This window comes from Choloepus didactylus, chromosome 3, assembly GCF_015220235.1.
Source record: "Choloepus didactylus isolate mChoDid1 chromosome 3, mChoDid1.pri, whole genome shotgun sequence".
Classification (NCBI taxonomy): Eukaryota; Metazoa; Chordata; class Mammalia; order Pilosa; family Megalonychidae; genus Choloepus; species Choloepus didactylus.
In genome coordinates this window covers 115,488,094-116,064,809 of record NC_051309.1, presented here as the reverse complement: position 1 = coordinate 116,064,809, position 576,716 = coordinate 115,488,094, and the positions used below count along the sequence as shown (strand labels likewise).

Below are 576,716 nucleotides of genomic sequence, written 5' to 3'. Positions count from 1 at the left end.
ATGCTGTCAATCATACCACAAACTCAATTTTGGCAATATTTACAGTTAGTGATGTTTTATTCTGCTGTTGCCAAATCAAAAGTCATTACTTTTTAACTTGTTAGTGACATTTTATTCTGATATTGCCAAATCAAAAGTCATTGCTTTCAACTTGCTGGGTCCTTAACATACCATAGCTTATAAGAGGGAAATATCCAGCTGACCACTATACAGGAAATAGAGACATAGAATATAAAATCACAAGGGTTGAATAGGGACAGTGTGAAATCTCAGCATCATTTTAAATCTAATTATACTTATGAGTTATAAATGGCTCCATTTTAAACTGGTGAACACTTTATTTGTGGTATTTAGAGTTTGCTTAGGATGATAATAATATCTGATTAAAATTGAATTTGTACAGCTCAACCTCATAAATTTATGCTATGGTAAACCACAGACCAAAAAAATTCACTGAAAATAAGTCTACTCACTTTTTTTTCAGGGTAGAACTTAGGAAATATCCAATACCCTTGGTCTCATGGCGCCTTGTGAGGGAAGAACGTCATGCTGGTTATACCATACCCATACCTTCCACCAGTAGGGGCCATTTCTTCTGATTAGGATTAGTAAAATGTCTGATCAGTGGGTAAGAAGAATTATAAACTAGGAAGAGGCTGATCATAAAAGAAAAATAAATGAAAGACATTATTTCTAAGAAGAGGAGGAACTTTCTTTAGACTCTTAATGAGCCAGTAGAATTAAGTTGTTTGGAGCAGTGCCCACTTAGAATTCTCTCCTCCCCATCTCTCCCTGTTGAACTTACCTTTGCTTCCAACATAAACTCAGGTCACCTCTTCTGAAAATCTTCCTGATACTCCTTATTATAGCAGATCCCACTAACTCATGGCCTTCCTATAAGGGGAGCATAATCTCCAAAGTGAGATCACCTGCTCTGTTAAATTCCCAGTCCCCTGAGTGCAGAGAACATGAGCTGTTATCTTTCCATGCCCCCAGCAGGGTTCAAAGCAATAAAGTTCCTTCCATTATTGGAGGGAAGTGCTGAATTGAATTGACTTCCCCCTGGTCACAGTCCAGCAGATGGCAGCAGTGCTGCCTTCAGCAGAGTGGAGGATTTTAGCAGCATTCTGGCCTTTGCTCATTAATAAAGGCCCGGCTGCATTCCTTTTTTCTCTTTCCTCCATTGCTGAGCCATCATCAAGTGAACATTAATTCACAGCTGTGTGCATGCCAGCAATTTATGAGTCTCTCTGGTTCACAATTCTCTGCATAATTATCTGAAAAATGAAGGTGGAAATTTTGAAGTTGAATTAATCCCCACCCCCTTTTCCCACTAGTGCACACACACTTTGGAAATACACAGCATAATTTCATTAGCATAATAGATCACACACATGTGATGACTATAGCATGTTCTTGGGAGGGGAAGAATATACTTTCTCCATTCCTCCTGTCACCAGCTGGGGAAGGCTTTAGCTAGAAAGGCACCCTCCAGCCTTTTTCCACCACTCCCTGTGGAAGGAGATGCAATTGGTCTGATTGGGGGATGTGGGAGAAGGCACGTTTGCCTCAGTCTTTTCCTCTTTCTCTCTCGCCTGATGTGGGAATCCAGGTCTGCCTTATGCCATATGCATACATCTCAATATGTGAGGGAGGCCTGCAATTAACTTGCTCTGCTTATGCTCAGCTGAGTAAATATGTCTCTTAAGTAGTGAAGTGCTAGGTAGGAGTTTGTGGCTGCGTATCTAAGTTGCAGTACTCAGACCAGCTTTTTATAAAGCCAGCATTTGGATCTCCATCTGTCTGATTCCTTAGTCTATCCTTATAAAGGGGAAACGGGTGTTTTGAATTCCCCAAAAACTCCAGTAAATGGTACTCAAAGCTGTCTTACATTTTAAAGCTTAATAAAAAGAATAAAAAATTTACCCTTATGAGTTTTTAATACCTAAGTATTTTCTGTTGTCTTATAGCCAAAATTTGAACTAATATGCCTTAAGACTTCTTACTTCCATTCATTATAACTGCCTTATCAAGTGCTGATATTAAATAATACAAAAATATAAGCCCCAGAAATTACTCTCTTTTACTATAAATAATTGGCATCAAAATAGGTGGACATGAATAACCATAGTCTTTACTAAAAAATGATATAATGTGGGTCCAATATCCCGTTGCCCCCTCTTGGGAAATTTTCATTCCTTCTTAAAGTGCTCTGTCATATTTTCAACATTTGGTTAATCAATTGAAACAAAGCTCACTAATTTACATCACTGAATAAAAAGCTCAAACGTATTTTGTTTTCTTGACTAGCCAATTCTTAGAGTTTTGAATATGCCGTATTTCTTGAAGAAGACTAAAGCAACAAATTATTTCAAAGCCCTAGGATAATCTTTAGTATTCTCGACATTTTGAGCCACTAATCAGTAACAGCGTATGAAAAATTTCTAAATGGTTAATGATATGGGCTAGTGCATGTATTTACATTTTAAATTCTCCCTTATTTATCCCAAAGTTAGCCTAATCCATAGCCAATCTCAAGTCAAGATTCAAACATGGCATCATTTCTATCCTCTTCCTCACCCGTTTTCCAAAATCTTTTTAAGAGCAGGAAGATTTGTAAACTAAGAACATTAGTTTTTACATCACCAGGTTTCCTCTTGTCCCAATGTTCTTACTTTTTACCCTGATTTTTCTTTGTTTTATTTTGGGTTTGGATCTCATATGCATACAATTGGATTAATCACAATCTATGTTCATCATACATTCTTATCATTGGTGTATTCATGATCTGTTTTTATTTAGATAGTTACTTTATTAACAATTTTAATAATGTGATAATTATCCACAAATCTGCCACTCATAAGAAAGTCCAGGTTCTGAAAATAATCTATTCTTAACTATGTAGCACCCCCTACCCAAACCATGCTTCTCCTCACCTCCATTATTATTCTGAATCATGTTCATTTCATTGACTTCCCTTCGTTGCATCTTTACAGGTATTCTTAAAACGTACCAGCTCACCTTTTTAGTCCAGGGACTTTTATTTCTCATCTTAGAATGTTCTGTGCCCTTTAGTACCCTGAGCAATCATTTTTAATCATCCCTGATACCCAGAATTCCCTGTCTACCCAACTATATTCAGAAAACTGAATCCAATTTGTATTTCTTCAAGATTACTGAGGAAAACTTCTTTCCATACTAACCCATCTTGATTCTAATCCCACCAACAGCATTCCTTTCTTCTGTTACATATTCCACAATCCCTGAGAGGTTTCAGTATTTAGGTCAGTTCTTTCTTACCTATTTCTATAAAACCATTGAGACAAAGCAACATGTCATTTCTTTATTTCAGATTTTCTTATGAAACCTACTCCTAAGTGCTGTCCACAGGATAGCTATTCCATAAGTGATAGCAGTGCAGATTATTTAATTCTTAGAAAAAGGAGGTAAAAAAAAAAAAAAAAAGGAAAGAAATTTATTTCCATTAGCAGAGTAGCTGTGGGCTAGGTAAAATAGAAAGCAAATATGTAATGTTTAATGTAGTCACCAGAAAATTATTTTAAGCAAATTCAGCAAATATTTATCAAGTGCCTACTATGTGCCAAGAGCAGTTCTAGATACCTGGGCTTCATTCATGAACATTGCAAAGATCCCTATCCTTGAGAAGATTATATCTTGTTGGGTGCAGAGAAATTACTTGATAAATATATTTTAAAGTAAATAATACACTATGTTGGAATATGATAAATGCTACCAAAAAACAAACAAACCATTAAGCAGAGCAGGAAAAGGGAGATAGTAAGTGCTAGAGACGGAGGACACAGTCTGCAGTATTAAATAAGTGGTCAGGATAGCCTTCATTGAGAAAGTGCAACTTGGACAGACTTGAAGGAGAAGAGAGGATTATCTAAGCATATATTTCTGAGAAAATAACATTCCTGGTAAAAGGAATATACAAATCATAGGTCCCAAACTAGGAGAGCCCCTAGAATGTGAGGAATAGGAAGAAGCCCACTGTGACTTCAGGGGACTACACAAAGGAGAGAGTAGCAGGCGAGGACAGCAGAGGAAATTGGAGATGTTAGCCTTGTACTCCTTGAGCAGTCGTCAGCTTTTACCTTGAGTAAAATGGGGGCACTACTTCATGGGGTTAAGCAGAGGAGTGCCATGACATGATGTGAATTTGATGCTCACACTGGCTGATTTGTTAAGAATGGACTCTAAATGAACAAGAATAGAAGAAGGAAGAACTGATTAGCGAGTCCAGTGATTCAGTAAATGTGATAGGAAGTGGGTAGATTTTTGCATGTATTTAAAAAGTGGAGTCATGAAATTTTCTGAAAGATTAGAAAATTGGTATGAAAGAACAACTAAAAGGACGGAGCTGCCTGATCCGAGGTGAGTGAAATAGGATTGGGCTAGTCCAGTTTGGGACATGTTGAGTCTGAGATATATTAGACATCCAAGTGGAGATAGTGGCCTGGATAGTGGCAGATGTAACCTGGAGGTATGAAATGGGAGTAATTATCATTTGGGTGAGTTTTAAGGCCATTAGACAAGGAGAAATCACAAAGTGTATGGATATAGATAAAAAAGAGGAGAAAAAAAGAGAAAAGACAAGAATATAATTTCAAAATTGCAAAGTTAGGAAGAAGAAGATCCAGCAAAGAAATCTTGGAAAGAGCAACCAACAAGACTGGAAGAAAACAAAGAATGTGGTATCTTGGAAATCAACTAAATAAAGTTCATTAAGGAGAGAGAGTAATTAAGTGTGTCAAATGCTGCTGATGGGTCAAGTAAGATTACCAGTGGGTTTAGCATCATAGAGATAACTGGTGACCTTAAAAAGAGCAGTTTTTTTGGATTGATGAAGGGAAAACATTTATTGGCCTAGAGTAAGAGAGAAGGGAGAAGATTTGGAGCCTGGAAGTACAGATAATTCTTTTGCCCCAAATGGGAGCTAATAAATGGAGTAGAAAGTGGGGTCATGGTAAATACTTTTACAATAAAAGAAAATATTGTATATCTATATGCTCATGAAAATAATCCAGTAGACATGAAAAATTTGATGATGAAGGAGAGAGAAGAAAATATTTCTGGAGCAATGTCCTTGAATAGGTTAAAGGGGATAGGCTCTCAAGCAGAGGTAGGGGAATTGGCTATAGATTGGAGCAGGATAGTTCATTTTAATATCAGGTGGGAAAGTAGAATCTACAGGTGCAGAAGCATGTAAGTGATAGATGGGATCATGAGAGTCCGGATGTTCTCTTCTGATTGCTTCAATTTTCTCAGTGACATAGAAAGCAAGGTCCTCAACTAAGAGTGAAAAGAGGGTAGGAGATGTTGAGTCTAAGGATATGGGAGAAAGTATGATTTAGTTGCTTGGGAGAGAGGAGAGAGAAAGGACCAGAGATATACATATCATGATTGCCTTTTAACATTAACGGCCTGTTTGAGGTTTTTGGTCATGAAGTTCAAGTGAGATCAGTCAGCACACTTTTCCTCCAGCCATATTCAGTTGCCAGGATACAAGCAGAGTTAAAGGTAATCAGAGCTGTGGTTTTAACAATATGAGTCCATAGAAGTAAGGAAAAAGCAAGCAAATCAATGCTATGTGATAGAAAGTGGTTATAATGATTATTCATGGAATTTAAGCTGGCAAGGAAAAGAGGGAGTATGTGATTAGAGTGAGGGTTAATGTAAAGGTGGATCAATAATTGTGTGTCCTGGTGGAAAAGGACTGTTATATTCAAGGATACTAGAAGTAGAAGTTTGGGCAGGTTAGATCACAGAGTCAGATGATTGTCATTGAGATGATGGAGGAGTTATAATTATTGGTGATGACAAAGTCTAGAAATATGACCATGAGACTGAGTAGCTGAGATGGCATGGAAGGTAACAGCTGAGGAGGAGAGGACTTCAAGGATCTAAAAGGCCAGGATGTTGGAAGGATCCTCTACACCTACAGCTATACTGAAAGTGCCAAAGAGAATGCAGTAACATTGGAAGGAGTGGCAGCAAACCAGGAATTAAAATTGATGAGGAATGGGAAAGAATCACTCAGGATATATAAGTGATAGCAACAATGAGGGAGAGAGGATTATATAATCTGTAACGTGAGATTCAAAGCTGGGGGATTTTAGGGAAAAGAGTGAAAGAAAATAGACTGAAAAGGGCAATGAGGAGCAAGAGGAAATTTACCCCATCTCCAGGTTCAATGATTCAAGGTAATGAACTGAAAAAAAAAAAGGCTCCATTTAAGAAGACTGCAGAGGAAGCACAGTCCTAAGGAGAAACTAGGTTTCTATTAAAGTAAGAAGGAAAAGGAAACATTTGGAGAGGAGGTGCAGGATAAAGATTTTGCTGGTAGTGGACCTGAATTTCCAGAGGGCAATAGAGTGGAAAGGTTTTAGGAGCTGAGGAGTGAAGGGAGCAAAGAATAGAATGGGAATATTAATTGCCTGTATGGGGATTAGTGATTTCTTCTAACTTCTGAAGCATTATTTATATATGCATAAACACTCCACTCTAAATTTAGTGTTTGGCAATTGATCATCAAAGCATACATTATCCAAGTTTTTCCATTCCACCATTCATTCGAATCTTCCAAGGATTCGTAAGGAAAGGGATTCAAAATAAAACTCAAAATCCATATTAATTCAGACATTTTAAGCAGATCATCAGATTAAAAGATGAAGTTAGGTAATGATAAGAGATTATGTACAAAATACATTTAACAATTTTCTGAGAATTTCACTTATCTTTGCATTTCACATTTTCTGTTGTTATGACATTTCCAAATTTCATGTCTAAGTCTATGGATGTGCAATTCAAAATTATAGTTTTAAAAAAGGGAAAAAAACTGATTAGGAGGATATCTGGGATCTGGAAGATAGTTCCAGTTATTATTTGAAATAAATACATGCGTTCATAAAAACAGAGATTATAGCAATGAAGCACATTGCTTCTCATGAAAATAAAGGAATTGTTTGTGAAAACAAATTGAAAACACCTTAAGTGTCCATCAAATAGAGGACTGGCTAAAGAACTGCAGCGGAATACTGTGCAGATCTTAAAAGAAGTGTATCTATGTGTATACCTTGACATGAAAGGAATTCCAATATTTTCTTGATGAATTGGGCTGGTTACAATAACATGTCTAATCTGACATCAATATAAATTTAGAGAAAGGGTAAGATGATGCATCTAGAAGAATATTAACAAAATACAAATGGCCACCTCATAGTGGTTGGAGTTCAAGTGATCATCTTATTCTCTACATTTTTCTCTATTGCTTGAATTCTCTCCAATGTTATCTTTCTAATCAGGAAAAAATAACAAGTCCATTATTATTTTGAATAATAAAAAGGCCACAATCGGAATTGTGTAAAGTTAATGAATCTTTCCAGCTATCATCACAAAACGCAGGCTTAGATTGCTAAATTCTAGCCTTAATTTTATTACTGTCTTGCTTGTGTGGCTTTAAAGCAAATAATAGCGTTATTTGTATGACTATGGTCTCACTGCACAAAAGATAATAAAGAGTGATTACACCAGGGAGTGGTGGATTAACTAATCAGTACTTGAAAGCAACTTTGAAAAAGTGAGGTCATTAATTTTGAAGATTTTTTCTTTTTAGTTGACAGATTTAAGCCTGTTCTTTTCCAAGAAAAGAATTCAGAAATCCAGAAACTTTTAGGTCCAAAAGCCAAACTCTGTCCTCAGTTATGTGCATACAATTAGTTGCATGTGCATAATTGAGGGCTGAATCTGGCCCATAAAATTTAGAATAATCTGGAAATTTTTTTAATCTGGAAAAAATTAAAATCTATTTGATAAAATAAATTATGAAGTGACCCAATTAAATGGGCTTTGATGTGTTAAGGAAATAGTGTTTTCACTTACATGAGAAAATAAAAACAATTTTATTTAGCACAATCTAGGACAGACAATTCTTGAGAGTAAAAGGGAAAAGACTATCACCACCGATTTTCCCCAGGGTCACTCTCTTTGGCCCCAGAATTATCCCCTTGCTACTATAGACAGCCTCTCATAACAAAAGAAAACAAACACGCAAAAAAAAAAAAAAAAAAAAAAAAAAAAAAGGAAAGGAAAGGATAAAAGTGGAATGGAAAAGAGATAAAGAAAGAAGAGAATCCATAGTGAAGGCTTTTGCAGGCATCTGGTGTACTTCTTTCAGTATCCACAAAGCCCCCCTACCCACTTTTAGAGTAAGTTCTTCTGCAAATAGACCCTTCCCAAAGTCAACTATCCTATCTTATAAAATCAGCCCAAGTGAACTTTCTTTTTCAGCATTTGTTTCAACTTCAATTTTAACATATTCTGTAAATGGGACCACCAAAGTCTTGCTTCTAATAATTTCGGAAGCCACTTTCAATTTTTTATTTTTGAAAAGTAAATTTAAAAAAAAAAAAGCAAACCAGCTGCATACCTAGATCTTTATCATATTCTAAACTTTTTTCTTTAAAATGCCACGTTTCAAATTCTGACATATACCTTCTATCTTTTTCAGGTCACTGGATGAGGAGTCAGCATAGAGAAGTAACAAAACTCCCAACCCCCCTCCTCTACCACTGCCTTCAAAAAAATAAAGGTTAGCTATGCAATGTTCATAGTGTTCCTTCTTCTGGCTGTGTGTGCTGAGCTATTTATCAACCCCCAAAATATGATCTGTTTCTCCTTTATGGTCCTTTCAACACACACAAAAAAATTGGCATTACTTCTGCTTGCCCCTCAAGAGAGTCATCTGGATTATAACCACACTACTCACGGGATTAAACCACTTGTAAAGAAGTGGAGTTCTTTTCATTTGGTTTCTTGAAACTTTGAAAGCAACCTTAAGCTATCCTCCTAAAAATATTAAAAGGCACATTTTTGTGTGCTTTTCAGGCATCTTTACAAGTTCTTGTGAAAGGATAAAAGTGGCTGGTTTGCATTTTATGAGTTCATCATGTTGAAATAGCATTGCCTATCACCACAGATACGGTCGTAAAATCAGAAGAGAAAAGCCAGTCTTTTTAAATGGCCTTTATTTTAAGGTCGTTTCTATTTATCAAAGGCAAGATATTGCATGATTAAATATGTTCGCTTCTCACTGCTTAAATAATCAAAATTAATTTCACTGGTCAGAGACCCTGGTGCTGCCCTTCTCCCTCATCCAAGAAATCACAGTCTGTCTTTCAGCTTGAATTTTTCAAGAGGCTCGTCTATTTTATCAGAAACAAAGCAGAATTTGTCTCACAATTCTCACCCTAGAAATCCCCATGAACACCAGTAGATGTGTTACCTTCTTTGAAGTAAAACTATGTTTGGGGGTTGTTTTAAATTCTGAGGATTAAAAACAACAAAGATAGAGACATCTCGCTTGCCTGGAAAAGTTCCTTATATTTACGTCACACATACACACATACGCCATCCCAGTAGTTTGAATCCAAGCAAACATTTGATTAGATCCATTTTGGGGAACTTAGCATTTTACAAGTTTGCGAGAATGTTTGGTTATGAATTAGTAGTAGTTTTGAAACATTACTTTATCAATATGTGGATTTCTTGACTTAAACAGGGTATGAAATCAATGACTGTTTGACAAATTAAAGAATCATCAACTAATAAACGAAGTGACTTGAGTAAGTGGATTTGTCACTAGTATGGCAATTTTCAAATTGCAACACCCACAATTCCAAGAGTTGTGCTGCAATTTTCTAACTAAATGTGCTTCTTGTAAGTCTGTAAATATAAAGGTTTACTTTCTATAAACGCATTCCTAATAATTTTAAAGCCCAAGTAATTTGCATTAGAGAAAAAAATTTATTTCTCTACAATATTAGATATGACCAATTCGGCAAACCAGTGACTCAGTGATTCATGAATCAAATCACTAGAGATTTCCCACGAAAGTTCTGAATGCTCCATGTGGCCCTGATATCCATTCATCCTGCAGGTCCTGTTAGCAGCTCTCCTCTAGCTAACTTTGCATACTTTCTCTTTGTAATCTCACCCTTCTCCATGGTTTTACTCTCACCTTTATACAGATGACTCTCAAGTACGTATCTATTCCAGAGCACCCAAACCCACTTTTCCAACCTCCAGCTTGAATCCCTCTGTAGTTTTGCAGGCACCTCACACAGAAGCCATCTTCTCCTAAAAATCTGATTATCATGTAACTGTTAAGAACATGATCTTCAGAGTCAGACTGATTTAGCTGCCAACCGAGTGTCCACACCTGCTAGTTGGTAATCTTGGGAAAGTTACTCAACCTCTCTGAGCCTGAGTTAGCTATTTACTTACTAATTAATTAAAATAAAAACTCCCTCCCCCATGGGCTCACTGTGAAGATTAAATGAGATAAGTTAAAAAGCATTTTCATGGTATATGCTCAATAGATTAGATTGTCACGAAACAAAGAAGGAAGGGGGGAGGGAGGGAGCAGGAAAAGGAAGGAGGGAATGAAGGATGGAAGGTAAGGAAAGGAAAGGAAAAAAGAAAAAATATCTAAAATTTTTACATCTTATATATGTGCACACACACACTATATTCTATATATATGTATGTGTGTGAGTATATATAACATAATATCTATATTATATCTTATACATAACATAAAATCTATTGATTCTCCCTCTACAATGTGTCTCTGATACATCTCCTTTCCAAATGTTTCAGTTCAGACTCTTAAGACTTCTTCAGTTGGCCTCCGAACTAGTCTCATTTTCTCCTGTTTTTCTTCCCTCCAACCTTCCCCCATTATTCTTACCCATGCCCTGAAGACTTCTTTCATACTGCTCTTATCTTTTTTATCTTTTTAATATCTGACTGCATCAATCAAAAATCTTCCATGGCTCCCTCTTGCATAGAATATCAGCAAACTAACATTTGTTCCCACCCTATCATGACCAATATTTTGTCCCCCATTAAAATCCCTAAAGTATCCTAAGCGCTGGCCATAAAAGACATTTGCAGGCACATGCTGCACTTTCCCACTTCAGCCTGCTTTTATTCACAGCATTCCTGCATCTGGAACACCTCCTTCTTATACTCACATATGAAAATTCTACCCACTATTGTCTTATGAGAATGATAATTAATACCAACTCTGTGTTCTCCCTGATGTTCTGAATAGAGTAAGAATAAACACAGTGATTAGACACTTAGCAATTTAGTCAAATAAACATTTAGACCTTGTGAAAGTATCAGTTTTACTTTTGGTTATATTGGTAATATTGAATCAGAGAAAGCAGCTTGATATGTGACCAGAATTACAGGAAGGTTTAGGTCTGCAGGGCAGAAACATTGACCCAGAATCCCTCCCCGAGTCATCAGGCCTCTGGAGTTGGGACCCCAAAGATGTGGGCCTTCAGATACGGCTCTGGAAGGCAGGTCCAGGGTCCAGGGACATTTACCCTATGGAGAAGCCTAGAGAAAAATATACACTTTTCTCAAGACAAGCTGATCTCGATGCCGGGAGGAGGAGGTACACTTGGGCAGGCTTGTGTAGTGACCATCTTTTCAATTCCACCCATCAATTAAGCCAGCCTTCTATGGGGAAGAGGGAGAGAGAAGCAAATGGAAGAAAGAGTGAAAGTTTCTCTTTTCATTACTTATGGAAGGATCAAAGTTTCTTTTTCTTGAGTCCAGGCAGGAACACTCTCAGAGAAAGAATATGGTTCCTCCTATGCCCACCCTTTCAACGTTTAACTCTGAAGTCTGAATTTAACTTGGAAACTTTGAAAGGGAAATAAAAAAACAAACAAGTTGTTCATTTGGGGAAAAGTAAATGAAGTTATAGCTAAACACTAAAAATGTATAAAAATATGAATATTTTAATAAAAGAACCAAGTAATAGAAGGGAAAAAATTGAAAAAGTTGGCTAGCCAAAATTGGAATAGGAAAGCAACAAACATATGGAATCTCGCTTTGTTTTTGCTTTTGTCTTTTAATTATTAAGGCTTGCATGTGTGGCAAAAAGAAAAAATTACTAAATTTGCAAATGTTTAAATGCATTTGCATTCCTTTTTCTCTGTGGTGGGTAATATCATAAGGCATAAATGTAAGGTATAGCACAAAAGATTCCTGTCTTATTTAGTTGGATGGTTTGAATTTCCTGAAAGGAAAAATAAAGACCACTTGACATGAATAAAAAGGTTTGGGGCTTTTTCCCAACATACTGTAAATGTGGGATTATAAAATTCTGTTTGGTTTTATTGGTGACAGTACTACAGTGTTGTGGTATAATTGTGGTTGAAAAAGAACTTTACTAGGTATCTAAAAACAGGTACTTACATTCTACTCATGAAAGAATGTGTATATATATATATATCCTTAGGGCTGAAATATCTCATGCTCATTTTTCAGTCTAAATTTTTAAAAAAATTTTAAAAAGTATGGAAAGATTCTACTCAACCATTTGTGATTTATCTGATTTTCTATAAAACCAGGCTTCTTACATTAAAAATAGATTTGATTTATATTTTTTGTACTCAGATAAATCCAAACTATGCTTCTGAAAAAGAACATTGAATTTGACATGCATTAGAAGCATCTTTGACATTTTAGGGAAATAATATACCTAGAATTATAAACAGCCAAGTTGAAAAAGCTTCAAAGTTATATTCAAATTACCTAAAATATTGAATTTTCCACAAACCAATAGCAAAGCTCAAGGGAAATGGAGTGTTCCAAGTTCCTAAAAAAGAGAACATACAAGAGTTCTCACATTAATTCAGTAAAAGACAATTAAATGAATTGTGATTCACTTATTTATTCTTTTAAAATATATTTATTTGGTGTCTATCCACAGTCAAGCATAGTTTTAGGTGCTTGTTCACAGCAATGAACAAAAAACATAGTTTCCAGTTCTGTTGGAGCTTATGTATCAGTGGGAAAGACAATATAAATAAGATAAACAAGTAAAATGCATAAATTGTTGTTTTTAAGTGCTGGAAGGGAATGTGAAATATTTCAGGAGAGGGGCAGATAACCCCATGCTAAAAATGTTTGTCATTTTCCAAAGATCAGACTGTGGAATTGTCAGTTTCAGGGTTATCGTCGCCTTGCTTCCAGACAATGTCTTTATGGGTCTATCTCGGGTTAGGAGACTGGGAAAAGGAGCCCTTGAGCCTGGCAGTGTTCACTTGTGCCAGGTACCCTCCCTCAGGATGGCTGATTAGACTTTATAAGGATACAAGAGTGCCCTGGGGCACTCTAGGCATCACCTCCAGGGAATCATGGAAAGTGAAAATCAGACCTTAAAGATGAGATCAGTTCTCTATTTTAAAAAATGACCAAACAGAGTCCAAAGGGTTTAAGCCAGATTAATCAAGATTAGTTAGTGGCAGAGTAAATACTAAAAAGTGCTATTCAAAGTGTGGTCCTCTGACCAGAGCTGATTTATAAATTTTCCTTTACTGGTTCTCAGCAAGATAAGTACAGAAATGAAGAAGACACGTTTAGAAAGCTTTATAGCAGTTTGACAGAGAAATGTTATGTCTATTATCCTAATAATACAAACTTGGGTCTTGTAATTTTTTTTGTCTTTTCATTTTATTTTTCTAGTAATTCATTTTTACTGTATTTTTACAAAAGAATCAATCTGAAGTAGTTTGGAAAGTCATAGAAACAAACTGGTTCTTTTCCATGGATAGTTTGAGAAGCACTGTACTAAAATACTGACCTCTTGACTCAGAATCATTCCAAAAACAGCCACAAACCATAGTGAGTTTCTGTTAATGTGGCAGGAACAGTGCTAGGTGCCAGATTCTGGAGTAAACAAAACAGAAACGATCTCTGCCTTCATGTAGCTTAAGACAACACACAAGCAAACAAGCAGCATGTACACAGCCTCTGGGCATGAAAGAGTCCAAAGTCCATTAAAACTCACAGCCTTGGTCATTGGAACTGAAACACATTTGTGGATCCTGTGACCATCCACTACCACTAGGACAGACTCACATGTGGAAACAGCAGTTGGAAACACATTTTGTTAGCCATGGTAACTATGCATTTCTTTCAAATAGGGACCCAAGTCAAAGTCTAACTATCTGTCTATAACAGCTGAAAATTGGGCAACAGGATCAGGGTGTTTCTTCTTACCAGCTGCCATCAAACAATCTTGCTGAAATGGGTGTATTCTAAAATGTGGTGAAAGGGTTTCAAAATCTGCAAACCCCAAATCATGATTGCTACCCTTCAGCCAAATAAGTCATTCATGAATTTTTACCAGCCTATGACTTACTAATAATTTTAAGTATTTTTAAATGCTTAAAAAATTTTGAGTTCATAAACCTCTTAGATTAAATCGTACAGGTGCTAATTAGAATAAACAAATCAGTTAAGAGGTACACATTGAAAAAATTGGGAGATCTGTAATTATTTTAGCCTTGAATCTACCTTAAGTTTCTGAGGAGGTTTAGCTTCTTGTGTTCATATTTCTTTGCATATTTCTTTTTAAATCCGTGATTTGTAGAAATGACAATGATAAAAGGCTGAAATAAGAGAGAAGGAAGAGGTGTGTGAGACTTTTTGAGAGATCTTGAAATGCCCATCAATTGGTCTCTTACTCTTTGGGGAAGGAGCCTAAAATTCATCCAGTGGTAAAAAATCAGTGCTACTTGGTACCATCTAGAAAATTAGCAGGGCTACTTAAAGAGGGCTTTAAATCGAAATTCTATAGCTAGAGAGAAAATGGAAACAAATAAAACTGTTAAAGTGAATGGGACTGGCAACAGATGGTGAAGGTTGTCCCAATATTTCTAATGACAAAGTAGCAAGAAAGACAGTGAGGAATACGGCTTTCAGTTCAGCTGTCTGTATCACTATGGGTAAAGGATAAAGCAAATGGACTTGACATGCTAATAAGCAGACCTCGAAGATGCTACTGAACCCTCTAGTAATCTGATGGATGTTTCATTACCCTAAAAGAAGAGTACCTGATTAATTTGCAACTTACATTGAAAATTTTATCTCTCAAAAGTTGATGAAGCATTGAGAAAAAATTCTTACCCACAGGACCCGATTGTTTGTAAAGGGAAATTACAGTCATTAACATGTCACTTTCCAGCTCCAAAACTTTCAAAGGCCAAAAGCTGTTGACTGAATTAAGTACTAATAGCAAAGAGCTCTGCAAGTTGGCTCGAGTTTCCTTTTCAGGCTTAACTCCCACTTACTTATAAGTAAAGAGATGGAAAGGGTAAAGAGGAACATTTATCTGAGGACATATTATAAGCCAAGCACTGTATTAAGTTTTTCCTTTTTATCCTCACAACCCTTACATAGTAAAATTATTATGAAGTTTGAATAAGGTAATGAGTGTAAAGTGTTTTTACAGGTACTTGAGTTAACACCAATTAATGTGTTTAGAACAGTGCCTTGCACATAATAAGGCTTCAATAAATGTAAGCAATTATTATTATGGCTTAGGAGAACATACAGAAAAACAAAATCAACATATCTCTTCAGGATCAGGAAACTGATGATTATAAACATTAAGTTACTTTCCCAAAATGACAGCAGTGCTAGGATTTTATGTGACTTCAAGTCCTTGTTCTTCCACTATACCAAACTTTCTCTGCAATGATACACTGTGCTTCAACCAAACTGAACTTTTTACTATGCTCTAAAACACATCACAAACTTTCCCAACTTTTTACCTATGCTGATGTTTTTGACCTCTCTTATAATGCCTCTCCCTTTATCGCCACCTTCTGGAGGTAGAGGATTCCCCTGAAAAAAAATTGTCCATTTCACATCTCTCTAATCCATGCATTTCCAACTTCCTGCAGAGTTCCACCCCAGTACCAATACAAAACAAATGTATTGACTAAAGCTAGCCTTGTTTATGGCTTGTTTATGATTTTTTTCTGTATTATGGCCACTGTTATATCTGTGTTTTTAAGGGCAGAGGAAAGACTCATATTATTAACATATTTTAGCATTTATTTAAATAAATATTTGTTGAATTCCTATCATGTGCTGGGTCCTGGGTATACAGCAGAGAGTAACAAGGAAAAGGTGGAAAAAAGAGACATATGCCAACAAAGGCTCAATAAATACCCGACTGTCCCAGAATGCAGTTTTTAGAAGAACATGTTCCACCTCTAAAATTGCATAGAATAAGCTTGTTTATATTTGAGCCACACCAGTATCTCAACTGATAATTATATTTTTAACATGACCCCCATAGCCATCTTAACTTGGGGCAGCAGTATCTCTATACATTGTTGGAGTGAATTTTTGTGTAAAATATTTGGGTCTCATTTTTCCTTATCCTTCAGATTTTTCCACACTCCTCTCCTATAGTACCATTCCTTGGGGGAGAAATGCAAAGACATCTCAATCTTGGAGACTTGCAAAATAACTTTTCTGGGCTTGATAATAAGCTGCTTATAGAAGACCCATCAAACAAACGTGCTTTTGGAATATCCCAGACAACGTTGTTTCCTCAGAGACTGAGAGATTGAGCTGTTTATAAATTCCTTTTGGCATTGTATCCTTGCAGCATAGAACATCCTCTCGGTTCCTCAAAGTCTAGTGACATTTGATTAATTGGAAGCTTACTTGCTATTTTATTAATCCTCGCCTCCCCCCTCTCCCCTCTCCCCAGCCTCCAGTTCACATTACCTTGTGTTTTATCACAAGAGCAAGACTTTTGGTCAGATAACTCATTGTTTTTTTCTCTGTTATAATATACCACTAGGATTTAACTCCCTAATCATACACTATCTTCTTTTAAGTGTATTTGATTGCCTTCTGGGGATCACTAAAGTGCTTTTTTTAAAAAGAAAGTTGTTCAGTCAATCTCAGTATAGAGCGTTAAACATTATTCAATCTTTTGGCTTCATTTTTGTGGTCTCTTTAAGCAGATTTTTTTAAAAACACTACACCCATATTTCTAACACCATTCAAACAACTACTTGAAACTTCCCTGCAAAAAGTATGATCCAGGGCTTTGCAATCACTATGACATAATTCAAAGTTTCGATAAGAGTTTCTTCCCACACATGAGTAAATTTTGGCCTGCATTAGATTCCTTCAACCTGTTTCCTCTGAGTAAGAGTCCAGGTCTGCAGGCTATGCTAGACTGATAGGTGAGGCAGCCTTGGCTAGGGTTTTGGCACACCTTCAAAATGATATTCTTCAGTTATTCTACATTCAAACTCTCCAGGGATCCCCATTCAAATTAAATGTTATCTCCCTACACTGCCCAAAGACACTATACCATCTGGCCCTTAGGAGCCTCTCCAAACCCACCTCCCCCTTTCCCGCTGAATTCCAGTCACACCTGCCTTCTTTATAGTCTTCGTTTCTGCCAAGCTCACTTTCACAAACTTGTGATCACTTGCTCTGGAATACGCTTCTTCCAGGACTCATGCGAATACCCCTTTCTTATCCCTTAGGTCTTGGTTCAAGTGGGATGTCTTCAGAAGCCCTCACTAATTCTGTCAGATAAAGGCTCTTCTCTGTTCCCATCCTCTCTATTTCGCACCCCCAGTTGCTTTTTATCCCAGCAACCTATTTTCTGTTCTTTGCAGCACATCTTAAATATTATTTATTTATTTTGCTTTATTTACCATCTCCCTACCACCACAACCAGAATGTATGCCACAAAAACTGTGATTTTTATCTGCAGCTGTATTCCCAGCCCCCAAAGTAGTGTCTGTCACAAGGTGGGTGCTAAATAAGTATTTGGTGGGTCAATAAAGATATATTTATTTATAAGAAAGACTGAGCACTGCATGTGGTAAGATCTAAGAAAGAGGGCAGTTAATAGCAGATGTGGCCTCAACCCTGCTGTCCTGAGTAATTAAATCATGCTCTACTCAGCAAAACGTGAGCTCCATGTTTAACCTGGCTACCCTCCTTGGAAGATGATGTGATGCTGTGAGGATGGAGAGGGGTCTCAGGCTCACCAGCTTTCACCACCTAAGTGGCTTATCAATTTTTTTTTCAAATAGCTTTTTTGAGTTATAATTTACACACCATAAAGTTTTTCCATTTTAAGTGTACAGCTCAATGATTTTTAGTAAATTTACACCATATTGCAAGCATCACACCAGGATCCAATTTTAAAACATTTCCATCATCCCAAAAAGTTCCCTCACACCCATTTGCAGTCAATCCCAGCTCCCATATTCAGCTCCAGCCAACCACTAATCTGCTTTCTGCCTCCGTATATTCACCTTTTCCGGACATTTTGTATAAATGGGATCATGCAATATGTAGTCTTTTGTATCTTACTTCTTTCACTTAGTGTAATGTTTTTGTGGTCCATCCAGTTTCATCTATTTTATATTATGTATCTGTAATTCATTACTTTAATTGCTGAAGAGTATTATAGGTGCTTCTCATTATTCATAGTAGCAATAATGTTCTATAAAGTCACTTCTAACAGTGAATTATGAATACTGAACCATTGCCCCTAGGGGAAATACAAGATTGGTTTCTGGTCACATTTCTTCAACAGATCAATACATAACCTTGTTTCATGAGTGCTACTGTTTAAAGACACCTTGTATCTTCTGCCATCCTCCTTAAATTCTCATACAATGATTCTGTTGAAGTTCTTTATTTCAACAGCCTGTTAGAGACTGCCCCCCATTTAACCCCATCCAAAAACAGTATCATTGCATTCACAGCATTTTTAGAGCAACATTTAAAGAAAGTCTCTAAACTTAAATTTAAGCAAGTTTAATCATAATTTGCATTGGGGACAGGTAATTGGAGCTCATTAAAAGTTATTGATTCATAAATATTGAACTCACAGCCAACAGTGCTATAACTCGTGTTTATCCACACTCATTTTCTCCATAAGGAACAGCACAGCTTTCTTTCTCTTAAGAACACTGCACGGCCCTTCAGCACAACCACTAGGGAGCCATTTTAAAGAGCAAAATCACCAATGAAAAGCATAAAAATATGAAAAACATGGCACTATATATACTACAAAAGGACACTTGTTTACAGTGTGAGAGAAAAACAAGAAGGCTGAGCATTATCTTGTTGGATCTCCGCTGGGAACGTGCACATTGAACAACTCAAATTTTTCTCCACTCTGCGAAAGTCTGTGAATAACTGTGAAAGCACGGCCAATACTGATTTCAGGGTTACAGTAAATTTTAGTAAGTAAGCAAATTTGCAAATACAGAATCCACTAATACTGAGGATCAAGTGTATATTGAATGGATGGGCCACTTTTTTTAAATACATTTACCAGTTTTTGAGCATTTGGACTGTGTGGTGGCCCAGGGCCTGGGCCCCTGCTAAATGGCACATAGCAAGCCTGCTTTAGCCAAGGACAAAAGTTAAGGAAGTAAACAATCTTCCTGGAGGGAGAAGAATGTAATCATGGATGTAAAACGGCATTGATTGTATCTTAGTCTTAAACATTAATCTTAGTAAAGCATCAGGTCTTACACCCCTTTAATGATCATATTAGAGGCCTGATGTCCTTATACTATATGGAATGTCTTTCCATAAAATCATATATTGCCCCTTGTACACCCTGTCCCTTTGTGAAGCACTATCCCTTCAGACTGGCCACCACCAGAGAACCTCTCCTGTTTGTTAAGTCCCAATAAATCTATGTCTACTTCTGTGCCTGGAATGTTTTTAGGTCTCGCAGCAGCACACTCTGTTCAAGCTTGGTCTAGGCCCAGACTGTTTCTCGTTTATGACTGTTATGGATAATTTTAGCAGGCTAGCCATCCTTGCAACGGTAGTCAGATGCTGCCCTGTAGAAGGCTTTGTGCAAGGGTGGTGATGTCATTTGTATTAACAGAGTAGTGTAGTGGAAACACTGTGAGCTTTACCACAAAAATGGCATCAACTTACACCTTTTCTCTTTTCTGAACTGTTGGATCTTAGAGACCTTCCAAGCTGTCTGCACATTTCCTGTATTGTGGTAGAGATTAATGATATTCTAAATATCAAGAGCCTAGAATGGCATTTGACACAGTCAGTGCTCTGCAAATATAAATTCCTATTCCACTGCCCTCTAGTCTCACGTTCTCCTCAGTAATAAACTCAAAACCTGCTAACAGCCCCCTCATCTGCCTAGCCACAGTTTTCTGTATTCACTGGATTCTTTTACCAAGATTTTGGGTAATACAAGGGTAGCTTCAATGTGTAGTTTGGGGGAATCCATTCTCTCTCTTACTCTTTTTCTACTAATGAATAAAATGAAAGCTTCTGCTCTCTCAGAAGTGTTGATGAAAAGAATCTCTCTCTCCTTCTAAATCTCATAGAGGAGTGATTTATCTGTTTAACATTGTTGAAGGATCTGATATTCATTGTTCCATATTTCTCTAGTGATCAAAGTTAACACAGGTAAGTCAGTACACACAGGTAGCCTCCCTCTTATGAAATTTTGGGCTTTCTGACTCAATATGGAGAGGTATTGCTGACTGGATAAGTAATTTCTCTGGAGGCCTTATCTCTCGAGTGAGTTCAAATATAGTTCTGTTAAAAAAATTCCTAAGCTATATTTGCCAGTCTAGCTTTACCTTCAATAAAACTGACATTTCAATTTTCTCTTATTGCTATTGCCTAGTTTGCAATCAGTTCCCTCAAACTCAATATATGCAGGCATTTGTCTCTTTTAGAAAGACAGAGCTGGGAATATATTTAGGAAGGCCAACTTTTGTAGTCTTTCTTGCCTTCCCTTTGTGGAAGAATCTCTTTAGGACTAACCACCAGTAATGTAATATTATTATCCTATCACTTAACATAAGTTTATCCAATCCCTCTTGGGTTTCCCAAAAGAATTTGTTAGTTTCTTTCTCTGAAGTAAGAAATTACAGTTCGAGCCTGCCTCATATACCACATCAGTGGCTTCTTTAGTCCCTGGGATTGCTAAACGGTTGACCCAATTGGATAGTTTTAGCTCTCCAATCATTTGGGGTGTTAAAACAACTGAGGTGGTCTGACTACTTATACTTATAATGCCTGACTTAAACCATGATGAAGACTAAAACATTCAGTTTAGCTGGAAAACAAAGTTGGGGAACCTTTTAGATGTGTCCACATGTGTGTACAAGCACACAAACAGTGCCTCTCAAGTCCCCCCTCTCACTTTTTCCTCTTCTCTATCTCACTCTTTATCTCTTTTTCTGTCTCTTTCTACCTCCTTCTTTCTTGTTCTCCCTCTTAAAGCTAGCGAATATTCATAATGGTGAAATACGCATTCCTTACTAGCAGTACTTATTTACCATTTCATCCAACATCAGAATCTAAGGAAGGCTAAAAAGAAACAATTGCACTTGCTTTCTTGAGTAGTGAGATGAGTCAGTGAATTAGTTAATTCATTGGAAGAAAGAATTTGATCTTGGTGGAAGGAGTTGAGGTACAAGGAACATCCCATAGAATTCAGCAGGTCCCAGCATATCATTAACATAGGGCAAACCTCCCTGTGGCCCTAACACTATCTAAATCTTTAGAATAACAACTTGGAGGTTGCCCTGTTTATTTACAACTCTTGGCAGCCAGCCTTATCCTTTGTCTCTTTTCATCTCTGAGTGTTTTTGGCCAAGGATGTTGGGCTGGAGTCCCTCAGAGAGTGAATAAATCAGTAACTCTGTGAAGATCCAAGCCCCAAGAATGATCATCGAAGTAAGACAAAAGCTGAACAATCAGAAAGTAGTAGGAGACATATTAAACTTTTAGCAGAGGAAGGTCATCTACTTCTGGGCTGCAAGTTAGCCTCTGATATCATGGGGTCATCCTTTATAACTGAGAAATTAAAGTTGCAGGTACCCTTCTGTTCTCCCCTTAAATTCCCTCGTATGAACATGGGATCAGCAGAAAAGACACAGCTGGGCTATTCCAGAGGAGTTATGCCTTCTCAATGACACGGCAACAAGAGTTAGGTAAATCCCATGAGCACCACTCCAAAGTTGAGATTATTGGCCATCATTCAAGGCTATAAAATCTTCATTTTGAAGGCAACTCTCAAAGACTCCACTTTTGAGATTTTGGATCATCAAAGCACATTGCTCTCAATTCTACTGGAATAATCATATTCAAGACACAATGGAATCCTTTTCAAAGAGAATGAGGCGACATAAAATTTTTTCTATTGTGTATAAAGGAAAGTATACAAAAAGTTTCAATTAAAACATTGTGAGATTTGAAAAGCACTTTCTATTATGCAACAAATTACTCAGTACATCAAATGTTTTCTGTGAAACATGGAACATTTTAATCATAAAATCATTAATGCATTGCAAATTGATTTGGTTTCAGTTCCTTTTGATTTATTTTAAAATAAACTGACTAATGTCCTGCTGTCAAGTCTCACTCTAAGACACCATACGGTTTGAATATTTTATTCTGGATTTTACTTAGATCTGGAAAACTACACAAGGCCTGAGAGACGGGAAAACTTCTATACTAATTTATTAAATATGGGCATTTCATTTTAATTCTATGGATTTCAACCTATCAAGAATAGGAATTCACGCATAATGTTGAGAGAATAACACTGTATGGAAAATTTAGCATCTTAAACTACTCTATAAATGCTCGAGAATGATAGTTGTTCACAAAATTATATCACAGTCTTCAAGGATTCCATATCTATGAATATTAAAATATTTTAGTCCACTTTCTCATCCTTCGTAAGTTTACTGGAAACAGTTTTGCTTATTGCAATGCAGTCATATAATTATCTTCACAGTTTAACCCTACCATAAAAATGCCTTTTTCTGTTTAACATTTAGATGTGAAAAATCATATGGTGATGATATATTAAGCAAACTGTTATCCTGGAAACAGCACTCTTCATTCTTTGTGCTGGACTGTTCATCATAAGTAATTTTCTTTCTGAGAAATATATCAGGGGAAGAAAACATGTTGACTGTCTAGCATATATTCTACAAAAGTGTGCTGAAAGTTGTCAGGCCAGGTAGGGCATTCCACAGTTCACTTATATTGCTTACACTATACGAAAATTTTTTTCTTTATTGATTTTTATTATGGAAAATTACAGAGAAAAAATAACAAACATCAATAGATCCACCACATGGAATTAACAAATGTTAACAGTTGGATATGTTTACTTCCCTTCTGTTGATGTAGGTCTTTTTGTTTATATGTTTGTTTGTTTCTTAATGGAAAGTAAAATATTACCAATAACATTGAAATCTTTGTATTTTTATGTCATCACATTCCCCTCCATCAATCCCCGCAAGAAATCTGTCATACGTTTGTTGTAAATCCTTCCCACACATGTTTTATTTCTTCTCTTTAAAAAAATGGAGGTGATAAAGTGAGAATATCCAGGTCCAGTATATAGGACTATTTTATCATACTCTCTATGTGCTTCCTGAATTTTTTTCATTAGATTTATTTAGTCCATTAATATTGATCCATATAGATAGAGCTCCTTTCTTTTAATTATGATAATATATTTCATTATATACCCCAATTTATTTATCCACTCCTCTACTGAGATGAACTTTGATTGTTTCCAGTCTTCACTGTTATAAATGGCTCCTTCTGCACACATGACAAGAGTTTCTTTGGGATATATATAAATACATATAATATATATCTATATAAGTATATATAGAAGTGGAATTTCTAGGGTGTGAGGTATGTACATTTTTAACTATACTATTGTCAAATTACTTTCCAAAATTTACATTCTTACCAGCACTATATGAGAATTTGTATTCTTTGAAATTCTTTCTTGATAGAGTTTTCAGATATTAAAATTGTGGCTAATATATTGGGTGTGAAATTATATTTCATTATTGTTTTAACTTGCATTTTATTCATTACTAAATGTAATGATACCTTTTTCAAAGCTTACTAGCCACTTGAGTTTCCTCTTTCTTAAATTGTATCTTCATATCCCTTGCCCATTGTTGCAGGATTAAGGAGTTTGTATGAAAACAGGCTGGAAGTATGAACCAATATGGAAGTTTTCAGTGGTTATAAATAACTTCAATATGCTCAGATGTATCTGTTAAGTTTTAATATGCAATTTCTTAGTGTGATGATTAAATTCGTGTGCTAACTTGGCCAGGTGATGGTATCCAGTTGTCTGGTCAACCAAACAATGGCCTGATTGTTACTGTGAGGATATTTCATGGACTTAAATCATGAGTAAGTTGATTCCATCTATGGCTAATTACATCTGCAATCAACTGAGGAGATTGCTTACAACAATGAGAGAAGTCTCATCCAATCAGTTGAAAGCTTTAAAAGGAGAAGTGATGATTTTAGTAGCCAGAAGAGAGAATTTCCATCTCTACTTTTGCCAGCCAGCTTCTTCTGGGGAATTCATCAAAAGCCTTCATTGGAATTCCTAGCTTGTAGTCTGCCCTATGGAATTTGGACTTGCCCACCCCCATAGTTGTGTGAGACAATTCTTATAAAAAAATCTCATAATAGTTACAGATATCTCCTGTCTGTAGTGTTTCTCTAGAGAAACTGACTAATACACTTGGGCTACATGTGATCAAATGTCTCTTATAAACTTGTTTAACATCACCTGTGCTTCACGTACCCAGAAGAGACTTCCTGTACCATCCAGTGCACTCAAATTTCCTCTCTGCCCCTAAAGATCAACAACTGACTTCTCTTACAAAATCAGAGATTTGTAAGCTTATCAGATGGGAGTGAAAAATGACTCCATATATGCAATATTATTTTAATATATTCCAATGATAGCTTGGTAGCCACATTCTTAAAACAAGGTAAATCATTTATTCATTCACATTAATGTTCGATCATTTGCATTCAATCCAACAAAGTGTAAGGTGCTGTCCACTACCCATTTTTTAATTGGGCTGATTTTTCTTGGTGATTTGTAGTATTTCTCTCTATATATATTATATATATTCATCCCTTTTTATGATTATAAATATTTTCTCTCATTCTTTTTATTGCATCTTTATTGGAAAGAAATGTATACTTTCTATTTAGTTAATTTAGTTAATTTTAGTTAAATGATTCAATATATTCTTTGATGATTTATGCTTTTTTGTGTGACTTAAGAAATCTTCTTTACCCCAATATAGTAAATATATTTTTTAAACTCTTCCAAAAATTGTAAGGTTTTTAATCAAATGGAACTGTGTGTGTGTGCATGTTATGGAGTAGGTGTAACTGACAAGTTATGACATAAGGGATGATTTTGATTACCAAATTATTATATAGATATTTCTTTTACACTTTCTGGTGTATTAGAGTAGACAGAGGAAAATGCCTGAAATCTCTGAACTGTAATCCAGCTGCCTTGATCTCTGATAATGATTGTATGGCCTTTATCTTGTGCCCTTGTGATTGTAAAAGCCTTGTGACTGACCTTTGCTTGTACCCATTTAATCTGTTTTTTTGCCTTTAGAGTCTTATGATCACTAAAGACAGCCCCCAGTGTTTATTATGAAGGGCTTTTTGTCAGCCCAGAACTAACCTTCCCCAATTCTGAAGTTATCTTTATAACCAAAGCTGGATCGAAACAAAATGGGCCTGCCTGACATGCACAGTAGCTTAGACTGAAATATATAAGTGACCTATAACTCATTATAATACTAAAAATCACACCCATAATCATATTAAGGCCACCATATTAAGTCACGTATGTTCTGTGACTAAGCATGTAATCAATCTGCACATGCTCAATAAATAAATCACCTCTAATCACATCATCTGGAGCCATTGTGCTCATTATCCAAAAACCTGCTCATCTTTTGATCTTATAAAACTATCAGAATTACTGCAGTTTGGGGAGACAGATTTGGGGTTGAGAGGCCATCTGATCTTCTGATTTGTACCTAGCAATAAACGCTTTCTCTCTTTGAAACCCCAGTGTCTCAAGAATTGGTCATTTGAGTGCATCAGTCAAAGAATCCACCACTTTTGATCAGTATCATGGGATCTGTTTGGGTGTTTCTTTTTTTTTTTTTTTTTTCCACTCCAGCTAAACTCTTTTATTATCTCTAATCATTTGTCTATAAATTTACTTGAATATTTTTTGTGGAAAATCATATTGTCTGAAAATTACAATTTTGTCTTTTCTCTTTTTAATTCATATATCTCATTTCTTTCCCGTCTCATATTTAAATTATTAAAACCACCAACATAACATGAATAGTATTGTCAATAGAAGTGATTTTGAGGAAGACAAATCATATTTCCTTTCCAATTTTATTTTGCTAATTAGTATTATAATGAAAGGATAATGAATTTTAGTGAATGCTTTTCTTGTATCTATTGAGATGACTTTATCTATCACCTTTATCTATTAATGTGCTGAATGTATAAATATATTTTTATTGTTTAACTACTAATTTATGCTCAAATAAATATCATTTGGTAATGTTGCTGCTAGATTCAATTTGCCAAATAATTCTCTGGCAAGATTGACCCAGAGAAAGGGAAAAAGTATTGGAATTCTGCATCTACATTTATAAATGGAATTAGCCTTTGTTATCTTCTTATACTCTCCTTACAGTGTTTGGATATCAAAGTTATCAAGTTATAGTAACCCCAAAAGTGACTTTGATAGCTTTCCCCCTTCTATTTTCTGGAAACTTGGAATAAAGTCAGAATTATCTGTCTGTTAAATTTTTGCTAAAACTCCCTGTTAAAACTCTCTAGCTTTGGTGCCTTTGTGGAGATAAGGTAGGTAGGTAGGTATGGATTGTGATTACCAATTAAATATTTGAATGGTTATTGGTCTATTCAGGTACTATTTTTTCTTGAGTCAATTTTGGTAAATTATATTTCTTTTTGAATAATCCAATTTATCTAAATTTAGCAATAAAATTGGACATAATATTCTCTTTGTATTTTGAGAATAAAAAAGATGGTATCTATAGTTTTGTACCCTCTTTTCACTTCTAATATTTGTTTTTGCCTTCTCTGTCTTTCCATTTTTTCAGATATTTATTTTATTAGCTTTTGTTTCTTTGAACTAGCTTTCAGTCTTGATCACCTTAATAGCTCTCTATTTCATTAATTTCTGCTCTTACCTTTATTATTTCTTTCCTTCTACCTTCAGTGAGGTCAGACTAATTTTCTTTTACTATTTTCTGTAGTTGAAAGCTTGGCTCATTAATTTTCAATCTTCTCATTTCATTATATATACACAAAGTCACTTCTGAGTACCATTAGACTACACTGTTTTACAGATTTCCCTAAGAATTTTTTTGGCTATATCTCACAAGTTTTAATTTGTAGTGCTGTTTTTTGTGATTTCCATGGTTTCTTTCATAACCTATTAATTATTTGGGAGTTTGTTTTTACTTTTGAAGCATATGGGAGTTTTTTACTATTGTTTTATTGATTTCAATTTTGTTGCATTATGCTTAGCAAATATGAATTTCAATACATCTTATGAAATTCTATTTCAGAAAATGGATAGTTATACCCTCAGTTCTAAAACTCAGTTTAATAAATACCAAAATTGTTTAGTTTGCAAGAATAATATATTGTGTCAACACTTTGTCAAATTATGGTATTAAATACTAGAGAGAATATAGGAAATATCATACAAGTCCCTGCCATCCTCAAACCTAGAATACATTTGTCTTCTCAGTTAGCAATCCATAATAACTTCAGAAAGGTAATATTAACAATAACAACAACTAAATTTTATTGAGCTCTTAATGTGTGCCAATACTGTTCTCAGCACTTTACTGCTTTAATTCATTTAATCCTCACACTAAACTGATGAGGTAAATACTATTTATGGATGAGAAAGCTGAGGCAGAGAAGTTAATTTGCCCAAGCACAATGCCAGAAAGTGGCAGCTCCCTGAACTCAGAATGTGGAATATTAATAGTTTTTTTTTTTCTTAGCTGTTGACCCTTAGCCACAATTTTGGGACAATAGGACATCCCACTTGGTTCCTTTGTACATTCTTAGTACAATATCTTCATTTACAATGATCTTATCATAGCTGTAACTGTGATCTTCAATGTTAGTTGTTACAGCTAAAGAAAACAAAAGCCTTTTTTTCCCTTAAATATGCCCCAGCTCTGCATGTTCCTCATAGAAATTAAAATCAGCCATAATTGGATTCACTTTTAAGCCATTTAAAAACTCAGTATGATGGTTGATTCAAATTCATTTTAAATAATCCCTTTCATTGAAAAACACAAGAACTCTTATTAACTGTTAAATGAAGATCATATTTGATCTTCTATGTTTATATTAGGAAAACAAAGTTCTAAGAGGCTGTAAAAGTCCCACATTTCAAAGTCTCATAAAGAGTCAGATTTGGAGTTGCCCTTCCACAGCTTTTCTACCTATTCTCCTTATATGATCCTCCATAAAATGCAGATGGATATCTGACAACTCAGTGATACTGAAGATTATCTTAAATAATGTTTACCCTGTGATGTAGTAATATTTCTTCAAAAAAAGAAACAAGTATTGTTAAACTAACAAGTATTTTTATCATGGACATAATTTGATTCCTTATGTAGCAACACAGAGCTTCAATTTGAGAATATGTAGAAATCTGATGAAATACAGTCCTAAATAAAGTCAGTTAGAATTTTGTCTCCCTTCGATTTTATAGTCTGCTTATTGAAGTTTGATTTAGTTTCCATATTTTTTCACGGGCTCATCTTTTAGAACAATGGCTCTCAAGCTATGTTGTGGGGTGCCCTAGAAGTGTCACACAAGTGCCCTGGGAACTACCTAAGTGCATGGGTCAAAAGAAGACCCAGCTGCCAGAGCTCTAAGCCCATATCCCTTCTTCTCATCATCCAGAGGAGCTCTGCTTTTATCTGTGAGAGTTACTGGTTGAGGGATAAGATTGCATTAAAGAAATGTTCAAAATCCAATATTTTAGACCTTCTAATTGGCTAAAATGTCTGATTATTTTAGACAAGTGTACATATCTCATGATAAACTTGAATAGTACATGCAAGTCATAAAGCCATAGACTATAGTCTGATGTCAAACGTGGCTTGTCTCTCTAAAAGAAAACCATTTTTCAGACAACACAGGATAAGGATTATGCAGTGCTACATTTATTTATTTGATGACTTACATTGAGTTATTGCCTTGAGAGCTGGACTGGAAACATCCTCTATAAATACTCCCAGCATGCCCTAAAGAATTGGTGTAATTCATCCTGAGCTTTTAGTTATTTCTGACATATTCAATTTACTTGCTTTGGTCCTGATACTTAATACTAAGTTCTATTTCTGGCTGACACAAATAATATATAAACACTCATAAACATACACAAATAGTTTTAAAGCCATATTAGGTCTGTGAATCAGATCAACAAAAAGCAGGATATGTTTTTGATGTTGATATTTGTTGTCTTCAGATGCTTTTGTTGTGTTGAATCATGTATTAAATCACCAAGTATTCAGCAATAATTGAAGGTCTGTGTTCAGAGTTGTACCCTGTTCTGGTAATGGTGCTGAGCTCAGAATTGAACAGGAGTTATGGATCTGGGCTCTGGAGTGTGAACCTTTGCTCCTCTGCTAACTAGCCATGAGATCATGGGCACATGCCTTAACTTCTCTGTACCTCAGAGACAATAATGATACATACTGCCCAGAGCTGTTGTGATAACTAGATGAGAAAATATATGTAAAACAAGTGGAAGAGCATCTGACATATACCTGGCATATAGTAAGAACTCAATCAACATCAAGTTCTGGTACATGACTAATGTTACAAACTGTTTTATATAAGATTTTTAATTTTTATGATGTCTATGTTTGCCAAAAATGGGCATGATTTTACCTGAAATGTAACTGAATATATTTTAATGAGTTGTATTTTTTAGACATGAATTGCTTAGAGTATCCAATTAACATAAAAAATTTTAACTTTATAAATGTTAATGAGTGACCATTAAAATTTCAATTTGGGGGTATTAATATTTTTGTTAATCTTTGGTTTCAAAATCTCCTAGAACTATTTGTTTTCTGATCTTTCCTGGGACTCAGACTTCTCACCTAACATTTACTCATCTTCAAACATTAGCAACATTTAAAGATCTCTTTGTCATGTTTTTTTTCTATAGGTTAACTCATATTTAAAACAAAAAATTTAAGAAAAAGAAAGAAACCTAAAAGAATCAGAGCATAGCAAGGACTTGTTTGAATTAGACATTGTGCCTGTTTGAAACTGTTATGTACCCCAGGAAAGACTGTGTTCTTTAATGCAATCTTGTGGGGGGCAGATTTATTATGGGTGGGACCTTTTGATTAGGTTGTTTCCATGGAGATATGACCCACCCAACTGTGGGTCAGGCCTTTTGATTAGATTATTTCCATGGAGGTGTGACCCCACCCATTCAGGGTGGGTCTTAATTAGATCACTGGAATACTTTAAGAGAGTTCCTTAAAGAGAAGCTAAGAGCCAACACAAATGCTTGGAGATGCAGACAGAAAGACATTTAGAGATGCTAAGCTAAGAGGTGAAGCCAAGAGTTTGCCCCAGAGAAGCTAAGAGAAGACTCCCAGATGCTTGGAAAGGAATGCCCCAGGAGAACCAAGCAGAGAGCTGAGAGAAACGAAGTGAGACAGAAGCCCAGAGATATTTTGGAGAAAGCCATTTTGAAACCAGAACTCAGGAGCCAAGAACCAGCAGACTCCAGACACATGCCTTCCCAGCTGACAGAGGTGTTCCGGATGCCATCAACCTTTCTTCAGTGAAGGTATCCTCTTGTTGATGCCTTAGTTTGAGCACTTTTATGGTCTTAGAACTGTAAATTTGTAACCTAGTGAATCTCCTTTATAAAAGCCAATCCATTTCTGGTATTTTGCAAAATGGCAGCTTTAGCAAACCAGATCAGGCATCTTTGACAAACTGGTCAATTTTTACTTCAGTTTTGATTCCCTGCCTAGTTTATTGTCATCTGCCATCCCCATTCCTGAAGGTGGATACAATTTGAGGAGTTATGCCATCTATTAAAACAGACCCTCTCTCTTCTGTCATATATCAAGAAAGAGTCTGGAAGCTAGATGGGAAGACTAGGAAAAAAGAAGAGAAAAATAGCTGTAAATACCAATCTGAATGAAATATGTGTAAACGGCATCTAGAGTTGGACTACTCCAGAAGGAAGCAGAATATTTACCAAGTGGCACATGAGATTGTTGGAGTTATCCTATATTACTTGATGGTTTCAAAATACTTTTGAGGAAAATGCAACCTTCCACACAAAACTCAGTGAGGCCAGAATGTTTGGAAAATTTCTTTAAGCTGCTCATGCATGTTTTTCTGTCCCTATTGGCTTTGATACCTGAGTTTCCCATTATGCATCTAATAACTTCAGCTTGAAATAAGGTTTTCTGAACACCCACCCTCCACCTACATAAAAGTGAGAAGAGGTTCTGAGGCCCTCCCTAAGTATTCCTCCAGATTTCAGACAAAGTCTGACGGCTCAGTGTGATCCTGTGACACAAGTGAATTAATCTCTCCCAAGTCCTATCACAAAGGAGTGCAGTTTCATTTTTTTCCAAATTCTTACTTTTATGGACAAAAGAATTTATATGGATAAGTGAACCATTTGCTGAAGATCTGCCTTCTTGAAAATCTGTTTTATTCAAATAAAATTTGATAATATCACTTACAGCTTCATTATACCATTATCTTAGCGTTATTATTAATGATGCCCCTTTTTATCCTCAAATGTGCTCCAGGTTGGGTGATAAATTAGATGGTCACCCTATTAGTGCAGCATTTACACAGTGTTTGAAGTAATTTACATATATTAACTCATTTAATCCTCACAGTATCTCCAGAAGGCAGTTTCTAGTGTTGTCCGATTTTTGGATGAAGAAACCAAGACACAAAATGGCTAAATAATTTGCACAAGGCCAAATAGAAATGCCTAGAAAAGATAGGATTTGAACCTAAGAGGTCTGGCTCCAAACTTGTACCTTCTTAAACCCTAGGCTATTTTATATTCCATGAAGCTGGATACTTATTTCCATTTTTCTCCTTATGTATACTTTTTTTTATTCATTTTATTGAGATATATTCACATACCATGCAGTCATACAAAACAAAGCATACATACAATTGTTCACAGCACCACCACATAACTGTGCATTCATCACCAAAATCAATCCCTGACACTTTCATTACCACACACACAAAAATAACAAGAATAAAAATTAAAGTGAAAAAGAGCAATTAAAGTAAAAAAGAACAACACTAGGTGCCTTTTTGTTTGTTTGTTTCCTTCCCCCATTTTTCTACTCATCCATCCATAAACTAGACAAAGGGGAGTGTGGTCCATATGGCTTTCCCAATCCCATTGTCACCCCTCATAAGCTACATTTTTATACAATTGTCTTCAAGATTCATGGGTTTTGGGCTGTAGTTTGGTAGTTTCAGGTATTTACTGCTAGCTACTCCAGTTCACTAGAAACTAAAAAGGGTTGTCTATATTGTGCGTAAGAGTGCCCACCAGAGTGACCTCTTGGCTCCTTTTGGAATCCCTCTACCACTTTTCATTTCACATCCCCCTTTTGGTTAAGAACATGTTCTCCATCCCACAATGCTGGGTCTAGATTCCTCCTCAGGAGTCATACTCCACGTTGCCAGGGAGATTCACTACTCTGGGTGTCTGATCCCACGTAGGGGGGAGGGCAGTGATTTCACCTTTCAAGTTGGCTTAGCTAGAGAGAGAGAGCCACATCTGAGCAAAAAAAGAGGCATTCAGGAGGAGGCTCTCAGGCACAATTATAGGGAGGCCTAGCCTCTCCTTTGCAGCAACAGTCTTCCCAAGGGCAAGTCCTGTGGTAGAGGACTCAATCCATCAAACCACCAGCCCCCTATGTCTGTGAGCACATCAGCAACCATCGAGGTGGGGAAGCCCAATACCCCTGCATTCTCCACCAGCTCCTCAAGGGTACCCGCATATTTTTTTCATTTTTTTTAATTAACTCTTTTTTTTAAATCAACTATATAAAAAAAATACAATAAAAAAACATTTCAAACAAACCGTAACAAGGTAGTAAGAAAAAGACAACTAACCTAAGATAACTACTTTATTTCCAACATATCCCTACTCAATCCCAAGAAAAAACCTAATATAGCAACATTTCTGTGAACTTGTTCCTATCATACCCATCAGAAATTGAGAGACCATAGTCATTCCTGGGCATTCCCAGAACATTAAATTTACCCACGATAGCTTATCTGTTCATATAGGATTATCATTCCCCCTTCTTTAATTGCTCTCTATCACTAGTTCCCCTACATTCTACATTATAAACCATTTGTTTTACATTTTTCAATTTTTACATTAGTGGTAGCATATAATATTTCTCTCTTTGTGCCTGGCTTATTTTGTTCAGCATTATGTCTTCAAGCTTCATCCATGTTGTCATACATGTCACAATATCGTTCCTTCTTGCAGCTGTGTAGTATTCCATCATGTGCATATACCACATTTTGTTTACCTACTCATCTGTTGAAGGACATTTGGGCTGTTTCCATCTCTTGGCAATTGTCAATAATGCTGCTATGAACATTGGCATGCAGATATCTGTTCATGTCACTGCTTTCAGATCTTCTGGGTATATACTGAGAAGTGCAATCGCTGGATCGAAGGGTAACTCTATATCTAGTTTTCTAAGGAACTGCCAGACTGACTTCCAGAGTGGCTGCACCATTATACAGTCCCACCAACAATGAATAAGAGTTCCAATTTCTCCACATCCTCTCCGGCATTTGTAGTTTCCTGTTTGTTTAATGGCAGCCATTCTAATTCATGTGAGATGGTATCTCATTGTGGTCTTAATTTGCATCTCTCTAATAGGTAGTGAAGATGAACATTATTTCATGTGTTTCTTGACCATTTGTATTTCCTCTTCAGAGAACTGTCTTTTCATATCTTTTGCCCATTTTATAATTGGGCTGTCTGTACTACTGTCACTGAGTTGTAGGATTTCTTTATATATGCAAGATATCAGTCTTTTGCCAGATACATGGTTTCCAAAAATTTTTTCCCATTGAGTTGGCTGCCTCTTCACGTTTCTGACAAATTCCTTTGAGGTACAGAAACTTCTAAGCTTGAAGCGTTCCCATTTATCTATTTTTTCTTTTGTTGCTTGTGCTTTGGGTGTAAAGTCTAGGAAGTGGCCGCCTAATACAAGGTCTTGAAGATGTTTCCCTACATTATCTTCTAGGAGTTATATGGTACTGTCTTTTATATTGAGATCTTTGATTCACTTTGAGTTAATTTTTGTGTAGGGTGTGAAGTAGGGGTCCTCTTTCATTCTTTTGGACATGGATATCCAACTCTACCAGCCCCATTTCTTGAAAAGACTGTTATGTACCAGTTCAGTGGCTTTGGGGGTCTTATCAAAGATAAGTCGGCCGTAGATCTGGGGGTCTATCTCCAAATTCTCAATTCAATTCCACTGATCAATATGTCTATATCTGTGCCAGTACCATGCTGTTTTGACAGCTGTGGCTTTTTAATAAGCTTCAAAGTCAGGGAGTGTAAGTCCTCCCACTTCGTTTTTCTTTTTTAGAGTGTCTTTAGCAGTTCAAGGCATCCTCCCTTTCCAAATAAATTTGATAACTAGCTTTTTCAAGTCTGCAAAGTAGGTTGTTGGAATTTTGATTGGGATGGCATTGAATCTGTGGATGAGTTTTGGTAGAACTGACATCTTAATGACATTTAGCCTTCCTATCCATGACCATGGAATATTTTTCCATCTTTTAAGGTCCTCTTCTATTTCTTTTAGTAGAGTTACGTAGTTTTCTTTGTATACGTCTTTTACATCTTTGGTTAAGTTTATTCCTAGGTACCTGATTTTTTAGTTGCTGTTGAAAATTGTTTCTTTTTCTTGAGTGTCCCTTCAATCTGTTCATTTCTAGCATATAGAAACATTACTGACTTATGTGCATTAATCTTGTATCCCGCTACTTTGCTAAATTTGTTTATTAGCTCTAGTAGCTGTATCGTCGATTTCTCAGGGTTTTCCAGATATAAGATCATATCATCTGCAAACAATGACAGTTTTACTTCTTCTTTTCCAATTTGGATGCCTTTTATTTCTTTGTCTTGCTGGATTGCCCTGGCTAGCACTTCCAGCACAATGTTGAATAACAGTGGTGACAGCGGGCATCCTTGTCTTGTTCCGGATCTTAGAGGGAAGGCTTTCAGTCTCTCACCATTGAGTACTATGCTGGCTGTGGGTTTTTCATATATGCTCTTTATCATGTTGAGGAAGTTTCCTTCAATTCCTACCTTTTGAAGTGTTTTTATCAAAAACGGATGTTGGATTTTGTCAAATGCTTTTTCAGCATCTATTGAGATGATCAATTGATTTTTCCCTTTCGAGTTTTTAATGTGTTGTAATACATTGATTGTTTTTCTTATGTTGAACCATCCTTGCATGCCTGGAATGAACCCCACTTGGTCATGGTGTATGATTTTTTTAATGTGTCTTTGGATTCGATTTGCAAGTATTTTGTTGAGGATTTTTGCATCTATATTCATTAGGGAGATTGGCCGGTAGTTTTCCTTTTTTGTAGCATCTTTACCTGGTTTTGGTATTAGATTGATGTTAGCTTCATAAAATGAGTTACATAGTGTTCCATTTTCTTCAGTGTTTTGAAAGAGTTTCAGTAAGATTGGTGTCAGTTCTTTCTGGAAAGTTTGGTAGAATTCCCCTGTGAAGCCATCTGGCCCTGGGCATTTATTTGTGGGAAGATTTTTGATGACTGATTAGATCTCTTTCCTTGTGATGGGTTGGTTGAGGTCTTCTATTTCTTCTCTGGTCAGTCTAGGTTGTTCATATGTTTCCAGGAAATTGTCCATTTCTTCTACATTATCCAGTTTGTTGCCATACAGTTGTTCATAATGTCCTCTTATAATTTTTTTAATTTCTTCAGGATCTGCAGTTATGTCAACTTTTTCATTCATTATTTTGTTTATATGGGTCTTCTCTCTTTTTGATTTTGACAGTCTAGCTAGGGGCTTGTCAATCTTGTTGATCTTCGCAAAGAACCAACTTTTGGTGATATTTATCCTCTCTATTGTTTTTTTGTTCTCTATGTCATTTATTTCTGCTTTAATCCTTGTTATTTCTTTTCTTCTACTTGGTTTAGGATTGGTTTGCTGTTCATTTTCTAGCTTCTTCAGTTGATCCATTAGTTCTTGGATTTTGGCTCTTTCTTCCTTTTTAATATATGCATTTAGTGCTATAAATTTCCCCCTCAGTACTGCTTTTGCTGCATCCCACAGGTTTTGGTATGTTGTGTTCTCATTTTCATTCGTCTCTATATATTTAGCAATTTCTCTTGCTATTTCTTCTTTAACCCACTGACTGTTTAGGAGTGTGTTGTTTAACTTCCAGGTATTTGTGAATTTTCTAAGTCTCTGATGGTTATTGACTTCTAATTGTATTCCATTGTGGTCAGAGAATGTGCTTTGAAGAATTTCAATCTTTTTAAATTTATTGAGGCTTGTTTTATGTCCCAGCATATGATCTATTCTGGAGAAAGTTCCATGAGCACTAGAAAAGTATGTGTATCCTGGTGATTTGGGATGTAATGTCCTGTATATGTCTGTTAAATCTAATTCATTTATCTGATTGTTTAGGTTTTCAATTTCCTTATTGTTCTTCTGTCTGGTTGATCTATCTATAGGAGAGAGTGATGTATTGAAGTCTCCCACAATTATTGTGGAAACATCAATTGCTTCCTTTAGTTTTGCCAGTGTTTCTCTCATGTATTTTGTGGCACCTTGATTGGGTGCATAGACATTTACGATTGTTATTTCTTCTTGTTGAATTTCCCCTTTTATTAGTATGTAGTGGCCTTCTTTGTCTCTCAAAACATCCCTGCATTTAAAGTCTATTTTATCTGAGATTAATATTGCTACACCTACTTTCTTTTGGCTGTAGCTTGCATGAAATATTTTTTTCCATCCTTTCACTTTCAGTTTCTTTGTGTCCCTGTGTCTAAGATGAGTCTCTTGTATGCAACATATTGATGGGTCATTTTTTTGATCCATTCTGCGAATCTATATCTTTTAATTGGGGGGTTTCATCCATTTACATTCAACGTTATAACCGTGAAGGCATTTCTTGAATCAGCCATCTTATCCTTTGGTTTATGTTTGTCATATTTTTCCCCTCTCCCTATTAATATCCTTTATTGTACCCATACCGAATCTCTTTAGTACTGAACCTTTCTCCAAGTCTCTCTGTCCTGTCTTTGTTTCTCTGTCTGTAGGGCTCTCTTTAGTATCTCCAGTAGGGCAGGTCTCTTGTTAGCAAATACTCTCAGCATTTGTTTGTCCGTGAAAAATTTAAGCTCTCCCTCAAATTTGAAGGAGAGCTTTGCTAGATGAAGAATTCTTGGTTGACAATTTTTCTCTCTCAGAATTTTAAATGTGTCATGCCACTGCCTTCTCGCCTCCATGGTGGCTGCTGAGTAGTCACTACTTAGTCTTATGCTGTTTCCTTTGTATGTGGTGAATTGCTTTTTTCTTGATGCTTTCAGAACTTGCTCCTTCTCTTCCATATTTGACAGGGTGATCAGAATATGTCTCAGAGTGGGTTTATTTGGATTTATTCTATTTGGAGTTTGCTGGGCATTTATGATTTGTGTATTTATGGTGTTCAGAAGATTTGGGAAGTTTTCCCCAACAATTTCTTTGAATATGCTTCCTAGACCTTTACCCTACTCTTCACCTTCTGGAAAACCAATGAGTCTTATATTTGGACATTTTATATTATCTATAATATCCCTGAGGTCCTTTTAATTTTTTCAATTTTTTTCCCCATTCTTTCTTTTTTTCTTTCATTTTCCATTCTGTCATCTTCCAGGTCACTGATTTGCTGTTCAGCTTCCTCTAGTCTTGTACTATGAGTATCCAGAATCTTTTTAATTTGGTCAACAGTTTCTTTTATTTCCATAAGAGCATCTATTTTTTTATTTACTCTTGCAATTTCTTCTTTATACTCTCTAGGGTCTTCTTCATGTCCTTTATATCCTGTGCCATGGTCTCGTTGTTCATCTTTAGTTCTTTGATTAATTGCTCCAAGTACTCTTTCTCCTCTGATCTTTAGATTTGGGTGTTTGGGCTTGAATTATCCATATCGTCTGTTTTTTTCATATGCTTTAAAATTTTCTGTTGTTTTTAGCCTCTTGGCATATGCTTAACTTGATTGGGTTCTTTTAGGATTTGGTGACCGCTTAAAACCCTTATCTCTAATTTGTCAGTTCTACAGCTTCATGGAGTACAGTGCTCTAACTAACCAGCAGGTGGTGTCTGTGAGCCACTTATTCCCTTCAAGCCACTTTGTCTTTGTGATGAGTGGGGGTGTGAGTCTTCTGGGGTCCAATTGATGCAGCATGCTTGCATGTGTAGTTGGTGTTGTCTGCCCTGTATATGGGGTGTGTGTCTGAGTGGTTGGGGGGAGCAGGTTTAATAATCAAATCTCCTTGATGTTCCTGGAGATTTAAAGCTGTTACAATAGTCTAATCCTTCAGTTCAGTCTTGCCACAGTTTGTCTCTGCTGCTGACCCACAAGTCCTTGGTATTGTCATATGGTGCCTGGGACTTGCAAGTGGGTCCCTCTTCCAAGCTGTGTAATCCTAGGGCCTCTGTTGAGGGATGACTGTGCTATGTCACAGGTGAGTGCCATCCCCCCAGGATGGTTCTGGGCTGCAAGGCTGTGCAGGGGTTTTCCCAGTCTGCTGAAAGGATGGCTGAATGGGGTATGTTAATTTCCCCCTTTTCACACAGCTCCACCTTCCCAACTCTGAGACAATTAGATGAAGGTGTGGGAAAGGCTAATGTCCATGCCTGATTTTGTGGTGTGTGTGTGTGTTGTTGGAAGCACTTCCTGTCACACTGGGTTGTTTGGGGCAGCTCTGGACTGTGGAGCTGTTGCTGGGCAGGCATGTTCCCTGCCCACTGGGAAGATGGCTGTAAGGGGACACACCCCTTTTCTTGGGAAGTTGTGGTGTTTAGTGAATTTTCTCAGCCACTGGACTTATCGCCTTGTGTCTCAGTGCTCTCTTAGCTCTGCTCTTGTCTGAGCCCAAATTGCAAGTCTTTGAGGCTTTCTGTAATTGGCTTTTTAGAGTAATTGTTTTAGAAAAAGAGAAAAATAAATAAATAAATAAAAAGCTTCCTTGCAGCTCTAATGGGTTATTGAAATGCTAAGAGACAAGGAGATTAGGGCCATTAAGGAACAATCAAGGGAACAGAGAAACCAGCTCTTCAGGCAAAGAAACTCACCTTCTGGTTTTGCATATGAGCCTGACTCTGCCTGAGCCCTGCCCTTCCCTGCTCTATGTTCACCAAAAGTCCAAAAAGTCTCTGCTTTATTTTTGGGTTTTCCTTGCTGTTTTTGCTATCCCTATCTCCTCTCTGCTGGGCTGACTGCTCCCAGATTCTCCGGTGTCTGGTCTCAGTCTATCTATGTTTGGGGTTTGGATCAGTAGAATGAGTTTCTGATAAAAGCCAAAACTGCAGTTGTCCCTCCTCATTCCCAGCACTGACGGCCCCTCCTCCCATGGGGCTGAGTGTGGCTGGGAGGGGTGCAGCTCCCCTGGTGATGAGAACTTAGAGATTTCACTGATCTCAGCTGTTCAACATGTCCACGAGTGTTGTATGAAGTATGCCCAAAGTCAAATTGCTCTGCGGTGTCTGATCCACACAGTTCCTGGCTTTCTACCTACTGCCCTGGAGGAGTAACTAAAACCTACACCTCACCACTCTGCCATCTTGCCCTGCATCCCTTATGTATACTTTTAAATGACCCAGGATCATGAGAACAATATTTGGGATTTCCTTGAAACATTTTATAACTGAATTTAGGCTCCCAAATGCCTTGATGCCCAGGCATGTTTTGATCCAAAACTTCCATAATTGGTTACAAGGATTGTGGTGGATAGAAGAGAAGGAAGGCGGAAGACCCAAGCACTCTCATCATATATCATTACAGGGAACCAAGGCTCTATTCTCCTCGGTGCCATGCTGTTAAAAATAGGTGGTAGAAATGAGAAGAGAGGTTGAGTTGACATTTGAAACTTGGGTTTGACTAAATTTTACAACAAAGGGAAAGTTAGATTTTCATGTTTTTGTAAAGGTTATGATTTTTGAGCTAAGAGAGCATTCAAGGCCAGAAGATAATTTTTAAAGTGATTTTTAGAATAAAGGGAGCAATCCAGAAGGAGTATCAGATCTTCATGTGGAGACTGCCATTGTCCCCAGTGCACTCCTACTCCTAGTTGAGTTTCCTTAAAGTTATATTTCTCTGTAAGAGTATGTCATTTATAACCTGCTTTGCTGCCACAGGAATTTAAATGAGCTAACAGAGATATATTTATCCTTTCAGCAAATATATCAACTGCAAAAGATACTATAAATTAGTAGTATGTGAGAAAGAAAAAGGGGGAGAGAAAAACAGAGCCAGAAATGATGGCAATATAAAAAAGCAATTAAAAGAATCCTCACCTTCCAAATCTATTTGATTACTGAGTTTAGGAAAACAAAAAGTGGAAGTTGGATAGTGAGAATTGAACTGAAAATTCAACCAAATCTATTTGGTATATAAGTTTGGACAACAAAAATTCTGATACCAAGTGATACCAGCACATCCTTACTACAGGTGAACAAGAAATTACTTAAATGGCAATTGTGGTCTTTTAATTGCTCTTGAGGTAAATGTAATGTATATATTCTTTGTAATAGATTCACATATAGAAAGGTAGAATGAAATAAAGTAAAAAGCATGGAGAATCCCACTATTCAGATATAACCAAATGATATATATGTGTGTGAAGATATATATATTTAATGGGTCTTACTATACATGCTGAACCATTTCTTGCTTTTTCAGTTTGAACCAAAAATTCACAAAGGAAATAAACAGTCCAGAAACAATAAAAGATAAATAAAAATAAAGGGAGCAAGAGCTTGCTTTCACTCACAGCACTAGAAGCCATGGTTGTATTTCTCAGCTGCTGGGAAGATCCACCCAAATATATCAGATCTGAGATCTTCTGTCACTTAAACCTGCTGTGGAGAGGTAGATTCACATCCAAGGACTTGTGTTAAGTGGTCTCTGCAGTTTCTTTAATTGTGGTCAAAGAAGGGATGGCTGTTATGCTGTTTTACTGAAGTTTCTATCTTAGCCATTCCAGCTTACATTTCCAGACAGCTATAGAAGTTTTTCTGTGGATAATCAAAAGTCCAAAATGGGCACAAAAAAGAGACCTCCATTTTTCACCTGTTTATAACTCCCCTCATCATGATATACTGTCAGGGATTCAAAGTTTCCCAGATATCATCAGGAGAATTATAACAATTATGTCTTAAATGTTTTAGACAATTTATTCAGGTGTATATAGATTTTTAGCTTTGTTTTAAACAATTTTACTTTTCTGCAGTGTTTTGAATTAATTTTGTCCAATTTTTTTCTTCTTTGCAAGACTGGCCACAATATTATTAGTGATTTGCAAATCAAATCAAATCAACTTATTCAGAATTCATACTTGTTTCCAAGCTTTTCACTTCATATTATCCTGTCAGTGTAACTATGAGAAGTGCTGTGGGGCACCACACAGCATCCCCAGGGCCAATGATTCACTAGGAGGACTCACAGCATATAGTTGTACTCATAGATAAGCTTTATTACAGCAAAAGGATACAACAAAAATCAGCAAACAGATAAAGCATATCAAGCCAAGTCTGGGGAAAACCAGATGCCAGCTTTTAGAGTCCTCTCCCAGTCAAGTCCAAATGATGTGCTTAAATCCCCCCAGAAACAAGTTGTGACAACATATGTGAAATGTTGTCTACCAGAGAAGTTTATTAGAGACTTAGTTTTCATTTGTTTGTTTGACTGTTTGTGTGGACTTTTATTAGAGAAGTTGGAGATATACAGAAAAATCATATAGAAATTACTGAGTTTCCAAATAACCTCCCCCATACACAATTTTCCTTGTTATTAACAATTTGCATTAGTGTGGTAACTTTGTTACAAATGCTGAAACAATATTATAATTATACTATTAACTACACTCTGTACTTTACATTAGGGTTTACTGTTTGTGTTGGACAGACCTATGTGTATTTTGTTTTTTGTTGTTGTTTTTAATTTTTATTTTGGTCACATATATACAACCTATAATTTCCCCCCTTTTAAACACATTCAAATATACAACTCAGTGGTGCTAGTTCCATTCACAGTGTTGTGCTACCACAATACCATAACCATCCATTACCAAAACTTTTCCTTTACCCCAAACAGTAACAATTATGCATTAACTCCCCATTCTCTACCCACACCCTGACTGCTGGTAACCTGTATTCTAGCTTGTGATTCTAAAAATTTGCATCTTCTAATTATTTAATATAAATGATATAATACAATATTTGTCCATTTGTTTCACTGCACATGGTGTCTTCAAGTTCCATCCATGTTGCACATGTATCTGAACTTATTTCCTTTTTACAGCTAATATTTCACTAATATTCTGATGTATATACCACATTTTCTTTATGTATTTATCTGTTGATAACAATGGCAAATGTGAACAATGATGCTGTGAGTGCAAATATCTGTTCAAGTTCATGCTTTCAATTCTTTAGGATTATGTACCTAAAAGTGGGATTGCAGGGTCATATACTAATTGTATATTAGATTTTGGAGGAACCACTGAATTGTCTTCTACAGTGGCTACACCATTTTACATTCCAATCAATAATTAGTGTTTCTATTACCTTCATATCCTCTCCAATACTTGTTACTTTCCAGTTTTTTTAATATTAGCCATTTTAGTGGGTATGCAATGATATCTCATTGAGGTTTTGGGTTGCATTTCCCTAACAGCTAATGATGTTGAGCATCTTTTCATGTGCTTTTTGGACATTTGTATTTCTTGGGAAAACATGTCTATTCAAATCTTTAGCCAATTTTCTGTAATTACTTTATTTGTCTTTTTGTTGCTGAATTGTGGCAAATCATTTATATTCTGGATGTTAAACCCTAATCAGATATGTGATTTCCAAATACTTTCTCCTATTCTGTAGATGGTCTTTTTACTTTCATGATAAAGTCCTTTCATGCGCAAAAGTTTATTTTGATGAAATGCCATTTATTTTTCTTTTGTTGCTTGTGCTTTTGTTGTAAAGCCTAAGAAAACATTGCCAAAAAAAAAGTCCTAAAATGCTTCCATATGTGTTCTTCTAGGCATTTTATAGTTTTGTTTCTTAGATTTAGGTATTTAATGCATTTTCAGTTAATTTTTGTGTATGGTGTGAGGTAAGGGTCCACCTTTATCATTTGCATATGGATATCCAGTTTTCCCAGCCCCTTTGTTGAAGACATTATCCTTTCCCCATTGAGCAGACTTGGCACCCTTGTGACAAATCAATTGGCCATAGATTTGAGGGTATACTTCAGAACATAAATTGATCCATTTTGTCTACATGTCTGTCCCCATGACAGTATCACACTGTTTTGATTACTGTAGCTTTGTAGTAAGTTTTAAAATTGGGAAGAGTGAAATCTCCAATTTAATTCTTATTCAAAATGTTTTTAGTTATTCAGCACCCCTTCACCATCCATATTAATTTGATGATTGGCTTTTTCATTTCTGCAAAGAAGGCTTTTGAAATTTTCATAGGGATTGCATTGAATACGTAATCATTTTGAGCAGAATTGAAATCTTAATATTTTGTCTTCCAATCTATGAACAAAGAATGATTTTCCATTTATTGAGGTCTTCTTTGATTTCTTTCAGCAATGATTTGATATTTTTCATGTACAAACCCTTTACAGCATGTTTAAATATACTCTTAGATATTTGATTCTTTTAATTACTATTGTAAATGGACTTTTTCCCTGATTTCTTCTTTGTATTGTCCATAAATGGAGTATAGAAATACTATTGATTTTTGCATGTTGATCTTGTACCCCATCACTTTGCTGAATTTGTCATCAGCAAATAAGGAAAGTTTTATTTCTTCCTGTCCAGTTTGGATGCCTTTTATTTCTTTTTATTGTCTAACTGCTTTGGCTACAACTTCCAGTACAATATTGAATAACAGTAGTGATAGTGGGCATCATTGTCTTTTTCCTGATTTTAGGGGGAAAGCTTTCAATATTTCAACATTCAGTATGATGTTAACTATGGGTCTTTCATATATGTCTTCTATCATGTTAAGACAGTTTCCTTCTGTTCCTAGTTTTCTAAGTGTAGTATCAAGAAGAGATATTGGATTTTGTCAAATGTCTTTTCTGTGTCAATTGAGATGATCCTGTGTTTTTTCTCTTTGTTCTGTGAATGTGGTGTATTACATTAATTGATTTTAGTATGTTGAAACTTTTCAGCATTTCTGGGATAAAACTCACTTGATCATGTGGCTACTTATTTTAATGTGCTGTTGGATCCTGTTTGCTAGTATTTTTTGAGGATTTTTACATCTATATTCATAAGGGATATTGGTGTGTAATTTTCTTTTCTTGCAGCTTCTTTATCTGACTTTGTTATTGGGTGATGACCTCATAGAATGAATTAGGGAGTGTTCCCTCCTCTTCAATTTTTTGGACTATTTTGAGCAGGATTGGTGTCCATTCTTCTTGGATAGTTTCATAAAATTTACCAGTGAGGCCATTTGGCCTGGGGCTTTTCTTTGTTGGGAGGTTTTTGATGACTGATTCAATCTCTTCAATTGCTAACGGTTTTTAAGATCTTTCTTTCTTCTTGAGTCACTGTAGACAGATTGTGTGTTTCCAGAATCTTGTTCATTTAATCTAGGTTATTTAGTTTGCTGAAATATACTTAATATCCTCTTATAATCTTTTTTTATTTCTGTGGGGTTGGTAGAACTGTTTCCCCTGTTATTTCTGATTTTAGTTATTTGGGTCCTCTTTTTTTCTTTGTCAATTCTAGCTAAGTGTTTGTCAATTTTATTGATCTTTTCAAAATACAAACTTTGGGTTTCATTGATTCTATTGATTTCTTAATGTGCTATTTCATTTATATCCATTTGCTATTTCCTTCCTTCCTTTTCATTTTGGGTTCAGTTTGCTCTTCTTTTTCTAGTTCTTCCACTTGTGATATAAGGTCTATAGCAGAGAATTACCCTTGTGCACTAGAGAAGAATGTGTATTTGCTGCTATTGGGTGAACTGTTTTACATAAGTCTGTTAGGTCTAGTTGGTTTAGAGGATTATGCAAATTTTCTACTTTCCTTATTGATTTCCTGTATAGGTGTTCCATCCAGTATTGAAAGTGCTGTATTAAAGTCTCCTACTATTAAGGTAGAACCATCTATTTCTCCCTTCAAATCTATCAATATCTGCTTCATATGTTTTGCAGCTCTGCAGTGAGGTGCATATATATTTATAATTGCTATGTCTTCTTCTTGAATTGATCACTTTATCAATATAGTATGGCCTCCTGTGACCCTTGTGTCTGTTTTTTTACTGAAAGTCTTTAACTGATATTAGTATAGATACCCTTAGCTCTCTTTTGTACTATTTGCATAGAATGTTTCTTCCATCATTTCACTTTCAACGTACTTGTATCTTTTAAGTTCAGCTGAGTGTCTTGTAAACAAGTCAAATGGTATACACTAAAAAAATGTCAAAGGTATATGAAGGTTTTGATTTTTGTAGTTTACCATTTTGAGTCCCTTCTCATTTCCATCTGTATATATTTTTCAGATATTTTATTTATGGCTACTGTGGGGATTAATTTGACATCCTAAATCTAAAACAATCATGTTTGACTTGATGCCAGCTTAATTTCAATACACACAAACACTGCTCCAGTTCCCCTTCAACCCTCCACATTTTTGTTATACTTGCTACAAATTACATATTTATGCACTGTATGTCCAAAGCCATAGAATTTCATTCCTTTTTATGCATTTGCATTTTAGATCCTCTGAGAAGTAAAAAGTGGAATTACATACTAAAAAAATACAGGACACTATACTGTCACTTATAATTACCCAAATGGCTACCTTTACCCAGAGATCTTTTCTTTATGGCACTTCAATTCACCGTCTAGTGTCCTTTCCTTTCAATCTGAAGAACCCACTTTAACATTGCTTTTAGCTCAAATCTGAGGGTGATGAACTCCCTCAGCTTTTGTTTATGTAGGAATGTCTTTATCTCTCTCTCACTTTTGTAAAACACTCTCTGGATATAAAATTCTTGGTTAGCAGTTGTTTTCTTCAAGCACTTTAAAGATTTTTGTCCCACTGCCTCTTGTCACCATGGTTTCTGATGAGAAATTCGCTCTTAATCTTATGGGGGCTCCCTTATTCATAGCACATTGCTTTTCTCTTGCAGCTTTCCAAACTCTCCCCTTTTCCTTGGCATTTGGCTGTTTGACTACCAAGTGTCTGGGAGTGATTCTCTTAGAATTTTCCCTGTTAGAGATTCTTTGGGCCTCTTGAATGTCTATATGCATGTGTTTCATTAAATCTGGGAAGTTTTCTGCCATTATCTTTGAATATTTTTATGCCCCTTTCTCTTTTTCTTGTCCTTTTGGGAATCCCATATTGCATATATTGGCATGCTTGATGGTGTCCCACAGGTCTCCTAGACCCTATTTGTTTTTTCAAAATTCTTTTTCTTTCTTCTCCTCAGCTTGAATCATATTAATTGTCTTGTCTTTGAAATCACTGATTCTTTCTTCTGTCATCTCCAATCTGAAACCCTCTTGGGAATTTTTCATTTCAGCTACTACGGACTTCAACTCCAGTATTTCTGTTTGGTTCCTTCTTAGAATTTCTATCTTTTTAATCAAGATTTTCAGATTGTTCACTCATTGTTTGCCTGGTATCCTTTAGTTATTTCTGTGTTTTCAATGATCTCTTTTAGCATGTGAAGATATTATTTTAAAGTCTTTGTCTGGTATGTCCAAAGTCTGGTCTATCCCACTAATGTTTTCTGAATTTTTATATTGTTCCTTTGGATGGGCCATCATTTCCTGTTTGTTTGTTTTGTCTTCTTTTGTTGTACACTGTAATTTTAATATTTTAATGTATTAACTCTGGGATTTAGTCTCTGAAATGCCTGTTCTTTATGTTTGCATCCAAATAGTGATATGACAGATTTCTTTGAATGCCACAAGCTAAAATAATCAAACCAAAGCAAAAAACACCTTTTACAGTATTTACAAATTCACTCTGGCTAGCTGGTGTTCTCCTTAAGAATTTAGCCCTCCCATCAAAGAAGGTCAACTGGAGGCAAATGTGCAAGATCATCACCATCTTTGCTAAGCATGGGTGCTGTTGTGGGTTTTGTAATTTTCAGGAATTCTTCCATTTACAGGACTTTGCATACCCTTCTTCTTCCTATGTCCTCCCACATGCTCTGTTGTATGTCTTAATTGGGTAACCTTTTGCTCCAAGGAACTTTGATTTAATTGTTTCTAACATTGCTTTAGCAGTCCAAAAGCTGCTTCTGCCTGCAGCATAATTTCTGGGAGGATGAGCAAGAGATGAATGACTTAGTTCAATTTTTCATGTTGCCACCTAATAGATTGGTACTAACATATAGGCATCCCAGTATGTCCATAAGGGTTACTCTGCTCCTTCTGGAATAGGGTCAAGGACCCACAATGGGAATTCAGGCTTTCTCCACACCACACTGGGGGATGGGAGAAGAGGGCCAGCCAAGGTGCCATGACCATCTTCAGCATTTTTTTTTTTTTTTGAGTTCTATTTTCTTGATTAGGCACTCAACCAATTACTGAAGCCCTCTGAATTTTCTCCAGAATTTTGAGGAGTATGGTTCTGCCAGTTTTTGTCATTTGTCCTAAGATTCTGTGGGGGTATGGCACCCTGGAGCATCTTATGCTGCCATCTTGATTGACAAGAACATACCCAGGATTTTATTGTTACCCTCTACCTGGCACATACCCAAATTCCAAACTCTCCAAAGGAAAAAAGCTATTGAGGATAACCATATAGTTTGCACAGTTTAGGCACATTGAGCCACTTTTATCAGGGAATGGTGGGACTGCTCTTAAATTCCAAACTCCCAGATGCCAGCTAAGAGGCACTTTGGTAGGAGGCTTTTAAAGGATAGCAGTCTCAGTTCTATGTTAACTCTTTTCTGCACATGAGAGAAAGCCATGATTCATAGCTTGATTTTCCATGGGTGAAAATAACTTAAAATATCCAAATTATTTTCTTAAAACCATGAATTTATGATTAAGACAAACCTCAGTTACCCTAGCTTCCTATCTAATATTCTTTCTAGTAGATTATACACCTGTTTAGAAAAGCATCTCATAGCTGAGCAACTAAGACTGATTTAAACTAATTGAAATGACTAATAATCAAGGAAGCAGTTCTGCTTTCCTTTCCTTCACATGTGAACTGGAAATAATTATAATAGTCCCTACATTAGTTCTGTGTATTATAACTTTCTTCAATGATGGAAATATTCCATAATCTGTGCTAAGAGAGGCATCACCAGTCACACATGACTATTGAGCACTTTAGATGTGGTTATGTGTTTGGAGGATTATTTAAGTTTGTTTAATTTTAATTACTTTTAATTTAAATAGTCACATATGTCTAGTAGCTACATGTTGGTAACACAGCCCTAAATAATTTAAGATTAAGACTTACTTCATTAGAGCAAAGTACATCAAGGTTCTTATATTAAATAGACTCTGGAACACCAGAGCTTTGGGCTTTCCTGAGAGTCAACCCAATGCCACAATCTGGTCCCCCAAAAGATTCTACTACTTGAGGTCTTAATCCAAACTTATAAGGTTACCTAGAATAAAGAATACTCCATTTCCACTAACTGGTCTCTTTTTTCAAGAGGTCATTTACAAACTAACTTAGTATGTGAAGACTGGCAGTGCTTCATTTGCAGAAATGGTACTGGCAAAGAATTTACATAAAGAAACAGACTGCCACTTCGTAAGACCAGGAATAGACTTGACCCAAATCAGTGAGAGAACCTCAATGGGTACATACCTGTTCACATTACCTCTTCAGAGTTAACTGAAAATTATTCTGGAAAAGGGCTAACAGAGTAAAAACAAGAGTGATGTTTTTTTCCAAGAAAGTAAAAATGAAATAAGAAGATGGTAAATTTCAACTTGCCCCAAATATTATAATGTTTGGCAAACATACCTTCACAAACATAACATCCCAAAAATCCAGTGGAAATTAATCTTTGCATATGTGCAAAAACATGATAAAACATGATAGTATATGAAATAAGCAATGTCCTTTTGGAAATGTAGTTCAAAAAGTTCTACTTTTGCTTTCCATGCCAGTGTCAAAAATCAGTTTTTCAACTTAGAAATTAAAAACAAGTGAGTGCCATCTTGTGGTAGTATCCACCGTTACATGTTACAAATTGTCCTCGTCTTCCAAAAAGGCTTCCCCACCCCCTCTAGAAGTACTTCTCCCCTCAATCTCAGGCACCGCCTCAGATTTGGTTTCTGGTTCAGTTCCAGAATATAGAATAGGAGAAGTAAAACAAAGCAGAAGAACTAGAGGTTGAAGTAATGGCCTGAGGGTATTATCCTAGTAAGAGGTGAACAAAAAAATGTTGCAATGGAAATAAAGACACATTGGCAGTAGGAAAGGGGATGTCAAAAATTCATGACCTCAGAAGAAAATAAAGTCTACATAATGCAAGATACTTTTCAAGGAAGAAGAAGGAAAAGCACACAAATTAATGCTTACCTTATTGTTTGTAAGGCTGCTGATAATCAAAGAAGCAAATAAGAATCAAAAGGGAAAACATGGCTAAATCTATTTTATTCTATCCATGTCTAAAATGCTACAAAACAATATGACTATTATGAAAATTAATTTCCTACTAATAAATATATAAAATCTTTCAGCATAAGAATTGGCATTCCAAGGTAGGCCTAGGATGCCTGATTACAATGCAAATCAGAGGAGTTTGCCCACAGATTTTTCACAATATATAGTACTAAACTAGAGTTCCATGGCAAGTGCTGGAAAAACTGAGGTTAAAACCAAAGGTTACATCACGGAAGTATTATTTATAATCTTTAATGTGTTAGTGTGAATTGTTAATATTCAAGACAGAGATTTGAGTTTAATCATTTTCTAAACATTTATGGGTAAAGAACCATTTTTGCTAGTCCAAGGAATAGTGTTACATGTGAAACATTTTGGGAAACATTGCTCTTAGTCAGTAGTTCCAAATCACTTTCATTGAAGAAGGCCTTCAGCGTCCTTTCTCTCTTTCTCTATCTGGACACATTATGACACAGGGAAAGTACTCAATAACCAAGAAGGCTGTCATATCCTTAAATGAGTATTGAGTATTTGCCCTATTAATTATGATTTGGGCATCCCAATGTTGTCAATAGACCCAATGACTCCTTTACAACGTTACAACTTTTGGTCATAGTTATGGAATAATGGTCACATTCATAGTCTTGAGCACTGCTGATAAAGTCTTTTGCCTTAACAACTTAAAAAAGCAATGAATATGGCAACAATTGTTGAAAAATCAACTATTGGTAGCATAGGTACAATATGTAAAGATACCTCAGTAGCTACATGATGTGTGTCAAAGCCTGGGTAGCTTGTTCACCAAAACCATTTCACTTTTATCCAGGGCATAAAGCTAGGGTACATTTTCCAGTCTCTTTTGCATTTTAATGTTACCACATGACTAATTTTTGACCACTGGAATGTGGATGAAATAATGTATATCACTTCCAGGTATGTGTAACATTAAAACTTCCCACATTATCCTCTAGTCTATTCCTTTTCCACAATTCAGCAGCAGAAATTGATGCCCAGAATGACCTTTGAAGCTATGATTTGGAAATGAGTGTCCCTCAGCCTGGATCCCTGAATAACTGCATACAGCAGAGGCCACCCTCCACCTCCACCACCTCTGATTGGATTTTAGGTGAACAAGAAACAGTTGTACTGTCATTGCAATTTCACATTTATTTGGTTTAAAGTATCTAGAACTACTTTAACTATCAATGAAGGACACCTGGCTGTTTGGCCAAGACCGACAGTGCCCGTGTCAAATATGGCTAAATTTCTTTGTAATTTTACCACAGTGCCTAGGTTTCTTCTTTTCCATATCTCTGTTTATTTATTTTCCTTGTATTTGGAGAGACAGTGAGAAAAGAATAATGCATGATGAATCAAAAAGACTGCCATTTAATCCCTGCTACGTATAAGCCATGAGATTTTGTGTAAGTCTCTAACTTTCACTTAAATGTCTGTCTTTGAATTATCTTTGATTCTTTGGTTCACTTTTCGGAAACATGCTGCCCTTTTCCTCACTCCAACACACACACACACACACACACACACACACACACACACACACACACACACTTACTGTATCCAACATCCCCCTTTGCCCTCTTGACAAAGGCTTATCTCTTCTTATTCTGCCTTTCTCTAGTGCAGCTTCCTAGTGCTGAATTATGGCCACACAACTCCACCTTGCAATTATGTTCAGTCTCTTAAACAATCACTGGTTGATATGAAACTCCTCTATGGCCCTCCACCATCTGCTTTGTCTGGCTCCCTGTGTGTCACCCACCCCCAGGACAGGCTCAGGTCTCCTCAACTAAGACTTGACCATGTACCCCACCCAGTTCTACCTCCAAGTCCCATAATCATTCTGCTCTGTCATATGGCTTTTCCACTACAATGTGAAAAAAAGATATTACAGTGATGACACCTGACTTATTTAGTATAATTTTTCTATAAACAGATAAATTAGCTAGCTGAAGCAGAGCTAGATCAGGGAAGGGAGTAAAAGAAAATTCTGTATTGCCAGACTAAATGTCTCAAAGCCATTGCATTTAGTTATGCCAATTATTCATAGAAAAAACTTTAGGTCTTCACGTTGAGTCTTACCATGGATGCATATGAGTTTTAAGTTTAGAGAAATTAGCTGATATTTCTTTCTGGGTTTCCTTTTGCACTCTACCCACTCCATCATCAGCCCAACATTCAAAGACAGGTAATTGTTTTCTACAGGCACCTCCCTCCAGCGATAACTTTGAGTCAACATCAAAGGGTCAATTCTTGCCTGTGAGTTCTAAAACAGGCTCTTATAATTTACAACTGAGATAACAGTCTTCAAAGCCAGAGCTCTCAATATTAACACTAGACTTTTGGAGAGAGAAAATATTTTGAGTGCTTAAAAAAATCAGACTTTGACCACTAAATACTCAAAATCCCAAACATGGTAGACATACAACAAACAATAACTTCAAAGAAAGCTCAGTCAGGTTAAAGCAGTTTCATTCTTGGGCAGATCCCTCAGGTTCTAGAAAAAGAGGAAGTGGAGTAAAGTACCTAACTGGTGAGTGACAACCATTAGTCCATGGATCTCAATTGGCTGGAACTATCTAGCAGAAGTATAAAAATAAAAGGATTCCATCTCTTTCTACTCTCCCTGGCACATTTCAAGACAATAATCCTGGGTGCATCTGCTCTCACATCCACCTTCATCTCTGGTCGGTGGTTCCAGGGTCAGGATTAAAAGGTGGAAAAGGCTAGCAGCAGCCTAAGCTTCCAATATTCAAAAGTGATATTTTGACCACCTCTCTCACTCTTGCATCTAACTCTCAATTGATTCCAAACATAAGAAGGAAATAGGAATATCATTTATGGGGCTTCTTAAACTTCAGAATTACCATAAGCAAGTACACCTTGATATGCTTTATAACAAATAATTTGAAGTACCATATTATGAATATGTCATTTGTTTCTTCAGTCTATGCCTTGCTTTTTTAAAGAGCTTGCTGAGATATATTTTATGCAATTGGATAAAAATATATGGAGAAGGAAATTGAGACAAAGAGAAAATAAAGGTAGGAAATAACATAAAATGTGGATTGAAGCTAGAGCCCAAGGATGTATGCTAGAAGACCTGAACAGAGAGAAGTGAAGAGTGAATTTTTATTTGAGATTCCCTGGCAGCCAATAGTCTAATTTCCTGGTCCATTGAATTATAACCTTTTGGAAATATCACTGCTTTAAAGCAAATCAATAATCTGTAGATAGTACCAAATGCTTATCAAAAAGAGGTAACATTAAAACCAAATAATCTCTTCAGTCAGAACTCAGAGGTTCTTGAGCCATGGTCTTCAATAGCTAATTAGGAAAGTTAAGCTCATTCAAATCTATATGTGATATTTTTCTACCTTCTTGTTTTTCCTAAAAATAATGAGTATAGTAAATACAGTAGCAAATAAGATCAGCATAATCTTCATTTTGAATCCAAACAGTTTTTAATCAAGGAAACATCAATTCCAATAGGATAAATTCCATTTTTATTGTCTGTGCAGATATGTTATTTAATGTATCAAATATTACTTTTTTGTCAGTAGAAAACTGCTATTGCTCAAGGTTTTTTTTTTTTTTTCATTGAAAAATACATAATTTCAATGTACCATTGAAAATATTTCCAAGGTATTTTAATTCCTAATTCAGTTTTTATGTAGACATTATTTTGCTAGTTTCATGAGAGTTTTTGTAAATAGAATCTGGGCAAGATACGAGAAATCATAATCCTTGGTGATTTACCTACTGACATATATGCACTGGTTTAGAATCCTCCAATATTCTATAATAATTATTAATAATTATGCAATATATTCATAACTCAATGTATTCACTATCCTTTCTCAGGTTGCACATAATTCATTTAGCTATTTTCCCAAGAAGTGCAAAGATTTCCAAGGGATTTGAAGAGAATAGGGAAATGGCTCCATTTGGAAGAGAAAAGTTTTCCTGGAGATCTTCATAGATAATTTGAGGGATTAAAGACGGAAAAAAGAATAGCAAGCAAGTTTGTTAATGTAGTAGATATAATCACTATAAAGATAAATAAGAAAACCACATTAATAATTAACTCAGCATACTTTTAGATAGTTTAAATCTGACCTTTCTTAAAGCCTGGTTCACTTTTAGCTTCACTCTCCTAGTTTTCCTATTCCCTTACTCATCCACAAATATTTACTTAGCATCTACTTCCAGGTACTATTGAAGATTTTGAGAAGGTAACAGTGGATAAAAAACAAAATAATCTCTTCTTTCCAGTCAGGGAAAGAAAATTAAAGATGAGATAATAAATAGATCATATAGTTTCCAGTATTGATGAAAGTGATTTTCCAAAAATGAAGCAGGGTAAGGAGATTAAGAGTGATGGAACAGAGGGTATCATTTCAGATGGCATGATCAGCAAAGCCTCTCAGAAGATGTTATGTGAGCAGATGCCTGATTGAAGTAGGGAAGCAAGTCACGCAGATATCTGAAAGAAAGAGCACTTTTAGAAGTGGAAATGGCAAGTCCAAAGACTGTTTGAAACATGTTTGTTCTAAGATCAGAGAGGCCCATATGACTGAATCAGAATGCTCGGAAGGGAACAAGGCTGGAGAACAGGCCACTGGCCAGATTGTGTAGGAATCTGTAGACAAGAGTAAGGACTTGGCATTTCATTCTAAGGTCATGGGAAGCTACAGGAAGCTTAACTATTACAGATGATTTTTTAACAGTGGAGTGGCATGGTTTTCATTATTTTTAGTCTCAGTTACTGCTTTAAAGGAAGCAGACTGAAGGAAGGCAAGAAAATAATTTTTCTACCAACTACAATATAAATTCCAAATATCTAACTTGATTTAATAGGACTTTCATCAGCTAGCTCCAACTTACACTTCTAATAACAATTCCTTTCCTCTCTGCAGGTACCATACAGGCTTTACAAAACTAGAAATACCTTCCTACATGGGAAAAAATGTTCTCATGTCTTTCAACTTTTTTTTTTATAATGGCATTATAAGAAAATCCACTAGATCCCTTGTTTATATCAAATTCAGACCCTTCAATTTTGGAATGGGTGAGGAATCTGTACTTCAAAGTCCCAAATCTTGTGGTCTGAGATTAACCTTTCCTGAAATTAATCTTTCTCGCACTGCCAGTCTCACTGCTGGTCTCAGGGAAATAAGAAAAAAAGGGAAAATGCTTGAGGGTGAAAAGAGATTGGTTTAGATACATTTAGATTTGATAAAGGTAAATTTTTCCATGTGACAGTCCTGTAGTGTTTGTTCTCTATTTTTCACCTTAATTAAAAACATTGTGACTTTGCATAACAATGAGATACATAACATGATACAACTAATTTGTGTGCTTCTAAAAGCCCTATCTTGATAATAGAAATTCCAGTCCAGAAAGATGACATTTACCCCCCTTGTTTCCCCTCTGCTCTTCTCTGCTAAGTACAACCATAAATCCTATAACAACCACAACCTAAGGAGAACTCAGAATGATGGTAAGAGGAAAATGAACTGCTTTGGGACCCCAAGAATAGAGGAACAACACTGAAGCCACCTTACGTCCCCCACCTAACAGGAGAAGGCATTTCAGGCCCAGAACTTCCTGACTCCTGACCTAACCGCAGAAGAGAGTCATGTAGGCTCATTCCTTCTTTTCAGGGAAGTCCCTTCAACAGCACCTAGCACGCCCAGCACCACCAGCAAAAGAGATTAATTAGAACCCTGCTAACAATAAACTGCCAGGGGACACTCTCTTCTACCTTGCAGGCCTGAGATTACCCTCTCAACCAAAAGATACAGGAGCTGTCAGGTGGCATCAGCAAGAGGGATCCTGCCACAGTCTGGTGGGAAAAGCAGCTTTGTCCCATAGGGCTGAGACTCCCCTCCCCACTCAGAGCTACAGTACTGGGGACAGGCACTGGCAATAATAACCACACTACAGCATGTAGACTTGATTGAGAAGAATGTTTGTCCTGCAGCCTCAGACTCCCCTCACCCACTAGGAGACATGAGGACTGAAGAGCAACATCAGCAAGGGGGGTGGGCATTGCTGCCAAGCAGCCAGGCTCAGGAGGAAGCCTTTGCACACACCAAGAGACTGCTGCAGCCCAGTCTGTGTTCCAACCTTAAGCAGATCCTGCAAGGAAAAGTAGGAGCCACTGTAGTATCAAATAAACAAAGCAGAAAACAAAAACACTGCAAAGACTCTGAAAATTAAACAGACACTAGATGCAAAAATTCTCAACAAAATACTTGCAAATCAAATCCAAAGACACATTAAAAAAAACATACACCATGACCAAGTGGGGTTCATTCCAGGCATGCAAGGATGATTCAACATAAGAAAATCAATCAACGTAAGAAAACAAATCAAAAGAGAAAAATCAAATGATCATCTCAATAGACGCAGAAAAAGCATTCAAAAAAGTCCAGCATCCTTTTTTGATAAAAATACTTCAAAGGGTAGGAATTAAAGGAAACTTCCTCAATGTGATAAAAAGCATATATGAAAAACCCACAGCCAGCATAGTACTCAATGGTGAGAGACTGAGATCTGATCTCATTCCTCTGAGATCAGGAATGAGACAAAGATGCCCACTGTCACCCTGTTATTCAACATTGTGCTAGAAGTGCTAGCCAGAGCAATACAGCAAGACAAAGAAATAAATGGAATCCAAATTGGAAAGGAATAAGTAAAACTGTCATTGTTTGCAGGTGATATGATCTTATATCTGGAAAACCCTGAGAAATTGATGACACAGCTACTTGAGCTAATAAACAAATTTAGCAAAGTAGCAGTATACAAGCTTAATGCACATAAGTCTGTAATGTTCCTATACACCAGAAATGACCTAACTGAAGAGACACTCAAGAAAAAGATTCCATTCTCAAAAGCAAGGAATAAATTGAACCAAGAATGTAAAAGACCTATACATAGACAACTACATAACTTTACTAAAAGAAATAGAAGGGGACCTAAAAAGATGGAAAAATATTCCTTGTTCATGGATAGGAATGCTAAATGTTGTTAAGATGTCAATTCTACCCAAACTCATCTACAGATTCCATGCAATTCCTATCAAAATTCCAACAACCTACTCTCCAGACTTGGAAAAGCTAGTTATCAAATTTATTTGGATGGGGAAGATGCCTTGAATTCTAAAAAAAAAAATCTAAAAAAGAAAAACAAAGCAGGAGGACTTACAATCCCTGACTTCGAAGCTTATTATAAAGCCACAGTAGTCAAAACAGCATAGTATTGGCACAAACATAGACATATCGATCAGTGGAATCAAATTGAGAATTCACAGATAGACCCCCAGATCTATGGTTGATTTATCTTTGATAAGGCCACCAAACAACTGAACTGGGACATAACGGTCTATTCAACAAATGAGGCTGGGAGAGCTGGATATCCATATCCAAAAGAATGAAAGAAGATCCTTACTTCACACCCCACACAAAAACTAACTCAAAATGGATTAAAGACTCACTATAAGAGACAGTAACATAAAACTCCTAGAAGATATTGTAGGGAAACATCTTCAATACCTTGTATTAGGTGGTCACTTCCTACACCTTAAATCCAAAACACAAGTAACAAAAGAAAAAAATTGGAACTCCTTAAACTTAGAAGTTTCTGTACCTCAAAGGAATTTGTCAAAAAGGTGAAGAGGCAGCCAACTCAATGGGAAAAAATGTTTGGAAACCATTTGTCTGACAGAAGAGTGATATCTTGCATATATAAAGAAATCCTACAACTCAACAATAGTACAGACAGCCCAATTGTAAAATGGGCAAAAGATATGAAAAGACAGTTCTCTGAAGAGGAAATACAAATGGCAATAAAACACAGAAAAAAATGTTCAGCTTCACTAGCTGTTAGGGAAATGCAAATTAAAACCACAATGAAATATCATCTCACACCAATTAGATTGGCTGCCATTAAACAAACAGGAAACTACAAATGCTGGACAGGATGTGGAGAAAGTGGAACTCTTAATCATTGTTGGTGGGACTGTATAATGGTCCAGCCACTCTGGAAGACAGTCTGGCAGTTCTTTAGAAAACTAGATATAGAGTTACCCTTTGATCCAGCAATTGCACTTCTTTGGTAAATACTCAGAGGATCTGAAAGCAGTGACATGAACAAATATCTGCACACCAATGTTCATACCAGCAATATTCACAACTGCCAAGAGATGGAAACAACCCAAATATCCTTTAACAGATGAGTGGATAGACAAAATGTGGTATATACACACGATGGAATACTAGGTGGCAGTAAGAAGGAATGATGTTGTGAAACATGACAATATGGATGAAGCTTGAAGACATAATGCTGAGTGAAATAAGTCAGGCACAAAAAAAGAGAAATATTGTATGTTACCACTAATGTGAACACTGTAAAAAATGTAAAATAAATGTTCTATATTGTAGAATGTAGGGGACCTAGTGATAGACAGCAAACAGTGAAGGGGGATCGATAATCTAATAAGAACAGATAAGTTATGGAGAGTAAACCTAATGTTCTGGGAATGCTCAGGAATGACTACGGCTTGCTAATTTCTGGAGTGTATGGTAGGAACGAGTTTGCAGAAATGCAGTTATTTTAGGTTTTTTTTTCTTATTCTTTTGTTGGGTTATAGTCTGTTTTTTTTTTTTCTTGGGGTAGGGTAAGAACATGTTGGAAGCAATGTAGTTATTTTAGGTTATTTGTCTTTTCTTATTCCTTTGTTATGATTCTGTTTGAAATGTTTTTTCTAATTTTTTTATTTTTTGATAAAGTAAAACAAAAAAAAACGATGAATGAGTGTTTAAAAAAGTAAATGAACAATGGGGGGAGGAGGGGAATGGAATGTTTTGGATGTTCTTTTTTATTCTAAATTTTATTTTATTTTGGGGGGAAATGAAAATGTTCAAAGATTGATTCTGGTGATCAATGCATGACTATAAACAACTGATTGTACACTTTGAAGGATTGTATGTTATGCAAATGTATCTTAATAAAACTGCATTAAAAAAATGAAGCATTACCTAAAGGAAACACCACATAGAATGAGAGTGGATTTCTCATCTGATACAGTGGAGGGCATTAAAAATCGTACATTTTTCAAATGCTGAAAGAAAATTCTATATCTGATGAAACTATAATTCAGGAATGAAGGGGAAATAAAGACAGCCTCAGATAAAGACAACCTAAAATAATTTGTCATTAGCAGATCAATCACTAAAGATTAGTAAAAGGAAGTCCTTCAAACAGAAAAGAAATGATTAAAAAAGGAATCTTTGAGCATGAGGAAGGAAGGACAGAAATATGAAGATGCAGTCAATAGACTATCCTTCTCTTCATAAATTTTATAAATCATGCTTGATGACTGAAAAAAATTATAACACCATCAAGACAATAATACTTAATAGTGGCGATATTTGCCTCCCCCTTAAACTTAACTGAAAGTAAAGTTTCCAAACTTAACTCAAAGTGGTAAAATGTTTAGACCATTATACTGGTATGAGTTACATATGAATGTTGTAATATCCAGTGTAACTATCACAAAAGTTATACAAAGTGAGACACTCAAAAATGCTATTAATAAATCAAGATTGAATCCTTTAAAAATGCTCAATGAAACCACATGAAGTAAAAAGAAAAAAAAAAATGAATGAGAACCAGAGGAAAGAAACAGTAAACAAATAATAAAATGGAAGCTGTAATGTTTAAGATGTTAATAATTACCTCTGTGCTGATTTGGATATATTATGTCCCCCAAAAAACCATGTTCTTTGATGCAATCTTGTGGAGGCAGATGTACTAGTGTTGATTATGTTGGAATCCTTTGATTGAGTGTTTCCATGGAGATGTGACTCAATCAACAGCGGGAGAGAACTCTGATTAGATAATTTCCATAGAGGTGTTACCCCATCCATTCTGGGTGGGTCTTAATTAAATCACTGGAGCCCTATAAAAGAGTTCACCAAGAGAAGGAGCTCAGAGCAGCTAAGAGTGATATTTTGGAGAGCAGCTGAGAAAGACATTCTGGAGATGGCCACTGAAAGCAGACTTTGGCTGAAACTTTGGAGTTGCTAGCCCAGAGTGTGCTCTGGAGATGCTAAGAGAGGACAAACACCCCAACAGCAACAATTTGAAGAATGCACAAGAGATGAGAGGAGCTGGAACACAACCGGGATCAGCAGACACCAGCCACATGCTTTCCCAGCAAAAAGAGGTTTTAGGAATGCCATCGGCCATTCTCCAGTGAAGGTATACTGGTGCTGATGCCTTAATCCGGACACTTTTATGGCCTTTGGACTGTAAATTGGTAACCAAATAAATCTCCTTTATAAAAGCCAAGACATTTCTGATATTTTGCATAATGGCAACATTAGCAAACCAGAACAACCTCCAAAGGAAATGGTCTAAATACAGAGATTGGCAGAGTGGATAATAAAATACAACCAAACTATATGCTGTTTATAAGAAACTCACTTCAAATTCAACAACATAAGTAGGTTGAAAATAAAGTGATGGAAAAATATGTATTCCTGCAAACAGTAATCAAAAGAAGCAAGAGTGGTTATATTAATGTGATAAAGTCAAATTCAGAACAAAGAAACATTTTAGAGACAAAGTATAACAATAAAAATGATTGCTCCACCAGGAAAGATATGACAATTATAAATGTATAGGCAACAAATGAAAGAGCATGAAGCAATGTACGGAGCAAAGACTGATAGCGCTGAAAGGAAAAACAGATAATCCACAATTATAGTTGAGAACTTCAACACCCCTTCTCAGCAAATGATGAAAATAGTAGACAGAAAATAGTAGATAAAGAAAATCTGGACAGCAAAATCAACCAACAGGATCTAATGAACATATATAGGGCCATTCCACCCAATGACAGAAGAGACTTTTTTTCTCAAGCACTCTTATAACATTCACCAAAGTAGATCATATTTTGGGCCATGGAACAAACCACAACAAATTTAAAAGAATTTAAATTACACAGAATGTGTTTTCTGACCATAATGGAATTAAATTATAAGTCCATAACTGAAGGCCAATAAAAACTGTAAACGTGGAAATTTAGCATATACATCTAAATCCTAAATCCACAGGTCAAAGAGAAAGTCTCAAAAGACATTTTAAAAAATGCAAAGCACTGAATGAAAATGAAAATACAGCATATCAAAATATGTGGGATGCAGCTAAAACAGTGCTGAGAGAGATATTTGTAGCAGTAAATGTTTGCATTAGAAACAAGTAAAGTTTGCAAATCAACAATTTTAGTTCCAACCTCACTAGAAAACATAGAGAAAAATAAAGCTGAAGCAAGCAGAAGGAAAGAAATAGTCAAATAAGAGAAGAAATCAATGAACTGAAAACAGAAAAAGCAAGAGACAATCAATGAAACAAAAAAACTTTTTTTGTGTGGAAAAAATCAAGACAATTGATAAACCTCTAGCGACACAGACAAAAATAAAAAGAGAAAATATACAAATCAGCAACATCAAAAATGAAATAGAGGATATCACTACAGATCTTGCCACCATTAAAAGGCTAATAAGAGAATACTGTGAACAACTTTACACTCATGAATTTGACAACTTAAAAGAAATGGACCCACAAGCTGCCAAAACTCAACAATGATGAACTTTAGAAAATGCCACCCTATTTTTGCTAGAATTGTGTCATACTGAAAGTATCAAGTTCAATGGAGTCACAGATATCCCAAATCTACCCCAAACCCAGCATTTATAAGCTATTAACCATGGACAATTGATTTAACCTATTTAAGTCACTATTTCTTCATCAATAAAATGGATTTGATAATGTAGTCTTCATAGTATTACGATGAAAGCTAAATGTTATAACATAGATAAAATAGCATGCATTGATTGTATACTTTGGATGGATTGTATGGTGCATGAATGTATCTCAATAGAATTGCATTTTTTTAATGGATAGCATGGTGGTGACTAACACATTAGATGCAGATTAAATTTTATCCTCCTTTCCCTCTTGATTTATTAAATTTAAATTAAAATTTTACTAAAACTCATATATTGAGGATAAATTTCCACAATAAGAAAATGATTAACAGAAATAAACTTTGTCAGTAGCTGACACTGGAATAAATACATTATTTGCCATTTTTTCTAGTCTTGAAGTGAACTGGATAAAGTAGTGCCATGAGACAACACTAATTTTTACTACCACTCTTTCAAATATTGACAGAATATTTTGATTTGCATGTCAAAGGCAAAGAAGGACCTGACTTTTTAGGGTATCTATCATGCTTCCAATTCATAATTTAAAAGCTTTTCCAATGTTAAATCTGCATTTTGTTCATTTTGTTTCATAACAGGAAAAAAGTTTTAATAAAATCAGTAGCAACCTTCCTTTGAAGCCAAACATTATTATCCTTTGTCTTCTTTTATTTTAGCAAAACATTAAATTTTCAATCTCTTGAATATACTGACTTTAAAAATAATCTTTTTCAGTATGTACTTTTATACTCAATTCACAATGATAAATCAGGAGAGAGAGAGTGTGTGTGTGTGTGTGTACAGCTGTAGAGAAATTTTATGGTATTTTTGACCTTATTTGGGCAAGTTGAAAAGAAGACTGCTGGGATTTGAAGTTATTGTTCCAGGGAACTTATGTGTGCTGAAGTTGATACTTGGGCTTCTGAGCCATTCCCTCTAGAAGTTAAAACATTCAGGGAATCTTGGCTTTTTCATGGAAAGACAGCTTTAAAATAACAAAAACAATTAAAAACAAAAGACAAAATAGATATCATTTTAATTAAATGGGAAAATATTTACTGTTCATTTTTAAGAAAGTTAGGGAAATGTTTTGAAATTATCTTAAAAACAGGTATTCATAATTATTGGTATTTTACAAAGAATTTTAAGTCCTCATTCTGTCAGAGAAGTTATAGTTCTACTCAGGATAAGTGGAAGTATGCCTACTTAAGTGTCTAATCTAAAAAATGCTCTGTGATAGATGGCAGAGTAGGGAGCTCCAGGATTCACTCCTCCAAAAATGGCTAGTGGACAGGCAGAAACTGTCTAAAACAACTGTTCTGGGGCTCCAGAGGCCAGGGGAACACTGTATAGCATTCAAGGAAGAGCAGGATGAAAAAACTAAGAAACTGTGTTAAAAATCTGAAGTAACTCACTCCATGACGGCTGCCAGCACCCATCGCCCACTTTCACAGCCAGCCGCCTCAGATCCAGTTCCTTACTGGCTGCTGCAGATGGAGAAGGATATGTAAGACCTCCTCCCCAAGAACAGGGTGAGGCACAGCCAAGTACTAATCACAGCTTTTGATCAGTAAATTTAGATTTCTGGGTCTTGGCTCTGAACTGCTGTTTAAGCTGGCCCTAGAAAAGGACTGCCATGTGATTGTTTCAACCCCATCCCTGACAGGTGTAAAGATGATGGGGGTTTAAAGACAAAGAACCTCTCTAGGGTGAGGGGAAATGGTTTGCTGAAAATCACCATCTTCTGGGCAGACTAGAAAAGTTGCAGCTTCAGGAAGCTGTCAAAAAGGCTTTTTGGTGTCTTTCCTGACCCTCTTCCCTAGGGCTCTCTGGAAGTGATCTGCACCACCATTGTGGGTCCCTGGCCCTGTTTTGGCTCAGAAATACTGATTTGGGAAAGTTCTTTCCAGGTTTACCCTCCTTCCAGAATTTGCCCTCTAGGCAAAAGAAGCTAGAGGCAATGAAAGGAGGGGGGGGGGAACTATAGAGGCAAAACAAATACAAACAAAACAGATTAAGATTCAAGATTCCTGGAGAAGGAACAGAGGAAAGGAAGTTTTCTCCTAGGGGTGAAACAATTGCACAAATAGCGCAATCTTATAAATTGTACTGCATACCCAGAGCAAGAATCAGACAAAGACAAGCTGAAAAAAATCTGATCAGTTAAACACAGGCAATTCTAAAGGTCCAGAACAAGTTGAACCCAGTGTCAAAGAAAAGCCTTAACACAAAGCCAGTCAATAAGAAAACCCTAGGCAAGAGAGAGAAACTCACCTTTAGAGTAAATTCATCAAGATAATCAGAAACATATATACATCAGCAAAAAAAATTGCAAACCATACTAAGAAACAGGAATATATAACCCAGTCAAAGGAACAAATTAAAACTTTGGAGGAGACACAGAATTTGCAAGAACTAATCAAGGATGTTCAAACAAATCCCCTAAATCAATTCAAGGAGATGAAGGAAAATATGGCTAAAGAGATAAAGGATATTTAGAAAGAACTAGGTGAACATAAAGAAGAATATGAAAGTATGAAAAGAAACATAATAGAATTTATGGGAATGAAAGGTAAAACAGAAGAGGTTTAAAATATACTCAAGGCATACAACCACAGATTTAAACATGCAGAAGAAAGAATCAGTGAACTAGAAGATAGGATAATAGAAATCTTACAGACAGAAGAACAGATAAAGAAAAGAATGGAAAAATTTAGCAGGGTCTCCAGGAAGTTAATGAGAGCATAAAATGCATAAACATACACATCACATGTGTCCCAGAAGAAAAAGAGCAGGGAAAAGGGGCAGAGAGAATATTTGAGGAAATAATGGCCACAAATTTCCCAATTCTTGTGAAAGACATAAATACACATGTCCGAGAAGTAAAGCATACTCCAAACAGAATTAATCCTAATGTACATGCTAATGAGAATGTCAATGCCAAAGATAAAAAGAATATCCTGAAAGCAGCAAGAGAAAAATTATTGGTCACATATAAGGGTACCATAATAATATTAAGTGCTGACTTTTCAACATAAACCATGGAGGCAAGAAGGGAGTGGCTTGTAATATTTGAGGTCCTGAAAGAGAAAAACTGTGAGTCAATAATTCTTTATCCAGTAAAATAGTCCACCACAAATGAAGGAGAGTTTAAAATAGTCACAGAAAAACAGAAACTCAGAGAGTTCACCCACAAGAGACCTTCCCTACAAGGTACACTAAAGGAAATTGTGCAGGCTAAGAGGAAAAGACAGGAGAGAGAGAGGCTTGGAGGACAGGGTAGAAATGAAGATTATCAGTAAGAATAACTAAAAGAGTAAAAAGAGAGACAAAAATAAGAAATGACATAAATAAAACCAAAGGATAAAATGGTTTAAGTAAGTACTGCATTTATGGTAATAACATTGAACATTAACAGATTAAACTCCCCAAACAAAAGACATAGATTGGCAGAAAAGATTAAAAAAAAGGAATGATCTAGCTATATGATGTCTACAAAAGACTCATCTTAGACCCAAGGACACAAAAAGGTTGAAAGAGAAAGGTTGGAAAAATATAATCCACAGAAAGAGTAAACAAAATAGAGCTGGGAAAGTTATACTAATATTGGACAAAACAGAACTTAAATGAAAAACTGTTACAAGAAACAAAGAAGGACACTATATGTTAATAAAAGGGTCAATCCACCAAGAAAAAATAACAATCATAAATATTCATGCACCTAACCAGGGTGCGCCAAAATACATGAGTCAAATACTGGCAACACTGAAGGGAGAAATAGATGTCTCTACAATAATAGTTAGAGACCTCACTACACCACTCACATCAATAGATAGATAGAACATCTAGACAGAGAACTAATAAGGAAACAGAACTTGAATAATATGATAAATGATCTAGACTTTACAGACACATTCAGAACATTGAACCCCAAAACAGCAGTATATGCATTCTTCTCAAGTGCTCATGGATCATTCTCTAGGGTGGACCACATGTTGGGTCACAAAACAAGTCTCAATAAATTTAAAAAGATTGAAATTATGCAAAGCACTTTCTCTGACCATAAAGGAGTGAAGCTGGAAATCAATAACATGCAGGAACAGGAAAATTCACAAATATATGGAGCATAAATATATTCATACAATCAGTGTGTCAAAGAAGAAATGGCAAGAGAAATCAGTAAATATCTCAAGACGAAGAAAGAGAAGAACACAACATATCAAAATTTATGGGATGCAGCAAAGGCAGTGCTGAGAGGGAAATTTGTAGCCCTAAACACCTACATTAAAAATGAAAAGAAAACTAAAATCAAAGACCTAACTGCACACCTGGAGGAATTAGGAAAAGAACAGAAAACTAATCCCAAAGCAACAAAAGGAAAGAAATAACAAAGATTAGGGAAGAAAGAAGTGAAACTGAAAGTAAAAAAGAGAGAATTAATTTAAAATGCTTTTTAATATTAGACTTCTTTAGTGTGAAGTTCTGTTTCTTTTCTAACAGTAATATTGCCTCTCTTTCCCTGATTTTTTAGTTAAAGTAGGAATAAAATACTGTACTAGGATTCTGCCTTTATTCTCTAACGTGTCCTAGAAACTTATTATAAATACATCTTTCATTTTGCATATGCTCAACAGATCTGAATCCCAAGAGAATAGGGGTACATAACAGGAGATACACACACACAAATCCTCCAGTCTGTTTACAAATCCACTATCGCTCTTTCATACATATCACAACCCCCCTCTATCTCTGCCTTCAGTCCAAATCCATTTAAGCATCAATTTAATTCCATGTTAGACTTTGTTCCAAACTCAGATTTGACCATCTTGGTCCTAGATTAGTTGTTATAGATATATACTCCCATGAAATGCTGATATTTCACCAGCTGACTTGATTCAAGTACTCCAAAAAGAAATGGTAGTTTTTATTTCAGTTCATGGGAGAAGGTTGGAGGTGGGAGGAGGACTAAAAAATAGCATTTTCTCAATGTTTAATTTTTCTCAGATACTTTTTATATACCTTTGGAGGCTACTATTTATCTGCTGAGATATCCCCATCATATTGCTCTCTTTATCAGTTCCTAGAATAAACCACAATCTCTTTTAGATTATTTTATCTTTGCACACACCATTCCCTTTGCCTAAAATTTCCCCTCTCTTTCCTTAACTTCCCACCCTCCTTTTGTTTTAGCAAAATCCTTCCCATCCTTTAAATGATAGATACATGATATCTAATATTGACCTCCTTCTTGACCATGCCCTTCATCACACCAGGCTTGGTTTAGATATCCCTCCCAGATGCTTCCAGTATACCAGTGTACACATCAACTGTAGCATGATCCCTTGTAGCCTCACCACCTGTTTACTATTGTTTTCAGTAGGTGGCAGTCTCTTCAGGGCAGAGACTAAGGCACAGTCTTCGTGGTGTCCTCCTTAGCTAGTATTCATTCAGTATTATATAGTGGCCATTCAAGAGATGTTTATTGATATGAAAAGACAACTGAAGAAGTTGCAGACAAATATTAAAGAAAAATGTAAACAGAATCAATCATGCCAGTTCAATAGCTTTTCCTCATGGATGCCTGTGATTTTGATTTTTATATTGCATGCAAATTGTATAATCATTTTTCTCTTTATATTGCTCCAAATGTAATAATAAAATACCATTTCTTGGAATGCTACCACATGAACACCTTTTGAATACTACTACTACCCATCCATTTCTTATTTTACTTCCTTCATCAACTCTGTCCTTGGAATACTTTTTCTGACTCAAACTGCTTCTGTAATCTTCTAATTTATTAGAAATGACAGAAACAATGAGATATTATTAACCACAGAAACTTTATCTTCTTATTCTCAGCTTCAACTGCAAAGTCTTTAGAAAGAATGGACATCCTAGGGTAAAACTTAGTGTTAGAGTCGTGCAAGTTTATCTTCTTAGGTGAGTATTATGCCATCCTATGTTCTCTACTTCTCCAAGGAAGAAATCTCAAATTTCCACATATGAAAACCCATGTGATAATATACCTTAAATGAAGGGTAGCAGTATGTGCTATTGTTTTTTGTTCCCTTTGAGAAAGGTTCATTGAAAATTCAGGTTTTCCTTGTGAGCCTGAAGTGTTCTCTTTAGACATTTTGAAAAATGCTTTTAGTAAAGTGCCCCTTCAGTTGGCATTTACAATGGCTACCATTATCACTTATTTCACAAACGTGAGAATTCTGACCTGGGGCTTACATAGCCATTAAGATGCCTGAGCACGTCTAGGAAAATATCTCAGGAGTGAGTGAGAATGGGAGTGATGGTGGTAGTGATAGAGTGATTATGGTAGTGGTAGCAGTGAAAGTGATGTTTATGATGGGAGTGGTGGTGATGACACTGGTGATTATGGTCACAATGGGTAGTGCTGATGGTGGTATGGTGACAGTGTTAGTGATTGTTGCTGCTGATAATGGAAATGTGCTAATGGTGGTGACTGTGTTGGTGGTAAAAGCAGTAATAGCGGCAGTGGTTGTGGTGATAATGATGGCAGTGGTGGTAATGATGGTCACCATGGTGGTAATCTGATGGTGGTAGGGTTATGACAACAGTGGTAGTAGTGGTGATAATGGTAATAGCAGGCATTTTAGTAGTGACAATGATGGTCTTGGTTGAAGTAGTAGTGGTGGCTCTTTCTTTGTACTGTTTTAGAGACTTAACACTAAGAGGGGTGGATTTTAAACAAACTCTTGACAACTTTTCTCCACTAATATCCAGAGAAATTGAATACTTAAAGAATACTAAGAAAAGAGCTTCCATTTATATTTAGGTCCTTTAAAATCATTTCTTCCTGAATGCCAGCTGGCAACTGTCCCTCACTCCCCCCACCCCCAGAACACACATATCACACTTTCATTCACGTCTTGCATTTTCTATGTAAAGAACTCAGATCGCTCCTCATTTCCTCTGAGAAACCTCCCCTGATGCTGCCCCCCACCATAGTTCCCAGGACTTTCCACTTTCCAAGCATTCATCTAAGTTTTTAAGTATTCACCTGCCCATCTGTCCCAGCAAATAAAAAGACACTTGAAGACAGGCAAACTCTATACTTTTTCACATTTGCATTTCTAATAGCTAGCACAGCGCATGAAATAAATATCTGTCAAATCCCTGCTTGAAAGAAAGAATGAATTTCCCTATAAGGTGATGGGCTTCATTGAAGGAAAATATCATGACATTTCCATCTTTGTTGTTTCCTCTCTTTCTCTCTCAATGTTGTCTATACAGTGGGTGCTTAGGAATAGTCAAGGAAAAGTAAATTCTAAAGATAGCTTTAATATTTATTTCAAGCAGCTATATTATTTCCCCAACATTTCTTCCATGCCTAAGATTCCAAGGTACTATTATTCTGGTGATATATAATTTAAAGATGAGAAAGAATACTGACAATAAAAGATGTGACACTTCCATCCACAAGTTATTTCAGGAGCAGAACCCAGATTGAGTCCAGGCCTTGTTACTCCCTTTCTAATGCTCTCTTCACAAAATCATATTGACTCATACCTTGTTTCTTCTCTTCTTATGTGTCTTTTTTTTTAAATCCAGTTCTAAGTACTTAATAAAACAATCTTCCTCCAGTAAGACATAGAATTAATAGTGATTAAACTATTGCTGTGTTTAGGACCCACCTCCTCTCCAGGTCAAGCAGAGTCAGTCACCTTGGAAGATGACACCTACAGAGACATAGAAAGAAACGATTTGGTCCAGATGGTAACGTTTGGAAACTGATGACCGATATGCATAGCCAGAGCTTTAGGCCAAATCAATTCCATCACACCTCTGCATGGAGATGGACTGAAAACAACAATATGGTCAATCCCAGTGCTATTACAGTTTCTTTGATGTAGGTTCTCACCCATTAGGGATATAGTAGTAAGACCAGAGATCAACACAACTGGTCTTTATTATCTTTTGCTAGTTCCCTCAGACACCACTTGCTCAAAGGAAAGGAGGTGAATGCTTTCCAACTTGGGTTCGATTCCCCTGAGAAGCTTCTGGTTTCATGAATCTGAAAACAGTACAATCATTCCCAAGACGACTTTGTCCAATAGTGTTTATAGTGCCCCTTGCTCCCAAAGCAAAGCTCTAAAAGCCGTTCCTTCCAGAAGAGCCAGTTCAAGCAGCAGCCAAGAGTCAACCTTGATAAATACGGTTTTAATAAGTGCTAGAAAATCAGGAAATTGTAGACTCTTGGCTCTTGTGATTTTTATCATACCAAGTTTCCCTACAGGGAGCTGAAGAAGAGCCAGTAATGTGTCATTCTTTCCATCAGAGAGAGTCCTACAAAAAGTCAGTGCTGAAGAGATGTTTTCCTGTCAGGTACTACTGTATATCAAATGTATCTCTTTTGGAGAAAAAGATGAAATTAATTTGAAAACAAAGAGAAGAGTCTGTAGCAACACTGGCAGAGGACAAGGCTTATAAGCTGGCCCAAGGGTACTCCAAATTTACCATAAGGGAAACATCTGACAAAGAAAAATGTGTGCTGGCAACTTGTTTGATTGTAATTTCAATGAGAAATTGAAACCATACTTCCATGGGATTAGACTTCCCTCATTCACCAGAAGGACGTTCCTGTTAACAATTACAGACCATGTTAGCATCCCCTGCACTTCTACTTTCAGGCTGCTTGCCCCTAAGTATACATTGTGAGCTCTGGATGCCCTGAAATGGAAGAAACCACCTCAATGAGTCCAGAGGTGGTAGAATTGGTTCTCCATAAGTTAACGTGGACTAAAGCAGTTGCAATAGTAGTGGCTAAAAGTGGGCATTTGCCTTGTAGATGCAATATTAACTAGAGAAATAAATAATGGGTTTTCCTTCCTCAGATACAATAAGACTCTTTATAGTACTCAAAAGAGATCCATAGTCTACCCATTATAGTGTAACAATGTTGATTGGAGGGAAGACACTTGAATATATTTTCCCCATGAGGTAAATGTCTTTATTTTTTGTCATACACAGGAGAATTATATAAGGAAAATGGTCATGTGCATGGCTTGAAAAAGAACAAATATACAGTAAGGAAAAGCAGTGCACTAGAGCCTAAGAGGTCCTTCACAGGAAGTGTTGCACAGAATACCAGAACAGTTTACAGTGTGTAAATATCCCAAAGAGTCAGTCAAAGCAGTGATAATTAATGTGTTTAAAGATTAATGAGCTCAAGACCCTATATGGAGAATACACCTGACAATTTACCAAATGTAGAGGCTGGAAAGGGGAATTATTTTGTTTTTGTTTTTATTTATTTATTTTTAACCAGGACTGCTGCTTGTTCTGCATTATGGTTCTCATTTGCCTCTTTGACAGTACTCTGACCATGCATAGAAACATGGATATTAGCCTCCTGTGACAAGGTATTTCATAGAAAAATCAATCCTTGGAACAGAGAAAGGATTCTCTGATCCAGTGAAGTTATTTCACTATATAAAGTATTGAATTATACTGCAAGGGAAAAACACATCTGATGGGGAAAGAAAATGCATCTGAAGGTTAATCCCTTATGAAAGGGCCTCAGCCAAAAAGTCTTCTATAGAGTGTGTGTTGAAATACACTTATCCTAGGTAGCTCCAGTTATGTAGAAAAATGTCCATCATTGCCCGGCCATGTCTACTTTTCATGTAAATCCCAAGAGGGCAAGAATCACATCTTTTAAACATTGACTCTATTATATGGCATACGATTGATGCTGAGTTAATAGAATCAAATAAAATATCCTTCATATAAACTCTGTTTTAATACAATTAAAAAGAAAGCATGTAAATGTCAGGAATCCTTTCAATAAAAAAAATACAAAAAATAGGACTTGCTACAACCTAAGAAAACAAACCTAGGCCTTTAGGTGCTGTGCGGGTTTGAATGTATTATGTCCCCCAAACGCCATTATCTTTGATGTAATCTTGTTTGAGCAGACTTTACCAGTTTTGATTAGATTTCTTTGAGCGTTTCTTTGGAATGCACCCCACCCAGCTGTGGGTGATGACTCTGATTGAATAATTTGTATGGAGGTGTTGCTCCACCCATTTGGGGTGGGTCTAAGTTGATCAGTGGAGCCATGTAAATGAGCTGACATAACAGAAGAAACTCAGTGCAGCTGTGAGTGACGTTTTGAAGAGGAGCAAGCTTGCTAGAGAGGAACGTTCTGGGAGAAAGCCATTTTGAAACCAGAACTTTGGAGCAGATTCCAGCCACGTGCCTTCCCAGCTAATGGAGGTTTTCCGGACGCCATTGGCCATCCTCCAGTGAACGTACCCAATTACTGATGTGTTACCTTGGACACTTTATGGCCTTAAGACTGTAACTGTGTAGCCAAATAAACCCCTTTTTATAAAAGCCAATCCATCTCTGGTGTTTTGCATTCCAGCAGCATTAGCAAACTAGAACAGGTGCTAAATTAAGTCTAAATCCAGGTCCACCAATGTCAGTCCAAGCCTGATTTGCCTTTATGCATTTCTTCCATTGCTCCAATGGGCAGCCTAATAGTTTGAAATTATCACTGCATTTCCAAAGAGGCTAAATTACTATGCATGTGGGTACCAGGAGGACTCTCTACAATGAATCCAACAGCTCCCTGCTTGCAAAACACCTTGTCTAATCATAGTGAAAAGGACTAATTCATCACACATCTCTGAAGGAAGAGGTAAAAGTGAGTCAGACACCAAAGATTCTATACATTTTTGGCCACCTCACCTGATTTTGTTTAAGAATTGTTTTTCAAAGAAGGAGAAGCCATTCTCCCATGTATTTTTTGGTCCCAGAAAGCAGGGCTCAAAACCTTGACAGAAGGCAGCTTATGTTACAACTGAGCTAAGTGTTGTGCATTGAATTGTTATTAATGATCTTGAACACCCAAAACACTGTGAGCATGTTGACCACAATTAGAATGGAAGCAAACTAAGAAAAACACGTTTTTGTAGCAAGTGATAACTAAACATTCATGTGACGATATGATTTGGGCTCACTTGATGCCTGCCAGAGGGACACTAGGTGATAAAGACCTTACTGACTAGAACACTGAGGCATAAAAACCCAGTGCAGATGACACTGTGGTGAGCATCAAGTGCACGCTGTCTGACACCTGGTGGCTCTGACTACCGGCTCCAACCACTCGCTGGGCTGCCAGGTTTGCTACTGTCCTCAATGACCAGTGTCTCCCACTGAGGGCTTTGCATCCTCCACTAATGCCTCATCAGACCAGCTCTGGAGACCTCTCATTAAAGGTACTTGCCTGCCTTGTGTCAGCCCTCAGACAGCTGGACTTGAGAAACTCTGTATCCTCCACCTTTAAATGTGTTGTGTGTCCTGCTTATCGCATATTGGTTGTGTTGGCAGTTTGCAATGAAGCAAGCACATAAACTGTATTGAGCCTCCAAACTATAGTCATGCTAGATCTGCTTTTGATTTGCGATCATCTCTGAGGTCATTTTACAGCAATTTTACGACACTTACACAACACTTAAGGAGACTTTCCTCCATGATTAGTCGTTAAAGCTCTGCTAGGGCGTGATGTTACTTGGGGACAAACATGAATGAAAATTCAATGACCTTGGATAATTGAAACTAATAAAAGAGGATTTTGTTTGTTGGCTTTAGAAAAAGAAGAAGTTCTGTTTTTCAATGTACCAGAAAGCAACTGAAGAAATGAAAATAGCCAGACACACACAGAACACATGGTTGCAAAATATGGACCCTGGACTTGAAGCAACACTACTCCCATAGAACCAACTTGAAATGCAAATTTAGGAGTCTCTCCCAGCCCTATTGAATTAGAAACTCGAGGAGTGAAGCCAAGCAACCTGTGTTTTATCGAACCACCCTGTGATTCTGAAGCTTGCTTAAGTTTGAGAACCAGTCATGTAGATAATAAGGATGAGCACAGAGAAGGGATAACTGGGGTGGGGGTGGAAGGAATGCCTGCCAGATGAAGAAGATTTGAGAAAATGGTGGCAACAAAAAGATGAAACAGTAGAGATGATAGTTGCAGACCTTTTTCGAAAGGTTATTGAACATAGAAGTCATAATATGTGGAAAGACCTTGGTAAAAAATTTAGTTTTTGTGCTAGGTAAGCAAAAGTTATGGGTTTTTGAAAAATCTAGAAATCCAGACAGCAGATTGACTAATAGAATAATATCTTTAAATTGTGATCCTTAAACATGTATCCAATTTGATGTGTAAAACAATGCTTCTATTACATTCAGTATGTTTTGAACTTCTGCTTGAATATTGATTAAGGTCTACAGTTTTAGAATTAAGAGGAAACATGACATTTAACTTATTTGGGAAACATCTCTAAATAAATTTCAAGCGTTATAAAAGAAAGAAAGATCAAGTAAAATCTTCAATGAAGATTTTTTTTTAACAGATTCTATACTTTAGTAATCAATAATCCTCCTCCATGGGTGAATAGTTCTAAAATATAACAAAGGATTTAAGTTAGTTAAATAGAGTTGTCAAGCAAAGGGATGGTTCACACAAATCAGGTGCATAATCTCCTTTTATTGAGATCTTAAACTGCTTCTTCTGGGATGGTTTATGGGACAATGTATCAAAGAGTTAATCTTCTGTTTTGACCCTATTGGTTCATAAATATAATTTTTAAAAACATATGTTTCCCAATCCTATATAATTTGAGCCCAAAAAGCATAAGATCATTGCTGAGGAATCAAACATTTAAGACACAATATGCTAGAAAAGAAATTTTAAAATAGGTTTAATGCCTTGAGTGCTTGAATCAGAAGAATTAAGTTGTACTCTGTCTCTCTTCCTAGCTGTGTATCTTGGCACAAGACATGTAATCACATTCCTTATTTTTAATGTACATGTAATCATACCTTTTTCAAAAGGTTATTGAACTTAGAAGGGATAATGCATATACAAGACTCAGGAAAAAATTTAGTTTTTGTGCTATGTAAGCAAAAGTTATGGCTTTTTCAAAAATCTAGAAATTTCAAATGGTTTAAGATTTGTTCTTTAATAATCATTTAACGTAAGAACATTTGAACTATATATTGCCAAAATATTAAAATATTCCATGAGGAATGTTTAATTTTTTATCAGAAAATTAAAAATTTCCCTCTGTTTAATATAGTGACTAAATTAGTTTCTTCTGAACTACCTTAATAAACTATTTTTCTTACATTTTAAGTTTATTGGTTTGAAATTGTCATTTATAAAAACTAGCCAAAAGTAGGCCTTGCTAAGCATTAGTTTGACTATTGTGAAAACAGGGAGCAATTGTAAAGGGAAAGCCTTTGCCTTCTATGCTCACTTAGTAGTTTTATAGCCCAAAATAGAGATGCTCAAAGAACTATTTTGCAATATCTCAATCCTTCCAATATCGTACAGGCCAGGATGATGCAGCCTTGGGAAAAGGAGACATTTTGAGAGCTATAAACAGAACAGCAGCCTAAATGCTCAGGAGACCTGGAACCACAAACATACAAAGATTTGCCAAACAAGAGTGAAGGCGTTAGGACACAAACACAGCTTGAAGTGACTTGATCTGATGAACTTCTGCCTGATTCGTGGTCAAAATACAGATGAAACATAAGGAGACCTGAGAGATTCATTGAAATCCTATAAACTTTTACCAGTCTTCACTCCCCCAGACAATCTAGTTATCTGAAAAACGTAACATATAATCTGGTTCATTCGACTTTTCAATGTTAATACAGCTCAGAGTAGGAACACTGCCTTATGCCTCATTTTGCTGGTGGCAATATTTGAAGAAATGCCCTATTTACAGAGGGAGGGTAATTCTCCTCAAATAACCTAACATTTCTAAGAAATCCTGGCTTTGTAGTTTATGATGTTGAATTTTACAGGGAAGAAGAATTTCTGCTTTGGAAGAAAATCCAAACTAAAGAGACTTGGGAAATAGGACTTGCTTCACTCTGTGGGGACAACAGTGACCACAGTATTTGCTAAGTGTATTTTCTTAAGTAGTTACATATGGTTTGCATCTGTTAATCTCTTGAGTACAGTACATCTTTAGCGTTTCATTGCTTAGTGAATTTTCCGTTAAATTATATAAGAAAACTTCCCTTCCAAAATGGCATCTTTTGCATCGTACATCCTGCAGCCTTCACTAAAGGCAAATAATTCTGTGGCTGTTTCCTATCATAGGAATGTCATTCATTTCTTTCAAAAAATATTTATCGTTCCTGTGTTAGGCTAGATGCTGGATACTTCTCCTTCATTCTCTGTCAAATGTTCACTGTTTTTAAACACTCACTTTGTGAACAGATATTCCTTTGAACATTATCTGAAAATTTTCAAAAAGGCCGTCAATTTCTATTTTAAATGTTACTATTTATTTGTGTAACCTACGTAGAAATTAGCACATGATGAAGAATAGGAAACCTGGGTTCTAGTCACAGGCTGGCCACCAAATTGTCATGTAGTCGTAGACAAATCCCTTGACCTCTCTGGGCCCACGTTTCCTCAAGAGTTAAGTAAGGAGTTAGACTAGAAAATCTAGGATCCTTTTGGTTCTAGAGAACAGTGCACTGTTATAATGTAATTTGAAATTTCTATCTCCCATGGAGTTATGCTGACAATTCCTAGACCAAATTTTTATTTCAGCATTCACTGGTTGAGAGACATAGATCACTTGAGGTGGACACTATACCCACAGATTCAGAAATTATTTTCATCATAAACTATGACAGCCACTTCTTTCATGTTCAGTGTCAACTCAATTTCTCACCTGAAGGTTAACTGTTCTGTGGTCTGTCAGCTGCACACATTCTGATCAAACCTCCAATGGCTGGCTCCAGCTGTTGGCCTAGAAGCTAGCTAGAAAATATTTGGATGTTGGCCATGTACTATGGGGCTTTCTGATCCCGAGAGAGGGATCAAATATTATGTGGATCAAGCACTAAAGCCCTAGCTAGCGTAGTCAGGTTTCCACTTTAATAGTGATGCTATAAACTGGATATTAGCCACCTTAGTGCTGTGTACTCTCTCAATCTAGAGAGTCAGAATAGTCTGGGGTGGAGGGATAGTGAACTTTTGAAGGCCTCCCAAACATACAGTTTACAGCTGCCCTGCCCCCACCCAGGCAGCACACAGCTGCTTGCAGCCTACCTACCTTGTGCTGAACCCTTTCCTGACATACACTTAGGTCAGCTGCTCTTGGATTTGTGGGGCTACAGGGAAATAGAGAAGGGGACAGAAGGAGAAAGAGAGGGAAAGGGTTTTCATGCCCTGTATCCTCAAGAGGTTATCATCCGGGTAAGTGTGAGAGTTCTTTCAGTACATTTGTACAGACCCACTGCGTTTTTCAGGATGAGAAAAATGATCCTCATTATGCTTGACAAAAATGCCTGCACCATTATTGAAATAAGGTCCCTTTGCTTGGTCAAGTCCCTGGAGCACAGAATTCACCAGTCAGTCTCCTCCTCCCCACCTTCACAACTCCCTCCCGTTCCCTACATCCCAGGGCTCTTTTCCCATCCCTCAGCACCACCTCCCCATGCCTCTCTGCACTCTCCCTTCATTTCTGACTCATACTGTGTCTGTATGTCTGCCTCTTTCTGTGTCTGTGGGCTTCTGTCTGTGTCTCTCTCTTTGGTCCTGTGTGTGTCTGATTTTGTCTCTGTCTGTCTGTCTTTATTGGTCTCTCTTTCTGCCTTTCTTTCAATCTCTCTTGCTTGGTAACTATGTGTTTCTTTTTGTGTCTGTTTCTCCCTCCCTGCTTCTCCCCCAACCCATTCCTGATCATGTAGAAAATAAAACAAATTTCATGCTGCTAAATACATATTAACCACTGATATTATTTATTATTACTGATTCTGCTCTCAAAAGATACAAATATCAATAGAAATGTATACTGAAAAGGAAAATTAGATAGAATTGTTTTATTCTAGGTGTCTTCTGTAAAAGAAAGTGTGGAAATAAATGAAGAGCCCCCAATTAAGAACAAACAAAGGCCATTTATTCAGAGCTTGTTATAGGAAGGGAGTCAGCCACCATTACTTGTGTTTGGTGGAAATTCAAAGGCAGGCAGAGGAGTGGGGAAGCTTTACAGTGGGAAAAGGGGAAGACTTCAGGGGTGCCCTGGTGAAGCTGGAGGAGGGCTAACTAAAAGTGGGGCATCCTATATGAGTGGTTAGGGGAGCACATTTGGCTTTCTTGGATTGATCCAAACATTGGAAGTAGAGGTAAAAATTAGGGAAGCTGTCAGTTAGTGATAAAGTCCAGACTATTTTATGTAGGTGGTTACAGGGATTGTGGTTTAACTTCCTGGGATGTTTGCTATAAATAATGGCCAGTTTCCTGGACCAATTTTTGCAGGGTGTGGGCCAGACTTTCCTGGACTGTTTACTGCTGATAGTGGGCCAGAGTTTCCAGTCATTGTTCATTTGTATATTCAGTCTCTCAAAAGGGTAAGAACAGATCTGGAAATTCTTTTCCCAGGCTTCAGAATGGGCAGTCAGGAGGGCTCAGACCATAGCTGCCAGAACAATAGCTATGGTCCCAGGGATCCCAAGTTAATCCTCAGGCCCCTTGGGCCCCTTGAGGTGAGGTCAGCCTTGGGAGTGATGGTGAGGGATTTCGCTGCAGCCCACTCAGCTCCCAGGGCCCTCACATTCTCCGAGGCTGGTATACATCTCTGTGAACCCTTCCAGTGGGTATTTCTACTAGGGTAGCAGAGTAGATCTGTCAAAGTGGTAAGAACTTTGGAATTAAAAGACCTAATCTCATAGTCTTCACTCCACTTCTGATAATGAGGTAATCATTTACTTTGTCCTCTTTACTTTTCTTCATATATGAAATGGAGACAACACTAACCTGCCTTATGAGACTTTTGAGGCTGTTGGGACAATGTAATGAGATAATGTGAAGGGTTTTTTTGTTCTTGTTGTCTGGTTTGGTTTGGGTTTTGTTTTTGTCATTCTGAGGAGCTTGATGAACGTAAGTCTAGGGCACTGGTTCTCAACCTGGGAAATTTTGTCCCCAAGGGACATTTGACAATGTCTGGAGACAATTTGGGTTGTCACAACTGGAGGGATATTACCAGAATATATTGGGTAGAGGCCAAGGGTGCTGTTAAATTTCCTACACTGCACAGAACAACCACTAACAACAAAGAATCTTCTAGTCCAAAATAACAATGGTGCCAAAGTTGAGAAATCCTGGTTTAGAGTGGTAAACTTTTAGAGCAGTCTTATTTATTTATTATTGTATCATCTTCTCTCATTATTTTATTGTTTTTAGTGTGTCCTTTTCTATAAATGTATTTTACCTATTTTGTCTCCTTGGCACAACGCTAAGGATACTTCATATCCTTAGCAAGAGAAGTTGGCCCCTTCTACCACTGGCCACCAGCTCCTAATCTTCCTTCCTTTGATGAATTCCTAAGCAATAAATATAATATATTATATGAAGTTATACAAAGATTAATAAATCAAAATTCTTCCTCATGATACAGTAAATTACAGGTCCAGTGGCAACACAGCTAAATTTATTTATTCAGTCATTTGAAAAAATGATTATCTAATATGGGCATGGCATTCTGCTAAGCACCTGGGAGACAGTTTTAATATAAGTTCAAATATGGATTCTGACCAGGGAATTTAAAGTCAAGTAGAGAAGGCAAAGTTTGCTTGTTTGTTTTTTAACCCACAAATAAATTTATAATCATAGTTGTCAGATCCAGAAGGTAGAAAATCAGCAAGGATAAAGTTGAACTGAACAGCCCATCAATCAACTGGTTCTAATTTGAATTTATAGAATAATTCCAGCAACAGATTATATAATCTTCTCAAGCCCATATGGAACATTAACCAAGATAGACCACATCCTGGTCATAAAACACACCTTAACAAATTTAAATGACCAGAAATCATACAAAGTATGCTTTCAGACCTCAGTGGAATTAAACAGTAATTTTAATTTAATTTAATTACTGTTAAATCAGTAACAGAAAGATAGCTGAAAAATTCCGAAATATTTGGATATTAAACGACACACTCCCAAATAAAATATGGGTCAAGGGAGAAATCTCAAGAACAATTAAAATATATTTTGAACTAAATGAAAATGAAGATACAACTGATCAAATTTGTGTGATGCAGTGAAAGCAAGCCTTAGTGGGAAATTTAGAGACTTGAATGCATTTATTAGAAAAGAACAACGATCCAAAAATAATAATCTAAGCTTCCACCTTTGGAAACTAGAGAAAGAAGAGCAAATTATATCTAAAGTAAGCAGAAGAAAAAAAATGATAAAAATTTGAATAGAAGTCAATGAAGGTGAAAACTGGAAACCAATAGAGAAAATTAAACCAAAAGCTGGTTCCTTGAGAAGATCATTAAAACCAATAAAACTTTTTCCAGGCTAGCAAAGGAAAAAAGAGAAATGACACAAACTAGTAATATCAGGAATTATATAGGAGTCATCACTACTGATCTAATGGACACTAAAAGGAAAACAAATGGTTATTATGAACAAGTCTATGCCCACAAATTTGATTACTTAGATGAAAAGAATCAATTCCCTAAAAGATGCAATCTATCAAAACTCACACAGGAAGAAATAATCTTAAAAGGTCTATATCTGTTAATAATTAATAACCTTTCAAAACAGAAAGCACCAGGCCCAGATGGTTTCCCTGGTGAATTCTATCAAACTTTTAAGGAAAAATGATACCAATTCTCTACAATCTCTTCCAGAAAATGGAAGCAGAAGGAACACTTCCTAACATTTCCTAATGAGGCCAGAACTACCCTAATACCAAAACCAGACAAGAACTTTACAAATAAGAAAACCTACAGACCAATATCTCTCATGAACATAGAACCAAAAATTCTCAACAAAATATTAGCAAATCAAATCCAAAATTGTATAAAAAGAATTATACAACAAGACCAAGTGGGATTTATTTCAGGTATGCAAGACTGGTTCAACATTCAAAAATCAATTAATGTAATCCATCACATCAACTGGCTAAAGAAGAAAAATCATATGATCATATCAATAGGTACAAAAAAAATCATTTGACAAAATTCAACATTCATTCATGATAACTCTCAGAAAGCTAGGAATAGAGGGAAACTTCCTCAACTTGATAGGGAACATCTACAAAACACCTACAGCTAAGATCATACTTAATGGTGAGAAACTAGATGCTTTCCCCCTAATATCAGGAACAAGGCAAGGATATTCTTTCTAACCACTCCTATTCAACACCATATGAGAAGACTTAGCTAATGCAACAAGAAAAGAAAATGAAATCAAAGGTTTACAGATTAGAAAGGAAGAAATAAAGTTGTCATTGCTCATAGATGACATGATTGCCCTTGTAGAAAATCCAAAAAAAAAACTGACCAAAAAAAAAAAAACCCTCTTGGAACCAATAAACAATTATAGCAAGATTGCAGGATACAAGGTTAACATACAAAAGGCAAGTGCTTTCTATATTCCAGCATTTGAATAATTGGAATTTGGAATTAAAACACAACACCATTTCTATTAAGCACCAAAAAAAATGAAATACTCAGACATAAATCTAACAAAACATGGACAAAATTTATGTGAAGAAAACTACAAAGATCTGATGAAAGAAATCAAAGACCTGAGAAATGGAGAAACATTTCATATTCATGGACAGGGAGGCTCAACATTGTTATGATGTCAGTTCTTCCCAATTTGAACTACAGATTCAATGCAATTACAATCAAAATCCCAGCAAATTATTTAGTGGATATCAACAAACTGATTCTAAGGTATATATGGAAAATCAGAAGACCCAGAAGAGAACTTGATATTGAAGTTACAATGCAAAACCCAGTCCTTTACTTCAGATTAGAATTGAATCTTTAAACCTATAGAGATTGCACAGTGAGATGAGGCTTCAGAATTGTCTTCTCTACTCCATTCAATACTTACCTCTTTCATGAGCCCAAGTCTTAATTGATACTTTTGAAGCCCATCCAGCGGCTGTTTCTGTTGGAACCCACCAGAGAACAAACATTTCCCCTTTGGACCTCTTTTCTCTTTTTTCCCCTTTAAAATGTTTGTTACCCATGCCCCACCCCTCAAGTCCCACCTTAATTCCTGAGCTTTTGCCATAAGTGACATTTCAAGGCCCTTTAGTTCCCCTCTGCATAAGCTTAGGGCACTTGGATTCTATGTGTGGGCAGTTACAAAATAATCAGACTTTTCAAATGACCAACTGGGCTGCTCATATGTTTTCAACACCAGAGAAAAGTACACAAAAGTGAAATGCTAGGGAATTTTAAGAAGGCAATATGCTAATTTTGTTCTATTTGCCTTTAGCATAGTGGTTCTAAAAGAAGGATGATTTTGCCCTCAAGGGGACATTTGACAATATCCATAGACAGTTTGGGGGATGGTGCTACAGGCTTCTAGTAGGTAGAGGCCAGAAATGCTGGTAAACAAACTAAAATGCACAGGACAGCCCCACAACAAAGAATTATCTATCCCAAAATGTCAATAATGTCAAGGTTGAGAAAACTTCCTCTGGCACATGCCCTAAATACGTTTACTTCCATCTTGTCTTTTGAGAGAGGGGAAATGTGTTTGACTGAACAGTGATGAGAAATAATTCACTAAGACACATGCAAATATTTGTTCCATTTTTGTGATGAATTTCTTTAAAAATCTCTTTGAGTATTTAGAAATGTAAAATTATATTTCCCTTTCAGCCAGTGTTACATGGTCTCTCTCATGCAAAATTCTATTTTAATGTCAGTATACATTTAGTCTCTTTAATCTGGAACTAAATTTATAAACTTTTGGCACAAGCAACTTCCTTTTTGGTGCCCTATTCCCTTTATGATATTGGCTTGCTCCTATTAAACTTACAAATCAGACATGTGTTTCAGTTCTTATATACCGTTTCCTCTTTTTCCTGTCTCTACTTTCTTTATCCTTCCCCGTTTCTGGTTTTACTAAGTTTTGGAAACTGGTGGACTTTTAAAAAGATAAACTTGCCAAGATTCTGCAACATTTTAAGGAAACCATAACTAACAGAAAACATGAGGGTGACATTTTTTTTCCTTCAGCTATGCCATAGGCTGATGCTGAGTCTAAATGAGTCTACTTTTACTAAACTTTAATAATTTCTGTTAACACCTCCTCTTTATAACCAATATTTTAAACCACCTTGTCACACTGTCATTCACATCTTTCCAGTCAGAATCACTTGCTATACAAAATGTTATTTTGCCATAGATTTCTCAAAAAATGTAAATTTCCTCTTTTGTCTGCTTGATACCATTTTTGTTGGACTTTCCTAAAAGATTAAAGCTAACTGTGGCCATTGCAGGTGGTTATATGAGTTCTACCTTAGGTGGAAGAAGACCTGGGTGTGAAAGTATGATTGGTGAACTAGGGGATAGTAAACAATGATGGATTAAATCTCTGTTCTGTCACTGATTTGTTGTATAACTTTGGGAAATCTGATTCATCTCTTGATAGAAGGTATTTACTTTCTCCTTTGCCAAATAGAGCATCCAAAAATGGTATTTAGCCCACTATTTGTAAATACTGGGTCTTGGACTCTGAATATACCTTCTGTGCAGGTTGGCATGGCTCATCTTCATCATAGACTTTATGACTGAAGCATGAAAGGACTAGTTTGGGATAAACCATCTCTTACCAAACCAGGTAAAAGCCTACATGGAACTGGTATAGAGGAAGACAGAATAAAGGAAAGAGAGAATATTCTACTCCCTTACAATCATATTTAAGATAATGGCTTTAAAGTTGTCTGAGTAACTTCAAATGTCTCAACTTTTGTCACATCATCACATTGTCAAATACCAAAATGAGTTTTCTAGGAAACAACAGAAATCTGTTTCTTTTTGGAAAAAGGAATTAAATGGCCTGAGTGAGGACTTGAGTGGGACATTTTTTTGAATAAATGTGACAAGTTTGGAAGCCAAAATGCCACCTTCAATACTAATGATACTATTTTAATAGTCACTGTTGCATTTGTATTGCTGCAGGAAAGACACTACATCTTCAAATATATAGAAATCTTCTCAGTGTTGAAACAATACACAATGTCAAAAATGTAGCTCATTCATATCAAAATGAAAAATAGCTCAGTAAATTTTTTTCACTATGTGAACTTAAATGACAGGTTACTGGCCCACAAAATATGCAATGATGACCACATTTCATCAAATCAAAGACATTATCACTTCTCAGACAAATTATTATTCCAAGTTAAAGAAAGCGAAAAACAATTAATTGTAAGAGCATTTTAAGCACAATTAAGAAAGGAAAAATGAATTATGAAATAATGATTTCTAATTACACTGAATGTAGGAAACATCTCAATTTCAGACGTATTAAAATGCAACAAATGGGCATCTTAGAATGGATAAAATATGGTAGATGTATTTTTTTCTTTTGAGTTTTATTGCATAAAAATGTGTTGAGAAAGATTTTTCTTTTCCATTCCCATCCCTTCTTATGAGTCTTGGATTATTCTGAGACTTGGAAAACAAAAGAGGCAATTCGTTGATGTTCTTCAAGGTGGAAGAAGAGACAGAAACTCTGTCAGTATTATCCTGAAAAGAATTTTAAATTCAGTTTGGTAACAAAGAGTTTTTTGCCCTTGGTAGATTAACAGACCATCATGAGAGACTATAATTTAGAATGCTATAAGTAGAATGATAGCTTGGTATTGTACTATCTGGCCAACTCCTTGACATTTTAACAGTTAAGACTTATAATGTAAACCAGTTGCAAGAGAAAGTACAAGAAAACAAAGGGGTAGATTTAATCTAGCTGGCATTTGACTAGACTGCTTACAGAGATGCATTACTTCAATCAATGTTCAAAATAAAGCATTCAAAATGGCCAATGATAAGCTGCCACAGCCACCTGGTAGACTATATCAATTGAGTCCACAAATACCTCCAAATCCTCTACATATCTTTCTCCAATCTGACTTCAGAACCCACCACTCCTACCAAGCTACTGCTATCAACTTTACTGTGTTTGTTAAGGTAGGTTTCACTGTGTCTTCGTTTGCTAGGTCTCCTGTAACAAAGTACCCCAGACTAGTTGGTTTGTATGCCAGGAATTTTTGTCTCACAGTTTCAGGGACTAGAAGTCCAAAATTAAGGTGTTGGCAGCATCATGTTTTCTCTGAAGTCTGTAGCATTCTGGTGATGGCTTGCTGGCAATCTGTAATTCAATCTCTGCCTCTATCACATGGCTGTCCCTTTCCCTGTCTGTCTCCTCCTGGCTGTTTCCAAATTCCCTCTGCTCATAAGGAACTCTGTTACATTGGATTAAGGCCAACCCTGACTCCTTTTGGCTTCATGCTAACTAACGACATGTTCAAAGATGCTATTTACAAATGGGCTTACATCCATAAGAGTAGGGGTTAGGACTTGAATATATCTTTGTGGGGGACATGATTTAATCCATAACACACTTTAACAAATAAACCCAACATTCCAATGTATTAACTCAATAGAAGTCTATTTCTTGCTGATGAAGTAGTTTAAAGATGGTTTCATAGGCCAAAAGTTGTCCTGAATTTCTCTCCTCCAGAGACCCAGGGATTCAAGATCCTTCTAAAGGTTCATAGAATCCTCACTATTCATCTGAAGGATGGAGAACTAGAAGGGAGAATCATATGTGAGAGAGTTCTACTTGACAAAAATTAGTCACATGGCCATATCTAATTGCAAGGGAATCTGGGAAATGAAGTATAGCTGTGTGGCTAGAAGGAAAAAGTAAATTATGAGATAGTTTCTGCCATGATTACTAATGCCTTATGGTGACCAAGCATTTTTACTTAGACTTTTAGCAGAATTCAAGAAAGTTGATCAAAAATTCTTTAGAATACTCATTTCTTGGATTCTGTGACACCACAATCCACTAGTTCTCCTACTTCAGTGCTCACAACTGCTCAGTCTTCTTTGTTGTCTCCTCCTCTGCCTAACAGCCAAATGTTGATGCACCCCAGGACTCTGTTATATACCTTCTTATTGTCTGTTTAATACTTTCTTCCTAGGTCATTTCATTCAGGCCTGTAGCTCTGTGGTCATTTGAAGCTATGTACCCCAGGAAAGATCATATTCTTTTAATCCATTCCTGTGGGTGTAGACCTATTGTCAGTAAAATTAGGTTTTTTCAATTTTTGATTAGGTTATTTCAATTGAAATATGACCCACCTCATTTAAGGTGGGTCTGAATCCTCTTACTAGGGTCCTTTATAAGAGATAAAAGACAGAAAAAAAAAAAAAAAACAGAGAAGTTTAGAGAAACATTTAGTATAGTTACAAACTGCCCTGTATTAGTTTGCTAATTCTCCTGTAACAATTTACTGCACATTTAATGCCTTAAAAAAAAACAGAAATTTATTCTATTATCATTCTGGAGATCAGAAGTCTGAGAAGAGTCTTCTGGAACTCAAATCAATTGTTTGCAGGGCCAGGCTTCCTCCAGAGGCTCTAGAGCAGATTCCATTCCCTTGCTCTTTCAGCATCTATAGCTGCAACCTTTGCATTCCTTTGCTTGTGGTCCTTTTCTCCATCTTCAAAGCCAGTGGCATAGCATCTCCTCTCCCTGACGTGGCTCCTGTTTCTGTCTCATGGCTTTACCTTCTGTGTCAAATCTCCCTCTGCCTCCATTTTATAAGGACAATTGTGATTGCATTTAGACAATCCACAGTAATATCCCCATCTCAAGATTCTAACTTAATCACTTCTGCAAAATCTCTTTTACAAGGTAAGATAATCATCACAGGTACCAGGGATTATACCACAGTCTGCCCTCTGGCCCCCAATGATTCATAACCTTCCAACTTCTCTCCAGACAGCCAATTGAAAGTATATAGTTTCTTGTATTTTATTCTGTTCCTACCTCTGTATAAGTGTGTTTCTCTGGTTAACTTATTGATCTTTCTGGAACAGCCAAGTCAAGCTAATTAGAAATATATTCTGAGCCTCCAAGCCTGGCTTTGTTTAGTGCACCAGTGTGTGTAAGGCAGCAATCCAGCTGGAGGCAAAAGTTTTGTCAGCTAACCAAGATCTTCTGATGTTCTGCTGACCATGGAAAATATGAGCCACTACCACAGATATCACACAATCTATTTCTACTTGTTACAGACCTACTTTTCATTATTAGGAATGATTTACTCATAATGTTCTAAAATTTACTTTTCCGTTTTAAGTCTAGGCTTCTTTAGGGGGAGACTTGTTAACCTAGTTGAATTAAAATTCTGTTCAGATTCAGGTTTTATGATTTTTTATTTAAAATTAGAGTGTTTACACAGATATGACAAAGAAACTAAAGCTTCTAGGTAAAGGATTCTGAAACATGGGGCTCAGCACAATACAGTATGCTAAATGTAATAGTAGCAAAAAATATCAACACAATTACATGAGAAAAAAGATTTGTGCTGCTCAAACCTTTTACATTTTTCATTTCTTCAGTAGATTTCCTACTATGCCAGTAAAAATATCATCGTTTTCTGTCTGATAAACTGAAGGACAGAAAAAAAGCATTAAAAAATAAAAGAATGGAAAATACAGAAGAATGCATAGGAGATACATAGAAATTGTTTTCTTTACATCTAATATGTATTTAATTGAAGTTTAAGGAAGGGAGATAATGGGATAGAATTAATATCCAAAAGATAATTGTCAAGAATTACCCAAAACTGATAAATTATGTCAACCATGAACTTAAAATGGTCCATGAAATCCAAATAGGATGAGCAAAAAGAAATATTACACTTAGGTGCATTACAGAAAAACTGCTAAAAATCAAAGACAAAGAAACAGACAGAGAAAAAAGTAGATACAACCTTTAAAGAAATAATAGTGTCTTTCATCTGACTTCTCTACAAAAAAAAAAAAAAAAAAGAAGCCACAAAATAATAGAATGACATATTGAAGTGTTTAAAGAAAATAACTACCTATAATTCTAAAAACTCAGAATTAAAGGTGTAAAGACAAAGATGCTAAGAAAATTCAAGGGGGGAAAGAATAGTCTTTTTAATAAATGGTACTGGGACAATTGGATAGCCATGTACAAAAGGATGAATTAACTCAAAATGGAACATAGACCTAAGTGTAAAAGCTAAAACTATAAAACACTTAGAAGAAAACAGAAGGCAATCTTCTTGACCTTGTGTTAGTCAGTGATTTCTTAGATATAAAACCAAAAAAATCACAAGCTATAAAGCAAAAAATCAATAAATATGACTTCAGCAAGGTTAAAATGTTTGCACTTCAAAAGACATCATCAAGAAAGTAAAAAGCCAAGCCATACACTGGGATAAAATATTTGCAAATCATATATTCAATAAGAAATTTGTCTCCAGAAGGTATAAAGTACTCTTATGACTAATTAATAGAAAGACAAGTAAATTGGACAAAGGAAGCCAGGATCCCTCCCATGTCCCACCAGGGACACAGACTATAAAATCTCTCATAACAGTGAAACAGAACCCACCTATACCCAAACGCAAACACCCAAGCCCACAGGGATCCATGGGAGGACTTAAGCCACTGGGGAGGGAAGAATAAAAAAGGGCAACAAGAAGGATTTTCCACAATGGAGGCTTAGGGAGGGAATGGCAGAATTGGCAGAATTTTTCCCCAAAGCAGCAAGTAGCCAGGCAGAAACTGCCCAAATCAACTGTTTTGGGACCCCAGGGACAGAGAATGACATCTCAAGACCCAGGTCACTGAGGGATGAAAAGTCTGAGAAAAGTTAGGCAGAGTCTGTAATCCATCCCCTACACTTGAGGAAAACAGCAGTGGATGGTTCAATCCTTGCCTTGGGGACACCTGCAGACTGTGGCAGCTGAGGGAATCCTCACAGCCCAACATTGAGCCAGATTTTGGCCAGCAAAGTGAGGGCACAGGAACCCTGCAGTTTCAGCCTCATCTAGTAGGAAGTAAACAGCTCCAGGAAATAAACAGCTTCTGAGGATGATTAAGTTACCAAAGTGTGCCATCTGCTGGACAGGATGGAAAGTACAGGGGAAAATTGCAGGGCTTTTCAGAGTCTCTCCAAACCCTATCTCAGGCCCATCAGAACTGGTCTACAACCCCTGCATTGGTACCCAGCCCTGTTTTGGCTGACAATATGGATGACCCAACTGTCAAATCAGTGACCTAATACAAACCCAGGCAACAACTAAATCCTAGCAAGAGACAGAAATCACCCTTCAGAATAGATCCATAAAGATAATCAGATGACCAGATATCAGCAAAAAATCACAAGGCATACTAAAACTCAAGAAGAAATGACCTGGTCAAAGAAACAGATCAAAAAGTTGGAGGAGACACAGAATCTGGAACAACCAATCAAAGATGTGCAAACAAATCTGAATCAATTCAAAGAAATGAAGTAAATATGTGTGTAAAGAGATAGATGATATAAAGAAGACACTAGAAGAGCATAAAGAAGAATTAGAAAGAACACATAAAAAGATGATAGACATTATCAAAATAAAAGACACTATAGTTGAAATTAAAAATATACCGGAGATACACAAGAACAGATTTGAAGAGGCAGAAGAAAGAATCAGCAAGCTAGAAGACAGACCCACTGAATTTGAACAGTCAAAAGAATAAATGGAGAAAAAATGGAAAATTTTAAGCAGGAGCTCAGGGAAATGATTGACAACACAAAGCACACAAATATATACATCCATGGGTATCCCAGAAGAAGAAGAGAAGGGAAAAGGGCAAGGAAGACTATTCAAAAAAATAATGGCTGAAAATTTCCCAACCCTTAAAAAGACATAGATGAACAAGTCAAAGAGGCCTAAAGTACTCAAACAAAATAAATATGAATAAACCCTCTCCAAGACACATAGTAGTAGGACTGTCAAATGCTGAAGAGAAGGAGAAAATTCTGAAAGCAACAAGAGAAAAGTGATTTACAACATAAAGGGAAGCCAAATAAAACTAAGTGTTAATTTCTCATCAGACACCATGGAGGCAAGAAGGCAGTAGTGCAATATTTTTAAAATGCTGAAAGAGAAAAATTGCCAGCCAAGAATTCTTTCCAGCAAAACTGTCCTTCCAAAATGAGGGTGAGTTTAAAATAGTCACAAATAAACAGAATATGAGAATGTTCATTAATTAAAAACTGGGCCCATGAGAACTACTAAAGGGAATTCTACTGGCTGAAAAGAAAAGAGAGGAGAGAAAGGTCTGCAAGAGGGCACAGAAATCCAGTATCCATTTTTTTAAGCTTTGCAGTAGGTTAATTTTTTAATGCATTTTTTATTGTGAACTTTAACATGCATACATAACAGTGATAACTTTCAATGCATGATTTAACAAGAAGTTAGAGAATAAATTTCAAAGAATGTTATGGGTTACAGTTCCACAATTTCAGTTATTTTCTTTATTGTAAAATATAATATATATACAGAAAGCTGTTAACTTTCAAGGTACAGCTCAACAAGCAGTTACGTAGGTAATTTCAAAATGTATTATGGGTTACAGTTCCACAGTTTCAGTTCTTTCCTTACTGTGAAAAATATGATATATACAGAAAGGTGCTAACTGTCAAAGCACAATTCAATGAATAGCTATAGAGCAAATTTGAAAGAATGCTATAGGTTACTGTTCCATGATTTCAGTTGTTTCCTTCTAGCTATTCTAATACCCTAGCATCTAAAATATATATGTATATGTTTATATGTTTATATAAGGTTTCAGTATTCATAATCCTTTATTAAATCCTATTTTATCTGTTGCTACCCCTTCCCCCCCCCCATTTAATCACTTTCTTGATTTTTAGGGGTGTCTAGGCAGTGACCAGCCTAACTTGTTAGTATTGAAAGGGGGTGTCAACACTATGGGGAAGGAGACTGCATCTGGTTGTTGTTTTTAAAGAGGCTGTTGCCTCCAGGGTTTAGGACCTGTCTGGTACAGAAATGCTCTGGTGTGTTTAAGTTTCTGAGAGATAAAACTTAGTGAGACAATCTTTTATAGAATCTCAAATAGGGACCTAGATATTTTAGAACTAGTTTTGGTAAGGGCATGTCATACCTGTGGCCATTTGGGATATCTAGTTGGAGCTTGCATAAGAGTAACCTCCAGGATTGCCTCTTAACTCTACTTGAGATCTCTTAGCCACTTTAACCCTGTTTTGCTACCTTTGTTTTCCCCCTTTTAGTCAAGTAGGCATTTTCAATGTCTCAATGCCAGGGCCAGGCTCATTTCTGGGAGTCATGTCCCACATTGCCAGGGAGATTCATTCCCCTGGGAGACATGTCCCACATTGGGAGAAGGTTAATAAATATATTTGCCAAGTTAGGCTTAGAGAGAGAAAGGCCACATCTGAGCAACAACAGAGGTTCTCTGGAGGTGTTTCTTTGGCATAATTATAGGAAGACTTAACCTCCCATTTACAGCCCTAAGTTTCACAAGAGCAAGCCTCAAGTCAAGGTCCTGATTATTAAGTAGTGGGTTCCTAATTTCATATTACATATATTCTGTCCCAAGACAGTTTCTCACATTATCTTCACTTAGTTGTAAAATCATTATCATTCTTAGTTTTAAAAATTATCGTAACATAAAACATCCCAGAGCTCTTATCAGCCACTAATTATTCATCACTAATATTAGTGTAGTGCTGGTAAGATATCCTTATTAAATATAGTCTATAATATGTAATGGATAGTTTTTCCATATACAACTCTATTGTTAACTCTTTGTACCAGTGTCATACCTTGTAAGTATATCATGCTAACACTTATTTATGTTTGTAGTGCTACTCTGTGGGCTACATGCCTTTAAACAACCACTTTCAAACCTGTTCACTTCAATGCAGCACTGATATTTACAATCCTATTAATGAACCATAATCACACCTGTCCATTCCCATACCATTAATTTCACCTTCATTATCATGTCTGTACATATTAGATTATCATTCCTCCTTCACTAGCTTCTTTCTATCTCTAGGTCCCCTATATTCAATATTATGACACTTATTTTACATTGTTCAGAGTTCACATTAGTGGTAACATATGATATCTCTCCTTTTGTGTCTGGCTTATTTCACTCAGCATTATGTCTTCAAGGTTCATCCATGTTGTCATATTGTTCTAGTTTGCTAATGCTGCAGAATGCAAAACACCAGAGATGGACTGGCTTTTATAAAAAGGGGGTTTATTTGGCTATACAGTTACAGTCTCAAGGCCATAAAGTGTCCAAGGTAACACATCAGTAATCAGGTACCTTCACTGGAGGATGGCAAATGGTGTCCGGAAAACCTCTGTTAGCTGGGAAGGCATGTGGCTGGCGTCTGCTCCAAAGTTCTGATTTCAAAATGGCTTTCTCCCAGGACATTCCTCTCTAGCAAGCTTGCTCCTCTTCAAAACGTCACTCACAGCTGCACTCCGTTCAGTCTCTTTGAGGCAGCATGTTTATATGGCTCCCCTGATCAAGGCCCACCCTGAATGGGCAGGGCCATGCCTCCATGGGAGTATCCCACCAGAGTCACCACCCACAGCTGGGTGGGGCACATTCCAAGCAAATCTAATCAGCACCAAAAGTCTGTCCCACAAGACTACATCAAATATAATGGCGTTTGGGGGACAAAATGCATTCAAACTGGCGCACATATGTTTCAAGACCTTGTTCCTTCTTACCACTGCATAGTATTCCATCATATATATATATATATATATCATTTTGTTTATCCACTCATCTGTTAAAGGACACCTGGATTGTTTCCATCTCTTGGCAGTTTGAACAATGCTACGACTGTGAGACATTAGGTTGTATACTTTGGTAGGAATATATGGTATGCATACATATCTCAATAAAATCTGTAGAGCTATTTCTGAACTCTCAATTCAATTCCATGATCAATATGTCTATCTTTATGCCAGTACAATGCTGTTTTGGCCATTGTGGCTTTATAATAAGCTTTAAAGTCAGGAAGTGTATGTCCTCCCACTTCATTCTTCTTTTTTAGGCTATTTGAGGCCCTTTTCCTTCCAAGTAAATTTAATTAACTTTTCCAAGTCAGAAAAGTAGGTTGGTGGAATTTTGATTGGTATTGCATTGAATCTGTAGATCAATTTGGGTAGAACTGACATCTTAACAAATTAGCCCTCCTATGCACAAATATAGAATTTCTTTCCACATATTTAGGTCTTCTTTGATTTATTTTAACAATGTTTTGTACTTTTCTGTGTACAGGTCCTTTGCATCCTTGGTAAGGTTTATTCCTAGATACTTGATTCTTTTAGTAGTGATTGTGAATGTAATTTTTTTCTTAATTGCCTTCTCAGTTGTCTCATTACTAGAACATAGAAACACTACTGACTTTTGTGTTAATCTTGTATCCCACTACTTTGCTGAATTTATTAGCCAAGTAGCCTTATTATAGATTTCTCAGGATTTTTCAAATATAGGATCATGTCACCTGCAAATAATGAGACTTTTACTTCTTCTTTGCCAATTTGGTTGATTTTTTTTCTTTTTCTTTTCTAATTACTCTAGCTAGAACTTCTAGCATAATGTTGAATAACAGTGGTGACAGTAAGCACCCTCATCTTGTTCCCAAATTTAGGGGGAAGGCTTTCAGTGTCTCACCATTGAGTACAATGTTGGCAGTGGATTTTTCATATGCCCATTATCATGTTCAGGAAATTTCCCTCAATTCCTACCTTGTGAAGTGTTTTTATAAAAAAGGATGCTGTATTTTGTTGAATGCCTTTATAGCATCAATCAAGATGATCATGTGATTTTTCCTTTTTGGTTTATTAACATGTTGTATTACATTAATTGATTTTCATGTGTTGAAACACCCGCCCCCCTTGCATTCCTGGAATAAACCCCACTCAGTCATGGTGTATAATTCTTTCAATGTGCCATTGGATTTGATTTGCAAGTATTTTGTTGAGAATTTTTCCATCTATATTCATTAGGGAGATTGGCCTGTAGTTTTCCTTTCTTGTAGTACCTGTATCAGATTTTGGAATTAGATTGATGTAAGCTTCATAGAATGTTCTAGGTAATGTTCCCTTTTATTCAATTTCTTGGAAGAGTTTGAGTAGGAATGTTGTTAGTTCTTCTTGGAATGTTTGGTAAAATTCTCCTGTGAAGGCATCTGGCCCTGGGATTTACTTTGTAGGGAGGTTTTTGATGACTGATTGAATCTCTTGACTTGTGATTGGTTTGCTGAGGTCTTCTATTTCTTCTTGAGTCAGTATAGGTTGTTCATGTGTTTCTAAAAAATTGTACATTTCATCTAAGTTGTCTTGTGTATTGGCATACAATTGTTCATGGTATCCTCTTATGATTTTGGATTTCTTCAGGGTCTATGGTAATGATCCCCCTCCCATTTCTGATTTTATGTATTTGCATTTTCTTTCTTTTTCACTTTGTCAGTATAGCTAAGGATTTGTCAATCTTGTTGATCTTCTGAAAGAACAAACTTTTGGTTTCATTGATTCTCTCGATTGTATTTTTGGTCCCCAATTCATTTATTTCCACTTTAATCTTTGTTATTTCTTTTCTTCTACTTGTTTTAAGGTTAGTTTGCTGATGTTTTTCTAGTTTCTTCAGTTGTTCAGAGTTAGGTCTTTGCTATTAGCTCTTTCTTCCTTTCTCATATAGGCATTTAGAACTATAAATTTCCCTCTCAGCCCCATCTTTGCTGCATCCCATAGATTTTGAAATGTGTACTCTCATTTTAATTTGTCTCCAGATATTTACTGGTTTCTCTTGTAATTTGTTCTTTGAGGCACTGATGGTTTAAGAGAGTGTTCTTTAACCACCATTTATTTGTGAAAGTTCCAGTTCTTCAGTGGTTATTGCTTTCCAGCTTCATTCCATTATGATCAAAGTGCTTTGTATAATTTCAGTTTTTTAAAAATTATTAATACCTACTTTTTATTAATTGTTAAGATCATATGTGGCCCATCATATGATATATCCTATAGAATGTTCCATGAGCTCTTGAGAATAATGTGTATCCTGCTATTTGGGGGTGCAACAATCAATATATATCTGTTAGCTCCAATTCATTTGTCATATTATTTTGGTTTTCTATTTCCTTATTGATCCTCTGTCTCATTGTTCTTTCTTTTGAAGGGAGTGGTGTGTTTAAGTCTCCCACTGTTATGGTAGAGTCATCTATTACTCCGTTCAGTTTTGCCAGCCTTTGCTTCATGTACTTTGGAGCACCTTGCTTGGGTGCATAAACATTTATGATTGTTATTTCTTCTTGATGAGTTACCCCTTTTTTCAATATACAGTGTTGTTACTTGTCTTTTATGACATCTTTGCATTTAAAGTCTATTTTGTCTGATATTAGTATAGCTTCCCCAGCTTTCTTTTGGTTACTGCTTGCATGAAATATATTTTTCCATCTTTCACTTTCAACCTATTTGTATCTTGGTGTCTAAGATGAGTTTCATAGACAGCATATAGATGGGTCATAATTTTTAATCCATTCTGCCAATCTGTGTCTTTTGATTGGGGAGTTTAACCATTAGCATTCAAAGTTATAACTGTAAAGGCAGTTCTTGATTCAACCATCTTTTCCTTGGTTTTGTTTTTTGTTGTTGTTGTTTAACTTTTTATTTCATAATCATAAATTTAACTCTGCAATCCAGCTAGACTTGGAAGGGGGAGGATAATGTAGAACCCAAAGAATTGCAGCGAGAGCAAAAAGATGATAGGATACTGAGAGCAGACCAGAGGAGGTGGGATGCTCTACTGAGCTACAGAAGGAATGGTCTTGTGGTACAGACAAAACACAAATTAAATTTGTTAAACTTGTCCACAGCCAGCAATGGTGATCTTCTTGCTGGTCTTGCCATTCCTGGACCCAAAGTGCCCCATGGTTTCCACAATGTTCATGTCCTCTTTCACCTTGCAGAAGACCACATGCTTGCCACCCAACCACTCAGATTTAGCAGTGCAGATGAAAAACTGAGAACTGTTTGTGTTGGGTTCAGCATTGGCCATAGACAGGATGCCAGGACCTGTAAGCTTCAGGATGAAGTTCTCTTCATCAAACTTCTCACTATAGATGGACTTTCCACCAGTGCCATTATGGCATATGATGTCACCACTCTGGCACATAAACCCAGGAATAATTCTGTGAAAGCAGGAACCCTTATAGCCAAATCCTTTCTCCCCAATGCTCAGAGAACAAAAATTTTCTGCTGTCTTTGGAAATTGTCTGCAAACAGCTTGAAGGAGACATGGCCCAGGAACTTGCATCAATGTCAAAGAACACAGTGGGGTTGACCATGGCTGTGGGCAGGTGCTGCAGCAGGGGGTGGCAGCATCTGGAAGGCTTTCTTTGGTTTTTATTTGTTAGATCTATATTTTTATCTCTCTTTTTTATTCTTTAATTTACTCTTACTAATACTCTTCAATTCTGTGTCCTCCTCCACACCTCTCTCTCCTGTATTTTTTTTCAGCTGACAGAATTCCCTTTTGTATTTCCTACAGGGCATGTCTCTTGTTAAAAAATTCTCTCAGCATTTGATTTTCTGTGAAAATTTGAAAATCTCCCTTAATTTTGAAGGATGGCTTTGCTGGACAAAGAATACTTGACTGGCAATTCTTCTCTTTCAGAAGGGGCCAGATGGACTAAATCAACAGAGGATGATTGTGAGCACTACCCTTGCATCCACTATATCTTTAAAGTGTCCCATTCTCTGACATTCACCCAAGAGGTGATGTGTTTTTTATTTACTGTCTTAGCTAGGGTGAAAGGAAAGGGACAATTTTTAATGGATTCTACTTGGCCTTCCCTCCACTGTTATGGCTCCCACCACACAAGCCAGGAATCAATGTGGAGGTTATGCCAACTGTCAATTAGGAACTGTCCAAATATATACTCTTCATCAGGAAAATAGCCACTGAGAGCTAGCAGACCTACTGTGAGCCAAAACTGAGCTAGAATTCAATTTACTATCTGGTCCCCATATAGCCCTAATGCAATAGAAGGATTAACATGATACTTTCAGTTCCTAGTATCAATATCCATGTGGACTCTGTGTCAACAAGTCCTTTCCCCAAGAGATCCTTTTGGTGAAGGAATTAAGGAATGACTACCATATACACTTGTCTGGGTGATAGTGAATTCTTCCTAATGGGGATGAGTTCTCTCTTAACTCAATGTGTTTGGGAATGAAACCTGGCTGTATTAGTTAGGGTTCTCTAGGGACATAGAATCAATAAGAGATATCTGTAAATATAAGATTTTATAAAAATGTCCCACACAAATGTGGGGATGCAAGAGTCAAAACTCCATAGGGCAGGCAGCAAACTGGCAACTCCAATGAAGGTGTTCAATGAACTCCTCAGGAAATGTTTCACTGACAAGCTAAAGAAGAAGTGAAGGTCCTCTCTCTCTCTATTCCTTAAAAGTCTTCAGCTGATTGGATTAAATCAAGCTGATTGAATTATCTTATTGTAGAAAACACACCCTCCATTGCTGTAATCAGTCATGGATGCAGTCAATTGACTGATGATTTAATAAACCAGCCTTCTGGCTTATTAACCAGCCACAAATGTCCTTGCAGTAAGGGTTAGGACAGTGCTTGCTTGACCAGACACCTGGATACGGGCTTATTAACCAGCCACAAATGTCCTTGCAGTAAGGGTTAGGACAGTGCTTGCTTGACCAGACACCTGGATACCATCATCTGGCCAAGCTGACACATAAATCTAACCATCACAGTACACCCCTTGTCAACTTGTCAGTTATACACATCACCTTAAACCATACTTTATCTCTAAGTAGAACACAGTAACAGACATATATTTCACCTAACATATATTTCACGTAATGCACTAAATCTCTCCAGAATAGGGTGCAAGTCCTTCGGTGACATTGGTTCTCAAATTTGATTTCCTTTAACTTAAATACAATAACAAAACAAGGAGGAAATATTTATGCCATCATAGTCCTCATTTCTGTAACTGGTCACATTTACAGAACTATAAATAGTTCATATTTATCACTACCTTCTTCCACTACCCATTCCATGTTCCCTTTACCCTTAGCAGGCACTTCCACTGGCCATTTTTATTGGCCTGGTGGGGTGATGCAAACCTTCATTCCTAAAGTTTCTGGGTCATTGGTAGTTCTACCTGGATTGAGTTGTTGCAGTTTTCTATTGTCTTTAATCACAGGTCATAGTAGTACTAAGAGACGCCCTGGGGGATCTCCTATATTCCAGGAAAACTCTTCTTTGCCTCCATTGTGTACTTGCAGTGCTAGTTCCACTTAATAGTCAGGATCAGTAATCCCAGCCAGAATAGTAATCCCCTTCCTTGCCTGTTGATTCAGAGGCATGAGAAGCCCAAGGTGGCCAGGTGGCAGTCTTAACTTCCAGTTCAATGGAATTATTGTTGTGTCTCCTGGTGGAAGCACTCCTCCTTTTGGAACTAAGATTTGTAGTCCAGCTGAGCTTAAAGTTGCAGGGACAGTAAGCAAAAATTTTCCTAGTGGATAACTAGGAGTGATAGTGAGTGGTACCACTCCTATTTCCACCCCTTGATTCCTAGACCTGTGAATCCTGGCTATGGGAGAAACAGCACCATAGAGTGGATGCTGATTTAGAGCATACAAAGCCTCCTGGAGAACATTGCCTCAGCCCTACCAGGTATTGCCACCTACTTGGCACCATAATCTAGGATATGATAAAATAATCAATGTTGTACCAGTAAATCAGGCAACTCAACCAAGTATAGATTAAAAAAATAAACCATGTCATATTCATTTTAAGACCTTTAAAAACCTGGAAATCATTGTTGAAAGTTCAGCTCTTGATATTTAAAAGACCAAATGAATGATATCTAGAATTTAGTCACTCGTTTAGAATGATAACTTTGGGGGCTCAAACATAATTACCCAGAGAGGATAAAAAGTGAAATTTATCTGTTTTGTAATTTTACAACTCTAGGAAAAACTTAAAAGAAAACAAAATTAAATCTGCTGGATGTCAGCAATGAAAATATTTAATTATCTATGGATTTTCTTAGTATAATTTCTCAGTATTTGGAAATGCATCAGTAGTTATGATACTTATTTGCAAGTTTTACGGTTAAAATTTGAGGATATATAAATAGCATCTTACAGTCCCAATGATTAGTAATACAGAAATGGAACCAGAAAGTGTAAAATTTAACCCCTTAAAATACTTGCAAAATATATTTCTCAGTCATATATATTTTTTAGTCATACTTGACCATCTTATTATCTTCTTGGTTTTTGATTGACCAATTTTTAAATGGTTTCTGTTACTGGTGGGGAGTCATTAGACTATGATTAAAAACAGGATCTCCTCAAGAGTTCCCAGGAAGAATACTATTCTGCCTGATCTCTCTTCAGCTACTATAAGATCTCTTTAAGATCTCTAGAGACCAAAATAAAAAAATATTTTTTGAAATATTTTTTCAATTGGTGTGCTTTATCTAATTTGGTCCAAGTGGGAAAACATATTTATGAAAAGAAAAATAATCCCATGGAAAAATGCAATTCTTCAACAAATATTTATTGAGCCACATGTGGTTCTAGAACATTTGGGCACAAAGTAGTGAATAATACTCCATAGAAACTATTCTTTTCAATGACCTTCATGAACCTAAACCAAACAGTTTGTTCTCATCCTCATCTTCCTGAATCTATCAGTAACATATGACACAGTTGATCACCCCTCCTGTCTGTTTTACTTTCTTCACTTTAACTTCAAAACAGCACACTCTCTTGGTTTTCCTCCTACATCAGTTGTCACCCTTCTTCAGACTCCTTTGTTGATTGTTCTCTTTTCCTGATTTCTTCATGTTGGAGTGGCTTTGGGCTAATCCTTGATCCTTTTCTCTTCTCTATCTACACCTCTCCTTCGGTGATCGCATCTAGTTTCATAACTATAAAAGCCATCTGTATGTCAGTGACTCTCTAATTTAATTTTTCCAATCCAAATTTCATTCCTGAACTCAAGTCATGTATACAACTATTTGGAATCTTTATTTAGCTATCTAAAGGACATCGTCAAAATTAACATCAGTGATTAAACACCTGCTATTTCTCCACAGCCTTGCTCTACCCTTAGGCTTACCCATCTTATACCCAACAATTAATCTCTGAGAAATTCCTATTGTTTTTGAATTCAAAACAGATTCAAAATCTGACCATCTCTACCACCTCTACTGATACAACCCTGGTCTGAGCCTCTGTCATCAATAGAGTCAGCAACCTTTCAGATAATCTCTGTTTCCACTCTTGCCCTTTGCCATCTCCTTTCTGAACACAGTGATCAATTTAAATATAATTCAGATCTTACCACTTTTCTACTCAAAATTGTTCAGTGATTCCACATTTCACTCATTTGTATAAACCAATACCCTTGCAGTGGCCTAGATATAAACATAAGCACAGTTTATTCACGAGAGATGTGATGAAGAGGCCCTACAGGTTCTACATAATCTAGCCCTCCGTCTACATTAGCTTTCTCACCTTATCTCCTTTTACTCTTGCCCTCTTTCACTTCTCTAGCATACTTGTTATTTTTCTAACAATATAAGTAAGCTGTTGACTTAGGGTCTTTGCATTGCTTGATCCCTCTGCCTGGAATAGTTTCCACAGAAATCCACATGGCTAACTTCAACTCCTTGTTCAAATATCACCTTCTTCAACTCCTTGTTCAAATATCAACTTTTCAATGTGTCTCACCCTAATCATCCTATTTAAAATTGCAACCTTCTTCTTCCACCTGAACTCCTGATTATCCTTAACATCTTGTCACCTCTTACATACTACATAATTTATACATTTCTGTTTTATTTGTCTTATTTATCGACCTGAACTCCAAACTCATATATCCTCCAAAGTATGCAAGCTCCACTAGGGCAGAGATTTTTGGCAATTTTGTTCACTGTTGAATTCTCGAGTACCCAGAACAGTGAATTATATGTAATAAGTAAATAATATGTATTTATATTTTAATTATTTAAATTAAAATATTTGAAAATATTTTTCTCATGAAGATATGAAACAAAAGTTACCACCTTATTTCAGAAAATCAATCCAAACTCTTCCCAAATAAACTTACACTATATTTAATGTCTCAGTTTAGTGCCATTTTTAGTGAATAGTCATTGTAACTATAAAAACTAAAAGGACACCAGATGGTCAAAATACAAGCACCCAAAAAAATGGAGATCAGGGTGATTGGTGACATTGATCCCATAATCAGGAAAAGATGAATGAAGAGAAACTGTATCTACTTTTGCTCTCTTGGCTGCACATCAGCTCTTCAAACTATAATGTGAGCGTCATAAAAATCAAAATGGCATAAGTGCATGGAAATTAAGCTACTTAATATTATCTTAAATAACTGCATACAACAATCCACTCTGACCTTTTTAGAAGATTTCTTAAGTGAACCTATCTATGTACATGTGCTGATTTTACCCAGAGCATAAATATTTACTGTACATAATGAATATAATATATTCTAACTCATCTTTGACATTTCTTCCTAGCTAGAACACACTGTCCTCTCACAAGCATTTGAGCAAACTAGGGCAAACCACAGACCATCTTCCAAGTTGGTTGTATTTCTATTCCAAACATGTTAATTAGAATTATAAGGAGTTCAGCCTCCATTTGCTGTTGATTCATTCAAGTACTTACAATCTTTAAAATATTGTCCTAGAAGACAATCAGGTATTATTAGAGTCAAGCATAGCATAGACATTCAATAATGCAACATGTGCAGAATATAATAATTATATAATAAGTTAGTCCACCACCCAAATCCCAGGAAATATTTTCAAAACATTAAAATCACCCATATATATAGCTAGTTCAATTTTGGCCCCCAGAGTAATTAAATGATTAACTCAAAAATTGATGTTCTATAACTATATAGCAATTTTATAATGCTCACACTTTCTAGTAATAGCAACACAAGAAATACATACTCATTGCAGAAACACTCTGAAAAAATGAAAGGTCCAATATCCTGATTTCATAGAGTATACCATTGTCACACATCAGCAGTATTTCAAGAGACTTAAAAAAAATAAAATAAAAGGAAAAATGGAAGAGGAAGGATCTGAGGCAGCTCTTAATTTGAAATCAAGAAAATGTTGGTAACAAAAAGCAGTTATTTTAGGCTATTTGTTTTTCTTAATCCTTTGTTTTGTTTTGTTTGAAATGTGGGTTTTTTTGTTGTTTGATTCTTTTAACTTTTCAATAAAGTTAAAAAAATTTAAAAAAAAATGGAAGAGGAAGGATCTGAGACAGCTCTTAATTTGAAATCAAGAAAATGTTAACAATCCACTTTCAGGATCTGATGAATTGTCTAAATAATGTGCCACTATTCCATACTTTTACTGTGTTTGTAATTATGCTCAGAGCTGCATGTACTGGAATTTCTTAGACCTATAAAAACAATGTACCTCCAAAGTAATCTTAAAGTCTCAAGATTTGAAATATAATTCCCAGTATTTAATTCTTTTGGTAACCCACTATGAAGAAAAAAGAATTTTTAATAACCCCTATTGGTGAAAAAAAAATCTGTTCTCCTTTTTTTAAAGGTGGAGAAAAGACCATAATTGAATTTCATGATTTCATGAACTATCTGTTTTAGTCTGGCTACAGAACAAAAATAGGTTTTGTTTTATTTCTTTAATAAATTCTTTCTCTCAAAACACACAATTAAAATTAATCAGAGAAATATAATATAACCTTAAGTGAGAGTTTATATAGTGCATTCCTTACAACAGCTGCTTCTATTTCATTTTAAATTAGCCAAGCTTTATGTGGAGTCTTTGGAGCTGAACTTATGGAACTGCAATACTCTTAACCCTAAAGCACATGTTTCTGATTTTGTGTATCAGAGATAGCAATTGTTATAATATTGGACAACTAAAACTGCACTGTGCCTAAGAGGAAAAAAATTTGTGTATCTCTTAAAATATTATTGAAGTCAATATGGGTGTTACCCTTTGAGGGAACAAAGAACTATAGACTTTATGTTATTCTTGTTTAATATATAATTTCCACTATCTAGAGAGTATTATTTGGGAAAAGAAAAATAGGGCCCATAACTGTGACATCTAATGAACAGGGCATGGTAAAAAGAGGCATTCTCAACTTAGTTCCTCTTCCCAGTGCAATTTTATATTTATGTGTAATCACTTTCGTCTATGGAGATTAAGGAATTCTATGTATAGTAATTGATGAATCCTTTCAACACCCTTATGAAATAAGCAGGAAATTCCTTTTGTTCAAGGAATAATGAAAGCAAAGCCATGCACTACTATTTAGTGTAGAAAAAGAAATCTAATAAATCATTACACAGAAACTGTTAATTAGCTATTCTTCATCTCTCTTGAGAACCAAATAAAGGGAAATTGGCTTAAGATGTTCTTAAATTACAGAAGAGGCATATATACTAGCAATATGAAAGACTTTTCTAATGGTGTGAGTTAAATGAGACTGGATCTGGTTGCTCAAGCTATAACATGAACGTTGACATTAACAGGGGCCCAAAAGATGACCCTGGAGGGGCACAATACACCCTCTGACATTCTGCTATCCCACCTCTTCCCACCATAGGATGCAAGCACTCGTATTTGAGTTGTTCTCCCACAACAATTTCAAGTCTTAGGGGAATATTTCTTCTGTGTCAATATCCAGGGCCAGTCTGAGTGCTCCATGATACAGCACCCTGTAAACCATCATTCTCATTTTGGAAGAAGGTAAATAGATTTTACATGTCATTATGCCATGAGGAAATTAATTAATGTTCACCTCAAACTCTTCTAAACTCATGAAATTCTGTACCAATGAATGTTACATAGGGGGCAGATTTGGATCAATGGAAGAAGGAGGAGGAGGAGGAGGAAGGGGGGAGGAGGAAGAGGGGGAGGAGGAGGAGGAAGAGGAAAAGAGGAAGGGGAAGAGGAAGAAGAAGAAGGAGAAGAAAGCTCTTATGGAGAGTACTCTCTTAAGGCTATCGTCTAAGTGATTACTGACTGAATGGGTGGATCAACTAAGTTTTCCGTAAGGTGCTTTAAGATTCTCCAAATCAAAAATGTTTAACATATTTATTGTCTCTTCCATACTCAGTGAGCAACTATAACTGTGAATCCCAGAAAATTTACTTATCCTTTTTATTAATCTCTCCATGATTTCCCAAAATATGTTGCAATTACATAAATGGTTCAGAGTGTTATGCATTAGCATTTCCTCCCCCAAATCATGACTTCATATAATTTTTCAAAATTGCTAATTAAAATTTTTCCATTGATTTAGAGACATTTGTCTAACAAATAAATTCAGAGCTCAGGGGAAAAATTGTTGCTCTAAAACTGATCTGCCTCTCTACATTCCAAAGAATATAAAAGCAACAGCCTGAAAACATTTTCAAAGTTTTGGGTTTGAATCCTAGAAATCCCACATTTTGTAGTTATTGGCCATTCACAGATGTCATATCTAATGGAAGTAATACCATCAACTTGATTAAATTAATTGGCTTAGTTCAAAGGACTTCAGAATTTCACATATTCTCTTCAAAAGTATGACTTTGGATCCAGACTTTAATTAGAAGATCTTCCAGACATAATCTCCTGCCTTATTTTTCCACACATTGAAGTTTGGAGTAAATGGAATTTTATAAGATAAAATTAATAATGTACACTGAATTTTCATGCATATATTCAGCTTACTGATTTATTCACTTGCTATAAAGAATAAAAGATTCATCCTCTTGTTTGCAAATTTATTCCACAAATATTTTACTACAATGGAGATCCAAGGCAATATAAAAACCATTATTCAATGTCTCAGTTATTGCTGAGATAGCCTACTCATTTAAATTATTTGATGACTTTTAAGTATTTTTGACTAGTCCATATCCTTTTGGCAAACCATTCCTGAAAATAAAGCTACTCATTAATGTTCTTATGGAAAAATGAAGGTTCTTTCTCTTAATCCTTTGCAGTCACATTTGTATATTTTTTTCCAGCATGAAGACATTTTACATTAAAAGAATTTCTCCAATATTTTAAACAAATTTAGTGTGTTAGGGTTCTCCAGGGACAGAGCCAAAAGGATATGTATGTATAAATGCATGTATGTATGTCTAATGTAAATATTGTGAGATTCATTATAGAAATTGGCTCACACAACTGTGGGGATTGATTGGTAAGTCCAGATTCCATAGGGCAGCCCACAACATGTGAACTCATGAAGGTTTTGATGAATCCTCCAGGAAAAGCAGACTGGATGGAGAAGGGATGGAAATTCTTTTTTCTGACTGTGAGAATTCTTTCATTGCTGCAGGCAATCTCCTTTGTTGATTGCAGATATAATGAATTATAGATGCAATCAACTGATGAATGATTTAAATCCATGAAATATCCTCACAGTAACAATCAGGCTAGCACTTGCTTGACCAAACAACTGGACACCAAAACCTAGCCAAGTTGACACATGAACTTATCCATCACAGTCCACTCCTTGTCAACTTGGCACCCTGGCACCCATACACATCTCCTAAAACCAAACTTAATCTCTAAATAAAAATAATAACAGTCATACTTCATCCAACATAATTCAACTGTCCTATACACAACTAGAAGCCCACTAATTCTTTCCCTCGAAGCAAGTTCTTGAGAAATTCTCACTCTGAAATTTGATATCCTGTAACTTAAATACTATGACATGAAGTTAATACAACTTACTTTATATGATAAGGGGTTGAGATAGGGAAGAAAACAAGATATTTGCTTTATGTATACATACAAACATATTAATAACAAAGCATGGAAGGAATACTCATAACCATTACAGTCCACATTTCTACAACTGGTCTCATGATCATAGCTCATATTTATAACTACCTTCTCCGACAACCCTTTCCCTTTATCCTCAGCAAGCACCTCAGCTGATCATGGTTCTTTGTCGGGCGGTGTGACTGAAACCTTCATTTCTAGTAGTCCATTCGTGGACTGGGTTGCAGCAGGTTTCCATTGACTTTAATCACAGGGCATAGCAGTATTAAGAGAAACTATAGGGCATCTCCTGAATGTAGGATGTAGTATCAATCCTATTTCCCCTTGATAATCAGGATCAGTCACTGCAGCTAGTACAGTAACTTCCTTCTTTGCCTTCTTTCAGAGATAATAGTTGCCCAAAGTGGCTGGAGAGATGTCTTAACTTTCAGTTCCATGAAATCGTTGTTGTGGCTCCTGGTGGAAGCACTCCTCCTTTTAGAATTAAGACCTTCTGTACACTAGCCAAGCTTAAGCTCACATGGACAGTAAGCAAAAATCTTTCTAGTAGCTCACTAGAGGTAGTAATGAGTGGTGGCACTCCCTTGATTCCTAGACCTGTGAATCCTGGATATAGGAGAAATAGCACCATAGGGTGAATGCTAATTTAGGGCGTATATAGCCTCCTCAATAATATTGCTCCAGACCTGCAAGATATTCCTACACAATTGAATTTTCAAAAGGCTTTTCCACAATTTATCAATCCAGCTGCTTCAAGATGTTGGGGAGCATGGTAAAATCAGTGAATTCCACAAGCACGTGCCCATTCCCCACAATGCATTTGCTATGAAGTGCGTTCCTTGATAGAAGCAATGCTGTGTGGAATACAATAATGGTGGATAAAGCATTCTATAATTTCCACAGATGGTAGCTTTTGTAGAAGCATTACATGCAAAGAAGGCAAATCTGTATCCAGAGTATGTATGTATGTATCCAGTAAGAGTAAAATGCTGCCCCTTCCATGATGGAAGTGGTCCACTGTAATCAATGTGCCACCAGGCAGCAATTCCTCAGGGAATGGTGCCATGTTGGGGACTGTTAGTCTCTGCTGTTGGCAGATTGGGCACTTGGCAGTGGCTGTATTCATGTTGGCCTTGGTGAGTAGAAGCCCATGTTGTTGAGCCCATGCATAACCTCCATCCCTACCACCATAGCCACTTTGTTCATGATCCCATTGAGCAATGCCAGAAGTGGCTAGGGAAAGAAGCCAAATGATATCCAAAAAACAGGTTATCTTATCCACTTGACTGTTAAAATCCTTCTCTGCTGAACTCACCCTCTTGTGAGCATTCACATGGGACACAAACAAATTTTTTTCCTATTAAGAAAGGTCTATCCACATACCTCTCCCCCAGACTTTTTGTCACCAATTTCCCAATCACATTCCTTCCCAAATCCCTGACCATTCAACTGAACCACTGACCACAACCCATAAATCAGTATATAAATGCACCTCCAGGTCAGTGCTTGAAGTTCTGCACACTGGGAAGATTTCCCTTCACCACTGTCCTTCAGGGGTGTCCCAGAAAGGACTGTAGTGTTGCCCTGTCTACTCTTGGATGGTACCTTTATATTGAGCAGAACTCACTGTAAACCAGGCTAAGTTTTCTTTTCCTCAATCACAGGGAACTCCCCAAGAGGCCGGAGCTGAAAGCTGGGAAACAGAAGATAGTGTTGCAGGAATTGGGACCATGTGTATTTGGGTGACTTCTTAGTGTAACTAACTTATTTGTGTCTTCAGGGTCAGGCTCAAAGCCAATCTCATATATATCACTTCCATTTGAAGATGAAGTACTGCTTTGCATGCCAAACTTTATGGCTTGGTGGATCAGACAACATTGAGTTCATGATTGGCAACTCAGGTCTCATGGTAATTTACTGATCCATGGTTAGGTGTTCATTCACTACTAAGGCCCAGTAGCCACCCAAGTGCTTTTTCTCAAAAGGAGAACTATCTGAAGAGAATGGCAGGATTTTGTTCCAAAATCCTAACAGCCTGTGTAGTGATTCTTAGAGGGGCCTGCCAAAGCTCCAAATAGCATCTCTATTTGCCACTGAAACATCCAGCACCACTGAATCTGCTGGATCATATAACTCAAGTGTCACAGCAGTCTGGGCCTATTGAAGAGCCTCCTCTTATTTTGGGCCCAACTCAAAATTAGATGATTTTTGGGTCACTCATTAAATAGACCAGAGTAGCACACCTGGATGAGGATATGTTGCCTCCAATATCTAAAGAGGCCAACTTGGATTGTGCCTTGATATTTGGTTGTAGGGGAGGCCAAATGCAACAGCTTCTCTTTCATCCTAGAAGGCATATCATGACATGCCCCACACTACTGGATGACTAGAAATTTCACTGAGGTGGAAGATCCCTGAATTTGTATTGGATTTATCTCCAACCCTCTGACATGCAAATGCCTTCTAATAAATAAGTTTAGAGTAGTTTCTACTTCTTGTTCACTAGGTCCAATCAGCATAATGCCATCAATATAATAGATCAGTGTGATGTCTTGTGGAAGGAAAGGCAATCAGGCACTCTGCGGACTAAATTATGACATAGGGCTGGAAAGTTGACATACCCCTGAGGTTGAACAGTGCAAGTGTATTGCTGGCCTTGCTAGCTGAAAGCAAAAATTGTTTCTGGTGGTCTTTACTAATAGATATTGAGATAAAAGCATTTGCTAAATCAAAAGCTGCACACCAGGTGTCAGAGGATGTGCTGATTTATTAAAGTAATGATACCAAATCTGGAACCACAGCTACACTTGGAGTCACCACCTGGTTAAGTTTATGTAATCCACTGTCATCCTCCAAGAGTCATCTGTTTCCTGCACAGGCCAAATAGGAGAATTGAATGGGGATGAGGTGGGACTTAGCATCCCTGCACCCTTCTAATCTTTGATGGTGGCACTAATCTCTTCAATCCCTCCAGGAATGCAGTATTGCTTTTGATTTACTATTGCGCCAAGTAGAGGCAGTTCTAGTGGCTTCCACTTGGTCTTTCCTACCATGATAGCCCTCACTACACAAGTCAGGGAACCATTGTGAGGATTCTGCCAGTTGCTATGTATGTTTATTTCAATTATGCATTCTAGAACTATGGAAATAACCACAGAATGGGTTTGGGGACCCACTGGATCTATTCTGAGAGTCCTTCCCTATCAATGCCTTCACTTTAACAGTAGACTCCCTGCAAGTTTGGAAATTGAATTTACATAGTAATTCAGCCAGTCACACAATGAGACTCTATTGGTCTGTTTTTCAGGAATCTCAAGTCTGCCACTGCAAGAAATTAGTCAGGCACACATAGAAACTGTCATGTCCTTCCTGCAGCACTTGAGCTGGGAATATGAAGCCGTGAACTCATCCCTTTCTTTAACAACTGTATCCAGCGTATTTTGGAACAACCAGCCAACATCATTATACCTTGGAACTGTACAAAATTTTGTTGAGATATCTAGTACACTGTCACCCAGAGCCTTGCCTCTTATAAGCTTTAGAGTAGCAGTACACAATGGTGATGTTTTGTGTATCTCTATTGCCAGTTCATGCCATGGACAGTCAGTGTCATCTTGATCATGGGAAATAGTCATTAATGACTTTTAATCTAATCAGATTAGAGAACGAATTCCAAAAACCCCAGACCAACTCAGAAATCTCATCCTTAAAATTCTGTTTCTCAAGAACTACTCAGTACCAAAATCTGAATTAGTCAGGGTTCTCTGTATATATAAAGGCAGGCTGCAAGTTGGAACTCTGATAAAGATTTTGATGAATTCCCCAGGAGAAGCTGGCTGGCTGAATTAGAAACAGAAATTCTTCTTTCTGACTTCTGAGTTATCAGTTCTCCCTTTTAGGCCTTTAACTGATCAGATGAAACATTTGTCATTGCTGAAGCCAATCGTCTCTGTTGGCTGTAGATGTGATCAGCTATAAATACAATCAACTGACTAATTACTTAAGTCCATGAAATATCCTCACAATAACAATTAGGCCAGGCTTACTTGACCAAACAACTGGACACCATTAACCTTGCCAAGTTGACACGAACTTAACCACCACAATGTGTGAAGGGAGAAAAGAAACATATCTATTGAGCATAGCATACTGATATTTATAAGAAATATTATTTGAAACAATTGGCTAACAGTATATTATATATATTTCTTTTCTAAAAACTTCCCTCAAGGATTTTGAACATCAACAATCCTTCTAAGAAGCTTTCTATGATGAACTAGCCTTTGGATTTAAGCTGAAATAAAACTCAAACCACAATAAAGCATGTATCATGTTGCTTTTTATATGAGGGTGTGGGCAAGAAAATCTAAATAATGATTTAAAATAATTTAGAATGTTAGATTATATTTGAGGTTAAAAGTCACATTTTTATAGTCTTCAAAATATAAATTAGCAATCTCATCATCTATTTACCCTTTGAATAAATCATGAGGAAATTTTTTAAAATGCTAGCACATGTAAGTGATTTTTTTGTGTATGTTGTTTGCATTTTGGAAGTGCAATTTGCTTCAGATCTGAACCAAATTAAAAAGCAAAAAACAGAGAGAGAGCATCCTCTGAACCAGAGCAAAGACTCAAACTTTACACATCTATTTTTTCTCTCAGTTTTCCCAATTGATGTCATTTGCTCACCATACAAAATAAAGAAACTAAAAGTTAAAACATGTACAGAAAATTGCTTTATATTTCTTGAGCATATGTTTTGCCTTTAAATATTCACATTATTCAACTAAATAATTTCTAACATAGACTTAAAATAAGATCATCCATAAAGCAAAACTTTCCTGGGAACATGATTAAAATATAAAAAGAAGGGAGAACTTCTTAGGTCTTCTTTGCCTTTCTTATGTATATTTCCAGTATGCAAATGATTTTACAGAAAACAGTCACTACCCAGAGTAGCTTTCTTTGGACTGGAAAAATTAATGAGTACACATTAATCTACCATATTCACTCTGAGAAATTTTATCCCTGTGGATTATGAAATTCTTGGTTTGGGCTTCTTGAAATCTTAACTAGAATTTTCTTCCTGCAAACTATGTAAGTTTATCAGAACAGCATAAAGTTATTCATTGAATGCCCACCAGAGAAAAGAAGGAAAGATCTTACCCAGTGAAGACAAGTGTGATAATGAAATTGAATGTGAAGTCATCAAACCCATGGTAGCGCATTTCCTAGGGAAACATTTCACTATTTATGTTAAAACTTTACCTAATAAACTGTCAAGGCCATAATTTAGTACATAACCAAATTTAGTCATGGAATACTATCCAGATACACTTTGGGTAATAAAAGATTTGAACTTTGTACTGAGTTCCACCTCTTAAAGTAGATGGTTTTATTAATTCATTCAAAACCATTAACTGAGCACCTATTATATTGTGAGCTGCTCTACTTCTCCTGCCTTCAAGTTGCTCAGGGTCTGAGAGAGAGCAACCAACGGCAGTAGCACAAAGTGCTTGGAGAGGTGTCTGCCTTGAATTGGACAGGAGCCCTTGGAAGAGGCATGTAACCTGACCTGGAGTAGGGGCTAAAAGGTGAGGGTGAGGGAAACCTATTGCCAGCTGAGGTTTCTTGAAGGATAAGTGGGATTTTACAAGACAAAGAAGAGAAAGCAAGGCTTCCAGGCTGAGGGAAGAAGCACAAACGGATTTGAGAGCTATTCGATGATGAAATAGCACTTGCTGATCAGGTATGGGGGGTGAAGGAGAGGGAGGTAAGATAAAGAGAAACAAATCAATCTCATTTTCCATATATTCATGGCCTTATTATTACTTACAATCTTCAGGCAAAATACCAGGTAGGCCCTAAGGAAAATATTAAAATGAATAACATATGGTCATTGTCCTTACAAAGCTTCAATTCTAGTTAGTGTGGGGTTGTGGCTGAGGTAAAGGAGTGCAGGAAGACTTTCTAAAAGCAAGCACAATAAAAGGTTATAGGTAACATGAGAGAATTCTTAGAGTAAATAGTTGGTATGCAAGGAAAGGGATCAAGTCTATCTGGAAATTAAATAAGTACTAACAAATGTATTGATACATGTGCCAGCCCTGTTCCTTCCCATGGCTTTTAGACAGTACTCTTCCCTGCTAATCCCAGATTCACTTCTCAAACAATACTCCAGGCATCCACAGCCAATCAGAGTGACAATAAAATATTAGTCTTTGAAGAGAAAGAAAAAGTGATGTGGGAGCTAAGGTCAAAAATCAAAGAGGAAGAATCCCTGAGATACTAGGCTCAGGTGACATGGGTTTTCTTTCTAACAGATAGAGGGACCTTGGAGGGAGGAGCAGACAGGCCAGGAAGATGTTGGAAGGGGAGGGCTAGCTGCCTTGGCCCACACCAGCCCCCAGTGCAATCGGTTCTCTGGAAGGGAATTGATAAAGGGCTCATAGACTACACACATTTTGATTCTACAGTAAAGAAGAGGAATGGGACCAAAAGAGAGAGAGAGTCTACAAACCAAGGAAAGAGCCCCCTGGAAGAGGTTCATGCCACCTCAGTGGGGAAAAAGAAGAAAGTGGATTAGAGTTCTTGTTATGAATGGCAGCAGGGAGCAGTGGAACCTTATGGGGCAGGAAGCCAGACTTTCTTGTTCCCCAATATAAATCAATCTCAGCATTGCATTGGAAAGAGAATAGAATGCTCATCAATTATATTAAAAGTAGATTGACTTATTTAAAAGGCAGCAATGTTTGCCAAAAGCAGAAGGGAAACAGAAATTCAAAACAAGGTGAGGTCATTTGCAAAGCCCCAGCCCTGCCACTAACTCCCAGCAGCTGACAGATCTCCTATATCAACATGGTGTTGATGGGAGGTGGTTGAGAAAGGGGGAAAAAGGAGGCCCAACCAAGAAGGGGGGAGAAAAGCCCAAGAAACAGTTTGTGTGTCTGTTCCCTTCCATCATTTCCAATATGGGGAAGAACATCTCTCTTTTTCCTTCTATTCAATAGGCATTGATATCAATTTAGTCTCAATAAATTACTCATTTTGTCCTTGTGGGAATCAGGATTTCCTCTGTAAACCTATTCTGAATACATGCTCATTAATCTTAGCAACTGCAATTTACTACAGCTAAAACCAGCCAAACTCTTGTAATTTCTGGGACCAAACTTGGATGATCACTTTATTTCTATAATGTTAGAAATGTAATTCTAAGTTTGAAATCCTTAGAAATATCTAGTCCATTTCCCTCGATTTCCCTACTGGGAAGAGTCAAATCCAGAAAAGTCAGGTGATTTGCCTTAGTTTACAAAACATGTTAGTAGCAACCCCAGGGCTAGAATCCAGGGACTTCTGGCTTCTGTTACACTATAAAATTGAAGAAAATGAATACTTTGGCTTTAAATAATTAATTCAAGAACAAGGCTTAGAATGCAAGCTAGTAGGTATTCTAACAGTGCTTAGTTATTATATTGCTTTAATGAGCTCTAATAAGTAGTGATGTAACCAAAACAGCAGGAATGATGAGCATATACTGATATTAATCATGACTCAAATGATTTTAGGGCACCATACAAAGTTTTCATTTCTTTATAAATCCTCTTAGATCTATTGCCATTTAATTAAGACTGGCTTTCCTTAAACCAAACAGTGGGGTCAGAGGAGAGCAAAGCAAAGACTTTCCCACCTATTTCTGTGGAAATCATAGTGGTATGATTGGCAGAGCTTGCAAGGTAAAGATTAAATTAAAAGAAAATTGCCCCTAGTTACTTCATTGACATGGTGGAAATTTTGTTGACAGTAACTGTCAATTTGCACATGAAGTCACTATTCAGTTATCCAAATTTGAAGCAGAATGTACTGTTTTCTGTTACAGTGGGATTAAAAATTAAGATATTACAAATTATGGGAAAGTTGACTGTAATCATTTACTCTTATAATTTCTTTTCTTCTTTTCTTTTTAATGAATGCTTCAAATTAGAACATACAAAACATTGTTTCCAGAAAGACAGATGTGGGTGGGCCTAAAAGCACATAGAATACTTTTTCTCAAGGCAAAGAGGTATTATACTTTTCAAAGTTAAAGAAAATAACTAAAATCACTTTTGGTACTAGTATCCTCATTGGTTTTAAATAAAAGCGCAGTTCTGAAAATAGATAAAATTGATGGATGTATGTAGAATGCCTAGAGGCAATGCATTTAGAAATTTAATAGGGGGTCCTAAGTGGTCCAGCATTAGAGATCTTTTAAGAAGCTTAGTTCTCCCAGTGACACTGTGACTTCTGTTCTGCATTGCCAATCTCAGCATTACTCAATGTTCAAGCTTCTTTTGTTGGAAAATAGAAACTTCCCTGGGTTCTTGTTTCAAAACTTTCTTTCTCCTATAGAAAATATAACTCTTAGATTTTTTTAGAGAGTGGATGATTGAAAAGCTTTTTAAAAAATTCCAATGAAAAGTTTCAGAGATGTTTCACTTCTTTTTCAAAGATTTCAGTATCTTAAGGTCAAGGCAATCTAAATGAATAATCTAGCCCATGGGGCAGGATAAAGTAGAGGGAAGGAATACTGAACATGTGTGGATTATAATATAACCCTTATCCCTCTGCTATTTTTCCTTTACATTCTCACAAGAGAACTCATCTCCTTGGAATACCAATGTAGCAGTGTGGTTAAGAATGTAGGGTTTTTGTGTCAGTGTAGGATAGAAAACCTGGCTCTTCTAATTACTAGTTGTGTGCCACTAGATACATTGCTACACATGTCTGAACTTCAGTTTCTTCACTTATGAAATATCTGTGACAGGATGTTGTGTGCAGTTTTCTATTTTCTTTGAGTTGCTGAGGCCTAGGTACCCCTACTTTGAAAAGATAGTGCCAATAAGCCACAAAGTTCTGAGGTCAGATACCTCCCAAAGGGCTTCCCACAAAAGGTGGTAGTACAGGCCAGACTATCACCAACCACCACCCCAACTTCCCCATTTTTGCAAGACCAGAAATTTATGGAATCTCCAAATTGTCATTAATTAGTAGAAAAGGAAGAGTCAACATATCATTGAGAACAACTTCATAATTCTTAAAACTCTGGTTACATGTGGATAATGATACCTACCTAATATAATCCTAAAATGTAACCATAAATTATGTCTTGTTACATTCCTACTTCAAATCCTGAACTAGGGCTTTCTATTGGACTTAGAACAAACTCCAGACTTTCTCTAATGGCCCATGACATACGCCTTGCCTATTTCTCCAGCCTCATCTTGTGACATTTTCTCCCTCAGAGAATATTCTCCAGATACGTGGTTCTTTCAAACACACCAAGATTATTTCTATTCTGGGGCCTTTGCACATTCTGTTCCCATTGTACAGAATATCGTCTCTCTCTAATTGCAGGCTACTTCTCCTCCTCATTCAGGATTTCTCAGACTAAATGTCACCACTTTAAAGAAGCCTTCTTTGACCACCAAATCTAGAATATGCCCTGGTGTTCTGGTTTGCTAATGCTGCCATTATGCAAAATGCCAGAAATGGGTTGGCTTTTATAAAGGGGATTTATTAGGTTACAAATTTACAGTTCTAAGACCATAAAATTGTCCAAACTAAGGCATCAACAAGAGGATACCTTCACTGAAGTAAGGCCAATGGCATCCGGAACACCTCTGTCAGCTTGGAAGGCACATGACTGGTGTCTGCTGGTCCTTTGCTCCTGGGTTCTTGTTTCAAAATGGCTTTCTCCAAAATATCTCTGGGCTTCTGTCTCTATTAGATTCTCTCTCTCAGCCTCTGTGTGTCCTTGCTTGTTCTCCCAGGGTGTTTCTCTCTAAGCATCTGAAAGTCCTCTCTTAGCTTCTCTCGGGCAAACTCTGGGCTTCATCTCATAGCTTAGCATCTCCAAATGTCCTTCTGTCTGAATCTCCCATCATCTCCAAGAGTCTGGGCCTGTGTCGGCTCTTAGCTTCTCCCAGGGGCAAACTGTGGATTACATGTCTTAGCTTCTCTCCAAAATGTCTCTCTCAGCTTCTCTTTAAAGGACTCCAGTGATCTAGTTAAGACCCACCCTGAATGGGCAAGGTAACTTCCATGGGGTTAATATAATCAAAGTTCTCACCTACAGTTTGGTGGGTCATATCTCCATAGAAACAACCTAAGCAAAAGTCCCAGCCTAATCAAAAGACTAATAAGTTGCCCCCACAAGATGGCATTAAAGAACATGGCTTTTGTGGGGGACATAATAGATTCAAACCAGTATACCTGGCCCTTCTATTTTTCCTTACTCAGTCATTTATTTGTTTCTTCTACGGCATTAGTTGCAATTTGTAGTTATTTTATTTGTGTTCATTTAAAACATTTTTGTATGTCTTTCCATGAATGCGGAGATTGTGTCTATCCTGTTTCACACATAGTGTCTATATTGTGCTAGACATAAAATAAATGCTCAATAAATGCAGCTATCATTATTTTGGGGCTTAACTTTTATGAATAAAGCTCCCAAATCATATCACTAAATCTTCTTTTCTCTAATACACACTTCAGCTCTATATATCTAACCACTACTGAATATTTCTACCTGGATATCCAATGTTCAATTAAAAATAATATAAAACAAAACTACATTTACATCCAGCATTGCACCACTTACAAAGAATAAACACTTTCAGAGGTGCTGTTGTCATAAGGATTAATCATTCCGGGTGTGTTAAATGCTGCTGTGGGCATGGAGAAGTTGTGTTAGTTATCTACTGCCACAATAGTGCTACATAACAAAACCAAAAAACACCTTGAGGCGTACAGTAATCAACATTTTTTGCTCATGCATCTGAGATTGGCTGGCTGTCGGCTGATTCTAGCTGTCATGTCTGGAGCAACTGGTGAGATTCCATCATGTTCTTCTCATGGCAATGACAAAAGTACCAAAACCCAGTGCATAAACCCATTTTCAAGTTTCTGTTTGCATCATGTGTGCACATATCCCATTGAAAAAGCAAGTAGCTGACTGAACCCAGAGTCAAATAGTGAGGCAGATGCTGGGAGGGCCCTGCAAATGTATATATGGCAAAGGATATGGATACAAGTATTGAAGAATTGGGGACCTCGATGCAATCAAACTACTAGAAGAGGAAGAAATAAAAGAAGGCACCATTCCTGCCCTCTAGGAACTCAATCTAATTGAGGAGACAAACCTAAAAGCAATGGTTACCACATGGCATCAAAGAAATAAGTATGAAAAAACACAGGAGCAGGGACAGAGTAACTCAGCTGAGGGAGAGAGTAAAGCTTCACAGCAGAGGCAACCACATGTAAATGTTGAAGACTCAATACAAATTTATCAGATCAAGAAGGGCAGAAGGAAGGAATAAGGAATAGCATAGAGGTAAGAGAAAGCATAGTGTGTTCTGGGAACAGTGACCGGTATGATCCTATTGGGATATAAAAATGATGGAGTTAAGGCGGTAGAGGTTCAAGCAGAAACTGAAAACATGGGTTTAGACATAGAGCGTAGAAGTCTTACTTTATTCAGCAAAACTGATATGAAAAGCCAACTTGTCAGCAATGTTCATTGACTATCTAACACCACTATCTACTTATAGAATATTTTCATTAGTCGAAAAGAAATCCCATATCTATTAGTCGTTGCTCCCCATTTTCCCACAACTCTCAGTCCTTGACACCACTCATCTTTCTGTCTCTCCGATTTTACCTATAGTGGACATTTCATATAAAAGGATATATTGGTATAAAATAAATTATATTTGGTGCTTCATCATCATACATTCCCCTTTTGAGTGACCATCCCAGTGCCTCTCCCTGGGCATAATGCAACCAGCAAAGCATGCACCTACATATTGTTTGGATGATAAGAGCTGCCCTCGGCTTCTCCAAATGGCCCTTGCTACTTCTGCTTTCATACCATATAGTTTAAAACTGCCAATTCCAAGCATCTTGGGGTCATAGTAAAGGCAAGAGCCTAGGACTGGTGCCTTCTTCTTCTTCTTCTTCTCCAACTCCTCCACTGACCCTCATAGAAGCCTAGGTTAGGTAAGCCCAGAGACCCTCTGCCACCCTCATTTTTCCCTCTCCCCCTCCAGGGCCTTTGATCTAACAGAGTTGTTGTTTCATGCATTCTCTGCTGGCTGGCTATCTGTGGTTGTACCTCATCACCTTTGAAGAACTTTCACATAACATCCAAAACAACTGGTGCAGCGAGTGGGTTAATATGATGCTGATCAATAGCAGCTAGCTGGGAATGCCTTTCAGCTGCTCTTAGCTTACTAGCAAGTTGTCCGGAGTGGCTAGCACCATCTGGTAAGGATGGAGTTGGTTGGTGCTGCTTTGCTCTGCAGCCCATAGTGTCTGTTGGGCATTGCCTAGGTTATGTACACCAAATTACAGATCTCTTAAAGGCCCAGGGACCTGCAGAGAGGCATGAGCAGGCTCCCTGGAGACCACTTAATTTGGCCATCTCCCTTAGTAGGACATGGGGGGAACAATTGGTCCCTATCACTGGCAAGACCAGTGCAAATTTGGTATAAATTAATTGGTTATTGTCCGGCAAAGATATAGAGGCCCACATAATGAAGGGCCATTCCCAGGTCTACATGTCTCAGGCCACCCAGAGGTGAGGACTCACAGGCCTACAGTTGGTGGCATCTGCCAAATCACCTGAAAGGAGGCCCAAGGATGGCCCTGTATCAAGATGGAAACCTCCTCTGTTGCTCAGTCCTGTCTGAGCTGTGTCTGCCAGACTTTGTCCAAGGGTATTATACTGTCCCTGGGCTTTGGGAATATTTCCCCTGCCAGAGCACCCTGGGGTGGGGGAGGTACTCCTGATCTCAACAACATGGCACCCCGCTGACTAAAGGGAGGCAAGGGTCTACAACCCTTATGTTGCTGCTGTCTTCACTGCAGTAGTTTTTTGTCCCACTACCCCCCAGTTTATAGAGGGTCCAATCCTTGCCTGCAGACCTTAACCCCTCTGTCCTAGTTTGCTAATGCTGCAGAATGCAAAACACCAGAGATGGATTGGCTTTTATAAAAAGGGGGTTTATTTAGCTACACAGTTACAGTCTTAAGGCCATAAAGTGTCCAAGGTAACACATCAGTAATCGGGTACCTTCACTGGAGGATGGCCAATGGCGTCCGGAAAACTTCTGTTAGCTGGGAAGGCACATGGCTGGCATCTGCTCCTAAGTTCTGGTTTCAAAATGGCTTTCTCCCAGGACGTTCCTCTCTAGCAAGCTTGCTTCTCTTCAAAACGTCACTCACAGCTGCACTCCATCCAGTCTCTTTGAGTCAGCATGTTTTATATGGCTCCACTGATCAAGGCCCACCCTGAATGGGTGGGGTCACACCTCCATGGGAGTATCCCACCAAAGTCACCACCCACAGCTGGGTGGGGCACATTCCAAGCAAATCTAACCAGCACCAAAACCTCTGTCCCACAAGACCACAAAGATAATGGCATTTGGGGGACACAATACATTCAAACTGGCACACCCTCTGAAGTTGGTTGGGACACCCTGGAGAGAAAGGTGGAAGAATATGAGACAGGACAGAGGGACATCCCCCCACCCAAATTTTTCCAGCAATGACCTACAAGGTCAAACGGACCCTGGATGAGGATACTGAAACCAAAACCAGAAATTTTACCAGACTAGAAATTCAAACCACTCTTCAGGATTTTGTTCAGCAGAAGGGAGAATGGTAGCTGGCTGGTTACTAAGGTATTCAACCTGGTATCTGAATTATTAATAACCCCCAGGAGACGAATTAGCAGGTATTGCCAAGGAATCCAAATTATGTCAAAAACTCTGGGACCCTCCCGGCCTCCATTCTAAATTTATTCACGGCTACCAGTGTCCTGCTATATTTAAAAGGAACAGGGGGCAATGCCATACCAGGGGTAAAAAGACCAATGATATAGAGGAGGAAAGTGAGAATGAAGAGGCCTCTCAGATCCCCCCTTTACTTCTCCTCCTGTGGATTTTTATGGCATGGAAGAGAGCCTACGTCTTGGTGGCTGTTACAGCCTCCAAGTAGGGAGCCACTTGGAGGACCATAGAGGAAGTAAGGAAGCTCCTATGTAAAATAGGAATGGTACAGTGGGTATATCATTTTGATGTCCACCCTGATAAAAATTTTGTTCCATGGGACAAGGAAAAGGGGCAGATTAGTTGCTGAAAGTCTTTAATATGGGATCCAAAGTACCCTATTATGGTCAGCAAAAAGGAAAAAAGAGGCAATTAGCTGGTGTCATTAGACTCTGAGTCCCACCCCTATTGACTTTAAAAAAAAAAAAGACACACCCATCCATAACCTAAGGCAGATGGTTACTGGCAAACAATTAATAAGGCCCAACTGGTACTTAAAGACTGAGATGATGCAATAGGCACAGCACTTCCTTGAGCATTCAGATAAGAGACCCAGAGTGTGTCTCCGGCCCTGGAGAAGCCCTCTTGGACACTGGAAAATTTTCTTACACAGAGTCCCCTCCCCCGCCAATTTACCAGGCTGGCTTGCTCAACTTTATCAGCAAAGCTGACACTATCAGAAGCTATGGATGGGGTGGAGCTATTGGGAGGGAATTGAAGGAGACCAACATCAAAGCCAAGATCCTGGCTTATCAGGCCCCCCTGGTACCCCACCCTTACCTTCTCCTCCCGCATATCAAAGGTCCACTCCCCTGCCCCCTCCCAGTTGTGACTACTGGAACAATTCTTATTAAACAGCTATCCAGAGTGGTGGCACCCTTTGCTCTTAGGTGTTTATGCTTTAACATATCACCTGGAATAAGATCAAGTCTTTGTCTTCCTTGGTGACCCATGCCAAATGAGACCCCTGTGGAACTGCCCCTGGCAATCAAGGTGATAAATGCTGCAGTATTACCTGACATAAGTTACTGTGGGGCCTTGGCCTATAATTCAAGATCTCCTCAAAGAGGGACTCTTTCATTATACCTGTCTCCTCATGTAATAGCCCCATTCATCCGGTTCTTAAAGCCTCCACCATTGAAGGTAATTAACCGTAAATTATACCAATCCTAATGCTTAAGTCCTGCCAATCAAATCTCCTATTTCTAACATCATCTAATTAATAAAAGATATACAGAGGAGTGTGGGCAATTGCTTTGCTGTGACCAAACTGGCCAACATGCTTTATTGCATGCCAATACTGAAAGAGAGAGAGAGAGAGAGAAAGGAGGTGGAGGAGGAGGAGGAGAAGGAGCGAGGGAGGGAGGGAAGGAAACTGTTATTGCTAGGTTCTTAACAAATGGTCTTTAAAAACTGTATACCAGCACTATTGTGGTGGTTTGAAACTATATGTACCCCAGAGAAACATGTTCTTAAATCTAATCCATTTCTGCAGATATAAACCCATATTAAGCATTACCCTTTTTTTAATTCATTTTATTGAGATATATTCACATACCACGCAGTCATAAAAAACAAAGTATACATTCTATTGTTCACAGTACCACCACATAGTTGTGCATTCATCACCAAAATCAATCCCTGATGCCTTCATTACCACACACACATAAATAACAAGAATAAAAATTAAAGTGAAAAAGAGCAATTAAAGTAGAAAAGAACACTGGGTGCCTTTTTTGTTTGTTTGTTTGTTTGTTTCCTTCCCCCATTTTTCTACTCATCCATCCATAAACTAGACAAAAGAGAGTGTGGTCCATATGGTTTTCCCAATCCCATTGTCACCCCTCATAAGCTACATTTTTATACAATCATCTTCAAGATTCATGGGTTCTATGTTGTAGTTTGATAGTTTCAGGTATTTACTGCTAGCTATTCCAATTCATTAGAACCTAAAAAGGGTTGTCTATATTGTGCCTAAGAGTGCCCACCAGAGTGACCTCTTGGCTCCTTTTGGAATCTCTCTGCACTGAAGCTTATTTCATTTCCTTTCACATCCCCCTTTTGGTCAAGAAGATGTTCTCCATCCCACGATGCCGGGTCTAGATTCCTCCTCAAGAGTCATATTCCACGTTGCCAGGGAATTTCACACCCCTGGGTGTCTGATCTCACGTAGCGGGGAGGGCAGTGATTTCAACTGCCAAGTTGGCTTAGCTAGAGAGAGAGGGCCACATCTGAGCAACAAAGAGGCATTCAGGAGGAGGCTCTTAGGCACAATTATAGGGAGGCCTAGCCTCTCCTTTGCAGCAACCATCTTCCCAAGGGTAAAACCTACGGTAGAGGGCTCAACCCATCAAACCACCAGTTCCCTATGTCTGTGGTCATGTTAGCAACCATTGAGGTGGGATAGGCCAATACCTCTTCATACTCTACCAGCTTCTCAAGAGGACTCTAGATATTTTTTTCATTTTTTTTTAACTACCTTTCTCTTCTTTTTAATTAACTATGTCAAAAAAAATTTTTTTAAATACATTTCAAACAAACCATAATAAGGGAGTAAGAAAAAGACAACTAAACTAAGATAACTACACTATCCTAAGAAAATAACCTAATATATCAACATTTCTGTGAACTTGTTCCTACCATACCCATCAGAAATTAACAGACCATAGTCATTCCTGGGCATTCCCAGAATATTAAATTTACCCATGATAGCTTATCTGTTCTTATTGGGTTAACGTTCCCCCTTCCTTAATTGCTCTCTATCACTAGTTTCCTTACATTCTACATTATAAACCATTTGTTTTACATTTTTCATGTTCACATTAGTGGTAGCATATAATATTTCTCTTTTTGTGCCTGGCTTATTTCGCTCAGCATTATGTCTTCAAGGTTCATCCACATTGTCATATGTTTCACAACATCGTTCTTTCATAAAGCAGTGTGGTATTCCATCATGTGTATATACCACATTTCATTTATCCACTCATCTGTTGAAGGACATTTGGGTTGTTTCCATCTCTTGGCAATTGTGAATAATGCTGCTATGAACATTGGCGTGCAGATATCTGTTCATGTCACTGCTTTCAGATCTTCCAGGTATGTACCGAAAAGTGCAATCACTGGATCGAAGGGTAACTCTATATCTAGTTTTCTAAGGAACTGCCAGACTGACTTCCAGAGTGGCTGAACCATTATACAGTCCCACCAACAATGGATAAGAGTTCCAGTTTCTCCACATCCCCTCCCGCATTTGTAGTTCCCTGTTTGTTTAATGGCAGCCATTCTAGTTGGTGTGAGATGGTATCTCATTGTGGTCTTACTTCGCATCTCTCTAATAGGTAGTGAAGCTGAACATTTTTTCATGTGTTTCTTGGCCATTTGTATTTCCTCTTCAGAGAACTGTCTTTTCATATCTTTTGCCCATTTTATAATTGGGCTATCTGTACTATTGTCATTGAGTTGTAGGATTTCTTTATATATGCAAGATATCAGTCTTTTGTCAGATACATGGTTTCCAAAAATTTTTTCCCATTGAGTTGGTTGCCTCTTCACCTTTTTAACAAATTGTTTTGAGATACAGAAATTCTAAGTTTGAGGAGTTCCCATTTATCTATTTTTTCTTTTGTTGCTTGTGCTTTGGGTGTAAAGTCTAGGAATTGGCCGCCTAATACAAGGTCTTGAAGATGTTTCCCTACATTATCTTCTAGTTTTATGGCACTTTTATATTGAGTTCTTTGAAACATTTTGAGTTAATTTTTATGTAGGGTGTGAGGTAGGGGTCCTCTTTCATTTTTTTCGATATGGATATCCAACTCTCCCAGCCCCATTTGTTGAAAAGATTGTTATGTCCCAGTTCAGTGGCTTTGGGGGTCTTATCAAAGATCAGTCCAGTCAGCTGTTGAGAGATTTCAAATGGAGTCAAGAGGTCACTCTGGTGGACATTCTTATGCACTATATAGATAACACCTCTTAGGTTTTAATGTATTGGTATAGCTAGAAGTAAATACCTGAAACTACCAAACTCCAACCCAGCAGTCTGGACTCCTGAAGACAATTATATAATAATGTAGATTACAAGGGGTGACAGTGTGATTATGAAGACCTTATGGATCACAACCCTTTTATCTAGTGTATGGATGAGTAGAAAAATGGGGATAAAAACTAAAGGACAAATGGGGTGGGATGGGAGGATGATTTGTGTGTTCTTTTTTCACTTTTATTTTTTATTCTTGTTCTGGTTCTTTCTGATGTAAGGAAAATGTTCAGAGATAGATTGTGGTGATGAATGCATAACTATGTTATCATAATGTGGACAGTGGATTGTATACCGTGGGTGATTGTATGGTGTGTGAATGTATTTCAATAAAACTGAATTTAATTTAAAAAAAAAAAAAGATCAATCAGCTGTGGATCTGGGGGTCTATCTCTGAATTCTCAATTCGATTCCATTGATCAATATGTCTATCTTTGTGCCAGTACCATGCTGTTTTGACAACTGTGGCTTTATAACAAACTTCAAAGTTGGGGACTGTAAGTCCTTCCACTTCATTTTTCTTTTTTAGAGTGTCTTTAGCAATTCGAGGCATTTTCCCTCTCCAAATAAATTTGATTACTAGCTTTCCCAAGTCTGCAAAGTAGGTTGTTGGAATTTTGATTGGGATTGCATTGAATCTGTGGATGAGTTTGGGTACAACTGACATCTTAATGACATTTAGCCTTCCTAACCATGAAAATGGAATATTTTTCCATCTTTTAAGGTCCCCTTCTTTTTCTTTTAGTAGAGTTATGTAGCTTTCTTTGTATAGGACTTTTACATCTTTGGTTAAGTTTATTCCTAGGTATTTGATTTTTTTAGTTGCTATTGAAAATGGTATCTTTTTCTTGAGTGTCTGTTCAATTTGTTCATTTCTAGCATATAGAAACATTACTGACTTATGTGCATTAATCTTGTATCCCGCTACTTTGCTAACTTTGTTTATTAGATCTAGTAACTGTATTGTGGATTTCTCAGGGTTTTCCAGATATGTATAGATCATATCATTTGCAAACAATGACAGTTTTACTTCTTCCTTTCCAATTTGGATGCCTTTTATTTCTCTGTCTTGCCAGATTGCCCTGGCTACAACTTCCAGCACAATGTTGAATAACAGTGGTGACAGCGGGCATCCTTGTCTTGTTCCTGATCTTGGAGGGAAGGCTTTCAGTCTCTCACCATTGAGTACTATGCTGGCTGTGGGTTTTTCATATATGCTCTTTATCATATTGAGGAAATTTCCTTCAATTCCTACCTTTTGAAGTGTTTTTATCAAAAAGGGATGTTGGATTTTGTCAAATGCTTTTTCAGCATCTATTGAGATGATCATTTGATTTCTCTTTTTTGATTTGTTAGTGTATTGTAATACGCAGATTGATTTTCTTATGTTGAACCATTCTTGCATGCCTGGAATGAACCCCACTTGGTCATGGTATATGATTTTTTTAATGTGTCTTTGGATTCGACTTGCAAGTCTTTAGTTGAGTATTTTTGCATCTATATTCATTAGGGAGATAAGCCTGTAGTTTTCCCTTTTTGTAGCATCTTTGCCTGGTTTGGGTATTAGATTGATGTTAGCTTCATAAAATGAGTTAAGTAGTGTTTCATTTTCTTCAATGTTTTGAAAGAGTTTAAGTAAGATTGGTCTGAGTTCTTTTTGGAAAGTTTGGTAGAATTCCCCTGTGAAGCCATCTGGCCCTGGGTGTGGGAAGCTTTTTGATGACTGATTGGATCTCTTTGCTTGTGAGGGGTTGATTGAGGTCTTCTGTTTCTTCTCTGGTCAGTCTGTGTTGTTCATATGTTTCCAAGAAGTTGTCCCTTTCCTCTACATTATCCAGTTTGTTGGCATACAGTTGTTCATAGTATCCTCTTATAATTTTTTTAATTTCTTCAGGATTCGCAGTAATGTTACCTTTCTCATTCATTATTTTGTTTACATGGGTCTTCTCTCTTTTTGATTTTGTCAGTCTAGCTAGGGGCTTGTCAATCTTGTTGATCTTCTCAAAGAACAAACTTTTGGTGTTATTTACCCTTTCTATTATTTTTTTGTTCTCTATGTCATTTATTTCTGCTTTAATCCTTGTTATTTCTTTTCTTCTACTTGGTTTAGGATTGGTTTGCTGTTCATTTTCTAGCTTCTTCATTTGATGCATTAGTTCTTTGATTTTGGCTCTTTCTTCCTTTTTAATATATATTTTTAGTGCTATAAATTTCCCCCTCAGCACTGCTTTTGCCGCATCCCATGGGTTTTGGTATGTTGTGTTTTCATTTTCATTTGTCTCTATATATTCAGCAATTTCTCTTGCTATTTCTCCTTTAATCCAATGATTGTTTAGAAGCGTGTTGTTTAACCTCCAGGAATTTGTGAATTTTCAAAGTCTCTGATGGTTATTGACTTCTAATTGTATTCCATTGTGGTCAGAGAATGTGCTTTGAATAATTTTAATCTTTTTAAATTTATTGAGCCTTGTTTTATGTCCCAGCACATGATCTATTCTGGGGAAAGTTCCATGAGCACTAGAGAAGAATGTGTATCCTGGTGATTTGGGATGTAATGTTCTATATATGTCTTTTAAACCAAATTCATTTATCAGATTGTTTAGGTTTTCAGTTTCCTTATTGGTCTTCTGTCTGGTTGATCTATCTATAGGAGAGAGTGATGTGTTGAAGTCTCCCACAATTATTGTGGAAACATCAATTGCTTCCTTAATTTTGCCAGTGTTTGTCTCATGTATTTTGCGGCCCCTTGATTGGGTGCATGAACATTTATGATCATTATTTCTTCTTGTTGAATTGCCCCTTTTATTAGTATATAGTGGCCTTCTTTGTCTCTGATAACATTCTTGCATTTAAAGTCTACTTTATCTGAGATTAATATAGCTACTCCTGCTTTATTTTGGCTGTAGCTTGCATGAAATATTTTTTTCCATCCTTTCACTTTCAATTTCTTTGTGTCCCCTTGTCTAAGATGAGTCTCTTGTATGGAACATATTGATAGTTCATTGTTTTTGATCCATTCTGCCAATCTGTATCTTTTAATTGGGAAGTTAATCCATTTATATTCAACGTTATTACTGTGAAGGCATTTATTGAATCAGCCATCATGTCCTTTGGTTTATGTTTGTCATATATACTGATACTGAATCTCTTTAGTACGGAAACTTTCTCCATATCTCTCTCTCCTTTCTTTGTTTCTCTGTTGTTAGGTGTTCTAGTTTGCTAATGCTGCCAGAATGCAAAACACCAGAGATGGATTTGCTTTTTTTTTTTGGTTTTGCAATATGTTTTTTTTTATCTTCATTTTATTGAGATATATTCACATACCACGCAGTCATACAAAACAAATCGTACATTCAATTCTTCAGAGTACCATTACATACTTGTACATTCATCACCTAAATCAATCCCTGACACCTTCATTAGCACACACACAAAAATAACAAGAATAACAATTAGAGTGAAAAAGAGCAATTGAAGTAAAAAAGAACACTGGGTACCTTTGTTTGTTTGTTTGTTTCCTTCCCCTATTTTTCTACTCATCCATCCATAAACTAGACAAAGTGGAGTGTGGTCCTTATGGCTTTCCCAATCCCATTGTCACCCCTCATAAGCTACATTTTTATACAATTCTCTTTGAGATTCATGGGTTCTGGGTTGTAGTTTGATAGTTTCAGGTATCCACCACCAGCTACCCCAATTCTTTAGAACCTAAAAAGGGTTGTCTAAAGTGTGCCTAAGAGTGCCCACCAGAGTGACCTCTCAGCTCCTTTTGGAATCTCTCTGCCACTGAAGCTTATTTCATTTCCTTTCACATCCCCCTTTTGGTCAAGAAGATGTTCTCTGTCCCACGATGCCAGGTCTACATTCCTCCCCGGGAGTCATATTCCACATTGCCAGGGAGATTAACTCCCCTGGGTGTCTGATACCACGTAGTGGGGAGGGCAGTGATTTCACCTTTCAAGTTGGCTTAGCTAGAGAGAGAGGACCACATCTGAGCAACAAAGAGGCATTCAGGAGGAGGCTCTTAGGCACATTTATAGGGAGGCCTAGCCTCTCCTTTGCAGCAACCGTCTTCCCAAGGGTAAATCCTGTGGTAGAGGGCTAACCCATCAAACCACCAGTCCCCTATGTCTGTGGTCATGTTAGCAAACATCGAGGTGGGGTAGGCCAATAACCCTGCATTCTCCACAGGCTCCTCAAGGGGGCTCTACATATCTTTTTCCTTGTTTGTTTTTTTTTTTTTTTTAACTTTTTTTCTTTTTTAAAATCAACTGTATGAAAAAAAAATTTTTTTTAATTAAAAAAAAATACAATAAAAGAACATTTCAAAGAGACCACAACAAGGGAGTAAGAAAAAGACAACCAACCCAAGATAACTGCTTTACTTCCAACATGTTCCTACTTTACCCCAAGAAAGTTACATAATATAGCAACATTTCTGTGAACTTGCTCCTACTATATCCATCAGAAATTAACAGACCACAGTCATTCCTGGGCATCCCCAGAATGTTAAATAGTTTATCTGTTCTTCTCGGATTATTGTTCCCCCTTCCTTAATTGCTCTCCATTTCTAGTTCCCCTACATTCTACATTATAAACCATTTGTTTTACATTTTTCAAAGTTCACATTAGTGGTAGCATATAATATTTCTCTTTTTGTGCCTGGCTTATTTCGCTCAGCATTATGTCTTCAAGGTTCATCCATGTTGTCATATGTTTCACGAGATCGTTCCTTCTTACTGCCGCGTAGTATTCCATCGTGTGTATATACCGCATTTTATTTATCCACTCATCTGTTGAAAGACATCTGAGTTGTTTCCATCTCTTGGCAATTGTGAATAATGCTGCTATGAACATTGGCGTGCAGATATCTGTTCATGTCACTGCTTTCCGATCTTCTGGGTATATACCGAGAAGTGCAATTGCTGGATCGAATGGTAACTCTATATCTAGTTTTCTAAGGAACTGCCAGACTGACTTCCAGAGTGGCTGAACCATTATACAGTCCCACCAACAATGAAAAAGAGTTCCAATTTCTCCACATCCCCTCCAGCATTTGTAGTTCCCTGTTTGTTTAATGGCAGCCATTCTAATTGGTGTGAGATGGTATCTCATTGTGGTCTTAATTTGCATCTCTCTAATAGCTAGTGAAGCTGAACATTTTTTCATGTGTTTCTTGGCCATTTGTATTTCCTCTTCAGAGAACTGTCTTTTCATATCTTTTGCCCATTTTATAATTGGGCTGTCTGTACTATTGTCATTGAGTTGTAGGATTTCTTTATATATGCAAGATATCAGTCTTTTGTCAGATACATGGTTTCCAAACATTTTTTCCCATTGAGTTGGCTGCCTCTTTACCTTTTTGAGAAATTCCTTTGAGGTGCAGAAACTTCTAAGCTTGAGGAGTTCCCATTTACCTATTTTTTCTTTTGTTGCTTGTGCTTTGGGTGTAAAGTCTAGGAAGTGGCCGCCAAATACAAGGTCTTGAAGATGTTTTCCTACATTGTCTTCTAGGAGTTTTATGGTACTTTCTTTTATATTGAGATCTTTGGTCCATTTTGAGTTAATTTTTGTGTAGGGGGTGAGGTAGGGGTCCTCTTTCATTCTTTTGGATATGGATATCCAACTCTCCCAGCCCCATTTGTTGAAAAGACCATTATGACTCAGTTCAGTGACTTTGGGGGTCTTATCAAAGATCAGTCGGCCATAGATCTGAGAGTCTATCTCTGAATTCTCAATTCGATTCCATTGATCTATATGTCTATCTTTGTGCCAGTACCATGCTGTTTTGGCAACTGTGGCTTTATAATAAGCTTCAAAGTCAGGGAGTGTAAGTCCTCCCACTTCGTTTTTCTTTTTTAGAGTGTCTTTAGCAATTCGAGGCATCTTCCCTTTCCAGATAAATTTGATAACTAGCTTTTCCAAGTCTGCAAAGTAGGTTGTTGGAATTTTGATTGGGATTGCATTGAATCTGTAGAAGAGTTTGGGTAGAATTGACATCTTAATGACATTTAGCCTTCCTATCCATGAACATGGAATATTTTTCCATCTTTTAAGGTCCCCTTCTATTTCTTTTAGTAGAGTTATGTAGTTTCTTTGTATAGGTCTTTTACATCTTTGGTTAAGTTTATTCCTAGGTATTTGATTTTTTTAGTTGCTATTGAAAATGGTATCTTTCTCTTGAGTGTCTCTTCAGTTTGTTCATTTCTAGCATATAGAAACATTACTGACTTCTGTGCATTAATCTTGTACCCCGCTACTTTGCAAAATTTGTTTATTAGCTCTGGTAGGTGTATCGTCGATTTCTCAGGGTTTTCCAGATATAAGATCATATCATCTGCAAACAATGACAGTTTTACTTCTTCTTTTCCAATTTGGATGCCTTTTATTTCTTTGTCTTGCCGGATTGCCCTGGCTACAACTTCCAGCACAATGTTGAATAACAGTGGTGACAGCGGGCATCCTTGTCTTGTTCCTGATCTGAGAGGGAAGGCTTTCAGTCTCTCACCATTGAGTACTATGCTGGCTGTGGGTTTTTCATATATGCTCTTTATCATATTGAGGAAGTTTCCTTCAATTCCTACGTTTTGAAGTATTTTTATCAAAAACAGATGTTGGATTTTGTCAAATGCTTTTTCAGCATCTATTGAGATGATCAATTGATTTCTCTTTTTTGATTTGTTAATGTGTTGTAGTACGCAGATTGATTTTCTTATGTTGAACCATTCTTGCATGCCTGGAATGAACCCCACTTGGTCATGGTGTATGATTTTTTTTTAATGTGTCTTTGGATTCTATTTGCAAGTATTTTGTTGAGGGTTTTTGCATCTATATTCATTAGGGAGATTGGCCGGTAGTTCTCCTTTTTTGTAGCATCTTTGCCTGGTTTTGGTATTAGATTCATGTTAGCTTCATAAAATGAGTTAGGTAGTGTTCCATTTTCTTCAATGTATTGAAAGGCTTTGAGTAAGATTGGTGTCAGTTCTTTCTGGAAAGTTTGATAGACTTGCCCTGTGAAGCCATCTGGCCCTGGGCATTTATTTGTGGGAAGAGTTTTGATGACTGATTGGATCTCTTTGCTTGTGATGGGTTGATTGAGGTCTTCTATTTCTTCTCTGGTCAGTCTAGGTTGTTCTTATGTTTCCAGGAAATTGCCCATTTCCTCTACATTATCCAGTTTGTTGCCATACAGTTGTTCATAGTATCCTTTTATAATTTTTTTAATTTCTTCAGGATCTGAAATTATGTCACCTTTTTCATTCATTATTTTGTTTATATAGGTCTTCTCTCTTTTTGATTTTGTCAGTCTAGCTAGGGGCTTGTCAATCTTGTTGATCTTCTCAAAGAACAAACTTTTGGTGATATTTATCCTCTCTACTGTTTTTTGCTCTCAATGTCAGTTATTTCTGCTTTAATCCTTGTTATTTCTTTTCTTCCACTTGGTTTAGGATCGGTTTGCTGTTCATTTTCTAGCTTCTTCAGTTGATCCATTAGTGCTTTGATTTTGGCTCTTTCTTCCTTTTTAATATATGCGTTTAGTGCTATAAATTTCCCCCTCAGCACTGCTTTTGCTGCATCCCATAGGTTTTGGTATGTTGTGTTCTCATTTTCATTCGTCTCTATATATTTAGCAATTTCTCTTGCTATTACTTCTTTAACCCACTGATTGTTTAGGAGTGTGTTATTTAACCTCCAGGTATGTGTGAATTTTCAAAGTCTCTGATGGTTCTTGACTTCTAATTGTATTCCATTGTGGTCAGAGAATGTGCTTTGAAGAATTTCAATCTTTTTAAATTTATTGAGGCTTGTTTTATGTCCCAGCATATGATCTATTCTGGAGAAAGTTCCGTGAGCACTAGAGAAGTATGTGTATCCTGGTGATTTGGGATGTAATGTTCTGTATATGTCTGTTAAATCTAATTCATTTATCAGATTGTTTAGGTTTTCAATTTCTTTATTGGTCTTCTGTCTGGTTGATCTATCTATAGGAGAGAGTGATGTGTTGAAGTCTCCCACAATTATTGTGGAAACATCAATTGCTTCCTTTAGTTTTGCCAGTGTTTCTCTCATGTATTTTGTGGCACCTTGATTGGGTGCATAGACATTTATGATTGTTATTTCTTCTTGTTGAATTGCCCCTTTTATTAGTATGTAGTGGCCTTCTTTGTCTCTCAAAACATCCCTACATTTAAATTCTATTTTATCTAAGATTAATATTGCTACACCTGCTTTCTTTTGGCTGTAGCTTGCATGAAATATTTTTTTTCCATCCTTTCACTTTCCATTTCTTTGTGTCCCTGTGTCTAAGATGAGTCTCTTGTATGCAACAAATTGATGGTTCATTTTTTTTGGTCCATTCTGTGAATCTATATCTTTTAATTGGGGAGTTTAATCCATTTACTGTCAATGTTATTACTGTGAAGGCATTTCTTGAATCAGCCATCTTATCCCTTGGTTTATGTTTGTCATATATATTTTTCCCATCTCTCTATTAATATCCTTTATTGTACCCATACCGAATCTCTTTAGTATTGAAACTTTCTCCAAGTCTCTCTCTCTCCTTTCTTTGTTACTCTGTCTGTAGGGCTCCCTTGAGTATCTCCAGTAGGGCAGGTCTCTTGTTAGCAAATTCTCTCAGCACTTGTTTGTCTGTGAAAAATTTAAGCTCTCCCTCAAATGTGAAGGAGGGCTTTGCTGGATAAAGTATTCTTGGTTGGAAATTTTTCTCTCTCAGAATTTTAAATATATCATGCCACTGCCTTCTCGCCTCCATGGTGGCTGCTGAGTAGTCACTACTTATTCTTATGCTATTTCCTTTGTATGTGGTGAATTGCTTTTCTCTTGCTGCTTTCAGAACTTGCGCCTTCTCTTCCATGTTTGACAGTGTGATCAGATATGTCTCGGAGTGGGTTTATTTGGATTTATTCTATTTGGAGTTCGCTGGGCATTTATGATTTGTGTATTTATGTTGTTTAGAAGATTTGGGAAGTTTTCCCCAACAATTTCTTTGAATATTCTTCCTAGACCTTTACCCTTTTCTTCCCCTTCTGGAACAGCAATGAATCTTATATTCAGACATTTTATATTATCTATCATAGCCCTGAGGTCCATTTCGATTTTTTCGATTTTTTTCCCCATTCTTTCTTTTATGCTTTCATTTTCCATTCTGTCATCTTCCAAGTCACTGATTCGTTGTTCAGCTTCCTCTAGTCTTGTACTATGAGTGTCCAGAATCTTTTTAATTTGGTCAACAGTTTCTTTAATTTCCATAAGATCATCTATTTTTTTTATTTAGTCTTGCAATGTCTTCTTTACGCTCTTCTAGGGTCTTCTTGATATCCTTTGTATCCCGTACTATGGTCTCATTGTTCATCTTTAGTTCTTTGAGTAGCTGCTCTAGGTGCTGTGTCTCTTCTGATCTTTTGATTTGGGTGCTTGGGCTTGGGTTATCCATATCGTCTGGTTTTTTCATATGCTTTCTAATTTTCTGTTGTTTTTGGCCTCTTGGCATTTGCTTAACTTGATAGGGTTTTTTAGGATTTGTAGACCAATTGAAGTCCTTATCTCTAATTTATCAGATCTACACCTTCGTGGAGTACACTTTAACTAACCAGCACATGGCGTCCACGAGCCACCTGTTCTCCACAAGCCAGTTCTCCCCTGCTTTGCCTTTGTGGTGAGTGGGGGAGTGAGTCTTGTTGGGTCCAGTTCGTGTATCAAGCTTGCGTGTGTAGTTGGTGTTGCCCGCCCTGTATATGGGGCGTGTTTCTGGGCGGTCAGGGAGGGGGGATGGCTCTAACAATCAAATCTCCCTGGTGATCCTGGAGTTTTAAAGCTGCTGCAATGGTCTAATCCTTCAGCTCAGTCCTGCCACAGTTTTTCTCTGCCACTGACCCACAAGTCCTTGGTATTGGCGTATGGCTCCTGAGACTTGCGAGTGGGTCCCTCTTCCAGGCCGTGCACCCCCTGGTCCTCTGTTGAGGGATGACTGTGCTATGTCACAGGTGAGTGCCATCCCCCCAGGGCGGTTCTGGGCTGCTGGGCTGTGTAGGGAGGCTCCCAGTCCGCTGAAATGATGGCTGAATGGGACTTTGTTAATTCACAATGCTCCACCTTCCCAACTCTGGGACAATCAGCTGAGGTTGCAGGGAAGGCTAATGTCCACGCCCAGTTTTGTGGTGTGTGCCTGTCATTTGAAGCACTTCCATCACACTGGGTTGTCTGGGGCAGCTCTGGTCTATGGGACTGGTGATGGGCAGGAGTGTTTCCTGCCCACCAGGATGATGGCTGTGAGCGGACACCCCCCTTTTCTTGGGAAGTTGTGGTGTTTAGTGAATTTTCTCAGCCACTGGATTATTGCCTTTTGTCTCAGAGCTCTCTTAGTTCTGCTCCTGTCTTGACCTGCCCAAATTGCAAGTCTTTGAGGCTTTCTGTATTGGGCTTTTTAGAGTAATTGTTTTAGAAAAAGAAAAAAGAATTAAAAAAAAAAAAGAAAATAAAGGGCCCTCCTCACAGATCTAATGGGTTATTGAAATGCTAAGAGACAAAGCAATTAGGGCCATTAAGGAAAGGTCCACAGGGCAGAGAGATCAGCTTTTCTTTGGGATTTGCATATGAGCCTCAGGGCTTGAGCTCTGCCCTTCCCCTTTCTATGTTCACCAAAACTCCAAAAATCCTCCGCTTTTCTTTTGGAGTTTTTCGTGCTGTTTTTTTCTATGCCTGTCTCCTCTCTGCTGGGCTGGCTGCTCTCAGATTCTCTGGTGCCTGGTCTCAGTCTATCTATGGTTGCAGTTTGGATCAGTAGAATGAGTTTCTGATAAGGGCTGCCAGTGCAGTTCTCCCTTCTCCTTCCCAGAGCTGACAGCCCCTCCTCCCACAGGACAGTGCCTGGCAGGGAGGGGTGCAGGTCCCCTGGCCACAAAAACTTACAGATTTCGCTGATCTCAGCAGTTTCACGTTTTCATAAGTGTTGTGTGTAGAATGCCCAAAGTCAGATTGCTCTGTGGTGTCCAGTCCACGCAGTTCCTGGCTTTCTACCTACTTTCCTGGAGGAGTAACTAAAACATACAGTTCACCAGGCAGCCATCTTGCCCCGCCTCCCGATTTGCTTTTATAAAAGGGGGTTAATTTGGTTACACAGTTACAGTCTTAAGGCCATTGTGTCCAAGGTAACACATCAGCAATTGGGTACCTTCACTGGAGGATGGCCAATGGCGTCTGGAAAACCTTCATTAGCTGGGAAGGCACATGGCTGGCATCTGCTCCAAAGTTCTGGTTTCAAAATTGCTTTCTCCCAGGATTTTCCTCTCTAGGCCGCATTTCCTCAAAAATGTCACTCTTAATTGCATTTGGTTTTTGTCCTCTCTCAGCTTCTATGGAACAAGAGTCTGCTTTCAACAGCTGTCTTCAAAATGTCTCTCATCTGCAGCTCCTGTGCTTTCTTCAAAGTGTCCCTCTTGGCTGTAGTAAGCTTGTTCCTTCTGTCTGATCTTATATAGTACTCCAGTAATTTAATTCAGACCCACTTCAGTTCACTCTTGCCACAGTTTGTCTCTGTCGTTGACCCACAAGTCCTTGGTATTGGTGTATGGTCCCTGGTACTTGCGAGTGGGTCCCTCTTCCAAGCTGTGCACTCCTAGGTCCTCTGCTGAGGGACGACTGTGCTACATCACAGGTGAGCACCATCCCCCCAGGGCATTTCTGGGCTGCAGGGCTGTGTAAGGGTGTTCCCAGTCTCCTGAAAGGATGGCTGAATGGGGCGTGTTAATTTTCCCCTTTTCACACAGCTCCACCTTCTCAACTCTGGGCCAATTAGCTGAGGGTGTGGGAAAGGCTATTGTCCATGCCTGATTTTGTGGTGTGTGTGTGTGTTGTTGGAAACACTTCCTGTCACACTGGGTTGTCTGGGGCAGCTCTGGGCTGTGGCGCTGGCACTGGGCAGGAGTGTTCCCTGCCCGCTGGGAAGACGGCTGTAAGGGGATGCCCCCCTTTTCTCGGGAAGCTGGGGTGTTTAGCAAATTTTCTCAGCCACTGGACTTATTGCCTTGTGTCTCAGAGCTCTCTTAGCTCTGCTCTTGTCTGGGCCCAAATTGCAAGTCTTTGAGGCTTTCTGTAATGGGCTTCTTAGAGTAATTATTTAAAAAAAAAAAGATAAAAAGATTAAAAAAAAAAAAAAAGGAAAGGCCCTCCTTGCAGTTCTAATGGGCTATTGAAATGCTAAGAGACAAGGAGATTAGGGCCATTAAGGAAGGATCAAGTGAGCAGAGAAACCAGCTCTTCAGACAAAGAAACTGGCCTTCTGGATTTGCGTATGAGCCTGACTCTGCCTGAGCCCTGCCCTTCTCCTTTCTATGTTCACCAGAACTCCAAAAAGTCTCTGCTTTTATTTTTGGGTTTTCCTTGTGGTTTTTTGCTATCTCTATTTCCTCTCCACCAGGCTGGCTGCTCCTGGCTTCTCTGGTGTCTGGTCTCAGTCTATCCATGTTTGGAGTTTTTATCAGTAGAATGAGTTTCCAATAAGAGCCGCAACTGCAGTTCTCCCTCCTCTTTCCCAGCACCAACGGCCCCTCCTCCCACAGGGCTCAGCCTGGCAGGGAGGGGCACAAGTCCCCTGGCTGTGAAAACTTACAGATTTTGCTGATCTCAGCTGTTCCACACATTCATGAGTGTTGTATGAAGTATGTCCAAAGTCAAATTGCTCTGCGGTGTCTGGTCCACGCAGTTCCTGGCTTTATAACTACTGCCCTGGAGGAGTAACTAAAATGTACACTTTACCACTCTGCCATCTTTCCCTGCCTCCTTCTAAGTACTACCTTTTGATGCGGCTACTTTACTTAAGGTGTGACCTACCTTATTCAGGATGGGTTTTAACCCTCTTCTAGAGTCCTTTAAAAAAGAATGAAATTCAGACAAAGAGAGAGAAAGCCACAGAAGCCAGAAGCTGACATAAATGAAATTGGAAGGGAAGGGAGAGACCAGCAGATGCCACCGTGTGCCTTGCCATGTGGCAGAGGAGCCAAGGATCATCAGTAGCTGGTCTTCCAGAAGCAAGCATCACCTTGGCGATGTCTTGATGTGGACATTTTCATGGCCTCACAACTGTAAACTAATAAATTCCCATTGTTTAAGTCAAATTGTTTCATGGAACTTGCTGGAGCAGCCTAGGACACTAACATAACTATATACCTGAGATCTCTGAGATGACCTAGCCACACTCAGACACTATCTACAAAAATGAGGCTGGAAAATAGCACCCCATAAAATACAAGGGCCAATCAAACCTGTCAAATTCCTGGGCATAAACTGGTCCTCCAAAGACAGCTATATTCCCACTACCATCAAACACAAGCCCACCTCAGACACTAAGATGTGCACAACAATTTTCTTATTCCTGTTCTGGAATTAACACATCCCACATCTGTCATTCTCACTCCAGTCCATATGCAAAAATCACATGTACATCTGCTTCTTTCTACTGGAGAGAGTCCTAACAATGTGCCCTAGAATTGGCACAATAAGCCATTTGCTAAGCCATGCCCCTTACCTTACTGGGAACAGATTTTGAATTAGATTTAATTTAGCTACCTCTGAATATGTCTCCTGGTGTCCTTGGACTAAGCATGGAAAATCTTGGCTGCTCATTGGACTCTTAAAAACAGAGGCCATAACTGGTCAGGCTGCATATGCAGATCCCCATAAATGCCATAGGTGAGAGATAATTCCCAGCAGGAGCTCAGCATGGCCTGTGAAGCCTCACTAGGAAATGGTACTTACAGTAGAGGACTAAACCTGAAAAACAGGACCTCTCCAAATAACAGGAGGATGTGGCTTCCCCCATGTTCAGCCTCTTGCCCATGGATCTTGAGATGCTGGTGTTGGTGCCCCAATTGTCCCCTCCTTTAGCCAGGTGGAGAGCCCCAAATTGTCTGACATGGAAAGAAAGTCAGTGTATATCACTGATAGCAATGATATTGTATACAACACAGCTCACTGGAGGACCTGGCTTCAAACATCCCACTTACTCAAGGTGACCATTTGGCATCTGCACAGTTGGTAGAGCTAGAAATGGTCCAGTCAGCTCTCCACAATGCTCTGAACTGCCAGTTGCCCGATCTCCAAATCTTTACTAATTCTTGGGCAGTGACCAAAGGGCTGATGGGGGGAGGTGGGGAAAGGAGTTAGGCCAATGGAAACTAAATCATTTTCTCATAAAGAAAGGCCCTTGTGGGGGACTCCACATTTGAAAACAGTTTGCATCCTCACCCATTTCCACACATACTTTACTCACCACGCTAATGTCACTGTTCGATGACACTACCAATAAACTACCTTAAATTCATTCCTGCACTGTACATCTGGTGGATCCCTTGGAGCCTGCCCACTCAGGGTCCCTAAGCTTCCCCTATTAAGTGACAGTGTGGGCCCATAGCACCTCTGCCCTGGTGGAGTGGGCACAGAAACAGGGATTGCCTCACTGGCCAAATCAGTTAATAAAGATTGTGATTTGTGCTCCAAAAGCAAACTGACATTCCACAGAGGGGCCACATTCCCCAGGGTGAAGGACAAAGCCTTCCCCCCATTGCCCTAATAATTACATGGGATCAACTGTCACTGTTGGAGCAACTAGGAAGTAGAAATCATAGCTCCCAAACCAAGTAGCGGAACAGTCTGGGTTACCTTTAGAGGTAAAGGAAACTACATCTGGTGGATGCCAGTTACATCAAAAATTGACTTCCTTTTAGCCTGCCATGAGTACTGATTATCCATACAAGACACAACACCCAGGTTAGCAAACATGACATAGAACAAGCCCTGAGCAAAAGCATTACGTAATCTCTTAGCAAGGGAGAAACAACACTGGTTCAACTGTCATGATGCAAGTAGCAGCCCCAGAAGCTGGTCCTCGCCAGACTTTATTCTGGCTCTGGGTTTTAGTATCTTTGATTACTGCATGGATCATAGGCTTACTTAGTGATTCACAAACCTTCACCATGGAGGCTCAGCAATGCTCAAACAATATTCAGCTAATTGCAAAATTGTACCCAAGGATGGGACAGAGGATATTGCTGGCTGTCACTTGTCAATCACTTGAAGCACCCAGCATGCTACTGGAGCATGGCTGATGACCTACAGCTATCCAACTTACATATCAAATGGGTCCAAGGGTACCAGTGGATTCTCTACTCAGGAGTAACCCAAACAAGATTTTCATATAGCATGAGACCCAGGGAGTGGTGCACCAGTTGCATATGCTGGGCTATCATGACTGATAACTGTTCCTGGAATTGAGGCTATCATTTTACTGTTGTAGGGATATGGCTATCTGTGTTTGTACTGCATCACCTGAAGAACTTCCACATAACATCCAAAACACTGGAATCATGCAATATAGTCTTTTGTGACTGGTTTCTTCCACTTAGCATAATGTTTTCAAGATTTATCCATGTTGTAGCATGTATCTGTACTTTGTTTTTATTGCCAAATAATATGCAATTGTATGGACATACTACATTTTATTTATCCATGAATATGCTGAAAGACATTTGTGTTGTTTCTATTTTTTGGCTATTATAAATAATAGTGCCATATTAGTCAGGGTTCTTTAGGAAAACAAAACTGACAAGGGATATATATGTGTGTGTATATATATTTAAATGCTGTAAATATTATGAGATTTTTTAATAGGAATTGGCTCATGTGACTATGGGAATGAACAAGTCCAAATTCCATAAGGCAGGCCACAAGCTGGGAATTCTGATGAAGATTTTCAATGAATTCCCCAGGAGAAGATGGTTGGCTGAAGGAGAGATGGAAATTCTCCCTTCTGATAGCTGAAATCATCACTTCTCCTTTTAAAGCCTTCAACAGATTGGATGAGAAGTCTTTCATTGTTGAAGGCAATCTCCTCAGATTAGTGTAGATGTAATCAGCCATAGATACAATCATCTTACTGATGATTTAAGTCCAGGAAATACCTTCACAGTAACAGTCAGGCCAGTGCTTGCTTGACCAAACAGCTGGACACCATCACCTAGCCAAATTGACACATGAACTTAACCATCAAGTTTGCTAAAAACATCCATGTATGATTTTTGTGTTGATATATGCTCTCATTTCTTTTGTGAATACACATCTAGAACTGGAATTTCTGGATCATATGGCAACTCTATGTTTAACATTTTTGAGGCACTGTCAAATATTTTTCCAAATGTGCTGCATGATTTAATATTCCCACCAGCAATGTATAAGGTTCTAATTTCTCCAAATTCTCTATAACACTCATTATTACCTGTCTTTCATATCTTAGCCATTTTAGTAGGCATGAAGTGGTATCTCACTGTGATTTTGGTTTTAATTCCCTGATGACTAATGATGTTGAGCATCTTTTCTTGTGCCAATTGGACATTTGTATATCTTCCTTGGAGAAATATTCTAGTTTGCTAATGCTGCCAGAATGCAAAACACCAGAGATGGATTGGCTTTTATAAAAGTGGGTTTATTTGGTTACACAGTTACAGTCTTAAGGCCATAAGGTGTCCAAGGTAACACATCAGCAATCAGGTACCTTCACTGGAGGATGGCCAATGGCATCTGGAAAACCTCTTTTAGCTAGGAAGGCACGTGGCAGGCATCTGCTCCAAAGTTCTGGTTTCAAAATGGCTTTCTCCCAGGATGTTCTACTCTAGGCTGCAGTTCCCCAAAATGTCACTCTTAGTTGCACTTGGGATATTTGTCCTCTCTCAGCTTCTCCGGAGCAAGAGCCTGCTTTCAATGGCCATCTTCAAACTGTCTCTCATCTGCAGCTCCTGTGCTTTCTTCAAAGTGTCCCTCTTGGCTGTAGTTCCTCTTCAAAACATCACTCACAGCTGCACTGAGTTCCCTCTGCCCATCAGCTCATTTACATGGCTCCACCGATCAAGGCCCACCCTGAATCGGTGGGGCCATGCCTCCATGGAAATATCTCATCAGAGTTATCACCTACAGTTGGGTGGGGCACATTTCCACGCAAATCTAATCAGCACCAAAACGTCTGCCCCACAAGACCGCATCAAAGAATATGGCTTTTTCTGGGGGACATAATACATTCAAATTGGCACAAGAAATGTCTATTCATATCCTTTGCTCATTTTTAAATTGGGTTATTTGTCTTTTCATGGCTAATTTGTTAGAGTTCTTTATACATTCTGGATTCAAGTTCCTTATCAGATGTATGATTTACAAATATTTCTTCCCATTCTACAGGTTGTTTTCTCACTTTCTTGATCTATTACTGTAGGTACAAACCCATTTTAAGTAGGACCTTATGAAGATGCTATTTTTAATTAAGTTGTAGCCCAACTGAATGAGATTGAGGCTTAATCTCATTACTAGAGGCATTATAAAGAGAAAGCCACACAGAGAAGCAGAAGCTGGAAGTCAACAGAACCCAGAAGAGAAAGGAGAGGACACTCCCATGTGATGAGAAAACAAAGACACCCCAAGGATTGCCAGCCTGCAAGAAAGGTACTGACCCTAGGAAGAAACAAGCCCTCCAGCCTCCAAAATCATAAGATATTAATTCCTGTTGTTAATCCAATGCCTTTTCTGGTATTTCTCATAGCAGCTACGAAACTAAGACAGTACACTGATAGAAATTTGTTTGACCATAAATATAAGGGTTTGTTTCTGGACACTCCCATTCTATTCCATTATCTATTTGCCTATCTTTATGTCATAAATGTTTTAAGTCTTGAGTGGTTATTTGCGAGCCAGACAAGGGCTCAGGTGGAGTAGGTGTTGTAGGCAGAGGGTATTCCAGACAGAGATAACAGCATCAGTAAAATCATGGAGGAGGAATATCATGGCCACACTGGGGAAGACCAAGCAGTGGGCTTTGGCTAGAGCATTGACAGCTGTGGGGCATAGTAGGGGGTGGAGGGAGAGTAAGGCCTATTGTGCTGGTTTGGAGCTGTTATGTACCCCAGAGAAGACTACGTTCTTTTAATCCCCTCTTGTGGGACTTTTTGATTAGCTTGTTTCCATGGAAGATGTGACCCAGCCCATTCAAGGTGGGTCTTAATTCCCTTGCTGGAGTCCTTTATGGAGAGGATAAAAGGCAGATGAAACTCAGAGAGCACAGAGAGACATTTTTGAGAGATATTTTGGAGGCAGCCATTGACACCAGAGCCCATGAAAGGAGAGCTAGCAGATGTTGTTACGTGCCTTCCCATGTGACAGAGGAACCCTGGATGCCAGCAACCTTTCCTCTGTGAAGGTATCTTCCTCTTGACTCCTTAATTTGGACATTTTCATGACCTTAGAACTGTAAATTAGAACCTCATAAACCCCCATTGGAAAAGCCAACCCATTTCTGTTATATTGCATTCCAGCAGCTTTAGCAAACCAAAGCACCAATGAACAAGGATTTTAATCTTTGTCCTCCAGAAATGTGGAGACTTTTGAGCATGATATTTGACTCTGGAAAGACCTCTCTGCTAGTGTGAAGAATGAACTGAAACACAGGATAGGAAAGGCAGAGAGCATTTCAGAAACTATCTCATTATGTCCAAGCAAGCAATCGGAAGAGCCTGAAGTAAGACAGTAGCATTGGGGCCAGTGAAGAAGGATGGATGCATTTTGACAGATTTTTGAGGGAAAAATCAGTAAGGGTTGTTCACCAGTTGGATGAGCTAAGTTAAGAGAAGGGGAAGAATTATTTGTGACTTCTGTGTTGCTGAATCATGCTACTCACCAAGCTAGACAGAACAACTGGAGGACTGGGTGTGATGGTTAGGTTCACGTGTCAACTTGGCCAGGTTATGGTGCCCAGTTGTCCAGTCAAGTAAGCCCTGGCCTAATTTACTGGGAGGACAACTAAGGAGAGTGTCTTCTGCAATGAGAGATATTTAATCCAATCAGTTGAAGCCTTTAAAAGGAGAAGTGATGAATTCAGCAACCAGAAGAGAGAATTTCCATCTCCACTTCAGAATTCATCAAAAACCTTGATCAGAGTTGCCAGCTTCCAGCCTGCCCTACAGAATTTGGACTTGTGCATCCCCACAGTGGCATGAGACACTTTTATGAAATCTCATATTTACAGATATCTCCTGTTGGTTCTGTTTCCCTTGAGAACCCTGACTAATACACTGGGTTTGAGCAAAACCCAATCATTCTTTTTGGTACCTAATGAATATTCCTGAGTACTTTTGTATGCCAAGCACTATACTAGCTATTTTAAATATCATGTTTCATTTAATTTACATGCACTAAGTCACCAGCCCTATAAGGTTTTATTGACTACATTTTACAAAAGATGAAACTAATTCTGAAGGAAGATTCAAAACCTATTCATATCCTATAGCTAGTTGGTAGTGGAACAGAAATTAAAACTCTGATCTATGGTTTTTAAATAACTATACCCATTTAAAGTAGCTTCCATGACTATATTTCATTCTAGAAGCTCACTGCAGAAGAAATAAACTTTGTGTAATCTTGAAACAGGAGCTCTAATCCATTCTTTACTACCTATATCCCTTTGGGCTGAATTAATTACTTTTGATTTTCACTACTGTCACATTTGTAAAGACAGCCCAAAATAAGTACTCCGGTTGGAATGGGGTTCAGATCGAAAGAGAATTGTATTTGAAATATGCCTTACTGTGGGAACAAATTCAAATTAAACTAGCGTTTACTCAACATCTACCACACTGAGGCACTTTGCGAGACACATTTGTATCGATTATCTGCCTTAACCAATACAGCAACTCTAAAGTAAGTCATTTCTTGTTTTGATAGAAGTAACCTAGGCCCAGGGACTTTGGTGATTTTTAACCCATTCCTTTTTATTTTGTTTCTAAATCTGATACCTTCACATAGAGGTATCCATTTAACAATCATTTATTTGGGTGACTCTAAATGTTCTTACAGGTGCTAATAGAAGAAAGAGGCAAGGCAATTGAGCCTTCTTATTTTATAACAATGACCTTGAGCAGGTGTGTCCATATTCTGTACAGTTTTCACTTTTGAGTTTTTGGATACCCCCCTGATTGTGAAATGCACAGAAGCTTTAGAGAAATGTACTGATAAACTCTGTAGGGTTAAGTTGTTTACAATCATGTTTCCAAACCTCTGATTTCTGGAAAACAAATATATCTGTCACATAGAAGCCATTCAATAATATGTTTTGTATTTGCTGATTAATTAACTATCTTTGGGCCTGAATTGAATAAGATCTTCTTTAATATGTATGGTATTGGTATAAATTTTACCCAACATATTTCAACAATGTGTTACATTTAAAGTTCTTTAAAAATAATTATCTCTATCTTAAATAATAGTTGCCATTTATTTCATTTTTTGTTTAATGCATGGAAGAAACAATTATAGGAGAAAATGCATGCTTTCATAGTATGCTGTAGATACTGTTCATAATACCTTATAGATACACTGGGTTATGATGCCATCCATGTACTTATTTTGTGTGACATCTCTAAATATTATCCTTTGCCTTATGAGCACACCACAGAATTTAGAAATTGCTTTAAAGAGATCTGGCTTAGCCCTTAAAAACAAGCTATGTTGACCCAGAATTGAAAATAAAAGCAGTATTATATAAAAGACCACATTGGGCCACAAGGCTGTTTTGCCATTTTTTTTTTTTAGAAAATTTAGCTTATTATTGGACTATGTAAACATGATTCCATTTGTAATATCCTGTATACCTTCCCAAATTGGCCAGAAGAGCAAATTCAATTCTTCTGCCACATCTGAGGTTATAACAATAGGTTTCAGATGAGTGTCTCCAAATACAGTTGGCCTACAGTTTGTTTTTTAGCCCAGCAATTTTATAGCACTATTGTAAAGCAGTGACTTCAATTTTACATAATCATGCTTGGCACAGATAGTGACCCTTATCCAGGCCTATTTAATTATACCTTTTAGGAATTATATAAACATCATATGTCTCTTTTCAGAATTTACCACTACTGCGCTCATTACTGACCTCATCTCTCAAAGACCACACAATGTATCAGCCTAAGAAGCATTTGTCTTTTTTGCACTTAGCTCCTGTGGTGAGCACCTGAAAAGCATTCCTGAAACTTACCACCCACTCTCTCCCCTGTTCTGCCTCTGACTTTTAAATCACGCTTGTTAATTTCTGTGGATACTTGGCTGACAAGCAGGATGTGATGCACCGTGCAGGGTCATGATCACAGATGTACGATATCAGGTCAATGCAAGATTTTAACTACACTTTTATTTATGAGAGTTGTTGGGTATGACCCGTATTAAGTAGAATACAAGCAAAAGACTTTGGCAAACGTTTAACATTTATATATATATATATATATATATATATATATATATATATATATACACACACACACACACACACACACACACACACACACACACACAGACATATATGTATATATAGTGTAGTCAATAAACATATGGTCTCTGGAGTCAGCAGACATGGGTTAGTCCCACTCTGCCACTTCCAAGCCATGCAAACTCAGGAGATTCTTTCCCAAGCCTCGATTTCTCATCTGGAAAATAATAATAAATGTGCCTATAACACAGGGTTGTTGTGAGAATTACACAAAAAAAAATTTACATAAAGCACTCGGCATATACGTGCCTTGTGGTAATTGCCAGGAAAAGTATAGCTGTTGTTACTGTTATTGTTGCTGTTGTTGGTTGGTTGGTTTGGGGGTGGGAGGTGTCTTTCTGATTATGGTGGCCTGGATCCACAAGATTGGGCCAGACACAGAAGCAAAGCCGAACTTCAAGTAACTTTGGACAACTTTCCTTCAGAAAATCCATCATTCCTTGGTTTGATGTAAAATAATTAATATTTCCCAAAACATTTTTTGGGGAAAGAGGCATAAAAACATAGTACCAGTTCGCATATACTGATAACGGTACTCCCCTCATGTCCCTTTGCCTTTTTCAGTGTGCCTCCTTCCCTCCCCTACACTCTGGCATGTGACCCTTTTGTTCTGGCCAAGTGCTGCAGCTGAGAACAGTAAATGGCTGAGCAGATGTGTGTCAGCAACTACACCCTAGAAAACAGATGTAACCCTAGTCATGCCAGCTACCAACTATGACCATGAGCAAGTTTCTTAACCTCTCTGTGCCTGAGTGTCCTTTAAAATGGTATTAATAATACTAGCCACCTCAGAGGGTTGTGCAAGTTAATATATTAAAGTGTCTAGGACAGTGCCTGACACATAGTTTTGCTTTCTAATACCGTGTGCTGAACTCAAACATGGGCTTACAGATGTGTACACACCAACACAAAGCTGACATCTGCTTTTCTGCCTCACATGAATTACCTTTCATTCTAAGTGTGCCTTTAGGTAATCTGCACTGCATAGGAATCTATGTGGGATGACACTCATTTGATTCTTCTTTTCTCATATCTCAGTAAAACCTCAGTATTGTTAAGAATTCAGAAATCTCAAATTCCTGTTTTTGGCCACAAAAGTACATTTAGAGGTGTGCTGCTGTTGTTTATTATATTTAAGACATTTAAGAGCCATTATGTAATAAAGCTTTGCCATCTAATCCTTTATCCCTTGAAATACTCAAGATCTGAATTTTACTAATTCAGTAAATTATAACTAACAATTGTAACTAACAATCATTTAGCTAACATTCTGATAGGAGTCTGATAGAATTGTCACATTGTCTCTGACTGACGTGTTTTGCAAAATTTAGTTTATTGTTGCAGATCATCACTGAACAAGCAATAACCATATGCACACCCACTCACATACACATACATACATGCACACCTAAACTCAATATGGGAGGGGAAGACAGCAAGGGACCTTTTTTACAGTGAATTGACAGGCTTCTTAATTGATCCTGATATCTATGACATTTTGTTATCAGCAAATTCTAGTAAATGTATCTGAGAACTAGCTCCATGTCACAGCTTTTTCTAAGAAAAATAAAAGTTTACATCTTGGAAAACAAAGAGTAGGTTTCCTAAGAAGGTTATAGATTTATTACATAGGTTACTTTTATTATTATGTAATCTCTATTCTTCTTAACTTGGGATTCTCAATTCCTTCACCATTGGAAAATAAAAAAGTATTTCCTATAAAAAGGGAGATTCTGAGACATCAAGTTTAGGATGAATCAAGGGTGGCATCTGATATCATGGTCATAACTCTTTTTAACTACCATGTCCATAGCATTTCTGATGATTTACCTCATGATAAAGGAAATATTTAGCTCTTCACTGAGTATTACTAGAAGAATTTATAACACTTCTATTGGCACAATGGATGAAGGCCAAGGGACATGGGGTGGGGACGGGGAATACCGTCATCAACATATTTCAATCTATAACACGTCTACTCCCACAAATACCCAGAGATGGGCATTCTTCATTGCTCCAAGAACCTTCAAACTGCATTCAAAATTTAAGCTGCTGACAGTGTTCTTTAAAATTTTTTTAAAGGGTGAGATTTGATGCCTTATTCTAAGACAAGCACAGAAAGAGTCAATTGAGTCATCACCAACCTCAAACAGCTTGTCAGCGTTCCCCTGACCTGGTGGAAGGTTGGCAAAGGCTAAAGTATTTCATCATCATCAATGCAGATTTTGGTCATTACTCCAGAGATCTTCCTTATTATGAAAAGAGCTATCATAAGAGCAAAGGGGTCTACAAGTCAAGCTGGTGTGAGTTGGAATTTCTCTAAAACTGTGAAAGTTCCTTTAAATCAAATTGCTGTAAGTCAAGAACTGCCTATGCCTATACTAAACTTCATTTTACTGAGTACAGAGACACATAAATTATATATATATATGTATACACATACATATGTAATACATGTAATATATTTGAAATATAATTGTTATTCATGTCAGCTGGAGTCACCCTTATCCCACAATATCTCATTTCATGGATTGTGGAAGCTTTAAGTTCTTCCCAAAGATTCCTGCAAGTTCCAGGGGACTGGTCTCCTTCTAGCTTCAACCACCTACATCTCTGCTTTCAGATCTTACTTCAGTTCAGATGTCATCTCACAATCTCCAGCTTGTGCAGTTCTAGTCCTGTGCTAAATCAACACTTCCTCTTAATTAACAGAATTTCCTTCTCTTAATTTCCACCAAAATAAAATAAAATAAAATGCTAACAACAACCAAGAACAAAACAAAGTCACCTTTACACAAGGTAACTGGAACATGACAGACTTTACATCACAGCAATGCAAAGGACTTAAATTGAACATGAGCTGTTTCTGCTTTAAAACAGTTCCTCAGCTATTTGCACAATTGGATGATCCAGTTTCCTGCCCGGTGACAGTGTTTGTTCTTTCCCCTCTCCCTCTGCTTCTCACTCCCTCCCTCCCTCTCCTTTATCCTCTCTCTTTCTCCTCTGCTCTCATCTCAGCTCTTCTCCCATCCCCAGTATTTTGACTATGAATTTTGGGGACTTTGGCTCATGTTGTCAGGATTTCCTTTTTCTCCTCAAGTAGCTAATAAATTATTTTCTCAAAGAAAGACAGATCCCTTTCTAAGAGGAATTCTGGAGCCAGCAGTTAAAGGTCAATACATTTTTACACCTGCTATATTATATTTAGCCGCCAGCAGAAAGAATGAAGGTAATTTTTCAAGTTGTTTTTAAACTTGATTCAATATTATTTGATATTCAATATTATCTAATACCAATAAATTACCATTCATATGACCTCTAAGTTGACGCAGATCTAAAATCTTTATTAAACCTGTTAGGAATTATGTAAAAATGTTCCAGTATCATTAGAAATTATAAACATGCTTATGAACTCTGAACCTTATTTTTTAGACAGTTAGCTGCTGCATTCAGCAAATGATTTAAACTATGATTACAAAGTGGAGGGTTTGAAGAAACTAAGATCCTCTTGTGCTTATTATGTCCTATCAAAGAACATAGGAAGGAAGGCTGGTTTTACTTTTCTTCAAAAAGTTCCCCACACAATTCATATGTACAGAAATAGGTTGCCTGAATGAAGAATGTCAGTTTATGGTTTGAGGAAGAAAATGAAAATAAATTCTGGTTCAAAATCATGTCTTAGGAAACAGGCTGCTACTGCCACCTGGGGGAAGTTCTTTCTGCTTCATTCAAGAAAGCCGAATACGCTTGTCAGATGAGTGAATCCCGTTCATGTTTTCCCTTGTCATAGCCACACAGGAAGAAGACTTTTTAACTCTGCCCATGAAATCATAAAGCATTCCAGATGTCTCCAAGTTCACTTCACGCAGAAATACATATTTCACAGATTTTTTCAGGAACAGGAGAATGTGAACCAGAATATAGCCATACCAAGGTTTCTATGTTTTATACACTAAGAAAGTATTTTGGAAAGTATGGATTATATACTAGGAAGTGGGGAAATCAGATTTAATATTTCAAGAATAAAACCTAAATTTTTAAGCAAAATTTATTTGGTTTTGAGTTATAGTTAGTTGTACTCCTTTTTTTAAATATGCTGTCATTAATTGATATGGGAACTGCATGTGCCAATATAAACATGCTAGTGATTTCATCAATTTGAATAAGATAAGGAATTTCAATAATATAGAATTAGCCAAAAGAGTTTTCTTAGAGGATTTTTTTAGTTTATGAGATAAATACTGTTATTAAATCAATTATCTAATTATTGTACATTTATTATATATACGTATTTTGAAATGTTTCATGAAGTATTGATGTGGTGCTCATCAATTAAAAGGAAAAACTGTGACCATTTTTTTCAACTTTATCAAAAAATTAAAAAAAATCTCAAACAAAACAATACAAACGAATAAGAAAAACAAATAACCTAAAATGACTACAAATTGCTTCCAACATGTTCCTGCCATACCCCAAGAAAATTAACCATAGTCATTCCTGAGCATTCCCATAAGACTAAGATTTCCCTCAATAACTTATCTGTTCTTACTAGATTATCGTTCCCCCTTTACTAGTTGCTGTCTATTTTTAGGTCCCCTACATTCTACAATATAAGACACTTATTTTACATTTTTCACAGTCACATTAGTGGTAACATACAATATCTCTCCTTTTGCGCCTGGCTTATTTTGCTCAGCATTGTGTCTTCAAGGTCCATCTATGTTATCATATGTTTCACATCGTTCCTTCTTACTGCCGTGTAGTATTCCATTGTGTGTATGTACAATATCTTGTTTATCCACTCATCTGATGAAGGACATTTGGATTGTTTCCATTTCTTGGCAAATGTGAATAATGCTGCTAGGAACATCGGTGTGCAAATATCTGTTCGTGTCACTGCTTTCCGATCTTCCGGGTATGTACTGAGAAGTGCAATTGCTGGATCAAAGGGTAACTTGATATTTAGTTTTCTAAAGAAACACCGGACTGTCCTCCAGAGTGGCTGAACCATCATACATTCACACCAGCAATAAATAAGAGTTCCAATTTCTCTGCATCCTCTCCAGCATTTGTAGTTTCCTGTTTGTTCAATGACAGCCATTCTAATTGGTGTGAGATGATATCTCATTGTGGTCTTAATTTGCATATCTCTAATAGCTAGTAAAGCTGAACGTTTTTTTACGTGTTTTTTGGCCATTGGTATTTCCTCCTCAGAGAAATGTTTTTTCATACCTTTTGCCCATTTTATAATTGGGCTGTTTGTACTATTGTCATTGAGTTGTAGGATTTCTTTTTATATGCAAGTTATCAGTCTCTTATCCGATACATGGTTTCCAAATATTTTTTCCCACTGAGTTTGCTGCCTCTTCAGCTTTTTGGCAAATTCCTTTGACGTACAGAAGCTTTTAATTCTGAGGAGTTCCCATTTACCTATTTTTTCTTTCTTTGCTTGTTTTTTTTGGGTGTAAGATCTAAGAAGTGACCTAATACAAGATAAGTGACAATTTTTGTAGAATGTCTACTTTTTGTTTAATATTTATCAATCTTGCATTTCATTATGCCATAGATAGATTATTGCCTCTTAGTAAGACACTAAATCAAAGAATGTAATCCTGGAAATAGAAGTTTCAGGAAGTATCTATTGAAATTACAAGTCTGTTAGGTGACGTAAAACAGTGCAGATTAGAGAAAGACAACCAGTCATTTATAAATAGGATATCTAGTAATAGATTAACTAAATAAAATACATACAGTGTCAGTCCCGGAGTGGTACAATAATACTGTTAGAAGATTAAAGTTCATACCAAAGAAAAACTGTACCAGCTTCAAGGAAGTCTTTGTGGACAGAGCATTTTTAAGACTCAGAAAGGTAAGTGATATACAACACATGGATTTGGATTACATACTCAATCTTCAAAAATATCGTGGGTCTGATTCAGGAGTTAAAAACAAAAATTACCTCCTCAGTGCAGCCAACACTTCTAAATGAGCTGAGTGAGCTGGGGCCAATTTAAGGGATCCCAAAGAGGGTTCTTTTTCTGGGGGGTGATGGGGAGATACAGTGTTCATGTTAGGGTCTGAGGAATTGGAGAAGGGACGCTTAGAGGACAAGGATGGCCTGAGGAACATAAAACTGGATAATGTAGAATTACAGGTTGTCAGCACAAATAATAAATATACAATATTAGAATGTCTTATTTAAGAATCAGCAGTTTGAGCACATTTCGTAATTGGCCAGTAGCACTACATCATCAATCTAATGAAAATGACCAATTACCTTAAAACTCCATAAGAAACTTATGCTATGCATGAAAAATTAATTTCACTGCACTTTACAGGTGCTGTAAATGGCCTAGACTCTCAACAAGATTCCTCTGCCTCCTAACTGAGCTGCACAATGTGTGGGACTTGACTTTCTTAAAGAGCCAACTCTTTATGATGATGGGCCATTAAGATGATTTATTAATTATTCCATAATTACAAGCTGTTCTCATTTTCATCAGAATGTTGCCTGGTTGTAAAAAATCTTTAGTAAATAGAAACAGAAGTCTACTTTAACTTTATTCATTTTTCAGAGGAAGAAAGCATTCAGGAAGTCAGGAGAGATGATATTTTGCAGATGCCACTTGTGTATTCAGGCTGTAGGGGATATTGTTAAAAATGCAGGAGGGGCTGTTTCTTCCACTGTTCTGTCCCTAATTCTCTTCCCAAAGTGATTAATTTCCAAATACTGCTGTTGCTTTGTTCCTGAGCTAAAGAATCTCAACACTCATTCCTAAGCCAATTCACCTAAACATTGATTAGTTAACATTCCTTCTAAGCAAGATTTATATTTTCTTCATGTAATTTGCTTTCTTTTCTCATTTTTCTGCAATTATTGCTTCTTCTTTCCCCCTTACTTACCTGTATTTGACTCCTTCCTCCCCACCCCCACCCCCTCACCCCCACACACACTGTGTCCTACTAATATTATTTCAATCTTCCCTTCTGTCACTGGGGCTTCTCCAGCCCTCCATGCTTTACCCACTGTGAATGAGTGGCAGGTAAATCAAAGGTCATACTTGGAGTGCTCCTGACCAGGTAGGAAGCCTTATACTGGATGTATATAGAAGCCTCATTGTTCATGTTGTGCCTTTCTTTACCCATAGCATGACAGACCCCAACAAAATGATTATCAACTTGGTCCTCTTTGGCATGACACAAAGTGGAAAAAGTTCTGCTGGGAACATTCTGCTGGGAAGCGTTGACTTCCACAGCATCTTTGCTCCGTGTTCTGTGACCAAAGATTGTCACCTAGGCCGCAGTTGCCACCTGCACAGCTTCATACGTCGGGGGGGCCAAGAGATAACCCTGCAGGTCCAGGTGTTGGACACCCCAGGCTATCCGCACAGCAGCCTGAGCAAGACACAGGTGAAACGGGAGGTCAAGGAGGCCCTGGCACATCACTTTGGACAAGATGGTGTGCACCTTGCACTGCTGGTCCAGAGAGCAGACATGCCTCTCTGTGATCAGGAAGCGTCCTCCCCAATCCAGATGATTCAGGTAAGACAAAGAGGCAAGTACATTAATGTTGGTATTCTCATTTGTAGGATATTTTTCCTGATAGGAAAAATCACTAAAAACTGGATAAAATGGTAGTTTAGTTTAAAGCACAAAGTGATGGTCACATAGGACACTCAGTAAAGATTACTTGACTTTTCCCACCAAGAGTCATTTTTGTAATTTCCTTCAGGGGAATTCAGTCAGCTATTTTACAACTGGGTCATAGAAAAAAAAATAAAAATAAGATACAAAATTTCAGAGGTTATCTAAGTCTCAAAACCTCAAAGAACTGAAAATCTGAGTATGTTTATAAAGTGTGGTCCCCAGAATATCTGCATAAGAATCACCTGCAGATGCTTGTTAAAAATGCATATTCATCCTAGAGCTACTGAAACACAGTCTCTAGAGTGGAGCCTGAATATCTGCATTTTAATAAACTCTCAACATGGTACTTAACAACATTCAAGTTTTGGAACCACTGACCTACAAGACTGACTTGCAGGCATTCAATGTTAAGGGGACATAATAGTTCACCAACAAATGAGTGTTTGTTCACAGATTTGGTCACTGAACACTGTTTACTGAGCACCTGCACAGAGCTTAATGATTGGTGAATAAGACATGGGACTGCCCTCAAAAAGCTTACAGTCTAAAAGAGACAAATAGGTAAACAAACACGAATGAGACAAGGTGTTAAGTGCCCAGACGTGTGATGTACGAGGAGGCTTCACTGAGACTTACGTTATGGTGAATATTCAGGAAGATCAATGCTTTATTTATAAAAAAGGAATCAGAAATTTCTGGTGCTTTGCTTGCCTCATCGTCTGTGGGGTCAGTACTCCTCCATTCCAACCATGAGAAGGAGACCTCGGGGCAAACATAAATAACATATGCCACCTCTTGCCTAGTGACCCATCCCTGCTAGTTTGTTTGTTGTAAATTGTTAAGTTGGATGTTTATTCAGACAGTCTAGTGGACAAGCTGGATGGAGGGGAGAGGTCTTGAGAAAGCGGATATAGCAAGAGCTAAGAAATGGAAGGAGTAAAACCTGTTTATAGGAGAGACCCACATAGACTATGACCAACAATTCCTGGAAGCTGCTTCTTGAGTGGCTCCATTGTATTCAATCTCTTGATTTCTAGTCTGTGTCCACCCAAGTTTAACTGCTGGGCTTCACTGTTATTCTTCAGCAGCCTCACTAAGCCACTAAGCTCAGTCCACTATACCCATGTCTATTAGAAGCTCTGCAGGTAAACTATTTGGAGATTAGGAAGCAGATATTTTCCATTCAAGAAGAATTTTCTGTGAAAGCGAGTCTTCTTTTGGTCCAATCTCAGACCATGCTGACGAAGGAGCAGTTGTGGCAGAATGAAAGTATATTTTGCTTTAAAGAAGGATTTCTTTTATTTTAACTAATAAAGGCATAAGATTATTCTAAGTGACAGACATACATTTTGTTTTTCAGTAACTGTGCATGTTTCTAAAAATGAAAAAAAAAAGCCCATATGTAATCACAAGAAACTAGTGGAAAAAATTAGGGTGACAAGAGTATAAAAAATAATCCTCATCATCAAACTCATGAAAACTCAAGGATATGCTGCACAAAAGTAAAGAAGAGAAGGTGACTGCAATTAAGAAACAATGTAGAATTTAAGAAAGCCCATAAACCTCCCCCAAACTATTAAAGCCTGCATTTTTAACAATATTTCTGCAGAAATCAAGTGGGGGGAACTTCAGTCCATTACATCAGAGTAATTTTAAAATGGTTTTTAAAATTCTTTTAAAGCTACTATTAAATATTTAGTTTAACTATAAATGGATGTATTTCACTGAGTGCATAAACAATTACTTCTCAAAAACTAACCTGACTCTTGCCATACGACTCAATATTTATCTCTATGATGGTCCTATGCTGAGCCAAAAGGAATCCTTTAAAAGATATACATTTTGAAAATAGATTTGTTCAGTTTTAGGATATAGAACAATATTGTAATCCCCTCCTTTATATACAAATGAATTAGATGCATACATGTCTCTGGTCTTTTTAGACAGTATCTGGCATATAGCCTTTTCCTCTTACAGATACCTTCCTTAAGGCAATGTCCAGTTCAGGCAGATAGGAGATGGGCTGAAGCCAAGCTGAGATACAGAATACTTTTGTTCCCAGAATAAACAACTTCCCCTTCTAGGAGAATTTAGTAGCTTTAGTAATCCTCAGAGGTGTCCATGACCCCTGGGAAGCCCTGGGAAGTTCCACCATGGACCTAGAATGTTGCCTAAGCACAGGCTGGCTGTTGATGACCTTCTTGCTGAAGCTGCCTCAGATGCTGGTGGCAGCTATCTGGGTGGCTCACAGATTGGGAGCAGCTGCAGAATGTCTGAATACTCAACCGGACCAGCAGCTGTTAGGAAGGAGATCCCTTTGTTCCAGATATACCTGGATTTCTTTTTCTTCCTGGCTGAAGCAACATGGAGACTGGAGCTTCTGCCTTCTTCCTCTTCCTTTCCCCCTCTTCTTGAGCACTAATGCCTGCCATGGAAGGAGTCTGCAAGGCCAGTTCCAGGCAGATGGCCTCTTCTTCCCTGTGCCTCCTTGTTGTCTCTTTAAATATCTCTCCCAATTGTGTTCTCCTATTTTGGAGAGGGGTTATAGGATACTGGTGTGACAATTGAAACATTTCCCCAAAATGATCCCTTTTTCTTTATTTATGTTAGGCCATCATTAATTTAAAGCAAAATGATGGAGACATCGGTGAGTCATTTCCCCAAAATTGGGAAATAAAGGGAAATATTCAAGGGGAATTACTATTTGAATGTTTAAAAAAAATCCACAAATAATGGATCAGAGAAGATATAAGTAAAATCATCTTAAGAAAAGAGTTGATATGCAAGCCAAGATTCTCCAGGAATTGAATCCAGGAATTGACTAAAGTTCACATTCTTTCCACATCATAGTATCAAGTATTACTAATGTGTACAAGTGAGCTTCAAGCATGTACTGTTGTTTCATAATCAACAACTTGGCTGATGATGTCATTGAATGGGTGTGTATACGAAAGATTCAGAAAAGCCAGGAGAGCCTGAGAATACTAAACAAAGAACATGGGCTTAATCATTAAATAGAATTAGTAAAAAAGAGTCTTTCTACTTTCTAGGTACATAACTATAAATAAATTACTGAAACTTTCTTGACTTTAGTTCCTCACTTGTAAAATGGGAATAATTTTACCTATGTTAAAAAGTTCTATGGGTTAGACTTAATAAATGTGAATTGCCTGGCATTGTGCCTGATTTAATTTGGTTCACAGCAAATGGTAAATTACTACTATTATTGTTGTCATTTTTATTATTATTGTGATCACCCAGATGGTGATGAGTGCTCATTCAAATGAACTACTAGATATAGGCAACATATTATTGAGGTTAAGTGCATGGGTTCTGGAGTAAGTTATACCTCAGTTCAAGTTCCAACATAGCTATTTATTTGCTTTGTGACCTTGGACAAATGAAGTAGTTTCTGTAAACCTTAGTGTCTTCCTTGGTAAATTGGGAATGATACTTCATTGGTTTGCTTTGGGATTAATGCCAAGTTAACACAGCAGTGAATTTTTTAACCCAGCCACTGAAGCATGGTATGTGCACAATAAATGTTAGCTATGGTCAATGCTATTTGTTGTTGTTGTTGTTAGTATTAGTTTTATCTTAAAATAGAGCATATTATTTGTATAAATAGCTTTCTTGGTATTATCATGATAGGCTTCAGAAGAAAGTAAGAGTGAAATCAAATTTACCCAGGCCTCATGAATTTAGAAAAAAAAAATGTGGGAAAGAAATTCACTGGCTCAGTAAGGTTAAACTGAGAAGCCCCCAATTTACTGGCAAGGACATAGGTCTGGCAGTTAGGGGGCTTTCATTACAGGACCAAGTCTGTCAACAATCAGCCACATGGCTTTGGCCAAGGCATTTAGCAGCAAAAGCCCTCAATATCCTCATCTGTAAAATGAGGCAATTTGGACGGCTGATCTCGAAGGTCTCTACCAGCTGAATAGTCTCTGAATCAAAATTCACATTCTCATCTAACAAGGTCTTATCATTCAGCTTTGGCTCTCTGAGAAAGAAATGTGGCATTTTAAGTGGGATGAGAGTAAGAGAATACCATTAAACGTAAAGAATGGTCCTCATTGTCCTCCTTTTCCATGGTAATTTTTTCTCAGTTGATGTAATAGTTGGCTTTTTTTAAAGTTTCCCCCTAAAAGTCCAGATGCTATGATTTCATCAACCACAAACAAATGGGGCAGGGCTGGTGAGGTCCTGGGAAAATGAACATAATTCCTGGAAAACACAGTTTATACTCTAGTTGTCCCAAAAGGACTAGGCGAACACATACCCATTAGTCCTCTGAAACCAAACAATTCATGATTGATTGTAAAATTTCCATCTAGCTTAGCACTATATTTAAATTATTAACACCAGATAACTTACATTAACTTATCTTGCTGTTGGATTTTTAAGTGAGGTATCAATCAACTGTGATTATTCTTTCTCTGAGTCCATGGAGAACATGTTTGGCTGCTAACATGATGACTATACACCAAGCGACACTACTTTCAAATATTCCACTATTTTCTGGCCAAAAATCAATCTAAAGGTTATAAGCGAAATCAACCACTCTCTTCTATTTTTGGCAGTAATTCAAAAGTGCAATTTCTCTCACAGTTTAGGATATAAGCATCCTTTCATAAATGATTATCAACATGTAAAAACTTCCCAGTGGCTGAACATATGGAATCCTAAGTGGTATAGAGCTTACAAATCTATTATCCTTAGGTGATTTACCTTGTTTTCCCTGAATGAGATTATTGTTTAAAGTGGAGGAAATGTCTGGTGTAGACAAAGAGGAATGTGTTAATGTTACAGTGCAGAAAACCAGGAACTAAAGGAATACTGTGAAAATGATACCATGTAATGCAATGAGTACTAACCTTGAAAGAGAAGAAATATGCTATGAAATAATTATAATCCTTTAACTCAGGAGAGGACTGTTTGTGCCCCCAATTATTTTGCCTGCATTCTTATAAGAGTGATAATGACAAATATGGCCCAAGTATCAACCAAAAAGTAGCTGTTTATGAACTTTAGTGTAAGCATATCAATATTATGACAACTATAAGGCCATACCAATGTGTGATGTTCACCAGTGGGTAAATATCAGATCTGACTCTAAATTTGAGAAATTTCCAGAGACAAGAATGACCAAGGGTCAAATGCAATAGTTGTATTTGTAGAGAAATAAAATCCCAATTATATACAATGCCTAATACTGCTCTTTCACTCTCTTTACTTAGAATGTCTTTACTGCCCTTTATTTTCCTTGTTAATTCCTGTTCATTTTTCAAGAATGAATTCAAGGTATCATCACATGCTGGAAATTTTTCTTGACTTCTCCGTTTTACCCTCACCTGCCACTTCAACTCCAAATTGGGCTGATAAATGTCTGTCTCTGTAGTGCCAATCAGTTTTTCTATCACAATACTTGCAATTACAACAAATTGATAGGACTTCTTTCCTGTTTGTCACCCTTTCTTAGTTCTTTGATGAGTACCCAATAATATCTGGTAGATGTAAGCAGGGATATTTTTCTGTCATGTTCCTCCACTGTGTTCCTAGAAATTTAGAACTGACTAAAATAAAGTAGACTCTCAAATATTTGCTGAAGGAATGAATCATCTGGGATCTTTTTAAAATTCAGATCCCCAGACCCATCCCTAGAGATTCTAACATTTTTAGCAAGCCTCCCAGTGATTCTTATGTAAATGGTCCGTAAATATTTTTATTCCCAGATCCTAGATCTCATATATGTAGTATTTATTGGTTTTTAAACCATTGTTCATTTATTTCGCAACTCTATGATCCTGCCCTCACCAAATATCCTTTACAACATACTGAATATCTAGCAAGCACTGAAGAGGTCTGCTAATTTTGTTATTTCACCATTAGCTAAAATGGGAGGGTAATACGTTCGAATTTATATAGACCTATGTTCTTTAAAAGTTGGGTTAAAGTTTTGTAAATGGGTTTGTGTTTTACAGGCACGTAAGAATATGCCAATTAAAGTAACTCTTTGGAAGTTTCTATTGTAAAGTTTAGAATTTTTCTGTTAAAGCAAGTAATTATTCCCTAATGTACAGATCTTGAAACTTCAGATTTTCCTGAAGCAGGGCATTTTTAGGAGAATTAGAAATATACAATTCTTCTATGTGTAGAAGGACAAATTTTGAACAGGTATGAGGAAAAATTGGGTGCCTAGTCCTTGAGAGGGTCCCTCTGAAATAAATAAAAAGTGCAGACTATAGGCAAACACATGATAATGAAATACAGGAAAAAAAAATCTTTACAGGAAAGTATAATTTTGTTTCTGAAAGATTAATTGACCTTCTTCAAAATTAAACCTCCAAACAACAAAGAAACCTCTAAACCTACTCTTTTAACTGGTAGTGAGGTTCTAAGTTGCATATTAACCAACAGACATTTATTGAGAGTTCACGAAGTGCTTTGGCTAATATAGAAAGACATAGGATCTTGTCTTCAAGGAGCTCATGGTCAGATAAGTCAGCTGTATAAACAAATGGCTCATGGTTATAGTCACCTATGATCTGAAGATATTTCTAATTTTAAACATTTTGTCACAGAATTTCCCATAAGTATTTTCGTATTAGATTTATGTGACCTGATTCATTCTTTCTCCTTCCTTCCCTCCTTCCCTCCCTCCTTCCTTCCTTCCTTCCTTCCCTCCCTCCTTCCTTCCTTCCTTCCTTCCCTCCCTCCCTCCTTCCCTCCTTCCTTCCTTCCCTCCTCTTCTTCTCTCTCCCTGCTTTCCTTCTTTTATTTCTAATTTTTCAATATGTATTTTTATATACATTGAAAATATTTTTCCATACTTTCTATTTTTTCAAGATTTTTTAAAAACCAGAGTTTGTACTAATACAACTCTATCTATCAGTTTCCCCATGTCATTATAATGGCGATATTAGTCTCCCACTAAGCATCATGTTGAGCTTCAAGAGATAAAGCATGTATGTAAAGTAGTAAATAATGCCTGACACAGAGTAAGCTCTCCCTAAATGTTAGCTGCTCTTCTTACTTCCTTTCTTTTGACTATTAGAGATCCTGGATATTTCTTGCGATGTTTATTCCTAGGCATTTTATATTTTTCCTGCTATACTATAAAGTGGTGGCAATTATTGAAACATTGTGATACTGGGAGTTTTTGAATGGAAGGAATTTTATTTTATTTTCACATTGTTATGACTTCATATAACTTTTGGAAATATTCAAAAAAGTTAAATGATTATTTCTAGATGCCTTTCGTATTACATGAACAATTTGCCACATGTTGTTACTTCTGCTTTATGTCAGCTTATTTTCACTAATCAAACAAGAATTTATTACATAACCAACTTCCATATATTACTAAACAAAACAACGCCAGTCCTCAATATCTTTAAGCCACATTAGAAGAGTCATCTGATAAATTTTTTTTGATCCTATCCATGTGAAGTAAGGAGGATGGAAATTACAGTAATATTTTGTAGTTGTGCCAAATCACCAAATGTATTTTAATTTTAACTTTACTGTTTAATGTCAACTGATTAATCAATAGAGCATAACCATGTAATTATATAAGTTTTTAATAAATATTTTTAGTGATGAAGATAGTAACACTCCTGCAAAATAAGATAGGACATATCGCTTGGTAATGATCCTCTGACTTGAAGGAAGTGGTTTAACAGATTCAAGTTGACAGGCAAGTAAAAATGATTACAGAATATTGTAAATGTAATTATATTGTATGCAACATTGATAACATGCAGTTTTGAGGTCATGTATGCATCAATGATAACAGCACAGAAAGCCCTTTTTTTTTTTCAGAAAGCTTACCCATCTCCCTCCATTTGCTTACATAGTCAGATTCTTGACCCTATCTTCACTTCATATTGTTAGCTTTTAGAAACATAGGGTCTTTTAGCTGTCCATATTAGACCATAATAACTCCTTTGCTTATTTTTGAGGAATATTGTCCAAGGCAAACAGCTTTTTAACTTCTTCTCTCTTCTAGGAAATTCTGGGACATGCTTGGAAGAATTACACTGCCATTCTTTTCACCCATGCAGAAAAAATAGAAGAGGCTGGGCTGAACGAAGAACAATATTTACATGAGGCCCCTGATACACTGCTGACCCTACTAAATTCTATTCATCGTAGATGTGTTTTCCAATATAAGAAGGGAAATTCACTTAAAGAACAAAGAATAACAATCTTAGAAAGAATCATGGAATTTATAAAAGAAAATTCTTACCAAGTTCTAACCTTTAAATAAAATTTAGGTGAAAGGAAAACAGCATTGGGGTTTGGAGTCAGAAACCTGGTTTCAAAAACTAGCTTTATTAGCATGGACGTGGACCATATCTTCTTGTGAGAGTTTACATTGGTATAATCACTTTGGAAAACTGCTTGACCATCATCTACAAAAAACATTAGGGATCCATGATCTCTAATGCAAACCAATGACCCAACAATTCCACCCCTAGGTATATATGCAACAGAAAAGTATGCATTTGTGTATTAAAAGGTACACACAAAAATTGTTGTAGAAGAACTATTCATAATAGCTAAAAACTAGAAACTATCCAAACATCAACAGTAGAATGGGTAAATAAATTATGGCAAATTTACATGGAGGAATATTATAAAGTAATGAGAATGAGCAAACTGTAACTACATAAAACAATGTAAATTGCCCAAACATCGTGTTGAAAGAAACAAGCCAGACAAGGAAGATCACACACTTTATAATTCCATTTGTATAATAATCAAAATAGTACAAGTTAATCTAATCTAAACCACTCTGGTCTTAGAAGTGTTAGAAGTCAGGAGAGTAGTTGCCCTTTGGGAAGGCAAAGTGGGCAAAAGGAGGCTCTAGGGAAGCTTCTGAGATTCTGGTTACGTTGTTCTGTTTCTTGATATGGGGGCTGGTTACACAGAGTGTGTTCACCATGTGAAAATCTAACCACAAATATTTCCGATTAATGAACTAGTCAGTATGCATGTTATACTTAAATAAATGTTAAAAACAAATAAATTATTATCCATTTTAAAAATCTAACCCCACTGCTTACTTGAGGCTAGGAGGTGAGGAGAATTACCTAAACCTTTTCAGAGCCTGTTTCCTCATCTGGAATATACCTATTTCATAGTTATTGTAATGATTAAACAACAAGACATAGAGCAGATGCTCAATAAATATTAATTTTGCTTTCTACTTTCTTATAACCTGTAGTTACTATTTAGGTTTGGAAGCTTAGGTAAAAATTCAGAGAGTTCTGCAGCAAAACAAGTGTAATAATCACAATACATACATGTGAATAAAGCCTTGACTGAAGAAGAGGCTTCCTCTGTCTTGAGAGGTTGGCCACTTTTGCTTAGTAGGGAGCTTCAGGAAGGTAGGAAGCTTATTAGGTAGCTTCCCAGGCAGCAGTGAGGATTGAAGGAGAAGAAATCTGGTCAGTCACGTTAGCAAGTCTACCACCAAGTCGAAGTCCGAATACTTTCCTATTCAACATTTGCACATCAGCTTTATACTTTATAAAATGCTTTCACATGAATAATTCCCAATTTGTGAACAACCTATTTTCAAAAGGCTAATTTTTAAGTTGAGTTTTTGGTGTGCAGACAATGTACTATATTTTCATTAGAAATAAGACCATAGCAGGTGATTAGTCAGTCGCCCAGGTCAGTCCTCAATATTTAATGCTCAATATTTCCTGAACTTTAGAATAAATGGTATTAGAACACCTGTAATCATCATTTATAAAATGTTTCTATAGGAAAACAATACATAATACAAATTCTAACTTGAAACAACATCTCACTTTATTTCCCTGCCGGCCCATTCTCCTATCACTGTGGGTGAAGGATTGTGAAGTGTGGACCTCAACACCGGGGCAGAGTGTGGGAGTTAAGCAGGAATTGACAGTTCCCCAGGGGTTGGTGCTGTGGCAACAGAAAAGGACTAAGGCCAAAAAGCTAAAGAGGATGGTAGAAAATTCAGGTTTTGAGTCCTTCATATCCTTCATTTAAGTGATGTCAGCTAACTTTTCTAGAACACAAACAATAGTTTGTTTTCAGGAAAAATATATTGTGCAGAACGTTAAGGATTCAAGATCTCTGATGCTGACCTGGTGTTAATGCTGAGTAGAAGAAAGATGCCTTTGAAGTCAAAAAGGCTGTCTTCTGTGTTCTTCCTGAATTATTTAACATATTTTTAGATTTATATACACACACATACATACATATATATAATTTTATGTAAATATCCAAATGTCATTATAGTACGTAATTGTCTTTCTTTTAGATGTATTATGTTTTGCTTCTTTTGGTCCCCCTTAACTTCTCTCCTCCCCCCAACTCTCTTCCTCTATGAAAATCTCCCTATCAGACTCAGATAACTCATGTCAACCAAAAGCCTGGTATGCGCTCATTTGTATTTTTCTGCACTCCCAAATAATATCACTCTCTCTCTCTCTCTTCCTCTCTCTCTCTGTCTCTTGCTATCTCTCTCTCTCTCTCTCACACACACACACACACACACATGCACACACCACATGCATAACACACACACAAATAGTACATATATACACAAAAGCACATTGGCCTTTTTGTCCTTTTCACAAAACATTTTCATGTTATACACTCTACAGCATCTTTTTTCACTTACCATCACCTCATATAAATCCCTCTGTTGGGGATTGAAACATGTCCCCCACAGAAGACACATTTAAGTCTCAATCTGAGTTCCTGTGGGTATGAACCCATTTGTAAATAGGACCTTTGAAGATGGTATTGTATTATTAAAGGGTAGCCATCATATTTAGATAAGTCCAAATTGAATCAGAGTGGGCCTTAAATCATTTGGCTGACGTCTTTATAAGCAAAGGAAGTTGGACATGGAAGTCAGTGGAAGCCAGAAGTAGGAGAGGACAGAGAGAGAGATCACCACGGGACAGAGGATTGTCATCATCAGAACGCTACAGACTTTGGAGAAAGCATGGTCTTGCTGGGCTCCTGATTTTGGACTTCTAGTCTCCCAAACCGTGAGCCAGTAAGTTCCCATTGTTTAAGCCAGCCTGTGTGGTATTTTTCATAGCAGCCCGGCAGATACCTCCAACTCTAAAATATGACTCATATTAATTCTTTTTAAGGCTGATAACGTTTCATGGTGTACCTGTAACAATGTATGCAATTATTCCTCTATAGATGTATATTCCAGTTTTCTGCCACCCAAAGCAATGCTCCAACTATTCTTACATATATAGTTTTATATAATACTGACTTTTTTTCCCCATAAATTATATTCCCAAGAATGGGCTTTCTGGATTGAAGCATGTGTATATTTTAACTTTAATATTTCTTACCCAGTTTCCAAAAACATAACAAACTTTATTTTCAACAAAATGGATACCCTTTTCCTATACACTAGTTTGGTAAATGGAAACTCACATCTCATTCTTATCTTAATTTGCATTTCCCAGACTTCCACTGGATTTGAGCATTTTTTATTAACATATTGGTCATTTAGATTTGTTGATCTATGAATTGCTTCTTCACATTTTTTGCCTTGCTGTTACTAAACTCTTTGTTTGAAAGTGCTTGGAATATTTTAGAGGATTGGCAAATAGTATACTTGATATTTTTGTGCAGCTGGGTTAAAGTCTTGATAGGAAATCCAAGTTTCATTGGATTGTTTCCTGCTTGGCAAATTGGAATTTCTCTATGCATATCATAGATATTAATCCTCTTTCTGTCTTTTGTGCTGCAATTTTTTTCCCAAATCTATTATTTGCCCTTTAACTTTGTTTATGGTAAATTTTACCAAATTAAATTTTTTAGATTCTTATAGTCATACATTTCTATGTACATGGCATAAGATAGATAGATAGTTATATAGATATACATATCATCTCCTGGATAGATTTCTATATCTGTTCTGGATTCTTAATTCTTCTCCATGATCAATTTTATTTATACTGACTTTATTACTAGAATGATTTAATTATAATGGTTTTATATGATTCCTTGATATCTAGGAAGGCAAGTTAGTTTCTCTTGTTTTTCTTTTTTCAAAACATTTATTCTTATATATTCTCAGAAGGCTTTTACTAATTTCCAAAAACATATTAGGTGTAATCAACTTCAACACCTGTTGCTAACATCAGTTTGATAAATGTAAAATCATATCTCATTCTTATCTTGATTTGTATTTCCCAGATTACTACTAGACTTGAGCATCTTTTTATAAGCATATTTGTCATTTAGATTTGTCTATGAATCACTTCTTCTCATTTTTTGCCTTGTTGTTACAAAAATTTAGATACAAGTACATAGGATGTTTTTCCATTCCTCCCATCTTAATTTATGATTATTTATCTTAGATTGCCAGGTTGCTATGACAAATACCACACAAGGATTTGGCTTATCAACAGGAATTTGTCTTATGGTTTTAGAAGCCAGAAAGCCTGCTTTCTCCCTGCAGACTGAGCACTCTGATCCTGGCTGTTGGCAATCCTTGTGGTTCTCTGACTTTCCCATCACATAGCAGTGTCCTCTCCTTTCTGCCTTCTGTGACTTCTGAATCCTCTTTACAAATCCTCCAATAATAGGGATTAAGGCCCACCCTCATTCAGTTGGGCCACATTTTAACTAAAAATAACATCTTCAAGAGGTCTTATTTATACTGAGTTCACACCCATAGCAACTCAGATTAAGTATTCAGTATATGTCTAAATTGGGGTACATAATTCAATGTACCACATTATTTTATATTACTGTATTTGTTGTATTTTTTCTTTTCCCTTAGTTTTGCTGTTTTGATAAAGTTTCTATTAATTCCATTCTTCTCCTTTATAATTTGGAAGTTCTGCTCTAATTTACACTCATGAAGGATTACTTTCTTGTTCCTACATAATTCTCTAGTATTGCTTAATAGCAAGATAACAATTCCCTAACAAAGATGTTTTCTTTCCCCAATGCATCTTACCCTCAACAATTAAAATAAGATCTTCAGAATACTTTCATTTTCTCCCTATACTTTTCTCCCCTCCCAACTCTCCCCAAAGAAGAGGACTTTGAAATGTCTTTTTCTTTCCTTATATTACCAGATTTTGCTGAGATAATTATTTAATTCAGGAATTTCCCTTGTAGATTGCATCTTGTTTCTATAGACCTTTCTTTACAGTTATATTGCACATTCCCTGGTAGTCTGTTATTATCTCTTTTGATTTAATTATACAAATACTGGAAGGTTCATTCTTCACTGCTCTTTTCCTTCCTCTTCATCTTCCATCATCTTTCAGATTAGTGAGTTTTCCCAAGTAACATACTCTCTGAATACTAACATAGTGTCCAAGAATCAACCCACTATATCTTTTAAATTATAGACATATTCCTCCATGCACCATAAGGCAATAGCAATCCTAAATCCCCATGGTAATCAGCATTGTGGACATAGGGAAATAATTTGTTAACTGGTAATGGGCTAGTTGAATCATATGAATGGTGGGGTACTGAAGTGAACATCTTGCTGCTGTACTGCACTTAAGGTTGGGTTGTTTCGCTTTTCCTTTATGCCAGTGCATGTGTATGTGTTGAATAAACTCACCATTACTGGAGCTAATTACAACTTGCAACAAAAGAACCTTATTGGAACACATGGCCAGGATTAGCTCCAGGTAAAACAAATGATGTCCAGGAAGTTTGTCTTCAATGTGCCACCTACTACCTTTCCTATTAATCTATTTTTTGCAATTTTTCCTCATGTCCCCTCAGATGCCCAATCTGTTATGTTATTCTCATCTGGAAGCCCAACATCTCCACTAAATTTTATGTTTAAAAGCACTTGTAACCTTTTAGAGAATTGGCAGATAGTATACCTGATGTTTTTGTGTGTAGCTGTGGTTAGTATCTCATTAGCGCGTATCATCTTGGGACATTAGTGATCACCCTTAATTCACATCGAGAGTTGGCTCTGTTAAGTCTTGTTAGGCTTAATCTCCTGCGTGTATCACCACAACCAGCAATTTTACTTTCCGTTTTTAGCTATGTTTATCTATGCTCTGTTTTCAAAAAGAATTTGCTTAGATTTTCTGTTGATTTTCAAAGACATATCACAATTCTTTTATATACCCTAATGTTTTTAAGTGGCATTGCTATTTCCCAGATTCTCCTACAAACTTTATTTTAAAAAGAAGTCTCTTTTCACAAGCAGCTGAAGCTTTTTGTTTTCAATGTATGTGTTGTTTTAAGAAAAAATATTATCACTTCATATGAAAACTGAAGGTTATGGGAAAAAGCTACTTCTAGCAAAATTGTTCTCTTTTACTAAATTATTTAAAATGACTTTTGGATTGCATTTTTCATTAATCTTTTTCAAAGAGAAACCCAGTTGGGGTGTTGATTTTGGAAGACTCCTGAACTGTGCTTTCCAAATTCCCCAGGTGTGAAAAGTTGAGTGGGTTTTAAATTAACCAGTATCAGCCAAATATGTAATCTTAGGGCGGAAAATTTAAGTGGATGCATATATTGAGAGGATTTCTCTACTGGGATGTATGATATTTTAATGAGGCAATTTATAAAAATAAATGTAAAATATTGTCAGAGCAGCCTTGATATGAGGGCTTATCACACCAGTGTCACTGCGGAAATGAGCAGACATTAATAACTGATGTTTGAATAATTTGGTAGGCTTTATGTACTGTAGGAAAGACATGAAGAATGGTGAGCTCCTTCACCAAAAAGTATTATTCCTTTCTGCAATTATTTAGCCTAGGTTTGTTTCTGCTGCTGTTGCTAAGGACAACAGTGTGCCAGAGAGGAATGATGTTGATTAAGGCATGAAATAACACAAACATTTTTACTCAAATATAGAGAGAAATGGGAATAGTGTGTGTTAGGAAGGAGTGGGAGGGAGGAAGGGGAAGGGAAAAAAACAAACAAGGGAATAGATAGGGTGAAAAATATAATACACAATAATTAATTCACACTCTGAAATTCCAAATGGCTCATTGTCAAACAAACAATTATTTCATTATTCTGGGCCCTTTGTCCGAATATTTCTTTGCAGTTATACTCCTATGAATTATCTCTGCCAACTTATCCAAAGGGAAAACCATAATCATAAAAAGTACAATAGGCAAGAATGTGTAAGTCATGATCTATTTCCTATTCCAACATATTAGTGTCTAAAGAAGACACAGTTTTTGTATAAAGGCATATTAGTCATAAGCAACTATCCAAATTTCCATTACTATTGCAAATTTTGGGGTTATCTGTGCCAGTTTGGATGTATTATGTCCCCCAAAACGCCATGTTCTTTGATGCAGTCTTGTCGGGGCAGATGTATTAGTGTTGATTAGGTTGGAATCCTTTGATTGAATATTTCCACAGAGAAGTGACGCAATCAACTGTGGGTGAGGCTTTTGATTTGATAATTTCCATGGAAGTGTTACCCCACCATTCAGGGTGGGTCTGAATTAAACCACTGGAGCCATATAAAACAGTTGACAAACAGAAGGAACTCAGAGCAGCTAAGAGTGACATTTTGGAGAGGAGCTGCAGCCACGAGGGACACTTTGAAGAACGCACAGGAGCTGAGAGAGGAACTGCAATGCAACCTAGGAGCAAGCAGATGCCAGCCACATGCCTTCCCAGCTAACAGAGGTTTTCTGGATGCCAATGGCCTTTCTCCTGTGAAGGTACCCTATCGCTGATGCTTTACCTTGGAAATTTTATGGCCTTAAGACTATAACTTTGTAACCAAATAAACCCCCTTTTAAAAACCAATCTGTTTCTGGTATTTTGTGTAATGGCAGCATTAGCAAACCAGAACATCATTTATGGTAGTTGGGAACTGTATGTATCCCAGAAAAACATGTTCTTAAAGTTAATCCATTCTTATATAATAGGAATGTATGTAATAGAACCTTTTGATGAGGCTACTTCAGTTAGGTGCAAACATTTTAATCTGAATGGGTCTTAATCCTTTTACTAGAGTCCTTTATAAGAGAATGAAGAGTAGCTGAAATCAATGAAACCTGGAAGAGAAGGCAGAGACCAGCAGATGCCACGATGTGCCTTTCCATGTGACAGAAGAGCCAAGGATTGTGGGCATCCAGTCTTCAGGAAGAAAGCATCACCCTGATGACTTGATTTGGACACTTTCAGACTTAAACATAAGCTAATAAATTTCCATTGTTTCAGCTATTCATTTCATGGTATTTGCTAGAGGAAATGTTTTAGGAGGAAACTAAAACATCATCCAAGTAGTACTACAATGGGATTTATCTACAGTGTTATTCGTGTCTTAAATCTGTCTGTCTGTCTATCTTAGTGTCTTCTCTCCTACACTGGCTTTTGGGATGGGCTGTTATGATAGGACCAGTTTCCACAAAAACACTGCACTACTCAAGGCAGGATGACTCTTTCAAAAAGGCAACTGCTGGCAGCAGCAACAGCCTAGTTTTGCCAAGAGAATTCTTCCTATGAACTCTCACAGCAAAAGGAAAAGTAATTTGATAAATTCTCTTTATAACCCCTCCAATGGAGCATTTAATGATCTCATCTTTCTCTTTAGTTTCTTAAATACTTTACTGAAGGAGCTACCCTAATCTCCTTAGATGAACTACTAGAATTAAAATATTTTTATATTTCACTATCTTTCCCTAGTTTAAACAAAAGAAGTTAAGCTTTTCATTCAAATATAATTTTTTACAGAAATTATATGACCATGTCAATAACATGTGAAAAAAATATGTTGTAATGGAGACAAGCACAGGATTATTAAGAATTGGAAGATCTAGGTTTCAGCTAGTTATTCCCTGGCACAGATATTTACTTAACTTTCCTATTGATTCTTTAAGATAAAATGACTTATCTACCTCATGAGGAGTTAAATGGATAAGACACATGTAAAAACACTTTGTAAACTATAAAGCATTAAATATCTTAACAATAATCCACAGTAAAATCCATTAGAGTAAACAGATATTAATATATCCCCTTGTATTTGTTGAAGATGGGCATATTTATTCCTTAAGTGAAATTTTAGAGGGCACAGATTTCTTCTACATGGAAGTAATACTTTCTCTGCAAGACAGCAATTTGCAATGTTACTGTCCATTGTTACACTAACTTGCTTCCACTAGTTCTTATTTTTATTTTGTATCTTAGTGATAGTTTTTACACTGCTGCACAGCACTTATAACCAGGGCTTGTCTTGCAATTTATGTAGCTAAAGTACATGGCTAATACTATTCACTTCTGACAATTTTATATTTTTTAAAGGTACAAAATGTCATTTCCCTATAAAATTGAAGAGGGCTATCATGCCCCTTTAGTGGGGCAGCTATGGGCAATAGTGGGATGTGCCCCCACCCACCAAGAGACTGGAAATATGATTGCTTCTATTTATCATTTTAAACAAGTAAATCAACATACAATGGGTATAGACACATTATCTTCCTATTCTAAGAATTACGACACTTTGGGAGGCTTTATTGATGATGTCAAACCACTGAAAGGGCATCAATTATTAGGGCTGGCCAGCAATCAAAATTGATTTCAGTGAGGGTAGAACATCTTTAGTGGATAAAGAGAGAGACAGTACATCTGGTATACAGGAACTATCAGGTCTGCTGAAACTGGGTCACAGTATTTATGAAATATTCTTTAAGAGTAGTCACTTATCTGCTCACTTCATATGTACCAAGCAACCTCGTGAACAGGAATTCAACTTCTTGGGAAATGTGATACCAGGAAAATATCAGAAGGGATGAAAACACTAGTCTCTGGAAAGACATAGCTCTATCATAAACTGATACCAGCATAGTATGTTAGTTAATGTCTATTATGTTCCAAGCAATGTTTTAAGTAGTCTATAGATAGTCATACAATCTTTGCAACTCTGTGAGGTATGTACTATTATTATTCCTACTTTGCAGATGAGGGAAGTAAGGTATTGAAAGGCTAAATGGTTGTCAAAATTCATAGAAGCATGAAGTTGTAGAGACTGGAATAAAAATTAGGCAATCTGGTTTCAAAAATACTACTACTAAATTTATGGATTCCTTAGCATCTGAGTTATTTACAGATACAGGTCTCTGGACCTGTAAAGCTAAGATTTAGAATCTGGGACCTAATTAAATTTACTAATATTTTCCTATGAAGCCTATTCTTGCCCTATCCATACCCTCCACCTTGCCAACATGCTTATTAAATTTTCATAAGGAGGCGGGCAAGAAGGCGACATAGGGAGGTGTGGAATTTAGTTAATCCTCTGGAACAACTAGCACGTAGCCAGGAACAACTAGTAAACAATTTGTAACAACTGTTGGGGGACATATGTGACCAGATACATATTGTACACCAGTCTGGAATGGGTGGAATGGCTGAGATCACAGCATAAGAACTGTAAGTAAAGCTCCCCAAACTGGAGCTGGCACCCCTTCCCCACTGGCATAGCAGGCTAAGCTGAAACACTTCCCTGTAGGAAAAAGAAGCAGTATACTAGGAGGAGGGAAGGTAGCTCAACCATGCTCCAACTGCAGTTTTAGTTAATGAATTTTGACTACTGAATACAAGCTATGTGCACAGATAAATCTGGAGCAAGTAGTAAAGGAACCCAGAGCTTTCCCCTAGCAGAGAAGAGGAGGGGCTGATGAGAAAAAAAAATAAAAACAGAGACTTTTAGAGTCAGCTGAGCTCATAATACTAGAAAAGGGCTGTGTGCCAAGGAAAGGCACATAGAACTGGGCACCAACTCTGGTTCTTGACTGGTAACTGGCAGGCTGGGGACTGGCTCTGAAAAGGGGATTTCTTTCTCCCCCACCATTTTTTTTTTTTTTTCCCTCATTCTAAGTTGCTCATTAGAGAAGCCTCAGGCATTTTTAATTGTCAGCACTGACCTAGGCAAGGGTGGAGTTAAGCTAGATAAAGGAAGAAGTCAAATAAAGATCAATCCCTAAAGGCTTATCTTCCCTAGGAAAAAGGAGATGCAGGGCCCAGCTCAGGTAGCTGCCTTCTCTCAGAGAACTGAGACCCTATGGCCTGGGGGGAGGAAAGAAACAGCTTAAGCTTGGCTTCTGACACTCTCTGCCCCTGGCAGGGACAGGGTCTACTGAGTATTAAAGGCCAAGCTCCTCTTTATGCCTGTCGGGAGCTACAGGCTGAGAGGCACCAGTTAATCAGTTGGAGATTTTTAAGGGAGAAGAGAAAAAGCTTTCATTTCTGCTTCAGCTGGTCAGCCTCTCCTGGGGAGTTCATCGAGGACCTTCATCAGAGTTGCCAGCTTGATGCCTGCCCTACAGAGTTTGAACCTGTGCATCCTGCCCTACAGAGTCTGGACTTGTGCATCCTGCTCTACGGAATCTAGACTTGTGCATCCCCTCAGCTGCATGAGATACTTTTATAAAATCTCATATTTTACCGATATCTCCTATTGGTAGTTTCCCTAGATAACCCTAAATAATACACCAGGTAAAACATATATAATAATCTAGAAGAGAAATAACATGAAAATGAGACAGTCATACTTTGAGGTACATGTCACAAATGTATTTCTTTTTATTGTTACTAAAGTTTTCTCTAATGAATTCCAATATCTGAAGCATTTTCTTTTATTTGATTCCACTGTTGGCCATAGTTTGAGCCCTGCACACTCCCTTCCCTTTCACCTCAAAGGGAGCTCCTTTGTATGTAGCCACACACTCATCATTAGTGTAAAGATCAGGCTGTATCTGCTCCCATATCTTCTTCTTGGGATTCAGCTCCTTGTCAGCCTCTCCTGTTCAGGGAGGAAGGGGGTAGAATTACATAGTTAACATACAAAAATATTAAAGAAATTGTCCACAGTGATTTCCAACGGATTATTTTGGCAGCAATTTCCAATCTTTTAGATCTGATAAAAATTTTAACATTTGTTGTATTTGTAAGATGTCAATAATTTATATTCTTGAATGGTAAAATAAAATAGCTACTGTCATTTCTGGAAGAAATGTCAGATATTATTTTTAACTCTTTCAATAAATATTTTTGCAGGTAATATAACAGAGCTCAATGAATCTGTTCACCAAATTACTAAAACAAAAATGTAAGATACTCATTTTATTTCTATATACAAAGAAATGAGAGCACACTTTGTTGTGAAATATTTTTATACCTGGCAGACACAGCTTATGCTTTACTATATGTTTCAACATACAATACGAGTGACTAGATTGTCACTCTAGTGCTGGGATTAATCTAGCTAAATATGTTAACTACTTCGAGTTCCCATCTCCTGCCCGTTCCACTTGCAGAGGGAAAGAGACAGGGAGGAGTGGCAGGGAGACAAGGACCAGCATCTGCCAAGCACCAGGAATATACATTGTTGCATGCGAGTCACACAATCCTGACTCTAATTTTAAGGAAACTGGAACTCAGAAGATATGTTATTCAAAGTTACACAATGAACAAATGGAGCCAGAATTTGACACCAAAGCTCATGCTCTGCTATTACAGCAACCTGCCTCCTGATAAACTATACTTTAGAAAAGAACCAAATAACCCTCTTACATGTTGATAATAGCCTGACCCCTCTATTTATAGCAACTTACACTACATACTTTATAACCAAGAGAAAACAAATCAGTAGTAGAATATATCTGGTCTAAGTCTAAATACGACTAAAATACCAAACAATCCCTCTATTCAATAAGGGGAAGTACAGAATTACATTTAATGTTTAATAATTGGATGCTTGAATTGAATTAAGTTTCAGTTCAAGAAATATAAAGAAAAGTAATGTATCTCTTAAGCATTAAACTTAAAACGGAAAATAATTTTCTTGGAGATAATAAAAAGAATATTATTTAAGTATAATTCAGTAATTATAGAAGTATAAACCTTCTAGATCTTTTTTTCAGTGACTCTCAAGTTGAAATCTCTTGAAATTTCTTGAAAAGATCCTTTCAATATTATCCCAGAACTGCTTGTACATCTATATTCTGATTTATTGTCTACAGTAGTGTTTATTCTCCCCAATCACACACACACAAATATATACATATATAAAACAAAACTGAGTAATATGGCTAGCCATGGTGGTTTCTGTTCCTTTTTTAGCTCTTCAGAGGCCACAAAACTGGCAAAAACAAACAAAAATGCCCTCTAAAATGTAGATTTTCAGAGATGAGAGAATAGTTAATTGAGTAATGAATCTACAGAAGAACACAAAATTAAAACTGAAAGGCTATCTAATATAAACTTATCCCATTAAAAGTATTTGATTGGACAACAGAAACTCTAATAAATAGAAGAGAAAAAAATACCAATAGAGTGCAATTATATCGTCCTTTCGATCTACAAGATATTTACCTCTTTTTACTTTTTGTTTCTTAGCCATTCACTATGCTATAAGCATAAACTTACTTTCCCTGTGTACAGATAACGAGGGAAGTGACTTTCCAAAATGTTGGAAAGCTAGAGGCAGAGGCCTCAAGGCCTCAGGGAGAAGCTCTGACCTCTGATTTGCACCCCCTCATAAGGATGTGGCCATACTGATGAGTTAGTTCAAGAAGCAGGAGGTTCCAGATTCATGTAAATGTTTCTTGTAAAGAGTATAGATTATATGGGTAAATTCTTGCTGAGTGTTGACATAAACCCCAAGTATAAAGAGCCTGTGGTGCAGCACAAAATTAAGCTTCTCAGATCCGTGAAAGATACTGCCATGTCTAGAAAATAATTTTCAAAATGATAGATAGTACTTATAGAGTACATACTATGTGCCAGTCACTGCTTTACAGATAAGACTAAGTGCTTTACAGATATTTACTCATTTAATCCTCAGTACACTATATAAATGTTACTGATTACCCCCATTTTATAGACGAGGAAATTTAGGCACAAAGGTTGCAGCTAAGAATTTAAAATACCAGGCAGTTTGCTAAGAGCTTTAAAAGTTAAACCTCACAAAACCACTCAAGACAGATGCCATTAATAAACCCTTTTTCATGATGAAAAAGCCAAGGCCCAGAAATGTTCCCAGGTCACCCCATACTTGTGGAGCCAAGATATGAAACAGTTTTAAACTTGTTACATAAAACTGTAATAAGTTTCAAAGAACAAAGATTTGAACTGAAAACAAATTTGAAACTAATAAAAGTAATCACCAAAGCTTGACTGTTACACACCAGACTATACCTGAATATTATGAATGCAGCTGTAAGACTAACTAATTGTTAAAGGAGACAGTGATCATAGAAGTACTTAGTAAACTAGGAAGTACAAGACAAATGCCTACTATTAATACTAATGCCAGAAAGATGAGCACTTTCATTGCCTTAAGCTAATTTAAACAGTAGATACTGTTAGAAATTTTGTATATCTTGTTTCTAACTATACGGGGAAAAAAGTTTTGAAGAAACTTTGAATAAGTTTTATATTTTGAAGAATTCAAATTATCTTTAAAAAGTTAACTACCAATACTCTGGAAGATTTTCCAGTAACCAACATTTTGGAGTTATAATTAAAACCTGTCATATTAAGAGCACTGAATATAAATCACAGAATTGGAAAAGGCTTGGATGGAATATTCTTGCTCTTTTTTTCTCAAAATGTTTCTCGACTATATACTTTTTGGTAGGGTGTAAAAGCTAGTTTGAACTGAGACTTTAAATCTTCTCCTGTGAAAAATATATATTATTTTAAAGATTTTTTTTTAATGACCTATATTTCCCAGAGCAGTCTTTCATCATCCCTGTGTGTTGTATTCTTCTTTTAAATCTTATTTTCCTAATTTTTGTTTTTTGGAAGGCCAAGAGGTTAAGTGCTGATGGCAATAAAAGTTCCTAAAAGTAAAAGTGCCGGGCTTCTGAAATTGCTAAACATGTGCCAAAACTCACCATTTGGAAATGGTTACATGTATTGTAAAAAACAAATCGCTCAGAAATTACTTTAGGCCAATTAATTCTAAACAAAACACAGAGGAAATAGGAACTAGTTCAGAAGAGAAAGTCCAGAGACTACGTTTTTAGCATTTAAAATCTACAAAAAGGAATAAATACAAATTCCAGAGTCCTACTCATTTGCAAGTCCAGATTAAGAACTAAAAAATTCATTTTAATTGGGCCATTCTTTTGCACAGAACCCTCAGTGATCATCAAGTTTCTCTTTGACATCTGACATGGTCATAATAAGTCTAGCACTAATTCAGTTATTTTATGTTTATCAGGGACCTTGAGCTATTGTAACTGTACCTACTGTCAACTGTGGGTCAAAACCTAAAATAAAACTTGTCAAGTAAGGGGTCAATTAATTTTACAAAGCTATGAAATAGACAAAAGTATTTAGGTGGGAATTAACTTGGTCATCATGAAGAAGACATTCATATCTATTCTCTCAAATACTGTAAGTTGTTTGTTTTTTAATTAATTAATTAATTAATTTAATTAATTAACATGTTACTAATGTTAAATTTAAAATTTACTAATAATTTTCTTTCTATTTCTTCATTAACCAATTTATTGAGCTCCTATTCTATGCCAAGTGTTCTTCTAACTGCTAGGAATATAGCTGTGATTAAAAAAGAAAAATCTCGATATCATGATGCCTACACATTTCAGTGTGGGCAGATGGTAAATAACATACACTATATTGGATGGCAGTGTTTTGGAGAAAAATCAACAAAGAAGGTGACATTTGAAAGATATGAATAGACCAAGGGAGCAAGTCATATAGCTATCTGGGGAAAGAGTAGTGGCTCAATTGGAGCAAGTGAGGAACAAAGTACACAAGACTAGTGAGATAACGGGAGGCTTGATCACATGGGCTTGTCGGCCATTGTAAGAAACTGGGCTTGAATCTGGGGTGAAATGAAAAGCTTTTGAATGGTGTTGAGCAGAAGAGTAATATAATCTGACTTACAGTTTTAAAATTAATTTTTATTTACACACAGTCCATATCCAGCAAACGTATATAAACTCCATAGCCACCAAATCTGACTTACATTTTAAAAGTATCATTCTGGCTGCTATTATAGTGTAATGATGAAAGGCAAGGGCAAAAACCAGGTTACTGGTGATCTTGACCAGAGTAGTTATGGTGAAAAGGTGGAAGACAAACCTAACTGAAATGGATTTAGAGGAGTAGGCAAGGTAGAATCCAGTATAGAAAGGTTTTTTAAAGAAGAAACGGCCCAAAGTTAAAACCTGTATATTATAAAAGTTTTACGATTAATAATTAATTTATATTTTTAAAAACTCAGTTATCACTAGAAATAAGCATGATCTTGGAAGTTAAAAGTCTGAATGCAAATTCTCACTTACTATTAGACTATGAATAGTGCCTTTGTCTTTTAGATGTAATACTGTTTTCAAGTTATTTTTGCTTGATGCTTTAGGGACCAGTTACCATATTTAAATGCTAAAATTTACAGCTTCACATATTTAAGATTTAAAAAAGTATTGGATAGGTGGGGAGTTTTAGGCATTGTTATAAAAATATTATTTGACAATTTCTAAAACTTTATGGAAGATTTTGTCTTTGTAAATGTAAAAGTCTTTTCAAGGCCAAATAGCAATTCTAAGTTTTGGCTCCAAATGTAATTTCCATATCACATTTAATACATACAACAAGAAATCTAAGTCTTTAGACCCTGAAAACATCAAGTGAACTTCAGAATGTACCAACAGACACCTTAAATTTTACAACGTAAAACAGATGCTGAAAAGCACTGATAAATCATAGCTCTCTCTAGGAAAAGAAAAAAAAACCGATAAGACTAATGGTCTGTTGCGTACTATTAATTGTTATTTCCTTTTAGATTTACTGCTACAGAGCAGTAACTGGTTGTGGAAGTATAAGCAAGAGGACGATTAACAGACCTTATGCCCAAAATTATTCCAAGCTATTCAGCTTGGTTAAGCATATTACATGTTAGAGAATAATTCAAGCAACCTCACGGATCATTTTAAAGCTAGGTATTCCCTTCTTTCACTTTCCAAATATTTTTTGTACCTTCTCCACATATTCAAGTGATTAAGGCATGGGGGATTGTGAATTTGGAAGAAATATCAGATTTTAGAATAATGTAAGTATAAATAAACAAAGAGCCAAACTGAATAACACATTCAAGATTATAATAAAGGCAAGACATTCATACTGGGCACTAGTAGCATCTTTAATGCTAAGTCAGTGTTAATTCTATGAGACAAGGGAATGAAAGAGGTAATACTAATAAAAGAACTATAAGCCTTCATAAATTAAATAATCCATATTAATTCATAGCAAGCAACAAACAACAAACAAAAAATACTATAGTAATAGAAATTCAGTCATATCTATGTTTTGATCCTTCCACAAACCCTAAGCAAGTAACTGAATTTTGTTGGGTCTCAGTTTCCTAATTTGTAAAACAGTGGGTATATGAACATATTTCTTCCAGTTCTAAACATGTGACTACACAAGTTATGTCAAAAAATAAAACTTAAAAAAAATAGCAATGTACTAACACTTAGGCATTTATATAAAAAGGAAGGCAAATGTTAACCTGGAAATGTAAGCCAGGATTTATTTTTGTTGTTTGTCTTCTGAATCTCATAAGAACAAACATGCTTTTGTTGCTATTCTATTCTAATTTAGTGATTTAGAGACTTGCAAAGAGAATTTACAGTTGGTCCAATAAGCACAAGATGGCTTACCTAAATGTATGAGGTTTTGGAAGTGTTTTGACATTATGGAAGTAAAGTGGTGATCATATGCTCCTATAACCCAAAGGCATCATATTTTTTTGTGAAATGATTTCCCAGAAACCCAATTTACTAATAAAGTTTTTAGATCACAGATGTTATGTTTTCTAAGCTACTCCATTTAAACTTACGGACACTTACAAATAATCCCTTGTGCTTTTTATATTAGTCTACTTACGGTTAGGAGGAGAAAACTGAGTTTCTAGGGAATTCATGCTTTCATCTATATTTCTCATTTTTACTATTCCAATGTTAAAATTCTTCACATTCTAACATTCCATTAGATGGTTAATAGAGAAAAAAATAGTGCCTATATAATCACATCAGCCTTGTTATTCTAAAACTCAGCTGTTTCTACAAATATGGCCCCAAATCAATTCTAACTTGTGAACTTAATTCTATTTGTTGCTCCTATTTCTGCTTTTCCCATTACTCTAGGTAAACAAACAACTTTTAAATAAATGCAACCTTCTAATTTATAACTGTTTTTCCTCTTACGAGGTTTTCCCCTTTTAATGAAAGAAACATTTATTCTGCATCTGCCAAGCATCCTTTCTCTTCTGCTTCAAATGTAAGTATATTAACAGATGGATTATGAGAATTATACATTTTTTCCCCAGTCTGAACTTTTCCTCTTTGTTTTTCTGTGCTGCATTCTGAGATAATCTACAGCTGAAATGATCTTAGAACATCAATTTGTTCTCTATCTATGTCTCACTCTACCATTATGGAGGTATTAGTATTAGTATTTTTTACCTAGGGCAAAATCCTCTCCATGGTATTTGATGTAATGTGTGGTTAAGATAGCTTTGCTCAATGCACCATCTTGAGTCAATCTCAATAATCATTAATGGTTACTTAACATAAAGCTTTGTGGTTCATACATGGACTGATTTTAACCTTAAATATTACCAGCACCGCTTTAAGGACAGTGATTCCCAAACTATCCCAAACAACTACTAATAAATACTTACCAGGAAAAGCATCAAAAGTAATTCTGTCTCCAGGAAGAGATCCATTAGGAGGAGTCAAGATTTCGACTTTCTCTGGTGAACTAGCACACATCACCATTGCTTGAGATAGCACTCCCCTCATCTTTGCAGGTTTGAGGTTACAAAGTAAAATCACCATCCGATTTTGCATCTGTGTGAAAATTACTAATGATTAGAGATGTACAGAAATTCAGAATAAATCTAGAATATATTAGGTATACCTAATATGGTAAATAGCAAATATTCTACTTTTGCGGATAGATCTGTCTCTATATATTCAAAATCATTTTATTATTGTTATGAAGCCTTACTAAAACCACCCCAAAAACCCCACAAAATTCTAAACTGACAATGCATTAAGACTGGAAGTACATAGGCTTTGGCGTACAACATTTATTGAATGAATGAAGAAAAAAAATGGCTGAGGGAATCAGATTAGGTTTTGAAATTTCAGCTGTCATTTAGTAGTAATGGAAATGTATAAAGTTGACCTCATTGGTTTCCTTACCAAATGGAGAGAATAATACTGAACTAAAGGATTGTCATAAGGATTAAATCACAATCTGTATGTAAAACATTTAGTCTAGTGTTAGCACCAAAATGAATGCAATCATATTTTTCCTACATATTTAGTATATACACTCTGATCATTTCCAATACTATACAAGATTTTCTAATTGTAAAAAAAGTCACAACTTAACAATTCAAGCATTATGCACACTGCAATTAACATTTAGTGTAATTTCTACAATTTGTTATAAACAGTGAATAGAAATTTCTTAAATCTTCAAAAGCAGAAGAGTCTTAAGTTTTCCCTGACTGACAAAGTTAAGGGGGAAAAAAGACATATTCTTGATAAAAGATAGTTTTATTAATAAATGTTACACGCAAATTTACTCCCAAATTCTATGATTAAAAAAAAAATGGGTCAAATTCAAAATGCCCTTTGTTAGGGAGTCTTAATGAATAACATTCTTCTTCAAAGACAAGTAACTTGAACATGCCACATATGAGAACTTAAAAAAAAAAAAAGAGGTTAGAGCAAACATGTAAGAAGACCAACAGGGTTAGTTAGATATAATCCTTTAGGGATCAAGTAGCTGGGATCCTTTTCTTTAGAAAAATACACAAACCTACAAACTTTGGTATCCAATTTTAGAGAGTAAGTGCTCCTGCTGTACAGAATGCTTACTATTACTGTCTTGATCAGTTAGATACAGATTTTTTATTAATAGCTTTGTTTAGGGTTGTGAATGACAGCTCTGGGAGAGAAGATATAGTCTGTAACTTTTGAGAACAGAAAAGAAGAAGCCCCAATGAGGGGGCGTTTTCCCACTATGAGTGGTTCAAAATCAGCTGATTCTTTTCTCCAGAGTTCTTATGAACCTAACTCCATAAGGAGTTATGAAGGAGTCCTAGTCCTATGCAAGATGACAGTTAAAAAAAGAAAAAAAGCATGCACATATGTCAAGTTGTGCCCATCTGAAACTGCTCTGTACTCCAGGAAAGATTATGTTCTTTGATGCAGTCTTGTAGAGGCAGACTTATTATGGGTGGAAACTACTTTTGATCAGGATGTTCCCCTGGAGATGTGACCCACCAACTGGATTATTTTCATGGAGGTGTGAACCCGCCCATTCAGGGGAGGTCTTGATTACTTTACAGGAGTCCTTTAAGAGAGCTCAGGGAGAGAGAGAAGGAGCTCAGATAAGCTGAGAGAGACATTCTGGAGAGAAGCTAAGATACGTATTCCAAAGAGTTTGCCCCCAGGAGAAGCTAAGAGCTGACACAGACCCAGATGCTTGGAGATGCAGACAGAAAAATGTTTGGAGATGCTAAGCTAAGAAATGAAGCCAAGAGTTTGTCCTGGAGAAGCTTAGAGAGGACCCCCATAAACTTAGAGAGAAAGGCTGGGAGAACAAGCAAGGATGCACAGGAGCTGAGAAAGAGAAGCTAAGAGAAACAGAAGCTCAGAGACACTTTGGAGAAAGCCATTTTGAAACCAGAACCCGGGGAAAGGACTGGCAGATGCCAGCCATGTGCCTTCCCAGCTGACAGAGGTGTTCTAAATGTCATCGGCCTTTCTTCAGTGAAGGTATCCTTTTGTTGATGCCTTGGTTTGGACACTTTTACGGCTGTAGAACTGTAAATCTGTAACCTAATAAATCCCCTTTATAAAAGCCAATTCATTTCTGATATTTTGCATAATGGCTGCTTTAGCAAACTGGAACACAAATCTATCTCCTTTTTCATGGATAAGAAAATCTTCTCAACTGATTTCCCTAATTCCATCTTTACCCTTAAGCAAAGCAGCCAGAATGATCCTACTTAAATGTAAGGTAGACCGTGCTACTTACTCCCTTATTCAAAAATCCTCCAATGGCTTTCCATCTCACCCAGAATAAAAGCCAGTATTTACAATGATCTATAAAACCTTTGTAATTTGCCATCCTTACATGTGAACTGATCTCCCACTACTTTCCCTCTTATTTACTCTGCTTTAGCCACACTGGCTTCCTGCGGTTCCTTGAACATCCTAAGCATATACTTGCCTCAGGGTCTTTGTATTTGCTCTTCCTGCTGCCTGAAATGTTTTTCCCCGAGAGAGACACATGATTTGTTTTCTTCATTTCCTTAGATCTTTACTTAAATGTCATTTTCTCTGTGAGGCTTTCCTTGGCTACTTCATGTAAAATAGTGATGTCATTTTGGCTTCTATATCTCCTAGTTTTTACCCTTGCTTTATATTTTTACTTGGCATTTACCACGAACATAATATATATTTACTTATGTCTTGATAATTTTCTGGCACCCCCCAAAAAACTTGAGTTTCTTAAAACCAGGGATTTCTTATTTTTTTTTTTTTAATTCACTGCTATATTCCTTGTGTGTAGAATAGTGTCTGGTACACCACAGGTGCTCAACAAATATTTGCATACAGAAATATGAATGAATCAATACAGGGATCTGTACAAATTCACACCAAGAATCAGCAGAGTTGGCAATGAATAGGGAGGCAGAGCAATCTTAACTTTGAAGTCCATACCCTTTGCAGTATCATATCTGAAGCACCATGGAGCAGAAGAAATTGGTAGATAATTAAAATTAATATAGAAGACATGTATGAAGAGCAAGTTAAGAACTATTACTGTCTTTCAATCTTTCCATTGTCATCACAGATTCTTAAAGCTACTTAATTCTTCAAGAAAGTAAATTTGGTACTCAAAACAAGAAAGAAGAAAGAAGAAAGGAAACAAATTTATGCTGAAGAGGGCACTTGAAACTTGTAAGCTTTTGTATAAATAATACCATAAACCAGGTATCAAAACACAAAATGTTTACCAGGAAGGTAAAAGAAATGAGTAAAGCACACTGAAAAGAATAAACAAATACTACTCTTCTTGTTTTCCTGAGACATGGAATAAGAAATAGTTCATTTTCCTCTTAACTTTATGTAAGTAAAACAGTAACAGAAGAGTGATGATAAACACCAACTAATCACAAATGAACCTTCACATCAGCTGTGAAAGAAACTATGGAATGAGTGGAGCCACAGTGATCTGAAGAGCGCACCCTATACTAAAGTGGTCACCCACTATTTAGTGTCAGCCAACTGTTGCCTCGGGAAAATGGTATTACTATTGTTAGTTCTGATTTTCACAGAATTAAGAAATCTAGACTTTCCTGTGAAATTTCATGTGATACTTTTAAAACATTATGGAAGAGAAACTAAGATGGCGGCTAGCTGAGACAGAGCGAAAAAAACGCCTCAGTGAAAAACACTAGTTAAAAACCAGAAAGTGACCTAGAATACCGGTTACAGTGATGCGCCAGCTGGACGAGGGCTCCTAGCTCCAGAGGGGCTGTATACTTGGTGAAACCCGGAGTTGGCATTCTGAAACGAGTGAGTAAGCTGGCTGGAAGACCCGCAGCCGCGCAGTGGGCTGGGAAAGCCAGGGTTCAGTGTTTGGAGACCAGCTGGCTCTTTTAAAAGAAAAAAAAGGGAAAAACCCAGGAGCGGCTGCATCTGCGATTGTGGGAACCATGCAGTAAAACACAGGAAGAGGGGTCTGGGCCGGCCTCTTGGAAGATACACTATACCTTGCAAAATTAATCAAAGAAACATAATCAAGGAACGAAAACATGGCAAAAGATTTAAAGGACATCAAGAAGATCATGGCCCAGGATATAAGTGACATAAAGAAGACCCTCGAAGAGCATAAAGAAGACATTGCAAGAGTAAATAAAAAAATAGAAGATCTTATGGAAATAAAAGAAACTGTTGGCCAAATTAAAAAGATTCTGGATATTCACAATACAAGACTAGAGGAAGCTGAACAACGTCTCAGTGTCCTAGAAGCCCAAAGGACAGAAAATGAAAGAATAAAAGAAAGAATGGAGAAAAAAACTGAAAAAATCGAAACAGATCTCAGGGATACGATAGATAAAATAAAATGTCCAAACTTAAGACTCATTGGTGTCCCAGAAGGGGAAGAGAAGGGTAAAGGTCTAGAAAGAGTATTCGAAGAAATTGTTGGGGAAAACTTCCCCAACCTTCGACACAATATAAATACACAAAGCATAAATGCCCAGTGAACTCCAAATAGAATAAATCGAAATCAACCCACTCTGAGACATATTCGGATCAGACTGTCAAATACTGAAGAGAAGGAGCAAGTTCTGAAAGCAGCACGAGAAAAGCAATTCACCACATACAAAGGAAACAACATAAGACTAAGTTGTGACTACTCAGTGGCCACCATGGAGGCGAGAAGGCAGTGGCATGACATATTTAAAATTCTGAGAGAGAAAAATTTCCAACCAAGAATACTTTATCCAACAAAACTCTCCTTCAAATTTGAGGGAGAGCTTAAATTTTTCACAGACAAACAAATGCTGAGAGACTCTGCCAATGAAAGATCTGCCCTACTTCAGATTCTGAGGGGAGCCCCGCTGGCGGAGAGACAGGGAAAGGAAAAAGAGATATAGAGAATTTTAACAGACATACATAGTACCTTACATCCCAAATCACCAGGACACTCATTTTTCTCTAGTGATCACAGATGTTTCTCCAGAAGGGACCATAAGCTGGGACATAAAACAAGCCTCAAGAAATTAAAAAAAAATTGAATACACTCAAAGTACATTCTCCAACCACAATGGAATACAAATAGAAGTCAATAATTTTTGAACTGTAATTCCACTATTTACTTCCTACATGATATAAAATACACAAACTCTAAGGACAAATCAGTGGTTTTGAACTCAATGTAAAATATGTAATTTTAGACAACTATATAAAGGTGGGGGAATGAAGGAGTATAGGAACATAGTTTATGTGTCCTATTGAAGTGAAGGTGGTATCAAAGAAAAATAAGATACGGATTTAAGAGGTTAATTTTAAGCCCCACAGTAAACACAAATAAATTATCAGAGAATATAACCATAGAGATGAAAAGTAGAGTTTGGGTTAAGAGAAATGGGGGAAGGGGCAATGGGGAGTTAAGAAATGAGTGTAGGGTTGCTGTTTGAGGTAAAGGGAAATTTCTAGTAATGGATGGTGGGAAAGAGCATTACAACATTCTAACTGTGAATAATCCCACTAATGAAAGGCTAGGGAGGGGGTGGAATGGGAAGATTTAGGCTGTATATGTTTCCACAACTGAAAAAAAAAAAAAAAGACAGTCTAACTAGATGACAATTGAATGCTAAGGATGAACTTGGATGGGACTGGAGGATAGAGGACAGGTAGCTCAAAGGGACACAGCTGAGGCATAAGGAAAAGGAAATATAGAATGTAAGCTTTGTATCATTGTTGAATCTATTGTACTTCTTAGCTGCGCTTAATGGGATTACATAAAGTTCTTGTTCACAGGAAGTGTATACGTGAATTATAGTGCATGTTCAAGGATGTGTGCAACAAGGATGTTCAGAAGACAGAGCAACAGATGATAGATGATAGATAGGGAGGGAGGAAAAGAAATAGTGATGTGACAGCATGTTAAAGTTGGTGGATTGAGCTATCGGGGAGGGTGGTCAGGGTATGATGGAATTCTGTGAATGGGGCTAGTATTGTTTTTGCAACTGTTCATATAACTTTGAATTTATTTCAAAAAACAAACAAACAAACAAACAAAAAAAACACAAAAACATTATGGAAGAAAAACTAACTCTTCTGGGACTGCATTCCTTCCACAGAATGGTGATTTTGACCTAGATCATGAGTATGGCACTAACAACTGCAGAACACCTGTAGCTAGAAGCCTCAAGACTGACTATATCCCAACTTGAATGATAAAAAGGGAGGCTGACCAGTGCTGGAATTAATAGCACTCAATGTTGGCTTCAGATGGAGACATATATACTCCTTATTATACGCATAAGTTGCTTCAGTTGCCTTACCTCATCTGTGAACAGGGATGGCATTACGTACGTAACACAGAGTCATTTATAGTATTAAATGAAACAGCATATGAAAAAAACTTCACAGTTCAAGGTAGATGTTACATGCTTTGAAAACAACAGCAATCAACATCATCATCATCATTCCATCAAGGAATTTCATTATTCCTCAATTTTTAAAATCACTAATATATAAACCCAGAAAGCACCAATCTAAAAGTAAGAGAACATGTTTTATTTCTATAGTGCCCCAAATTATCTGCATATTTGAGGAAAAAAAGAGGACATGCACAGAAACTGAATTTGTAATTTTTAAGTCTTACTTTATTCCCTAAAAATGGATTATTTTGTATTTTGTTGTTACTTAGATACTAAAATATATAAACATTGTTTTCAATGTAAGATACAAAACTAAAAACACTCAAAATAAAAAAAGAAAAATAATACACCTTTTTCTTCCTTCTATCCTCATAGATTCTATCATTATTTGTTGATCTTTTACAGTTTTCAGAGGTTTTATTCACTTTTTTTTGTGGAATTCACCACATCCAATCAGAATTATAATGGAAAAACATCAAGAGAGAGGGAATGAAAAGACACTTGTATGTAGAAGTAATTTTAGGTGTACGGTTTACCTGTTCAAGAGGAACATGATTCACCAGGCCACTGACGACTGTTCTTGGGGCTGTTTCGCCCACATCTACTTCTTCTACATACAAAGAATCTGCATCAGGGTGTTTTCTGGCAGTGATGATACAACCAATCCTAAGATCCAGACGGGAAACATCTATTGGCTTAGAATCGGCACTTCCTGCTATTGATTGCGGCTGTTTTTTCTCCTTTTTCTCTCCTAAAAAAAAATTCACGAATAGGGAGAATCAGAAGTAAAACATGAGTAAAAAACTCATAGAACCAATATTGATGAGCTAAAAGCTTACCTCCGACCTTCAGTTAAATCACAGAAACAAAAGAATTATTCAAGCCATAACATCTTAAACCCCATATTAATATTTCTCTGTTGAATATGTCTATACCTCTAGACAAAGAGCAGAGGTTGGCAAAATATGGCTAGTGAGCCAAATCTGGCCCACCGCCTGTTCTGTAAATAAAGTTTTATTGGAATAAAACCATATTCATTCATTTACGTATTTCAATGGTTGCTTTTGTGCTACAGTGGCAGAGTTGAGTAGCTGTGAAAGAGATCTATGGCCCACAAAGTCTAACATCATGTACTAATTGGCCCTTTACAGAACAAGTTTGACTTTCCCCAAAACAAACTATAAGAAATCCTTTAAAACTTCTACTGTGACATTTTAGAGAGTGAAAAATCCTTTATTATAAAGAAAGAACACTACAATTCCATAGCTAATTAATGGAATGAATGGCAATGAAATATACAACTCCACTGATTAAATGGTTCTCTCAACAGTTATATACACATTATGTATAAAAAGAATTTCCCCTTTTTGTAGATTTCTCCAAAGCAATTATTAGGACTTTAGTTTATCCATAGCAACAATTTGAGAGGAAGAGAATATTTTATTTTGATTATTTTAAAAATAATCTTACTTTTATTTATATGCTGATAATGTAACTTATTAGTATGATTACTGAAGCCACTTGGTCAAAATGTATCCTGCAAAGAGCAGAAAGGTAAGAGTTCTATTCCTTAAGAGTACATTTATCTTCTCTGGCAGAAACAAACTTAAAACCAAATAAAAACCTATTAACCTTCAATCTGCAGTGCAGAGCTAAACCACTGTAGTCTAGAAATATTCCTTCTCAACTAAACCTTTCTTTAATCTGTGAGCAAACATTTACTGAGTGCTAAGGCACTGGAAATAATATGAATGGCCCAGGTTGTCAAGGCATTAAACATCTCTTTTCAGGAAGACAGACATATATATATATGTGACAAACATTACATACACAAAGAAACTACAGAAGCACAGAGAAGATTAATCATGCATGGAGTAAGAAAGGAGAATTTTGTCTAATGGACTTTCACAACTTACAATTACAAGAGCTACCAGCTAGTTTTATATATGAAACAACTTTTAAAATCTCATTTGCAACTTGGTGTGCACATTGTCTCCCTCAGACCAAGTCAGCAACTTTCTCTTTTTAGAGCCTCTCACTGCATGGGTGCCACCGTCACTACCCTGCAACAATCACTGCTGCCCCCTGCACTGCAGCCCCTGCTTGTTTCACTGCCGCCTGCTTGTTTCACTGCCACCTCCTTGGGACCAGCTGTATGATTAGGCCACAATTTTCAATGAGTAATCCTATTCCTCAGTTCTGTGGTGGTCTTGGTCACATTTATGGAGTTTCTGAAGGGCAGTGGAGATTACTGCCAGGGACAGCACACAACCTCCATGCAGACAAGTGAACTGTAGAAATTCATTACTACTTCCTGGATGCAGAAGTGTTGAACTGAAATCCACAGAGCATTCTGCAAGAGTTCTGACCTGGATGGGGCAAACCTCAGTACACTTCTTTATACTGCCTAAGTATTACTGGATTGAAGAATCACTGCTTCTTGTTAGGGGATTCAATTCATTTCCCATTACTCCCAACTTCATATTCAAAGCACTGAGAATTACAAGTGGAGTATATTTCAGTTCCTTTAAATCATTTCTGTATTCAATTTTTAAAATTGAGTGTTTTTAACTAAATTAACATAGCTCAAATGAAGCACCTAGCTACTGTAGAAGTCACATACAAGAGCAAGAGATTACTTATTACACACAATCCAACCAATACAAACTTAAGCAAATTTATAGAGAGGAACTAAAGAAGTATGGAGTTACCACAATAGTAAGAGTATGTGAAGCAACTCATGACACTGCTCTTGTGGAGGAAGAAGGCATCCATGTTCTTGACTGGACTTTTGATGATGGCATACCACCATCCAAACAGATTGGTGATCACTGGTTAAGTCTTGCAAAAATTAAATTTAGTGGAGAAACTGGTTGCTGCTGCATTGCTATTCATTTTGTTACAGGTCTTGGGAGAGCACGAATGCTTGTTGCCTCAGCAATGATTGAAGGTGGAATGAAACATGAAGATGCAGTACAGTTCACAAGACAAAAGCAGCATGGAGCTTTTAACAGCAAGCAACTTTTGTCCTAAAATGCAGCTGTGCTTCAAAGATTACAATGGTCACAGAAACAACTGTTGCATTCAATAAAATTGGGGTGCCTGATGCTATTGCCTTGGAAGTGGAACTTAAGAGGCCCTAATTTGTTATATATATTAGCCGACATGTTGATGAATAAGTCTAATGAAACTTCCACAGGGATACAGAAAAGTAGTTTTACCATGCTATGAGTTTGACAGAATTGCAACCTCTATCTCTGGGTTACGATCAACCCATTTAAACATTTAACGGAAGATTCTTGCTGGTCAGTACTTAAAATGTGCTTATCATTTGTAACACTTGACCTTTGCTGAAATCATGCAGTTTTGAGTTACAAATCTTCTTTAAATCTATTCCCACGCCAGAATCTTATCAATAGATAAGAAATTTAGAGATCAGATGTCAAAATACCCAGCACAATACTTCTATATTTTTAGCATCATTGAGAACTTAAAAATCCCAGAAACAATGAACACTCTAGACCTTCTGGGGCCTATTCCTTCACTCATTTCAAACACTGAAACAAGGGCCTATGGTTATTTGCCTGTTCACTTTATGTTTACATCTCCCACATTCAAAGCAGTATACATCAGGTTTTGCACAACCACTGAATTTTTTTCCATTTTTACTGAGTCTTACGGTGATTATTTTAATGTCTATCTATAAATCTATTTTGTGATGTTAGAGAAAACCTCTATTTTAAAAATCTACATTGTTCAGAAGCACATGTCTTTAACACTTCCAGGCAAAAAAGCCTTACAGTTAATTTACTGTTTGCACTTTGGGGTGCAACTTAATAGGGAGGGCCTGACAAATGAATGTGAGGGGTCTATTAAATATTTTTAGTAAATTGTTGTTTTTGTCTTGTGCAGAACATGTAGAATACGCTCTTTAACTATGAAATTTTTTTTTAAATGGTAGAGATGCTTTGTTATAGTAGCTACAATTCTTAATCATAAAATTCCTTAAATTCTTGTTAATTGTTTCCGTATCTATTGGAGTTGTTTACCATTATTTTTGTTTGAAGAGTGATTTTTTTTGGTCCTTCTCTTCCCAACTTCTCTCGCAAAAAAAGGTTTCTGCTAATGAATTCAGCAGACATATAATATTTTATATTCCTTTTGAGCTGTGTAACTTAACATTTGGATACTTGATAATTTGTTTTATTATATAATTGATAAAATGGTGATGTGTACTAACCATATATTTATACTGTCTGGGAATGTGTGGTTATAGTTCTGTGGGAAAAATAATTTGTCAGTATTTACCAGCTTGTAAAAACCTAGTGCAAGAACTTAAATATCTAAATAATGAAATGCCATAAAAAAAAAAAAATCAGCAAAGAAAAAAGATATAATTCTTTATCTACTTAGCAAAGACTTTTTCTTGTTAACTCAAATGATATAAAAATATGTATTATAAATTACTAAGGAAAATACACCGAAAACCTTAACAGTAGTTATCTTTGAATGATGAACTATACATTTATAATATAGTATGAATAGAATGATGCATTTATATCTATGTGTGGGTGTGTATACATATATATGCATGTGTATACACATGCATATATATATTTTTAACTTTAATCTATTTCCTGGGTATTTAAAATACCTTAGGATTCCACATTCCAGAAGTGACTGCAAATATATATACCACAAGCTTTGCTAGTTATCATGAGAAATTTTAGAAATAATGCTTCATTGGCAAAAAGAGTGATACTCAAGATATGTGGTGGCCTAGAAAGACTGTATGGGGCCACAACCCTTATAGGAACAGAATTTTGGAATCTGGCAATCCTAGCAGCCAAACACCTATGGAATAACTATATCTGTGCAGTCCTATATGGTAGCCACTAGCCACATGTGGCTATTTACATTTAAATTTAAAATAATTAAATATAAATTAAAAGTTCAGTTGTCTAGTTACTCTAACTACATTTCAAATGCTCAATAGCTACCTATGGCTACCGGCTACCATACTGGACACCACAGAAACAGAGCACTTCCATCATCACAGAAAGTTCCAGGGGACAGAGCTGTTCTAGATCTGGAGTTACATTTGGTCTTATATGCCCTTTCTCTCCCCCATCCCCACTCCTACTTAAAGGAGGACGTTGTTGCTTCATCTTACTAGAAGGCTGAATGATCCTGCAGGCAGAATAACAGAGCATCCTCCTTGGAGAAGAAATCATGTGGATTTCACCAAACTTATAAGAACAAGCTATATTACTGTTTTTGTGCCTATTTCTTAAAAATATTTGTAATGTGGGAGAATTTAGTCTGCCTTGCTTTCATTGTAACTATATAAACCCACACCATTTCCTAGTGCTGAAGCTGTATGGGAAAGGATGTATAGCCTTGTACTTACTTCTAACCAACAGAAGGAACTGACAGGTACTAAGGGGAGATGAAAATGGCTAGATGCCAAATTGACTTAGGTTAGTTCAAAAATACCTCAACCATTTTATATTTTCCCAAATTTTAAAAAGAGTATGCTGAGTATTATGAGAGGTATACAGAAAGGATTACAGAAGCACTTTTCTGGGCATATCTGGGGAAATACAGTACAGTAAGTAGTGGTGGAGAGTAAGTAAAATGGGGTCAGATTTATAATGAGAAAAAGTTTTATCAGAAAGGTAAAGGATAAACTTGAAAAGATAGGCTTTAACAATAATCCAGAAGAAAGATCATGAGAATCTGATTTAAGACCACTTCTAAAGAAATGGAGGAGTAGAGCTGGGCTCTAGATATGTTCTGGTGATAGGAATCACTAGGATTTAGGGGCCAATTAGATACGAAGATGGCAGGAGAACAGGTTAAGGTTGATTGTATGAAATCTAGGCAGATTGCTTAAATGGATGGTGATACTCCTTTCTAAACTTCAGTTCTTACGGGTTCCTGAAACCTTAACACTCCTATGCCTTAGTTCAGACTTTCTGCTTTGACTGGAATTCCTTTTCCTATTTTTGCAATCTGGTCAATCTGGTCACAAGCTTTCTACCTCTGATTTCTCTGACACTACCTTCCAAATATATACCAAATTCAGTCATACCAAACTACATATGGTTCCTTACACCTAACTTCTACTTTCTATGGTTTTACTTATGCTGGTCCCTCTACTTAGAATGCCCAAACTTCTAACTTAATGTTGAATGGGCAATCTTCATACATCCTTTAGGACCCAGGTTACATGCTCCAACTTTATTGTTCTTAACTTTATCCAAGCAATTATATCATTGTATTAGGGTTAGTGACATGCCTGTTTATTATTCCTTTTAGCTTCTCCAGGACAAGACACCATTTTATATAGTTCCTCAATGCCAAACACAAGATTCAGCTAAATAATATTCCATTGAGTGTACATACTGTTTTGTTTATCCATTTTGGTTGATGGACACTTGGGTTGTTCCTTTTTTTGGCAATTGTAAATAATGTCACCATGAAAATTGGTGTGTAAATTATCTGTTTGAGTCTTTGCTTTCAAATCGTTTGGGTACATACCCAGTAGTGGGATGGCTGAGTTTTATGGCAGTTCTACACTTAACTTTCTGAGAACTGCCAAACTCTTCCACAGCAGCAGCACCATTTTACATTCCTACTAGCAATGAAGGAGTGTTCCTATTTTTCCACATCCTCGTCAACACTTGAAATTTTCTGTTTAAATAGAAACCTTCTAGTGGGTGTGAAATGGTATTTCACTGAGGTTTTGATTTGCATTTCCCTAATGGCTAATGATGGTGAGCATCTTTTCATGTGCTTTTTGGCCATTCATATATCTTCTTTGGAGAAATGTCTACTCAAGTCTTTTGCCATTTTTTAACTGGGCTGTCGTTTTGTTGTTGTTGTTTTTGTTCAGTTTAGGATTTCTTTATACACTCTGGTTACTAAGCCCTTATCAGATATGTGATTGCCAAATATTTTCTCCCATTGTGTAGGTCATTGTTTTACTTTTATGATAAAGTTCTTTGACGTACATAAGTTTTTGATTTTGATGAAGTCTCATATATCTTATTTTTCTTTTGTGGCTTGTGCTTTGGGTTTAACATCTAAGAAACCATTTCCAACACAAGATCCCAAAGATTTTCCCTATTTTTTTGCTAAGAGTTTTATAGTTCTGGCTCTTTAATTAGGTCTTTGAGTTGATTTTTGTAGCTACTATGAGGTAGTATTCCACCATCACTCTTGTGCTTATGGAGATCTAGTTTTCCCAGCACCATATGTTGAAAAGACTACTTTTTCCCAAATAAGTGGTCTCCACTCCCTTATCAAAAATCAGTTGGCCATATGTGAGGGCTGATTTCTGAACTATCAATTTGATTGCATTCGTCTGTATGTCTATCCTTGTGCCAGTACCAAGCTGTTTTGATTACTGTGGCTATGTATTAAGTTTTAAGATTGGGACGTGTGAGCTCTTCAACTTTGTTATTTTTCTTCAAGATGGCTTTGGCTATTCAGGGTCCCCTACCCTTCCATGTAAATTTGAACATTGGCTTTTCCATTTCTGCAAAGAAGGCTGTCGGATTTTGATTGGTATTGCACTGAATTTTTAAATCACTTTGGGTAGAACTGACATCTTAACAATATTTGGTCTTCCAATCCATGAATACAGAATGTCCTTCCATTTCTTTAGGTCATATGCAATTTCTTTTAGTAATGTTTTATAATTTTCTATGTACAAATCCTTTACATCCTTACATTTATTCCTAGATTTGTGTTTCTTTTAGTTGCTATTATAAACGAAATTTTTTTTCTTGATTTCTTCTTCTGATTGCTCATTGCTTGTGTATAGCAACACTCCTGATTTTGGGGTGTTGATCTTGTATTCCCACACCTTTGCTGAATTCATTTATTAGTGGTAGGAGCTTTGTTGTGGATTTCTCCGGATTTTCAGTGTATAGGGTAATGTCATTTGCAAATAGGGAAAGTTTTACAAAACCTTTCCAATTTGGATGCCTTTTATTTCTTTTTCTTGCCTAACTGCTCTGGTTAGAACTTCCAGTACAAAACTGAGTAACAGTGGTGTCATTGGGCATCCCTGACTTGTTCTTGATCCTACAAAGAAAGCTTTCAGTCTTTCATCAAGTATGATGTTAGCTATGACCAGCCTAGGACTCTTGTTTCACCTCACCCCTCTAGGATGGTCACTCCCTGAAGCTACTGGGTAAAAGATCAGATTAGGATAATCTGAAAAATTTTTAAAGTCTTCACCATAGCTTTCAGTTTCTATCTGTGCTGGTTTGGAACTTGTTATGTACCCCCACGAAAGACTAGGTTCTTTTAATCCATCCCTGTGGGGGCAGACATATTGTGGGTGGCACCCTTTGGTTCAACTGAGATGTGACCCAGCCCATTCAGGGTGGGACTTAATCCCTTTACTGGGGTTAACAGTACCGGAGACCAAATGAAACCAGAACCCAGGAGAGAAGGAACAGCAGATGTCTCCATGCGCCTTCCCATGTGACAGAGGAACCCCGGATGCCAGCAGCCTTTCCTCAGAGAAGGTATCTTTCTCTTGATGCCTTAGTTTGGTCATTTTCATGGCCTTAGAACTGTAAATTTGTAAACTAACAAATACCCACTGAAAAAGCCAACCCGTTTCTGGTTTGTTACATTCTGGCAGCTTTAGCAAACTGAAACACTGTCTTTCAGCTATTCCACTTTCCAGTTTTACCTCTTGATGGCTCTTTCTCAAAAGCAGTTAAGAAAATTGTGGCTCCCTCAGTCCAACTAGTAGGGAATTAGGAGCCATTATCGATGTCAGTACAATGTAGATGTACTCCTGCTACGCCAAGTTAAAACTTTCCCCAAAGAAATATAACTAAACATGGTCATTATAATGTCCTATAGCATTTAGTCACTTGAGTTCTATAGTAATTCAGACCTGCATTTGAATCCTGGCTCTCTTACTTGCTAGTAGTGTTACCTTGAACAAGTTCCTAAAACCCATCAATACTAAGGTATGGAAGAAACCCATATAAAAATCCTTTATAGTACCTGGCACAAAATAGGTGTTTAACTACATACTTCATATATTGTTTAAATAATCATTAGTAGGCCAGGTAAAGTAAAAGATTATCATTCATAATAATCAAAGGTATTTCATGAAGTTCCAAATAAAAACTTCAGAAACAGCATTAGTTTAAAAGTTGATGAAGGACTCCCAATACATTTTGCAAGGAGTCCTCAAAAAAGTTTGAAATTTCTTTTGATAACACCTGTGCTGGCTGGAGACTGTTGTGAACCCCAGGAAAGACTATGTTCTTTTGATCCACTCTGGTGGGTGTAGACTTATTGTGGGTTGGATCTTTTGATTGGGTTGTTTCCATGGAGACACGACCCACCCAATTGTGGGTGGGACCTTTTGATTAGATTATTTCCCTGGAGGTGTGACCTGCACATTCAAAGTCTTAATTAGTTTACTGGCACACTCTATGAAAGGATAAAAGGCAGAGACATTTTGAAGAGGGTTCAAAGACACTTGGAGATGCAGATGGAAAGACATTTGGAGATGCTAAGTAAACTAAGAGACGAAGCCCAGAGTTTGCCCCAGAGAAGCTAAGTGAGAACCCACAAATGATTAATGAGAACCCAATGGAATGAGAAGCTGAAAGCAACACACCTGGGAACAAAGGACCAGCAGATGCCAGCCTTGTGCCTTCCCAGTATCTGGGCACTCAGACAAGATTTCTACCTCTTGATGCCTTAATTTGGACATTTTCATGGCCTTAGAACTGCAAATTTGCAAACAAATAAACCCTTGGTGCCAGTTTGGATGTATTATGTCCCCCAAAACACCATGTTCTTTAATGCAGTCTTGTGGGGGCAGACGTATTAGTGTTGATTAGATTAGAATCTTTGGATTAGGTTGTTTCCATGGAGATGTGACCCACTCAACTGTGGGTAATGCCTTTGATTAGATTATTTCCATGGAGGTGTGGTCCCACACATGGAGAATGGGTGCTGATTTAATCACTGGAGTCCTATATAAGAGTTCAGACAGAAGGAGCTCGCTGCTGCAGCTTAGAGACATTCTGGAGACAGCCAGTGAAAGCAGAATTTTACTGACATTTTGGAGATACTAGCCCAGAATTTGTCCCAGGAAACTAAGCCTAGAGATGTTTTGCAGAACACCATTTTGAAATGCAACCTGGGAGCAAGCAGATGCCAGCCACGTGCCTTCCTAGCTAACAGGTTTTCCAGATGACAATGGCATTTCTCCAGTGAAGGTCTACTTATGTTTATGCCTTAGTTTAGACACTTTTATAGCTGTAGAAATGTAAATTTGTAACTTAATAAATCCCCTTTATAAAAGCCAATTCATTTCCTGTATTTTTGCGTAACAGCAGCATTAGCAAACTGGAACATCCCCACTGTAAAAGTCGATCCATTTCTCGTATATTGCATCTCCAGCGGCTTTAGCAAACTGGAATACTACCATTATAAAAAATGTTGACATAATCTGATAAACCAGTTGATTACCAAATAAAGATTGAAAATACCTTTCTTTTCAATTTTTTCTTTTATCTTCTTTTCTTCTCCTCTGCCTCCATTTATCTGTTCATTGGCATCAGAAGATACAGCTGTTATTGATGTAGACTGTATCAAATTTTCAGAAAGTGTAGAATTAGTTTGTAGTGGAGTACCAGAAAAGAATGGTATTTGTTTCACTGAAACAGAGAATTAAAAAGATTTTATTTGTTTTTAAATTTATACTAAATCAACAAACAAAATGAGACATATGGAACTGTGAGTCACAAATGTGAACTCTTTAAAGAAAAATTCACTGCATTTGACTATTAACAGCCTATTTTCTGACACTGTAGAAAGGCTGCCAAGAAATTAAATGTATTTTTACCATTACTGAGGTGACAAAAGAATAAATAAATGCATATTCCCATTTAATTACCAATCACTAAAGTGAGAAAACTGCAGATAACAACGGTAATAGCTAACATTTATTAATCCTCAGACACTTTCAAAATGCTTTATATAAATGAACTCATCTAATAAATACCCTAAGAGGAAGGTTCTATTCATGTCCACATTTTACAGATGATAAATCTCAGCCATACAGAGGCTAAGAAATCAGTCCCTCAAACACAGAGTGAGTGAGGGAACTATACTTTCATGGTTTGGGAAGATGGAAAGTTTTTCACTCAAGTTTTCTTTTATATTAAATAATATAATGGGAAAGTGTTTTAATATTAGTTATTTGTAGATTAGAATTAAAGGAGAAAAAAACATTACTTGTCCATAATTCTATTTCAAAAGAAAATTTCTTAAAGAAGCAAAAGAAATTCCTTCAGCAATGTTTTAACATATTAAAAACATTCCCACAGCCTAGTAAACATGAAAAATATTGTCTTGTGAGGAATATTGATGTGCCTTAGATTCTGGCCAACATTCAGAATACTTTTAGGAGGCATTTTTTAAGTTCCTTGCAATAGGTGTCTTTAACTACACACTTCCCTGGAAGCTAGTATTCTCAAAATTCTAACTTTCTTCTTTTAGTAATTGTGAAGTTCCATCTATCCTTATTTTGTTTCACCATTAGACAGAGTTGACCACTTGAATTCGAACCACTGATTTGATTTGACATTTCACAAATAAAATTAAGAGTTTAAAAGTTTAATGTTTATAGGGAACTGAGACAAGTGAAAAGTATTTTACATTGCTAATATTTTAACTGCTTATTTAATTCTATACTTGAATTCCAAATCTACTCTTCTGAAGGATCAAATAACCTCACATTTTCCACTGACAAACAATATTGTCTCTTGTTGACAGCACTAAGCACACATTATTGATTTTTCCCTCTTTTATTAAGCTAAGGGTAGTATTCATACTATGACATTAAAAATAATTCATTGGCAGAATGATGGTGAAAAGAAATAGTAAGAAAAGCTTTCACCATACTTGGGTCTCCTTATTTCATTTAAGAAATATTTGGTTTTTACAGTCAAATGCCTTTCCATGTGGCACTTTGAAAATGCAACACAGCTATTATTATTAATATTGTTTAAAATTTTCACTTTTATTTAAAAATATAATAGTTGAAATGATAAATATCTGCTGACTTGGATAACTTAAAAACTATAATTTTGGGCAAATTATATCTCTTTAAGCTTCAATTTCTTCATGTATAAAAAAGGATATCAATGTACTTATATTTTTAAAGGTAAATAAATAATAAATGTAAAGCACCTACCACACAGTGCTTGGTATACAGTAAAACTTAATAAAGTTAACTACATATTATTATGGCTAACATTTCAATAACTATTCAATAGGGAACAGTGATAAATAAGGTAAAGTATAGCACAGAGAATAAAAGCAGAGATTTCTGAACTGCACATCTGCCATTTTTGTGTGACCTCAGGCAATGTAATTTGCTTTTCTAAGCTTCCAGAAAATTTCTCTTCTGGAAAAAGGAGGAAGACCCCACAGTGGTGTTACTGTGATCATAAAATGAGAAACCAACCATAATGCTTAAGTTACTAAACACCTAATAAAGAATACAATTACTATTATTATAAATCAAAACAACCCAGAATTTCTGTATTTAATCACCTCCATTTTGAATTTCTGCCTGAATTAGCTCTTGTTTCAGTTCTTCAATTTCTTTCTTTAGTTTAGCATTTTCAACACGAAGTTTCTTCTCCTCTCTCAAAGTTGCCTGCAAAACTAGGATCAAATAAAACCTAGTTAGATGGAGTTTTGTTTTCTAAACAGTCTCTTACAAATACTACTTGAAAAGAGCATATATAGCAGGTTTAACAATAGTAAGTACAGGTTTAGTTAATTCCTTTGTCAGTTTAATTTTTATTAAAACAATATTATGTTTAAAGAGGAAAGAGAGAGGGGGTGGGGGAGAAAGAGAGACACTGAGAGAGAAAGGGATGAAAATCTATGAAGCAGTGGAAATGAAAATCATCTTCCTAGTTTCTATAAAGATGCTTACCAAAATCAAATTACCACATTTTCATCATTGTAGCTAAATTAGAGGGCAAAGGTAAATAGCTTAAGAATGTAGCACAAAAGTGACAGTAAAAAATAAATTGTAAGAAAGAAAATGTATTAGATATATTAAATTACAAAAAGAAGAAAAATTCCGAGGTCTAATAATGATAAACAATGAAGAAATATTCTAATATCTTTTTTTTCAGGCTTTTCCTTTTTTTTTTTTTAACCATTTATAAATAACATTTAACGAATCAAAATCATGCAATGCTCAGACATATAAAACACAAGATACTGTAAATTTATGTTTCAACTGACATAAAATCCATTTTAAGTTGTGTATGTGTGATTTAGTGCTATGTTTATTATAATGAATGATGCTCATGATATATTTAGTGAAAAAGGCCAAAACAATGCAACTACATGATTCTGTTGTTTTAAACATGAGTATGCATATGTTGAAAGAATTTTTAAAAAGTCTAAAAAAAAGTGAAGACAAAAATGTTTATAACTGAATGTTTATAAGTGAAGACAAAATATTTATAATTTCAACTGGGTGATGAGATTATAAATTTTTCTAATTTAGTAAACATGCATTGTTGCAAATTTTAAAAGTTAATGGAAAGAAAAAGTCATTTTCAGTCCTTAAGAAACATTCTACTATGGGATATAATTAGAATTATCTTCACAGCAGAATTTTTCTCAGGAAAGGAATATTGTGGATATTTCTGGTGTTCTTTGAGCACTTAAGCCACCTCAAGACCTTCTGATCTTTCCATGGTTCCTCAGTATGCAGCTATGATCTTTTTATTCTACTTACCCATTTATTCTTATAATATTCACTTGCTTAGAACTGCACTCAGATTGGGAGCCTCTCTTTTTGAGTATATGTTGGCAATTTCTGCATTAGTGTTCTTAGAACCATCAGAACTCTCTTTCTCTCCTCTGCACTGCCTCTGAACAGCTGCTAAATCTAGGCATGTCCTAGGGGTCCTGCTGTTGACTGCAGTTTGGGTAGGGCAAAATCCACTGAGTTAGATGGGAGTTAGACGTTCAGAAGGATGTTTTTCAGTTGTTTTTCTGGAGGATGCTGTAATTAAATTTTTTCTTTTGCTACTTTAGTTTCTCAGGGCTTTTTTCATTGAGTTATCTATTTATTTGTATATATTCCATTAAACACTGCTATGCACACAAACATTAACCGTATATAATAGATAACAGCACACCATCTTGTATTATACACCTTTCAGTTAACATTCAATGTTATTTTCTGAGTCATCCCAGTAATTATAATTTCATTTAGTGTTGAATAAAATATAGAAACTGAACCACATAGTAGAAATTTCAGCAACAGCTTTTACTTCACATGCATTTTCACGTACTGATCAATTTGGGAAGAAGTTTAATATTCTTTCCTACTAGTTTTTACAAAGTCTGCATTCAACATGGCTATATCACTTCACAATTCTACATTTTTATCTTAATTATTTCTCAATAATAAGTAATTAGGCCATATTCTGAATTTGTGATTGAATTATATAGTAAAGAATTCTTATTAGAGGTTTTTTTTCCCAGTCTGGTAATTCTGATGTGAACACTAACTGAATATTTTTTCACTTGATTTTTGCACTGACATTTTTTTACTATGGTAACCTTCATTCTGATGAAGGAATTTGAAGTCATTAAAGATTTCCTTCACTGAGATTTAATAAAGGATTTTTCATGTTTACTTCACTAAATATTTTCTCCTAATATCTTTTCCAGTATTGTTAGTTGGTCCCCTAGAGTTTCTTCCTCCTGTTAAAGATTTTCTGGTTTTGTTTTCAGATTTAGGAGTTGTTACTACTCTACATTTTTCTTGTCTGCACCTAGCCTGAGGTTCAGCTGGAATGACCTCCAGGTCACTAGAGACATATGTGCAGTTCATGCATGTTGTTCAAGAATAAATTACAAATAAAGGAATTATGACACTGATTACATTGACATAGAATTACATTCCTGTGTGGGTTCTCTCATTTGTTTGAACATTAAAGCTGTGGCTGAAGTTCTTCCCGTTTTCATTACATTCATAGCATGAGTTCCCTCATATCCTTGAAGGGTAGCATACAGACTAAAGGCTTTCCCACATAAATGGCATTCATATGGTTTCTCTACAGTATGAATTTTCTCTTTTTTTTTTAAGAGTAGAAGATATACTGAAGGTTTTTCCACAAAAAATGGAAATCATATGGTTTCTTTTCAGTGTGAATTCTCTCATGTGGTCTTAAGTTGAAACTTTTAATGAAAGTTTTCCCACATATATAACATTTGTATGGTTTCTCTCCATTGTGAGTTTTCTCATGAGGTTTAAGGATAGAACTGTGATGGAAGGCTTTTCCACATAAATGGCATTCAAATGGATTCTCTCCTTTGTGAATTCTCTCATGTCTACATTTGGAAGACTGACTGAAGGCTTTCCCACATATTTGACACCCATATTGTTTTCCTCCAATGTGAGTTTCTCATGTCTTCTAAAGGTAAAAATTTTCTGGATGCTTTCCCACATAAATGACATTCAGATTATTTCTCTCCAGTGTGAGTTTTCTCATGTCAAATTAGGCAGATATTTGACTGAAAGCTTTCCCACATAGATGACATTCATATGGTTTCTCTCCAGTGTAAATTCTCTCATGTTGTCTTAATTCTGGATGCTTTCCCACATAATGACATTCATATAGTCTTAAGTTGAAACATTTATTGAAGTCTCTTCCACATATATAACATTTGTATGGTTTCTCTCCAGTGTGAGTTTTCTCACGATGTCTAAGGGTAGAACTGTGACTAAAAGTTTTTCCACATAAATGATATTCAAATAGATCCTCTCTTCTGTGAATTCTCTCATGTTGTCTAAATTTGGAGGATTGACTGAAGGTTTTCCCACATATTTGACACCCATATTGTTTTCCTCCAACGTGAGTTCTCTCATGTAAACTAAAGGTAAAATTTTTTCTGGATGCTTTCCCACATAATGACATTCATATAGTTTCGTTCCAGTGTGGATTTTCTCATGTCATCTAAGGGTAGATAATTGACAGAAAGCTTTCCTACATAGACGGCATTCATATGGTTTCTCTCCAGTGTGAATTTTCTCATGTTGTCTTAATTTGAAACTTTTATTGAAGGCTTTTCCACATAGATGACAATCATATGGTTTCTCTCCAGTGTGAATTCTTTCATGTTGTTTGAGGGTGGAAGTTTTATTGAAGGCTTTCCAGCCTATTTGGCATCCATACTTTTTTTCCTGCAGTATGTTTTCTCATGTTGCCTAAGATCAGAACTTCTTCTGAAGGTTTCCCCACATATATGACAGTCATGTGCTTTACTTCTAGTGTGAATTTGTTCACATTGACTAAAGGATGGTCACTGAGGATGTCTTGAAATTGTTTGCTGATACAGGATTTCTTTCCAAATTGAGTTGACACATACTGAGTTGATAATGGAGTTGTGAATGAATTCTTCTTCTGAATTATTACATTCAATGGGATCCTCTTGATGTGAGATCTCTGCATTGATAAAATGGTGGATGTGTCATTCCTCTTCCTGAAGAAAGGCTGCTGGTGATCTGGAATGCCTCTGTCACATGGGAAGGCACATGGCAGTGTCTGCTGGTCCTTGTCTCCCAGGTATCATTGCCTTCAGTTCTGGCCTTTCTGTCTCAGCTTCTCTGTGTGTTTCTCTCTCTCGTTCGGTGCTGGATTGTTGCTGATGTTCTCACAAACGTTGAGGACCAATGGGTTGATGTGCCGAGCCCTCTATCACAGGACTTGCCCTCGTTACTGGACATCAGCATATGTGCGCTTCTAGAGTAGGTATACCAGTTTATCTTTCTGGGACTGTTTCCTCATCTCAGCTTGTCATATTTCTTTTTATTATGAGACTTTGTCTCAGAGAGAGACTACAGCCTCAGTCCCTGCTGCTTCCCTACATTAGTCCCCCTCAAGGATGTAGTGTAAGAACCTACATCAGAACCAGGGAGACAGTCATTTCCTTTTAAAAGAAGCCAAATAATCTTTTTTTCCTAGTATCTCAGAAGTTGAACTGGTCAAACATTCAATGAGTGAAATAACTTCAAAAATTTGCTCAAGATATAATGTACATGCTAAAGGTGAACTACAGAGTCTACAAAATATAATAAAATAACAATCATTCTTAGTGGATTTGGTTCTACACCTGAAGCAAGATTTTGAAAATGTGGGGGGATATTTCTGGTTGTCACAAAAAATGGGAGTTGTTACTGATATTTACTGGGCAGGATCCAGATATGCCAGATGTCCTGCAATCTGCTGGATATTCTGCATAATGAACTGCCTCACACCCTGCAGAACTTTCCCAACCTACATTTGTGTAGCTGAAATGGTATTTTAAAATTAACTAAAAAAGAATTAGTAACAGGAAATTTTTTTTGGAGTAAATGTAGGATTCTGTAAGCCATTGCAGGCTTATGTAGGAAAGAAAAACACTTATTTCTATTAGTGACAAGAAAAGATTTTAGAATTTTCATTACTTCATTAACATGGGGTGTTGAGAAAATCTGGTTTTTAAGAAATAAAATATACTTAGACAAACAAAACCAAAACAGAAATAAATCACGAAGGCAGTAAAATTCAGGTTTGGTATCTTTGTATATAAAACAGCAATTTCTAAGTAAAAGTTATAAAGAAATATTTCTATGCAAAAATCACTTCAGAAAATGTCTTAGTGAGAATAATAAGAAAGTATAACACATTCTCTTCTATATACAAGGTTAGAGGAGATATTTGACTTTATATTCTATTTCATCCAATTTTCTTCATTTCTAATCTCTAATTCTACACCAACTTATTTTAAACATCATAATCTTCCTTTAGAAGTCCTTGAAATAATAGATGTTTTTCTGTATATATATACACACACATAATAATACATTCACTATATACCAATTTTAGTTTATTTTAGTTCCTAGATATTATACTAAAAATTAAAATATTAAAGGAATCTAAAAGTTATCACCAAGATAAGTAATGACTTATGCAGTAAACATTTGTTTTGGTCTGTCAATAAGCAATTCATTTTTAAAGTATCTCCTTTGACATTTTTAAATTTCCTTACTTGCTTTCTCTTTAAGAAGAGCAACTTGCTTCTTAAGATATTCAATAATTTGATCTGCCTCTGCACCCTTCTGTTCCAGTCTCTTCAGAATGGCATCATTGGTTGCCATTTTTGTCAAAAAGTGGCAAAAATTCCTAAATTAGAAAATAAGGGATAAATTATATTGTGGAAGGAATACATTTGTCATTCACCTGTAATAAAGCACCCTGAAAGGAAAAACATTTTCTACTGTAACACATCAATATGTTAGAAAAACACTTTTCCTATGTAGAGTAACAAACCAGTAGCAGAAATGTTAAAATAGACAAATTTCTGAATCTGTTTGGGAGAGGAAATCTACTTTTTTTCCTAAATGCAGAAAACATGCTATTTAACCACATTTTAGGTTGGAAAATTTCAAAGTAAGCTTTAAAACACTGCAGAATATTATGACACAATATGGGAATCTTAAGAGAGAAGAATAATAATACCTTAACTAAGCTACTGGGAAGAAAGCTATAATCACACCCACGTTTCAAAGTAAAGAAAGTTGCTGAATTCCTTCTTCATATGGTACTGTTGTAATATTGGATATTTCTACTGCTTATTCAACTAGGTAAACTACTCAGGAGAAACATGAATTAGGGAAGACATATTAAAAGAAAAACACCCATATTAATCATATACCTATTCAGAAATAATGTAAGTATATACTGTATCCTTTACAAAAGAAAATTATTGCAATTTTAATTTTATTATGAGCATAGAAATTTTTTAAAAACTGGACAATGTGCATAAAAATGCACATAAGCAGACATTCTGAGATTAATTTATCATGTTAAAGTTTAAAATGCCTAATATTAAGACAAATAATTAAAATAATATTATTAATAATTCCATGAATTACTACTTTTGACCTGATTTAATATCAATTTTTGATTATTAACTCAAAGTATAACATAAGCATTGATGAATGTTTTTGTTCCTCAAATGTTTGCAAAGCCAGAATCTTAGAAAGAAATATAAAGGGATATATCAAAGAAAGGTAAACTGAAAATGCCTTTTTCTCCTGAACTTTTAATATCCTGAGTTATAGCATTCTTTTTTTTAATATCTTTCTATTTTAATTTTACATAAGAAATGATTAAATATTCAATAAGTGAAATACAGCTATCACAAACAGGTAAGATAATCAATATATGATTTGGCATGATCTGCAACTTTTACTCCCCTGGCAAAGAAAAAGGTTGATGAATACTACTAAGATGGATGTGAAATTATTGATATACTTTAGAAAAATAAGGTTTGCAAAGGTATGGCTGATAAACTCTCACTCAAATTTCAAAGTTCTTAAAAAGTACTAGTAAGCTAGTATCTTAATTGATATGAAAAAACAATTTAAATGCAAAATATCTGCATAAATTTGCTAACCAATCCAGAAAGTCACCTCACAAATACCACCCAAGATGCTGAAAAAGTGAAACATGGATTCAACTTATGCCTGGACTCAAGCAAAAATAGTTTCAAAATCTCCTAACAGTAATCTGCAAATAGGGATCATAAATCCTAGCCTAAGAGAGAAAAAAATTTTAATTACAATTTTACTGAGATAATAAATCTATTAATTATACGCCATGTATAGTTACTAAACCGAATAAAATTAAATGACTTTTACAATACATACTGAAGCAAAGGCATAAGTTTGAGAAGAAAGAATGCCATGTTTCAAAAATACAGAAACACAAATTCCCTGAACACTTTAAAGACACACACAACACAACTACTGAAAGGAAACAATGTGATAAAGGGAAGTGATAAAAATGAATAAAACTGACAGAAAACATAAATGAAAGAAAATCAGAATAATCCTCAAAAGTATCAATACGTATTATAAGATACGGATATGTGAAAATGAAGACTTTTGCCATACCAGTTTTTCTGAAACCAAAACACTATTATCATAAACTGAAAACACAAAATAACTAGTCAAAACTACATAAAAATTCTAGTTTGCCAGCAGATGATTTAACAACCAGCTATTAAATTAAGTTGGAAAAATGTTTTTATAAGAATGCTGTATAGTAGCTTTTTTTAATATATAAAATATATTCAATAAAAAACATATCTCAACCACAGCAAAGAGGAGATAATGGTTTATTGAAGAGTAAGTCAAATGTTTACATCTGCCTTTCACTCAAATGCAAAAAAGAACATAAAACACAGTCCATCTTTTAGATAATTCATATGCTTTAAGTTTAAATACTGCAGGATAACAGTATGCTACATTTCAATATTTTACACATTTATAACATTTTATATATTTATATCATTTGTATATTTAATGAATTATGATATATACATATATTATAAAAGAAATATAATCCATACCCTTGGTTACAAGTTCACAGATACTTGTTTAGATTAAGGTCTACTTTTCTTTTTTCCTACTGTCTACTTTTAAATTGTGTAAATAAAACCAGGACTGAAAAATGTGTACTACCCATAACACTCAGTAAAAATGGATTTATTTTTAACAAAAAATAAGATAATAGTTGTGTTTACTTTGTCTTTAGTATTTGTCAGATTCTTTTCTAAGCACTTAAAAGATATTAACTTATTTAATCATTACAACACTTTGCCATACATGCTATCATCTCCCTTTTCATAGATATATTAGTTATTACAAGACTGAGAAAAAGAACATGGACTTCAAAATCTGACAGACTTTGCATCAAATCGTATCCCCTATCACTTATAAGCTGTCTGAACTAGAACAACTTCCTTAACCTTTTTGAGATTCAGTTTTCTCCTTTGTAAAATGGGGAAAATTTTACATGTCATAGGACTGATATGAGGCAAAACAAGATATGAATAACAGTTAATAAGATTTTTGGCACATAGCAGATAAATAGCAAATATTAGTATATGTCACTCACCAAGCAAAATTTTAGGAGCATAAAACAACAACAAGAAATGGTACACAAACAATCCTCAAAAAGTTCACAGTATGATAGTTACCTATTGCCATCCTATTTTCTAGGTTCCTAAGCATGATTATTATATTTTCTTAGAGGGTAGGGATGCAACAAATAATAAAAATACAACTTATAGAGATTAACATTAAAAATGTTCTCAGATAATTTGGGTTAAGTCACATAAATTTGTTAGTGGTATACAGTCCATGGGTGTGCTGGTTTGTATATATTATACCCCCAAAAAAAGCTATATTCTTTGATGCAATCTTGTGGGGGCAGATGTATTAGTGTTGATTAGGTTGGAATCCTTTGTTTCCATGGAAATGTGACTCAATCAACCATGAGTGAAATGTTTGATTGGCTTATTTCCACAGAGATATGGGGCCTGCCCATTCAGGGTGGTTCTTGACTCAATCATCTGGAGTCATATAAAAGAGTTCATAGAGAGAAGGCCCTCAGAGCATCTAAGAGTGACATTCTGGAGAGAGCTACAGCCAAGAGAAACATTTTGAAGAAGGCCATTGAAAGCAGACTTTTGCTCCGGAGAAGCTAAGAGAGAACAAAACACCCCAAGAGCAATATTTTGAAGAATGCACAGGAGCCGAGAGAGAAGCTGGATCAGCAGAAGCCAGCCACGTACCTTCCCAGCTAACAGAGGTTTTCTGGATGTCAATGGCCTTTTTCCAGTGAAGGTACCCTATTGTTGATGACTTACCTTGGACGCTTCATGGCCTAAAGACTTCAACTTTGTGGCCAAATAAACCCCCATTATAAAAGCCAATCCATTTTTGTTGTTTTGCAAAAGGGCAGTATTAGCAAATCGGAACAATGGGGGTGAAAAAGATTAACATATTTACATTCTAAATTCTGAATTGTGTTCATAATAGTGTACAAAATATACCCAAAGACAGCTAACTTTAGGAATACAATAACAGCCAACTAAAAAAATTTTTGCAGTTTTCTCTGCAGATAGATATTGCCATTATAACAGTGGAAATCCTAAAGATAATAGACTTGAAATTATTTAAAGAAATGGTGCATACAGAAGGAACACTCAGTGGAACTAAATGAAATAAAGCAGATTCCAGTTTGAATCTCCATGAAGATATATTCTGAACATTGGTATGACTGTTCTCAGCTCTAGCTTAGAAGGCAAAACAATCCAGTATGAACCATATATACCACTTTGCCAAAGGCACACAACTAACTGGGCAAGAATAGCAAGAGAAGAATTGTTTTATGCAGAATGATGTAAATTGTTCTTGTTTGAGACAAGGAAAAAAAATAAAAATTAAATAAACCACAAGCTTAACTAAAGACAATGTGACTCTGAGACTTGAAAAAGCTCTGTAACCTAAATATTTACAAAGTCTCCATTTGGTTATGCAATAATTAAAAGTTGTTCAACGGTTTCTAGAAATCATACAGTCATGATAAATATCATATATATTAGCTTACTTTTAAACTATTTTAACTGTAGTAATATCAACAATACCACTAAAAGAAGAACTCTTATTAAAAGAGAAGGGGAAGAAATATCTTTTGCTAGGACTGTCATTTCTCCTGCAATAGTTGAGTTTTCTTGGCAAAATAAAACTCAGGAATGACCATAAAAATTCACCAGCTGTTATTCAGTGTCTTTTTCTCTACCTCTAGACAAGTGGTCAAACTATGGTGTATTATTAACCTCATTTTATCAGAGGAAAAAAACAAAACAAAACTGAGGTTGCCTGAAAAAGTAACTTGCACTGGATGACAATAGTCACTTAAGAGTTTTGTCTGACTTCAAAGTCCATGCTCTTAACCGTAAATATGTGGTTCTAATGTATATACATGAATCCCAAGTTTGACTATTTCACTCACTGATTTTAAGATACAAACTTATTAAAAAAAAGTTTTAATACAAACAAAGTTAGTGTAAAAATGTATTATTACTTTAACTCTTTCTGTATCACCATCTCTCTTAAATGCATTTTGTAAAGAGCCTCAAGAATCAAATCACAAATTATTCTGGCCTATGCTTTCTTGGAATAAACAGAAATCCTAGAATTAGGCTTTCTGGTACTTGATGACTTGTCACTTAAAATTTTCAAAAATTTAAGCAGGAAGTAAAAGTTTATGCCAATATTTTCTAGTAATACATAGAAAGTGACAACTAGCAATGGGCAATGTTCAACAAATCATGCTTGAATCACATATTTAATGGGCTGTGTGACCTTGCTAAATTTACTTAACTTCTGTACGTTCCATTTTCTTAATTTGTAAAATGGGGGTATTTTCATCTGATTTATCTCCTACTTCTCTGGTCTCTTCTTTTGTCTCCTTTTTTCTGAACTGTCCCTTTAATGCTGATCTTCTTCAGGGTTTAGTACTAATCTTAGTCTCTTCTAGGGATTGTAAACTGTCACCCTGCATTATCAGGGATGGTTTTGTGTTCCAGGGAATACTGTTCATAACAACTTAAATGTGAATGCTATGGCGGGCTGAATTATGCACCCCAGGAAAAACAACAACAACAACAACAACATGTTTTTAATCTTATTCCCATTTCTTTAGGCATGAACCCATTTTAAACAGGACCTTTTAGAGATGTTATTTTTAGTTAAGCTGTGGCTAACTGAATCTGCATGGATTTTTATCCTATTACTGGAGACTTATCAAAGAGAAAGCCATAGGGAGATGTAGAAACCGAAAATCAAGGAAACCCAGAAAAGAAAAGAGAGGAAATTGTCTTGTGATGGGATAGTTAAGCAACCAAGGGTTGTCTGTCAACCAGAATGTTTATCAATTTAAGGGAGAAGCAAGCCTTCTAGCTTCTGAACTCAAGAGCCAGTGAATTTCGGTTGTTTACGCCAACCCACCGTATATCATTTGTCACAGCAGCCAGGAAACTTAAAGACAAACACTTTTAAGCAAGGCTACAAACCTCACCACTTCCTGTTATCTACAATTTATATTACCTGCAAAATCCCTAAAAGTAATTACACTCCTGACCTCAGCTTTACTTATGGTCCCTGGTTTTGTGCCATGTGTTGGCTTTATAGTAGAGAACAAAAATAAACACATTTTCTGTACTCACTAAGCTTTCAGACCAATGGGTAAGATATATATATATATATAAATGAGATTACGTTCAAGGTGACAGTTAATAGCAACATCGTTTAAATTTCAGACATATCTTATATCATTCAATCCAGTGCTCATTTCAATACTGTGTGTTAAGTACGCCATTATAATTTTCAAGTTTACCTTGAGTATAAGCTGAATTTCAACTGTAAATTTTATTTTAATATATGTTAACAATTTTAAAATCAAGAAATAGCTTTAAAGCCTAAAAGATAATTATAAACATACCAAAATAGTGAAACAAATGATCTTTTGAAATCTGATCAAGAAAAGTACTAACTTTTCCATTACAACAAAAAATTAGGAACACACTACACAGAAACATGTGATGAAAAAATCCATTTGCCTGAAGAAAGTTAAGAAAGACGAAGCTGGAAAACCTTTTTTAATGCTTGAAGACAACTAGTTAAGTTCCAGGTACCTGTGAGAATTTTCTTCTAAAAGTACAATCTACTTAATCCTCCACAGGTAGGAATTTTGAAACTGTTTAAATACCATTTGGTCAATTTTCCATCAAAGTAAGTATTGATTACATTATAGATTTCAGGAGATACATTTTTGGGCTAGAAATTCTAACCATTAGATGAAAACACAGAAATTGTGCTGTGAAGCTTTGGATTTAGGAGGCTGTATAGGATTTTGTTGTTAATTTTTCCATTTCCTAGTTTACTAACATTTGTTTTTAAACTAGAAGCTTTTTTCCTCCTACTATCAAAAGAACTAAACAGAGAAACTAAGATGGCGGCTAGGTGAGACAGGGCAAAAAAACACCTCCATGAAAAACACTAGATAAAAACCAGAAAGTGACCCAGAATACCGGTTACAGCTGCAATGCGCCAGCTGGAAGACGTCTGCTAGTTCCACAGGGGCCACATACTTGGTGAAACCCGGAGTCTGCCTTCTGAAACGAGTAAGTAAGCTGGCTGGAAGACCCACAGCAGCACGGCGGTCTGGGGAAGCCAGGGTTTGGCGTTTGGAGACCAACTGGCGCTTTAAAAAAAAAAAAAAGAAAAAACCCAGGAGCGGCTGCAGTTGTGTTAGTGAGAACCATGCAGTAAAATACAGCAAGAGGGGGCTGAGCCGGCCTCTCGGTGTCTGGCCTGGAAGATAGCCCGCTGCAGATACCCTTGGGGCCAGGGGAACAGAGGGGAGAGCCAGATGCAGAAAGAAACCCTGCGGCTAGCAGCTGGCTCCCCGGAGGGCTAGATAAACTCCTGCCCGGGGCCGTGCCCACAGCCCAGAGCCCCGCCAGTTGTCCCAGAGCTGGGAAGGAGGAACTATGTGAGGAGGGGGGTGTTAAGACACCCCGTTCGGCCATCTTTGCATCAGGCTGAAAGTGCCTTGGCATGGCCCAGCGGCCCGGGGCTTCCCTTGTGGGATGGCACACACTGGTGACGTAGCACGGCATTCCCTCGGCAGAGGTCCTGGAGGATCGCGGCTGGGCGGGGGTACCCGCTCGGAGAACCTAGGGACACTACATCAAGTCCGGTGGTTTGTGGAACAGCGAGAGAGAGGGTCTGGGGCTGAAATGAAACGAAGGCTTAGACTCTTGCAGCAGCCTTGAATCTCCAGGAACCTGGGGGATTTGAATATTAAAGCTGTCCTTCCTCCCTGGCCACCTGTACACACACCCCACATTCAGGGCGGACGGCTCCAGCAACACACCCAAACTGAGTTCTCCAACTGAACCCCACAAGAATCATTTCCCTACACACCACGGGGACAAGGTGGAGAACTGACTTGAGGGGTATAGATGACTCACAGATGCCATCTGCTGGTTAGTTAAAGTGTATGCCACCAAACTGTGTTTCTGAAAAATCAGATTGGTATTTTTTTTTTTTTTTTACAAATTGAAAGAACCCTATCAAGCAAAGCAAATGCCAAGAGGCCAAAAACAACAGAAAATCTTCATGCATATGATAAAACCAGACGATATGGAGACTCCAACTCCAAACACACAAATCAAGATATCAGAAGAGACACAGTACCTGGCACAATTAATCAAAGAACTACAATTGAGGAATGAATACATGGCAAAGGATTTAAAGGACATCAAGAAGACCATGGCCCAGGATATAAGTGACATAAAGAAGACCCTAGAAGAGCATAAAGAAGACATTGCAAGAGTAAATAAAAAAAATAGAAGATCTTATGGAAATAAAAGAAACTGTTGGCCAAATTAAAAAGATTCTGGATATTCACAGTACAAGATTAGAGGAAGTTGAACAACGTCTCAGTGTCCTAGAAGTCCACAGAACAGAAAATGAAAGAATAAAAGAAAGAATGGAGAAAAAAATCGAAAAAATTGAAATGGATCTCAGGGATACGATAGATAAAATAAAACGTCCAAACTTAAGACTCATTGGTGTCCCAGAAGGGGAAGAGAAGGGTAAAGGTCTAGAAAGAGTATTCAAAGAAATTGTTAGGGAAAACTTCCCCAACCTTCGACACAATATAAATACACAAAGCATAAATGCCCAGCGAACTCCAAATAGAATAAATCCAAATCAACCCACTCCGAGACATATTCGGATCAGACTGTCAAATACTGAAGAGAAGGAGCAAGTTCTGAAAGCAGCAAGAGGAAAGCAATTCACCACATACAAAGGAAACAACATAAGATTAAGTAGTGACTACTCAGCGGCCACCATGGAGGTGAGAAGACAGTGGCACGACATATTTAAAATTCAGAGAGAGAAAAATTTCCAACCAAGAATACTTTATCCAGCAAAACTCTCCTTCAAATTTGAGGGAGAGCTTAAATTTTTCACAGACAAACAAATGCTGAGAGACTTTGCCAATAAAAGACCTGCCCTACTTCAGATACTAAAGGGAGCCTTACCAACAGAGAAACAAAGAAAGGAGAAAGGGATATAGAGAATTTTAACAGACACATTTAGTACCTTACATTCCAAATCACCAGGACACTCATTTTTCTCTAGTGATCACGGATCTTTCTTCAGAAGGGACCATAAGCTGGGACATAAAACAAGCCTCAAGAAATTTAAAAAAAAAAAAAAAAAAAATTGAATATACTCAAAGCACATTCTCCAACCACAATGGAATACAAATAGAAGTCAATAATTTTTGAACTGTAATTCCACTATTTACTTCCTACATGATATAAAATACACAAACTCTAAGGCCAAATCAGTGGTTTTGAACTCAATATAAAATATGTAATTTTGGACAACTATGTAAAGGTGGGGGAATGAAGGAGTATAGGAATATAGTTTATGTGTCCTATTGAAGTGAAAGCTGTATCAAAGAAAAACAAGACTGATAAGGATTTAAGAGGTTAATTTTAAGCCCCACAGTAAACACAAAGAAATTACCAGAGAATATAACCATAGAGATGAAAAGTAGAGTTTGGGTTAAGAGAAATGGGGGAAGGGGCAATGGGGAGTTAAGAAATGAGTGTAGGGTTGCTGTTTGAGGTGAAGGGAAACTTCTAGCAATGGATGGTGGGAAAGAGCATTACAACATTCTAACTGTGATTAATCCCACTAATGGATGGCTAGGGAGGGGGTGGAATGGGAAGATTTAGGCTGTACATATGTTTCCACAATTGAAAAAAAAAAAAAAAAGATAGTCTAAATAGATGACAATTGAATGCCAAGGATGAACTTGGATGGGATTGGAGGATAGAGGACAGGTGGCTCAAAGGGACACAGTTGAGACATAAGGAAAAGGAAATATAGAATGTAATCTTTGTATCATTGTTGAATCTACTGTACTTCTTAGCTGCACTTAATGGGATTGCATAAAAGAATGTTCTTGTTCATGGGAAGTGTATACGTGAATTATAGTGTATGCTCAAGGATGTGTGCAGCTAGCTCTCATATGTTCAGAAGACAGCGCAATAGATGTTGGATGATAGAGAGGGAGGGAAAGAAATAGCGATGTGACAGCATGTTAAAGTTGGTGGATTGAGCTACCGGGGAAGGAGGGTCAGGGTATGATGAAATTCTGTGTATGGGGTTAGTATTGTTTTTGCAACTGTTCCTATAACTTTGAATCTATTTCAAAATTAAAAAAAATAAATAAATAAAGAACATAGTGGACTCTGTATCGTGTGATTGAGAAAGTCTTTTCGACCAAAAGGGAGAGGAGAATTGAAACAAAATAAAGTTTCAATGGCTGAGAGATTTCAAGTGAAGTCGAGAGGTCATTCTGGAAGTAACTCTTATGCATTGTATAGATATCAGTTTCTAGTTTTTAGTTTATTAGAATAGTTAGAAGGAAATATCTGAAATTGTTGAATTGCAATCCAGTATCCTTGACTCTTGAAGGTGATCATATAGCTATATAGCTTATGTGGTGTGACCATGTGGTTGTGGAAACCTTGTGGCTTGCACTCCTTTTACCCAGTATATGGACAAATAAGTAGAAAAAACGGGGAAAAAAGAGAGGAGGGGGATATGGGACATTTTGAGTGCTCTTTTTACTTTTGAGTATTCTTTTTACTTTTATTTTTATTCTTATTTTTAGTTTTTGGAGTAATGAAAATGTTCAAAAATTGACTGTGGTGATGAATATACAACTATATGATGATACTGTGAATGATGATTGTATGGCATGTGAATATATTTCAATTTTCAAAAAAGTAAATGAGGGGGAGAGGAGGAGTATGGGAAGCTTTGAATTTTCTCTTTTACTTTGATTTTCTTTTCTTATTTTCATTTATATTTTTTGGAGTGATGAAAATGTTCAAAAATTGACTGTGGTGTTGAATGCAGAACTATATGATGAAACCATGAACAACTGCTGTGCACTTTGGATGACTGTATTGTATGTGAATATACTTCAATAAAGTTACATTAAAAAAAAAAAAAGGAACTAAACAATAGATCAAGTTACTATCTAACCACTAAAACCTAAAAGATACATTGGAGAATTTCAAACCTAAGCATGGAGCATTTTTTACAGTATCAATTTAGAATATCTCCAGTTTTTGATAATTTACTTGTATTTTAAGCAGCAATCCTTATTTAAATCTGGAGAGTTGGGTAGGGAGATAGGCAAATGGCTTTAATGAATTATGCAATCACTAGAAGTTAGAAATCTTTGTCCATTAGTTGTCATACTGTCTTTAGTGGAACATTAGTCCTTTGCAATGCCACAGGCTTTCCAGGAAAAGAAAGTTCTAAGTCTGGATAGGTAAAGCAAAATTTTAGAAGTTTCTTTACTTTCCTCAGAGCTTTAAATAAGCTAATGTGCATGATACGTCTCCCCAGATGATAATGATAACAATAAAAGGTAACATTTACTATGTGCTGGCTAAGTTTTACGCGGATAATCTATGAATACTTGTAATTTATCTCCATTATACAGATTAGGAAACCTGAATTAACACTAATTTGCCCCAGGTCATACAGCTAGTAAGTAAATGAGGACGTTAATCCCACTCTGTCTGATTCTGGAGCTAGCTCTTTTAATGACCAAGCTATAATTTCTCCAAAGATTATAATCATAAAGCACTCCCCAATATATTTAATCATGGAATCCTAACCAAGGAACACAATAAATAAAAATAAATAAACAATAAATCCTAATATTTATTAGAACCAGTATTCTCTAAAGCAGTTTGGGATATGAAGACAATCTCTGTGTGAAAATGTAAAAAATGACTATGAGAAGATTAAAAGATATAATATTAAATTACAAGCCATTACAAGTAATATAAAAAAAAAATCGTGGAGAGAAAAAAAAGACCAGAAAACAGCATACCAAGTATCTTAACAACTGTGTTTCAATGGTGAAGAGTCAAGACTTGTTTTCTTTTTCCTAAAAGTAATAATAATGAATATATTTTAATTATAAAAAGCTTTTGAAAAGTATTATCTAAATTACAAAAAGAACATATAATTTACTGTCCCCAGATATTAATTTTGCTCTTAACTTCAATCACTATATTTCATCAACCAAAAATCCACTAATTGTATGATGACCCTAATTGTATAAGATTTAGAACACATCTCAGTCATTAAGTTTAGAGAACATCTCAATCATTAAAACAAACAAAAACATTATGGTTGAGATTTCTGTCACTTTTATATGGCTTCCCTTTGCCTCAGCAATCTTCTCAATAGTCTGTCCCGCATCTAAATTGCTTGTAATTTCTTCTAAATAACACAGCTTCTTCCTGAGTACTCTCAATGTTAGGAATCAAATATAAACAAATAAGCTACTACTGTGAAATGGAAATTTTCAGTGAAAACTTTCAGTTTTACTTATAGCAGAAACATCTACAAAAACCTGTAAGTCGCGCTTCTTCCCCAAATCTCTAATTTCACTGTTCTTCTTAAACACTATCAACACTATATTTCATCAAATCTAAGATGCCATCAGTTGTAAAAATGGCCCCAATCACAAGATGTGCTATTATTTTACGTACCATTAAGAAAAAAAAAATGCTGCTAATTCAATTGACCCAATGCTTTATTACTTAGACACATCCCATATTATTTATTGAAAGACCTCTTTTAAATTAAGCCATAGATTTTTACCTTAGACAATTCTTTTGTTTCCCTGTATTTCTGTGTACATAGCAACTTTTCATTTTAATACTAAATCATAATCTTTCAAAGGACATTTAATATTGAAATTAACCTCAACAACTATATACAACAGTGCACATAACTCAACTGAAGTGATGACAGTGTAACAGTTATGATCACTTTGCGTAAGTGTGGACAATGACAACTATGCCACAACTGCCAATTAGTCTCTAGTGATTTTAAGACATCAACAATTATAAAAATGCATCCCAATTTCAGAGATGTAAAAATGAGAAAAATGTATATCTCAGAACTGATGAACAATGGTAATTTTGTTGATTTTTTCTTCTCTTTTTTCCTACCTTCATCCCACTTCTTACCTCCCAAACTTCTTTCCCCCATTTGCTCTGTGGGTTGATTGCAATTTTTCTCCCTGTGAAAGAACACCTTTATTATGGTGCTAAGCAATGTGGTACTATTTGAAACTAGGTTAAAAATATCAGCTAGAGTTTAAAATGTATGTGTCAAACATTCACTTTTAAAGTATAGTAAATAATCAAATTAAATGACTTGAGAACAACACATTCCAGGGACAAAGTACAGAGCAGCAGCAACCAGCAGGGATTCCAGTCTTTGCCAAAATTTATAGAAGAGCTAAAACTGTGCTTCTTATGAAAGTTCATATTTATTCTTTATTGTTTTCCTTACCCACCCACGGGCCTTCTTCCCCTTTACTGATGAGGAAAGAGGTTCTAGAAGGTTTAAAAGATGACTATAAAGGATGGCTACAAAATGGATGCCTTTAAGAGGACAGTGCATGTATTCCCACATTCTATGGACATTCACACAAAAAACTTCTCTTCCCAGTGAAGTGTGCATAACATTCAAAAAGGGATTTATCTAGGTATTCCATGACTCTCTTATCTCAAGGACAGTCATCTTTTACCTGGTTCAAATTTTCTTCAATTGGATTTAACCATCCTTTTCCATCCACAAATATACTCACCACTACCTTTCTCTTATTTCTTGTCCAGATACACAGGCAATAATAGCCACTACTTTAATAGGTCAGGCACATTACATGCATTGCCATTTAATCTCTACAACCTAGTGAAATATTGTTTTCATTTTAGAAAAATTAAATGACTTGTCTAAGTCCATCCAACTATCAAATGGCAAAGCCAATATTTTAACTTAAAAGTTTCATACTCTAAAACTCACACAATTAATTTTTAAAGTGTCTCCTAAAGCCCAATTAAAACAAATAATGCACCATCCATAATACTCTTGCATATGTAAAATAAGAGTATCAAAAGTCTGACTGACCATTTCTTATCATTTGCCAATTCACCATTATTTCTCCCTCTGTTAATGCCTCCTAACTGGTGTCCTTTTTTCACCCTTGTCCTCTTCAGTTTACTCTCAATAGCAAGGAGAGTTATCCTGTTAAACAAGAAGTCAGACCATATCACTCCAATACTCACAACTCTCCAAAGGCTTCCTATTTCATTCAGAATAGAAGTCAAATGCCCTCAATATCCTTTATGACCTGTTCCTGCCCTCTCTCTGATTTTGTCTCCTATTTCTTCTTCATTCAAATCCGACTCACAGGTTTCCTTCACAGGTTACACGATTCTCTCACTTCTGTCAGATCTTTACTTAATAGTCATCTTTTCAGTAGAACCTTCCCTGGTCACCCTAAAATTTCAATTGCTCAATTATTTTCCTCTTAAAACTCATCACGACCTAAAATATGGTATACTTAGTTCTAATTCATTTTGTTTAGGATGTGTCTTCCTCAATAAAATGAACTCTACGGGGGCAGAAATTTTTGTTCTGCTTATTGTTCTTTACCCACTACCTAAAACAGCACCTGGAACATACCGGGCGCTTAACAAGTATTTGCAGAATGAACGAATTCCTGCCTCCCCTTACCCAAGTCCTGAGATACAGATAGTCACACATAAAAGTAAACATGCTTGTGAATATATATTTCCCGATAGCATCCCTTCCTTCAGTCTCGCATTCTATTTCTCAAACTTGGCTCCTTCAGGAGGTCTCAAGCGTGTCCCTACTTCCTCTTGCCAAGATTGGTCCTGGTGCTAACAGACTTCTCACTAGCAGGCCAGGGCCTCTCTTCCAGAGGGAAGTAAGAGAAGGGAGTTACCTACGGTAGCAATCAACCTCCCTAGGACCATCCACGGACGTCACTCACATAAAGAGGCGGACAGCAGTTCACGAACACCTTGAGGCCACCGCAGGGCAACAGCTCGCGCAGCAGACAGCTTCCCACATTCGATGGCAGTGAGAAAGGACCCAAGAAGGTGTCTCCACTAAACGCCTGAGCGTTCCACAGATTAAACCCCAAATTCTGTCGCCCCTTCCTGTGCGCTGTCCTGTTCATCAGCCACATCACGCTCCCTGCCTTCCATTCCCTCACCCAATGTCAACTCTCTGCGTACCTAGTCTTCGATTCGCACAATTTGTCGCTGGTTCAGGCAAGGGGAAGGATGTCAAAAATCGAAGGCTATGCTCAGGGCCGCGTCGCGGAACATGTGAGGTCAGAAGAAACCGCGAGACTGAGTGTGAAGGGCGGGCGGAAGTCTGGGAGCTGTCAGTGGAGGTGTCTGGACTCGTGCCCCTGTCCAGGTTTGAAACGGGGAACCTCGGCTAATTTAGCTCGCAGGCAACTGGCAAGCTCTGAGCTCCCGGAGCTCCAGGAGCGGCATCATTTGTAGACGTTCAGAGCCCTGTCCATTGAGCAGTTGCAGCAACAGCCATAGCGGCAGCGCTGGGGCTCTGTATAGAAACTCCGCCCCTACTTGCCCGTGTGCCCGCCGCTACCCCAGAGTCAGAAGCAGGTATTCGGGTATTTTAATTTTTCTGTGTCGTAGTGGGTGGAGCTCGTGGGAGGCCGAGGAATGTCGGGTGCAGCGAGTGGTTGCGAGTGTGAGCGTTGGGAGAAATTGAGGAACTATGGAGCTGCTTGCTGCTGAGTAGTGTCTCCATCCCTAGCTACATCCACCCTCTCCCTAAATCACACGTTTACCTGAGTCCTCTGGGAACTGTAGGCAATTCTTTGGGAATAACCACTGCATCACTGCTTCAAAGGAAAGCTTAAAGAGATGGTTAGAGGGTGTGGAATCTTTCCCACCATTACTCACCATAAATGCGAACTCTCGCTTTGGTCTGTTTCTGGTTGATTCCTGTCCTTATTTCTATTTAAAGACAATTTTTTTAAGGGAAGGTTATGTGAAATAAATGACTAATTGAATAAATCTGTAAACTTTTATTCATGATGAAATCAGTATCTTTTGCCCTATTTTTGACATTGTTTCCCATTTGAGTCTTAACACTCCCAAGTTCTTTGAGGGCAGAGATTAAGTTTTGTTCAGTGTGGTTGGGCCAGCAGTTGGATAACATCTGACTTATAATAGGGACTTCAAATATTTGTTGAATGAATGAATTTTCAACCATTACATTATTTTTTTTATCAACTTCTAAACTTTCACATCAGTTGTTTTTTCTGCTACCTTTCTTCCACTCCCAGTGTGTCATCTGTCCCCAAATGCGTGTGTATTTGTGTGAGTCTGAGCCTTTTCATGTGCACCCATCTAAGAGGTAGTTGAAGCAAAACACTTATGAAGTGTCCTATGCTAACTTAGCATTTATTCTTTTTGAGTCATTTGTATTTTGTTTATCTGGTTCTTTGGTTTTTTAGTTTTCTAAGTAATAGAGGCATGTAATTGAAAATCAAAATAGTATAGTAGGATTGCATAATACAATGCAGTAGTTCACTGTTTTACCCTTCTTACCCTCAGTCCTATTCTCAGGTAATCTCTTTTGACCTTTTCTAATTTTAGATCTATATGTTGAGTAACAAGTTAAACTAATTTTTTTTTATTGATTTCTTCTTTGTTAGCGCATACCATACACAACCTTCCATCTCCTCCAAAGTTTTGAATATTTATAATCAAAATTTTAGTTTTCCTATTGGTTACTTTTATAATTCTAAATAATATATGTAAACTCTACTTCTTTTCACATAAACTTTTTTTAATTAAATTCAGTTTTATTGAGATATATTCACATATCATACAGTTATCCATGGTGTACAATCAACTGTTCCAGTTTCATCATATAGTTATGCATTCATCACCCCACTCTATTTTTGAACATTTTCCTTGCACCAGAAAGAATCAGAATAACAATAAAAAATTAAAGTAAAAAAGAACACCCAAATCATCCCCCCATCCCACCCTATTTTTCATTTAGTTTTTGTCCCCATTTTTCTACTCATCCATCCATACACTGGATAAAGGGAGTACAATCCACAAGATTTTCACAATCACACTGTCACCCCTTGTAAGCTACATCATTATACAATCATCTTCAAGAGTCAAGGCTACTGGGTTGGAGTTTGATAGTTTCAGGTATTTACTTCTAGCTATTCTAATACATTAAAACCTAAAAAGGGTTATCTATATAATGTGTAAGAATGTCCACCAGAGTGACCTCTCGACTCCATTTGAAAACTCTCAGCCACTGAAGCTTTATTTCGTTTCATTTTGCATACTCCTTTTGGTCAAGAAGATGTTCTCAATACCATGATGCTGGGTCCAGATTCATCCCTGGGAGTCATATCCTGTGTTGCCAGGGAAATTTACACCCCTAGGAGTCAGGTCCCACATAGGGGGGAGGGCAGTGAGTTCACCTGCTGAGGTGGCTTAGCTAGAGAGAGAGGGCCACATCTGAGCAACAAAGAGGTACTCACGGGGAGACTCTTAGGCACGAGTATAAGCAGGTTTAGCCTCTCCTTTGCAGTAATGAGCTTCATAAGGGCAGGCCCAAGATAGACGGCTCGGCATACCAAGCCGGCAGTCTTCAATGTTTGTGAGAATATCAGCAACAATCCAGGTGAGGAAGTCCAACACTTCTGCATTTCCCCTAGCTCCTCAGGGGGGCCCTGCATATATATTTTTATTCTCCGTCCAAATTGCTTTGGGATGTGTTGCTATTTCACTCTAAACTATACAAACCTATCATATATTACTTCCTATTCTGAGTTACATGTAATTGTGGTGTTTGAACACACTGACTGTAGAAGTTATATTGTTTAGAAAAGATAGATCCTGCACCAAATAAATATCTCTTCCCTTGGTCTCACATGGAAGTTGAAGTTTTCACACACAGTTAGTTTCAACCTTTGCCCTAGTCTTAACCAGATCTGCTTCATTCATATTTCTAATCAAAGTCTTTTTCAGCTTTTTTTTTTTTTTTAAACAGTTGCTGTATGCATTAATACTGACATTCTTACCTGCCGAGTTCTAGTTTCAGGTGCCACACAGATACCCAATGTTCCAGAGCCCAATCAGGTTATACACCAAGGGATCAGCATCTCAGAGTTTGGAGATAGCCATTAGAATTCAGCAATAGATTTGATTGCTGTAAGAGCTTACGATCTAGTTACCATTACAATAATCGTTTCCCTATTAGGCTGCACTCTAAGATTCAATTCTGAGTTTACACATTGTAGTTAGTCCATATTGGTGAGGCATTATAGTGTTTGCCTTTGTTTCTGGCGTACTTCACTCAAAATGCTGTCTACAGGATCCATTCACCTTGTTTGGTGTCTCACAGCTTCACTCCTTCTGATAGTTGCTCAGTATTCCATTGTTTGCATATACCATAGTTCACCATTCTGTTCCTCAGTCAATGTACCCTTAGGCCACCTCCACTAATTGCAAATGATGAATACTGCCTTCGAAAACACCAGTGTGCAAATGTCCATTTGTATCTCTGCTCTTGGATCTTCCAAGTACTTTCCCCGTAATAAGGTTGTAGGACGTTATGACCCTCACATACTTAGCTTCTTGTGGAACAACCACACTGACAACCAAAGGCTACCCCATTCTGTCTCCTCATCAACAGTAAATACATCCCTCTGTCCATATTTTCTCCAGCACTTTTACCCCTATTTATATTTTTTCCTAGAATTTTGTAGAGATATTTTCACATACCATACAATTATCCACAGTGTACAGTCAGTTGTTCATGGTATCATCATGTAGTTGTACATTTATAACCACAGCCAGCACTTGAACATATTGACTACTACCAAAAAGTTTTTTTTTAGCAAATAATAAAAAAGATAATAAAAAGAAAAATAAAATGCAATACAATACAATGTAATAGTAAGGACAGAAAACACCACCACTACCAAGAATCCCATATCCCTCCCTTATATCCCCCTCTCATACACATTTAGATTTGGTACATGGCCTTTGTTACATTTAATGGAAGCATATTACAATGTTACTGTTGACCATAGACTCCTGTTTGCTTTGATTCTGTTTTTTCCCAAATACCATCCCTTTTTCAACACTCTGCATTGTTGACATTCATTTGTTCTCCACATGTGAGAACATTTTTATATTTGTGCATTTAGTAACAGTCATTGGCCACTCCAGTTTTTGCCAAGTTATACAGTCCTGGTCTTTATCATCTATCTTTACCTGTGGTGTCACATATTCTCCTATCCCACCTCTTTCAGCTTTACTCATAGACATCTTTGTTCAGTGCACTTACAATATTGTGCTACCATCACACAATATTATGCTATCTATTTCTGGATCTATACAATCAATTCTGCTGAACATTCTATAGTCCTTCAGCATCAAATGCCCTATCTCTACCTTCTTTCTATCTCCTGGTAGCCTGTGTTATCAGCTATTAACTTTCAAAGTTTGCTCGTTAATGTTAGCTCATATTAGTGAGACCATACAGTATTTGTCCTTTTGTTTCTGGCTAACTTCACTCAACATAATGTCCTCAAGGTTCATCCATGTTATTATATGTTCTATGTCTTTTTTCTGTCTTATAGCTGCACGATATTCCATCATGTGTATATACCACAGTTTATACACTTGTCTGTTGGTGGACATTTGGGCTGTTTCCTTCTCTTGGCAATGGTGAATAATGCTGCAATAGACATTGGTTTACAAATGTCTGTTTGTGCCTTAATTTTCAGTTCCTTTGAGTATATACCTAACAATGAAATAGCTGGGTCATATGAAAAATCTATACTTAACTTCCTGAGGAACATCCACACTGTCTTCCAGAGTGGTTGCACCATTCTACATTCCCACCAACAATGAATAAGTGTGCCTCTTTCTCCACATCCTCTCCGGCACTTGTAATTTTCTGTTTTTTGGATAATGGCCATTCTGGTAGGTGTGAGATGATATCTCATTGTGGTTTTGATTTGCATTTCCCTAATAGCCAGTGAAGTTGAGCATTTTTTCATATGTTTTTGAGCCATTTGTATTTCTTCTTCGGAAAAGTGTCTGTCCATGTCTTTGCCCATTTTTTAATTGGGTTTTTTGTCTTTTCTGTTGTTGAGTTGTAGGATTGCTTTATATATTCAGGATAATAAACCCTTATCTGATTTCTAAATATTGTCTCCCATTGTGTAGGCTGCCTTTTTACTTTTCTAACAAAGTCCTTTGATGTACAAAAGTGTTTGATTTTGAGGAGATCCCATTTGTCTATTTGTTCTTTGGTTGCTTGCACTTTGGGTGTAAGGTCTAGGAAACTACCTCCTAACACAAGATCTTTAAGAAGTTGCCCTACTTTTTCTTCTAAGAGTCTTTTGGTCTTAGCACTAATGTTTAGGTCTTTGATCCATTTTGAGTTAATTTTTGTGTAAGGTATGAGATAGGGGTCCTCTTTCATTCTTTTGGAAATGGATATACAGTTCTCCAAACACCAGTTATTGAAGAGGCTGCTCCGTCCCAGTTGCTTTGTCTTGACTGCCTTATCAAAGATCAATTGTCGGTAGATGTGAGAGTCTATTTGTGAACACTCAATTCGATTCCATTGGTTTGTATCTCTATCCTTATGCCAGTACCATGTGGTTTTGAGAACTGTAGCTTTGTAATATGCTTCAAAGTCAGGCAGTGTGAGACCTCCCACTTCGTTCTTCTTTCTCCAGATAGTTTTGGCTATTCGGGGCACCTTACCCTTCCAAATAAATTTGGTTATTGGTTTTTCTATTTCTGGAAAGTAAGTTGTTGGGATTTTAATTGGTATTGCATTGAATCTATAAATCAGTTTAGGTAGAGTTGACATCTTAATTATATTTAGTCTTTCAATTCATGAACATGGTATGTTCTTCCATTTTTGTAGGTCCTGTTTGATTTCTTTTAGCAGTTTCTTGTAGTTTTCTTTGTATAGTTCTTTTGTAACCTTCATTAAGTTTATTCCTAAATACTTGATTCTTTTGGTTGCTATTGTAAATGGATTTTGTTTGTTATTTCTTCTTCTAGTTGCACATTACTTGTGTATAAGAACACTATAGATTTTTGCATGTTGATTTTGTAGCCTGCCACTTTGCTGTATTCATTGATTAGCTCTAATAGCTTTGCTGTAGATTTTTCTGGATTTTCTACATATAGAATCATTAATCTGCAAGCAGTGAAAGTTTTCCTTCTTCCTTTCCAATTTGGGTGCCTTTTATTTCTTTTTCTTGCCTAATTGCTCTAGCTAGTACTTCCAGCACAATGTTGAATAACAGTGATGACAGTGGGCATCCCTGTCTTGTTCCTGATTTTAGAAGGAAAGCTTTCAGTCTCTCCCCATTGACTACAATGTTGGCTCTGGGATTTTCAGATATTGCCTTTATCATATTGAGAAAATTCACTTCTATTCCTATCCTTTAAAGTGTTTACATCAAGAAAGGATGTTGAATTTTGTCAAGTGCCTTTTCTGCAGCGATCAAGATGATCATATTGTTCTTCTGCTTTGGTTTATTGATGTGGTGTATTACATTAATTGATTTTCTTGTGTTGAACCAGCCTTGCATACCTGGAATAAACCCCACCTGGCTGTGGTGTATAATTCTTTCAATGTGCTGCTAGATTCAATTTGCGAGTATTTTGTTGAGGATTTTTCACGTATGTTCATTTACGTAAACTTTTGAAAATGTATTTTGGCTCCTTATTTGGCCAAATGAGGAAAGTAATGACTCTACCTTTTCCTCTGTCACCCCAGAAATCATATCCATCACCTCTTTCCTTTAACTGGACCTTTATTTGTACATTGTCATGTTTGCTAATATTTACATTATATTTCTTCAATTGTTTTTTGCTTTGTGTGTTGAAAACCAATAAAATGTTTACAATATTATGGCTTTGTAAATATTCTTCAGTGCAGAGTTAAGCAGTATGCTACAAAACATTTCCTTCCCTATGTTTTAATTTCATGACCCCAGTGCCACACTAAAGAGAGTATTTGTAATATTAAAGTCAAATTTCTCGGGGATGAACTTGGCCTGGCAATGTGGGATTGAGAAGGCTTTCTTGGACCAAAAGGAGGAAGCAGAATGAAGCAAGGTAAAGTTTCAGTGGCTGAGAGATCTCAAATAGAGTCGAGAGATCATTCTGGAGGTTATTCTTTATGCACTGTATAGATATCCCTTTTTAGTTTTTTGTGTGTTGGAATGGCTGGAAGGAAATACCTATAACTGTTGAACTGCAACCTAGTAGCCTTGATTCTTGAAGATGATTGTATAACTATATAGCTTACAATGTGTGACTGTGTGATTGTGAAAACTTTGTGGCTACTACTCCCTTTATACAATGTATGAACAGATGAATAGAAAAATGAGGACAAAATGTAATTTAATAATAGGGAGGGATGGGGGGAATGGGATGTTTTGGATGTTCTTTTTCGCTTTAATTTTTATTCCTATTCTTTTTTGTGTATGGTAACGAAAATGTCCAAACATTGAATGTGATGGTGAATGTATAACTATGTAATGGTATTGTGAACAATTCTTGTACACCAGAGATGATTGTATCGTATGTGACTATATGTCAATAAAATTGAATTTTAAAAAATGTCAAATGGATTCTTCTTTCTTCCATTCCAATAGCAAAAAAAAAATAATTCCATAGTTGAGATTGCTTTGTTTTTTGGACCACGTACTTCTTATATAGTTTCCAATCCTCCTTGCTTTCATGATTTCCTTTTCTGCTTTCTTTTGGGGAAAAAGTGCATGTGCTTTTTTCACCAACTTTTCTTGTTTTCTTGTGTGGTTTGACCATTCCTCTTGAAGACATTCCTCTTGGAGTCCAGTGACTATTTAATTTGAATAAATTGCTTTCTAGGCCTACTGTATAGATTCTACCCTAGAGTTTACATTCATTGAACTTTTAGGTAAGTTTCATTGTTTCTCGAACCCATATCTTCTATTATTTGATTTTATCATCTGTTTTGCTGGAATATATCCTAAAGAAATTTGTTCACAAAAGTTATATGGATGGTAATTTTTTTATTGTTTTTAATGTTTGCATGGCTATAACTTATGTTTTTGCTTTTATGATTGATAGATTGGCTGGGTGTAAAATCAAAATCATTACTTCAAACCTATGATGGCTTCATTGACTTCTGACTTACATTATTCTTAATGAGAAGTCTAATGACAGTCTGATTTTAATTTGTTGACACTGAACTATTTGTTTTCTCTCTGAAATATTTAGCATTTTCTAGTTATGCTTGTTGCTTTGAAAATTTATGATGATGTGTGAGTTTTATTTTTGGAATGAACTCATTCAAAGGAACTAGTATAGGTGTTTCAGTGTGGCTCTTTTTTGGTTGTTGGTTGTCCTCCTTGAAAGAATAAACCTTTTTAATTTGAAGGTACATGTTTCCTTTCAACTTAGGAATTTTCTCCTGTATTTCATAATTTCTTCCCTTTTATCTTTTATTTCCTCTGTTCTTTTTTTTTTTTTTTAAGCAACTCCTGTAAGGTAGATGCTAGACTCTATTATCTTTCGTCTTATTTATTTATTTTTTACCTCTTTGCTTTTTTGCTCTGTGTTGGCATGTATTTTTGTTTTGTGATTCTTTTTTCATGGCTTCTTAATATTTTTGGTTTTCATAGTTTTATGAGATGTGATTTATTTATATCAAAGTACACTGATTTTAAGTGATCAGTTTGATGAGTTTTGATGCATGTATTCATCCTTGGAGCTGTCATCACCCAAGTTAAGATATAGAACATTTCCATCATTCCAAAAAGTTCCTCTGCTTCCCTTTCCATTCAGTTCCCTCCTCCACCCAAGACACCACTATTCTGATTTTTATACTGTGGTTTAGAACTATTCTAGAACTACATTCAAATGGAATGTTCAAGTGTGTACTCTTTTTGTCTGCTTCTTTAATTAACAAAATGTTTTTGTTGTGCAGCCATACATCCATGTTTTGGCATATTTGTTCTTTTGTTGTTGTTGAATAGAATGCCACTGTATGAGTATGTCACAACATGTTTATTTATTCACATGCAGGACATTTTTGGATTAATTCCAGTTTTGGGCTATTGTATGTAGAACTACTGTAAACACTCTTGTTTAAGCCTTTTGTGTATATATATTTTCATTTTGGGAGTAACTGTCTAGGAGTGGAATTTCTGGTTTGTAAGTCAGTCAGGGGTATTTTCAACTTTAGAAGAAATTGCCAAATAGTTTTCCAAAGTTTTTCTGCCGTTTTACCTTCCCACTAGCAATATATCAGAGCTTCAGTTCCATATTCTTCTCAACTTAGTATTTACTGTTCTTTGAATTTTAGCCATTCTGATAGGTACGAATGGTATGTCATTATGGTTTTAATTTGCATTTTCTTGATGATTAATATTGAAACACTTTTTCAGGTGCTTGTCTATTTGTATACCCTCTTTTGTGAAAATGTATGTTCAAAACTTCTGCCTATTTATATATTGGCTTATTTATCTTTTTATTATTGTCATAGGAGTTCTTTATAATTTTCTGAATGCAAGTCTTTTATCGCATATATGTATATATATGCATATATATCTATGTAAACATACACATACCATATATTTGATAAAATGTCAGCTATATATATACATACTGTCAGATGTGTGTGTGTGTATTCTGTTTTAATTTCCTGGAATGCTCAAGTAAATACCATGAAATAGAATTTATTTACTCATGGTTTTGAGGCTAAAAGAAAGTCCAGATAGATCAAGGCACCATGAAAGTGATACTTGCTTCCTAAAGACTGAAGACTGACATTCTGGGGCTGTCTGCTGGTTATCCTTGGCTCCTCTGTCACATGCACGGCACGTCTCTCCTTTCTCTTCTAGTTCTGTTGATGTCCAGTATCTTGCTTCCTGTGGTTTCCTCTCTCTTTGTCTGAATTTCACTCTACTTATAAAGCACTTCAATAATAAAAGTAAGACCCATCCTGATTGAGGTGGGCCACACCTCCTAACTGAAGTAACCTCATCAAAAGGTCATACACTGAGTTCACACCCACAGGAATGTATCAAAGTTAAGAACATGTTTTTCTGGAATACATACAGCTTCAAACCACCACACACAACACCAAATTTCATACCTACCAGAATGACTAAAATTCAAAATTGCATGCACAATTTTTTCCTAGTCTTTGCCTTGTACTTTCATTTTTCTCAAACTTGTCTTTCGATATGCAGATGTTTTTGATTTTTATGAAATTCAATTTGTCAGATTTCTTTTGTCATTAGTGATTTTTGTATCTTGCCCAGGAAATCTTTGTCTAACCTAAGGCTGCACAGATATTCTCTTATGTTTTCTTTTAGAAGATGTATAGGTTTTTTTTTGTTTGTTTGTTTTGTTTTTTTACATTTGGGTTTATGATCCATTTCAAATTAATTTTTTTGGATATATCAGGAAGGATCAAGGTTCATTTGTTTTCCATATGGCTATCTTGTTGTTTCATCATCATTAGTTAAAAAGACTGTCCTTTCCCTCATTGAATTCCTTGACCTTTATTGAAAATGAATTTTTTAAATTATGAAATATGTGGTATATATATAGTACATGCCCACAGAAGTATCTACATTAGATAAAGGTTATGGAAATTATGAAGCATAATAATAATATGAACATTCATTAACTCCCACTCCAGAACTAGGATATTACTCAAGATTTTTGAAGCTTCTTGTGGGTTTTCTTTAAAGAAGAGAGATTACTTTTCATTTGGTGATAATCCTATCCTGAGGTCTTTTATTTTTCATTTCCTTCCTTTTTGAATATAGGATTACCACATATTTAAGTATTCCTAAACTATTTAGTTTTGTTTGCTTTTGAGCTTTATGAAAATGGCATAAGTTTTGTGTGACTATTTTTTCATTCCACTTTAGATTTCTAGGATTTGTCCACGTAACAGCATGTACTCTAAAATGTACCGTAGTTTGCTTTTTTTCCATCCTGCATGTTCTGGTTTGCTAGAGCTGCCATTATGCAAATACCAGAAATGGACTGGCTTTTATAAAGGGGATTTATTATGTTACAAATTTACAGTTCTGAGGCCATAAAAGTGTCTAAACTAAGGCATCAACAAGAGGATACCTTCACTGAAGAATGGCTGATGGCATCTGGAATACCTCTGTCAGCTGGGAAGGCATGTGGCTGGCTTCTGCTGTTCCTTTTCATGCCATTGAAATCTTTGATTTTGATTTAGACCTGCAATGTAAATTTATATTTGGGTGTTGATTCCTCTTTGATATATTCTTGGAAGTTTTAAACTTTGCTATTTTTTATTGTGAAGTGTTCAGATTAGGATTTTCTTCCAAGTTGTATATAACTGTGTTTAAGTGAGACAACCCTGGCTTATTGTTTGGTTCATCCATTGTAAAATTTTCTTTTGTTCCTTTTCTCCTTTTCCAGGTCATCTTGGTAGATCTAGGGCTCTGAAAATGTTTCCTTTGAAGGATGCTGAAATGGGTGCCTTTACCTTCTTTGCCTCGGCTCTGCCCCATGATGTTTGTGGAAGCAACGGGCTTCCTCTCACACCAAATTCCATCAAAATTTTAGGACGCTTTCAAATCCTTAAGACCATCACTCACCCCAGACTGTGCCAGTATGTGGATATTTCTAGGGGAAAACATGGTGAGTTTTTTTTCCTTTTTGTGCTCCTTGCTCTGTTAACAGAGAACATTCCATGAGGCCTTTGCATCTGTCATTGCATAGATATGCAGTAAATACATAAAGAAATCTGCAGGCTCACGCAAGCCCTCACAGACACACCCAGACACCTCAGGCTTTCCCATTCATTTGCATATCTACCATGTAGAATCTAAACTCCTTAACAGGGTATTGTATGCAAGATCCTTCATGTTCTGTTCTCTCCTCACCTCTTTAGATGTACTTTGTCATTTCTACAGCTTTAACTCTTCACTCCAGCCACTCTGAGTCACTTAACAGTTTTCCTGACTGTGCCATGACCCTTCAAATGTCCTTGCTTCCACACTTTGCTATTTTTTTCTCCTGGTAATAACTACACTGCATTCCCACTCCTTTCCTACTAAACCCCTACTTTTCCCTCAAATCTCAGCTTATGTTATTTTCTATGGAAGATTTGCTGCTATCTGGGCTAAGCCCATTTTATCATATGTTATTATCATTTCTGTCTAATTTGTCTCCTCTGAGAATTCTAAGTTTTGAGGATAAGGACTAAATGACTTTTACTTTGATCTCAGAGCCAGTACTTCATCTGGCACATAGGAAGTACTCAATATATGTTTGTTGAGTGAATGTATGAATGAATGAATGGATGAACTACGTTTGAATGATTAATGTTTCTCAGATCTGAGAGTCAGGATGTTTAATTTTCTCTTTCTGGGAAACTGTCTACCCTTAAACATATGTCTTCATCTTCTGTAAAAAGGAAATGAAAGTTCTAATGTGAGAAACTTTAAAATTACGGATTGGGATGTATTTTATTATTGAAAATAATAATTTGGGCTAACTCTGTCTTCTAATAAAAAGGTAGTCACTAGAATTTTTTTTTTTTTTTTTTTGAGCAGCATTAGTCTTTTCATGTAGGATTCCATTTAGAGAACTGAAGTAAAAACATTAAAACCAATTGATTAAAAGGTAATGTTTCACCAGAAAGATTTTCATGAACTTTTCAATAGTATAATTAGGTTCATTCTATATCCCACTACAGAGGCTTATAGTGGCAATACCTGACTTATTAAATGATTTTTTTTTAAATATTTATTTGAGGCAGGGTTCCACTTCTTAAAATTATCTAAATATATTTCAGTGAAACATATTTAATTATTCTAACATAAAATAATCCAGAGGTATGAAATATAGCATATGTGAGGGTGAACCCTAGATAATTGCTGATATTCTAATGAACTTTTCCTATAAAAATAGCAATTTCGTATATTTAAACCTAATATTAAATACTTTCAGAAATGTGGACTATATTTTCCTCATTGTTTTGCTGAATAGTATACTAAACTATACTGTCAGGAAGTCTGAATTGTTTCTCTTAATATATTAGCCCCAAGATATTTGTGTTTTAGAGATTTTCAGTATAAAAATGTTTTGGTTAAGGACAGGTTTGTAGGATTTCACTAAAATGAACTAATGAAATCATGTAAACTCAGAGTCTTAAAATATAGAATATAGGGTACCTAGAGAAGGGGGAGTGGTTACCTAATATGTACAGAATTGTTAACGAGGTTGAAGTTAGATGTTTGGGAATGGATAGAGTTGATGGTGGCTTGTTATTGGGATTATAAGTAATTGTGCCACATTGTAGTTGAATTTGATTGAAAGTGGTTTCTTGAAGTCATGTATGTCAGCGATTAATACTACAAACATAAATATCTTCTTGCATGAACTGCTACAAATTAAAAAAAATAATAGAGTGGTATATGGGAAAAACATAGCTATTGCAAACTATGGACTATAGTTAATAGTAGTATTTTAATATTCTTTCATCAACAGTAACAAATTTACTACGCCAATACTATGGGTCAACAGTAGGAGGATATAAGGGATATAGGAGGATTTGGGTTTTATTTCCTATTCTTACTTCTGTTCTGGAGTAATGAAAATGTTCTAAAATTGATCATGGGGATGTATACACAACTAGGTGATGATATTCTAAGCCAGTGATTGTAGACTTTAGGTGGTTTGTGTGATATATGTGAATATATTTCAATAAAATTGAAAAAACAAACAAACACACACTATAAAGTCTGTGTAATTAAAAATGTGGTATTGGTAAATAAGTCATCAGACCAAGTGAACAGAATAGAAAGTCCAGAAACAGACCAAATTACATGGAAATTTAGTTTATAATAAAGATGGCATCTCACATTAAAAAAGGTTTTGGTTATGATTATTATGACTAATATTTATTGAGTATTATATATCAGGCAATATTCTAAGTGCTTTACATATTTCAATTAACTTTATCATCATAATATTACTATGAAATAGGAATTATTATTCTAATTTAACAGATAAGGAAATTGAGTTACAGAATAATTAAAGTAATTAACTGAAAGTCACACCACTAGTAAATAAAGGTGAAATATTAATATGGTTTGTCACTTGGGGAAATATTTTAAAAGCTGCTGTAAGTCTATGATAATACAAATGTTGACATCATTCTGCCAATCATAGCTATTCAGTGCCTTAACCTTGGTACTGTGAGTTTCTGAGACATAATTACAAGCTGTCTGAAGGCTTAGTGAAAGACTTTGGAAAGATGGTGGTAAAAAAGGTAATTCTCCAGTAAATGATTCATATAAATACAAATATAGATACATATATATACAAATATATATATTTATAAATGTCTATTTATATATAGATATTGTATTATAGTGTGTATATATGTGTGTATGTGTGTATGTAAATATTAAGACATTTAGTATAGGACTTGGCTCACATAAGTGCAGGGATTTGCAAGTGAACTTCCATAGGAAAGGCCACAAATTGGAAACTCTAATGAATTCCCAGGAAAAGCTGGCTCGCTTACATAAAGAAGATAGAGATTCTTCTTTCTGACTCTTGAAATCATCACTTCTATCTTTAAGGCTTTCAAATGCTTGGATAAAACTTCTCTAGTTGCTGAAGGCAATCTACTTTGTTGATTGCAGATGTAATCCACCATAGATGCAACCAACTGACAAATGATTTAAACCCATGAAATATCCTCACAATAACAATCTGGACAGTCCTTGCTGACCCAAACAACTGAACAGTAGAATCCAGCCAAGTTTACACATGAACTTAACCATCACCTTCCACCCCTGTTAACTTGGCACTCATACACATACTTAATCTCTAAATAAAATCAGTAACATTCATGCTTTCGTCTAACATAACTGAACTATCCTGAGTACAACCAGAAATGCATTAACTCTTTTCCCAGAAGAAGATACAAGTCCTTGGGTAATATTCATTCTTTAACTTGACATCCTGTAAGTTAAATACAATGACAGAAAGTTAATACAACTTATGTTATATTTATAAGATAAGGGGATAAGATAATGAAGAAAATGAAGATATTTGCTCTGTGTATATAACACATTCATATTCATAACAAAGCATATTCATAACAAAAGAAGAAATACTCATAGCTATTACTGTCCTCATTTCTGCAACTTGTCATGTGATCATAGCCTGTATTTATAACTACTTTCTTCTGTGACCCATTCCATATTCCCTTTATCTTCAGCACAGACCTCAGCTGGTCATGGCTCTTTATCTGGTGGGGTGACTGAAACCTTCATTCCTGAAGGTTCTGGGCCATTAGTAGCTCTGCCTGGATTGAATTATTGCAGTTTTCCATTAGCTTTAATCAGAAGGCATGGTAGTACTAAAAAGAGACACCCTAAGGGATCCCCTATATTTCAAGCAAACTCTTCTTTACATAACTTACAGTTTTATGGAATTGTTGTGTCCCCTGGTCGAAGCACTTCTCTTTTTGGAACTAAGACGTATAGACCAGCAGAGCTTTAGGTTGCAGGGACAGGAAGCAGAAATTTTTCTAGTGGTTCTTTAGGGATAATAATGAGTAGTGGCACTCCCATTTCTACCCTTGATTCCTGAAACTGAATCCTGGCTATAAGAGAAACTGTATCATGGATGAATGCTAATTTAGGGCATATGCAGTCTCCTGGAGAACATTTCTGCAGCCCTTCAAGGTATTGTCACTCAGTTGATGCTGTAATTGAGTCTCCAAAGGCCATTCCACCATTCTATCAATCCATCTGATTCAGGATTATGGGGAACACGGTTGTTCTAGCTTGCTAATGCTGCCAGAATGCAAAACACCAGAAATGGATTGGCTTTTATAGAAGGGGGGTTATTTGGTTACACAGTTACAGTCTTAAGGCCATGAAGTGTCCAAGGTAACACATCAGCAATTGGGTACCTTTACTGGAGGATGGCCAATGGTGTCCAGAAAACCTCCATTAGCTGGGAAGGCACATGGCTGGCGTCTGCTCCAAAGTTCTGCTTTCAAAATGGCTTTCTCCCAGGACATTCGTCTCTAGGCTGCAGTTCCTCAAAAATGTGACTCTTAGTTGCTCTTGGGCGTTTTTCCTCTTAGCTTCTCCAGAGCAAAAGTCTGCTTTCAACAGCCGTCTTCAAACTGTCTCTCATCTGCAGCTCCTTTCTCAGCTCTTGTGCATTCTTCAAAGTGTCCCTCTTGGCTGTAGCAAGCTTGTTCCTTCTGTCTGATCTTATATAGTGCTCCAGTAATTTAATTCAGACCCACCCTGAATGGGCGGGCCAACACCTCTGTGGAAATTATCCGATCAGAGTCATCACCCACGGTTGGGTGGGGCACATCTCCATGGAAACACTCAAAGAATTACAATCTAACACTGATAGGTCTGCCCACACAAGATTATATCAAAGATAATGGCATTTGGGGGGCATAGTACATTCAAACTGGCACAATGGTGAAACCATTGAATTTCATGAGTGTATGCCTGTTCCCCCACTTCATTGTTGTGAACTGAGTTCCTTAATCTGAAGCAGTGTTGTCTGGAATACCAAGATGGTGGATAAGACATTCTTTAAGTCCACAGATGGCAGTTTTGACAGAAGCATTGTGTGCAAGGAAGGTGTGGTGGTTTGAAGCTGTGTGTACCCCAGAAAAGATCATGTTCTTAAAGCTAATCTATTCCTATGGGTGTGGACCCATTGTAAACAGGATCTTTTGGTGAGTAGGATCTTAAGTTGAGATGTGACCCATCTCATTCAGGGTGGGTCTTAATCCTTTTACTGGAGTCCTTTACATGAGGATAAAAGACAGAGAGAAGAGACAGAAAAATGGCCAGAGAAGCTGAGAGAGAAAGAACACAGAAGATCAGAAAGAAATACCAGAGAAGCTGAGAGAGGATGCAGAAAAAACACAGAAAAACCACAAAAACAGAGAGTAACTGAACCATTGGCCACATCCCATGAATCAGTGTGCAAATGCACCCCCAGCCATTTCTGTTTCCAAGCAAAATGAACAGCCAGGTGTATTGTTTGAAGTGCTGCCCACTGAGAGGATTTTCTTTCGGATGTCCCACAAATGGGTGGTAGTGCTGCAGCTGTCCACTTTCACATGGTACCTGTATACTATGCAGAACTGTCTGTAAATCATGTCTGAGTTTTCTCTTCCCTAGGCAACTCTTGGTAGGCGGCTCCTAAAGACCCATAGCTGTGGACTGAAAGGATAAGGTAATGTGACAGGAGTAGGGGCCATGGGTATTTTGGGCCACTTGTGTAATTTACTTTGTGCCTTCAGAGCCTGCTTGAGCCCGATCTTGTATATATGCCATTTCCACTTGGTAATGGGGTGCTGCTGTGCACACCCAATTTTATAGCTTGATAGATCAGACTACACTCAGTTCATGATGGGCAACACAGGTCTCATGATAACCTGGTGACCTATGGTTAAATGTTAAGTTTCTACTAAGGTCCAATAGCAGGCCAAGCCTTTTTCTCAAAAAGTGTTGAGGTATCTGCAGAGGATGGCAGGACTTTGTTCCAAAATCGTGAGTGTGCACTGGGATTCTCCTACAGGGGCCTGCCCAAAGCTCCAAACAACACCATTCTTTGCCACTGAAACTTCTAGCACCACTGGATGTGCTGGATCATGTAACAAGAGCCTCCTCTTGTTAGAGATCCTACTCAATACCTTTTTGGTCACTCACTAATTGGGCTGGAGTAGCACACGCAAATAAGTAATACATTGCATCCAAAATCCAAAAAGGCCAGCTAAGCATTGTGCCTCTTTTTTGGTTGTAGGAGGGGACAATGCAACAGCTTTACCTTCACCGTAGAAGAGATGTCATGTCATGCCCCATACCACTGGGCAACTTGAAATGTCACTGAGGGGGAAAGCCACTGAATTTTTGTTAGATTTATCTCCTACACACTGACATGCCAACACCTTATTTACAAACGTCTTACTCTTAAGTCTAGAGCAGTTGCTACTTATTACTTACTATGTCCAATCAGCATAATGTCATTAATATAATGGATGAGTGTGATGTCTTATGGAAGGGAAAGGTAAACAAGGTCCCTGCAGACTAGATTATGATTCAGGGCTGGAGAGTTGATATACTCTTGAGGTAGGACAGTGAAAGTGTACTGGTGGCATTGCTAGCTGAAAGCAAACTGTTTCTAGTGGTCCTTATTAACAGGTATTGAGAAAAAAGCATTTGCCACATCAGTAGCTGCATATCAGGTACCAGGGGATATGTTGATTTTCTCCAGTAATGAGACCAAATCTGGAACCACAGCTGCTATTGCATCCTTCAGTCCTCAGTGGTGGCACTAATGTCTGCAATCCCTCTAAGAATGCTCTACTGCTTATGATTTACTATTTTGCTAGATAGTGGCAATTCTGGTGGCTTCCACTTGGCCTTTCCTACTTCATTATACCAGGCCAGTTCTGGCATTTCAACTTTAGGTAATGTAGGCCACCTTTGTGTCCATGCTTCAGCCACCTATCCAAACAAACCTTTCTGACCCCTTGATCTACAACATTGAATCCAGAATCTCTGCTTAGTGGGCCTATATCAATAAATTCAGCCTGATCCAACTTTATGTTCCTTCCACCTTTATTCCACATCCTTAATATCCATTCCCACCTATATTCCCCTGATTTATGTCAGATTGAAGGTGGATGGCTGACTTCTCAGGGCAGACCATTATAGGTTTATCCGGCAAAGATGACTCAGAAGAATCTTAAGGTTTCATTGTCCCCATCATCATCATTATCAGCTGTTTTGTCCTCATTCCAGTTTTCCTGATTCTTATATAGTAACAGTTGGTATAATAGATGATGTACACACTAATATATTATGGGAGTATAACAGAGGGAATGCTATATTCTGCATGGAAGAGTGTTGCTATTAGCCAATATTCTGTATAAAAATTTGGGGAGAGGTAAGGCACTTTTGAAGACAGAGGGGTAGCTCTGTTGTCTGTAAAGTTTTATTTCCTCACATTTACTCGTTTTAATGACAAATGGCCTAAAAAGATTAATAGATTTTCAAAATATGTGCTGACATTTTATTGTTGACATAGACCTAAGAAACAAAATCTTAATATCATTCTTAATCATTTTAGTTTTTTTAAAAGAAATTTACATTTCTTAATTATCATCTTATTTTATTCTAAATAGAAGTAGAGGCAAGCTAATTATAGACATACATACAGTATTTTTTATATATATGGTACACAAAGGAAAATATATATACTCAAGATGGGGAGAAATAAAACAAAGTTAGTATAACATTTAAGTTTATTAATATTAATTAATATATAGTTTCTTCAGATGGACTATAATTTTTTTGTAAACTTCCTGTAGGTCAAGGCAAAGAAGGAAATCCAACTGCTTCAAATTAATTTTATAATGAGTCAAAATATTAAGAAATTAATTGCTATTTATTTACCTAAATATGAAAAAATGATCAATTGCAAGCTTTATAATGTTCATAAGATCTGTTGTCTAGGTGAATTATGAAGACATTAGTATAAAAAACTTCTTTGGTATGGGATTCTGAGGTATTCTACTTCTGTTGTTATGGACTATGTTCATAAACATCTGGCCAAGTTTGTTTGCTATTCCTTTTTTTTTTTTGTTTTTTTGCATTTATCTCTGAGCTGCGAAGCCTCTATCTTCTTGTCCCATATCCCATGTTTTCTTGGGTAAACATCTAAGGAAACTAAATTCAACAGTTTAAAATAATGACTCTAAACTAGAAGCCATGGTGCCTATCCAGGGCTTCAGGAGGTCTGTGACTCTTTGAAATTGTATATACAATTGTGTCTGTGTGTGTGTGTGTGCATGTACATGCATGCACATGCAGTTTCTTGATAAAATCTATAGCTTTCGTGAGATTCTCAAAAAGGATTCCCAATGCAAAGAAAGGGTATAAAAGAGTATGTGCTGGTTAGGTTGTATTATGTCCCTGGAAACGTTGTGTTCTTGAATGCAGTCTTGTGGGGGCAGATGTATTAGTGTTGATTGGGTTGGAATCGTTTGATTGAGTGTTTCCATGGAGATGTGACTCAATCAACTGTGGGTAAAAGGTTTGATTGAATTATTTCCATGGAGGTGTTGCCCTGCGCATTCAGCATGGGTCTTGATTAGTTTACTGGAGCCATGTAAGAGCTTAGACAGAAGGAATTCAGTGCTGCTGCAGCTTAGAGAGACATTTTGGAGATGGCTGTTGAAAGCAGAATTTGCTAACGCTTCAGAGATGCTAGCCCAGAGTTTGCCCCGGAGAAGCTAAGAGAGGACAAAACACCCCAAGAGCAACATTTTGAAGAATACACAGGAGCTGATAGAGAAGCTGGAACACAACCCAGGATCAGCAGACACCAGCCATGTGCCTTCCCAGCTAACAGAGGTTTTCCGGACACCATTGGCCTTCCTTCTCTGAAGGAATACTTGTTTTGATGCCTTAATTTGGACATTTTCATGGCCTTCAGACTGTAAATTTATAGCCAAATAAACCCCTTGTATGAAAGCCAATCTATTTCTGGTATTTTGCACAATGGCAGCATTAGAAAATATAAAGGGCCAAGGAGAGAATTTATCTTCTTTACTTAAACGCAAATTTGAGAAGATCTAATGTGGGACCTTAGACCTTCCAAAGTTGTTTTGACCTGTTCATAATGGTGTGGCATATCACATATTTACCATTCAGGGCCCACAGTCAGGGCCACTAGATACGTTTTGCAGTTTGCACACTGCACCAAAATTTCTAGCTAGTGGAGTAAGTGGGAACTGAAGTCTGATTCTAATTCTTTTGGTGTGGGGGAGAGTGCTTTATCTACTTTGCATAAAGACACCTGAAGACTTGTAAAAATAGTTACAGTAGACTATAGAAGGCTTCAGCTCTCAGCCATTTGCCAAAGCCCAGAAAGGAACTTTTGGCAAGTTTTTTTTGGTTGTTGTTTAAAAAAGAGCTTTTTGTTAAACATTTTTATTTGTTGAATGACTTCCATGACATTGAGTAGATGTTTACAAATTATAGGATCTTTTAGGACTTTTAACATCACTGAACTATTGATGGATATTATCGATCCCTGCAAGATTGTAATGTTTCCATTTGTAGGCTTGGCCTAGTTTGAAAACTACTCCAAGCAAAGTTTGACAATAAAGTAAGATCCTCATCGTATGTGGCTAGTGATCATAATTAGTCTTACTGTTTTAAGTCTGGCAAATTTGGAATAGTCCTGTCTTTCAGGTGTCTTGTAACATTTACTAAGCTTTCTTGTCTTGGAATAATTAACTTAATAGTTCTAGAAATTTCTCAAGCTCCTCCTTTTCTCTGCCTAAATGAGCCCCTGAACTAGGAACTACATCATAACAGAATCTTCTCTGGATAGTAATATTGCTAACTCTGCTTTTTGTATCAATTTCAGATATGAACTGATTCTCTGAACACTGTAATGTGGACTGATAATCATTGTTCTTTGAAGACAGCTTGTTTTGGTTTGGTAAAGCTTCTGGAGGGAAATGCACCTGAAATGGGTTGGCTTTTACAATGGGGATTTATTAACTTACATTTTACAGTTCTTAGGCTGTGTAAATGTCCAACTCAAGGCATCAGCAGGATGATACCTGGACTCTGATGACGGGCTGCCAGCATCTGGGACACCTCTGTCATATAGGAAGGCATGTGGCTGATGCCTGCTGGTCTTTTGCTCCCACGCTTCACACCTCTATCATATAGGAAGGCATGTGGCTGATGCCTGCTGGTCTTTTGCTCCCACGCTTCATTGTTTTCAGCGTCTAGCTTCAGTGGCTTCCTCTCTGTTTTCTGTGTGTCCTCTCTCAGCTTTTCTGGAGGTTTTCTCTGTGTTTTACCCTTTTATAAAGGACTCTAGTAAGAGGATTCAGACCCACCTTGATTGAAGTGGGTCACATCTCAATTGAAATAACCTGATCAAAAGATTCTACCTACAATAGGCCTATACCCACAGAGATGGATTAAAAGAACATGATCTTTTCTGGGATACAAACAGCTTCAAAACTACCACACGGCTCAACAATCTGGTTAGTCCTCTTAGCCAAGACCCCCATATTGCTGGTCATATTGCTTCACCTGCTTACCTTCTCCTGAGATCTACTGAGGTAACAGGTCATGTAGATGTATAAAATTCATATATTTTAAGTTTGGTTGCCTGGAATGAAAATATCAATAATTTTCAAAAGGCTGGGAATTTGATTATCTTGTTTGTATCAGCAACATGCAGTCCCCTAAAAAATTATGTACATAGCATTAAATAACTGAATTAAAATAGATATTTGTTTATATAAAGGTCTGATTGTTCCATAGTGTCCCAGTCATGTCAGTTGCATCTAATTTGAAAAATTTGAAAAGATTCTATTTAACAGTCTCCTTAGTGAATAGCACATATTTCTCAATGATGTAACACCATATGATTTTGGTTTGGGCTTCTCTTTATTGTTTCCTCAAAGAATTTTGATTTCATTTCTATTTTTCCCCTTTATTCTGTTCTTGCTATGTGGTTATCTCACATTTTGTCATTGTTAGCTTTTTTTCCCTTCCTTTCTCCCCCCTCACTTGGAGTTATATGTGACATGTGGTCTATTTTAGTAACATTCCCTTTTCCGGTGTCAGCTCACAAGTCAGGGTTTCACAGTTTTCTATAGATCATTCAAAACTGATTCAAGATGATTTTCTTTTCTTGCTAACTCAGCAGGGTGAAATATTTAATCCTAAGAACAATAGACATTTTATTGGAATTTGAGAACTTGGTTTATTGAAAGACAAGTTGAGGAAGATATCTGTAAAAGAAAAAAAAGCCAACAGAGCATGAAAGTTCTTAAGTTAACAAATTTACCCCTTTTTTTCCTTTGAGATTGGAATCTTAGCAGTGATAGAAGCAGAGTGAGGATTATAAGTGGTAATGCATGCTGTTTTATTTGATATTTATTACCCACAGATCTTTCAGTGATTGCTAGTGAAATCTTTTAACTAATAAATTTGAAATTCAAGTAGAAAATAATAGAATTGTTAAAGACCTGTAAGATTATTTACTTGTTATCTCTAACTGCATGTAAATTTCATCCTAACATGTCTGTCAGTCAGGGTTCCACCAGAGAAACAGTGCCAATAAGATACACATAGTATGAGATTAATTGTTAGAATCCTTGGGGTCTGACTAGGCAAGTCCAGATCCGTGAGAAAAACAAGCTGAACTCTGACAGGAGCTGAAGCTGCACTCTACGGGCAGAATTTCTTCATGGATGCCTTAGTTCTGTCCTTAATGCTTTTCAACTGGTTGAATCAGCCCCACCCAGATTATTTATGATAATTTTCCTTACTTAAACAGATTATAGACTTTAATCACATTTACAAAATATCTTCACAGAAACACGTAGATTAGTATTTGATTGGATAACTAGGGACTATATTCTAGCCAAGTTGACAGTAAAGCTACCATCACAGTGTCCTTGTACCATTATGTTTTTTAAGCTCAGAATTTTTCTTTGTCACTTTTACTGGATAAATAGTTATTTAAATATTATATTAAGGTTTTACACTAGCTTAATTTTTACTGTGGATAACAAAAGAATAATGCAGTAACTATATCCTAAAAACCCTTCATGTTACCTTAAGACAGTCACAAGTCACCTCTTTCCTCTAATTTAAAACAAAACAAAACTTAAAAATTGTTCTTTTAGTTCCTCCTCTTATTCAACTCCTTTATTATCTTTCTTGCTTAATTTGATACTATCTTCGGTTTCTTAGATACATATGCTAGATACACATATGCTGGATACACTACATGAGACTTGGCGTTTATCAAATCTTTGTTAGAAGGGAGATTATTTAATGCTTTTTATAGGTGCTCTTTAAAGTTCATCTTAGTCTCATATTTGTTTTTTATAAATAATATCACTATATGCTGATTTGTATTTGGCATAGTATTATTCCCAAATATTTTTGTCATATTTTATTCTATGAAACTATATTGTTTTTATAACAAGCAATTTATTTTCCAACAGTGGTCCAGAATTTCAGGATGAAGACTCCTAATGATTCCTTTAAAAAGCTGGTTCATATTAGAAACATTGGTTTGGTATCCACTGTATTACCTCTGGGAGAAATGTTGATATTCTGCCAACGGTTGTGGTTCTGCAATGTTAAAATAATCCTTAAAGTTCCATAGAATATTGAATCTTTGGTAAACACTGGTTTATAATGTTTTGAAGGAGTTTCCAGAAGAAGACTGACAAATGTTAATCTAGTGTCAGACACTCTGGAACTCTCTCATAGATGTGGAGGCTTCTGAGTCTACAATTTAAAATTGTTAATTAATGAAACATGAACATTTTAATAACTTATGATGTTTTTGTTTTGTATTAAAAATCAGTGCTACTAAGGTATTATAGTTTACAATGAAGGGCATGTAATTTTCTACACAGGACAGATCTCATTTTAGATAATGAGACAGTTATCCTATGAGACTTCCAATGGCCACATCAGACCTTTGCTCAAGTTAATTCATTTAACAAGTATTTTTTTGTTAAATGCCTTATGTGTTCTGGATGCCATTCTAGACAATGGTGATGTAATATTGAACAAGACCAACATTGTTCCTGCTGGCAGCATTCCTGATGTCATGAAACATATTGTTTAGTGGAGAAGAAAGACATTAAATAAAAATGTACACAAATCCTTAGAGTTGAAACAAGTGTTACCAAAGAAAAGTACAGTGTATAATAGAGTATGTTATAGAAAGAGCAAATGTTTATGGGGGATCAGAAAAGTGTTCCTTGAGGAAGTCACATTTAACTGAGGCCTGAGGAATAAATAATAAAAGCCAACACTTAGAGCTTACTATGGACCAGGCACTATTCCAGGTCTTTATTGTATATTAACTCATTTCAACCTTACAAAATCTCTATGAAATAGGTGCTACTGTTTTCCTTATGTTACAGAAGAAGGTGGGGAATAGAGAGGTTAACAAATACAAGATCACATAGCTAATGAGTAATAAAACTGGCATTTGATCCCAGACAAACTGGGCTGTGCTCCTAGTTACTATGCTATATGATAGGAGTTAACTGGAAGAAGAGAATGGGGGAGATCATTTCAGGCAATAGGAAGCCAAGTGCTAGTGCCCTAAGGCAGGAAGAGGGGGAAGAAAGTCAGTATGGCTAGAATTTGGTGAACTAAAGATAAAATTACAAAAGATGAAACAAAAGATGAAACTAAAGAGTAAGTTACATATTCAGATTTATTTGTTATTTTGTCACCTGGGCTTTAGAGTGGAAAATATATTGATGGGTAATAAGAATTAATGTGAGAAGACCAGTTAAGAGATTATTGTAGTAATCTAGGAAGAGATGATGCTGGCTTGGACTCACATTGTGGCAGATGGAGCAAATTGTACAGATTCTGGAAACAATTGGCAAATTGAAATAACAGTACTTTTTGCCTCTTTGGATTTGAAAAAGGAAGATAGGGGAAATAGAGGTCCAAGGTAAATTTCTAGTTGACTAGATAGTGTACTAAGATAGTACAAGAAAGGAACAGGCTTGAAGAGCAGACTATAAATTTGGTTTTGGTTGTGTTGAATTTGAGGCAACTTATTTTAAAGTAGGAGGCTGACTATAGAATCCTGGAGTTTAGAAGAGAGTTCTGTCTTTGAGATAAAATCTGCGAGTTTTCAGATGTAGGAGTGAATGAGGAGTAAACACAGTTTGGAGACCCAGAATTAAAAGTCCAGTAACTGGAAGCAGTTAGCAGTTACTGGACGCTGGACTTTTTTAGGTTTTAGTTTACAGAGCTAAATTTAGGTAGGAGAGGTGCCAGTCAACAGAAGACTGAAGAGAGGTAGCCAGATAGGTGTAAGGAAAACTGAAAGAATGTGGTAACAGGGACAGCAAAAAAAAAATGCAGCTTCCCATTTTGCTTTTCTGATAGTCAGTGTTATCTGCTTTTTCCTTGTGGAACTTCACAGTTCTACTAAATTGCTTTGAATTCAACTTTGCATGTTCTTTCCTTTACTGAGAAGTAGACCTTTTATTTCATGATTTTCTTTCCATTTTTCTTTTTCTTTTTTCTTTTCTAATTGTTCTTTCAGATTTAGTTTTCTCTAAATCACTGTTTAGACCGCTTAGAATCTTTCATGTGAAATTTGTAACTTTCATATATAGCATTTTTAATTTTTGCATTTCAGATCATTCTATATAATTCCATCACCTTGGCTAGTTTCAACTTCTAAAATATTGTAAGCAAAAAGTTAGGATTTAAGGGCTGATTATGATTACTGAATCATTATATAGATATTCCTTTTTACTTTCTGATATATTAGAGTAGATAGAGGGAAATACCTGAAATCTGAACTGTAATCCACCTGCCTTTGTTGCCGGAGCCCAGTTGACACCTGAGGTGAGCTCTGGGGCAGGCTCATTTTATTCTCTCAAGAAAGAATTCAGGGACAAGGGGAGTAGTAGCAAATAGTAAAGTTGATTTGAAAAGGCTGACACATGGGGAAATAGCAAAGGTTGGTAAGAAGGAACACACGCTGGAGAGGTCAGCACAGGCGGGCCCCAAGAGAGGGGCCATGCTGGGTTGAGTTATGTTCAGGTTTTATATGTTAACCTGTTGCTATGCTTTAGGCCAAGGTTGGGGATGGAAATTCCCATTCTCCCCCCAATCCTGGCTTAACCCCTCCTTTTCCTCCTTCTGGCTATCTCAGCCGATTCTGAGAATTACGGTCTGGTTCTCCTACCCAGGCCCTCCTTCCTGCCTCCGCCTGTCTATCTCATCTGGTTTTGATAGGATTTGGTTTTCCTTTCGCTAGGCCCCCTCCTTCTTGGTCTCCATCTGGCTACCTATGGCTTGATGCTGATGCTCCATTTGAACTGACCAACACCCCTGTCCTGCCCATAGTACTCTATTCTGGCCTGCCTTACCTTGAAATAACAGGACGTTTTGCCTCTTTGGATTTGAGAAAGGAAGATAGGGGAAATAGAGGTCTGATAATGATTGTATAGCCTTTATCTTGTGCCCTTGTGATTGCAAAAACCTTGTGACTAACCTTCACTTGTATTCATTTATCCAGTTTTTTGATTTCAAAGTCTTAGGATCACTAAAGACAGCCCCTAAAGTTTATTTATGAAGGGTCTTGGGTCAGCCCGGAATTAACCCACCCCAAGTCCAAAGTTATCTTGGTAACTGAAGCTGGATCTAACCAAAATGGGCCCGCCTGGCATGTGCAGTAGCTTGGACTTTAACCTACAAGTCTTCTATACCTCATTATAATACTAAAAATCATGCCCATGATCATATTAAGGCCACCTTTTCTTACATACATTCTGTGACTAAGCATGTAATCAATTTGTGCATGCTTAATAATTAAATCACCTCCAATTACATCATCTGAGGCCATTGTGCTCATTATCCTAAAACCTGCTCATCTTTTGATACTATAAAACTATCAAAATTACTGCAGTTTGGGGAGACGGATTTTTTGCTGAAAGGCCATCGGCTCTCCTACTTCGTGCTTAGCAATAAACGCTTCCTCTCTTTGAAACCCTGCTGTCTCAAGAATTTGTCATTTGAGCCCATTGGGCAAAGAATCCACCACCTTGGTCTGGTAACAAATATAGCACATCATGTCCTGCAAGGCTAGAAATCTCTGTTAATGTCGGATTCTTTGTTCTCAAACTTCATCACAATGAACTGCCTAAAGAGATCATCTGCTAGTCACAAAAATGATTTTTTAAAAGAATCCACTAAACAGAGTTTGCTGCTGCTTTAATGAAAAATCAAGGGTAGGAAAATATTGAATTCTTTTGCTAATGATGTTCTTCCAGATTGAGTAAACCATATTTTAAAATTTTAAAATGTTTTTTTTTCCATTTCTCAGAGCCAGTTGTTACTGAGAGTTATTGTATATACTAGATCTCCTGCTCTAAATTTCCCCTTTCCTGCCTTCTGCTATCTCATTTTGCTATTTTGCTACTTTTTTACTTTTCCCAGCCTTGTCTTTGTGGTTATCACTATTCCCAACTCCTTTGTACTTTACTTCTTCATCATGTCTCGATCTGTCATCAGTATTTTGTTTTAACCTTCCTTATCCAGTCTGGAACCCATTTTGCATCAGTACTCACCAGCACCCTAATTTGTTTTAATCCCTTAATCTCTTCTGAAATAAGCTGATCAAATTCCTAACCTCATATAAACTCGGTTATATTTTTCTCTTGTTCCTCTTACATTCTTACATTGTCAGTGTTAATTTAAAAATTTATATGCTGCACTCTGGTGGACATTTTTATGCACTATATAGATAATACCTCTTAGGTTTTAATGTATTGAAATAGCTAGAAGCAAATACCAGAAACTATCAAACTCCAACCCAGTAGTCTATAGACTCCTGAAGACAATTGTATAACAATGTAGATTACAAGGGGTGACAGTGAGATTGTGAAAACCTTGTGCATCACACTCCCTTTATCTACTGTATGGATGGATGAGTAGAAAAATGGGCACAAAAACTAAATGAAAAATAGGGTGGGATTGGGGGCAGATGATTTGGGTGTTCTTTTTTTACTTTTATTTTTTATTCTTATTCTGATTCTTTCTGATTAAAGGAAAATGTTCAAGAATAGATTGGGGTGATGAATGCATAACTGTATGATGGTACTGTGAACTGTTGATTGTACACCATGAATGATTGTATGGTATGTGAATATATTTCAATAAAACTGAATTTAATTAAAAATATATATATATGCTAATCTGCTACTATGTCAGACAGCTGATGTGGGGGGCAAAAAAGGTATGGCCAGCCCTCAGAACTATTTTAAGACAGGTAATCTTTTGGAAAATAAAGATCCCATCAGGATATTGATTGTGCCTACCACAATTTTATATTATTTAATATCATCAGGCCCAATGATGTTGCAAACAATCCCTGATTCAGAACATTTCTACTTTTTTCAGATTTCTGAACTCAGTTTCAAAGACCTTTTGTTTAAATAAGATTCTCAAGGCAATCTGTTCCTTAACTCCCCTGTTTTGTTTTCTTGACTGTTAAAACAAATACCGTACAATGGGCTGGCTTAACAACAGAAATTTATTGGTTCATGGTTTGAGAGGCTTGCTTCCTCCTGGGATTGGTATCTTCTAGCTGGCCAGCAATTTTTAGGGTTCCTTGGCTTTGCCATCACATGGCGATTTCCTCTCCTTTCTCTTCATGGTTCTGTTGACTTCTGGCTTCTTTCTTCTCTCCTGCCTTCTCTTTCTGTGCCCAGTTTCCTTTACTTATATATGTATATGAGGGCCCCGAAATCTGGGTCCATTGCTCAGCATGGCTTAAATGTACAGACACACTGAATGGGCTGAGGAGGAAAAAGAGGTTTATTTATGCTGGCTGGAGGACAGGGGAAACTTCCCAAATCTGCCTCCCTATGGTGATTTTTCAATTGATTTTATGGCAGGTTAAAGACAAAGAAAGACAGTCATCTTGGGTAAGAGGTAACAGGGGTTTGGAGAACTTCATTAGTTCCTTCTCTCAGTTATTTACTATTTTAGGATTACATTCTCTGTGATAACTAGGGCATGGTGCTTCCAAGTCTGGGATGATAGATGAAAGCTTATTCATATCTTGGTGCAGACTTTGCATTTACATATTGCTCCTCTGTGAGACTAAGGCTCAAATTCACAGCTTGCTTACAGTTTTAAGGTTACATTTAAAAGGCTACTACTACAGGGGGTGGGGCAAGATTCTGGATTGGTGAGGTGTATGTTTTAGTTACTCCTCCAGGGAAGTAGGTAGAAAGTCAGGAACAGCAGGGACTGGACACCGCAGAGCAATCTGACTTTGGGCATGCTTCATACAATACTCATGAAAACGTGAAACTGTTGAGATCAGCGAAGTCTGTAAGTTTTTGTGGCCAGGGGAACCGTGCCCCTCCCTGCCAGGCTCAGTCCTGTGGGAGGAGGGGCTGTCAGCGCTGGGAAGGAGAAGGGAGAACTGCAGTGGCAGCTCTTATTGAAAACTCATTCTACTGATCCAAACTCCAACCATAGATAGACTGAGACCAGATGCCAGAGAATCTGAGAGCAGCCAGCCCAGCAGAGAAGAGAGACATAGCAAAAAACAGCAAGAAAAACTCAAAAATTAAAGTGGAGGCTTTTTGGAGTTCTGGTGAACATAGGAAGGGGAAGGGCAGAGCTGAGGCCCTGAGGCTCATTTGCAAATCCCAAAGAAAAACTGATCTCTCTGCCCCTGGATCTTTCCTTAATAGCCCTAATTGCTTTGTCTCTTAGCATTTCAATAACCCATTAGATCTGCCAGGAGGGCCCTTTTTTTTTTTTTTTTTTTTTTTAATATTTTCTTCTTTTTCTAAAACAGTTTCTCTAAGAAGCCCAATACAGAAAGCCTCAAAGACTTGCAATTTGGGCAGGTCAAGACAAGAGCAGAATTAAGAGAGCTGTGAGACAAAAGGCAATAATCCAGTGGCTGAGAAACTTCACTGAACACCACAACTTCCCAAGAAAAAGGGGGTGTTCACTCACAGCCATCATCCTGGTGGACAAGAAACACTCCTGCCCATCACCAGCCCCATAGCCCAGACCTTCCCCAGACAACCGAGTGTGACAGAAGTGCTTCCAATAACACAAGTACAACACAAAATTGGGCATGGACATTAGCCTTCCCTGCACCCTCAGCTGGATGTCCCAGAGTTGGGAAGGTGGAGCAGTGTGAATTAACAAGCGCCATTCAGACATCATTTCATCAGACTGGGAGCCTCCCTACACAGACCAGCAGCTCAGAACTTCCCTGGGGGGACAGCACTCACCTGTGACATAGCACAGTCATCCCTCAACAGAGGACCAGGGGGTGCAAAGCCTGGAAGAGGGACCCACTTGCAAGTTTCAGGAGCCATACGCCAATATCAAGGACTTGTGGGTCAGTGGCAGAGACAAACTATGGCAGGACTGAACTGAAGGATTAGACTATAGCAGCAGCTTTAAAACTCCAAGAACACCAGGGAGATTTGATTGTTAGAGCCACCGCCCCTCCCTGACCGCCCAGACACACGCCCCTTATACAGGGTGGGCAACACCAACTACACACGCAATCTTGGTACACCAATTGGACCCCACAAGACTTATTCCCCCACTCACCACAGAGGCAAAGCAGGGGAGAACTGGCTTGAGGGGAACAGATGGCTTGTGGATGCCACCTGCTGGTTAGTCAGAGAAAGTCTACTCCACGAAGCTGTAGATCTGACAAATTAGGGATAAGGATTTCAATTGGTCTGCAAATCCTAAAAGAACCCTATCAAGTTAAGGAAATGCCAAGAGGCCAAAAACAACAGAAAATTTTAAAGCATATGAAAAAACCAGACGATATGGATAACCCAAGCCCAAGTACCCAAATCAAAAGATCAGAAGAGATACAGTAACTAGAGCAACTAATCAAAGAACTAAAGATGAACAATGAGACCATGGCACAGGATATAAAGGACATCAAGAAAAGCATGGAACAGGATATAAAGGACATCAAGAAGACCCTAGAAGAGCATAAAGAAGACATTGCAAGACTAAATAAAAAAATAGATGATCTTATGGAAATTAAAGAAATTGTTGACCAAATTAAAAAGATTCTGGATACTCATAGTACAAGACTAGAGGAAGTTGAACAACGAATCAGTGACCTGGAAGATGACAGAATGGAAAATGAAAGCACAAAAGAAAGAATGGGGAAAAAAATTGAAAAAATTGAAATGGACCTCAGGGATATCATAGAGAATATAAAACATCCAAATATAAGACTCATTTGTGTTCCAGATGGAGAAGAAAAGGGTAAAGGTCTAGGAAGAGTATTCAAAGAAATTGTTGGGGAAAACTTCCCAAGCTTCTAAACACGATAAAGACACAAATCATAAATGCCCAGCGAACTCCAAATAGAGTAAATCCAAATAAACCCACCCCAAGACATATTCTGATCACACTGTCAAATACGGAAGAGAAGGAGCAAGTTCTGAAAGCAGCAAGAGAAAAGCAATTCACCACATACAAAGGAAACAGCATAAGACTAAGTAGTGACTACTCAGCAGCCACCATGGAGGCGAGAAGGCAGTAGCACGACATATTTAAAATTCTGAGTGAGAAAAATTTCCAACCAAGAATACTTTATCCAGCAAAGCTCTCCTTCAAATTTGAGGGAGAGCTTAAATTTTTCACAGACAAACAAATGCTGAGAGAATTTGCTAACAAGAGACCTGCCCTACTGGAGACACTAAAGGGAGCCCTACAGACAGAGAAACAAAGAAAGGAGAGAGAGACATGGAGAAAGGTTCGGTACTAAAGAGATTCGGTATGGGTACATTAAAGGATATTAATAGAGAGAGGGAAAAATATATACAACAAACATAAACCAAAGTATAAGATGGCTGATTCAAGAAATGCCTTCACGGTTATAACATTGAATGTAAATGGATTAAACTCACCAATTACAAAGTATAGATTCACAGAATGGATCAAAAAAAAATGAACCATCAATATGCTGCATACAAGAAACTCATCTTAGACACAGGGAAACAAAGAAATGGAAAGTGAAAGGATGGAAAAAAATATTTCATGCAAGCTACAGCCAAAAGAAAGCAGGTGTAGCAATATTAATCTCAGATAAAATAGACTTTAAATGCAGTGATGTTTTGAGAGACAAAGAAGGCCACTACATACTAATAAAAGGGGCAATTCAACAAGAAGAAATAATAATCATAAATGTTTATGCACCGAATCAAGGTGCCACAAAATACATGAGAGAAACACTGGCAAAAGTAAAGGAAGCAATTGATGTTTCCACAATAATTGTGGGAGACTTCAACACATCACTCTCTCCTATAGATAGATCAGCCAGACAGAAGAACAATAAGGAAATTGAAAACCTAAAGAATCTGCTAAATGAATTGGATTTAACAGACATATATAGAACATTACATCCCAAATCACCAGGATACACATACTTCTCATGCTCATGGAACTTTCTCCAGAAGAGATCATATGCTGGGACATAAAACAAGGCTCAAAAAATTTAAAAAGATTGAAATTATTCAAAGCACATTCTCTGACCACAATGGAATACAATTAGAAGTCAATAACCACCAGAGACTTAGAAAATTCACAAATACCTGGAGGTTAAACAACACACTCCTAAATGCGGTCGCAGTTGATTTGTCTGGGGGGGGGGGGGGGCGGCCGGTTGCTGAACCCTCGGCTCTCGGCGTTGCTCGGAGGGTACCGGCGGCGGGGGCTCTTTCCCGGAGGCGAGGGCGAGGCGGGGGACTGGGCCCGGTCCCCGGCGGAGGCGTGCAAGGTGTGGAGGGCGGCGAGAAGGAACAGGCAGGACACGGTTCTTTGAGGGTGAAGAAGCCAAGAGAGTTTATTAGGGGTGAGCACAGGTTATATAGGCTGGCATAGAGGGCGGGGGTTGTTACAAGCCAATGCTGAGGGGATAAAGGCTAGGATTGGTTCTGAGAGGGTGCGGAGGTTAGGATTGGTTCTAAGAGAGCACGGAGGTTGTTTGAAAAGGGGCGGGAGTTGCTCTGGCAACGGTGTCTGGCAACAATGTATGCGCACTGGTGGTGATGGGAGTTGCACTGGCAACGGGGAGTGTCCGGGCAAGATAAGGGGGTGGGGAAAAGGCGGTTCCCTCCGGCAAGCCTCCCCTAACGGTGGTATTTTGGGTGAGGAAATGGGGCCTGCCTCCGGCCTCACTTTCCCAGGCCTGGGGGGCTGTGGAGGGCGCTGTCGCCTGTGCCCACCACCCTCCCCAGGGGCGGATCCGGTCCCCTGGCCCAGGCCCGCCAAGTTGAAGCACGTAATCAGTGTCCCGCACCTAAACAATCAGTGGGTTAAAGAAGAAATAGCAAGAGAAATTGCTAAATATATAGAGACAAATGAAAATGAGAACACAACATACCAAAACCTATGTACCGCAAAAGCCCTACTGAGGGGGAAATTTATAGCACTAAACGCATATATTAAAAAGGAAGAAAGAGCCAAAATCAAAGAACTAATGGATCAACTGAAGAAGCTAGAAAATGAACAGCAAACCAATCCTAACCCAAGTAGAAGAAAAGAAATAACAAGGATTAAAGCAGAAATAAATGACATAGAGAGCAAAAAAACAATAGGGAGGATAAATAACACCAACAGTTGGTTCCTTGAGAAGATCAACAAGATTGACAAACCCCTAGCTAGACTGACAAAATCAAAAAGAGAGAAGACCCATATAAACAAAATAATGAATGAGAAAGATGACATTACTGCAGATCCCAAGGAAATTAAAAAAATTATAAGAGGATACTATGGACAACTGTATGCCAACAAACTGGATAATGTAGAGGAAATGGACAATTTCCTGGAAACATATGAACAACCTAGACTGACCGGAGAAGAAACAGAAGACCTCAATCAACCCATCACAAGTAAAGAGATCCAATCAGTCCTCAAAAATCTTCCCACAAATAAATGCCCAGGGCCAGATGGCTTCACAGGGGAATTCTACCAAACTTTCCAGAAAGAACTGACACCAATCTTACTTAAACTCTTTCAAAACATTGAAGAAAATGGAACACTACCTAACTCATTTTATGCAGCTAACATCAATCTGATACCAAAACCAGGCGAAGATTTTACAAAAAAGGAAAACTACCGGCCAATCTCCCTAATGAATATAGCTGCAAAAATCCTCAACAAAATACTTGCAAATCGAATCCAAAGACACATTAAAAAAATCATACACCATGACCAAGTGGGGTTCATTCCAGGCATGCAAGGATGGTTCAGCATAAGAAAATCAATCAATGTATTACAACACATTAACAAGTCAAAAGGGGAAAATCAAGTGATCATCTCAATAGATGCTGAAAAAGCATTCGACAAAATCCAACATCTGTTTTTGATAAAAACACTTCAAAAGGTAGGAATTGAAGGAAACTTCCTCAACATGATAAAGAGCATATATGAAAAACCCACAGCCAGCATAGTACTCAATGGTGAGAGACTGAAAGCCTCTCCTCTAAGATCAGGAACAAGACAAGGATGCCCACTATCACCACTGTTATTCAACATTGTGCTGGAAGTGCTAGCCAGGGCAATCTGGCAAGACAAAGAAATAAAAGGCATCCAAATTGGGAAGGAAGAAGTAAAACTGTCATTGTTTGCAGATGATATGATCTTATATCTGGAAAACCCTGAGAAATCGACGATACAGCTACTAGAGCTAATAAACAAATTTAGCAAAGTAGCGGGATACAAGATTAATGCACAGAAGTCAGTAATGTTTCTATATGCTAGAAATGAACAAACTGAAGACACACTCCAGAAAAAGATACCATTTTCAATAGCAACTAAAAAAATCAAGTACCTAGGAATAAACTTAACCAAAGATGTAAAAGACCTATACAAAGAAAACTACATAACTCTATTAAAAGAATTAGAAGAGGACCTTAAAAGATGGAAAAATAGTCCATGTTCATGGATAGGAAGGCTAAATGTCATTAAGATGTCAATTCTACCCAAAGTCATCTACAGATTCAATGCAATCCCAATCAAAATTCCAACAACCTACTTTGCAGACTTGGAAAAGCTAGTTATCAAATTTATTTGGAAAGGGAAGATGCCTCAAATTGCTAAAGACACTCTAAAAAACCAAAACAAAGTGGGAGGACTTACACTCCCTGACTTTGAAGCTTATTATAAAGCCACAGTTGTCAGAACAGCATGATACTGGCACAAAGACAGACATATTAGATCAATGGAATCGAATTGAGAATTCGGAGATAGACCCCCAGATCTATGGCTGACTGATCTTTGATAAGGCCCCCAAAGTCACTGAACTGGGTCATAATGGTCTTTTCAACAAATGGGGCTGGGAGAGTTGGATATCCATATCCAAAAGAATGAAAGAGGACCCCTACCTCACCCCCTACACAAAAATTAACTCAAAATGGATGAAAGATCTCAATATAAAAGAAAGTACCATAGAACTCCTAGAAGATAATGTAGGAAAACATCTTCAAGACCTTCTATTAGGTAGCCACTTGGTAGACTTTACACCCAAAGCACAAGCAACAAAAGAAAAAATAGATAAATGGGAACTCCTCAAGCTTAGAAGTTTCTGCACCTCAAAGGAATTTGTTAAAAAGGTAAAGAGGCAGCCAACGCAATGGGAAAAAATTTTTGGAAACCATGTATCTGACAAAAGACTGATATCTTGCATATATAAAGAAATCCTACAACTCAATGATGATAGTACAGACAGGCCAATTATAAAATGGACAAAAGATATGAAAAGACAGTTCTCTGAAGCGGAAATACAAATGGCCAAGTAACACATGAAAAAATGTTCAGCTTCACTAGCTATTAGAGAGATGTAAATTAAGACCACAATGAGATACCATCTCACACCAATTGGAATGACTGCCATTAAACAAACAGGAAACTACAAATGCTGGAGGGGATGTGGAGAAATTGGAACTCTTATTCATTGTTGGTGGGACTGTATAATGGTTCAGCCACTCTGGAAGTCAGTCTGGCAGTTCCTTAGAAAACTAGATATAGAGATACCCTTCGATCCAGCGATTGCACTTCTCAGTATATACCCAGAAGATCGGAAAGCAGTGACACGAACAGATATCTGCACGCCAATGTTCATAGCAGCACTATTCACAATTGCCAAGAGATGGAAACAACCCATATGTCCTTCAACAGATGAGTGGATAAATAAAATGTGGTATATACACATGATGGAATACTACACGGCAGTAAGAAGGAATGATGTCGTGAAACGTATGACAACATGGATGAACCTTGAAGACATAATGCTGAGCGAAATAAACCAGGCACAAAAAGACATATATTATATGCTACCACTAATGTGAACTTTGAAAAATGTAAAGCAAATGGTTTATAATGTAGAATGTAGGGGAACTAGCGATAGAGAGCAATTAAGGAAGGGGGAACAATAATCCAAGAAGAACAGGTAAGCTATCATGGGTAAATTTATCGTTCTGGAAATGCCCAGGAATGACTATGGTCTGTTAATTTCTGCTGGGTATAGTAGGAACAAGTTCACAGAAATGTTGCTATATTAGGTTACTTTCTTGGGGTAGAGTAGGAACATGTTGGAAGTAAAGTAGTTATCTTAGGTTAGTTCTTTTTGTTACTCCCTTGTTATGGTCTCTTTGAAATGTTCTTTTATTGTATGTTTGTTTTTAATTTTTTTATTTTTCATACAGTTGATTTAGAAAAAAAAAACAAGGAAAAAAATATGCAGAGCTCCCTTGAGGAGCTGGTGGGGAATGCAGGGGTATTGGCTTGCCCTACCTTGATGGTTGCTGATATGCCCACAGACATAGGGGACTGGTGGTTTGATGGATTGAGCCCTCTACTACGGGATTTGTCCTTGGGAAGACTGTTGCTGCAAAGGAGAGGCTAGGCCTCCCTATAATTGTGCCTAAGAGCTTCCTCCCGAATGCCTCTTTGTTGCTCAGATGTGGCCCTTGCTCTCTAGCTGAGCCAACTTGAAAGGTGAAATCACTGCCCTCCCCCCTACGTGGGATCAGACACCCAGGGGAGTGAATCTCCCTGGCAACATGGAATATGACTCCTGGGAGGAATGTAGACCGGCATCGTGGGATGGAGAACATCTTCTTGACCAAAAGGGGGATGTGAAAGGAAATGAAATAAGCTTCAGGGGCAAAGAGATTCCAAAAGTTGCTGAGAGGTCACTCTGGTGGGCACTCTTATGCACAATATAGACAAACCTTTTTAGGTTCTAATGAATTGGAATAGCTAGCAGTAAATACCTGAAACTATCAAACTACAACTCAGAACCCATGAATCTTGAAGATGATTGTATAAAAATGTAGCTTGTGAGAGGTGAAAACGTCATTGAGAAAGCCATATGGAGCACACCCCCCTTTGTTTAGTTAATGGATGGATGAGTAGAAAAATGGGGGAAGAAAAAAGAAAAAAAAAGGCAACCAGTGTTCTTTTTTACTTTAATTGTTCTGTTTCACTGTAATTTTTATTCTTATTATTTGTGTTGTGTGTGGTAATGAAAATGTCAAAAATTAATTTTGGTGATGAATGCACAGCTATATAATGGTACTGTAAACAACTGAATGTACGCTTTGTTTTGTATGACTGCATGGTATGTGAATATATCTCAATAAAATGAATATTAAAAAAAAAAAGCTACCACTACATAAAGATTTTAGCCATATTGGATTAAGGCCCACCCTCATTCAGTTGGGCATGCCTTAACTAATAAAAAATTCAGGAGTCTTATTTACAAATGAGTTCACACCAACAGGACCAGGAGTTGGGACCTTAGCTTGCCTTTTGTGGGGACATGATTCAATTCCCAAGATCCCCCAGTTCCCCTTCACTTCAAAGTTTCCTTATATCATCGTCTTATCTTTTCTTCTCCCAGTCTGTGTCAGAAGGATTACTTCATTTTTCCAAAGTAAACCTTCCTATCTGTTTTTCTAATACAACATGGGAGATTCACACAAGATGAAAAATAATTATTTAATGTATTGTTTTATTAGGTGCTTTTTCAATTATTCTGTATATTTGGTAATTGTATAATTAATATAGAGTTTGAAAAGCTCTTGAAAATTATTTTGTACTATATGTTTATATCTGCAGTGGGGTATATTATTTTTCGTTAAAAATGTGTGTTAAATATAAAGTGGGTTTGCTTTGTTTTACTCAGAGAGACTGGTGGTGGTAGCTGAGCACTGTGAACGGAGTCTGGAAGACTTGCTTCGAGAAAGGAAACCTGTGAGGTACTGTGTATTGGGGCAATTAAATCAAAAGAAGAAATTGGCAAAGGAAAAGACATTTTAACTAGAACTGTAGGGTTTTTGTTTCTTCTGCTACTTGTTTAATGATGAAATCGAGGTGAAAATTTTCATTTTAGGAAATTTAACTCACAGGCCTCATAGAAATTTGATCTTAATATTATCCAGTGTTCAACTTTTTTGATGTAGGCATTCTCCAAAGTACTTGACAAAAAGTTTCTAAAGAAGATATGTATGAAAATTTGAAATCTTCCTAGTACTATGTATTTTGCTAGCTGAGATTAAGGTTATTTTTCTGAAGGAAGCACATTGTAACTTCTCACATGATACTGGGACACAGTGAACTGTGTGGAGTAAAGGACATGTTGGAGATGGCAAGAAATAATAATCATGGCTTTGGGAAAATTTGATGATACAGTTGAAACTCAGTTATTTCAGATAGAAATTTACTTTCTATTTCTTTGCAAGAAGAGTGTGTGTTCTGAACTTTTATTACAAGTTTATTATTAAATGACTTTCTTTACAGATTTTTTGAAATTATCTTAAAGCTCATCAAAAATCTTTCTTTAATGATAAAAAAGTTGCAGTAAACCAATCATGCATTCTTGCCATGATTATTTATAAAGTTGTAATTATCCATCCTAGTTTAAAGAATAATCTTAGTCTCATTGGTCAGTTTCTACCAATGCCACATCCTAGATGAAAATAAATACTTTTCAGGGGAGGAAAAAAAATGTGCATCTTACTAAATGGTGATAATTTGATAGAAGCAAACCAAATAAACTGAATAAAAGTGCTTTCCTTGCTACTTTAAATGATTTGATTTTACATAGTGTCTAGAATGAAAGGTGCAAGTATTAAGTGTACCTTAGCCTTACTTGCTTCTTTAGAAAAGTTTAATTTGACCATAAGTATAATAAAAGTAACTTTTCTATTTATGTAGGAATAGCTCAACCTTACTATTATGTTTTTGTAATTGTAATTTTTGCATGTTGCCAATCTTGATTTTGCTGTTTTTTTTAAAATGTTAGGAAAAAAATATTTTAACAAGAACCTGGGTTATATTTATGTGAAGATTTAGAATGCAGTATGTCTGATGAGAAAGGCACAATCTAGGCAGCCTTGGACAAGTCTTTTAATCATTTTCTTCATTTGTAAAAAAAGGGAATTTTCCTTAATCTAGGGATCATTCTAGAGCAAGTCATTCTCAACTTAATGTTTTATTTACTGTGCATTACATTTGAAAATATATTGATAATTGCTTTGATAGGTATATATTTTTTATGATTTCTTATATGAATGTATTAACCTACCATCACCCTTTATTTTTATGGTAGATTTCTTGACAGAAGGACACATGGCAAAGCTAAATTAAATTTCAGAGCTATGCCTTAAAAGGTGAAAATTGTTATAGAAACACCTACTTTATGATTCATCATGGCCTCCTTAAATTTTGTGCCCTAAGCATCTCATTTTCCTCACCCTAGTCCTAGCCCTGCCTTGGTATTTAACAAAGAGAAAAAAAAAAAAGCAACCCATGTCCATGGGAATATTTGTGCAAGAGTTTTACCAAAACATTATTCATAGTAGCCCCAAACTGGGAAGAACTCAAGTGTCCATCAGCGAGAAAATAGATAAACCAATTGTAGTGTATTAATCAGAAATAAAAAGGAATGAACTACTGATCCACAGAATGTCATGGATAAACCTTAACAATCTTATGCTGAGCAAAAGAAGCCAGACACAAAAGATTCCATACTTCTGTTTTTTGAAGTCCTAGGACAATCAAAATTCTTCTATGGTGATAGAAATAAAATCAATTGTTGACCCTGGTTGTGGGAAGGGAGTAGTACAGGGACTGACTGAAAGTGGCCTTGAGGTAACCTTCTTGGGTGATGGACATTTTCTACATTTGATCAGGGTATTTCTTGCATGGTGCATACTTTTGTCAAAACTTACTGAAATGTACACTTAAAATGTAAATTATTTCTCATTTGAAAAAAACAAAACAAAGCTGTTATGTTTTTGGCTTGCGTTCTGAATCTCTCATGTAGACACAATATTATGTTGTTAATGAAGATACTTGTTCCAGTAGCATACCTTTGTATTTCTTGATTTCTAGAAGAAGAAATAATATGGAAGTTGGATTAGTTACTTATCGCTACTTCACCAATTAACCTAACACTCAGCAACTTAAAACAACAATAACATTTATGTATCAATACACATTTATACAATTTCTCTGCATCTGGAATTCATGGATGGCTTAGCTGGGTGGTTCTAGATCATGGTACCTCATTAAGTTGCAGTCAAGATGTCAGCTGGGGCTGCAAGTCATTTGAAAGCTTGTCTGGGCTCAGGGGATCTGTTTCCAAATGATTCACTTATTTGGTACTAGTTGTTAACAGGAGCTTAATTCCTCCCTTTCCACAGGCCTCTTGACTTGCTCATGGCATGATGGTGGTCTCTCTCAGCCTGAGCAACCCAGGAGAGAAAGAAAAGCAAGGTGGAAGCTGCAGTGCCTTTTATGACACAGCCTTAGAGACCACATACTATCATTTCTTTAATAGCCTATTGGTTAAACAGTTATACCTATTCGATGATGGGATTATACAAGAATGTGAATCCTAGCAGTCATGGGTCACAGAAGTCAGAGATCACACAAGTACTTAAAAAATAAGAGTTAAATGTTAAAACAACATTAAATACGAACTGAAAAATTACTAAAGTTCTTAAAATTATTCATTATTCACTTAGGGTAGTTTGGACAGATGAAAGGAAGGAGTTTGCACTTTGAAGAGAGGGTAGGGTATTAAGGGAATGTCCAGAAGCACTAGAGGTGGAGGAGGGGTTCCATGGACTTAGCTATGCTAGGACAGGAATTGCCCTATGTCCAGAAGATTGACGTTATGCACGGTCTTGTGGTCTCAGCAGTTCCAGAGGCCTCCATAAGCCACAGCCATAGTAGTTCTCTGGTCATCAGGATGGTAGTGACTGTAGAATGCTCCTTCTGATCTCCATGTTCTCTTCCCTGCCCACCATTATCTTTCCTTTACTTGCTAAAATAATTGATGCAGAAGAGAGAAGAGGGTGACTCAGAAGGCAAATTTCCATTTTCATCACTTTACCTCAATTCTATCCTTCTTGTTACTTTCAATTGTACTTTGTAAGGATACCGTTGGATATTTCTTTGCCAACAGGATTAAATCCATCCTCACAGAAAGTTTTACTTTTCTGTGCTTTTCATCATTTTTCTATCTTTTAGAGATGATGAATCTCACAGCAATGAAAATCAGTAATTTCTGTAGTCTAAAGAAGTCACCTGTCTTCATTGCTTTTGTGTTTATCTTCATGAGGATAAATTATTACAGATGGAAGCATATTCTTTGAGGAGATAGATGAATATGAATGGGGTTAAATGCAAAATTCACATCATCTTTCATGCCATTTACATTTTCTATTAATCTTTTTCAATTACTTGAAATAGAACATATAGTAGCTTTTACAAGTCTTTGTACTTTCTTCAAGTAAGATACACTTAAACATTTGCATATAGAAGTATTAACTTTTAAAACTATTCTGGTAATAGACTAAAATTTAGTATTTTCCTTGTTCATTTTGGAATATAACATTAAGCACTTGCTGCCTCTGAATAGAAATGATTCTGACAGGTTCAGTTCCAAGTTGTTATCCGATCCATCTATCTAAATTAGCTTTGTTGAAAACTGTTTGACTTTTCCACATATTTGGATTACATTAGTCTCCAGTAACAGCAGGTTTCATGTTCAGAGTTGATGTGCTGCAATGTTAATTAATTCTGTAACCTGTTTATGGAAAGTGAGATGATGTTCTTATGGCTTATAAATTAGGTCTTCCCCCTACTGCCAAAAATAAACACCCTGCACCTGAAAGAAAGGCTGATGCAGTCAATAGGAAATCTTCTATTTAGATAGGGCTGTAATTTGAGACCCATAATTTTTACTTGTCCATCTGCCTATAACTATTGCAAAACTGCAAGCTGCGAGTTGTCGGGTAATTATTTATAGTTATTTTCTAAACGTAAGCATCATCCAAGTCATATATCTTACTTGATTTATATTTTGAAGAAAATTTTAAGCATTTTATAAAATTGGTGGGACAGGGAATAGAGGAATGAAAACTAGAAACTTAAAGAGTCTTTTGTATTGATTTATTTACTCGAACTTTCTTTCAGGACAAATTTGCTATCATTGAACTAAACAATATTGTACTAAAACATTACAGTAGTAATTTGCATTGCAAATATATTAATTATAATTTAAGACTATCTTGAGGTTTCAGAGCATCCTCTCAAGCATTCTCTTTATATTTTCAGTGATGATAAAATCCTTTTAGAATTCATGTTATCCAAATAGAAAATAATAATTTTGTGCTACGGCCTGGAGGAATTATCAAATGAGCCTTTTTAAAAGTAATTTCATTTGTGCAGATAATTTGCTAACTTGGTTTAAAGGAGAAAATTACTCATCATTTTCTTTAGAGTCCATTCAGGCTTGAATATAAGAAATTAATTTGGGGAGAGAGCTGCTGTCTTGCCAGTGGCTTTTATATGTTACCTGTGCCAGAGTTCTAGCTTGCCAATATTTTTCTCAAGTTTCAGTTAAATGATTAGAATTATTTGTTGGCAACATAGAGGCATGGAATTCAATTAAACCACTAAAAACAGTAGGTTTCGGGAAAGAAAGTACAGTATTTTAGAATATTTTGTTTGAAGTCATCTCATATTTGGTGCCTGTGGATCTACTTAATTGCTACTTTAAAGCTAGATTCAAGATACTGAAGAGTAGAGAAATTTAGATCTCAACTCTGAAATATTTTCCAGAGAATGTTAAAAAAAGAGAGAGAGATCCCTTCATCACTTCTTTTAAAGCAAGTGTGAGGAAATGGTTTGCCTTTTAAGTCTAGGTGCTTATATGGAAAGTATTTCCCTTCTGTATTAGTATTATTCAGAGCTTGTACTTTTGCTTAATCTGTAAAAGTGTCAGCAAATGTAGCTCATAGACTCAGGAGAGTTTTGGCACTTGCAGTAGTTTCTGCTTTGCCCTTAAATTTGCAAGTGAAGGCTGGTGGGCAATACAGGCATGTTTCTTTAATAAAATGTAGTTTGTCATATGTTTTTAGGGTTATGGTTTTGAAAACTTTCCAGAGAACCATCAGCATTGCAGAGGTTATACATGGAAACTTTGACAAGAAGCAGACTATGTCTGCAGCTGTTGACTAGCTTGATGGAAAACATGATCTGACTGACTTGGAGTAAGTTTTATTTTCCCCATTAAAAGATTGCTGACTCACTGAATTAGATACCTCAAAAGAATTTTGGACACACTCTAGAATGCAGTCTGGAGTTGGATAATGAGCCACAGGTCACAGTCATCTAAAATAGATATTAGATAGTCTTATTTTAAAATGTAAGGTAATGGTAGGAGCCAAGGCTCCTAGGCATTTTTGTCTTTAAGGGGCCTAGTTTCAAATTCTTTTTCCTGTACCACCTCCCTGACCTACAGTTTTTCCTCCATATGCAGTTATTTATAGCTAGTACCAAGAAAAAGTGGAAAATAAAGGTGATGGGCAAAATAGATAATTACTTGTATTACTAGATATTTACTAGATAGCACTAGATATTTTGCTACTGGGTAGATACTAGATATTTATATTTAATTGTAGCTGCATTATGTTTGGTGGTGGTTATAGAGGGAGGAAGCCACCATAATCCACTCCACCTTCACTCTCAAGCCATTTTCTTTATCACATTTTAAGTAGTTCTCTGATCAGTCACATTTCACTGGAAAGAGACCCATTTGGGGGTGACAAGACTATACTTGAAACTACTGAGGGGAAGTAGATGTTTAGGAAGATGCTTTTCTAGAAGGGTATAACTGAGATCCAGGCAAGGTTTTCACTGCTTAATTAAAATCTCAGAATGTCAAACTAAATAATTATACTTAATCTGTATCTTATAATTAGATGCACTAATTAACATAATCAATTATATGCCATCTGTTGGTTTCTAAATAACTATAAATCATATCCTATTGAAAATGATAGAATATTTTGATTGTAAAATCAATACTTCTTCATCAGTATACAATAATGTGTTTATTGGGTAAATATTTTACCTACAACATTGTTATGCCACCACCTGTTTAGTACCATCCTTTACCTATTTCATGTTTTTTCTTTTTGTGTGGGCTACTAGCTGCCCTAAAATAAATTTTACCATTTTATTAACAATATTTTATAATAACTACTAACATCTACTGAATTTCTTTTTTTATGCTAGGCTCTGTTACTTTCACATATATTACCTCTTGTAATAGGTCCTCTTGGTTTATTACTTTTTATAACCTGCTTCATTAAAAAAAAATTAAGCCACTTTGTTTTTCATGTAATCTTTTGCCTTTTAGTTACATTTGCTTTTCAACAAGTCAACCTGAGTTTATCTCTTGCTATTATCATGTAGTTATCATGACCTCCTTAAACAAGCCTGTTTTACTTTATGATTTGGCCTATATTATTCATCTTTCCTTGGAATATTGATAGTCTCTTTGCACCCCACTTTTCTACTCTACCCTGCTCATTTTGTGATTCATTCCAAAGTAAGTATTACCACACTTTGACATAAAATGCTCTAAAATTGATATTCTAACTCTTAAATTCAATTTTTTTTGGTAGAGAATACTGGCCAATTAAGTTAGGGATCCACCAGTTTAATTTAAAAAACTTTAATCCTTCAAAAAGTCCAATTTCTAATTGAGTAATATTTAGAATATATAAATGCTGACTGGCTGTAATACCTTCATGCACCTTTATAGTGCATATTTTTCCTCTTTCAAAGATTTCTTTACCAGTCTTTAGTTCTTTTATGTATCTATGCATGCCTATATCTATGTATGTATCAATACACATACATAAACATATATATAATTGTATACATATGCATATATACACACATATATCTTTACATGTACATTTGCACTTTCACTACATCTGTATACTTGTAAATATTGCATGTGTGCATGCATTTGTATATGTGTGTAATTTTCAGGAATTACATTAAAATTCTGTTAAGCTGCTTGTAACCTGAAGGACTTGTATAGTGGCCTACTCTTTTGAAGATTTGGGCTATTGATAAAATTAGCCTGTCAGAAAAGAATTTATGGATAGAGACCTCTTTGTTTCTTTCAGTCATTCAATGAACACTCACCATGTTTCCACATACCTGTCACTAGGGATGCAATATCACGATCCTTGTCTTCCAGGAACTTACCGTTTAGTGTTCTGAATCAGTGAGGTGGTGCTATTGCAAATAGCAAAATTTAAAAGGAAAAAGGTTCCCATCATCATCATCATCATTATTATTATTATCATTATTAAATTGAAGTTTAACATACATATAGAAAGTGCGCAAATTTTATTTATAGAGCTCACTGAATACTTATATATGTAAACATCTAAGAACCATCAGGATTCGAATGTTATCAGCACCCTGGAAAGTTCTCTTGTAACCCTTGCAGTCAGTAATTTCCCAAAGACATCCACTCTTGTGACTTTGGTCACCATAGATTAATTTTAATTTGGACTTTCATATAAATGGAGTAGTCCGTTACATACTCTTTTTTGTGTCTATCTCCTTTTGCTCAGCATATCTTTGAGATGCATCTGTTCTGTTACATCTATCTGTAGTTTCTTTCTTTTTTTTTTTCATTGCTCTGTGGCACCCATAGTATGACTATACCACAATTTATTCATCCATTCTACTGTTCATGGACATTTGAACTGTTTCCATTTGGGGGCCTTTATGAATAGAGCTGCTATGAACATTCTAACATTCTTATATATACATATTTGATGGACATAAGCACTATTTCTGTTGGATGCATATATATCCATATATATATATATATATATATATATACACACTCCAAAATTGAATCCTCAAATGTGTAGCTACTGTATAACAGTTTTCCAAAATGGTTGTGCCAGTTTACACTCCCAGTGGCAATGCATGAGAGTTCCAGTTGCTGCAAATCTTCATCAGGAATTGAAACTGTCAGCCATTTAATTTAGCCATTCTCAATGGAGTATAATGGTATCTCATTGGAGTTTTAATTTGCATTTTCCTGATTATTAATGTTATTGTGCACATTTTTATATGCTTGTTGACCATCTAGAGACTCTCTTTTGTGATATGCCTGTTCAGTTCTTTTGCCCATTATTGAAACAAATGGATATTCTGTCTTTCTTATTGATTAGTGGGAGTCTTTTATGTATTCTGAAGATGAGTCATTTGTTGGATAGAGGTATTGCAAATATCATCTCCATGTCTGTGGTAGGTCTTTTCACTGTCTTACTAGCATATGTGGGTGAAAATAAGTTTTTAACTTTAATGAAATTGAATTCATCAATTTTTTTGGTTAGTTTTTTGTGCATCTATTTAAGAAATCTTTCTCTATTACAAGGAAATTAGAAGATATCCTGTTGTGTTTTTGAAGCTTGTTATTGTTTTTCATTTTACAGTAAGTCTAGTTTGAATTAGTTTTTGTATAGGGTGTGAGTGAGAGGTCAGTTTCATTCTTTTTTATACACATGTCTATTTCATCCAGAACTATTTATTGAAACTACAAACCCACCAAACTGTAGTAGTACCCATATTGTAAATCAATGTCCTTGTAAATGTGTATTGGTGCATTAGTTTTCTATTGCTGTATAACAAAATACCACACATTTAGAAGCTTAAAATAGAACCCATTTATCAGCTAATAGTTCTTCTATAGGTCAGAAGTTCAGGCAGAGCTCAGCTAGGTTCTCTGCTCAGGGTCTTACAAAGCTGAAATTAAGGTGCAGGCCAGTCTACATTACTTCCTTATGGTTATGGTGAAGAATTTCCTTCCAAGGTCATTCAGGTTGTAAGCAGAATTCAGTACCTTGTGATTATAGTGCTGAGGTCCCCATTTCCTTGACTGCTATCAAGCAGGGGCTGGTCTAAGCCCCTATAGGCCACCCAAATTCCTTTTTACTTGCCCTTCTCTATCTCAAAAGGCAGCAATGGAGAATATCCCTTACATCATATCTCTCTCATACTTCAAATTTCTCTTCATTACCTCTGCCTCTGACCTCTAGACCCAGATGTCAATGAATCATGTGTTAAGATCAGGCTCACTTAGATAATCCCACTCCAAATCCTATATAGTTTTTGCTATTAACATTTTGCAGTAATGTAGTACCTTTGTTACAATTGATGAAACAATATTATTAAAATTACACTATTAATTATAGTCTATAGTTTACATTGTTGTTCACTCTTTGTGTTGTACAGATCTATGGGTTTAAAAATTTTTATTCTGGTAACATATATACAACCTAAAATTTTCCCTTCTAACTGCCCTCAGATATACAATTCAGTGATGTTAATTACATCCTTGATATTGTGCTATCATAACCACCACCCATTAACAAAACTCTTCCATTGTCCCAAACAGAAACTTTGTACCAATTAAACATTAACTCCACATTCCCCACTCCCATCCCAGCCCCTGGGAACCTACACTCTACTTCCTGACTCTGAATTTGCACAGTCTAATTATTTTATACAAATGACATCATACGATATTTGTCCTTTGTGACTGGCTTATTTCACAAATAAGGTCATCTACATAACCTGGTCACAGAAGTAAATTCCATCATATTCACATTCCTGAGGATTATACCAGGTATGTACACCAGGGAACAAGGATCTTGAAGGCCATCTTAGAATTCTACCTAGCACACTTTGGTTAGTAGGATTTGAAAATTTTTTTAGACTTACAGCAAAAGTGTGATATTTGGTACTCTCTTTTGTCTTAGTAAGTAACTGTTACTGATGAGATAGGAATTTTGGTCTGCTGGAGGTCCCCAAGACCACTCCCAGCTTCAGTGCTTCACTAGAGGGACTCACAGGAGTCAGAAGTTCTTATACTCAGAGTTTTGGTTTACTACAGCAAAGGATACAGTGCAAAATCAACAAAGGGGAAGGCTCAGGGGGAGAACTATGGAGGAAACAGACACAAGTTTCCCAGAGTTCTTTCCCAGTAGAACTGTATAGGAGCTTAATTCCTCCACCAACAAATTTTGACAACATGTGCCAAGTGTTGTGTACTAGGGAAGTTCACATGAGCCTGGAAGTCTGGGATTCTTACTGTTATTGAAGCTGCAGAACTCAAGAAAGAAAGCAGGAATGTTCCATAAACCGGATTGTTTGTACAAACTGTGTAGACAAGCTGGCACTTTGTGATTCAAGGTTGATATTGAATGCTAGCCTATCATTTATTTTTCATTAGAGACAACCTTTTTATAGCCAATTACCTCCTCAATTAAAATTTTTGCTGAAGTATTAGATGCACTCTATCTAGAGAGATAGAACAAGAGTAAGGGCTAAAGAGAGTAAGAAGAGGGGACTCGATTTAAAATAGGAGATATATGTAATGAAGATTAGAACTTCATTTAAGTCCAGGCAGGTAATTTAAATAAGTAAAGTGTATGGAGCTAGAACTGGGTTAAATTGCAAAGATGTATCACCTTACTCAGCCCTACCCAGTTGTTACCTTTTGAAAATGTGGCCTCATTACAGTATCTCACATTTTCAGAACTCAGAAGCTGAATTCCTGTGTGTAATCTTGGAATTTCTAAATGTTGCAAGTAATTAAAATTTTTTTATAAAAACACAGTGATCCAAACAAAACACATAATGGGCTGAATGTGGCCAATAGGCAACCACTGTGTTATATCTGATAAAAGATGTTATGTTATTGGTAAAGGATGGTAATATTCCTTTTATTCTTTTATTTAAATGAATGGTGCCATTCTAGAAAGGAATGAAAAGTAATAGGTGTTTAACTTAATAACCATTTACTTGTTTTTAATACATTGGAAAGAGAAGGTAAAATGCTTGCAATTTCTAATTTTACCAGTGAGGTGAGAAATTATACAGTATTGAAAGATTGTTTTTTAAAGAAATTTTTTTTTTAATAGAATGATCTGACAGGTGCCTTCTGTATTGGAAATTATTTTCACCTATAAAAACTTGCTGTTTAAAAAGTCATCTACAAATAGGCTCATTATTCAACAGTTACAGTCATTTTTCATTTACTCATTATTTTGCTACCTGTTTAAATAAATAAATTATTTCAGTAACTGAGAAAGCTTCGGGTAAACTGTGGTAGAAACTTATGCTTGGGAATTCCACTGACTGCAGGGAAGCACTTTGAATTTTGTTCTGTGGTATTGTTCTATACCTGTAAAAGACAAAAGAGAGAAGAAATAGTAATGAAATTAATCAGTATAATTTTCTATTGGGAATCTTTCAATAGCAGAAACTACTGAGTTGATAAAGATAAGATATCAAAATGTAAAAGATCTATAATTAAGTAGGTAATTAATTAAATAGGAGTCAAATTACAAAAAACTCAGAACTTTCTTTGTACTTTTGTTTTATTTTATTTTTGTCTCTTTTGTTTTTAGCTTTATCTCTTGTTTTGTTTTTACTGAGTGCAGTAGGGAATACAATATGCATCCTTAATTCATCACAGCCTTCCACATGAATTCGAATTATGCCAATTCACATATAATGTAGGAACCTTATAATAGTTCACTTCTATTTATCCTCCTTCCATTCTTTGTGTATTGTTTTCATACAATTCATATTTATGTGCATATATTATAAACTCACAATACATTGTTATTGTTTATTGCTTTAAAAAATGTCTTTAAAGACATTGAGATATAAGGGAAAAAGTTTTTTGCATTTATCCATGTATTTACCATTTCCTGAGTTCTTTATTCCCCTTTTTTGATCCAGATTTCCCTCTGGTATTTTCATTCAGCTTTAAGAACTTCTTTTAAAATTTCCTTTAATTCATGTCTGAAGGTGATGAATTCTCACAGCTTTTGGTCATCTGAAAATGTCTTTATTTCACCTTAATTTCTTTCTTTTTTTAGATGGTATTTTATTATTAAAATTTTCAAACTGCAAAGTTGAAAAATTATACCGTGAACTTGTAGGTTCTATGTGTATCACTGCTAACTTTTGCTTTATCACTTATCTATCCATCTCTATATCCCTCTAAAATCCCTTCACTAATTCATTTTATTATTTTGATACATTTCAAAGTTTTACTTATTGGAGTCATACAGAATATATTCTTTTGTGTAAGGCTTTTCACTCAGCATAGTGTTTCTGAGATTCAACCATGTAGTTTCAGGTGTCAAAGCTTATTCCATTTTATTGCTGAGTTGTATTCCCTTTTATGAATAAACCAGTTTGTTTAGCATTTTTTCATTGCTGATATCTGGCTGTTTCCAGGATTTTGGATATCATGATTGTTTTAGTTTCCTAGGCTGCTCAAGCAAATACCATGAAATGGTTCAGCTTAAACAATGGGAATTTATTTGCTCATGGTTTTGAAGCTGGAAAAATGTTTAAATCAAGGCATCATCAAGATGATGCTTTCTTCCCAAAGATTGTGGCTTTTGGGAGCTGACTGCCAGTGATTTGTTCCTCTGTCACCTGACAAGGCACATGGTGGCATCTCCTTGTCTCTTCCTTCTCTTCTGGGTTGCTGTGGCTCCCTCTCTCTCTCTCTCTCTGTCTCTCTGTCTCTCTCTCTCTCTCTCTCGCTTGCTCTCTCTCTCTATGAATTTCACTCCAGTTATAAGAACTCACCTCAATCAGGGTAGTTGCAGCTTAACTGAAGTAGCCTCATCAAAAGATCCTACTGACAGTGCATTCACACCCACAGAAATGGATTAACTTTAAGAACATGTTTTTCTGGGGTACTGTTCTAGTTTGCTAATGCTGTCAGAATGCAAAACACCAGAAATGAATTGGCTTTTATAAAAGGGGGTTTATTTGGTTACACAGTTACAGTCTTAAGTGTCCATCAACAAAGGGTACCTTCACTGGAGAAAGGCCATTGGCATCCAGAAAACCTCAGCTGGGAAGGCACGTGGCTGGCATCTGCTTGCTTCCAGGTTGCGTTTCAAAATGGCGTTCTCCAAAATGTCTGCATTACCTTCTGACGGCTGTCTTTAAAATGTCTGTCTCAGCTCCAGCTAGCTATGAGCGCCTTCTGTCTGAGCTTATATAGTGCTCCAGTAAACTAAATAAGGCCCATGCCGAATGGGTGGGGCCACACCTCCATGGAAATTATCCAGTCAGAGTTAGCACCTACAGTTGGGTGGGTCCCATCTCCATGGACACTGAACCAATAGGTTCCAACCCAATCCACACTAATAATGTCTGCCCCCACAAGAAAGCATTAAAGAATATGGCTTTTTCTGGGGACAAAATGTATACAAACTGGCACAGGTGCATACATCTTCAAACCCCCTCAGTGACTAAAGCTTCTATGAATGTTCTTATAAGTCTTTCTTGTGGGCATGTGTTTTCATTTCTCTTAGGTAGAATTAGAATTGAGTTATAGGTCTTGTTCAATTCACTTATTTCAAATCGTTCTTTTGTAGATTCCTGAGGATTTTCTACATAAACAACTGTATCATCATCAACTAGAAATATGTTTATATCATCTTTTTAAAAGCAATCTTTTTGTCTTTCATTTTTTTCTTGATCTTTTGCACTGACAAAGATCTACAGTTAAGTGCTAAATAGAATATTAATGGTTACCCTTGCTTGTTTTGGATCTGAGGGAGAAATGTTCAACATTTCACCTTTATGTACAATGGAATCATATAAAATGTGGCCTTTGATGGACATTTCTGGAGGGTCATGTCATCAGTTCATAAAAGGAAGATGATCACCTTTTTCTGAAATGTCATGAGGCATACATCTAGTTATCTAAAAGCTGTTCAAGCTAAGAAGAGGAAGATTAGCCCTGTCTCTTTCTCTGCTCTCTCAAAACAGGTATTTGCCCTGAGAGAGAGGACCATTCTTGGTTATTTGTACTCTTATGATTTCTTTGTTTCCTGGCATCTTTATCAACCCAGAAACTAAGGAACCCAGTCCTTTCATTTTTTGGCAGACAAAGCACAACAGGTTTCATTATCAGCAAAATATATTGGTATACTATGGCAGACTGAGTTCTCTTGTAAGATAGTGGGAATGGAGAATTGAAAACTGCTTATACTACGAAGGAATATATATGGGGTTCATGAATTCTTATTCCTTCTTGGCCTTCTCAGCCCCCTGATCTAACTATTCCAATTATTTATACAAATGCGAATATCTTCATGGATTTAAAGTATAAATGATTTCTTTATCCTAAATTGTTCAGTATATAAATGCACCTCAAAGGGGAAAGACTAAACAAAAATAGTAATGACAACAACAACAATAAAATTGCCAATATTTTAATGCACTTACTTTGTGCCAGGCATTGTCCTAAGCATTCTTCAATGATCTTCTTCTTTCTTTCTTATGGGAGCTTTATGATGTAAGTTACTGTTATTATTTTCATTTGATATATGAGGAAAACAGGCTCTTCTGAGGAATCTAAGAAATCAAGATATTATTCCAAGGTCATGCAAACAATAAGTGTTAAACATTCCTAATGATGGCAGAATGGTCATAGCAACTCTAACTTTGTATCCTTTCAGGTTATAGTCTTTCAGTAAGGAGCAAGCCGTTTTTAATGCTTATTCATATAAGACCTAAGATTTCATCAATCAGATCAGTTTAGGAACAATCACTCTGACCAGGGTAAAGTGATTGACAAAGGCCTGAGTTACATTTCCTCTCCTAAAAGAGGAACTGAGGAGTAAAGGCAAGAAATGGAACCTGAAATGAAAATTGTGTGTTCTCACTGGACAAAGGGAGCATGGGTGGAAGCTCCTCTTTTTGGACCCAAGGAGATCTCTTCAGTCCAGGCCTCTGCTTCTATACTTCTGTCTTTGAAGTCATTCTTCCTTCAATTTCTCCCATTTCTGTCCCTTTCAGTGCAGGCTGGCAGTATTTCTGTTGCTATAGAATTCTCAGAAACTTTGTCAGCTTTGTTTGTAGTTCAAGGGATCTATACCAACAGACAAAGGAATTTTCCACAGATCCTTCCTGGATAACTATAATTCCAATTCCGATTTCTGAGATGCTGACTATGTCCATGAGTCATGTGCCTATTCATTCACTTTAGCAAAACGTTGTTCAGCTAATCCCTTGCACAGAGTCACATTCTCTAGCACCTCCTGGGAGCTAAGGGAGGGCCCTGTTAGACTTGCTTCTGGTCCTGATGTCAGAGCATGCTATCTGGATAGGCTGAGAATTTAAAAAATTATCAGTTGCTGGTTCCTTTCTGTTTAACAGCTCAGTTCTAAGTTTATTCTTTCCCTCTCTCATTTCTGTAAACAGCAAAGAGAAACCAGACTGCACCTTCCATACTTAGCTAGGAATTCCCTCAGCTAAGGGAATTCACTGCTTCCAAGTTCTGCCTTCTATCTGACATCAAAACACAATTTTGCCAAGTTTTCTGCCACTTTGTAACAAGGATCAACTTTTCTCCAGTTTCTAATAGGACATTTATCATTTCCTTCTAAGGCTTCACCAGAAGTATCTTAAACATCCATATTTCTACCAACAGTCTCTTTAAGGCAATCTGGGCTTTTTCCACCAGGTACCCAAAAATTCTAGGCTCTACCCTTTGCCCAATATGAAAGCCATTTCCACATTTCAGGTTTTTGTAGTAGCAGCACCCCACTCTCAGTACTAAAAACTGCCCTAGTTTGTCAGAGCTTTTATCACAAATAGCACAAACTAGTTTTGGCTTAGCAACACAGGAATTTGTTGGCTCATGGTTTTGAGACTAGAAGGGGTCAAAAATCACGATACCGGCAAGGCCTGCTTTCTCACCCAGAACTGTAGCATTCTGGTGCTGGATGCTGGCAATCCTTAGGCTTCCTTGGCTTGCATTTCTGCCTTCCATCACATGGTGATGTCCTCTCCTTTCTCTTTCCTATGACTTCCATGTTATCTTTGTAAGACTTCCTATAATCTGGATTAAGAGCTACCCTGGTTCAGTTGGCCACATCTTAATTAACTAAAAACATCTTCAAAAGGTCCTATTTACAATGGGTTCACACCCATATTAACAAAGATTAAGATTAAGAACATGTGTTTGTTGGGATACATAATTCAGACTCCAAAAGAATCCAGGAAAATTTTACTAAGGAAACCATGCTTGTGTTGAATCTTAAAGGATGGATAGGTATCAACCAAGTGGACCAGGTAGAAGGGCAGAGAAAACAGCATGTGCAGAAAGGCATGAATAAGCAAAGAGATGAGTTAGGCAGAGGCAGGGAGTTCATGGGAGGAGAGTTAGAGATAAACCTGGAAAGGTAAATAGTAAAAAACACCTGTCAGAGAACAATGAGAGAGCTTACTCTATTTTTCTTTACCACAGATAAAACAATATTGGAGGATAGGATTAGGGCACTGTTGTTTAAATTGACAAGTCTTGATATAGGTTGCTTTTCAGGCAGTAGCTTAAAATGAAAAAGTAGTGGTTATAGGAAGAACAACTGATATCCTACTTTTCTGAAGAGCTCCTCTCAGATTACCTAGAAGAGAGATTGTGATTTTTCTCTACTCTGGTCATCTAAATCAAAGAAAGATTTAGCTCACTTCCACAAGCAATCTGGTTAATAGTAATTTGACCTAAACATGATACTAGTATCTTCTTTCTTTCTTATGGGAGCTTATGTTGGTACTTAATTTTTTTACTCTCTAGATATTATGTCACTTGTCAGTGCTGTTTATCTTTGGTGAAAAGCCACAAAAAAGAATAGCATTTGCCTCTACAGCAGTGTTAAAATCAGGTAAGTCCTTCAAAATGATCATGACTGGACATTTCCAAATCTGCTACATATATCTGAGACAAAAGCTGTATCCTAAAATTTTAATGTACCTTCTTAATAATTTATGATCATGAATTTTCATTGTTTTCATTTGTTTTCCCATAAGTTTTAAGAATGTGAGACCCCTCAATATCTGGAAATCTATGTTGTTCGTTGTTTCCTCATGAAATTTATTTTAAATATATCCACATCTTTCCTGATAAAATACTATACTGTGCTTAAAATATTATGGAGGAAATGTCTTTTGACAGATGAATGGGTAAACAAATTGTGGCATATCCATTCAATGGAATTTTACTCATCAATAAAAAGGAATGAACTGGTGGTGCCGACAACATGGTTGAATCTCAAGAACATCATGCTGAGTAACAGAAGCTAGAAACAAAATAATGCTGCATTATTCCATTTATGTGAAACTCGTAAAAAGATAACTCTTATCTGTAGTGATAGAAAGAAGATGGTGGGTGCTTAGAGCCAGGGGTAGGAGGTGTGGATTGACTGGGAAGGGGAGCAAGATAACCTTTTAGGGGTGATGGAAGTGTTCTGTGTCTTGATTGTGTCTGTAGTTTTACAGGTGTATATATATTTGTCAATACTCTTCTAACTGTACATTTAAAATTTATGCATTTTATTGTACATAATTTATATCTAAATAAAAATGATTAAAGGAAAATAAGAAAGATGCATTTCTCTGTTATAATCACATCATGGTGGAAAAAAAAAACAAGCCACTTTGATGTCCTGAGCATCTTGATAACCAACTATTAGTTTCCTATGTCTGCTATAACAAATTATCATAAACTGGGTGGCTTAAAACCACATAACTTTATTATTTCACATTTCTGGAGACCAGAAGTCTGGAATTAAGGTTTTGGCAGGGTTACACTCCTTCTGGAGGCTCTAGGTGAGAATCCTTCCTTGCCACTTTCAGTTTCTGTGGCTGTTGGCATTTCTTGGCGTCTTTGACTTGTGACATCACTCTGGTGTATACCTCCATTTTCACATGGCTTCTCCTCTCTGTTTGTCTTCTTTTCTTTGCATCTGTCTCTTGAAAGGGCATTTGCTACTGGATTTAGGGCCTACCCAAATAATCCAGGGCGATCTCCTCATCTTAAGATCCTTAACTTAATTATATCTGCAGATACCCTTTTTCCAAATAAAGTCACAGTCACAGTTTCCAGAGAATAGGATGTGGGCATATCTTTTGGGGGGCCACCATTAAGTCCACTACATCAGCTAACCATCAATCAAATAGACACATGGATTAAAATACCCTTTCAAGTGTGTATTTGAATTCTACTTACAGCCCTTTAAACAAAGTTCATTTCCTTTTGAGAACATGTCAAGAAAAAAATTTTTATTTTATGGTTTGACTCCTTTGCAGTGAAGCATACATAACCTTTCTGATTTGTGTGGTAAATTCATTATGGTTAAGGCTCAGACACCCTGATTAACATCTGATTTTTTAACAGGAGCTTTATCTTACATTGTATTTTTTTTCTTTCCTTTTGGCTGTTACTCATACTCCCTTTTACCTCTTTATGTTATAGTTGTAATGTATTTGTGAAGCCTAGAGTTGAATTTCCTCCATATCTGCAGATGCAGTTTTTCATTTGGCAAAGTTTGTGGTTTAAAATTCTACATGCTGCAAAAGGCTGATAGGCCTATTAGGGAGATAATACTTAGCCTAGTAGTAGTGATATAGTGATTTTTATCATTACCATTACTTTAACCTATGCCTGTGGCAGGGAAATACCAGATTATTTAGTGGGAAACAATAGACCAGTCAGTGAATTAGACCCATAATTGGGATTTAAAATCCAAACATTTATCTCATACTTTATCTGTGTGATTGATTTACTTTGCTTATATTTCATAACATCTTTGCTATCTGCAGTATAAACTTAGCTCTAGTTAAAAGTTAAGCAAACAATGACTTTTTGATTGTAAACCAAAGACTGTGAGAGCTGAGTAACCTAGAATTGTCTTTGTTGAAAAAAAAAATGGTTGTCACTACCGACAGAAATCAGGTTGATGGCTTCTTTCTAGGAATTACCCTTGGGAGAGAAGGAAGGGTGTACATGTAGTGGGGGGAGAGCAGTACGCTACGCAGCATAGAAATGGACACAGCACAGAAGGAAATGAAATTAGGTTCAGGGATAGAGTCCCATCTATTGATGTTATTTTGCCTTGCTTTGCCTTCTCTCTGCTTCTATCATAGAAACATGACAAGATGGAGTACAAGTAAAGAACAAACTTTGGGTATTTTGGATTTGTTAAAAATAACTTCTGTTAAATTGAATGGATACCATAACAAGGGAATTTTCATCAATATTCTTTTTACAATTTGCATAAAACAGAGCAACACATTATTTAACTGAACATTTACTTCCGTTTGACATTTTTTTGGTACTATGCTGTCTTCCATTTAAAATGCAGGCCTTCTCCCATTCATTGTTTGTTGTGATGGGGTGGGGATAGGGTGAAAAATTCCCAAAGAAATTTAAAATATTAAATACTGGTCCATTTAAAAGATGTGAATTGGTCTCGAATCAAAATTCTGAACCATAATAGAAATTTGTTTCTCTTTTGTTCATACAGCAATAAATAAATGAATTTAAATAGATTTAAATTGAATAAAAAATCTTTTGGAATAAGGTAGGGTACAGATCTGATCAAACATATACCTTTATAGGTTCTATCTTAGAGAAAAGTTACAGCCTGTGTCATTCCAAATGTTGCCAGAGTACGGGAAGTGGGATTATTAGCCCATGTGTTTGCACTGCCAGTATCGGTGACTATGGTGAAAGAAGTGTTTCTGGTGTGTTTGTTTTTTTTTTTTTTTTGAGAAGAAAAAATGGTTAGGGCAAAAATACACAGCTCACCCTGGGATCCTACAATTATGTTTACCAAATTTTATTTTCATAGAGAAAGCAGAAACTGTTCTGCTGATTTTATTGTGCCAGGGAAATAATTGGAGAGCCGTTTGCAATCTTTGTTAATTTACAGCATATAGATATAATGTAACAAAATAGTATAATTTTATAAAAACCCTGGGGTTTTTGGAAATCAAACTTTTTGTTTGTTTTGTTTTTCTTTCAAGATGATTAGGATTCTATGTGAGGCCATCTAGCCTATGTGTAGTGTTACTGTTCCCCCTTTATAAATTTGCAAACTGAGGCAGGGTAACATTGAAACACTCCCCAAGCATAGCAAATCAGTGACAGAACCTTCTGGCTTCATGTCTGAACCTCAGATCAGTAGACTATGCTTTCCATATGTATTTTGATCTTATCAAATTAATTTTCTGCTGAGAAAGGAAAGTTATCTAGTATTCAAGTTTGAAAGTTAATTTCCTGATTAATTGTATCCCATTGAGAATTAACTACATTCCAGCTTTATAGCTTTCAAATTTGTTTATTTTGGAGTGAGAGCTCAGTTATAAATTATTATGCCCAGTCTCTCAACTTAGAGACAGATGGGCTGATTTTTCTTAGAGCTACTACTAGGTAATGTTTAAATAGCTATTAATCAATGCAACTTCAATTCAAAACATCTGAATTTAAGGCAAATCAACTCAAGTTTAGCATGGATGGGTAGCCTCTCAAGGTAAAACATGTGTGCCCAATATTGAAATGAGTTATTTCCTTTTTTAAATCTAAAATCCTTAATTAGAATTTTTTTCCTTTTAGAAAAGAGTGCTCTGTTAAATATTGATATTTTTAAATAAAATATCAAAATTTAGTAAGTGATAATTGGCAAATTAAGAATTTCAAAGACATCAGCTCATCACTGGATGAGCTCTTTAAATTCCGGAATTATGTATCAGCAAATCCTTAAACATTATCTACTAGCTGACCTCTTTTGTTTTCAGGTTATTAAAGGAGAATTTGTGTTAAAGATAATACAGGATTACACATTTGTTATTATCTAAACATTAGTCATTAGTATTTTATTTCTCCTCTCCATTTCTTAAGTCATACAGTAGCTAACTATATTTCATTTGTGTTTTCTCTCCTTTAACATTTTACCTCGGGCTGATACCAAGCAAAGAAAGCTTTAGACTAACAGGAGAATTTCTGAGGGTATGATCAGGTTTTATAAGGTGAAAGAACATCTTGAATTCATAAAACCCAGAAGTGTGTTTCCTCCCTTGGTTTGTTGACAGTATGGGTATTTGGGCTTGTGGAATGGCCCTTAGAAATATTATGGATCATGGATCTGAGGAAATATCATGTGTGGTTTTAGTTACCACCTATACATGAATGACTTCCAAGTCTATCTCAGCAACCCTGTCCCTTCCTACTCTTTTTTGGTCTTGATTTCTTGCAATCTGAATAACATGTCTTTATGGAAATATTGCAAATGCCTGAAAAACTGATTATTTAAGCCCAGTAGTAATCTCTTGAACAACTTAGTCTAATTCACAGTTTTAGCCAGATATTCACAAGATTTTCCTGTTACCCACTGTACCCTTGTTCAGTCCTGAATCTTTTGATAAAGAAAGGAAAGATCAGAAAGAGAGGTATATTTGCAGCAAATGGGTACTTTTTGTGGACAGTTAGTGTGTGCACTTGAACTATTTGCATTTTCTTGACTGACTGAAGGATTAGACACTCTTATAAATGAAGCTGGCACTATTGATCCACTAGTATTATGTTCTACTCTTTTGAGCTGTTATTTCATTAGTGGAAAAGAAGTTATTCTACTTATCTGCACTGTCTTGCATCATCAAGTGATATCATTTCATGCATTTATTGAACATCTATCATTTAATACATAGTTATTGAAAACCTACTTTACAGGCACTATGATAGGCATAGGGAGTCAAAGTTGAATGAGCTAGTACTTGCCTCATGTTGCAGTGGGAGAGACAAACCTATAGAGAAATAATTACCACAAAATTAATAAGCTCTGCAACTATGTACTGTCAGAATACAGGAAAGGGGGTACCAGAGGGTAGAACAATAGAAATTATGAAGAGAATTCATAGGTTAAGTGACCCTAGATCTAGATTTATGAGTTCACCAGATAGGATGAGAAACTCATGGATCCTGGCAAAAAAGAAAAAAACAAAAAACAAAAAAACAAAAATAACCAGAAATGATAGAACACAGGATCTAAAATAAATAGGAAACAAAGGATGCCAAGAAGGGACTGATTATCTGAGAGAACAGAGGAGGCTCAAAGAAACTCTGGAGGTCACAGGGACTTGGTAAGATTATAAAGAACAGATCCTTAGAAATGAGAAACAGAAGCGTAGGGGACTGTACTTGAAAATCTGGATGTTGCAGCTAAAGCTATCAGAGGTTGATCAATGTCCTATTGTGACAAACTACCTGTATTTAGACATTGGCTGTGGTTATGAACATGTAAATCCAAACAATGCATAAAGTTATTAAATCCATAATCTTGGCCTCATTATTATGTTTTAACCAGCTAAGATAAACAGCTACAGATGGTTTAGAGATAATGAATCAGAAACACAGGATAAATTTTCTTTAAAATACATCTGGAAAGGGCTAAACTAAATATACTTGGGATTTTACTGGCTGTATATGTTTGAAAACTCATTAAACCATACTCAAAATCCAAATGCAACTGAGTTGATTCGTGCCTGGAATCTATCAACAGTTGCTGGTGGTGGTGGTGGTAGAGGTGGTAGTGGTGTTTTTTTGTTTTTTTTTCTCTTTTCGCTTTCATCTTACTTCCCCAAGATTTATGATTTTTGTAGATATGTCTTGCTTTTACCAATGTGAAAAGCCTATCTAATTGTCATCTGCTGTCGTCATCTCTTGTGTTGAAATTATCTGTTTATAAATCCGTCTCTCTTGATTATGGAAACTGATTCTTCCTGTTGTTATCCATTGGGCCTGAGTAGTATCAAGCACCTAATAGCCACTCAATTAATATATTTAAATAAATTAAAGTATCTTAAAATATCATCTTGCCTAATTAGAAATTGTAAGTCATATTATTTAGAAGCCATGTTTTGGCCATATCTATGTTTTTAGAATCGCAAGGGATTCTCATGCTCATTAAATTTTTCAGAGTGTTGTAACAATGGTGACAGAGTAAATGCTACCCTCCAAGTCTCTTAAGTAACAACGGTAACTGAAAATTTCAGAAGGGGGAGGATATTTTCTGACTTCAAGTCTGATTTATATTTTTTATGTTGGTGATGGGTTTCTTTATCAACAAGATTCTGACTTGGGAATTATATAAGATAAAGGCTTGTTGTTCTCTGCCAACATCTGGAATGAATCCTATTCTCTTAATTCTAAATTCATTTTAGAGTCCCTGTTCAAGTAAACTGCAACATGCTAACTATTACAGGACACTTGACTTCTTTTTTTTGTTTTTTTTTTTTTTTTTTTGGTTTCCTGTTACCTTATAATTGCATTAGCCTCTTCAAAATTTTAAAAAATGATTCCGTGATCTAAGTCCTTTGCAGTATTAAAGAACTCAACTTTAGAACAAACATGTAAACAAAATCCCGTAAACACTAATTCCTCCTTCCCCTAATTACAGAAAATAACATTATCTTTTTCTTCTCCTTTGCACCTTATATTTTAAAGAAATTTTAAAATTAAATGCCAAGAGTCTAAAAGGTCAGAAAACCAGATCTGATTTACTGTCTATTTAAACTAAAGAGTACTGACTGTGTCCATCAACTGTAATTCAAGTAATAGCTTGTAGTCTCACATAATAGCTAAGAAAGAGTATGTCATGAGTTTCAAACTTTATTTGTTTGAATTTTAAAAAATGACCTGTGTTCATATGCTATCAGTTATTTTTAACAAGAATATGCTTTGACGTGTTTTCCTATCGTATCTTACAATTAGTTAGCAAAACACAGTATAGAAAGCAGAATATGCCGTCTTCTGTGTTCAGCTGTTTGAGAACTGGTTTAATGGAAAAATCACTTTGAAGGTTTGGTTTTAATTTCCTAAGACATCTGTATTGAAGTAGTGTGCTGCTGAGGCCCTCTAGTGTCATAGCTGAATATGGCATCAGCTTTTAAGAATTGATTAAATGCTTGTGTGTGTGTCAGAGAGAGAGAGAGAGAGGATGGGAGGGAGAGAGGGAGGCAGGGGGAGGAGGAGGGGGAAGAGGGGGAAGGGGGAGGAGGGGGGAGGAGGGGGAAGAGGCTGGAGGGGGAAGAGGGGGAGGAGGGAGAGGAGGAGGAGGGGGGAGAAAAAGGACAAAAGAGATTACTTTAAAGTTGACTTGTAGGGTCAAAGGAACTCAGAAAACTAGATCCTTAAGTTTTATTTGTTAATCAACCCCAAGGAAAGTTTTTCTTTGTTTTTAGAGGGGGTTGGGTTAGGGTTGTGTTCTTTTATGTATACATATTTAGCAGTGTAATTTTACTTCTACAGAAAATCCTTACCTCTGTAACTACTAATAGGTTACAAATGAAATTTGTTTTAATGCAGTTGGTTTATTTTTTGAGAATGCTTATGAAAACAGATTCCATTCTGTTTACGTTTCAAATTGTTCCTGTTTCATACATACACTACTTGCTCAAGACTGGCATTTTAATATGGGAGAAGCTATTTGCTAAAGAAGCATTGTTTGCAGGTCAGTTTAAATAGCATTCTTTATAAATAGTATAGTTTCTTTTTAGACACTTTATGGAAAATAGTACTTTATTGCTTAATTTTAAAATATGACTGTCAACTAGGGATTATCATACCTTTGAGAAAAAAATGTAGTTTGAGAGAAAGAAAGATGTCATGGAAAAAAACAACTCACCACAGAAGAAATGAAGATAACATTCTTTTTTTATTTCCTGAATTAAAAGAATTCTAATAACTATCCTCAGAGAGACTCAAAAGAGTAACTTGTCTATAACCAAAGAACAAGATTTATTGAAAAGGAATAGATAACAGAAGAGAGCTCCTGGAAATTAAATAATAGAATAGATAACAGAATAGATAGGGCTAAAACCATGTTCACAGGAAGTAAAATAAGAAGTTGATTGGGAGAATAGATCCAATTTACATCTGCCCACTAAGAGTTTCCATTAAAAGATACACTAGAGAAAAGAAAATAATCAAAGACATAACAGAAATCAACTTTTCTTAGTGTTGATGGAAAATGTGAATTTCAGGTTAAAAGGGCACACCTCATGCTGGCTAGTACAGATGTGCAAAAATCCCACATCTGGATTTATTGGGCTGAAATTTTAGAACTATACGGATAAAATAAAACAGAATTCTAAAAGCCCAGGTAAAGAATAATGGATATTTACAACAAAACTAGACTTCTCGGAACACTATGAAACAACAGAGTAATTCTTTCCAAGTTTTCCAAGTTTAAGGTTAAGAATAAGATATTTTAAGATATACCATATTTTAGAATATTTTCTTCTTGTGCTCCTTTATGAAAAATTTTCTCAAAGTGATATCTAGCCAAATAAAACAAATACAGGAAAAGAATAATATGAGATGTAAAAAATGATGGTGACTGATAGCCTTCACAAATAGAATTATAGTTACAAAATTATAGTATCCATTAAATCCTCATGTCTTAGGCATTTTCTCTTGAGAGCTAGGGGTTTATGGACTTAGATTTATATTTCCTTTTTGGCTTAGTTCTGAAGTGACTATTTACTAATTGTAGTACAGCAATGTGCCATTAACTGCCCTTCACTTTCAAAGTAAAAGCAAAAGCATTACAATGGCCTAAATAGCCTAACTGGCCTTGAATAATCTAGCACTTTATAATCTCTCTGACCTCATTTCCCACTGTCTTCCCTTTTGCTGACTCCACTGCAGGCACAGTGACCTCCTTGTACTTTCTTGAACTGCTGAGCATTCTCCAAGTTCAGGACTTGCTGTGCCCTTTTCTTGAATCCCAGAGAACTGCATGTCTCACTACCTTTAGGTTTCTGCTCAAATGTCACCTTCTTTGTGAGGCCTTCCTGACTACACTATATATAAAACAGCAACCAGCTGCTCCATACTCTCTCTTCCCTATTTCTCTCCTTCGCATGTAATCACTACATCCCATATTATCTATTTGCTTGTTTGTTTTGCCTTCAAGAAAGAAACACAGATTTCTTTTGTCCATTATAAAATTGAATTATGCAAATATTTAATGAAAATCACAAGTTGTAAAAGTATATTAATTTTATCATCTTACATAGTGAAGAGTTAATTATATTAAATAAAAGTCTAAACACCAAAAGAATTGTAAACAGAAACTGCTAAGGGTTATTACGTCTGGAAAGTCAGACTTGGATGAGAGGGGAAAAAGAGATACTTATTAGTTTTTCACCTCTGATTCTTATGATTTTAATTTAGAAGAAAGGGTCATGTTGAATGTATTGTTATTATTCTTTTATTCAACTGCTGACTTTTTGTTTTTAAATCAGGTTTGTTGAGGTGTAATTTAGATACCTTAATGTACCCTTTATAGTGTACAGTTCTGTGAGTTTGACACAATTGTGTAATCATCACCAAAATCAAGAATACAGTTCCATCACTGCCTTTGCAAATTTCATCGTATTCTTTTGTAGTTAATCCCTTCCCTGACCAAGCGCATGGAATCAGTGATTTGTTTTTCCCACCTTTTACTTTTAACCTGTATCTTTTATTTATTGTGGGTTTCTTGTAGACTGACTGTACTTGAGTCTTACTTCTTATCCAATATGGCAATCCTTGACTTTTAATTGCTGAGTTTAGATGATTTGCATTTAAGATAATTATTGATACACCTGGATTAAAATTTATTAGTTATTTTCTATTTATCCCATCTCTTTTTTGTTCTTTTTTTCCTTTTATTCTGCCTGCTTTTGGATTGAGTTTATTTTTTACGATTCCATTTGATCTCCACTATTGGTTTTTTATTTATACCTCTTAAAAAAATTACTTCTAGTGGTTACCTGCAGATATTAAGATTTTAAAAATGTAATTTAAAATGTCAAAAAAATAGAAAAGACTTCTATACCAAAATGTTAATTTTGTTGGTTTTGGGAAGTTGGGTATGAATGAGCTCCCCCACCTTTCTGTATATTTCTAATTTCCTACATGAGTGATTTTTGATTTTTAAAAAATTAGCAGGAGAAAGAAGATAGAGAAAGAAAAATTGGGCCATTATACAGAGGATGGCTTAGAGAGGGCAGGACATGAACTGAAGAGAAATGTTTGATAAATCAAAAAATTTACTGTAGGTTGTTTTGTAAGTAGATGTGGAAATTAAGCTTATGTCTATCTACCGTAAAATGCGTCACAGCTGTTTTTCAGGGGCTTAGATATTTTGTCTTAAGAAGAGTGAATGGTTTGCATTGACTTAGTTCTGCCGTATATCTGAAACTTTCCTGATAATTTGGCAAAGCCAAACCGTAGAAGGTTAACTGCGCCCTTCTATAAATAATATACCATCAAAATTAAAGTTCCCCTCTGGAAACAAGAAATGCTGCTATTAAAGTAGCCTTTAGGAAAAGTGTAGCTCAATTCTGTTATAATCAGAAAATCCAAAATATGTACAAGCAAATATATAGATTGTATTTTCTCTGATTAGAGGAGGAGCAAGAAAAATATAACTTTGAATTTTATCACTAGGCCTCATCTCATTCCTTAGAACAGGTTCTATATCTGATTTGTAATTGATCTGTGACTTTTTGTTTTCTTTGTAGCTTTTCAAAAGTTTTGTGCATAGCATTTGAGGTACTTCAGGGCTTGCAGTATATGAACAAACATGGTATAGTACATCGTGCACTGTCTCCTCATAATATCCTTTTGGACCGAAAGGTAATTGTCAAATAATATAATAAATTAATGTTTGTTCATTATTGAGGTTGGAAGCTATGAAGTAAGGCCCACTTAATTAATCAGGAGGACCATACAATAATAAAATGTTTTAAGAATCTTCATAATGAAAAGAGTCTGTGTAAGTGATATTGTATTGTGGTTGTTAGAAAAAACACAAACAAGAATCTTTAAATTATATAAATCCATGTCTTTCACATTACTCTTTTTTTTTACAAGACTTCTAACTTCATATTTTGTTTTTTTTAAAAAAAACTTTTTTCCTAACCTGTCTTTAAAATTTGACTTCATTTTTAAAAAACTTCTCTTTCTTCTTATGTAGAATATTATTCTTATAATGGTGATTTCATTGTGTTTTCTCCTCTTTATACTTTTTCTTCCTTCTATTTATCTTCTTTATTAACCAGCTGCTAATACCTAGCTTTCTTTTCTACTGGAGTGATGCCTCTCTACCTGGAAGGCTTATGAGGGATTAATAAGAAGCAAGTCATCCCTTCTAAGAGAATTATGAGTAACAATGTGGTTTACTTTCAAGAATAATCATAATTTCATTCTTCTTGAATCAGTAGGACTGTCCTTTTTCTCCACTTCTCTTCCAGGCTTTCATTACAGTTACCTTATGATATTAAACATCACAAAAGAGAAAATTATGCTCACTATTTTCTGATTCATGGCAATAGAGTATCATTGCCATAGCTAATCTAAATTATTTTAAATGGTTAATGTTTTGCAGTGCTGAAAATAAAGGTCTTGGGAAGAAAACAAACAAACCTATTTTTAAATTGATTAGTTTTTAGAAATGCCTTAATCATCTAAAAGAGGAATATTTAAACGACTTATAAAATTTATATTTGCCTTTTATTAAGAATCTCACATATGTGATAATTATGGTTATTCTCAAACAATACCAAAAGTTTTTGGAAATCTAGCAGAGTCACCAAAATCTTGTGAAACTGTTCCTTTTCAAGTTAAGAACTCCCATGTCAGGGTTAAATTATACTATTATGAATGAACTTGCAACTCCTTGAAAGAAAAAATCTTTTGTTAAAGTTACTACAAAACATTCTAACCAAAGATTCAAGAAAAATGAGAACATTTTGCTCTTTTTCTTTGTCAAGAAGCTGTGAGTAATATAAATAACAAAAATTTTTTGTCATTCTGAGATACATACACACACATTTATTAAGTATAGAGCAGAATTTAAACATTGGCAGATAGTTTGTGATAAATTACAGTAAATTAAATGTAATTTCTTAATGTATCTACTTATATAAATGTTTTCTTACTTTTAAAATATGTAATGATAATTTCCCTTTCCAGTAATATTAAAATATTTCATAATGATTTTTCTCCTTTATTATTGTAGGGGCATATTAAATTGGCTAAATTTGGACTTTATCACATGACTGCTCATGGTGATGATGTTGATTTCCCAATAGGGTAAGAATGTTTTCTTTTATTCTTAGTCTTGTCTTAAACTTTGTAATCTTTGATAAAGTGTATATTTTTGTTAGTTATTAGTAAGTTATTTTTGACACTAAAAACAGCTTTTCTTTATTAATACAACTAATTTTGCATGTGCTTTTTGAAAGAGTAAACGTAAGTTTTTCCTGGCATCCTAAAGATCCCTGATATTGATCCTTCATTTAATTGGCATATAGGCTAACAAATTATTGACCTTCCCTTTATTATGGTTAATTAATTACAATTAATTAATTGTATTTCATTCAGCATTAGATAAGGCAAGAAGGCTGACCAGATTCTCATGTGTGTGCACTCAGAATCTGAGAAAGATCACGCTCACATTGTTTTCCATTTAATGTTTCTAAGTTAAATTCCCTGTTCTCCAAGATTCAATTATAATTTAAGACTTCAGTTGAGGCCCAGTGGATATCAGAGGTAATGAGGATAAATTCCATACCTGAAAGTTTGTGTTTAACTTTGGAGAGATTCATCTGATCATTTCTGATATGGAATTCCAGATGTACTTTGACCTACAAGAAAGGAATAGAAGTTTATTTCATCCTATATTCAAATGAATGGTTTTGATATAGATTTTTGTGTTATATTCATTGCCTTTAAACATTTTAATAATATAATTTATTTCTTAGTGTTTAATTTTGGCATAATTTTAGATGAAAAAATTTTAAAATATAGTACAAAGAATTCCTAAATACCCTTGACCCAGACTCCCCAAATGTTAATATCTGCTACATTTGCTTTATCTATTTTTTCTCTGTGACTGTGTGTATGTATGTAGGTATAAATATAATTTTTGTTGAATCATTTAAGAGTAATGAGCACATATCATGGCCTGTTAACTCCTACATACTTCAATTTTTTTCCCCATATAAGGAATTTTCTTATATAACCTCAGTACAATTATCAAAACCAGGAAATTAACATTGATACAATACTATTGTCTAATCTAGGGCCCTCAATCATATTTTGAAAATTGTTATCTGGTTACTTTTAATAGTGTCCATTTGTGTTTCGCTCTTTGGACTTTCTATAATCAATTCTATCACAATTACTGGAATTGGGACATGGAGTCATGCAGTATTTTTCTGAAGCAGAACATTGCTTAAAAACTTAATTAGAAGTGAAAAACAAAAAAAAAAGCAAAAATGGAAAGAAAACCCTTATTTATAAATAACCTTTTATCTTTGTAAGTTAGAGTATAGGTTTCTTGTAAAAAATTTTCATTGGCTAGGGCAAAGCTAATAATCTTAGGCTTTAAATAAATTGTTTATTCATTCCTTCCTTTATTTACTGAGAATACATTTATGGAGTATCTTCTGTTCTGGGTGCTGGATATCCAAAAATAGATAAGTTCCTGCCCTCAAGAAGCCCATTGTTTAGTGGAAAATTCTTCTGTTTTGATGGCCTACTTACCAAAGTAGATACATTTATAGTCTTAGTTTGCCTGTCAAAAACTTGTGGTCAAAAGTATTGAATAATTCTTTTCACAAGCATGAAAACGATAGTTTGTAAAGATGCTGTACAATTTTTCATTTGTTGAAAAACCCCTTTTGAATTTAATGAGAGTAAGTTCATAGTAAAGCTCTAGCATCTTTGTCATATGGCAGTTGCCTTTTGAAGTGACTTCTAAGGAGCTGTAGTAAACATGATTGCTGCTACTGCTTCCTTTGGTCTAAATCGATTCACGTGAGAGAGAACTCCAAAAACATAATATAAACAAAAAGTACTTTAAGTTTTCAACCTCCACCTCAAGGTGCTGTAGGTTTTAGTGATGAACAGAACAAAGGAGGTGATTTTGCATAAAATGCATGAAGCAGTTTGAAGAACTACACTTGAATTTAAAATGCTTGGATAGAATTGGTCTTTGGTTATCATTTGGTCTGGCTTATTTTGAAGTCTTAGACCCAAAAGGTCTTGCCAGAAAGTATCAAAGAGCAAAATGTGAAACATTAGCCAGGAAAAATAGTGATCAAAGAGCTCAGGCATGAAAGAAAATATTTATACCAGAAGAAGCTTGCAGTTGATTCAAAAGACAAATATTAAGGAACAACAAAGTAAAATGTTAACATCTGTTTCAGAATACTGTAAAGAGTTTAGAAATTGGACATTCATTTCAGTTGGCCAGTAGCTTAATACCTTGTTAAAACATCAAACAGATGATGAAAGCCACTTATATTTATTTCGCCAGTCATACTCACAAAAGTTCTGGTAATTGCCTTTGAGTGTTAAAATGCTATGCTAAAGAAGAGAAGCTTGTTGAAAAAAGATGATCTACATTAAAGAACAATTCTAGGGCTTCTTGTTTTTATTAATTTCTATCCTTGATTAAAAGGGAAACTAGAATTTTTGGAGCAAGGGCCACCATTGTATTTACAGAGATCACCAGCCAGTTTTTGATGTAACAATTTACATATAGTGTTCTTGACTTTTCACTACCCATACTATCATTTTTGGGTTAGATTGCTGGAAATCAGGATTAAAAATCAGCAGTTTGCACCTAGATATATCATGGTGACTGATAAAAATACAGCATTGAATTTGCGTCACATTTTCCATTTTTATAAAACATCTTTTGCATTAACTGATCATAAACAGTTTTGTGAAGTAGGCATTATTATTTATTTTACAAATGAAACTCAAGTCACATATACAGTATGGAGTAGGACTGGAATTAGAACACAGATATTATAACATCAAGCCCAGTTCTTTTCCAACTTGACTTCAGCTGTTTCCAGAGATTTTGTACATTCGTTTAGGAAATGAATAGTATGGTCATCTTAGAGTAAAATGACATAGTACAAATTTGTATGTAAGATAAATATGTGAGCAAAGTAAAAGATATTGATATCACTGCCATCATTTTATTAAAACAAAACAACATTAAAAAACATAATTTACCCATTTAACTTTAAAGTTATATTTGCTGACTTAATGGACTTGTATTTTACCTGTAAATGAGAAGCACTGACTTCTCCTCCTTAAGCCCACTTCTGCCATCAGCAGCCATATCTTGTCTGTCTTCTTGTTAACTGACCCATCTGTCTCTCCCTGTTTTCTTAACCCCGCTCCTCGACTTTGGGCTCATTATGAAATCAGCACCCACCAGCTCAATAACTTGTTTCTATGGTTCTCACCCATCCAAGCTAGGACTTATTTTATAAATTGCTTTTTCATACTACCCTTCTGGAACTAGATTAGAGTAGGGAGTTGGGAAGGGGAAGGATAAGAGGCTATTTTTGTTTTTCCATGATGAAGAATTTGTGGTCTGTGTCCTCTTTTGGGAAATGTGTTTTTTTGAAGGAAGTGGTCCTTTAAATGCACCCAAATGTTTATAGCTATAAATATTGTAATGCAGTAATATCTGGCTGGGCCTTCTGGCTGCTGAAAGACAGATGCCCAGCCTTGGGCTGAGCAACATCCTGAGGCAGAACATGATGTTAAGGTGGAAGATTCCGGTTAGTGAAACTGTTCTAAACAGATTTTAATACAAAGCAAAAGCACAGTGCAGTTAATAAAATTCTCTGTGTTGAGGGGAACAAAAAAACAAAAATGAAACATTGACAATCATAGTGTGAGGAGGTAGCCATTGAAAATGAAAGGAAAATAAATATTTGAATGCCTACACCATGCTATAATTGATGAAGGTGGCTACATTAAACAACAGATTTTCAGTGTAGAAGAAGACGCCGTCTAGCTTTCTAGCTGAAGAGGAGAAGTCAATGCTTAGCTTCAAAACTTCAAAGGACAGGCTGACTCTCTTGTTAGGGGCTAATGCAGCTGGTAACTTTAAGTGAAAGCCAGTGCTCATTTACCATTGTGAAAATCCTAAGAATTATGCTGAATCTACTTGGCCTGTGCTACATAAATTGAACAAAAAGCCCTCATGGCCCAGCTCATCTATTTACATGGTTTACTGAATATTTTAAGCCCACTATTGAGACCTACTGCTCAGAAAAAAAGATTTTCTTTCAAAATATTACTGCTCATTGACAATGTACCTGGTCACCCAAGAGCTATGATGGAGATGTACAATGAGATTAATGTGGTTTTCATGCCTACTAACATAATCCATTCTGCAGTCCATGGATCAGGGAGTCATTGTGACTCTCAAGGCTTGTTATTTAAGAAATACATTTTGTAAGGTTATAGCTACAATAGATAGTTATTCCTATGATGGATCTGGAAAAGCAAATTGAAAACCTTCTGGAAAGGATTTACCATTCTCAATGTCATTAAGAACATTTTTATTTCATAGGGGGAGGTCAAAATATCAACATTAATGGGTTTGGAAGAAGTTAATTCCAACCCTTATGGATGATGACTTTGACAGGTTCAAGACCTCTGTGGAGGAAGTAACTGCAGATATGGTGAAAACAGCAAGAGAACTAGAATTAGAAGTGCAGTCTGAAGATACGACTGAATTGCTGCAATCTCATGAAGCTTGAATGGATGAGTTGTTTCTTATGAATGAGCCAAAAAGTAGTTTCTTGAAATGGAATCTACTCCTGGTGAAGATGCTATGAACATTGTTGAAATGACAACAAAGTATTTAGAATGTTACATAAACTTAGATGATAAAGCAGCAGCAGGGTTTGAGAGGATTGACTCCAACTTTGAAAGAAGTTCTACTGTACGTAAAGTATATCAACATTGCATGATACAGAGAAATCTTTCGTGAAAGGAAGAGTCAATGGATTCAGTGAATTTCATTGTTGTTTATTTTAAGAAATTGCCACAGCCACCCAACTTTGGCAACCACCATCCTTATAATCAGTCAGTAGCCATCAACATCGAGACAAAACCCTCCACCAGCAAAAAGATTATGACTCACTGAAGGTTGAGATAATCGTTAGCATTTTTTAGCAATGAAGTATTTTTTTAATTAAGGTATATATTGTTTTTTTTTTACATATTGCTATTGCACACTTAATTGACTACATTATAGTATAAATATAACTTTTATATGCACTGGGAGACCACAAAATTTGTGTGATTCACTTTGTTACAATATTCTCTTTATTGTGGTGGTCTAGAACTGAATCCACATTACCTCTGAGGTATGCCTGTAATATAATATTTATATAATATATTACATAAAGTATATAATAGGTAAAACAAATGCCTTATAATTATTAGAGAACTATAAGAAGTATACAGATAAAATACTGTGGAGATTAACTGTGAAGAAAGATTATTTCTGCTTCAGCAGATCAGCTAAAGTTTCATGGAATTGTTGATAAAATGAATTTATCAGAAAATTAAGATCAGAAGGCCATCACATTTTATAGAATATATTCTTTTTAAAGACTGTTTATTATTATTATTAAATAAAACTGTTTACATTTATGAGATTAGAAGGCAGCAGATGTTAGAAGAATTTTTTTCTGGAAACTTGGATTTTAAAAGTGTTCACACAATAGGGTGGTTTACTGTTCCTGTTTGTGCAAATGATATAGTTTGTGCTTTCCTGGAGTTAGCCAAACTCTATGTTAAGGGAGCAGTCCTCCAGATTGCCAAGACTTCTGACACCAACTGCAAGTTGAGGGGTTTCCCTAAACTATTCTCAGGTTCTGTAGTTCATTAGAACTACTCACAGAACTCTTGTATTCCTACAATTACAATTTTATTGTAGCAAAAGGATACAAATTATAACCAGCTAAAGGAAGACATACATAGGGCCAGGTCTGAGAGGATTCCAAAGGTGAAGTTTCCTACGTTCCCGGGTTCTGTGTGTAGCAATAGGCATAGAGTATTGCCGACTTAGGAAGCTCACTGAGCTTCCCTGTCCAGCTTTCTTATTGGGGTTTCATTACATGGGCATGATTGATTGAATCATTGCCCACATGGTTGAACTCAATCTCCTACCCCCTCTCCTCACCAGAGGATTGACTGATATCACATGGCTCAAAGTCCCAACTCTCTTGCCACAGGGTTGGTGGTTTTTCTGCTGTAGTCATCCCCAACCCTGGGTTACCTAATTAGCATAAACTATCAGTTGTGGTCTCATAAGCCCATTGTGAATAACAAAGACACTCCTATCACTAAGAAATTCCAAGGGTTTAGTGGTTACCCCCCAGAAGCCTAGACAAAGGCCAGACTTCTCTTTAGGTGAGGCCAAATTGCTTATTACACAATGCCAAACACTTAGTTTTCTTATAGGGATTTTGAATTTCGGTACATGCTAGACATAGGATACCTACTTGACTGGCCCACAATAAAAACCTTGGGGTCTGAGTCTCTAATGGGTTTCTCTGGGCAGAAAGATGTTGCACTCTGTGTGACCCCTGATGGGAGAGAGAGAGTGAGCATAAGGAAGCTGCATATAGACTCCTTCAGACTCTGGCTCTTTTTCGCTTATGATTTCTCTAAGTGTCCATAGAATCTCACTGTAATAAATCTCAGCTGAGTACTACTATATCCTAAGTCCCATGAGTTCTTCTAGAGAATCTCCAAATGTGGGTGGTCTTGAGGATGCCTAAAAGAACTACCTACTAGAGAAATGGACAAAAACTTGAATGGGAACTTCACACAAGAGGAAACCTGAATGGTCAATAAACATAGAAAGATGCCTCAATCTCATTAATTGTCAAGGAAATGCAATAAAACCACAATGATATACAGTTCTCATCCACCAGATTGTCAAACATGAAAAAGACTGTCAATATCAAGTGTAGTAAAGAAGCAAGCAATAGGGAGCTGTCTTACACTTCTAATGGAAGTATAAATTAGTACAACCCCTTTTGAAAATCATTTGGCATGATGTAATACAGTTGAGAGTGCACACATCCTATGACCTAGACATTCAAGGCTAGGTTTATACCCTTGGGAAACTTGCAGATGTACACCATACATAGTATTCCAAGCAACATTGTTTATAATATAAAAAACAGGAAACTGCTTAAATGCCCATTGACTTTAGAATGGGTAAATACATTTTGTTATATTCATAAAATAAAAGCAAAAATGAATGATAGCTACATTCAGTGATATGGATGACTTAGAAATAAATAATATTGACTGAAAAAAAAGCAAATACAGATGAATACAGTCAGCATAAGTCCAATTTCAGAAATATGCTTGACTAAATAATGTACATTTTAGGGATACAAACATGTGGTAAAACTATAAAGAAAAGGAAGGGAATGATGAACAGAGAAATTCCAGATGGCTGTACCTTCTGAGGGAGGGGAATATAATCAGGGAGAAGCAGAGAGGGACCTTTGGTGGTAATTTCATGTTTACCAAAACTGCATGGTGAGTCCATGGATATTCACTGAAGCATTATTCTTAATACCTTATTCATATTTAATAAAGGGTGTTTTGCATTCACTCAATATTTACTAAAACAGTTTTCAAAAACTTTGTTATGTTGGTTAAGGTGTGGAGAAATAGGCACCCTCATGCATTATTTGTGAATATAAATTGATAAAACTTGGCAATAGCTATAGAAATCTAATATGCACGTACCTTATTGACCTTGTAGTCCAACTTTGAGGAATTTATCCATTAGCTATGCATACACATGGGGGAAATACAATATTTGCAATATATTCATTTCAATCTTGTTTATAATAACTAAAGAATGGAACTTACAAAACACTCTTCAGCAGAGTTTGGTCAAATAACTGCCTTTCTACAATGAAATTCTTGGCAGTTTTAAAAAAGAATGAGGCATATATACTTATTTTTTTAGAACAGTCTCTAAAATAAATTAAGTGGGGGGGGTGCAGGTATAGAGCACTATTTATAGTGTGCTGCTATGCTGTGGGGCAGTGGTGATAAGTAGAAAATATATATATATATATATACAGAGTTGGTCTAGGGGAGAAGACAGGAGTAGGAAGGGAATATCTTAGGAAAGACACACAAAAGAGATGGGAAAGAGATTTTACTTTTCAGTTTTATTCATTTTTACAGCTTTCAACTCTTGTACTACTCAAAATAATAAATACTGTTGTAAAGATAAAATGTACATTAAATAATAGATCAATAATAAGAGAAGATAGGCTGTAAGAAGGAAAGAAAAACACCTGAAAACATGGAGGACTGTATGAGAGACCACCTGATAAAAACACAGAGGAAAGCAAAGAAAGGAACTAATGCTGTAGGGAGACAACAATGGTTTTAAAACTATTTGAGACTCATGTTTTGTTTTGTTTTTTTAATTCAGTTTTATTGAGATATATTCACATACCATACAATCATCCATGGTTTAAAGTCAACTGTTCACAGTACCGTCACATAGTTGTGCATTCATCACCCCAATCTATTTTTTTGAACATTTTCCTTATGCCAGAAAAAGTGAAAATAAGAATAAAAAATAAAAGTAAAAAGAGCACCCAAATCATCCCCCCCACCCTATTTTTCATTTAGTTTTTGTCCCCATTTTTCTGTTCATCCATCCATACTCTGGATAAAGGGAGTGTGATCCACAAGGCTTTCACAATCACACTGTCACCCCTTGTAAGCTACATTGTTATATGGTTGTCTTCAAGAGTCAAGGCCATTCGATAGTTTCAGATGTTTACTTCTAGCTATTCTAATACATTAAAACCTAAAAAGGGTTATTTTTATAGTGTGTAAGAGTGCCCACCAGAGTGACCTCTTGGCTCCATTTGGAGTATCTCAGCCATTGAAATTTTATTTTGTTTCATTTCACATCCCCCTTTTGGTCAAGAAGGTGTTTTTAATCCTGTGATGCTGGGTCCAGATTCATCCTCAGGAGTAATATCCTGTGTTGCCAGGGACATTTACACCCTGGGAGTTAGGTCCCACGTAGAGGGGAGGGCAGTGAGTTCACCTACCAAGTTGGGTTAGCTAGAGAGAGAGGGCCACATCTGAGCAACAAAGAGGTACTCGGGGAAATTCTTAGGCACGATTATAAGCAGGCTTAGCCTCTCCTTTGCAGTAATGAGCTTCACAAGGGCAAGCACCAAGATAGAGAGCTCAGTATACTAAACTGCCAGTCCTCAGTGTTTGTGAGAACATCAGCAACAATCCAGGTGAGGAAGTCTAACACTTACGTATTTTCCCCCAGCTCCTCAGGAGGGCCCTGCATATATATTTTTATTCTCTGCTCAGATTACTTTGGGATGTGTTTCTATTTCATGCTGACCTGTACAAATTTACCAGGTCTCACTTCCTATTCAAAGTTCCATGTAATTATGGTATTTGAACAAACTGTATGAGTTAAATTGTTTAGGAAATATAGATCCTGCATCAAATAAACATCTCTTCTCTTGGTCTCACATGGAAGTTGAAGTTTTAAAACACAGAGACTCATGTGTTTTTACTCATGATGCCTAGACTTAAATTCCTTTATTATGATGGTTAGTTTAGAAATCTTCCTAGCAACAGCTAATTTAGTTGCATAGAATTTTTATATAGACCTTACCACACCGCACCGTTTATAAAAATATACTACTTTTTTGTCCCTTTGTTATATATATCAATTATTCATTATTTTAATATATCCTATAGGTATCCATCATACTTGGCACCCGAAGTAATTGCTCAAGGAATTTTCAAAACCATTGATCATATGCCAAGTGAAAAACCATTGCCTTCTGGCCCCAAATCCGATGTATGGTCTCTTGGAATCATTTTATTTGAGCTTTGTATGGTATGTATAAAGAAATATGGAAAATAAAAAGAATGTGTTTATTGGAATAATGTTTTTGGAGAGAAAAGTTATTTAGGAATAATGTGTTTCTATTTTGCAAATAGATTTGAGGAGGAAAGATTTAATTTTTAATTTGAGTTTTAAAAAATCTTGTTTGATAATTTGCATATTATTTTGATATCTTAGAAATACTAAACTGTGTACTTTTTTTTTTATATGACATGCTCTTTTCCTCTGTGGTATTTTTTCTTCCTAAATACCTTCTCCTATCCTGTTCTCTTATGTTTCCTATAAGACTCAGTTCAGATATTGGCATTTTGTGAAGCCTTTTCCAAACAACTTGTATTTTCATAGGGTAAAGACTAAGCTACCATATATATTTTTTAAGGAATTAAAGATACAGTAGCTTAAAGAGAATGGATGGGCTCTGGTCTACATCATCACGCAGAAACCCAAGCTATCAGCGATGGCTCCACCATTCTCAATACCTGGTTTCCAAAGCTGCTGCCTTCATCACCTTTTCTAGCTAGATGGAAAGGGGAGGAGTGAATTCAGGACAGTGATCTTTAGGAAGGTGATCTACAGGTTGCAAATTTAACTTTGTACTTTTCACTCATGATAATTTATTCATGTGACCACATTAGGCTACAAGGGTGGCTATGAAATGTACTCTTTATTTGAATGCCTAAACATTGAGGAAGAACATTACAGTGAATTTGGTGGGACAGCTAACAGTCTATCACATCCTCCCCATTTTCACCCATGTACCCTATCTCCAAATACCTGCCAGTGTTAGGTGTCCTTTCTGCTCTGCTCTTCTCCTTCTACTATAGCATCTGTCATGTTAGCCTACTTTATATGGACTATGAGGTCTTTCAGGGCTGGAATTTTGATTATTCATCTCTGAAGTAAAGCACCTCATCTAATTCTGGCATATAGTAAGTGCTCAAAAATATTTGTTGAAAAAATATTATTTCTGTCTTCCAAGGAATTTGCAAAATATTTTGAAAATATTAACTCATTGATATTTACCATAGATATGAATTAGATTGACATTATTTCTCTCATTTTGTGTATTTAATAACTAATTCAGCAGCAGAAATAGTAAAGCATAATAGTTAAGAGATAAGCTTTTGTAGTAAGAGAGATGTGGATTTGAATTCTAGTGCCGCATAATACACTCAAAGCTGAAGCAAGAGGTAAGTCCTCAGTTTAACAGAACCCACTAATTACCATGCCAGGTAAATGAAGAACATCAACACAGAACAAAATAAAAAACCCAGAATCTTATAGGAAGCCTTTAGGAGACAACTGATAACATAATGGGTAACATTTATTGGGTACTTATAAAGAGTACAGGCACTTTTCTAATCACTTTAAGTCTATTATTTTAATCAGTCCTCACACCAGACTTATAAAGTTTATCTGATTATTATCTCTATTTTACAGATTAGAAAACTGAGGCAGAGAGAGGTTAAACAATAGTAAGCAGTTGAGCCTCCACCAATCTGCCTTCAAAGCTATACTCTTTACCAAAACACTAAAAGCTGCCTCTACTAAGCTATGATATCTTTATCAATGTTAAAAAGAGAAAAAAAACCTGTGAAAGAGAAAAGACAAATTACTCACAAAGGATGAGAATTAGATTGACTCTAAACTTCTTAGCAGTTTAAGAAAGCAGTGGAACAGTGACATTAAAGTGCTGAGTGAAAGTAATTTTGAATTTTGAATTCATTAACTCACAAAATTCACCTTCAGGACTGAGAGTGAAATAAAAGAATGTTCTTTCCTCTCTATTTATTTAAAAAAAAAATTCAAATACCCTCTTTATCTCTGCACGATGTCCAGGCTATCTTCTTTTAAGCCATCACCTTCTAAGTCTATTTAAAGGATTCTACTAGTTTAATTTGTTTATCATAAGAGAAATATTGTAATAGCCAACATTTATGAGGCATTTTCTATGTGTTAAAAATGCTAAGCATTTGTAAGAATACGTTGTGTAATTTTCACCACAATTTGTAGGGCATATACCATTAATATTCCAAGTTGACAGATGAGAAAAGTGAGGCTTAAGGTGTTTAAATAATTTGCCCGTGTTGTATAACTGTTTGAGTGATTGAACGCTCAAACTTGGGACACAATAGTTGTTCAGTACATTTTTGTTGAAGGGGTAAGTTTTTTACTCCAGAACCCAATTTACTCCAAGAAGCCACCTGAGACAGACTAGTAAGAAAATCACTAAAATATATTGTCTGTGTCTTAAAATAAAGAAATGTGGTATCAGGTGCCGTGGGACCCCAAAGTTGGCTGTCTGTGTCACTGTGGGAGAAAGGAGTGTTCATGGAAGCTTTCTCAATGGAGACAACAGACTGCCTGAATCATGACATATAAGCAAGAATTAGGTACCTGAAAGAGTAAACTGAATTCTTCCCAGAAGGCATCTTGGTTTCTTAACTAAATAAGATTCCTGGGGGTCTGGAATCTCTCTAGACATCCAGATAGGTCTGGATCTTAAAATGAGCAATACTTGAGATCAAACAGGAACATAACAATCCTTAGATTATAAAATGTTTTCATGTTAAATATTATGAAACATTGTTTAAATTGTTATCCTCATCAATAATTTTTTTTAGTGGAGCTTAATTTAAAAATCCAATAAATCCTCTGAATAAAAATAGAAGTACCTGATAAAATCTTTTTCAGCTATGGAAAAAAAAACCCTCACTGGGGAAAAAAATGGAAATATTAAAAAAAATTTCTTATCCCATTCTATTTAGGGCAGAAAATTATTTCAGAGCTTGGATATTTCTGAAAGACTAAAATTTTTGCTAACATTGGGTAAGTGTCATGAAATTGTTATTATCTTTCAACTGTAAATATAATCTTTAGTAACTGATAGTAATTTTGTACGGTGAGGGGGTATTCTTCTGAAATCATGAATATACTGAAATATCCTCACTTTCTTAGTTTCTAATGAACAGTGGTAAAAACAGCTTAAGAAATGCCTTCTGAAATATTACAGTAAAGTTTTCTTTATTCTCTAAGGAATCTTATCTTGGATGGAAATAACCTTAGTTTCATGATCTAGCTAAGAAACCTACCTAATAAAATTAAAATACAAGAATATAAAATTGTACTTCTTTGTAGTAGTTTACCTTCAGACTATGTATCTTAACTTTTAGACTGTCTATTTAATGAAATAGGTATGAATAAGGACTCAGGAAGAATATTTTTTTTCCCTCATAACAGGCTCATATCTTTCATTCATGTATATTAGATATATGCATTTGTAATTCAAATTAATAAAAATTTGTGTAATCTAATTTAGAATGGAATAAGTTAAGCATGCATAATATTAAAGGGGAGAAAATATAAATAGGTTAAGAAGGTTTACAAAAATAAGAATATGTACAGAATACTAATAAATATTAAATAATAAAAAATTATAAAGAACATTGCATCAACATTCACCGTATTTATCACATTTAATTTTAATTTAATTTTAAAGCATGGTAATGTAGCTATTAGGGAGTCTTGTATACTCTTAAATGTGGTCTACAGACTAAACTTGTATTTTAAATCTCCAGAGAATATATGTGCATTATACAAATTGTATGCAATAAAAATAAACTAGTCTTACCATCATGAAAAGCAATAAAGCCTTCTAAAACACCAAATATATATATAGGAAAGGAACATTTTTACTTTCGTTGAATCACTGCTTCCTCTTGCTGTGTAAGCTATGTTTTAGTATCTCTGATTCAGTTAATATTTAGTGTTTGAGGTCTTTATTTTTACCAAGGCACTGTAGAGGGAAGTTACATGCTTTTTAATATTCCAAATTCCCAAACCACCTTACACGATTAAAAAAGAAATGATCAGTGTTTAGTTCCAAGTTAGCTTGGAACAAGGCAACATTAATTCATATAGTTTTTCTGTTTTATAGACTGCATTGATGACACTATAATAGTTCTGGCTGAAGAGCATGGTTGTCTGGACATTATAAAGGTTTGTCATTAATCTGTTAATGAAAAGTTTTTTGTTTTTTTGTTTTTGTTTTTGTTTCTATACTGGAGATCCAGTAGAAAGCTGGAAATAAAGACCTTTTAAACAAATCAAAACCTCTCAGAGTAGCAAAGATGTGGGTAAAATATATTTTCATAATGGATCATTTTAAATAATTCCTTTTTCTCTCTACTTACCAGGAGCTTCCTGAAAATGTGATAAATCTTTTGAAGAAATGTCTCACCTTCCATCCTTCCAAGAGGTTTGGGATTACATTGAGATTCTTAGCATATAAGTAGTAGACTTTTTATTATTTGTAATACTATTAATGGATTAAATAAAAATATTTACATATGTAGGAGCAATATTGACACCATTATCACAACTGTTTGTATCTAAGGTTTAAATTTTGTGTTAATAAAAGAAGAAAAAATAAAATTAAATCATAGGAAATTACCATATACCAAAAGAAGTCACTAATTTATTTCCTAACTTCCGAGTAGAAAATCAGCTAAACTATAGAATGTAGATATTTCTAGGTACAAATGATAATATAAGAGAAATAAGAACAAAAGCTTCTTGCCAATATCTATTGTAGCCAAGAGCTTGGATAAATGGTAAGTTAACAATTATTAGCAATATAGAAGCATGTTTTAGAAGTTTTGCTAATTGACTTTCATTTGATGATGTCACTGTTAGTCATACAGTTGTCCCAAAACTCCTTAGGCATATGATGTTTGAAAATAATATCTTCTAATTTGTCTTTAGAAAAAACTTTATCAAGATATTAGGAAGAGAGGAATAGTGTTAAAATGTAGTTTAGGGTAAATATGCCACATTAAACTAAATACGTAGAAATAAAACTAAGCAGTATTATTAGTTAACAAATTTATTCAATAAGATATTCAGTGAAGCACATACATGCTGGTCAGGCTAAAACTAAAAAATGTAGATGTGCAAATGGAATGAGTTTTGTTAGATCATGAGGTACAAAAAGCGCAACAAAAGTAAAATTAACATTCAGCATTTACTGATGGTCACTTGATTGTTATATAAAGATACACATCTAGACTCTGCTTAGGAGAACTATCCTTTTGAATGCATCCCATTATTCTAGGAAATTTTTAATGACTTTCATTCATGCTCTGTATTTTAAATGTGTTTCTCAAGGCCAACCCCAGATGAATTAATGCAGGACAAGTTGTTCAGTGAAGTATCACCTTTATACACCCCCTTTACCAAACCTGCCAGTCTGTTTTCATCTTCTCTGAGATGTGCTGATTTAACTCTGCCTGAGGATATCAGTCAGCTGTGGAAAGGTAATGATAAATAAGATATAGGAAATAATATGAGCCTTGTTTTTATCCTAGTTCCAGTTTTGAATTTATCAACAATATATGTTACATGAGTGAGATTTTATGGATAATTATCTGGGATTTAAGAGATGATTGTGAAAGTGCTTAAAATATAATTGACCTAATATTTTAATCCTTTAAATTTAAAGTTTGTATATACAAACCAAAGTCTTATTTTCATGGCAAATCTTAATATGAAAATACAGTCTTCTATTTCTAGTGTAATTTCTATTACACTGAGATATTTCTTCATCAATATTTTTATATGGTATTCCAAATAACTTATTATCAATGAAGTCTAAAAATCATATTATTGATAGACATCCTTTCTACTATATCCTGCAAATTTAAGAGAATATCAGCTTTTTGCTTTTCATTCCTGTGTAAAAATTACAGCTGTCAGAATGTGTTTTAGTGACACCAGTAAGTTACTCTTGCACTGAAAAGTTTTCATGACAGAAGTCATGACAGATTTACTAAGTATTCATTCAATTAAATATTTATTGAGCTTCTACTATGTGCTACATACTATCTTTAAGTAGCATTCATGCCAGATAGGGAGGCAGACAGAATTTAATCAATCACGATTATAAATGAGGTCAATATGTACATAGCACAGTGGCAGCCAAAGGAGCACCTAATTCTGCTTGGGATATCAAGAAAGACTTTTCAGAAGAGGCAGCCATTGACTAAGATGTGAAGGATGGGATACTTGGTGTTGGTTGCCTACCCAAATGCTTTTTTTTTTTTTTTTTTTTTGTCCTTTTCCTTTCCCACATATCCTATCTCCAATATAGGGGGTGAAATTTCCAGATTATCCTTTTCCTAGCTTCTCTTTATTAGGGAGGAAATATGCTTGTGACCTAGGATTAACTAATGGAATCCTAATGGAAATCTCCTAGGCATGAGGGTTTCTTCTACAAAAAATTTTCTTTCTTGGTAAAACAGAGGCACTAGTACATCTATTCATCCTCTTCTTCCTACCTTTGAATTCTAGAATGGATCTAGAATTTTGACAAGCTTGAGCCCCTGAATAAACTTATGCTTGCATTAAGAGAGTTGAACAAATGTCTTTATTGTGCAAGCCACTTTTAGTAAGATACTATTTGCAGCCAGAAGCATTCAAATCATTATGAAAGATGAATCAGAATCTGCCACTTACATCTTTTTTTTTTTTTTGCCTTTTTTCAGCACTTAAATTTGTTGGCAGTGGTATGCTAGTAAATACTCCGTCCATAGCTGATTTCACAAGGTGAAATCACTGAATGTGGAGTTTAAAAGAGATATTCAGGAACATACCACTATATAGATACTTATACAGATAAATTAGACATAATCCTGAGAGCACTGATAATAGTAAAATGTAGTAAATAAAATAATTAGGAATTGAGTTTTTATTCATTATTTTTATTTTAAAATATAATTTATTTCATTGTAAATTTATATAATTTAATTTTTACTAGTGTCTGTGCTTAACAACCAGCTCAAAGAATTGCTAAAAATTTTGCAATAGGCTCTTTTGAGGTGGTAAATGACAACTCTAGCATACCATTATGTGTAAGTCACCATTGGTTTCAATCAGATTGAAAGATGAGTAAGTAAAAATACATTTTTAAAGTTCATTAATTAAAAATTATTAAATTTCTAAAATTGGGCTCTTATAGTCTTTATTAATCTATTAGTAAGAGATAAGATGTTTGAATTTTAAAAGTATAGGTAGATCACGCTCTTTCTTAAGTCAAAGTTCTTAGTCTGTTTTACCCAGAATGTCTTCAATCAAAAGTAAGCCTAAATTTAAAAATGTCTACTAAAACAAGCAAGTATTTATTGAATTTCAATTGTGTGCGCTTGGGGAATACCAAGGAAGTGACCCCTGTTCTGGAGACATTTAGAAAATGTATTAAAATAAATAGTGAACACGTTGGGAGACTATATGTAGTTTTTGCTGTTTTGCATATCCCAAGCTAGTCATTTAGAGCTGTCTAATTAATGCCCTCATTTATCCCAGCCTGATATCTGAACTTACGGCATGAAATTGCATGGAAACTCAACAAAACTATTTTATGTCAACCTAAATAATTCTTTTTGAAATACTTTGAAATTTATGCTCAGAGAAGTTGCTTTCATCCTTTATAATAAAACATTCATTGCTCTGGTCAGGTTAGTAAAGTATTTTTACTAGACTATTTGATATTTAACTCAGCTTTAAAGTTAAAAGAAAGTCATCTGTGTACTGCCTTTTCTACTGATATGATCAACCGTATCATTTCAAAAAAAGAAAAGGTAAAGACTGCAAATAAAGCAAGACTATTTAATTTAAAATTAAATGTCTATTTTTATCACTAGAATATTATCTATCTAATTTCAAATGAGGGTTATTTTTATGTGTGGTATACTTTAAGTACATTTTTATTTTTTATATAAGCAAGGTATATAATATTTTTATTTTATTTTTTTAACAAACACATAATGATTTTACTATTTTCCAGGTTTTCAGCACTTAAAAAATATTAACTCATATTGTTTTTATCACCCATTTGATAGAATTGGAACTGTAAAATTTTAGAAAGGAATTTTAGCAATTATATACAAGACCACAGGCTCTTATCTGCAAATCAGAAAACCAGAAGATTTTAAAAATCAAAAGTTGTTTTTCCTTTATTTTCCCTAGATTTGAAAACAAAACCTGTTAAAAATTATTTGAATTTAATTGACATTAGCTGCTGGGATCATAATTTTTTCCTCATCTGTCCTAATATAGTAAACATACTTTAAATCAAATGAAAAACATATAGTTTTTCCTTTTGTTCTAGTATTTTTGCATTTTCACATATAGTTGTATATATATTACAATTCCATTTTTTCTCAAAGAAACTGGATGTACATCCCATATGTATATCTGCATTTCACCTTCTGTGCATTCTAAAGGGAACCTTTTTGTTCAAGTTTTCTCTCTTTTTTTTTTTTTTTTTCAAAATGACAGCTATTCTTGCCTGTTGACTTTTAATAAAAAAACAGAAAGTGTAATAGCTGTGATTCTTTTCAATTTGTTATTAATAGATATAAACAGTGATTTCCTGGCAGAAAGATCTATTGAAGAAGTATATTACCTTTGGTGTTTGGCTGGAGGGGATTTGGAGAAAGAGCTTGTGAACAAGGAGATCATTCGGTCCAAACCACCTATCTGCACACTCCCCAAGTAAGGAAAGAAAACTTCTTTTGGAAATGAAAACAGAATGTCATAATAACATTTAAAAAAAAAAAATGGATTTTGTTGTTATTGTATTCCAACTAAGTGATAATGGATTCAGTTGGAAGTTAACACCTTCTGTTCTTGGTTACAGTTTCTCTCAGTGCTCCCATAATACATTTTATTATCTTAATAACTATGCCATTTTAGTAAATTTGCTTTATTATCTATTTGAACTAAAGTTGTTTATGAACTATCTTGGCAATAATTGATGTTTAATAAATGAAAAATGTAAAATTCATGAAGAACACTAATATTCAAGAGAATTAACTAGGCTAGTATGCCTATTATGAAGAACTATTTTCTATTTTCAAATATAATTGAAATGAACCATGTGGTCTCATTGCATGTCGTAGAGAGCATCACTGTGCTCAGTTACTATTGACAAGAAACTTGTAGAACTGCAGAATAGGATACCGTGCTATAAATTAAACTGGAAGTTAAATAACTCTTACAGTCCTAAGAGTCAAATTTGTTATTATCCCATTGCTATTCATATTTATTCATAAAGATATGATTATGAATCACTTGAACTTCTACCAATGCCTTAAAATTTTAGATTTTAGGATTTATATCTGATAATTTTAGGAAGCTAAAAATCATGTGTTCATCACTTATTTTCTTACAATGTTAAAATTTCAGATTAAATATTTGGATAGGATACTCGTTTTCAAATTTTTTTCCTCAAACTGATTTTTAAATATTAGCTAAGATTATATTGTTCACACATTGAAATAGGTAGAAAAATGAGAAATAAGATGATGGACATTCCAAGAGGGAATGGTTTGAAGGCTATGGATTCTCAAAAGTACTTCTCTGAAATTCTGAACAAATTGCATGCATTTGTTTCATGAAAACAAATTCTTTCTCCTGAGAGGTTATCATCCATAATACTTTTTCTTTTTTCCGTTATCATTTCCCAACCATATAAACCTTCTCAGGATATTGTCAAGAGAATAATTTTAGCAATGAACTTCCATTAACAAAGAGTAGTAAATTATACTTTTCTATTCCTAAAATGCTTTATACTACGTACTATATTCTTACTAAATCAACAGGTATCTAAAAATGAGACTTGTCTGGAGAAATCTCAACTAGCATTGAGTTTTTTATTAACCATTCAGTTTGAAATTTTGATTTCTTTGATTCTGAGGTTGGTGACTTACAATAAATTTTATTTCTAGGAAAAACAGTAAATCGAATATTGTATGCTCGTTAGAATACTATTTTTTTTTTTTTTTTATCTCTTTTCAGTTTTCTTTTTGAAGATGGTGAGAGCTTTGGGCAAGGTCGAGATAGAAGTTCACTTTTAGATGATACCACTGTGACATTGTCTTTGTGTCAGCTAAGAAATGTAAGAAGGGTATTTTGCCAAATTTGCTTTAGATCTTTTTTTAAAAAATTAAATCCTTATAGATATACATTAAGTCTTGTCTTCTTCCCTGATCTCATAGCATATGCAAGAATTTCTAAAAAGTAGACATCAATGCCTGCCATAATGCCCAGAATGGAAAATTTAAATATAAAATTATTACTGCTTGATTCATTGAACTTATATTCTTTTTGAAGAGAAAAGGGTGTGTACAGTGGGGAAAATAAGTTCCAATACAAGGCAGTAAACGATAGACTGTATCAAAAATATATAGCTTCAACTAGTTTGGTTTTACCCTTATCTTCATCTGTTTCTTTTAAGTGTTATCCAGTTTCCTAAAGTAGGCATCAATTTACTGCCTCAATTCCATCATATTTCCACTGTTGAAATTTAAAATACATTTTCTTGTAATTATTAAGAAGAAATGTTAATATTGCTGAATTTTTAAATAATGTAGAAACAAAATAATTTTTAACTTATACTTTTCTGCATAAGTATTTTTTACCCTTTTTCTTATCCTTAATATGCCAAATTTTTAATTTGAAAAAAGCAGAAAGGTACTTATAATAGGTATAACATTCAGGACAGCAAAATGAAAACTTTAAAAAACTATATATTAATAATGCAGTAAAACTTGGAAAATTTCATTTCCCACTTAGAACATCATCTTTGAAACAAACATCTAAAAGTTTCAAGCAAAATGGGATAAATGCACAGTATTTTAATTTTTAAAGAAAAGCGAGGCATAAATTCAGTGATCACCAAATTCTCAGTGTTGAGTAACAGATTTTTCTTCGGCTTTTAAAATTCTGGGAGCAACTCACATGAAACTAGTGCACAATGACTAATCAAAAGAGTATCAGTGCAGGCTCCACACAGATCTTGAACCTCTATGTCAGTCCCATAGGAAGAGATAACTCTGCCTTCAAGATGAAAATTGAACTGAAAAGCAGAGCACTGCAGGCAAGGTGGCATTAATTTTAATCACCTTATTTAGGATGTGCCTCAGATTTTACTTTACTACTGCCTGCCCTCTTAAGTTTTTGAACACCTATAATCCTGGCTGTGCTCAATGTTATTGTTTGAAACAACATTCATTATAAAAACATAGTGAAAAGTAATTAAGAGAATTATATTGTTAGTTGATTTGTCAGCTATTTGAATCATACATGTTCAGTGTATACATGCGAGAAAAATCTGTTGAATCCTTTTTACTAGCACCTGGCTGTTAGTTTGTATTAATGTCAAAGCAGAAATAAATCTGGCTTGGGCCTTAATTTAATGACTATATTTAAAAAGAATTCTTTTTATTTGTAATTTTTCTTCATATAATTTAAAAAATAGTGTATACATTTATCCAATTTTATATTGATGTTAGTAACTCTGAATTTTGTTTGGTAAAACATAACAGTGTTAAACGTAGACTGAGGCAATTTTTATCACACTTCATTTGTGCAACAAATGATTTGTGAATCGGCCAGTGCCAAACCAAAAATGATAAGGAACCCTCTTGACAGAGTGCAAAGGGGAGGCTTTTATAGGGCAACACAGAAGCAAGCAAGAAAATGTTCTGATTTGACTATCTAATGTGTATTTTCTTATTTGGGCTGGTTTTTGGTGGAAAGCCTCTTTTTATGGTATCTATTTTTGATTGTCTGATGTTAAGCTTTCTTTGTACAGCAGGCATTTACAGAAAGACAGCCTTCTCAAGTTTCAGTCTTGCTACTTGGGTTTGTTGGTCAGGGACAGGACAAGGCCATCACCCCAGTTTAATGGCCTGTTGAATTTATTGACAGGTACCTAACATTTATGAGAGATACCTGGAGGTAAAGAAAAAAACAAACAAAAAAAAAAAAACAAAAAACTATTCTTTTCAGATGAAAATCAGTATAGGTGTGGTATATTTGCATGTTTATGATTGGAAAATTTGAGATTCTATTTTATAATGTTCTTGGTACTTTTATAAATGCATAGTTTTTATTTTATTTTTCCTTTTAACAACAAATCAGTGTTGCTACCTCAGATGCTTAGACTTAAATATTTTCTTTAAATTCACAGAGATTAAAAGATGTTGGTGGAGAAGCGTTTTACCCATTACTTGAAGATGAGTGAGTTATACATGTTCTATTTCACATTTATTTTTCTTTTCTGTGAATATTAGATTGGTAAGAAGTCTGTACATTTTCTTTAAAAAGTGTTTCTTAAACAGAACACAAAACCTGGTTTTAGACAGTTTTTGGTTTGCTAAAATTTTGTACCTTTTGTCAGTTCTTCTGCTTTTGTTCCTCTTTTACAGCCAGTCTAATTTACCTCATTCAAACAGCAGTAATGAGTTGTCTGCAGCTGCCACTCTCCCTTTAATCATCCGAGAGAGGGACACAGAGTACCAACTAAACAGAATTATTCTCTTTGACAGGCTGCTAAAGGTATAAATTCTACAAAAGTGTTATAATATAATCCTTTTTTTAAAAAAATAAACAATTCTTAATTCTTAGGGAATCTTGATGTCATGAGAAGACTAATCCTTATGACCTATTTTTCCAATTAGCTTTCTCTAATTATAAAAATGATACATAGTAAATAAAATTCAAAAGTTAAAACAAGATGTGGGAATATATGCAAAATCATGTCAGACAAGGATTAATATTCTTACTGAATAAAAATATTTTTTTATAGAGTAAATCAATGTTTTTTGATTCATAATGTACAAACACGTAATTAGGGACAAGAAACTACATAATAGTAGAGGGGACAGGAGGGTATAGGAACATAGTTTGTATATACTATTGAAGTTAAGTTGATAACAAAGCAAAGAAGATTGTGACAGATTTAGGATGTTAAATTTAAGCTCCTAGTAACTACAAAGAAAATATCAGAGAAACATGCAAGCTTACAGAGACAGAAATTAGAGTACAGGTTACCAGGTGGGGGGAATGGGGAGTGTATTAATTTCCTAGGCTGCTCAAAGCAATACCATGAAATGTTTCAGCTTAAGCAGTGGGAGTTTATTCGCTTACAGTTAGAGTCCAGGAAAATGTCCAAACCAAGGCATCATCAAGGTGATGCTTTCTTCCCAAAGTCTGGCTGCCAGTGATCCTTGGCTCTTCTGCCACATGGCAAGGTTCATGGCGGCAGCTACTGGACTCTCCCTTTTCTTCTGGATTTCATTGATTTCAGCTTCTTGTTTCTAAGACTTTCTCTGTCTCTCTGTATTCATTCCATTTATAAAGGACTCTGATAACAGAATAAGTTCCATCCTGACTGGGGTTAACTGAAGTAGCCTCATCAAAGATCTTACCTACAAAGCCCTCTTCCACCCACCCCCGACCCCCAAGAATGGATTAGATTTAAGGACATGTTTTTCTGCATTACATACAGTTTCAAACAGCCACAGGAAGCTAATGCAAAATGTGAATAAGGTTTTGTTTGGGATGATGGGAAAGTTTTAGTAATAGAAGGTGGTGAGGGTACTGCAACATAGTGAATGTGATTAATCCTGCTGAATATTGTGCTTAGGAGTGGTTGAGATAGGAAAATTCATGTTGTATATATATATATGTTGCAACATTTTAAAAAGAGAGAGAGAGAAAAAAAAAAAAAAGGTAAAAGCACCAACTCTGAAACAGAGTAATGGGTAAAGGGCATAATAGTAATGCAGTTAGTCAGTAATCTTTTCAAATTGTTCATCCTCACTAGGAATGAAAAAAAAATACAAATTAAAATAGGATTTTTTTACATACCAAATTAGAAAATTGGGGAAAAAGTTCAGTGAGAGTGGAACTCTCATTCTCCTGGAATAAGGGTAAATTGATTGAAACATTCTGTAAAGCAATTTGAAAGTGTATATCAAAAGCTGTAACAACATGGAGAGGATGTGGAGAAATTGGGACTCATTCATTGCTGGAAGACAGTTTGGCAGTTCCTCGGGAAACTAGGTATTGAGTTACCCTACAATCCAGCAATTTCACTTCTTGGTATTTACCCAGAGAACCTGAAAGCAGTGACATGAGCATATATTTGCACACCGATGTTCATAATGGCATAGTTCACAATTGCCAAGAGATGGAAACAACCTGAATGTCCTACATCAGATGAGTGGATAAACAAAATGTGGTACATGCATATGATGGAATACTACACAGCAGTGAGAAGGAACAAGGTCGTGAAACATATGACAACATGGATGAACCTTGAGGACGTAATGTTGAGTGAAATAAGTCAGATACAAAAGGAGAGACATTGTATGATACCACCAATGTGAAGTCCGGGAAAATGTAAAACAAGTCTTATATTGTAGAATGTAGGGGACCTAAAGATAGTAGCTAGTGAAGGGGAAACAATAATCTAACAAGAACAGATAAGATATTGAAGGTAATCTTAATGATATGGGAATGCTCAGGAATGACTATGGTTTATTAATTTTCTTGTGGTATGGTAGAGCATATTGGAAGGAATGAAGTTATCTCAGAATATTTGTTTTTAGTACTCCTTTGTTTTGTTTTGTTTGGAAATGTTTTTTTTTTTTTTTTAATTTTTGATAACCAAAGTTAATTAAAAAAACAACATCCTAATAAATCTCCTAATAAATCTTTGTGCTAGTAAATCTCTTCTAGAAATTTAAAGATATTAAACAAAGTATAGGGAAATTTATATGCAAGGATATAGAAGTAGCCATATAATTGCTTATATTTATTGAACACTTTCTATGTCACCTCTTAGTATGCAAAGTACTTTACATACGTTATCTTATTTAACTCATATGAACCTGGTAGTATCATCCTCATGTAACTCATTCATAATTCTCCCCAGTAGAGAAGAATGATTTTTTTAATAAGTAGATTCAGCTCCTCTCTTTCATTTTGTTATGTAAGATTTTCAGGGGGATATAGGATCATTCCACTATTACTTTATATTTATTAATAACACCAGATACAGTAATTTCATATACTTAGAGATTTATTATACATCACCTTCTACTTTATCACTGGTATGTTCAGAAATGTCTAGACTAAAAGATGACATTTAATAATTTAAGGCATTTTTTATTTGTCTTTTCACACTATAGGCTTATCCATATAAAAAAAATCAAATCTGGAAAGAAGCAAGAGTTGACATTCCTCCTCTCATGAGAGGTTTAACCTGGGCTGCTCTTTTGGGAGTTGAGGTAAGAAAGAAAAGAGAAGGTTAGACAAGTGATTGAAGCTGATCAATAGTGTGCTAAGAAAGAAAGAAGGTAATGCTTTCCCAATATATATTTTTCGAGTTTTTAGAAAATTACCTGGTAAAATATGAGCATTTAAAATATTTGGAAATTTTAAGTGAAAAGAATAGAGAAATAGAATGGGAATGGGGTGAAGTGGAATAAAATGGAGTGGAGTGGAATGGAGTGAATAGAATAGAAAAATATAATTGAATGTTTGTTATATTTATACTCTTTACTATTTCATTGATGGTGTTCACAGAAAATATCTTGATTATTAATTTTAAAATGAGAGAATATTTAAGAATATATCCATTATGATTGCAAAGTCCTGAATATAAAGTATGCTCATTAAGTGGTTCGTCTATGTTTGCAAAAATCTTATACTCCGATTTGTGCCTTGTCAAAATCACTAACATAATTTAGTATGTCTATATGCTTTTGCACATATGTCCCAAATGGACTATGCTGCCAACATAAATAGCTACTTTATCTTCTGTTACACTGTGACAGTGAGGAAAGGAGAGTGTCACAGAATTATTAAGGGTGGCTTACAGTATTAATAGAGAACTTTGGCAGCAGCAGTCACAGGAATAGGCCAAATCCTTGCCAGACCTTTTCATTTCCTGTCAATTTATTTGTCATCCTGCCTTCCTCTATTTTCTAATAAATATCTTGTAGGTATTCATCACCCATTTTTACTCTCAATGCCCTCAACTTTTTTAATCCTTTTCAGCCCTCTGTTGGAAGAATTTCCTTTCTTCATTCTTGTTTCTCTTGATGAGACCTTACAAATATCTTTGAGTTTGGTTGGTGACTGAACTAGAATGCTTATTGTTCTGTTTCTCTCTTTGCTAAGTTAGAATTGTAGAACCATATAATGCCAAAGTTCAGGAGGACTTAGGAGGTCAGGTTGTCCAAATCTCTCATTTAATAGGTATCCCAGGGAAGTTGATATAGCAAGTAATATCAGAGTTTGAACCCCAAATACGTGACTCTTTTTCTACCATGAGAAATAAGATTTGTTTCATGCTTGGTCCTATAACTTGACCAAAATTTGAAGTGGCTGATTAAATTATTCCTGCCATAACAGAATAACTGAAAAATGTAAATGAACTCCTTTGTCCCTTGATGATTCTGTAACTGCATGATATTCCACTCTGTCCCAAATTTTGTTTCCTGTTGCTAAACTACTACTCGTTTAAACAGTTTCATTTTCTTTCATTACCAACCTTAATAGGGAAATTTCTTGTGGGATGACCCCTCCACCCAACACATACACAAACAAGATTTTTAGTTTTTCATGGAAGTTATTATTATGAGATAGCAATGAATATAGAGCAACAAGGCTAGTCTGTGTTCTGGAGTCCAGGAGATTGGCTAAGCGTATTCATTAGCTAAGTGACTCATCCAACACACTTGCCTTCTGGTGTATATAATTCAAATGTCTGCCTCGGCAAAATGGCAAATTGTCACCTATCAGAGACTTTCATCACATTATCAAAGATACAGAGAATTTCTCTGAAAGTTATACCTTTGTGCCTATATGTAATTGAGTGAGTTTTCAAAGACAGATGTTCATGATAAATAGATTTTTATTTATAAATAAGTTAAGAATTCTGATAAATTAATATATCTTCTATTATTTTTTTGCAGGGGGCTATTCATGCCAAGTATGATGCAATTGATAAAGACACTCCAATTCCTACAGATAGACAAGTATGACTTAAATTTTCTTAAGCAATCTGAGATAATTCTGCCAATTTTTTAAGTTTTAGAAAAACATGAAGAAATTTTCTTTTCATTGTGAATATTCAGCAGCTGTCGTATACATAAGCATAACTCTTATGCTTATAAACTGGTGAATTAGAACTGTTCCTTGAAGAAGTTTAGGTCAAGTAACTTTTTCTAATTGTGCTTTTTCATCTAAAGAATTTGACCTACATTTAGAAGAGGTTTTAAAATAAGGTATTATTGAAAACTATATTCATACATAGCTTTTTCAAAGACTGAAATGGTCTGTTTCCTTCATTTAAGTGTATATATGACTTCTTTGCTACTTCCAGAGAATTAATATAAAATCCATAAACTTTAGATACCAGGATTATAAAGGTAGTCTATTCTGAAATTCTTATTACAATCTCTCCTGTTACTTATCTTAGTGATTATTGGAGCTCACTCTATCATAGTTCTACCTTATTTGTTTTTTGTTTTTTTTTTATACCTTATTGCTATTTTTACAGATTGAAGTGGATATTCCTCGTTGTCATCAATATGATGAACTGTTATCGTCACCAGAAGGTCATGCAAAATTTAGGCGTGTATTAAAAGCCTGGGTAGTATCTCATCCTGATCTTGTGTATTGGCAAGGTAACTTTTCTTTTGCAGTTATTGAGATTCTTCTTGTAGCATTAGGAACATGTGCATGACTGACAAATTTAAAATTAAAACAAAATATCAAAACATCATTTACCTTGATAAAAGTCAATAGTAAAGCTATGATTCATTTTCTGAGAGTGTTATATAAGGACTTTAAAAAAAAACTTTGTGTAAATGCCTAGTCAATATCATTTAAAAATGCATAATATTCAAAATGGGACAGCTTGCCATCATGTTGATTAGGAAAGTAGAAAGAATATTTGGTGCTCTAATAATGTTTGTGGATCAATTTTTTTTTCAACACTTAGGGAAATAATAAGATAATTTTATGCCATAAATAATTTTGAGTTAGTTGAGATTCTTACCGTTTAATTATCTACCAAATAATGCTTCTCATGGTGATTCGGAATTAGGGAACAGGGTGTCACCCTAAATTGTTAATTTTATTTATTTGTCCCTTTTTTCCTCAATATCTTTGATCCTTGATTTTTTGCTTTGTGCTATTATTATTTTTTTGGTCATTGATAAGTTCATAAATGATAAACCCAGTCCATGCAGCCTTATTTTAGAAAGTGTTGTAATAAGCAGTTGTTTTTAATATTTTAATTCTCTTTTTCTTATTGGTGAAACTTAAAATGAAGTTATTATTTTTTCTATCTCTGTCCATTTTAGAAGGGTTCTATAGCTTCTTAACAATTATAGGTAGATTTGTGTACATTCTTTTAACATGCAACATCTGAGCAGCATTGTTATCAACAAAAGAAATAAACCATATAATTGTACTTCACTTCAGAATTTTCAACAGATTTTTTTTCATAATCCCAAAGAAACATATAAGACAAATCCTCATCTCCAAGATGGGAAAATATGGTTGGAGATGTGAAGTGATTGCCAATTTCACACATTTATAGTCAGATATGGGACTATATTCCAGGGCTTCCAACACTTTTACATTTCTCCATTACTAAACTCTTTCTTCAACCCATAATAATAGTAAAAATAATAGCTGATTTTTATTGGGCACTTCTTATGTGCCAGAGATTATCAATTACTTCTTACAATAACTCATGAGGTAACAATACATTTCTGAATAGTTAATCATGTTTACTCTATATAGAGGTAATGCAGAGAACTGAGTAAGGTGTGTATCTGCAATTCTACTGAATTGTATTTCTTTGATTCCTTTCCCCCTATCACCAGGGCTTGACTCACTTTGTGCTCCCTTCCTGTATTTAAATTTCAATAACGAAGGTAAGCCTCTTTAACATTTAAATAAACATTATATATGTTATTCTAAAATATTTGGTTCAAATATGAGTAGGCTTTTTTTAAAGATTCTTGTTCTCTCCCTGGTAGATACTGCAAATTTCTCTGAAAAAATTTGTCAGACTAAATTTAGAGGATTTTAAAAATTAATTTATTGCAAGCTTCAGTTATGACCAGGGAGTGACTAGAAGACTCTGATTCTTCTGTATGTATTCACCCACTTTGGTGATTGTTTTTAGAAATTTTGGAGAAAATTCTGATTTCTGTAGAGATTGGTTAAGTTTTAGTCTAAGAATACTTTCTCAAATATTTGTAAAGAAATTAATATTGGCTGTCTTTTCCCCTAATCTTGATTTCTAAAGTCTACCATTTTGAACACTACCTCCTTTCTCTATCCATACATCATTTTCTATTTCAGGGAATTTATCTTCTGTTTGTCTAGTATTCCACTTTTTGTATACTAATATGATGGCTCCTTTTTTTGTTAGCAGCTGTTTTAGACAGATTTTTTGTTTTCTTCCTCCCTGCTATAATGCCTTTTTTATAGTAGACTAGTCAATCAGTATTTGTTAAATTTAATTGGCTCAAATCCCAGATGCCTAATGGTATCACATATAGAGCATGTTACCATGCTCAATCCCAGAATCTCCATCTTTTCAAATTCTGCTTCTTTCATGTCATTAGAGTCTTTATAATCTTCTGGATAAACCTAGCGTAATCCCAAGAACTGAAATTTCAGTATTTGAATGGCTTTTACAATGTACTGTTCTCTAAAGTCATTTCTCATTAGTGTAGACTACAGTTTTTGCCATGTTTCATTAGGTAGAGCCCATTATCACATATATCAATCCAAGGATATTAAGAGAGCTGTGTTTGAGGGTATAATTTAAGTCATATATTCTTAAATCTGAAGTACTCAGCTCTTGTTTGCATCCACAGTAATTAAGAATTATGAGATTTGTGTAGCTCATTATTAATGATCATGAATAGAGGTGAAAAATGTTTATAAAGTTATAGTAATAATTCAGTTAATTCAGGTAACAGCACTGAATTATATATTTGAATGTGGCTAAAAGGGGAAATTTTAAGTTGTGTATATATTACTAGAATAAAAATTAAAAATCAAAACAAGACATAGAACTGTACAACACAAAGAGTGAGCCCTCATGTAAACCATGGACTAGAGCTAATAGCTAACAGTACAAGCATAATAATATCCCTTCAACATTTGTAACAAGTGTAACATACAGGTGTTAATAATAGGGGAGGTTATGGGAACTCTGTATTTTCTGCAGGATTTTTCTGTAAACCTACATCTTCTCTAATTTAAAAAATAAAGGTAAGAAAAAACAAATTTTGAGAGTTGTATAGCTCATTAGTAATGATCATGTTTAGAGATGAAAAAAAATCTATAAAGTTCAGGTGATAAAATTTTTTATTATTGTGGGATAACAATTGTCATAGTAGTTTGAAATTGAAAAGTTCCTAGAGTGGCTATCTTTTGTGTCCAAAATATTTTCTGTTTTACAGGCTAGAGATTTTTTTTCTTCCTTTTTTAAAATGTGTTTCCAGCACTTATTACCATAACTGTTTCTTAGTAGTAGACTCAAGAAAAGCGTGCTGAGTGAATAACTTCTGGTCATTTATCCCATTAACTATTTGTTATATCCCTTTGCCTTATTCTTTCTTAGCCTTGGCTTATGCATGTATGTCTGCTTTTATTCCCAAATACCTATTTAACTTCTTCTTGAAAGACAACTCACATGTCATACAAGGTAAGCAAATGTTACTATTTGTCTTTTAACAAGGAAAGTACTTATACTGAATTAAATTTGTGGTTTTGACCGAACAAAATATGGGGATAATATGTTACTAAAATCCATGGATATAGATCATAAAGGTTTTAGTCTTTCCTCCAAGTTCACAAAAAATTATGGTGTTTTTTAATGTCAATTTAATGTCTGAACTCAATTCTGTTTAAGTGCAGGCAAGCTAGTCTAAGAAAAGGAAGAGACTGCTATTTGTCTCTCTCACATTAAAATTGCCCACAATTTTTAATTTCATCATGGAGTAAGCCTATTGTGAATTTGTAAAAATTATAAACATTGTTTAATTGTAAGCAAGTAGAATATTAAAAATTTATTCGTCTAAATTCCCTTGCTTTTCTCTCACCGAAAATATCTTCCCTCTTTCTTCCACTTTTCTAAAATATATACATTTGTCAGAGTTCATATCATAGCGTAAACCATTTATGAATTATTTCAGGATTACTTCATCCCCCTTCAGACTTCAAATATAATTTTCTCAACTCCTTTTTGGAGGTAGTATAACACAGAAGTTAATAATACGCACTTTTGAGTCAGGCAAATCTTATTTCATATTTAAGCTTGTAGTAGTCAGGGAAACAGAACCAAAAAGAGTATCTATAAATATGAGATTTTATACAAGTATCTCACACAACTGTGGGGATGCACGAGTCCAAATTCCATAGGGCAGAACACACGAGTCCAAATTCTGTAGCACAGGCAGCGAGCTGGCAACTCTGATGAAGGTCTTTGATTCTCAAGGTGAGGCTGGCTAGCTGAAGAAAAAGTGAAAGTTCTCTCTTCTCCCTTAAAAGTCTTCAACTGATTGAATTAAATCCAACTGATTGGATTCTCTCATTGTGGAAGACTCTCCCATAGTTCATTGTAGATGTAATCAGCCACAGACACAATCAATTAACTGATGATTTAATAAACTAACCTTCTGGGTTATGAACCAGCCACAAAATGTCCTTGCTTAGGCTAGTGTTTGCCTGACTAGATAACTGGGCACCATCACCTGACCAAATTGACACATGAACCTTATCATCACAAGCTTCAATATTTATTACTTATATAATCTTGGGCAAATTTCTTAAGTTCTCTATTTATCATTTTTCTCATATATTAAAATATTGTAAAGATTAAACATAATAAATGTAAATGCCTGGTACATAGAAACATTCAATAAATGCTATTATTTATTTATTAATGTTGTCAATTATATTTACTATATTTTTTGCTAGTATCATTATTACCATGGCATTACATATTGTTTTATGTCTTATCCTTTCAACAAGATTCTAAATGTTTTCACGGTGGAAAATTTTCTTACTTTTTTTATTTCTTTTAGAACAGACAACAAAGCTGGTCACACAGTCTCTCCATTTACTATTTTTATAGCATTTGTCAGTCACTCCCTGTTTTAGGTTTTTAATTCTACATTTATGTCTCATTTAGTCTACTAAATTTTAGACAACTTGAAGCTGGTGCTATGTTTTAATTATATATGTTTCATTATAGTAAGCACTCAGTGTGAATAGTCAAAATAGGAAAACTAGAAGCTACTTTATCAAAAATTCCGATATTAGTGGGGTCGGTCTCAATAGTACTCTATCTTATTTAGAAATGGTGTAAAATTATAGTATCAGAAGTTAATATATTAGGAAAATAATTAGAAGGGCGCAGAAAGGGAAAAGTAAATTAAAAAGTTAAATAAGCTAAAAATAGGAGCAATAGAATAATAAATAATTCAGCAAATAAAAACATTTTATCCAGCATCATTTACATTGGAGTATAGAGAAAAATAACTTAAAAATGATTTTAATATTGTTTGTATTCACAGACTGTGGCCCATGATCATTCATATTCCTCTTATGTGTCTATAATGTAAATGGAGGCTAAAAATTGAAATAATGATGTAGTACCTCTCTATTACTTTTAATATGTGAATTCTATTGATTTATAGTTGTATTTTGAAATGGTTTGGTTTGATATGGATATGTTTATATTTATAAAATAAAAAGGAAAATGTATAGTAGACAGAATAATGTTCCGTGGTAATATACAGAAAAAAACTTTCGAATACTTCATAATTAAGTTATACTTGGAGGAAGTTTTGAATAAGTCATAAATCCTTAACCCAATTAGACATGTAGATACTTAGTGACTGTATGTATTTATACTACATACCATCCATAGTAATGATGGCAAGTTTCTTCTCTTACTCGGATAATTAGTCTTTAAAAATAAATAAGGTAGATTAACATCTAGCCAATGAATATTTATAGTTTAAAAGAATATTAGTAGGATTTTGGAGAGAAAATAGGTCGAAGGTTTGTATATTTTAAATGTTATATATTATCAAATTACTTTGCAAAAAAGTTGCAGCGGTTCACATTACTATCAAAAATATGTGACAATTTCCAATTTCCTGCACATTCCTAGAATATGGACATGTCTAAATTTGGGATTAATTTGAGAATGTTTTTTAAAAAGCTTTATTTTTCCCTTTGACTTTTAATAATCAAGGAGGAATGTGCTTTATAGGAAGGAAGCTGTTTTCTGCTTGTAGGTAAATTTAGTAAGAATATCCAATGTTTATCCATTCATTTGTTGATGGACCTTTGAGTTGTTTCCACTTTTTAATTCTTATGAATAATGCCACTATGAACTTTGATGTACAAGTATCTGTTTGAAACCCTGTCTTTAATTTCTTTGGGTATATACCTAGAAGTGGAATTGCTGGGTCATATGATAATTCTATATTTGACTTTTTGAGAATCTGCCATATTGCTTTCTACAGTGGCTGCACCTTTTTACTTTCCCACCAACAATGCACTAGAGTTCCAATTTCTCTGCATCCTCACTAATGTTTGTTATTTCCTGTATTTTTAATAATAGCCATCCTTTGTGCATTTGAATATTATCTCATGTTGATTTTCATTTGCATTTCCCTAATAACTAATGATGTTTAACATCTTTTCATATGCTTATTGGCCAATTGTATCTCTTCTTTGGAGAAAGGCCTTTCTTTGCCCATTTTTAAATTTGTTTGGTTTTTTGGTTCTTGCATTGTAAAAGTTCTCTATATTCTGGATATTCAGCTCACATCGATATAGGGTAGACAAGTTGTTCTAAATAATTTGTTCAATTTTTGTATAGACTATATATAATATTTAAGAAAATAAAGCATAATTTCAATTAATTTAATCTTTCAAAATTTCTCTGCACTGTGCCAGGCATTGTTTAATGCATTGAGGTTCTTAAGATGAATAACATCCAGTCACTTCCCATGTGATGTCATAGCGTGGTAAGGGAAATACAACTATCTGTAAGTCAGGGAGATCAGCATACAAGTTACTGTGTTAACACAGAGCAACTGGCAGGGATGGGTTGTTTTTTTTTTTTTTTTTTCTTGTTAATGGCTTTTTTGTGTTCTTGTTAATATTTTTGTTTTTGTTTTTTTTTGAAAAGGACTGCAGTAAAATACTACAAGGTGGATTAATAAAACAGCCAGTAATCAAATCTGGTACATGAGGTAGGGAGGGAGGGATGAAGATCTGAAGAAGGAGCTGAAACAGTACACCATGTATAGGTTACTAAAGTTTTATGTAAAAAGAATTGTTCAATTTTCTTCAAAATGTTTTTTTTAGACTTGAAATTTGAAATATTCAGCTCTCATTTTATTGGTTTCCCTATTTGTTTTGTAATTGTCCTAAGCTTTAAACTTCCAATTAACATTGATTTTGATTGACATACATACCAATGTTTTCCCCGTAAATTTTGGAAAAGTGCTCTGTCAGATGAAACTAATCAATCAGAAGAGCTAATGTAAAAATGCATATACATTTAATCATTTAATCATCTACAGAAATTGCAAGCTTCTATATTCAATAGAAACTTCAATTACTCTTTGGAAAAAAATTGATCTTATAGTTATACACTAGTGGAAGTTTGAAAGTTTTCATTTTAAAGTTTTTCCTAAAGTATAATATTTACATACTCATAAAAGTCTCAAATGTTTTGCATCCTACAGATGAATGGAGAAATTATTTGTTTAACAATCATGTTGTCCTGTTTCTTTTTAGCCCTGTTTCTATTACCTTGTTACCTGCAGACATATTTTAAGAAAATAATAAATTTAATTACTTTGTCCTAAATGAAAATTGATTATTATTTTGGCACTATTGAATTATCCCTTGCAACATTGTTATTGAGTTGATCAAGTATCAATACACAGGAATTTAAAAATACATATATATTCTGATTAAACAACTCAAAGTTGGCCCTCTAGATTATCTAAGATTACTAAAATTACTTTAAAATTCAGAATCTTAGGGAATCACATTGAAAAAGATGGAGCCATTTGAGAGGGATATATTGATTATGGTTTTAGAGATATTGCAAATAGGCTTATAACTTGCAGAGCAGGCTGTTGAAGAGAGGAAAGGTAGCTTCAGACCAGTGAAGAATTAACAACCATTTAGATATTAAGAAAAGGAACTGATCCTTTGTGGAAAACTCAACTATACCTTAGTGTCATTTTGCACTTAAGAATGGAGCATATCAAGAAACTGGTCTATAAGACATGGTAAGCTGTTCTTTGAAGTCATTTTCTGTGTATTGTTGCCCAAAACAGCCAATGGAATTTGGCATAACATTATACCTATCCTTGTACTGTTTTATAAAATCATGTTGTGTTCACATTTGGAACATGGGAAGATGTGGTTGCTACCAGTCAGAAAGGAAAAGATGGAGGAGATACCATATAAATCTGGGAAATTTATGAAATTTCCACAATTTTCTTTTTACTTGCAAGTACCATTCTAAATCCTTTGATGACAAGAGGAGGATCTTGTTCACTGTGATGTCTCTTTCATTTCACTCATAACTTGGGTGACTATATAAGTAAACTGGGATACTTCTGAGTGTTAAAATGGGAACTAACTGCACCAGACATTGAGTCTACAGTACAAACTGCTACACTCCCAGGCAAATTAGGATATATGGTCACACTACACATAAACATCCAGTAAGTCTTTGATAAGGAGGGAGGGAGGAAGGAAGATAGACATTCGAAGTTGAAATTCCATTTGTCAAATGTAGGACTATAAAAATAAATCTCCTAACCCACCAAACAATAACAGAGAGAGAAAATATGCAATTTCACTATTAGTTATGTATTTAGAAAAGTAGTGAATTGCTTATTTCTAGTTTAATGCTATCATTAAATGACTCAAATGATAGGCATTGGGAGGTAGTAGGGAATGCATTGAGTGTACAGACTTGCCTTTTTAAATAATATCTTGCATCATGTGATTGGGGAGATTTTAATTGTGACAAAAATATTCTACCTTTATTAGAAATATCATAAGAACTATAAATGAGTTTGCTTCCATATTTTTTATCAAAGTATATTATGTGAGCAAAAAAGGAAAAATGGCTCACAAATGTAACCTTGAAGACTATCTTTTTCTTCCCTTTATCTTCTCTTTCCATTTAGACTTAAAAGTTGGTGCTTGTTCTTGTGGGTTAAGTCAGTAAGCAAATTTTACAACCTAAAGACTTGAAATGAGAAATAACCTAATTTGGGTCCATTTTCAGTAAAGTAACATTGGCTTCTTTTGAGTGCTATGAGTAAAAAAAATCAGATGATTTGATTTGGGCACGTTCATAATTGACAAGATATTTGTGACTCTGCATATTTATCTATATGTCGGAATAAACTAGCAACTGATGGAAAATAACAAATAGTTACACAAACTGAGAATACTATTTTTGATTTGTGAGCAGAGGGAACTGTTTGCTTTCAGTCTGTTGCTCATAATCCTTTATCTTCTCCTTACCCCACCCAAAAGAGAGAAAGCTGGAAGACTTGTCAGAAAAGAAAAAATAAATATACCCACAAGTGGGACTTTCTGAAATTTCATATCTGTATTTATTTATTTATTTTTTAATCATCATTTTATTGAGATATATTCATATACCACACAGTCATACAAAACAAATCGTACTTTCAATTGTTTACAGTACCATTACATAGTTGTACATTCATCACCTAAATCAATCCCTGACACCTTCATTAGCACACACACAAGAATAACAAGAATAATAATTAGAGTGAAAAAGAGCAATTGAAGTAAAAAAGAACACTGGGTACCTTTGTCTGTTTGTTTCCTTCCCCTATTTTTCTACTCATCCATCCATAAACTAGACAAAGTGGAGTGTGGTCCTTATGGCTTTCCCAATCCCATTGTCACCCCTCATAAGCTACATTTTTATACAACTGTCTTCGAGATTCATGGGTTCTGGGTTGTAGTTTGATAGTTTCAGGTATCCACCACCAGCTACCCCAATTCTTTAGAACCTAAAAAGGGTTGTCTAAAGTGTGCGTAAGAGTGCCCACCAGAGTGACCTCTCGGCTCGTTTTGGAATCTCTCTGCCACTGAAGCTTATTTCATTTCCTTTCACATCCCCCTTTTGGTCAAGAAGATGTTCTCCATCCCACGATGCCGGGTCTACATTCCTCCCCGGGCAGTCATATTCTACAGTTGCCAGGGAGATTCACTTCCCTGGGTGTCTGATCCCAGGTAGGGGGTAGGGCAGTGATTTCACCTTTCAAGTTGGCTTAGCCAGAGAGAGAGGGCCACATCTGAGCAACAAAGAGGCATTCAGGAGGAGACTCTTAGGCACAAATATACGGAGGCCTAGCCTCTCCTTTGCAGCAACCATCTTCCCAAGGGTAAAACTTATGGTAGAGGGCTCAACCCATCCAACCACCAGTCCCCTATGTCTGTGGTCATGTTAGCAACCATGGAGGTGGGGTAGGCGAATACCCCTGCATTCTCCACAGGCTCCTCAAGGGGGCACTACATCTTTTTTTTTTTTTTTCCTTGTTTGTCTTTTTTATTTTATTTTTTTTTTTTAACTTTCCCTTCTTTTTTAAATCAACTGTATGAAAAAAAAAAGTTAAAAAGAAAACAAACATACAATAAAAGAACATTTCAAAGAGACCATAACAAGGGAGTAAGAAAAAGACAACTAACCTAAGATAACTGCTTAACTTCCAACATGTTCCTACTTTACCCCAAGAAAGTTACATAATATAGCAACATTTCTGTGAACTTGTTCCTACTATATCCATCAGAAATTAACAGACCATAGTCATTTCTGGGCATCCCCAGAACGTTAAATAGCTTATCTGTTCTTCTTGGATTATTGTTCCCCCTTCCTTAATTGCTCTCTACTGCTAGTTCCCCTACATTCTACATTATAAACCATTTGTTTTACATTTTTCAAAGTTCACATTAGTGGTAGCATATAATATTTCTCTTTTTGTGCCTGGCTTATTTCGCTCAGCATTATGTCTTCAAGGTTCATCCATGTTGTCATATGTTTCACAAGATCGTTCCTTCTTACTGCCGTGTAGTATTCCATCGTGTGTATATACCACATTTTATTTATCCACTCATCTGTTGAAGGACATTAGGGTTATTTCCATCTCTTGGCAATTGTGAATAATGCTGCTATGAACATTGGCGTGCAGATATCTGTTCGTGTCACTGCTTTCCGATCTTCCGGGTATATACCGAGAAGTGCAATCGCTGGATCGAATGGTAACTCTATTTCTACTTTTCTAAGGAACTGCCAGACTGACTTCCAGAGTGGCTGAACCATTATACAGTCCCACCAACAATGAATAAGAGTTCCAATTTCTCCACATCCCCTCCAGCATTTGTAGTTTCCTGTTTGTTTAATGGCAGCCATTCTAACCGGTGTTAGATGGTATCTCATTGTGGTTTTAATTTGCATCTCTCTAATAGCTAGTGAAGCTGAACATTTTTTCATGTGTTTCTTGGCCATTTGTATTTCCTCTTCAGAGAACTGTCTTTTCATATCTTTTGCCCATTTTATAATTGGGGTGTCTGTACTATTGTCATTGAGTTGTAGGATTTCTCTGTATATGCAAGATATCAGTCTTTTGTCAGATACATGGTTTCCAAAAATTTTTTCCCATTGAGTTGGCTGCCTCTTTACCTTTTTGAGAAATTCCTTTGAGGTGCAGAAACTTCTAAGCTTGAGGAGTTCCCATTTATCTATTTTCTCTTTTGTTGCTTGTGCTTTGGGTGTAAAGTCTAGGAAGTGGCCGCCTAATACAAGGTCTTGAAGATGTTTTCCTACATTATCTTCTAGGAGTTTTATGATACTTTCTTTTATATTGAGATCTTTGGTCCATTTTGAGTTAATTTTTGTGTAGGGGGTGAGGTAGGGGTCCTCTTTCATTCTTTTGGATATGGATATCCAAGCTCTCCCAGCCACATTTGTTGAAAAGACCATTATGGCTCAGTTCAGTGACTTTGGGGGCCTTATCAAAGATCAGTCGGCCATAGATCTGAGGGTCTATCTCCGAATTCTCAATTCGATTCCATTGATCTATATGTCTATCTTTGTGCCAGTACCATGCTGTTTTGGCAACTGTGGCTTTATAATAAGCTTCAAAGTCAGGGAGTGTAAGTCCTCCCACTTCGTTTTTCTTTTTTAGAGTGTCTTTAGCAATTCGAGGCATCTTCCCTTTCCAAATAAATTTGATAACAAGCTTTTCCAAGTCTGCAAAGTAGGTTGTTGGAATTTTGATTGGGATTGCATTGAATCTGTAGATGAGTTTGGGTAGAATTGACATCTTAATGACATTTAGCCTTCCTATCCATGAACATGGAATAGTTTTCCATCTTTTAAGGTCCCCTTCTATTTCTTTTAGTAGAGTTATGTAGTTTTCTTTGTATAGGTCTTTTACATCTTTGGTTAAGTTTATTCCTAGGTACTTGATTTTTTTAGTTGCTATTGAAAATGGTATCTTTTTCTTGAGTGTCTCTTCATTTTGTTCATTTGTAGCATATAGAAACATTACTGACTTATGTGCATTAATCTTGTATCCCGCTACTTTGCTAAATTTGTTGATTAGCTCTAGTAGCTGTATTGTCGATTTCTCAGGGTTGTCTAGATATAAGATCATATCATCTGCAAACAATGACAGTTTTACTTCTTCTTTTCCAATTTGGATGCCTTTTATTTCTTTGTCTTGCCGGATTGCCCTGGCTAGCACTTCCAGCACAATGTTGAATAACAGTGGTGACAGCAGGCATCCTTGTCTTGTTCCTGATCTTAGAGGGAAGGCTTTCAGTCTCTCACCATTGAGTACTATGCTGGCTGTGGGTTTTTCATATATGCTCTTTATCATGTTGAGGAAGTTTCCTTCAATTCCTACCTTTTGAAGTGTTTTTATCAAAAAGGGATGTTGGATTTTGTCAAATGCTTTTTCAGCATCTATTGAGATGATCAATTGATTTTTCCCTTTCGAGTTTTTAATGTATTGTAGTACATTGATTGTTTTTCTTATGTTGAACCATCCTTGCATGCCTGGAATGAACCCCACTTGGTCATGGTGTATGATTTTTTTAATGTGTCTTTGGATTTGATTTGCAAGTATTTTGTTGAGGATTTTTGCATCTATATTCATTAGGGAGATTGGCCGGTAGTTTTCCTTTTTTGTAGCATCTTTGCCTGGTTTTCGTATTAGATTGATGTTAGCTTCATAAAATGAGTTAGGTAGTGTTCCATTTTCTTCAATGTTTTGAAAGAGTTTGAGTAAGATTAGTGTCAGTTCTTTCTGGAAAGTTTGGTAGAATTCCCCTGTGAAGCCATCTGGCCCTGGGCATTTATTTGTGGGAAGATTTTTGATGACTGATTGGATCTCTTTGCTTGTGATGGGTTGGTTGAGGTCTTCTATTTCTTCTCTGGTCAGTCTAGGTTGTTCATATGTTTCCAGGAAATTGTCCATTTCTTCTACATTGTCCAGTTTGTTGCCATACAGTTGTTCATAATATCCTCTTATAATTTTTTTAATTTCTTCAGGATCTGCAGTTATGTCACCTTTTTCATTCATTATTTTGTTTATATGGGTCTTCTCTCTTTTTGATTTTGTCAGTCTAGCTAGGGGCTTGTCAATCTTGTTGATCTTCTCAAAGAACCAACTTTTGGTGATATTTATCCTCTCTATTGTTTTTTTGTTCTCTATGTCATTTATTTCTGCTTTAATCCTTGTTATTTCTTTTCTTCTACTTGGTTTAGGATTGGTTTGCTGTTCTTTTTCTAGCTTCTTCAGTTGATCCATTAGTTCTTTGATTTTGGCTCTTTCTTCCTTTTTAATATATGCGTTTAGTGCTATAAATTTCCCCCTTAGCACTGCTTTTGCTGCATCCCATAGGATTTGGTATGTTGTGTTCTCATTTTCATTCGTCTCTATATATTTAGCAATTTCTCTTGCTATTTCTTCTTTAACCCACTGATTGTTTAGGAGTGTGTTGTTTAACCTCCAGGTATTTGTGAATTTTCTAAGCCTCTGGTGGTTATTGACTTCTAATTGTATTCCATTGTGGTCAGAGAATGTGCTTTGAATAATTTCAATCTTTTTAAATTTATTGAGGCTTGTTTTATGTCCCAGCATATGATCTATTCTGGAGAAAGTTCTGTGAGCACTAGAAAAGTATGTGTATCCTGGTGATTTGGGATGTAATGTCCTGTATATGTCTGTTAAATCTAATTCATTTATCAGATTGTTTAGGTTTTCAATTTCCTTATTGGTCTTCTGTCTGGTTGATCTATCTATAGGAGAGAGTGATGTGTTGAAGTCTCCCACAATTATTGTGGAAACATCAATTGCTTCCTTTAGTTTTGCCAGTGTTTCTCTCATGTATTTTGTGGCACCTTGATTGGGTGCATAGACATTTACGATTGTTATTTCTTCTTGCTGAATTGCCCCTTTTATTAGTATGTAGTGGCCTTCTTTGTCTCTCAAAACATCCCTGCATTTGAAGTCTATTTTATCTGAGATTAATATTGCTACACCTGCTTTCTTTTGGCTGTAGCTTGCATGAAATATTTTTTTCCATCCTTTCACTTTCAGTTTCTTTGTGTCCCTGTGTCTAAGATGAGTCTCTTGTATGCAACATATTGATGGTTCATTTTTTTTGATCCATTCTGCGAATCTATATCTTTTAATTAGGGAGTTTAATCCATTTACATTCAACGTTATAACCGTGAAGGCATTTCTTCAATCGGCCATCTTATCCTTTGGTTTATGTTTGCCATATTTTTCCCTCTCTCTATTAATATCCTTTATTGTACCCATACCGAATCTCTTTAGTACTGAACCTTTCTCCAAGTCTCTCTGTCCTGTCTTTGTTTCTTTGTCTGTAGGGCTCCCTTTAGTATCTCCAGTAGGGCAGGTCTCTTGTTAGCAAATCCTCTCAGCATTTGTTTGTCTGTGAAAAATTTAAGATCTCCCTCAAATTTGAAGGAGAGCTTTGCTGGATAAAGTATTCTTTGCTGGAAATTTTTCTCACGCAGAATTTTAAATATATCGTGCCACTGCCTTCTTGCCTCCATGGTGGCTGCTGAGTAGTCACTACTTAGTCTTATGCTGTTTCCTTTGTATGTGGTGAATTGCTTTTCTCTTGCTGCTTTCAGAACTTGCTCCTTCTCTTCTGTGTTTGACAGTGTGATCAGTATATGTCTCGGAGTGGGTTTATTTGGATTTATTCTATTTGGAGTTCGCTGAGCATTTATGATTTGTGTATTTATGTTGTTTAGAAGATTTGGGAAGTTTTCCCCAACAATTTCTTTGAATACTCTTCCTAGACCTTTACCCTTTTCTTCCCCTTCTGGGACACCAATGAGTCTTATATTTGGACGTTTCATATTATCTATCATATCCCTGAGGTCCATTTCGATTTTTTCAATTTTTTTCCCCATTCTTTCTTTTATGCTTTCATTTTCCATTCTGTCATCTTCCAGGTCACTGATTCGTTGTTCAACTTCCTCTAGTCTTGTACTATGAGTGTCCAGAATCTTTTTAATTTGGTCAACAGTTTCTTTAATTTCCATAAGATCATCCATTTTTTTATTTAGTCTTGCAGTGTCTTCTTTATGCTCTTCTAGAGTCTTCTTGATTTCCTTTATATCTCGTACTATGGTCTCATTGTTCATCTTTAGTTCTTTGAGTAGCTGCTCTAGGTGCTGTGTCTCTTCTGGTCTTTTGATTTGGGTGCTTGGGCTTGGGTTATCCATATCGTCTGGTTTTTTCATATGCTTTATAATTTTCTGTTGTTTTTGGCCTCGTGGCATTTGCTGAACTTGATAGGTTTCTTTTAGGGTTTGTAGACCTATTGAAGTCCTTATCTCTAATTTATCAGATCTACAGCTTCGTGGAGTACACTTTCTCTAACTAACCAGCAGATGGCGTCCACGAGCCACCTGTTCTCCACAAGCCAGTTCTCCCCTGCTTAGCCTTTTTGATGAGTGGCGGAGTGAGTCTTGTGGGGCCCAATTGGTGTACCAAGCTTGCGTGTGTAGTTGGTGTTGCCTGCCCTGTATGTGGGGCGTGTTTCTGGGCAGTCGGGGAGGGGGGGTGGCCCTAACAATGAAATCTCCCTGATGATCCTAGAGTTTTAAAGCTGCTGCAATAGTCTAATCCTTCAGTTCAGTCCTGCCACAGTTTGTCTCTGCCACTGACCCACAAGTCCTTGGTATTGGTGTATGGCTTCTGAGACTTGCAAGTGGGCCCCTCTTCCAGGCTGTGCACCCCGGGTCCTCTGTTGAGGGATGACTGTGCTATGTCACAGGTGAGTGCCGTCCCCCCAGGGCAGTTCTGGGCTGCTGGGCTGTGTAGGGAGGCTCCCAGTCTGCTCAAATGATGGCTGAATGGGGCTTTGTTAATTCACACTGCTCCACCTTCACAACTCTGGGACAATCAGCTGAGGTTGCAGGGAAGGCTAATGCCCATGCCCAGTTTTGTGGTGTGTGCCTGTTATTTGAAGCACTTCCGTCACACTGGGTTGTCTGGGGCAGCTCTGGGCTATGGGGCTGGCGATGGGCAGGAGTGTTTCCTGTCCACCAGGATGGTGGCTGTGAGCGGACACCCCCCTTTTCTTGGGAAGTTGTGGTGTTTAGTGAATTTTCTCAGCCACTGGATTATTGCCTTTTGTCTCAGAGCTCTCTTAGTTCTGCTCTTGACTTGACGTGCCCAAATTGAAAGTCTTTGAAGCTTTCTGTATTGGGCTTCTTAGAGTAATTGTTTTACAAAAAGAAAAAAGGATTAAAAAAAAAAAAAAAAGGGCCCTCCTCAGAGATCTAATGGGTTATTGAAATGCTAATAGACAAAGCAACCAGGGCCATTAAGGAAAGGTCCACAGGGCAGAGAGATCAGCTTTTCTTCGGGATTTGCATATGCGCCTCAAGGCCTGAGCTCCGCCCTTCCCCTTTCTGTGTTCACCAGAACTCCAAAAATCCTCTGCTTTTATTTTGGAGTTTTTCGTGTTGTTTTTTTTTTTTCTATGCCTGTCTCCTCTCTGCTGGGCTGGCTGCTCTCAGATTCTCTGGTGTCTGGTCTCAGTCTATCTATGGTTGGAGTTTGGATCAGTAGAATAAGTTTCCGATAAGGGCTGCCACTGCAGTTTTCCCTTCTCCTTCCCGGAGCTGACAGCCCCTCCTCCCACAGGACTGAGCCTGGCAGGGAGGGGCGCGGGTCCCCTGGCCGCAGAAACTTACAGATTTCGCTGATCTCAGCAGTTCGACATTTTCATGAGTGTTGTATGAAGTATGCCCAAAGACAGATTGCTCTGTGGTGTCCAGTCCACGCAGTTCCTGGCTTTCTACCTACTTTCCTGGAGGAGTAACTAAAACATACAGCTCAGCAGTCTGCCATCTTGCCCCGCCCCCCATATCTGTATTTATTTTATGAAATTTTCTAGGAAAGCAAGAGCAGGCTTATTTATAAACATAATATCATATTTTTGTACATGATAGTGTCTGTATGCAGTCCTTACATTGAATTCTTTGGAGATTTTCATTAAAAAGTAGACAATAAGTAAATATAAGAACACGGAAGGATTAGAAGGGAGTAGGACTGTTTAATCTCATTGCAAAACATTAAAAGATAAAAGGTTTCATTAAAATGCAGAAAATTTATATTGGACATGGGTTTGTACGGTAGTATAATGTTAAACTCTACTTGAAATTTAAGGGAAAAATTTCCTAAATACTTTTTTTGTTGAGGGGAGGCAGGGCTGGAGAATAGCATTTACCTTCACATAGGCATCCTAGGTTAAAAAATTCAGTTCTTATTATTTGCAGTAGTTACATTCTATATAGTCTCCCCAACACAGAATCAGCAAATACGGAACCAATACCCATAGGGGATTACATGGTTAGGTTCTGTGAGCCTTTGGTCACAAGGTTTCTTTAACCAATGAATATATAGCCTTACTTTATGCATGTTTCTGTTTAAGACCCTTTAGATATTTTGCTTCTTCCTTAAATTTACATACAGTGATTCCCTAGGAAGTTCTTTGCTTCACCAGTCTTTTAGAGACTGCCCCCATTTAACTCCATCTAGAAATAGTACCATTGCCTTCGCAACATTTTAGAGGAACATTTAAGCAACACCTCTAAACATAAATTTAAGGAAATTTAAAAATAAATCTCATTAGGGGCAAGTAATTTGAGTTCATTAAATAAGGAATTGATTCATTAACTTTGAACTCATGACCAACTGCACTATAGCTCATGCCTGAACAAAGCTTATCTAACACATATTTTCTTCATGTAGCATATAAGAACCTTCTTGAACTTCAGCACTTCAACACTACACTTGGGGGGCATTTTGAACAGCAGAGTCACATACAAAAAGCACAAAAACATGAAAAATATGACACTATACTGCCAAAAGGACAATCTGCCGAATGAGAGCTCAGACAAGACTAAGTGCATTGCTTTGTTCCACTCAGCTGAGAACGTGTGTTTCAAGTAACTCAAATATTTTGCAGCTTTTCACATGTCTGTAAATAACCCAAAACTGCTGCAAATGTAGAATCTGTGTTAATGAGGATTGACTGTACTATTTTTTGTTTGTTTATTTTAAGGCTCTAGATGCATATATTCATCATCCGGTAAAATCACAAGGTGTTTTCTGAATACTTAGTACAAATCACAGAGTGTTTTCTGAACACTTTAGTCTCCTTAAAAACAGTCACCAGTAACTGGAATGAAATCCTTTGTTTTAGTATGTTACTGGCCTGTTTTTCTGTAGCTACCCTTAAACTCTTTCAGATTAATTTACAAATCAAAGAACATATGCATTTTGATTTTTTTTCATTTACTCTAGGAGACTTTTTTTTTAATTTTATTTTGAAATAAATTGAAACTTACAGGAACAGTTGAAAAAACAATACAAAACCCATACACAGAACTCCAGCTTACCCCAACCCCCCTCCCCCGATACCCCGATCCACCAACTTTAACGTCCTGTCACACCATTTCTTTCTTTCCTTCCCTCCCTCCCAATCTATTCTCCATCATCTATTGGTCTGTCTTCTGAACTTATGACAGCAAGCTGCACACATCTTTAAACAAACAATATAATTCACATATACCTTTCCCATGGACAAGAACATTCTTTTATGCATTCCTATTAAGCACAGCTAAGAAGTTCAGGAAACTCCACATTGATACAAAGCTTATATTCTATATTTCCTTTTTTTTTTTTTCTTATGTCCCAACTGTGTCCACTCTAGGAAACTTTTAAAGGCTTTTTTGAAATGACTTGAAACATGACATAGTGCTTATTTCATCAGTTCTATCATAAACCAACTTTAAATAAAGAAATTTTTCTAAGTTTAACAGGCCTTAATATATCTCATTACAAAGTCTTTCCTGAACAACCAAAACTTATGCCAGTATTTTAAATTATATTTACATTTTATAAATTATATTATATATATGAAGTAATATAATATATAAATGTGTATATATATATTAATATATGTATATATAGAGAGTGTATACAAAATATAAGAATAATTTGAATTCTAAAAGCATCCACTTATATACTTATTATATAAATTCAGCCGTCAGTATTTGAGAGAACACAAGGACTATGTTTTCATCATGGATTAGGTTTCTTCAGTAGATCCTTAATTAGCCATATAATCCCAAATAGTAATTATCTTTTATCAATCTGGCTTGAATAAGAATGATGTTTAATAAACTGGAGGACAGATGTGGAGAATTGCCTGAGGCATGAAGTTTTGGTTAAAAATAAAGCATGTTTTTCAGAGGAGGATTGTGGGAAGATGGCAAAGTAGGAAGCTTCAGGAATCAGTCCCTCCACCAAAACAATTTTTGAACTGGCAGGAGCTGTCTAAAACAGCTATTTTGAAACTCTAGAATCTAGTGCAATACTGTGCAGTATCCAGGGAATATCTTGAAGGAAGAGGCTGATATAGTGCAATAAATACCAGTGAATGTCACACTCTGTGCAGCAGCTACCACCCCCCACCCCTATCTCCCACCTATGAGGCAGTACTGGTGACTGGAGCCCAGTCTCCTGGCACAACTTACTAACGCCAAGGTGGGCTGTAAGAACTCAGTCCTCTAAAATCCAGGGTTGTTTGGTCTGATCTGGTATCACTGCTTTTGATCAGCCACTTCAGATGGGGGCTGGCCCGGAGGCAGTCACTGTTCTAAGACCCCTGGGGCAAAGGTGGCAGAGGAGTCTTAAAGAGGCAGTACCTATATTTTTTCTCTCTTTTCTCTTTCCATTCCTCATTTGGGAGCAGAAATAGTTTGTTAAAGCAACAAATTGATGGCTCCAAACCTTAACAACAACAACAACAAAAATACTAGCAATCCCCGAGGAGTGAGAGAACTAGAGTTCCAGAATTATGGTAACATAACACTCAGAATGTGCAGTTCTTAACAAAAAATTACAAAACACTCAAAACAGAAAAGTATGGCCCATTCACAGGAAATAATTTGCCAGAAACCATCCCTCAGGAAGCTCATATGTTGGAACAACTAGTCAAAGACTTTAAATCAACTGCCTTAATTATGTTCAATGAGATAAAGAAAGCCATAAATAAAGACTCTATATACAAAGGAAATTAGGAAAACATTGCCTGAACAAAATAAAGATATAGAAATTATAAAAGGGAACCAAAGAGACATTTTAGAGCTGCAAAGTACAGTAAAGGAAATTAAAAAAACTCATTAGGTGGATTGAACAGCAGATTTGAATAGGCAAAAGAAAGGATCAGTGAATTTTAAGACAATTGAAATTATCCATTGTGAGGATCAGAAAGAAAAATTAATGAAGAAAAGTGAACAGAGCCTGAGGATCCTGTGGGACACAATCAAGTTGCACAAACATATGCATCGTTGAAGTCCATGAAGACCAAGAGGGAGAGAAAGCATCGGAAAAAAATATTTGATAAAACAGTGACTAAAAACTTCCCAAATCTGATGAAAGACATGAATATACATTCAGGAAGCTCAATGAATCCCAAGCAGGATTGGCTCTAAGAGGTCTACACCAAGACACATAGTGAAATTGCCAAAATCCAAAGAGAGAGGTTTTTGAAAGCAACAAGAGTGAAGCAACTTGTCACATACAAGGGATCCCCCAATAAGACTGATAGTGGGTTGTATCAGAAACCATGGAGACCAGAAGACAGATGACATACTTAAAGTTTATAAAGAAAAAAAATGTCAACCAAGAATTGTATTTCCAGCAAAATTATCTTCCAAAAATGGAGAAATTAAGTCATTTACAGATAATCAGAAGCTGAAGAACTTCATTTCCAGAAGACTTGCCCTACAAGGAATGCTAAAGGGAGTTCTTCAGGCTGAAGTAAAAGGACGCTAAACAATAACTTGAAGCCCAATGCCATAAGAAATAAAGAACATTGGTAAAAATAATTGCATAGGTAAATATAAAATTCCATATTATAGTTTTGGTTTGTAACTGTTTTTTCCACCCTATAAGACTTAATAGGCAAATGTAAAATAACATTTGAAATCTATGTTAATGGCCATACAATGTATAAATATTTAAGACAATATCAATATAAAAGAGGAAAGGTGGAGATATATAAGTATAGAGACTTTGTGTACTACAGGAACTAGTTTGGTTCTAGTCAAACTAGGTTGTTATTGGTTTAAGATGTTAATTGTAATTACAAAGGAAAGTACTAAGAAAATAGTTAAAAATATAGAGAAAAGTAAAGAGGGGCCCAAAATGGTACACCAAAAAAGTAATTAAATACATAAAAAGGCAGTAATGTTATAATTGAGGAACAAATAACATATAAGACATACAGAAAACAAATAGCTAAATGGCTTAAGTAAATCTCTCCTAAAGTGAAAAGACAATATACAGAAGCATATACTTGATAAGGGTTTGCTATCCAGAATAAGTATATAAAGAACTGCTATAACTAAACTACAAAAAGACAAACAACCCAATTAAAAAATGGGCCAAGGATTTGAATAGACATTTCTCCAAAGATGTTCAAATGGCCCATAATTATATGAAAAGATGTTCAATATCATTAGCCATTCAAGAAATGCAGATTAAAACCATAATGAAATATCATTTCATGCCTACTAGGATGGCTATTATTAAAAAAAAAAAAAAAACGAAACAGAAAATAAGTGTTGGCAAGGATGCAGAGAAATAGGAACTCTTGTATGTTGTTGGTGGGGATATAAAAGAGTGGCACAGCTATTGTGGAAAACATTTTGGTGGTTCCTCAGATAGTTAAACAAGGGATTACTATATTACCTGGCAATCCCACTTCTAGCTTCATACACAAAAGAATTGAAAACAGGAGCTGGAACAGATATTTGCACACTGATGTTCATAGCAGCATTATTCTCAATTGCTGAACAACCCAAGGGTCTATGGATAAATAAAATGTGGTCTATGCATTGGAATATTATTTGTCTGTAAAAAGTAATGAAGTTCTGATGCATGTGACAATATGGATGAAACTTGAAGACATCATGTTGAGTGAAATAAACCAGACACAAAAGGATGAGTATTATATGATTTCTCTTATACAAAATTCTTAGAGACAGAAAGTAGAATAATGGTTACCAGGGATGGGGAAAGGGAGGATGGGGATTTATTGCTAAATAAGTATGAGTTTTGGTTTGGGATGATGAAAATCATCTGGAAAGAGATAAAGGTGAAAGTTTCATAGTATTGTCAATGTACTTAATGTCAAAGAATTGTCTACTTAAATTATGTTACATATATTTTACTGCCATGAAAAGTAAATAAATAGATCATGCTTTATAGAAGTAATGACTATATGCTTTCATCAACATAAAATTGAATGCTTTTGATTTCTGATGTTACAGACATATTTCTGGCTTGGGTAAATTGGGAACTTTAATATGCCATCCCTAATGGGAAGGGGAAAAAAAAAGTTAAAGTTCAACCCAAAAGGTACCTAGGACCTTCAGATATGCTCTGGGTCTTCACTTTGATCTACAACTCCTGAAGCTGATGTGAATTGTACCTTTTTTGGTCTGAAAGAGGGAAAGGTGAGATAGTGGATAAATAGAATGAATTCTGTTGCATTAGGATAAACAAATATATGAAATCAAGAATCTATTGATCAAATACACATCCTGTATCAAACATCCAAAGGTAAAAATTCACATTAGATCCAGAATTCAGCTTTATTATTATTACATTGAATACCATACCTCCACTTTTCTTCTGTGTTTTGATTCTCCTTTTTGTAAAATATGTGGCATTGCTTATAGGTAAATAATTATAAAATACTTTGTGGTCATTAGAAGCAAAGTTTTAATTGAAGAAAATAGGGGAAGTCTACTTTTTACTCATAGATTGTCAAGGATTTAGTAATATTTCTTAACATACTAAAAATAAAAATGTAAAAATTGAAAAAGAAAAGCAGACATTATTTTTAGAGGACATTTTCACCAAATATTGGTTTGGAAAATAAACCTGTTACTTTACTTAAGAAGGGAATTGAAGTTATTAATTAAGGGGGACTTCAAATTATTGTTGTTTGAGTCTCAAAAAGAAAAACAGTTGAGCCCTTTGAAATATGTGTTAAATTGTCTTAATTATTAAAAATATGATGGTTACTACCTTTGAGTAGATTGTTACTACTGTCTTTTTTAGATTAGAACATAGTGAATAAATTGGCAAGAATTATAATATGTTGAAAGAATGGAAAAAATAAAGTATTCCTCACATTCCACACTTGAACCCTAAGAATTAGAATAGAATTAGAGTTAACAGCAGAGATTTTTAATTGCCTATTGAGTGCCTACTTTCTGATTAACATGATGTTAACTCTTATTCCTAAATATGCCAAATATATTAGAACTAGAACAGATGCCAATGTCTATATGTATAAACAACTTTGAGGCATAATTATTCTATTTGTGACTGTTTATGTGTTGTTCCTTATTCAAGTATGTGCTACACTTTCTGAGCATTCAATAAATGCAAAAAGATTTAATATTGCTAGAGAAAATGTATTTGTAGAATTTAATGGGAAAACATCATTCATCATGTGTGTAATTTGTGACTCAAGAAAAGAACTGATAACTGTGAAGGCAGGAAGTAAGTTATGCCATAGGTTTTGGTATGCTTGTTTAATAATTAGCAGTTAGTGATTAAACTTGTAACAAAACAGAAAACTATCTATTAAAACATGTTTTATTCATGGAGAAATTAAAGCTCATTCAAAATGTAAATAAAACTATATTTTAATTTAATGTCTCTATTGTAGGTAAAAATGATTGTCTTAAACTTTGTTGTCATTTCAGAGTATCTCACTGTGTTTTCTCAGATGATTGCATTCCATGATCCAGAGTTGAGTAATCATCTCAATGAGATTGGCTTTATTCCAGATGTAAGTATTTGGAGCATTAATAGAATATGAGACTAAAATAAAGCCGAAAATGGCAGCATAAAAGAGTGTTTTAAAAATTTTGTTGTCATAACATGTCTGAACAAGTTACTGCTACAAATTATAGCCTATTTTTGTAGATTTGTATGGTTACTGTTTCAGTTTGCTAAGGCTGCTGGAATGCAATATACCGGAAATGAATTGGCTTTTACAATGGGGATTTATTAAGTTACAATTTTACAGTTCTAAGGCAATGAAAATGTCCAAATTAGGCATCAAGAGAAAGATACCTCCTCTGATGAATGCTGGCATCCAGGGTTTCTCTGTCACATGGCCAGCTTCTGCTGGTCCTTCATTCCTGGGTTTCATTGCTTTCAGCTTCTGATTCCAGGGGCTTTCTCTCTGAGCATCTGTGGGTTCACTCTTAGCATCTCCGGGGTGTTTCTCTCTCTCAGCTCTCTCCAAATGTCTCTGCCTTTTATCTTCTCATAAAGGACTCCAGTAAAGGATTAAGACCCACCTTGAATGGGCTGGGTCACATCTCCGTAGAAACAACCTAATCAAAAGGTCCCACCCACAATAGGTCTGCCCCCACAGGGATGGATTAAAAGAACATGGTGTTTTCTGGTGTACATAACAGTTTCAAACTAGCACACTCCACCCTCTGGACCCCCAAAAGACATATTCTTTTTGTATGCAAAATATATTAATTCCATCACAATATCACAAAAGCTTAAATCATTTCAGTAACAATAAATAAGTACAAAGTCTTATCAAAATCAGTTACAGGCATGGTCTGTCCTAAGGCAGAATTATTCTCCAGCTGTGGACCTGTGAAACTTAGACCAAGTTATCTGCTTCCAGTATACAAAGGAGGGACAGTCATAGGATAAACGTTCCCATATCCATAGGAAGAAACTGAAAGGAAAACTGGGGTCAGCGGTCCCAAACAGTGCCAAAAACCTGTAGGGCAGACTTCACTAGATTTCAAGATCTGAGAGTCATATATAGAATGATGTTTTATCCTCAGGGCTTGAGAAAGCAGCAGTCTCACCCTTTCTAAGAGCTTATGCAGCAGCCTTGCTCTCTCCAAGCACTGGGGTGAGGGTTCCAACATTCCAGGCTTTGGGGAGACCATCATGTTCTCAGTTCCACCCTCTTCAAGCCTTGAGGTGGCAACTGGACTCTGCCACCTCTTAACACCCTTAGAACAGTGGGGTGGTGGCCAGGCTCTCCCCAATCGGCAGGTAATGTGCTCCAGCCTCTCTGAAGCCTGGGATGGCAGCATTCCTCCTGAATAGTGGGGTAGCCAAGCTCCCCTCAATTCCCTGGGCATCTGAGAGCTCTGGGATGGTAACACTCTTCCTGAACAGCAGGGAGGAAGGCCTGCCCTCTGCAGACTTCCCCTTTCCACATGCATGGGTGGCTGGGTCCGCTCTCCTGGCCCCAGGTTTCTTGATTCCAGACCTCAGCATCCATGATTCTGCTCTTGAAGTCATTTTTTCCTTCAATCTATCCCTTTTCTGTCCCTTGTAGGTCAGGCTGGCAGTGGTTCCATTTATACAAATCCCACAACAAATTTGGTTTAGCATGCAGCACACAGAGATCCCAACTGTCAGACAATAGGACTTTCCACAAATCCTTTCTGGATAACTCCATCTGCAATCCTGATTTGCACTGAGATGGCTGACTGGTTAAATCCTCACATGGGGCTCTGTTCTCTGGGGAGTTGCTTTCTGGAAACTCTGAATTTTCCAAACCATCAGTTTCTGGTTTCTTTGTACCCAAGAGTTGAGTTCTCAGCTAATCTTTCCCCTTAAATTTTACTCTAAGCTGCAAGGAGAAACCAGGCTGTGCTTTCCACCTTTAATTTGGAAATCTCTTTAGCTAAATATTCCAGCTTGTCTCTTTCAAATTCTGCCTTCCATCTGACATCAGGACTCAGTTTAGCCAAATTCTCTGCCACTTTAAAACAAGGGTCACCTTTCTTCCAGTTTGAAATGACACATGTATCATTTCTGTCTAAAGCCTCATCGGAAGTACTTTTAGCATCCATATTTCTACCAGCAGTCACTTCAAAGCAATCTAGTCCTTTTCTGTCAAGCATCTCACAATTCTTCCAGAATCTTTCCCTTATCCATTTATAAAGCTGTTCCAGCATTTTTGGTATTTGCATCTCACCAGCACCCTACTCTTGGTACCAAAATCTGTTGCAGTTTGTTAAAGCTGCCAGGATGCAATATACCAAAAATAGGTTGGCTTTTACAATAGGGATCTATTAAGTTACAATTTTACAGTTCTAAGACATGAAAATGTCCAAATGAAGGCATTAAAATGAAGATACCTTTTCCGATGAAAGGCTTCTGGCATTTTGGGTTCCTCTGTCAGACAGCAAGACACATGGCCAGTATCTGCTGGTCCTTTGCTCCTGGGTTTCATTGATTGCAGCTTCTGATTCCAATGGCTTTCTCTCTGAGCATCTGTGGGTTCTCTCTTAGCATATCCAGGGCATCTCTCAGCTTTCTCCAAATGTCTTTGCCTTTTATCCTCTCATAACAGACTCCTGAGTGTAATAAGACTCACCTTGAATGGGCTGGGTCATATCTCAGTTGAAACAACCTACTCAAAAGGTCCCACGCACGTTAGGTTTGCCCCCACAGGGATGGACTAAAAGAACATGGCATTTTCTGGGGTACATAAGAGTTTCAAACCAGCACAGTTACTTTCTATAGTCTCATTTTAATTTTTTTTTTTAGCATACTAGATTCATTAAACGGTTTTGAAAAAATATTTAATGTGACTATTGTATTAAACAGTGCTGTGAAGGGTTTTCACTTGGATTTTATGATATTCAGGACTATTTTTGAGGAAATAGGAAACTTGATTTTAATGAATTCTTAAATAGCTGTTTCTGTTTTGTTTGATACAATTAACTTGGAAACTTTGCCAGATTTTTGCATACTTCATTAGCTTCTCAATAGTCCATATCAAGCTAAAAGTCAGAGTTGAGGCTCAGGAGTTAGCCAGTGTGTAACTGAGCTGTTACTCATTTATTGGTATGTGACATCGAGTAGATCATCTTTTAAAAGGCAGTTGGAGTACAGTATCATAGTTCTTGTAAACCTCAAAAAAGTGCCTTTTAAGATAGAGATCATATTCCATCTTAACTATCTTTGTCCCCCAGTCATTCCTTTCCTATTAAAGGCATATATCTGCAATGGGCAAGGTTAGGGGTGAAAATGTCTGTACTAACAATTAATGCATTTAAAGTATGAACAATAACACATAGTGTAAATATTTGCAGAGTTCTTTGAAGAAATACTTACTTAAACATTATTTCATTTGCTTCTTGTATTAGTTAGGGTTCTCTAGGGAAACAGAACCAACAAGAAATATCTGTAAATATAATATTTTATAAAGTGTCTCACACAACCCTGGGGATGCACGAGTCTAAATTCCGTAGGGCAGAATGCACAAGTCCAAATTCTGTACGGCAGGCAGCGAACTGGCAACTCCGATGAAGGTGTTCGATGAACTCCTCAGGGAACACTTTGCTGGCTAGCTGAAGAAGAAATGAAGGTCCTCTCTCTTTCTTCCTTAAAAGTCTTCAGCTGATTGGATTAAGTCTAGCTGATTGAATTCTCTCGTTATGGAAGACATGACCTTCACCTATGTAGTCAGTCACAGGTGAAGTCAATTGACTGATGATTTAATAAACCAGCCTTCTGGTTTATTAAACAGTCACAAATGACCTTGCAGTAACTGTTAGGCCATGGTTGCTTGACCAGACACCTGGACACCATCACTTTGCCAAGTTGACACTTAAACCTAACCATCACACTTCTCAAAACAAATCTGTAAGGTGTGTGAAACAGGTATTTTCAGCATTTAACAGTTATGAAACTTAGTCTTTAGAAAGATAACAAAACTAATTGGTCATAAAACTAAAACTTTAACCTACATAATTTGAACTCATCCCCTTACCCCCAGTCTGGGTATATCTTCCATTGGCAGAATAGGTATTAAAACCTGTGTCCTGTCCTAGTTTATTGTTCTTTGTATTGCATTGTAACTCTCTATGATGTGATTATCAGGCCTAAAGTAACCATTCTTAACATTTACGTTGCCATTTGCTTCTAGACTTTCGGAGAAACATCTTTCATTTGAGTACATGATTTACTCAGTGAGGGCTCCATAAAGAACACATATAGGTTATAAGACAAAGAAACAAGCAACAACAAAATAAAGATAAACCCTAAAGTTATTTATAGAGAGGGAAAAAACTTGCAAAAAAATTAACAAGTACACATATTATCATACTAAGCATTTATTTTTACATTACCCCAAATTTCTTGCCTCACATTATAAATGTGAAGTATAACACAGTACTAAATTAAATCTTATGGCTAGGGTTGAAAAAATTATTGAAGGGCTGATGGCTGAGTTGGTAATGATGTTGGATTTTTGAGAAAGAATAGTAATAATTGAATAAATCATAGTTGAGTTGGTAATAGTGTTGGAGTTTTGAGATAGTATAGTAAGTAATAAATGAAAAAGAATGGTGGTAACTAAGATACAGACCAAAAGAAGGGATAGTTATTTTGAAAAGTGCTCTTAGAACATCTAATTAGTTTATGCTCAGTACACATTTATGTAACATATATGTATGGAATTATGTAGACAGTCTGATAAAACCCTTAAATGTATTCATAAACTTAGATAGTATTAAGAAAGGAATAACAGAAGAAAGAATAACTTATCTTTGCTTTAATTAATCAGAAAATTAAAATTTGAATGTGTATGTTATAAGAAGTAGTAGTGAGAAAACCATTGTTAAAACATTTCAACATGTTAAACGCTTCCTGTATGTGATGCACTGCTTCACAATCTTTAAACATAATCACCCATTTAATCCTTACATGTTTGTACATCTAATTAGTTACAGTTATATACTTGTATGTGAGGCCAATTTTAGAAGGGTTAGTAGCAAGGTGGAAATAAAATTCTAGATAATAACATGAAAGGTAAGAAAAGGTGGAAAATCAATTCTAAAGTGTTCTAAGGTTTTTGTATCATTTGAGGGAGAGACAAATATGTGCATTATATTTAGATGTTGAGTCAGGGATCCTTTCGGATCTGAGATTTGATTTTTCCGTATTTATAAGCTAATAAGTGCCTGTTATTGTTTTGTGGATACTAGCAGAAAATATAAGACTCCTGGGTCAGAGATAAAGGATTTTTTATCACTCACAGAACAGCAAGCAGCTTGAGCATCAGCATATATATGTTGGTTCCTTTTGTCCCCAATTCCCATGAAGATGACACTGAGGGCCCAGATGATACCTGCATATGCAGTGGATTGGGTTACAGGAAAGATATTCTGAGCTTAGGGAAATCAGAATTTTTCAAATGGGCAATAAGCATGCCTTACCTTTGCTCTGTGGAGGAAGAAAGATTATCTTTTTCTTCCAAGGAGATAAGTAATCTTGTCTTTGCTCCAGCGGGAAAGTCTCTCTCTCTATTCCCAGGTTGTTTTGTACAAACATCTTTTAAAAGATAGTATTGAACAAAGGACAGTCAGTATCTTTGCTCACAAAACATGCAAAAGTATAAGAGATCCATGGAGAATTGTCCCCCAGTATATGCATATTAAAAGTGTAATGGTAATCACTAAAAGACTAGAAGAGAATGTATAACTTTTAAACCAATAAGAGTTGGGGCAGAGGGGTTGATTGTGGAACAAAGAAAAGTCAATAGTCCTATAAAGGCAGAAAAATAGAACATAGAAAGAATGTAAGTCAATTAAATTGTCTATTAAAAGAGATTTTCAGAATATATTTTTAAAAAATCCATCTATATGCTGTTTACAAGAAATACACATAAAAATTTAAGGATTTTGGTCAAAAAAGAACATATGACAGACAATATTAACCAAAAGAAAACTAATAGTGATATTAATATAAACTAGTGAAACAGAAGAGAGAACAAAACATACCCACCCATATATGGAATTTGGTTTGTTACAGAGGTGGCTTTACAAATTAGTTAGAAAGCAAAGGATTATTAAACAAATGGTCCTGATACAAGTGGATAACTACATGGCAGGGGTGAGGGTAGGGGTAGTGGAGAAATGGTCAAAACCTTACCTCCCATACAAAAAAATAAGTTCTAGATTGTTGAGAAGACCTAAATGTGGAAAGTCATATTTATTATCTCAGTCTAGGAAGGAATTCTCATAGATGTTATATAACCAACAAAATATAAATTTAAAAAGAAAAAATTAGAACTGGAGAGTTGTACAAAGCAGGCTTTCATTATATTGTACTATTTTTATTTTTTAAAATTTTTGAAGCAACTGTGGTAAAATTTTAATGTTTATTAAATCTGAGTAGAGAGTATATTGGTGTTAAATTTGCTACATAGAGTTGAGAATCAATTATTCAGTAATTCAATAATTTTGAAACAGTGTCTTTATTTTGTTTAAACCTTCTGTTTCCATTAACCCTCTGCTAAAATTAGAGACATTTTTCTGTAACGTTTTGTAAAACTTCTTCAACAGTAGTATTATTATGAAAGTAATATTGATTTATGTATGTAGTATAATTAGTCTTGTGGGACATTAGGAAGTCATGTGGTATGGAAGACAATTCCATGTGCAATAGAATGTCCAGCACATGGCGAATGTTGAGTATACCCTGGCTCCTGGCCACTGATTGCCAATAGTAATCCCCTAATCTCTCTGACAGTAAAATGCCTCTACATGTATTTCCAAATGCTTTTTGTGGAACAGTAGTGTCACTGTGGAAAATCCTAAAGGACCCAAAGAGAAATAAGGAGAAAGAATATTTTTTAACCTTGAGAAAATTATCCTTGTGTACAACTACTCTCTTCTCACAGTGGGAAAAAATGGAAGTTATTTAAGACCAAAATCTAAAATGTTAATATGATGATTTTTTTTTGAAATTTGTTACTGTTTTTTTGCTTGTTTTATTGGTCTGTTTCTAAAGTCTGTTGATAATATAAAAATGTTTAAGAGACTATTTTGAAATTCAATTTTGTAAACAGGTTTGATTTTTTGGGGCAGTGAATCGTGATGGGAGGGATATGATGGAATGGAGAAATTTTCTAAGGTGTTTTGTAACAGTTAATAATCACTTATTTTTCAGTTGCTTTCATTAGTTTGTGTGTGCAGTGGTTTGTTTTTGTTTTTGTTTTTTAATTGCCTTTCATGCTCTACCCTTTACAATAATGTGTTTAGATGATATTCTGTACCTTTAATAATACAGGCTAGGATTTATCAAGGTGAAGGGTGGGCGTTTTGATAACAAGTTCCCAAACTGTTTCCTGCTCAAGAACTAATCCTATCCTAGTAAGCCCTCATTATTCTTTCATCACTGAACTGCATGCTCCCATTGCAGGAAAGAATGTGATTTCTGGCTCCTTTCCATTTTCTGTGGGTCACAGAACTCTGAATACTGAGCACTACTGAAGCTTGAATAGTTAGGAATATTGTGCACTGATGGGATGCTTAGATTATAAATGTCAATGTGGTTGGTGAGTTACATATAAATAGGATGGGTAGTGTGTATTTGGCAAAATTGGGGCCAGGGTAATTTTTATCATTTTTGTCTTGGTATGTATTTCTGCTTCTGAAAATATATCAGGCTTTTTAAATGAGAATAGGGAAGTATGCTTTCTTATTCTTAAGGAACCCGATTTCCTGAAATACAGTGAATAGAATTCAGTTTGCAAATTATGGTAAGTTGTAAGATGGCCATTAAAAGAAATAGTAAAGGCTGTGTCTTGGTACTGTATATGCCTTTTGAACCCACTGTCACAGCTAAAGATAAAGCTAACAAATTCAGTGATAAGCAAGCTGTGCTGGTAAAACCATTGTCATTTAACTACAATCTGAAAGGATATTTATACCACCACAAATTTTTTTCCTTCCTTAATAGTTTATTGCTATCATTTTCAAAATTTATATTCAGCTCTTGAATTTCTGCTAACAAAAAATATGAAAGGACTGCTCAGAAATTATTTTTTGTGTGTGTTTCTTTGTTTCTAGTCTTCATATCATTGCTGTTACACAAAGGAATTAAGAAACAGGAAAAGTATAGTCATACCAGCATCCTTCACCATGGGAAGAATTGCATACTCATACCAGCATTCTCCTCAACACTTTCTTCCCAAATCTGCCATAAAAGTGGAAGAATCTCTCTAGTAGAGACTCTCCCTTGGCCTCCCTTATGTTGAGTATAAACACACACTTGTAAAGACATGTAAACTAGCCCTTCATACCTTTATTTTCCCCTGCTTTAGACAACAAATGTTTTAATTGCCCATTCCAACTGTCTATCAAATCATTACTCTGAGGAAAAAAGTGTGTTCCTTGGTCTGAAGAAATGTGACTCAGGTGCCATATCTTCTGTTCTGGTCTTTTTATGGTACTCTGAGCATTTGCATCTACCATCAGGTAAGCAAAGCCCAGTACAGAGTGTCTTTTCCTGAGTCTCCTGAGACTAACGGTATCAGTCATTCTTGCCAGTTATATTGTGAGGCCTTCCTCCCTGAAGAATCTGCCCCATAACCATCTGCAGTCTTTGTCTCTCTTGATAGCAGACAAAACAGTCCTTAAGGCATTTTGTATCTCAGGCGGTACAAGAGGAATATGTCTAGATTCAGCCCATCTCTTCATTGCTGTTCCTGTCCCATTTTGTGGCCCAGGTAGCCACCTCAAGTAAGAACACCATGATATCTATTCACTGGTTCCAATCGCTTTCCAATCCTGAAAGAGTTTCTTCTGATGAGCATCAACATGCCCTACTTTAAATGCACTCCATATATTCTCTTCATGATTTCCATAGGTCTGTGTCCCAACTGGGCATCCCTTAAATAGGCCAATTTTCCGTTGACTTTCTGCCTGACTGTATGGCCAGGCCATAGGTCACTGCCCATAAATAGATAAAACCCAAATATAGAATCAAACATGCAATTCAGGCCACTGAGCTGATTTATTTTTGCCTTATTCAGTCAGAGTGGTGGCCTTCCAAACAGAATACAGTCCATTTACCCTGTAACTGCCATCTGTAAACCATAGAGACATTTGTTGGTCACTGGAGAGCTGACCTGTCAAATGGCAGTAGGACCTTGTAGCTCCTCAGGTGGTTCCAAAGTCAGTCCTAAGGTAAAATAGGCTCCCTGCTCATGAGCACCTTCTTGCATTCTCCCAGTAGTATGTTCTTGCAGAAACCATTTCCATTTTATTATAGAATTCTTCTGGACTTTGCCCTCCCCCATTAGAGCATTTCTCTAACATCACCCAAGATGTTATGGTTATTTCAGGTTTCAAGATTATTTTTTATCTTTCAGTCATAAGGGTAGTTTTAAGTAGTGCCCAGTAACATTCCAGTTGTCACAAATGGGAATTTTCTGGTCCGCAATCTCAGTGATTGTTGGTAGGTGGTGCTCATAGGCTTTTGCCATGAACTCCAGACTGCATTCCACATGGGAATATTTTATAGCCAATTAATGACCTGTGTTGGCTTGGGTAATCTTTTGGGTCCTCACTTAGTATGTTCAGTCAGTATTGGTGGATGGGTGAATTTACATGCCTCTGTTTTTCTCTATTCATCATATATCTTAATAACATTTTAAGGATTTCCACTTTGCTGGTTTCAGTCCATTTACTCTCTCCTTTGTTTTTCCCCATTATCTTGGTAATCAGTGTAACCTTCTTTACTATCTGTTGTTTTGCTATAACTTTTCCCTTTGGAAAGGCTTTGAGGCTATCAGCTATAGTAGCTTTACTTTTCCAGGATCCAAGCTTTGCCCAGGGTCAAGATCTACCCCAGTACGTTCCTTTGGTGGCCCTGAGACTAATGCTATACCTCAGACTGGCTGGGATCCAAGCTTGACCTAGCATCAGGATATGCCTCAATACTTTCTTTTGCTTTCATTTTAATTTTACCTGTTGGTAGGGGCCCTGAAGGTAGAGGCTATATATAGTTCAGACATCCTGGGATCCGAGCTTGGCCCAGTATCAGGGTCTACCCCAACATTTCCTTTACTTTCACTTTTCCCCTTGGAGTGGCCCTGAGGTTAGCGACAGTAGCTTATGGCTAGAGTCCAAGCTTGGCCTAGCCTTAGTTAGGTTCCACCCCAACACTCTGCCCCCCTTTCATTTTACTGTCATGGAAGGCAATAACCAAGTGATTGTACATTAATTTTTTCTTATTTCCTTGCATTTCCTTAGGCATCAAGTGGGCAACTTCCTGGGCATTGAATCCATCATTTCTAAATTTCAGAAATGGATTGCAGCACAACTGTAGTCCCATAATATAGATGTCCTCATGGCCATCCAGGAATCATAGATTCATCATACCCCACCCTCTCATCCTTTCTCTTTCCAAACTATATGTTTTAGTGATTAGTCGGTGTTTTCTACCAAATCCCACTTCTTCTGATACCAACTATTCAGTTTACCTCCCAGAAAGAAGCTCAGGGCAAAGGCCAGACCTCACTTTGAGCAAGGCCAAATTCTTTACTACCCAGAAAGTGAAGTATAATGCAGCAGCTTTCAAACATTTTGGTCTCAATACTCCTTTTTACTATAAAAAATTATTTGGAACCCCAAAATGATTTTGTTTATGGGATTATTTCTATCAGTATTTACTGATATAATTCAAAATATTTACTAATTCATTAAAAAATAGCAATAAGGAACCCATTGCATGCTAAAAAAACATTTTTTATGAAAAATGACTAATTTCTAAAAAAATAATGAGAAGACTGGGATTGTTTTACATTTTTGCAGTCTCTTTAGTTAATAGAAGAAAGCTGGATTCTTATACCTGCTTCCACATTCCATCTGTTGCAAAATGTTATTTTCATTGAAGTATGTGAAGAAAATCTAGCGTTATATTGACATGTAGTTGGCAAAGGCCCTTTTCAGACTAGTGGTAGTTTCTTAAAGGTTAGTATGAGAATGTGAACTCTAAAAATCATATCAAGGAACTTTTCATACTCTACTACATTAAAATCCCCTGGTCTGTCTTGCACTTTGCATGAATGGTTCTTTTTGCCCATGCATGATTATGTAATCTTATGCATTGATCATTTGAAAAATATTAGTTCATTAAGTTATACAGATCTTCAAACTGTGAAACATTTCATTACAGAATATTAATAATCACATTCATAACCTAAATATATGCTGTTTACAGGAAATTCGCTTTAAATTCAAAGGCACAAGTATGAAAACTATGGAAAAAATACCCCATGAAAATAGTAACAAGAAGAGAATTAGGGTGGCTATACTAATAATAGGTAAAATGGATGGGAGAAAGAAGGTCACTATATATAGGTAAAAGTATCAATTCCACACGAAGATATAACAATTATAAATTTATGTGTACCTAACATCAGAACCTCAAAATATATAAAGCAAACATTAACAGATTTAAAAGGAGAAAAAGATGAGAGGAGACTTCAATACACCACTTTCAGTAATGGCTAGATTATCTAGACAGTTGATTATTAAGGAAATAGAAGACTTGTACAATACTATAAACCAACTAGACTTAATAAACATATTTAGGATACTTCATGCAACAGTAGAATGCACATTTTTTCCTAGTGCACAGTCATCCTCTAGGATAGACCATATCTTGGGTCACAAAACACATCTCAATAAATTTAAAAATATTGAAATCATGACTTAAATTTAGAAGAGCATTATGTTACCAGCTAAAATGACACATTATTTTTCTGTATCAATTAAATACTTTGCCAGAGGAGAGATGGTAGTAACAATAAAGTCTTTCTTGTTTTTGTGAATTATGTGAGATTTCCTGCCTCTCTGAATTTTAAGCTTTTTTATTTGCTTGACTTTAAAGTACTTTTCTAAGTACTAAAATGTTACTTTAGTACTCAATGAGATCATGAAAAGTTACTCTGGAGGTATGGCTAATCCTCCCCCAAATTGATAATTTACATCTCAGAATCATTGCATTGTTCAAGTGATGTTATTATTGATTTCCAGTTTATAGTTTTTAGCTCAGTACTTTAAGATGAAGAAAAATAAATAACAGAAGGTAAGTTTATGCAATTACTTTTTAAGTTTGTTTCTTTTTTTTTATTTAGGGAAATTGCAACCTGCAAAAGATGTAATAAATATAAGGGGGAAACTTTATCATCTGGGTCAAATGAATCTTTTTAATTATTTTTATATTTGAAGTCATTTTAATAATGATTTTAGAAGTAGAATAATGGAATAGTGGAAACCTACTTTATTAAAAATTTTAATAAGAATTTAAACATAGCAAAACCAAAATTTTATCATGTATATTCCTGGTCTTGAAAGTATGAATATGTATGTGTAGGTGTGTATATATATATGTGTGTGTGTGTGTGTGTGTATTCACATGTATGTATGTATATGTACAGGAAATGAGCAGTGTCCTTTGAACTGCTTTTGTGTCATGCATGAACCTAGAACATATCCATCTTGTAAATACTGACCCCAGATTTCAAATACATCTTTGATAGTTTCTAGGTTATCATTATTTCTGATTCTTCTTCTTGTACTTGCATTATCAAAGCAAAATCATCAAAACAAAACTTTGACAGGACTCAATTTTGTTGGCAAACAGCAATCATTTTTGTTCCATAACTGAAAAACATTTTCATTTTTAGATTTATACACACTAATTAGAACACAGTGAGTTTTTTCATTTCTATATCATTTTACTTCCAATTACTTTGTAAACACATTTACCTTTAGCATTTGTCCAGTTACAAACTGTATCAAATAAATTGTAATGCAGGATCATCATTTAAAAAAAAAAAAGAAAGATTACTTTTTGACTTCCTTTTAGCCAAATGAGATAGATGGTCCAGGTTCCTGTTGCAAAATATTGCGTGGTGACGTGCTTTCCATTTGATGACTACCTGGATGAGAATTCCGTATTTACATATTATTCTTTGATTCTTGTATTTGAGAATATTCATCCAAGATATTGTCATCTGACCACAGTCTGATATTTCACTTATATAGTCAGTTTTACTATTTCATTAGCATCTAGAGTGCTGCTATCGGCACTTAAGGAACTGGTTAAAAGGACTAGTGTGGATCATTAAATCCATTTAAAAATAGGACTAAGATTAAACAACCATGTGTGGTATTGTATAGTATAGAATGTAAATGTTATAAACCTTAATGATACAAAAATATAGACAAATTGAGGTATTAGAAGTCAGGGAAGGGACAGGTAATATATGTATATTAATTTTATCTTTCAAAGCAGGTGATTGATAGATGACACATAAACCTTAAAAATATAGTTTAAAGATTTTTTGCATTCTTTTTTTATCAACTTTAACTGGGTCTTTTAGAAACTCTTATCTCTTATAGTAGATAAATAACAGCAATATTTTCTCTGTTTTACTAATTTTTATTAAATTTAAGTACAGTTACATCTAACGTCTAGTATGTCATAAAAATAGTAATTATAATATGATCCAAGTGTTCCAGAAATATTTTTATTTTTAAGTATACATGCATAGAAATATATCAAGACTAATGTTTATCATATGTTAATTATTATTTCTGGGTATTAGGATTTGAGGGTTTTTAAACATTTTTCTTTTTCCTTTCTCCATTCTTGAGGTTTTATAGCGAACATTTATGTAGTAAAATTGATTGCCATTAATTAAAAAAAAAAACATGGCAGGTACTGTTAAGGCAAATGAAAGAGTTTAATACTTCTCAAGTACTTAAAATTAATTATCCTTTATGATAAAGGATTTCTATCTTTTACTCAATTTATTTTAAATTTTGTTAATTTTATTGATTTATCTTTTGTCTTGAGGAGTTAAGGAAAGAGCTTTGAGAAACATAAAATCATTTTATTTAACAACCTGAGAAAGGTTAACTTAAATCATGGCAGTGATTTTTTTTGTTCATTTTGTTTCTGTTTTGTTATAAAATCATTGAATGCCATTCTGAAGCTCAGAGAAATATTGCAATAAAGATTCTACAGCTGAGACTTTAAAAGGAAATTCTATGCATGAGAGATGATTCCTCTTCCAGTTTGCTAATGCTGCTGGAATGCAAAACACCAGAGATGGACTGGCTTTTTGTTAGCTGGGAAGGCATGTGGTTGGCATCTGCTCCAAGTTATGGTTTCTAAATGGCTTTCCCCCAGGACGTTCCCCTCTAGGCCACAGCTACTCTTCAAACGTCACTCTCGGTTGCTCTTGGGGCTTTTGTCCTCTCTTAGCTTCTCCGGAAGAAGAGTCTGCTTTCAGCGGCCATCTTCAAACTGTCTCTCATCTGTAGCTCCTCTCTCAGCACTGTGCATTCTTCAAAGTGTCCCTCTTGGCTGTGGCAAGCTTGCTTCTTATGTCTGAGCTTGTATAATGCTCTAGTAAACTAATCAAGGCCCATGCTGAATGGGCGGGAACACACTTCCATGGAAACTATCCAATCAAAGTTATTACCCACAGTTGGGTGGGTCGTATCTCCATGGAAACACTCAAAGAATTGCAATCTAATCAACACTGATACATCTGCCCACACAAGATTACATCAAAGATAATGGCGTTTGGGGGGACATAATACATTCAAACTGGCACAATTCCTTTTTTTAAAGTAATTATGACTGCACAGTCATTATAATTCCTTCATTAATGAAGGAAAAGGGGAGCCATTTCCACATAAGGAAAGCATTCTGACTGCACAACGATCCTTTTGCACTCAAGCTTTAAAAGAGCTATCCAAAAGATAACATTAAGAATTGCATGCTCAAGGATGAATGTAAGAGTAATGAGTAAATAGGGATCACTAGCCACATGTGGCTGTCTTAAATCTAGATTTAAATTAATTTAAATTAAATAATGTTTAAAATGTACCTCAGTCTCTCTATTCACATTTCAAGTGCCCAATAGCTACATGTGGTTAGTGCCTACTGCATTCAACAGCACAGATGTTAACATTTGCTCCATCACAGAAAGTTCTGTTGAATAGTGCTGCTCCAGAATGATTTGAGACTAAAACTACAAAACAAGCTTTTTGGCTGTGTTCAGAAAAAGATTGGGGAGGATTTAATAACCACAATTTAGAGTATGTAGTGTAATATAAATAGATAATTTAGAAAAATACTTATAACCTAATTTGCTTCTGTCATTTCCACTACCATTGTGTAGTGCAAAGAGCAATAGACTAGCAGTCGGAAGTCTTAGATTCTAGTGCCCACCTTATAACATGTATGCTTGTGATCTTGGGCAGAGTAACTTGCTTTGAGCCTCAGGTGGTTCAAATAAAATATGGACAATCAATAATATCTACCTTGACTACCCACAGGATTCTTGTGAGACTCAAATAAGTTGGAATATATAAAAAACATGATGATAAAATGGAAGCATATGTTAGATGAGGAGAGAATAGATCCTCCAAGAGGTTTCAAATCTCAAACCAGACAAATTACCAGGGTGGTTTAAAAAACCAACAGACAAAAGAAAAAAAAAAACACTTGCATATGTCTTTGGGGGATCTACCACCAATAATCTGGAATTTTATGAAGAATAGAAGTGCCAAATGATTTAGATGCAGGTAAAATTTTGTGATTTTCATAAAACAAGAAATCATGTATCCTATAAACTGTAGTTCAATAGCTTGAGTTCAAACCCTGACAAGTTTAGAACATTAATTCATTAGTGTTCCATGCCTTGTGTTCCATACTACTTTGTTTTATTTACCTTTTCACAGATATTAATCAAGTGTTCATATTTCTTTTATCTGTCATAGCACCTAGCATAATAGTTTTCATATAAGCATGCAGTATAATTGGTAGGTTTATTTCAGCAATAAAAAAATCTTTTGTTTCAAGATTACTGGTTCACGAAAATATCAAAACATAACTTTTTCAGTTTAAAATATTATGAAGAGCTGCCTTATGACTCATTGTTATCTTATCGATTTATAATTCTAACATCCTGACTATTGTTCCCTTATTGGTAATTATGGAAATGAAAGTAGGTTTTGTCCTTGAAGATGTTTCTGCAAGATTCTAAAAAGATAGAGGGTGGAGCAGTAATGTTAAATAGAGAGAGTAGTTTAGTACTGCCTTTGCATGTACTGTGTATTTTGTTTTGTTTATCTAAATCACTTTCCTATTCCATTGAATTTATCCTAATACAGCATAAGTCATCACCTTTTTCCATTGTTGAAAAAGATATTGGTCTTTTGAAAATGAATGATACAATGGAACATTAAAAATATTTGGGGGAACATTTTCTTGACTTTTGAGAATAATTTTCTTTGTATCAACCCATGTTATTCTATATGTAGCTAAGAGGAGGATAGAAAGTCAGATATAGACAAAATAAAGGATCTTGTAATAAAATATGGAAAGTAGAGGAAGAAATATTTTATGTAGAAATATTTGAACTTTTGTGTACTCAAAATAGTTGAGATGGGATTGAGGAGTGTTGAGTCTTGGAGCCAATAGGGCCTCAAATACATTAGTCTTCTTGGGCTATGCCTTGCTTTAAAATAGTCTACCTCAACCTGTAAAAAAATCAGTTACAGTTCCCAGTGCTTAGGATTCTCTTCTTTTTACCTTTCACTCTTGCCTGTCTTTATTCCAAGAAAACAGGTGTGTATCTCTTGTTAAATGCCTCATGAGATTTTTTTGGGTTACTAAAATATTTTCCGATTACAGAAGTAGCTGGATAGTTATCAAGAATGATAATTGTATCTCCTTTAGTTTTGCCTGATACGTGCCGCATCCTCTGTGTGGTATTTTAGATCCACTAACCACTCTACTAGTTAATCTACCTTAAAGGTTCAAATAGATATGTAACTATATGTAATAGATATCAGAATACAAAGTCCAGAATTTCAGAGTTTCAAGAAAATATAGGATAGTCTATACTGCTTTAAAAGCCTGCTGATTTTTAGGCATACTTTTCTTGAATGACTAGATGTGCATTTCCTTAATACAGAGAATCATTGCAGGGCACCAAACTAATGGTCCATATGTATTTTACAGAGGTGGCTTATAGTAATTTAAATGTAAAAATACTTCTTAGTTGAGGTAAACAGAGAATATAGTATAATCTTAAGTAGGTAGAAAAGAAAATCAATTAGAAGGGACTCCCTTTTATAATAGTAAAATACGTATCTATATAGTGCAATGTGTTTGTAAATAAAAAATTCATTTAACAAAATCATTTGACAACAGTTCATGGATCTAAAGTAGGATTCATCTAGGATTTATATTATAAAAAATATTTCCAACAGCTGTGAGATTCAAGAGGGAAGGAGAGAAGGCTAGAGGCAACTGCTTTCCATTTCAGCTGCTTCCCTCGTCTCACAGGGATCCTGGCACCCCAAGGACCCTGTACCATGGATACTCTCTCTGAAGCAAATGGCACCTTTACCATCCACCTTTTGAAGAAACTATGTGAAGAAAACCCTTCCAGCAATGTGTGTGTTTTTTTGCTTCTTTGAGCATCTCCTGTGCCCTGGCCATGTTCCACTTGGGCACAAAAGGAAGCATCACTGCCCAGATCAACAAACAAAATTTTAGAGGTATTGCCTGCCAATTTGAATAATTCACTGATTTTACAAAACTGGTCCTCAATGATGCTATATATTTTAAAGGAAAGCAGTCTAAGCAGTTCAATGAAAATTATGCAGAAGAAATGTCTTTTAAAGTTAGCAAGAATGAAAACAAGCAAGCACAGATGACATTTCGATGTGTTCAGTTTTGGATGTCCTATGTAGATGAGATGCACACCCGGGTCCTGGAGCTTCCCCGGGTGGGAGAGGAGCTGAGCACGCTCATTCTGCTTCCCAATCTGCTATGAACGCTAGTTCACTGGTTCAGATATTGGTGAACACTAGTTTACCGCACACCCCCAATTTGGCAGCAATTCACTGGAGTTGAATGGGCACTGACCCCTTCCGGGCTGCCTTGTACAGATGTTCAGGATGTACACTGCCTGATAGAGAGTTGTTCAAAAGCAGCCCCTACTATCTAATTAAAAGCAGTATTCACCCCTCCCCATGAAGAATTAACATGTGGATAAATTGAAAATGAGGATCCTTATGCCTCCCTTCCATGGATATGCCTCATGTTTTTTACTCTCCTTAAGGATTAATTGCTCTTTTCTTCTGAAAGTACAGTCATGCAAATTTAACTCCCTATTTGTACAAATGTTTTGGCCGTTTCATAATAGCACAAACTTTTTGGACCAAGTTTTTATTTCCATTTTGAGGTGGAAGAAAATACGACAAGAACAAAGTCTCCTCACACTTCAAAATTACTCAAATTTCAGGTGTAAACCTGCAAAGAGGATCAAAGATTTGAGTTAGATTCTTTGCCAATAAGTTGAGAGACTATCCAATTCTCAGCTCTAAAGCAATACAGAAAGAGATTGTGGATAACTGACAGTATATTTAAAAAATACAACTAATTGCCAACTAGTAAGAAAACAGTTATTTGAAATCAACTTAACCCTCACCTTAAACCTGCTGTAGGTAGATGAAACTTGAATACTCTGAAACTTCAACTCCATTTTGATTTTACAATGATACAGACACCTCCCACCAGGCACAGGTGACAGATGGGAACTTGTGTCAAGCCCCTTGTGAGCCCAATTCAGCATCCAGGCCCTAACAGGCCAGACAGCAGAGGCTGTGGCTGAGGGCCACTTATGTTGGGCCTCAAAAAGGGCCTCAAAGTTCAACTGTTGAAATTATTTTCTAGTGAGGTAGATACACTAAAAAGGTGGATAGATAGATTAAAAGAGATGATATACTTTTAAAAAAGGACAAAAAATATAAAATTTAAACTCATATCCCATTAATAAGATTGTATAAAATGTTTAATAAATCCTATGGTTAACTTGGGGAAAACACAATTATATTGCATTGCATTAAAAAAATTCCCTTTTCAATTAACTTTCATTTTTATATATTTGCATATTTTTGAACCATAATATTCTTTTCAAAATCAAACTTAATGAGCCCCTTTCTTTGTTTTCCTATTGATAGTTCTAAATTTGACATTACCAAGCCCTATGAAAAGACTGCATGAAATGCTGAATATTAGTATTCTTTCTTCATATTGCTAGGGGGCAGTATTTACTTAGCCGTCTTTTCTAGCAGATGAACGCTAGACAAAATCAAGAGTATATAATTTTGTGATCTGGAGAAAATCATTACTTTATGTATGATTTCTTTTCATTGGGTTTCAGTTTCCAACTTTAAATCAGGAAATAGCTAGTAATATCTGTCATTTAATGAGACCAATTATATACTTTTATATTTGTATTCAGGTATTTCATTTTTTAATTACTATTTTTTAAAAATTAAAACTTGCTGCTATTCAAAATCATCTTATTTTGCTGTCTTTTTGGTGTACCAATCAGTACTATGAGTCTATGACTCTGTACCAATATATAAGGAATTATTTTGGATGAAATTATAAATTAAGATTTTTAAAGGGAGAAATAGAGAAAGCATAAATAACAGGCATTACTGTCTCACAGAATGTTACCTATTTACCTGTTCTTAATTGGTAAGAGGTAACTACCTGTGCTGCTGAGCACCTAGGAGTTGTTATATATTAAAGATACTTATTCAACTTGAATTATTACTTTTCAAATATCATTAGCATATGATTCTGTTTCATTTATTTTTAATGTATTTTTCATAATGGTTGTCTAAGGATAGGTCTATAACAAAATCTCAAGTTTAGTGTTTTTTTCCCAATACTTTCCACTATTTATATTAAATAGTGGGATTTTTGAAAATAAAGTAACCAAAGAAAATTAACTGTTTATTCTCATAAATTCGTATTTGTTGAAAATTCTTAAGAAAGATATAGTCTCACCATATCTTTTTCATGACTATTTGATCTGTTTAATCTATCCATTTTAGTTATCTTCACTGTACATTTCACTGATTCTTTCAACAAATATTTGAGTGCCTACTATGTGCTGGGCATTTTTTCAGACCCTGGGTATATCAGGAAAAAAATTAGACAAAATCTCTACCCTCACTGAGTTTATATTCTAGTAGGAGGCGGGGGAATGGACAATAAAGAAGATAAATATACAATGTGATATGTTAGATAGTGCTAAATTTTAAAGAGAAAAAAAGTAAAGCAGGGTTGTCATTATTAAGTACTCAGGTGAAGGAAGAATTGAATTTTTAAAAGGATAGCCAGGGAAAACCTTACAGAAAAGTGATTTTTGAATAAATGCTTTAAAGTGAAGGAGACAGCATTACAAGCAGAAGCAACAGCAGGTGCCACAGCCCTGAGGTGAATGGGAGCATGCCAGGGAAGTTAAAGGAACAGCCAGGAGACCAGTGTGACTGGAGTAAAGTGAATGAGGAGATAATATCAAAGAGCTGATGGAGTGACAGATTGCATAGAACCTTATAGTTTGTATTTAGGACTTTTTATTTTCAGTTGTGGAATGCCATTGGAGGCTTTTGAGCAGAGGAGTAACATGTTCTGTTCTAAACATTTTAACAAGATCCTCTGACTGCTATGCTGAAGAGAAACTGAAGGAGGAACAAGGATGGAATCTAGAAGACCAGTCATGGGGCTATTGCAATAACCTGGGCAAGAGATAGTGGTGTTTTGAATCAGGATATTAGCAGTGAGGGTGGAGAAAAGTTTTCATATTCTGAATATATTTGATGGTAGAACTAACAAGACTGCTGATGAAAAAGAGGAATCAAGAATGACTCCATGATTTTATTACCTGACCAATTGAAAGGATAGAGTTGCACCTAACTAAGATTTGGAAGACTGTACTTGGAGGCACAGATTTTGAAGGAAGTCTCAGGAGCTCAGTTGGGGGCATGTTTTGTATATCTGTTAGACATACAAGTACAGATGTCAGCTAGGTAGTTTGGAATTCAAAGAAGAGATTTGTGATAGATTTTTAAATATGGGAGGCCTCACACTGTATGCAATCATTTAGAGAAAAATAGGAAATAGAAAAGGTCTAACAGCTGAGCCTGGGACACTCCAATATTTAAAAGTCAGGGAGAAGAAGAGGAACCAATAAAGGAAATAGAGAAGGAGCAGTCAGAAAGGTAAGAAGAAAAATAAATGAGTGTGGTATCGCGAAGCCAAGCAGGGAAAAAATAAATGATATGAAGCAGTGGAAGTAGGCAGCTATGTCAAGTGCTGATTGTTAAAAAAAAGATTGTGACTGAAAATTGGCCGTTAGCTTTAGCAACATAGACATACATCATTGATGACCAAGATAAAAGCAATTTCATTAAGGAGGTGGAGGCGAAAACCTGATTGGAGTGGATTGAGAGAATACTTACACTTACTGCTCTTATTGAACTGTTAGCTCCTTATGGGCTGCAACTATGCTTTGTTCACTACCATATCCTATCATGTAACACAGTCCTAGCAACTGTTATTCTCTCAGTAAATACTTTTGAATTAATAAATAAATGAGTTAAATGACTTTTGTCCTCAAGAATCTTATCATTTTCCTGGGGAAAGGATGGTAGAAGATGCCATAAAGTCCTTTAACTTTGCTCTCATTGCCCTAGAGGCAAAAAAACTTTATTGTAGCACTTAACTGTAATGCATGGTAAACATCTGTTCACATGCCTGACTCAGCTACTATAGTAGGACGCATATTGTCTGGCTATAAGCATTTCAGAATGAATGAATGAATGATGCATGAGTGCATGAAAGATGAACAAACATTCTCGGAATTAATTATAATGGAGAATGTGCTGAGATAGGCAATTATATATAACTACAATATAATTGCATATAATACTAGTGTATATGATATGGTGTGATATAAAGCTTAGTGGGATAGGTATAAGAAAAATTTTCATAGAAGAAATGGCAATGGAGGGAGGCTTTGAAAACTAATGGAAATGGTGGAGGAATAATTTTCTAAGAAGAAAAGAGGAAAAAAAAGTTGATAAGAAAGCAGTATCTGTTTAGAGCATAGTAAATCATCCATTTTAGCTAGATAGTAGAGCATATATAGGGAAGTGTTGAGACACATGGAAATATAGCCTGCTACCATATTTCTTATATTGATATTGATAATTATACTTTAAATTTACACTTTCACATGTATTATTTCCTCACAGCATCTCTGTGACATACTTAAGACAGATGCCATTTTTACTATTTCAAAAGAAAAGAATTTGGGATTCACAGTTAACTGACTTCCCCAAGGCATAGTATGGGTAATAGAAAGAGCAAAGACTCAAATGCAAATTGTTCTAACTCCAAGTCCTTGGCACTTTTTGCTGATTCAGAATGGTCTTAAATGCCTGACTAGGAGGTTTATATTTAATTTGGCATGCAGTAGGCAACCATCCATGTTGGAGCAGAATAATTATTTGATAAGAGTTGAATTTCTGTGAAGGAAACAGTAGAGCAGATTGAAACTGAAAGCAGGGAGAAAAGCTATGGAATATTTGTGATAGTCCATGCAAGAAAGGAATGGCAACCCAAACTAGGTTGTTTCAGTATACGTGGATACAAACAAAGGACAGAAGAATCCTTTTAGAAATAACATATGTAGGACTTGACAGAAAATGTTTTAAAATTATAAGATTTTTGAGCCTAACTGACTGGTGTAATGGTGGTGATAGAAAGAAGAGGCAGTTTGGGGGTGACCATGAGTTCAGTTTTAAATCTGTTGAACTGGGGATGTTAGTGAGATATCCATATGGAGGTAACTATCAGACAAATAGAAATAGCATCCTGAGGGTCTGAAGAGATACTACAAACATTTGTTAAGTACCAACTTTTTAATTCATTTATTTTTCACTAAAGTTTTCCTGTTTTGTATTTCATTACTTTCCGTTCTTATCTTTATTATTTCCTTCCTTCTTGCTTTTGGTTTTCTTTGCTCTTCTTTTTCTACTTTCTTAAGATAGAAACTGCGGTTATTCATTTCAGAACTTTCTTCTCTTCTAATTGGGTGTTTAGTGCTCTAAATAAATTTCCCTTTAAGAGATACTATAGTTTAGTCTTAAAATTTTTGATGTGTAGTGTTTTCATTTTCATACAGTTCAAAATATTTTGTAAATCCTTTTTTTTTAATAAAGAAGTTGCAGGTTGACAGAAAAATCCTGCAGAAAATACCAAGTTCCCATATAACCCCCCTCATACAGTTTTCCCTATTATTTATATTTGCATCATTTGCATTGATGTGGTACCTTTGTAAAAACTGATGAAACAATATTATTATAATTATAATATTAACTGCAGTCCATAGTTTGTGTTAGGGTTCACTGTATGTGTTGTACAGTTCAATTTTTTTTTACATTGTTATTCCAGTAACATATATACAGTCTAAAACTTCCCCTTTTAACCATATTCAAATATTTAATTCAGTGGTGTTAACAGTCACAATGTTGTGCTACCATTATTACCATCTGTTACCAAAATTTTCTATTACTGCAAACAGAAACTCTGGATCAATTAAGCATGAATTCCCCATTTCCTACCCCACCCTGGCCCCTGGTAATCTGTATTGCAGCATCTGATTCTGAATTTGTTTATCTCATTATTTCATATCAGTGAGATCATACAATATTTGTCCTTTTATGTCTAGCTGTTTCATTCTACACGATGTCTTCAAGATTTGTCCGTGTCATCACATTGATTCCTTTTTACAGCTTAATATTCCACTGTATGTATATACCACATTTTGTTTATCCATTCATCTGTTCATGGAGACTTCTGTTGTTTCCATCTTTTGGCAATTGTAAATGATGCTGCTAAAAACATCAGTGTGTAAATGACTGTTTGAGTCCCTACTTTCAATTCTTTGAGTATATTCCTAGAAATGGGATTTCTGGGTCCTATGGTAATTCTATACTAACTTTCTGAGGAACTGCCAAACTGTTTCCCACCAACAATGAACAGTTATTCCTATTTTTCCATTTCTTCTCCAGCACTTATTTTCCTTTTTTTTTTTAAATAGCCATTGTAATGGGTATGAAATGGTATCTCGTAGTTTTGATTTGCATTTCCCTAATGGCTAATGATGTTGCACATCTTTTCATGTGCTTTTGGCCACTTGTGTATCTTTCTTCTAGAAATAGCTACTCAAGTTGTTTCCTGTTTCTGAATTGTGTTGTTCATCTTTTAGTTATTGAGTTGTAGGATTTCTTTATACATTTGGGGTATTAAATGCTTATCAGATATGTGGTTTCCAAATATTTTCTCCCAAATTCTGTGGCTTGTCTTTTACTTTCATGATGAAGTTCTTTGATCCAAGAATATTTTTAAATAAAATGAAGTTCCATTTCTCTATTTTTTCTTTTACAGCTTGTGCTTTTAGTCTAAATTATAAGAAATCATTGCTTTATGGAGGGTCCTGCCAGTACTTCTCTGTTTTCTTCTGAGAATTTTATGCTTTTAGTTCTTATGTTTAGGTCTTTAATTCATTTTTTTATACATTTATTAAATGACATTGACTTGATTGGAACCAGCAAGTGTTTCATGACTAGTGAGGTATACATGGGTAGCTGTTTCTAGAATTAGTACCCTAGGAAAATACTCAGGCATGGATAAAATGTAACACAGTAATGATGGGAAATGGACAATGCTGCAGCATAAGATTTCTTCAGCACCTTAAAGGATACAAACTCCTTTTAAAGTACACTTCTTCACAGACAGGACACAAAACATTTCAACATCTAAAGTTAAACAATCCGAGATTCTGAAAGTGAATAGCAACTTAATGGTTAAAATTTGAATAATGGTGACTATGGGGAGGCTATACAATAAGACATTTTTAGCAGTTTTTCAGTGTTCGTTAAGTATTAAGCTTAAGTAATGCATATTCTGGTTTCACTTCAAGAAAAGCCCAAGTTTGTTAAGTTTCAATGTCTCTGGGCAGTACTGGTAGGTAATACTTAAACTGACAATTCTCTCTTAAAATTAGGGTTGGTTCTCGCTACCACTGAAGAATAGCTATAGTATGAATCTCTCAGTGCTTTAATTTATGTCGTCAGTGCACTTGAGATATAGAAAACTGTATAAACTCGAATGAGCATAATGTCAGTTAAAGAAAAATATAACTGCATATGCACAATTATTATTACTACCCCTTATTCTACTAAGTTAGAGAAGAGAAAAGTTCATAATTGTTGGGAGTTAACAAAATCCATCTCTAGAATTCAAAGTAGTGCCATGTTTCTCTTGGTTCTATAATATAAAGATTTAGTGTAGTCATGATCTGTTAATACTGAACCACAAACTCAAGTTCAAATGTGCTGCATTTCCAGTAACAGGAAAGTAATGGTAGCCAGGTTTCAGAATAATGCTATAAGAAATCTAGCTCATAGTCCACAGAAGATAAAACTGCTCCTGAAGTGATACTGCTCTATGTAGGGCACAGAACTTTCAATATATAATCAGTTAACAAGCTCAGAACTTTTTCACTATCCTCCATCATGGCATGGAGAATTTTTGTTAATATTTAAGGATCTTCAACAGATGGCAGTCCATTTTTTTTTTCATAAGGAATGATTGTCATCAAGTATGTGTTGGCCATATGATTTCCATATGATTGCCATTCTGAGAGCTGCCATTTTTGAGCTTTTTGTTTTTGGCTGTTTCTTTGTGCTCTTCCTGTTTGTTTTACACTTCAATAAAAACAGAAATAAAGCTGTTTTTCACTTCCTTTTCAAACTCAAGTTCATCTTGCAGGGCCATCTGCTGCACTGGCTCTTCATGGTAATCCTTAATGGTGATCTCAGTCTCTTCCAGTAGTTCATTTAAGTTAGACACTGAGAGACTTGTTACTCTCTCTTCAAAACTGCTTGTACTAGATCTCTTAACGGTTTGAATTTCCTGGGAAAGCATTTAAAGCTGACCTGACTGTATGAGGGTTTCATTATCTTCAGGGTCTGGTGATTCCTGCATCATTTCTTTGATTTCTAAAATAACCTGGTCTGCAGAGAAGAGGGGCTCATGGCTGATGCAGGAGATGATGATTGAAAGCATATCCAGCTGTTCTCTCAGATCCTTATCATCTGATGTATTGAGGGACAAACTGTCACCCTTTTTCTGAGAGGTTCAGAGTAAGTGAATGCTGGTATGGGGTGACTTCCAGTACACAGGCATTGCATTTTCATAATTATCTCTCAGGGCATTGCAAATCAGGATTTGGCAGAGACTGCTAGCTGATTTCCAGACTTGGTTCCACCATCTTCCTGAACACACAACTGGACCTCATTCCTTTGATCCATTTTAAATTAATTTTTATATATGGTATGAGTTAGGGATCCACCTTCATTCTTTAACTTACGGCTATCCAGTTTTTCCAGCATCATTTATTGAAGAGACCATTCTTTCTCCATTGAGTGTACTTGGCAGCCTTGTCAAAAATCAAGTGACAGTAGATGTTTGGGTGAACTCTCCATCTGATTCCATTGGTCTATATGTCTGTCCTTGTGCCTGTACACATGCTGTTTTATTACTGTAGCTTTGTTGTAAGTTTTAAAATTGGGAAGGGTGATTCTTCCAACTTCATTCTTCTTTTTCAAGATTGTTTTGGCTATTTGGAGCCCCTTAGCCTTCCATATGAATTTGATGATTAGCTTTTGTGTTTCTACAAAGAAAGCTGTTGGAATTTTGATGGGATGGTGTTGAATCTGTAAATTGCTTTGGGTAGAATTGACATTTTAATAGTATTTAATCTTCCAAGCCATAGGCAGAATATCCTTACATTTATTTGGCAATGTTCTTATAGTTTTCTGTGTACAAGTCCTTTATATCTGGTTTAAATTTATTCCTAGATCTTTTCTTCTTTTACTTGATATTCTAAATGGATTTTTTTCTTGATTTCCTCTTCAGATTAATTACTGATATATAAAAATATTACTTATTTTTGCCTTTTGATCTTGTACCCCTCCACTTTGCTGAATTGATTTATTAACTCTAGTAGTTTTGCTGTAGCTTTTTCAGGTGTATATATAGGATCATGTCATCTCAAAATATGGTAAGTTTCACATCTTCCTTTCCATGGTGCCTTTTATTTCTTTTTCTTGCTGAAGTATCTGGGTAGAACTTCCGTAACAGTGTTGAAGGACAGTGATGTCAGTGAGCACCCTTATCTTTTTCCTATCTAAGGGGGAAATCTTTCCATCTTTCACCATTGTGCATGACCTTAGTTCTCTGTTTTTTATATGCCCTTTATCATATTAAGGAAGTTTTCTTCTTTTCCTAGTTTTCTAAGTAATTTTTTTCAGGAGGGATGCTGAATATTTTCAAATGCCATTTCTGTATCATTTGAGATGATCACATGTTTTTTCCCCTTTGTTCTGTTAATATGATGTATTACTTTAATTGATTTTCTTATGTTGAACCACCATTGCATACCTGGTAAAAATCCCACTTGGTCATGGTGTGTAATTCTTTTAATGTGCTGTTGGATTTGGTTTCATAGTATTACATTGAGAATTTTTGTATTCATAAGGGATATTGACCTGTAATTTTTTTTTCTTATGGCATCTTTATCTAGGGTGAAGTTAGCTTCATAGAAGGAGTAGGAAGTATTCCCACCTCTTCATTTTTTGAAAGAGTTTGAGCAGGATTGGTTTAATTTTTCATAAAATGTTTGGTAAAAATTCACTTGCTATCCAGTCCTGGGGTTTTCTTTGTTGGGAGGTTTTTGATTACTGATTCAGTCTCTTGTTATTGGTCACTTGACATCTTCTATTTCTTCTTGATCAGTGTCAGTAGTTTGTGTGTTTCTAGGAACTTGTCTATTTCAACTCAGTTATTTAGTTTGTTGGCATGCAGTTGTTTAAACTATCCTGTTAAAATCCTTTTTTATTTCTGCAGAGTCAATAGTAATGCCTCTCCCCTCCCCCTTTCATTTCTAATTCCAGTTATTTGCTTCCTCTGTTTTTCTTTGTCAGTCTAGCTAAGGGTTTATCAATTTTATTGATTTTTTCAAAGAACCAGCTTTTGGTTTCATGGATCCTCTCTATTTTTGATGAAGTTAATAATTATAGAAAATAGTGTGGAGAAAAAGGGATTGTGAGCTAGTTGCTGAAGTAATTTAGAAAAGATTCCTAAAGCAAACAATTGGCTTTGATCAGAAAGGTAGAGAGTTATATATTTGATGTCAGGTCCTTAAAAGAAAGGAAAGTTGAGTAATAGTGATAAAACTTACCTCTGCTGATTTTATTTTTAAAGTTAAAGTAGACTAAAGTGTTCAGATTTTATTATCTTATTGTTTTCTACAAACCATATTGTTAACAGTGAAGTCACATCCCTTTCTTTTCCTCATTTTTCCCATTTGAAATGTCACTAGCAAGTATTGTCTATGTTTCGATATATATAAATGATGATATTGTAGTAAGCATTGGACTTTATTTCACATACTATACTTGAATTTTTAATGTAGCTATATGTAATTATACTTATACAGTTCTTGATTGGTATTTTGATAGAATAAATAATTTTGTGCAATGCAAAGATAAAATACACACTATACTCATAAATTCATAATTGGTAGGCATTGAAAGAATATTTATTTAAGCCCTAGAGGTAGTAAAAAAATCTTCATTTAGTAGTCGGCTTTATTAAATCAGAAAGTAAAATAAAGTTAATGCCTTTTCTGGTCTCTCTGTAAATTATTATTGACTTTTGATGCTTACTATAGACAAAGGAGATTTTACTCTACTTTAATCTCTTCTCTAGATACTAAGAATGAATTTTCACTCCCAAAATCTCAAAAAAAAAGAAATTGATTAAAAATTATATAGCATTTCCATATTCCAGGTTGTAAACTTAGGAAAATAAATTTGGCACTAGGCTAAGGAACCAAATTATTCTATTCCTAGACTTGCTACTTTTATTCTTTAAGAAGTCTCCTATTACCTGAGGAAGTGGTACCAAAAAGCATAATACTTCGTAACACCTTTTCATGAAACATTTTTCATATGTCATATTGATTCTCAAAAATACCTAGTAAGAGTATCTCAACATTGATGAGGGAGGACCTTTAAAATGTCAGCAATATTTTTGTACAACCTGAAAAGTACACCCTTGAAATTAACATGCTAGTATTGCATTTGGATTAGCCATGGTCTTGAGTGTAGACTTTGATGAAATGAAGACATTTTGTGGAATAATCCCTGGTACAAAAGTTATCTACAGCATTTGTAATGTAGGTAGATATCATTATATTATATAGCATTTGTGATAGTCACTATGAGTACCTGCATTCTCTTTATTTTAATAAGTGGAAGAAACCAGAAAATAGAACTTTTTCACCATTAAGTTTATCGGTAATCATTCTAATTATCTCTTTTATTTCCTTTATCCATCCCCTGTGCCCCTTTCTTTTTCCACTCATAGCTCTATGCCATCCCCTGGTTTCTCACCATGTTTACCCGTAAGTATCATATTCCCTTCCATTTTGTATTTGCAAAAGGATAGCTCCATTCTGCCCAGTATATTTACAATAATATTAAGCAGATTTAATAAGAATCCTTATGAAATTCTAATGTAATAGATTTGGGTTGAAAAAAGTTTCAATTATTCTAACTCTGAACATCAAAATAGAATTTTATAGGATAAAAACCAGTTTAACATGTCATGACATTCATACAATCTCTACCCTTTGTTGGAAAAGAAATTAACATTCACCATAGCATTTACATAAAGTTTTGGAGGACAACTTTTGCAACCAAATCAGTCTTAATTTTTAGAGTTTCTCTAGCAACTTATACTTTTATTATTTTCCTAAACTGACATTCCTCTGGAAATTGAGCAGATAATTCAATGTATAAGACTTTAATCAGTTACAAATATTAGTACAATGGACATCCTTGCTTAGGTATGTACACGTGAAAAATGGAGTACAATATTTGAAGTAGTCTATATGCATTGGCCTGGAAAGGTATCCATAGGATCTTGTTAAATGAAAAAAAAGGAAGTTGCCAAATATAGAAATTTGTCCATAGGATTTTTTAGTGTGAATCTAATAAGATAATTGTTTAGAGTGCATAACAGAAATGTAACCATACTTATCTAAAACAGTTCTAAAGTACAGCTAGGAAAATAAGCTTGTGAGAATAATATAACCTGGAAGATTCTGGGAGAAATAAAATCAATGGAACAACTCTATCAAGATTGTTAATGAAGGTTAGAAAATACCATGTATTTGACCAATCTAATTATTACTTCTTTTAGAAGACTTAGAAAACGATAAATCTACAAAGCCAAATAAGCATTTTATAAAAACAGTTTGGTAGTAATTTTTCTTCTTAAATAATAATTTAGACCATAAGTTAATAGTCATGTGTCTATCAAAGCATTATTGTTTCGAATTTTTATTTATCTTGTTTTTAAATTTTATTCATTTATTTATTCATTTGTTTTGTCATTTTACAGATGTATTTCCACTGCACAAAATTTTTCACCTCTGGGATACCTTACTGCTTGGGAATTCCTCTTTCCCGTTCTGTATTGGAGTAGCAATTCTTCAGCAGCTGCGGGACCGGCTTTTGGCTAATGGTTTTAATGAGTGCATTCTCCTCTTCTCTGATTTACCAGGTATAGATGTAAATAAATGGAATCATTGAAATAAATTTGACTAGAAAATAATAAGACATTTAAAGCCATTTGCTGAAATAGCTATCCAAGCTTCCAGAATCTCTTCTAATTGGAATTTATCATCTCTCTCTGGCTTCTCTCCTCTTGCATACTGCTTTTTGCATTGCAGGTACAAAACTGGATCATTGTAGATCACTGTGGTTTTCTTTCATCTCAGAAAGTGACACCACAGAAAAGAAAAAGAAGTCCTGGGGGCATTTGCCTTCTTTAGCATTTTGCTTAAGACAGGCCTGTTTATTTTCAACTCATGGAAAGTATACAGACTAATTGGGAGGGTGTTTGAGGATCTCTGTGGTTTTACAAAGATGTAATTCACATGGAGCTTTGCTCCCTCTCAGCCATGACCGCTTGCTAACAATTCAGCAGTTCAAGAAAAAGAATCATTATTCCTCTTCGTAGGGCAAATCACACGCCGAGAAAATTCCAGTTATTCAATGTAGATTGGTAAGTTAAGCTATATAGGCTATTCACAAGTCAGGAGTTTGTAAATCTAGAAGTTGAAAACTAAAGTGTAGAAATATGAACAACTATAGTCTAAACTTTGATGCCATAGTTAAAAAGATGAAATTTACATTGTTACCTGAGATACAAACTAAATCTGTGAGAGAATTAAAAACTAACTATAGTTTTTCAGAAACTAAAATGCTGCTTAGTAGAAAATTTCCACTTGGTTCACAATATTGAATTGGCTCCATCCCTTCTGAGTCTATTGCTGTTTTCCATATTTTCAAGCAGCACATGTGACTGCTTATAATACACTTAAAATTATACAAGAGATGTGTTTGCCTGAATAGCAAACAAAGAAAAAAGGTACCTTAAGATTATATATTTATTAAGCACTCTCAAGAGGGATAAGAAACCTGCTGCCTACACTGATTTTTATTTATGATGGGTAGTCTGTACCTGATTGGTATTCCACCATCTCTCTTGTTGAAAATCTTCATCCTTATTGGGAAAATAATAACAAAAATATCTTAGATTTATTTAAAAATTCTTCCCCCCTCAAAAGAAATTTTTAAGTATCACTAACTTATCAAACTCAGAATTCAAGTTATTTCTTATATGAAAAAAATAGTAGTTTATTTTTTCTGGGAGATTCTTTATGAAAATCAAGCTATTTTTTTTCTTTTGGTGTTAAATAGTAACAAGTTCATTCCACCAACTAAGAAGACTGTCACCAGCAGATGTTTTTCTATATTCCCAACTTGCCAAAATTAACATAGGATGATTTATTAGGATTAAAGGAATTTTTCCAGTCATTTCTTAAAAAAATTATTAGGAATGCTGATTATGCATTAAGTCAAGCAATTTTAATGACTACAACTTCATACAGTATTTAGATTCACCATTTATATGCTGGTGAAAAAAATATGTTTTCATGTTTTATAGGTAGATAAGTGGTAGCTCTGCTTGTCCATTAAAATAATATTTCTGAAATCAGGAGATAAGGATATATGTTTGTTAGAACTGACTAGTTGAAAAGGTAAACTGTAATACTTTTGAAAAGAGGATGCCTCTTATTAATGTGAATTGCCTTGATCCTCAGTGCCATTATTTCTCATTCATCACTTATTTGGTCATGGTATTATATTCCCATTGGGGGAGAAAAAAGTTTAAAAGAGAAACATGGCTTAACAACAACAAAAAAGCAGAAAGGATGTAAATATAAACTTAAAGTATACATATGTGTTGTACTTTTTAATTGAAGTAAACCCATTTGGAATTTCTCTCCCAAGTAGGTAGAAATGAATGTCTTTTTTTGTCATGCCTCCCTCCCTCCCCCGCCCTGACTGTGTTTGTACATTCTACTTAGGAAATGGGAAGTGGTCATAGAAAGAGTCTTAAGAAGTGAATTCAGATTAACAAACACAGAAACACAAACATGCTGAATTTTCCTTCCCTAAGCAAAACATTAGATAATGTTAACTTAGAACATATTTGAAAGAAGCAAGCTATTTTTCTAGTCTACCATAAAAGGATAGATAAGTTGTACTTTGATTCTTGAGACAAATTCTTTAAAGACACTTTAGGATTAAACATTGATATGTATTCATTTATGTTATGCTTTACTGAAATTCCCACCTTAGTTTAAAAGCATAAGTAAGCAATCAGAACAATTGTAACTAAATTCTTTGCTGAAACAGAGTGGCAAATTCCCTCTTAACATCTATTGGCAGTGACATAGTGGAAACACCACCTAGTTGATAACCTCGTGAATGGGAGAGACTTGCTTATTTTTTTTAAATCGTACTTCCTAGTTCTTTCTACAGAGGAGACTCAGTAGCCTGGTACTACATGGACTGTAGAGCCAGATCACTTGAGTTCAGATACTGACTGCCACTTAAAGCTGTGTGACCTTAGGGGAATGATTTACCTCTTTGTATCTGTTTCCTTATCTCTGATTATATGGGAATAATAGTAGTACCTACCTCAAAGGATTGTTGTGTTAAATAAGTCAGTATATCTAAAGAACTTGGAGCAGATCCCAGCAAAGAACAAATGCTATGTAAGTGGTGTTGATGTAATGATGATGATGATAGTGGTGGTGGCAGTTGTACTTTTCCTCACTTTTTCCCTTCTATCTTGACATGCTTTCTCATTGGTAGTATAAATGCAGAATTATCCTATTTGGCTCTTCCTATAAATTATTGAAGTAAGTATCAATCTTATGTTTTTACTTGTTAGCAAAAGCTAATGAGGAATTATCTAAAAAGATAAGCCTTCAATGTCAAATGTATATTACACATAAGAAGAATATCTCTTTTCCTTGCTCAAAGATACCATAGTATAGTGACTAGAGAGCACAGACATCAGAGTTTGAGTCCTAGCTCTACCACTCCCTAACTGTGTGACTTGGAATACTTTCAGTTTGATGATGCTGAAAAATCGTGGTCTGGAGAGTAAGATAGATATGAGTTCACAACCCAGCTCTGCACCTATTAGCTCTGTGAACTTGGGCAAGTAATTTCATCTCACTGGAAAGAGGATCCTATACACTATAGATGTTTAAGTAACATTGATATAATATCTGCATTTGACTTATTATTGTGAGCACTTACAATAATATACGTAATACACCTGGCACAAAACCTGGTTCAAAGTAGGCATAATTTTTTTAAAGAATATGTAGCATTTAATGTTGAACTAGCATTCAATCTCTGTTAGTTAACTCCTTCCTTCCTCCTTTCCTCCTCTTTTTACTAACCCTTTTATTCTTGAAGAGAGAGCTTAGCAGAAAAGCATGATATTCTGCCAAAAATTGTTTCCAACTTCCTATGCCTTGTAATAGATGATAAAGTGTGGTGCTACATTCTAAGGAAGTACAAGTGGTGCTAGAAAACTCTGCTACAAGTTTTTGACACGTCTTTGGTATGTGTACCATTTTGTTACTTAGCGGAAAGAACTATGAGAGCAGTACATTCAGCATTTCTCATACGCTTTAAAAATAATGGCAGGGTATTTTGGAATAGATACCAGGTTTTTCATAGCACCATCCAATACTGATTTTGACCACTGGTGTTGAGAGAGCATTTTCTGTAGTTACCACCATTTATACCCAATTATCACAGGTTGAAATTTTCAGCTTTCATTCTACTCTCTCTATAATTCTGCTGAAGTATCTATTTCACTGATTTTTTTTTAAAAAAAAAAAAGGTTTTGAGGATACATCAAAACAGTTTTCACGATGAGAATGGTCTGAATAAAACCAGAAAGGTAGTACTTTTAAAATAGATTTGCAACAGCTGATATACTGAAATGTTTTTCTATATTGTTGGGATATTTCCTTTGTGTGGTTAAAAATTAATTCAAGATGCTGATGTTAATCTGTATGGTTGAAAGGAATTCTTAGAATGTATATCTCTGGATCTCTGAGCAGATTTAAAGGCTAGAATAGTAGAAGCAGGAAGGAAGTTTTTCTTAGGGAACCTGTGCAAAGACATTGAGAAATCGGTGTGGAAAAATACTTAACCTATTCTCAGATATTAAAATTGTGACTTTAAGAGAGAGAAGTATGTACATATAAACTACCAAGTTTACTAAAGGAAACACTGAGAATACTAAAGGCCATTTGGCATATGAAAGTCTCAAATTCTACTTGCAGGAAGAAATTAGAATTTGAAAATTCATAGTTGTATGGTATTTGTTTTATTACAGAAGCTTAATTTAAAGGAAAAGTTTTAAGTTAAACTTTTTAAACATTTTTTATTTCAATATTACCTACTTGCTGTACAATAGGATTTAATTTTCAAAACAAATATGGAAAATATTGGTAGCATCTCACTATTATGTAGCATTTCACTGTTTCCTCAAAAGTATTATATCAGTGAAGGTGTCTAGGTACAGATACTTACCTATATGACTTTTAAAGCACTTTTGTATTTGTATTATTTAGATTAGCATGGGCTATATCATGAAAGCAACACATTTTTTTTTTTTTTTTTTTTTTTTTTTTAACAATGCAGTTATATGCCAGAATGTCTACGATCCATAATAAGAAATCTAGGGCATTTTTTTCAAATCACATGCAAATATGTTGGGACTGAAACAAAATGAATCAAGTTGTAAAAATGGAGAAATAGAGCAAAATACTAAAATATGAAAAATTCTTTAAAAGCCATGTCTTACTGTTTTCCTGTTTGTCCCCAAGATGGAGCTGGGCAATGGTGAGAATAAGAGTGCAAGAGGAAATGCAATTCTATTTATGAAATTTCATAGATATTTTTTACTAGAGAAGTTGTGGGTTTACAGCAAAATCATGCATAAAATACAGGGTTGCCATACACCATCCCATTACTAACAGCTTACATTGATGTAGTGTATTTGTTACAATTGATAAAAACCCATTTTTATAGTTGTTCTATTAACTATAGTCCATGGTTGAACTTAGGGTTCACTGTTTTGTGTTGTGCAATTCCATGGATTTTTTTTTTTTAATTTTTATTCTAGTAACATGTATACAACCTAAAATTTCCCCTTTTAAACACATTCAAATATATATTTCAGTTCTGTTAATTACATTCACAATGTTGTGCTACCATCACCACCATCCATTACCAAAACTTTCCCATCATCCCAAATAGAAACTATGTAGATTTTAACCTATAATTCCCTGTTCTCTGCCCCCACCATGCCCCCTGATTACCTATATTCTAGATTCTGGAGTGTTCCACTGGACTCTGGAATTTTGAAATCGTTGACTCAGACCCCTTCCTGCCTGTTGAATAGTTGTTCTTGTGGAGGAACTGATTCCTGGAGCTTCCTATTCCATCATATACCCACAGTTCCTCTCCATAGATTTTTAAGGTAGTTTTGATGATCCCTGGAGTGTACTTCTTGGTTGTGATTTCTTATATACTTGTAAAACATTTTTGGCAGGATCAAGACCCAAGCTATTTTCCTTCCTTGTGTTTGCCTCAGAGAACAATATTAAGCTGCTCTGTAGCTTACCCATATGAATAAAATCTGCTTAATCTTTATGTTGAAATAGTTCAAGATTTGCTTTATGTAGCATGTTGTTATAGTATAAGAGTTACATTTTAAGTTAGGTTACCAGATAAATCAGGATGCCCTGTTAATTTTGAATTTCAGAAAAACAACTTCCCAAATATTTACTGTTTATGCAAAATTCAAATTTTATTGAGTACACTGTATCTTTATTTGCTAAATCTGACAATCCTAATTATAAGTGTTAAAAAAGGAAATTTAGAGAAAAAAGATATAGTAAAAATGGAGGAATTCAGTTATAGCATTTATCATTTGGGTGGGAATTTAGCTAAGTAATGGGAAATAATACTCAGATATTAGCAAAAGACTTTTTAACTTCTCTATTGACATAACCTCCATCCAATTGGTGGTATATATACCCTCATGTAGAAAGAATGAGTTCCTAACACCATAACTAAATCTTTATTTTCTCCTAAGAATAATCTGTTTGGCAAATTGTAAACATTTGATTTCTAAGTAGTTCTGTGAGATATTATGAGCATATTCATATCATTTATGGCATCAGCATCTCTAGAATGGAGTGCTTAATTGTCAAGAACCACAAAATAATTCAGAGTCATACACATTGACACTGATTTTTCTTAAATACATTATTCAGCATAAATGCTGGTGGGTGGTTGTCATGTTGCTAGATAGAGTAACTTTACAGCATCCAAAAATCTGCAGGAGATATTTAGTACTCATTCATACTATTCTTCCACTGTTACTGACTGGGAGAAATAAGCAAGAGGAAGATGCTCATTTATAATAACTATCAAAAGCATTAGAAAGATAGCGGAGTAGGGAGCTCCAGGACTTAGTCCTTCCACAAAAACAGCTACTAAACAGGCAGAAACTGAAAAAAAAAACTATTTTGAAACCCCAGAGGACAGAAAAACATTGTACAGCACCCAGGGAGGACCAGGAGGAAGAGGCTGATAAATTATTACAGTAAAGAACAGTAAATTGCTCTTTCCATGTAGCTGTTACCAGTGTGTATCCCCACACTCATGGCAGGCTGCTGGGTCCAGCCCCTGGCTAGCTGCTGGTGATAGAAAGGGACCTAAAAATCCCCTTCTCCAAGAAGAGGTATGGGCATAGCCAATCAGTGATCACAGCTTTTGATTAGCGAATATAGATTGCAGGGTCCCAGCTCTGAGGGCAGAGCAGACAAAGGCAGCAGCAGCCGCTATTGCAACTCTCCCTGCCCAGGGGCAGAGACGATGGAGATTTAAAGATGTATGTTTCCTCAGGGCTGCAGGGGAAAGTTAATTGAAGGGCTGCATTTGCTGGGCATGCCAGGAAAGCTCAGCTTTGGAGAACCGTCAGAGAAGGTTTTGGCACCCATCCTATTCACCTCCCCAGGGCACTTTACAGCTGGTCTGTGCCCCTTTTATGGGTGCCTGGCACTGTTTTGGCTAGGAAACACTGACTTGGGAAAGTCCTCTTGGGGTGACCATCCTCCCAGAATTTGCCTACCAGGCAAAAACAGCAGGAGACAATGAAAGGAGTATAAAAACTGCTGATTTGGATATACTATGTCCCCCAGAAAAGCCATATTCTTTAATGCAATCTTGTGGAGGCAGACTGATTAGACTGTTGATTAAGGTAGAACCTCTGATTGAATTGTTTCCATGCAGGTATGGCCCTGCCCGTTCAGGGTGGGTCTTGATTAGTTCACTGGAGTATTTAAGAGAGAAGCTAAGAGCTGACACAGACACTTGGAGGCTTATAATGCAAGATGCTTGGAGATGCGGACAGAAGGATATTTGGAGATGCTAAGCTAAGAGATGAAGCCCAGAGTTTGCCCCAGAGAAACTAAGGGAGACCTAGAGACATTTTGGATAAAGCCATTTTGAAACACAACCCAGGAACAAAGGACAGCAGATGCCAGCCACATGCCTTCCCAGTTGACAGAAGAATTAGTGACCACAAAGACAAGACACTTGAAATGAAACAGGCTAAGGAGCAAAAAGAAAAAAACAAATTGCCTAAGACAGCTGTGGAACAGCATCAAGTGCACCAATATACACATTGTGGGAGTCCCAGAAAGAAAAGAACAAGAGAAAGGGACAGAAGTAATAGTCAAAAGACATGAATATGCACATCCAGGGCACAGAGGACACTAAATAGGAAAAACATGAATAAAAATACACCCTATCATATATTGATTACACCATCAAATGCAAAGGACAAGGAGTTACGAAAGCTGCAAGAGAAAAGCAATGTGTTACATACAAGAAAGTCCCAGTTAGAGTGAAGACTAATTTCTCAACAGAATCCATGGAGGCAAGAAGGCAGTAGGCTGAAATACTTAAAGTGCTGAAGGAAAACAACTGCCAGCCAAGAATTTTATATCCAGTGAGACTCTCTTTCAAAAATGAGGGAGAGATTAAGACATTCTCAGAGAAACAAAAGCTAAGGAAGTTTAGCACCGCTGGACCTGCCCTACAAGCAGAAGTAAAGGGAGTTCTTCATAGTGAAAGAAAAGAACACTAGACAGTGGTTCAAAGCAGCATAAAGAGAGAACTGTGGTAAATGTAACCTTTTAGCTAATTATAAATGCCAATATTATTGTATTATATTGTTTGGTATGTAACTACACTTCTTCCTTCCTACAGGTGCTAAAAGGCAAATGCAAAACTTAGTGATTAATCTAGGTTTTTAGGTATACAGAGTACAAAGATACAAGTTGTAACAAGTAACAAAACAATAGTGGGGGACAAAGGGGTATGGGAAAAGTATGTGTGCGTCTATTGAAATTAACTTAGTATCAAACCGTGTGCAATTGTTATATATTTAGGATGTTAAATTTTAAACCCATTGTAACCACAAAGAAAACAAATGAAAAATATAGCCAGATAGAAATGAGAAGACACTCAGTATGTACAACACAAAAAAAGCAAATAAATATAAAAGTAGGCTTTAATGGAAGTGAGGGACAAAAAAAAAAGGCATAAAACTTAAAAAGGCTAAGTAGTAAAATGGTAGAAGAAAGCCGCGTATTATCAGTAGTGACTTTAAATATGGATTAAACTCTCTAGGCAAAAGAAACAGATTGGCAAAATGGATAAAAAAGCATGAACCAACTATTTGGTGTCTGCAAGAGACTCACCTTGAAGTCAAAGATAAAAGTAGTTTGAGGAAGTGATGGAAAAATATACCATGCAAGTAGTAACTAAATAAGAGCTAGGGTGCCTATACTAATATTGGCTAAAATAGACTTTAAGTCAAAAACAGTTATGGGGGACAAAGATGGTCATTATATACTGATAAAGGGGACAATTCAACAGAAAACTGCAAGAGATTTAAATATATATGCACCTAACAGCAGAGCCCCAAAATATATGAAGCAAATACTGACAGATTTGAAGGGAGAAATTGATGGTTCCACATTAACAGCAGGAGACCTTAACACACCACTCTCAATAATGGATAGAACATCTAGCCAGATGATCAATAAGGAAATACAGTACTCGAATGATACACTAAACCAATTAGACTTAACAGACATATATTGAGCCCTGCTCCCAATGAAAATAGAATGCACTTTTTTCTCTAGTACAAATGACTCATTTTCCAGGATAGACCATAGTTAGGCCAGAAAACAAGTTTGAATAGTTCTAAAATATTGAAGTCAAACCATGTATATTCTCTGACCACAACAGAATGAAGTTAGAAATCAATAACGGAGAAATGGAAAATTCACAAATACATGGAAATTAAATAGCATACTCTTAAAGAACCAGGGGTTAAAGAGGAAGTCAGAAGTGAAATTAGGAAATATCTTGAGGCAAATTGTTTTAGTTTGCTAATGCTGCGGAATGCAAAACACCAGAGATGGATTGGCTTTTATAAAAAGGGGGTTTATTTGGCTATACAGTTACAGTCTTAAGGCCATAAAGTGTCCAAGGTAACATCAGTAATCGGGTACCTTCACTGGAGGATGGCAAATAGTGTCCGGAAAACCTCTGTTAGCTGAGAAGGCACATGGCTGGCGTCTGCTCCAAAGTTCTGGTTTCAAAATGGCTTTCTCCCAGGACATTCCTCTCTAGCAAGCTTGCTCTTCTTCAAAACATCACTCACAGCTGCACTCCAACCAGTCTCTTTGAGTCAGCATGTTTTATATGGCTCCACTGATCAAGGCCCACCCTGAATGGGTGGGGTCATGCCTCCATGGGACTATCCCACCAAAGTCACCACCCACAGCTGGGTGGGGCACATTCCAAGCAAATCTAACCAGCACCAAAACGTCTGTCCCACAAGACCACAAAGATAATGGCATTCAGGGGACACAATACATTCAAACTGGCACACAAATGGAAATGAAAACACAACATACTAAAAGTTAAAGGATGCAGTGAAGGCAGTCTGAGAGGGAAATTTATAGCTCTAAATGCTTAGATTAAAACACGAATGATCTAAGGAAAAAAAAAAAAAAAAAGACTTCAAATCACAGACCTAAACCTAAAACTAGAAGAACTAGAAAAAGAAGAGCAAATTAAACCCAAAGCTAGCAGATGGAAGGAAATAACAAAGATAAGAGCAGAGATGAATGAAATAGAAAACAAAAAAACAGAGAGAATCAACACAACCAAAAGTTGGTTCTTTGAAAAGATCAATAAAATTGACCAATTATTATCTACACTGACAAAAAAAGGGAATACAAATGACAAAAATCAGAAATGAAAAGGGAGACATTATTACTAACCCTACTGAAATAAAAAGGACTATAAGAGGATACTATGAACAACTGTAAGTCAATAAATTAGATAACCTAGATAAAATGGACAAATTCTTAGAAGCACACAAACTGCCTACATTGACTCAAGATGAAATAGAAGATCTCAACAAACCAATTACTAGTAAAGAGATTGAATAAGTAATCAAAAACCTCCCAACAAAGAAAAGCCCAGAACCAGATGGCTTCACAGGGGAGTTCTACCAAACATTCTGAGAAGACGTAATTCCAATTCCAATTCTGCTCCAACTCTTCAAAAAAATTGAAGAGGGAACAATCCCTAACTCATTCTGTGAGACCAATATTATCCTTATAACAAAGCCAGATAATGATACCACAAGAAAAGAAAATTACAGACCAGTATCTCTTATGAATATAGATGCAAATAAATTCAACGAAATACAAGCAAACCAAATCCAACAGCACTTTAAAAGAATTATACACTCTGTTCAAGTGGGATTTAACCCTGGGATGCAAGGGTGGTTCAACATTAAAAAAAATTAGTTAATGTAATAGACCACACTAACAGAAAGAAGGAAAAAAAAAACACATAATCATCTTAATTGATGCAGAAAAGGCATTTGATAGAGTACCACACTTTTTCTTGATAAAAACACTTAGAACACTAGGAATAAAAGGAAACTCCCTCAACATGACAAAGTGCATATATGAAAATCCCATAGCTAACATCCTACTTAATGGTGAAAGACTGAAAGCTTTCTCTCTAATATCAGGAACAAGACAAGGATGCCCACTGTCACCACTGTTAGTCAACATTATACTGGAAGTTCTTGCAAGCAATTAGGCAAAAAAATGAAAGAAATAAATGGCATCCAAATTGGACAGGAAGAAGTAAAACTTTCCCTTTTTGCAGGTGACATTATCCTATATGCAGAAAATTCTGAAACTCCACAACAAAGCTCCTAGAGCTAATAAATGAATTCAACAAAGTGATGGGTTCAAGATCAGCACCCAGAAATCAGCAGTGTTTCTACACACAAGCAGTGAACAATCAGAAGATGAAATCAAGAAAAAAATTCCATCCACAGTAGCAAATAAAAGAATCAAATATCTAGGAATTAATCTCACCAAGGATGTAAAGGACTTGTACACAGAAACTACAAAACATTGCTAAAATAAATTAAAGACCTAAATAAATGTCATAACTTTTATGTTCATAGATTGGAAGACTAAATATAAGTAAGGTGTAAGACCCAAAGCAATTTATAGATTCAATGCAATTCCAATCAAAATCCCAACAGCTGTCTTTGCAGAAATGAAAAAGCCAATCATCAAATTTATATGGTAAGGTAAGAGGCCCTGAGTAGCTAAACCCATCTTGAAAAAGAAGAATGAAGTTTTAGAACTCATACTTCCTGATCTTAAAGTTTATTACAAAGCCATAGTAATCAAAACAGCATGGTACTGGCACAAGGACAGACATATAAACCAACGGAACAAAATTGAGAGCTCAGAAATCAACCCTCACATTTGTGGCCAACTGATTTTTGACACAATAGCAAAGACCACACAGTTGGGAAAGAATAGTCTCTTCAACAAATCGTACTGGGAAAACTAGATCTCCATTTATTAAAAAAAAAAAAAAAGGAGGACCTCTACCTTATATACAAAAATCAACTCTGAATGGACAAAAGACCTTAATGTAAGAGCTAAAAGGATCAAATTCTTCCAAAAAATTTTGGGAAATATCTTCAGGACTTTGTATTAAGCAATGGTTTCTTAGACATTACACCCAAAGCACAAGCAACGAAAGAAAAAATAGATAAATGGGACCTCATCAAAATTAAAAACTTTTTTTCCTCAAAATACTACCATGAAAGTAAAATGACAACCTTTACAATGGGAGAAAATATTTGGAAAGTGTATATCCAATCAAGGATTAATATCCAGAATATAAAAGAAATCCTTCAAATTAACAATGAAAACAACCCTATTAAAATATGGGCAAAAAGTTGAGCAGACATCTCTCCAAAGAAGATACACAAGTGGCCAGAAAGCACATGAAAAGATGCTCATCATCATTAGTCTTCAGGAAAATGCAAATCAAAATCACAGTGAGATACCATTTCATACACATTAAAATGGCTGCTATTATTTAGAAAGAAAAAAAAAGTGTTGGAGAGGTTATGGAGAAATAGGAACTTTTATTCATTGGTGGTGGCAATGTAAAATGGTACAGCTGCTGTGGAAGACAGTTTGACAGTTCCTCAGAAAGCTAAGTATAGAATTGCCATATGATTTGGCAATCCCACTACTAGCTATATACCCAAAAGAATTGAAAGCAAGGATTCAAACAGATATTTTCACATTGATGTGTTCATAGTGTCATTATTCATGTTTGCCAAAAGATGGAAGCAACTCTAGTGTCCATCACGAATTAATGGATAAATGAAATGTGATATATATAATGGAATATTATTCAGCCATAAAAAGGAATGAAGTTCTGATACATGTGACAACATGGATCAGCCTTGAAGACATCATGTTGAGTGAAATAAGCCAGACACAAGAGGACAAATATTATGGTCTCACCATATTTGAAACAATTAGAATAAGCAAACTCATAGTCAGAATCTAGAAGATAGGTTTCCAGTGGACTAGGTGGGGAATGGAATGGGAAGTTAAGGCTTAAAATGTACAGGGTTCCCATTTGGAATAATGAAAATGTTTTGGTAATGGATGGTGGTGGTGGTAGCATAACATTGTGAATGCAATTAACAGCACTGAAATCTATATCTGAATATGATTAAAAGGGAAAATGCTAGATTGTATACATGGTAACAGAATAAAAATTTAAAGATAAATCCATGGAACTACACTATGCAGTGAACCCTATGTTAAACCATGGACTTTAGTTAATAGTACAATTATAAAAATGTGCTCTCATCAATTGTAGTAAATGTTCCACACTAATGCAGGGTATTTGTAGTGGGTGGTATATCAGAATCCTAAATTAAATCTTTTCTGCTGCCAATGTTGATTGTTCCAGCTGTGTTACTAAAGTTCAGGGTTTTGTTTTTGTTTTTGTTTTTTTTTTTGCTATAATTTTATATTAACTTTTTTTAAAAAAGGGATTAATAAAAATTTCCTGGCATTTTTTGTGAGCAAAAGTTAAACATGAGTCTGTTGGGAATAAGAGGGAAATACAATTCAGTTTCTTGTAGTCCCCTGCTTCTTCATTACAGAGAGTAGAGCTAGTGCTAGCTAATGTTGCTAGCCGTACTGTGTAAGCCTGAGTCTATTTTTGATCTCTCTGTTCTGTTGCATTGATTTATCTAATCTGGCAATACCCCAATGTCTTACTGTAGCTTTATAGTAAGTCTTGAAATCAGGTAGTGTAACATCTTTGACTCGGTACTTTTTTCAAGATTGTTTGGGATATTACATCCTTTGTATTTCCATGTAAATTTTAGAATTTATGAATTTCTACACCATTATATGGTATAAGATATTATGATTGTAATTGCTTTCACTGTATAGATCATTTTGGGGAAATTTTCAATCTTAGCAATATTGAATCTTTCAACCCATAAACATGGTATATCTCCATTTATTTAGGTCTTCAATTTCTTTCAGCAATGCTTATAGTTTTCAGTGTGAGATTTTGCTTGTCCTTTGTTAAATTTATTCCTAGATATTTTTTGTTTTTTTGTTCTATTTTAGATGAAACTTTAAAGTTTATTTTCCAGTAGTTTGCTGCTAGTATATAGAAATTAAGTTGACTTTTGTACCTTGTATCCTTTGATCTTGCTAAATTCACTTATTAGTTCTAATACTTTTGTAAATTCCTTAGGGTTTTTTCTAAATGTAAACAACCATATTATCTGAGAATAAAACCAATTATCTTAATTGCTTTCCCATCTTTATACATTTCATTTCTTTTTCTTGCCTTATTGCATTGACTAGGACCTTCAATCCAGGTTTGAATAGAATTGGTGAGAACAAATATTCTTGCTTTGATCACAGTCTTAGGGAAAAAAGGGTTCAATATTTTACCATTAAGTTTGATGTTAGCTGTACATTTTCCATAGATGCCCTCATCAGATTGAGGAAGTTTCCTTCTTTCCTTAGTTTGTTGAGTTTTTCTGATGAATGGGAATTGAATTTTGTAAAATGTTTTTTCAACGTCTATTATGATAGTTATATGGTATTTTCCCATTATTCAGCTAATGTGGAGAATTACATTGATTGATATTCAAATGTTAAACTAACTTTGCATCCCTGGGATTACCCTAGAATATACCCTTGTAAATTATATAGATATAAATATAGATATATACCTTGTAGAATGTACCACACTGCTGTAACAAATTGCCACAAACTTAATGGCTTAAAAAACACAAATTTATTATCTTATTCTACTGATGGTGAGAAGTCCAAAATCAGTTTAACTGCGCTACAGTCCAGATTTCAGGACAAGATGTTAGGGCTGCTGGCTTCTGAAGGCTTTGAGGAGAGAGTTTGTTTCCTTGTGTGCCAGCTTCTAGAGGCCACCTGCATCCTTTGGTTCATGGTCCCTTCCTCTATCTCCAAAACCAGCTGCCTACTCTCTCTGATATCATGCTCCTTGTAAAGACACCTGTGATTACCTCAGGCCTACATGAATGGTGCAGAATGATCTCCCCATCTCAAGATTCTTAAATTAGTTATATCTGCAAAGTTTTTTTGCCATATAAGGTAACATATTCATAGGTTCCAGGGATTAATTAGTATGTAGACATCTTTGAGGGGACATTATTCAATCTACCTCAATTTGCTAATGTTTTGTTGAGGATTTTTATGTCTATATTCATGAATGATGTTAGTTTTTTATTTTTCTTATAATATTTTTAATATTTTGATACCAGGGTTATACTGACCTCTTAAAACAAGTTAGGGAATGCTCCCTCTTCTTCTGTCTTCTGAAATATTTTGCATATGATTGTTACAATTTCTCCTTTATTTGATAAATTTCACCAATGAAACCATCTAGATCTTGAATTTTCTTTGTGGAAAATTTAAGAATTTAAGAATTTTTTTTTAAGAATTTAATTTATTTGGGACTTCACAGATTGTCTTTCTTCTTGTGTCAATGTTGGTAAATATGTTTTTCAAGGAATTTGTCTGTTTTATCTGTACTTTCAAAATTTATTGGTATTAAGTTGTTCATAATATTACCTTGACATCCTTTTATTGGTAATTTGTTGTTCCTTTTTTTTTTTTTTTTTTTTTCAAATCATGGTCCTTCTTCAGGTTTACCAACTTTTGACTTTATTAATTTTCATTACTATTTTCCTGTTTTCTTCCCCACCCCCATCTCTTATTTCCTTTCATCTACCTTCTTTGGGAATCAAGTGCTCTTCTCCTAGCTGCTTGAGGTATAAACTTAGATAATTTATTATATAACTTCCTTGTTTTCTAAATAAGTACCGCTAAGTACTTCTTTAGCTACATTCAACAAATTTTGTGCTGTGTTTTCATTATCATTGCTTTAAAATATTTTCTAATTTCCCATGTGACTTTTTCTTTGACCCATGGCTTATTTTATTTTACCAATATTTGGGAATTTTCTGGGTATCTTATTATTATTGATTTATAATTTAATTACTTTGTGTTCAAATTTTCAATTTTTAAAATTTGTTGTAACTCACTTTATGTGTTGTTGTCTATCTTGATAAGTGTTCCATCTACACCTTAAAATAATGTTTATTTTTTAAGTTTTTGAGTGTAGTGCTCTATAAACATCAAACAGGTCAGCAATAATACTTGAGTCTTTTTTCTATAAATTAATAAGGGGTATTAAAATCTCCAACCATAATTATTGATTTCTCTATTTCACCTTTATTTCAATCAATTGTTGCTTCTATATTTTGAAGCTCTCTTATAAAATGCATATGCATTTAGGATTGTTATGTCATCTTGGTGGGTTGAACCTTTTATCATAATGAAATATGCCTCCTTATCTCAGTAATACTCCTTGACTTAGAGTATGCTTTGCGTAATTAATATAATTCCATGAGCTTTCTTATGCTTACTTTTTATATGTTTTTTTTTTTTTGCCTCATTTTATTTTTTACCTGTCTATAACATGTTATTTCAAAGGTTTCACTTTGAGGAAACATATATTCTGATATTGTTCTGGTATTTTCTGCCTTTTAAATAGAATTCTCAATCCATTTACCCTTAATATAATTATCCATATGGTTGGGTTCATTTTCTAGTTGTCCCATCTGTTCTATGTTCCTCATCTTCCTTTTCTGACTTCTTTGGGCTAGTCAAATATTTAAAACATTTCATTTTACTACCTATATTGACTTTGCTTTTATCTTTTATATTATTTTTTGGTCATTGCTCTGTGGACTATAATCTGCATCCTTAATTTATCACAGTCTACGTATAGTTTATATTATATAATTTCATTAAAAAATGTAAGAACTTTGTAAAAGTATGGTTACATTTACCCTCCATACTTTGTGGTATTGTTGCTATATATTTTACATCTACATTTGTAAATAGACTCTGCAATAAAATATTATTATTTTTGCTTTAGTTAGTTGCCTTTTCAACATACTAATAGAAGAAAAATGATCATCTTTAATATTTACCACCTTATTTACCGTTATCAATGTTCTTTGCTTCTTCCTGTAGATTTGATTTTCCTCTTTATTTTTATTATTATTTTCTTTCTTTTTTTGGGGGGGGTGGGGAGTTTGACTGTGTTGTGCCTTAGTGTAGTTCTTCTTGTATTTATCTTGCTTTTATGAACTTTCAGTAAATTCCACTTCAGATAATGTATTTTTCTAATCTAATATTTAATATTTCAGTTTGGTTCTTTTTTACTGTTTCCATTTCTCTGCTGAGATTCTCCATCTGTCCATTCACTTTGGCTATTTTTTTCTTTAAGTCCTTGGACATAGTTGTAATGATTACTTTAAGGTCCTTGTCTGCTAATCCCAATATCTAGGTCATCTTGGTATATTTTTCTATGGATTTCTGTTTTTCTTTCTTAAGGGTAACATTTTTCTATTTCATATATCTAGTTATTTTTATTGTGTGGTAGACATTTATAAAGACGGATCCTAAGAATCTGAATTATTTCATTTTTCTTTAAAGGAAGTTAAGCTTTGTTCCTCTAAACAGTTAAATAATTGGTGGATACTTTTGTTCATATTAGACTTTTTTTTAAAACACCAATAATAAAAATAATAATACCAGTTATTGAATGCATTGAACTTTGCTGGGTACTTCATGATATATTACCTTGTTTAATCCTACAGCAACCGATAAGCTAAGTATGATTCCCCATTTTTACATATGAGAAAAAAAGAGTATCTTATAACTTAATAACAGACATTAGATTTAAACCAATCCAAAGATGTAAGTTACATAAGCCTCCTATGATTACTGGTCCTCAAAAGAAAGGGCCATTTTCAGGGGCATATGGTGAACTCAATTCAGTTTGTGCAAAGTTTCTCAAAATATTAGACCTAGGGTCCTTACCACATCACAATCTTCAGTATTAATTCAATCCTCAAGTTCCTTGACTTCCACCGTTCCATATTTTTATCTTCCTTCTTTGACAAATAAGATCCCTGAATTCCAACAACATGAATATGGTTATTAATTTTTTCAATTCTAAAATACACGTAAAATTATTTTTGCAATTGCCACATCCATATCACTACGAAAAAACCACACAAGCTATTAAAAAGAGTTTGAGTTCTGTTAGCATTTCTTTTCCCCACTCCCTTATTCTAAGGATATATAATCAAAGCACTATGTTCAAAATTTACTCAATTTAATTCTTTATTTCTGCCTTTCCATGTGGTTATGTTAATCATTTGAAATGTAGTGAGTTTTATTTGTTTGTTTGTATTTTGTTTTAGATTTTTCCTTAACTCCCATCTTGCTGACTTATTTTTTCAAATCTGCAGGTAACATAAATATACTTCCAAATGTCAAAACGATACACAAAGTTATATTCAGAGAAATACCATTGCTTCCTTCTCCTTTCTACCCTGTATTGTTACTCCATCCCCACTGTTTTTTAGTTTACCTTTCCAGTTTATTTTTGCAAAAATAAGCACTTTGCTTTTTCACTTAACAATAAATCCTTGAAATCACTCTCATCAATTCATAGGAAGCTTCCTTATTCTTTTTGACAGCAGCATAATATATTATTGTATGTATATACCAAAGTTTATTCAATCATTCTTTTATATTTGACTTGTTTTCCCATTATTTTGCAATTATAAATAACACTGCAATGGATAACCTTGTACATATATATTTTCATGTTGTTACAGGTATAGTTTTATTGTAAATTCCTAGAAATGGAAGTGTTGGTTCAAAAGGTAAATGCATTGGTAGTTTTGTTAGATAACTGACAAATTTCCTTCAATATGTATTATACTATTTACATTCCCATTAGCATTGTAAGAGAGTGCATGTTTTCCTATAAACTCACCATCAGATTACATTGTCAAGTTTTCAAATTTGGGCCAATCTGATGGATGGTTAAGCGTGGTTTTATTCTTTGTTAGGGTGGGTCCGTTTTGATTTTTTGCTAAGTTAAAGAAAGTGGCTTGTAAGCTCAGTGTGGACTCCCCCTCTTATGGAACCAAACTCTAACATCCCTCAGCATTTGCTCTTATTTGTGATCCCTCAGTGCTTTATACCATAAATGGCTTTAATATAATAGGAATTGTATAATTCAATTCAGTTAAATAAGCATATTTTCATGGAGAAGTATTATTTAGACCTAAACATAAGTTCATAAATTGTTAACTCTCATAGTAATCTTCATGTCAAAAGTTAGGCTGTTAATAGAAAATCTGAGCATTGTAGATAAACTCTAATTATAACAACTTCAAATCATTTGGAGAGTTTACAAAGCTTTTTAACACTCTGTCTTGTATAAATATCAGAACTATGTTAAGTAGATATTCTTATTATCACCATTTTACTCTTGAAATAGCTGAGGCTCAGGGAGGTTGTGGATTGTTCAATATTATACAAGTCAGTAAGTGGTATGTGAAGCCCAAATCCAGTAGTTTTCTCTTTACCAGGAAAGATGCTGTTTGTTTACAGAAATGGATTTTTGTAGGTTAAAAACAGTTCCAAATCAGCAGTTTCAAATGGTTCAATCTAATAGCTTTAGAAGCTCAACTCTGACTTATAGGAAGCTCATTTTTAACTACAGTATAATAGTGATAATACCTATTGTTAGTAAAACCCTCAGGTAAAATACTGGCTATTTCTTTTCCTTCACATGTGGTAGTCCTTCTTCTGTGAACATCAAATAAAAGCTTAGCTTTTTTTTTTATGTTGGCCCAATTTGAATGTAAAATAGTATCCCTATAACTTATCTTCTCTCATTTAGGCAAGAATATATGGTCTCTTCTGAAGAATGTTGCATGTATACATGAGAAAAATGTGTATTGTTCTGGTTTTGGGTGGAGTATTTTGTTTAAGTCTCTTAGGTCTAGTTGGTATGTAGTGTTAAGTCCTCTGTTTCCTTATCAATCTTGTATTTGTTCTGACTATTATTTAAAGTGAGGCATTGAATTCTCTGTTATTGTAAAGATGGCTATTTCTCCCTTCAATTCTGTTAATTTTTGCTTTATATCTTTGGGTTCTGTTGTTTGTTGTGTATATATTATAATGGTTATATCATGATGGATTGACCCTTTTATCAATATATAATGGTCTTCTTTGTCCATTGTGATCATTTTTGCCTGAAACTCCATTTTGTGTGATAATAGTGTAGTCAGTCCAGCTCTCTTTTGGTTACTATTGCATGAAATATCCTTATCTGTCCTTTTACATTCAACCTTTCTGTGTCTTTTAGTCTAAAGTGAGTCTTCTGTAGATAGCATGGAGTTGGATCATGATTTTTATCCATTCTGTCAATATCTGTCTTTTAATTACAGTTTAATCCATTTACATTTAAGGGAACTTCTGACAATATAGGTTTTAGTTCTGCCATTTTGCTCTTTGTTGTCTTTTATCTTTTTATTCCTCAATTCCTCCATTGCTGCCTTCTTTTATGTTTAATTGATTTTTTATAATGTACAATTTTGATTCCCATATTATTTCCTTTTCTGTGTAAATTTTAGTTATTTTACCATGGGGATTACAATTAACCTCTAAATTTATGCAATATATTTTTAATGAATACCACCCTAGTTTAAATAAAGTTCAAAACTTGGCTCCAAACCTTCCCCTTTATGATCCTGTTGTTGCAAATGACATCTTCCTATATTGTGTACCCATTAACATAAGTTTATAATTAATGTTTTATGCATTTGTCTTTTCAATAATATGGGAAAAAGAGAGGACGAACAAATGGAAAGTACAATAACTTTGACTTTTGTGTTTACCAAATAACTCCCTTTACCAGTGTTCTTTATTTCTTTGTATGGCTTTGAGTTACTGTCTAGTATCCTTTCAATTTTTTCTGAAAGACCTCTTTAGCATTTCTCATAGGGCTTATCTACTAGTGACAAACTCCCTGAGGTTTAATTTATCTGATTATATCCTAATTGTTCCTTTATTTTTGAGGATAGTTTTGTGAGTATGGAATTCTTGGTTGATAGTTTTTTCTTTCAGTAATTGAATTATATCATTCCACTGCCTTCTTGTCTTCATGGTTTCATCTGTGAACTTGGCTGTTGATCATATTGTGGATCCTTTGTGTGAAATAAGTTACTTCTCTCTTGCTACCTTCAAGATTCTATGTCTGTCTTTTGCAAGTTTGATTATAATGTGTCTAAATGTAGAGCTTGTAGGTTTATCTTCTTGGAATTTGTTGAATTTGTTTACTGTGTAGATTTGTGTCTTTTGTCAAATTCTTTTTGGCCATTATTTCTTCAAATATTCTATCAACCCTTTTCTCTCTGTCTTCTCCTTCTGAGATTCCTGTTATGCATATGTTGATATGCTTGATAGTGCCCCTACAGGTCTTGTAGGCTCTGTTCATTTTTTTTCATCCTTTTTTTTTCTCCTCAGAATGGATAATTACAATCAATCAATCTTCGAGTTTTCTAAGTCTTCTTTCTGCCTACTCAAATCTGCTATTGAAACCCTTTAGCAATTTTTTTCATTTCAATCACTGTACTTTTCATATCCACAATTTATATTTGATGCCTTTTTATAATTTCTGTCTCTTTATTGATTTTCTCCTTTTGTTGAGATATCATTCTCCTGGTTTCCTTTAGTTCTTTGTCTATAGTTTCTTTTGGGTCTTCAATAATATTTAAGACAATTGATTTAAAATTTTTGTCTACTAGGTTCAATGTCTGTGCTTACTAAGGGACAGTTTCTGTTCATTCCTCCTGTGAATAAGCCATGCTTACTTGTTTCTTTACATGCTTTACAAGCTTTTGTTAAAAATGGGTCATTTTCAATATTGTAATATAACAAGTCTGGAAATCAGATTCTCCCCACTCAGGGCTTTTCATTGTTTGCTATGGGTTGTACTCACCTGTTTCCTTAGTGAATTTTCTAAATTGTTTTTGAAAGCCTGCATATTTTTTTCATGTGTTTTCCCTGAAATTTTTGTTCCTTTTGCTTGTGGTCAACCAGAGTTTTGACAGAGATCTCCTTGAATACCTGAAGCCAAAAAAGAAAGGGAAAAAAAGAGAAACTCTTCCAGTCTTTGCAGATTGCCTCTTTGTTGGGGCACTAATTAAACACTTAGCCAGGCTGTCTACAGCTCTGCTTTAGCCTCCATTTCCTGTTGTGCTGAGCCTAGAGATCAGCCAGAGATGAAAGCTTAGGATCTTCTCTGGTCTTTTCTGGGCATACAACCTGCTTTGACCTTGTGCACAGCTTTCTAAGTTTCCCATACATATGGGGCCTAATTTCCCAACAAAACTCTCTGTCTCGTTTTTGGTAAATCTGTTGTTTGTATCAGTTGTATCTTTGACCCAGGCAGCAACAGATTCTTTACAGTGTTTCCAAGGAATTCCTTCTGTGTGGCTGCTTTTCCTCACTGAGGAATTTCCAATTAAGAAAAAACAAAGGCAGCTTGCGTGAGTCCACATAACCCCAAGATTAATCAAAATATATGAACAACTCCTTGAGAATAAGGTCTTCTCTGATCCCTCATTGGGAATGTGGTCTTCCATTTTCAAGACCAGTGAGGGTAGGGGGGAAAGGATAAGGTCAAGTTAAAAGCACTGCAAAGATTTCCTGCCAGTTTTTTATTTTTTTTTTAACTTTGTATTTTGAAAAAATTGCAAACTTACATTGCAGTTGCAAAAATAATACAAACCCCATATAGAGGACTCCAGAATACCCCCTATCCCACCCTCAGATAATTAGATCCACTAATATTAACATATGACCACATTTGCCTTATCATTCTATATCTTTCTGTCTGTCCATCTATCTTCTGAACATTTGAAAGAATATTGCATACACCATGCTCCTTAAACACATAATCCTGCTATTTACATAACCTAAGAGAAAAGATATTCACTTATCAGTCTACCTTAAGTGCAGTTATCAAGTTCAAGAAATTTACTGTTTGATGTAAAGACTACAGACTAAATTCCAAAGTTTTCGTGTGTCCTAATAATGTCCTTTTGAGCTGTTTCAACTGAATTATTAGATCCATCCAGTATCACGGATTGTATTTAATTGTCATTGTCACTTTAGTTGCCCTTTCTTTCTCTTTTTTATAATTACAGAAACATATGTATAATATGAGCTTCCCATTGCAACAACTCAGATGCATACCATTCATTGGGATTAATCAGATTCACAATGTTGCCCTACCCTCCCTCACCACCATCCATTACCAGAACTTTCCCATCACACCAAACAGAAATCTTACACCCGTTAGACATTAACTCTCCATTCCTTCTGCCCACAGTTCCTGGTAACCTGTACCCTACTTTCCAATTCAATGACTTTGCATATTATCCAGTATTTTCCTTGTGGTTACCATAGGGCTTAAATTTAACATCTTAAATCTATAACAATCTCATTTCATTTGATACCAATCTAATTTCAATAGCATACATAAACTATGTAACTATATTCTCTGTTCCCCTGACTTTATGTAGTTCTTATCACAAATTACATATTTATATATTATAAGTCAAAACCACTGATGTATCATTCCATTATATACATCTGTGTTTTAGATCCTGTGGGAATAAAAACTGAGTTATAAAGCAAAAATAGTACTTGCATTTATAGTTACCAGATTGTTACCTTTATTAGATATCTTTGTTTTTTCATATAACGTCAATATATTGTCTAGTGTCCCTTCCTTTCAACCTGCACAACTCCCAGTAGGAATTCTTGTATGGCCAATCTAGTGTGATGAAATTCTGTAGCTTTTTAAATCTGAGAATGTCTTAATCTCACCTTCATATCTATGGGGAATTTATATATTTTATGTCATTTTTATTAGAGAAGTTTTAGGTTTTAAGAAACTTCATGTACTAAATACAGAGTTCCCAAATACTCCAATCCTCACACAGATAGTTTTTCCTGTTATTAATACTTTACATTAGCATGGTACCTTTGTTACAAATGATAGAACAATACTATTATAATTATACTATTAATGATATTCCATTATTACATTAGGATTCACTTTTTATGTTAAATAGCCCATTGTTTTTTATTTAATTTTGATTCTAAAAAACATATACAAACTAAAATTTTCCATTACATCCACATCAAATATACAATTCAGTCATGTTAATTACATACTGAATGATATTCTAACATCACCACCATCCGTTACCAAAACTTTTCCATTACTACAGACTAAATCTTAGTACCAGTTAAGAATTAATTCCCATTCCCTACCCACACTTCAGTCCCTGGTAACATGTATTCTAATTTCTGACTCTATGAATTTACTTATTCTAATTGTTTCATGCTAGTGAGCTCATACAGTATTTGTCCTTTTGTGCTTGCTTTATTTTACACAACATGATGTCTTCAGGGTCCATACATGTTGTTGCATGTATCAGAATTCCACTCCTTTTATGGCTAAATAACATTTTATTGTATGTATATAGCATATTTAGTTTAGCCATTATCTGTTGATGGGCACTTCCATTGCCTCCATCTTTTGGCAATTGTTAATAATACCACTATGAACATCAGTATGCCAATATCTATTTGAGTTTCTGCTTTCATTTCTTTGAGCATATACCTAGAAGTGGGATTGCCAGGTCTATGTTAATTCTATACATAACTTTCTGAGGAAACGCCAAACTGTTTTCCACAGCAGCTGCATCATTTTACATTCCTACCAGCAATGAATGAGTGTTCCTTTTTAGTCACATCCTTTCTAATGCTTGTTATTTTAAGTTTTTTTGAATGGTAACCATTCTAGTGGGTGTTAAATAGTATCTCATTGTGGTTTTGATTTGCATTTCTCTAATGGCTAATGATGTTGAGCTTCTTTTCATGTATTTTATGGTCATATGTATATCTTCCTTGGGGAAATGATTATTCAAGTCTTTTGCCCATTTTTTATTTGGCAATTTTAATTGGGCTGCTTGTCTTTTTGCTATTGAGTTGTAGGCTTTCTTTATATACTCTAGATATCAAACCCTCATCAGATATGTAAATCACATCACAAATATTTCTCCCATTCTGTAGATTTTGTTTTTGCTTTCATGATAAAATCATTTGATGTGCAAAAGTTTTTAATTGTGATGAAGTTCCATGTATCTATTTTATTTTTTCTATTGTAACTGGTGCTTTCGGTGTAAAGTTTAAGAAACCATTGCCTAATACAAGATCCTAAAGCTGTTTTCCCTGTTTTCTTCTAGTTTTATAGTTTTGGTAGTTATATTTAGTGTCTTTGATCCATTTCAGGTTAATTTTTGTATGTGGTGTGAGGTAGGATTCCACCTTCATTGTTTTGCATATTCTGTTTTCACGGCACCATTTGTTGAAGAAACTATTCTTTCCCCATTGAGTGGGCTTCTCCCACTTGTCAAAAATCAATTGGCCATACTGTAAGGGTTTATTTCTGAACTCTCAATTTGATTCCATTGTTCTGTATGTGTGTCCTCATGCCTGTGCCATGCTCTTTTAAATATGGTAGCCTTGTAATAAGTTTAAAAATTAGGAAGTATGAGTGCTCCAACGTTGTTCAGGGTCTCTGTTGTTCAGGGCCTCTTACCTTTCCATGTAAATCTGATGATTGGCTTTTCCATTTCTGCAAAGAAGTCTATTGGGATTTTCATTGGGATTATATTGAATCTGTAAATCACTTTAGGTAGAATTGACATCATAACATTTCATCTTCCAATCCATAAATAAAGAATGTCCTTCTATTTATATAGGACTTCTTTGAGGTCTTTCAGCAATGTTTTATAGTTTGCCATGTACAGATCCTTTACATTCTTGGATAAATTTGTTCCTAGATATTTGAATCTTTTCATTGCTATTATAAGTGAAATTTTTTTCTTGATTTCCTCTTTATATTGTATAGAAACACTACTGATTTTTGCCTCTTGATCTTGTACCCTGGTACTTTGCTGAATTTGTTTACTAGCTCTAGTAGCTTTCTTGTGGATTTTTCAGGATTTTCTATATATAGGGTCATGTTATCTGCAAGTAGGGAAAGTTGTACTTTTTCCTTTCCAATTTGGATGCCATTTATTTCTTTTCCTTGCCTACTTGCTCTGGCTAGAACTTCCAGTGCAAAATTGAATAACCGTGTTGACAAGATGCATCCTTGTCTTGCTGCTGATCTTAGAGGGAAAGCTCTCTGTCTTCCCCATTGAATATGATGTTAGCTTTGGGTTTTTCATATACATATAGTCTTTGCTGTGTTGAGGAAGTTTCCTTCTTTTCCTAGTTTCTGAGTGTTTTTATCAAGAAAGAATGCTAGATTTTTTTCAAATATCTTTTCTGCGTCAACTGAGATGATCAAGTGATTTTTTCCTTTATTATATTAATGTGGTACATTACATGTATTGATTTCCTTGTGTTGACTCACTTTTGCATACTTGAGAAAAATCCTACTTGATCATGGTATATAATTCTTTTAATGTGCTTTTGCATTTGATCCGCTAGTGTTTTGTTGTTGTGTTGAGGATTATTGTATCATATATTTATAAGGGAATTGGTCTGTCATTTTCTTTTCTTGTGGCTTTGGTTTTAGGATAATGTTGATTTCATAGAATGAGTTAGGATGTATTTCTTCCTTTTCTATTTCTTGAAAGAGTTTGAGTAGGGGTGGTGTCAATTCTTCTAGGAATATATGATAAAATTCACCACTGACTCTGTCTGGTCCTGGGATTTTTTTTGTTAATGGGAGGTTTTTGATTACTTATCAATATCTTTATTTGGCATTGGTCTGTTGACATCTGTTTCTTTTTCAGTTAGTGTAGGTAATTGTGTGTTTCTAAGAATTTGTCCATTTCATCTAGATTATCTAACTTGTTGGTATACAGTTGTTCTTAGTATCTTCTTATAATCCTTATCTTTTTTGTGGAGTCAGGAGTAATGTCCCCCCTTTCATTTCTTTTTTTTAATGCAATTTTATTGAGATATATTCATATATCATGCAATCATCCAAAGTGTACACTCAGTTGTTCACAGTATCATAGTTATTCATTTATCACCACAATAAATTTTCTGCATATTTTCATTACTCCAAAAAATAAGAATGAGAATAAAAATTAAAGTAAAAAAGAAAACCCAAAACATCTCATACTCCACTCCCCCTGTCATTCATTTACTTTTTGTACCCCTTTTTGCTACTCATTTGTCCATACACTGAATGAAGGGAGTATGAGCCACAAGGTTTTCACAATCACACAGTCACACCATATAAGCTATATAGTTAGACGATCATCCTCAAAAATCAAGGATATGAGCATACCACCCTGAATGTACCTAATCTCGTCTGACCCCCTTTCATTTCTGATTTTAGTTATTGTGTCCTCAATTTTGCTAAAGGTTTCCCAATTATATTAATCTTTTCAAAGAATCAACTTTTGGTTTTGTTTATTTTCTCTTTATTTTTGTTTATTTTGTTTATTTGTTTATTTTTTAGTCTTTCATTTTTTTCTGTGCTCTAACTTATTTCCTTTATCTGCTCTTTTGGGGTTTAGTATGTTTTTCCTTTTCTAGATTTGCCAATTGTGAGATTAGTTCTCTGATGTGAGATCTTCCTTTTTTAATTTGACCTTTTAGAGCTATAAATTTCCCTCTAAGCACTGCTTTTGCTGCATCTGAAAGTTTTCGTATATTGTCTTTTTGTTATTATTTGCCTGAAGATATTTCCTAATTTCCCTTGTGATTTATTTTTTGACCCATTGGTTTTTTTTTTTAAGTGTGTGTTGTTTCATTTCCACCTATGTTTTAATTTTCCAGTTCTCTCTCTGTTATTGATCTCTGGCTTTATTTCATGGTGGTTGGACCAGATACATTGTATGATTTCAGTGTTTTTTAATTTTATTTTATTGAGATTGTTCACATACTGTACAATTATCCAGAGATCCAAACTGTACAATCAGTTGCCCGTGATACCATCATACACCTGTGCATCCATCACCACAATTAATTTTTTTTCAATTTTTAGAACATTTTCATTACTCAAGAAAAGAAAGAAAGACAAAAAAAGGAAACTAAAATCCTCCCATACCCCTCACTATCCCTCCTCCATTACTGACTCATAGTATTGGTATAGTACATGTGTTACTGTTGATGAAAGAATGTTAAAATACTACTAACTGTAGTATATAGTTTGCAATAAGTGTATTTTTTTCCTATATGCCCCACTATTATTAACTTCTAGTTATAGTGTCATACATTTGTTTTAGTTCATGAGAGGTGTTCTAGTTTGCTAATGCTGCAGAATGCGAAACACCAGAGATGAATAGGCTTTTATAAAACGGGGGTTTATTTTGCTACACAGTTACAGTCTTAAGGCCACAAAGCGTCCAAGGTAACACATCAGCAATCGGGTACCTTCACCGGAGGATGGCCAATGGCGTCTGGAAAACCTCTGCTAGCTAGGAAGGCAGCCGGCATCTGCTCCAAAGCTCTGGCCTCAAAACGGCTTTCTCCCAGGATGTTCCTCTCTAGCAAGCTTGCTTCTCTTCAAAACATCACTCCCAGCTGCACTCTCTTTCCTCCCCCTGAGTCAGCTCATTTATATAGCTCCACAGATCAAGGCCCACCCTGAATGGGTGGGGCCACGCCTCCATGGGAACATCTCATCAGAATCATTACCCACAGCTGGGTGGGGCACATTCCAAGCAAATCTCTGCCCCACAAGACCACAAAGATAATGGCATTTGGGGAACACAATACATTCAAACTGGCACAAGAGGTATTTCTAATATTTGTACAGTTAATCACAGACATTGCCCACCACAGGATTTACTGTTTTATACATTCCCATCTTTTAACCTCCAGCTTTCCTTCTGGTGACATACGTGACTCTGAGCTTCCCCTTTCTACCACCTTCACGCATCATTCAGCACTGTTGGTTATTCTCACAACATGCTACCGTCACCTCTCTATATTTCTAAATGTTTAAGTTCAACCTAGTTGAACATTCTGCTCATAATAAGCAACTGCTCCCCATTCTTTAGCCTCATTCTATAGCCTGGTAACTTATATTTCATGTCTGTAAGTTTACGTAGTGTAATTAGTTCATATCAGTGAGACCATGCAATATTTGTCCTTATGTGTCTGACTTATTTCACTCAATACAGTGCCCTCAGGGTTTCTTCATCAACCTGTTTTTTTTTTTTTAATACAGTTTTGTTCACCCACCATACATTCCATCCTAAGTAAATAATAGATGGTTCCTGTATAGGCATGTATTTATGTATTCAGCACCATAACCAGTATCTATATAAGGATATCTCCGTTTCTTCCACAAAGAAGGAGGAAGAGTCAAAGAAGGTAGAGCGACAAAAGAAAAAGAAAAAAGAAAGAGAAAAAAAATGACAGCTAGGAAGCAACAAAAGGAAAGATAGAATTAAACTAAAGTAGAAGAGTCAGACAACATCACCAATGCCAAGAGCCCTGTACCCATCCCTTGTGTTCCCCTCTTATATGCATTTAGCTTTGTTATATTGCCTTTGTTACATTAAAGGAAGCATAATACAGTGCTTCTGTTAACTATGGTCTCTAGTTTATATTGATTGTATTTTTCCCCCAATACCACCCTATTTTTAACACCTTGCAATGTTGACATTCATTTGTTCTCCCTCATGTAAAAACATATTTGTACATTTTATCACAATTGCTGAGCAATCTAGGTTTCACTGAGTTATACAGTACCAGTCTTTATCTTTCCTCTTCTGTTCTGGTGTCCCACGTGCTCCTAACCTTCCTCTTTCAACCATACTCACAGTCATCTCTGTTCAGTGTACTTACATTGCTGCGCTATCATCACCCAAAATTGTGTTCTAAACCTCTCACTCCTGTCTTTTCCTATCTGTCTGTAGTGCTCCCTTTAGTATTTTCTGTAGAGCAGGTATCTTGTTCACAAACTCTCTCATTGTCTGTCAGAGAATATTTTAAACTCTCCCTCATATTTGAAGGACATTTTTGCCTGATATAGGATTCTTGGTTAGTGTTTTTTCTCTTTCAGTATCTTAAATATATCACACTACTTCTTTCTTGCCTCCATGGTTTCTACTGAGAAATCCACACATAGTCTTATTAAGGTTCCTTTGTATGTGATAGATTGTTTTTCTCTTGCTGCTTTCAGGATTCTCTCTTTGTCTTTGACGTTTGATAATCTGATTATTAAGTGTATTGGTGTAGGCCTATTCAGATCTATTCTATTTGGGGTATGCTGTGCTTCTTGGATCTGTAATTTTATGTCTTTCATAAGAGATGGGAAATTTTCTTTGATACTTCCTTTGTCATTGCTTCTGCCCCTTTTCCCTTCTCTTTTACTTCTGGGCCACCCATGACACATACATTCATGTCTTTCATGTTGTCTTTCAGTTCCCTGAGACATTGCTTATATTTTTCCATTCTTTTCCCTATGTGTTCTTTTTTGTGTAGGATTTCAGGTGTCTTGTTCTCCAGTTCCTGAGTGTTTTCTTTTGCCTCTTACAATCTGCTGTTGTATGTCTCCATTGTGTCCTTCATCGCTTGTGTTGTGCCTTTCATTTCCATAAGTTCTGCCAGTTGTTTTTTCAAACTTTCGATTTCTACCTTATGTTTGTAGTGTTTTCTTTATAGCCTTTGTCTCTTTTGTTATATCTGTTATATCTTCCCTGAACTCGTTGATTTGTTTTTTGATTTGATAAACCCTGTATCTTTGAAAATCTTTAATAGATTGTTTCATTAAAGTGAAACAATATCTCAACTGTATCTTGATTGAGATGTAAGTTTGTTCCTTTAACTGGGCCATATCTTTGTTTTTTTCTTGTATAGATTGTAGTTTTTTGTTGTCTAGGCATCTGGTTTCCTTGGTTACCCCAGTCAGATTTTCCCAGACCAAAATGGGTTCAGGTCTTACAGTGAGGTTATATTCAGGGTGTATCTTAAAGGAATGACAGACTTTCCTGTGAGGTTTTCAGTCTCTGTGCTTTTCCTAACCTGCCCAGCACGTGACACCTGTCAGCCTGTTGCCCCTGACTGTTGTAAAGAGGTGTAGCCCCTTCAGTTTCTGTTTTAATTGTTTTCCCCCAGGCTCTGGAGTCTAGTTCTGATGGGAAAGCTGGGCCTCACCTCCTTACTCTTGGGGAAGATACATCCCCTAGGGAGTTATCATCTGCATTTGAATAGTCTCTCTGACTCTGTTATCTGCACCACTGTCTGGGTCAGAGCACTGCAAACTGGAAATGGCTTCTGCTCTCTCTTCTGAGCCCCTGAGGTTGAGAGAGAGAAAAAGGGAAAGAAAACCCCCTTTTGAGCCAGTTACACTTGTCAGCCACAGGTAACACCCCATCTTCTGGGCTCCCCCTCCCAGGGCAGATGAGTCTTTTGGTTCTTTAAGGTCAGTCATCACTTAAAGCCTCTATCTGCTTGTTGGGGTTTTGTAGCTTGTGTTCAGCAGTCCACATTTGTTAATTAAAACCCCAGTTGGCACTCAGCTGAGCTATATTTGATCACTTGGAGAGTACGCTAGATTCTAGTACAGCAAGCTCTTGCCGTTAGGCCTGCCTTGGGGGGAGGGGGCTCCCGTCATGTTTCTACAGCTTTACTTACATATTTTATGCTGTGATCTCAGGCATTCCTCCCAATCCAGGTTGGTGTACAATGTGTGGATAGTCACCATTATCCCCCAGCAGTTATACCAGATTATTTACTAGTTGTTCCTGGTTGTTTATTAGTTGTTCCGGGGGGCTAACTAACTCCCACTTCTCTATGCCACCATCTTGCCACCTGTGCCGGTTTGGATGTATTATGTCCCCCAGAAAAAGCCATATTCTTTGATGCGGTCTTGTGGGGCAGACATAATAGTGGGGATTAAGTTGGAACATTTGAATTAGGTTGTTTGCATCAAGATGTGCCCCACCCAACTGTAGATAATAACTGATGGGATATTTCCATGGAGGTGTGGCCCTACCCATTGAGGGTGGGCCTTGATCAGTGGAGCCATATAAACGTGCTGACTCAGAGATGGAAACTCAGTGCAGCTGTGAGTGACGTTTTGAAGAGAAGCAAGCTTGCTAGAGAGGAACGTCCTGGGAGAAAGCCATTTTGAAACCAGAACTTAGGAGCAGATGCCAGCCACGTGCCTTCCCAGCTAACAGAAATTTTCCGGACGCCATTGGCCATCCTACAGTGAAGGTACCCAATTACTGATGTGTTACCTTGGACACTTTATGGCCTTAAGACTGTAACTGTGTAGCTAAATAAACCCCCTTTTTATAAAAGCCAATCCATCTCTGGTGTTTTGCATTCTGCAGCATTAGCAAACTAGAACAGATTTTGGTACCAGGAGTTGGGTGCTTTTGCTGCTGAGTCTGCAAATACCAAACATGTTGGAGTGGCTTTTTAAATGGATAATGGGGAGTTTCTGGAAGACTTGTGAGGAGCTTGACAGAAAAGGCCAAAACTGCTTTAAAGAGACTGTTTGTGGAAATATGGACTCTAAAGATACTTCTGATGAGGCCTTGAACAGAAATGATGAATATGTTGTTGTAAACTGGAAGACAGGTGATCCTTGTTTTAAAGTGGCACAGAATTTGGCAAAATTGTGTCCTGTTGTCAGATGGAAGGAAGAATCTGGAAGCAACAACCTGGAATACTTAGCTGAGGAGAACTCCAGACTACGTGTGGAGAATGTATCCTGGCTTCTCCTTGAAGCTTATAGTAAAATGCGAGCGGAAAGAGACAAACTTAGAACTGAACTCTTGGGTTCAAAGAGACCAGAAGCTGATGGTTTGGGAAATTACGAGCTTCCAGGGGTTGGATTCCCAGAAGCTACAGCCCAACGTGAGGATGTAACCAAACATGGAACCCAGCCGCCATTTCAGTACAAGCCGAGATTGGAGATGGAATTATCCAGAAAGGATTTGTGGAAACTCCTATTGTCTGATGGCTTTGACCCCTGTGTGCTTCATGCAAAGCCAACAGAATTTTTGCAAGAACTTTATAGACAGAGCCGCTGCCAGTCTGGACTGGAGGAGACATACAAGGAACAAACTGAAGGAAAAATTTCTTCAAAGACAGATCCATGGAGGTTGAGTTCCGGAGTCAGGAGGTCTCGGGCTGGGGGAGTGGAGCAGCCCACATGCATGGAAAGGGTGAGTTTGCCCTGGAGGTCGAGGGCGGGCTTTCCACCTCAATGCTCTGGAAGAGTTTTGCCACCTCAGGTCCCAAAGAGAGTGGAGCACATTCCCAGGGAATTGGGGAGAGCCTGGCTGCCACCACACTGTTCTGAAGGGTGTGCCCCAGAGATGGAAGGGAATCCAGGAGCTGCCCCGATGTTTGAGGAGGGTGGGGCCGAGAAGGTGGTCTCCCCAGTGTGTGGATATGTTGGAGCACTCACCTAAGCATTTGGAGAGGAAAGGGCTGCCGAAAAGGCCCTTAGGAAGGGTTAGGCTCCCGCTCTCTCAAGCCCCAAGGATGCAACGTTGTTCTGTAAATGACTCTTAGACTTTGAAATCTAATGGAGTTTGTCCTGCAGGTTTTAAGAACTGTTTTGGTCCTGTTAACCCTGTTTTCCTTACTGTTTCTCTTTATGGCAATGGGAATGTTTATCCTATGAATGTCCCTCCTTTGTATATTGGAAGCATATAACTTGTTCTAAGTCCACAGATCCAAAGCTAAAGGAAAAGTATGCCTTAGGACTGACCATGCCTATATTTGATTTTGATGGGATCTTGTACTTAACTGTTGTTACTGAAATGATTTAAGTTTCTGTGGTATTGTGGGATGAATGTATTTTGTATTTGGAAAGAATATGTTTTTCTGGGGTCCAGGGGGTGGAATGTGCCGGTTTAGATGTATTACGTCCCCCAGAAAAAGCCATATTCTTTGATGCGGTCTTGTGGGGCAGACATAATAGTGGGGATTAAGTTGAAATGTTTGAATTAGGTTGTTTGCATCGAGATGTGCCCCACCCAACTATAGAGGATAACTGATGGGATATTTCCACAGAGGTGTGGCCCCACCCATTGAGGGTGGGCCTTGATCAGTGGAGCCATATAAACATGCTGACTCAGAGATGGAAACTCAGTGCAGCTGTGAGTGATGTTTTGAGGAGAAGCAAGCTTGCTAGAGAGGAACGTCCTGGGAGAAAGCCATTTTGAAACCAGAACTTAGGAGCAGACGCCAGCCTTCCCAGCTAACAGAAGTTTTCCGGACACCATTGGCCATCCTACAGTGAAGGTACCCGATTACTGATGTGTTGCCTTGGACACTTTATGGCCTTAAGACTGTAACTGTGTAGCTAAATAAACCCCCTTTTTATAAAAGCCAGTCCATCTCTGGTGTTTTGCATTCTGCAGCATTAGCAAACTAGAACACCACCTCTATCTGATTTCAGTATTTTTAATTTAGTAAGACTTGTTTTGTGACCTGACATGTGGTTTATCCTGGGGAATGACCCATGTACACTTAAGAAGAATGTGTATTTTGCTGCTATTTTGTGAAAAAAAAAAAAAATATATATATATATATATATATATATATATATATATATATATATATATATATATATATATCTGGTAGGTCTTGCCAGTTTATAATATTATCCTTCTAGTCTTCTATTTCCTTATTGATCTTCTGTTTAGATGTTCTATCCATTGTTGAAAGAGGTAATGAAGTCTCCTTCTATTAATGTAGATGTATATTTCTCCTTTCAAATCTGACAGTATTTGCATCATATATTCTGAGGCTCCTCCATTAGTGTGTATATTTAATTGTTATGTCTTCTTATTGAATTGACCCACATTTTGGTATTTTGTGACTTTCTTTGTTCCTCATAACAGTTTTTGACACAAAGTCTGCTTTATCTGACATTAGCATGGCTGCCCCAGCAGTCTTTTGGTTACTATTTGCATGGTATATTTTTTCCATCCTTTCACTTTCAACCTACTTGTGTCTGAATTTAAGGTGAATCTCTTGGAAACAGAATATTGTTGGGTCATGCATTTTTATACATTCTGCCAGTCTCTGACTTTTTACTGGAAAAATTAATCCATTGAAAATAAAAATAACTTCTGGTAATGCAGGACTTTCTTCTGCCATTTTGCTATTCAGTCTTTGTAAGTCATGCCTTTTGCATCCCAAAATTCTTCTGTTAATGCCAACCTTAATATTCAGTTGCTTTTTTTGAGTGTTATACTATTTGGAGTCCCTTTGTGTTCCTGCTCTCTATGTTTTTGAGATATTTTCTTTGTTTACCATAGTGTTTAAATTTAACATCCTAGATCAGTAACAATTACATTTGATTTGATACAACTTAAATTCAATAGAATACACAGACATTGTTTCTGTATTCCTTTTTCCCCACCCTTTTGTTGTACTTGTTGGAAATTATATCTTTATATAATAGATTTATTATTTTTTTATGCATTTGCATTGTAGAATCTGTAAGAAGTAAACAGTGGGACTTACATACCAAAAGTTACAATGCAATATTACTGGCATTTACACTTACCCATATGGTTACCTTACTGGAGGTGGTGTTTTTTGTTTTTTTTTTTCTTTTTTTTGTTTCCATTGCTGCTTCGATCCACTGTCTATTTTCCTCTCCTTTCAGTCTGCAAAACTCAAACTCCCTTTAGCATTGCTTGTAGGGCAGGTCTAGTAGTGATTAACTCCCTCAGCTTTTATCTGGGAGTGTTTTAATCTCTCCCTCATTTTTTAAAGACAGTTTTTTTGGATAGAGACTTCCTGCTTGGAAAATTTTTTATTTCAGCCCTTTAATTATATCATCCCACTGCCTTCTTGCATCCGTGGTTCCCAATGAGAAATTTGCCCTTAATCTTATTTTTGCTTTTGTATGTGATACATTGCTTCTCTCTCTAGTGGTTTTCAGAATTCTCTCTTTAACTTTGGCATTTGACAGTCTGATTATATATGATACAGAATGGATCTATTTGGGTTTATCCTGTTTGGAGTTTGTTGAACTTCTTGGGTATGTATAGTTATGTGTTTCTTTAAATTTAGGCAGTTTTCAGCCATTATTTCTTTGAATATTGTCCCTGCCCCTTTGTCTCTTTCTTCTTCTGGGACTCCCACAGTACATATATTGATACTCCTGATGGTGTCCCACAGGTTCCTCAGGCTCTGTTCACTTTTATTCATTCTTCTTTCTGCTCCTCAGACTTGATGAATTCAGTGGTGTTATCTTCAAATTCATTGATTCTTTCTTCTCCTAGGCCCTATCCACTTCTGAACCCCTGTGGAAATATTTTATTTCTGTTACTGTGGCCTTCAGCTCTGTTTGGCTCCTCCTCTTAATTTCCATCTCTCCTCTTATATTCTCTTTGTGTTCATCTGTTGTTTTCCTGATTTCCTTTTCTTCTTTGTCCATGTTTTCCCTAAGCTCCTTGAGCATATTTATCACCATTTTTAAAAAGTCTTTGTCGGGCATGTTCCACATCTGATCCTCCTCATTGATGATTTCTAATATTTTAGTCATCTCCTTTGCCTGCACTCTCACTTCCTGTTTCATTGTATGTCTTGCAATCTTCTGTTGCAACCAGGACATTTTGATATATTAAGGTGTTATTCTTGGAATTTATACCCTGAGGCCCTGTCCTTTAAGCTGTATCCAACTAGTTTTCTGACAGAGTTGTCTTTGAATTTCAGGAGCTAATGTACAAACATGCATACATACATACATACATACATATGTGCATAAATTCATACATAAAAATACTTTCCCGAGTCTTTATAGATTAGCCTGCATGAGTGATCTCCTTCAGAGCTTAACCATACAGTGAGTTAGAGTACTCCCTGTAGTGTAGTGACTTCCTGGTCTTCTCTGTGCATGCATCTTGTCCTTTGTCCTTGACATGCAGCTTGTAGCCTTAGGAAATCCTCTATTTACATATACCCAAATGTCCTCATTCCCCTAGGAAATAGGGTTTCCTCACTGTGCTGGGCACTGCACTGTCTGTCCTTCAGCTGTCATTCCTTTGTCTCAAGCAACTTCAATTTGGCTGTTCTCCTACAGTGTTCTGTAATAGAACTCTGTGCAATGCCTTCTTCACATAGGGCAAGTTCTTGGATGATGAGCCTGTGATGAGTGTCCTAATCTGTCAGGCTGTCACCAAAGAGATTAGCTCTCACATACATGCTCTCAATATTGACATGAGGTTACTTTTCTCCCTCCAGAAGCAGGACGAGTGACCCAGCCTGGGAGCATGGGATGCTCCATGCAAAGCCAATGAGAGGATGGAGAAGGGGCCAGCTAGGCTCCATGAGCCTACCATTTTTAAGTTGCCTTTTCTTGATTCAGCATTCATCCCCTTACTGCAATTCTTCAACTGTTTTCTGGAGTTTTGAGTGAGCTCTTTCTGCCAGTTATGTTTGTTCTTCAAACCCTCTGTGGGGGATAGAGCCCTGGAGTATCTCACTCTACCATCATGGTCAGGTTAGAGCCCTTCTCCCCCCAGTTTGAAATTGTCTTTTTCTCGATTCTACATTTTGTCTTTTTTATGTAAACCGTTGTCTCCTTTCCTAATAACATTGATTCTGGCAGTTTTTGCTCAGTTTTTCTTGGTGTTTCTGTAGAGGGACTGAGCCCTTGGAGTTACCTATTCTGCCATTTTTGCCGTTATTCCTGTTCTTGGTTGTGTGTTTTTTTGTTTGTTTGTTTGTTTGTTTTTAATTAATAAAGTTTATTTTTTTAGAGCAATTTAGGTTTACAGAGAAAATTGATCAGATAGTATAGAGAGTTCTCATATTTGCCTCTTTCCAGGTCGGTTTTCCTTATTTTTAACATCTTGCCTTAGTGTGGCATATTTGTTACAATTGATGGACCAATATTGATACAATATTATTAAGTAATATAAAGTCCATAGTTTATCTTTGGGTTTACTCTTTGTCTTGTACAGTTCTATGGGTTTGATAAATGCATAATATCATGTATCTACCATTATAGTATCATCCAGAATGGTTTCACCTCACCCAAAATCCCCTGATCTTCATCTATTCAATCTTCTGCTCCTTCCCAAACCTCCATACCCCTGGCAACCACTGATTTTTTTTTCTTTTTTTTTACAGTCTTTATATTTTTACCTTTTACACAAAGTCATAAAGTTGGAATCATATTGTAGGCAGTCTTTTCAGACTGGCTTCTTTCGCTTAGCAATATACAATTTTAAGGTAGCTCCATGTCTATTGTCTTGACATGTCTTTTATTGCTGAGTAATAGTCAAAAATCTGTGTGTTTGAAATGTTGAAAATAATATTTTTAAAAAGGAAATCTTTCTATAGAGAAATTACCAAGTTCAAAATAAAAAAAGAAAAACAGCCTATATTTCAAACTGGTTTTAAAACAAGAAGGGAGACTTACTGAAATCTATGGCTTATACTTTCTTTAATTTCAGTTGAAGTGCTAAAGTTTTGCATTTGTTTTCTATATCTGAAAATTTGTGCTATTCTGGAGTTTTTCTTTGCCCACCTTATAGTTTTAGCCAAAGCCTTATAATTAAAAGTGTATATGAAATAGTTAAATTTTTCATAATCTATAAACTTACTTTCCTGGTGGACAAAGAAAGCCTAGGTTTTACCAAATACAGCTCTCTATCTCTTTGCAGCATTTTCTTATGACCTATTCATCTAACCGCTTTTGACATAATTATAATAATCTCTCATATCTGCTTTGAAAATTGCGAAAAATTATTTGTGGCTTTCTGTGTGCCCTTGTTTTCTTTTCCTACCAAATGATATTTTCTTAATATGTTTTTTCATAACTATTCCAAAGCACTTGGCTTCTGTTTATGCTGCTAAATACAAATAAAAGAGACCTAATGTTCATTGACTGCCTACTAGTAATATCCTATTTTATATTAGAGAAACAGAGATGCAGAAAAATGAGTTAGTCAGAGGTAACTTGTAAGTAATTGAATTGAAATTCAAACCCAGGTCATGCTGCCTCCCAGGTTAATACTCCTTCCAGTACACCATTGTTATTATGTTGCTTTTTGAGAAAATATCTCCACTACCATCATGGGGCATGAGCTAGACAAAGTGGGTTAAGCTTCAAGCTTTCCATACCCATCTTGTTGCTCCACTCCACCCTTTGGAACCAGGGTCTATAAAGTTGAAACCAGGGGCTATAAAGTTGAAACCTTTCCAATTAAGAATGACAAATTGCTCACACATGTTTATCTCTACTCCCTTCTGAAACATTACTAAAGTGACAATAAGGAAATAAAAAAGTAAAATCCCAACAACAAAGAGAATCTAAAGAGAACACTAGTAGACATCATTTATTTGGAAGATAGAAAGCAATTACATCAGTAGTAACTAACTTAATACAGCAAATAAAACAAACTTTCTTGCGAAGGAAGATACTAGCAAGAAGCAATCCAATTTTTTATGCAGAGCACTAGAAAGTCTTAGGAATTGAACATGGATGGGGCATAAAACCAGAGAATAATCAGTTGAATGTATGCATAAGGAATAGTTACATCACCCTGCATCTCCCAGATCCTTGCTACCACCCTGCCAGCCAAAGGTCCACTCCTCTGCCATCCCATCAGAAGACTGGAAGGCAAAGCAGATGCAGATTTTGTGGGCCTTAAGCTTTAAGAAAATGATACAGAACTAATGTAAAATTAGGCTTCAAAAAATGAACATTTAGAATGATAAAAAAGATCACAACAAATTACAAATAGAAAAATAATATTTTTATTAATTAAATGTCTGACAAACCTCTCTAGTATTTTTTCCATAGTATTTGGCTTCATACTTATTGATCACCTCTTCATACGACAATGATTGTGTAATATTTTCTGTAGAGACAATAGAAAGGTGATTAGTCTTTCCACTAGCAGGACTGATGAAAATTTGTTTCATTATGGATAGTTGGAATGCATAAAACATGACTTTTCCCAAAGGAATGCCCATTGTTGTATTGATGCAGGTTTGCTTCCTAAAAACACAGGAGTACTATTTTGTGCAATCCCCTTTTACAAAGAAGAAAAATTCATGGTACATTTATAATTGCATATGTAGTATTATCAAGTATATTCCCGGCAGGGGAGTATTTCTCTTTTGACCAGACATCAATGAGAGCCAAATTCTTCAACTGATAATTTGCACGTTTTATGTTTGGAAGAGGTTTTCAAAGTCTAGTTTATGGCTCTGTACAATTCAACCATGTTTCTCCTCCACCACCCATAAACTTCTGATACTGGAGCACATTTACATTACAGTACAATCTCTGCTTCTGTATAATGGGTGGTGGGAATAGTCCAGGAAATCATTGCTAGAGCTAGCAATACACACACACAAAAGTGACTTCAAATCACAGATTATACACAAAAGTGACTTCAAATCACAGAAATATATCCCACTGATCCAAACTAAATGTATCCCTAATTTAGCTTACCACTAAATAGATCCCAAAAATGTCTATAGCTACTCTATTACCCAGTACATGAGGAGAAGCAATGACATAGAAAAAAAGACAGCAGTCAGCATTAATTATGGTTTAAGTTAACTTTATTTTGGGAAATTTTACAAGAATTAGACTAGAAGAATGGAAGTCCATAAGGGCATTCTTTGGAGAACTGTAATCAGAGAGTTTTGAGACTCAGCATCAATAGGCCTATCAGAGAGCATGAGCATGTGAATGTATATAGTTACAACCCATAGTCAATTCCCAGAATTATGGCAGATGGCCTTTGGCCTATCGTGCAGGAGACTGGAGAATTCTTCTCTGGAGAAGCTGAAAGTACCCAGAGGGAGAAGTACCTTATTTAGGATTACTCTAACAAAATGACCATGTTCCTACTTTATAGTGAATCTACCAGTCAGCAAGTCCTGCCCATACATATAAAACTTCCAAACTGTTTTGGGAGGCTGTTCTTTTAAATTTGTAGAGTCATGGATCACCAAACCTTTAAGGAAAGCCTCTAACTAAAAGTTGGAGACCAGCACAAGCTGAATAAAATAACTTAAAGGAAATAAAGATGATACAAGAAACAAAGAAAATTTAAAAGTAATTAATCATCTCAGTGGTTTTAATTAATAAGTTTTATATATTCTCAGAGAGATAATTAGAAGATATTGCAATGATAAAAGAAAAAAACATTATTTTTAAGTAATAGAACAAAAAATATTTACTGAAAACTAATAATGATATAGAAATTCAATATACTCTGTAATAAAAGGGTTGGGTTATAAAACTGAAAAAAAATCCCCAAAAGAATGGAACAAAAATACAGAGGGAAAGAAAGAGGAAAAAGAGAAAATTTTATTAGGTTACAAATTTACAGTTCTAAGGCAATAAAAGTGTCCAAACTAAGGTTTCAACAAGAGGATACCTTCTCTGAAGACAGACTGATGGCATCTGGTGCTCCTCTGTTACTTGGAAGGCACATGCAATGTCTGCTGGTCCTTCTCTCCTGGGCTCTAGTTTCAAAATGGCTTTCTCCAAAATGTCTCTGGGCATTTTCTCTCTAAGCATCTCTGAGCTCTCTTCAAAATGTTTTTGCCCTTTATCCCTTTATAGTGGACACCAGTAAACTAATTAAGACCCACCTTGAATGGGTGGCGTCACATCTCCATGGAAACAATCTAATCAAAAGGTCCCTCCTTCAACTGGGTGGGTCCTGTCTCCATGGAAGCAACCTAATCAAAAGGTCACACCCACAATAAGGCTGCACCCTTGAGAATGGATCAAAAGGACATGGCTCTTCTGGGGTAGATAATAGATTCAAACCAACACAATTGGGATCCTAAAAGCTTTCAGAAAGGGGAAAAAATCACATACAAATGATCTCAAATCAGCATTTTAACAGACTTCTCAGAAGAAGGCTGTTGAGCACTGACTTTCATAACACTACAGGAAAAAAAATTCAATCCTAGAATTTTTACCTAGACAAGCTATCTGTTAAGGGTAGCATAAAAATATTGGGAGACATGGAAGATTTCAAAATAATTTGCTTCCTGTGTACCCTCTCTTAGAAGCTCCTGGAAGATGTGTTTACTTATCACCAAAATGATAAGTAAATCAAGAAAGAGTAAATAATGTCTTACCCAGAAAATTAGGGATCAGATGCTGGAGAGAGTCCATGTGAAATGACTGACAGTAAAGAGAAGTCCCTGAGCAACAGCTCTTCGATAGATCTAAGAAGCCATTCATAGGCACTGAAGCAAGAGAACAAAGGGCTTTAGGAGAGATGTCTCCTGCACCTATCCTTCTCCAAATGGAAACATTTTCTAATTTTGAAAATAGATTGATACTTTAGTGGAGATTCATTATTTAATGAATGAGGATGAAAAAAACAAGATTTATAGAAATTTTCTTGCTCAGAGTCACAAACTTTGTACTTCAGGGAACCTGGATTCAAACCAAGGAAAGCTGAATCCAGGGTACGTGCTTTATTCACAATATGATATATAAATAGCTATAATACAAGATAGGAAAGAGTAGTGCCATAGGATGAGAGGTTGCTTTCTAAGAACAATTGCATCTTTTAATGCACTATTTGCAAAGTACTTTTTCATCATATTTTGATTATTGTAAAGCGCTTTGGAAGGCTTTTAGATGGAGAGGTGGCATGGGTCAAGTAAATGGAGAATGGGATATCTGCCAGTACTAACAATCAAGGTATAATTGAGGTAGACACTAGTAAATTCTCAAGATACACTGTAAACATTTTTATTGTATCAGTAGGGTATTTGGGAAGCAAATACAAATAACTTTTTCTTAACTAGTGATTTAAGGGGTGAACCACAACCTCTGATCTGGATCGGATCGTTAATGTGACTTCAAGCTGTTATGTGGGTGACAGATGTGTCAAACTGATTTGAGCACTGTGAATGCAAAAATCTATGGACCAAAATGCTTTTCCTTTGGAGACTGAACAGTGTTAAATAGATAACCATTTTTCAGATTATTAGGGGTTTTCTCTTTAGCTGCCACTTTTATTTTAACTATTGTAACTGGAAACTTTATAAAATGAATTGAGTATATCTCTTCCTTCTTAAGCAGAGTAGAGAAACTCAGATGTTTTTTCTTTAGTTAGTATTTGTGTTCTTCTCTTTGTGGAATATCAAGTTGATAATGTTATAGAGCCTTTTTTAAAAAATACATTTTATTATTCATTAATCAAATAAATAGAATGATATCTGAAAATTTAAAATTTGTTTAACTTTCTATTTTATAGAGTTTTCTGATAGGAATAGGATTTGAGATGATGAAATCTGACCTCTTTGTGTAGCCATGGAAATAAACAGCTGTGAAGTTGGCAAAAGTCACTAATAGTGAACTAAGGAATGCTTAATTGAGTAACTGGCCTTCCAGACCTGCTGGCCATCCTTCAAATCTAAATAAGTTGTGAAATGGCCAAAGATGGCTTATAACCCTTTCATAACTGAAGTCGTTCTACACAGAATAACACACTTAACACAAAAAGTCACGTAGCTTCTCTATGTCTTAGGTTCTTCATCTTCATCAGAAATGGGGATTACAATACCTATCTTCAAGACTCATTGTAAGAATTAATTGGGCTAAGTGTCACATAGTGTCAGTTTCCTTTTCCTTTTTAAGGGTTCTCCTCCCTATCAAAGTAGTCAACTCTAAGTGCATAACTCATGCACCATTTAACCACAGAATTTACTTAAAGTCCTGTTTTACTTTCATCCCCGCTTTTCAAAAAAAGAAAAGAAATGAAATAAGTAATTTCTTCTCCCTTTTTAATTTAAAACATTAAATTTAGTATATTTTTTCCATTGCGTATCTGAGCCAACATATTTGGACTTTTGCAGAAGAAATAAGGATATCTGCCAATTGCTAATGTTAGGAATACAGAAAGAGAAAAGCTAATCAGTGCTAACTAACCTCCTTCTTCCCCATCAACTTTTGGACTTCTATTAACTATCTATGATCTCTCACTTTCACCTAACTCTCCACACAGGAATGTTGGCCTCCTAATGAGCTAGCATCCCATCAAAAGATACAATTAATTGATGTTGTAATGTCTTCCTATGTATATTATTGCTACATCAAAGATTCTTAAATTTTGAATCTGAGAGAGAAAAGGAAATCTATGAAAATGTGTTTTTTTCTATCATTTTAATCAAGGGCATTTCATCTCTCTCCATGGGAAACCCCACCTAAAGCTTTCTATACTCCACATAAGGAATTATAAAAAAGAAAGGGAAAAATGCTGAATTGTGAGTTGGATTAATTTGCCCGTTTATTTTCTGTCTTCCTTACTGTTCTGGTTTGTTAATGCTGCCGTTTTTGCAAAACACCAGAAATGGATTGGCTTTTATAAAGGGGGTTTATTTGGTTACAAAGTTACAGTCTTAAGGCCATAAAGTGTCCAAGGTAAGGCATTAACAATAGGGTACCTTCACTGGAGGATGGCCATTGGCATCTGGAAAACCTCTGTTAGCTGGGAAGGCACTTGGCAGGCATCCACTTGCTCCCAAGTGGTGTTTCAAAATGGCATTCTCCAAAATGTTGCTCTTGGGGCATTTTGTTGTCTCTTAGCTGCAGCTGCTCTTCCAAATGTCACTCTCAGTTGCTCTCCAAAATGTCACTCACAACTGCTGCTCATCTGGTCCTGTGTGGCTCTTTTTAAAGTACTCCAGTGATCCAATAAAGACCCACCCTGAATGGGTGGGGCAATGCCTCCATAGAAATAATCCAATGACAGGTCTTGCCCACAGTTGATTGTGTCACATCTCCATGGAAACACTGAACCAATAGGTTCCAACCTAATCAACACTAATTCATCTGCCTCCACAAGATTGCATCAAAGAGCATGGAGTTTGGGGGAACATAATGCATCCAAACTGGCACACTTACCTCATAGAAATGAAACTTTCAGTAAACTTTACTGGAAGTCATGATGAGTCAACATCTGAATCTTTTGCCTACCCATTCAGAAATTCCAAACCTCCCAACCTCTGTTTTACTTTGAAACTAAAAAAATTATCAGAGTAAATGGGCAGATTATTAAATGAGATATGTTATATTCCATGATGTTGAAATAATTATTGAAATACACACACAAACATATTCATATGTTTATATATTTATATATATATATATGGATAGTAATGCCAAATCAAATGTACACATATATTTTGTGTGTATATATATTTACATATATTTATACATATACAGATAATACTCTAGTCATAAATATGCTGATGAATGTCTGTACTATGTTTTTACTGACATCTTTTCTCTTTAATCATCTTAGCCATATACTTCCTGGATATATGCATTTAGGAAAGATTGTGTTTTTTATATAAGCATAGCAGTCCTAAGTCTATACATTTACTTTTTTAAACTTTCCTATCTAGAAATTGACATTGAACGCTGTGTACGAGAATCAATCAACCTGTTTTGTTGGACTCCTAAAAGTGCTACATATAGACAGCATGCTCAGCCTCCAAAGCCAACTTCTGACAGCAGTGGAGTCAGAAGTTCAACATCTTATTTCTCTTCCGAGGGTCCAGATCCTCCAAAGACAGATCTGGTATGTATTTGCAAATTTAGTTTACAAATTGAGATGATGGATGTTAAAATTAATATATCCCAGTACCATTATTTCTGCTTAATAGCATTATCTTTTGCACTTTCATGTCCTTCTTAGCATGGCTATTTTCTAACATATGACGTATTCATAAAATTTTTCAGAAAATCTCTGTGTCTGTTTGGTTATATGATTAGGAATATTATTTTGACACACTTGTCCATGTTTCAAGTTTTGCTTTTTTCCCATGCAATCATAGTACCTGTATATATATATAAAATATCACCTTGTTATATAATGAGAAAATTACAGGAACAAAGGAAAAATTACAAAAACAGAAAAAGACAGAATCGTTACTATTGTTGGAATGTGCCATTACTTAGTGTAGTTTGATAAAAGAAACAGCATTTTGGAAAACTACGCAGTTCAGATTTTTCACAGTATGCATTCTTACTAAACACAATGGCTTTATAGGTCAACCAAATTTTTAGTTATAATTCTATATTTCAGACTTTCCAATGTTACCACAAATATATCATTCCCATGAAATTGAATTAAAATTAATATGTATATAGTTTTTGAGATCCCTTAATAAATTACTAGGAAATTTATTTTAACTTGTAAAAAATAAATATTTTAATGATATTAAAATATTTTCATTTTTATTTAAGGTATGTTATGGTTGAACAATAGATTTTACAATTAGGTGTTTTTTCAAAATTCCCAATTTTTACACCTCGTTACTTTTCTATAATTTTTCATGTTCCCAAATATTTAACTGTATTCGTGTTTTCACATGTTCTCATCACCAGCAAATTATATTTATTAATGACATTTATGACAATGAGTCCACTCATGGTTGAATGCAAAGCAATTTTAGTAATTTACAGCCTCTGCCTCCAGAAATACAGATGATAAAGAGGAAAAGAGCTATAGGAATTTATATGTGAGTGATTACAAGATATTTCTAAAGCTTGCTGGGAAATAAGACAAGGAAAAGAACCTACCCTGGAAAATAAACTATTTGCATAACTATTGTCCAAAAATGGGATAGGCTTCTCCAGGAGAAAAAGTATTCCTGCAGAAGATATTATTACCATGTAATCTATTTTGGTACAGGAACTCACTTATCCACTAATGGTTGTTCTAGATGGCCTGTAAGATAACTTGAAGCTTTGAAATACAACAATTCTAAATAAAAATTTCTTTCATAGTTTTATTCTTTGCAAATTTTGAATTCCATCCTCTTCACAGCGGAATAATTCCCATGAGTTCCCATCTTCCTAACAGAGAGACATCCTTCAGTAGATGAACAGTTTTTAGGAACTGTAATGTCAAATAATGAAGGGAGAGTTAAGCATAGAAAGTAATAAGGTGGAATTGGGAGTTTGAAAAATTGAGTGAAAATAAGGGGATAAGAGAATTAATAATTACTGAATACTTGGTGTAATACCAGAAATATACTTGATTTTTAAAATATAGATTTGTAATTTTATGGGGAAACTCTTCCCCATTAAGCAATAACTTCCTATTGTACCAACTGTCCCAGAGCCCTGGTAACCCCCTGAAATCTGCTTTCTATTTATATGAATTTGCTTATTCTGGTTACTTCATATGAGAGAGATCATACAATATTTGTCCTTTTTTGTCTGTCTTATTTCACTCAACGTGATGTCTTCAAGGTTCATCTGTGTTTTAGAACTTCATTTCCTTTTTATGGCTGAATTCTGTGGTGTTTTATGTACAACATTTTGTTTTTCCATTCATCTATTGTTGGACACTTGGGTTGCTTCTACCTTTTGGTGACTGTGAATAATCCTGCTATGAAAAGTGATATACAAATATTTGTTCAAGTCCCTGTTTAAATTGTTTGGGTATATATCTGGAATGGAATTGCCCAGTCATATGGTAATTCTATAATTGACTTTCTGTTGAATCATCAAATTGTTCTCCACAATAGCTGCACCATTTTACAATCCCAACTAATATACAAAGGCCCAATTTTTGTGTCCTTGCCAACACTTGTTATTTTCTGTTTGTTTGTTGTTGTTGTTGTTTTATATATATATATATATCCCTCCTAGTCAGTGTGAAGTGGTATCTCATTTTGTTTTTGATTGCATTTCCCTGATGATCAATGATGTTGAGTATCTTTTTATGTACTTGTTGGCCTTCTGTATATCTTTTTTTGAGAAATATTTATTGATGTTTTTTGCTCATTTCTTAATTGGGTTATTTGTCTTTTTTGTGGTTGACCTGTAACTGTTCTTTATATATTCTGGATATTAAACCCTTATCAAATATATGGTGATAAGCACCCAGGTATCTGGTCAAGCAAGCATTGGCCTAACCATTACTGCAAGGATGTTTGTAGCTGGTTAATAAACCAGAAAGCTAGTTTATTAAATCATCAGTCAATTGGCTGCAGCTGTGACTGATTACATCAATGAAAGGTATGTCACAATGAGAGAATGTAGTCAGCTGGATTTAATCTAATCAGTTGAAGACTTTTACTACTTCTTCGGCTAACCAGCAAAGTGTTTCCTGAGTTCATCGAAGTTGCCAGTTCATTTCCTGAGGAATTCATTGAACATCTTCAATGGAGTTGTCAGTTTGCTGCCTACCCTTTGGAATTTGGACTCGTGCATACCCACAGTTATGTGACACACTTTTATAAAATTTTATATTATAGATATCTCTTTTTGATTCTGTTTCCCTAGAGAGCCCTAACTAATACGTATGGTTAACAAGTATTTTCTCCCATCCTGTAGGTTGTCTTTTCACTTCCTTGATAATATACTTGGATGTGCAAAAGTTTTATTTTGATGAAGTCCATTTTATTCCATTTTTCTTTTGCTGCTTATGTTTTTGGTTTTATATCCAAGAAATTACTGCCAGACCCAAGGTCGTGTAGGTTTTCCCCTTATGTTTAGTTTCTTGATCCACTCAGAGTTAATTCTTGAATATCATATAAGATAGGGGTCCAACTTCATTCTTTTGCACATACATGTCATCCGGTTCTCACAGTGCCATTTGTTGAAGAGACCATTCTTTTCCAATTTTCTTGGCATACGTGTTGAAAATCAGTTGGCAATAGATGTGCAATTCAGTGGGTTTTAATATATTCACCAAGTTGTGTAGCCATCACCAGTATCTAATGCCAGAATATTTTCATCACTTTGAAAAGAAACTGTGTACCCATTAGCAGTCACTTCCCATACTCCCCTCCCCAGAGTCCCTTAGAAACACTAATTCTACAGATTTGTGTATTCTAGACTTTCATATAAATGGAACCATACACTATATGGCATTTTGTGACTGGCTTCTTTCTCTTAGCATAATGTTTTCAAGATTCATCCATGTTATAGCATGTATCAGTACTTCATTCCTTTATATGCTTAAATTATTTTCTGTTGTATGGATATACAATATTTTTTCTATATGTCATCAGTTAATGGACATTTGGGTTCTCATTTTTTGGTTATTATGAAGAATGCTACTGTGAACATTTCTGTACATGTTTTTTAATGGATATATATTTTTCTTGGATATATACCTAGGAGAGGAATTGCTGGGTCATACGGTGACTATGTGGCTAAGTTTGTGAGGACTGCCAAAGTGTTTTGCACGATGGCTGCACCATTTTGCATTCTCGCCAGCCAAGTATGAAGGTTCTAAATTCTCCACATCCTCCATGATACTTGTTATTGTCCATCTTTTTTATTATAGCTGTTCTAGCGAGTGTGAAGTGGTATCTCATTGTGCCCCCTCCCCATTTTTTACTTTTTAATTTTGATATACTTTCAAACTAACAGGTCAGTTACAAAAATAATACAAACCCCATACAGAGAACTCAAATATATCCTTATCCCCCCAGATCCACAGATCCACCTTTATCAACATTTTGCGATGTTTGACATATCATTCTATCTCTTTATCTAACACTCTATCTAACCATATATCTATCTGCTTATCAGTCCACTATCTGAACACGTTAGTGTAGGTTGTGTACATCATACTCCTTGAATACTTAATACTGCCTTGTACATTTCCTATGAATAAGGATATACATTTATGTAATCACTTTAAGTGCAGTTATCAAGTTCAAGAAATTTACCATTGATATAAATATTACAGTCTATAATGCAAGTTTTTCGTGTGTCCCAATAATGTCCTTTTGAGCCCTTTCTCCTCCCTTATTGGAGTCCATCCAGTATCACATATAGCATTTAATTGTCATTTCATCCTTAGTTGCTCATTCTTTTTTTAAATTTATTTGGGAACATATATAAAACATAATTTTTTCCATCTCAATCATTCCCAAGTATACCATTCAGTAGAATTAATTACTGTCACAATGTTGTGGTACCCTTACCACCTCCCATTACTCAAATTTTCCTCTCTCCCAAAACTGATGCTCTCTACCCATTATGCATTAATTCCCCATTCCCCCATCTCCCACACCTGGAAACCTGTTCTCTACTTTCTGTCTCTGTGTGTTTGCATATTCTCCAGTATTTTCTTTGCAGTTACCATGGGGCTTAAATTTGACATCCTGAATATTAACAATCTCATTCACTTTGATACCAACTTAGCTTCAATGGTATGTACAAACTATGTTCCTATACCCTTCTGTCTCCCCAACTTTATGTAGTCTTGTCACAGATTACATGTTCATACATTATGAATCCACAAATACTGATTTATCATTAAATTTCATACATTTGTCTTTTAGTTCCTGTAGAAAGCAAAAAGTGGAATTACAAACCAAGCACAATAATACTGGCATTTATATTTCCCCATGTTATGACCCTCACTGGAGATCTTTATTTTTCTTGTGGCTTCAATCTATTGTCTGTTGCCCATTCCTTTCAAGCTGCAGAACACTTTAGCATCTTGTTGTGGCCAGTCTAGTAGTGATAAAGTCTCTTAGCTTTTATTCAGGGAGTATCTTAATCTCTCCCTCATTTTTGAAAGACAGTGTTGCTGGATAGGGAAATCTTGCTTGAGAATTATAAAACTTTTAAAATATGTCATCCTATTGCCTGTTGCATACATGGTTCCCAATGAGAAATCAGCACTTAATCTCACTGATGATCCCTTGAATGTGACACATTGCTTCTCTCTTATGGTTTTCAGAATTCTCTCCTTATCTTTGGCATTTGACAGTCTGATTATAATATGACACAGAATGGGTCTATTTGGGTTTATCCTATTTGTAGTTTATTGCACTTCTTGGATAAACGGGGAATTTTCACCCATTATTTCTTTGAATATTTTCTCTGCCCCTTTCTTTCTTCACCTTCTGGGACTTCCACAAGGCATATATTAGTACTCTTGATTGTGTCCCACAGGTTCCTCAGGCTCTACTAACTTTCATTCATTCTTTCTTCTTTCTGCTTCTCAGACGCAATGATTTCAATGGTCTTATCTTCAAATTCACTGATTCTTTCTTCTGTCAGGTGCCATCTACTGCTGAACCACTGTAGGGAATGTTTTATTTCTGTTGCTGTGGTCTTCAGCTCTGTTTGGTTCTGTCTCATAATTTTCGTCTCTCTTATATTCTCTTTGTGTTCATCTATTATTTTTCTGATTTCCTTTGTTTCTTTGTCCATGTTTTCTTTGAGCTCTTTGAGCATATTTTCAACCATTTTTAAAGTCTTTGTCTGGTGTGATCCACATCTGATCTTCCTAATTGATGGTTTCCAATGCTTTAATCTTCTCCTTTGTCCAGGTCATCACTTCGCGTTTCATTGTATGTTTTGTAATCTTGTGTTGAAACTTGGATGTTTTGATATTTTAATCTGTTACTGCTAGAATTTAGACTCTGAAGCATCTGTTCCTTAAACTTATATCCAGCTAGAGTTTTCTTTGATTGGCAGGAGCTAACAAAAAAAAAGGGGGGGGGGGTGGAATAAAGAAACATCTTTCCCAGTCTTTGCAGATTGGCCTGTGCAGCTGCTCTCTTTCAAAGCTTATCCATACATTAGGCTTAAAGAATAGCTCAAGGCCAAAACACAGCAACCTCCCTGATCCTTTCTGCACATGTGTCTTGTCTTGGGCAAGTGTGTGTGGCCCTATGATTTTCCCCATTTACATGGATGTTAGTGTCCTCTCTTTTCTAGGAAACAGTTTCCTCTCAGTCTGTGTGTATAGTGTCCTATAGTCAGCAATTCCTTGCCCTAGGCAGGAATTAAGATTGATATTTTTGATATATAATCTTTATCAGGATAGTGGATTTCCCTTCTACTTGTATATTGCTAAAAGTGTTTATTATGAATGAGTATTGAATTGTATGAAATTCTTATTCTGTATTGATTGAAATAATCTTATTTTTGCTCCTATATTCTGACAATTTATTATATTATTGAAATTTCTGATATTGAATGGTCCTTGTTTTCTTAAGATAAACTCAACTTAGTCACTGAAGAAAGAAATACTGACTATATTCAATTTTCTAATATTTATTTTGAATTTCTACATCTTTGTTAATAGTTGAGATAAATCTGTAATTTTCTTATCCTGTTCTGTCCTTTTCAAGCTTTGATCTTAAGATTACATTTCTCTCTCCTTTTTTCTGCTGTCTAATCCAATTGTATATGAGGGGATTACTTGTTTCCTACAGACTAAAACTTACCTATCAAACCATCTGAGCCTGGAGTCTTTTAATCAAGGAGATATTTGATTATTCATTCACTGTATTCTTGAGTCAATGTTGATAAGTTCATGTTTTTCTTAAAAAGTATTTATTCAACATGCTTGTGCTTATCAGAATTCTGTTTTTAAAATTATCAATTTTATCTAAAGTTTTATATATTATTTATACAAATTTTTTCCATTGTATCTGAAATTTTGTCCCCCTTTCCCATTACTATTTATCTGAAAGCCTTAGTTCTGTTTTAACTGTTAGTATAATATGAGGTAGTTAAAAGTGTGTAATGCTCTATATAAGCATATTCATTAAAATGAGGATAATTACAGTTCAGATTCCTATCTATATTCTTGTGTCAGATTATATAGCAGATAGCATATGACTTTTGTAAATTTAAAGATAAACTGTACTCTGTTACTAGTAGAATGGAAGTTTGAAAACAACTATGAAAGAAAAATTAGTTTTACTTTAATTCATACATCAGTCTATCATACTTATTCCCTGAAGTATACTGTTGTCTTTATTAGCTAAATCAGACTATTGTTGTAGAAAAAGTATAAGCTTTGTTATTAGGTGGACTTGTTCAAATTTCAATTCTGCCCTTTTTTGATTCTAAAATCTTGAATAATTTTCATAAACTCTCTGTATCCTAGTTCCCTTATTTGTAGAAATGGGCATAATTATAATAATATAAACTCAGCAGGTTTGTTCTAAGAATGACATGTAAAGCACCTAATTCAGTGCCTGGTACATAACAAACAATCGAAAATGGTAACAATCATTATTATATGTTAAATGTTAATTAAGGGTTGAAAGTTTCAACTTTGATAACTACCCAAAGAGCAATCTTCTATATCTAACTTGTACAAAAGAAGTGATATTTTGTTATTCTTGTATTTCTCCTCAGCTATGTTAGCTTATTACTATCACTTTACATTTAGAATCAACTAAAAACAGTAAGGGGAAGGAAAGATGGGAACTGGCTCTCCAAAGAAGGAATCTTTTTGGCAGTTTTACTTCAGTAATTTCAGTTTAAGAGTTCATGTTGACCTTTACTTCTATTTTGATCCTGACACTACTGAAGAATTGTGAAAAGAATTATTTCATCTAGTGCCAATATCTTTCCCATTCACTTTTCCCTTAAATAGCTAAGACTCTGCTTGAGAATTCTGACCACAGCTTATTAATTAAAGAAAAATATAAGTAAATAGATGCAATTTTGGTGAATGAAATGAAATAGGTTTTTTAAACTGCCTGTACTTTGGAAAAAAACACTGGTTAACACTGGATTCCTTTAATCTAGTTCTTTGTCAAATTTTAGTCATCATATTAATTTACTGTTGACTGGCATGACTTAGTTGCATGCAAGCTGTGATTAAACAAAATTTATGGTTAAGTTCTTTGTGATAACCTGATTATGAACACATATACTAGCAAGAGGTTTTGTTAAATAAACTCTATTTCATTTATATAATGTTAACTCCTTGCATACATTATTATAATGAAGAAAGCATAGCAATCACTGAAATAATTTCAGTTTACAGAATAAGCTTTAAGTATGAATTGAATATGAATTTAAAAGAGATAAAATCTTTATTATACTTTAAAATTGGAATAGCTTCTGTAAATTCCAGTCTACAAAATTTCATCTCAATAATAACATCACTGTGTTTTATAGTTTGAATAATTTAATAGTAACATCGCAGTCCTTTATAGGTTTCAGGTACTTTCATACACATTATTTTGTCTTCTCCTAAATAAATTCCTGAAGTAAGTAAAGTAAGTATTTTTATCCCCATTTTAGAGCTCAGGAAACTCATAAAAATTACCTAATGGAAGTTAAGTGGTAAATTACCATTTTATATCAGTAGTATATATAAATGTGTGCTTTTCCCTCTTATTCATTGAAATGTATATATTAATATATATCATAACTTACTCTATAGTCATAGCCTCTAAAGCATTTTTGTAATTTTCTTCCCTTTCTTTAGTATATATGTTTACGTATTCTTATGCTATGACCAACATATCTACTTGTAAATAGAAAGTTTTTTACAATAAGGTAAAAGGAAAAGCACAGTTATGTGACCTCCTTTTTTGTAACACATATTAACAGTAGAACGTAAACCTACAGGTTTAGGGGTAAAATTTTTTGGCTCTATAGAAGATAAGTGTGGTGGTTTAAGCTGTTAAGCTGTTATGTACCCCAGAAAAGGTCATGTTCTTTTAATCCATTCCTGTGGGTGCAGACCTGTTGTGGGTAGGACCTTTTTGTTAGGTTATTTCGATTGAGATGTGACCTCTCAATTAAGGTGGGTATTAATCCTTTTACTGGAGTCCTATATGAGAGGGAAAGACAGAAAAAGCCCAGAGAGTTCATAGAAGCCCCAGAGAAGCTGAGAGACAAGAACACACCCACAGAAACCAAGAGAGGAAGCCACTGAAGCCAGAAACTGTGAAAGCAATGAAACCCAGGAGAAAAGGACCAGCAGATGCCGGCCAGTGCCTTCCCATGTGACAGAGGTGTCCTGGATGCCAGCAGCCTGTCTTCAGAGTACAAGTATCTTCCTGTTGAGGCCTAAGTTGGACATTTTCATGGCCTAAGAACTGTCACTTGTAAGCTAATAAATCCCCATCGTTAAAAGCCAGTCCATTTCTGGTATATTGCATTCCAGCAACTTTAGCATACCGAAACAGTTAAGTAAAATAAAGATGTTTGATAGAAAACAATCTCTTTTGACAATTTTTTTTCCATAATAATGTGTAAAATATTCCTACCCTACACATAGCCCAAAAGAAAGCCAAAAAAATTCCAGGGATAAGAAAATGAAGTGTAGGATTTGGGGATAGGACATCCAAAGAATTTGAATTTTTCTCCAGTATTCTAAGTTTAGAGAAGGTACAAAGCAAACAAATTCTTAGAGATTTTAAGGAATACATTAAGAAAGGAGAAAACACCTCTGTGTGCCTTGTCATGTGACAAAAAAGCCAAGGACCGAGGATTGTCAGCAGCCAGCTCCAGAAAACCACATTCTTCTGGAGGAAAGCATCACCCTACTAACACCTCAATTTTGGACTTCTTATAGCCTCAAAACTGCGAACCAATAAATTCCCACTGTTTAATCCAACCTATTGTATGTTATTTGTTTTAGCAGTCAGGAAACTAAGACAAAAGTAATTTATATTTGTCTCTAGAATGTGTTTTATGTATTCTTTGAATATGTGTCTATTAATAAAATATGCATTGTCTTTAGGGAATTTACTTCTGTTAAGTTTTAAAGAAAACATTGCTGAATATTTGATTCAAGAGGAAACAAGCATATGATTCAATTTCTCTAAGAAACCTTTTATTTTAGTACATATACAAGATACTGCAGAACTGTTAAGCATGTGAGAAAGAATTAAGGAAATTACTTTGAAATTTGTAGTCTTGAACCTCTCCCAAACTTTCCATGAAGGCAGGGATTTTCTTTATAGAAAGCAATAAAGGGGAATGAAATGTCAACAAAAACCAAATCTTACATTCTCAGGGGTGAAATGTACCACCTCTTAAAATTCGAGAGAGCAAACTTTACCACTGATAAGGTAAGGTGTCTATAGTCTTCCTAAATATAATAGAGTTGCTTGCAGGATAAAACGGCTACTATTCATCCACAACCAACAGGTTAGCTGATCAAGCTTAGGTTGACTATGGTTCTCAACCTTTTGCTTTGTTCTCTCTACAAATGGCAACCATCTTCCCTAATGAACTGTTGCTGGTTAAGAATTTCTAACTATTAATAGATACATAAACTACTGTGTCACTGAGAATAAAAGGATCAGTGATATTTGTTATCAAGTGGAAAATTAACATAGACCATGAGAGATCTGGGGTGAAGTGGGGAATAGAAAATCAAACACTCCAAGGGAACATTTAAAATTTGAAATATACTCAACATTAGATTAATAAACTTCTAAGTTGTGATAAAAACTATGAAAATTAATTTCAAAGTTATTTTCTTTGCTGATAAAGATATACAGTATCTGTAGTGATTCTCTGTTGGTAACAAAATGTCTCTCCCTACCAAAATCTCCCTAGGATATATAGATAATCTGTGTAATTGTCAATATGCTTTTGTCAACATCTTTCTAATCTTTTCCTACTCTACATTTAAAAAGAGCAAACTTCATTATTTGATTGTCCTTTGTCCTTGGTTTTTTTTCAGTATGTCCTCACTTAAAGATGTTCCCCAAAGTGAGAGTGAAGCATGGTTGAGCCATGCTGACCGATGTTTTCCTTCCTTCATTATGAGATTAATTATTTACCAAGGCTCTGCTGTGTTTATTTTTAAAAATATGTCCCTATCTATTCATATAGACTATCAGACTTTGAATGAAACTATTTGAAGGGGAATGGGTACTAAAACTTAGTGCTTTGATCATCTAATTTGGAGAAGGGTAGGAAATTCTTAGAATTCTTCAAATGAAATGGCTGGCAGTGCCTTATCACCACCACTGAATTGTTAATGATTTTTTTTTAAAATGCTGCAAATTCAACCACACATTTGCTTTAAAAAGCAGTAGGAGTTCATGTGCAATTTTCAACTCTGAGAAGGGTATAGACATACTAAAGAAAAAGGATGTCAGAGACATTAGGTCTTTAGTATCCAGTGAAATAACTGAGTGTGGGTGACTGTATGTTTTCCAGAGATGATTTTCCCATTATGTTTGCTGTTTTCTGTTTGGCTGCATATCCTTTCCTGTCAGATTTAGATTACTTTTGAGAGAGCATAGTATTGTAACAGTAAAAGCTGTCATGTACTTTTGTTTTTGTCTTCTACTTTTACTTTGAGATTCAAAACAATCTAGAATCATTTAGCAGTTTTTACAGAATCAACCCAGTCCCTTCAATTCTTATCAATATTAATAACACCTATATGTGTTGGAAACACATTCCCGTTGCTATATATGTGTAATTGTTATTGGATGGATGCTATTTTTAAAAAAATATTAGTATATATCTACACAGAAAGAAACTTTTTAAACTTATTGTGGAGCTTTCACCCATAAATGCTCAAAAAAATGACCATATTTCTGCCTCAGGTAACTTTCAGTAAATTCTAAGATGTAAAAACACAGACAACATTTCTGTGATCATTATACAGTCAAATTGGAAAGTAATGAAAATAATCAAGAACAAAAATCTCTTACCCCTTAGAAATTAGAAATAAACCAATGAAAAACAAAGCAAAAGAAAACCCAGGCACTCTCTGTGGTAGGTTGAACTGTATACCCTAGGAAAACATGTTCATAATATTAATCCATACAACCTTTTGAAGATGTTATTTGTAGATAAGATGTGGCCAAATAAATCTGGATGGCTCTTAACCCTATTATTTAAGACAATAGGAGAAGACCCCATATAGAAAGTCATAGGGAAGCAAGAAGCTGGAAGTCAACAGAACTGAAGGAAATAGGAGAAGATGCCATCATGTGCATTGTCATGTGACAGAAAAGCTAAGGACCCACGGATCACTGGCAGCCAGCCCCAGAACACTACAGTCTTCAAGGAGAAAGCATTGCCTTGCCAAAGACTCAAATTTGGACTTGTCCTAGCCTCAAAATTGGGAGCCAATAAATTGCTGTTGATGAAGCCAGTGAATTTTGGGGTATTTGTGATTGCAGCTGGGAAAGTAAGACACCCTCTTTCATAATCATGAGATAAAGAGGACATCCATGTGAAAATTCTAGAATATTTATGAAATCATATGAGGATCTTGCATATCAGAACCTATAGGATACAGTTAAACTGGTACTGTAAGAAATTTATAGTTTAAAAGTTATGTTAATTATAAAAAAAAATGAAAATGAAGGAATTAAACATCCAATGCAGAAAGTTGGAAAACTGAAAAACTTTACTTGTTTTACTTACTGTGGAAATCAAATGGAAGAAAATTAAGGTCAAAGCAGAGAGTGATGCATTAGAAAGAGAGAAAACAAAACAGCAGAACTAGTATCCTATAGCTATATTGGTATGAAATAATGAAGAAACAAGGCAGTTTATTGCCGATTTTTGAAGTAGAGGCTGAAAATCTGCATTTTTATCAAACCTCCCAGGTGACTTTTATGCACACTAATGATGAAGAGTAGCTGCCTTTGAGGCTAAAGTTAAGAGTTATTAAAAAACAGAATGTGGTATGGAGCAGATACTGTAAGCTTTATGGAAAAGCTTTCTATGGTTGTATCAGAGACCTATACCTCAAATGCTTAGTTATTCTTATATTTCTTGTATTTCCTTGTTTTGCCCCCCTTTTGTTTTCTATTACTATTTTCTAACTTGAGAATTCCAACCTGTTTCATATGTGCTAGGGAGAACAGGGGAGACGTTTTTACAGGGAGGGGTAAAGAGGGGAAGATGGGGATTGGATGCAGGGTGTTCTGGTGGTCTGTGCTTGACCTAGATCTTTGTAGAAGGCAGTGTATTTTGGGGATTAGAGGAGCAAAGAGAAAGATGAAATTCAAGGAAAATAGAATTGGGATTCTTAGCTTTATCACCTAAATTTGCTTCTTTTTCTAACAACAAACCTTAGAAGGTTTAGACTTTGTTTTGGGTTTTTAAAAAATTCATTCCTCCTACTATATTTAGAATTATGAAAATAAAATCAGATAATGTGCATGAAAGCTGGAAAAAGAACTAACATATAGCATTTATTTTATATTACATAAATTTCTCACTTAGTTGGTATTTTTACTTACTCATTCTACAAATGTTTAATGAGTATCTTATTCCACTGGCCTAAGAATTAGGCCACAAAAATCTTGGCATATATCCCTAGAATAGAATAGTTACTTTATCCTTAATTTGGAGTGACAACTTTTGCCCTCTTCTGCCTATCTTTGAAGAATTCCACACATGGAAAGAGTATATGTGTTGAGAATGGATTTATTAAGAAAAAAATTCCCTTAGTTGCTTATTGTAAGAAACTTTGAGTATCTACCCTATTCACATGGTTTCTGTGTTTCTCCTAAATGTTGTGGTTGACATTTTCAAAGTCCAGAATCTTCAAAATTCTATACATGTATTGAAAATGGTAGCAGTTAGCTTTCTGTCTTTTGATTATTGGTGTTAGGCATGACTTAGTGAAAAAGACAGATGACTTCATGACATTGCTTTGAGTGGTTATCCTTGTCATGCTCACAGTTATCAGGCTGCATTGAAATTTTATTATGTATTACATTTGATTTGTAATAGATATTATAAAACATGGGCATCAAAATGCATGTTGCACTTCAAAGTAATCTCTTGATTCCATTGAAGCTGCCATTGGTCAAAAGGACTCTGATGAAATTATAAAATGCATAAAAGCAAGAGTCTAGCTATCAATTGGGGTGTGTAATAAATAATTTTTAAATAAAGTAATTAATAAATTACCCAAAATATGTAACTCTCCCAGATAAGTAAAAGAATGTGTCATAGATTTTTTAAGAGCGTGAAGAAACTTTATTGGTGTTAAGTATAAATTGGTACAATCTCCAAAGAGAATGGTTTGGTAATATCCATCACAGTTACCAATGTGTATAATCTTTGATCCAGGAACTTCACTTCTAGGAATACATACTACAGAAATACTGATACATGTGTGAAATGATGTAACTAGAAGGCTACTGTGCAATAGCAATAGATTAGAAAAAACCTAAATGGCTATCAAGATTCCAAGAGTTAGATTCATACAACAGAATACTATACAACCATGAAAATGAAAGGGGAAGCTCTTTATGTATCGATATGGAACAATCTTCAAGATATATATGTGGAAAAAAGCAAGGTGAAGTCCAGTGCTAACATTTGCATAAAAAAGGTAGATGAGGAAGAAAAATATATGTATTTTTATGTACATAAAGGTATGAAAACATAAGAAACTGTTTCTAAGAAGTAATAGGGTAGCAGGGAGACAAAGATGGGAAGGAACCTCTCATCTTAATCTTTTGGATTTTGAACTATGTGACTAAAAACTGATTTAAAACTAAAAATTTGAAACTAATATTTTAAAATATTAAAATTATCTTTAATAGTTTGACTAGATTGTTTACCTTCATTGGAGAGCGGAGAAAGAAACATGAGACAGGGTTAGAAAGATGTATGTTTAAGCACAGCTTCAGTCTTTGTTGAGTTGTCACCTTAGACAAGCCATATTGATGTTTCTGAGCCTCAATTGCCTTATTTGAAACTGGAAATGTTATAGACAAATAAATCTGTAAGTCAACCCTTCTATTGTGCATTATAGCCCACCCATTCTTGTCTACTCAAGTATATGATTCCAGCATGTTAGTTAGGATTCTCTAGGGAGAAAGAACCAACAAGAGATATCTTTAAGTATAAGAATTTATAATAGTCTCATGCAACTGTGGGGATGTACGAGTTCAAATTCCGTAGGGCAGACAGCAAACTGGCAACTCCAATGAAGGTGTTCGATGAACTCCTCAGGAAACGCTTCGCTGGCTGGTCGAAGAAGTGAAGGTCCGCTCTCTTCTCCCTCAAAAGTCTTCAACTGATTGGATTAAATCCAGCTGATTGAATTCTCTCATTGCAGAAGACACACCCTTCATTGATGTGATCAGCCACAGGTGCAGTCAATTGACTGATGATTTAATAAACCAGCCACAAATGTCCTTGCAGTAATGGTTAGGCCAGTGCTTGCTTGACCAGACAGCTGGACACCATATGTCATACATTTTAAGGTAGTTTAAAAAGTGAAGTTCCAAAAATGTTTTTAATATTCCCAAGACATCTTTCATGTGTCCTTTCTGTTGTATTTATTTTTAAGGTCATATTATTTTATGGTTATACTTTCCAGATTCTTCATTGTTTGAGTTTAGCAACACTGAAAGTAATTATAGTGAGAATCCTTTTAAGACAGTTATGTTTCCAAAGCCATGTGAGATATGGCATCAAAGCCCCTTTTTTGTAGCACTCTGTTATTTTCTTAGTCAAATGCCATCAAATCGATTACCTAATTAATTGAGCTCTTCTTTTATTAGACTTTTAGTCAAGAAAGATTCTAGTTCAATGGAATGAAAACATAGATAAAATGTGACACCTTAAGAAATACTGCAGAAATGTCTTTGCCTCTAAAATAGACAGGAATCTTTCATTAATCCTGAAGTTACATCAGTGTGAAAACGTGAAAGTTAGGTTTTGGTTTTCATTAAAATCTATGCCTCCCTTTCAGTGATCCACTGATATGTGTCTACTACTACTTGCTCAGCATAATGCTAGCTAGATTCATTATGGACATAACAAACAATACCAATACCAGCAATAAAAATAACATCCTGGCTCCTGACCTCAAGAAATTTTCACGTTAACTGTGGGAGATTGTTTACAGTCTAGTGCTATAAAATATAAAAGCTCAGATAAGGGAGGATCACTGAGATCTGAAGTCAGTAAGGTGTGGTAAAAATTCTGGGATTTATAATATACTATCGCTGGATTATAAACTCTTCAATGTCTAACATTTGGTCTTAAACATCTCTATATTGCTCTTATCACCTTCATAATACTTTGCACATAATAGATGTTGATTGATTGACCATCTCAAGTCATTTTATTTGAACTAGACTTTGAAAAATGGGTAGGAGAATAAAAATTTATTTTTCATCACCATGAGCAATCTCAAAACCACCCTAAAAAGGATGTTTGGAAAATGAAAATAATATTGCATATTCAACTAAATTTATTTGTTGTATTATGGAGGGGCTAGGATTCTACAATAACACATAGCTTTTGACTTTGAGGATATTAAGTTCTTAAGGAGTTGAAAGATGCTGGGTAGTTGTGAAATTCAAGTTGTTCTTAAACACACACACCTAAATTATATTTTAAATTTAATCAGTTATTCTAATTAAAATTTAATCATCTTTTAGTTTGATATAACTATTTTGAGTCTACACTACCAGAAATGCTTTCTCCTTGTTATACATATCATCATATCATGTGTGCAAGTTGTATTTAGTTTTTATTATATTTTATTTAAGTGATGAGCTTAGCTCTTTCAAAATATATTCCACTCAGTAGCAAATACCATTACACACAAAAAGTATGCCTTTGAAATTATAGAATAAGGTCATGGAAGTTGCAGAAGGAAAAAATGGGAAAACAGGATTATAAGAAATGGCAAAGCCAGGAAGGCATATCCTTGAACTCTGGATTTGTGTTAATTGTTTTCATTAGTTCTGTGTTTAATTCATTATGAACCCTTAAAATACTGATCCTAAATGGTGTTAGTAGAAGCTCTGGGTCCTTGGCAAGAAATTCCTAGTTGGTTGAGAAGACAGTAATTACACCTGCAAGATTTCTGAAGCCCTTGTCTCATGTTAAAAATGACATCTTTAAGTGAACAGTCATCCATGAGCAGAACTGGTCTTCAGAGGGGAAGTATCATTGATCTATCTCTAAGCTAAGTCAGGTTTTTATTTCAGTTAGTCAAAGAGAGAACTCTTCCAAGTTGGAGACAGCTGTTGAGTACTTGTTTCTGAAGTTAAAGAGAACAGCTGACACTGAGTAGTCTTTCAGAATCTGACTTATTCAGAAACTGACTAGGTTAGTATTATATGGGAAAGCTACATCTACTAACATCATATTGAGCAAAATGAAGTTTAATGGATAGAGGTTTATTATTTCTGAAATCCATGCTATTTGTTATTTAGAGTTTAATAATAGAGCTGATTGTTTTCTTTCATATAATTTATCTTCTGTTTATATATCATCTGTCATTATATTTTAATATCCATTTACTATGATCATGAGGTTAACAGATTGTTGTTATTATTCAGTTAGCTATTTGTACCTGACAGGTACATTAAAATTCCTGGACAAATTCTTAAATACTTACTGAGAAATTTCCCCACAACCTTAAAAGACAGATATGTGATTGCAAAAATATCACACTTCTATCTTAATGATTGGAAACATAAAGATAGAGATCATCACCATTCTACAATAGCTTTTTTTAAATGCAATTTTATTGAGATATATTCACACACCATATAATCTATCCAAAGTATACAATCAGTGGCTCACGGTTTCATCACATAGTTATGCATTCATCGCCACAGTAAATTTTAGAACATTTTCATTACTCCAAAATAAAGAAAAAAATAAAAAAAATAAAAAGAACACCCAAAACATCCTATTCCCCTCATCCCCCCCCCATTATTTACATATTTTTTGTCTTTATTTTATTACTCATCTGCCAATACACTGCATAAAGGAAGTGCCAGTCACAAGATTTTCACATAAAAACCTTGTTCCACAATAAAATCTATATAGTTGTACAATTATCATCAAGAATCAAGTCTACTGGATTACAGTTCAACAAATTCAGGTATTACCTTCTAGCTATTCTAATGTATTAGAAACTAAAAAGGAATATCTATATAATGCATAAGAAAAACCTCCAGAATGACCTCTCAGCTCTATTTGAAATCTCTTAGCCACTGAAACTTTCTTTCATTTCTTTTCCCCCTTTTGGTCAAGAAGGCATTCTCAATCCCACAATGCTAGGGCCAGGCTCATGCCTGGGAGTCATGTCCCACATTGCCAGGGAAACTTACACCCCTGGGAGTTACGTCCCACATAGTGGAGAGGGTAGTGAGTTTATTTGCAGTTGGCTAGGAGAAAAAGGCCACATCTGAGCAACAAAAGAGGTTCTCTGGGGGTGACCCTTAGGCATAATTCTAAGTAGGCCTAGCTTCTCCTTTGCAGGAATAACTTTCATAAGGGCAAGCCCCAATATTGAGGGCTTGACTTATTAATTTGGGAGTCCCTAATGCTTGCAAGAATATCAGGAATTCCCCATATGGGGAAGTTTAATTTTTCCACATTTTCCCCCAATCCTTCATGGGGACTTTGCAAATACTTTTTATTGTCTGCCAAAAATATTCTGGGATGTATCAGGGTGTTTCATTAACCTTTACATAATAAAAAGATCTCATTCCATATTTTAAGTTCTATGCAACCATGTTGTTTGAATAAACTGACCATACAGTTTAAATTAGATGGTGTGCTACAGAGAATATAAATGTTGTACCAAATAAACAACTCTTAAATAACAGTTAAAACTCAAGAATGGATGTGACTATTGTAAGAGCTTACAATATACAGACCTTTACAATAAGTGTTATTGAACATTCTGTAGTCCTGTATTGTTGATTGCCCAGTTTCTGTACACCTTCTATCCCCTGATAACCTGTGCTCTCAAATTCAATTCTCAGCATTTGCTCATTATAGTTAGTTTATATTAGTGAGGCCTTATAGTATTTGTCTTTTCGTTTCTGGCTTATTTCACTTAAGGTTCATTTACCTAATTGCATGCCTCACAACTTCATTCCTTCTTGCAGCCACTTAATAGTCTGTATATACCACAGTTTGCCCTTCCATTAACCCCTCGACTTACCCTTAGGCCACCTCCATCCATGGCAGACTGTGAATACTACTGCCATAAACAACAGTGTGCAAAGCCTCTTTGTGTCCCTGCTTTCAGTTCTTCCAACTATATACCAAATAATGTGGTTGCTGGATCATATGGCAACCCTATACTTAGCCTACTATAGAACCACCACACTGCCTTCCAGAGGGGCTGCACCATTCTACTTCCCTACCAACAGTGAATAGGTCCATCCCTCTCTCCACATTTTCTCCAGCACTTGTATCTTTCTGTTTGTTTTTTTGGTAACAGTTTTATTCACACACCATAGAATCCATCCTAAGTGAACTATCAATAGCTCTGATATAATTACAGTTATGCATTCACCACCACAATCTGTATGAGAACATTTCCATTTCTTTCACAGAGAAAGAAGAGGAAAAAAAATAAAAGAATAAAGAATGCAAAAAATAAAAAGAGGAGAAACACTACCACCACCACCAAGAATCCCGTACCCCTTCCTTATACTGCCCCCCCCCCACCAATGACATTTAGCTTTGGTATATTGCCTTTGTTACAATTAATGAAAGAATAATACAATGTTACTGTTAACAGTAGACCCTAGTTTGCATTGATTGTATTTTTTCCATATACCATCCCATTTCAACACCTTGCAATGTTGACATTCACTTGTTCTCCCTTATCTAAAAATTTTCTTACATTTCTACATTTAATCACCATCACTGTCCACTCTAGGTTTTGCTAAGTTATACAGTCCCAGTTTTTATCCTTTATCTTTTCTTCTGGTTTCATGCATGCCCCTACCTTCCTCTTTCAACCATCCTCACATTCAGCTTTATATATTTAAAATATTTGCTACCATCACATAGTATTGTGCCATCCATTTCTGGATCTTTACAGTCAATCCTGTTGAATATTCTGTACTCCTTCAGCATCAAATGCCCAATCTCTACCCTCTTTCTACCTCTTGGTTACCTGTGTTCTTAACTTTAACTCTCAGAATTTGTTCATTATAGTTAGTTCATATTAGTGAACCATACAGTATTTGTCCTTATGTTTCTAGCTAATTTTACTCAATACAGTGTCCTCAAGTTTCATCCACGTTGTTGCATGCATCATGACTATTCTGTCTTACAGCTGCATAATATCCCATCATATGTATATACCACAGTTATACACACTTATCTGCTGATGGACATTTAGGCTGTTTCCATCTCTTGGCAAATGTGAATAATACTGCTATAAACATCGGTGTGCAAATGTCCATTCGTAACTCATCCAGTATTTGTTGCTGCCTATAGGATGACTCTGGTGCTTACTTGCTGTTTTGTTTTTTGTTTTTTGTTTGTTTGTTTGTTTGTTTGCTGCTAATCAACTCACTTCTTCCCTCCAATTTTATGGCTTCTATTTTCTGCCATCTCTCTCTGAGTAATTCTACTTCTGCAGACCCTTCTGACTGGTAACTCTGCATTTATCTCACATACTCCAAAAGAGAGTTGTAAAAGTTCCTATCTCCATTCCTTACACCTATCTTATTCTTACACTTGCTTTATTTTTATTCTACTTTCTCCTCTTGCCCAAAACTGCTCTGGTGAAAGTCACAAATGACTCTTTTCAGTACTGATCTCACTTGATATCTTAGCACCCTTCAGAACAATTAACAGTTCCCTCTTTTCTCAACATTTTTTTCTTCTGTGTTTTTGGTACACCACAATCTCCTTGTTTTCCTCTTGTCTCTCTGTTACTGTCACCCAATATCTTTCACTGTCTTCATGTGTCCTTCCAGGCCATTAAATATAACAGATCCTCAGGATTCTGTGTAGGCCTCCTTCTATTCTCACACAAGGCAAATATTATATAAACTTATATACTTGTACCCTACAATTACCATATCTTCTGATTATTAAACATCTTAAACTTCTCTTCTGAACTCTAGGAGACCCATGTATCCAATGTCTACTCAACACTCCACTTGGGTGTTTCACAGGGAGCTCTAATTCAACAGATACGAAACTGAATTTATCTTTTCCCCTTAAAATATTCCCTTTATCAGTAGCCGTCAGTACCATCTTCCCAATTATTCAAGCAAGGATCTTGTATTAATCCTTGACTCCTGCCTCACCTTCAAAATTCAATGAATGTAAAGCCCTGTCCATTAATCTACTACTCTCCATCTCTGCTGCCATGAGTTTGGCCAAGTTCACAGTGCCCCTTGCCTCCTTTCCTACAACAATTTCCTGACTGGTCTTCTTGCATCTGCTCTTGTTCCTCTCCAATCCAGTCTTCAAACTTCAGCTAACATAATCTTTTTTAACCAAAATTCTTACCAAGACCCTTCCCATTACCCTTACAATAAAATTCAAAACCCTTAACATGGCCCTGTATAATCCTCCCCTTGCACACCTTGCCAACATCTTCTATCAATATTCATCCTCTTATTTTTTTATGCTCCAGCAAAAACTAGACTTTTCTAAGTTTAGGAATAACCCATAGATGCTTCTACCTTAAGGCCTTCATTGCTTTTGTTAAACTTGAATGAGAACTGTGTCTTAATTATTTTTGTGATCCTATTGCTTAGCACAGTGCCTGACACACTGTAGTCTCTAATAAATAAAATAATAACATGATTTCCTTCCTGCTAGTTTATTTAGGAAAGAACCATTCTATCTTTGGATCCCAGGGCCTAATTCAATGCTACAGAAATAGTGTTCTCAGTATATATTTATTCAATTGAAGTAATTACCACAAATAAGGTTATAGTAGTTAATCCTTAATTCAAGGAAGCATTCAGTTAATCCGTCATACCTCCTTATTCATCAGGCATAGTAGCCCTATCTACTTTTCCTACATAGCATGCATGAAATTTATAATTATAGACTTACCTGTTGATTTGTTTTAAATTTTACACCCCTACTAGACAGAGGGGAGAGACAGTATTGTTCACCACTGTATCCCCAATGCCTATTATAATGTCTGGCACATAGTAGATAATCAATAAATATTTGTTGAATGAATTAATAAAAACTTAATTCTAGTTAACCAGTGTTTTACAATATTTTCTCTAAGACAATATCTCTGAAAAGTAGTCCGCAAAATCGTCTATAATATTTGTTGAAAAATGCATATTCTAGGCTCCACCCATACTTCAGATCTACCAAATCATCCCTGAGGGTTGGCTCCTGGAATCTGTTTTTACGAAGGTTTCAGGGTGATTCTTATATTTATTAAAGTTTGAGAAGAACTCCTTTAAGGAAAGTTTAAATTATTAACTAGACTTGTTCATACAGTTTTCTCATGAGTAATCCTTACAGCTAAACAGAAATGTTTAGCTAAACAGAAGTTTTTATTCATGTGGAAAAAGGACTCTCAATGATAAGACATTTGTATTTATGGTTATAGTGTTATTTTTTTGTATTGATTCTTTGTGTGTTGATTCTTTGTATATATTTTTACACCAGTGTAGTCTACTTTTTTTAATAGTTATTTATGACTAACCTGTTAATGCAAGTTGCCTTGCCTTGCATGAATGAAAAACACAAGCTGTTTGAATATTCAGCAGTCTCAGCCTACTCACTGTCTGAGTCCTCCTCTCATTTTTACCACTAAGGGGCAACCCTCTTAATAAATCTCTTTCTTTCTCCATTTTGTGAAAGCAATCCTAATCAGTTGTACTAGCCTAAAACACTTGAATTTCCTAAGTCATTCATTTGGAGATAAATTAGAGTGAGAAACTCATCCAGGACTCAAAAATTGTATGTTCCCTCATAACGCTTTATGGTGTTTTCTCTCTTGATATCAGCAAATGGTAACCCTATTAAATCAACTCAGAATGTGTACAATGATCCAAGTTCTAACTACAATGTCTTAATATGTGAGTATATGTGAGTGTGAGTATAATCACACACAGTTGTCATATCACATGGAAAGCATCAGAAATTCCCTCTTAAGGGAATTTTAACTAAGTTGTAGTCATTCAGCAGTTCAGCAATCATTTATTGTCCACCTACTACATGCCAAGCACGTGGTGATAATAATTTGTTAAATCAAAGAGTTTTCACAGTTCTAATTTCATAGCAGTGTGGGCTGCATCTTTTCCAGGTACCTTGCTAATTGAAGGTTTAACTGGGGAAGGTGGCCGAGAACATATCTTCAGTTCAGATCAAAGGAAAGATCAGTGATTCCCCCTGATCTTGCCCCCATTACAGACTTGCTGTCCATTTTTCATTTTCAAATGTTATTTACAACAGAGCCCTAAAGTCCAGAGTTAGCAAGATTTTTATCATTTTATATAAACTTCCTTTCCCACAGTGTATCAGTTCCAAATTTGGGGTGTAATTAAATTCCACATGCCAGAGAACTATTTTGGCAGATAGAAATAATGCATCAGGAAGGGACAAAAAAACATGTAGTAGATTGTTTGGAAGGGTAAAAGGAACAAAACGCTGTCTCAAATTCTTTATTGGATGAGTCAGAGTATAAATAAATAAATGTAACAAAATAACTTAATAATTCTTTATTTCCAGGCCAAGACACTGTAGGTAGTGATGCACATTTACCATTTCTGTCTTTTCCTCAGTGACCCTTCATATTTTTCTGATTTTAAAAATCTAATTGTTGTTTCTAATGCAGAAGTCTGAAGCTTGGAAAATTTACATGGCTTATGACTATATTTTTAAACATTTACTATTATCCTTTTATGTGAAATGTCTTGGGGAAATCAGAATTTGAAGTTGTATGTTAAAGATACTTTCTTCCTCTCAGGTTAAAATCTAGGTCATCTCATCCTAAATCATCTAATTATTAACTGCCACTTTTCTGAGTATAGAGTTTTCAGTGTACCTAAGAATCTCCTGAATGGAGCAATGCCCTATAAATTCAGCAAATGAAACAAGGGGCATTAAAAATGTGCAGAGCCATACAAGAATTAAATAATGCATAGTGAACACTAGAAGATTTCTAAGGTATGCTGTAATTGAGGAAGATTTTGGGAGGGGGAGGATGTGGGAAGGAAAAGAAAAGTGTTTAAAAGTTTGAAGTAGGAGAGTGTTGGGGATGGAGTGCTTAATGGGAATCACAAAAGAGAAAATAAATATGAATTATTGTCATCTTTGGTGGAAATAACACTCCTGAGGTTATAGGGTGGTGTATCCTGCTTATAATGAGCCCAGGCTAGCAGATGAACTGATCTGAGACCACACACTTCCCTACAGACATTAGGATGATGCTTTGACATAGCATTAGCATATCCACATTGCAGTTGCTAAGAAGGTTATGCTGATGACAGTTTTTATTCCTTTGCAGCCTGATTTAATTCAGTATTGATTTGAGACATCTCTGGTAGTAATGTTTTTCCACCAGTAAGTCTATAGAATGTATTTTCTTCATGAAGAGTGATGGGCACAGGTAGCCTAATTCCAAGTGACTAATGAATATCTGGGCCTTGCACTGAGATCTTCCTTATCCACCCTTGAAGTTCAGGGATGTCGTTTCATGTATCACTGACATTCCTTGGCATTTATAAAGAAAAGGATTCTGGCACATTTCTACACAAAGGCTAGCAACAACAGCCATAGTTGTTATTGCACAGGATTTGGTGAGTCTAATGATTTTCACAGTTCCAAGGTATAAATACCCTATTTATTCCAGCCCTTCTCCCAGGATATTCTATAAAATATACAAAATAAATGAGTAAACAAGCCATATTATATAAGATTCAAGATTGTAAATAGACCTACTAAAAATTCAATTTGTTATCTTGATTTCTACAGGTACTAGCACAGAACTTAACAAAGAAAGATATATAATAGGAAAAGAAAAGGCACCTTAGATCTTCAGCTTTCTTACATCTGCTAGAGAATTAGTGCTAAAAGTTCATTCTTTCTTTTTTCCCCTAAATCTAAAATAAGCAATTTAAAAGCCTCACTAAGCTGGAAAATAAATCTATTTGAATTCTAGTTTATTGTTCAGAAATCCTTGGGAAATCAAGTAAAACACTTAGCAAATGGTGGCCAATTGAGTCCTCACAGACTTGACTTAATTAATAGATTTTAAACTTGCAATAAAAAATAAACAATAAATGGATATTGCTGGAATTAGTTTAGGATTAATAAAAAGTTTGCTTCCTTGCAAATTCCCATTGATTCAAAATGCCCCTTTATGGTAAATTAGATTTCCGCATGTATCTGTGTCTATTTTGGTGTCTTTTTCAGTTACATTCATCTGCTTCAATTTATTTGTTTTCCAGTACCAAGAAGTTGTTAAAATTATAACTATACCGTTAATTAGCACTGATTCTGTATGAAATGTAGAATTGGCTTGCCTTTTTCTCCTCTCCTCCGAAAAACAATTTTGTATTTCTACTGTGATTCAATTAAATTTATAGACATATAGGGAAAAATGGCATGTGCTGTTGAGTTTCATTTTTTCCCAAAGCAGGGTATGTCTTTCTATTTATTCAGGTTTTTTTTTTTTTTTTAAAGTTCCTCCCTAGCATTTTAATGTTTTCTTGAATATTTTTTGTTAGGATAAAATATTTTAGCTTTTTGTTGCTAGTGTTTTGTTGAGGATTTTTGCATTTGTATTCATAAGAGATATTGGTGCATTTTATTTTCCTGAGGTATCTTTTTCTGGCTTTGGTATGAAGGTGAGGATGGCCTCATAGAACGAATTAGGGAATGTTCCCTCCTCTTCGATTTTTTTAGAAAGTTTGAGCACATTTGGTGTTAATTCTCCTTGGAATGTTTGGTAAAATTCCCCAGTGAAACCATCTGGTCCTGGGCTTTTCTTTGTTGGAAGGTTTTTGATTACTGATTCAATCTTTTTACTAGTTATTGGTTTGTTGAGATTCTATTTCTTTTTGGATCAGCATGGGTAGTTTGTGTTTCCAGGAATTTGTCCATTTTATCTAGATTTTCTTATTTGTTTGTATATTGTTGTTCATAGTATGCTGATGTAGTCCTTTTTATTTCGTTGGGGTCAGCAATAATGTCCCCCCTTTCATTTCTGATTTTAGTCATTTGTGTCCTCCCTCTTTTTTTCTTCATCATTTTAGGTAAAGGTTTGTCATTTTTATTGGTCTTCTCAGAGAACCAACCTTTGGGTTTGTTGATTCTCTCTTTTGTTTTTTACTCTATATTTCATTTATCTCCACTCTAATCTTTGTTATTTCCTTTGTTTTGCTCACTTTGGGCTTTAGTTTGCTCCTCTTTTTCTAGTCCTTTCAGTTTTGAGTTTAGGTCTCTGATTTGAAATCTTTTTTCTTTTTAAAAGTAAACATTTAGAGCTATAGATTTCCCCCTCCACACTGCCTTTGCTGTATCCCATAAGTTTTGGTTTGTTGTATTTTCATTTTCATTCACTCCAAGATATTTCCTAATTTCCCTTGTGATTTCTTTTTTTAATCCTTTGGTTATTAAAGACTACCTTGTCTAATTTCCACAAATTTGTGAATTTTACATTTCTCCTTCCATTATTGATTTCTAGCTTCATTCCGTTGTGGTCAGAGAAGATACATTACATGATTTCAATATTTTTTAATTTATTGAGACTTGTTTTGTTACCTAAGATTTGGTATATCCTGGAGAATGATCCATTTGTATTCTCTTGTTGTAGGGTGAAGTGTTTTATAGATGTCTGTTAGGTCTAGTTGGTTGAGAGTATCATTCAAGTCTTCTATTTCCTTACTGATCTTCTTTATAGATGTTCTACCCATTATTGAAAGTGGTGTATTAAAATCTCCTACTGTTAATGACAGTTCTACATTAAAATCTGTCAAAATTTGCTTCTTATATTTTGAGGCTCTGCTGTTAGGTGCATATATATTTATAATTGTTACATATTCTTGCTGTTGACCCCTTTATCTGTCTAACATGCATTCATTTATCAAACATTTTTTAGCACCTTCTCTGGGCAGGGCCCTATTATGCTTGCTATGAAAATTACAAAAGAAATATGAAGAACTTAAGATGTGATTCTAACTGCCTGTTTGGTCATCAGCCTGTTTCTATTGATCCTATCAGACTTTCTCCTGGAAATACCATGTTATTTGGAAAACTTTTTGAGTAGAGTTTTGGTTTTACAAGTTGTCCTCAGAAAAAGTGTACTTTCATTGCATTGAAACATGTTATTTAGTACAAGCTTAGCCCTTTGAAAGATATTCCCTGCCTCATAAGCATGCCTAATTTTGCTTTTCATACTTTCTGATTCTTATTCCTGCCTTCTTTTAGAAGGTTACCTTCAGTATTCCAATCAGGTGTAGTTATTCACTGAAATTAAAGTCTTTTAAAAAATTATTGTTTTGCCCAAAATTCAGATCTCTTTCGGTAGGTAGGGTATGCAATGTATGTGATTTTCCCTGCTCCCTTATTTTAACTTTTCTTAAATTATAATGTAGATGTGTGTAAACATTATTTTTCTATGAAAATGAAATGGTTTTTAATTGACTCAAAGGACCAGTAATATATACTTTCTGAGGTAATCCTGTTCTTGAGTTAAACCCTCAAAATCTCTAAGAAACTGTCAGATCTATCATGTGTCCCCTGAAAGCTGCACTACTGGCCTCATTTATACTACTGTAAATATCTTTTGGAATCTTTAATTTCCAAATACCCTCAGAGGCTGAATATTTATATTAACATATTTCATATCGAAACAGAGAAAGAGAGAGAGAGGGACAGAAAGAATAGCAGAATATATGGAAACTGCTTCCTTCCATAAGGAAGGTTATGTGTTGTTTTGTTTTTAACCATCTACTATATGTTGTACATTTCTCATTTGGAGTTGTTTCTGAAGGCAGGATCAAGTTGTATACTCTTAGGGGAAGTTTTAGGTCATGGATGTTACTAGAATGAAAGTTAGAAGAATAAAATACAGGACTGTTTAACACAGTGAACCCTGTTGTGGATGATGGACTGGGGTTAATAGTTCAAGTATAAGAATGTTCTTTCATGAATTATAACAAATGTATGAAACTAATACAAGGTGTTAATATTAGAGTGATATATGGGAAAATACACCTATGTATTAAAGTTAATAGTACTATTTTAACATTCTTTCATTAATTTTAACAAAGGTACCACACAAATCCCAAGTGTCAACATAGGGCGATATATGGGAACACTGTATTTTTTATGACTTTTCAGTAAACTTACAACTTCTCTAATTAATAATAATAATTTTTTAAAAAACATTATGCTAAGTGAAACAAACCAGACACAAAGTACTACATATTGTATGATTCCATTTATATAAAATATAAATATAAATAAATGTATAGAGACAGAAATAGATTAGTAGTTATGTAGGGCTAGGAAGGATAGTGGGATTGAGAGGTAACTGCTAAGGGGTTTGGGGGTTTTTCTTTTTGGAGTAATAAAAATGTTCTAAAATTGATTGTGGTGATGAATGCACAACTCTGTGAATATACTAAAAGCCATCAATTGTACACTTTGTGTGGATTGTATGGTATATGAATATATCTCAATAAAACTGCTTTAAAAAATGTGTACACTTAAAGGAAACAAAATTGTTAATAAGAAAAATAAGAGCCCTTTAGGCTCTTATTCACTATATTATGTGAATATATTATATTATATATTATATAAATATGTTATATGTAAGTATATTATATTACTTAAAACTAGGGAAAATATGTATTATAATTATTTAGTGATGATAATATAATTTACATTTTTGTTGGTAGCAGTTTAGGAAAGTGTATTAAAATATTCTTCCAGCTGGCCCTTTTCTTTAAATTCTTCATAAATTTTATGAAGAGATGTGGATAAATATCAGTTTTTTTCAATTATTTCTCATACAAAAAGTGGAGTTGTCCTTACCAGTAAAATATTCCAGTGAACCTCAAACATTTTTCATTTTTCAATTGCTTATATTATCTTTTGTGTGTTTCCTTTCCAAACTTGAATACACATAAGCCTGCCCTACTTGCTAATCTCTTTTTATGATTTTTTATTTTATCTGAATTTAGAATATTTATTTTATTGATTTTCTTTATCTAACATGTCCACAATTTTCCAATGCCAGATCTGAATGATTACTTATGATCACAAATTTGCTTTTGTAAAACCTTTTTATGTTTTCAACATCTTATTAAGAATCATCTTCAGAAGGATTAATTCATAGTTATAAAGTATTGAAGAGAGTTATTTAATAATTCTGGTTAAAAACAAATTTGTGAAGACAGAAGAAGATGGCAGCATAGAGAGGAGTGGAAGCTAGTTTGTCCCCCTGGAACAACTAATAAACAACCAGGAATGACAAGTAAATATTCTGGAATAACTGCGGGGGGACAAACATGACTGTCCACTCATCATACAGCAACCTGAATTGGGAGGAATACCTGAGATCTCAGCATAAAATCTGTAAGTAAAAACTGTGGATCCAAGCTGGGAGTCCCCTCTCCCCATGGCCTGAACTGCAAAGGCTCGCAGTGCTAAAAAGCAGCACACTCCCAGCAAGCGAATATAGCTCAGGTGAGCTCCAACTGGGGTTTTAATTAACAAGCATGGAATACTCAATACAAGCTGTGAATCCCCAGCAAGTAGACAGAGGGTTTTGGTGATGACTGACCTTGGAGAGCCAGAGGGTGGCCATTGAATGGTCCTGAAGGGGGCTTTCTGTCCTTTTTTCAGCTCAGTGGAGAAAGACTCAGCCATTTTCAGTTCCCAGTGCTCTGACCCAGAATAGGGTGGAGGTAGCACAGGCAGAGAGTCTATTCAAATGCTAATGACCTCTCCCTGGTGGGGGATATCTTCCCTAAGAGGAAAGATATGGGGCCCAGCTTTACTACCCACCCTCTATTCAGAACCAGACCCCAGAGCCTGGGGGAAAACGGCCACAGGCCACACCTCCTTACACCAGTCTGGAGCTACAGGCTGACAGGTGCCACCTGCTGGGCAGAAAAGCACAATGACTTGATGCCTCACAGGATGCACCAATCTTCTAAGACACACCCTCAGGGCACCGTGATATTATTGCCTTCCTCTAAGACCTGAGCCCGATCTGGTCTGGGAAAACTGATTGGGGTAACCAAGGAAACCACATACCTAGACAACAGAAAACTACAACCTACACTAAGAGTTATGGCCCAGTCAAAGGAACAGACTTACAGTTCAACTGAGATACAGGAATTGAAACAACTAATACTAAATGAATTCAAAAAGTTTAGGGAAGATATGGCAAAAGAGATGAAGCATATAATGAAAACACTAGGAGTACATAAGTTAGAAATCGAAAATTCGAGAAAACAACTGGCAGACTCTGTGGAAATGAAAGGTGCAACACAAGAGATGAAAGACACAATGGAAACATATAACAGCAGATTTCAAGAGGCAGAAGAAAACATTCAGGAACTGGAAAACAAGGTACCTGAAAGCCTACACACGAAAGAACAAAGAGAGAAAAGAATGTAAAAATGTGAGCAATATCTCTGGGAACGTAAGTACAAAACAAAATGCAGGAATGTACATGTCATTGGTGTCCCAGAAGGAGAAGAGAAGGGAAAAGGGGCAGAAGCAATAATGGAAGAAATAATCAATGAAAATTTCCACTCTGTCATGAAAGACATAGAAGTATGGATCCAAGAAGCACCACATAGCCCAAACAGAATAGATCTGAATAGGCCTACACCAAGGCACTTAATAATCAGATTATCAAATGTCAAAGATAAAAGAGAAAATCCTGAAAGCAGCAAGAGAAAAGTGATCCATCACATACAAAGGAAGCTTGATAAGACTGTGCAAATTACTCAATAGGAACCATGGAGGTGAGAAGGAAGTGGGGTGATGTATTTAAGATGCTGAAAGAGAAAAACCACCAACCAAGAATCCTATATCTGGCAAAACTGTCCTTCAAATTTAAGGGAGAGTTTAAAATATTCTCTGACAAACAGACAATGATAGTTTGTGAACAAGATACCTGCTTTATAGGAAACACTAAAGGAAGCACTGCATAGAGAAAGGAAAAGACAGTAGTGAGAGGTTTGGAACACAATTTTGGGTGATGGTAGCACAGCAATGTAAGTACACTGAACAAAGGTGACTGTGGGTATGGTTGAAAGAGGAAGGTTAGGAGCATGTGGACACCAGAAGGAAGAGGAAAGATAGAGACTGGGACTGTATAACTCAGTGAAACCTAGGGTGCTCAATGATTGTGATAAAAGGTACAAATATGTTTTTACATGAGGTGGAACAAATTAATATCAACATTGCAAGATGTTTAAAATAGGGTGGGCTTGGGGGGAAAATATAATCAATGCAAATTAGAGACTGTAATTTACAGGAACATTGTATTATGCTTCCTTTAATATAACAAAGGCAATAGACCAAAGCTAAATGCATATGGGGGGTGGGGGACACAGGGGAAGGGTTTGGGACTCCTGACATTGGTGATGTTGTCTGACTCTTTATTCTCTTTAGTTTAATGCTATCTTTCCTTTTGTTGCTTCCTAGCTGTCATGTTTTTTTTCCTTTCTCTCTTTTTTTTTTCTTTTTCTTTTGTCTCTGTACCTTCTTTGACTCTTCCTCCTTCTTTGTGGAAGAAATGGAGATGTCCTTATATAGATAGTGGCGATGGTGATGAATACATAAATACTTGACTACACAGGGAACCAAAAATTTTTTACTTAGGACGGAATGTATGGGGTGTGAACAAAACCGTCATTAAAAAAAAATCGGTTGATGAAGAAACCCTGAGGGCACTATATTGAGTGAAATAAGACAGACACATAAGGACAAATATTGCAGGGTCTCACTGATATGAACTAATTATAATATGTAAACTCATAGACATGAAATATAAATTACCAGGATATAGAATGAGGCTAAAGAATGGGGAGCAGTTGCTTATTATGAGCAGAATGTTCAACTAGGGTGAACTTAAACATTTGGAAATGGACAGAGGTGATGGTAGCACACTGTGAGAATAACTAACAGTGCTGAATAGTGTGTGAATGTGGTGGAGAGGGGGAGCTCAGAGTCATGTATGTCACCAGAGGAAAGATGGAGGTTAAAAGATGGGAATGTATAAAACGGTGAATCTTGTGGTGGACAATGTCTGTGATTAACTGTACAAATATTAGAAATCTCATGAATTAGAACAAATGTATGACACTATAACTAGAAGTTAATAATAGAGGGGCTTATAGGAAAAAATATATATACTTATTGCAAACTACATACTAATTAGTAGTATTTTAATATTCTTTCATCAACAGTAATAAATGTACTATACCAAAACTATGAATCAATAATGGAGGGAGGGTGGCTAGGGGTATGGGAGGATTTGAGTTTCCTTTTCTTGTGTGTCTTTATTTCTTTTCTGGAGTAATGAAAATGTTCTAAAAATTGAAAAAAAAATTAATTGTGGTGATGGATGCACAGCTGTATGACGGTACCATGGGCAATTGATTGTACACTTTGGATCTTTGGATAATTGTATGGATTGTAAACAATCTCAGTAAAAAATATCTATATATTACAAAAAATGAATTTGATACTTTTATGAATTTTTAAATTTTCAAAAATATCTCATGCTTAATGAAGAAATAGAAAAGTATTAAGGAAAAAAAGTCAAATTAATTCCTCCCACTCAGAAATAAATATATATATATCACCAAAATAATATCAGTGAATTTATAATATTATAGGGTTTTTCCCCTTGATATTATAACCTAAATGTTTCCTCTATTAAGAAATATTTTTCTAAAACATGGTTTTCACAGATGAATGGTATTTCATTACATGGACTTGCTACCACTTATTTATGCTACCATATCTTAAGTAGTGACTAAAACTTGTTTTTCATAATTTGAGAAAAACAGTATGGTTGTTAAATATTTTTGCCATACGAATTTGTACAATCTGATTATTTCCATAAAACAAATTTCTAAGAATAACTTTCTAGATTAAAATATATGTGTATTTGAATATTTTGGATACGTATTAGCACATTTTTCTACAGGAAGTTTATATTAATTTGCACTTCCACTAGAGGTGTTTTAGAGTACCTCTTTCCTACACTGTGAGGGTTCCAACAGCAAAAGATGGCATGTTCAAATTAGAATAATTGAAGAAGGGTTTACTTACAGGAATAATAATTGCAAAGATGAGAGTGGGATATTGGGATAATGCAGTAAATCATGTATTTTAGCTATATATTAGCTATAGACCTGCTACCACCCTTAGGCCCAAAAAGATGAGGAAGGACGAGGTTAACCAGAACATAGAAGAAGAGAGGTAGGTAGAGAAGTCATCTTAGAGGAACAGTGTACTTCAGTCAATGGACACAGCCAGACCAAGGTGACTTCTCAAGTAGGAAACCAGGGAATATGTATCCTGACCTTACTCTCCCTATTATCTGGGCCCATTTGAAAGCTGGAGACATGGGATCCCTCTCTTTGTAGTCCATGCATATTGCCTCCCAGGACAGAAAACAAGGTGAGGACCAGTGGAGCTCTTTTTATATTAAGGGCATCTTACATGTTATTGCTTACATGTATTACTCTTCCTTAAGAAGTCAACTTTTGCTATAAACTTATAAATATTTCTAATTATCAGTACTTTTTCTCATTCTTTTTTTTATTTCACTTTTGCAATTTAATTCTTTCCTCCATCTATAAATCATTTTGTTGTATAGTATAAGATAGAAATATAATTTTGTTTTCTGCCAGTTAGCAAGCTTTCCCAACACTGTATCCTAAATAATAACTCCTTTACCTTAGTGAGCTGATATAGCATCCTTATCTTTTACCAACTACTTATATTTATATTTGAATTTGTTTCTGTGTGTTCCATTATATTCGGTTTATCTTTTGATCTATTTGGGAGCAATACCATGCAGTTAACTTTATAGTTTTAATATATAACAATGTATTTTATTATTTTTCATTATTTTCTTGGCACTCTCCGCTACTTAGTCTGTCAAATGAACTTCAAAATTTGAGTTTCAAAATCTAAAAAAGATCTTTTTTAGGAGTTTGATGAAAATTGTAATATATTTATAAATTCCATGACAAAAAATAAAATTCTTGTAACATTTTTTTGTCCTTTCATTGTTTTTTTTTATTTTGAAATAAATTCAAAGTTATGTGAACAGTTGGAAAAACAATACTAGCCCCATACGCAGAATTCCGTCATACCCTGACCCCCTCTCCCAAATAGCTCAATCCACCAACTTTAACATGCTGTCACATTGCTATTTCTTTCCCTCCCTCCTTATCATCCATCATCTATTGCTCTGTCTTCTGAACATATGAGAGTTAGCTGCACACATCCTTGAGCATTCACTATAATTCACATATACACTTCCCATGAACAAGAACATTCTTTTATGCAATCCCATTAAGCGCAGCTAAGAAGTACAATAGATTCAACAATGATACAAAGCTTACATTCTATATTTCCTTTTCCTTATGTCTCAACTGTGTCCCTTTGAGCCACCTGTCCTCTGTCCTCCTGTCCCATCCAAGTTCATCCTTAGCATTCAATTTTCATCTATTTAGACTGTCTTTTTTTTTTTTTTCACGTGTGGAAGCATATATACAGCCTAAATCTTCCCATTCCACTCCCTCCCTAGCCTTTCATTAGTGGGATTAATCACGTTTAGAATGTTGTAATGCTCTTTCCCACCATCCATTACTAGAAATTTCCCTTCGCCTCAAACAGTAACCCTACACTCATTTCTTAACTCCCCATTGCCCCTTCCCCCATTTCTCTTAACCCAAACTCTACTTTTCATCTCTATGGTTATATTCTCTGATAATTTCTTTGTGTTTACTGTGGGGCTTAAAATTAAGCTCTTAAATCCATATCAATCTTGTTTTTCTTTGATACCACCTTCACTTCAATAGGACACATAAACTATGTTCCTATACTCCTTCATTCCCCCACCTTTATATAGTTGTCTAAAATTACATATTTTACATTGAGTTCAAAACCACTGATTTGTCCTTAGAGTTTGTGTATTTTATATCATGTAGGAAGTAAATAGTGGAATTACAGTTCAAAAATTATTGACTTCTATTTGTATTCCATTATGGTTGGAGAATGTGCTTTGAGTATATTCAATGTTTTTTTTAAAATTTCTTGAGATTTGTTTTATGTCCCAGCTTATGGTCCCTTCTGGAGAAAGATCTGTAATCACTAGAGAAAAGTGAGTGTCCTGGTGATTTGAGATGTAAGATACTATATATGTCTGTTAAAATTCTCTATATCTCTTTCTCCTTTCCCTGTCTCTCCGCCAGCAGAGCTCCCCTCAGAATCTGAAGTAGGGCGGGTCTTTCGTCGGCAAAGTCTCTCAGCATTTGTTTGTCTGTGAAAAATTTAAGCTCTCCCTCAAATGTGAAGGAGAGTTGTGCTGGATAAAGTATTCTTGGTTGGAAATTTTTCTCTCTCAGAATTTTAAATATGTCATGCCACTGCCTTCTCGCCTCCATGGTTGCTGCTGAGTAGTCACTACTTAATCTTATGTTGTTTCCTTTGTATGTGGTGAATTGCTTTTCTCTTGCTGCTTTCAGAACTTGCTCCTTCTCTTCAGTATTTGACAGTCTGATCACAATATGTCTTGGAGTGGGTTTATTTGGATTTATTCTGTTTGGAGTTCGCTGGGCATTTATGCTTTGTGTATTTATATTGTGTCGAAGGTTGGGGAAGTTTTCCCCAACAATTTCTTTGAATACTCTTTCTAGATCTTTACTCTTCTCTTCCCCTTCTGGGGCACCAATGAGTCTTAAGTTTGGACGTTTTATTTTATCTGTCATATTCCTGAGATCCATTTCGATTTTTTTGATTTTTTTCTCCATTCTTTCTTCTGTTCTTTCATTTTCTGTTCTGAGGGCTTCTAGGACACTGAGATGTTGTTCAGCTTCCTCTAGTCTTGTATTGTGAATATCCAGAGTCTTTTAATTTGGCCAACAGTTTCTTTATATTTCCATAAGATCTTCTATTTTTTTATTTACTCCTGCAATGTCTTCTTTATGCTCTTCAAGGGTCTTCTTTATGTCACTTATATCCTGGGCCATGGTCTTCTTGACATCCTTTAAATCCTTTGCCATGTTTTCATTCCTCGATTGTAGTTCTTTGATTAATTTTGCAAGGTATAGTGTATCTTCTGATATTTTGGTTTGTGTGTTTAGAGTTGGATTCTTCATATCTTCTGGTTTTATCATATGCATTAAGATTTTCTGTTGTTTTTGGCCTCTTGGCATTTGTTTTGCTTGATAGGGCTGTTTCAAGTTGTAAAGAAAAAGGGATATCGATCTAATTTTTCAGGAACACAGTTTGGTGACATACACTTTCTCTAACTAACCAGCAGATGGTGTCTGTGAGTCACCTATATCCCTCAAGTCAGTTCTCCACCTTGTCCCCGCGGTATTTGGGGAAATGATTCTCGTGGGTTCAGTTGGAGAACTCAGTTTGGGTGTGTTGCTGGAGCTGTCTGCCCTGAATGTGGGGTGTGTGTACTGGTGGCCAAGGAGGAAGGGCAGTTCTAATGTTCAAATCCCCCAGGATCCCGGAGATTCAAGGCTGCCACAAGAGTCTAAGCCTTCATTTCAGTTCAGCCCCAGACCCTCTCTCTCACTGATCCATAAACCACCGGACTTGGCGTAGCGTCCCTGGGTTCTCTGAGCGGATCCCCCCTCCCAGCCATGCTCCTCTGGGGGCTCAGCCGAGGGAAGGCTGTGCTATATCACCAGTGCACGCTGTCCCACAAGGGAAGCCCCGGGCTGCCGGGCTGTGTGGCGGCGCACTCCCAGCCCAAAGCAAAAATGGCCGAACGGGGCGTCTCAGCCCCCTCCTCCTCACACAGTTCCTCCTTCCCCACTCTGGGACAACTGGCGGGGCTCTGGGCTGTGGGCACGGCCCCGGGCAGGAGTTTCTCCAGCCCTCCAGGGGGCCAGCTGCGAGCTGCGGGGTTTCTTTCTGCTTCTGGCTCTCCCCTCCATTACCCTGAACCCAAGGGTATCTGCAGCGGGCTATCTTTCCGGCCAGAGAGCAAGAGGCCAGCCCAGCCCCCTCTTGCTGTGTTTTACTGCCTGGTTCCCACAATCGCAGCTGCAGCCGCTCCTTTTTTTTTTTTTTTAAAGAGCCAGCTGGTCTCCATATGCTGAACCCTGGCTTCCCCAGCCCACCACGCGGCCACGGGTCTTCCAGCCACCTTACTCACTCGTTTCAGAATGCAGACTCCCGGTTTCACCAAGTATACGGCCCCTCTGGAGCTAGGAGCCCTCATCCAGCTGGCACACCGCTGTAACCAGTATTCTAGGTCACTTTCTGGGTTTTAGCTAGTGTTTTTCACGGAGGTGTTTTTTCGCCCTGTCTCAGCTAGCCACCATCTTAGTTTCTCCGAAATTCTTGTAATATTGAATCTTTCTTTCCAAATAGCATTTTACATCTCTCAGTTTTTTCAAATGTCCTTCACAAAGCGATTTCATTTTCTTTAAATATGTTAAGCTTATTTCTAAGTTTTTTGTTTGTTTGTTTGTTTTACATTGTGATTGGAAGCTTTTGCCCATTTTATTTTCTGATTGTTTATTGCTAGCATATAGAGAAGCTAAGGGTTTTAGTGTATGTATTCTATAACCAAAAACTTCAGCAAATGCTTATTAGTTTTATCACATTTTCCTCTGATTATTTTGAGTTGTGTTAAAAGATTATTTCATCATCTGAAATGTGTTTGTTTCCAATATTTATACGTCTTTTTTCTTTTTCTTCTCTTATTGTCTGCACAGCAACTTCCATAACAGTAATGAATAATGGTGCTAATAGCTATAATTTGTTTCTACATATTGATTTTAATAAGTATGCCTCTAATTGTTCATCAAGTAGAATGTTAAATATTTGAGATAAAGAACGTCTGTCTCAAGGAACATCTTTCACCTTTCATCATTCTAATTAAGTTTCCTTCTGATGTGCATTTACCATGAATTTTTCTTTTTCTGAAATTGGGAATGGATGTGACGTTTTCTCACATGTGGCTTTTTGTCACCTGTAATGATTACATAGTTTGTCTCCTTTGGCTAAGGTGATGAATTAAATTTAAAATTCCCTAATATTGAACCATCCTTTATTTGTAGAATATGTCCTACTTGATCATAGTATGTCATTCTTTCAATGTGCTACCATATTCAGTTTCTAATTTCGAGGTGTTTTTTTTAAAATCTGTATTCATGAGGAATGTTGTATATGTGTGTATTTGGATCTTTGTCAGATTTAGATATTGGGTTAAGGTGGTTTGATAAAATGGCCTGGGGAATTTTTCATTGTTTGCTTTGGTACCATTATTATATGATGGGAATTCTCTGTTCTCTGAAAATGAGATAGAATTGTTAGGGATGAGATGTTTGGCATCTTTTTCCAAAGTAATTGTTTGAAAACTTTTAAATGTTGCCAATATCTGTATAGATCTATTCAGGGTTTCCATAACACATATATACAACACACATACACACACACGCCAATTCTATTCAAGTGTGTTTAGGCCTATGAATATATAGGTCTTTTCAGGTTTTCTACTCTTTTTTGAATAGTTTTTATGCCTTATATTTTGCTGTAAAATGGCGTATATTTTTCAAATTTGTTAATATATAGCTGTAGATAGTAATGTATTATTTTTAAATATTTCTGCATGCTTATATTCTTTCCCATTTCTGTATAAATAGAAATAAGAAAGAAAAACAATATGAGCATATTTTTTTCTCATTTCTGATTACACACACACTCCATATACAGATTTTCCAGTTTTATTACATTCCCCCCTATTTTTTGCCTATTTTTTCTTTCATTAATATATTTATTACTAAATTATTTCACCTACTTTCCTAAGGATAGTTTTTGTTTTGATTTTGGTTTTGCCTTCTTTATATTCACCTAAGTTCTTTCAATTCATTACATTAAAAAACTTTTTGCAAGTCATATATAATAGCAACTGTCATCTTCAAGTTTTAAATTGAGTAAAGACAGAAATTAAAACAGATATAGATTTCTGTGTTCTTAATTAACCATCACAGTGCCCAGAGGGTGAAGAAATTATGATGATTATCTATCCCTAAAGAGGCTGCCTAATAATCTAGGTATGAGAATAGGTTCTACTCTGCAGTTATTTAATCATATTTTTTTTTCACTCATTCATTTATCAGATATCTATTGAGTTTCTTTGTGCTGGATTTTTTCCTAGTATTTTTAGATTTATAAATATGAAAAGACATAGAACCTACATTCAAGGAGATTGTTAAGTCAAGTGGAGAAACAGACACTATATCACAAATACAGTAATAATAATAATTACTATGGTGAAGTTATGTACACATTATTTTGGGAACTTATACACACCCCATATGTAACAAAAGTTACTCAAGAAAAGTAGTAGAGGACTGAGAAATTGTATTTAATTCATTTATATTCAACAAATGTACTTTCTGTATGTCAGATAATATGGCCATTCTTAGGGAAGACATAGACATAAAAGTCATTTTCCTTATTCTTGAAGAGCTCTCAGTTTAATGGGAATGAATAATCTTGTTATAATAAAGTTATATACCAGATACTTATGGGGCACAGAAGAGAAGCTAAATAAGTCTGTTGTGAGTTAACAAGAAAGGCTTTCTTGACAGAGAAAGTAATGTTAAACCGAGACTTGAAGGGCAGACAGGGACTTAGTAGGTGGAGAAGGTAAAACATTCCATGCAGAAGGAACCATATGTACAAAGACATATTGACATGAAAAGGAAAGTAGCCTGCTAATGCTGAAGCATAAGGAGCAAGGTGGTGAGGGATAAGAAAAGATACATAAGATAGCAAACATTTATTGATATCTTGCTGTGTCATACACCAATCTAAATATATTATATATATTACAGAATTCAATGCTGTTAATAATCCAGTGGGATTCAGGTAGCTGCTCTTATCCCATTTTGTAGATGAAGAAACTGGGCAGAGATGGTGGATATCTTGCCCAAAGTCACATACTGATAAATGGCAGAGCCAAGATTTGAACCCAGGTAGTCTGACTCCTTAGCATGTGGTCTACTGCCTTCTACTGTCAGGGATTAATTCATAAAGGGTTTTATATGGTGTTCTAGTTTGCTAATGCTTCCAGAATGCAAAACACCAGAAAAAGATTAGCTTTTATAAAAGGGGGTTTATTTAGTTACACAGTTATAGTCTTAAGGCCATAAAGTGTCCATCAACAAAGGGTACCTTCACTGGAGAAAGGCCATTGGCATCCAGAAAACCTCTGTTAGCTGGGAAGGCGTGTAGCTGGCGTCTGCTTGCTCCTAGGTTGCGTTTCAAAATGATGTTCTCCAAAATGTCTGCATCAGCTTCCAACGGCCATCTTCAAAATGTCTATCTCAGCTCCAGCTACCTATGAGCTCCTGTCTGAGCTTATATAGTGCTCCAGTAAACTAAACAAGGCCCACGCTGAATGGGCGGGGCCATGCCTCCATGGAAATTATCCAATCAGAGTTATCACTTACAGTTGGGTGATAACTCCATGGCACTGAACCAATAGGTTCCAACCCAATCCACACTAATACGTCTGCCCCCACAAGAATGCATTAAAGTATATGGCTTTTTCTGGTGGACATAAATATGCAAACTGGCACATATGGTATCCTAAGGAATTTGGGTTTTATTCTCTCAACATCTACAAGATGTTTTTAATTGTAAAAGTTACATGATCTGATTTTTATTTTTAACTCAGATAGCATTTGGAAGATGGATTAGAAGGAATGACTTCAGGTGAAGAGGGGAAGTCAAATGGAGAAACAGACAATATATCACAAATACAATAATACATAATAATACATAATACATAACTATGAAGAAGTTATGTACATGTTATTTTGGGAACTTACACACACCCCGTATGTAAGGGGTGAAAAGAGATAGAAAGAGAAACAAAGAGCTTTTGTAATCCACATAAAAAATGATGAAGCTCAGATAGAGGGCAATGAATGAAGAAACAGATTCAAGGATATTTTGGTGGCATGTGGGGATATGTTGGATGTGTATGGGGAATAAAGAAGAAAGAAGAGTCTAGGATGATTTCCAGATTTCTCTCTTGAATAACCATGATGAAATTTGTGCCAGAAACCATAACAGAAAATTTGTAAAGAGTTTTCTGGCTACTAGCCCTGTATTCTCATAGCTAAAATGCCTTTATAGTTATTTAGAAGCTATTTTTTTTCTGGTTAGATATACAACATGAGAGTATGCAGGCATATTCTAATTAAAAGTCTGCCATTTCAGATTCTTAAGTATCATGACAAAATCATTCTCCCAGTAGCTTTAGCTTAATGTACAAAACAAGATGCTGTCTTGTTACCAGTTGTAGTTTTTTTTTGCTTGTTTGCTTAAATTTATCCCTAATATATCCTTATAACCATTTCAGAGGGCCCACACTATCCAAAGATGATTTTTACTAGTAACACTGCTATGTAAATTGTGACTCTAGTTGACAGTAGAATAAGAATTTTTAAATTTGTCCCCTGAAAAATTGATTTCTGGCTTTTGAACATCCTATGCATAATAATGTATTGTATGTATAGGCTCTTGGGCAGAAATGATAAATTAATAGAGAGATATCTCCAGAGTTGTTCGATAGCAATCCTATATTCTTGTCCACTGTCGATAAACAAAGAAGTCCTATGACTTTGAAATGCCAGTCAGACAAGGAAAATGCTAATGTCTATCATACTAAATATAAGACAAAAGTAGTTCAGAGGAAGTTTTATTTTTATACCTCTAAATTGAAATTATATAAAAAATAGCATAACAGCTTATAAAACTGTCTAATAAAAGAAAAGCTAGATTTTGCATTTTTTAATATTGTGTTTTCTTCTTAAAGTAATGATTTATTTTCCTAATTTATTTATTTATTATTTGCAGAGTAAATTGCATGCACCGTATACAGTTCTTTACTGATTCACACTCAAAAAAGTTCAGAAAGTTATGAATTTGTTAGCGATTCCTTTCCTTTGGTTCTTCTCATTTCATGTGGCAATACTCTTTCCTTTGGAAAACTCCTTTCATATGATGCATTTGATTGGAGCCAGTGCCGAGGACCTTTAAGTCAATCAGTTCTTCATAGAGAAATCATTTGGTCCAATCCTCTTCTTCATCAGCCAGGGCACTCCTTTCACTTGGATGTAACCTTGTTTGAAATGCCACATTCATTATTCAACCACTAAAAGCAGAACTAGGGTAATCAAAAATTCTTTATTTTATCTTCAGAAACATAAGACTTCATGTGAAGGCTAGAAGAAATGCCTATAGAAATAGCAATTTAATGTAAAAGGAGATGAAAGCATTGCTTGTGTGGCTTGCTGATTTTTAAAGCTCTTTCATCTTTGTGAACTATTTTGAATTTCAGAATGTTTGAGTATCTTTCATTCCTAATATTAAATTTAAATTTCCAATGCCTATTTTTTTTTTATTAAGAGTCATTAACCCATAAAGCTTAGCAATTTTCATTTCTGTTTAAAAGTTAATAGGGTGATTGAGTCACAAACATGCAAATACGCAGGGACTGCTGCACCAGCAAGTATTTCTTGAAATACTACCTGCTGACGGAATCCAGTTAATCAAGAAGTGAATGTAAATAAAGAACTCTGGAATGGAGAAACCATTCCAATAAAGGGCTGGCAATGAACCCTGAATAAATTTACACATACAACCATTGTGTTTATATTGTAAACATAATACTGACAATGTAAAACCCTTGTTCTAAGCTGCCAGATGTGGGGATTGTTTGTTTATTGCATCCTAAAGTAGCACAGCTGACTGATATGCCAATATTGGTCTAATAAACCAGAAGTTTGCCTGAAGGGAAAAAAAAAAAGTTTAAATAGGGTGAGAAGAACAAGTGCTACTAAACACTAAAGAATTCAGGCAGGCATGGTCAGGGAAACCCAAGGACTGAGAGCTGACAATCAAACCCCAGTTGAAAAAAAACTTTTTTCAAAATAAGTTTTTGTTACAGGATGATTTATATGGCTTATTTTCTCCTACTAGAAATTTTAAATTTAAAGTCCACAATTGGAATTGAGAAAAGAATAAATGATATAAATATTAGATTCAACTTGAAAACATTAGGCATATAATAGAAGTTTTCTTTTGAATCCCCATTCTTTTCAATCAAGTAAATTTTGAAAGTTCTTAAATTCTCAATTTATAGCAAATAAGTTTTCGAGAATAACTAGTTCTCAGTAAATTTATGTTGAATTGAATTGAGTTGTATTGCATTGCCCTTCTATAGGGAAAAAAATTCCTTCACTCTACTAAATAAAATGGAGAAGAATTGTAAATGACTCTTAGTCTGAATTGGTCTTATGCCACATAAAAGACACATAGGCCAACGTGCTGGCTTGATAGTCTAGAATCTAATTTTACCACTTGCACAAGTAAGACATGTTGGCAATTTGATTTACTATCTGTTAGAAACAAGCATTATACAAAAAATGCTCACCCGGTTCTGGAGGAGAAAAGAATTTATTTACGATCTTGCAAGAAAGGACACACAGCCAAAAACGTGGTAGGCTGGTGCATCCGAGGAAGAGAATGGCGATCTTTAAGTCTCCTACTCCTAATACACAAGTCCCTCCGCTGTTTCCCCATTGACTGGGTACTACGGAGGTTACAGCCTATTGAAGAGAACTAACTAATTTATCTTTGAGATTTTAATTTGTACAGCCTATGCAAGAGAGCCAACTAGCTCATTATTGAGATTTTGAACTGATCAGCCTATCCGAGAGAGTTTATTCAGTTTAAAATTTTTTGCTGTGAATTCCTGCCTCTGATTTTACCTCATGTCTCTTTACATTCCAGTAACCATGGTTACTCTTCCATATAAGGAGCTGGCACAGATTCTCTCTTTCTTCTCTTTACCATAGGGCTTGTTTAAGCTGGTTCTGCCTCCATTTTCCTTATTCCATGCTGTCTCTATGTGAAAGCTAAACTTATCCCTTTCTTACACTATCTAAGAAAGCATTATGTTGCTCTTTATTCGTCTCTCAGAATGTAATTTCCTCTCAACCATTCATATGTATATATTAGAACTATTTCCATAATTAGTAAGTATACTGAATTACAATGCAATTTTTCATATTACCTGAGTTGTAATTAATGTGATTCACAGTAACAGTAATTATACTTGAAGAAAAATGAAATTGCTTAAGGGAGGTGTTTTTCAAGATACTCAGTAGCTCATAGAGAAAAATGTGCCTCATCTTTTTCTAGCACATTTGAGCTAGGAGCTTGTAGTGAGGCAAAAAGAATAATACTTTCTTACATGTGAGACTAAAAAAATAAACGTTAATAGTGGTATTATAGTTACACAAGAGACTGCTAAAATGAGATACAGATTTTTCCTTCCTTTTCTCCCATATGCTATATTGATTGGTATCAAGAGTCTAAAGATATTCTATACTGGCTATTGTTTGTCCCTCTATAATACACTCAATATTTGTGTTGTTTTTATATGTTTTTCAGTCAAGAGAATCCATCCCTTTAAATGACCTAAAGTCAGAAGTGTCACCCCGGATTTCAGCAGAGGACCTGATTGACTTGTGTGAACTCACAGTGACAGGCCATTTCAAAACACCCACCAAGAAAACAAAGTCCAGTAAACCAAAGCTCCTGGTGGTTGACATCCGAAATAGTGAAGAGTATCCTTTACACATGTGGTTTTAAAGGGTGGCGCTGCCTTATTCATACTGCTTTCTTTTCCATTTAAAGGATGTGTGGTAAAAACAATGAACATTTCTGGGATTCCTGTGAATTCAAATAGCTAAGTAACTCTTAAACCAGATGCCAGAATACATTTGCATGAAGTTTCATAACATTACATACCAGAGACCTTAAAATGTTTTCCAAACGCCAAAATATTGGGATATTTTCTTGTTTTTTTATTTCTCTGGTGCATATTATTGTAATTAAGGGCATTTGAATCCTTCTGCTATAAATAGAAATTTTGACAATTTCAAAGAGTAAGTATATACCTGGTATACCTCAGAGCCTTGAGAAAGAGTTTCCCAGATCTCAATATTGACCTAATATTTATTCTAATTTTGAAAACATTTGCTAATAGAAAACACATTAAAATATTTTTCACTAGGATATTTACTGTTTAATTTGACATAACTTCTGGTGGTTTTTTGGCTTTAAAATAAGAGCAGTTTACAAAATAGTAACAGTTCAACCGTTCTTATATTTTCATCATCAGATTCTCATAAAGCATGTCTTGATTCTCTACAGTCTAGAAGCTAGAAAAATGGTTTTCCAACTTTTTCTAACAAAGCAATCCCCTTTTTTAAAAATTCAGTTTGTTGAGATATATTCACATACCATTCAATCATCCACAGTGTACAGTCAGTTCACAGTACCATCATATAGTTGTGCTTCATCACCACAATCAATTTTTGAACATTTTAATTACTCCAAAACATAAAAAAAGAATAAAAATAAAAGTGAAAAAGAAAATCTAAAACATCCCATCCCCCCTCCCACCCTATTTTTCAATTAATTTTTGTTGCTATTTTTCTAGTCATCTGTCCATACACTGGATAAAGGGATTGTGAGCCACAAGGTTTTCACAACCACACAGCCACACTGTGTAAGATACATAGTTATACAATCTTCTTCAAGAATCAAGGCTACTAGGTTGTGGTTCGACCAGTTCAGATATTTCCTTCTAGGCTATTCCAATACACCAAAAACTACAAAGGGATATCTATATGACACATAAGGAATACCCTCCAGAATGACCTCTCAACTCCATTTGAAATCTCTGAAACTTTATTTTGTTTCATTTCTCTTCCCCTGTTGGTCAAGAAGACTTTCTCAATCCCATGATGCCAGTTCCAGGCTCTTCCCCAGGAGTTATGTCCCATGTTGCCAGAGAGATTTACACTCCTGGGAATCATGTCCCATGTAGCAGGGAGAGCAGTGAGTTTACCTGCCAAGTGGGCTCAGGGAGAGAGAGGCCACATCTGAGCAACAAGAGGTTCTCTGGGGAAGACTCTTAGGAACCGTTATAAGTAGGCTTAGCCTCTCATTTGCAGTAACAAGCTTTATAAGGGCAAACCCCAAGATTGAGGGCTGGACCTTCTAAATTGGTAGTCCTCATCACTTGTGAGAATACCAGTAATTCCCCAGGTGGGGAAGTTTAATATTTCCACATTTTTCCCCAGTTCCTCAGGGCAATCCCCTTTTTAAATAAAATCTTTCTTAGAAATCCAACATATGAAATATAAATTTAGAATTTTATAATAATTATTTTCATAAGTTCACATTTCTGGCAGTTTGATGGTTTCTTTTATGTTAAAACTGGCATATGATAAATTTTCACGTGCGTATATTCAATCCCAGTCTTTGTATAATACATTTCAACTTTTCAAACCATGCATTAACAGAATTCCTGAAGCAATCTGTAGAATCTTAGGTTACTGAGAATACTGTTTGAGAACCCATTATTTCAAATGATACATCCCCATGTTGTTGTGAAAAGTTGCTACTTTTTATTTTCTGTAAACTGTGAGACCCCTGAGTTTGAAGAAAGTATAAATGTTAATGTCCCTGTTAGGGCTTCAGGGATAATGGAAGTTCCTCAGCAGAGTGGATAGGTAGACTCCCAAAAGAAGCAGTAAATTCCAGTTTACTAGCTAGGGACCTCTTTGAAGTCCCTCTGATCTCTTACCTTAACAGTGTAAAATACTTTTAATGTTTTTAACTTTTTAGTTATGTGTCTTTTGCTTGACCTTTTGGTCATATTCATTCTCTCATGAAACCACCAGAAAAGCATGACATTCTAATGCCCTATTTTAATTTTAACAACTATTACCAAAGTAATTAATATATGTTATGCATATGCCACTCCTCTGATATTTCTTTTCAAATAATTCAACTATTTGAAATTTAAAAATATGCACAATATAAAAATCACACTTAATCCAAGGTTTCCAAACCTCATAGTCTGATTTTTTTCATTGATATGCTCCTTTGTTTTCTACAGGATAAATACAAACAGAACAACAGAAAGCAAAGCAGCTAGCCTGAACATTGTTCACTAATGACTACGGATAAGTCACAACATAGAGGTTACTCTGTGCCATTCCCACAGTACTGGGCCCAGAGTTCACACTAGGCAGAGACCTAGCAGGTGGTTTTACTATCTAAAATTGCAGGCTAGAAGGAGATAATCAATATCGTTCTGTGCCATTTTAGAGTGGGGATGGGTCCTAGGTATGAAGAAAGGAAAATAAAGTCATTTATCTTTTATGACCATCCTGAAGGAACAACTTGTGAACCTTTTAAAATTCTGTTTTGAAATCAAGCCTGCTTTGAAACAAAGATATTCTTAAAGTTGGCCATTTATCATCAAAATGTGCCTTTTTCCTTCTAGCATCCTTCTACTTTACCACATAGTTTATTCCCCTGTCCTACCACTAAAAAACAAATATTGGTACCTGAATATCATCATACTTTGAGAGAAATCACTAGCTAAACTTTTTTCATGGGTCATTGGTTATCATTACGTCTCTACTAGTGTCAGAATACAATGAAAAATGGAGAATTGTGGATTATAAGATCCTTTTCATTGAGGTATCTAAACTATCTAGCTATGACTTTCCAAAGATAGAAAAACACATAAATCTTTTATAATCTATTGTGATACTTGCCATTTGATTACATTGTGAAGAAATAAGTAGCATGTCTTTCTATTAAACCCTGTTTTCAAGTAATTAAAAATATAAGGGAAATGTGTAAGCATAGTAATGAAGTGACTCATAATGTCAGTGGAAAAAATCAGTCTATTGGAATGTGAAGGTTGATTTTTTTAAATGACATCATCATAATAGCAATCAGGATATATTACTCTCTATGGTGCTCTCAATGCTATGGATAATTTTTTAAGACATAAAACATAATTCTTATTCACCAAGTTTCCTTTTGTATGAGGAATATGAAACATTAAAATATTTTTTATGAAAAATAAATGGACAGTAGAGACAGCATGTAACAGATGCCAAATGTGGTTCAAGCTAAAAACACATCAACAAGGACATAATCTCCAAGGAAGGAAGCCAGGCAGGTACAGGGCTCGTGTCCTTTAAATCTTTGTTGCCCTAGACCAGCCTTGGCACCTAGAAAGTACCCAGAGAATATGCATAGAAGAAAAGAAGGCAGGATTGCAGACATCAGAGCCCCACAGTCTCTTACCTATACCCTTCAAAGTCATAAAGAAACAGTTGGCAGTATATAAGCCTTTTTGTATTCTGTAACTGATCCAGTGACTTCTGAAGTTCTTCTCTCTTTAAGCCAAGAAGCAAGACAGAATTTAGAAGAAGAATTTAGAGCCAGAAACCCTCATCTAATTTAATGTGCATTCACTTAATAATTACTTATTAGCTGTCAGTGTACTATGTTTGGAGATTTGTTGGTGAACAAAATGACAAATTCACTACACTTGTAGAAATTACATTTTAATAGAAGCGATAGATAATAAACATTTATGATATGGTCTCACATAGCAATAAGTTCTATAAATAAAAATACATCATGGAAAAGGATAAAGAGTGATGAAGAGTATTAGTGTAGATAAAAAAACTCAAGAAAAGCCTCTCTAAAAAGGTGGTGTTTAAGCAGCACTAAATAATGTGAAGAGACAGGATATGAATGATATGGGAAGGGATATTCTAGGCAGAAGGAACAGCAAGGGCAAAGATCCTGCTGTATAAACATGCTTGGCATTTTGAAGCAGCAAAGAGACCAGTGTATTAAGAGATGACGTCAAAGGAGATAAAGCCATCGAAGCCAAGAGAAGGTATCAGAAGTTTCTGCAGTGTGATTTCAGAGTTACTAAAAAGCCCATACTACCTTATTACCTAATCTTACTGATTCTTGAAAATTCACAATTGGAGATTTATATTCTTGGCTTAAGACTTTATTATATGTCTATTTAATTGTTATTATCTCCTTTATCACTTATGTAATGTTACTAACTCACTTTTTTTCATTTTTTTTTACTAGAGCAGTGGTAGGTTTATAAACAATCATGCAAAAATTACAGAATTCCCATACACTCCCCACCACCACACACAGTTTTCCCTATTATTAACATTTTGTCCTAGTGGGGTACCTTTGTTAAAATTTATGAAACAATATTATTTGTAGTTATACTATTAACTGTAGCCCATAGTTTACATTAGGGCTCACTGCTTGTTATAAATTCTATGTTGTTTTAAAATTTTTATTCTGGTAATATGTATATAACCTAAATTCCCCATTTAACTATTTTCAAATATACAATTCAGTAGTATTAATTATTCACAATGTTATACTACCATCGCCACCATTTATTCCCAAAAATTTACCATCACCCCAAATAGAAACTCTGTACCAATGAAGTATTAACTTCTCATTCCTGTCTCCCCTCCAGCACCTGGTAGCCTGAATTCTAGTTTCTGACTCGATGAATTTTCATATTCTACTTATTTCATATGAGTGAGATCATACAATATTTGTCCTTTTATGTCTGGCTTATCTCAGTATGATATCTTCCAGGTTCCTCCATGTTGTAGCATGTAACAGAACTTCAATCATTTATATGGTTGAATAACATTCCATTGTGTGTATATACCAAATATGTTTACCCATTCATCTTTGATGGACACCTGGGTTGCTTCCATCTTTTGGCAATTGTGAATAATGCTGCTATGAACATTGGTGTACAATTACCTGTTCAAATCCCTGCTTTCAGTTTTGGGGGTATATACCTACCTACAAATGGAATTGCTGGGTCATATGGTCATTCTATAATCAACTTTCTGAGGAAACACCAGACTTTTCCACAGCAGCTGTACTATTTTACATTCCCACCAACAATATAACAAATGTTCTTATTTTTCAAAATCCTCTCCAACCCTTGTTAATTTCTGTTGTTTTTTTTTAATAGTAGCCATTCTAGTGCATGTAAAATGTATCTCGTTGTGGTTTTGGTTTCCTTTTCCCTAATGGCTAATTGTATTAGTTAGGGTTCTCTAGGGAAACAGAACTAATAGGAGATATCTAGTAAGTAGATTTTATGAAGGTGTCTCACACAACCGTGGGTACTGCAAGGGTCCAAATTCTGTAAGACAGGATGCACGAGTCCAAATTCCATAGGGCAGAATGCACAAGTCCAAATACTGTCGGGCAGGCAGCAAGCTGACAACTCCAATGAAAGTCTTTGGTGAACTCCCAGGAGAGGCTAGCTGGCTGAAGAAGTGAAAGTTCTCTCTCCCTTACACGTCATCAACTGATTGGATTAAATCCAGCTGATTGAATTCTCTCATTGTGGAAGACATGCCCTTCGTTTGATAATCAGCCAAAGATGCAATCAATTGAATGATGATTTAATAAACCAGCCATCTGGTTTATCAAGCAACCACAAATGTCCTTGCAGTAACAGGCCAGTGCTTGCTTGACCATACATCAGGACACCATCACCTGGCCAAGTTGATACATGAACTTAATCATCACACTAATGACATTGAGCATCTTTTGATTGCTTTTTTGATCATTTTTGTATCATCTTTGGAGAAATGTTTATTCAAGTCTTTTGACCATTTTTTAATTGGGTTGTTTGTCTTTTTGTTGTTGAGTTATAGAAGTGCTTTATATATTCGAATATTCAACCCTTTTCAGATACATGGTTTCAAAACATTTTCTCCCATGATGTAGTTTCTCTTTTTTAACTTTATAATAAATTCCTTTAATGCACAAAATATTTTAATTTTGATGAAGTCCCTTTTATCTGTTTTCTTTTGTTGCTCGTGCTTTTGGTGTAAAATCTAAGAAACCATTGCCTTACACAAGGTCCTGAAGATGTTTCCCATGTTTTCTTCTAGGAGTTTTAAAGTTTTCTTATATCTAAGTATTCCATCCATTTTGAGTTCATTTTTGTGTATGGTGTGAAGTTGGGGTCCTCCTTCATTCTTTTACCTGTGGATATCCAGTTTTCCCAGCACCGTTTGTTGAAGAGACTGTTCTTTCCTAATTGAGTGGAATTAGCCAAAGATATGAGAGTTTACATCTGAATTCTCATTTTGATTCTGTTGGTCTATATGTGGGTCCTTGTGCCCATCCAGTGCTGTTTTATGATAGCTTTGCAATAAGGTTTAAAATTAGGAAATGTGAACTCTCCAACTTTATTATTCTTTTTCAAGATGATTTTGCCTATTCAGGGCCCCTTACCCTTCCATAAAAAATTGATGCTTGGCTTTTCCGTTTCTGCAAAGAAGGCTGTTGGAATTTTGATTGGAATTGTGTTGAATCTGTAAATCACTTTGGGTAGAATTGACTTCTTAACAAAATTTAATCTTCCAATCCATAAACATGGAAAGTCTTTCCATTTATTTAAGTCTACTTTAATTTCTTTTAGCAGTGTTTTGTAGATTTCCATGTACAAGTCCTTTACATCCTTGCTTAAATTTATTCCTAGATATTTGATTATTTTAGTTGCTATTATAAATGGATTTTTTTCTTTATTTTCCTTTCAGATTGTTTATTACTAACGTATAGAAACACCACTAATTTTTACATGTTAATCTTGTACGCTGTCACTTTGATGAATCATTTATTAGCTCTAGTAGCTTTGTTGTGTTTTTTGGGAATATTCTACATATAGGAACATGTCATCTACAAATAGGGAAAGTTTTACTTCTTCCTTTTCATTTGGATGCCTTTTAATTCTTTTTCTTGCCTAATTGCTCTGGATAGAACTTGCAGTGTAATGTTGAGTAATATCAGACACCTTTGTCTTATGCCTGATCGCAGGGATGGAAAGCTTTCCTTTTTTCCCCATTGAATATGATGTTAACTGTGTTTGTTTTTGTTTTTGTTTTTCATATATGCCCTTTATTCTGTTTCTGGTTTTCTAAGAGTTTTTTCAAGAAGGTATGCTTGATTTTGTCAAATGCCTTTTCTGTACCAGTTGAGATGATCATGGTTTTTTTCCTCCTTTTGTCCTATGAATGTGGTGTATTGCATTAATTGATATTCTTATGTTGAAACAACCTTGCGTTCCTGGCATAGACTCCACTTGATCTTAGTGTATACATCTTTTAATGTAGATTAGTTTCGATTTAGTTTGCTAATATTTTATTGAGGAGCTGCATCTGTATTCATGAGGGATATTGGTCTTTTTTTTTTTTTTTGATATCTGTATTTGACTTTGCTATTAAGATTGTAGTACCCCATAGAATGAGTTAGGAAGTGTTCCCTTCTCTTCTACTTTTTGGAAGACTTTGAGTAGGATTGATGTTATTCTTCTTTGAGTATTTGGTATATTCACTAGAGAAGCCATCTGCTCCTGTGCTTTTCTTTTTTGGATGAGGTTTTTGATGACTCATTCAGTCTCTTCACTTGTTATTGGTTTGTTGAGAACTTCTGTTTCTTCTTCAGTCATTGTAGGGTGCATGTGTGTTTCTAGAAACTTGTCCTTTTCATCTAGGTTATCTCATTTGTTGACATACAATTGTTCATCATATCCTTTTATGATCCTTTTATTTTTGTGTAATCGGTAGGAATGTCCCCCCCTTTCATTTATGATTTTAGTTATTTACATCATCTGTCTTTTTTTCTTTGTTAGTCTAGTTAAAGATTTGTTGAGTTTATTGATTTTTTCAAAGAACCAACTTTTGGTTTCATTGATTCTTTCTATACTTTTCTTTATTCTCCATTTCATTTACTTTCTCTTTGATCTTTATTTCCTTCCTTCTGCTCATTTTGGGTTTAATTTGCTCACTTTTTTTCTGGTTCCTTCAGGTGGGAGGTTAGGTATCTGATTTGAAATCTTTTTTAATGAAAACATTTAGAGGTATAAAATTCCTTCTCAGCACTTCCTTTGCTTCATCCCGTAAGTTTTAGTATTTTGTGGTTTTGTTTTCATTCACCTCAAGATATTTCCTAATTTCCCTTGTGATTTCTTTTTGACACATTAGTTATTTGAGTGTGTTGTTTCATTTCCACATTTTTGTGAGTTTTCTAGTTCTCCCTCTGTTATTGATTTCTAGCTTCATTCTATTGTGATCAGAGGAGAAACATTTTATGATTTCAATATTTTTAAATTTATTGAGACTTGTTTTGTGACCTAACATATGCTCTATCCTGGAAAATCACTCATGTGCACTAGAGAAGAATGTGTATTATGCTGCCATTGGTTGAAGTGTTCTATGTATATCTGGTAGGTCTTGTTGGCTTACAGTATCATTGAAGTGTTCTATTTCCTTTCTGATCTTCTGTCTAGATGTTCTGTGGTGTATTGAAGTCTTCTTCTATTAACACAGAACCATCTATTTCTCCTTTCAAATATGTCAATATTTTCTTCATATATTTTGGGGCTCTGCTGATAGGTACATATATATTTAAAATTGTTATGCCTTGTGAAATTGGTCATTTGTTAGTATAAAGTGACCTTCTTTGTCCCTCATAAGTTTTTTATTTAAAGTATATTGTGTCAGATATCAGTATAGCTACCCCTTATTACCAGAGAGATTATGTTATTATACTATGATACCAGAGAAATAGTAAAATAGCTCTCTTTTTGTTACTGTTTTCATAGAATATTTTTTCCCCATCCTTTCATTTTCAACCTTCTATTGTCTTTGAATTTTAGGTAAGTCACTTATAAACAGCATATATTTGAGTCAAATTTTTTTATCCATTCTGCCAATCTTTGCCTTTTGACTAGAGCATTTAACCATGTACCTTTAAAGTGACTAGTAATAATGTAGGATTTTCTGCTGTCATTTTACTGTTTGGTTTTTTTTAAATAATTGTCTTTGCAGAGTAACTCTTAATTTTCACCAAGGTTATCTTTGTAATTATACTAGGATTTATGAGGATTTACCAGTCTAGTTGTTAAGAAGCATCTAAATATTTCATACTAATATATTCTTGAAATTATTTCCTTTCTCCTTTGCCATACACTGAAATCCTATGCAGTAGAGGCAAAAAGAAACTTTCTGAATATACCTCCCCCTTATGCAAAAGAAGTTATTCTTAAAGTGTTGTTTAGAATATTTTGTAAGTTGTTTATAGTCTTCCCATTTAATTTTTATCCTCTGTTTTGCCTTTTAGTTCCTTTAAATGGGAAAACTGTCTAACACATCTTTGCATCTTTATGTGTGTGAACTTTTTATTTTCCTAAATTGTGCTTTCAGGAGACTAAATGTCTAAGATTGTCTTTATTCCCATCATTTTACTTCTGTAAAACAATTGGAATGAGTTTATAAAAGGAAGGGAGGCAACCTTATCTTTAGGCAAAATAAGATACTGTCTACTGATATACATAAGTGTAAAGGACAACCTTACCACCCCCCAAAATCCTTCCATGTCCGATGTCTAAAATTCTACTGTTAAAGCTTTAGTCCTTGAGTGTGTGATACTACTATTCCCTGTTGAGAGGAAGTATTTTATTCTGTTATCAGTTGTGTGTGCTTTGTGTGTGTGATTGTTGGTAAGGAAAAGCACACTAGAGAGAATTAATTCTACCCCTAGTGGGGGACAAAAAAGGAGTCCAGAAAAGGAATGCAGAAGGATGTGAAGACAAACCTCACCAACTTTACAATTAAGACATAATCACAGAAAATTAAAATACGAAGGAGCATGTCCAAATGATGTTATCTGTAAACAAATTCTTTGAAGGAATAATATTCTTATTTTGTTCAAGGTTAAGGCTGAGTTTTTTTTACAGTTTTATTTGTAAAACTTTACCTTTTGCTTTTTTTAATATCCGAAGTTAAAGAAAAGAAATTTTGAAATTAAAAAAATAATTAATTTAAGATTAATTAAAAATTGTTCATCCTTAGTGAATGTATTATTCATTTTTCTCTAGACTTAGACTTTTCCTGAATAGTTAATGTCTAAAAACTTCTCCAAAGTAATTTAGAGATACTTGTGATCAGAGCCGGATAGATAATGATAAGGAGGTTTAGTAAGATTTTGTCATCCTTTTTGGTTCTAGGTTCAAACCACCTGAGTTAAAAGGTCCATCCAGTTGTATAGCCATTTCTGAGAGGACCTTGTTTAATGTGGGGGTATATGGTATCCTCCTACTGCTGAGGAATTTTTCCACTATCTGAATTAATAGCTGTGAGAGGAACAATAGCTATGGAAGAGCTCCTGTTTGCTCTGAGATCCATCCCTAGCCCCAGTTCCTAGGGTGCCACACAGACTTATGCAGTCAGCCAGTCAGTCCTATTTGAGGACCTGCTTTGCCAGGCAGTGGGGATACACAGTTAAATCACAGCCTCTGTCCACCAGGAGCTCATGGTTTTGTGAATAAGACAGACACATTAAATAGATAATTTCAATACAATGTGAAATGGTCTATGTCTGAGACATACCCAAAATGCCAGGGAATTAAAAGGTAGGCACCTAAACCAGATGATGCATAATGGTTCTTAAAAAACAAGAAGTTAGCCCAGCAAAAAGAGAGGGAGGGCATTTAGACTCAAGAAATATACTGTATAGGGCACAGAGCAGTGTGAGAGGACATATTCAGGGAATTACAAATATGTTGGCTGGAATACAGGAGAGTGATGGGAAATGAGACTAGAGTAGGCAAAGGCAACTTCATGGAGAATGTTGCATAATATGCAAAGCAGTTGGGGGTTTGCTCCAAAAGCTGTGGGGAATTACTAAAGAATTTTAATCAGATAAGTAGCATGCTCAGATTTGTATTTCAGAGAGATTACTTTGATGTAGCATGCTGGCTAGATGAATGGAGAGATGATGCAGGCAAAACTAGAGGGATGGACTCACCCAGAAATTTCAGATGCATGAATATATCTTCACATTTGCAGTCACAAAGAACAAGTTCTCTATAGCTTTGCCCTAAAACCAGTTCTACTGGGCCCTTTGGGTTGGTACCTGCGCTGGAGAAAACCCAGAGAAATTACTTTTGCTGCTGTTTTGCTTTTCTCAGTGTGTGCTGGCAAAAGGGGACTCTGTATTGTGACACTTGCAAGTCTTGGTAGGTAGTAGTGCCACTGGTACCTGGTATACAGTACACCAGAGTATACTGGTGCTGCTGACACTGGTATTTGGCACATTTCTGAAATTCATTTACTTACTGAATATGTAAGTTGCATTCTAGGCACTATATTAAACATTGTAAGAGATTCAAAAATGAAATAAATGTAGATCTTTCCTATGAATTATTTGGAGTCCTAAAGAAGAGATGTCATGTACATTAGTATTTTTTACAAGATCAAATTCTATCATGAGAGATGTACAGATACTGTGGGAAGGAAAACCATAGGAGGAAACACTTAAAAAATGGACAGTATTTGAACACTCAGAAATATGGAGAAAAGCTATGTAGGCAGAGCTCTTTAGCTCCTACGGGATCTAGGCAGAACACATACTGGAAACAGAACGTGCTTCAGTTTGGTTGGAATTAAAGTTGTGAGATCCTTTTCATGAAGGCTGAATTGAGAAATTTTGGCTTTATCTTTTAGGCAATCATTGAAAGTTTTTCAGCAGGGATGTGATAATCAGAACTTTGTTTTAAAATTTTAATCTTGTGACAATATTGTGACTAAAAGGAATTTCCAAGGGAAAAGAAGAATTAGAGAAAGTAGGAAACTACTAGAATAGTCTAAGTTCAAGGTAATGAGTGTCTAAAATAGCGAAGTGATAATGAGAATAGAGACAGGAGGATGGGATTTTTTAGAGCAGTAGAATATAGGATATTGCCACTGATGAGATGCAATGTCAAAAATGAGGTTTTAAATTAAATTGCAGGATGGTAATACCATTCAAAGAAAGCAGCAGTAGATTTGGCAAGGCAAATTATGATAACTAAAAATGTAATTTTATTTCAGTTAATGCTATTCAGTTATATATGAGGAAATGATCGGCTTAATTCCGTATATCCTTTCTGTTTTGAATATATTAAAGGTATATCAGTTTGGATCAAAGATATGTGACACCAATTATAATTAGTCAACGTAGCAAACAAGCGAACCAACAAAAAAGTCTGTATACCTTCATGAGAGATCTGATGACCTACTGGTTTGCTTTGTCTATAGAGGTAGATGTCACTAAATGTGGTGGTACACAAAGGTACTGTGCTCTTTTAGGATTACAGAAACAAGTGTTCCAGTTTGCTAAAGCTGCTGAAATGCAATATACCAGAAATAGATTGGCTTTTTCAGTGGGGCTTTATTAGAAATTTACAGTTCTAAGGTCATGCAAATGTCCAAATTAAAGCATCAAGAGGTAGATAACTTCTCTGAGGAAAGGCTGATGGCATCTAGGGTTCTTCTGTCACATGGGAAGGCACATGGCTGGCTTTGCTGAACCTTCTCTCCCAGGTTTAGCTTCTGGTTTTTCAGTGGCTTTCTCCAAAATGTCTCTGGGCTTCTGTCTCGGCTCCTGTGGGTCCGTGCTTGCTTCTCCCAGGGGCAAACTCTGGATTACATATCTTAGTTTCTCTCCAAAATGTCTCTCTCAGCTTCTCTCTCTCTTTTTTTTTTTAGCCTGTTGGAATTAATTTATTTTGTAAAAGAGAATAACATTTGCATTTTTTGATTAGTAAATTTTCATTTGCATTCTTTGAATTAAGTCAAAGGAGTCATAATTCTGTAGTCTTTCAGCATCAGACAACCCCCAGACATGAGGAAATTCGGAATGTGTTTAAATGATCATCTCAGCTTCTCTTTGAGTGCCTTAGTCTGTGTTGGCTCTGAGCTCTCTCTCTCTCCTTGAGCTCTCTTAAGGACTCCAGTAAATTAATTAAGACCCACCTTGAGGGTCACATCTCCATGGAGATAATCTAATCAAAAGGTCCCACCCACAATTGGGTGGGTCTCATCTCCATGGAAACAACCTAATCAAAAAGATCTTACCCATAATAAGTCTGCCCCCACAAGAGTGGATTAAAAGAACATAGTCTTTTATGGGGTACATAACAGATTCAAACCAGCACAATGAGATTGTTTCTTTGTTGAATTTTGAGCTGTCAAATATTTAAAAGGTATTTAGAAATAAATCTTTTTGTAATTTGGAATACGAATATTTACCCAAATACCTATCTCATTTTTAGAACTTATTTTTTTTCCTATCTGCTTAATTCAAGTAAGACATACTTATTTGCAATATTGTTATGATGTGTGCTACCTTCTAGGTTTCTAAGAAAGATTTCCCTGTGTTCATAACTACGTCAACATATGAACACAGGGAAATCTTTCTTAGAAACCTAGAAGATAGCACACATCATCCCTACCTGTTAATACTGTTCGGATAGTCTAACTCTTTTGTCACAAGCAATTTATAGCACTTTTTCTCATCTATTTGTACATTTGGCCACCAGATTTTGGTTAATGTGAAAATTTATCTTTTCTGTAATTCTCACTTGAGAACTTTTTGGTAATGTCTGCCACATGGAATTTTGAGCTGAATGGTAAGTTTGGGGGCAAGAGTATGGCTTGCTGCAAGATGTGGTAAGATGTTTAGCATAAGGTCACAAGGAACCAAAGAAAAATCATATCATTACTGGAATACATTGCAGAGTGCGGTCAGGATAGTAAACAGCTCTGTTCAAACACTTGGCCAACTGACTGCTACAATAAGTGGATGCTTTTATGCTTTTATAGCTATTATTAATGGTAGAGATTTTATTTCTATTACTGCTGACTTCTTCAATTGTGTTTTTTCTTTTAATTCCTTAAAGTGTCTCATCAAAAATCCTAATATAGGAAATGTCTTATTAACACTGGAAGATTAAAATTGGTGCTTATATGTGCCATTGCCTCTCTTACCAAAACCAAACTGAAAATCATGGGGACATTGTTGGGATTACACTATTGAGGTTTATTGGGATTGGGGGTAGTTTGCAGCTGTGGGTTTTTAAGTTCCTAGTTTGTAAATAGCATAGTGTCTAATTGTTGGATACTACCTTCAGAATAGAATCTCTTTCAGAATAGAATCTCTTTAGGTATAGATAATTTTAACCCCATATATGTGTTTATGCTGACAGGAAGTGACTTTTAAAATGTAAAGGTGAATACAGAGAATTCAGATGTTTATATAGAATATAAGGAAATCCATGAGTGGCAGTCATAATCTTAGAATATGTATAGTTGTGTGTTCATTTCTAACACTACCTTACCATACAAACCTGTACATACTTGTCTTCCACTGAAATACAATGAAATAAAACCTAAGTCCTTAGGGCATAGAGAAAGTGTTTTCTCAGTACATGCTCTATCATTTTGCTCTCCTTCTCAGATTTAGCCCAGGATTGATCACAGTTGACCTTGGTCACTCAGTATCACTATTTATCAGTAAGTGTCTTGTTTCACTCAATTACCATTCTTCCAATTAACACAAAATATACAGTAATCTGTTCTTTGCTCATTTTTCAAATACCTAGTATTTCATTGTGTTTGTGAAGGGCTCAGAAGGTGAAATAAGTATTCAAATGCCTATCTTTACAGTATAATCTGACAGCCTCTCAGATGTTTAGAAATTGACCAAAGAAGTTCTACTTCATCTTATGATGTTTGTGTCACATGAGAATTTGTATTGTAGACAGTGAACCTTAAATAATCACCAAAGAAATAAGATCCTTAAATAACCAAAACTGTCTGCATTGTCCAATCTATTTAAACAAAAGAGAATGTTTATTGTAAATATATTAATACGTAACTAGGCCAGTTTCATTCTTTCTCAACCATTTGCCAGTAATGCAGTTAAGGATAGATTTGGAGGTTTGACCACCCTGTCTACAAACATTCGTGCTTAATGGGCTATTTTTAAGACAAGAGTGTTTTTGGATGTTTTCCAGGACTTTTTGATTGAACCTAGACTAAGAATTGGGGAAGAGTAGTTTAAGGCTTTGTTTCTTTTGTGCCTCATCTTCTGAAGTGTCAAAATTGCCTGAAAAAGATTTGGAATAGTTTTACACTTTGGATAACTTTGCTCTTCCTCAAAACACTGTTGCCATCCTATTTTGTCAAGCATTTTAACATTTAAACATGAGTATTTTTTTAACATTAAACCATGGATCACAACCCAAAGAAAATTCTAGGATAAGTTTGTATGCTTTAGTGACTAAAAAGCAGGTTAGACTAAAATCTTCTATAAAATCATAAAATAAATGCATGATACTGAACTCACAAAATCACTCAGATGCTTATCTATGATTTTGGCTACAAATATGGATGTTTGTTATTTGGATACAGATATGTAGTTTTTTAAACCTAATATTCACGGATTTTGTCTTGTAAAATAAAAATTTTTACTTCAAGAGTCAAAGACTTCTAATTTTCTAAATATATTTGGCTAAAAAAATTGTAGGAAGCACTCAAATGTAACTTTATATCATTACAGTCTGATCATTGTCTTTATGTCTTTTATTTCTGATTTTCAAGAGAGAGAATCTGATCGACTCAGCCTGCGTCAGCTATCCACCTCACGCTCACCTCCCCACTATCCAGTCAGCCATGGTTGTGGCGGGCTCATCTAACACCAACGTGACAGTGTAGGCTCACCCCTTTCATCAGGGGCAGTGGTTAAAGCCTCTTCCAACAAGAAATGGGAGTTGGGCAGGCAACTCACACATGTCTGCTCATAGCATTTGAGTAGGGTAAATTTGTATTGCTTTTTGTATTGCACTAGAAAGAAAAGATGTGAACAGTTGATAGGAGCTATTTGATGAACACAGAAACTCCCTCTGGCAGCTGATTCAGACCTGACAGATAGTTACATTTGCCGAGAATATTTGAGTTGTTAGGTCCTTAGTTTGCAGTGTCAAAAATGTTCTTTTTGAGTATATCTTTACTGAAAATAAAAGTGTATAGCAGAGTAATTATGTTCTGAGGGCAGAGTCATTGTTATTCATGAAAACTATGGTTGAGAACAGTGAATAATTGTAAACATTTGAGAAACTAGTATTGATGAAATCAAGGGGTGATCTGCCCATGATCATTAATTCTCTGCCCATTCTAGGAGATTCTAACTAAACGTCCACTGTGATGCTAATGTTGATTCTGTCTTTCTTTTTGCTTGCCGGAAGTTTTTTATGGTCTTTTCCCTCATTATTAATTCCACATGCTTCTCTTTAAAGAAAAAAAATGATGAAACAGCAGCTGACTAGAAATTTTAAAATGTAAAATGTGTGGTCAATCTCCAGAGTCATTCTTGAGAACAGAAGCATTGAATTTCTCCTCTCTCTATTAAAGAGAAAGACAGAAATGAAGAGAAGTAGTATTCTAAAAGAAGGTAAAACTCTGGGGCAAGAGAGAAACTTTCAAGTCAATATATAATTATAATTTTTCTCCTTCTGCAGGGATGGCTGATGAGTTTTGGGGGCAAATATTAATGGCTGGTACCATAACTTTTTAAAATTCTATGACTTTTCCATTTTTTAAAGAACATACCTAAAGAACGAAAGTGGAAGTTTAACAGAAAATGCTGCTGTAAAAGCATAAGCATCCTTTCTTGGTCATCATTTATGATTGCTAAAGAAGGGAAGAGATATTGCTTGGACTTCTTTCTCCACATTGCTGCCAAAGTACTAATCTGCTTTATAAACTTTCTTGACTTCTATTGCTCTTACGGCAAAGACCAATTTCTTCAACATGGTTCACAAGGCCTGCATGATCTGGCCTTCGTGACCATTTCCAGAAGCATCTTACCACATGCTCCTCCTTGCACTCTAAATTCCACTGGCACTGGCCTTCCTTCATTTATCCCAATTGGTCATGTGCCTCCACACTACAAGTCATTTCTTCCTTACCCCAGCCTGCCCACCTCCATTCCATCCCTTTTTCTAATTAACTTCTATTAATTCTTCAAATTTTAACTCAGACATCTCTTTCTCAGGGAAAACCTTTCTTGTCCTCCCCAAATTGACATATCCCATCAAATACATCATGCATATTTCTTTCAGAGCAGTTTTCACAATTGTTATTTTACTTATGTTTGAAGAATTATTTGATTAATGAATAATGTTTAAGAATTTCTTCCTCTCTGGACTCTATGTAAAAAATCATCTTTTCATTCCTTTAGTTGTACTTTTTAATTACTTTCTGAGCCATAGGTTTTTTCCTTAAAATTGTATGCTATTTCTAAATTTTTTAAGCTAATGGATGCTTTTAATTCCTAAGTCAAATGTAATAGTCAATAAGACTATTAGAACTTTTCTAAAGTAAAAGTACAGTAAGAAAAGTCACCCCCTTCTGAGAACAGAAAATTAGAATAATGGAAATGTCAGCTAAGTTAACTAGAGAAATAATCTTACAACAAAGTGCTTCCAACCAATGCTAATGACTTAACAATCCTGAATAGAATCCCATTTAGCAGTTGCTTACCCAAAGTGGATAGATTTCTGCAGTGTCCAGTTAGACCTGAGACTATCCGCATGCCTGTATCATTTTCAGAACTTTAAAATAGTAACAATAATAGAAATGAACTGAAAGACATGGGTATTGCAAAACCCATGTAATTACTGTTGCTTTGCTGCATTTAATCTCTTTCATATTTAATAAGGAAGATCTTCTTTACATCTTTGATTAATCTTTTTCCATTCTCTTTTCCTCTCCATTTTCACAATTTGTTTTCTTTTTCTTTGAGATGCTGTTCTTTGTTTAGATAAAATACTAATGTACTGGAGCATGGAAAATGTTGGGTAGTGCTGTCTTCTGGAAAGCAGTTACCTCTGTGTGTTTTACTCACACACTCGAGTCTGTACACAAATAAATATTTTCCTTAAAAGTTTCTTTGCAGTTTTATTCGGGGCCACATTTCAGGCAGTGTCAACATTCCATTCAGCACAGCATTCACTGCAGAAGGGGAGCTTACCCAGGGCCCTTGTACTTCTATGCTCCAGAGCTTCAAAGGGAAGGTCATTGTCATCGTGGGACATGTGGCAAAACATACAGCTGAGGTAAGTGTGCTCAAAAATGTCGTGGATGTATGATGAGTTATTTACCTGCCTCCTGTATAGGTTGTCTAAAAGTATATTTCATTTCCTCAGGAATTGTTCACAAATGAAATGAGCTTTGAAGATCTGCCTATATTTGTACATAGAATGTTTGTCTGCCTTTTCCCAGTACAAAAAGCCAAGTTTTTTCCCCCTCAGTGTTCAACATCAAGAACAACAGTAGACTTAGAAAACCCCAAATGATAATATAAGGCTTTTTCCTAACTACTTCCTAAAATACAAAGAAATGACTTGAATTACCTCCATTGGGGGAAAAAAAAAAACAACTCTCAGCTGGTTTTAGTGGGTCTTGAATGGAGGCTCTGAAAGCTAGTAATGATGGAATTTGTTGGATTGGAGGGTTTTGTATACCATACACTCAAAGCTTTTTGATGATAGGGAATTCAGAAAGGATATCAACTTTCAGGTATGAGGAGTATATGAAATAACAAAATAGCCAGCCCTGGCTGTTTTCTAAACAAATTGAAAAATTTTAAAACAAAAAGTAACACATGGAAACCAAAAACATCACTTTTATTTTTTATAAAAGACAAGTTGGAGAATATAGCTTAGTATGAAAGCCAAATGGACTTCCTAGCAGAAACCCCAGAATTAGGCAGAGAGCATAACTAAGTGGATGGACAGGTCCTTCCTCATAAGAGGAGGAAGAACCTGCTCCTGGAAGGGTAGCAGAGGTAGCTTGCTGCCTCCAGACAGCTTGTTTCTGAGGAAGAAGAATAAACCACGCACCTTCCAGGTGTATGGTAAATAAAAAGACAAAAAGGAAGGTCAGGAATACACTTAGAAAAATTTCCTCATCAAGGAAATATAGGAACGGAGATAAAATATTCCCTTCTAAAGTACACATTCCCTTGTGTCTTTATAAACTGAACAATTCAGAAATGTGGTCACTGAAAATGTAGTTAGATGAGAAAGACTTTTGGTCATGGCCATTTTTAGCATCCAGCAGTCCTTGTCTCAGAAGTACAAGGCTCACAGTTACATTGTCTTTTGACACCAAATGAAGTATAACCTTGTGATAAAGCTTCTCTGACCACAATGGAATGAAGCTAGAAAACAGTAACAGAAGAAAAAGGGGAAATTAAAAAAAATATACGTGGAAATTAAACAGTACAGTCTTTAACAGCCAATGGGTTAAAGAAGAAATTACGAGGGTAATTAGAAAATGCTTAGAGGTGAATGAAAACAAAGACACAAAATACCAAAACTTAGAGGATGCAGCAAAGACAGTGCTCAGAGGGAAAGTTATAACTATGAATGTCTGTATTAATGAAGAAGATCTCAATTTAATAACCTAAGTTTACATCTGAGGAACTAGAAAAAGAAGAGCAAAGAAAACCCAGTGTTACCAGAAGAAAGGAAATAATTAAGTTTACAGCATAGGTAAATGAAATAGAGAACAGAAAAACAGTACAGAGATGGGAATATAAAATGGTTCAGCTACTGTGGAAGACAGTTTGGCTGTTCCTCAGGAAACAAAGTATAGAGCTACCATATGACCTGACAATTCCACTACTAGGTACATACCCTGAAAAACTGAAAGGCAGAACTCAAAACAGATATTTGTACACCAGTGTTTTTATCATCATTATTCACAATTGCCAAAAGATAGAAGCAACCCAAGTGTCCATCACCCAGTGAATGGATAAACAAAATGTGGTATATACATACAATGGAATATTATTCATCTGTGAAAAGGAATGAAGTCCTGGTGCATGTGGCAACATGGATGGACCTTGAGGACATTATGTTGAGTGAAATAAGCCAGACACAAAAGGAACAATACTGTATGATTTCACTGATATGAACTAATTATAATAAGCAAACTCATAGAGATAGAATCTAGAATATAGGTTACCAGGGGATAGATTGGGGTTAGAGAATGAGGCATTGATGATTAATTTGTAATTTGTAAAGGTTTGTAAATGGTTGGTGATGATGGGAGCACATAATTGTGAGTGTAATTAACAGCACTGAATTACATAGGTGAGTGTGGGTAAAGGGGAAACTTTGGGTCTTGTATGTTAGTAGAATACAAATTAAAAGATAAAGACATAGGACTGTGTAACAGTGAACCCTATTATGGACGAGGCATTATAATTAATAGTACAAAGTAAAGAATGTTCTTTCATGATTATAACAAATGTATGGCACTACTACAAGGTGTTAATAATAGGGTGGTATATTGTGAAAAATACACCTAATGTAAACTATGGATGATAGTTAAATAGTACTATTTTAATAATTTTTTGTCCATTGTAACAAAGGTAACTACTGTTTTAAAAAGATAGTACAGTTACTAAAAAGTGCTATAATCATTTGTAACAAATATTCCACACCAGTGTAAGGTGTTGGTGGTGGGGTGGTATATGGGAATCCTGTAATTTATATGATTGGTCTGTAAACTCACAACTTCTCTAATAAAAAAGTTAAGAAAAAACAACAGAGAGAATAAACAAAACAAAAATTGGTTCATTGAGTAAAATCAATAAAATTGACAAACCTTTAGCAAGACTGACAAAGAAAAAAAGAGAAAATATGCAAATATCCAAACTGAAACCAGAAAGGAAAATAGTGATATCACTACTGACCATACAGAAATTTGAAGGATTGTAATATTATGAATAATTGTATGCCAACAAACTAGATAATCTAGAAGAAATGGAATAATTCTTAGAAATACACCACATACCCAAACTGACTCAAGAAGAAATAGAAAACATCAACAAACCTATAACAAATACAAAAATTGAAGCAATCATCAGAATCCTTCCACCAAAGAAAAGACCAGGACCAGATGGCTTCATTGGCAAATTCTATCAAGCATTTAAAGAAGAATTAATCCTAATCGTTTTCAAGCTCTTCCAAGGAATTCAAGAGGAGGGAACAATTCCTAATTCATTATATGAGGCCAGCATTACTCTGATACCAAAGCCTGGTTAAAAACATCTGACGAAAAGAAAATTACAGACACATTTCCCTTGTGAGTATAGATGCAAAAATCCTCAAGAAAATACTAACAAACTGAATCCAGCCACATATTAAAAAGATTATACACCATGAGCAGTGGGACTCATCCCAGGAATGCAAGATGGTTCAACATACAAAAATCAATCAATGTAATACATAAATAGAATGAAGAAAATAAAAACACATTTCTCTCAACAGATGCAGAGAAGGCATTTGACAAAATCCAGCACCCTTTCTTGATAAAACCACTCAGAAAAGTAGAAATAGAAGGAACCTTTCTCAACATGATAAAGGCTGTTATTGAAAAATCCACAGCTAACATTATACTCAATGGTAAAAGATTTAAAGCTTTCCCACTAAGATAAGGAGCGAGACAAGGATGCCCACTTTAACCACGTCTATTCAATATTGTACTAGAAGTTCTTACCAGAGAAATTAGACAAGAAAAAGAAATAAAAGGTGTCAAAATCAAAAAGGAAGAAGAAAAACTATCTCCAGTTGCAGACTACATGATCTTATATATAGAAAATCCAAAGGAATCCACAAGAAAAATATTAGATATAGCCAAATAAATAAGTTCATCAAAGTGGCAGAGTACAAGATCAACATGCAAAAAATAATTGTATTCCTATACACTAGCAAGGAACAATTCAAAGAGAAAATTAAGAAAACAATTCCATTTATAATAGCATGTAAAAAAAATAAAATATCTAAGAATAAATTCAACCATAGATACAAAAGACTTATATATTGAAAACTACAGCACACTGCTGAAAGAAATTAAAGAAGACCTAAATAAATGGCAAGACATCCCATGTTCATGGACTGAAGAATTGATATTGTTAATATGTCAATAATACCCAAAGCAATATTCAAATTAATACAATATCAAAATTCCAGCAGACTTTCTTTTTTGCAGAATGGGAAAACTTCTCAAATTCGTAATAAACTAATGGAACTGCAAGGGGCCATGAATAGCCAAAACAATGTTGAAAAAGAAGAACAAGACTGGAAAGACTGGAGGGCTCACACTTCTTAATCACAAATTATATAACAAAGTGACAGTAATCAGAACAGTGTGGTACTAACCCAAAGATAGATAAACAGAATAGTGGAACAGAATTAAAAGTCCGGATATAAACCTACAGATCTATGGCCAGTTGATTTTTGACCAGGGTGCTAAAGACATGAAGTGGGGAAAGAATAGTCTCTTAAACAAATGGTGTTAAGAAAATGGATATTCACATGCAGAAGAATGAAGTTACACGATATACAAAAGTCAAAAAATGGATCAAGGACCTAAATATAAGATCTAAAACTGTAAAAACTTAGAAGATAACATAAGGGCAAATCTTCATGACCCAGGATTCAACAATGGATTCTTAGATATTATATCAAAGCATTAGCAACAAAAAATAAATAATTGATTTCATCAAAGTTAAAAACTTTGGTGCATTTAAGGAAATTATCAAAAAAGTTAAAAGACTACATACAAAATGGGAGAAAATAGTTTCAAACCATATATCAGATAAGGGCTTAATATTCAAAATATATAAAAGATATAAAGAACTTTTACAATTCAACAATAAAAAGACAAACATCCCAATTAAAAAATGGGCACTTGAATAGACATTTCTCCAAAAAAGTTATACAAATGGCCGATAAGCACAGTAAAAGATGTTCAGCATCATTAGCCATTAGAGAAATGCATATCTAAACCACAATGGATACCATTTAATACCCAAAAGGATGATTTTATTTAAAAAAAAAAAAAGCACAAAATAACAAATATTGGAGAGGATGCAGAGGAATTTGGAACTATAGTGCCTTGCTGGTGGGAATGTAAAATAGTGCAGCAACTGTGGAAAGCAATATGGTAGTTCCTCAAAAGTTAAATACAGAATTACCATGTGACCTGGCAATCCCACTGCTAGGTGTACATCCAAAGAGAATAAAAACATGGTTACAAACAGATACTTGTACACCAATATTTATAGCAGTATTAGTCACAATAGCCAAAGGTGGAAACATCCTATATCCATCAACAAATGAATGCAAAAGCAAAATGTGGCACATACATACAATAGAATATTCTTCAGCCGTAAGAAAGAATAAAGTTAGGAGACATAACTGCAACATGGAAGAACCTTGAAAAAATTATGCTTAGTAAAATAAGAAAGGCACATAAGAGCAAGAATTGTATGTAAGGTAAGAGATGAATAGAAAGAGCAAATCTGCAGAGATAGAAAGTAGAATAGAAATTACGAAGTGAATGGGGGGAGTGTTTGTAAAAATAGAAAAATATATTTTAAAAAAAGGAAATTGCAGAAATGATAATATTCCCAATTATTGACTGATCTTTATATGCTATGTACTGTGGTAATTACTTTACATTTATTATCTTGTTTTATTCTTCGTAACAACTCTGTGAGGGAGGCATTACTCCACATGAGAAAAACTTGGATTCAAAGTTTATATAATTTTCCTGTGTCAGAGCCATGATTGAAACACTAGTCTTTCTGACTCTATGGGCCCTAACCTTGACTCAGTAAGCTTTTGTCTGAAGGCTGCCATTTGTCTTATTTTTTAAGTAGGCTTATTCTGATAGTAGTTCTTCCTAGTGTATGAAATCAAGACCTGAAATTAACTTTTATCCTCTAAGTGCTGACAAGGCTAGGGCTCTATTTCCATAAAGCATTGACCATTGGAAGGATGGCATCTAATAAGTAGACTCTATGATTTAATTTTCTTAACTATGCCAAATGTTTTCAAAAAACCTACTCATTATGCTAATGCCCAGATTTATGTTTATTCTAATTTTACTATGATGGTCAAAACTTGTGTGAAGTCAATAGATAACTCACTTTTCCATTAAACCATCAATTAAAAAAAAAAACATTTGTCATCTGTTATGTTCAAGACTCGGTGAAATTCTGTAGTCTATCAGAGTGCTAATAAATTTAAAAGTTCAGCTTGTGAAGGAAATCTGGAGGCATGACTATTCAGATTAAGTAATAACAGTGTATGGTAATAATAGTAATAAATAAAGAGCTGTCCACATTCAGAATAAATTAGTAAATGCTTTGTTTATCAGAAACCAGATGCCATATTATTGTGAACAAAATCCTTCATGATCGTTGCTACTTGTAAGCAACAATGGCTGAACAAATTATATGCTTAATGTAATGGCATAAAAGAAATTACATTCGGTTCCTTGTCATCCTGCCTGGTCTAGTCTTAAATTCCCCTTTTGAGTGAAAACTCCAGCTAGCCCTGTCCTGAGCATATTCCCAATTAGCAATGCCTGTACCTCTACATGGTTTAAATGTAAGAACTGCCCCTAGCTTCTCCAAATAGCTCCTTGCTGCTTCTTCCCTTTTGTACTATCTGATTTACTAGCAGGGCAGGTATTCCATTTGGTTTGGATGATAAGAAGCTGCCCTCAGCTTCTCCAGACAGCCCTAGCAGCTTCTGCTCTTTGCACCGTATAGTTTGAAATTGCCAATCTCCAGTATCCATGGGAAAGCCCACCCCTCCTGTGCCAGCTTGAATGTATTATGTCCCCCAAAACACCATTATCTTTGATGCAATTTTGTGTGGGCAGACATATTAGTGTTGATTTGATTGTAATTCTTTGATTCAGTGTTTCCATGGAGATGCGACCCACCCAACTGCAGGTAATAACTGATTAGATAATTTCCATGGAGTGTGGCCCCACCCATTCAGCATGGGCCTTGATTAATTTACTAGAGCACTATATAAACTCAGACAGAAGGAGCAAGCTTGCTACAGTCAAGAGGAACACTTTGAAGAACACACAAGAGCTGAGAGAGGAGCTGCAGATGAGAGACAGGTTGAAGACAGCCGCTGAAAGCAGACTTTTGCTATGGAGAAGCAAATAGAGGACAAACGCCCCAAGAGCAACTGAGAGTGACATTTTGAGGAGCTGCAGCCTAGAGAGGAATGTCCCAGGAGAAAGCCATTTTGAAACCAGAACTGTGGAGCAGACACCAGCCATGTGCCTTCCCAGCTAACAGAAGTTTACCGGACGCCATTGGCCATCCTCCAGTGAAGGTACCTGATTGATGATGTGTTACCTTGGATACTTTATGGCCTTAAGACTGGAACTGTGTAACCAAATAAACCCCCTTTTATAAAAGCCAATCCATTTCTGGTATTTTGCATCCTGGCAGCATTAGCAAACTGGAACACCCCCCCTCTGGGTCACCTTAAAGGTTAAGATCCTAGTACCCACAAGTACTTCTTCCTCCCACTCCACCCCCCACCCCAAGGACCCTCATGGGAGCTTAGATTAGGTAAACGCAGCAGTCCCCTAGCTGCCCAGATTTTCACCTCTCCCCGTCCATGGCCTTTGATTCTTGGCTGGCTAGCTAAATGCGTTTGCACCTCATCACCCAAAGAACTTTCACATAACATCCAAAACACTCAGCTATTAATGCTTTAATCTAACATTAGGATATCAGTTTTCAGGAATAGTTTTAAATGTTTGTAGAAATGTATGTTTCATAATTATCCTCATCATAGGGCTACAGAGACCTTTAGATATTTATTTGCTTATTCTGTTGCATAGTCTTTTTGTCTTCTGTACAGAACTTACTAAATTTTTTAAAATCCACTAAATTGAATGCATCTCAATTTAAAGCATATTTATTGAAACTCTGTTATGTATCCATGGTTGTGCTTGGTGTCTTCCAATTGCCCTACTTCCTACTCCAAATTCATTCTCCACTCTTTTTCACCTTGCTCTCTGCCCCAGGAGGCTGACTGCCTTGTCTTCTGGCTTCCAGTTGTTCAGCCAATAGAGAACTCTGACAGGATTATGGGAGAGTGGGAAGTCAGGAGATTTATCACTAGCTCCTTTCCTGAAAGTTTGCTTCGAATTGACTGTGTCCCTTTACCAAAGATTAATGCTTCTGTCCAGGAGGCCTCTACACAATTCTCTCTTTCCTGCCCCTTGTCTCTTTGGCTCTAGGGGTGGCAACAGCTCTGCTAGCCCCAGGTTAGCACTATTCCTTATGGTTCTCTTACAACCCACCCACATCTTTATAAGTAAACTTTCCTCAATGTATCCCAAGGGCTTGTTGGGACCTAATTGTTACAAGGGTAATATTTAAATGCATGAATTTTTTAGTCAACCTAGGTTAGTTAACCTTGCCAAGTCACCATTTCTTCATTTATAATATGGAGATGAGAATAATCTCTATCTCATAGCATTGTTGTGAAAATTTTAGATCAGGCATGTAAAGTTTAGTGAAGAGCCTGACACTAGTCAGCACTCAATTAACACCAGCTATTAGTTTTATATTCTGGTAGTATTATTTGCATATATGTTAATTTAATAAATACTGTTTGATGATGCTGGTATAAAAGTTCTAGAGTTTGATGTGTTCAGGCTACTCCACTAACCCATCTGAGCCCTACAATTTTGGGTCAGACAGTAGTGGAGAAACTTGCATAAGAACTGTTCTGCTCAAGTCTCATCTTCTTCCTCTGTGGGTGTAAAAAACAATGATTTCCAAGTAAGTAGCAGCTTTTCTTCTGAACTGAAGTCAATGCACTGCAGCTGGCAGCTGGCAGAGTTGTATTTTGAAGATTAAGAAAGCCACAGTTGAATGCTGTGAAAAGAAAGCAGAGGTGCCAATTCTCGTCAGTACAGTTACAAATTATCATTGCAAATGTTTATGAATTTTATGCCAAATCCATATTTGGACTGTTTGCAAAACAGTAGGCACTGATTGTAATTTTTCTAGCTTTACATCATATGTTAAGTTACTAGTTAAAGGGCTAGTCTGAAAATCCACCAAATGAAAATATTAAATGAAATAGAGTATAGCTCAATCAAATAAGATAAGCTTTCAGTATTGAATTTAACAAATAGTAAAATATCATTGAACAACTCCAAGAAAGAATAAATGAATCATTTTTGTAGTATATGACAGTATTAAATTACCCATTTGACATACAAATTAGGACTTGAGCATCTTTTGTAATACAAATATGAACAAATTATACTGCAGAGACCATGTATTGAATATATTGTCTAAAATCACATAGGAAATACAGAACAGATCTGAGAAATACTACCTATTCATTTGCCTGAGTTTCTGTAATTGGAAGATATATGATACAATTTTAGTTATGTATTCATTAACTACTTTCTGTAATTACAATGTATCAGCAGTTTATTGCTATGAGATGGTTTCTTTACATTTACCACTTCATAGAATTTTTTTATTTGACCTACCTTCCGATTAAATATATCAGAAAGCCTTTAGGAATGTGCTATTTCTTTTCTAGATAAAACAATGCTTTTCCTCAGAATAGAGCACAGAAGAGCTACAAAGATATAATTTAATTATGATCCCATGTAGAGGCTTCTATGGACCAGGATTAAGTCCTGTTTAAATCTTACTTGTCAATTAATCCTTAATTCATCTTATCCTGAAAGTTAAAGAAAGCAGTGAGCTAGTTTATAAGCAAGTATATCCAGATATGCTGTGAGCAAAGTTATATTAGTATTAAGTAGAATAAGAATTAGATATCCTCAAGTCCAGTGGCGTCCTAAGTCTTTGAAATCTGTACTGCTTACTCCAAGGGTAGATCACATTTTGTGCTGTTTCTTGCTGCTATATGAATGTTTAATTTGACATGCCAAACAAATACAGATTATCTAGTGATACAGTTTAGGAGAGTTTGAAGACCTTTGTTTCAAATCTGGTGTAAAGACAAATTAAACCTTAATTATGTCACATTTAAAATGAAAAACATGGCAATGTCTCACTCTTGTCTGGTTGCAGAGTTAATCATGTTTTTAAAACTCACATGGGAAATTGTGTCTTTAGTTACTAGACGGGAATGAGATTCCCTGGGAGAAATTCCCTAGAGGAAAAACATACCTCCATGATATAATACAGGAAGTCCCATAAAAGGTACTTCCTTCAATGCTTAAGTATACTGAATCAATTCCAGAGGTCAAGTGTGCAGGTCTAAGAATTAAGCAATAACTATTCAGATCAATAGGGGGAGGCAGAGATATTTAACCATCCATATCAGTTAAATGAGCCCACAGGAAAGGACACTGTTACAGCCTTGAGCATATTGTACAGATGCAAATACTTTAAAGGAAATTTGCCATTTTGAATTTCAATATTAATCAAATGTTACTAGGGTTAAATGGTTTGTTTTGATATCCATAGAAACTACTATCCACACTACCCTACTCCCAGCCTAAGGTCTCATATACCTCAGCTAGACAAAAGTTCTCTCAGCTAGGCAAAACTCATGGTGACTTTTCAATCACCCTTTCCTAGAAATATGTTATAGTGATTAGCAAGAATAATGACTTAGTACAATAGCATTCTTCATGTATTGTTTGGTTATTTTTCCCCCTATGGGAAAACAGTGTAGATGCAACCCTAGAGATAGTGATGGATCTCAGAGTAGAAAACTGGTTAACAAAATGGGCCAGATAAAAATGAAAGATCCAATCAGTGTTTTGCTAGCTTTAGTGAATCCTTAAGGAGAAAAAAAACTGAAAGCATATATTGAAGTTCATAAAACTGAAGTCAGTGAAGCTCATAAAACTTTAAAAATAGTTATTTGCTCTCTGGATTATATTTTATGGTTATGAGACCACTACGTTTTCATCCCTCCCAGTGTATCACATTCAAATGGTTATCTAAAAAAGAAATTGAAGGAATCTTTGCTTCTCACTTTGTCTTGTCAACCCTCTGGAAAATATTATGGACAGTTCATCCTAAAGTTAAGGCTTTTTTTTTGTCATCAAAAAAAAAATATTCATTTCATAACGTAATGGCCAGTTGCACTAATGAGCCATATAGACTGTTGTTTTCCTTTCCTTAAAAGAAAACAAAGCAAAACAAACAAGCAAACAAAAACTAAAACAAGACCAAACAATAAATATTTCTAAATAACATTTGATTTGGAAACCTAGACAAGAGATGATCTTTACGGAGGAGCTCATTTTAACTTAACAGTGTGGGTGGCTGATACTTCCTATATATCCCATGGAAGAATTTAATTAAATTAAAAATGTAGCATGTTTTCAACTGATTTTCATAATAAGCGAGGCACGCCATTGCAGCTAGTTTTTAAGCAAGATGATATTTCGATTGTGTTCCTTTAAAGTCCAGTGGAAGCTAAGATCATTTGGTTTTTAGAAGTTAATCTGTTCTGTGGTAATTTGAGGCTTCTCCACCATCTCCTCCCACCCCATTACTTCCTGGATCCCTTAACCAAGCAAAACCGAGTTTTATGATACTGAGGTGATCACTGGTAGTCCTTACATTTTGCCAGTTCCTTCTCTCTTTAGCCCTGTCTCCTGCTTCTCTCTTTGCTCAAGCTCTTCCTTAAGTCCTTTGTTCACAGTCATCTGAGATTATTTTACTACAAGTATGTACTCAAAGGAGACAAATGACTCTTACACTTTAAACCAATTTAGCCTATGTGTTGTCCCTATAGTAAACTTCTCTGGACCTGGATATACCTACCTAGTTCTTCAAAGTAATATGATACTTCTAAACCACTTTGTCTGAGATCTTTTACCTGTCAGTAAATTTATTAGGCCTCTTTATAGTTGTACTTGAAGATTTAGATAAAGAAGGGGAAGTAAATATCCTTTATCAGTTCCAAATTTGCAAGGATTTCTTTCTTGAGCTCCTTGGACCTATAAGCACTAACTATGGTTAAATTTGGCTTTTTTCCTTACCTTGCCTTGCTTGTGAGCAAATGTTTTAGTCTGTGAGTTTATGTCAAATTATATATCAATTATAAGGAAACATTTTAGATACTAATGCAATTTGAACTCCGGGTGCATCATATGAGGCTTAAGAGTAACAGTGAAAACTCATACATTACTGTGCATTTGTTAAGTGATTGAAGATTACTTGCTCTGAAAGACCCATGAAGTAAAAACTGTCCTTATTCTCATAGCTTTTCACAAGTTTTCTGAAGTTAAAAGCAGTATTGGGTTGCTATGTAGGAAAGGAGACCTTAAAACATCTAATCTAGACTTTGGTTGTCTGTTTAACACTCTTACGAAAGTATTATGTGGTAAGGTACAAGCAGTTTTAGAGTGCATTTCTAATTTCCAGGAAAAACTGTCAAGTCATCATCTGAATCTGGTGATCTCTGGCACCTATATTCATGACCTAACAAAGGATAAAAGTTATCTTGTCTCAATATGTGTTATTCTGCACGCCCACCTTGCCCTCCCCTGCCCTGAATTTAATTACTCCTTAACCACAGGAATGTTTGTGGCTGAATAAGAAACTAACTATAGTTACCCTCCTACTTGACCTACAGAGATTGGAACTGGGCTGTGATCCATCAAGAACACTGTGTTTTGATACTGAGTTTTTATTGTATACATTCTTCTCAGAGCGTACTTTGTGTAATATGACCAGTGAGCTTGGGAATAATGTGAGTTTACTGTTCTCAGTTGTCTAGTGTAAACAAAGGTTGATAAATGATTATTGCTGAAATTCAGGTCCCAAATATCACAAATCAAAGGAAAATATACCACAAGGGTCATTTATGGCTCTTGATATATGATGGTATAGATGACGGAATTTTATCAGAAAAGGCTTTCCCCAATAGAAACCAGTACACAATTTTTTTTATTATTATTAGAGTAAGAACTATTTTCAAGCAGACTTTCCTGTCACATTTAAAAATGTCTTCTCCTATTTTTTAAAGTTAACTTTTCAAAAAAATTTCATGTACTCATGCCTGGGAGGAGTTGTTTGAAAGTGCAAGCTATTGTTAAACACTAATCTATAAATCTGTAGGAAGATCCTGGTTGCGGTCTTCACAAACACAAAGTCAGTGTCATAAATTCAACAATTAAATGAATTCGTATAAATGAAAACTTAACCTAGAGTCCATGCATGAGTTTAAGTATGTCTTTGAACCTACCAAAATTATATGTTGTGTTATACATTGCTATTTTTTTTTTGAGAAAAGCTCCACAGCTTTCGTCTAATTTGCAAAAGAGCATGTGACCCAGTAAACATTAAACATCATTGATATAAATCACTGCTACATCATACAAAACACAACTTGCATAACCATAAATGGTGACTTTGTATAATTTATCAACTGGCATTATAGTCATCTGTTCATTTATCTATATCTCCAACAAAACTCCAAGTTCATTGAGGACAGAGACTGTAGTAGGTTTTTGTATTCCTGGTCCCTGGCACAATGCCTTTCACATAAAAACATTCAGTAAACATTTGGTGATTGGATTAATAATGACTGCATTAATGAATGAACACATGAAAACTTGTAGTTTGTGGTAGACCACATAGTCTAATTGTAACTGATGTAAAGGGAAAGACAAGAGAAAAATACTAATATTAGGAACTAATACTAGTTGTCTTAATTCAAGACAGCAAATATTGAGTAGCTAAATAATGAAAACTATCATGAGGAAACAGATGAGAAAGACACAGTCTATGGCCTCATAGAACTTACAATCTAGTTGAGAAAATAAGACAAATATACAACTGATTGAATTTCAGATCTCTGCTGAACAGTGACTGGAGTCTCAGGCCCCATGTAGAGGATTTCCTGATGATCTTCCAAAAAGCTACCATGTGAGGCAATAGAGTACTGAGTAAAATGTTAAGTGGACAAACTAGAAGCATAGGAAAGTGGACAAACTAGAAGCAAACTAGAAGCACTTAGGAGCTATTCCAAGAGTAATCGAGGTTTAAAATGGAATAGAAACAGAGGAAAGGAAAAGAATAAATGGATCCAAGGTAAATTACAGAGAGAGTTGGCACAGCTTTGTGTGTAATTAAATGTGGCACCAAAGAAGGTTTTTAAAAAGAAATCAAAGATGATCTCCAAGTTTCCAGGTTGGGTTGTTGGGGAGTTTGCCATTAACAGAGATAGAGAAGAGAAGAAGAAAGTGGGTTTGGAAGGAATATAATGAATTTTGGGCATGTTGAGTTTGAAATGCTAATGGGGCATCAATGTAAAAATTGATTCAGGCAAGAAATCAAAGGAGAGTTAAAACGAAATATGTAGATATGGAATCCTTTCACTTATGATAAATGGTTAGAATTCAACAGTACAAAACAAAAAAAGATATAGGGTTTTTCTTTCCTATCATTAAATTTAAAAGCTGACAAATGCATTATTCCAGAAAAGAAGATAACAATTGATTGCCTCAACAATAGATTGTCAAAAAGATCTTTAAAAAAATAACTTGTATTTGCTTCAAGAAACTATATAAAACCAGTTGTCTCCAGTATAACTCTTATAAACAAGAAAAATTTGCTTTAGTTCAAGTGAATGATAGAGGAGCTAACCAATGAAAACAAGAGTTCAAAAGAAAATGGAGGAGAAAAGAAAGGAGAACACCATTTTGAAAGATGAGCAAAAAAAAAATCTGTTATTGGGATTTCAACAGAGCAAAACAATGGAGTAGAAGTTACTTTGACTTATTCTTGTGCTGAGATATCATGTGTCTTAAGGAAATTTCTCTTTCTTGCCATTGCTATTCAAAACTTATATTTGTAAAAATATTACTTTCTCTTCCTTTCTGTTAATCCTCATGATGTTTCACTATAAATACATATGAGAGTAATATAAAGAAACAGAAGAGAAATGTATAATTGCTCATGAAGATATTATCCTTTTTCACATACCTCTTAAGTGATCCACATACTGTAGAAGGGGCACTTCCCAAATCTGGGTTTCTTGCTCAGTGTTGCCAATAAAAGTCACTTTGAACAAGGCTGAGGAAGAAATGAGAGTTTATTTATGCCAGTGGGAGAACTGGGGAAGATTTCCCAAATCAGCCTCCCTGAAGTGATGTTTTTCAATTGGCTTCTATACCCATCAGAGACAAAGAGAGATATAATCATCTTAGTTAACAGGTAGCAGAGGTTTGGAGAATTTCAGTAGATTATCCTACTTCCTTCAGGATTTACATACTGTGACACCTAGGAAAGGTGCCTCACAGTCTAGGGAGATAGATGAAAGGCTTATTCATATCTGGGAGATTTGGGGAATGGATTAAAGCTTATTCAGGTCTGGTTGCAGACTACATTTACATACTGCTGCAGACTTTACATGTACATATTGCTCCTTTGTGAGACTAAGAGGTCTCATTATAGCCTGCTTCCAGCTTTGAAAGTTACATTTTAAAGCTACTTTACAATTTCCAGCCTGTTTATAGTTTTAAGATTATATTCTAAAAGTTACTGTTACAATACCACTGAAAATTGCCAAATTTAAAAAGAAAAAAAAAATTCATTGAGAAATGGCAAAAAAATAAGCCTGGAACCCAAGAGTAGAAACTGAAACTTTCATTGTCCTCTTCAAATTTTTAAATCGACTTCGGTTCCTTAAATTGTGGAAAAGAATTGAGGATATTGTCTCTCCTCTGACTGTTCTGTGGACATCTATATTAAATTTATCACTCAAGAGTATATTACCTCTATCTTTATAAACTTCATTACCTATACTTTAAAAGAAATCATTTTGTAAATACATTTTACTTCTTTCAATTCATATAAGAGTTGGGTGAAGACCCTGCTAGTAAAGGATAAAAGAAAACAGTTAGTGATTCTCACCAGAGCCGTTACAGTTTCCTCCCTTTTTGAGCTATGATCCTTTCTACCTCCTCCACTGGAAGTAAGACAGTTTAACCAATTCTCAGCATAGTGCCAGATGTTTAAAAAGTATTTGTTGAGTGAATGAATTAGTTATTCAATAGATATTGGAGCAAATACTATGTAGTAGGTACTGTTCTGGGCACTGGAGAAACAACAGTAGATAAAACCAAGTCCCTCCTTTCATGGCGCTTAAAAATACATTGGGAAAGGCAGACAATAAATAAATAAACATGTATGTAATATATCAAGTGGCTATAAATGCTAAAAGGAATAGTAAAATAGGGTGAGGGAATAGAGTGCTGGTGGTTTTTCTTTATACAGTGGTTAGGGATGCCCTTATTCTGGGTAAGATGAGATGGAAATCCACTAAAAGGTATGAAACAAATTGTTTTATATGATCTGACATATTTTTTAAGGATAATCTGGTTTCTGTGTAGAGAAAGACCATAGGGGACAAAGGTGGAAGCAGTCAGTCAAGAAGTTATTGCAATAGTCTAAATAGACTAGAAGATGAGATTAGAATGTTCGTCAGTAAGCAAAATACCAGAAATGGATTGGCTGTTATAAAGGAGATTTATTAGGTACAAGTTTACAGTTCTAAGGCCATGAAAGTGTCCAAACTAAGGCATCAACAGGATGATACCTTCACTGAAGAATGGCCAATAGTGTATGGAACACCTCTGTCACCTGGGAAGACACATGGCTGGCATCTGCTGATCCTTTGCTGCTGGGCTGTGTTTCAGATGGCTTTCTCCAAAATGTCTCTGGGCTCCTCTCAGCTCCTATGCATCCTTGCTACTTTCTCCCAGGACATTTCTCTCTAAGCATCCTTCTGTCCGCATCACCAAGCATCTCTGTCAGCTCCCAAGCAACTCTCCAAAAGTCTCTCTCAGTTGCTCTGAGCTCCTGTCTGTGAGCTCTCTTATAGGACTCAAGTGATATAATTAATATCTACCCTGAATGGGCAGGGTCCACATCTCCATGGAAAAGGCAAAAGACATAAATTTAGAGTCATCAATATACAATGGGACTTAAAACCGGGGGACTAGATGAAATAGCCTAGGGGATGAATGTAGATAGAAAAGAAATGAGGTCAGAAGACTGAGCCTTGGGTCAGAAGTCAGGAAGATCTACCAAAGGAGACTGGAAGGAACAGCTATGAGGTAGAAGGAGAACCAACAGAGATTGGGATCCTGAAGGCTAATGGAAGAATGTTTTGAAAGGAGGAGAGCATGAGCACATGTGTTAGATGATGCTGATGGGTCAAGTCAGATTCAGAAAGAGTCTTAAAACTTAGACTTGGCAATGTGACGGTTCTGGTTTGCTAATGCTGCCTGTTATGCAAAATACCAGAAATGGATTGGCTTTTATAAAGGGGGTATATTTGGTTACAAAGTTAGTCTTAAGGCCATAAAATGTCCAAGGTAAGGCATCAACAAAGGGTACCTTCACTGGAGAAAGGCCATTAGCATCCGGAAAACCTCTGTTAGCTGGGAAAGCATGTGGCTGGCGTCTGCTTGCTCCCAGGCTGTGTTTCAAAGTGGCATTCTCCAAAGTGTTACTCTTGGGGCATTTTGTCCTCTCATAGCTGCAGCTTCTCTTCAAAATGTCAGTGTCAGCTTCCAAAAGCCGTCTTTAAAATGTGTCTCTCAGTTGCTCTGACATCTGGGCCATGCGGCTCTTTTTAAAATACTCCAGTGATCCAATTAAGACCCACCCTGAATGGGTGGGGCAACACCTCCATGGAATTTATCCAATCAAAGGTCTCACCCAATTGATTGAGTCACATCTTCTTGGAAACACTCAATCAAAGATCTCAACCTAATCAACACTGATACATCTGCCCCCACAAAATCACGTCAAAGATAATGGCATTATGGGGACATAAAACTGGCACAGTGACAATGTGGAGATTGTTGTTGACTTGTTAAGAGTATTTCACAGGTAGTAATGGAGACAAAATTCTGATTGGAGTAGATTAAAAATCATTCCTGTAAGGAAATAAAAAAAGATACAAAGAACAAACCTGTATATTAAAGGAGACTTCAAAATACACCCACTAAGTACAATGTGTGTACCTTGTTTGAATCCTGACTCAAACAGACTGTAAAAAAAAATAAGACATTTATGAGCTAATTGAAAATTTGAACACTTAATGGATATTTGATTATATTAAGAGATTATTGTTCATTTTTTCTCTAATGGTATTTTGGTTATATTTTTATACAGAAGTCCTTTTATTTCAAAGATACGTATTTATGTATAACATGGTATAATATCTTGGATCCATATCAAAACTATACAGGGGTGAGGAGTGGGTGGGAAGAATAAATGAAATAAGATTGGCTATGAGTTATAATTGTTGAAATTGAGTGTTGAGTACATAGGAATTCATTATATTCATTCTGTCTATTTTTATATATTCTTTGACATTTAATAAAAAGGTAAAAAGAGAGACTGGGAAGAGATTAAATGGAGACAGCAACTATAGGCGACAGAAAATGAAAACAAGAAAATGTATTAACAAGCTACAGTTATTTATACATCCCCTGATCTAACATAAACTATAAAATTTTGTTTTTTTAAGACAAAATGTTTACACTGTCAAATTTCACAACCTCAAAGATTGATTCCAAGATGAATAGAAACAAGTTGGTTAGAAGTTTATTATAACTCTCTTTGTAGACAAAACTAATGTATATCATATTATGGATTCTGAATATCCCAGACACCATTAGAATAGTTAACCTTAAAATAAACATGGATCAGAAAGCCTGGACTATGTAATGGCTGTTCTTGTAAATACTCCCACTTTTTTTTTCTTATTGCATAATTATCCATTTCCCATATATAACACACTAAACTAATGCCCTGGAATTACCTGTTCTGCGTCTTATTTGTCACAAGTGCCAGTGATAGGATGTCAAATAATTACTGACCCTGCATTCACCTTCTTGGTTTTGCCCTACTGCTGGTTATACTTCTGTGAGTGAAATTAGAGGATTTGGCAGCCACTACCTCAGAGATATCATTACTATGAAAATCACCTTCATGTCTTATGTAGTACTACTAAAAAATAAATTTTAATGAGTAAATTATAAAATATATGAATACAGAAAATGAACAGGGGACTGAACATTTATCCCTGTTATTGAAAGAACACTGTAGGGATTGAAGCAAAAGATGGCATTTCAAAATTATAGTTCACGATATAATTGAGGACAATCTTAAGTAAATCATTCCTACCTCTTTCCTAATCCTTGTCACAGCTCTTAAGTTTCTAATTGGGATCCCTGAGATGAACAGTTCAATCAATCAAGACCTTTATTAATTACCCCAGAAATCTCTTAAATAATCAGAACAAGACAGCACTTCAATTACATTTAACCCAAGTTCACACTGTAATTTAGATGGAGAAATCACCCCCTATTCTATTTCTCATCTCAAATATGCTTATCTGCTTATCTGAGTTATCTAGACCAACTGTTAAAAACAAAGATACATAACTTGCCTTAAGTATCAGCCTGGCTCCAAACACACAGTGCCAGAAATATTAAATATGTACCATATTTTAAGCATTCCAGAGGGTCAGGAGAACACATAAGACTGATGCAGCATTAGCCCCACATCCATAAAATCAAGAAAATGAAATTATTACAACTGCTCATTATAGTATAAGTGCCAGTTCCATTATTCAATACCATGCTCAATCCAAAGAACAATTTTCACACCAAACTTTAGCATTATCTCAATGGAAAGGAAGGGACAGATAGAAGACAGAAAAAGACTTCTCAGTTTCATCTTCACCCGGGTGTCAGTCAATTTGTGCCAACTGTCCGGTCTCCAAGTATAAACTTAAAACTCCCAAGGCTGTGTCCTAAGGGACCTAGTGAAAAGCAACATGATCCTGTTCTGTAGTCCTCTCTAACTTTACCTATTTTCAGCTTTTTAATTTCTTGGCCTTAGTTAACCTTCCCTTCTCAGGGGCAGCTGAAAAAATCTTGCAGCCACTTATTCTCTGGCTACAGCACAACTTGACTTCCTGTGGACACACATGCCAGTCTCTTAGTCCAAGCAAATATGCAAAATAAAGAGAGTAAACAAGACAGAGTGGCACCCACAAGAGTCTGCCACATTCAAACAGTGCTGTTTTGAGATGTGCCTACCCAGGCCCTAGAAATGAACACCAGCTCCAGATCCTGCTCACTAGAGGAATGATAAACATGCAAGAGCTACGCCATCTCCACATGGGAGTACTGTCCACAAGAAACACAGCTGTCCCTGCCTTGTGGGATTCCCAAATCCTATCCTAGCAAATGCTAGATCCTTCCAGCCCTAAAGATGTTGCACTATAGGTCTTGACTAGTTACACGGTTTGAGAAGCCCTATTCTCTCTGCTTGGTCTCATAAATTCCAGCCCTACAAACACAACCGCCTCTTCTAGTGCAAAATGACTTACTCTCCACACAGGTCTATACCTCTAAGAATTGCAGTTTGAGGTCCCTGACAAACCAGACTTTCAAATGAATCTCAATGCTGACTACACGTTAGAATCACCTGAGGGACTTTAGGAAACAACTGATGCCAGGGATCCATCTCAAGAAATCCTGATTTTTTATTAATCTGAAGTAGGTATGGGTTTCACTATTTTCTGAAAGCACTCATATGATTCTGATGACTTGATAACCACTGGTCCATTATGATATCCTGCCATTTCCACCAGGGATATTACTCGGTGTGTCTAGGTTCATGATTTTGGTTTGATTTCTCTCCCAGTGCTGCAGTCTCTACACTAGGCCATCTACACTGTTGGCTTAATACACCAAGTTTATTCCCCTGCATGTTTACTCAAGCTGCAAAAGCCCTGCCAGATGGGAAAGACAGAAGAACCCCTGAACTCTGCATGCTTGATTCTCCCCTGCCCTACCCTATATCTTCTCCATGTGTAATGTGGCTCTTTTCACACAATAAAAAGCCACCCCAGCACATTCACAGCCCTTTCTTTCCTCATTAAGTTGTTGAGCAACAGCCACAGAGAACACTACCTGATCAGTGTAGATATTGTGACCATCACATCTGGATTCCCATTCCCTTCAGGAGTCAATAATGAAAGAGGAAAAGGACCAAAAAAAAATTCAAAACTTCTCTGAAATTCTGCTTTCATAATATCTATACTACTTGATATTAATTGTTCATGACCATCTCCTCCACTGAACTGTAAATTCCACAAAACTGAAATTATGCCTAATACAGTAAGTGCCCAAAGGTTTGATTGACAATTGAATGAAAAAAAAAAAAAAAAATGATGGAGAATGAGAAGAGGAACTGCTTCCATGGCAGGAATGGAAAAGAGGTAGTCTTGACTTCACTGTTAGTAACCAATATTTAACATGGATAATTGGAACCACATGCAGAGGAGCAAGAGTTCACACTCTTACCTGAAAATTCAGCAATTGCTCTTTTTCTCTACTCAAGCACAGCCTTGCTTCTTTTCAAAGTGCCTAAATATTCGCCATCACCTTGTAATCCATTTCTACTTTTCTTCTCAGATCATCCACATATCAACAACCTGGTTGCTGGAAAGTATTCTGTTCTGGCTGCTTAGCTTTCACCATTTTCCAGCTCAGCAGCAGCAGAGTTGCTATGCTCCTCCTTGCAATAACAATGAGAGCTCTTTCCAGCTCTACAGCATAGTTTTAAGAGAGATTAGTTACATGTACAATAAGTCCTTCCTTACTCATTTTCTGAACTTCCACAGTATTTGGAAAGTACTGAAAGCTAAGACTTTTTATCCACAAGGCCTTTTAAGTAGTGTTATGTTTATCTCAGAACTCTGGCCCAAATGGTATTTGTATTGCTGCATTTGAGAGAATGAAAGCCAAAATGTTTCAGTAATTATGTGGTACCAAAAACCTTCATGCCTGAACATGCCTCAGGGCAGATGAATCTGGTTCCTTAGTTCTTAAAGACTGGGGTTTAAAGAGAAATACGTGAGAAGAACAGGAAGAAACCAGCTCACATTGTCACACTACCTCACTTGACACCTCTTGAAATACAGGTGCACTGTTTCTCTTCAACATTAATTACTATTAAGCATTCTTTTCTGGTGGCTCCAAAAGACTATAAGGTTTGAAATGTAAACAGCCTTTTGAATCTCTGTTAAGAGGCACTGAGAGGATGATGGGTGGGGCCAGCAGTTTTGAGATCCAATGATGTGAGTTATTTTGAAGATTGCTAAGATCCCAGTTTCCGGCAATATCTATTCCTCCCACTGACTGATACCTTTATCCTTTTGGCTTAAGACAGTGTTCCTCAAAATATGTTTCATGGACTACCTGCATCAGAATCATTTAGGGGTGTCTGTTTAAAAATGCGCATTGCTGATCCAGATCAATAAAGCAAAATCTCTGAAAATGAGACCTTGAATTCATTCTGACCAAACCATGAAGCTATTTCTTCTGAACTCTAGTCACTATGCTGGCTTGAGACTCTGCTAACTATTAAGCTTCAAATATTGCCAAGATGCTATAGCACTGTGAGCAATTATTAGTCATTGTTCTTGAAAAATCTGAGAGCAGGTTTTGCTAGAAAGAGTAACTGAAAAGAGTATGGGGGCACAAATATTCAAGGAGGAGGAATGGGACAAAACCCAAGGCGGGGGAAATAGAAATAGAACAGCCAGAAAGCCCCAGAAAAAACTTCTTTATAATTTTACCTGAGGTTATATGGTCATATGCTATATATGAACAATTAATATCAGTCCATCAAACATATACTGATCTCTTATGTGCCAGGCACTAGGAACATAGAGTAATAGAACAGGGACACTATCCTAGAGGATTTTGCAGTTTGATGGAGGAAGCAAGGTTTTAAATGGGTAATTAATTAACTGTGGTAAGGCCAAGCATAGAGATTCACCCAGGAAATTTTGGGGGCTGAGAAAAGTGGCCCAAACTGAGACTTAAAGTGTCGAGGACAGCTACTGGAGAAAGAAGTGCCTGAGCAAGGGAATAAGTAGAAGTTGGGCAGGTGAGGGGGTGGAGGGTGTTGAGGAGGAACAAAACAAGGGCCAAGAGCTGATGGGAAATGTAGCATGTTCCCACCATAGGGCATCCTGCACAAACCAAGTCTCCAAATCAAGAAGGAGCGTGATTTATCAGGAGATCAACAAGCAGTCCCAGGCTGCTTTATCAAAAAGGAATGGGGAGCAACTAGTAAATTTCCAGGAATAACAAGAAAATATCCAGGAACAACTGAAGGGGGGACATCCATGATCTAACACACATCTTACACCAGTCTGGAATGGGTGGAAAGGGTGAGACTGCAGCATAGAACTGTAGGTAAAGCTCCCCAAACTGTGGAGCTGGCACCCCTCCCCCACTGGCATGGTAGGCTGAGTTGGCAAACTTCACTGTGGGAAGAAGCAGTCCCTGCCGGAAGTAAGGGAATGTAGTTCAACAAAGCTCCAACTGTGGTTTTAGTTAACAAGTTTGGACTACTAAATACATGCTACGAGCACAGATAAACCCAGAGCAAGCAGGAAAGGAACCCAGAGCTTTCTCCTGGCACAGAGGAGGTGGGGCTGATGGAAAAAAATATATATATATGATAAAAACAGAGGCTTTTGGAGTCCACTGAACTCAGAATACTGGAAAAGGGCTGTGTCCCAAGAAAAGGGGCACACAGAACCAGGTACCAACTGCATTTCTTGCCTGGTGAACTGTAGGGCTGGGGACTGGCTCTGAAAAGGGGACTTCTTTTTTCCTTTTTTCTTTTCCCTCTCATTCTAAGTAGCTCATTAGAGAAAGCCTCAGGAATTTTCAGTTGTCAAGCACTGACCAAGGCAAGGGTGGAGTTAAGATAGAGTCAAAGGAGGAATTCAACTGTAGGAGATAATTCCCTAAAGGGCTAATCTTCCCTTAGAAAAGGAGGGGTGGGTCCTAGCTCAAGTGGCATCCCTCCCTCAGAGAACTCAGACCCCAGGGCCTGCAGTGGGGGGCGGGGGAGGGGGGCGGGCAGTGGGCAGAAACGGCTTATGATTGGCTTCTGACACCCTCAGTCCATGACCAGAACAGAGTCTGCTGAGAATTAAATGCACCACATCACTTTACACTGGTGGGGACCTGTGGAATAACAGTCACCACCTGCTGGTCAAGATAGGAAAAGCACAGTCTAGAAGCCTCACAGGAAACTCTGACACTCTGTTGGGTCTCACCCTCAGGTAAACTTGATACTGAATACAGCTTCCTCCTGAGACGAGGGCCCATCTGGTCTGGGAAAATCTGATTGAGGTAATCAAGGAAACCAGATGCCTAGACAACAAAAAATTATGAATCACACTAGGAAAAACAAAGATATGACCCAAAGGAACAAACTTACACTTCAAATGAGATACAGGAGTTGAAACAACTAATTAAAGATCTTCAAACAAATATGCTAAATCAGTTCAAAAATCAACAAGATTAGGGAAGATATGGCAAAACAGATGAAGGATATAAAGAAGACATTGGGCAAACATAAGGAAGAACTTGGAAGTTTAAAAAAACAGTTGGCAGAACTTAAGGGAATGTAAAGGCACAATAGAAGAGATGAAAAACACAATGGAGATGCAGAAGAAAGGACTCGAACTAGAGGACAGCACATCTGAAATCCTACACACAAAAGAACAGATGAGGAAAAGAATGGAAAAATATGGGCAGGAAACTGAATGATAACATGAAGCACAGGTGTAGACATGCCATGGGTGTCCCAGAAGAAGAAAAGGGAAAAGGGAAAGAAAGAATAATGGGGGAAATAATCAGTAAAAATTTCCCGTCTCTTATGAAAGACATAAAATTACAGATCTAAGAAGTGCAGTGTACACCAGACAGAATAGACCTGAGTAGACTGACTCCGAGACACTTAATAATCAGATTATCAAATGTCAAAGGCAAAGAGAGAATTCTGAAAGCACCAAGAGAAAAGTGATCCATCACATACAAAGGAAGCTCAATAAGACTCTGTGTGGATTTCTCAGAAACAACGGAGGCCAGGAGGCAATGGAATGATATATTTAAGATACTGAAAGAGAAAAACTGCCAACCAAGAATTCTATGTCCAGCAAAACTGTCCTTCAAAAATGAGGGACAGTGTAGAGTTTAAAATATTTTCAAACAAACAGACACTGAGAGAGTTTGTGAACAGGATACCTGCTCTACAAGAAGTACTAAAGGGAGCACTACAGGCAGATAGGAAAAGACGGAAGAGAGAGGTTTGGAGAAGAGTGTAGAAATGAAGACTATCAGAAAGAGTATTGTATGGTCTCACTAATATGGACTAACATTCATGAGTAAGATTTGAGAGTTGAGAACACAGGCTATCAGGAGATAAAAAGAGGTTGGAGATTGGGAATTTGATGCTGAAGGAGTACATAAGGTTCAACAGGATTGATTGTATAGATCCAGAAATGGAATGGATAGCATAATAGTGTTGGATGGTAACACAATATTGTAAGTACTCTGAACAAAGTTGAGTGTGAGTACAATTGAAAGAGGAAGTCTAAGGTCAGGTATGACACCAGAAGGAAAGATAGAAGATAAAGACTGGGATTGTATAACTTAGCAAAACCACAAGTGGTCAATGATGGTGATTAAATGTACAAATAAAAGAATGTTTTGAAGTGAGTAGTAATGAGTGAATGTCAACACTGCAAGGTGTTGAAATTTGGATGGTATAGGGGAAAAAATACAATCAATGCAAACTAGAGTCTGTAGTTGACAGTAACATTGTAATATGCTTCCAATAATTGTAACAAAGGCAATATACCAAAGTTAAATGTCTATACGACAGGGACATAAGGGAGTGATATGGGATTCTTGGTGGTAGTAGTGGTGTCTGACCTTTTCATTCTATTTTATTTTTATTTTTCTTCTATCTTTTGTATTTTTATTGTCCATTTCTTTTTCTCCTTTTCCTCTTTATTTGGGGAAGAAATAGAAATGTCCTCATATAGATTGTGGTGGTGAATGCTTAATTATGTGATTATACTGGGAATCATTGATTGTTTACTTATGGTAGATTGTAAGGTGTGTGAATAAAACTTTAAAAAATAAACAGAGGGATACAAATGCTGGAGAAAATGTGGGAGAGAGGAGGGATCTGCCTATTCCCTATTGGTAGGGAGGTAGAGTGGCACAGCCCAGCTGGAGGTCAGTGCAGTGGTTCCACAGGAAGCCAACTATGGATTTGCCATATGGTCCTGCAAACCTGTTATTGGGTATATACTTGTAAGAACTGAGAGCAGGGACATGAGTGGACATTTCATACTGGTGTTTATGACAGTAGAATTCACAATTCTCAATGGATGTTGGTGGCCTAAGGGTACATCGACTGATAACGGAATGGTGAACTGTGGTGTATACATACAATGGAATACTGAGTGGCAGCTGGAAGAAATGAAGTTGTGAGGTATGCAATTAGGTTAATGAACCTTTATGACAGTATGTTGAATGAAATAAGCCAGAATCGAAAAGACAAGCATTATAACGCCACACCAGGATGGACTAGCTGTAATGTGCAAACTCTGAATCTGAGTGCACAGTTTATCAGGGAAAGGCTTATGGTAAAGGTTCCTAGATTGTAAGCTCTTACAGCATCACATCTGTTCATGAGTTGCAATGGTTGTCTTTAAATTCTGCAATGCTGACCTGTTTGTGTATAACCTGGTTGGTCCCTGGAACCTCAGACATCTGTGTGACGCCTGAGACTCAGAGCCAGAATTCAGCAGCTATGAATGTCAGCATTACCCCATACAGCAAATGTTAAAGAAGCTGAAAAAGATATCAGTTTAATTAGAGATATGAATGAAATGGACTTGATTAGAACTAAGGTGAACCAAACTAAAGGGTAAAGGATAATATTGACTATGTTTTAAAACCTCAACTTCTGTGTGAGACCAAAGGAAGAGATGTTTATTTGGTGAAAAATCTATATATTCTGAAGCACGCTATATGAGTTAACTTGAATGGTCAGTTTATTCACACACCATAATTACATGGAACTTTGAATAGGGGGTGATCTGTTGTTGGTTTGTACAGGTTTGTGTGAAACCCTGATACATACCAGAGTAATCTAGGCAGAGAATATAAAGTATTTGCAAAGCCCCCTTGACGGCCTGGGGGAAAACGTGGAAATACTAAACTTCCCCACCTGGGGAATCCCTGATATTCTCGCAAGCACCGGGGCCTACCATTGTAGTAGGCCAAGTCCTCGATCTTTGGGCTTGCCCTTATGAAACTTGTTACTGCAAAGGAGAGGCTAAACCTACTTGCAATTTTTCCTAAGCATCACCCGCAGAGAACTTCTTTTGTTGCTCAGATGTGGCCTGTCTCTCTAAGCCCATTCAGCAGGTAAACTGACTGCCCTCCCACTATGTGGGACGTAACTGACTCACAGGGGTATAAATCTCCCTGGCAACCTGGGACATGACTCCCTGGGATGAGCCTGGACCCAGCCTCATGGAATTGAGAAAGCCTTCTTGATGAAAAGGGGAAAGAGAAATTAAACAAAGTTTCAGTGGCTAAGAGATTTCAAATGGGGTCAAGAAGTCATTCTGGAGGGTATTCTTATGCTTATATAGAGATCTCTTTTTAGTTTTTAGTGTATTAGAATAGCTAGAAGGATATAGCTGAAACTGTTTAAATGTAATCTAGTATCCTTGATTCTTGAAAATGATCATATAACTTTATAGCTTATACAGGATGACTATGTGATTGTGAAAACCTTGTGGCTCACACTCCCTTTATCCAGTGTATGGACAGATGAGTAGAAAAAAGGAGGACAAAAAGTTAATGAATATGGGGGGAAAAGTAGTATGGGATGTTTGGGCTGTTCTTTTTTACTTTTATTTTCATTTTTATTCTTATATTTAGCTTTTTTTTTCTTAATAATGAAAATGTTCAAAAAATTGTGGTGATGAATGCAAAACTATATGACACTGTGAACAATTGATTGTACATTTTTTATGATTATATGGTGTGTGAATATATCTCAATAAATTGCATTTAAAAAAAAGGAATGGGGAATGCTAATCAATAATCCTGGATAAGTACACATGGTTCAAGTCAGGGAGATGTTTATGTTTTGATAACATTCTCAAAGTCCTGTTGTACTAGCCTTATAGAAGCCTTCCTGGATTAGTCTTTCAAATTCATTCCAAGTTTATGGTCTCAAACTGTTAATTGTGATTGCTCCAAAAATACATTACAACCAGTTTATAGGTCCTCTCTGGAACATTGTGCGTGGAATTGCAAAAGCTAATAAGTTGTCCATAATATCAAAAATTGTTCAGTACAGATTTGAGAATGGTTTAACTGGAAGGATACACAAAAAAAACAGTAAAATTAGTGACGTCTGGAGAGAGAGACTGAGAGGAGTTCACTACTCAATGTTTACCCAGTTATACTGTTTGAATTTTCTTTATCATGTGTATTTATTGCCTACTCAAAAAAGTATAAAACTAAAGAGACATGTTTCCTCCATAGCTTAAAGAAGTTGTTTGTCAACATATAAAAAAGCAATTTAATTTATATTAAACCAAGTTTTTTAAAGTAATTTTGTCTCTCACAGCTTAAGGCAAAAATAGAATCAAGAAGATCTTTTGTATATCTTCTATAATTGTGGCCGTTTTCTTTTCTTCAGTTTGCAGCTCATCTTGTGAAGATGAAATATCCAAGAATCTGTATTCTAGATGGTGGCATTAGTAAGCTCAAGCCCACAGGCCTCCTCACTGTCCCATCTCCTCAAATTTGAAGGGCCAGGAGTACGACTGTCAAAAGGAAAGAATGGCATCAGTACCAAACAGCACAGCTCTTCACAGCCTTGCCACTCTTGGAACTAGACATGCAAATTGTTGAATTTCCATAAAGCGTTTGTTGTGAGACAATTTTTTTAAATCTCATGGCCCAAATATTCAACTTTCCAGGCAACAAACTTGACTGTACATGTATTGCTGAAAAAATTTTCTTAGCAGTGAAATCCGAGCATGCATTTTTACCACACTGCCACACAAATACAGAGGAATTCAGTTGACAGGTTAAATTTAGCAATATCAAGAAATCCCAGTTGCACTGAAAAAGCCACCCTTCATTGCACTGAACAGACAGTCCTGACAAAGGTATTATTTAGAAATACAGACTGAATGTGGGCTGAAATCATCTTTCCAGGATAATGATAAGCAAAAAGCATTTCATTCCTTATAATACATACATACATTAAAATACGTTCCTTATGAATAAATGCTACATTTGTAGCTCTTTTTTGGTCCAGACAAGGGGTGTGTGTGTGTGTGTGTGTGTGTGTGTGTGTTTAGAGGTAGCCGAGTTTTGCCCATTGCAACAAGTGGAAATAGGTAACCTCCAGAAAAATAACAAGCCACAAACCATTCATTTTAGATAGAGTATTCATTCATCTCCTGTAGCAGAAAAACCCAAAATAAGAGTGGCTTTAACAAACTAGAAATTTATTTCTCTCTCACATAAAATTCTGCATGACCAGTCCAGAGCTAGCATATTGGGTTCATAATCATTAAGAACTTAGATACCTTCTCCCATTGCTTTACCACCCTCAATGCATGGCTTCCATCTCATGGATCAAGATGGCTGCTCAGATCTCACCATTACATCACAGTCTAGAAGTAAAAGAAGGATGAAGGGGGAAAAAGAGAAGGAAAGAAATCAGGAGAGAGAAAAGGAAGGAGAGAGGGGAAGTGATGTTCCTTCCTTTTAAAGGCACAAACCAGAAACTGCACACATTACTTCTGCTTACATACCATTGGCTAGAACTTAGACACACGGCCACATCTAGCTGCAAGGAAATCTGGGAGTGGAGTCCTTAGCTGGATGGCCGTGTACCCAGCTAAAAGTCCTGCTTCTTTGTGGGAAGAGAACACATATTGAGGGAGAGCTAGAAGCCTCTGCCATGTCATTCTAAAAAGTAAGTATTGTACTTCATTGAATCTAAAAGATCACTAAGAGCCCCATTTTATGTATCATGAAGAAAAGAAAAAAGGTAATCATATACAGTGGTACCTCAATACTCATCATTAATTGGTTCCAGGAGGCATGATGATACCAAAAACAAGTACCAAACAAATTTTTCCCATAAGGAATAATGTAAATAAATTTAATGCATTCCCAAACCAAAGACAATGCCCATTTTTAAGGGAATATGTAAAAATATATGGTTGCATATCATTACTTTACATGAGAAATAAACCTAAAAATTAATACTTAGAATAATAAAATAAAACCTTCACTTTACCTGTACTAAATAAAATAAAACCTCACTTTACCAAGGTCTAGTGGGATGGTGGGGGGAGAGTGGTGAAGAGGAGAGGTTACATGGAACGTTGCTTGGAAAGAGAATCCCCCTCCAATAGAAAAGCAGGCACTTGCCCTTCAGATGTTCTTTCTCTCTTCTGCCTTTTTTTGACTTGCACCACAAGATCTGAAACACTCTTTGTCACCTTCACTAAAAACTTATCCAATGAGGACTGCTTCTGTCTTCTTTTCGGATTTCCTTGAAAATGTGAAATTGTTTGGTCATTCAATAAATTCATATTTATGCTTGTCAGAGCTTTGTCCAGATGGTCTTCTCCACAAAATTTTGAACTTCTGCCTATTTTGCACACATTTCTTTTATCAAGGAACTGGGGACATCCTCCCTTATCTCCTCCTCACTGGTCTCATCACAGGTAAAAACTTGGTGGGGAATATATCCTGAGCCTGTATGTACTCTTGAAATTCACAATTCATCAGCAGCCTTTTTATTAGCACTCACTGCCTCACCATGCCTCACGATGCTGTGGATGCCAGTCCTCTTTTTAAAATTATCAAACCAGCCACGGCTGGCCTTAAAAACTTCAACACTCATCACTCAGTACCAGTTTGTTTTTCAAAAGATCAGCATGAATAAATCTGCTTATAATTTTGCCTAAGAGTCTCCCCCTGAGTGCCTCTTTGTTGCTCAGATGTGGCGCTCTCTCTCTCTCTCTCTCTCTCTCTCTCTCTCTCTCTCTCTCTAATATATATATATATATATATATATATATATATATATATATATATATATATATATATATATATATATCGGCAGGTGAAATCACTGCCCCCCCCCCATTTGGGACCTGACTCCCAGGGGTGTAAACTCCCTGGCAACGCAGGATATGACTCCCAGGGATGAATCTGGACCCAGCATTGTGGAATTGAGAACATCTTGACCAAAAGGGGGATGTGAAATGAAATGAAATAAAGCTTTAGTGGCTGAGAGATTTCAAATGGAGTTGAGAGGTCACTCTGGTGGACATTCTTATGCACTATATAGATAACACTTTTTAGCTTTTATTGTATTGGAATAGCTAGAAGTGAATACCTGAAACTACCAAACTCCAACCCAGTAGCCTTGACTCTTGAAGATGACTGTATAACAATGCAGATTACAACGGGTGACAGTGTGATTGTGAAAACCTTGTGGAGCACACGCCCTTTATCCAGTGTATGGATGGATGAGTAGATAAATGGGGACAAAAACTAAATGAAAAATAGGGTGGGATGGGGGGGATGATTTGGGTGTTATTTTTTGTTTTTATTTTTTATTATTATTCTGATTCTTTCTGGTATAAGGAAAATGCTCAAAAATAGATTGAGGTGATGAATGCACAGCTATTTGATGGTACTGTAAACAACTGATTGTACACCATGGATGATTGTATGGTATGTGAATAAATCTCAATAAAACTGAATTTTAAAAAAAACAAGCAAACCAAAAAAAAAGATTAGCATGCAACAATTTTGCTTTTTCACATAACATGGCTTCCGATACACTGTTGCCCACTAACTGCTTCTCATTTACCCAAGGTAATAACAGCTTTTCAACTTCCTCAAGTGCTTGAGAATGCTGCTTTGTTACTGCTTTAACTCCTTTCACAACATTGGTCTTTTTTTTAATCACTTCTTTGTTCTTAATGATGGTGGAGACCATTGTTCTAGGCATACCATATTCCCTAGCAAGATCAGTAATGTGAATACCACTCTCATATTTGCCTATTATTTCTTTTTTGTTGTTGTTGTTCAATGGTGGTGCAAAGTAATTTTCTGCTCAGCACTATCACTGCTCATTTTCTTAGGACCCATAATGAGAAAAAAAGTGCAAAAATAAAATGACCACAGAAGCTAAGGTAAGACTGCAAGGGGATGTGCACAGGGCAAGAGCTATTGTGTGACTAACACATGACCTTCTGTTTCAGCTGGAAAGGGTAGCAAATCATGAGTTAACAGACACCAACAAGTTCTAGCTTGTGCATCGAGTACCAAACAAACGACGAGTACTGGAACAAAATTTTGATATCAAAATGCATCAAGTACCAAATTTGATGCGTTTTAAAGCAGTCAAGGATTAAGGTACCACTGTAAACTGTTAACCACCATCAATTATAAAAGGCATTCTTATTTCAGAAATGTGAAAAACTTGCATCTTAGAATTATTGAAATACAGTACATCTTTTGACTGTCTGCAATTTTGCTTTAACTAAAAAATGTTCATTCATCTTTTAACTAACATTCATCTTTAACTCTTCAATATTAGGACTACCTAAACAGAACATTTCATGAAGAGCCTTTCAGATTTCTGGGTGATGGTGTGGTGGTGGTGGTGGTTCTTTGTTTGGGGTGGTGGTGTTTTTGGCATATTACTCAGATACCATAAAATTCATACTTGTTAAGTGTACGTTCAGTGGTTTTTAGTGTATTCACAAAGTTGTGCAACCATCATTACTCTCTAATTCCAGAGCATTTTTGTCACCCAAAAATGAAACCCTGTAGAGTCATTCCACATTCCCTTCTTCCCCCTCCAAAGGTCTTTGATTTAATTTTTGTCTGTGGTGTGAGGTATAATCCCAACTTCATTCTTTTGCACATGGATACTCAGTTGTCCCAGGAACCATGTTGTTTGTTTTGTTTAATTAAGTCATATTCATTCATTCAACAATTATGCTTTGAATACCTACGAAACTGATATGATCAAAAGTTACAACATTTTATAACCTCTATACAGTTATACAAAGAAAAAAAAATGTGAGAATTAATGAGAAAAGAATTTTTACCAAGATTTCTCTAAAATTGTTTTGGGGCCATCATCCACCCTGGTTAGGGAAATCTCATTAAACCTTCCTGCCCTGTCAATTACTATCCTTTCTCTTCAGTCCTTGATGACATACCTGACTTCATAGTCAGAATGCAGCACTGATGATCGTTTTGAAAGCCTAGTTCTGAGTCTTAACTGTGCCTCACTAAGACAGCAGAGAAGTGAAGGGTGGAGGTGAGATTTAGATTGAATGGGGTGGTAGGTAAGAAGAGCAGGTGGAGACCTGAGTATTGTGGGAAGAGCTGTGTGAGAAGATAAAAGTAGCCAATCTCCCTCTGGGCTATTTTGAATTTGATCTTCTTTAGAACATGATATATTTAGACATTTTAAAAAATGGAAGTTTTTTAAACATGCAAATTATGAGCAATATTTAATATTCTCAACAGTAAAATAAGAAGGAGCACACCATCACTGCCATGTTTTCATGCAGGCCAATGACTTCAAAAAAGTTGACCTCAACAACTATTTGCTGATTAAAACCTAGGTAACTCATAGAAGTACTTTTTAAATATATTACTGACTCCTATGTAATCAGTACTATTTGTTTCTGGAATCAGCAGTCTGTTCCCTCTGCCTGGAATGCCCTTACTATCACTGCTAGCCCATAAACACACACACACACACACACACACACATATATATATTGATTCATCCTTCATAGCCCAGGCACCAGTGGCATCTCCAATTTCCCCATGCTGTATTAAGTGCCTCAAATCTATCAAATCATTCTATTTATATGCCTAATGTTAGTCTTTTTTACATCATTTTGCAATTATCTGTTCCCATTTGTGCCCCATATTGACCTATGAGATTCTTTAAGATCAGGGACCATAGCTTATACCTCTTGTTGCAACCCAGTACTTTGAAGATGCTCAAGAAATATAAAATTGTATTGAATCTCTATAGGTACCATCAGTATCTTTTTAGAATCTATATGCTTGAAGAAAAATTAAAACAGCCTTTAGTAATATTTTTCAAGTGCTAAAGTTTATCTGGTACCAGGTGGTACATAAATAAATTGAAATCTCAATTCACTGAGTGAAAAAAGGATCTCTAAAATTCCATTCAGCTCTAGAATTCTAGAAATTGGACAGATGACTTCCAACAACATAGTAAGGTCAGCTAGTTGCATTCCCTCTTCAAAATATAAAAATGCTAGATTAAAAAAAAAATATATATATATATATAAAGAGTTTAATACTTAACCAAGGTTGAAAGAAAGAGAAATCCATTGATTTCAGAAATGAAGAGGAACTGAAAGCCGCAACTGCTTGACCCCTAGGATAGCAGATATCAATATAGGATCTAGAACTGGGGTTTTGACATGCATATGGGGATAGAAGACATAAACTTGGGCCTTCTGGGTAAAGGATTGGAATTAAGACTACAAAGTGATATTCTCAAAGAACTCTGCTACATGAATGACTAGCAATAAATAACTTCCCACCAAATCAGGGAAGCTACAGAGGAGATTGTCATTGGCTTTGTATTCTGGTAAAGGAAAACAAATCTGTTGTAGACAGATGTGTTCAATGGAAAAGCTGGGGTACATTTCCAAATTGGAATAGGCATTAGGGCATGGGTTCATCTGACTATTTAAAAGTAAAAATATTGAATCATATGAAGCTTTTGGAAAGCATAGATGGTACCAGTTCTTAATTCTACTCCTCTGTTTTCCCCTCCAAACAGTTACACCAAAAACGTACCACTTTGGAGATTATTATCAAAAGTATGCTACTGCATCCCAAGAGGATCTATGCAATAGTCTCAACCAATGAAATCCACTAGAGGGAGAGAAGGCTGCTACCTAGACTATTGTAGGATTGGTAGATATTTCATTCTATTAGATTCATAAATAGTAACCCCATTGTTATACATGCTGGATTTAAATGTACTTCTTATTAACCCAATAACCAAATGAGTGTTTCTTGATAAACATTCAGTAAGCCAACCAGTAGAATAAAATGATAATAGTTATGATAGGTTTTTGTTTAGATGTTCAGAAGGGAGCCTCAAGATCAAAGACCTTTCATTACTACCAATTTAGATTTTATGCAGGAAAGTAACATAAAAGAGTTACAAACCATAACTGCTTAGCACTGGACACAACATATGCAATTGCTCACATGCAACCTTTGGATTTTGTAATCCAGTTTTATTTCACAGAATATTAGAAATAGTACAAATTGCTAGTAAGCTGTAAAAATGTTAGCCTTATATTTAAAAGTTGCATCTATTTATATATTTCTTGAATGATATTTTTGTTACTGTCTTATGATAGATACTTGTCACATGAAGACTAAACTTGGATCTTGACAAATTTAGTATTCTGTAATTAGACTATGAGTTCATAGCTTCTCCTATGGCTTTCAGGCCAAATGGATTGACATGCTTTAATACCCTTTCTTGGTGCCATTCAAAGGGCCCGTTTTTTATTTGCGTTGTCTGCTGCATTTCAATAATACTATTCTGTTCTAGTGCTCACTGTGGCCGATAAACAGTGCATGGAGGGATACCAAAGCACTGTGTTGCCCACATTCCTGGATATCATGTATCTCAGGGGGTGAGAGTTAAAACACTGTCTTGTCTTGGCTCAAGACTAATCTTGGAGCTATAATATATGTATTTAAAGCATTATATCAGATTCTAAATATTACTTCCTGAAAGATTCAACATTTCAAGATATTAATCTTCATATGTGATTTTTTATAAAATAGTACACAGTGAACATTTGATTAAAGACTATATAGACTGACCACTAATTAAAGCATTAAAACCTGACACAATCTATGCAGAGGAGATTTAATTTTCCAATTAACCCTGGAAACCCACTTTTCTTTTGACTGTAATTAACTTTTTCTCAAATATATTGGCATATTTTTCAGTCCTTTACAGTAGTATAGCTTGGTATTTTAAGTCCGGTAGTGTGCTGGAACTGGCTCCTACTGGCTTGAAAGATTCAAATGTGCTCTTCCCAATTCCATCTTCAGGGATCTCACAATGGTAGCTTAAAATTGGCTATGATGTGAGTATTTACACCACTGAAATCAGCAAACATCACAAATCAGGACTTTCTGTTTCTTTATTGGTTTTAGGAGAGCTAGACAGTAACACTTAACAGCATACCACTGATTTTTTTTTAAATTCAGTTTTATTGAGATACATTCACATATCCTACAATCATCCATGGTGTACAATCAACTGTTCATAGTACCATCATATAGTTGTGCATTCATCACCCCAATCTGTTTTTTGAACATTTTCCTTATACCAGAAAAAGTAAAAATAAGAATAAAAAATAAAAGTAAAAAAGAGCACCCAAATCATCCCCCCTGCCCTATTTTTCATTTAGTTTTTGTCCCCATTTTTCTACTCATCCATCCATACACTGGATAAAGGGAGTGTGATCCATAAGACTTTCACAGTCATACTGTAACCCCCTTGTAAGCTACATTGTTATACAATCGTCTTCAAGAGTCAAGGCTACTGGGTTGCAGTTTGATAGTTTCAGGTATTTACTTCTAGCTATTCCAATACATTAAAACCTAAAAAGGTTTATCTATATAAGTGTGTAAGAATGCCCATCAGAGTAACCTCTCAACTCTTTTTGGAATCTTTCAGCCACTGAAACTTTGTTTCATTTTGCATCCCCCTTTAGGTCAAGAAGATGTTCTCAATTCCACAATGTAAGGTCCAGATTCTCCCTACGTTGCCAGGGAGATTTACACTCATAGGAGTCAGATCCCATGTTGAGGGGAGGGCAGTGTGTTCACCTGCCGAGTTGGGGTAGCTAGAGAGAGGGCCACATCTGAGCAACAAAGAGGTGCTCAGGGGGAGACTCTTAGGCACAATTATAAGCAAGTTGAGCCTCTCCTTTGCAGTAACAAGTTTCATAAGGGCAAGACCCAAAATAGAGGGCTCAGCCTACCAAACCACCAGTCCTCAATGTTTGTGAGAACGTCAACAACAATCCAGGTGAGGAAGCCCAACACATCCACATCTTCCCCCAGCTCCTCAGGGGTTACCCTGCATATATGTTGTTATTCTCTGCCCAAATTACTTTGGGACGTGTTGCTATTTCACACTAGCCTCCACAAGCCTACCAGGTCTCACTTCCTATTCAAAGTTCCATGTAATTATGGTATTTGAACAAACTCTATGAGTTAAACTGTTTAGGAAATATTGATCCTGCACCAAATAAACATCTCGTCCCTTGATCTCACATGGAAGTTGAAGTTTTAAAACACAGTCAGTATCGTCCTTTACTCTTTGCCCCAATTTGCCCTGGCCCTAACCAGATCTGCTTCATTCATATCTCTAATTGAAGTCTGGAATCTTTTTCAGCTTTTTTAACAGTTGCTGTATACACTAATACTGACATTTATATCTGCCGAGCTCTAGCTCTGAGTTTCCGTGTCACACAGATACCCAGAGTTCCAGGGATTGATCAGGTTATACACAAAGGGATTAGCATCTCAGAATCTGGAGATAGCCATTACAATTCAGGAATAGATGTGACTGCTGTAAGAGCTTACAATCTAGGGACTATTACAATAAGCATTCTCCTGATAAGCTGTGCTCTAAGGTTCAATTCTGAGTTTACACATTGTAGTTAGTTCATATTGGTGAGGCATTATAGTTTTTGCCTTTGTTTCTGGCATAGTTCACTCAAAATGCTGTCTACAGGATCCATTCACCTCATTGTGATACCACTGATTTTAAAGATCCAAGGTGTTAACATTATCTTAGTCTATGAATTATAAATTGTGAAGATAAAAAGGAATTTTAAAGATCTTCTGTTCCAAACTGGTAATTTTTCAAAATTGTAAGAAAAGTGAAAAGATTTTGCAAAGATCACATAGCTAGTAAAAGCCTGATCCAAAATTACAATTCTGCTTTCCTGATTCCTAGCCTATTTCTACCACATCCAGATAGAAAAGGTAAAACACTCATTTCAATTCATTTCACATTTATTGCAGGCCAACTTTGGGTTTGGTCTGTCTTATATTATGTGTGGCGTGCAAAAATGGAACATGAAAATGATTGACTGCTGCCCGTATAATGTGGAAGTGTCACTTAATATCAGCTTATTTTCCTTTTATTTGTTTTCTTAGAACATGCCACTCTCCTGCACCCTATTCACACCTTCAAACTAAAAGACTTCTAAGAAAGAAGAATGCAGTTAAGTTTTCTTATCTGAGGGGAGAATTACTGTTCTCAGGAGCTCTGGCTATTTAAGAAGTTATGTCTTCACCTCCAGGACAACATGACCCAGAAAAATAACCCTGTTAGAGAATCACATTGTCTCTCTCTACAGTAAAATCTTGTTATGCAGGGCTAGAGTTGACCTTTGACCTTGGCATCTATGTCTTAGCCAGGCAACAGGCTAGAATGATTGGAAGCATCTTTACATCAGCTTCCCAGTCACATGTGGAAAGCTGGGGGGTGGGGGTGGGTGGGAGGGTGGAGTGGAATGGGGGGAAAAACTAGTTTCCAGATTTCTTAACCATAAAACAGAAGAAATAGAGTTCATCAACCAAGTTAAAAAAATTATTTTTATGCTCTGAGATAACCTATCCTGATAATTCCTAACATAAATAACATATACTTATCTTTTCTAAAAGTATCTTTAAGATATTAATAATCCCAGGTACCACACATTCATCGTCATTTCCTCCATACAAGGTAATTAAGTATGTGAGGAATATGACTTCTGGACTGTGGCCAAATGGTAGTTTGCATAGTGATGGGCAACTGTGCCATGTTGGATGTATTATGTCTCCCCAAATGCCATTATCTTTGATGCAATCTTGTGGAGGCAGACGGTGTTAGTGTTGATTAGGTTGGAACCCATTGATTGATTGTTTCCATGGAGATGTGACTGAATCAACTGTGGGAAAGACCTTTCACTGGATTATTTCCATGGAGGTGTTGCACCACCTATTCAGGGTGGGTCTCTATTGGATCACTGGAGTACTTTAAAAAGGGCCACACAGGCCCAGACGCAGGTTAGCTAAGAGTGACGTTTTGGAGAGCAACTGAGAGTGACATTTTGAAGAGCAGCTGCAGCTAAGAGAGGAAAAAATGCCCCAAGAGCAACATTTTGGAGATCACCATTTTGAAACACAACCTGGGAGCAAGTGGACACCAGCCACGTGCCTTCCGAGCTAACAGAGGTTTTCCAGATGCCAATGGCCATCCTTCAGTGAAGGTACCCTATTTCTTGGACACTTTATGGCCTTAAGACTGTAACTCTGTAACCAAATAAACCCCCTTTATAGAAACCAATCCATTTCTGGTGTTTTGCATTACAGCAGCATTAGCAAACTGGAACAGCAACTGGGAAGGGAAACAGGTAATGAGAATTTTAAAAATCCCTATTTCTTCTTAATTACATATAGCAATACAAGACAACTGGATAAAACATCTGACTAAATGCAGTGCCTAGCATGAGAGGTTTTTTTTTTTGTTAACAAATGACCTTTTATTTCATACAGAGATACAAAGGCAATTGTGTGTAGCAACAATCTGATGGGCAGTCCAAATTCTTGGGAGTAAGTAAATTCATGGTAAATGTCATGATAGCTGGTTGAAAAGAAGGTCAAAGCAGGAGAGAGATGAGACAAGAGAATAGCATGAGAGTTTTAACTCCTTATTCTGAGCCTCTTCTCTCTTTACAAAGGCCTCAGGAGGTTCTTACTGTCCCAGAAGTATTATCTGTCCTTGTCCCCCACCTGCTCTAGCACATGCCCTGCAGAGGCCTTCCTGAGATTTGCCTTGGGATGAAGGCCTACCCTGGGCACCTGTTGTAAACAGGCAGAGTCCATTTCCAGGGCTTTTTCACTTACCTCTATGAAGGAAAAAAAAAAAAAGAAAAGTTATAAAATATTGATTCAGAGCTAGGAAGTTAGTTTGAGTTATTTACTTTTCCCAAATTAATCTGATTTGTACTAGAGTTAAAATGCTTTCATCCCTATGCTGGGCTACTACAGCTCAATGACTGGAAAGTCCCCCTAAGTCACAGTTTATGTGTTTAATTTGAAACAAGTTTTTTTCTTCATATCAACAAGACATTGTTAATGTCAGGTAGTCATTTTGATTTATGCCATGATTTGGCACTAAAAAAGAGACGTGAAGGAGTGTTTTCCTTGTTACCAGGTAATTTTTAAATGCCCCAAATAACCAACATAAACCTTAAGCAGATTAAATCTAGGTGTCCCAGATAATAAAGAAGAACTAGTTCTGATTTCAGAAATAAATATACCTAGAGATATGTATCACTATTTTATTGAAGCCTCTATCATGGCTGCTGGTTAAACTAATATTTTACAAAACCCATTGAATATGAAATGTGCTGACTGGGCATTTAAAACATCCCAAAATATGTTTAACTTGTAAATCACATATGTTCATTGAAGTGTGCATATGTGAGTGAATGAAATAATAAAAAGTAGATGATTTTAATAAATAATTTAAATCTACCCCACTCATTTCAACATAAAGTCAGGAAATGTCATTTTAACATGAATCCTATGCTGCAATATAATATCTATTTAAAATTTCAGTGGTGATTTTTATATAATATATAAAACCAGATATTATACACTTCTACAGAAATGATCCCATAAGACGACAATAGCTAAGGCAGAAGCTGACTACATTAGTGCCTTATAAATAATTAATCATATGACATTCTGAAATGAATTTAAAATTGTCCCTTTTGATTAAGTGAAGTAATATTAAAATCCATATTAAAGTTCATTATTGTCAGCCAAATTAATTCTGTTAAATCAAAAAGAATAAATTAATGAAGAAATTAATTGTTGCAATTATTTAGCCCTTTTAATCAGCTTGTCCTGCCCAGGACTTAAACGGAGACTTTTAAAAAGCTGCTAGAAATTTATTGTTAAGCCTGATAGAAATTTTATGTGAGTGTATTATTGGGTGTGTACTTTATTACTTACCATCAAGAACAAAATGATGATTTTTAGGGTCTGAGCACAATGCTAAATTAAATATTTCTTACAGGTCCATTGTATAAAAATAACCAAGTAAATTGTAAAAAGTTCCACAGATAACTTTGAAGGCTGCCGTTCCAAACATACACCCTGATATATCGTGGCTCCATGTCATGATGTTTTTTATTGCTCCATGAGAGCTATCTCTAGGGCAGGTGAAGTCTTAAAGTCCTCTATGACTCCTTTCCCCTCAAATGGCATGTGTGTTTTTTGTTTAACCAGATCTTGGAAGGCTGGAATGAGAAAGAACTTTGGGCTGGGGTTTCAGGTTTGCTGGCATTGGTTTAGTATTCATGGCTGAGAGAAGGGCTGAACTTTCTCAAGGATCTTTCATTTCACAACACTAAGTACCCTTAAACCCACCAGAATTACGGTAGATCCCGCTTCTTGCAGCACTACTTCATAAGCACAGCCGTCCCCTGTGGTCTAAGTAATGGTTGTCTTCAGGGAAGTTCCTCCAGAACACCAGTGTCAGAAATTAACCTCCAGACAACCAAGAGAATAAGAACTGTTTCATTTTTCCAATGCATGTTAAAAGGAAATTGTCATCCAAAGACCTTGCTGAGTAATACCATATGCATTTCTGCTTGACTGCCATGCCAGTATTGGTGGAAATAAGTGGAATTAGAGCTTTCCTCTCTGTAAAGAAACCATTAATTAGAGGCAGCATGCAGGAAGAGGAAGAGACAAAAGGTCAGAGAATCTGGATCCTCCTGGCCTCCCTACTGTCGTTTTAGCCTGTCCCTAGGCAATTCCCCATGGAGTCTCTAAGACTCGGGTTCCTCACCTGTAAAACAGAGATAATAGCACTTAATCCAGTCTGTCTCCCAGGACTGTGTTGAAGCCTATGAGGAAAGCATTCTGTAGATGGAAAAGTGCTATTCAAATGTAATGTTTTATCATTTTTTAAAAAGTCAGACCTGTTCTGTAAAACTAGTAAGCCAAAATGCTGACCGATTGCACTGTTTCTAAAGTAGAAATTTTGACACAACAAATAACAATCCTACAATCTGTATATCTGGTCCTACTATGAAACATAAACAAAAGGGAAGACTTCATGGGCAGTGTTAAGATTATATCCTACACACTTGCTACAATTTGATTAAATTAAAATCAAGCATTTCTGCTAAAGTGATCAAATCCTATCCAATATCCTTTCTGATTTCTCTTTGTTTTACACAACACCCTTCCACTACCCCAGATTTACCAATTTAAAAGCACACCTTTTTTACAGTAATCTAAATTCTCTCCATAAAATCTGGCAGTTTCAGTTTTGCCAGTAAGCATCTACACCTAGATGGCAGAGATTAACTTTGCTTCAGTTCCACTCTTCCCTTCGGTTTTATCTCCCTCTCCCTTGCAGCTCTCTCCTGGACTTCAAAGCAGCTTTGTGGTTTGCCTTGCAGAAAATCAATGGTTGGGAGATGAAAAGCAGCTCTTGTTTATCTCAGCCTGCTGAAGGTCATTCTACTCAGTAGCATCTGGCTGAGATCCGCAGCCATTTTCCCTTGCATAGGGGAGAAGTGAATTGATTACACACACAGAAACCACTAGAAGGAGAGAGTGGTGCCCATTTTAAAGGGAGAGGATCACATCCAAAATGAACATATTAAAAACAATCAGTAGAGTCTTGAAGTACTGGTATTTGGAGTATAAATTAAGACCGATTTTTTTTTCAAAAAAAGGTATGTCTGGATTTGTTATGGGTTACAAAATTATATAGTTTATCCAATTCTCTAATGGGTAGCAGAGAAGTTAGTTGAATTTAACAAATTATGAGCAAAAAGGGGCATTAATAAATTAGTGTTGGGGTCTAATTCTACCTAGATAAGCAGAAGCATATTTCCATATGGCCACAGTTGTTGGCCTTGCTTAGCCAGGTTGTCTGTTCTGTAACGATGATGGCACACTCTCACCCAACCCTGTCAAATGCACTGCTTAGCTCTCACAGTCCTTTATAGTCCAGGGACATTTCTTGACCCAGCATTGGGAGGAGAGACCTAAAAAGCACATAAATTCCCCCAGTGCCCTCAAGTCAAAAGTGCCCTTTCCTAGGGTCCCACGCATTTGATTTCAGCTTCTATGTAAACACTTACTTTGTTCTGCCTCTGTGATGTGGCCAGAGGGTTCTGTCAGGGAGTAAAGTCTTGGTAGTATCCTGTAGTATGAAAGCCAGGGATCAAACATCCTTGCCAATTCCCCTGGCACATGTCCAAATGAAATTTATACACTGGGTATAACTACAAGTGGAGAACAAAGTACCATTTTATTAGTTGGGCCAGTGACTGCTGTAACCAGATTCAAAGCTTTGGTAAATCTGTGTTCAGGTGCACGACTCGGGTTCAAGGCCTACTGGGTATTTTCTCTGCCCCAAGCCAGAATCTAAATCTGAGAATCCTATTTTCTCGCTTATCACACAGTATAGGAGATAAAACAAAAGTCCAGCAAAGTTAACTGTGCATGTAAAAAGATAAGAACACACAAAAAAAGTTGGCCAGGTGACAGAAGGAGTCTGAGTTCAGCTTACCAATTATACCACTTGCAGTGGAAGAGAGGGGAGAAAGAAACTTCCAATACACAATTACCCCACAATCAGAAGTATGGCCCCCCGAAATTCATCTGGAACCAAACCCATCAGATTACCATTTCTTCCTTTTGTTGGGAGAAAGAAGGAAGGGTTGGGAAAAGAAACAGGCAGTGTCAAGAGTGGTTCTAATTCCCAGCATACAGGAGACTTATCCCTTTCTAGATTTCTTTGAGGGCAAGACTGCAGCATGTTCATTTTGACATTTCCCATAGAAACTAGTGCTCCCTCGGCCCAAGAGGAGGCCGTCAGTGAGTGTTTTTTCAGTACAGGAAAGAAGGAAGTGAAACCTTGTTTCCAACATAAAAAACATGCACCAACAATGATTGATTAAATACCAGATATGAACCTGCCCCTGGCATATGCAGAGGGAGATGTTAAAGAAAAAGAACATGGGGCCTGCTAATAAGAGCTGGCACATACAAAGAAATTAGAAAAGAGGACGAAAACAGAACAGTGGGCACAGGCTGCAAAGTACCAAGCACTCAGCAAGCTGGAACTGGTACTTCCCTCTAGCCAGGGCTGCCTCAAATAGTACACTTCCCAAGAGGAAAGGCTTCAGAACTTTGGACTCAGAACTTTGCCACTTGCTGGATGCGTGACCCTGCACAAATTGTTTCGCCTCCCTCAGTCTCAGCTTCTTTATATGTTAAATGAGACTGATTAATATCTGCTTTGCAGGCTTGGTATGAGGAGTAAAGAAGCAAAGAGTTATAAAGCAAATAGTACTTCAGACATCCAGCACATAAAAGTAAAGGTAGCTATTTTTATAGTTTTTATTTTCAACCTATCAGAGGAGAACTTTTCACCTTATGAGTTCACCCTTAAAAGCACAGTAAATCTTGTAACTTGACCGTGCTTGAGATCTTTTTCCATTCATTATGTTGGAATTAACTAGTCAAGCCAAAAACAGAACTCAGGTTTGCAGTGGGCATGATGAAGAGTCAGAGAGGAAGAAGGAGATGGGATTTACCCCAAAATTAGGGCTGTGAGTGTGGAATTCAGTGCTAACTTCCTTTTGCTGGTCCTTGGAGAAATGACACCTATTTGCTAGGGTTATTTGCCAGACAGCCTAAGGGCCACCAGGCATTTGCCTGCTCAAAGAAAGATACTGCCATGATGGTCAGCTGCTGTTACCCCACTGAATCTTTACCAAAACAATCTGCCCTGTGAATGTGAGAAGCTATGCAGTTCTGCCCTGATATTCTGTCCCACTACCCCTGACTTCTTAATTGTCATAGATCCTATTTTGAGATGGTTGTGTGGAACAGCAAGCTGAAATTCCCTTTTTAGCCTCTGGCTATTGCCAACATGTTCTCTTGCCCTGTCTAAAAGCAGCTCTTATCCTTAACATGCATCTATTTCCTACAAGCACAGTGCATTTGTTCTGCTGAAGGTGATGACAGCAGGTCCTCCCAGGAACCTCAGTGGGGCAATTTCATCTTGATGCATGGATTAGTACATAATTCTAGTGCCGCTGAGCACATAAGTACCATGATAAATCTTTCCCCTGCAGCTTAATTATTGATATTAGTAATAAGCTAGTTATTTTGACTCTGAGGATTCATGGGCTCAGGTAAGAGGGAAGAGATTTTTATTTCACACCAGTATAGCACCCTTTCTCTTTTGTTCTATTAAGTAGCCTAATTATATAACCACCCTCCCAAAATAAACAATTCTTTGGGACACTTTTCTATTGTGACTTTTAATTTTCAAAGCCACCTTAAGCATGTTTGTTATTACAAACACTCATACTGAATAAAATAAATAAAATAGCACTTAGCAAGGTATTTATCCTTTGTAGAGAAAAAGATGACATATAGGAATTTTGCTTCCCTAAGAATACTTTTAGATGTGTTAAGTGCACTTGTAATGGTTGGAAGAGGAGTGACTGCACATTTTGTAGTAGGCTGCTCTAATGCAGCATGCAGTACATATGGTGGAAGAGGGCGTGCTTTTAGAGTCACACTAATTTGGATGGGAACCTTGGCTTTTCCACTTCCTGGCTGTATGGCTTGGGACATTTAATTTAACCTTTGTAAGCTTCAGTTTTCATATCTGTAAAGTGGGAGTAATAATTGTGTGTTTCACAGAGTTATTGTGAAGACAAATGAGATATATGTAAAGCACAGAGGAAAGACTCAATAAATGGGGTAGCTAATATTTGTAAGACCACCTCATGCTCCTGCCGGTGTGTACTTCTTCCAAAATCTCCTGCCTTTGAAATGCATTTCTTGGCTGGTAGAGGTTGCTTCCTTCCTTCATGGAAACCACATGCCAGGGATGGGCTAGAGAATACAAGGAGGATGGAGAAGTAAGCCAGCCATGCTCTTGAGGAACTAGAAAATGGCCCAAAGGAGGGGAGTCAAAGTACAGCAAGAATGCAGAAAGCATGCCTGGGTTTGCTGGGGTGACCAGTCAGAGAGACCATTCTACTAAGACCTAAAGAGGAGAAGTTTTCCTCTGAAGGATAAGAGAGGAGGGCACTGCAGACAAAGAGGAAAGAATGCACAACAGCAAGGAGATGAGAGAAAGTGAGGAAATGTGGGGGAGGTAGAGGCAGGGGAATGAATGCGGGAGTGATTTGCCCACCCCCAATACTTCCTGGGCCCGGACAAGAGCACAAATGGAGACCATTCATCTGCACCATGTGTGCAGAGCATCTGGTGTTTCAGGTACCTGGAGCGGGGCCTAGGTGGGGGGAGAGGGGGCACAAACTCAAAATAGGCAAATATGTCTGGCTCCAAGGCAAGGCCAGAAGAGGACTTGGGGGAGAGGACTTGTTAAGCCAACCCATTGTGTCACAGCAGCCTGGAAAACTAAAACAGTGGAATAAAAGAAGCCAGCTAGAAGGTATCCTGAACCACAGCACCTGGAATAGTACCTGGCACATGAATTTGTTGAATGAATGAACAAATGTTTCAGTCATCAATTGCTGCATGATAACCCTTCCCACAAAACGGGGGTGAAGCTTAGTGGTTTAAAGCAACAACATATTATTTATCCCACTTCTGTGGGTTGGCCAGGCAGTTTCTCTGCTTCACGTTGTGACAAGTGGGGTTCTGGAAGGTACTGGCTAAAATAACTTCTGTCATGAGGGTCACAATAGATGTGGGCTGCAGGCTAGGAGCTCAGCTGACGCTGCTGGCTGGACCCTGGTTCCCTTGCATGTGGGCAGTTCATGGGGCTGTGTGGCCTCCTTAGAATGGAGGCTGGCTTCCAACAAAGAACATTGCAGACCTTCTAGCACTAACTTGACAATGAGGATGAAGACCATACAAATGGCAGAGCAGAGGCCTGGAAGGGTGATTCCTCCCAACCCTGAACCAGCTACCTCTGAGCTTCTTTTATAGAAACAGAAGTGAAATCTGTATTGTTTAAGCCACTATGTTGCTTTGGTTCTCAGATATAACCAAACCAAATCCTAACTAATACACCCAATGAACAAAAAGCAAGCAAAGCTTAGTTTTATTAAAGCCAAAAAAAGCAGCATGGCTGAGTCAATGTTTCTCATTTCTACCAGACAGTTCTCTTTTTATTACAAATATTTCATAATACCTACTTTACTGTCCTAAGATGAAATTCACAGACAATATTGCCTATTGCCGTGAATAATGTATACAAACAAACACACATAATGCCCTAAAAGGAAAATAAGTCATAATAAAATAACATTTATTTAAACATGTAAATGCTGGGGCATGACTACCCTGAAAGACATAAAGAAATTGATGGTTGCCTACACCCACATATAAAGAATAAGTTTGGATTTAAGAGAAGTAAAAAGATACTTATTTATATAAATATCAGGTAGGATCCTCAAAAAGCATATGGAATGGAAAATTGTGGCCTGCCCCTCGCATTACCACATCTTGCATTCTTGTCCCTTAAGTGCCAGTAAGACCTCCCAATCATGGTCATATCCAAAAATGCTCCACAAATTTCCAGAATGGGAGCAGTAGCCACTTCTAATGGAGAACCTCCAGTCTAAGTGGATTAGGAACAGCTGGTCTCTCTCCTTGGCACAGATGGCCCCAGGAGGGGATGGTTTGATCCAGGCACATTGCTTTTGGCAGCCTGAGGCAGAGTCACCATCTTCCTGCTTTTGGCATCCCTCAGTTTTCTCCCTTTCTGCTCTATCTCCAGAGCAGCTGTGGTGCAGGCTTTCCCATTTAGACATGCCAGATTTAGCAAATAAAAATATAAGGTTTTCAGTTAAATCTGAATTTCAGATAAACTGCTAATCATTTTTTAGCACAAGTATGTCCCAAACATTCCATGGGATATACTTATACTAAATTATTTGTCATTTATCTGAAATTCAAATTTAACTGGGCACTCTGTATTTTATCTGACAACCTTATACCCAGTGTTCTTTGCTACTGTCAGGATCTTAGGAAAATCTATTCTAAGGTCACTGATGCAGTTGGGAATCTCTAAGAACTATGTACATAGTACAGCATTTCCCCAAGTGGGTTCCATGGAGTGGAACTTCCACACAATGCTCTGCCATAAAAAAAGAGGGCTGTCTACCATAACTCCTCTTGGAGATTTAAAAGACAAATCTCATACAAAAGCATAAAGAGATCCTTTCATAAAGCTATCCATGTAATGCTTAATCCAGTATTTTCCAAACTCATTTCACATAGCACCTGCCCACTGCCCTGAGCACTGATGGGCCATTGAATCAATTCTAATCTTGTAGGAGAATGGCTTGAAGGAATTCTGACACTAGAGCGCTAAACTGATCCCAGGAAGCCACCATTCCTCTGTGTGGTTACCCTAAATCTCTGGGCCTCTATTTCTCCTTTGAAGAGTTGGGGAGTAGAATGAGATTAACTTGAAGGTCTCTGGAGTCTAAGAAATCTAGGAGGTATAGCTTTTACATAATTTCTTCCCCATAACTCTACTCTGCCCTGTTATTGCCAAGAGACAACTGAAGCCAAATCTGGAAGCTGGAATTAAACAAATGATCAAACGTCACACTGTGAATGAGCCATCTCCAGTAGCCTGGCTTCTCCATTTTGTTTTCAACTCTGATCCATCTCAGGCCCAGCAGATGCCATAGTGATGATCTCTGTAATTCCATGGGAAAGATGTGGGAAACATGGTAATAACAGCAACAATTTAACAAAATAGCAGATGCCAGATATCATTTGTGCTTCCCCCATAGCAAGATGGATGATAAATATGCATACAAAAAATGTTCATCTGTGATAAAAGACTTCAAGCGTATTTACAGAAGTTTCCAACTCACAGTAATTTAAATTCTGGTTGGTGGATGTCGGAAATAAAGCGGTGCCTGTAAGGGAATAAACGCTCTCTCGGTTCTGGAGGAGAAAAGAATTTATTTACAATCTTGCAAGATGGGGCGTCCAGCCAAACACGCGGGAGGCTGGCGCCCCAGAGGAAGAGAATGGCGATGTTTAAATCTCCTACTCCTAATTCGCAAGTCCCTCCCCTGTTTCCCCATTGACTGGGTACTACAGAGGTTACAGCCTATCCGAGAACACTAACTAATTCATCTTTTGAGATTTTAATTTGTACAGCCAATCCCAGAGAGCCAACTAGCTCATTATTGAGATTTTGAACTGATTAGCCAATGCCCCCCCAAATTTTTATTTTTTTGCTGTGAGTTCCCGCCTCTGATACTACCTCATGTCTCTTTACATCAGGCAGATTCTCTCTTCTCTTTGTCTGGGGCTTGTTTAAACTGGTTTTGCCTCCATTTCCCTTATTCCATGCTGTCTCTATGTGAAAACGAAACTTATTCCTTTCTTACAGATTCCCTCCTCTTTTTTTTTTAAACACTTTTAGTTTTCACATTTTAGATTCTCAAATTTGCTAAGGGCTTTTTCACATTCCTCATCATACGGATCTTTTTTATTTTTGATTCTAGTGGTTTTGATGGGTTTTTGAACTAGCCTTTGAGCACACGGGATTATGTAGCACCCAGCTGTTATAAACATTTTGGCTGGAATGATAAGGAAAATTAAAATAGATGTTGCAATTCCTTTCCATTTCTCGAACCAATTTTCCAACCATTCTATGAGTGGGTTGTTAATGCTAGAATTCTTTTCTAGTTTCTGAAATAAGGCTGTTAAGCCTTGTAGGGCTTTGGTGATAGTTCCATTAGGCGCGGTATTATAGGGGATGAATGTGCGACAATTTCCCCCAACTATAGCACAGACGCCTCCTTTTTCAGCTAGCATCATGTCTAGGGCCATTCTGTTTTCCCATGCCATTCGGCTAGTGGCATCTAACTGTTCTGCTATTTCTTTAATGACATCCCTGGTATAGTTGATAAATTTTAGCTGATGATTGACATTTTTATTGATGGTGACCCACCAGAATAAGGATGATTTAAATTCTGCAGCTACTTGATTTTTAGCTTTAAACTCATTAGGAACTTTCTGGGGAACCCCTATACTATCTACAAACATTTTTTTATTGAGGGAACTAGGTACACTTTGTACATTTTTCTTTTCTCCTTTGCCTTGGGTTGGTACTTTTTTATTACTTTCAAATGCCAGGGTAAATGAGATAGCCAATTGAACCAGAGCACAGGTTCCTCCCCACCTTTCAGGTAGTGTTGGCCAGAGGATGCCCTTCCCACAGTACCACCAGAGGTCTGCTCGGGGTATAGTTAGGCTGGAGAAGTTGCCAGTACTATCCTTGCTCACATTCCACACCTGTGTACACAGAGCCATGGTACCAAGATCCTGGAGCCCTTCTTCCCATCTGGAGAGACAGGCAGAGTGGTTTCCGGGACCGAGGTGAGACGCTGGTATGGCTTTGACACTTCCCTTCTGGACTGGAGGGAAAAGGGAGGACAACGTACTACAACTTTCACCAGGAGTAGCATTTTGAAAGAGGAGTGTTATACATTTAAACTCCCTTTCATGCTTTTTCATCCCCAAGGGGAAGGGCATAATCTGAACAGTGGGTTGTTTGGTTGTACAAGCATAACAGTCACTTCTGTTTAGACTCTGGATGGTATGTTTGCCCCATTCTACCCAGGCATTTGTATTTCCATAACCTGTCTCTATTTCTGTGGTTTGCTTTAAGTCTTTGGTCTTAAGTGTTCTAATGACCTTGGGGTCAATTTGAACTGGAGAGTTAAATTCCAGCCAAGTTTCCCTTAATGGTTTTTCCTCCAACCTGGGTAAGACCCATCCCTCATACTGTGTGGTCCACCAAGCAGTGTCCCAAGAATAACAGGGGTTAGGTGTCTCATAAGTTATACTCTCAAATGTTCGCCCCCCAACAATCTTGCTTTCTATTTGAACAGTCTGCTTACATAAATGCTTATATTCCTCACTCAGTTGTTGCTGACGTTTTAGATTTTTACAGCTCATTACTTGACAAACATCAAATTGTACAGTTTGAGACTTTAAGCCTTTGACTACACTTATAACCAGCTTAGCAGAACCTGTTACTCCTTGAATATAGAACATTATGATCAGTATAAGCAATTTCATCATTAAGCTATACACAGAGCACAATGCAAACATAGGGTTTAATTCAGCCCTTCCTCCCTCCTAGTATGTTCTTTCAACTGTTGCCTATTTAAAGTGATCCTTAGGGGATCTGAGGTAGGAGTCACTTTCCAGGATTCAGGTTGAGTTGCTGGATACTTATCGTCTGGTTCAGGCACCGGTCCCTTCACTCGTGTGTAATGAGTCCAGCCTCTTTCTGCCGTTCGGACTGCCGTCTCAGTTGTCAGCAAGACCTGATAGGGTCCTTCCCAGATCGGTTGAAGTTTGGATTCTTTCCACGACCGGATCAGAACCCAGCTGCCAGGCTGATGTCGATGGGCAGCAAATTCAAGAGGCGGGGTCTGAGCCAGCAGTCCACGGTGCCTGAGAGATGATAAAGTAGAAGACAAGGCCAGTATATAATTCTTAAGAAAAAGATCTTTTGTGTCTAGGGAGGGGAGCTCTCCAGTCCACCTGGGGAAAGGCAAACCAAAAAGCATTTCATAAGGGGAAATTCCCAGTTCTTTTCTAGGGGCAGTCCTGATTCTTAGTAGAGCTATAGGTAAGCACTTGATCCAAGGTAACTTTGTTTCCAAAACTAATTTAGAAAGATGTTTCTTTATGGTTTGATTCATTCTTTCCACTCTCCCAGAGGATGGTGGATGCCAGGGAGTGTGGAAGTCCCAAGTGACACCCAGGCTTCTCATGACATTCTGCAACACACAGGAGGTAAAGTGACTGCCATTATCAGAGTCTATATTTTCCACTAACCCATAACGGGGAATGATTTGTTCAAGGATAACTTTAGAAGTTCCCAATGCTGTAGCTGAGGATAGAGGGTAGGCTTCCACCCATCCAGTGAGGTGGTCGACAATTACCAAAATGTATTTTAAACGACCGATTGGTGGCATTTCAGTATAATCAACTTGAATGCTCTGGAATGGTCTCAGGCCCGGCTCTCTTCCCCCTTGTACCTGTTTTCTTAAAACCTTTTTATTAATTTTTTTTTGACAAATTATGCACCGCTCACAGATTTGTTTAGCAACTGTATAAAGGCCTACACATCCAAATTGTCTAAGTACTACATCACACATGGCTTGTACCCCCCAATGACTCCCCTGGTGTAGGACTGCTAATATCTCCCTCATTATTTGTTTATTTAACATTTGTCTGCCATCTGGGAGAAACCATTTCCCCTGATCATTTAAGGTTGCTCCTAACTGTTTCAACTCTTTTACTTCTTTGGCAGAGAATGTAGGGACCCCAAATTCCTTAGGGATAGAGGGTATTAGGATCATTATTTTTAAAGGGGGGTAGAGAGAGGCCTCCTTAGCCTTTTCATCAGCCAACCTATTGCCTTTTGCCTCAAAAGTAGGTCCCTTCTGGTGTCCATTTATATGCACCACTGATATTTCTCTAGGTAAGAGTAGATTGGTTAATACTTGTTTCACCAATTCCCCATGAACCAGTTCTTTTCCTTTGCTATTGATTAATCCCCTTTCTTCCCAGATCTTTCCAAAGGTGTGGACTACCCCAAAGGCATACTTAGAGTCAGTGTATATTGTACCATCCTTTCCTTCTAATAATTTGAGGGCTTGATTTAGTGCATACAATTCACAAGTTTGAGCTGACCACTTATTGGGCAATCGGCTAGCTTCTTTTACTTCACAAGTTATCCCATCCACAACTGCATAGCCATTGTGCCTTTCTCCTTCTAGGACTTTGGAGGATCCATCTATGAACAGTCTTTCCCCCGAGTGCAGGGGAAGATCCCTTAGGTCAGGTCGGACTCGAGTTTGGTATTCAATTAGGTCTAAACAGTCATGCTCAGGGGTCTCTACTTGCTCAGGCCCCTTCCAGAGGAAGGAGGCCGGGTTTAGGCTATGATCTGTTGTTAAGACCAAATCATCTTTTTCCATTAGGATTGCTTCATATTTTAAGATTCGAGAATCAGTTAACCATTTCCCTGCCCTTTGAGACAGAATAGTTCTCACTTGATGAGGAGTACTAACTACTAATGCCCCTCCAAAGGTTAATTTCCTGCTTTCTTCTACTAAAAGGGCAGTTGCTGCAATGGCTTGAACACACCCAGGCCACCCCCTAGAGACTGGATCTAAAACCTTCGAAAGGAAAGCCACCGGCCTTCTTTGGCCTCCCCAGATTTGGGTTAGGACCCCCAAAGCTGTTCCCTTATCTACTGTAACAAACAGGTGAAAGGGTTTTTCGAGGGAAGGAAGTGCTAGAACAGGAGCTTGCACCAGTGCCTGCTTGAGTTCATTTAATGCCTTTATTTCCACTTCCTCCCATTCTATCTTGTCAGGCTCTTCCTCTAGTAATTTTTGGTATAGCTCTTTAGTTCGAGATGCAAAAGAATCTATCCACAATCTACAGTACCCTACCAATCCCAGGAATTTTCTTAGCTCTCTTTTTGTTTGAGGAAGAGGCAACTCTACTATGGCCTGGATTCTTTCTGGATGGATTTTTCTTTTTCCTTCACTTATGAGGTGGCCTAGGTACTTAACTTCCCTTGCTACAAATTGCAGTTTACTTTTAGATACCCTTAATCCTTGTTCCCCTAAAAAGTTCAGTAGATTTTTCGTAGCTTGAGCCACCACTTGCCTTTCTTTACCTGATATTAATAGATCATCTACATATTGCAGAAGGGTGATTTCAGGTGGGACTGGAAATTTTTCCAGTACCCTCTCTAACTCTTGCCCAAAGAGATTGGGGGACTCCGTGAAACCCTGAGGTAAGACCGTCCATCTGTATTGCTGCTTTCGCCCATTGAAGGGATCTTCCCACTCAAAGGCAAACAGGTCTCTACTTTCTGGATCAAGGGGACAGGCCCAGAAGGCATCCTTTAAATCTACTACACTAAACCACTTATGATGGAAGGGAATTTTACTCAGGAGAGTGTAAGGATTAGGAACTACAGGGTGTCGAACCTGGACAATTTTATTAATGGCCCTTAGATCCTGCACCATTCTCCAGCTACCATCTGGTTTCTGAATGGGGAGAATGGGAGTATTAAAAGAGGACATACAGGTTTCCAAGAGTCCATCCCGAAGGAGACCCTCAATGATGGGTTGGAGTCCCTGTCTTCCTTTAAGAGGAATAGGATATTGTTTCTGGCACACGACCTCCCCTTCCTTTTTTAACTTGATTTTAATTGGGGGAATTTGCAACCCTCCCCTGTTTCCTTCTTTTACCCATACCTCCTCCTTAATGTCTCTTTCATCTTCTTCAGTGAGCAGGGCCAAAACCTCAATCCGTCCATTCCTTACCTCTAAATCCAGTCCCATAGGTATTATTAGGTCTCTTCCTAATAAATTACTCCCAGCTTCTGGGATGTGCAACAAGGGAGCTATGATTTGATTATTTTCCCAACAAATGTTAGTAGGTTCAAGAATGGGAACTTTAAATCCCTCCCCTTTTACCCCTGTGACGGTGAGGGAACTGCCAGAGAGCCTGGCCCCCTTTGGAAGATGATTTACAGAGGAGCAAGCTGCTCCAGTGTCTACCAAGAATGTAATTTCCTCTTGATATGGGCCCACCTTTAAATTTACTAAAGGCTCCCGGTGGGCTTCTGAGATGAGGAGCCTCTGACTCTCCTAGTCTTCAAAATTCATTAGCGGTATAACTCGACCCTCCTTCTGTAAGTCTGGGCACTCCCTTTTGAAATGGCCAGGCTTTTCACAATGATAACACCCTGCAGAGTTCTGCATTTTCCTTGCTCCTTTTTTTAAATCAGCCCAGCCCCCTCCCCTATCTCGCCTCTGTCTGCATCCCCCATTTCCTGTTTCTAATCTTTTCTTGACCAAGTGGTCAACAGTGGCTATCATGACTTTAGCCTGCTGCTTTTGTTTTTCGTCCTCCCTTCTTACAAATACTTTCTGTGCTTCCCTTAATAACTCCTCCAATGGCTTATTCATCCATCCATCTATTTTCTGAATCTTTTTCCGAATATCAGGCCAAGATCCCTTCACATAGCTGACCTTTAACATTCCCTGGGCTACAGGGTCATCAGGGTTCATACCTGAATATTTCCTTACTTGTTCTCTCAATCTTTGTAGATAAGCAGAGGGAGACTCATCTTTCTCTTGATTTACCTCAAAGGCCTTATCCAAATTTTGAGATTTGGGTACCGCCAATTTTATTCCCTCTACAATGAGGTCTCTGAGATCCTTCATTTGTGCCCTATCCTCTTTATCATTATTATCCCAATCAGGGTCAGTATTTGGAAATTTTTGCTCTGCTGCCATCACCCCTTGCCCTGGCGGGTGTTGCCTTTCCCATTCTTTCATAGCAGCCCCTCTTATCATTCCTCTCTCCTCTTTTGTAAAGAGGATGTTTAATATGGACATAAGTTCAGACCACGTGTATAGGCTAGAGCCTAGGAACTGATCTATTTGCTCAGCCAGCCCCATTGGGTCCTCTATTAGCAATTTCATCTCCTTCTTAAAATTTCTTACTTCTGCACTCGTTAATGGGGCATTTACATACCCGACTTCCTTTGGCCCCATAGGCACCTCCCTCAAGGGGTAAAGGGATTTAACGGGGTGATGTTCCCTTACTCTCTTTCCTTCAAGAGTTTTTGGAAATGGAAAATTCTGTACATCCTTTTTGCACTGTATTAATTCTTTCCTCAACCATTGATGGGTCATATCTGGTGGGGCAGTTGGCGCCGATGGGCCTCCTGATTCCCCTGGAACCTGTGCGGACCTTATTAGGTCCTCAGACTCTAACAATCTCTGCCCTGGGGGAGGAGGGGAATAGTAGGGAGGAGGAAGGCTTAATAAGGGGTCCCAGGGTTTAGATTCTACCAACTCATCTTCCAAGTTTGGGTTTTTATCTTTCACAAGGTAAAGGGGAGTTTTTTTGTTCTTTAGCCAGCACGTGGCATAATCAGACTCCTCCTTAGAAAAGGGTTTCTTCTCATTAACATAAATTACAAGGTTGGCACAGAGCCAGTCCTCCTCTGACCCATACTTTGGCCAGAATACGTCTGGTGGTGAAATGCTTTCTTCAGTCCAAATGTAACAACAGTATTTAATCATTTTCTTTTTGTCCTTTCCCTTGGTCCGATCGCTATCGGTCCAATATTTTAACATCCTACCTAGTGGGCTATCTGGAGGGATGTCCCCGAGGGACTCTATAGGTGCCCCCTTTTCTTCTTCCCCGGCCGGCCAACTGCCTCTATTTCCCATCCTGAGTCTTGTCTGGGCTTCTTTCTCTCAGTTCCTTTCGCTTCGTCTGTCTCTGGCCCTTTCCCTCGCGGGAGAAGGGAACCGCAGATTGAGACTCCGCACTCGCTTCGTGCAGTATGTCGCACGTCTCAGTCACACACAAGCAGCTCCAGACTCATCAGGAATTCCCGACCACCAAGGCAATATATTACTTTCCTTACCTTGGTCCGTGCACGGAGTTGCCTGGTCAAACAGAGGCAAGCCCTTTCCCCCTTTTCTCATCCACAACCGGCAGATCCAAGCGTCTGGTCTCGGGCCCTTTAGCTGCCGGAGATGGGCCCCCAATGGCGGAGTCCGAGACCGCTCAATCAGCGGGGCGCGCCTTCCCTTTGTCCACCTCGGGGGTCCCCCTCCGAAGCTTTGGATCCCGGACGAGCCCCCAAGTTGTCGGAAATAAAGCGGTGCCTGTAAGGGAATAAACGCTCTCTCGGTTCTGGAGGAGAAAAGAATTTATTTACAATCTTGCAAGATGGGGCGTCCAGCCAAACACGCGGGAGGCTGGCGCCCCAGAGGAAGAGAATGGCGATGTTTAAATCTCCTACTCCTAATTCGCAAGTCCCTCCCCTGTTTCCCCATTGACTGGGTACTACAGAGGTTACAGCCTATCCGAGAACACTAACTAATTCATCTTTTGAGATTTTAATTTGTACAGCCAATCCCAGAGAGCCAACTAGCTCATTATTGAGATTTTGAACTGATTAGCCAATGCCCCCCCAAATTTTTATTTTTTTGCTGTGAGTTCCCGCCTCTGATACTACCTCATGTCTCTTTACATCAGGCAGATTCTCTCTTCTCTTTGTCTGGGGCTTGTTTAAACTGGTTTTGCCTCCATTTCCCTTATTCCATGCTGTCTCTATGTGAAAACGAAACTTATTCCTTTCTTACAGTGGATAAGTTAGTTTGTGACCCAGAACACATTTCCCACAGAAATGTTTTACATGGTTTAGACACCCAGGAAAACCCCTTATTAAAACCATTTAACTCATGATGAAGCTATAATCTGAATTGTATTTTTCAAAGGCAGACAATGGTAAGACATCCATTTGGTCCCCTTCTCTATCTCCTCTCCCTCTCTTAGCAGCCCCTTCTATTCCAGAACTCCCTCCCTTCAGTAGCTTTACTGGTCTGCCAAGTAAAGAGAATTTGCTATCCCCAAATATAATGGTTTCTGCAGTCTCAGCTATTCAGAGAATGGGAGCCCCACCTCCACTTTCAAAATGGTTCTGGTCGACAATTCAAATATAAGGCATAGGAAAGTTTGAAATTCCTAAGTCAATGTCCATATTGTCTGGATGCCAGCAAGCAATATCTGCTTTAAAAGCAAAACATGGGAAGGTCAATGTTATTTTCATTCAGCCAGCTGGAATCTAAATGGGTCGCGTTGCTGGGATCCACACAGGGCTGGACATGTCTGTCTAGTTGGTGGGACAGGGGTCCTGGGGCAGCACAGTGCTGATCTAGGACAGTGGTTCTCAAACCTTAGTCCCCAGACCATCGGCATCAGCGTCACCAGGGAACTTATTAGATATGTAAATTCTTGAGACCCACCCCAGATTTACTAAATCATAAGGTCTGGGGTGACCCAGCAATCCGTTTTAACAAAGCCCCAGGGGATTCTGATGCTAACGTTTGAGAACCACTGGTCTAGAATGTTGATACTTCTTCCTGGCCAAGAATTTCTACCTGTTCTGCATGAAGAGAGGAGGCTACAGGCAGAAGATGAAGGATATGTTCTCACAAGGTTGTGTGCAGAGTGGCAGCACGATCATAGCTGCCTAGGAAGCAGAGTGACAGAATGTGGGGGACAGTGTGGCTTTGCCTGGTGAGAGCTCCAGAAGTGCAGCAGTTCCTTGGCACCCTGAAGGTTGCTGATTTGGGCCCCTGGAAGAAGGCAACCTCTGTGACATGAACTTCTGGACTGTCAATAAGGCCTCTGGAGCCATGTCGAGAGGAGAAGAGAGGCACAACCACCCTTCAGGCGGCTTCTCAGACCTCAGCTAGAGAACCCTAACAGATGACCATAAAGGGGCTCTTCCTGAGGTCACGTGAGACCCCACTGGGGAGTCTCCAAAACTGGGCAAGACTGAGTGGGCCATGCACTGGAGGGGAAAGCTTGTGGCCTATAGACTAGTACCATTAATATGATCCTGTTAGTCTGGTGAGGCCCGGAGAAGCTTGCATTACAGGAGGGATGGAAATTCATGTTTAGCACGGGATTTGGCACGGGATTTAGCACATAAGGAACACTGATGCCTTTGCTTCTCTGTAATGACTCTGTGAAATCAACACAAAATTCTCAGACTGGGTATAAAAACAAAGAGGGGCCATCCCTGTTCCCTCCCTCTCCCTCTCTTTCTCCATCTGTCTCTCACTCACACACACACACACACACACACACACACACACACACACACACGGGTTTGCATGGCACATTGCAGTGGGTAATTACTTAGGGCTCCGTGGCTGACAAGGAAAGCCTGCTTGCCTGAACATCAATCTAATTCACAGCCTCCCCTCCCCACCAATTTCAGCCCCCAGTACAATAAACAAGTCATTCAAAAGTTTCTGGAAGCTTCCATCCCAGCAATGCCTCCTCAGATGCAGTGGTTTGGCAATTTGGGGTCTCCCTGTGCTCTCACAAAAAGGCTATCAAATCTTTAACCACTTTTCCTGTGGTTGGACTATTCCTCCTCCTTTGAAGATCATAATTTCTGAAACATTGGCTTTTCCCTTTTCTTTCCTGCTTATTTACCCTCTGGTAACTTGAAGGCTCTGAAGCCCAAGTCAAGGAAATTGTTGATTGCACCCTTGAGTTTCATTGAACAGCAGAACTGGTGATTGCTCCTGCTGGGGCTGCCAGGAAATTCATGGCCTGTGTATTTGGTGGGGCATGGCTGGAGCCCACACTAAACAACAGCTCATCTTATAGAGCTGCTTCCTTCCAAGGTTGGCAGCTTAATCCTCATGTTGTTACTTTTTAAGCTACCAAGTATCTCAGCATTTCAATCTCCAGAAACTTTCTCTAGAAAATTAACTTCTGGGAATATCATGTGTTACATTAATTTGCCCTGGACACCATTAGCCTCGAAGTGAATTCCCTGGGTGTTGGTTGGCACTCATTTGTAGTGAGTGTATCATTTCTCTCAGAGTGTGGAGACATCAGACACACTGAGACAAGGATACAAAAATTCTTGTCAGTGGCTCAATTCTGACTATTTCTTGTCTGCTGTGGCTTTATGCCACAGTGTCATGTAATACAAACCTCATCTCGCCTGCCATCTTGCCTTACTAACCCTCAGCTGAGCTTCCTGCACCAGATAGCAGGAAATGCAGTGAACACAAATATTTTCCAGTGCCAGAATCTATTTATAGCCAGTTCCCTAAGGCCTTCAGCTTCAATTACCCACCTCATTCCTGGGATCCCTTTCTAACAATCTCCCTGCCAGAGAACCCAGACCTAAGATATGTCCTTCCTGTCATCTTCCTTTCAGTTATTTTACATTGAGGGGCCATGACACTCAAAAAGTAACTTGATGAAATGGAGCCAGAAGGAGAGATCAGGTGACACTGCACACCCCATGGTGAACTCCTGAAGACCCAAGGGTGGATAGTAACCAGCCAAGGCCACCCCAAAAGATGCAGCCTAAGCCACATGCGAGACTTGTCAGGGCCCACCTTCCACGCCAGCGGCTGGCAGAGCTTGTATGCTGTCCAGGCACTTTTATGTCAGGACAGATGGCCTTAGTTCTGCCATGGAAATAAATCTCTAAACTGGGATCAGATGTCTCCTGCCAAGGCCAAAATACAGAGTTGGTAACAATGGCTTCTTTGGTGTTCTGGAAAGGGAAGGCTTTTGGCACAGCTCACCCATCTCCCTTAGAGATGGTCGTTTCTCCATCCCCTTCCTTCCTTTCCTCATACCACACGATAAACAGACCAAACAGTGTCACCCATTTCACCTTGAATGAGCTCTCTTATCTGCCCATATCGATGTCACTGACGTTTGATTCTGAGGTATTGCAATAGGTGATAAACCTTGTATAGAGGTACCGAGAAAAAAGGATAGTAAGAATAAGCAGGCTCATTGTTGACAAGGTCTGCAGGTGCCTCCCAGAAAGGCAAGCTATTCACCAGGATACTTTTCCTTTCTCACAAACGGCCTTGCTAATTTGGCCAAGCACAGTGATAGAGGTGAGGAGAGGGGTATATTAATGTTTGAGAGACTTTTTTAAACTGGTTTATGTGGTGCCTCAAACCTGAAAGGTTTTCTGGCCTGATGTCAATAGTGGTAATGATAATTAATGAGCTGGGTTCCCTTTCAATGTTTCTCTTCATAATCAATCTTAATCATATTTTTCTTATTTATGATCTCATATAACCTAGTGGTGAGATACTTAACATCCTTTGTTCTCAGGCTAATGGTAGAAATGGTTCTCAAGTAACGGATATTTTCAGTTATGGTTTCCCTGGCCCCATTTTTTGGAAACCAGTCTAGACCTTTCTCTGGGACCAGAAGCTTGACCTCGTAAATAAAGAACTGGAGCCTTGAACCCAGAAGAATGCCATGATTGTACTCCTTAAACTGTTGGACTGAGAGACCTTGTAGGTTCATAGGGAGGATGTAGGCTGGAGTTAGATCCAGATTCGATTCCCAGGTCTACAAATCACTGACTCTGTGACCTGGGGCAAGTCACTTAACCTCTTTGAAACTCAGCTTCCCATCTATCAGATGGAGCCAATCAGACCCATCTTGTGAAGATTTAATAATCTAATTTAAGTTAAATACCAGATACTCTCTCACCAACCACTGCAATGCCTAGACCCTCGTTCTACTCTATTCCATGCTCTTCTTTGTTTCACATTTTAAAATCTGTTTTGTCAATGAACACAGAACAGGCAAGACAAATATGGCTTTAAAAATATCCATAAAACCACTCAGGATAAAAGAGAGAAGGAGCGAAGTCAACTACCCCTCCTTAAATTGGATTGACAGTATTACGTTCCTTTCCATATGCCATCAAGCCGACTCCTAATTGTGTATTTCCAATCTGGGCCTCTCCTCTAAGAGCCAGACTCAGTTCATCCAATGACTTCTTTGTCATCTCCAATTGATATCTAATTGGAACCTCAAACTTAAAAATTCAAATAGGAAACTTCTAATCTTTCCCCCTTAAGCCTGTTCCTTCAACAGTTTTTCCCATCTCAGTTAATAGGAACTTTTTCCCTCCATTGCTTGGATTTGTTTTGGCTGCCTCTCTTCCTCTCACACCCCACATACAATCCATAAGCAAATCCTGTTGGCTGTACATTCACAATATTTCAGAATCTAACCACTTCTCACCACCTTCACTGCCATCATCCTAATTTAAGGACTATTGCACTGGATTATTGCAATAGCCTCCTGACAGATCATCCTGCTTTCGTATACTACAGTCTACTCTCAACACCACAGTCAAAGGAATCATTTTAACTGACCATATCATGACACTCCAAATGGCTTCCCATCTCACTCACAATAAAAGTCAAAGTTCTTGCATACAGTCATCGATGTTCTATTTAATCTGGCCCCCTAGCAGGGCTCATTCTTCTCCAGTTGACACTGGCCTCCTAGCAGTTTCACAAAACTCACCAGTCACAGCCTGTGCTGGTTTGTATATATTATGTCCCCCAGAAAAAACTATATTCTTTGATGTAATCTTGTGTGGGCAGATGCATTAGTGTTGATTAGGTTGGAATTTGGATTAAGTTGTTTCCATGGAGATGTGACCCACCCAACTGTAGGTGATAACTCTGAATGATTTCCATGGAGGTGTGGCCCTGCCCATTCAGCATGGGTCTTGATTAGTTCACTTGATTAGTCTTAGAAAAGAGCTCACAAACAGAAGAAACTCAGAGCTGCAGCTTAGAGAGACATTTTGAAGATGGCCATTGAAAGCTGATGCTGACATTTTGGGGAATGCCATTTTGAAACTCAACCTGGGAGCAAGCAGATGTCAACTACATGCCTTCCCAACTAATGAGGTTTTCTGGAAGCTAATGGCCTTTCTCCAGTGAAGGTACCCTATTTTTGATGCCTTACTTTGGATACTTTATGGCCTTGAGACTGTAACTTTGTAACCAAATAACCCTCCTTTATAAAGGCGTATCCATTTCTGGTGTTTTGCATAAACGGCAGCATTAGCAAACCAGAATACACCCCAACTCTGGACTCTTGCACATTCTGTTCCAGTCTGCCTGAAATATCTTCACCAGCTGTCTTCAGACCTTATTCCTTCATCTCACCTCACCTTTACTCAAATATCACATTTCAACCAGACCTTCCCTGTGCATTTAAAAATGTAACCTATTTAAAATGTAACCTATTTAAAAATGTAACCTAACCCCAATTTCCTGAGCCACTTCCATTCTCCTTCCCTGCTTTTTTTTTTTTCCATAGCCCCCATCACCATGTGAAGACTGTGTATTTGACTTGTTTATTTTGTTTATCATCTCTCTTCCCCCCTTTGCCAGTTTGGATGTATTATGTCCCCCAAAACACCATTATCTTTGATGCAGTCTTGTGTGGGCAGGAAAGGTATTGGTATTGATTGGGTTAGAGACTTTTGATTGGATGTTTCCATGGAGATGTGATCACTCAACTATGGGTGAGATCTTTCATTGAATAATTTCCATGGAGGTGTGGCCCCAACCATTCAGCATGGGCCACGATTAGTTTCCTGGAGCACTATATAAGCTCAGACAGAAGGAGCGAGCTTGCTACAGCCAAGAGGGACTTTGAAGAATGCACAGAAGCTGAGAGAGTAGCTGTAGATGAGAGACAGTTTGAAGACGGCCGTTGAAAGCAGACTCTTGCTCCGGAGAAGCTAAGAGAGGACAAATGCCCCAAGAGCAACCAAGAGTGACATTTTGAAGAGGAGCTGAGGCCTAGAGAGGAACGACCTGGGAGAAAGCCATTTTGAAACCAGAACTTGGAGCAGACACCAGCCACGTGCCTTGCCAGCTAACAGAGATTTTCTGGACACCATTCGCCATCCTCCATTGAAGATACCCGATTGTTGATGTGTTATCTTGGACACTTTATGGCCTTAAGACTGTAACTGTGTAACCAAATAAACCCCCTTTATAAAAGCCAATCCATTTCTGGTGTTTTGCGAAAAGGCAGCATTAACAAACTAGAACACCCCCTCTTCCCCTTCCCCCCACACCAGTAGTATGTTTGCTCCATGAGAGTAAGGCAGGGATTTCTTCCTTTCACATTCCATGCAACCTTTCACTTGTCCCATTCTGTACTTCCTCACCAGACATTTTCTTCTGGCCAGAGCTATACTTAGATTAGAAACCAATCCACTCGTAGACTTTGTAGTATGTAGAATAATGGTCACCCAAATCTATCAAATCTTAATCCCTGGAATTTCTAAATGTTACCTTATTTGGAAAAAGGGTCTTTGCAGATATAATTAAGTTAAGAATCCTGAGACCAGGAGATTATTTTGGTTCACCTGGGTGGGCCCTAAGTGTCATCACAAATGTCTTATAAGAGAGAGGCAAAGGGAGATAACACACAAACAGAGGAGAAGGTGATGTGAAGACTAAGGCAGAGACTGGGGTGATGTGATTGCAAGCCCAGCCACCAGAAGCTGGGAGAAGCAAGGAACAGAATCTCCCCCAGAGGGGAGAGGGAGCACAGCCCTGCTGATACCTTGATTTCAGACGTCTCACTTCCAGGACTGTAAGAGAACAAATGTCTCCTTTTTTAAGCCACCTGGTTTGTGGCAATTTCTTACAGCATCCATAGGAAGTTAATACCTAAAACAACTAAAAGCTAAACAAAATATGTGAAACAATGTTTTTCAGATATTGGCCAACAGGTGGTACAGGATTGATCACTGAGAGAAGAGAAACAATTGCCCCAGCTTACTACCTGGAGATAGTTTCCAGTCTGCAGTATAGGGAGAGAAAACACAAATAGAGTCAGTTGAAAAGATAAACTTGGGAATGTGGGGAGGCCAAGGGAACTAGAATTCAAAAGGCAAAATACTGGATAGGAGAGAGCTAGAGAGAGACAGCTCTGGAGATCTGTAGAGGGTTCACCTCAGGTCTCTAGCTGAGTGATCAACACATGCTTGTGAAAAAACTACCTGAGTCTAGGAAAAAGAGCACATGAAAGAAAGAGATCAAACAATCTCTGGAGCTCATATGAATTGGGAACAATTCGTATTTTCATCAGCCAGAGTGGAAAACCTCATAACTCATGGGACATCAGATAGAGTATCAGAAGGTTATTATTTCAATAGTGGGGCAAAATTATCCCTAGATCAGAGGCTGCTCTGATATCAGCTAACAAAGCTAAAATTAAGCCTCAAAAAGGACAAACTAATTTCAAGTAAATTAACTGAGTCTCAGAACAAAGCTAAAGAATATAAAGGAATAAAAATTTATCCAGAGCCAAAAAAGGTAAAATTCACAATGTCTAAGATCCAATAAGAAGTTACCAGGTATGCAAAAAAGTGGAAGTAGCATTTATGACCCATAGCAAGGAGAAATGTCAATCAATTGAAACTGACCCAGAAATAAAGCTAATAGAATTAATAGGCAGGCACATTAATTATAACTATATTTCAGATGGTCAAGAATTTAAAGGAAAGTGTGAGTATGTTAAGGGGAGACATGAAAGTATAAAAAGAGTCAAATTAAACTTCTAGAGATGACAAATACAATATCTAAGATGAAATACATATTAGAAGAATTAACAGCAGACTAGACACTGTAGAAGAAAAGATTAATAAACTTGAAGACATAGCAATAAAACTATCTAAAATAAGACAGAAAAAATACTGAAAATTATGAACAATAAAACTTCAAAAAATGAATACCTAATACAGGTGTAACTGGAGTTCCCCCAAGAAGCAGGGGACAAAAAAACATTTGAAGAAATAATGAACAAATTTTTCCAAATTTGATGGAAAATATAAACCCACAGATCTAATATAGCCAATAAACTCAAAGTATAAGACACATGAAGAAAACTATATCAAGACACATCATAATCAAATTGCCTAAAGCCAGTGTTAAGAGGAAACCTTATAAGTAGCCAGGAAAGGAAGACATATATGCAGAGGACCAAAGATAAGAATGGTGGATTTTGCTTTAAAAACAATGCAAACCAAAAGACAATGAAACACACATTGTTGGGGAGGCTCAGAAAAAAAAAAAAAAAAAAAAAAAGGCAATGAAACACCTCTTTAAAATACTGAAAGCAAATAAAAGCCCATCTACCTACACCCTGACAAAATATCTTTAAAAAATAAGAACTTTTAAAATATTCAAAAACTAAATAAATTCATCACCAGGAGACCTACTCTACAAAAATGATTAAAGGAAGTCTTGCAGCAAGAATAAAATGACACCAGATGAAAATCTGAATCAATACAAGAGATTAAAAAGCACTGGATGGTAAATCAGAGGATAAAATATAAAAAACTTTTTTCCTTATTTAAAAAATCCCTTTAAAAGATAGCTGACTACTTAAATCAAAGACGATGCCATTGTATTAGGGGATATATAATATATACAGAAGTAAAATATATGTCAACAATAGCACAAAGGCAGGAAGAAGAAAATGAAGTGTTTGTTGTAATTTTCTTATACCATACACAGTGTTATATATTACTTGAAGCTATACTATGGTAAGTTAAAATTACATATTATAAACCCAAAAGAAACCACTAAAAGATAAACAACTAAAAATTAAACACAGCAACAAGAAAAATCAAAAAGGAATGGCTAAAAAGCAACCAAAGTATATAAAATGGAATCATAAAAAATACTCAGCCTAAAAGATGGCAGATAAAAAAGGGAAAGATGGAACAAAGAACACATGGGGAAAATATAAAACAAATAGCAAGATGGTATATTTAAACCCCAGTATATCAATAATCACATTAAATGTAAACAGTCTAAATATACCAATTGAAAGAAGCTTTTAGTTTGGATAATAATAACTATATGTTACCTACAAGAACCCCTGTTTAAATATAAAAATATATAAGTTAAAAGTAAAAGGATGGAAAATGATATACCATGCCATACTTCCCCAGTACCCCTTCCAGATTCTAGTCCAGACATCATAGTTAGTCTATTTCATAGTCTTTTCTGAGACTGGAACAGGGAGGGAAAAAAAACGGTTTGGAAGCTGCTTTCTCCATTATGGCCTGGAGACATACATGTCATAATGCAGTTGTAGCCTTTGTAAGAGCACTGACTTTCCAGGTTTACCACCTCAGTTTCTACTGTCATTCTGGTTTAGTGATAGGCTCATTCAGGTTATGGTTCAGGTTCAAGTGAGACACACTTGAATATAACTTAAGGATAGACAGGGAAGTAACAGAGGCAGGAAACAGTCACAACTCCCACACTGCCTGCTCTCAGGGAAACCGGAACATCATTAAGGACAGAGTGGGAACTGCAAAATTAAGAGTCATGGAGAACAAAATGCTCATTTGGGAGAGAATACAGCTCTGGGCCCCTCCTCTACTGCCCTGCTCTGCTCTGTCCCTGTTTTTACTGCACTGCTAACTCTCAGTCTCCAGTCCAGACTCCCCAAGAGAGAGGCTCTGATTGGGTAATACAAGTCACGGTTTTATGTAAGGTACTCTATCAGTCAGGGCCCAGTACAAAAAACAACCCATGCCACCTGATGTGATTTAATATGGGGAGCTAGTTACAGGCCTGTTGGAAGACTTAAAAGGCAAACAGGGGACATTGAGGCACTCCAGAGGACCATTATCCCCTCTAACGCTAGAGATCAAAGGGAGGAGATAGTGTTACCAGACCCATAAGCCCAGGCTGCCCAGAAAATGTAGTTTGCAAGGGTCAGTCCCGTGCGATACAGGGCAGAGAATGGGAAAGACAGGAAATGGATCTGAGAGCAAACACAAATAGGCTAATGACCAGCTGAGGTACTTCATTGGGCAGAGTTCTTGTACTGACCATCCTGTAAATGGCTTTCTTTGGATCACAGGCCTGTCCCTGTTCTCTTGGTTTGGAGGGATTTGAACATCATGGTTTTGACACTGGAATTTTCTATATACAAGCTAATCTCAGATATGGAAATGAGGCTGCACTTGATTAAAATCGTACCTTTTCTCGTATTCTAATGAATTACGTTGGGATTTATGTGAAGTTGATTTTTAAAAAGATATCCAGCAAGGCTCACTGTTAGAATTTTATCTTCCATCATGTTCTGCTATGATGCAGGTTATCATGGCAATTGTAGCTCAATTGCTTTCTCTTGGTTCCTTTTTGTCTTGGTCTTCTAGGCCAGCCATAACAAATCACCACCAACTGGGTAGCTTAAAACAGCAGAAATTAATTCTCTCACATTCTGGAACCCAGAAGTCTGAAATCAAGGTGTTAGCAGAATTGATCTCTTCTGGAGGCTCTGAGGCAGAGTCCATTCAAATGCCTTTCTCCCAGTGGCTGGTGGCTGCCAACAATCCTTGGCACTCCTTGTTTTGTAGCTACATAACTCCAATCCTCAAATGGCCATCTTCACATGGCCTTATCTTCTGTGCCTCAAATCTTCCTTTGCCTTTCTCTTACAAGGACATCTGTCATTGGATTTAGGACCCACCCAGATAATCCAGGATGATGTCCTCTCTGGATCCCTAATTTGATTATCTGCAGAGAATCTTTTCCCAAGTAAGTTCACATTTGCATGTTCCTTATGTGAGTCTGGTCTACAGAGCCTTGGAGAAATGGAATATTTAATGGGAGGCTACCATTCACCCCACTACACATGCTTAAGGCAGTACCTGCAGGTTTCATTTTGAGTGCCTCAGTGTTGCCAAGAGGGGGACACTGATAGGATTCCTGCAGAATGATACACACTAGTCCCTTTTGTAGATGTTGTGGTGTGCAAGTTGTGGCACTCAGAATTTTGTCAGTAGGTAGACGTTCGTGTGGTTTGGGTTGCTTCCCCTGTGTTGATCTGACAAAATGCTTATCACCTAATCACCAGAAAAAAAACTCCCTTTTTTTTTTTCACTTTAACAGATTTTGGTTACACAACCATTTTTTAATGCAATTTTATTGAGATATTTTCACATACCATATAACTCATCTAAAGTATGCAATCAATGGCTTATAGTATCATCCTATACTTGTGTATTCATCACCACAATCAATTTTAGAACATTTTCATTACATCACAGTAAAGAAAATTAAAAATAAAAATAAAAAAGAACACCCAAAATATCCCATAACCTTTAACACCCCTATTTTATATATATATATGTAGTCTTTGTTTTATTACTCATCTGCCCATCCACTGGGTAAAGGGAGTGTCAGTCACAAGGTTTTCACAATCACACAGTCACACAATAAAAGCTATATAGTTATGTAATTATCATCAAGAATCAAGTCTATTGGATTGCAGTTCAACAGTTTCAGGTATTTCCTTCTAGCTATTCCAATACACTAAAAACTAAAAAGGGATAACTATACACATAAGAATCACCTTCAGAAATGACCTCTCAGCTCTATTTGAAATCTCTCAGGCTCTGAAACTTTATTGTTTCATTTCTCTTCCCCCTTTTGGCCAAGAAGGCATTCTCAATCCATGATACCAGGGAAAAGCTCATCCCTAGGAGTCATGTCCCACGTTCCCAGGGAGACTCACACTTCTGGGAGTCATGTCCCACATGGGGGGCAGGGTAGTGATAAATAGCCAACTTTTAATTAGGCTTTTCATAGCTTTGTGAAACTCATTTAACTTTGATATGTGTTAAATTTTGGCAGTTTTTAAAATGGGAAGATAAGAGGTTTCTTTCCGTAGGGTGTGTTCTTGATTAACAGTTCCATAGAGAATTTCATTAATTTGTTCCTATAACTGAATAGAAAGAACTTTTAAATGCTACATGAAATACTACTTGCTTTGGGTTCACCAGTCTTCTCAACTGTGCTTCTTTCTTTCTCCTCCCCTGCACTATAAATTCTATAAGGGCAAGGATATTATTCACTGCCATATCCCCCAGGTCTAGAATAATTCATGGCACATAGTGTGTTCTCTTATTTGTTGATTGGATTAAGTGATTGATGATCTATTCCCTGCATCATTTAATTTCAAGAAATAAACTCTGGATAGTGACTGGGATATAGGGACCAAAAGACAGAATGCAGAATATGGTCACTGGGATAGCCCAGGGTTTTTTTGGTTGGTTGGTTTGGTTTTTGTTTGTATGTTTTGCTTTTTACCTAGTTAATGTCTAAACCAACATGAGTCTCATCTACAGAGACTTGGAGAAATGAAATGTGTAACTGCTCAAATGATTTACTCTATTAAACATTCTGTCTGCTACCTGTTGTAATGGGTAGAATTGTGTTCCCTCAAAAAACATATGTTAGAGCTCCAACCCCAGGTCCCATGAACATGACTGTGATGGTTAGATTTGTGTGTCAGTTTGACCAAGTGATGGTGCCTAGGTGTCTGGTCACGCAAGCACTGGTCTAACTGTTACTGCAAGGACATTTGTGGCTGGTTAATAAACCAGAAGGCTGGTTTATTAAATCATCAGTCAATCAATTGCATCTGTGGCTGATTACATCAACGAAGGGCATCTTCCGCAAGGAAATAATTCAATCAGCTGGATTTAATCCAATCAGTTGAAAACTTTTAAGGGAGAAGAGAGAACTTTCACTTCTTTTTCAGCCAGCCAGCCTCTTCTGGGGAGTTCATAGAAGACCTTTATCAGAGTTGCCAGCTCGCTACCTGCCCTACAGAATTTTGACTCATGCATCCTATCCTATAGAATTTGGACTCATGCATCTCCACAGTTTTATGAGACACTTTTATAAAATTTCATATTTATAGATATCTCCTTGTTGACTCTGTTTCCCTATAGAATCCTAATACAGTGACCCTATTTGGAAATAGGGTCTTTTAAGATGTGATTAGTTCAGATACGGCCAAACTGGGTTAGGGTTGTTCCTTAAACCAATGTGACAGGTGTCCTTATAAAAAGGGGAGAAGAGACACAGAGAGACACCAGGGAAAAGGCCATGCGAGGATGATGAGGAGAGACTGGAGTAAAGCTTCTACCAGCCAGGGAACACCAAGGATTACCAGCAAACACCAGAAGCCAGGGGAGGCAAGGACGGAGTCTTCCCTACAGGTTTTCAGATGGAGTGTAGACCTGCAGACACCTTGATTTCAGACTTCTAGTCTCCAGAACTGAGAACTGAAGTTTCTATTGCTTTAAGCCATGCAGTTTGTTAGTTTGTTACTGCAGTTCTGGTAAACTAAGACACCTGTCATAGAAAGAATGAAGGACGATGGTTGTTCTCGCAGGGGTGAGAAGGCTGAGGGGCAGCACACTCATTGAGCACACTGCCCCAGGTGGGCCACATGGCCCAATACCCCATGGGCCCCATTCCCCCAGCTCAGCTATGGCAAGATGCTGCCCAAACAGCCTCACACTCAGCGTTCCCTTGGTGAACAGCTAGGGCCTGCTAGACAGCATAATAAATCCAACCATGCATGTTGCAAAGGGGTATAAATGTAATAAAGGTAGAAATTCATATGAGACTTGAAAAAACTACAGATGATTGTGGCAAGGCTTTCCAGGGGACACAGGACCAGTAGCTCTGCATTACAGTCACACATTTATCCAACTGACCATGGGATCCCTGCAGAACAGGAATTCACTTAGCAAGAAAAGGAAAATGGAAAACTCCACATATAACCCAACAAAAGGACTTATCTTGTCAAGTAATCTGCCAGGTCAGATATTAGATAATAATCATCTTGAGTGATATAAATACTGGTCCAGACACACAGCTTCCCTCTGGCTCAACCCTGAAGCCCAAAATCCATTTTTATATGTAAGAATTCTTTCCAGCCTTAAATATCCAAAATCAAACTAAAGAGAATGAACTTTACAACATGAACACAGAACCAGTTTTGGAATCTGGACATAGAGACCCAAATTGACTTTTCCTTGCAGACTCCTCTGCTTGGTCCTACCGGGGTAGGGGGAATTCTAACTTGTTAGTCCTAGAAATGTTGGATACGCAGGCACAGACAGAGTTAAACAACTTCTTAGGATAATTACCGTCATCTGCCTCAGCGAAGTGCTTGGAAACACTCCAGCTTTTCTGTGAGTACTGATTCATCCAACACAGAAACTCAAACAGAAGGAATTTCCACTGTTTAAAAAAAAAAATCTGCTCTAGAAAGCAAAGTCCATTTGAACGGTAGAGAAGCACAGACTGTGAGAACTGGTTTTGAAATGCTGGGGAAGTTTATTCTTCACCAGCAATGAAACTCAAATACCAACAATGACTTCCTTTGGACAGATTTGGCCTGGGTCATGATGGAGTCTCAATTCAGTTCTCTAGAAACCCAGGCATTTGAAGAACTAAAGGCAGTCTCCAGCTTCTAAAAGTGGAGCCTGCCTGTGGGAAGACACAGTTTTCTGCTAATTTAGAAAATAGTGCTTAAGAACAACCATATTATCTATATTGAATATAATTGATTATGTTGTTGCTTTGATTCTTTGCGATTCTTTGCCTTTTGTACACACAAAATGTGTGTGTGTGTGAGTATTTATAAAATATAAGATTTTGATCTGTATATATTTTAAAAGGTTATTCTCTCTGCTCTTTTGCCTAAGTTTCCAAATGGAATAATTCTGATATCCAATAAGCTATTTCTGAATATTTCAAACCACTTAGAAACAATGAAGCTATGAGGTCTTTAATGAAAGCAATACAAATTCAATACTTGTTTTCTTTAGTTTGCGTGTTTTTAAGATAGCTTGCAGCATTGAAGAGAATGAAAAACTCAAGGCACAACTCAGATTTTGTTGCTAATCTGCAACGGCAAGAAGCAGAAACATGGGCTGTCAAGCAGTCCTCCCCTGGGGTTCGGGGTTCATGTTTCTAAGTTCCTCTAGAAAGCAGCACACTCATTTCAGAAACACACTGGCTTTCTAGTTTATACCAGCTTCCACTGGTTGTTCGCTCACAAGCAATTTGTTGTCAAAGAGAAAAAATCTTCCCTCCAACACTTCAACATGCTTTTCTGAGAGTTATAGCCAGCTTATCTGATGTATCCAAAAAGAAGCCTTTTCTGATTATAGCCAAAACTGGTTGCATCCAAAGGTCTTAATTTAGAGATAAATTAGGCAACTAACAGAGGCTCTTTGGGAAAAATTCTCTCACTGGAAGGCCATTAAAGAATGATTTTATTAATGATTTGCTCTACAGGTCATCATGTTACCAGAGCCAAAGATTTTTTCTTACCTTTTTTTTTTTTTTTTGTAAAATACAACATACATACAGAAAAGTGAATAGCACAAGTAATTATAAAGCCAACATCCATGTAACACCTTTCACGTCAAGCAATAGAACATTGCTAACAACCCAGAAGCTTCCAGGGTATCCTTTACCAATCATAACCTCCTTCCTTTCCTTATCCTAATTTTTGTTACAATTCTATCCTTGCTTTTCTTTATAGTTTCACCACTTACATATGCATCCCTAAGGTTATAATTTTGTTTGACTTAGTTTTGAACTTAATATAAATGAAATCACACTATATGTTTTATTTCAAACTTCTTTCTCTTGTATGTTATGTTTATAAAAATCCACAATTTTGCCCATGACTTTAATATATTTTTTCTCATTGCTACATAATATTTCATTGAATGAATTTATCACTATTTATTTATCTATCCTACTTTTGGTGGACATTTGAGTTGGTTACAGAGTTGAGCAACTATGAACAATGCTAGTGTGAACATTCTTGTACAGATATTCTGGGCATGTGTACACATGTTTATCCAGGGCATGAAATCCTTTAGGAGGGAGACTGGGAAGCACAAAAGACACATATCTTCAGCTCTACCAGATAATGGCAATTTGTTTTCCAAAGTGGTTGTAGCAATTTATACCTCTACCAACAGTGGATGAGCGTTCCATGGCTCTAAATCCTCTTCCACAGTCTTTTATACAATTTTTAAATTTCAGATTTGATTTTTCAAAAAACTTCTCCCTTAAATATTAATGATACAACATCACAAAGCCTAATATATAATATCCACAGTCAATACTCTCTTGCACAGCCTAACAGAGCAAACAGCTCCATTAGTACCACCACCCCCTTCTGTACAAGTGACAAAGCGGCCCAGCAGTTGGTTTCATTTGATGTGGTTCCTTCTCAGTCCTGGTCCCTCACCTCATCCCTATCTCTCTTAAGATATATTTCTGAGAACTGAGCATAGTCTTCCCCCAATGATCTGGTGGGTATATAAAATCAGATTTGAGGAGAAACTGTTCTGCAGCATCATAGAGATGTCAAAATGCAGGCAACTTGCCAAGAAAGCAGAAGCACGGCGTGGCACCACCCGTCTTTGCCTGCAATGTGTATGGGATTTGATAGCTTAACGATTGTGAAATTCTAGGTTTTCTTTTCCTTCCATATGAAGTAAAAGCAATGGAACTGCTAGTGAAGGGAGCTATGACTATATTTTTGCAGGCTCAGGAAACTGCCAACATTTGCTGCCTTCATGTAGTTAGGCAGTGCCCTGCCTGCTGCTTGCCATCTATGAAGAATGGGAGAATGGTGTCCTTTCTACTGCTGCTCAAGAGAGTTTCACCACAGTAAATTTGTGGGTCTTTAAAAGATCATATAAAATAATGCCGTTGAGATTCAGAAAACCACTTGAGAGTTAATGGAGAACATTCATGCTGAAGCAGAATGTATTTCAAATGTACTAAAAAAGAAGAAAATCACTTCTAGTTATTGAACATGTACAAACAACTAGGCAATATATTAAGAAATGTACATATAGTCTCTTAATTAACCTTCCCAGCAAACCTGATACTGGAAATTCTCTTCCCTTCCCCAGTTTCCCATGCTTCAACCCAGATTACTCCTACTGATCATGCAGTGCTCACTTTAAAAGTCTCTTCCTCCAGGCAGTCTCCCCTGATACCTCAAGACAGGTTGAATCTAACTCCTATGCATTTTCATTGAACCCTGTGCTTCCTCCATCTTAGAATTTACCACACCATATTGTCATCTCCTTTTTCGTCTGTTTCTCTACTAGATTGTAATTTCCAGAACAATAGAAACTGTTTATCTGCTTACAATTGTAAGTCAGCATTATCTCAGAATATGGTACAGAACAGGGGTCCAAAATGATTTGTTGAAGAAATGAATGATTATCCTCACCTTACAAAGGAAAATAGGGCTCAAAGAGGTAAAGCACCTTGCCCAAGATTGGAATCCTGGTCAGCCTTAGCTCCCAGGCCTGCATTCCTAACCAGCGTGAATCATGGCTCCTGGGAGCCGCTTCCTTTATGCCCCATAATGCACCAGGCCCCAGGCTGCGGGCTCTACCCCCTGTCAGTCCCCACACTAGGGCCGCGAGCTAGGTGACCCCCGCCACCCTTTTACAGATGAGAAACCAAGACTCAGAGGGTTTAGTGCCTTGCCCAAGATCTCACAACCATTAAATCCAGAGCCACGAGTGGAGCTTCTAGGATGACTCCCCACCCTCCTTGGCCCTAGCCTCCTTCTCTGGACAAGCCAGTCGCACCGAGTTATGCTTTTGCCATGAACGTGGTGTGAATGGGGTAGAGAAGCTGCCTTGGGATTGTGACTGGAATTCTCCTCCAGTTCTTTCTTTTCATTTGCTAATACCTCTTGGATAAAATCCTTCTCAGCTGAGCAATTGTGTGTATTGTTTAATATCAAATCAGAAATGTGAATGGAATCGCAGTGGGTGTTGACAATGGGGGCTCTGGATTCAGATTGTCCGCATTCAAACACAGACCTGTTCCTCCATGGTGGTGTGAGCTGGGCAGGTTTCTAAACCTGGCTTTTGTTCCTCATCCTCCAAACAGGGATGAGAGCAGCGAAGCCCATAAAGCCGAGCCACATAACTGTGTACTCATTCAGTGTTGGTGGGTTAGTTAGTGTGGTGTGGCTGGTAACAGAAAGCCTTGATTCAACTAGTTTAAACAACAACTGAATGTACTGTGTCAAGTAAGAAGACAAAAGGTCAGTTGGCCACAGTGATGCTTAATTCAGGGTTAATCCTCAGGTTCGCAGTGGCTCTCACCCATCTCCACCGTGACACCTGCCCACTCATCACTTCCTTCCAGAGTTTACTTTCCCTCTGGTATTCTCTATGAATAGTTCTGGATGTAGGTCTAGGATTTGACTTGGCTCAGACCAGTTGCTGAAATATCTTTGCTTTCTTGTGCTTTCATCTTTCTATTTATGTATTTATCCCTTCTGTGGTGGTTGGAAGCTGTATGTTCCCCAGAAAAACATGTGCATAAGTCTAATCCATTCCTGTGGGTGTAAACCCATTGTAATTAGGATGTTTTGATGAGGTTGCTTCAGTTAAGGTGTGACCCAGGATGGGTCTTAATTCTATTACTGGGGGCCATTGTAAGAGAAAGTCACAGGAAGCAAGAAGCTGAAACGGAACCCAGAAGAGAAAGAAGAGACTGGAGCCACTGCCAGGTGCCTTGTCATGTGACAGGCTGAGGACCAACGGTCGTGAGCAGCCAGCCTCCGAAAGCCAGTCTCAAGAAGAAAGCATCGCCTTGATGATGCCTTGATTTGGACATTTTCCTGGCCTTGAAACTGTAAGCTCATAAATTCCGTGAAGCCAACACATTTCATGGTATTTGATGGAGCAGCCTAGGAAACTAAAACACCTCCCTCCCAACAACCAAGGGAAGATACTAGTTAGCAGCTTACTGTTATTCCTGTTTCCTTTTCCCACCTCTTTATACCCCCTTCCAGGACCCCATGTGTTTATACTTCCCAGGCTCCACCTGGGAAGTTCTGTCCTCCTAGGAGAGCAGCTCCAAGTGTGAATTTCCTGCGAGGCCCTGCTGTAGGCTTTTCAATATGGGAGCCAGCCTCTCTAAGCCATGAGAATGACAGCATGGCAATTAGTGGCACTGTCTCCAAAATGCATGTCTTTTTAAGTAATTATCATCCACAGGGTGATAGTGGCAAAAATCCCAGGCACTGGGACAAATCAATGTGGTAAACAATTCAGAACAGGTAAACTCTTAGCTTTTTCTATAGTGTTTTCTTTCTGTTGCTTGCTTTTTTGCTTTGGTTTGATTTTTAGTTCCGATTTCAAAAGCAAAATCTCAGTACAGAAAAATTTGAAAGCACAGAAAAACAAAAACTGGTAAGCATTCACTATTCTACATTACTAAAAATCTTCTGGTGTATATATAAAATCAATTTATACACACACACACACACACACACACACATCAATTGATATATATATCAATGTTTCTTTCTATGCAAATACATTTTATTTCCAGAGAATCTCACTCTATATTCAATTTGGTAATTGCTTTTCTAACTAAGCAATGTAGCATGAACACCTTTTTATGTTGATATAGTTCCTCAAAATAAAAGTTTAGTGGCTGCAGAGTATTCTATTGTGTGGATGTACCATAACATATTTCAGAAAGCCCTATTGTTAGACAACTTCCGTCATTACAAACAGATCTTTGCACGTGCTTAGGCAGGTGCATTCTTGGTTGCGTTCTTAAATCTCATTATGTAAGTGGGTTTCTATACTTCTAATTGTGCAACTTTGAATAAGAAATTTCTTTTCTCTGACAAACTGTTTTGCTCATCTTCCAAACAGAGATGGTATCTAGCTCTCAGAATCATATAAGATATCAATGAAGGTATATAAAAAACTATAGAGTGTTTTAGAAATGAGGATAGTATTATGATTATCCTAGATCTAGTTATCTTAATGTGAATTTAGATGATGAGTCCTGGAGGATCTCTCTGTACTCAGTATTAATCTTTTTAAATAACTGGATGGCATTCCACTTTGGCTGCGTGCATTCACTGTTTTTTGAAGGCATCTCCTTCATTTGGCTTCTCCTGTCTTTCTGGTGCTTCAGGTCCAAGACGTCACATTTTAGGGGTCCAGGCTATGCTCACAGACCAGGCTCGTGGCTGTTGTCCTTTTCCTCCAGAAATCACAGTGTGTGAGCTGACCGGGGCACTCTTGACTAATATTTAACCTCATAATATAAACCACAAGTCATTGTCAGAGGCTGGATGGATTGTTCTGGAATGTAAAGGTTTATTTATTTACTAGCTCCCTAATGAGCGGGGTTGTTTTACCAGTGGTGACGATGTCATCTCGCCAAGCAGGAAATGTGCACACTCTCTGAGGCCGTGCCATAAGTCAGGGCCATAATATTCCAGTGAGTGGTGATTTTTCACAGCAGTAAAAGGGATTTAAAGATACAGTAGTGGCAGGAGTCCCAGGTTACTGAGCAGATGCTAAGGCAGAGGCAAGCCAGGTATTCTCAGCCTCAAACAAGGTTTTTTCCTTCATGCCCCATGTCTGCCTCCCCCCACTGTACACACACACACGGGCACACACAGATCCACTTGCCAAATCCTCCTTTTCAAGAACCATCTCAAGACCTTCATCTTTTGTGAAACTTTTCTGACCTTTTCCGCACTTTTTGATATCCCTCTCTAAATTATTTCAGCACTTAACAGTCTACGCCATACACAATGGCACTAAATTGTGAACTGTCATCTCTAAAACTATTTCATGTCTATTAGACTTGTCTCCCAAAACAAATGAGACTCTGAGGTGAGGATCGTGGATACTCTGTGCTTTGCTCTGCTTAAGGGTGGATCAGAGTTAGTGCTCAACCAATTCTGTGGATGGATTGATTCAAACAGGGCTGGATCTCCCACTTCTTGCTTAAATTTTATTCAACCAACATTTATCGAGGGGCCTTACCCACCACGCTCCAGGTAGGCACTTCATGGACAAGGGTGATGCCAAAGATTTCAAAGTCCTTTGGTAAAAACAGCACTGAATATACAAAATGCTAATTATGTACAGCACCAATCTAAGTTATATTAGAATACTTAGAGAAGTTACAAGCATGCTTGTGCCCCTACTGTCTTATTTAGTGTGCTGGGGTTTAATTCTGTACCCTAATTTCGACATGTTCTTAATCTTAATCCACATTCCTGTGGGTGAAACCCCACTGTAAATAGGACCACTTGAAGATGTTATTTTTAATGAAATATGGCCCAGCTGAATCAGGGTGAGCCTTGATCTACATTATTGGAGTCCTTTATAAGCAGAAGGAATTCAGATGCAATAAGCAAGAGGAGCCAGAAGCTGGAAGTCAGAGGAAAACTCCAAGAGCAGATGCAAGAAGAGATCCCCAGGTGTCAGGAGGCTGGGATGCAAGCCAAGAACCCCCAGTGCTCATGGCAAGCCAGCACCAGAACATTACAGAATTTGGTGAGAAAGATGGCCTTGCTAAGGCCTTGATTTTGAACTTCTAGCCTTCTAAACCCTGAGCCAGTAATTCCTGTTGTTAAACCAATCCATTGTGTGATTTTTATCATAGCAGCCCAGCAAATGAAGACAGTGATAGAATCCAAGAAGGAAACTCAGGGAGCCCTCACGTCCTGGGTAGGTGGACACTCAAGAACTCATCTAACTCCCTAGCACACTTCTGTTGGGAAGCCACCATGCCCAGGCCCCCTGCCGAGTGGTGAACAACGTGAAGAAGATTCTGCCCTCCTGGTGCTCGCTGTTGCTCTCCCTTTGTATGCCCATCACATATTTATAAAACTCATAGCAACAATTTCACAGCTTACCCTGGTCCACAGTCCATCCCTTATTCACTCTTATAGATAAGAAATGCTTCTTTATATCAAACCTAAATCTTTTTCATCATCATGTGCCTCTCAGATGTGAAACCATTGGTGCAGGACTCTTGGCACCAAGCAGGCACTTCAGTAAATATTTACTGAGTGAAAAAAAACAGAGAAACTTTTAGCAAATGACATTTACTCCATGGGAGAATGAAAGGTTTCTGAAGTCATAATCATTATCTTCTTCATTCTTGAATACATTACTCCCCATGTTCCCTTTCTTCCACATCTTAGACTTTCCGAATTTTTAGATGAATGGATTAATGAATGGATAGGTGAAAGGGTAAATAGATTTACATCTTGAATTGTAATATCAGAGATTACAGAAAAAAGAATAAGAGATTACTGAGGCCAACTCTCTTATTTTACAGACAGGGCTCTGGCCCAGAGAAGTTAAATGAGCTGCTCAAGGTGACAGATATTTTTTAGGTTTCAAAGTTACATCCCTTTATGCAAAAAAGCTATAAAAGCCTTTATATTCCTCACTACGAGAATGTATTTTTCAGTAAAATAGTTATATGTCAAGAATCCATCACAGTAATAGACTCTAAGCACTCAATTCCTTTAGTTGTACAGAAAATCCTAATTAATTAGGAACTTCTCAAGAAATTCTTTTTAATAAGACAACTCCCTATTGGGTAAAAAATCCATTAAATAAATAAAAATTGATTTACAGCTTTCTCTGAATAGTCCCAGTAGTACTTGCCGTGAGAACCAAAATAATTCCTGTTTAGGGCAACACAGTATACTCACAAATCTCATTTTAATTATGTGGTCTCTACCTGCAGCATTCCCCATATATCAGAAAATTGTAAGTATTCTCACCTGTGTGCTGGATAGGTTACTGTCATGGAATCTGGCTGTAAAAAATGTTCTGCATGTGAAGGAGAATTTAAAAAGCAGCATCAGCATAGGCTCTTTTCATAGCTGCAAAAGTGTGCCCAAAGTTATTTATTCAAGACACATTTACGAAACTCCTGGCATGGGCAAAGCCCGGTGTTAGCAGATGTGGAGGAAGCACAGACAAATAAGACATGGAAGTGTCCCTCAAGAACAGGGCTCTGTGCTACAGGGACAGAAAATCAGACTAATCCATGAAGGAGCTCAGTTAGCTAAAAGGCCAAGACATCATTCTGGCTATGAATGAAGCTTGATCTAATGGTTCAGCCATATCTCCAGGACCTAGATTTCTCTGTCTTTCTCTGGTCTTTATTGTCCACAGGATCAAGTTATCCTCAGGCTCCAAAGGCTTGTGGCAGCTTCAGATGCTCCCCTGCTGGGGGGCAGGTGGCAGCCCTCACTGCAAAACTGCCACCCTCATGCTACACCCTCTAGGGAAGAGAGAGTCTGTCTCCATTTTCCTACTGATAATTGGGAGGCCTACTTGGAGATCCCACATCTGAACCAGTCACTACAGCAAGGGAAATCCCCGGTGGGCTTGATTTTGTGTTCCATGCACATCCCTGAACTCTTACTACCACCAGTTAGAAAACCTTATATTGACCAGTTGAAGCCCATCACGGCCTACCTACCCTTGGGCTGCGGGTGTGGGTGGGGGTGGTTCAACCCCACCCAGAGTGCTTGTCAGAAGGTGGGGAAAGTGGAGTTTCACCTAATAAGCATCAGACTTCTGTAGTCAAGAGAAGGAGGAATGAATAGTAGAGAAACAACCAACAAATCGCAGTACCCCTCAAATGGCCGAGAGTAAACTCAGGGTGAGATAGCAGTGAAGATGCCACAACCAGGAGCTGTTTGCAGCACCTTAGCCCATGTTTTTTGGTGCCAAGAACCAGGAACTCCACCTTAGCCACAGTGAAAATATTCACTTACAAGAGGATTGCTTCAGCTTTCAATGGAGAGTTAATTTTGCAGGAAGGCAGTTGTGCTATAAAAGATGTGTTTCACTCCTCCTGAAGAGACAGAAGCTAGGAAGTGAAAAGCAAGCTGGGAGTCAGAGCTATCTGAAGAAAATCAGATTGGGGGCTTATTGCCATGGCTGGAACCCAACCCACCTGTGACCCACACCACCTGTATCAGCAGCTACATCTTCAACACGCAATAACTGATATTCAGAATGTTGGCACCAAGGAATATTAGGAAAAGCTGAGATAATGTTCAGTACTACTCAGGAGGTAAGCAGTATAATGACTGGAAAATGCCTTGAAATAGAAACTGAAAGACTCAGCTTCTAGTCCTGTCTATGCCACTGATTAGTAGCAACACAAAAGAGTTGGGCTCTGGAGTTGGGCTGTCAGTGTTCAAATCCCAACTTCACAGATTTCTTTGTGACCTTGGGAAAATTACTCAATCTCTCTGACCCCAAAATATTTCATCTGTAAAATAAGATAATAATCATCCTTATTGTTAGTGTGTGATCTTGCTGTGTCTCAGTTTCCTCTCATGTAAACAAGTAAGTGAATTTTTTATATAGCAGTTATTAATTGCTTAGTGTATATAAGAGGTGGTGTCATATCTGTGGGATGGAAAAACATTTGGTAGTGAGCATGGTTTATTGCAGTGCGTACAGTGGAAAAAATTTGGAGGCAAACCCCAACCTTCTCATCCCCAGTGCAGATAGCGTTGGCTGCTCTGCTGTTCCTGGGAAAGAATGGGTTGTATCAGAAGGACATTCTCCAGCTGCACGTTATCCAAGGCTGGTAGGAATAAACCGATGGTATCTCTTTATTATCTTTTGAAGACTTCCTGCTTCCTTAATAGCCATTGTTTCTACTCGAAGAGCGTGAAAGTCAGAAGCATCAACTTCCGTGAGGAGAAAACATTTTCTAAGGAACATTTTCAAACAGTGACCATGCTGATTTCCCTTGTGGTACTCATCCATACCCATGACCATACTTGCACATTCTAAGCAAGATCGAGCCGTGTGGCCAGTGTTGTAGAACCCAAGGTTTGGGTTTGATTTCCAGAACCACCCTCTCTGTACGACTTTGGACAAGTTACTCAAACTCTCTGAACCTCAGTTTCCTCATCTGTAGAACAAGGTGTGGGGAATAACAGCTTGCAGGGTGGTTGTGCGGAGAAGTTTTATGAAAAGTACTTAGTTCCATTCCTGGCACATGGGATCAGTGAGTGCCAGTTGTCTGTGTCAAGATCCTGAGAATGCAAGCTGTTGTGGTAGAGGTGTATTGAACATATATTTGTTTCTAGTTGCCCTTAACAAGTAGTTGGGTTAATCCCATGGGAGGGGAAAGCATGGAATCATTGCTGTCTTTGGGAATTTAGGTACTGAAAAAGATACTGTCTTTTTAACACAAAATTAATTTAAACTGAAAAGCTTTTAGTACTGTTGTTGCTTTAAAAATGTCAGCTTGTCAAAGTGCCTCAGGTTTTGCTTTGAAATGTGGCTGATGGGTGTTAGCAGGTTTCAAATGCTCATAGAAAACAGCCACAATGATTCCGAAGAGGAGAGAAGAACAGGAGAGCGTTGTAATGCCCTGTCAAAGTGCCCCACCTCCCTCCCGCCCTTCTCCACTGCCTCCAATTAATTAGTGCCCTTTTTATTATAGCTGATTAGAATAGTAATTAGGATAATACAATAAATAGAGAAACAGCATGTGGTTCATTGGAAAGAATGTGAACTTCAGAGCCCAGCTGCCACTTACTAACTAGTAAAACTTTGGGCGAGTCTTTTTAATCCTCTCAAGGCCTCAATTTCTCATTTAAAGAATGGAGATAATATTTCTTTATAAGAGTGTTGTGAAGTTTAAATAAAACAATATATGTCAGTGGCTTGTCCTATAGCAGACACTTAATGAACAAATGTTATTTTTTTGAGTTCTTTTTTGTTTTCTAGTTTTCTTTTTCTTTGCAAGTGTTGGGTGCATTTGCTTTGTCCTTATGTTACCTTTTCTAGATTCATACAACATGGAAAATGTCTAACTCATTTCTAACACTTTGCCTTGTCCTATCAGTTAATTAATGATTTTAGTTAGTTTGGATGCCAAAAGTTTATGCTCTTTGGTAATATGAACTCTATCACCCCAGACGGGATTTGAATTCCCCATGCCTTTTGACTCATGGATATTCTAAGAATCTTTTACTTCAAAGGTGAGGAGTCATGGTTCAGAACCACTAGCCAGTGAGTTTCTTTGTCCTAGATATCTTTCCTGAATTCTTTGCCACAGAATGTTTTATACAATGTCATTTTACACTTACATTGCTTCCTTTAACCTTGGAGAATCTCCAAATTCTCTGCTGGGCTAATCTATAGCTAACTGAGAAACAGCTGAACATGCCCATTGGCCCCACTCAAAACAACTGCGCTGTGGCAATGGGGAAGTAAACTCCAAACACTGCATTTTTATTCCAAAACTAGTCCTGAGAGTGAAATTTCATTATATGTTGTTCTTGTTGTGTTTAAAACAGCAGATATGTTCTATACCTAATAAAATGTGTGTTCTGTATTGTAAAATAAATGCTAGTCATTCAATGATCTAAGAGTTCTGAGACAGAAACTGGTATTAAGTGTATATATATGTGTGTGTGTATGGTAAATACATTAAGCAGAAGCCTCAGTAATAATAATAGTTCATAATAATAATAATAGCTTCCTCTTTATTGAGTGCCTCTTATGGCCAGGGGCTGTGATAAGCGCTATACAAATATTACATGATTCAAATTCATTGCATATAAGCTCTGCAAAGGAACTATTGTAATTCTCATTCTAAAGAAAGAAACTGAGGGTCAGAGAGGCTGAATAATTCACCCAAGTTCACACAGCTGGTACTTGGCAGAGCTGGGCATTACCGGGTTGTACAAAAAGCCAGTGAAATAATGATAATGAGGAGCCTCTTGGACCCATGAGTCAGGAAAGCCTGGGTGTGAGGTTGTGGATAAGGCGCCGTCAGAAAGAAATGAACAAGCTTGCAGTGAGCTCCATCCAAAGGGAGCAGGAACCCTGGCAGCTACTTCTCCCCTCTTGCCCATGCACTTCTAGGAGACAGGCCTGAGCTTCAGAGAGAGACAGTCAAAAGGTAGGCTCCATGGGCAGCAGCTGCTACTTGCTGCTGTACATGGTGACAGTGTAGCAGAGACAGGGCCCGGACATTCCACCATTGCTCTGGGCATTTATGGAGGCCCCACAGAAAAACCCAGAGACAGAGTTGACATTTCCTACAACCCTAAGGAATCCCCATTGTATAAACCTGCTCTTTACCCCAAATTAAAGACTCATCTTTCCTTTCCCTGCCTGCCCAAGAAACAGCTTTGCTGAGCCAAATCCACTGCCAATGCTAACAGGAGGTCATAAAGGAATTCTTTTCCATGTAGCAGGGCATTTTAGATTCCCTGTGGAGGCCCAGTTCTGTGAGTCCTACCCTCAACGACAATCACTTTTCTAATCGTATAGGGCTCTCTCTCCTCCCCTTTCTTCTTAATGGAAGTGTTGAGTTCCAGTACAGAAATATTGTCACCTCACTGAATTCTGAGTTGGTTGAATTTGTCTCATGATTTCTAATTTGTAGTATGGCAACTTGAGGGCACAGTTTTGCTTCTGCATCCGATACCCAGAAAGCATCACATAGAAGCTGTGAGTCGGCTCTGATTCCCACAGGGGACCGTGACTGGCTTTCCTTTTCTGTCAGCATGACTCACTCAAGGATGTTCACCTCTTGGTTGTCCCTTGCTCTGTGCCCAGGGCACTTGCCAGGCTTGTTTTTAGCAGGCTTCTCGGGCCTGACTTCCTGCCCAGAGTCTCCACTGAAGCTCTGGCCTAGTTCCTGTGATACAGCTGAGGGAAGCAGAAAGACGCAAACTGGGCTCGGTGGCCCACATCCCAAGTGCCCTCATTTCCCAGGATATCCGGCTTTTTGTCTGCCTTCCTGACCAAGCCCATGAAGTTGCTCACAAATTCTACTGCCCACAAAACTCCAACCCCCTTCCCTCAGGTCTCGCCCTGTGAGGGAAGGGGGAAAGCACAGCCAGGCTTATAGAAATATGTTGGTATTTGAGGGTATTAATTAGCAGCCCCTCTCTCCCCTCTGGATGAGGAACAAACTGAAAAAGACCCAAGAGTCAAATAGAGACCAAAATATTAGCTGTGTTGCTCCTAAAGCAAGATCAGAGAAGGCAGTTTGGATCAGCCACCACAGTGGCTTCCTGCCCATCTACCCAAGAAATGTTCTCAACCAGAGTGGCTTGACAGTTACAAGACTTGGACACCTTTCCCCTTCCAGGGGCAAGGGCTGCACAGGGGAGCTTATGAAATAGAGAAAAACAAGTGGCAGCAAAGAGAGACAGAAGGAGGGGTCCAAGAGCCCCATGGATCATGGAAACATGGACCAAGAGTCTTGTTCAACACCTTGTCATCTCACCAGTTGCTCTCCTGAGATGGAGGGGAGAGAAAAGAGGGTGAATGTGATGACTTCCTTGATACTGCACAGAAGGCAGGAGCTCCTATCTGTGGGCAGGTGGGAACCCAGGGAAGGGGGAAGCAGCAGTCACTACCCCACCCCATCCTGATGCCCACCTCCAACAAGTGGCAACAAGGAAGTCTCCGGAAGGGAATGAGATTGAGGAGGAAGAGAAAAGTGCCCTCCTGCCCCACCCCAATTATAGATAGAAGGAAACATTAGAAACCTGAAACATAATGAAGATTGGTTCAGGGATCCAAGTATCTGCTATCTTGTAGATAATTCTTTAATTATTCTTTATTATGCTCCGGGACCAAAACACACTAAGGCTGTGGAGGAAAGAGTAAAAGAGGAGGTTGGTTGACATTCTCAAGTACCAAATTGCATCACTCAAAAATGTACCTTTCATGGATGTTGCTGAGACTGGAATATTATTTTAATGACTGAGGCTTTTTATTAAAGCAGTTAAGAGCCTTATGGAATATGAACTAAGAGGGTATCTTCATGATTCAATTTGTGCAGGGTTTTAAATATCAAAATAACGAGATTAGCCCTTTTTTCAATGTGGCACTTTGATCTCTTTTGTAAATGCTGGGACCGCAGAAGTGGCATTGCCAGGTCAAAGGGGAATCTTGCACCTGGGACAAAATAGCCAGTGACCTCATGCCACGAGCTGCCAACCACTCCCACTCATGGAGGATTTCCTTTGTGCCCAAGGAAATCATGGGTTTTCTGCAATAGGATGGGAATCAAGCCAGCATTTAACTGTGGGACTGTCCTCACAGGCCTCCCCAGGGATGTTTTAATAAGGCCACACAAACTCCGGAGCAAATAAATAAATAAATAAATAAAAATAACTCATTTGGGACAGCTGGCTAATCTTGGATTAATCAAGTTGGAACCAACTTGAAAAGAAGTAGTTGCAGTAAGAATAGCACTGCACATTTGACAGAATTCCCCATTAAGGCTATTTACAAAACTACCTAGAATTAATATTCTTATAAGAATAAATGGTATCCATTACATACACATGCAACACACTAAAGGAGAAATTTGTGGCAGCTCAGTTTCAGTGATCTCATAAAAATGTGAATAGGGAGACATTTGATTTTCTTTTATACATATATATATATATATATATTTTTATTGAGATTGTTCACATACCATTCAACTATCCAAAGATCCAAAGTGTACAATCAATTGCCTATGGTACCATCATACAGCTGTGCATCCATCCACACAATTAATTTTTTTTCAATTTTTAGAACATTTTCCTTATTCCAGAAAAGAAATAAAGACAAAAAAAAAAAAGAAACTCCAATCCTCCCATACCCCTAAACACCCCCCTTCATAGTTTTGGTATAGTACATTTGTTACTGTTGATGAAAGAATGTTAAAATACTACTAACTGTATTATATAGTTTGCAATAGGTATGTATTTTTTTCCTATATGCCTCTCCATTATTAACTTCTAGTTATAGTGTCATACATTAGTTCTAGTTTGTGGGAGAGATTTCTAATATTTATACAGTTAATCACGGACATTGTCCACCACAAGATTCACTGTTTTATACATTCCTATCTTTTAACCTCCAAGTTTCCTTCTGGTGACATACATGACTCTGAGCTTACCCTTTCTACCACCTTCACACATCTTTCAGCGCTGTTAGTTATTCTCACAACATGCTACCATCACCCCTGTCCATTTCCAAACATGTAAGTTCACCCTAGTTGAACATTCTGCTCATAATAAGCAATCGCTTCCCATTCTTTAGCCTCGTTCTATAACTTGGTAACTTATATTTCATGTCTATGAGTTTACATATTATAATTAGTTCATATCAGTGAGACCTTGCAATATTTGCCTTTATGTGTCTGTCTTATTTCACACAATATAGTGCCCTCAAGCTTTCTTCATCAACCCATTTCTTTTAAGATGGTTTTGTTCACACACCATACATTCTGTCCTAAGTAAACAATTTTTGGTTCCCTGTATAGTCACGTATTTATGTATTCAGCACCATCGCCACTATCTATATAAGAACATCTCGATTTCTTCCACAAAGAAAGAGGAAGAGTCAAAGAAGGCAGAGAGACAAAAGGAAAAGAAAAGAGAAAGAGAGAGAGAAAACAAAACAAAACAAAATAAAACAAAAAAACTTGACAGCCAGAGAGCAACAAAAGGAAAGACAGCATTAACCTAAAGTAGAATAGTCAGACAACATTACCAGTGCCAGGAGGCCCATCCCCTTCCCCTATTCCCCACCTCCCCCCATATGCATTTAGCTTTGGTATATTGCCTTTGTTATATTAAAGGAAGCATAATACAATGTTTCCGTAAATTATAGTCTCTAGTTTGCATTGATTGTATTTTCCCCTCAATCCCACCCTATTTTTAACACCTTGCAATGTTGACATTCATTTGTTCTACCTCATGTAAAAACATATTTGTATCTTTTATTACAATTGTTGAGAACCCTAGGTTTCCCTGAGTTACACAGTCCCAGTCTTTATCCTTTGTCTTTTGTCTGGAGTCCCACATGGTCCCAACCCTCCTCTTTCAACCATACTCACAGCCATCTTTGTTCAGTGTGCTTACTTTGCTGTGCTACTATCTCCCAAAATTGTTTTCCAAACCTCTCACTCCTGTCTTTTCCTTTCTCTCTGCAGCGCTTCCTTTAATGTTTCCTGTAGGGCAGGTATCTTGTTCACACGCTCTGTTATTGTCTATTTGTCAGAGAATATTTTAAACTCTCCCTCAGGTTTGAAGGACGGTTTTGCCGGATATAGGATTCTTGGTTGGTGGTTTTTCTCTTTCAGCATCTTAAATATATCACCCCACTTCCTTCTTGCCTCCATGGTTTCTATTGAGAAATCTGCACATGTTCTTATCAAGCTTCCTTTGCATTTGATGGATCGCTTTTCTCTCACTGCTTTCAGGATTCTCTCTTTATCTTTCATGTTTGATAATCTGATTATTAAGTGTCTTGGCATAGGCCTATTCAGATCTATTCTGTTTGGGGTACGTTGTGCTTCTTGGATCTGTAATTTTATGTCCTTCATAAGAGATGGGAAATTTTCATTGATTATTTCCTCTATTATTGCTTCTGCCCCTTTTCCCTTCTCTTCTCCTTCTGGGACACCAATCACATGTACATTCTTGCTTTTTGTTTTGTCCTTAAGTTCCTGGAGCTGTTTCTCATATTTTTCCATTCTTTTCTCTATCTGTTTTGTGTGTGTGTGTGTGTGTGTGTGTGTGTGTGTGTGTGTAGGCTTTCAGGTGGCTTGTTTTCCAGTTCCTGAGTGTTTTATTCTGCCTTTTGAGATCTGCTATTGTATGTTTCCATTGTGTCTTTCAATTTGTGTTGTGCCTTTCATTTCCATAGATTCTGCCAGTTGGTTTTTCAAACTTTAAATTTCTGCCTTATGTACGCCCCGTGTTTTCATTATACAGTTCATCTCTTTGCCATGTCTTCCCTAAACTTTTTGAATTGACTTATTATTAGTTGTTTCAATTGCTGTATCTCAGTTGAAGTGTAAGTTTTTTCCTTTGACTGGGCCATAACTTTGTTTCTCTTAGTGTAGGTTGTAGTTTTCTGTTGTCTAGACATCTGGTTTCCTTGGTTACCCCAATCAGGTTTTCCCAGACAGAACAGGCTCAGGTCCCAGAAGGAAGAAATATTCAGTATCCAGTTTCCCTGAGGCTGTGTCTTAGAAAATTGGTACACCCTTTGATGCCTCAGGTCACTGTGCTTTTCAGCCCAGCAGGCAGTGCCTGTCAGCCTATAATTCCAGACAGGTGTAAGGAGGCGTGCCTGTGGCTGTTTTCCCTCATGCTCTGGGGTATGGTTCTGAATGGAAGGTGGGTAGTAGAGCTGGTCCCAGCCCTTTCCTCTTAGGGAAGCTACCCCTCCTAGGGAGAGGTCATTAGCATTTGAATAGACTCTGCCTGTGCTTTCTCCACCCTTGTCTAGGTCAGAGCACTGGGAACTGAAAATGGCTGAAGCTTTCTCCACTGAGCCAAAACAAGGAGAGAAAGCCCCCTTAGTGCTAGTAGGTGGCCACCTCTGGCTCTCCAAGGCCAGTCATCACCCAAAGCCTCTGTCTGCTTGTTGGAGATTCATAGCTCATAGCAAGCAGTCCATGCTTGTTAATTAAAACCCCAGTTAGAGCTCAGCTGTGCTATATTCACTTGCTGGGAGAGAGCTTCTCTCTAGCACCACGAGGCTTTGCAGCTCTGGCTGTGGGGGGGGGGGTGCTCTCAGCTTGGATCTGCAGTTTTTGCTTACAGATTTTATGCTGTGATCTCAGGCATTCCTCCCAATTCAGGTTGGTGTGTGATGAGTGGATGGTCATGTTTGTCCCCCTACAGTTATTCCAGATTATTTACTTGTTGTTCCTGGTTGTTTATTAATTGTTCCAGGGGGATAAACTAGCTTCCACTCCTGTCTGTGCTGCCATCTTAGCTTCTGAGACATTTGATTTTGAATATAGGTTACAAGCTAGCACATCAAAGTGGAAACAATATTTGGCAATGCTTTCTTCCTACAATTATCACAGCCCTTTGAAAATCTGTTATGTGCAGGGAACGTTCTCATGATACTTGGAAGAGTTGCAGGAAAAATTCAGTGTTTATGTCTTCCTTACAGGTGTTTCAGTCATACATCAGTTAAGCATATCTAAGGGTATTACTGAGGATATTCTGTGCATTACAAATCAGAAGTATTTAAACGAACACTGAATTATTATGTGTCCGTGATTATGTTACCAAAGATTATAGTAGTCATCTTATTTTGGGTCTCTCTCTCCTTTGCTGGTTTTGAGGAGCAAGTGGTCATGTTGGGGAAGCCCACATGGCAAGGAACTGCAGGGGGGCCTCAATGAGTTGAGGGCAACCTCCGGCTGGGAGCCTGCAAGGGTTTCCAGCCTCTCAGCCAGTGCAAAACTGAGGTCCTCAGTCCTACAGAAGAAAGGAGCTGAATTCTGCCAACAACTATGTGAACTTGTGTTTTCATCAACTCTTCTTTGCCCCATTGGTGAGCGAGGCATTCCTACCCTAAGGTTATGGGGATGGCCAAACACACAACACCTGACACTGGACACTGGACGGATGAGATCAACAGCAGTTTATGAGTCACAGATACTCACGGCCAAGGGGAGGACACTGCACGCCACACAAGGCCACGTGGGGGTGGCACTCAGGAGCATGGTGAGCAGTCAGGGCCTGTGGGAGGTAGGCTTTGTAGTATCAGGAAGGTGTAGTGCCCACTGCTTCCCACAAAAGGATGTGATTGACTTGTTCGCATAATTCCACAGCTGGCAGGGAACTGAAATCTACTTTTCGGGAATCAGGAGGAACTGTACCCAATCTGTTTGATAAAGGGGGCTGTTTGCATAGGGGACCTCATCTACGGGACAGAGTGGGGAGATGAACATTCACGGCCCTCCCAGCTTCCCCCAGATGTTGAGACAGCACATGTTAGTGGGTCCTAATTTTAGGACCTCCATCACAATTTGGAAATGGATCCTTCTAGTCAAGTCTCAAAGGAGACTTGGCAACGCTGGCTGACACAGATTAGAGACTTACAAGACCCTGAAGCAAAGAACCCAGCTATGCCATCTCCAGACTCCTGATCCATAGATACTGTAAGATAATAAATGTGAATTGCTTTGAGTCGCTGAATTTGTGGAAATATTGTTATGCAGCAATAGAAACAAATTGACTGAGAGCAGAACAAATGGACTTATTTGCAGTATGTTCTCATCAAGCTTTGAAACAACACTGGGAAAAGTGCATTTCCCATAGCATTCTTATTAGACCAAGAAGATACCTTTAAAATTTAACCAGAATGCAAATGCAGAAAGAATAGGTACATCTTTCTCATTCCTTAAAACAAAGAACAGACTTCTTAAAAACAGAGACCAAAAGGTTTTTTTTTTCTCCCTTGTTAGCAACATAATGTGATGTGGGTTGAAGACATTAAACAAAGAGAATTTGCCCAAAGTGGATTTCTTCACCCTATTTTGTTTTCTGCCTCTAGAATATTGCTTCTCCAGGTTGGTGGTGCTACCAGAGCAAGAAGTCCTTCGGAGCAATCCAATACAGCTTAAAACAACTGTCTTAAAAACAGAGCAGCCCAGGACAATGAGAGATCCAGAGGCCCCCAGAGACCCCAATCACACTTTACCCTGTGGGAGAACTGATAACTCTTTTCCTAACTTGAAGGTAGATGCATTACAAAGCTTGACTGCATTCAATTTCCAAATGGAGACCAGGACTTTGATTTGTAAAGAAGCATCTACTCTGTTTGGGGAAGATCAAAGTGTAATATGAGGGAGAATTGAATGAATTGACCAGGATTACCCTGAATCAAAAGCAGTGCTAGACTTCCTAGACTTTACACCCAAAGCACAAGCAACAAAAGAAAAAATAGATTAGTAGGGACTCCTCAAGCTTAGAAGTTTCTGTACCTCAAAGGAATTTGTCAAAAAGGTGAAGAGGCAGCCAACTCAATGGGAAAAAAATATTTGGAAACCCTGTATCTGACAAAAGACTGATATCTTGCATATATAAAGAAATTCTACAACTCAATGACAATAGTACAGACAGCCCAATTATAAAATGAGCAAAAGATATGAAAAAACAGTTCTCTGGAGAGGAAATACAAATGGCCAAGAAACACATGAAAAAATGTTCAGCTTCACTAGCTATTAGAGAGATGCAAATTAAGACCACAATGAGATACCATCTCACACCAATTAGAATGGCTGCCATTAAACAAACAGGAAACTACAAATGCTGGAGAGGATGTGGAGAAATTGGAACTCTTATTCATTGTTGGTGGGACTGTATAATGGTTCAGCCACTCTGGAAGTCAATATGGCAGTTCCTTAGAAAACTAGATATAGAGCTACCCTTTGATCCAGCAATTGCACTTCTCAGTATAAACCTGGAAGATCAGAAGCAGTGACACGAACAGATATCTGCACGTCAATGTTCATAGCAGCATTATTCACAATTGCCAAGAGATGGAAACAACCCAAATGTCCTTCAACAGATGAGTGGATAAATCAAATGTAGTATATACACACGATTGAATACTATGCGGCTGTAAGAAGGAACGATGTCATGAAACATATGACAACATGGATGAACCTTGAAGACATAATGCTGAGCAAAATAAGCCAGGCACAAAAAGAGAAATATTATATGCTACCACTAATGTGAACATTGAAAAATGTAAAACAAATGGTTTATAATGTAGATTGTGATAGAGAGCAATTAAGGAAGGGGGAATGATAACCCAATAAGAACAGATAAGCTATCGTGGGTAAATTTAACGTTCTGGGAATGTCCAGGAATGACTATGGTCTGTTAATTTCTGATGGGTATGGTAGGAACAAGTTCACAGAAATGTTGCTATATTAGGTTATTTTCTTGGGGTAGAGTAGGAACATGTTGGAAGTAAAGTAATAATATCTTAGGTTAGTTGTCTTTTTCTTACTCCCTTATTATGGTTTGTTTGAAGTGTTTTTTTTACTGTATTTTTTTAATTTTTTGTTTTTTGATACAGTTGATTTAAAAAAAAAAGAGTTAATTAAAAAAAAAAAAGAGCAATTAAAAAAATATGCAGACCTCCCTTGAGGAGCTGGTGGAGAATGCAGGGGTATTGGGATTTCCCACCTTGATAGTTGCTGATGTGCTCACAGACATAGGGGGACTGGTGGTTTGATGGGCTGAGCCCTCTACCATGGGACTTGACATTGGGAAGACTTTTGCTGCCAAGGAGAGGCTAGGCCTCCCTGTAATTGTGCCTAAGAGCCTCCTCCTGAATGTCTCTTTGTTGCTCAGATGTGGCCCTCTCTCTCTAGCTAAGCCAACTTGGCAGGTGAAATCACTGCCCTCTCCACTACTACGTGGGATCAGACACCCAGAGGAGTGAATCTCCCTGGCAATGTAGAATATGACTCCCGGGGAGGAATGTAGACCCGGCATCGTGGATGGAGAACATCTTCTTGACCAAAAGGGGGACGTGAAAAGAAATGAAATAAGCTTCAGTGGCAGAGAAATTCCAAAAGGAGCCGAGAGGTCACTCTGGTGGGCACTCTTATGCACAATAGAGACAACCCTTTTTAGGTTCTAATGAATTGGAACAGCTAGCAGTAAATACCTGAAACTATCAAACTACAACCCAGAACCCATGAGTCTTGAAGACTATTGTATAAAAATGCAGCTTATGAGGGGTGACAATGTGATTGGGAAAGCCATATGGACCACACTCCCCTTTGTCTAGTTTATGGATGGATGAGTAGAAAAATGGGGGAAGAAAAAAAAAAGGCACCCACTGTTCTTTTTTACTTTAACTGTTCTTTTTCACTTTAATTTTTATTCTTATTATTTGTGTGTGTGTGGTAATGAAAATGTCAAAAATTAATTTTGGTGATGAATGCACAACTATATAATGGTACAATGGTATTGTAAACAATTGAATGTACACTTTATTTTGTATGATTGCATGGTATGTAAATATATCTCAATAAAAATGAATTGAAAAAAAAAGGCAGCGCTAGAGGTGGGGACAGGGACTCCTGGCTCTTTGAGCTACATAACTGTTAGAGCATTGTTTGCAAATCTAAGTACAAACTCTAGCTCTAGCATGGCCAGTAGGTCTCAGTGTTTAATACAAGCCAGAATGGATTAGGAAAGACAGCAGAGAGGAGCCTGAAGGTAAATCTACTGGGAAAGAGTCCAGTGATGCAAGAGTAATGGACGCCTTGTGTGCTTAGGGATACCAAGAACACAGAAGGGACAGCGAGGGGAGCGGGTGGTGGTACACATGGTGGAGAACCTGCAGAGAAATGTCACTAAGCAAACCCTCTGGGAAAGGAAGACACAGCCCCTAAACGATTCTAACCTCTGCTGGAAACACCTTGTTTTGTTCAACACTGCCCAAGGCTAAAAATCAACACTGTTCCCAGCAGAATAAGGAAAGGTTTTTGATTTGTTTTGTTTTGCTTGTTTTGTTTATACAGATTACCCAGAAGCCTCTGGACTTAGTGGCATTTTGTGAATAATTTTCTTAGCATTTAATTCTGAGTAACACAATTTTTGCTAACATCCAGCCATTTAAGTCTGTTGGAAGAAAATGCCATTTTAAAGAGAACCAAATGTAGAAAATTCCATATGGTACTTTGCCAATTAGAAGGGCTCCATAGTCACTTGGCGATGCACCTGGAAGTTATTTTTCTGGTATCAGTGAAAGACTGGCCCTGATCTGCCCACAAATTTACCTTATCTTCCATTTCTAAAGTGGCTCACTGGCATTCACACAGTCTCCTGTGGTAAACTTCCAGAATGAAGCTGAGTTCTCCATGAAGTTAGCTAGCCTTTGGCTTTGGCCTCACTGTCACAATGCTTGAATTAACAGAAACTTAGAGAAGTAATACACTGAGCTCAACTGCAGACTATGCAAACTGAAAATCCTCCACTGCTGTTCTTTGCTAATTCCCATCCAAATGGGCCACTGAGCAGCTGGGAGGGAACAGCAACCTTTGTTGCCCTTTTTCTTAGGTTGTTTTAAAATGAAATGTTTTAGGAGCTTAAAGGAAAGGTTCGTATTGGCCTGTTTCTCCCTTATTTCTAAAGAACTACCAACCTCTGAGGTCTGGCATTTCTGGGAATCTACCCTCATGCACTGCATCCTGGGCCTGCAGGGAAAGTTTCCATGGTTCACTGGAGCAAGAGAAGAAAAGGAAAGAGGCTGGGAATTACAAACAGATTGTGAATCATTTCCTGGAGCATAATTAGGCTTCTGGAATCCCTGTCTACAGAGGCTGTCCAAAGTCCCAGAGAAACAATTTGATGTTTACGGTTTAATCCACTTAATAGAATACTACGCAGCCATTAAAATGAAGTAGTAGAAAAGCATGTTCAACTTTTGGGAAAGCTCTTCACTAACTGCTGCTACATATAAGCATAAATATAAATAAAACAAAAAGTCTGAGAGGATATGTACCAGTGTTAACAATGACTGTTTCCAGGTTAAGATATAATGAATTTTCCTTGCCTCTCTAACTCAGTCCTTTACTCCTTCCCTCCCTCCATTCCTCCCTCCCTCCCTTCCTTCTTTCTTTCTTCTTGGATTTTCTCAATATTTTATAATAATATATATTACTTTTGTGCATTTATAAAAATGTTCACTGGGTTCCCTGAGTACAACTCAGTGGATGTTAGACCTTGAAATCTCTTCCTGCTCCTGACCTTTCCCCGCAGCCCTGCAGAGCTCCTATGACTTGCCTTTCTGTCTCTTCAGTAAATACATGTTTAAGAATCAGACTTCACGGTGAATCCCTGCACTGGTACCTACCATCCAAGTGACTCTTAGAAAATCAGTTAACTCAGTGGACCTCAGATTCCTCATCTATAAAGTGAGAACCTTGTGCTACCTACCCTCCAGCACTGCAGTCCAATGAGGGAATCATATATTATCAAATGAGGTCAAATGAGAAGTTAAGTGGAAAAGTGTCTGCCATGGGTAAAACAACCTGCAACTGTTGGCTCTTATCCATGATCCCCTCTGTAGTGCTGTCCACATGGGCTTAGAAAAGTCAAAGAGAACCCAAGCCCAGTGTGGCAGGACATGCCTTGCAAGTAGTTTCGGGGCGTTGGGAGGTGTAATCCTTCCTTTTGGACAGAAATGCTAGGGGTTAAATTTAATGATGTAATTTTAGTTAAATTAACCTTGAACTACTCAATTATATGATTTTATTTAATTATATGCTTACTTATATTTAGTTTCAGTTATAACTAGTAATCGAGCCAAGCATGCTAACTGGCTTGACAGGTTTCATCGAGTTGCCCAGTTATCCCAGGGTAGAGGACAGACATCGGGGTTCTAAAACTGGGATCCATGGGCTCCAAAATGGGGCCAGGAACTGGGATGGAAATAAAAATAACATCGTTACTTTCACCAATCTCCAACTGATATTTAGCATTTCCTTCAATTCTGAATGTAGGCAGCAAATCACTGCAGAATTAGCAGTCATGGCAGTATCTGTAATTTTGTCATTTATGGAAACTGTGGGTATTTTCAATATCACATTAGAGTTACTGCAGATATCTTGAAATATCTATGTTTATCACTTTTTAAAGTATTATGGTAGTTATTAGACATGTAGCTAAATCTTATCTGATGGTTTAGTAATGAAGCACATATATTATTGTAACAAAATTTTTTGTTACAGATTGTGATATTGAAATTTCAATATAACTGGTTTCCAATACTATTTTAATTTACGCATTTTGAAACATTATTTTTGAAAAGAGGACCCTAAGGCTTCACCAGCTTGATAAAGGGAATAAAGTTAAGGACATAGAAGATTCAGAACTCCAAGGGTGCTTAGATCAGTTATTTAGGCATAGCTTTCTTTATTTTGGGTACAAATGTTGAGTGTCTTTATCCTGAGGTTTGGAAAATGTCTATGTTTTGGTCAAATTTGGCTCACAGGCCATATGTCAGTTTCTTTGGCCCTATATATTTTAAATTCAAATTGAAAACTTCCATCCAAAGTCAGTCCCTCATCTCACTTATTTGTTACTGTGTTTGAGGTTTTAGCAAAAACAAAACCTAACACGAACAAACAAACATCCTCATTACTTTGAAAAAAAAGTAGCAGTATCAGATTCAGATTCCCTTTCCTCTTAGAATTTGTACAAATGTAAAACCTGCAATAATTTGGTTGTTTTGGGGGCTTTGAAGAGATTGAAGAAAGCACCAGTGAATGGGAACTTTGTTTTTACCACACAACTCTTGGTAGAATCATACAGTTTTGTATAAATAAATGCAGCATAGATATTTTCATTTTAATAATAAAGCATAAAATTATATGCTTCTATAGATAGAATTGCTTGGTTATCCTAGATTCAAGCTACAAAATGCTGTAACAGTTTAAAAACCCAAGGAATTAATTCACTGTACTTCTTGAAACAAAAAAATTTAATGGAAATGACATATCTAAATAGAAATTTGAAGTGTTCTTTTTTAATTTCTCTCTCTTCTCTGTGTAGCATTCTATCCAGAAAATGACATTGGTTATTATGATTATATCATCCTAGTTTGAGTTTAACATAATAAAATTGGTTTAGATGCAATTCATACCAACAGCATAAATTCCAGTTCAAATCAGTTCAAACTTGGAATGACCAGGTTATGAAATCAATGTTGTATAGACAGAAACCTGCTTTCCTTATGTGCCAAACTGAAGATGCTTGATATAAAAACAGCTAACATTTTTGAGCCAGGCACCATGGTAAGCTATTTACCATTATTTATACTATCTTAATTAAAACATCTTATATTTTTATTAAAAACTTAAAAAATTCAAATCTGTGAGAAAGTAGCATACTAAGAAACCCCATTCTACTTTAATAACCTAATAGTTAGGTTTACGTAGTGCTTTAGATTTGACAAAATACTTATACACACTTGCCTCACCACAACCCCTTGAATCAGTCAGGAAAAAGTTATTATCCTTGTTTTACAGAATAAATGGAATCACACAGAGACTATGTGATTTTAATATTCAACCCATTATAGGACTACCTGAGATCTAGTTTTAAAATAATAATAGAATTATAGCTACCTTTTAATGAGTGCTAAGTACTTTCCTGCTTTAAGCACTTAACATGAAATATCACATTTAAATTTTACTATATTCCTGCTATGAATGTCCTTACAGAAAACCAAAGAGAATAGGCTACTTGGACCCAAGAACACACAGCCAGGAAGCAGCACAGCCAGGATGCAGAACTGGGTCTGTTTGATTCCTAAACTCTTGCTCTCGGCCAAATTGAGTGTTACACTGACTCCCTGTAGCTTCAAGTTATCTGGTTTATATGTTTTCCCCTCAACTTTCTATTCTGAAAAATTTCAAACCTAAAGAAAATTTGCAGAAATAGTATAATGAGCATCCATAAATCGTTCACATTGATTTGCCGAGTGTTTACATTTTGTTTTATTTGATTTATCTTTCTCGCCAATATACATATTTTGTTGGGGTTGTTCAACCATTTGAGAACTGTTTCAGACATGATATTTCACCTCTAAATACTTCCATGTAAATATCCAAAAACAAAAACATTCTCCTGACCTACATATCTTAATATTCTTAAACACTCCATTGATATATTACTATTGTCTAAATTAAATTTCCCTATAATGGTCTCCTTTTTTTCCCCCCAAACTAGTATCCAATCAAAACTCATGCATTATATTGAGTTTGCTGTCACTGTAGCTTCCTTTAGTTGAGGACAGTCCCCCAGCCTTTGTTTTGTTTTTTTGTTTATTTTTTTTAATCATTCACGGCACTGACATTTTTGGAGAATCCAAGCTAGTTGTTCTACAGAGTGTCCCTCAGTTTGTATCTGTCTGATTTTTTCCTCATTGTTAGGTGCACTTGATTTATAGATTAATTTCTGTGTTCAAGACACTCATCCATCCTTCCATCCATCCTTCCATCCATCCATCCATCCATCCCTCAACCTGTCCTTCTATCAAATATTTACAGAATGTACACTTTATGACAGTCAGTATCATATAGAGAGTTTTATAAAGTAACCTCTCCCAGGAGACCCACCACCAAAAGACACCGTCCCTGTGGCCTCCTGCTTGTCAGGAAAAGACAGGTGCAGCCCATGGCTATAGCCTGGGACTGGAATGGAAAGAAGCTAGGGTAGAAGATGGGGGAGTGGAGATATTAGGAAGGTTTTAAGAGATACTCACTGTGAAACACGAGCAAAGTAGCAGACAGAAGAAGGAACAGATTATGAAAAGTACTGAGATGTAGCCAAATGTACTCACTGGCTATAGAGTTTGGGAATTAAAGCACCAGGATCAAAGCAGCACGTTAAAAGCCAGACTGACGTTCTCTAAAAATCCCCAGGACCACTCCTTGGTCTGTGTGAAATTGGTCTTGTAGCTAGGATTGGAGCAAACACAGCATGTTAATAAAAACAGCAACCCAGAATTACCCATTGACAATGAATTATTGACCCCAATGAAGAATATATGCATAAATCAATATGCCTTGTGGCAAAAGGAAAAAAAATGTAAATACATCTTGTTTATTATTCATGTCTGTTCCCTGCTTTCTCACAGTGTAGGCATAGACATGTTCTTTTTTTTTTTCACCTAGAAGCCATTTCACAAAAGTCCTGAAAACATAGGATGAGAGGTAAGAAGCATAGTGTCTAGTCTACTTGAGCACACAGACAAATGTTGAAAAGTTTGTGTTACTTTTCAAAGAAAAGTTACAAAAATTATACAATGAAAACTCATAAATCTTTCACTAGACTCACTAAATGTATTTGCTTCATTTGCCTTACCCGTTTCTCAATGAATATATTGATATTGTTTTTGTTGCTGAAACTTTGGACAGGAAGTTGTAAATTTCGTTTTTCATGGGTCTTTCATTATTCTAAATGTTTGAAATATGTTTCCCAAAAGGTAGAAAATATTTTGGAGTTTTCAGCTGCATTTGAAACTTCTCCTCTATTCAGCTTTTCAAACAGCTGGTAGAAGATCTCTCTGAGATTGTGTTTTTGGGCTTCAAGATCAGCCCTGCCCATTAATATTAGTATATTCTTAAGTCAATTAATCTTTCTCAAACTTGGTTTCCTCATCTGTTGCAGGAGGCAATTATATCTACTTCCTTGTATTGCAGTGAGGATTAAATGAAATACTGCAAAAGCTCTGTGTAAACTGTAAATCTGCTGTGTGTATACACAGTACCAATG

At 36.3% G+C, this 576,716-nt stretch overlaps 3 protein-coding genes, 1 long non-coding RNA gene and 2 pseudogenes across 15 annotated transcripts; 2 read left to right on the top strand and 4 right to left on the bottom strand.

Moving 5' to 3' along the window:
- Positions 1–95,154: 95,154 nt before the first annotated feature.
- Positions 95,155–95,823, bottom strand: LOC119530395 (annotated as a pseudogene).
- A 55,935-nt stretch (positions 95,824–151,758) lies between these two features.
- Positions 151,759–160,579, top strand: GIMD1 (GIMAP family P-loop NTPase domain containing 1). The gene is made up of 2 exons (XM_037829026.1): positions 151,759–152,151; positions 160,268–160,579. The coding sequence occupies exons 1-2, from the start codon at positions 151,759–151,761 to the stop codon at positions 160,526–160,528; spliced, it is 654 nt and encodes a 217-aa protein (XP_037684954.1). The 3' UTR covers positions 160,529–160,579.
- Positions 160,580–171,788: 11,209 nt separating this feature from the next.
- Positions 171,789–218,523, bottom strand: AIMP1 (aminoacyl tRNA synthetase complex interacting multifunctional protein 1). 7 transcript variants are annotated; one of them, XM_037830407.1, is made up of 8 exons: positions 218,401–218,485; positions 215,416–215,472; positions 203,606–203,739; positions 198,089–198,202; positions 196,018–196,185; positions 186,013–186,227; positions 178,958–179,126; positions 171,876–172,042 (listed from the first exon to the last, which is right to left on the bottom strand). In XM_037830407.1, the coding sequence occupies exons 3-8, from the start codon at positions 203,712–203,714 to the stop codon at positions 171,876–171,878; spliced, it is 942 nt and encodes a 313-aa protein (XP_037686335.1). In that variant the 5' UTR covers positions 203,715–203,739; positions 215,416–215,472; positions 218,401–218,485. The 7 variants fall into 7 exon arrangements, with proteins under 7 accessions (XP_037686331.1, XP_037686335.1, XP_037686332.1 ...); XM_037830404.1 differs by lacking the exon at positions 215,416–215,472 and adding an exon at positions 217,512–217,628 and having other exon boundaries at positions 218,401–218,415; XM_037830408.1 differs by lacking the exon at positions 218,401–218,485 and adding an exon at positions 216,566–216,618.
- Positions 218,524–218,764: 241 nt separating this feature from the next.
- TBCK (TBC1 domain containing kinase) lies at positions 218,765–506,898 on the top strand. Of its 6 annotated transcripts, none has more exons than XM_037830400.1 (26): positions 218,765–219,042; positions 229,919–230,140; positions 257,309–257,381; positions 284,914–285,028; positions 286,413–286,486; positions 296,009–296,150; positions 298,928–298,988; positions 300,097–300,158; positions 300,356–300,417; positions 301,326–301,474; positions 304,571–304,709; positions 306,015–306,114; positions 308,191–308,240; positions 308,429–308,558; positions 311,198–311,296; positions 312,989–313,051; positions 313,576–313,702; positions 314,912–314,962; positions 316,669–316,752; positions 337,489–337,574; positions 366,974–367,010; positions 368,012–368,173; positions 413,388–413,563; positions 458,125–458,318; positions 476,431–476,590; positions 504,967–506,898. In XM_037830400.1, exons 2-26 carry the CDS (start codon positions 229,948–229,950, stop codon positions 505,075–505,077), a joined length of 2,700 nt encoding a protein of 899 aa, XP_037686328.1. In that variant the 5' UTR covers positions 218,765–219,042; positions 229,919–229,947; the 3' UTR covers positions 505,078–506,898. The 6 variants fall into 6 exon arrangements, with proteins under 6 accessions (XP_037686328.1, XP_037686327.1, XP_037686329.1 ...); XM_037830399.1 differs by having other exon boundaries at positions 218,765–219,046; XM_037830401.1 differs by having other exon boundaries at positions 218,788–218,834.
- Positions 266,764–289,638, bottom strand: LOC119529741. The gene is made up of 4 exons (XR_005215937.1): positions 289,477–289,638; positions 286,968–287,040; positions 271,789–271,917; positions 266,764–268,705 (listed from the first exon to the last, which is right to left on the bottom strand). It is a non-coding gene; the product is annotated as an uncharacterized LOC119529741 (long non-coding RNA).
- On the bottom strand, positions 362,985–363,933 carry LOC119529071 (annotated as a pseudogene).
- Positions 506,899–576,716: the final 69,818 nt, after the last annotated feature.

Excerpts from the sequence above, each read along its gene's own strand:
- GIMD1 (XM_037829026.1), top strand. The coding sequence starts at position 151,759 with ATGACAGACCCCAACAAAATGATTATCAACTTGGTCCTCTTTGGCATG. Across the intron at positions 152,152-160,267 it reads CCCCAATCCAGATGATTCAG|GAAATTCTGGGACATGCTTG; the intron begins GTAAGACAAAGA and ends TCTCTCTTCTAG.
- AIMP1 (XM_037830404.1), bottom strand. Across the intron at positions 203,740-217,511 it reads TTGGCAAATGATAAGAAATG|GAATTTTTGCCACTTTTTGA; the intron begins GTCAGTCAGACT and ends TTTCTAATTTAG. Across the intron at positions 198,203-203,605 it reads TCTTCTTAAAGAGAAAGCAA|TTTTGCAGGCAACTTTGAGA; the intron begins GTAAGGAAATTT and ends ATTTGATCCTAG.
- TBCK (XM_037830397.1), top strand. Across the intron at positions 230,141-257,308 it reads TATTTCTAGGGGAAAACATG|AGAGACTGGTGGTGGTAGCT; the intron begins GTGAGTTTTTTT and ends TGTTTTACTCAG. Across the intron at positions 313,703-314,911 it reads TGATCTTGTGTATTGGCAAG|GGCTTGACTCACTTTGTGCT; the intron begins GTAACTTTTCTT and ends CCCTATCACCAG.